The sequence below is a fragment of the Sylvia atricapilla genome, chromosome 10, assembly GCF_009819655.1.
Source record: "Sylvia atricapilla isolate bSylAtr1 chromosome 10, bSylAtr1.pri, whole genome shotgun sequence".
NCBI classification, from domain to species: Eukaryota; Metazoa; Chordata; class Aves; order Passeriformes; family Sylviidae; genus Sylvia; species Sylvia atricapilla.
Genome location: NC_089149.1, coordinates 15,889,535 through 16,350,473, shown reverse-complemented (window position 1 = coordinate 16,350,473; position 460,939 = coordinate 15,889,535). Strand labels below are relative to the sequence as shown.

General features: G+C 42.5%; 8 protein-coding genes across 20 annotated transcripts; 3 read left to right on the top strand and 5 right to left on the bottom strand.

Annotated features, from left to right (window-relative positions):
• Window positions 1-1,693: 1,693 nt before the first annotated feature.
• Window positions 1,694-2,993, top strand: FBXL12 (F-box and leucine rich repeat protein 12). The gene is made up of 3 exons (XM_066326483.1): window positions 1,694-1,788; window positions 1,866-1,938; window positions 2,159-2,993. The coding sequence occupies exons 1-3, from the start codon at window positions 1,703-1,705 to the stop codon at window positions 2,930-2,932; spliced, it is 933 nt and encodes a 310-aa protein (XP_066182580.1). The 5' UTR covers window positions 1,694-1,702; the 3' UTR covers window positions 2,933-2,993.
• Window positions 2,994-9,784: 6,791 nt separating this feature from the next.
• SFT2D3 (SFT2 domain containing 3) lies at window positions 9,785-13,862 on the top strand. Its single transcript, XM_066326067.1, has 2 exons — window positions 9,785-11,217; window positions 13,603-13,862. Exon 1 carries the CDS (start codon window positions 9,896-9,898, stop codon window positions 10,547-10,549), a length of 654 nt encoding a protein of 217 aa, XP_066182164.1. The 5' UTR covers window positions 9,785-9,895; the 3' UTR covers window positions 10,550-11,217; window positions 13,603-13,862.
• WDR33 (WD repeat domain 33) lies at window positions 13,189-79,670 on the bottom strand. 2 transcript variants are annotated; one of them, XM_066326066.1, is made up of 23 exons: window positions 79,506-79,670; window positions 63,292-63,510; window positions 61,494-61,562; window positions 60,946-61,050; window positions 60,219-60,314; window positions 59,592-59,743; window positions 57,713-57,810; window positions 32,093-32,219; window positions 31,363-31,517; window positions 31,127-31,205; window positions 30,495-30,605; window positions 29,631-29,725; window positions 29,414-29,422; window positions 28,617-28,703; window positions 28,252-28,391; window positions 27,719-27,871; window positions 26,306-27,352; window positions 22,548-22,650; window positions 21,787-22,249; window positions 18,098-18,264; window positions 17,874-17,966; window positions 16,967-17,152; window positions 13,189-14,498 (listed from the first exon to the last, which is right to left on the bottom strand). In XM_066326066.1, the coding sequence occupies exons 2-23, from the start codon at window positions 63,493-63,495 to the stop codon at window positions 14,269-14,271; spliced, it is 3,969 nt and encodes a 1,322-aa protein (XP_066182163.1). In that variant the 5' UTR covers window positions 63,496-63,510; window positions 79,506-79,670; the 3' UTR covers window positions 13,189-14,268. The 2 variants fall into 2 exon arrangements, with proteins under 2 accessions (XP_066182163.1, XP_066182162.1); XM_066326065.1 differs by lacking the exons at window positions 13,189-14,498; window positions 16,967-17,152; window positions 17,874-17,966; ... (6 more) ...; window positions 28,617-28,703; window positions 29,414-29,422 and having other exon boundaries at window positions 29,551-29,725; window positions 79,527-79,669.
• A 1,997-nt stretch (window positions 79,671-81,667) lies between these two features.
• POLR2D (RNA polymerase II subunit D) lies at window positions 81,668-86,215 on the bottom strand. The gene is made up of 4 exons (XM_066326064.1): window positions 86,118-86,215; window positions 84,412-84,592; window positions 83,327-83,422; window positions 81,668-82,274 (listed from the first exon to the last, which is right to left on the bottom strand). Exons 1-4 carry the CDS (start codon window positions 86,188-86,190, stop codon window positions 82,196-82,198), a joined length of 429 nt encoding a protein of 142 aa, XP_066182161.1. The 5' UTR covers window positions 86,191-86,215; the 3' UTR covers window positions 81,668-82,195.
• A 4,603-nt stretch (window positions 86,216-90,818) lies between these two features.
• AMMECR1L (AMMECR1 like) lies at window positions 90,819-105,923 on the bottom strand. 4 transcript variants are annotated; one of them, XM_066326059.1, is made up of 7 exons: window positions 105,485-105,923; window positions 103,059-103,503; window positions 97,803-97,913; window positions 97,223-97,337; window positions 96,399-96,489; window positions 95,336-95,432; window positions 90,819-94,195 (listed from the first exon to the last, which is right to left on the bottom strand). In XM_066326059.1, exons 2-7 carry the CDS (start codon window positions 103,463-103,465, stop codon window positions 94,084-94,086), a joined length of 933 nt encoding a protein of 310 aa, XP_066182156.1. In that variant the 5' UTR covers window positions 103,466-103,503; window positions 105,485-105,923; the 3' UTR covers window positions 90,819-94,083. The 4 variants fall into 4 exon arrangements, with proteins under 4 accessions (XP_066182156.1, XP_066182159.1, XP_066182158.1 ...); XM_066326062.1 differs by lacking the exon at window positions 105,485-105,923 and adding an exon at window positions 104,761-104,785; XM_066326061.1 differs by lacking the exon at window positions 105,485-105,923 and adding an exon at window positions 104,577-104,674.
• Window positions 105,924-107,846: 1,923 nt separating this feature from the next.
• On the bottom strand, window positions 107,847-128,754 carry SAP130 (Sin3A associated protein 130). Of its 7 annotated transcripts, XR_010744373.1 has the most exons (22): window positions 128,620-128,754; window positions 128,022-128,138; window positions 127,000-127,235; window positions 126,287-126,445; window positions 125,102-125,213; window positions 123,412-123,602; window positions 122,579-122,703; window positions 121,381-121,531; window positions 121,102-121,192; window positions 120,717-120,821; window positions 119,572-119,713; window positions 118,897-119,018; window positions 116,349-116,651; window positions 115,186-115,363; window positions 113,848-113,952; window positions 112,475-112,836; window positions 110,877-111,125; window positions 110,448-110,573; window positions 109,671-109,774; window positions 109,306-109,438; window positions 108,887-109,000; window positions 108,657-108,679 (listed from the first exon to the last, which is right to left on the bottom strand). XR_010744373.1 is itself a non-coding variant. In XM_066326051.1 (21 exons), the coding sequence occupies exons 2-21, from the start codon at window positions 128,131-128,133 to the stop codon at window positions 108,521-108,523; spliced, it is 3,246 nt and encodes a 1,081-aa protein (XP_066182148.1). In that variant the 5' UTR covers window positions 128,134-128,138; window positions 128,620-128,754; the 3' UTR covers window positions 107,847-108,520. The 7 variants fall into 7 exon arrangements, 6 of the variants coding, with proteins under 6 accessions (XP_066182148.1, XP_066182150.1, XP_066182149.1 ...); XM_066326051.1 differs by lacking the exon at window positions 109,306-109,438 and having other exon boundaries at window positions 107,847-108,679; XM_066326053.1 differs by lacking the exon at window positions 109,306-109,438 and having other exon boundaries at window positions 107,847-108,679; window positions 110,877-111,122.
• A 3,801-nt stretch (window positions 128,755-132,555) lies between these two features.
• UGGT1 (UDP-glucose glycoprotein glucosyltransferase 1) lies at window positions 132,556-171,759 on the top strand. Of its 3 annotated transcripts, XM_066326048.1 has the most exons (40): window positions 132,556-132,688; window positions 134,460-134,542; window positions 135,087-135,217; window positions 136,088-136,200; window positions 137,423-137,597; window positions 138,891-138,987; window positions 139,577-139,655; window positions 139,855-139,955; window positions 140,781-140,880; window positions 141,978-142,038; window positions 143,588-143,679; window positions 144,342-144,492; window positions 144,763-144,882; window positions 145,658-145,743; window positions 146,147-146,282; window positions 147,202-147,333; window positions 148,651-148,815; window positions 149,010-149,130; window positions 149,829-149,927; window positions 151,242-151,265; window positions 151,809-151,903; window positions 152,519-152,725; window positions 153,313-153,444; window positions 154,387-154,517; window positions 155,837-155,932; window positions 156,252-156,354; window positions 156,809-156,888; window positions 157,334-157,523; window positions 159,226-159,384; window positions 161,074-161,159; window positions 161,502-161,586; window positions 162,577-162,665; window positions 163,170-163,274; window positions 163,853-163,937; window positions 164,519-164,701; window positions 165,863-166,023; window positions 166,611-166,725; window positions 166,968-167,084; window positions 167,394-167,553; window positions 167,983-171,759. In XM_066326048.1, the coding sequence occupies exons 1-40, from the start codon at window positions 132,564-132,566 to the stop codon at window positions 168,006-168,008; spliced, it is 4,596 nt and encodes a 1,531-aa protein (XP_066182145.1). In that variant the 5' UTR covers window positions 132,556-132,563; the 3' UTR covers window positions 168,009-171,759. The 3 variants fall into 3 exon arrangements, with proteins under 3 accessions (XP_066182145.1, XP_066182146.1, XP_066182147.1); XM_066326049.1 differs by lacking the exon at window positions 151,242-151,265; XM_066326050.1 differs by lacking the exons at window positions 165,863-166,023; window positions 166,611-166,725; window positions 166,968-167,084; window positions 167,394-167,553; window positions 167,983-171,759 and having other exon boundaries at window positions 164,472-164,546.
• Window positions 171,760-201,103: 29,344 nt separating this feature from the next.
• On the bottom strand, window positions 201,104-389,390 carry HS6ST1 (heparan sulfate 6-O-sulfotransferase 1). The gene is made up of 2 exons (XM_066326058.1): window positions 388,790-389,390; window positions 201,104-202,058 (listed from the first exon to the last, which is right to left on the bottom strand). Exons 1-2 carry the CDS (start codon window positions 389,305-389,307, stop codon window positions 201,350-201,352), a joined length of 1,227 nt encoding a protein of 408 aa, XP_066182155.1. The 5' UTR covers window positions 389,308-389,390; the 3' UTR covers window positions 201,104-201,349.
• Between the last annotated feature and the right edge of the window lie 71,549 nt (window positions 389,391-460,939).

The following is a 460,939-nucleotide window of genomic DNA, read 5'->3' as shown; positions in this document are numbered from 1 at the left end:
TCCCTGGCTCCAGTGCAGGCTGACACCCAGCTCTCATGGGCAGGATGAGCTTATGCTGCCCAGCAATAGAGGCACAGCACGAGCACCTGTTGTGCTTTGCTGTAGGAGGGGGAAATTGCTGAAAGCCCTTTGGCAGAGGGTTGTGCCAGGGCTGTTTCCCCCAGCCTGGAGAGCTCCTTCTGGGATTGCAGGTCTCCACAGAGTAAGGGTGTGGAGGGGAGGGGAGGGGAGGTCCATCCTCAGAGTCATCAGGGACTGGCTCTGCTGGACATGGTGGAAGCTTCCAGCAGCTTCTCACAGAAGCTCCATGGCCCCCCTGGCTACCAAAAACCAGGCTGTGCAAAACCAACAAACACACTGCTGAACTGCAGAAGTAGGTCCACAGCACAGGCAGCTAAGAGCCCCAAGGGGAAGGAATTCAGTTTGCTTTCTGTCACAGCTGAACCTCAGACTCCAAGGCTTCCTGGTGAAAACAGCCTCCAGCTGTACCTTGGTGGCTGCAGCAGCAGTCTTGGCTCACTTGCCAGAGCTTAGCATCCTGTACTTGACTGACATAGATCTTACACATATTCTGCTGTGATACCTGTGAAGATTCACCTCCTCAGGGAGACCAGGGCATTACCAAACCCATGAAAGTAAGGGACAAGTCTGGTGATTGCTGCTACTGCCACTATGACTGCATGGCCAGAGCCTCCTCCCACCAGGGAAGATTCTGTTCCCACCTGTATAGAAGCAAATCATTTGCTGGTCAGAATTTTAGAGAAGTTTCTTCAGACTACTCCCTTCCTGTTCCGCCTACACGCTGGATGTGAAAAAAAATCACAGAAACCTGCCACCAAATGGAGCAAAATTACTTCTGGACATCAGGACAAAGAGATCTCTGCTCAGCGACCATTAGTTATGGGCAAAAAGCACTTGGTGTGGGCCGTGAAAGAGAGACAAGTGTGTGTCTGGGGAGACTGGGGCAATGAAGTTGGCATCAGTGTGAAGGTGCACTTGTGAAGGCTCTGGGGTGTCAGAATAAAGAGAAAATACAACGATGTGTGTCCACGGGGTGAGAGGGAGAGGAAAGAAAACAGACAACTCCAAAGTGCTGTCTGGTGAAATGTCTTGTATTCCAGAGGACAACAAAGCTTTGCAGAGGTAGGGACAGCATATTTTACCTGCTCAAGCAGCCTCCCGAGGTCAGCTTTGAATTTATTACTTTGTATTCTCCCGGGGTTTCAACTATGCACTGCAGATATTCCAGGCTCTTCTCTGACAGTCATGTCAGCTGTTCCCATCCTGTAATGGCCTGCTGGACATTCAGAGAGGAAATTAAGTGAACATTAGAGGGGTGTTAGAAACAACACCTTAGGGAGAGTGACTGGACCAGGAATGGTCAGTGCTAAGCCACTTCTTCTCTTACACAAGAGACACCAAGGGGAGCAGCGCCAGGAAAGAAGAGGCACCGAGAGTGGGGAGGACGGCGAGGCGAGAGGTACGGAGAAACCGGCGACACTTGGTGAGACGCCGGGGCTCAAGGCGGAGGAAGGAAGAAGGACCGGGAGGGAGTTGTCGGTAAAAGAAGGGAGTTAAACAGGGAGGTCCCGAGCCCAGCGGAGCTCCCGGGGCCTGCCGGGGCCGCGCCCGCTCCGGCCGTGCCGCCGAGGCAGAGGTGTCGCCAAGGCCGCGGCCCGGCTTTGTTGTAGCAACGGCCGCGATGGCGGCGCGGCCGCCCCTGCCCGACTCGGTGCTGGTGCGGGTCTTGGCGCTGCTGCCGCTGCGGGACCGGCTGCGAGCGGCCAGGTAGGGTCTCCCCCGGGCGGGACCGGCCGCCTGCCGCTTCCCCGCCCTGGCGCTGACGGCCGATCGCCTCCCCGCAGGGTCTGCCGGCGGTGGCAGCAGCTGGCGCAGGACCGGCTGGTCTGGACACATGTGGATTTGAGCCCTCACCGGGTACGGGCCGCCCGTCGCCACCGCGGGGCGGGGAGAGCTCCGCTGGGGGCAGGAGGGATGGGGGGAGGCGACATCACCCCGCCGTGGACAGGGCCTGAGCCGGGAGGGGTCAGATCACCCCGCCGCAGGCAGCTGAAGGGAACGGGCGGGAACCACCCCACTGCGACAGGGGTGCCCTTCCCCACCCCACCCCCTGGAACTAGGCCCTTTCGCCCCCCAGATCAGCCGGCGCACGCTGTGGCACCTGGTGCGCCACCGCCTCCCGGACAGCCTGTGCACCCTGCGGCTGCGGGGCGCGCCTCGCTCCGGCGGCAAGCAGCGGCTCCTCTCGCCAGCACTGCTCGCTGCCCTCCAGAAGCGCTGTCCCCAGCTCCATCGGCTGTGCCTGACCGAGACCGACCTCCGCCATGTCCCGTACGAGAGCATGCCCGCTTCTGTCACCACACTGGAGCTGAGCCTCTGCGACATCCCCGATGCCTGGTTCTGCGTCCCCCCTTCGGTGCCACCCCCACAGGTACGACACCTCGCTATCCACAGCGTTCCCACCTTTTCTGACCATCATCTTCTTGACATTTCCTCACAGAACCACTTGAAGACACTGAGCCTTTGTGGCACCTACCGCATCACTGATATGGGGATCCAAGCTGCAGCTCCACACCTGGAAGAGCTTGAACGCCTGGTCCTACGGCACTGCATCATTGGTGATGCCGCCATGGTGTTCATCGGGCGCCACATGAAGCAGCTCCGACACCTGGAAATCAGCAACGCCTACTTCCTGACAAACAGGGGGCTGGTGGCTATTGTGACACTGGAGCACCTGGAGACCCTGTGCCTTGACCTCTATGATTTGGTCTCCCTTGGTACAGTTATCGCTTTGTTGCAAGTGCTGCCTCGCCTGAACCACCTCAAATTAGGTGGAACTTGCTTTGAAGATGAACTCCTCGATAAAATTCAGGAGAATTTTCCACACTGCACCATATCTCACACTCCATGACAGTCTGAAGTACAGTTCCTTCCTTAGTACACCTCAAGTGCTCTTTTTTTTTTTTTTTTTTTTTTTTCTCCTTTGGTAAAGCCTGTTTTCATATACATAGCTTTGGAACAGAATTCCTATTGGCCTTAAAATATTACATTTTTCACATAAATATGTTAAAGAGCTTGTTATGTAAACAACAAAGCTTGTTAACAAGCTTTTGGTAGGATTCCCCTCTCCATATTTTCCATGGACCAGAGGAATAGGAAAGCTGGGAAGCACACCCAGCCCTTGGGAACCTCATTGACCAAAAACTGGCTGGGGTGATGACAAGCTTAAGTTCTGTCTTCTCTTTCTCCACTGCCAAGGACTAGGCAGCAGCTTAATGAGTGCAGAATTCAAGGAGTGAAGTGAGGCACCCTTCTGTCACGGAAAAAACAGACCTGGCAGCCAAATTACCAATTCCATCTCCTTTCCTTCAAAAACCACAATTACCAATTCCATCTCCTTTCCTTCAAATTCAGATCTTCATGTCACTTTTCATACTGGTCATGAGGATTCCTGAACACCTGGTCTCAAGAGCCAGACATCCCAGGCATTGCTGGGGCTGTTGCTACCTCTGGGTTTTGCTGGTAGCATCCACATTTTCTCATCACCTCTTATTGTCTGCATTCCCATCCTCTTCCTCCCCATTCCCCAACATTCTAACACCAGATAACCACCTAAATGTTATGTTATTCTTAATTTTCAGTCTATACTTTAAAACAAATATTGTATTTATTAAAAAAAACAAAACAAAACAACTTGCAAGCTTTTAACTGTCATTTGAACCCTTGTTTTTAGAAATTGGAGGTTTTTTTAACCTGCTTCAGCATCTCTCCTGTCCCTTAGGACAGGAGCATCCCATGGGAAACGGAGCAGGACCACTAATGCCTCAGTTAAGCCTTTTCTGCCCTGTTTTCATCCCAAATACCCCCTGCTCTCCATTCAGCTGCAGCACATGCAGTAAACCTTTGGGTTTCAGATGGTCCTGGATGGCAGTGACCCTCCCTGTGGTGAAATCCTCAGTGCTGTCGAGTGGCCTTTGGGCTCTTGCCTTTTTTTTTTTTTGATCCTAAACCCAGTCTCAGGGTGGCTTCAGGGCAAATATCCACTAAAACATTCCAGTCCTGCTTTGGAAAGCACCCCAAGGTTGATGACAGTAACTAGTGCTTCATGTTTATCCCAGACAAGGAGATTAACACTGGTAGAATCAGCCCTATTAAAACCTCCAGCAGTCCCTGTTCCCGCCCTCTCTGGGATGGGGAGGGACAGTACAACAGGAAAAGGGAAAATTGAAAACAGTAAAAATCCATCAGTCAGTCAAGGCACAGTGAGATGCAACAAGAACCTCAATGTTCCGATCTTTGCAGCAGGATCTTTGCAATCCTGATGGCACAACAACAGAATTTAATATCCCAACAGTCACAAAATGCCAGTTTTCATTAACTAATTATATTTGTATAATTTATACTGTCTCTCTGGGTTAAGTTATTAATGTTTCTCTGGCCCCTAGACCTGTTTGAGGTGTTAATACCTTTCTGCCCCCTAGGTTTGTTTTCTATCGACAGATAGCTCCAGTGGTGTCCCTGGCACATAGCTTTTATAGTGGAGGGTCATGGATTTGGGTTGCTATTCTGCTGAGCATGGTGATAATGGTTTATAGGGAGTTAACAATGGTACTGGGGTTTGTTCAAATTATATATGGTTTGTTTTTCTTTGTCCTACCCAGTTTCAGTAGCCTGTTTTGGGGGTTTATTAGCAATTGCACACAGTTTTTTATGGGAGGAGGGGAAGAGGCTTCCCAGCCTTTCCTCTCCTCCTTCTCTTTTAAATCTGATATGTCATCTTTTGAGAATGTTAAGCTTCCCCTGAATGTTAAAGAGACAACTTGGTATTTTATCTGGCAGCTTGTCTAGAGTGTGGGCTGAGATGTCTGGAGGGGCTGAGGAGACCCCTGACCCAGGCAGGGACCTAAGCATGGAAAATCCTGAGTGGTGTGGGGAATAGGAGAAAATGAGCCAGACCTTGAAGGAATTCTCTGACCCCACAGCCTAGGATTTCCATGTGAACAAATTCAGAACCCAGATAAGGTGTGGAAATATTTGCAAGAGAACTGCAATGACGACTCTAAGGAGAAAAAGCTCATTGCAATAAACTGAGCCCTGGCATTTGCTTACTGCATGCTGCTAGATACTGTAGGGCAGCAGATAGAGGCAGGGGAGCAGGGAGATAAATCAGCAGCTTCCCCAGTCACTCAGACAGCAGCAGATACCCCAGACACTCCAGCTGTAGCTAAACCAGACAGTGAGCCTAAGCCAGAAACTAAACAAGACTATGAGCCTAAGCCAATGGCAGTCACTCCTACCATGGAAAAAAGCACAAAACCAATCACCTAGTGAATGATGATGATGATGCAGGGGAAGGACCCTCAAAGCCAACTCCAGTTACTGGCTCAGAATCAGAATAAATGAGTAGGGAAAGTACAGAGAACTAAGGTGTGCCTGAAGTACATAGGCTGCAAGGGGAAAGAGGACTGAGACTTCATTGTGAATAAAAGTTTCCAAAGGTCCAACTAAGCTTTTTGTCTCGGCACATTTATCTATGTGAGATGTAGCTGGAAACTTTCCCATTTAGATTTGGGTGGCAAGAGTGGCAGAACGTGACAGCACATACAGCTGAAAAGGAAAGTGTGTGACACTGGCAGGTTTTGACACAAGCAGATTTCTGGACTGCTTCCTTCTTAACACATTTCTCCATGCAAGAAGTAGATGGACATTTCAGACTGTGAGAGTGAAAGTGCATGATGCTACTGTATAGCTGAGAATGACAGTGCAATGCACCATGACTGTGTGCAGTTTCCAGGCTGCAAGGAAAAACAACTGCCACTCGACTGTGGTGCAAATAAAAGTTTGCAAACAGAAGGGAAAGTCAGTTAAGTCTTTCTATTCTGGCACATTTTCTTCGACAGCAGTGGATTTGGATCTCCATATGGGATGATTTGGAGATAACCATGGTCCCCTCCATCTCTGTCAAGTACCCAGAGCTGCTCAGCAGCTGCACCAGATGCAGCTGTGTGCCCAGAAACCAGCCCAAAGCTTCCACAGTGGGCATGGAATGAGTCAGGACACAAAGGCTTTGCTGCCCTTCTTCTTCCATGTGCAAACCCTTATTTGCACCACTCTCACACTGCAATGCAAACTCCTTCCCAATTACATGTGCTAATATATTTTTTCACTCTTGCAGAGTCCAGCCACAACATTGAAAGCTTCCAACAAAAATGTGACTCATGAAAGTGTCAGGCCCCTTCCCGGGCCCTGGCAGTCACTGGCAGTGGGTAACATACCCAAATAAAAGAGAAGAGGTGCTGAGGGGTCTCCTCTTTGCTGTTTCAAGCCAGTCAAATCACCCTCTGATCCAGTAGGACTGTTCAGGGAAAGATACCCCTAACAGGACACTGACTGACTGATCAGGCACAAGGGCTTGGCTTTCCTGGGAAACCAACAGAGAAATTAAACACTAAGGGTCAAATAAATCTCCCCACACTAAGAGTTGAGGACAACTCACCTTTTCACATGACACTTGAATTTTCTACACCTGAGGTGTCAGAATACAGACCAGAAAGCTGGAGCTACTCCTCATCTCTACTCAGTAGCCCATCATATGCACCTGAAACACTAGGCCTAGCTGGTTTCCTTCCCTTTCCATGGCTCTCTTGCCTTACCTTACGTACCATGCTGCTGCCACGACTTACCTACCCCTCCCTTGCCTTGTGGTGCCTTCCCTCCCTTCTTTGGGTGATCTTGGGGAATTTAATTGCTTTTCCTACTCTCCAGTTCTAGGGGTTAGAGCTGCTGAAGTGTTACAATGGGAATGCAAAAGCCAAGCTGTTGAGCTTTTTGTCTGAGTACCTTTAGTCTGTGAGCAGTAAGTGGAGTCAGGTTTGCTCCTGACTGAGAGACTGATGGATTCCGATGGCACACAGCTGAGAATGAACGCTGACAGCAGGGTGTGGGCGCAGCTCGATGGGTGCGTGGCAGTTCTGGCCAGCAACAGCTTTCTCAGCTGACACTTTTGTGAGCTACACTGTTGCTGATGGTTTTCAAGTTTGTAGCCGAGCTCATGAGAGAGAAAAAAATTACTAGTGCAGAGGAGTTCGTTTTGAGCATGGCGCAAACAGGAGTTTGCTCTTGGAAGGGGGAGGTCAGTGAAATCTTTCTGTCCTGACACAGTTTATTTGAGAGCAGTGACGTTTTGAACTTGGATCTGCATTTTGGGTGGTTTAGAGGTGCGTTTCCTTCTTTTGCCAAGTACACACCGCCATCGTGTGGTGTGTTTGTCAGCACTAAAAGCGCCCAGGTAAACGTGACGCCTTTTGTGTCCCAGCACGATTAGCATGGGAGCAGTTGGTGTAGGGGCTCCGTTGTGGATCCTGAATCTTCGAGACTGAAAGAATGTGATCCTGCTTATAGCTGGGAAGGAAGACGAATCGTCTCACTATTAGCTGGGCAATTTGTAGGTTGTAAAAGAAAACCAAATTCCAGCATGGTCTCCTTCTTCTCTAGAACTTTTTCTGTGAGACCAACTGCTGAATGTTCCTAGTTTTGTAACGGGACTCTGTGAGACTGCAAGGGAAAAGCTAAGGCCAGTGCTTATGTTTTGTTTTAGGACCTACAGTAGGAGAACCATCGCTGGACATGTTAAGGTTTGAAGCTGGGCTTTGGAGCGTGAAAGAATGTGATGGTACCTGCAGCTGAGAAGGAAAATTCATTAATCCAGGCTATGGTTGCTTTTCACAGCATTTAAGTTAAATGTTAAGGCAGCAACAGCTTGCTGAACCAGTGCTGGTCTGCACCTTCCCCTTGCCTCATGTAAGCCACACCAAACACACTGGTGCAATATGTAGCTTTCCTCTCAGTGCTTTCTACCATAATATTTGCTGAATCTCGGAGTCTAAAGCTAACTGGAATTGTTTCAACGTAAATCTCAAATGGGAATGTGCCAGCACAAACAGTGTTTGCTGACCTTCCCCCTCACGACCAGTAATGGGAATTTGGAAGGCAATCGTGTGGCAGTCACTCTCCTCTTGCAGCCTTTAAACTTGGCACCCAACCACGGTGCTCTGCAGGTTAACTCTCAGCCTTATGTAGCATCACAAGCTGGCAGTCTCCTGGAGCCTGAAATGTCAATTCACTGTGGGGTACAACAATGTATTGGCACAGCAGCAGTGCAGCAACATTGCACTTCTGGAGGTGCAAATCAAAGGACCAGCATGAGCTCCTGGATGGGAACTGCCGTTGATTTCCATAGGAAGGAAAGCACATAGGCCCACTACTTTAGGTGCAGAGGTGGCCCAGGGGAGGAAAAGTCCAGGCAGACCCATCAGTCCTAGCAGCTTTTGTCTGGGAAAAATCCCTGGATGTACAGGTGAATTCAGCCTTTCTGCCATGGGCTCCTAGATGAGAATGACAGTTGATTTCCACAGTAAGGAAAGCAGATAGCCCCAGTGTTTCAGGTGCACTTGAAAAGTGGCCAAGGGGAGGCCAATGCCAGCCAGACTTGTTTGTCCTGGCAGCTTTCATCTGGGAGTAATCCTTGGATATACTGAATTTTGGAGGTACAATCCAAATTTTGGCCATGGGCTCCTGGGGAATAAAAAGAAAAAAAAAAAAAAAAAAAAAAAAAAAAAAAAAAAAAAAAGAGGAATATTCTTCTCCATTGGAAGGAAAGCTCACAACCCCAGTGTTTCAGGTAAAGATGAGAGGCAATCCAGGGAAAGTCAAGGGCAGTGGGACCCATATGTCCTGGAAATTTGCCTGGGAGCAATTCTTGGTACTAAAAAGTACCACTAGTAGATTACAGCAAAACACAAAACAGTGCAGGGTATGAAGGTACCTACATTAAAGCTAGCAAAAAAAAAAATAGTAATGATTAGGAGTCAGACATAACTGGCCACTGAAATGATGAAAAAGTACACAGATTCCTTTCACTTAACCTTCAGGGGAGTAACTGTAAAGCAGGCAGCCCTGCTCATGGGACAAACTCTACACAATTCCAGAAGTATTGAAAATTTCTGCTTTGTCAAAGTGTAGCTTTTATAAAGTGAGGTGTCTGTCAGTCAGAAATCCAGTTTTACCTTCCAGATGCCAGGCCAGTCTTAACCCCATGGCACCAAAATAACTCAATAAAGAAGACCTTATCCTGGTTGAGTAATCTGACTAGTTAAGAAGCAACAGATGACAGAGATGGTATCCCAGTTTCAGCCATGGAGGCCTGGCTACAAAGGACAGCTCTTTTCCACACGAAGGAAAGCCTGGAGCTCCAGTGTCTCAGGGCAGCCGAGGCATTCCCATGGCCCTGCCTGTAATCACTCCGGAGGCTGACCCGCCCCTCATCACCCTTGGCCCTGCCTATCAATCTCTTCGAGCGGATAACTCCACATCTCAATTACTCTTAACAAGCTCTGTCGATGCATCTCCTGAGCTGATGCCACCTGTCAATCACTTTTAGTCCTGCCTGTCAATCACTGACAGGCTTATCCCAGGCTTATAGCCCTTCACAGCCCACACAGCCCTCAGGTACCCCGTAGCCATCCCACATCGCCCTCACAGCCACCGCACCACTCACAGCCCTCACACCGCAGAACCCTCGCAGTCTCCACAGCCTTCCCAGCCCTCAAAGGTCTCCTTGCCCCCACAGCCCTCTGAGTTCTCCCGGAGCGGAGATCCCGCACAGCCCTCACAATCCCCGCAGAAGCCGGCCCCGGTCTCACCCCACACGGTGCCGCGCACGCGCTCTGCGGCTCAGATCCCCGGCGCATGCGCGCTCCTCTCCCCGGGCCGCGGCCGCTCGCGGTGCCGTACCCCGGATGTGGCCCTTGCCCGGGAACATGGCGGCGCCGGGGTGGGCGGAGGGAGCGTGGTAGCGCCCGGTGCCATCCTCGCCATGGCGGACCTGGGCCGACAGCTGCACGAGTACCTCGCGCAGTCCAAGGCTGCTGCTGCCACCGGCCCCAGCGCGGCCCCCGCACCGCCGGCCGCCGGCGGCTCGCAGGAGGAGGCGGGGGACGGCGGCGGGCTGCGGGCCTGGCTGGGGGCGCTGAACCCGTTCCCGGCGGGCAGTCCCCCGGGGCACACGGTGTGGCCGTGGACGGGAGAGGAGGACCCGTGGCTGCCGGGGCTGTCGCGCTGGCAGCGGCTGGCGGGCAGCGGGCTGTGCGTGCTTCTGGCCGCGCTGTGCTTCGGGCTGGCCGGGCTGTGCGTGCCGCTGCTGCTGCTGCGCGCCCGCAAGTTCGCGCTGCTCTGGTCGCTCGGCTCGCTGTGTGCGCTGGGCGCCGCCGCGCTGCTGCGCGGGCCCGCCCGGCTGCTGCGGGAGCCCGGCCGCGGGGCGCTGCTCTACCTCGGCGCGCTGTTCGGGACGCTGTACGCCGCGCTGGGGCTGCGCAGCACCGCGCTGACCGCGCTGGGCGCCGCCGCGCAGCTCGGCATCGCCGCCGCCTCGCTCCTGGCCGCGCTGCCCGGCGGTGCCGCCGGCCTGCGCCGCCTCGCCGGGCTGCTCCGCGCCGCGCTGTGCGGCAGAGGCAAGGCGCTGCCGCTGTGAGCCCGGCTCTGCGGGAGGAGCGGCCGCGTCCCCGCGGGAGCGAGTGCCTCGCACACGGACCGAGAGCCTGGCGCTGTAGCCGGCCGACTCCGAGACGGGGGACGCCGCTTCTCTTCGCCTCCTCCGCGTCCTGTCACGGTTTCCTGGCCAGCGCCCGAGGAGCGGCAGCAGGGCTGGCAGCCCGGGGCGGCCCCGGTGGCTCGGAGCTGTAGGTGCTGTGTGCGGTGTCAGCCTGCCCGGCCTCCCCCGAGCTCGTTATTTGCCTTACCGCGCTGCCAGCTCCATAGCCACCGCTTGGCATCGCTCCACCTCTGGGTGGGGAGCTGGCAGCATCCCACTTCTACCTCCAGCTCGGGACCATGTGGCTGCTGCAGCGGCTGCGGCAGAGCGAGGGATCGGAGCCGACGCGGTGTCATTTGGACTTGCCCGTTACTGAGGAGCGGCTGAGGTGCGCAAGGCTGACGGATGCTGAAACACGAAGATGATTTAGCAAAATGCGATCGAGTCTGCGGGAGAACACTAAAAAGTTACTCTATGACCTCTTTTTGTGCGGACCCCTACACTATGAACACATACTGTTTTTGCTGTCACCTCAGACCGGTGAATATGAAGACTGTGGCCACTGAACTGCATTTCTCTCTTAAAGGCAGCTTTAAAATAACCATCCAGTAAGTGAAACAAACTTTCCTGGGGCTGCGGGTCACAAACACTGCCCATAATTGTAAGGGGAGGGAGTGTTCCTGCATGATGATGAAGAGGATGCAAAGTGCTAATGTTAGTTAAGAGAACTGGCGTTTGCAGGTACTGCTGCCTTACAGCTGCTGTAAAATACCAAATTGGGCTTTGAAAGGGTAGCTTCAGCTCCTCGAAGTTTACTTTTGTGTGTATATATTGCTCTCTGAAGTTGGGCAGGAGTTGTTTACTTGTCACAGCCTGAACTTCAAAAATAGATGTGCCAGTAACTGGAGCTCTGCTTCAGTGCAGAAGCTGAGCTGCCTTAGCAGGGTGCTGAATTCTGGCCGACAGAAGTGGCTGCTCCAGTTTGGGCTGTGCAAGCAAATGGGGCTACAGGGCCTCACCTGCACAGAGCCCCAGTGAGAATCTCACTGAGCATTTGTGCCTTGTGGAGAAAGAAAAGCCACTGCAATATTTACCTGCTGTCACTAATTAGTTTTAACATATTTACCAAATACTTTTCTGAATTAAACTGAAATTGTTAAAGGGGGTACTTAAGTGTACATAGATTGCTTTAATAAAATTGTTTGTGTCCAGTTGTCAGTATAGGCATTTCACTAATGGTCACTTTTCCCATTCAGAATGTAGATCAGAGCTATCAGAATAGCATTAAATTAGCTCTCTTGTTTTTACAGTTTCTGAGCTACAGTATATAAAATTGATTTTATTCCTAACAGCAGTGTAAAATTAAATCTGAGACAACCTCTGAACTATCAGGTAGAGCATAAGAATCTGTGTTCAGTACTGGTAAAAGAACATGACCTGATGAATACAGAATTATATTCCCATTAAATAACAGTGCCCATTTCCCAGCAATAGTGGGTCATGGTATTACAGACTGGGAAGCAGCTTCTGTCTTTTCTGCTATGCTGTTACCTTCTAAGATTTTGTAGAAAAATACATCTAATTATCAGATTTTCTTAGGATTTGTTGAGTATATGATTGTGCAATCCTTCAAAACTCCATTTAAAAAGCTGCCCGTGAAGAATATTACTTAATGCTACTATAATAGTTTAGGGAATTAATCAGTCATCACAGAAAATATAAATTTGCTATATAAATCTGGGTTTTCTCTTGTTAGGTACACTTTAACTTGGTTTGGTAGGGGACTGTGGTTTAATTAAAGCCTAAAGCTCATTCTCTAACTTACATATGTAAGTAGTAGACCTTTTTTAGCCCCTTAAACATGTATAGGGCTTGTTAAAAAGAAAAAGAAAAAAAAAAAGCACAAGCTTTCCTTTTTGCCAATGATAAAATCATTAGTATTTATCATGAAAACTTCAGGACAAATCCTAACTCCCAGACATACACCCAAAGTGCCCAAAGTCCTTCAGATAGAGCTAAAAAGCATTTTTTTTCTCAAGGGACAAACTGTGTCCTATCAGATGCATTTTAGCTGTTTCTAGTTAATTCCTTTCAGACCGTTCTGTCTCTCCTGAGCCCCATGATAAAGATTTACAGGCTCACAATCAGTTACAATTTTCAAATGTCATTTTATACACCACAAATTCAAAACCAAGTAAAAAAAGTACTTGTGACTGACTGAACCAACAGAACAACAGTTAAGCATTTGTGCTTTGATGTCTTTAAGTAAGATGGGACATCAGGACTTGAGCCATTCTTTGGTAAACCTGCCTGTGAAAAGATGCAACAGTTGCCATGGATTGCAGGAGCCTCTAGAACTAAGTCTCATCCTGATTATAACCTGAAATTCAAGGCAGGAGAGAGGGAAGCCTGGTAATGCTCTGCTTTTAATATAGGACCTTCCTGAGGGGTATCTGTAGAAAAAGTACTTACATGAAAACCTTTTCACTGAGGCTTCAGGTATTAAAGGAGCCTTTTGATAACATGGTGGCTGGAGATGATTAATATGAATGATTTATGGGGAAAACAAACTCATGGTTGTAAGCAGCTTTATTATGAAATGTGGGAAATGGGAATAACCCCTCCTCCTCATTTCCCTGCTTTAGTAAAACCAGGTAACAATATCCTAAAGAAAAAGACACTTAAAAAACTTATTATGGAAGTGATGAATTGCACTTCAGCAATTAATACACCAGACTCTGCTGAACACCCACAGCTTTAAACCATGTGTCACACAGCTGCTGTAAAACATACCAATCAAGCTGCTCAACTTTCTTTCTCAATTTCCATAAACAGATGCTGTTTTGAACAAAAAAAAGAATCCGTGGCTCTCCTAGGTGAAGTGTAATATGCCAATCTTCCCTGTGATGTCTGTCTTGCAGTCCAGGTTATGTGACTCACACTGTGTCTTTGACAACTTGTTCTAAACACTATTCCACTCTTTTCTGTTTCAGGATGGCAGACTAGCAAGCAGTGGTGATTGCCTGCCTTTTGGAATTTTAACGTCAGCACCATTGTAATCTGTAGACAGCTGTGGCTAAAGGTGAAAATGAAACTTCTCTCTATACATGATAAACCAAAAAACCAGGAATCGACTCTCAGTACTTTAAATGGCTGAGGTTTCAGGAGGTAGTACTGTTGCTCCATCTGAAACACAAGTTTGCCTAAATACAACCCTCTGTAGCAATAGGTGAGTAAAGAATCACACACTGTTGATTTTTTTTGTTAATTTTTGAGCAAATTACATTCTGTATTCATACAAAACCAATGTAACTCTTTGACAAACTGTACATATAGAAACAAGTTTCTGTCTGGAGGTGAACTGAAATCTGTGGAGATGCTCCATGTTCCACAACACTTAAAAGAAATTCCAGCTCTTGACAAAACAAGAAAGTGAGGGGAATGGGAGTGGAAAGAACAAAACAAAGCTAGCTACAATATTGCAGCTAGAGGCAAATGACTGATTTAGGAAAAGAAAGACCCTTGTTAGGAACTAATGCACATTCAGTTATCCCAGTTAAGAATCTGGGTTCGTGGCATTGCAGATGACTGAATCCAGAGTAGCAGTCTATTTAAATATTGTCCTGCAAGGACTGGGCATGACCCAGTCAAAGCCTCTCCTATCGGCCTCGTCCACCCCGGGATCCTCCTCTCCGGGACTGGCCAGAGTTCATGTTATTTCCTCTTCCCCAATTGCTGCTGCTCCTTCCTCCTCGGGAAGGGTTATTGACTCCCCCAGGGCCTCCTCCAAAGGCTTCATCCCTGTGGAATCCATCGTGGTGGTCTCCATCTAGAGAACTGGACCTCCCAGATTTTGGCGCTCTCTGTGAAGGTCCTGAATTTCCTCGTCCTGCAAAGGGAGCAAAACCAGTTAGTGGTGTAAGTTGGAGCCGAGTCCCTTCTCAGATGTGCCATTTATTGAGCTGGTTCTAGTGTGGTGTCATCATCCATAAACCAGCTGTAGCTGAGACCTGCAATTTTGTGCCTCCTCCCTCAGTACAATTTCCTTATAGAGATATAGTGTCTCCATTACAGTTCAGAAAACAGACAACAATCAAGCAATTCCTTGGGAATTAAAGGAGCTTATATTTGATGCTGTCAGCAGTCACTGAAATGAAGTCAGAATAGTGACAGCTTTTCCTCCAAACTGCCAGTTCTTGTACTTCAACACTATCTGTGGTTCTCTCTACGTTTTTATTGCAAAATATTTTTTTTAATCCTAAACAAAGACATGGCACTGTTGACAAAGTGAGGCAGTTGAGGCTGATGTTGAAGATCATGAGTAACATTACTGTTTTGTTCTATTTTTTGCTAAAAATAATGAAAAAATGCTTTATTTTACTACTAGCCAGGAACAAAAACTATTCAAGCTCTTAATGCCAGGAATAGAATTTTCTAATTCTCACATACCTTTTTGGTTTTGATATGTTTGACATGAATATTAAAAAAACCCAACCCAATTCCTTAGCCTAAAATAAGCAGTATTTTGAAAAAACTAAATCAGGTGGTAACCTTGTTTTAAGGACACATACTACAGCTACATTCAGATATTTCTGCTGCACTTTAGCAAGAGTGACTTTTGTTGACTGTGGTTCCATGTAAAACAGTCACCAAATTGTTTCACAGAAACATTCAGGAAGTTTTCAAATTACTTGACCAATACAACTGAAGGTGACACAGCTCACATATAAAAAAGTGTTGCTTATGGTTTGTTTATCAGAATTTTTGCTGTCATTCTAAACTTTCTTTAGCACATTATGAGTTAATTACCACATTTGTGCCTGGACAACAATTGTTTTGACTTTTATAAAGAATCTTATAGAGTTATCACAAACATTACTGAAGCTGGAAAAGGAATGCTTACAGATTTGATAGATGCTGGCTAAATTGAGAACTACAGCCTATGGATATGGAAGGAAAAATACTGGTAGAGAAGTTTATCAGTAAAGTTTTATTCAAAACATCTGTGAAGGAATGATAAAACCTGCTGTTAATGCCACACTGGGAATAGAGTCCATGCAGAGGAGGAGGGACATGCAGCTAACACTGAATGAGCTTTGGGACAATGGTGAGAGATGGTATTCAGTGTTCAGTGGCATCAGAGATAAACCTGTGTGGTCTAACAACAACCAATTCAGCTGCAGGCTGCCAGCTCAGGAAGCAGATGAGAAGGGTGTTTGTCACTGATCACTGCCTGACTGTGGGTAGTCAATGTGAGGACATTATAGACAATATTTACACAAGAGAACAGAAGTCCTGAGATCTGTAAGAAATAGGATCAAGAACTGGTGTGATGCTAATAGGACTGACTCCCAAAAAATGTGTTTTGTGGGTTACAGTAGCATGTGACCATTTAAAGGGAATTACAACATCAGGAACTATTAGAAAAGAATGGAGAAAGTGGAACAAATCCAAGAGATCTGTAGAAATCCATGGTTACACCACATCTTAAATAGTATGTGCAACTCCTAGTTACCCCATGTAATTTAAAAAGGATAATTTAACACTCAAAATGGCACACAGAGTAACAAGGATAGTGAAAGATACAGGACAACTTCTAGAAAGAATAAACAGAGCTCTGACTTAGAGAAGAGCTGGTTCAGGTTAGAAGTGGTGGAGTTCAGTGCAGTCAGAGGTGGCATTAAGTAATAACAGGAACCAACATTTAACTTAATTACAACACAAGTCATCAAATTAAATTAGTGGATGATAAGCATAGATCAAGGGAAAAACATTTCCCCTCCTTTTTTTTTAAGCATAGTCTACTGCAATTAAGTTCTAGACATCTATCCATGGATGTTGTGTATATCAAAATATATGATTCTTAAGCAATTAGAGAAGTACACAAAAGGTAACTAGAAAGCCATTAAATATAAAAATAATATTTTAGTAAGTCAGATCTTCAGAGGTTTAGAGAGCACTTCAGGGATGTATCCCTCCAGACTCAATGTTCTCGTATTTGAGTTCAAGGATAGCATCACTAGCCTTAATATTAATAAACAACTTCTGAAAATGAGGGAATATTGCTCTTTAATGCACTTTCCAGCTGGAGTAACAGGGAACCAAAAACCAACTACTTCTGAACAAGGCAGTAAAGAAGGGGATTCTGCAATGCTGAAGACAAGATTTGGATTTGATGTTTGAAAATCCCTCTCTTCTTTATGTTCTTGTAAGACTGGACTTTAACTTTCCAGCTGGTAAAATCAGATATTAACCAGCTCAGCTTTATCCTCTCTGAAGAGAGAAGTTCTGGATAAACTTATTGCTGAAAACACATGCCAGTGTTACTTCTGGATTCCAATCAAAGAGGCTTTTTACCTTTGCCCCTCTCCTCTGGAGGTCCACCTGGAGCATCCATGTCTCTGTGGTCAGTGGTTCCCGGTCCATCATGCCAGGGGCGTTTCCGTGGTGGCAGTGAGGCCATGTCCATGCCCTGGAGTGAAGAGGAACGTTCTCTGTTGGCTGGAGAGTGCCCATCATGAGGAGGGTGGTCTGGACGAGGACCTGTGCACAAAAACACAGGATAAGTAATCTTCACTGGATCGTTATTCCTCATTTTTGAAGGCAACCACATAAATTTACAACTGTTTGGCAAACAATTTGAACTTAAAATTATGTAAGCTTCTCCTCCGTCCCATTTTTTAGTAAAAAAGCTAAAGGTAAAACAGATTTTAAAGATGATGGGAAAGAAAAGAAAAGTGTGGCAGATGTAAAGCATTCTTTCCAGTATAAAACACTTTCATGTATTTTAGAGACAATCACAGCTTCATTTATTCATGTATCATTTGTGCTTTGTTTTCCATGACATTCTGCAGCTCTGTCTTGCCCCATATGGGGTTGCCCTTAGTAACACAACTGCAAACATAAGCTGGCAGACATTGCAGTTGAAGAGACAGCAACACAGGAAAAGATTTCTGTTGGCAGTAATATACATATTTTAAAAAGCCCATGACATGTGATTCATGGGCAATACAAAACACAACTGAAAATCAAGGCTTTGAGGCCGCAATCACTTTTATTCAGTAAGACAGCTGTATTTAGAGCCAGTTAAATTCTGTATAGTTCTTTTTTCCTAAATCTAAAAGACCAAAGAACTGCATTTGGCTTTTCTCATGGTAAAATACCGGTAACAAACACAATGAGGTACAGGAAAAATAGATGATTTTTAAAATATTTTTTAAGTTATTATATTGTAGAAGTCTACAAACCTCACCAAATTTTTTACCTGGTTCTCTGTTTCCATCCCAGGGTTCTGGTTTCCGCCCTCCTTCAAAGCGTGGGAATTCATCTGGAGTAGGGAGCAAACCCTTCCGAGCTCCTGAGCAGTAAGAGAAGCAAGGGGACAGGAGTGAGAAGAGAAATTGTGTTCATGAAAATAATGTCATCTGGCCAAGAAATGCCTTTCCTTCCTCACTCTTGTATTTCTGTGCAGAGGAACATTCTCCTTACCTCTTAGAGCACCTCGACCTCGGCCCCGAGCACCATGGTCCCTTCCTCTGGAGTTTTCATCTGGAGAGTCAAAAGCATCATCTGGCCCAAAATCTTCAGGGCCAGGAAAGCCATCTCTGCCCCTGGGTCCCCGGCCCTCGTGTCTTGAGGGGCCTCCTCTTCGGAAGCTACAAGAAAGAACATGATACAAATGTGGTTTTTAGGCATAATTGAGTCAGCTTCAGTTTCATTATCAACTAATTTCTGAACTCTTTCACTTAATGCTACAGCACATACAGTCACTAGAACAAGATTTGTAGGTGGGAAAGTGCTCATTTCTGCCTTTGAGCACTTTGATAGTAAGCTTTGTAATTTTCTTCTCATATTTCCTTCCACTGATTATGTTGCCTTTTCATACAAGAGAAATATTATTAAACATACGGCATTCATTTAATGAAAAGGTGGGAAAAACAATCGATGAGTGATGATAGATACAAGGTGAGGTAAGGCAAGGAAAAGTAGGAGAGCTCCTTTACTCTGATGGTCTTACATTCCCCTTCCCTTTTTCCATTTCCATGATAAAACAAACTGAAAACACAGAAGCAATGAGAGTTGTGGCTATAAGAAAACATTACAGGATCTCATTCCTATTAAGTCTACGATCCTTCCGCCAGAAAGTTCTCCTTTTCATTCCACTCTTTGAAGTTTACAATTTTAGCAAGTGCATCTATCTAGACTGCCCTTGGAACTGTAGACACAGTGATGGCTGAACAATGCACAGTGGCATTCTGCAACCTGAAGAGCAGTTTATCCAACTGCAGTAATGAATTTTGTGTTGCACAATGTAATTGTGACCCTGAAGTTGATAACTGCTGTCTAGCAAGTACCAATGGCATCTTCAGGAATTTGGGTTCTGCACTGCATCTTAACTGAGTACAGCTCCTCCAGCACTGCACTGGGGGACTGGGACAGCTCTTCAGAGAGAATGGCTCTTCTGAGCTGTCAGTGCCATGTCAGGTAAGCCTGCAGCTGGCTGTGTGAGTAACTAGCAGCTCTGTTCCTGACATAAGCAGTTCAAACACCTGCAGTGTTTGTTTGCAAAGCACAGCCCTACTCTGTGGGGAGTGCCTGTGTCAGGCACAGCCCGGCTGAGGTGTCTGGTGGTGCAGGCACACTGGTGTCCCCACCGTGCCACCCCACACTGCTCTGCCCACCCTCAGTGACAGCACACGGTGTGGAACACTCCCTACCCAGTCTCAGGTGCCTCCCACCTCCCCACTCTTCCCAGTTCCACGCTGGCTGAACTGGAAGCACCGCAGTGTTCCCATGGTGTTGGCTGTGTGCAGCATCCCCTTCCCCAGCTCATTAACGACACAGTGCATCCTATTACAAGCAAAACTTTAGATACTTTTATTTAGAATTTTAACAACATTAACCTTTTAATTACAAATTTAAATATTTTAACAGTAGTCATAACACAATACAATATTTTTAAACTTTTACATTGTTTTTAATAAAAAACAATAGGTCTGTCTCCACCTCCCAGAAAACAAACACAATACAGAGAGGAGGCTGCTGTGCCTGTACGGTACAACAGTGGGTGGAGGAGTGCTTTGTATGGACCATGAACCATTTACATTAACCTGGACGGTTTGGGAGAACAAACTCAACAGTTTCAGGTACAAATGGTTCAAATAATCACAGAGCAATGTTGCTTAGCCTTGAAACAGCACAGTCCTCTAGAGGTTTCTTAGAGGGCCTCCCACTTTAATACTGATATGGTGTGATTTGACTTAGCTTGGAAATTACCAAGATTTTCAACACAAGGCCCCAGGGCTGCAGGAACAGGGCCTTTCCTATTTCAGGCAACTGATGGACACAGTTGAGTTTTGAAATCTATGATACCTATGCCTGACACAGCCACAGCTCCTAATGTTGTGTTATGGATATCCTTATTTGCCTTTTCATATCAGTCACACATAAAACCCTGCCTTGTATCAGGTTCAGTTCCTGTTTGACTGCTCTTACATCTTCTTCCCCGAAGCCTAGGACCTTACTGTACACAACTACACACTGTGCAGATTAGCAGGCAGGAAGAGGCAGGTCTCTGCAGGAGAAGCATCATGTTGATATGCACAGGTAGAGTAAGAACAGGACAGGGATGAAAAGGATGGGAAATTAGAGAGAAACACACATACACACATTTGCCTCTCATGCTTGATCAAACCAGTTACAATCTCAATTTCAAACCAAGTCAGCTGAACGAGTGGTTGGGATTAAGTCCACCACAGCATCTGCAGTAAATGGCACCTAGTTCACGTTCATTCCAAGAAAATCACCAAATTTACAAGCACAGTGAGCCTTTTAGAGCCCTGTGCCATTTCATTGCAAACTCTCTGGGCAAACACTTGTACTCTGATAAATAGAATACTCCTAGTTCAAAAGTCAGATTTACAGGTCACAAGGTTCCTGTTTCCCTTCCTGAAACCTTTTAAAAATCAGGACCATAATAAAATATTTTCTAGCTCCTAAACATTTTCAATATAAGATCTGAAAAATCTCTACTGAGCTTCTAAAAGTCTTGTCTGCTGTGTCTTTTTTAAAAGAGTTTTGTGATGCAGACCATTGGACCACTGGACCATCCAACTGGATTTTCTCTGGCTTTACTTTTTAAAAATGGCTTTAATTGTTACCTTCTTTTAGTTACTGTTCATTTCTTTTCATACTCTTCACACAAAAGGAAGTTACATCTTACAGAGCTAGGCAGAAAATAGCTAAAAGAAGAGCTGTATAGATGCAAAGTAAAAGGAATGTAAGAAAATGATTAAAAAGGCAACTAAAACACACAAAATTCACATTATGTGGAGACCACAGTGTATTTGTACAAGCACATGTTCTTATACATAGGGAGTTGGTGGTCACTGAGAGGCTGAGACCTTGGAGGCCAAATTTCACTTCATTAAACTAACATAAATCTGGAGCAATTTTGCTGATGGTTAATCTCAGAGACAGCATCAATTCCTCCATATTTACACTGGTAACTAAAAGCAAATTTATCCCTTTGTGATTTACTCAAAGATTGTGAGCAATGACAAGGACATTGCCGTAAATCAGATTATTTTTGAGTTCTTCACTTGGCATTAAGAAATAACTCAGAAGGAGAAATAAAATTTCTACAAGCAAACACATGAAAAAATAGTCTTGACAGTCCAACAAGATGCTGTAACTCTGTCCCTTCTATCTGGCAGTCAGATCATTGTTCATGCTCCTTAAAAGGGCATTCCATCTCATCCTACAGTCTCTACAGTCATGCTGTAGTTTGTGACTGGAGACATAATCTCAAAATCCACTTCTAGTGTTCAAAAGTTTGTCACTTTAACCTGTAAGTCTCCTCTCAATTGTCATCAAAACGGTCTCAGATCTTCATCCTGTGTCACTGCATCTTCTCTACAAACTTTCCCCCTTCTCTTTACTTACTGTTTACAGACACGGAAGCTGCTGTGTACAATGACCGTTTTTCAAGTTTTCTTCTATTACTGAATGATTTTTATGGACTCTATACTCAGGTATATTAGAGTTTTCATTTCCTTATTGGTTTCCAGTTTATAAATCTGAAACAGATAGACTCCTTAATGAAAAGGAAACCAGGAAGAAAAGAGTTCCCTCCATTTACCCCTTAACCCAAGAAGGAGGAATGGATTTATTCTTACCTCTCGTCTCGCCTTCCTCGGAAGCGCGCATCCTCAGGATCCCGGGGGTATCTGTCATCCGAAGGTCTCCGTCCTTCCCAAGCACCAGGAGGCCCACGGTTGGAACCACCTCCCTCAAATTCCCTGTGATCAGGAGGAAAGGGAGGCCCAGGTCCTCCTCGTCTCCATTTCTCCTCTTGCAACGGCGGGCCTCCTCTCCCCTCGAACTCTCGTAACCGATGGCCGAATCTCTTATCTGGGTGGAAATCATCCCGGAAGTCATCGGGCCGGTCGAAGTCATCGTGGAAATCGGGGTGAGGGCCCCGCCTGTCGGGCATGCCCCTGCTGTCCCTGCCATCACTCCAGTCCTGGCCCCCTCGGAACAGGCCCCTCTCCGGCCCGTGCTCGGGGCCGCCGCTGTTCTGCTCGTGCCGTCGGTCCGACAGCGGGCCCAGGTGATGGTTGGGGGGCCCACGGGCATCGCCTTGAGGGACAAAACAAATCACAGCAGCTTTCTGTAACAGTTTCTAAATCACTTCAGGATGCTCTAGTTCATACAGTTCTAGAATGCTTGAGATACATTTCACATTAAACAATGTTTCTGGGAAAATTTTTCCTGTATATCCCTGCCCACATCTATGGAAGTTTTTCTTTCAGCCAAGGCTCTGCATTGTGCTCCAGCCATTTCTTCCTGGGTGCACTGCACTTCGACAGCCCCTCTTTGAGGAGATGGACTCATCTTTGAGAAGATGGACAGGAGAACAGACAATATGTTTAATTACCTTTATTAAGACCAGGTCCTTGGTTGTGAGGGCCCAGACGACCTTGTCCCCCTTGCTGCCCCAGGCCTGGTATCAGTGGAGGAGGACCTGGGTTCTGTCCATCCTGTGAGCATGTAAGGGGAAAAGCCACGTGAATTGCCATGTGTGAGTAATTAAATATTTTTTTAAGAATGCAAAACAATTTTCTTTCCATAAATTCTGCATCTGCACAACAGAAACAGCTCATGTTCCAATGGCTTCAACCTCAGTTTTCAGACATTCACATCAGTAATGCTTCAGTCACTGAGAAACACACCATTTTATCGGAAACAGCATTTCAGATATTCACATTTTAGCTGTTACAGCCAAAGATGATAAAGCTCATATTCTTCATACTCATTCTGAGTATGAATATTATATAAGTGTATGGAATTTATTGAGTATTCAATACAAATACTATTCCTCTAGATGAGGAGAACATGTAAATTTCTTTGAAATATATCAGGTACTGATTTATAGGCAGTTAAAGAGCTTCCCAGACCAAAGACTTCATTTGGAAATAAACAAAAAAGAGAAACTATATATGCAAAAAGGAAGTATCAAGAGAACCTCTTCTCTAAACCTCTGTAAGTTGTTAACATGGAAATACATGAGTTTCATTTTTAACATGATGGCAAAGTTAAATTTTCTTCATTTAGGATTAAAAAAAGCAGAGGCAGTAGAATGGGCAAAGTTTGGTGGGCTTTATGTGATCCCAAAGAAAAAAAATAAAGTATATAAGTTTCTTCTGGTATCTTTTCTCATTTCTGGTGAGTTTTAAATGATAAAGTAATTATCTTTAAATTCAGCTGCTGTCACAGAGTCAGGAAAGCTTTCAACAGGTACCAGACTGACAGGACGTGCTGTGGTGACACTGGTTGGAAGGCTGTGCTTGGACAATGGTCTGATTCTGCCTTTTAACAGCACAGGCCTGACAAAAAAGTCATCATCTGGGATTTGTGCTTGACTGGAACCGAAAAGTGATAGCTACAGAATTTACACCATAGCTATAAAATCCAACAATAAAAATATAAACCAGACAGAGCTGAAACCTGCAGGACTGCAATACAAAACCTTCTTATGCTGACATGACCAAAATTCCAAGCCCCCCCCAAACCCTTACTAGAAACCCCCCAAAATGTAATTTTTTTCCCCCAAACATGTCTACTATGCAAGATTTAGACTTGGCCTTCACACTGACTTGTTAAAACCCTTCCAGACTGCAGTCTAGAAATACTTAAAGACCTGTACTCCAGCACACCACTGGGTTATAATTACACTGCTTAACTTCTCCATGAATCAAAGTTAAATAATTTTAATGCTCTGAATTTATTTTGGAGAAACACTATCTTTTTGCTTCTGGTTGCAGAGAAGCAGAAAGTTTATTTTTGCATTTACCCCATCATATCTCAAAATAGCATTTTAAATTAAAAAGCTATATTCAACTGCAGTGTAGGCGATAAACACCAGAAAGCACACAAATATGTACTACAAACTTCATATTTGAGTAATTTTGTAAGAATGTTGGAAAAATTAGCAAAATAAAAGATCTGGCTTAATCCCATTAAAAAGAAAAAAAACCAAAATCCCCAAAAATACTTTCCTAGTGATGGAATGTTGACTTGAGTGCAGAACAAATCCATCCCCTGACTAGGTAAGTGCCAGCTATCACAGTGACTCTGCTGTTCCTGACCAAAACCTTGCTGGAGTTCCAGGATTTCACATATATTTAACAGATGCTTGCTTAAAATAAATGTTATGGAACTTCTTCCATTTATGGAAGTGTTTAACCAAAGCAGAAGTTCTTAGCACTCACTAAATAACTTTCCTTAGCAGAAACCTTGATTACAAACAAACTGTGCTTTGCCAAGCTGGGAACAGAGAGCCCTATCTCTGCATTTTCATGGGATTTTTGTTTCAAAATTTATTCCAGGCCTCAAACTGGGCTTGAACTGGAAAATGTGCAGAGTTTAGAAGAAGGTACTTTACTAAAAGCTGAAAATGCCCTTGTGCATCCCAGCAAACCTCTGCTTCCAGTGTACAGCCAGTGCAGGTAACAGTGATATCTTATATGGAGATTGACCCTTACAATTATCTGTAATTGTTCTGTATTCATGTCACAAGCCCTGGATAAAACAGATATTCACACACTTCTGCTACTGAAAAGGAAGACAAGGGATTTGTACAAGTTTACAGAAGAAAAAAACCAAATCCAGAATGCAAAACAAACTTAAGTCTATTCTTAAAAAAAAAAAAAAAAATCACAGATGGGGCTTTCTTAAACAGGAACTACTGCTGTATTCATATTACAAAGAAGCAAAATGGAGCTAAACCTGACATTATGAATTTTAAAATATGCTAGCTTTTAAAAGTCATTACCATACTAAGGGTGCACAAGGAAGCAAGAATGGTCTAAAATACCTCACTATGTAATTTCTTTAGTATCTGTAAAAGCCTTTAAGATAGCAGTATTCAAAGAAAATAACCAGCCACCTGTTAAAAGCACCCTACTGAATTCCAAACAGTGCCAGTGGCAAGGGCAGACAAGGACAGCCCTCCACAAACATGGTAATTATTCTCAAATTAAAATGAGTCTCCCTGGGAGAGCTATAAGAAACAACTCTGCTGATTTAAACAACTCTGCTGGGAAACCAACACTTCCTTGTGTAACTTGGATACTTTTGAAATCTCAGCAACAGTGGCACATTAGCAGCTTTCTGGAGGGAATTATTGATTTGTAAGGGAAAAAAGTTCAAATAATGGGCTATATTCTAATAAATAGAAAAATATCCTAATAATGTGGGCTACTCTGCTTCAATCTGAGAAGGAATCCCTGAGCTAAAGCTCATTTGAATATTCAGCTCCCTATTGTGACTGGAACTGGACTACACACTAAATACTCTACATGTCTATGTGTCTAAAGCTTTGACTGCAACTACTGAGTGCAGGTCTAGAAAAGACAATTCTTGTCAAAAACCACCACTTTTCTTTTTTTTTTAAGTAGATTTTTTCCCCAAACTTCCCTTTCAAAATCCACCTAGCACTGAAGACAATTGAGATAAAGTACAGAACTGGTGTTATCCAGCTAGGAACTTACAAGAGGCAATAACCACAGAGCTCTGTCTGATGTGTCCCTCTGTACTTAGAGTCAACTGTTAAGTGCAACCAGACCTAAGCTGATTCCAGGTGTGTCAGTATCTATGGTAAATTCATCCCACAGTTCAGATTAACTACTCTGAACAACTGAGAGTTGGAAATACCTTGCTTTAATTAATACATATTACTTTTCTTAAGGCCAGTTTCTTTAAATTTGACTTTCATTAGTGCTTGTCTGCTCCACAGGAAATAACCCCATTTAAGACAATTCAGTGTCTTAAAAAAAAACAGAAAATAAAAAGAGTTTCTCTTAAGGTTAAGTATTTTCATAGCGGACTAGTTTCTGTACTACTCTTCCCAATAATCCCTTTTCCACAGTTACCTGTCACAGAATCATGAGTAGTTTGGGTTGGAAGTGACCTTAAAGATCACCTATTTCCAATCCCTCTGCCAAGGGCAGGGGCATCTTCTGCTCTTTCCAAGCTATAGAACCTTTTTTATTATCACTTCAATTTTCCTGAGGCCTCAGTCCTGCAAGGAATCCCAACCTCCCTTCTCTCAGCTCCTGCTCTGCAGTCCTACTGCATGACAGTTCTCATTCCCACATCCTGCAAACTGCCCTTGTTCCACAGACTACCACGTACCTGATTGAAGGGGGGACGAGGCCCATCACCCAACAGAGGAGTTTTCTGCTGCTGGAAGGGCAGAGGGCCCTGCGAAGGGTGCGGCCCCCTCGAAGGGTTCGGCTGTCCCTGAGGTCCTTGCATGTTTCCTTGAGGCCCCACCAAAGAGCCTTGTGGAGGTCCCTGCTGGCCCTGGGGACCAGGTGGCCCACGCATTTCTTGTGGTGGTCCCAGCATTGAACCTTGAGGGGGGGGTCCCTGAAGGCCCCGCATCTCCTGGGGACCGTGTCCTAGTAAACCACTTTGCATATGAGGACCTCTCATTTCTTGTGGATGACCCATCATCATCCCTTGTGGATTAGGTCCCTGGTTATCTCTGGGTCCTGGTGGACCCTGCATCCCTCTTGGATTAAGTCCCATCAAAGGCCCTTGAGATATAGGGCCCTGCATCCCTTGAGATCCTGGAGCTCCTTGCATGCCGTGAGGAAGAGGTCCTTGCATTCCTCGTGGACCAGGTGGGCCCTGCATCCCCTGACCTCCAGGGGGACCCTGAGGACCCAAGTGACCTTGGGGGCCAGGTGGGCCCTGAGGTCCTAAATGAGTCTGGGACCCAGGCAGGCCCTGTGGTCCCAAGTGTCCCTGTGGGCCAGCATTACCCTGTGGACCTGGGGGCCCCATTGGCCCGTGAGGGCCCGGATGTCTCTGCATTCCTTGATGTCCATGTAAATCCTGAGGCCGTGGCATTCCTTGTGGAGGCCCTTGGGGGCCTGGAGGTCCTTGTGGTCCCATGAACCCTTGTGGGCCTCCAGCTCCTTGGTGTAATGGACCTTGAGGTCCTATTTGTCCTTGGGGTCCCGGAGGTCTGAACTGTCCTTGTGGACCAGGAGGTCCCATCTGAGGCATATTTATTGGCATCTGTTGAGGTGGAAGGGGCTGCTGAAACCCTTGAGGCATCTGTGACATTGGGCCTTGCCCTGGGAAAGGCTGAGGTCCATGGAGGGATCCTCCTGGGGGCGGTGGCTGCACTTGCTCAGCTTGCTTTTGTGCAAGTCTCTCAATCTTCAGTTGCTGTCCAAAAAAGAGACAGAGAAAATCAAGTAAGCACAGAAGTATGTTACAACTAAAAATCAGAGGCAGTCATCCCATTTCACAGGAATTTAAGAATGCTTTTCTCGTAGTTAACAGAAATAATTAACTAAAGAGAAGTTACTAACTGAAGAGACCCACTGGTAAACTGAGATGTGGGGGTCTCACTGAGGGTTTCACATCATCATACATTAAGTGCAATATCCTGTTCAATTACATGTCTTTTTGTAAAAAGGTGAAAACAGCCAAACAGGTGAAACTGCTGCAGGAAGCTGCTTACTTTAGTCTTGAAGTCCAAATCTGTCACAGGAAGGACTAAAACAAACTTGTTAATGTTTTCACACATACCTCCAGGAGTTGTGGGTTTGTGTACTGAAGTGCTGCCATTTCCTGCTCAATCTCTGCCTGTGATTTCTTTTTCTCCTCCAGCTTAATATCCTCCTTTCTATCATTCAATGGCTCAGGTGGCGGAGGCAAAGGAACTTTATTTTGCATCCATGCCTACAAAGATGAGGAAACATAAGATTAACTCTGGAGATGTGTGCAACACATTGTTGCAATGAGAAGGCATGTGCTGAAACATTTTGTAGTATGGATACTTGAAAGTAAAAACAATGCTGAGTAAAACTTCTGTGTCTTGTAAGTTCTTCCCAGGTACAGGTACAAGATAGAAGGTATTTAGTCAAATATTTTATGTTTAAATAGTAATTAAACTAGCTACTGTGGTAAATTGAACTGGGTGTTGATACAGGAGAGCTGATACCAAAAATCCCAAACATTTCAAAATGTTTGAAACTTTTGGAAGTTTTGTTTGAAGTTTGATACTTTTTGAAGCTGGGGAAAAAACAGGTTGTTCTTTCCACTGTGTATCAGGTACTTACCTGCTGAAACTGTGCTGGTATTGGTTTTGCATAGGGAACTTTTTTCTGTGGCACTTTCTTTTGGTCCTTTTGCATTACTTCCTCCATTCCCCAATCCAGTCCTGGGATTGTCATTTCAATGTCATTGGACTCATCTTTTCCTTTGGCACCAGGAAACAAACAGTCAGAGCAATGCAGATTTACAGAAAGATCCATATTTTTTTAACAGATATTTTCACCTCATCCTTCTTTACATGGCAAATATGCATAACACAGAACTTTAGAAAAGAGCATCTGTACTCCCAAAGAATATGGAAAAAACTAAAAAGAAGTCCCACAGTATCTTGTATTGCTCAGGAGAATGCATCCCCATAGCCATTACTTACCCATCTGCTCCTGCTCCATGGCTATTTTCAACTGTTCAGGTATCCCCATTCCAGGAATAACTGCCAGGCTGTTGGGCTCCAGATCATCTACAGAAAAAAAACATTATACTTGGAAAATTCTTCTTTACATTACCATTTATCCCTTTGGATTCTCACATGTTTTACCATTTTATCCCTTTGGATTCTCACATGCTTTTACCATTAGTATCATATTCCAACTATGGATACTAATATTCCAATATTAGTATCCATATTCCAACAGATATTTTACAACTGGTAGGTCACAATTTAGTTTCATACATGAATTACAGGATATTAAAAGAACTGCAAGTTCAGATTCATAAATATACCCCAAAAGGTCAGAAACTATGTCCTTTCAGGAAGGTTATATTTAGGGTAGAAGCTCAGAACAAGAAATAATAACCCATAACCAGTTCCATTTTTGTTATAAAAAATCTATATAATTTAAATTTTAATTGTATTAAAGTGCTGCATTTTAATTCCCCTTCCCCCCAAAGCAAACATTCAAAAATCTGAAGAAACAGATGCAACTACAGGTGGCTGAGGCACACCATTGTGCTGGGCAATCCTGAGCAGCCTAAAATTATTGAAATAAATCCTTAAGAGCAGAGTAAAGTTTAAAGGTTCTAATAGAATAATTATTGCTTTTCCTGTTGCAGTTCAGGACTGTGGAAAGCCTTTAAGACAGATGAAGTTTTCAGGAAGAAAAGTAAACTGGAAATATTGCTAGAGGGAGAGCCAAACCTCCTTCCTGTGATTGACAGAGCAGGTCTTACCTCCTGGAGCTGTGGAAACAGAAGAAAACCCATTGTTGGAATGATGATCACTGATAACATGGGGAGTAAAATCATCCTTAGAAAAAGCTGGTTTTGCCCAAGTGGTCCCCAATGCTATAATTCTGCTTCCTCACCTTACCCAGAAGTGTCACCTAATGACCTAGGCCTGTTCCTGACCCCAGTCTTTTTCCTTCCACATTGAGGAAAAATGCCTTACCATATTCCACACCATCCTCTGACATCCCAGGCAGCAGGTTCAGGTTGTAACGATCTCTCATTTTATCCCCAGGCCGATTTCTAGTCCAAAACTTGCTATCAAAAGGAAGTTATATGATCTCATTAAAGGGTCAAGAGCATTAACAACTTTTAATCTAATTAGTTCTTTGATTTTTGATCTTGATTATATAAGGATTCAAACTCTTACTAAATCAAGTTCAGCTCTAGATCGGAACACAAGGTATGAGCTTCAAGCCAAAAATAAAAAAACAAAAAAATATTGTAATGAATTTCATAGTTACAAGTTAGAGATACTTCAAAGTGTAAGTGCAAGCCATCAACATCAGGTCCTGAAAAAAAATTTCTAGTCCATTCCAAAACCTTCTTGCTCAAGCATACTCTTCATAAACACTAAATATACATATACCCCCACAAAAACTTACTGTATTTATAAAATGCACTATGTTTATATAGGATGTCCACCTAAAACCACAAACTACAGCCTCTGAATGTGCTTGTGATATTAAAAGACATGACCAGCAGACGATCTGCAGAAAAAATTGCTGTGGAGATAGGAGTATTTCTTCAGCAAGAAACAGCAAGAATTCTTTTTGAAAACATTTCTTCAACGGATTTAAACTCCTACCAACCAAAATCGGAATATTTGTTACAAGAGGTCAGACTCTATCTTGTAATATAAAATGTCACCCAGTGCTTCCTATTAACACAAGTTGTGTTTCTGCTTTGACTACTGGTTGTGTAACAGAACCATCCCAATCTATTTATTCACTGATGCCAAACACTGTTCTAGTTTCTAAAAGTTACTACATTCCCTTAGGCCTTCTCTTTAAATACTTGAAATTACCTGGTGTGATCATTTGAGCCTGAACACAGAATGTGTCCGAGGGGATGCCATGCCAGACTCCAGATCATTCCTTCATGGGCCATTTCCATCCCACCAACCTCCTTCTCAACCCTGATGCATGAAAAAAAAAAAACAAAAAAAAAACCCATCATACACAGCTGAACACCTCCTACATCTGCAATAGAAAACTTCTTTCGTTCAGTTGTTCATTCTCTATCCCATATTTTGTAAAATTTAGGCCTCTGTTATTTTTCTGCTGGGTGAGCTGATTGTTCCCCATGGTTTTAATAGGCAGTTCAGTAATATAGGGATTTTTAATTGTACATTTAAAGCCAAAATAATTACAGCACCTCACAACAAGCTTTAAGAAACTAGGAGTTTCAACCATTCATCACCATCTCACCACATGGCTGGTTTTGTGCAAGCAGTTGTATCCTTTAAAGCACGTTTCTACAGGAAAACTTCATCAATGAAGCACATTAATAAATTCCTCAATTACAGAGAAAAACCATTATCATAAATATGCAGGTTTAAAATGGGCCCAAAGGGAAAGAGAGGTATTTTGTGTTTTGTATAACAGCTGGCACAGCTGACCAACATCTTTCCAATGTGCAGATGGAAATGCCACATACCCGACATGCCAAAACAACAAGGACCCATCAGACCCTCCGCTGGCAAACAGCCCTTCATGAACAGGATGCCAGGCCACAGCTGAAACACACAGTAAACCACAATCAGAAGGTGTAACATAGGATTTCTAATGAATGGAAGTATTTTTAATTTTTAATCCAAGCTTAATAATAACAATCTATATAATAATAATAATACTAACAACAACAACAACAACAATAATAATAATAAATCTGACCTGTGGCCTCTTTCTTATGGCCCCTGAAGACCTGAAGTTCTTCTTTCAGGTTCCGGATGTCGAAGAGCTTACAGAGATGGTCACGAGAAGCTGTCAGCAGCCAGTTGCCATTGAGATTCAGCTTCACCTCCATCACTGTGTTTTTGTGAGCATGTCTGCAAGCAGGGAGAAACAGAAACAGATTGTTGGTCCTGAAACCGATTTCTCAGACACAGATACATATGTGTCATTTGCCAGTCACAAATATTCAGGTCAGTAACAAGGTAGTTCAGGCTATTAAAGCAGAACACTGGGGCTTTCTGTGCAAAGGCTCTGTGCTTTGATCCTGGTCTTTTGTACTGCAAAGCAACTGGTAGCACTCACTGAGACAGTATCCAGTGACTGTGCATATTTCTATTGCAGCATAAGAAAGTTTTCATCAGCCAGATGCAACATTGCTTGTTTTCCCCTATCTCAGTCTGAAGGAGAACTGTGTGACTAGATTGTCTGTGAAGAAGAACAAAGTAAATTTAAATAATGAATATTAAAGTGTCAATTTTCTAGGTACAGACTTATCTTCAGCTAACCTCTGGATTTTCTGGCACAGCTAAAGCACTGGCTTCATGTTTGAAGCAACTGTGCATGGCTGAAAAGTTGTGAGGAAAAGAGCTAGGAAGGGAATTAAGAAAAAAATATTTTATGAAGTTAGCTTATATTTGAGCAAATCAAAAGTGTATGGCTAAGAACTTACAGTGTGGCAAGGCTCTGGCCAGTCTTTGGATCCCAGAACTTGATGGGCTGTTGGCTATCTTTACTTCCTGAAACAACTAATCCTTTTGTTGGATGCCAGTCAACACATTTCACATCTGCTCCGTGGCCTGTTAAGAAGAAAAAAATTGCTCCTTCTGAGATTTCACATGCACTGAAAAATTACAGGGCGCACACCTTATAATTATGTAAAACTGAATGAAAAACATCACAAGCCCAGATTACAAAACATAAACTAAATAAAATCTCTTCCAAGTTATTTAGCTTGCCTTTCCTCCCACTAATTCATGGGAGCATTTTCTCGGATTATACCCTCAAATCAAGCTCACTGGAAAAATTATCTAAGAAGGTTCTGTTTAAATTGGTACTTTTTTTTAGGCTTTGGCCTTATACAACTTCACAGTATTTTAAATGTAGCACTGGTGAAGCATTTATATGGAGGTGGTGAGGTAAAATGATTCTGTGACACTTCACTTTCACTGAAAAACTGTAGAAATATAAAGCAAATACCTATTTGTTCCTATCCTATCTGTACTATTCCTTTGCTGTCCTATCAGAAAACAAGCAAAGAAATTAAACAATGGATCTGAATACTAAATTAGTATATGATGAAAAGAAACCTTATGAGATGTGATCTCTTACCACTTTAAAGGGATTCAGGTTTTTCCAATGCTTAAGAGCTAGCAAAGAAAAACCCTTGTGATATAATTTCCTTTAAAATTGACTGACTTTGGGAGAGAATCAGTGCTGTTCAGATGAGCTAAAATCCATTAAAAGGAAAAAAAAAAAAAAAAAAAAAAGCATCTGTTCCTGCTGCATGACAAAATGAGGTTTCTGAGGTTAACTATAGGAATTCAGAGCAGAAATAACAAACAATAATTTCTTTCTCTAATCTCCACACCAGCCCATTTCAAGGGAGGGCCAACAGTAATAGTCCATCCCAGAAAATGCGGCTGAGTGCAAGAACTGAAGAAAAAAGCAATTTGAGAAAGCAGAGTCTGCCTGCAACATGAAGGCACTGAAGTCTTAAATGGCATGGAAGAATGGGAGCATACTCCAGGAAAGACTAAGGATTCCCATCACGTCACACAGCTCCCACACAGACTGCTTTGCTACACAGTGGAACACGTCAGTTTAAGCAGCACAAGCTGTCTTAACACAGATCTCACTTTGACAAGACATTAAAAATAAGTATCAGTTGAAATTTTCCTGAGGCCACAGAAAAATCCAACTAGAATTGGTGCCTTTCTGGGCCTTGAAATCACAAGGCAAAGATTAAAAGGATAAAAGCAGTTGCTGTTTATTGAAGGATCCTCCAGGTGCACTTATGGCAAAATGCCATGTGATATAGGGCTATGACACTTTTTATAAGTTTAGCAAATTAGCATAATTGACAAGAATCCCCAATTAAAAGTACAGTTAATGGAGCAATTCCCCCCTTGGTCTGGCCTCCGACGGAAGCCTCCCCCCTTCCCCACATTGTTTATGTCTACATACATGAGGAATTAGAAGAATCGTTCACTGAAGAAGTGAGATTAGAATGGGATTGCAGGAATATGTCTAACAAAATACTGGAAAAGTACTGAATGCTAGTTAAGAAACCATATAACTATACAATAAGAATCTGCACAGCTATGAATATATGAAAAATATATAAAAAGCAAAAATCCTTTGGCATCACAATGAGGAATATACTTGTATCTTAAAATAGAAGCAAATTGATAAAACACAGAGCACACTCTCAAGTGTGTGCAACTTTTCTCCTCTCTGGAGGAAAAGACAGAAAGGGAAGAGGTTCTTGACCAAAGAAGAAATGAATCTAGCATTGGCAAGTATATAGGAACAACTCTAAGAACTGACTGACAATACAGACGAAGGAACCCATCTCCTCTCCAGCCACAGCAGGCAGAATTGTCTTTGGAATACATGGGGTTTCAGGGAAGAGCAAGATCCTCTAGTTGCCAAGACCATCACCGTGCTGTGGTGGTCTGGGCTACCAACAGAGAGGCACTGGGAGATGCAGTGTTCCCTTTCTCTCTGGCTGTTCTAATGCAAAAAGAAGTGACAGGCACTGTCTGTCTGCATTTGCGATGAGGAAATCTCTACTAAAACATGAAGCTGAATCTTGCTTTCCAGTGTTTATTGGAAGCAATAATTCAGTCAGGACTAAGGGAGAAAGTGCTCCTCCTCCACAGGGGAGAGGAATGCACGCTTGCAGATTTCCAGCCAAGGAGATTCTGAAGGTAGTTTCTATCATGCGGTCCCCAGGGAAAGAGAGGAGATTTTAATTCAAGGCCCTTATAGAAAAACACTCCATTAAAGTTAATACTTGGCTGAATCGTATGAAAATGTGTTCAGACTAGAATGCTTGAGTACCATCAGAGATTTGAAATGAACAAGGCCCAGCAAAACCATAAAAATCCACTACCCACATGGACTGGAGTGACAGTGGCATTGCTGCTCCTGAAATAAAGACAATTAGCAATGGAAAAGCAGAGGAAGATGTAGGAGCATAGGGAGACATCCCTACCTATGCTTGAGGGAAAAGATTGCATCCAGAAAAGAAGTGATGCTGGTGAAAGGCCATCTCTGGGTGACAGCTCATTCTGTGCAAGGCCCTGGTTTAGGCCCTTCTTGACTTAAGCCAACCCAAACACAAATATGTACCCTGAGAAAACTAAGGCTTAGAATGGGCAGAGTAATGGAAGCACCCACCTGTTCAGAGTCTTCAAAAGGGAGAGGCAGTGAGAGACAGCAGTGAGCTGACAGGTTTCTGACACAGGCCCAGAGCACAGAGCTGAGAGTCAGAAGATGCCAGGACACTCAGAACTTGTAACCAGAGCAGATTAACCACTGGGTACTTATCAAAAAGCTTTTGGCTATCAGCACATTAATGCTGTTCACGGGGATGAGAAGAAACTTGTAACATTTAAAAACATAATTGTTATAATCTTTGTATGATGAAACAGGTAACTGGCATTTCCTGCAGAGAGCATTCTTTGAATCAGTGTATTCTGGATTATGGCAGCAGAGGGGAAACCTGGGAGCCTCCTTTGTAATCCAACCAGTGATGTATCCTGCCCTCAACAGAGCCATCTCAGCCTCAGCTCTGCAGAAATGGGATCATCACACACTTAACTTTAGGTTCCTAATGCAATGAAGCTCTCTCAAGAGAAAATAAATTTTTCCTTACAACAACTATGCTTTAAATAAACTATTCACAAGGGACGAACTAACTCAGAACATTCACATAACCAAAATAACTGAATAGCATCATCTAATCAGACCTTTCCTAATTTCTTTTAAAATGGAAGCAACTGACGTTGTATATTGCTTTTCCTTCTTTCTGCTGAGAGATGTGCACACTATTATCTGTAATGAGACACATGATGCAGAAAATACATTTAAAATAACATTCCAGAGAAAAAACCACCTCACGTATTTTATTTCATAGTTGTTTTCAGTTCTTATTGTTGGGAATCAGCCTCTCCTCTGGTACAAAACCCTCTTGTCCCCAAATGCTAAGCTCAGAAAACCTTAATTCATGCAAATCTCCACAGTTTACATTCCCTGTTTGCTGACAACAGCTTTTGCTCAGTAATTTCGGCAGTCACACACACACATCTGCCTCTCTGCTTGGTGCTCCAGGGTGAGAATTCCTCTCTGAACAACTCCTGCTCCTCTGCACAGACCTTATCATCAACTCCCTGTCCTACAGGGATGCTTTCTGGATAAAGGAATTGAAATGTGTGAATTGTGTAGGAGTTGTGGCAATGGAAGGCCCATAAACCAACCAAAATGAAAGACTGAAGGAAAGATTTTGGAGAAACTCAACTCACTTTAAAATAATGAGTGAATGTCTGAGCATAAAACTATATACTAACACTTGTTGGTTTTACTTACTACAACTTTTTCCAACCATTTAAAAAATTTGCAGAAAAACCAAGATAGGCACATGTAGCACCTTTAAAAGGCTCAGACACAAAAGTAGTTCCCTACTATTATCTTTCACATGTATAATAAATGTTTTGAGTGCCCTTAGTCACAATCCTCTTAATAAAAATACTGATTGTTAGTACTTCTAGCCAATTTCTTTGAAGGGTTGCTCTTTAAGACACTGAACAGAAATCCTGGCTAGTGAAAGACATAACAAGCTATAAGAAGATTATGTGTAATGGTATTTGATCAAATCAAGTATGCCAAAAGTTTGAGAAGTACACATAATTTCCATGTCTATGACTTTCTGAATACAGCTCACAGTGTAAAAAAGTTGGTTTGAATCACTGTCTCTATATAAGTCTATAAAATATTCATGTATTTTATAATGCAACTGTATAGTAATTATAGATTTATCAGGTTTATTGCTGTAGCTTTTCTATTTTATGTTCTTTCCCCATTCCAAATGCACATAAATTCGGAGAGAATTTTATAGATTATATTGGAAAATTTCTAGATCCTCCTCAGCAATTATGTGAATGCATACACACATACTAAGATGCCAGTCTTAAAACATCTTCACATTTTAACACTCATGTTCCAAAGAAAATGGGCATTTATAACTATTTATATTTTGAAGAATCATACTGTTTCTCATTTAGAATTCTATTTGTTTGGATTTTTTTTTGTGCTGTTCTAAAGGGGAATAAATAAAATTGTGTATCCTCCACCTGGCCTGGTCAGACTGAAGCCTTTTTGTCACCACACAGCGATATTCACCTTCCTATACTCTGTCCCAAAAACAACATCACACCTCTCAAAGAGCAGGGTCTTTGCCCTTGGAATAACAGGATTGTTTCCAAGGGATCTGCAAAGAAGCATTAAGGTCTTACAATAACCAAGCTAATATCCTCCACCCCAAAAAGAGAAGGCAAGGAAGAAGGGACAGAAAAGAGACCTGCAAGTCAAAGATAATGGAAACAATGTTAGCAGAAAGGAATTCTAAATTCTCTACATAATTCCATTAGAATTTACTATTTGCTTCCAGCCTATGAGGCAAATTGGATTATTCTGCCTGTTCCATTTTTATGAAAGGCTTTTAAAATGTCACCTGGCAGTTACTCACTCCCCACTCCCTGCTTCCACGCACTGCTCACTTAGGAACTGAATTATCTCACACCTAAAAGAGCCTGGGCACTGGTCTGGCCCCACTGATCAGGTCAGCAGTAAGGGTAGGTTTATACTTAATTCCAGTAATTTAGTGTACTTTGCCCTATCAAGTTATGTGAACTGTTCTCATCCCAGATGTGTCCTAGGAGCTTCTGCACTTCTTCTCCACTCCAAGAATGAATACTACAGAAACCCTCCTCCTACAGCTCCTTTCAGTCTTCACTGGATCAAGAACAATGCCTCCCACTATACTTTCAGACTTCTGTACCACAAACACAAGTTTTACTGTCCTTTGTTTGCTCAGTCTAGCTCTCTTCTAGTTTATTAAACTTGATATCTACAATGACAGCAGAGACTGCTAGTTTTTATCAACCTACAGGGGATGTCTTCTAGATCCTTAGTATTCTACTAATTCAGCAACAGAAAGTGATGCAATTAATCTTTGTTTAAAAATTTACAAATAATGTTTTTTACACTTCTATAATTATAATTTCTTCACAAACAAAAGCTCATGTAACAGGACAGCTTATCTGTGAAATCAGGAGGTTAAGAAACAACAATAATGACTAAACACTAATGAAATAGGTGTGGGTAAACAAATCACTTTCCCCAACATTACCCACAACAGGCAATCAGTGTTTCCATAAATGAGTTTAGAATTTGTATGTGCTCATCTCAAACTTATACCAATCAGTGAACAGTCTGAGTTCTATAAAACCCTAATGAACTGGCAAAAAAAATTAAATTTAATGCTAATTGTGCATTTGCACAACTCCATAATGGTAAATGCACCATACAGAAAAATGAATAAAAGCTGTTATATTACATGTAACTACCAGTAAAGGCAAGTAGCAATCTGAATTCTTTACACCTGTGGAAATTCAACTACAATATCTTCTGTAAGGGCTTGCTTATAGGAAGGGGAATAAAAGCAGGTGTGTTCCAGTGTACCTGGGAACTGGTCACAAAAGGTTAAGTTTATAGGTACAAACATGTTACACTTGGAGGGATTGTTTAAATTCTTCAATTCACTGAAGATGAGCAACTCCCAAAGCTGAAATGAATTGTTTTGAACAGACCCAAAAATGGCACAGCTGAAGACATTTCCTGGTTTAGATCTGTGGGGTCAGGTCATGTTTTTGACTTACTGAGTATGATCTTGCTAGAGTTTACAAACACTCTGAAGATACCTTCCCCATGAGACATATTTTCTTTTTTCTAATTCTTGAGTTTATTTTTGATCTTTATCACTACCTACACCTGATCAGGTAATTTAGGCTGTAAAACATACCAGGACAAAACAAGTCTGACTGAGACCAGCACCTGTAACATGTCAAGAGCTAGTTAACATTCTCTTTGTGAGAACCAAAAATTCACAATTTCTAATCATAAGACACAGTTAAGTCATATCTAGATTGACCACAGATAATTATCAACACTAAGTTATTTTAGTATGCAAAAATATTACTAAAATGTCACTAATTTTGCTTAATTAGCATCCAGATATTTTAACTTACCACTAATTTTATGCACTAATTCCCCTATTTATATCATTAAGAGCAGCTCTGTTGGAGATCACCTATGTGATGACACTTTAGATGCAGCACAAGGCTTTACTGCAATACAGCAGTCACTTTTACTTAAAAAGTCACTACTGATCTTCAAAAAAAAAAAAAAGCCATTAGAAAGCTCAGAGCTAGCTCAGGAGAAATGACAGCGGGAAAAGGGCAGAAAGTGTCAAAAGAGAAGATAAACTTCTACCACACTAAAACTTCCAACATCACCTTATTCCAAACAGAAATGTGAGTGCTTAGCAGTAATGCAGCTGAATTCAAGGACCAAGACAGGTTTTCCTCATGGCTAAGTTATTTATGAAATGCAGACTGGATTCTACTTTGCACTCAGGCACAGTTATCTACTAAAATTCTTAATGCATATTATTTATGATTTCTTTACATGTACATATCAGAGAATTAAAAGGGAGTTTTTTAAAACTGTAAAAAGTGGAACTTTTTTTTTTTTTTTTTTTTTGCTGGTTACATTACCTGTAAAGTAGCTGGGACTGGATGTTCTTTTCTGTTAAAAAATCAGCCAGCCTACTTTGAAAGCAGCAACACACTTGCTTTTCATTGACAGAAAATATTTATTTGCAAGGGCATTTACATTTAATGATAAGAAAAATATCGTACAAGAAACATGAAAAAGGAACAGCAATTGTAAGAAAATCTCTCATGCTTCATAACATCAACATCTGACAGGAGCCAAACCCCCACTCCCTCAGTGAGTGTGTCCCACAGTTTTCTACTGCTTGTTTTCTGGCATCTTCCTTAAAGTACCTGGCACTAGTGACTGGAGCTGACAAAGCTTCACTGCCTCTAAGGAGTGCTGAGTGTCTGGAGCCACCAGATAGGACTGAGCTCATCTAACACAATGTGGCAGAGAACAGGGGAAACCAGAACAGGAATGAGGACAGCTGTGCCCAAAAGAGGAACAACCCGTGGTCCTTCAAGGCCAGAAAAAGCATCAACTTAACAGATGAGAAATTCAATTATTTGGTCAATCATGAGTTTGCAGTTTGCATAGCTTTGTGGCTTTATATCTGGGTACAGAATCAAATTGCTGGGCAGCATATTATTTTGTAAAAATAGACCAAAAAGTTTTTCACATGAAAATATTCCCAGTCAACTCCTCCAAACATGACCCAAATACACCTTTTGGAGTCTACCTGTAGCCTTTACCATCAACTTAAAAAAAGCCAAACCAAAAAAAATTAATTTGATTAGAATATCAAATATTTTGAAGCCTCACAGTCACAGTTTATGTCAAACTAACTCCTGAACAGGCACCTGTATTTTATGAATCAAGAACGAAGTGAGGCATGAGTTAAAAGCTGGTGCCCGAAGCCAAGCTTGCAAGAACTGGTGTGATTTTAAGATGAACTGAACCTAGAATAGCCAGGTTCGTACTAAGAAACTAGTTCTGGTCACTAATTCCTGAAGATGGTGACTTGGTGTGGTTACTTCCTGCCAACAGGGAGTCCAAATCCCCACCCCTTCCACCAGCACACTTTTGCCAAGCCTTTTTGCCTGTTACACCTGTGTGATACCATTAAGTGAAGTCTGATTGTTTTACTGAAACTACAGTAATGCAAAGAAGGAATGTCAAAACCACAGTATCAATTTAGATGTATTTTGAAATTAACTTGAAGCTAATAAAGAAACTTCGGTGCATCCCAAAATTCAGCCTGGCAATTTACTTAACAGAGGGAAAAGAAAAGAAATCAGGGCACACACTGTAGAGTTTAGTACCCCCTTGCCTGTAGCTCTCTGCTTTGACCAGAATTTTGGTCAAGGTTTTAAGTGGTAAAAGCAGAATACTTAGCTTCAGCTCTGGGAAGAGAACAAAGACTTCCACAAAAGCTAAGAGTAACCATTAGTAATAATTTCCAGTAATTATTTCCTTTAACATCCTGCTGGATGCTCATTTGAGTTCTGCTGGTGATTATGGCTGCTACAAGAGAAAAAAAACCCCAAACACTCCAACTTCTACTTTAGAAGTTAATTCAAGTTTCAAACCCCTGTGTGGCGACATGACCAGAGAATTCTCTCAGCAAGCTGCAGAAATCTAAGTACTTGTGGATCTCAGCAAAATAAGCTACAGGAAGTCTTTTATATAATTTGATATACTTTGATTTACCCTCACTGCCAAGTGAACCCAGAAATCTTTTAATAAAAACACCCAACACAGGACTACTAAGATCTTTCAGTCAACCTGATATTCTTTACCTGGAAAAACAGCTTTCAGTGTGTTTTCATGGTTAAGATGACAGGGCAGCTTCCTACCTTTTTAACATCCCTCTGAGAGAAGCACTATTAAATGTCAGTCAAGTAAATTACTTTTAAAGACAGTCATGATCATCTGGCCAGACCCAGATGAACACTTGTCCAGCCAGGTGCTCACTTCAAGGGACAGCACTTTCGCAGGAAAGCTATTATTCTTCTTGTCAGCCAAAAATACATGTAAGCTATTTCTGACAGTCAGTTTACCATTACAAAACATCTCATAATTATGAGCCCACTATAACATCAAGCAAAGAAATACTGAATTTAGGTACACAGAAAGTGGGAAAACTATTTTCTTTGGTTGTAGGGCAAAAACTGCATGACTGACAATACTCCCAGTAGTACATGAACAGCAGCAGGTCCGGGGTGAGGTGAGGGGGTTGACAGAAAGATTATCGAACTTTATACAGACTGCAGGAGAAGATTTGTGTCAGTCAATACTCCAGTTAGCAAGTGCAAGAGCTCCGAGAAGGGATGGAGGCCATGCAATTTGCTCTTTGCATTTTGCAGCCACCAAGGCTGAGCAAACTGGGAAGCAGCAAGTCTACTGAAATAAATACTGAAATAAACGACTGCCAGAAAGCAGCACTGAGTTACAAAGCACTGCTCTTCCTGAGCAGACAGGATCTCACCTCAAGCAGAAAGGGACAATTTTCAAGCAACTGAAATACAAAGGGGCTGAAAAATTACTGGGACAGAATCCCACCCAGTGAACAGAATACCTTGAACTGAAACAGAAAAAAATCTGGCATGTAATTATCGCTTGTAATATCACACTATTACAGAATCACAGAATGACTAGGTCGGAAAAGACTGGGACAATGTGATTCAGAAAGAAGCTTTTCCCCAAAAGAACTAGATTTCTCTCAGTGCTTTCTGAAGTAGGTTTCAAAATTTTTCATCTTAGCCACACCAAAAGAAAGAAACTACAAAATACCTCTCCAGTCTCAGGAAGTACAAACCAGTTCCCATAACCACAATGAACTGGGACCATATATGAAGCTCCAGAGACAGGAGACAGCTAAAAAGCAAGTGCTCTTGGGAAGATGGCATACATTTGGAAATAGGAGGCAGAAGGAAGGAAATAGATTAAGCACAAAAATAATGAGGAGAAGGTCATGGCCAGTGGCTGCTCTCCTGGCCTGCCTGGAGTGGAATTGATCTGTGCTCTTAAAATAAAACACATTTAACGGTGCTGTGTGTGATGTCTGTGGCTAAGCTGAGGAATGTGAAAACGCAGGATTTATCTTCTAGGAAGTTGGACTTCAGAAATCTTCTGTAAAATGAAATTACTGATTAAGTGAATCAGTGCTGTGGGGGAGGCAGAAAAAAGTCACCTCTTCACTTGCACAGATAAATTTCCATACATAGTCTCATAAGCATAGACCAAAGAAAGATGACTATCATGAGAGAAGATGGTATAATTTCTGTTTAAGATAGACAAGGTAAGAGCATGTAATTGCTACTGAAGTGATCCACTGAGGAAACCGAAAAAACCCAAACGTATTTGTTGGCAAAATGATGCAAGCTGACAGCAGTGCCAAATTTACATTTTGATTTTTTAATATTTCTGTTAACACAGCAACTCTGTATTGGGGAGTAAAGTGCATTTTTAACCTTAAAAAGTTAAAAAAAAAAAAAGAAGCTTTAACAGGTATAATCCCATGACAACAGTTTATTTTCAGTGCAAATAAAATACAGTTATTGTTTTAGTACACAGAATACAGCTTCATGAGGCTGGTCTGTTTTTGGAATACACATCCCCATGTGAATTATCTGCTGCTAGCAAGGTGCAGTTTTACAAGAATGTGAATGTGTGCCATGAATGTGACCAGCTGCAACAAGCACTGCCCTGGGGACAGGTACAGCAGGCTGGGAACACCCAGCTCTACAACAGGAGCTTCAGCTGCTGGAGACTGGGCCTGGATCAGTCCAGCAGCAGCAGTGCCCTCATCTCCTCTCCTGTGCCCTTGAATTGCTGCACCTCTCACAGAAACCACTGAGGATTCTGTTCTGCAGTCTGCATGACACACATTCTATGGCAAAGCAGCAGCAAATATTCCTGCTATCATGCATAAATGCGTAAACTTTTACACAAGTTTTTGTTATATGGAAGTTAGTTTTAGGAAGACTTTTCTGCTCCTGTGTGAATTAAACTTTTTTTTTTCTTTTGAGAGGGACAGATTTTCAGAATTACTAGTGCAAATTATAATTTTTCACTAGAAGGTAATTTGTTCAGGTTGACTGAAACTAGAATTACGACAAAACATCTGGTGAGCAGAACATGTCACCTGAACCAACTGGGTGACTACTCCCAGTCCTGCAGATGCCCAGTCCACAGTAACTGGCATCTGAGAGCCATGGACTGTAACAAACTGAAGAATTAATTACCTTCTCACTCCAAAGCTTGAGTCTTTTCTGTGCAAGGACTGCGAGGAGTAGATACATCTGGAAAAACATTCTGATACTCTTCATGTATAATAAATGCAATATTAATTTCTAAGATTTTTAATATGGCACTTTATGTCAAATTCAGTTCTAATTGAAATTCCCCACACTATTCCCTTTCATATACCAATAATGAAATATGCTTGTTAGATACTTGTGATAATTTCTGCTGCTAAGTATTTCCCAGAAAAATTGTCTCATGCCTAGTCCTCACTTGCAAAATAAGTTGAAGTAAACTTACTTACCAAGTAAATTATTCCAGCTTACAAAAAACTTAAAACTTATTCAAATACCAACATTCTGTTGGAACAAGTTATTAATCTGGTAAATAAATATTGTGTGATTGGTTAAAAACAACTCGTGTAATACTTAGTAAGTCACTTTTGTGGAATGAACCCCATGACTTAGAACTTTCTTTGAATTTCAGTGAATTACTATGATCTGCTACACCTGTGGAAGTGATGATACCTGAGATGACAGAGTTGTGCAGGAAATAATTCACCTTTAACCATTGTGCAAAATACAGATTAACTGCCAGTATTTCTACCCAAGCTTACTAGGAACACACATCCTCATGGTGAAATTGCAGACTGCAACACCCACATTAAGTGCTCTTAGGGACAAAGACTGGATAACCCTTGAAGAATTTCCATGATGTGGGAAAAAGAAAATGGCAGTGGGAGAGCAGCAGGCAGTGTGTGCAGAGCCTGTGAGCAGGCAGGATGTGTTTTCAAGCCAGGAAGGGGTGGCTGAATCCCTCCAAACACGGCTGGCAGGAGCGCACCTGCTATTTAAAGCCTCCACTGCTCCACTTTTATGTGACCACAGAAATTCTAAATTAATACAAGCACAAAAATTCCTGATTGCATTTTTAGAAAAGCCCTGTTTAAAACTGCCAGCAAATGTAATATGTACTACAGAAATGACACCTCCAACACGCTTGCGTAGGTGACTGTAATGATCCTTTTGTCCTCCATTCCTTTAGAAGCAAGGGATATTCCTGACAAACTAGGAGTAGTGTGAAACAAAGAACCTACCTTCGCCCAAAGAACTCCAAAGAATAATTACAGAGTAATTAAATGCAATAAAAGAATTGTCTCATTGAATTTAGCTTTTACATTTGTAATTGTTAACACCATGTGTTCACTCGGAAGTCTCTGGAGAACAGAGACTTCCACAAGGAGAATGGCAAATCAAGAGTAATCCATATTCATCAATATTATCAATATCCCTAAGGGTTAAATTTAGCTAAGCAGCCAAGAGAATAATGCTTTTGAGAATGTTTGTATTGCTAAGGAGAAAAACCTTACAACCACTTCAAGGAGGCCAGTTCCTGCTAGGAAAGCAACAGAGTTGTTGTTCGAAGATTTAAGGGCATAAGGCAAGATCTGCAGGAAAAAGGCATCTTATTATCCAACAACATCAGCTGACTTAAAATAAGCAAGTTTCTGTGTCCTTAAGAAAGGCTGGTGTGGCCTTTAAAAAGCCAAAACCGAATAAACTCCTATTCTTTTCTCTTACTGTATCATTTGGTATAATTAAAAACACTATTTTTGCATATGAATTATGCATGGGTAAGAAAGACCAGAAGGCAGCAAAGGCAGAATTCTTCTTGACCAGGCACAAACAGCAAGCAGTAACACCCAGCACTCTATCAAGCTGCAAACTCAGTTTATCCTTAGAAAACAGAGATATCTTGCTAACAATTGGAGTATGTTATATAGAAATATGATTTATAGCTGTCTAGACTGTATCTTCCATGTGCAACTGTACCTTGATTAATTACAATTCAAATGGGATAATTTTGTCTACAGGTTTTGAAATGTGTGGTTACTCCTTTCTACACTTAGTTGTAGTAAAAATATCAAGACAAATCTGGCCTGCACTTTTCATGTTTTAAGACAAAACAACACCTAATTTTTTTTTTAAAGTTTGAGTATAGCCTCAAAATAATACTTAGTAATGCACAGTCTTCTATTAAAATGCTTAAACTCAGAGAATAAATAATTTTAGTTTAGACATTACAGTCAAGACATGAAACAGGTGTGGGAATGAACTGTGAAATATACTCTGTAGACCAGCTCTTAGGTGAAAGATGAAAAAAGATTGCCTAAACCCCATTTCACCTGGATGTAAAGGCTTATTTTTGTAAACACAGCACATCTATGTACAGTCTCTGGAGAAGCTGGGAATGTGATCTAGAGAAATGCAGCTTCAGGAACACTGATGCACGCAGATAAACCTAGGCTGCCCTAGTCCAAGGAGTAAAGCATCTACCTAAATCACTACTTCCTTCTTATTTTTTCTTTCAAAGCAAAGACTTTCCATTTAATTGTGCATGGGCTTTAGAGATTTAGAACAAAAGCTGTATAGTCTTTTTCAAGACTACATCATTTTGAAACAAAAAAGAAAGCAGCAAACAAGTATTAACGTGATAAAATGTGTCACTGGGACCATTATAGATATTTATATAAAAGTTATATATGCAAATATAACAATTACATATATATAGTGTGTATATATATATGTAGGTATTGGTTTACCCCACCTACTACATAATCAGCTTCAAAGATACTGAGAGCACACAATCACACCTTCCATCTTATTTACAACAAAGCTTTAATGCTTGTAGGACACAGGATGTTCTGAAACTTCAGTGATGATAATGTGTAAAATACTATTTGTTACTAGGGAATGATCAGACATTTATCATCTCTTAAAAAAAGACCCACTAAACACAAAACCTTTCCAATCCAAATAGCGTGCATTTCCTCAAGCATATTAAAAGCTGCCAGAAAAACAAACTAAAAAAAAAAAAAAAAAAGAAAAGAATTTTTTGTTGTCTTCTCAAGATCATTTCCTTATATCATATATGCTGGTGGGCAGCTGAATTCTACATCAGTAGGATTTTTAGTGGTTTGGCAAAACAGGGCAATTCAGTATAATTCAGTACCCCAAAACCACTGGGTAAGTCAGGATGGAAGAAATCTCAGAAGTCTCTTGTTCAATCTGCTGCTCAAAGCTATGAAGTCAAACCAGGTTACTCAAGGGTTTATCCAGGTTCAGTCTGAAAACCTCCATGGACAGAGACTGCACAAGCCCTAGAATTAAGCAAACCTCTCACACTCTTCTACTGCCCTAGTAAGAGAACAGGTGAAAAAAAGAGAGCATCTCTGTAGTGAAAATGGCCTTTTAAATGTGTTTTCCACTGGATGAGAAAAGGAAAAAAACTATTTTCTTTTTTAGAACATTTAACTTCACTATAATATTTTTATAATGGCAACATATCTGGAACATTTGAACTTCTGGGGATTCCGATTAAACTTGTACTTAAGAAATTATGTACTAATACCATCTCTACATTAATCACATATCTCTAAACACTAGAAAATGTTGAAAATTTCCTTTCCAAAGGAGAATATTTTACTCTATCAACAACCTCAAGACAAGTGCCTCCCACAGAATGTTGGAGGGTGGGGTGGAATATCAGCTTTTCACTGAATCCAACAATGACACTCAGATTTTTTTTATTTTTTTATTTAATCCTTAAGGGTAGTGATTATTTACAAAGCCAAAAAGAACCCCAACCACTGATGAAAAATCTCAAGGAGCACTAGGCTTTGGGTTTAGCAAGAAAGAATGTTAAGGTCTTCGTATCCAAATTCTGAGAATTGTAAATGTGTATCAGAGCTACTCCTTAAATCTTAACACTGAGAAAAAAAGCAAAGCTGAATAAGGCTATCCTGGAGAGAAGGAAGTCAGCTATAAAAAGAAGTGTAAAAGTACTGTATAATTCTTTAGACTTGATTTCCGCAGCACATAGCAATATGCTGCTCATAATAGACAGGATTCTGAACTCCATTTTTTTTCATCAATTCATTTTACCCTTTGAGAACTAGAATAGTTTATTATTACAGCAGTATTACAGCTACTAATTTATAAGGTTATTATGACTCTCTTTAGAGGATATTTTTAAAGTAATGAAGTTTAAAATATAAGATTTTAATATAATATTTACAATGTTTTCATGCTCTCCTTCATTCTAAATAAATAGGCAGAGAAAAAGACCTACTGCACATACAGTAGAAAATACACATCTGCCAGCACACACAGAAAGCTGGGGTTGTTTTTCACTAAAAGGTATTTTTTCTTCCCAATATTAAGAGCTAAGGTAATATATTCCTTATTTTCTCTGAATGAAAATTTGGAATTTACCCTCCAAGATCTTGGTGACTTGGAAGAAGCATCTGTTCCAGTCCTGTTATAGTCAACTTTGTTTTTCTGGTCAGGCTCATATTCATACATGGTGAGTTCCCTTGAAAAACTAATTTTGGTGAGAAAAAATTTCATACAAAATTTCTTCAAATGGTCCAAACCAGATGAAGATCACCTTCTGTCTTCAATGACAATATAAGTAAAATACTTGCAGTTCTTGTCTACACCAGCAAATTAATCTGCAATGATAAAACTACTTCTCTGTGTGGCTGTAGCTACATCTAGAATAGCTCTCACTACATATCTCCAGCGGGGCAAAATCAATGCATACACAGTATTACAAATATTAAGAAAAATATTGTATATAAAAATATAAATAACTAGCTGATGCATTGATCTGGATGGCTTGTGTAATGTATCATAATAATGCTTTGCAGAACTAGAAATATCAGATGCTTTCACTGAGTTAGTAATTACAAGTAGTAACCTACACTGCCTATGATAGAAGAATTGTCAAACTTCATCTGTGAAACTTTTTATAAGATAAATATATTTTGAGAAGTTTTAGATTTCTCCTGTATAGTTACACTTGTCATACTTACAGGTGTGCTTCTTTGATGCTAAGATATTTAACAGCTCTAATAATTTTGAATTTTAAAAATACCCATCATAAAAACCCTTCCCTTTATAAATTAACATACGAATAAATAAAAAAAATTCACAAGTTACTTTACCTGCAAGACACATTTATAGTTTCAATAGCAAAAATCAAAATGTCTTCCCTCAAGAAGTGTTTTGTTTTCAACAAAAAGCTTTATCTGTGAATAGCAAAACTAGGTGAAAATTTGTATTTTCACTGTGAGATAAGGATCAGTCTCTTGGAAAAGTTCTGGCACTGGACTTTGAAAGTAAGTCTTGAGTACATGCTTGCATGCCTGATCTAGGCAACTACTTTCTGCAGAGGCATACACATGTACCATATTCCCAGCTGAAGTGAACCAGAGCTAACCTTAGATCTGAGGAGCCACTTTCAGATACTTAGAGCTGTAATCTGACAAAACTTAAAAGAAGAAAAAAAGAAGTCCACGCTGCTTTACAGGGACTACTAAACAAGATAATGAATTTTAATAAAGATGGCTTTCCCTAGGTGCAGTCAGAATGATGGCATCCCTCCTTCACTCAAAACAGCATCAAGCTGTGCAATCACCAGCCACAGGAGCTTTAACCAGGGCAAGTTCTGGATGCTGCATAGGGGACAGGGCCACCCTGGCTGTGTGTGTGGCGTGGAGAGAGGCTGGAGAGCAGCTGTGGTAAGGCACTGGGGGTCCTGGTCCATGGCAAGCTGAATAGGAGTCAGTGGTGTCCTGGTAGCCAGGAGCAGCCATGCCCCAGGGAGCCAGGCCAGGCAGGGGACTGTCTTGCTCTGCTCTGACCTCACCTTGAATGCTGGGGGCAGGTTTGGGTACCACAAGGTAAGAAAGACATTAAGTTGTAGACAGAGTTCACAGGAGGCCATGAGGATTGTGAAAGGTCTGGAGGGGAAACCATATGGGGAGCAGCTGAGGTCAGTCTGGAACTGTTCACTCTGGAAGAGACTGCATAGTCTCTCTGCAGTCTGCAACTTCCTTGTGAGAGGAAGAGCAGTGGACACTGATACCTTCACTCTGGTGACCAATGACAGGAGAGGTTTATGCTGGATACCAGTTAAGTTTTTCACCCAGAGGATGAATGAGCACTGGTACAGACTCCCCAGGAAGCACTCACAGCACCAAGCCTGACAGAGTTCAACAAGGGCTTGGACAATACTCTTGGGAAAATGGTGTGAAACCTTGGGGATGATCAGGACTAAAGAGCTGGACTCCATGATTCTTTGGGGAATTCTCCAACTCAGCATATTCTGTGATTCACTCCACCTTCATCTTTGGAACAAATATGGAGCATGTTCCTAACTCTACTCCAACTCAAGTACAAACGTGAGTCTCTACAAGCCAGGACACAGAATGTAAAATTTTAGGGGCACTATTACCACACAGATTAGCACATCTACACCCTTGGCACATTTTACACTGTCCACTTGTGTCCATGTGTGTCACTCAGCCATAAAACCCTGCCTCTCCAGTGCGTGATCCAGTGACTGAGGATGCCCCAAATTATTCACAAAATGCCTGGAGTGCGACTTGCCAAGTTCCAACACACGTCATTCTCCTCTCCACACTCACACTGTCACCAGGTTTTCTCAATTCTTACATGAGCTGTTGTTAGTTTTTTCATATTGACACAGCCTCCACACTCTCCTCACATTTCTTCTATGCTTATTTCCAGCCACCTCTCACAGAGATTTATTCAGAAACTTATTTACCCCTGTTCTCCTGGTCTGCTATACAATCCCATTTCAGCAACATCCCAGTTAAAATACTGACTGTGTCTTCCTAAAAATGCAATCCATCACAAGCAGGATCAGCTTTCCTGTGAAGAAGTTAATGCCAGGCAGTTATGAAAGACATGAAAAAAATGCCACTGTATTTTAGGGAAAATTTCGCAAGCTCTCTCCCCATCTCCCAGGGTCTGGCTGTCCCTAGGAATATGTAATCTCAAATATGGGATTATGATACTATTCATGCGATAAAACTTGATGTCAAGTGTCTCACTACTAAACCTAGAATACCACACAGAGCTAAATGTAAAAATAATGGGAAATAATTTAAGTATGTAGAATAGAAATGATGCAAAGAAAATACCAAATGCTTTGCACAGTTTATGCTTACCTAGATGCACAAAAGCTTTTAGTACAGTAACTGGAGGATATGAAAAGATAAAAGTTAAATAAATAAGAGAGTTTTGTTTAACTCATACAGGTGTCATCAAGAAGCCTGCAAGGGAATTTTCTAAGGACTGACATGGATTTTCAGCAAAGAGCTGTGTTTTTCTATTTTCTGAACACTTCCACCACTTATTCTAAAAGAGCTTTATTTTATCTGTGCTCTCTGAGGAAATGGTATATCAGGAAAATAAAGAGTCCATTAAAAAAAATCTAATTAATGAAGTGTCCAATTCTGAGTATTTATCCACGAAAGACTTTAACAGAGATGAGTTACTAACATAAGTGGCCTAAGGTTAGCTCCAGGTAATTTTTTTTTTTGAGAACTTTTGCTATGACAAATACTGGTGAGCAGAGGCCACCATCCTCAATGGCACCCAGCCTGTCTCCTTTTCAACAACCACACTTGTGCTGAGAAAGGAAGACTGGTTACACCTTAGCATCAGCATTCAAATGCCTAATTTAGGGTTTTGTCATTATTATCAATGCAAGCTGCTTAGATAGTGTTTTTCTTCCTCCACAATCATGAGTAGGGCTGAAGGACAAAGCTCAAAGGTGCACGTGATTCTCACTGCAGGTGGATCTTGACCCCTACACAGAGTATTGTGCACTATTATGTTTCATTCCATGTGAAGTAACAACTGACGGAAATCAAGTTCTCATCCCTCAAGCACTTATAACTAACAACCTGTAAAAAATGGTTCCACCTAGTTCAATATTTATCAACCCCTTGCAATCATCAGACACACAAGAGGAAGTAGAGGCAAGAAATCCTAACATTGCAGAGAAGTTCTTATGGAACCATCCTGTATTTCAGCAGCATTGAGAATTGGCTGTCCTGGGAAACACTACGGTTTCTCATTATTCCTCCAAGTTTAACAGAAGAGATGGGTACAAATACCAGTGTAAAAATTGCCCTTAGGCTTAATGTGAGTGATTGTGTAACTTTCAGCTTCAGGACAATTTCAAGGGATGAAAATATTTCCAAGTTGCATCTGAAATAATCTCTTTCTTGCACAGTGTCTCTTCATTCTTGTCTCATGAAAAGCCTTGACAGAAGCGCGCAGTATAACTTCTTTATTACACAGTGTTGTGATTAATGTCTTGTGATCTCTTTCACCCCTTCCTTAAAAATTCTATGTATTTCCTATTAATTCTGCAGGATTTTCAAAACATTGATTCTAGACAAGAATCAGAACTTTAAGAGACTTAGTATGCTGCAGAATACTCACAAAATGAACTACAGTTTTGAGGTATATCAGGTGCAACCAGCTCCAAGAGCTGTCCTCAAAATCCTCTAATTCTCCTGGAATTGTTTTAGGAAACAGAGCAAAAACCTGAAGTTATCACCTTATCACCATCTTTTAATCACAAAAATCAAGCACATCAATGTAGTGGATCAACCCCAAATTTTTGCTCAATCCAGAATACTTCACAAATAGAAAGCTGATATAAGTCAATACAGCAGGGTACTTTCTCAGCTTTCAGATGGATTTTTACTTCTAACACATACAGAAGTGGTTATTTCAATAAAGTTTCCTGTCCAGAGAAAACCAATGCACTTCAGTCTTGAAAGTCATTACCAGGAATAATGCTGAATTACCACATGACACCTGAACACTTTTTAGCACCCTCAGGCAAGAAATGGGATTCTTCCCAGCTAATGTAGGTTATACCACCATCCTAACAAGCAGCAGTAACTGAAATTAGCTGCAAGCTCAGGAAAGGGTATAAATATTCACACTCCAAATCCCTGATGCCACTTAACTCTGAACAAAGTGTAGAGAAAGATGCTAGGGAAATATGTGTTATGTGATACTTTCCATTTATGAAGCAGGAAATTATATACCAGATTTGTAACTTTCAATCTCATAAAGGCAGATACATTGCCTAATGAGAGGAGAAAAGTGCATGAGACTATGAAGAGCCCACCAAAAAAAAAAAAAAATAAAAAAATTCAAAGGAGCAGCAGCAGGACTACTGGCATAACATGAGCAGCAGAACAGGGCTCCTGCATCACAGATTGTGCAAGTTCTCCTGTTTGTGTAGGGAAAAAAAAACCTCTCCCAGATTCACTAGTAACATCGATTCCTTAACATTTATTGTGCCCAATGCACATGAAAAGCACAGCCATTTGCTGTTCCTCAACTAATTCAGCTGCAACACTTCCCTCCCCCAGCCCCAGCTCAGCTTTGGCAACAAAGACTGACAAAGATCAGAGACCTGCAATACCGGTGGAAAACAAAAAAATCCACCAAGAGGAGACCAAGCTGGTCCAACACCAGCATTCCAAAACAGATCACCTTTTTAAGTTCAAAAATTCAAGGACTTGCCTTCTTTACATTGATATGGTTGGTGCCACTGTCAGTCAGGTCTCATCTCATCCTGAGCTTCTGTTCTGAGTAAAAAACTTCTAATATTCATGCAGGGATGCATCCATAGACTAGAAGCCATTTCAAATATACCTGAAATCCCAACAGTCTAAAGAAGCAATCCCCACAAAAAAAAAAAACCCTAAAGGTTTAAAAAATAGGTCTCCTTACAAGAAACATGGTATTGACATGCATGCATTTCTGCTAAGTTTTCTCTCTTTCTGGGAGAATGGGGAAAAAACCCAACCTCATATAAGGGTAATAAAGTTGGAAACAGAAGTGTTAGGATTTTTTTTTTTCTTTTAAATGATCCAATGTACAGTTCAACTATACTCCAAGAAAAGGAAACAGTTTTAGAAATACCTGCTTTGTGGCTAAGAGCTGGAAAATAATGCAAGTTTAGAAGTGAGGGACCAAGCTGAAGATGTAGTTCTGGTCCTCAGGATCCTTTTACCTACGGAACTCACGTCTAAATTAAGTATAGGATTTGCTATTTGACTGAAGAAAAAAAACTCTGAAGAGATCCTTCCCTTTCAGGCAGAAAGTGCAGAGAATACAAACTATACAATAGATTCAAACAGCTCAAGGGTACATTATTTGTTAATAAAGATTAAGAAATGGAAGAGAAGGAAGGAATAAATCCCTCACTTATTTCAGTATGAACAGAAGTAGAAACACTTTTTCAGAACCTGTAAGCAGATGAAAAGGCTGTTTACTGCGATTACTGTGACTTCTGCAGACACAAACATCATGTTATTTTGTAGGTAATAGTGTTCAAAATTAGATGTTGTTAAAAATTGCACATTTCAAATCCAGGCAGAATACAATGAAATCTTGATGACCTTTACTTGTTTGAATTAGGCTAAGACAAATGTTTTGTCAAGTCTACACTGGCTCAAAGATTGTTCAATGTATCATTTTATTTTAGAGACAGAAACTAGAAAAATGTATCTATAAAGTATTTTAAAAAGAATCGATTATATCATCCTTTAGAGAGCTGGGTGGAGTCATCCTCTCCCCAAAAGACCTATTTAAAGCAGGCAACCTTTGAAATCCTGGGAATACTGAGCTCATCTACACTTCAGAATGAAAATATTAAGTCCTCCCAAGCACTCATTTCTACTGGATTCTGGGTGATTGTGATAGGAAGGAGAAGAAAAATCTAAAGGGAAGGGGAATTGAAAAATCCAAAATCTATCTGTAGCCTCCTAGCCCACAATGTCATGCTGGAAATAATAAGGAATCATATGTTTATTAATGACCTACGCAGAATGTTCTCAGGGATACGTCAGCACAGATACACTAGTAAAAATCAGCAACAGCATTAATTTCTCATATAAATAAAGGGACATGAATGTTGTCCTGCAGAGTTTTTCAGTAGATGTTTTTAGTGTTATTAAAAGCCACCCATGTGTATGTTCTTACAGAAATGTTCCCAGTATTAACTTCATTGGAACAACATTGGAATAACATTGGAATAGTTAAGACAAAAGATCTGAGAGCGTTTTACTGGAAATGCCTTTCAGAGGAAGGATTATTGTCATGAAAATAAAATGTTGCTATACTATAGCCTGTTTTCCATATATTATTTTTAAAACAACATTTTTTTAACATCAGTAAATTTCCTACCTATTTATTTTAGCAAGTGGACTAAACTGCACTCATTACCATCATCCAGATTGTGAAATGACAGAAATTCACACAGGTGAAAAGCAACTGGTGCAAAATCAGAGCCACAGCAGCTCTACCTCAAGAGAAAAGCCAGGCAGTACCTGAGCTGTGGGGAAGCAAGGGCAGTGCTATCTCCCCCACCTACAAGTTCTTCCAAGATAATCCACTAGAATTATTTAAAGATGGTTCCGCAAGAAAATAAGACTTTAATCCTACTTATTTCTTTAGGGTATTAAAAGGAACCTGATAATTCTGCATGTACTGCTAACAAAATGCCCAAACTCCCCCTCCTGTGCCCTGGAAAGCTATGGTGGTAGAAACAACAGCCAAAGCAAAATTAAGCAGTGAAAACCTGGCTCACAAAAAGCAACTTGGAGATTGAAGGAATGAGACTAAGAACCTCTGGTGCAAGGTACAAAGAACCCTGGAGGGTGTCCTGTTTCTCTTCACTTTGAGGAGATAAAGGCAAGTGGATACAGTTAGTAAGTGTATCTCATGCAGCCCATGTATTCACAGGTTAAACTACTGGAAAAACGTGTAGCCTATTCCAGACAGCTGAAGAAACTGCAGGAAAACCTTAAGAATTCATCTTATGTAATTTACCACTTCGATTGTTTTTCCAATACTCTTCAAAAGGAAAGTCTAGAATTGCTGCTTCAGGCAACCATTTCAATAAACAACAGGAATAAATATTAGTTTGCTCCAGTGCAAACAAAATCACCTGCAATAAGTCTAAGGAATTTATTTTTACTTTTTTTATCAGCAAACCTAATCCCAGTAACTTTAATGCTTTCTACAGAATTGCTTTAAAAGCATGCCTTACCATTAGAATCTTCAAATCTGTTTCTTAAAGTATGTTCCTTAATTTGTTGAAAAATCATCAAGAACAACAGTATATTGACATATTATCCCTGTGAGTGCTGATCTTTTTAATTAATACGTCTGACTGTAAACTAGTAATTACATTTGATTTTTATCATTCTGTGTGACAACTTAAAGAACACTAACATGTGATGTGAAACTCTGCACCTAAAGGACACTGCAGAACTCCTTCAACTTCACAGCACCAGTATCATCCAGAACAGCTGTATGATGTGTAAAAGCAGGAAATAAAAGTAATTTCCCTGCATTGTATTTGAACTAAACAAAGTACATAAAATCCTTTTGACACAGTGGCACCAAAATTTTAATTTACAGATCACTAACTGGATGGCAATGGCATGAGTATTTACACAACTGGAAGGATGTACTCAGTGAAGCATTACAGGTCACACTTGTAACTATATAAAAGCAGAATGCACATAGAGAAGCCAAAAGCTGAAGATCAGTAACCTAAAGCCATAAGCACTAAGCTCCAAATAGGAGAGTGAATGCTTGTATTTTCCACCAAGAGAATTATGTTATCCATCAGCTCTACTGACCGTATTTAAAACCAGTCTTAGAGACCAAAGCCAAATCAAACCTGTATATTTGCAGAGATATCCTCCCAAACAATCAGGGGTTTGGGTATTGTTTTGCTGGGGGGGGGGGGGGGGGAGGGGAATTTTTTTTTTTTTTTGCTGGTGTTCTTTGGGTTGAGGTTAGGGTTTGGTGCCCTTTTTTTGCTTATCTGACAGTGGAAACAAGGCATCATCTGTCCTGCTTCATTTTATCCAGAGATGTTAAAGTTTCAAACCACTTCCAACTTACATGAAAGGTGAAGGGTATTGTGGTTAGATAATATAAGGAGAAGCAAATGTACTCTTTATAGAATTATGTGCAAACTAAGAATTGAATATTGAGATGGATAAACTAAGAAACTATAGGATAATTCTATCTGAGGTCTACTCACAATCAAAGATTAACATACACAGGGTCACAGAAGAAACTGTAGTTCAAGTTCTGCTCTCTACAGCCTGAATGAAACGCTCTTCTACTTTACACAGAACACTGAAGGAAGGAATGTAGAAGTGGAGGGATTTTTACAACATTGACAATTCTGCATGGAGGCAATCCCTATTTCCTCCACATGGTTATTAATACATACCTGGAGGAGGGTATGTATATGTTGAGGGCAGATTTTCTTTACAAAGTATCAAGTGAAACAGTCCCAAATCTGTTTGAGGCCTTCCAGAGTACCAGGTGTAAATTATATAACCTAGAAATTTGTTTGCCAGATCCTGCAAAGAACACACCTAACCATAATGTCTATGGGCACATGCTAAATATGTTAAAATATCCTCACTGCAATAATGCCAAAGCTCAATGTCTTTGCAAAGCAGTGGTGTTTAACAGTGAGATGCTTGTAAAACAAGAGGAGACCTTAAGAGTCAAAAGAAACTCTAATTCATAAAATATGGAATGCAGGTCCAAGTTGGAGGCATGATTAAAAGAAAAAAAATCCTTAATTTACGAAAGCACTGAACAAGCTCACACACCTAGAAGTAAAAGCCCACGTTTTTATTCCCAACTTTCTTTACAGATTATTTGCAAATCTACAGCCCTCAGTCTCAGTCTTTTAATATATTCTCTTATTAAATCTCTGCAAAAAAGGAACAGTTGTCAGAAACTACTGTTGCTGCTCATTAGGATTGTAGCAAGAGAAGGAGAAAGGCTCAAGAAGGCCAGTGGAAAGGCACCAGAATTTAGTGTACATACAGGTTGGACAGAAACCTAATTACATAGCTAGGATTATTTGCCTGTGCTGTAAATGATGTGATCAAAATTTACCTGTTTTCTCTATTTAAATACTCTCTTCCTCTTAAGGAACGAGAAATTACTACCTCACCTCTGAAGAAATCAAAATGGAAGTCATGCCTGTGAAAAGAATGGAACCCTCTGCATGATGATGCATGTTCTGGAATAAGAGCTGCCACAAAGGTTAAGCTCTGAAGAAAAAATAAATGTATTCCTGACCCAGAAACACCTGTTTTTACCTAATCAGGAGCAGTAAAATGTTCTTCTATCCACTGAACTGCAGCCTCTCTGAATTTAAGGCACCTATAGCAGCAGCCAAACAGAAACTTGTTTGGAGCATTAAGATAAAAATTGTAGACAAGCTGATACTTCTATATTGTGAACACCTAGTTTAAAAAAAAAAAAATGTTTTCCCCCTCTTGAAATACCCCAATCAGTACTTTTGGTACACATACCTCGAAGAATTCTCTCCTCATGGCAACGTAGAAAGTCCCAGATTCTAACAGTGCCGTCGTCAGAGCATGTAGCAAATTTATTATCCGTGGGTGAGAAACTGTTACATGAAGACACACAGCAGGGGAAAGAAGTCAGCATTTAACAGATTATCTATGCTTCTCAGACAGGGCAAAATTATACTGTAACGTGTTATACACTGAAGGAGGCATTTGAACATAGGCACTTCTAAGTGAATACAGTGCCTGCCAAACGGCACTTCACCACAAGACATGAATTTAGCATAGGATTACGATTGCACTGCAGTCCCCTGTCAAATGAGGAAAAAAATGTCATTTATTCTTAGCACCTTCCTATCTGTGACTGCACATCGTAGTGCCTTCTCTGCAGGATGAGAAGCAACATCAATATGCTTTGGTAATTGTCACCCTAGATTTTCATGTTTGGTAATACCACAAGAAAGTGACACTGCATAGAAGCACATGAGAACAGTTCTTAGGAAAAAACTCTTCAGCCACAGGTGCTTTGCAGCAGAGAAGCAAAAAATAAGGGAAAGCTGGTTACAGGAAAATGCTACTTGTTTTAACTGTGGGGGGAAAAAAAAACCAAAAAAAACCCCACACCCCACCTATATAAAACAAACATACTACTTATAAGAGCAAATTGGAAACACCCCTCTTATTACATCCCACCAACAACATGGAAAGAATACTACGGACACATAAGCAGCTTCCAGATTCAGCAGTTAACATTGATTGATGAAAAGTCACTGGAAAAGCAAGGAGTTATTTAACCATGTGAATAGGGCCAGAACATCTCCAACAACTGACAGGCACTCAACTTTCTTTCTGGTGCAGTGAAAGACCACGAGGGAGCCCTTGTGAAATCCTAGATCTTTATGATCAAGAAAGGGCCTAAAGCATCAGAGAAATTCAGTGCAGGGCCATGATAGTCAGACAGTAACTGAATCCAAAGTAAGCACTTCTCATAACCAAGCTCTGGCAGAAAATGCTGCACCCTACCAAGAAAAATGGTGACTTTTAGTGGAAAGAGAGTTTGTGGCAGTGAACCTTTATCACCAAGGGCCAGCACCTGAACCCAAAGAAACACTGTTTTAGAGCCATTTGGGATCTGCAGCTTCTCTTCAGGCTTACTTTAAAAACATTTACTAAAAATTATAGGCAGGTTTGCTCTAGAAACACCCTTCATTTACATCTTACTGGTAAGTATCACTTTAGATTTGATTTTTATATAGACATTTGCACAACTGAGGCATCAACACTGAACCAAGTGAATATCCTACAATCTTCTTTTCAATGGCTTCCTTACAGTTTCAAGCTTGAAGAACCCATTCAGTATTAACATTAGACTTCTGTATGTGACAGTCTGCGTGGGTATTTAGTATTACTGGAAGTCTTGGCTTCACCGAGCCAAGCAGTTCTTCACTTTATTTAGTGTTTTATTATTTTGTGAGAACTATGCAGGTGTTTTATTTCTGAAGGCTTTATATTTTATTCGGTTAGATTATTAAAGACTGAATTCTTTATTTGGAATGAAATTGTCGTCTTACACAGTGCGTATAAAAAGGAATAACTGATACACATCGTCACCATATAAAAATGAAAAGAATACCAGTGCAAAATGCGGCAGACAAATACATCTCTAACATATTGCAGAGGCGGATACTGGGACAATACTAATTCAGAAAGGTGCCAGCAAAACGGTGAGAATGTGGAAACAAAAGGAAATACTGTGTTTATGTGGTGCAGGAAGTTTCCCAGAATCTGACAGAACCCATGCATTTCTGCACCCAGAATACACTTAGAGAACAGTCTAATCATGGCAATAGGTACTACAGAAAATGGTATATTGTGTATAAACCTGGCCTCTCTAATCGCCTCCTTATGTGCCTGGAACATCTTGACGTTGTTCATGTTGGACTGCCAGTATTTCACATATCCCCCGTGGTCTGCTGTCAGCATCCACATATCATTGTGTGACCAAGTCATAGCCCTTACAGGGCTGTCGTGAGCCTGCAAATTCAGAAACAGAACTTCTAGCAAACACATTCAAATACTGTCTGATCCACACAAACACTGAAGTTACTAAAGTTCTGACTTAACAGCTGCAATGAGGAAATGAGAACAATGATGATCCAATTACATTCAAGATGTTCAGGGGGGAAAAAATCCCTTACTCTGTACACAGTGGTCTTCTAAATAGCAAGAGTATTTGCACTTTGTTTCCAAAGTGTTTCCTTATTATTACAAATACTCATAGTACATTCTTGAGAACAGTTAATATAGCAGATGGAGGTGGAATGAGAAGCATTTATGTGAATGGCCTGTAGCCATGGCCTGACATGGGATCAGAGCAGATTAGAAGACCTCTAAGGCTCCCATCACCACTCAAGACAACAGACCCACGATGAACAGGGTGAAGATGTGTTCCTAAAACATGCTCCAAGACCTCAAGGAAATACAAAAAATACTTGACAGATTACTTTACCTGCAATATTGTTTCAAAATTGAATGTCAGTCCATTCCATAAAGTGAATTCCCCACTAGATGCACCAGTGACCAAGCGTCTCCCCTCAGGAGTCCACTGCAAAAGAAACATTTAACTAAACTGTGCAAATATAACATTCAAATATTTCTTCACAATTCTCCAAATAAATCATGAGGTTCTTCAAGGACTCTGTGGAAATGGAAGCTACTGAATGACTTTCTAGAGGATGCAAGAAGGCAAAAATGCAGAACTGTGCCAGAAGACAGAGTTTTGATTTTCTAACAACTGAAAAGGACAAAGCCCATTGTAAAAGCAATGAAAAACTCTGTTTGTAGACAGGAAAGAGCTTACTGGAACCAATGCGTTTCTAGCACACAATATCCATGCTAAACAATACTTGTGAAAATAGTGGAAAAGTTGTTAAAAGCTGCTATGAGACTCAAACAGCACAGAGACCAAATTTTCTTTGTTTTGAGTCAAGACGTATCAGCTCTCTGAAACGTAATGAGGAAGGCGGGAATTGCATCCCAAACTCAGAGCAAGAACTCTTGTGTACTCAGACCTTACCATTTATTTTCCTAAAGCTCTCCATAGAAAGACTGGGCACAGAAGTATCCATGCACTGCACATGCTATTTTTATTTAAAGATGCTTTAACTACCACCTTGAAGAATCAGTCTAATTTACATTAAGACAACACAACAAAGTAATTCCAACACTGTACTCACCCTCACAACAAACACTGGGCATTTTACTTTATTAGTAGATGTTCGAACAAATTTTGTTGTCACAGCATTCATGGGGTTGTTCAGCATTCCTATAGGAGGGACCAACTGTAAAAGAAGAAAGAAAAGATTTACTGATGACATTTAAATCAGAAACTTCAAGAAAAGAACACATTCTAGAAACCCAATTTTGGAAAACCAAGGTTGTCATTTGCAGGGATATCACCAGAAGAAAGCTGGTAGAAGTGTTTCGAAGTCTGAATGACTTAACAACTCAAATACCCAGGAACAGCATCTCCAAGAGCAGCTTTGCAACCTCAGTGCATCACGCAAGTTCTTACGCACAGAAATTAAAAGCCTGTCCAACTTTAAAGTCCCTTTGTGGACATGGATTCCAACGGAACAAAGTAATGCAGGCTGAAGATACTCTTCACAGCTTTAAGGCTTTTTGCAGATACAAAAATAACCTCAGCTGATATGCAGAATTCTTCCTGTTTTCTGGGCAAATTTTATTCTCACAACTTCTCAGTGAATAAGAAAATTTTACTTACATCATTATAATATCCTGCATCAGGCTGGATCGCTCGCATATCTCGTTGGTCTCTCTGCCATACTCTATTCTGGAAAGAAGAAAACAAATCCTAGTTCATGACATTGTACTTCATTGTTAAATAACAGAGAATAAGAAATACATGGAGATCCTGTGTGGGAAATTCTAAAGTGCTCCAAGGACTTTGGAATGAACTGTGTTAAGACTTTGGACTCAAGAAAAGGAACATGTGGAATTTACACTCTACAAGAAAAGGAGTCAGGAATGTTTGAAGTGCTAATTTCATCAGAATGAAGCAACTCTAGGAAAGTAGCAGCCCTGTGTAATACGGAGCATTATTGTGGTACTCTGCTGCCCAGTGTCAAAGCTTTATACTCAGGACAAGAACTGACACCCTGAGCAGCTGCACTGATGAACTCCCCATGACATCCACAGAGCACCATGAACTACACAAGGACCTTCTGCAGCCCGAGCAGAAAGACAATGCCTTTAAATGGCTGAAACTTAGAAGACTAAGGGATAACAATGCCTTCAATTAGTTAAATTCTGTGAGTTGTCAAACAAAAGCTCTTCAAAAACACTTCTCATGAACTGAGAATTAAATTACTTATTTCAGCTTTGTGCCATAGACCCCAGTAATTCGGATCTGTGCATGTACTGGAAAGAAGTTATAATTCTAGGTAAAATATTCCTAGTATGCATCATTACAGTTCGCTACAACTTTTTAAGCCAAGAGCAAATGATTTATTTGCTTGGTTAGGGTTTTTTTTTTTTTGTTAGAACCACATTAAATCATTGTATTGAAGCCAGCAGACTGAGATCTGATTTTTTTTTTGGTATGTTGTTACTGTTTTAATAAACAGAATTTTGAGGGTGCTTATTCCTGCCACAGTAAAAAGGTTCCAGTGTTTTAGAATAGTCCACTACTAATAGTATCTTTTGGAGCATTCCTGAAACATAAGAAAGTGTTCAAAATGTCTGATGTTTGAATAGATCTCAGAAGATAATGGATTAAACAGTAAGAAAACCTTCTAACTGTTAACACCTACAAACTATAACCATGCACTGGCCATAGCAGATGGAATAATTTCATTATGTTTTTGCAATGCTGCTCTTGCAGCTGCAACAACGCCAGTATTTAGATTTCATTCTATTTCTTACAGAGTAACATCCAGTACTCATAGAGTAAACTTTGGATCAGAAAATTATATTTAAGTAAAGCCATCCCATCAGGTGAACTAAATAAGCATTTTTTCCAAAACATTTATTCCATAAAACTTAAATGTTAAGTTTTTCTCTATTTCTTAACTGTATAGAAATGATTTTCAGAGGCCACACCGCAAGCTGAAGAGCTATTTAGTAAAATTAGGAGAAAACATTTTTAGTGCCCTGCTTTTGGAGGGAAAGGGGTAATGGTTCATCTTCCATTTTGGGAAATTTCTATATCAAAACAAAAATAAGAACAACTACATTATTTATAATCTGTTTTTTATGAAAAGTCGGAACATTACACAAGATACTCAACTGCACACCAACCTGGAATTTCAAGACAAAACAGAAAAGCGGGTATTTACACAAAATACACAACACACACAAAATACACAACACATGCAGTTTTCTCGCCAACGCTCAACCTCCCCTTTTTAGTCACAATACACCAAATTTACAAGCATTTGTAATTTTGGTCAAAAACACAGCAGCAGATCTCCCAGCATTCCAAACTGCTCTGCGGAAACTGAAAAAGCAGAATCCCAAATATCAGGAATTTTAAAATAAACCCAGATCATTCATGCACCGACCTCCAAATATTTGATGACGGAAGGGTTGTAGTCGATGGTTTTCCTGTTGACAGCCTTCCTCATGCGCTTGCCGTCGAAGGTGAGCTGCTGCATGGCCTGCTGCTGGGCGAAGTCGGGCCGCTTGTAGAAGAGCTGCCGCGGCGCCTGGTGCTGGAAGCGCGGCATGTGGAAGAAGCGCGGCGGGGAGCCGATCTCCGTGGCCATGGCTGCGGCCGGAGGCTGCACACAGGGAAACGCTGCCTTAGCACATGTGAGGACAGAAATCCCTACAGCACCTTCAGACAACAATGACTTCTGCACCGCCCCTAACTTAAGGGTAGCAGGATGAGTCACAGCCTTAGAAATTATTGTTTCTAGGCAAAAAAACATGCGGGGATTCCTCTGAATAATTATTTTTATTCACTAATATCAAAACAGGGAAATGTGAGCTCGGTATTATCTGAGCTTTAGAAGAGCTAGCTCTTCTCAAAGGAAACTTTTCAACAGTTTTCTTTTTCCCAAAACAACCTTGTGTAAACAATATTCCTTTCCCATAACAACAGGTGCTGTTTGCTATTTGTGTTACTTAGCCAATGGGAGAGCTGTCAGTCCTATGGACCAGTAACATGTTGTCTTAGCACAGCATGTAATAAAAGGGCTGAATGAATTGTAAATAAAGCCTTCTGATTTCTACTGCCTTCTGACTGGAGTCAAGCATCTTTATTTTGTGTCCTATTGTGACAGGGAAATGCTTTTGTTCTCCACCAGGAGGAATTCTCTTTTGAAATACATCACTATTAAGTTTGCATTCCCATCCCTAAACTAAAAATGTACAGGAAAAGAATGTCCTCAGTAAAACAGTATAAATAAATGCAAGAAATAGCAAGAACCTTCAACAGATGATATTTCAGATCCAGTACAAAAATCAGTAAACATCACATTAATCATAAATTAATTTAGCTATTGAAAGAGAAAAAGTTATCAAATGTTGACTCAATACCTTATTCTATGACCTAAAAATAAAATTATACTACTTTCACACGACTTCTTGTTAATGAACCAAAGATCACATTTTACCTGCAGGTATATTTTTAATTCTGTGATGCAAAATAAATGAATTACACATTTAACAAGGTTTAGTAAATATAACTAAGACTCACTGAGAATGTTAAGAAAACGTGAGGGACGGAGAAAAATTTCAATATTCAGATTTTTTCTGACAGAGGGAAATAATTGTAAAACCTCATTTTTCAGTCTAAGAAATCCTTAAATTGTGAGATCATAGCAACTCCTTCAGAGCTGAAAACTACAATATTTGCAGTCTTTAAAGTATATACTACCTTGAGACTAAGCACTGACACATGCTGAACCAATGAAAGGTCAAACTTAATTTTGAACATATTATTCCCCACATCACAAACTCACTTTGGAAAACATTTTAACCAAAAGAAACTAGCACTGTCATCAAGGGAATTCAAAACTGCCTAGGAACTCTCCTTTGGACAAGGGGTTAAGTGCTTACATAGAAGCAAAGTGCATGTAATAAAAAGAAATAGCTGATTTCTTTTTTAAAAAATACATAATCCACTTTTAAACTCATGAATGTACTTTCTTAAGTAGTCAAAATACTGGTATCCTCAATTTCAAAGAGCTGAGAAGTCGTTTCACTGCCGATTTTGAAATTTTATCTCGCTTTTTTTGATCCCAGTAGTTCAAAAACATTTCCCTTTTTAAGTAGCAAAAGAAAGCTAAGATAGAAATGTTAGATACAAGAGACTGTTTAAAAGCAGTGCAGAGTTTGATTCTTTTTAAGAGGTTCTTTCTAACACTAGGAGCAGGTTGCCCTTTAAGTATAAGGCAGTTTGCTGGCACAGAGCAGGAACAGCTCTGCAAACTCAGGACTTCCATTCTGCTTTTGCTGCTAACCAAGTGTGACAGCCACCAATAAAATAAGCTACCTACAGCAGCCAGCTCCTGCTACACAAACAACTCCACACTGAAGACAGCACAACTATTCTCCATTCAAGACAAGTTCTAACTAAACCAGCACATCTCCTTAAATGGGGTAAGGACATTTAACACCTTGGGCAGGTGCAGTATCTTATTAGACTAACTCGGTAACTGGAATGAAGATGGGGGAAACAGAGAACAGCTTTCAAAAAACAAACCCTTACGTGGTGGCTGGAAGGCTCATTTGCCTCAAAGCTGCCCCATTCCAGGCCTCCAGGTGGTCACATCAGACCCCATGTGTCTGATTTTCTTCACAAACTCCCACCCCACAACCACCCGAACACGCAGCTACCACAACATTCAAGTTGCCTCAAAGTATCCAAACTTTCTCACACAAGAATTACAAGCTCCTCTAACACCATCTTGAATTCTCTTAAAATTTGGCAGGAAAGATCAAACTATTGTAAAGAAGGTTTCAAGTGTTAAGTAACAAAAGAAAAATTTTATTGTTATATAGATAAAAGAGAAAGTGGCTTCTTCAAAGGAGCAGAACAAGCTGGCATTGAACATACAACTCCATTAAGTCTCCTAAATGTAGTTAGTTATTCAACAGTCAGAGGAAAAAACCCCACAAAACCCAACAACGCGCCACAAGAAGCCCCAGAAACCCAGAAGAGATTTCCAGTACTATTCTTTCTCAACTCTGAAGTTTGACACTCCCTTATACCAGTGCTCTAAACCAAAGGGAAGAAGCTGTTTTTACAAAACCTCACATCTACACTATGTAATAGGCAATGTAAAAATTGCCTACTTTTGCAATTTTGGTCTCAGTCAAGAACTGAGATGAAGAATGCAGAAAAAGATCTATGTTGGGGCTTCCAAAAAAAATGTGACCAGCTATATTTGCAAGAAAACATTACATCCCCAAAACCCCTTTTTAGAGAAACACAACAAAGCAGCAAGTTAATACTTTATTGTCCTGTTCCAGGAAAAAAATATCTGCTGAAGAAATTTTCTGCATTTGCCATCGATGGTAAATACAGCATTAAGTGTGATATGGGTTAATTTAGATTGCAACAATTGTGGGTGAGTCCAACCAGTGTCTAGCTTAAATCAGCATAAACAACCTTCACTTAAGGTGCAATTCACATAAGCAAAATGTAGGACCAAAGGGATAAACACGTTCATTACACCTCTTCATGCCTACAGATCCTTCCACATTCATGATTCTGACAAGACAGTAAGGGACACCACCGTTACAACATGACAGGGGAGAATGGCACAGGATCACAAAACCGAAGCATTTATATTCTGTTTCTTCAATTTTTGAGATCATTGCCTCTTGTCACAAAAAGTCTTCTGCCTTCCTTTACAAACTCTGAGAAAAGTATTGTTTATCCAGCTGCTTAGGATCATTTTCTTCTAATAATTGCTTCAAATATTACGCTTTATCCATATAACATATTCATGACGTCATGTGTGTGTTTCACCAGTATATAATCTATGAAGAGCTATATAAAAAAGTGTGTGTACATACATTACTGCATATATACACCAAGTGAAGCTTCCAAACAAAGCAGCTTTAGAAGTGGTTTTGGCACACAATTATCACAGGAAACCAGAGCGTTTTCTCCCAAAGACCTTTACCGGAGTCAGAAAAATATACCCATTTAATGTTTATCAGTATCCTTCTTGGTCCTTTGCTGGGACAAACCAAAGCCTCAGCAAACTCTCCTTAAGATCTTTTTTATGAACACCATGTCAGAATTCAGCACGTCTATTACCTAAGGCTCCTTTTGTACTGCCAATGTGAGCAAGAAACATGCAAACAAATATCAGAGGACACTGTGCAATCCAGTGTAGTAACATCCCATTTCCTATTTTAAGCAAAGTACCAAACTTTTTCTTTATTTTAGAGTCCATCAACAGGAGTTTTAATGGAAGGAACCGTATTTTCCTTAATTCACACAATTAGAAGCAACAGCATAATCTGTTTCCAACATCTGGCATAAGTCACCTTTCACTTTATTGTTTCTGGAAAGTAATGTTACCAACCAATTGCTTTTCCTTCTAGTTCACTGTACCCTTATCATGATGTGAACTAAGTTTACTTGTGTATTCCATTTTTCCATGCATCCTTATCAGTTTTCCACTTCCTGTCCCCATGAACACCTTTCAAAGCCTCACACATTTTGAGACACAAATGTATTTGGGGATAAGGAGCCTACAGAGCAAGCCTTTCATTTCCCCCAGTGGTGCCATAAGGGTGCCAGGTCTATTAATGCCATCAAGCAATCAGAAGGATGCTACTGGAGAACAGAATTAAAAATGAAAAAAACCCTCTCAAAAATCTCCCACCCAAAGCAGCATAGAGTAAAGGAAGATGGATTTGGGCAGTTTTCTTGCTTTTTAAAATGAACAAAAAGTCACATCCAGTATTAGTCAATTAGAGAAAATGGTTACCACTGAATTAATGTACCCAAATAAGGCTGCAAAGGTATTACTGGCATTTAATGTAGTAGCCTTATTACTTTATCATCTTATTTAGATACGGTTGTTCTTTTTATATAAAAATGAACCTTGCTTAAAGTTTTGAAAATTGACAGATTGTGACTTCAATCATGCAACCAAAACATTTCACACAACTCCACTAAATCAAAATAAATTATGCTACTCAAACCAAACTAAAACCACCAAACTGGTAAAACTTGGAGAAAAAAAAGAGAGTAATGGTTTATATTAAATACATCACTACTTATAGGCAGCTCAATGCTACAAGAAAAAAAAACAACTGATCAATATATAATCCTGACATATTTCATACAGTTTATGCAAAAAATAAAGCTCATCTTTCATGAAATGCAATTCACTGGTAACTAAAACATCCTCGCCTATTAAACAGGTATTTTTAATTGAAGGTAAAGAAACCTGAGTGGAACACAGAGTTATAAACTGAATATGCCAAAAGAAAACTGTGTTTCCAAATGGTAGCAGAGAAGATTATGCTGCAGAGACACTTTGCAAACCCTGCACTGCTCACCAAACACAACAAGAAGCTTGAAAGACGTTGTCTGAAATGGCTAAAGCAGCAAAGCTAAAAATTTCCTGAGTGCTTCTATATATTATTTCTTTAAATGTGTATTAGTTCTACTACGAAGCACACATAGACTCTAAAACAAGCACTTTTACAGTGTAAAGAATTGATAGTAGTTATTTGCACTGTAACAGTACCCAGGAGTTCAAAGCATGGTTTGGGACACTCAGTGAAAAACAGGATTGGGGAAGAACTATCTCAGGTTCCTGAGTCCTAAAAATGAGGTAGGAACACCACAATGCAAAGACACCTCACCAAGTTTATTGTTCAATACATCTTTCTTTGATTAGCAAAGCACTTCTACATCTACAATGTATAGATAACTAATTGTAAAAATTAAAAAGTCTTACTGTCAATAGTCATCTCTGAGAAAACTTCTCTCTGTATTTTTTTAATTTGTGTATTAAGAAATCTGTAACTGCATCTGAAAAAACACACTTTCTGAAAAACAATCATATCAAATACAATTTAATGTTATTCCTTTCCCTCTTTTATAGAGTACCAACACTTGACATCCACATTCCAAAATATCTGCCTTTCTTTTGTCCTTTGGGAGAATGTGCATCTCTGCTCTGGAGACCAGCAGTGGATCTTTCCATGGCTTCCCCTTCCTGAGGAAAACTCATTCTTGGTCTCCTCATCCAGCATCTTTCCTTTCCTGGGAATCCTACCTTTTCCCAGTGCAAAAGAATTATGTGAAAAAATATATTCCAGGCATAAATGTTCAAATTTTTGTCAGCTTTACCAACCATGTTTTAGAAAATTAAAAAAAGGAAATAAACATGCATGTACACACACATCATTTCCCTATTACACAGAAACAGAGCCAGCCATCCTGGTTAAAGATTGAGAAGAGTGACAGACAAGTTCTTGAAATCATAAAATTTCTGAGCAGGGGGTTACACAGAAAAGAAATCCCAGAGGTCTTCATTTCTTCAAACCATTTAAGTAAACGGTCTTCCAAATGCTTTAAACTAAATGAGATAGACCCAAAATAATTTCTTTTTTAAACAGGAAATTAACCTGAGCAGAAGATTTGTTTTCAGTCAGGGTTTCTACATCTCCCTTGCTTCACTCACCGATAGGAATGGAGCAAGAGAGCTGCAGGTAGGCTTAAAACCTGCAAAAGTATCAGAAAATCACATTACCAAAGCCACTGTAAAAGCAGCATTAGCAGCAGCAAGCTTCATTTTCCTGAAGATACAATTGAAATATGCCAAAACAAATTTGCAAGTCTGTCAATGAAATAATCTCTCAGAGCAGACGAGATTTGGTTTCTGCTCCATTCAGATGCCATCATTTGTCTAAAGAAAAGATTAACCTTACATTTCCTTCACTGCACATAAGGTAAATCCACTCAGAAAACACCGACAAAAATATGAAAAAAATCCCTCCAAACCACTATGCCAAATTGCAGATGTAGTGAAAACAGATTAATCTGACCAATCCCCCCAAATTGCTTTGTGTTTCAATTTCCTACTGCATTGGAAAACCATTTAATCAGATTCAGAAAACAAGATTACTGAATGTCTGAAAATTCTACATCTTTGTGATACATAAAAATCAAAAATCTCAAGTAATTTTGAGTATTTTTCTTATTACACGTAGGTTGTATTATTTTTATTTCAGAACAGATTTGAGACAGATTAAGCTGTTTCATTAGAATATAATGATATCTTTCCCACCGATTATGAGAGAGAATTGGTGTATTAAGCCGAATTATAAAATTAGTTTAAAAACTAGATTCAATAATGAAGTACAAAGTTCCCAGCTTTTGAGTCAAAAGCAGATCTGTAACAGTAATAAAACTGTGTAAGGCTCTATACCTCTGAATATTTAAAAATCTTATTCCCACTTTTAAATTACATAAAGGCACTGCAGCATGCATTTTTGTGCATTTTTATATGCATATCTCAAAAGATTTTTCTACAAGGCATGCAGATGTGAGCACAGGAAGTTCAAACTTAAAACCAAAACCATTCTTACAATTTGAGAGACTCCTTAATTATCTACAGGTGCTGGAGGTCCATAATACAGCAAAACAAAGGCAAAAATACTGCCCTGTGTTACACAACACTGATATTATGCAACATCCCCATTCTCTGCAGCAAGCACATTTTCCCTGGGCTTCACTGCTCTGCTCCCAACACACATCTGCAACCATTCTCTATTGTATTCTATTTGTGAACCAAACTTTCCTAGAAATGGGGTTTAAATTCTGACCATGCAAATCAAGAGAAAGAATTTAGCAGCTTTCCACAATCCAATCATTGTGTTTCAATAAAAAAATGTAAAAAAATGAAATTCTCATTTTTCACTAAAATTGCAGAGACATACTTCAATTAATAATTGTCTAAGTCACAATAAACTACTCTGCCCAAAGGCTCACAGATCTGTGCTTATTTGGAAATACTCCAAAGCCTTTTGTTTTATGCACAGTCCAAAATCTACTACACTGGCATGATCAAAAACCTAAAATACAGAAGCACTTTTTTCCCTCTTTAACTTCAGTTCTGTACTCTCACAATGCCCAGTTTCACCACGAAGTTCAAGCCTTTGCATTTTCAACAGAACCTGAACACAGACACACACTGTATGGAGCCTAAAAGGCCAGCACACACAACATGGCAAAACGGGATTATGCTGATATGGTTCTGGATTTAAAGGGTTTATTCCCTGCAGGAAATTGAGTGCTGATATTTAATTGACAAAAAGGCACCTTTAAGTTACACATAAAAACACAATGCCCAAGAACTTCTGGAACAGGACAGCAAACTTTGAGACAAATGGAGCTACCTAAAGTCCCAAGGGGGAACACCCTCCAACAGCCAGTCTGGAAGTCTCGGTTACAGCCTGGGGAGGAGCTTCAGCATGACCCTGCTTAGCTGCATATAAATTACACACACTTTAACACCCTCTCTAAACACTTCCTGCAAAGTTTGGATTTCTAGTACTCAACCAATACCTCATCATCAAATCACAAATGTTCCTTATTTTATGCTCCAGCTGAACCCTTAACTCATTCCAAAGCAGATATATTTACTGGAGCTCATGTGCTTACATACATTAAAAACCCCTCCAAATACCTCAGTTCACAGGACGCACACAGCTCCTGCTTTACCTCTCTGGCTACAGCAGAGAAAACTGCTTTCACGAATGGAACAGCCAGGAATCACTGCCTTTCTGCACCTCACAAAAGCAATTCCTGTGAGCTGAAGCTTCCTCAGCTGTAATTCAAAACAAACACTGAAGCAACCACATGCAGCACAAGGACACAAGACAGATTGCACGTCAGCTAAAAGACAGGATTTGGTTTGCTGCCTGATTTTACTGTTAGTGATTGAATAAATACCTTGGGTTTACCTTAAAGTTTATTCATAATACTTTTTAAAATAAAACCTTCTTCCTCCCTCTAAACTTCCCAAATACCCCTTTATTTCAGCTGCTGCTTAGCATTTATCAAGACCTGCATTATAACCTAAACTGTCTTTTATTGTGAGTTCCTGTGATAACAGCAATTAATCTCAACTAGCTGAAGACTCACAGCTCGGTTTTCACACTGAAGCGATTGCTGATGCTGCCTTACCTTGGAGCTGCTACTTTGTCAGGAAACAAAACTTTAGGACTGATGTTTAAAACACATAAACATGTCATTACAAATTCTAAAGAAATGATGTATGAAAAGTAGCTTAAAAGAAAAAAAAACCTGTCATCCTTGCTAATCCTAAATATCAAGACACTCTTCAGCTGGTTAGAATATCAAAAGTTAGTGAACAAAAGAGCTGTGTGAAATGCTCCTCCCAGTTTAATTCAATATGCAGGTGGCCTTCACAGAGAGGAGAAAATTGCTGATTCCTGTTCACTTGGGTCTCTCCTGTGAGCCTGCTGAGCAGGCAGCGATTCTGCAGCTCCTACAAACCCATGGCAAAACTTAAGTAGGGGAACACAGCAAACTGCTTCAGGAACAACCTTCTGAAATTCTGATGATTAAGAAGAAAAAGTTCATATAATCTAGCAATAGTTTCATTTTCCTAATTCACACTATGGAACAGAAACATATATTTTAATATACTAAACACAGCTGAGTATCGGAGACCCTAAGAGTTGCAAATTCAATGCTGACAAGACATCGAAGCCTTTTAGTAAAACTTGGGAATTAGTAAGAGTTGTAACATGTTATAAAGATTTAATTTTCACAACCCTTATATCTTAAATGATTATCAAACATATCTAGAACTCTTGCAACATTTGTTTTTGCACAGAAGAGAAGCTGCAAACATCAACAGAACCAAGAAAACCTTTACTTCATGGCCCCAGAAATGTTCACTCCCTGCCCCTCTCTCACCTCTTTATGTTACTCAGGCCTATCTTCTGACAGCAAAACTATCTGCCATACCAGTTTCTGGCCAAATAAAGGCAGAAGAGTGTCTTAAGTTTCTATAATTACACAACTGAAGTCTAGAAGGGGTAGCAGGGAGCAGGAAGATAGTGCTATCATGTGTAATCATGTGAAAAAGATCTGCCTTTATATGGTGAGAAGTGTAATAAGGTTAAAAAAAAAAAAAACAAAAACCAAATAACAATTAAAGCAATGTTTTTCAGCAGTTATTAACTTTATTTCAAAGATCCTTTTTCTACTTCTCTCTCCAAAAGCAATTTAATACTTCAATAGAAACTCCGAGATAAAAGAACGTTTTATTGCACAGCACATTTTAATCTTAAAACACATTCACCACCAATATCCATCCCCTAACCTGCATCCAGAGGTGGACACTGTGCAATAGAGCCCTCATCTCCGGGACACCTCAAGGTTATTTACCCAGCTCATGTATTCAATGTGAGAAGAGAAGAGACTTAACTCTACATCCACACTGCAGAATAAATGGCCTATAACATACCACCCTACAATATTCTCTTCACAATATCCAGGAAGATTTTTTAAAGGGACTTTTTATTCTGTTTTCATAAACAGATGTAGCAGATACACACATACTTCTCCAAGACAGAAATTTGTTATCTGCCCCAATAGCAGAGCAGCTAAATTAGCAACGATGTTTATAGCACAATATGCAAATTAATATCTACAGTTGTTATGCTTAGACTTAGCTAATGAAGAGAAATCGTTAAGCAGTAGAGGAATGGCAGCAAACAATTCAAACATTATTGAATCACACAATGCTGCTAAACAAGCCTGATGAACCCTGCTAATTATCAGTGCTCCTCATTTTTGTCTTACTGTTGAAGCCAAGGAGTTAAAAACCAACCAAAAAGACACAAACAACAAAAAACCCAAAAACAAATCTGATCAAACACCTGCTAAATTAAGGAAACAGTCAAAGAAAACAGCACTTCTAGAATTATTTCTGATCAAATAAAATTCTGACTGCAGATTATTTATGTGAGGATCTTCAGAACTGTAGCTTCTCACTATCTGCTTCAGTTAAGATTTGAAAGTCTAGCATATATGCAATTATTCTTTTGCCACAGTTTGCTGGTGGTTAGGCTAGAAACCGTTCAATCCCACGAGGAACAAACTTACATTAGGAAAAAAATAATCAGTGCTGTTTATTGTAGTTTCAAGATCCCAGTGTATAATTGTAGATATCACTTGAGCAGTCCTAAGTTTTGTCAGAAATTTTCACCTATTTTTCAAACATAACCAACCTAGATATTTCTTCTATATTAAGAAACTTTCAATACTAGAACACTTTCAAAATTGATGTGTGATACATATACATCTCATACAACTGAGAATTAATTAGAAATGCATTTTCTTTTAACTGGAATCACAGACAGTTTTTTCCAGGAATATGTTTTCTGGTCTGTGCTTGTGGATTATGAGCCACGCAAATGCCTATATACAGTTATGAATATATATGCATAGACATATAGATACACACTGCTAAAAATCCATGTTTAAATTCTTTAGTGAACAGCCTTTACTTTTACCATTTAGTAGAGTTCAATAAAAGCATGTGATCATCATCCTTCTGTATCAATACATTTCTCAGCAAAGCCAAACTCACACAAAGCCTTTCCAGGAGAAAGGGTTCAGTGTCAGATTCTCCCCAAAGAGTCCTCAAGCTCCCCATAAGAACAACAATTCAACAGAACAGCACGACACCAGAGAGCTCCAGTTTTGAAAGCTGGAGTTCTCCAAAAATCCCTTGGCATTTCTTTTCTACTTCATATCTCCTGCCTTGAAAATATCAGCAAGTTTTCCTGCCAAAAGCAGCACTTCCATCTCCAGTTCTAGGTCGGTATTTTCGTCTTACTACACAGAAAGCTTGGCAGCTGTGCCTTATATTAGTCAGGAGTCCACAAAGATATTACTAGAAATAGCTACTTCATTTATTAGGTTTAGATTTGCAAAGGAAACCAAAATATTTGTATCCAGCCACAGAAAAAGATTGCAAAATATGGTTTGGTGACTGATTCTAGAATGACTTTAGCTCCAAACTCTAACTGAGAAACAGTGCAAACATTGCAGAATGAACATACTCATTCATCATTCAGTCTGCTCTCCTCCTCCCTGCAATTCTGCACCATCCCCAGTTTTTCCTGTGCTAGAATCCTAGCATTTCACCAGTCTCTGCAAAGAGGTGCAATGGTTTGCTTACAAATGTGGCCCACTAAGAAGAAATTTTCAAAGCAAAGTGGTGATTTTTACCGGGATGGGGGCAGGAGGACAAGAGTAGTGGCTGCTGCTTGTGGTGACCACACAACTTAAGTGCAGCAACAGCTACTGAGGGAACCTCAGCACTGAATTGAGACGACCCAAACCAAAACTAAAACTGCAGAGACCAAACCCAAAGCAGCCCTGGCCTGGCCCCTCCTTCAAGCCAACATGACCACACTGGACATACACCTGACCAACTGCTCAGTGTTACCAGACCATCTGAACTAGCATTGGTCAAAACTCAGAGCAGCCTGGCAGGCTGCTACTGAGAATTCCAGGCGATGACTCCACTGACCCAGGAGGAAAACCAAAGGATTAGAAGCAGGGGAAATTACCAGTTGGCAGCCAGATTACTGCACAGGTCCACAGCCTTCAGGCTGTAAATCCAGCACTCCATTAGCTGGAGCTGTGGTGCTGCTTAACCAGCTCAAAGTGCAGCTCCTATCAAACTCAAAACTGCATCTAGTCACCGTAAATAAAATACAAGTCACTGTACTGCCAAAACTGCACCATGAACACAAAACTATACCAAACCCATGAATTACTAAAGACTCCTTGCTATCCAGTCCCTGGCTTCTTTCAAAAACAGACACATTAACAAATTCCTATGTTTAATGTTTCTTTTGTATTTGGGATAATGATCTAAAGGAATCCTCAAATGCTTAAACTGCAGAAACATGGATTAATTCATGTACCCCTCTGTTCATACTGAATTATATAAAACATTATGATAAAGAACTGATCAGTGCCAACAAATCTATGGTTCCAGTGGCAAAACTGCTTTTGGCCTATCCCACCAGATTGCTGAACTTCATGGCACTCGCTTCTGTAAAGCCACAGGTGAGTGACTAAAGAGTCACCTGAATTCCAAGCTTTGTGACCATCTGCTTTGGATTAAAGCCTGGTACTGTAGACATGACCATGATTTTAGGGATGTATTTGCAGAGGAGCTGATCTGTCAGACCAGAATGGTGCAGGCTGCCTCTCAACACACTCACCATCACCCAGCAGAGCCCAGGTCAGTGCCATGGCAGGGACGGGGATGTGCCATCAACTCCCCTTTCCCACCTCGCTGGCTCCAGAGCCCATGGTTAACATCCAGGCCAGACTAAAAACAAACACCTGATTTCTGCTCACAGAAAGGGTCCCCCTGTACAGCTGCCTGCACCACTGCATCAACTTCTGAACAGGCAGAATGTTAGAATTTTAATTACTTAAAAGGATGGAAAATTCTAGGTTAACTAGAATTTACAACTACACTGATAATAGTTTCAAAGCTTCGAAAGTTAACAGGATTTATTTTTTTGAACCAATACACTCCATTATACTGAAGACCAATTAGATAGCACCAAAGAGCTCATATGGCATGTTACTGTTCTTCACATCAAAATCAACTAACAAAGTGAACAGAAGATTGGAAGTGTTCTGATTTAACAACAGTGTATGGAAAAAAATTCTATTTAAAGGAAAAATGAAGTTGAAGATTAAGTTTTAAATCTTTTTATTGATAGGAAAAAAAGAGTACCAGGGTTCCTTGATGCAATATATAAAAACGGAAGAAATGTTCTCATTTTTGTCTAAAGAGTGTGAAAGAGTGCTCACATTTTTTAATATTCTATCTGTATGTGTGTATGTGTAAGAACACTGATGTGTAATTGTTTGGAACAACACAAGCTTTATCAGGGTTACACAACAGCGACGTTCAATACTGCAGAGGGTCTTTCCTTCTACTGCTGAGAGAAAATTTCATTTTTCTAAGCCACAATTAGTGCAAGTGCTTATAACAGAAGCCCAGCTTTGGTGCAGAGGTAGAACAGGAGCAGCATCAGCTGAGTTTTTCTGCACAGGACCTGGAATCACTGCAGACACACTGCCTCAACAGCAAACGAGTTAGCAAAAGTACTATTACCCCAGCAGAGGAACCAGCTTGCTGCTTTCCTGCTAAATATACACTCCAATCCCCATTTCAGGTTTCACAACAGCATGACTGGTACACCCAGCCTAGAGTGTGGAGAGCAGGTTGAACCAGAAGTGACATTATGAAATGCCGAGTAGCTTTTTTTAAATAGTAGTGAGGTAATAACAGATTGCTGGGAAGTCTAGCACTATTTGGAAAATAAGGGACCATGGATGCTCCAAACTGAAATAAAAGCACTAGCAAAACACAAATCAAAACTAGTTAGCTATCAAAAACTCTACTTCTCTGCTCTTACCTTCAGATATTTTCTATGATAAGAAGCAAAAATCAAGGCTATCTTAAGGTTTTAATCTTTTAAAAGACCCTTAGAACATCTCCTCCCCACCACCAAGCTCTAACAATATTCAATTTCCATATTAACTACACCAACCAGGCCCACATACTTGTATTTTTACTTTTAATAAAATAGCAATCCAGTATCAGGAATGTGAACATGGTAAATAAAGAACAAACTTTGTAAAATTCACAAACACACTGCAGAAACCTTCTGCCTTGTTTTCACAAGTAGTTTTCTAAATCATAACCTCTATCTGAGCAAGGCCAAAATAATTTTCATTTCCAGTGTCACTGAACCAACTCTTGAAATTCCCTAGATACCTGGCTAGCAGATGCACAAAATGAAGTATTTTGCATGGAATCACTGGTTTCAGGTGAGTCAGAAGACTCCTCTGGCAGGGACTGGAGCAAAACAGGAGACTTCTTATCCCCTTCCCAGGGGAGGTCTCTCTGCTGCAGCAGGAGGCTCTATCTCAAGCACAGTTTAGGATTATTTGGTTTTTGCTTCCTGTGCTGATATCACAAATACAAAACTAATGAGAAATTTTAAATTCCAGCAGTCCAAACAGTCTGATACTTACTGCTCTGAGGATGCAATGGAGAACCAACATTTTGGGCAACAGGGAACACTTCACACTGTTTGTAGTCACTGATATTTGAGTCAAAAGCTTTTAGCAGCTCTAAGAGGAGTTACTCACACCTGAGCTCTGCAGCTCTAAGGTTTTTTCTCCCCCCAGTCATTCAATACTTTTATCTGGTTTTAGCATTCACCTTCTCAGATCTTCTCATTAGAACTATTACTACACAACTGAACAAGATGTTAACAATCAGATTTTTGAAACACATTTAATAACTGTATATTCTTAAGAGTAAAATGATGGCAGAGTATTGCAGCAAATCACTGAGAAGTAAAGGTCAGTTTACTTGAAAAAGAACTTAGGAGAAGGGAACCCTGAACTATTTTGGCACAACACTTTTTGCATACTATGAATTCTCTGACACACAATATTGCCTCTCTTGAGGGAAGAATAGAGCCTAAGTTAAGCATAGAAGTCAGAGCATTGAGTTAAGCATAAAAGAATAAAAAAATATGCTGCAAGAAGGATGAGGGACTACTGCCTACATGGAAACACATTCCCAAATAATACCTACAAACTGCAAGCAAGGATATAATGAGGTTTAAGATCTGTAGAGCACAGAACTACTTCGCTAGGACAATTGTGTCAGACAGATGTGTTCAAGCAACTGCTAATATTAAAAAACACTGTACTGGAGACTATACAACTATTTACTCACAATGAAGACGCTCATAACAGTTTGCACGAGAGAAATAACACACACCTCTAAGAAGGCAGGAAGATTAACGAGTTCACACCAAGGGAAAACCGCTGAGCTATTTTTTTCAAGTTGAACACGTCCCCTAGGTTTGCTCCCCGTGCACAGGCTGATGAGTGGAATGTGACACCACATGATCATCAGCCCCTGCACCACACCAGCACAAGCGTCTGGCTGTGTGTTACTACATTGCAGGGAACATACCCTAACAACAGAGATGTTCTACAGCGTTATACAGTACAAAAGGTGAGCAACAGCCCTCTCAGGATCCGTAAGAAAACCGAAAAGAATGGTTTCTCAGCCTTTTGCCAATGTTTATTAGTCCTAGGGAACTAAGACAGCTCTTTACTAGTAAACGCAATTGTCTCACTGGGCATATAAGAAGTTTAAATATGAACTTAAAATACTACGTCTGTGGCTTTTTTTTTTCTGTCTCCTTAATACACAAAGGATTACCCTTGTAAAGGACTACATGAGTAAAAAAATTCGAGGTATCTAACACGGTCCGTAATGGCCAAAGCTTCCTAGCCCTATAGTCAAAGCAACCCGATCTCCACTCAGAACCAAGGGGGAGAAACTAATAATATCTTAAAAATAATAGGATTAAAATAAGTAGAAAAAGGCAGGACTGAGAGACTAGGGCGAAGCCACCAACAGACACCTGTGCGGCAAAGAGGACAGGGGCCCTGCTGTCGGATCCAGGCCCGGCCCTCGAGCACACCCCAGCACGGGGCCCGACCGCGGCGCCGGGCCTTAGCTCAGCTCTCGCCGCTGCGCAGGGCGCCCGGGCCCGGGGATCCCCGTTCCCGCCGGGGGCCCCCGCCCTGCCCCGCGCCGCTCCAGGGCCGCGGCCTAAAGATGGCGGAGGCGGCCGCGCTCCCCTGGCTGCTAACCCGCTAAGCCCAACACCTCGCCGCACTCACCGCCCAGCCAGCCTCTCGTACCGGGACTCCGCGCCTCACCGACACTTCACCGCTCGCCTTGTCCTCCTGGCCCCGGCAAACTCCGCCGCCGCCGCCTCACGACCCGCGGCCGCCCGCCATCTTCCCTCCGCCTCCCCCGCCAGCAGCGCACGCGCCCCACGCCAGCGCGCACGCGCATTACGCCAGGGCGCGCGGGCGGGGCGCCGCGCCTGAAGGGCCGCGGGCGGCAACGCGCGTGCGCCTTGGCGGCGGGGCGGGGCACGTGCCGCTTCCGCCAGCCCCGCCCCGCCGGCGCACCAATTACAGGGCGGAGGCGCGCAGAGCTCCGCGCATGCGCAGAGGGCCGGGTCGGGCGCCGTCCCGCCTGTGGTGGGGGCGGAGGGGGCGCCGAGGGTCCGTCAGAGGTGTCAGGCCGGGACCTGCCGGCGTACACCACCGGGACCCGCCGGGCCCGGACCTGCCCCCCCGGACACCACCGGGACCCGCGGGCCGGGACCTGTCCCCCCCCGGACACCACCGGGACCCGCGGGCCGGCCGGCTCCAGCTTGCCAAAAGACGCACTGCCGAGCGCCAGAGCGATAACTGCTCGCTAACGTGTTCTGCGCTGCTCCGTGTTCTCCTCAGGCTCACCAGACGCCCAGGCGCTACAACAGTCCGCCTTGTCTGGCTCCCTGAAAACACCTTTGGAAGGGGGCTGCCCAGGAAGGTGGTGGAGTCACCGTCTCTGGAGGCGTTTAAGGAGAGATTGGAGGTGGCACTCACTGCCATGGTATGGTTGATATGGTGGTGTTCGCTCAAAGGTTGGACTCGATCTTGAGGTCTTTTCAAACCTAATTGATTCCGTGATTTCGTTCTCCTCTGTCCCTGTTACAGGGCTTCAAAACACAAGCAAAACCTACCATTTCAAGGCTCCTAAAAGTCTATTTGTGTAGGATAGTCAAACTCCTGAGATCATTTAAAGATTATTCAGCCTGCTACACTCCTTCTTGGTAGTCCTAAGGGTGCTTACAAATGCAGTCATCAGGTAGTAATGCAGGAGTGTAGATAAAGAGGTGCAGATGGCCTTTTTTCCCTGAAGTAGCTGGGATTAAGACCTAAGAGTCTCTTGTGTTTAGATGAAAATGTCCTAAAGCTGCTTGAACAGAAACATTTTACGACCGAACCCGGTTCAACAGGAAGCATACACTGTATCAAAAGGAGACACAAAGCTTTATAAAATAAAGATTTGCCACCTTGGTTTTTCTTCTTTAGCTATAATTATTCTGACCCTGTAAAGTTCGGTTCCCCGTGGTCGGTTCCAGATGCATGTGTGGTTTATAGGCTTGCAGGAGCTCCTGCCACCCCAGCTCATACACAAATCTGTTCGAGGTAATGTGCTCCAGGTGAGGTGAGCCCAAACAGTTGACACACACACAGAAGTACAGCTTCTCAGCACAGCAGCAACATTACATTTCTAGTAAGAAATGTAAGTAAGACCTGAAATAATATTTTCCTTCTCTCCCTGTTGCAAGATCAGTGAGACTATTCCTTATCATCACAAATAGTGTCTGAACACAGCTCTCTGCCTCTTCGTTCAAACATTCTTTCCTGCAAATTTTTCCTTCTTTCTGGCGTGTAGGTAAAATTACAAGACTTGAAAGGGCTGGTTTAAGAAGTTTATTCTAAACAAAAGAACATTCCTTTCAACTAAGAGCAAACAATTTGGGAATCTCCCAGCAGCTGAAGTCTGATAACACCGGGTGTGCGATTCCCACAGGCTGCACCAGGAGCCAGCCCTCCACTGGGTCACGTTATTTATGGTTCGGTTTCATCTCAGAATTAGGGCAGTTAGCAACCTAGTTAAGGAGTCCATCCCTCCAGGGCCAGGGGTGGATACTCGGCTGTGTTAACATCAGAATTATTTGGTTTCTTCACCTTTTTCTTTCTGTGGCAGGATACAGATTGTGTATCTGCAATCACTTGGCACAGAACAAGGGAGTGGAGAGCGAGAGATGCTGTTCCAATGTTTTCTCACTTGTCATCATAGTAACTCCTTTGATCTGTCCTGAACCCTACTTAGGTTATTACACTCTTGGAGTTCCAAGATCTACAGGATCTATTTATTAAAAAGGTCCTCATTAACAAAATCATGATATGTACCTACTGTTCATAAAACACACAACTTTAATTAAAAATATCTTTTAATTTACACTAAACAATAATAGAAAAGTATTGAAGCTGTAAAAGTTCATTGTCCTGATCAAAGAGTAAAACAAACAAACAAAAAACACTACAGAAATTGATGCTGCCCATCACTGAACTTTCCGAGAACCAAGAACAAGTTTCCGCATCCTTTAGAAGTTCCTAAAAAACACAAATCACATCTGTATTTCTGCTAAAAACCAAAAATGTCGAAAATTTACAAACCAGGGAGAGGGATTAGGGAAGAAACAAATACTTGAGCCATTGGGAAAAGGCCTTTCAGGTTCTTTGCTGTCACAATACAGGGGGCCCTTGCCAACATACACATGGAACAAACCAAAAGGACAGTGCTGATCTCCAGTCTGAATGCAGCTGAGGCAACACAGCACTGGAATACTCTGCATCCACAATTACCCTCGCTCAGCCCAGAGCTGGACTGATCCAGACGGCTGAGAAACAGCCCAAGTCCTCAGGATTTTCTGCTCAGATAAAGGGGCTGAGGGTTAACCTTAATACTGGAAGCTGCGTTTAGTCTGAATGTCATCAAGGATCTGTTGTAATTCTTCATCTTCAAACCGGCCCTCCAGGCTGCAAGGTAAGAGCAGTAAGGAGACATTAAAGGTTTCACAAATAGTCTCTCCCCCTTGATTCATTTCAGTCACAGCTCTCTCCTGTCCCCCACCTGTGTAACCACCAGGAACACCTGTGACATTGCTGTACAAAAGTGCTCTAATCCTTCTGCAGTGCTGCTTCTTTGCATGACAAAACTCCATTCTTCCCAAAACCTTCTGCTGAGTAACTTCAAAATGTGTTTTCAAAAAAGGCAATGCAGGTGTAAGCAGACCTCTAAATGAAGTCCACGGAGCTGCACGCTCATAAACCAGTTCATTCTTGCTATGGAATCTTAAAATCATGGAATGGTTTGGTTTGGAAGGGACCTTGAAGATCATCTCATTCCAATCCCCTGCCATGGACAGGGACACCTTGCACTGTCCCAGGCTGCTCAGAGCCCCATCCAGCCTGACCTGGAATGCTCCAGAGATGGGGCAGCCACAGCTTCTCTGGGCAACCTGTGCCACAGCCTCATCACCCTCACAGGGAAGAATTTCTCCCTAGTATCTAATCTAAATCTACTCTCAGTTTGAAGCCATTCCCTCATCCTGTCACTACTGTTGTAAAAAGTCTCTTTCCAGGTACTGGGAGCCCAGAATTAGGTCACCCCAAAGCCTTCTCTTTTATATAATGACAAATAATGAAAAAACTGTAATTCAGATGAATGTTTCATTTCCTCCTCTATCTCAGGCCATGAAGTAACCAATCAAGACACAAAGAAGCTACTGCCCCCCCCCTACATGATCCACAAAACACTTCATTTGCTCCAAAGAAAAAAATACTCCAAGGAACACAAACACAGCCAGCTAAGAACAATTTAGGAGGTTTACACTTGATCCAGTAAAAGCTCTCAGAAGTGCATTAGGGACATGTAAAAAGTCTGTTGCTGTCAGATCAGTGGGTAGGGGAAGAAAGACCAAATGTTATTCCACCAAGGGAGCTGGATTGAACAGAGGGTTCCAGGGCATGGCTGGCCTTAGGTCACAGGGAAGTATACAGGAATCTTTGTACAGTATGTAAGTGCTTACCTAGGAATCAGAGCTTTTGCTTCCTCAGCTGTCTCAGGACACAAGTTAGCCAAACATGCCAATTCAAATTTATGGAGCTTCTTCTGGAGCAGTAAACTGTAAGGGAAGACAACAATTGGATGAAATTCCAAGACAGAAATATAAAGGAGCTCAAACTGAAGCAAATGTTTATCGTTTTGCACACTGCTTTTGGCACCGAAGTATTTTTTCCAGGAGAAAACAGTCATTATATAAATTCACAGAGGAAAAAATAAAATCCTGTTTGCTAACTCCACTTCCCCTGAATTATTCTGCAAAGTCTAGAAAATCCTCCCATTTAATGCAATCAACTGTCACTGAAATACCGAAAACAAAGCAGTTCAGGGAGGCTTGAACTGGACAAAGTATAATCCTCCATCGATAACTTCTTGCCTCGTTAGAAAAGAAAAGACTCAGAATTAAAGAACAAATCACACAATATCACTAAAATGTACTTTCATAAAGCAGGACAAATATTAGGGACCCGTGTAGGATGTGCACAAAGTATTTATTCTATCACCATCTTCATGAGCTGTTGAAACCAAGTGGAACAGTGTTTTTTCCCAGGAATGGAAACAGTGGGACAGTGTTTTTCCCTCCCTCTAGGCTATCTTCTGCTAACAGCCCATCAGTGCCTCTCCCAGGACTCAGGTAACTCCCTCCTGGAGCTCTCTCTGGTTAATGGGCCAGCAAGGACCCCCTGCAGGACTCCTCATCCCACTGTGAGATGCTCCCCCCAGGGGGAGGAGCCAAGCATTCTCACCTGGATATAATCTGGAATTTGGGACAGTACAGGCAGCCCTCACCCACTGGATTCCCAGAGGAGAAGAGCTACCAGACCTTTCTACAGGATCGCTACTTCAACGAGACCACTTCATTCGGACTGCTACCACCACCCTAACTAACAGGGTGTCAGGCTGTATTCTGACTCTGCCTTCCATCCTATTGTTTTTTATTTTATTTTACCTTCCTCCTATTAAATTGTATTTCTGCCTTGGAGTTTCTCACTGGTTTTGCTTTCAAAGCACTACACACGGCGTTTGTCACCGCCTGACTTCCCCGCTCACCTGCGCACGCTGGCGATGGTCTCCCTGTTTTTGAAGCGGCTGAAGCGCGCCGTGTAGTTCAAGGTTTTCATGAAGACTTCTGAGAGCTCCTGCTCATCCTCGGCGCTCTCGTTCTGCTGCTTGCGGTGCTCCAGCAGCATGTGCACCTCGGAATTCAGCAGCGTTTCTGCTGTTTCGAATTCTGTAGGCAAACGAGGGAAGGCCGGCGTGAAAAAAAGGCAGAGAAAAGGTGTTTGGGAAGGGGAATTGCACAAGTCTTGTATGCAATTTAGCTCTGGGTTAATAAAGAAGTGAGAATGTCTTTCATGGCAGTTGTGCGCGCCCTTTCATCAAAGACTGGGCAGCATTTCGTATTGAAAATGCTGATAAAAATGACACTTCGAGTGACAGTCCGAGGTGCTTGTCTTTTTGACCACATATTTTACACTTGCCCTAACATTCAGATTTTTTCAAATTCGTGCAGTACATTTTCTTCACCCAATCTGACAGAAGTAATGCATGACTTGACACAGCAAATAAAATACATAGAAATATTCAGAAGTGATGTCACAGTCTTCAGAAGTCTCTGAGCTCTTAAAGTAAATATGAATGCTGTTGAATGTTTTAAAAAGGCTTCATTTACTTGAAAAGTTATTTGACTGAAATTATCAGAAAAAAATTTAAATCAATCTTTAAAATTTCCTCCTTTCACCCAACTTTGAATTCATTCATCATCACCATAACCATATATGTATTCCAATAACAAGAATATCTCTCAACGTCAGCAGTATGAGCAGTTCAAAGCAACAGGGTCAGAAGCTGCATCCCAGAGTGCCCAACAGCACTGTTTTATTCCAGCAGATACCAGGACTGCTAGAAAGGGGCTGGCAACTCTTATTTTGCATTGAGCAGTAAATCAGCTCAGGCTAAACATGAGATTTTAGCTTTAAAAAAATCAGAAAAATAGTCTTTCAGAACTTCCCTATTGTTCATAACTCGATAATGCAGCAATGCAGCATGATGTCCATTTCTCCCCTCCCTCTCCCCCTTTTTTCACCTCTGAGGTGTAAATGCATTTCTAGAATTCATACTGAATTAATTTTCTGAAAAAAAAAAAAAAAAACCCACACAGACAGTAAATGTCCATAGTTACCAACTCTGGCTATGGACAGCTGGTTTCCTAACTGCAGCAGTATTCACAGATTTCCAGGACAGCTTAGGCTGAAAGGACCTTAAAGTCCCCCCAGTTCCACCCCAGCCATGGGCAGGGACAACTTCCACTGTCCCAGGTTGTTCCAAGCCCCATCCCACCTGGCCTTGGACACTTCAGGCATGGGGCAGCCACAGCTTCTCTGGGCACCCTGTGCCAGGGCCTCCCCACCCTCACAGGGAAGAACTCCTGTGTCAAAAAACATCACTGAAAAAGCTTATATCAAGCTATAACTTGACAGATTCTATATATAACTATATATAATACATAAGTACAACCTGACAGACTTTTTTTTTTAATACCGTACGCACACATAGCGGCCCACCTAAGAACCACCATATCCTAGCAATCATAAGATCCTTAAATATATACCGATCACTTATTAACCTGATTTTTAACACTCGGGGCTTAGCAGCTGCTGGAGGGCCCGGCGCGTTCAGCAGCGCTCGGAGCTCGGCGAGGCTCGTACCCTCCCAGCCTACCCACCACCCGAGCCCCCGGCCGTCCCCGCTGGCACCTTTGGGGAAGACGAGCTGTGAGGCGTCCTCCTCCACATCGGCGGTGCGCGGGTCGCTGCCGCCCGCCGCCATCACCGGAAAGCGCGGCGGAAAGGGCGGCCCCGGCACACCGCGGGCGGGAGCGGCGCCGCGCCCCTGAGGGACGGGAGCTCTGCCCGGCTTAGCGCTCAGGGTCCGCCCGTGTGAGGGTACGAAAAGCGGCTGACTCTCCCTCTCTCTGAAGGGCAGGGGTTTAGTTTTATCCTGGGTGCCACTGAGGGGAAACAGCGGGAGCATGGAGTGCTCTCTGTACAAAACAGCCCTCAGAGGTGTGTTTAAGCTTGCTTAGTAATTAGCTCGTTTTACAGAGGGAAAGCAGTGGGACGCTGAACGCTGTACGTATGGACAGAGGGTAAACAGGAGTGATAGACCGAGAGCCTGCAGGTCCCTGACAGGAGGGTGAAGCCGGGCGGGGGCCGGCCTCTTCTCGCAGGCTACAGGCGGCCCCATCTCTGGAGCATTCCAGGTCAGGACACGGTATTTTGAGATGCGCCAGGAGAGGCTTAGGTTGAATTCTCACCAAGAATTTCTTCCCAGAAAGGGTGATTAGACATTGGAGTGGGCTGCCCAGGGGGATGGTGGAGTCATCGTCCCTGGAGGGTTTAAGGAGAGGTTGGAGGTGACGCTCAGTGCCATGGTCTGGTTCACGTGGTGCTTTTCACTCGAAGGTTGGACTCGATGAGCTCAGAGGTCTTTTCCAAGCTGATTCTGTGATCATGAACCCAAAGTCTTACAAGGCCCGAGAGCAGGAGTGTGGGAACACTGAGGGGAAACAGCACTCATCCTTTGGCATGAGCAAACACTTCTGCTGCTCTGTCCTTTAGGAAATAACCAAAGAGCTCAAAACTGCGCTGGTGCCCCTGCACCAGACTGCCCAGGAGCACCTGAGGGCGCCGAGGCATCTTTAAAAAAGATGCATCTTCATTCACTCCAGTGGATCAGGCAGCTACAACCAGCTCCATTTCACTACCAGAACATCCTCCAGCTGGACAGCAAATCCCAAGCTAAGAAAACTGTGCCAGAATTTCTGTCCATCTCACTGTGATTAATAGACCTCAGACCATAAGGAAGGAGTATAGACATCATAAATAACACATTTAATAACGAAGGTTAATTTTCAGGCTATCCAGAAGCAATCTGCAGACCCCTAAAAGTCATAGGCAGGCTGAAAATGAAGATAATTCTCCACTGCCAGCAAAATAACTTACAGAGCATTTTCCCTGGAGAGCTCACATGTAAGTGCCTAACCAGCCTAAGACTCTTAAAGTAATCATCTTATCAGCCCTTACTAAGTCATCCAGTGCCCTTAAAGAAAGACAAAAATAGACTGTTGAAGGATTTATGATGAAACCACTCCTCATAAACTTGTATCTGTGCCTAGGTGAATGGTTTCCTGTATGCTGGGAAAAAGAATGATTTAAAAATAAATTTGAAGAATATGAGGAGATCAAATAATAGATTTTTAATATTGGTTATCTGGATAATGAACATAGCAGAGAAACTGATTGGAAAGTAATTTGCTAAGTGATATAAGCAGAAAGACATTCAGGAAGATGGAATGGAAATATCTTGAGGAACATCTGGCAAATTAAACAATTTCAATTAGGCTTACAAGAAAACGAGGGAATCCATGCCAGATTGAGGAGAGAAGCATTTAAAATCACTTGGAATCCTGATGGCTTCTCAAAGAACTCATCAACTCAGAACGCTGTGATTCTCAGAGCAGCAGGTAGTTCACAGAGGTTTAAGTCATTAATTTCCCTTTTTGTTTTCCCCCAAGGATCCATTCTTCTTCAGTATACAAAACTAGGATTTTACAGGTACAGTTAAAGAGGTTATCATGAAAATGATGTGTTTGGTTAAGGTCTCAAGAGCAAAATAAAAACGTTCCTGAATGGAAGAAGCTGCTTCCCCCCACTTCTTTTTTTTTTTAAGGAATTAAAAAAAAAAACAAAACCTTTTAAACCCCATAGTAAATATTGTTTAGCTGCTGCAACAAACCAAATGTAGCGGAGTACCTGACTTTTTGTTATTTTTAAAATGCATGGCTTCTTCCTCACTAATGACTATTTTGGCATTTATCAACAAAATATGCATAGAAAAGTAAGGTGAGCTTGATTAAAATAGTCACTGACTAAAGGAACTTTCAAGCAGCTTTACTGGTGACTTCAGGATAAAATAAAGCTTTACTTTATTTTATCCTAAAATAAACCTATTAAAAAAAAAAGAATACTTGGCCAAACATAATTTGTCATGAACAAAGTCGCTAATATTCCATATTCCAGAGCAAAAAGTTTTGATTCTTGCTGGAGACATGGTATGGAGTAGCACATTGTTAGACAAACCTGTGTAACTCTTGCCACAGTTTAAATACAGATCCTGGAACAACTAACTGCACCTACACAGACCTTACAAAATGCTCAGCTAAATATCTGTGTAATCAAATGTAGGAACAACTACAATAAGGATAGCCTATTACCAGCATAAACCTGGTTTGTAATAGGCTTTCCTTCTAATTCATCAGCAGAAGAAATGTGATTTTTCTAGGAGTTCTTTAAGCTTTCTAACAGTAATTATGTCTTTTTTGTGGAGTGCCAGTGTGATAGGAGTAGATCCTTGTGGAGCATCACGTGCCACAGGAACCAGCATTGCACAAGACCTGTGATTTTCATCTGTGTACTTAAAGTATAACTCTTCAGGTTTAGGTCTTCACACCATTTAACCTTTATTTTTGCTCCATTTAATATTATATATCCAAAACAGTAATGAACAAACATGTATGAGCAAATTAAAGTTATATTAATATCCAGTAATAAAGTCATAGTAAGACTCTGAATGCAAAACTACACAATCTGTTAAGTTTTTAAATACACATAGGACATTATCAACTGGTTGTATAATACATAATTTATGCCAGAATTAATCTGATTATAAGAGCAGTCTAGCTGACCATAGAAAAAATATGGTTCAATAATCTGAATATTGTTCAATTTGTAGAATTATATACTTGTTTTAAAGGACATGGTAACAATACCCTTCTGTGCTTGCTGTGTTTTGGGAGTGATTATCAAACATTCACAAGTCATCTTTTCCCCAGACTCTGGCAAAACCACCTCAGGAACTTTCCTATCCTACTGTTCCATGTGCTATCAGTGTATGTATGAATCTATTGAGTTGTATAGATAAGTGTTCTGATTTTCATTTTTATCTTAAAAAAAAAAAAAAAAAAGGTATTTCTCCATCACAGATAAAACAAATTTCTTTTTTGTGTTTAAAAAAATGCTAGCATTCTTCCTTTGAAGTATCCTCTAGAAGTTTCTGCTCATCTGCAATTTGTTTTGGTGCTAAATGACTAATTCATTTTGGTTTTTATTTCAAACAGAAGCAACAACAGAAGAAGCTGTTTCCAGGAGAATTATCCTGGTTTATATTTAGCCTGGATTGACCTATTTCAGTGTGCAGTCATATGCATACCCTTCTACCTGGCCTCATCCTCCCTGTGAGCTGCTGAGTGTTCCTGAGGTCACAGAAAGCAACGTGCATGGAGGAACCTCGGATGAAAGACAGCAGACAAAGATAGCATGTCTGATTCAACAGGAAACCAAAAGTAATCAAGTAGGAAAAGCATATGACACTAAAATACACAAATTAGGCCACTGTATTCCTGCCAACAAAGCTGAGAGGATACACTTGGTAACTCCCCTGGGCACATGAGAGCAGTGGGTGGTGGGGATATGGATAACTTCAGAATTTACAAGGGAATTCAGCTGGAATTCACCTGGAAATCAGATTAGTCACAGCATCAGCCTCACATTGCCTAAGGGATTGACTTTCTAGCCTTCCTAGTACCAGCACATGAAAACAGGTTTTTGCTTTGTAGTTGTACTGGGATAAATGAACTTCTCAGGCATATTTAAGTCAAAACTACCCTCCCCCTTGGTTTGGTTGGTGCTTTTTTAGGGTTTTATGGTTGTTTAATTTACACTCAGGGCTACCCTTACCAAGAGCCACAAGCAGAAAATGTAGCATCTCTAACTATACAGCTCCTATAGATAAAAAGTTATCTTAAAATGTATGGAAAAAACTTATAAGCCAGAGATCCAATCCAAAACTATCCTACAATTCAGTTAATCTGGCTCAAAGCAAATATTAAAACAGTAAGAATCTAGAAAGATGAGTGTTTTATTCCTCTGAAAGAAGGCTTTTAGATCCCCTGAAGACTATAGCCTCAAAGTATGGACAATTTGTTTTTAGTTCATTTTAGAAGACAAAAGAACAATTTTGAGTTTCAGATTTATGTATGTATATACTTTATACATTTCACCACCATGACAACTGATAGAAAGTTATTGTCAAGCAAACATTATTTCAGGATACAAAGACACTGCTATGGCATTATTAACGAAATATATTTAACATTTGGTTTTAATTTTCCTACTATTTTTCCTTGCTTTCTTGTAGGGAGCCTGTTTGATTATTGGTGTGTTTCCAGACAGCTGTCACCCCACTCTGGCAACCTCCCTGGCTTTGAATATGTGGTATCATTTCCAGGTTTGCTATTCATACCTTTAATATACTGTTTGTCTTTCTAGATGAGAACAGTTTCATCTTATTCCCCATAAAGGCTGTGAGAATTCATATAAAGAGGACAGTACAAATAATCTTTATCCATTATGATTTATTCTCTACAATACTTCATTAGAGGATAGAGTTCAATTATTTACACTCAGAAATTATTATATAGGTAGGAGGCAACCAAGTGTAATATAAAGAATTGGTCTGACGTCTCTGCACTGTAGGTCAAAAGAGGTCTCCTGCTTTAACGAAATAAATTAACCAAAAAAAAAAACCCCAACAAAACAACATGTAGTTTCTGAATACAAACAGAAAACAGCACTAATAGTCAGTGAAGACTGCAGAGGTTTGTTAATGTACTATGAAAACAAATTATTCTGTGCAAAGGTTAAAATGAACTCTTAGATTTCCTTACAGATTTTTTTTTGTTGTTGTTCTGAGAAGTTGTAGATATGTGATACTTTGACCATATAACATTCCCAAACTGAAATGGCTTCAGTTGAGACTGACTGTTGAACAACATGAAAAAAGATAATTAGAACCTCACAGTGGAAACATTTCAACACTGACAGACTCCAGTGATCAAAGACATTCTCCTGTAGTTACTGTAAAACAAAGACATTTCATCAATGCAGTGAGATTATTTACCAGTTGTGGTTGTCATGAGAATAAGCCCTTCTAGATCAAAAGGCACTTGCTTCTAAGGATGAGTTAATCCAGATCAAACCAGGTAACAGTTGCTTTGAGGAGCAGCTCTAACCAGCTGTCCCAGCCAAGCAACCACGGAGAAAATCTCAGATCAACTGGCCACTGATTTTGGTTGTCTCCATCTTGAGGCAATTCAAACTACAGCTTGTGCCTAGTTCACCTCTTTCATCCTTATGCATAGCTGCCATGTAATGATCTAGAAATGGGATTATTTCTTGAGACCACCTGTCCTTGTCATGCATTTCTCTGAGCTGACTTAGCTATTGACATAGTTTTCAGCTGATTTTACAGCTGGTCCCTTATGGGACTAAAGCTGAGAGGGCCTGTTCCTTAGGCAGCAGACCAGTGTTTCTGACCTGCCAGCTTTTCTTCTCACTGCAACAAGACAAGAACACAGTACATATTTAGAGGCATTTATGTTTTGTTTGTTTGTTTTTTAAACAGACTGAGTGGGGGAATAGAAGTGGGAGAGGATAAGACTTCCCCAGTCCCAAAACCATCTGTCCCACTTCAGGCTTAAACCAACCAAGTTACTCAATCCTAAAATTCTGTTCTTTAAAAAAATGACAACTAACCCTCCCCACCCCACCCTTTAGTCATCCCCTAGTCAAAGAAACTGAAATCAGGAAAACACTATACACTGTTGAAGACACAGAACAGGGCAAACACCTGAAAAAGAAACAGTATAGTTGAAAAGCCTGGCACTGTATGCCTGCATGACCAGTCTCACCGAGCGTGCTCAGGGGTGAAGTTTTAGCACCATTTTTTTGCCTTTTTTTAAACCTTTTAGAAATTAAATTCTAACATAGAACACTTGAACAGTAATGAGTGTAGCCCTATGTATCTTACTGTTTGACAGCTGAAAGGTGAGTGGTATGCCTGGAGCTGACCCCACCCTCCCCCATCACTACACGGCACCTGGGGGAGCAATTACAAACCGAGTGGTTTCTAACGAGACTCATTTATTCTCAGGAGCAAGAAGTCACAAAACAATCCTTTCATCTCCAACTGCTTTTCAACAACACCACAAGGGAAAAATAGCAATTTGTAGGAATGACCCAATAGAGAAGGAAAGTTGGGTCAATATTGCACCGTTATCCAGAGGAATCTCCCTCACACCTCTCCTCCAGCAGAACCTACACCAACATGAAGCAAAACGGCACAAGTTGTGCCTCGCTTCCTTAGGACCAGGAGCAGCACCCTGCAGTTCTCAGCTTCCTAATAGCCCTATTCCCTGCCATACCATGCCATAATTTCAAACACCAGACAATTACACAAGCAGGCTCTAAAGCTGTGTGCAACCAAACAGCCATGACTCTGTTATGCACTTGTATTTTCTTCCCCAACCATTATTGACCCTCCAGAAGCTTGGAAAATCAACCAACCAACCCCACCCCAAATTGTATTCTGAAGTCCAGTTATCTCACTGAAAGAGTGTCATAATTTAGAGTTTATGACATCCCTCGGTGCTGCAGAACAACAACTGATAACTTCCCTTCAGAAGAGTATTCCTTGTGACCATCAGCCATGGGAGAAGAAACACAGAATGCACACGGGTGTATACAGTCTGGCTAATATAGATTTCCCCACTCACTGAGCCTGGATGTGGCAATGACTAAGCTGAGTAACACAAATCTTACCAGCAAAACTGAACAGCACCATTCCATAGGCCTGGAATAAACTGGAACCCTCAGCTCCTAAGATCAGCAGTCATACCAGCAAAACTGGCTGTTCTGTCAAAAGGAAGGTCCCCAAGACTGTTAGCTTAAATTAAAACAAGTTTCAGTCACTGGTCTCACTTGTATGACTACAGTCAATGCTCTGCAAACCCCTCCCCAGCCCTAATCCTATCTCTTACAAATATTTGGAAACAAAATTTGGTCAGAACAGACTGTCCAGGGACACTCGAGGATCTTTTTCTCTGTATACACAGCACATGCCATGTTGCTCTCTTACAGGCAAAACAGCTTTGTGTTTCAGAGCAGGCTTCATCACCAAGAATCCAACCTACCAAGGATCTGAGCCTTAAAGCCTTCAAGGGTTTATTTAAATAATAGATTCATTTTTCACATGTTTTCTGTCCATGAGGATGGGGTGCTATCCAGGTGTTCAACCCTCCCCAATTCCATGATGTCCGCCTGTGATGCGTGGGGACTGCAATCAGCTCTCAGTACACAACAGATACCAGAGGTTAAAAAAAAATTAAAAAGAACCTAAAAAATGTTTTGTTGGACTCCGTTGCCCAGGCTGCCAGGGGAATGCTCCTACTTGATCTGGGGGGCTTCCATAACAAGCAACTCAAGTTTCCAGAGCGTTAGTAACACCCAGGAGCAGATCAGTCTGAAGCAGCACTTTCACTCCTGAAGGTCTTCTGCACCTCACAACAGTTCGTAGGCATGGAGCCCCAATCCAACTGAACCCCCGCTGGGAGGGAAGGCTGAGATAAGGCTTGGGCCCCTGAAGTCCTGTCACACTCTCATCCTCCCCCCAGGTCAGTGGGAAGGCAGACTTGGCAACGGAAGCTAGCATCATAAAATGGTGCAGTAATAGAAGTAACTGGACCAGGACGAGGAGGCGTCTGCCCCGATGATGTCATAGCCGTTGGCAGCAACTGGGGAGTGGGACTGGTCATGCAGCCGTGTGTCAGGAGTAATGATTGTAGAGGGGAGGGGCATGAAGGGTGCCATTCTGGAAACAATGCTGGCGGGAGGCCATGTACTCTGCATAACTGATTGTCACCTTCTCACTGCGGTACCTGTGGGAACACGCAGAAAAATAACGTCACACCACGCAACGTGGAGGGATTCCATGTGAAACCTTCATCTCTTGCTCCGCTTCAGCTCACAGCCAAGGATGACCGAGAGGAACCCACTGGTATGGATAACCTATGTGAGCTTCAATTAGCTCCAGTGTCCCAAAAGGTGAGTCCTAATCAAGGTGATCATAATGAAAGGGATGCCTGAAGTAGCATGCAGGAAATCAATGATCGATTTGTATTCTTTTTTTATCCACATGCAATGGATGAAAACGGCATGAAAAGTTTGCTGGAGGAAGATTCAATTCCAGTGATTAAATAACCAGATTTCACTATTGTTTACTTTTGTGGTTATCTCCACATGTGAAAAGGTAGTCAAAGAAATGGAGAGGTGGATAGAGAGGTTTATTATAGCACATAAATTACTTAGTCCATGCTGTACAATCAAGATTCACAAAATATGAAGTTCCATTGGAGAGACTGGAGTTTTCCAAGTTCTTCTAAAGCATGCTAAACAACAACCAAAGTGGTGGTGAGTTGCACTAAGACCACACCACGTGAGATTTTAATGAAAACCACCCTGTCACCTCCTGTTAAAGAAAACCCTGCACACTCACCTCATTTCTCTAGAGGTAAAGAATGACCTGATAAATTAGTGTTTCTGTGCAAAACCAGAAAGTCCCAGTTTATACCAACATAAAGGGGGCAGAAACCAATAGGACAGCTGGAGGTATAGACAAGCAAGCAAATTCTGAAAACCAGCCAAATCTGAGTATGGTTTGGTTTTAAGACAGTCGTCACCTACAAATAGCTGCAGCATTCACAGAGGAGCACACTGAGAAAAGGAAGTTAATTGAAAAAAATCAACTTTTTTAACTCTCAAAGGTTCTGCTTCTGATCTTTCACTAAAACCAGTGACACTTCTCTTAGAAAAATGCTAACTTCAATCTTGTATAGACCAAACATATTGTGCTTAATTCTGCGTGCATTACATGCCTAACACACGGCATTTGTGATTTGGTCTTTCACACTATATCTCCTCTGGAAGAGGCATAAAGACTAACATCAAGCACAAATATTTTAAATCATCCAGAAAACACTATAAAGTAAAACTAAAAGACAACAAATACATCTACTTACCTGGTAAGTTTAATTGTTTTCCTAAAATCATTGGTAATGGGAGCCTTAAAGCCACCTTTCCTGAGTAAGGAGTCTATGGTCTGGATCTGATCCCAGTCTATTGAAAAACAGAAGCAAGACAAATTTTTCAATACAAAAAAATGTTTCATAAACACAAGAGATGCATTAAAAGTACTCTAGAAAAACAAACAACTAAACAGGAAACTCTGAGCTTTAGAAATCCTAGTGTTGAACTGGACATGTATGGCCTGATGCATGCACACTATCTGCACATGCCTACCCCTTTAAACTCACACTGGAGCTGGTTTATGAAAGAGCAATTCCATTTCCATTCCATGTCGTCTTATAAAGGTCTGTGCCTTGCTAAGGGATCCCGAATTTTTTCATCATGTGCCACTTAGCTCCCTTGAAAATAAGATAATACTTAGCTCTTTACATAGACAAATTGGGATTGATGCTCTAGTGATAGCACAGTGCACTGCTCTGTGAGAGATCCGAGTTAAAATTCCTACCTTAGTCTTTTACCCCAGAGCCGGGAGGATGCGACCACTCCACTCTGCTAGGTGGAGGAAAGGAGGAGGCAATATTTTGAGCAGTTACTGTGGTGACCACTACTCTATTTGAGTGGGAGTGTGCTCCAGAGGGGCTGTGTTTCTAGCCCTCCTCTGGAGGATGCTACTTTAGCAAGAATGAGGAGGAAAGTGACTCTCCTGTTGGTGCTGTGCAGCGTGCAGTTATGCTAGTTGGTGGGAGAAACATACAAGAGGAAAGATGCAATGCTGAAAGAGGCTGAAGTTGATACTTTGGGATCCTCTGCTTCTTCCGCCCTAAAACATTCTGGCACTAAAATACAGCTGTGCAAAGATATGGAATGAGAGACAGGCCAGATGAAAACCCAGCAGCAACTGTATCAAGTGTCAGTTGTCAAGATTAAGCCTGGTAGTTCCATGGCACCACTGTGAGGACAGACAGCATTGCATTCCAAGCCCCAAGTCGACAGATTGAAGTTACCCAGTTCTGTGGCACGGTGTACTGACATGTTTGGCTGCCATCTCAAACCCACCTTGTTCCTTAGCAACCTCAGGTAAATACGTGGCTGTGCGTTTGACACCTTTCTCATTGATGAACTCTATTCTGATCCCATGGATTCCAACCTATAGATGGAAATGAACAGCCAGATAAGAGGTGTTTGCTAGCACTGAGTCCATGACTGAGTTGTCATTCCCATAAGGCTGTGCATCTCTCTCTCTGGACAGTTTGGCTTTTGCCTGGGTAAGGTTATTCTCTTCCCCGCTCTCTGCTCTTGCCTGGTGGGTCTCACAAGGAGCTCTCTTAGCCACCCTTCCCAGACAAGCCTCACCAGCATCCTGCCACTTCTCCTGTGCTAAGCCTATCTTGTCAGCTTTCAATCTCTTGTGTCACATAAAAGACAAAATCTCTGCACACAAGAATGATGCCCAAAATTACTCAACTATTAAGTCTCTCTCTCTATATATATATTCCTCTTGAACGGAATACATTTCCATGTACAAGGTCCTAAAAACCATTTATACCTTTGGTCTTAACTAGTTTTTATTTCCAGTTTCTGTCCACACCATCAAAATACTTCCCATGTTTTTTATACATGTATTTACACTCACTTCCTATTCAGTCAAGTCCATGAACCACTTTGATGTTTCTTTTATTCCCATTCAGATCCCCCCAACCAAAAGCATACTGCTAAGCCATCCTCTTCCTTCCTTCTAGTTTTCCAGCCCCATCTCTTCTATTCCCAGTCTCTTCTATCCCCATACGCCCCTGTAATGAAGGAGATACATCACCATGTACTAACCCGAACCCGAATGGAACGAGAGAGTGATGCAGAGTTCCAAATGCACCTGTTCTCACCTCCCAGTCCAGGTAGTCACTGGCATCCTCAAAGTTAGTGAGGAGGGAGACAGAGCAGAAGAGTTTGGGCAGCTCCTCGCGGGTCAGGGGGGGAAATCGGCTGTCCTTAAGTGCACTAAAGGGAAGAGAATATATATCACCCAATACAAGCACCAAAGTAAACTGTCAGATGCTCAATTATTCCCCTTGTGATTATGCCTGCATGAAATGTGTTTCTCTGCTACTGCAGAGAAAGTGATTTGCATCTCTCCCTAATCTAATGAACAGTAATACCAGTGGCAAGCTTCCTGATGTTGTCCAATGCCCACTGCAGGCAGAGAGAAACTGCATGCTACAGATGTCAAAACTGTTGGTATGCAAGACAGATTTGGCAGTATCCTTAAAATGTCAACTGCAACTCACACTTTGCAAAGATGTTCCTGATACATCACCTCACTGTAACTATCATACACTCAGGTTTATTTCAGTATGAATGATATTACGTTGAACTATGTTGATCCAACATCCTAACATTGAATCCTCACAGACAGATCTTCAGTGAACAAACTAATTTCATATTTATTTTGTTTTTGACAGTTACCTGGTTAATGTATATTCCCTGAGTCCTGAGTGAAGATTCATGGCTGAGAAGGTCCCAATGCAGCCACGAAGCCGCTTGTCTCGCCCCGTCTTCCACGTCACAAAGAGTGGACTGAAAAAGAAAAAAAAAATAAGAGAAACCCTCCAGCCTCTACAGATACTTGATTGCTAAGAGGAGACAACCAAGGTATGAAAGAGCCCCTTTGCTTTCTCTCCCTCCAGTAAACCCCAGCAGGCAGGTTTGCTCACCTGCTATCTAGCAAGAACAAAACTTCATGCTCACATTTCCTACATGCAAACCCCAACACTTTCCCCCACCTTTACAGCACACTCTATCCTCTCCAGCAGTACTCTGAAAGTCCTCCACGGACACTTTCCTGGCCAGACTCTGTGCTGTCTTCTAATCAGTGAAATAGTTATTTGATCCCACTGATTACCTGTCAGTATTGGTCTCACTTTGTAGCATCCACTAGTTTCCAGCGTAGGTCATATAGAAATTAATATAGATGATGCAAGTTATTTCTTTATACTACCACTTCTATAAATCAAATTTGCAATAGAAGCTTTTATTTTTTTCCTTTTAAGGAATGAAAAGAAATCCAGATTATTTTTTCTCCCTCTTATTTCCATGAGGATCTGACTTCTGGGTCCATCCCTGAGGCTCAAGCAGTTTATGTCCACATCTTTTGCTTACCTGACATTTGATTTGTATTTACACGTGTTTTCTCCTGTTGAACACATATCTAAAACGCCACTGTCCCTACTCAAACATCACCTGGATTTCCACTTTCCTGTCTACCATCATGAATTTACAGGCATAATAGTAGATTCTCAAACTCAGCAGGCTCATTTCACGCTGTTAAACTACAACTCATGATTTGGCCTTAAAGAATAACAAGTCAGAATAATAGAGCTCTATGAAGAGATAAACAGGTAAAGATGACTGTGAACATTAAATACAAAAATTAACTTCTACAGAAGTGAGTGAAATTGCAAAGAGCTGTTGAGAGAAACACTTAAAGGACAGTGGTGGTGGCAGCTCCACAAGAATGTCCAAACATCTTCAAAATTCTGTAAGGCAACTGATAGTGCCTGTGACTTGTTTAGAGTACAGAATGCAAGACACCAGTCTGTGGATTTCTACTGAACTTTAAGTAATATGGTAAGATAGCATTTTATGAGATTTAAAAAAAACATTGACAGGAGTTTTGAACCATCAAGACTGCTTTGACAACATAGCTCAGACACTTGCTTTCCCTAAACTCTTGAAGCTCTTGTAAGCGATGTACCTCTGCAGCAAAACTTACAAAAATAATATGTTCTGTTCAGACAACAAAGCCAGCATGAAGTGTGGATGATTTCTGAAACACAGCAACAGAACTTCTTATGTCTAAGCAGTGAGAACATAATTTAAAGTGTAGTAATAAATCAGTGCCCAGTGACGTTCCTCAGAGCAACAATGGAATTAAATCCATCACAGCATAAATCCATCATTCAGGATCTAGTTACCAGCTGCGACCAACGGCAAGAGTACTGTCTAAAAGAGCAATTAGCCCTTGAATGATAATTGTGAAGGACTTTGCCCACAGAGGAAGTGGAAACATCCTTCCACACCCAACAACAACCTTCTGGTTGGCTTGACCAATACAGGGGATTTACTGTTCTAGTTTTCCAATAACACTTCAAGGCACTTGCAGGATATAATTTCTCTACATTTTCATCCATCTATCATATAAATAGAAAGAGCAAACAGAAAAAAGTGTAAAAAATACATTAGAAAACTTAAAAAAAAAAAGATATTAAACTTACACAGGAGATCTCTGAGGAACACTACTGTCACAAGTTCAGTGGAAATTTACCTCAATCTAATAAGAATTTTCAAAGTACAGCTCAGTCTATGTGACACTCACCCCAAAGAAAAAAGGCAAAGGAGAGAACATAAAAACCATCACTCACAGAATACAAATTTAAGTAAATTCCCCTTCAATTCAGATTGCAGGTTCACATTTTCAATTTACCTCTTTCCCCTTCCAAAGGGAAAAAAAAATCCCATAACCCATCTTTCCACTGAGCTGCAACACAGCTTTATGCATCTATAATAGAAGAGATATTATCAGAGGGGAGAGGATAATTGCATTCAGAAGGCTGTATATTTTAAAATACCTTAAAGCACATTTAAAACCATTTTTCATTGTGGTCAGAACAACTGAGGCATAAAAAGAGATATGATTCTGTACACATAGATAAAATTTCACTATTTTCACTGCAGAGAAGATGATGTTTCTGTCTCTGAAGAATAAATGCACTCAGCAAATTGCAGGTGCAGCTGACAATAAGCCCATTGTTCCAGAGCCCCTCCTTGAAAAGTGTTATTTCCCAGATGTACTGAGAAAAGTCACAACAATCTTTTGTCCATGTTCACCCAAGAGCATTTACTGGTACTTTGCAGCCATATCCTCAGCAGATCATGTCAACTGTTTCTTCCACAGCCACAACATCCCACTTTATATGTGTTTGAAGAGGGTTTTTAGGCTGAAAGGGGAATTTCAGCAACTAAAAATTAGCTTCATCAATTCTAACTACAAAGAGAATTTTAAAGCACAAAAATACAGTTGGTTCAAACTAGGGTTTAGCTTGTACTAGGGAAAAACCTGTTACAGAACAGATCTTATGATGCAAGTATCTTATTATTTGCCTTGAATGGTAACTAGAAACCTCTGTGGTATAGTTTTAGCACCAGTCTGTATCACCTACTATTAAAAAATCAGACTGAAATACAAAAGTGGAAAAAGTAACCAATTAACCACTTGCATAGCTTCCAAATTGTAATTACCTGCAGTAACCTGAATAGTAAAGGGGATATTTCCTTCCTTTGCCAAGTTAATTTAGACATAACTACAAGTCTTGCAATGCCACTGTCTCTCCTTTGATCTGTGACCATCACTGTTAACATTGGAATAAGGGAACTTCACTTCACAGGTATCTCCCAGCTCCATAATTCCCATCAAAAGCATTGTCCATTTACATAACCCCTCGGGCTGGTGACTGAAATTCATGGTGGTTCTCAATCCACAACCCTGTAACTTGCATGTTATTACACTGTTTATGCCAAATCCTGACCTTCGCACCTGCTTTTATCTATACTTTAAAGTTCAGCACCAGTTTAAAAACCAGTTTAAGAACAGGTTGTGCCTCTTTCTATTCAATCAACAGTCTCTTCTCTGTCTGTCCAGAGAGACTCCAGGTATAAACCTTTATTTTGTCCAAAGATCTCTTACAATGACATTAATTATGTCACAATAGGCCACAATGCAAATTATTTCTGTATTTTCACTTTGCTTACTCTTGTATTTGATAACATTTGGCTTGAAGTCCATTACAAGAATGTCTTAAGTGGGGCAGTTCTTCCTTGTGTGCTGCTCTCCAAGAGAGCAAACTCCATGTTTTTCCCTGGGGTACATCCAACTATTTCCTGGGAGCAACTGTATAAATGCTGGAATACAAGAAAACTCAGGTAAGCATTTGCTGACAGGGGAAGAGAAGGGAAGTGCTGGTTATGCTTTGTTGGTGTGCTGATCTAAAAGACTTGTAATTATGAGCACAGAAATAACGAGTGAACAATTGTTAACTTTTCAAATCTGGGCATAAAATTCAACCAGCTGCTATTCCCCAAAGGACATCTTTTTTGAAACTAGTCAACAGAAAAAGCAACAAAATCCAGCCAGAAATCTCCTCTGACACCAGAAGAATGCAGCTCTGTAAAACCATCTCTCTTACCAGCTTAACAGAACAACAGCAAATAACCCTTTGCATTCCAAGTGACAAAACAATAAGTAGACTGACATCAAATGTTCTAAAGGGAGCCCACTTGGCGTAGGTATGAATACCAGAAATGTTTCAGCCTGGGGAGTCCCTGGAACTGTTTGATATCCTAGTGCAGAGCATTTCTCTATTCATTTGTATTTACAGTATTAAACAGCTTACTCTGCGACAGCATTCAGAACATGTATCCATAATCCAGCTGGAATAATAACTGCATGGAAGCACAACCTGCATCCACCCTGACAGCAGAAAGGTGGGCAGACACTGAATACACACAAAGAAAGTCCTTGACCTGTTTAAGCCATTGTTCCTTACATCAATTTAAAATTCGTTAGCTTAAATTAAGGATGTCAGCAACTTTTTATTTTATCTGTTGTTCTGGAGATGGCCCTGGAGGAGTGTCAGAAGGTCCATCTGCCTTTGATCTTTCCCATATAATTCCTTCAACAAACAATTTAACATTATCATTTCCACAACCATGCAGTCAGCCTTCAGATAAACATTACCTAAATCTCACCAAAGCGAAACAGCTTCAGAAACCCTTCTCCTCATTTCTGCTCATACACATCTCCTTTCCTCCTAACCTTGGTATGGCCCTTGAAAGTTAACTCTCTTGGCAGTGCTGGGTTCATGGTTGGACTCAAAGGCTTTCCCAAACTAAATGATTCTATTTCTCCCCATACTGCCCAGCTAGTGCCATCTCCCCAAGACATCTTCTATGATTGGCAATTTTTCGATTCCTCTCCCTGCTAAACCCATTCACTTGGACAGCTGGAAACTTCTTTGAGTGTCCTTGTCCAATCCTCACCAGCCCAGCATTTGTTTCAGGATGAACTGGAAACTTGTCCCAACTTCAGCTTCTTAATTAATTCCCTTTCCATTTGCTTTGCAAATGGGAATGGACAGGAAATCTCTCCCCTTCTCCAAGTCAGTGTCTCACATTAGAAGCCAAAGCTTCTTCAAATTAATGACGTTACTGAACTGGATTTTTAGTACAGTTTTGTAGGTGGCAGTGCTCAGTTGATTTTTTGCAGAGGAATCTACTTACAAAGAAGAGGGCAAACTTTACCAGAACATTACCATGAAGTGGGTTTGCACTCCTCCACAGAGAACACAGTGCCTCGTGGAACACACCAGACTGTGAGCTGAAGAAGCATCACACCTCTTCACACTTGGCCTAGCTCTCTGGAGAGCTAAGCATTTTCCCTCTCGAAGGACACTCTTTAAAGCTCACTCACATCCACCAACAAACAACACTTCCATCTTTTGTACACTTACAGTGCTTCCAGCAGACAAAGTAAGGAGCAGAATGCCCCACTTCCTCCCTGCACACCACTCTTCCCACTCCCCAGAGGAAACCCTTCACCCTTCCCCAACCAAACCCCAGCTCTGGAAGCTGTTTCCCAGCTTTGCTCCCACATAAGGATGTACTCACTAGGGGTCATTGGTAAATCGAGGAAGCCGTGGCTGAGGGAACCCGTAGAGATGACAGTAGAGTACATCAAAGCAGTAGCAGCACATCTCTGCTGTCACCACCAGGTTCTTGGTGCTGTTGGCAGTTCCATTGGGCCGAGAAAGTGGGCTCAGAGCTCCTGAAGTGGGATTCATTCGAGTAATTGGGGAATTTCCTGGGCCCAAAGTCAAGTCAGATACGTTCTCCCTTCCATTATTCCCATCTGTATGCTGGTGGTTCTGAAGAGGACCTGAACTGGAGCTTGGTACAGTTGTGGTCTGATTCCCATGACTGTGCGTTCCACTCCCAGACAATTTGGGCTTCTTCACCCCACAACAGCCAGCTGCCAGCTTGGGCTCGAGTGGAGGAACACAGCGTCTTTTTCCCATCCTGCTTCAAAACTCGCTGCCTGGAGCACTGCAGAACCCTGGCATGGAGGGGTGGGGAAGGGGGAAAAGTATTACACAAAGAGTTACAGGTGAAAAACCAACAGCTGCTTCCTTGCTTCTGCTACAAACAGAGGAAGAAAACCCTCCAAACCACGTGACCAAACACAGCACCAAAGCCAACTCAGCAGAATGGATGTTTTCACACATAAATGGAAAGAGTATGGGCACAACGTGCATGCAATCACACTTCCCAAGGTATTGAACACTTTTATAGATGGCTCATCACAAAAAACTGTAACCGGACTTCCCATAAAAAGAACAAAACTGTGGAAAATAGAGGAAAAAAAAAAAAAAAGACTTGAGACTACAGATACACCCTATCCACTACTTTTCCTGCTTACCCATTCCTCCTCAGGCAATGCCTGCACCAGCGGCAAAAAAGTGCAATTCCCTTCCCTGACAGCAGCCCAAAATGACACCTTTGGGGCTGGACTCCCAGGGGTGTTGCCCTTGATTTAGCACAGGCAAGATCAAAGAGGAGCTAAAAGCACTGAAACCACCATTTTCTAAACCACAGACTATTTTCCAGACCACAAACTGGAATCTGCATTTACTTTCTGGGGACTGGGTGAACAAACACAGCTCCCAGATAAACATGCAGGGGGTACAGGCAAGATGTGCGTGACAGGAAGAGCTGAAGCCAGCACACTCTGAACAGAGGAAAGTGATAATAGCAGGAAACAGACACGGTATAAAAACTCCAACAACCCAGAACAGCGTTTTGCCAGCAAAGACGGGAATATTAGCTTATGCACCACAAAAAGGAGCAGAACAAACACGGGGAGGGAAGGCTGTGCAGACAGAGATGAACAAACATGATAAGCAAGGATTACAGGTCAGTGGCAGGAACTTAAAGACCAATATCACCATGAGATCGGAATATAGCAGGGGAGAGAAAAGCAGCCTGTCAAATGGGGCTCAAAGCACCGGCACGTGAGTCACAGAGAACACCACAGGGGACTGAAGTCACACTCGGCTCTCAGAGCAGCCCCCCGACCCTCCCAAGCTGAGAGGACAAACACAGTACTGGGGGGTGAGGGATGACACGCACTGAAATTCAGGTTGTGACAACTCCCTCCTCCTCTGCACGTGCAAACACAGTAAACTTTATTCCTGAAGTTTCATCGGTCACAGCAGGAGTCACAGGACTCTGAACCGAACCAGAACCAGTGTAAGGGGTGTTGAGAGGAGCACCTCGCATGCCCGCAGTGCTTGCTCTGCTTAGGAATCCTCACCTCCAGGTTTCAGAAGGATCATAAGGAACAATTTACAAGACCTAAGGAAAATTATAATTTCCCCTTTGATCTCCACTTTTGCAGTCACAATAAAATTTAAAAAAATAAAAGAAAAGAAATCAAACCAGGAAAAAGAAAAGCTTAACTTTGACAAAGCAACCATGAAAATTCTTCAGTGCCTATAAAAAGTAACCTGCTCTGGTTCTGAGGGTGCTGAGCCTTATGAGCCTTCCCCAGCTCCCACTGACGGCTCAGCCGCATTGGGGAGGATAAATCATTATTTATGTATTTGGAAGCACAACACTTGATTAAAGATCGGAGACGTGGCAGGGGCAGGGGGGAGCTTCCCTCTCTTCTCCCCTCCTCTGCAGCAGGGGCCTAACAAAGGCGGCCGCTCGGCTCCAGCCCCGCTTCCCGGGGGCGCCCCGCGGGCGTGCGGGGGGCACACCGGGGCACCGCGGCGGCGGCGGGACGAGCCCCGGGCTCCGGCACACAAACTTTGCGGGGTGTTCGGGGGGGTCCCGCAGCCCCGCCGGGCCCGGCCCGGGGAGACCCCGGGGACCCCCCGTGCCCCCGGCCCGACCCCCCCGGGCAGCACCGGGGCCGCCAGGGGGCGCCGCGGAGCGGGACCCCCCCTGCGGCCTCCCCCAGCCCGGGGCGGGCGGGCGGACCCGAGGGCCCCCTCCACCCCTGCCTCCCGCACACTGCCGGCGGGGTCACCCACCTCCTGCACCCGTCCCGGCTTCTCCTCCGCTTCAGCCCCGCCGCCGCCGCTGCTGCCCCGCAGCCTTCTGCCGCCTCATGGGGCCATGGGCCTGGGCGAGGCTCCCCAGAGAAGCGGGCCCGGCGGGCGGGGGAGCGGGCAGGGCCCGCCGCGGCCGGGGCTTCCCGGGGCGGCCGGAGGACCGGAGCGAGGCCGCGGGCAGGTCCGCCGCTATCCCGGCAGCCTCCTCCTCCTCCTCCTCCTCCCGGCCGTGAGGTAATGAGGGACGGACACTCATAGTCCGCCAGCCTCCCGGCGGCGCCAACACAACCACGGCCCTAGGACGGGCGCTCTGCCCCAAAAAGGAACCATAGAGACGCCTGCTTCCGCGATCTCCCCGTGACGTGAGCACCGAACGTGCGGGAACACTTCCGGTATCGTCACTCGGCGGCAGCGCAGCGCTGCCATTGGCCAGCGGGGGCGATGACGACATTGGGGCGGGGCGTCAGGTGGGGAGCGTCCATTGCGCGCCTCGAAGCGGGGGAGTCTTTCGTCCCCCCGTCGCTGCAGGGAGCGTTGGTCCGCCCGGAGCGCTGAGGGCGGGGCGGTGCGAGCGGAGAGCGGAGTTCAGCCCTGAGGGCGAACGGCTGCAGCCTCCGGGACCGCTTTATTTACAGCGTAACAGATTCATAGCGCGGCCAGAGATCTCGCAACCGCACCGAGACAAAAATTACTTTTAGTATTGCCAACCGCCAACGGGGCGCCCAAATCCTTCCCTCCACCCTTCTTCACAGCACCATAAAAACCAAAGCGTCAAGGGATTTAGGACATCCTGTAGAAATAGAGGCTCTGCATTCCACCCCGACACAATTGTCTGGCAGCGGGCGGTTCGGAGTCACTCAGGGCTGTTGTGGCTGTATAAGGTGCACTTGGCATAGAGAAAAGCACAGCGCTCACTCCTAATTCACCTGGGCAAAATGAAGAGCAAACTTTGCACACTGCACATTCGGCCCCAAGAGACAAACTGGCTGAACCCGTTCAAGCCTGCAAAATGGAATTTATGCCCTTTCTCATAGAAGCTTAAGCAATAAATAAGAGGCATACAAAATATCAGCTGGAGAAATCTGGTTGAATGTCAGTGGATCTTACTGTCTGCTGTAGAATAGAATCACAGAATGGTTTGGGTAGGAAAGGACCTTCCAGCTTGTTTTGTTCCACTCCCTGCCATGGGCTGGGACACCTTCTACAGTTTGCCACAGCACAACAGCACTGCAATTACTGCCATTCTAAGGTTATGGAATAGCATCATCATTTTAAGTCTAAATGGCAGCCTTGAATACAAACTTATGAAAACTGAGGTTACAAAGAATCAGGTGAGAATACCCAGAACAGATAAAGAGCGAGTTCTTAACTTTTGCAGTGTTTAAAAGAAACCTTCCCTCCCTTCTTCCCCCCCCCCCCCCCCCCCCCAACCTCACTCTCTGCTGGTAATGCCTTGGATTGCACATAAAACTCCTCTGCCAAGATATGAAACAGTTCCCAAGCCTACAAAAGTCCACTTCATAATCACCAGAGACATTCTTGTAGAGTCCTTAGGAACCTGTGACTGTTGGCACTGTGTTTTATTCCCCTGACAACATCAAACAAATACTTGACCATTTGTGCATGCTGTTCTGTTCCTGAAGCACAAGAAATGTAAGGTGATTGCAGCAGTCTAATTCCTACCTTTTCTGGTCTTGCCTCTGCTTTTAATTTCAACATACACAACTACTGTAACTGTCCTAATATGGAAGTTACACTATCATTATATTAGAATTGCATCTTACAGTGGAAGTGGTTTCATCAAGCAAAACCAAGCTAATGTGAAAGGCTACCATCCAAAGCTGAAATAAACTTGGTTTACATGTGTTATTAAAAACCAAAACAGTGTGACTATGGACATTCTACTTCTCTAATTATAAAAATTAGGAAATAAGAATAAATACTATATTTTCAGTCTAAGTTCTGAAAGAACTCAGTTCTGAATAAAGTCAAGATAACAGCACATGAGCAAAAGAATATATTCTTAATGGAGTTAGTTCGTGACACTGAAGTTACCTGCTGAGGAGACTAAAAATGAACTGACTTAGCAATTTTTCTAAAATATTAAGGTTAAATGCACAAGTGCATGGGGGATAATATTGTATTTCATATATATATATTTCATATTTCATCTTTAGGCAGTGCAATGGGAACTGCATTACTCACCCTCCACATCACAGGGTGCTGGCTGGTTCCCAACATGCTCCTTCTTCTCCCCTCAGGCTTCTTCCAAAGCTTCCAAAGTTGTCTAGTCTACAGCTTGAAGAATTTCACTGCTACAAAGGCACACAAACTGCTCACATACAAAACCCTCCAATTCCTTTATTCATGTTTCCAGGATGTATGTGGTACGTACAATTAACATTACACCAGCTATGGCACCTCTGCTGCAAGAGGCACCTCAACACGAGTATCCCAGAGCACCAACACAGACACAGACACTACAATATCACTTTGAAATTATTTCCCCCCTCCCCCCATTTTTTTTTAATTTTTTTTTTTTTTTAATCTCGACAGCTAGGACTTCTGAGCTGTTGGAGATCCTTTGTGGCAGATCCCCTAGTGCAGTGGCACTGGTGTAAGAAGGCTGCTTTAGACACTGGAAGGTCAGAATGAGAACTGAATGGCGTAACTGAAAGAGGTGCCATTTCCACTGCTGGAAGCTTGGCTGCTGTCTGGGTCCATAGCTGTATGTCAGCCTCCTGGAGTCCCCTGCACAGCCTCCTGCCTGACACAGCAGGAGTTAAACAGTGGGACTGGAAAGACTTTAAAAAGGGATGAGCCTGAGAGAAATCTTTGTTCATTATGACAAGATCAAGGACAATCCCTTCAGGTCACCAGGCTTCACATTGTCCATCTGTTCCCTAAACTCATCCTCTTTTATTCCGATGCTCTGCTTAAAAATAAACCCAAACTACAAAAAGGTTCAGCTCCGTCCTGTACACGTTCTCCATTTCCAAAGTCTTTAGTCTGTGTTCAAACCTTCTCCTTCCGCTTCAATTTGGACACTTTCTTGACAGTTCCATTCTTGTTCAGAAGCTTCAAAACACGATCCTTGTGGTCCAAGACCTTTAGCATGGAGTCTCGAGCCTCATTGATTTGATCCATCACGAGTTTGCACCTCTGCATGTTCCCCTAAAAGGAAACACTTGTCATTAACCACAGAACACCCGCTCTAAGCAATGCCTTCCCACTTCCCTACTTGTGCCCCTTGTAACTTATGACACAGGAAATGAACCCATGTGGGGTTTTCTTTAGGTCAGCTTTAGCTTTTACTGACAGCAAAACTAAGGGGCTTGTAACTAAGGGTATGGTTTTAGGTTGAGAGGCCACAGGACCCACCTGTATCAGCTCATTGATTCGATGCAAGTCGTCGTCGGTCGCTGCCTTTTTCTTAGGAATGAGTCCCTCCTGCAGGGCAGTCAGTCTCTCATACACATCATGCTCCAGGTTTGTCTAAAAGACATTAGCCCTTCATGAGGAGGGTCACTGCCAGGCTGGCAAAGACTCGCCCACGTTAACAAAGCTACACAGAAACAGTGATAATCCATTCCCCTCTCAGCTGCTCTTGTCAGTGATTCAGAAGATGGAGCCTCTGACAAAATGTGGCACTATCATTCCTTTTAACATCTTATTTACAGGACTGCTCCTCTTCTGAAGAAACATGGATCCTACCACAACTGCTTCCCCTACTGCTCACAATACTATTCCAGGAATGCAGAGGTTTTGGGGAGTTTGGTGCTAAAATGCAGAGCACCTACCTCACCCCCAACCTGAAACAGAAGCATCCAGGAATGTGGATCAGTGCTGCCTCCTCAGATCAGCCGCACCATCCCAAACAGACGCTTCTTCAGACCTGTGCATCAGCAGGAGGGAGTTGCCAGTTTTGATCATCTGTACAAAATACATCAGCTCTTATGTCTGGATCAAAACCAACACTCCAAGTTTCCAAGCCACTTATGCCACATTCCTGAGAAAGGGGAAAGCATGTCCCACTCCCTTTGGGCACTACACACCAGCTCCTTTAGGGCATCCCAATGTACTGAGTTTTTGAGAACGCCTTCCTGTCTTACACAGCCTCGTGTTTCCCCCATGTTGCAGGAAGCTCCAAGCCCCATGCACCTACCAGCTGCAGGAGCTGCGCTGCACAGAGATGGACCTTCCACCCTTGTGCACGACAGGACACACCCTTCTGATTGGCAATCTCTTGCAGCATGGCCTTCTTCTCTTCTGTTAGCAGGAAACACAACAATACAGTACTCAAACTTCAGGAGTTGGCCAGGCCTCTCTTTTCAAACAATAACCCAAGTTCTGCTCCCCCTACACCCTAATAATTGAGTAACGTGTTGATACAGACAGGAAATTGACTTTCCATCTGCCATGTACATGACTACTGCTCCTACTGACTGGCAGGTTATCTGTACTTTCAGAGAGATTATATCATAACCCATTTTTTTCTCATTTAAAGAATGTAGTGCTCAATGTTTCAAACATCTGGCACAAACAATTAAATGGTTCATCTCGTACTACTTCTCTCTTAGATATTTGCACACTTGTGAAAACCCAGTTTGCTTAAAAATTCTAAAATACTAGCTAAGAAGTCTGGAAGTCAGTATCTGATCTCTGTTTTCCTTGTATTAGGTAAAAAAGTCTTGTTACTCGACAAGACTAGTTATACTAAATATAGAAATCTGTGATTAAACTGGCAAGTGTTATGTGGTAAATGAGAAAACTCAGCTGCAGCCTATCACCACAGCACGCCGCTTTTACGAGGATACCTTTTGTGAGCAGGTTTCTATCACTGCACACGAGCAGGTCCATCAATAAGCACACCCATTTTCTCATTTACAGACCTAGAGCTGGCCCTGCGTGGCCCCTTCCCTCCCCTCGTGCCGAGGCTGACCTTTGACGCGGACGTCGCTGTATCTCTGGAAGTGGTGGTATGCCGCCTTCCAGGGGTTGCGGTAGTGGCGGAGCAGCGTGATGGGCGGCCGGGGGCGCACCGGGACGTACCTCACACCTTCCTCATCTGCAAAAGGATCCAGAATTGCGTTAGCATCGACCACAGGGAGCACGTCGGCACCCGCAAGAACTCCAGCAGCAGATCACTAAGTGCCACCTCCCACCTCATACAGAATGTGTGTGCTGAGAAAATTCATTTTCCCTGATGTTTTCCCAGCCCTATACAAAAAGCGGTTAGGAACAGATACTTGGATTCTCTACTACTCGTATTTAGGAAGTGGGAATGTGACAGTACACCTTCTCTGATAAACAAACAGAAGAGAAAATACAGACCCCTGAATAAGAACAAAGACATCAGAGATGTCATTACCTATATACTCCTTTGGAGGAGACTTTCGCTTCTCTGCCTTCACCAGCAAACTTTTGGCAGTGGCTTTCTCATCATCAGTGCTGTTTGTTTCCATCATGTCTCCTTCCTCTGTGGAGATGACATGCTGCTGCTTACGGGGTTTCTTCCTTGGTGAGGCACCGGGTGGCAAATCACTCGGAGGCATGGAAAGATTGTTGGCCAGCAGTGCCAAAGATGGAGACACGGTACTCGTAGTCAAAGGAGGGACTGCTGAGAGGAAGGAAAGAGAAGAACCCAAACCATCAGCAGTGGGAAGACAACACATTGTTTGAACACTACCTCCAACAGTAGCTCCTCTTTCAGCAGTGTGAGGAGCGTGATGTGCACCAACAGGCTAGATATTAAGCCAGCAGTAATTATTAGGACAAGCTTATAAGCTAAAGTCTTTTATAAAATCTTATTTATAAGTCTTGTATATGTGTCTCATACACATAAAGAATGAGACCAGAGCCAATTGACCCTCAGTCGTTTCATATTTGAAGCTTGTGTTATTTAATGTTACAAAAAGGAGTCATGCTAACATCTGTCTGTGTTATTGTAAAAAAAAAAAAAAAAAATCCTCTTTCTGAACACCAGCACAGGTCACTGTCATAGTAAGCAAATCCCTACTCTCTCGTGATAGGAGAGCCAGATGGAATCAAAGCAGGACTGCAGCACTCTCTTGCAGGAATCTACTTGTACTGCCAAGTCCTCAGCACTGCTCAGCACTGACTGCACCAACCAACACACCTGTGCAGCTGGCAGCAGCATGGCAGGTAGGCTGAGGGAACACTCCCTGAACGTGGAGGGGCAATCAGCCAGGACCAAGGCTGCAGCACAAAATTTCTGGGATAGGATCTCTTGACAATTTGGCTACAAATACCAGGAAGAGACAAAAGAACCCCAAAGAGCTTAATGCTATCTGCCCATGCTCCAGACACATCTGCAGCAAGGAGTAGCCTTGTCACAGACAGCTTCAAGGAGAGTGATAAAACCAACAGCTAAACCTGAACTCCGAAACCCATGAACTTTGCCACTACATAGTGGCCAATGAGATCCATGAGGATCTCAATTTACTGCCCAAGTCATTTCATAGCAACTATGGCCAAGCTGGGTGAGTAAGGCAATATAATGACCATTTTGAAAAATTCTAGAGAAAAATATGCATGAATCACATGAGGGCCCTAGGAAGTCCTACTCTGGCCATGAATTCCTCACATACAAGAAAGGCCACAGCACCTGAACAGCAGGATTTGTAAACAAATTGAATTTAACTGAGCTGCTCCACAGTATGTCGGTACCACTGCTGAGTATGTGCATTTTAGGCAAGGAATTCACACAGAATCTTTGGAGTTGGATGACTTGAACATGAACAAAGCAGCCACAACAAGAAGTGATTTCATGGCAGATTAGGAAAAAGGCAAAAAAAAATCTTTATAAAGCATATGGGAACTCTGGTGTTCTGTGCTACCCTGGAAGACCTGTCCTTTCATTTTCAAGATGAAACTGTTGAAATCCTCCTAACTCCTCCACTGTCCCCAAACCAAAAAAGCCCAACCTGATGATTTCCAGCCACCTACCAGACACAGGTCGCATGATATCCATGGGCTCCATTTCCTCTTTGATTTTGATCTCTGGCACGACAGGGCCCAGCACCGCTGACAGAGCCCCACTCATGGTGGATGGAGGAGCAGGGGCTGCCACGATGGTGGTGGAAGTTGGAGGAGCAGCTGGAACAGCTCCTGGAATGGTGGAGAGTGCTGCTGCAGGCTGGGAGGTGGGGCTGGCGGCCGCGATGATGGTGGGAATGGCAGAGGGGGGCTGCTGGGAGCTCGGGGGCACGCTGATGGTGGGCTGCTCTCCACCTTGGTTACACACTGCCTCCATAGACACAGGCACTGGAGTGGCCATGGACACGTGGATCTCAGGCTTTGGCTTGCCACTGCAGCACAAATAAAAGCAAAGCAAAGTGAAGTGAGCTGTAACTTGGGGGCTTGATATTTTCTGAGCCTGAGAACTGCTGAGCTCCTCCCAAGGGAAACTTTTCAACAGTTTTCTTTTTCCCAAAACAACCTTGTGTAAACAATATTCCTTTCCCATAACAACAGGTGCTGTTTGCTATTTGTGTTACTTAGCCAATGGGAGAGGTGTCAGTCCTATGGACCAGGAACGTGTTGTCTTAGCACAGCATGTAATAAAAGGGCTGAATGAATTGTAAATAAAGCCTTCTGATTTCTACTGCCTTCTGACTGGAGTCAAGCATCTTTATTTCATGTCCTATTGTGACAGTAACTCACACAAAAGTGCCAAACTGGAATCAGGCTATCCAGTTTTTCCTGCACCCACCTGGCTCAGTTAAGTGTTTAAGAACAGGAGAAGGCTTAATCTCAGTCATATTTCCTCTTCCTCTCCCTTTCTAATCCTCTGTAGTAATTACAGATACTACTTTTTTCCATTCACTGTGACAAACAAATCTCATGACTAACTCCAGGTAACTTTAAAATACTTGTAAAAGGATCGAAATAGTTTTAAAATGCAGCCAAGAGGAACTTTTACCCAAAACTGTACTGGCCCCATCCTCTGCAGGAGCTCCCACTGTGGCTTACAGTTATAAAACAACAAATTGTAAAGCCACGGAACTCAAGTGAAGCAGGGCAGAAGTTGCATTTACCTTTCCTCAGCATTAATTTTCAAGAACTATAGAAAAAAGTTCTGAGGGCTGTCTCCCCTTACAATAGCAGAGGGTTTTTGTTTGTTTCTGTGAAAGCTCATCACCACAGCTTTTACAGGCAACTTCCTCCACCTTCACAACAGAACTTGTCAAGGCTGTTTGAGTTTGTCACAAATTCAAAATAGAATCTTGTTTCCCACAAGAAAGTAAAATGTTCCAATAGCTTAAGAACACAACTCAAACAAATATAATGAAACTATTATGCTGCACTTGGCTGCTTACCCAGCAGGCCTTGGTGATCCCGAGGTGCTTCGCATGCTGCTCTCCACACGTGTGCTGGCCACTTCAGGTGGCTGAGGGGGAATTAAGCTTTTCCGGACTGCCAGCCTGAAAGAGACAGACAGATCTAGGATTCCCACCTTCCTGGTGCAAAGACAAACACCCCTGAGAGCAAAGAAATCAGCTCTCTTACACAAACCAGGACAGCAGTTATGGCTGCCCTCTGTCTTCCACGTAACCAATTTGCTACACAAAGAGTGTCATTTTACTTTTTGAATTAGGCCTTTTATGTTCTTTTAAAGGAAAAGATTAGTTGCTCTGGCCCAGTCTCACCCAATTTAGGGCTTCTCCATGCCTGCTTTACTTTCATCCCATCAGTGAGAACATTTTGCTGCAACTGCCAGGCTCCAGCAGTGGACAAATGGATCTGGCCAAGCTGCTGTCCAGCACTCCTGCTTTAAGACTGAGCAAATCATCTAGAACTGAACAGTGCTCAGGTGAGCATCTGCTCCCTTTAGCTGGACCCAACTGTCAGAGCCTGACTCCAGGATCTCAAGGCCTGAGTGTGGATATTAGGATGATAAGGCTGACTAAGTTATTTTAGAGACTATTTAGTCTCCTGTAGGACCAAAAGTCAAACTGCTGTCCAAAAAAATCAACCTCTCAAATGGAAACAGTCTTTAGTGATCTACCTGACTCTTTAACTTCTCTTTCAGTTTCACAGGCTGCAGCTTCTCTGCCTTAAAAAAGGTTTCCACCCACATAAAAAAAATGCAACTTTAATCCCACGGGACACATTGGTTCCAAACGTTTCCAGTTGCTAGTTGGGAGGAAATGCATTGTTAATTCTAAAGCTGTCTCTTCCCTCTTTATTAGGGCACTTAAAAATAGACAGGCAACATAAAATGTTTTAAGAGTTTAAGTTACTCCCTCCTTTTTTCTAATCAGATTTCACAGCAGGGTACTAATCCTATCCTTTCCACTCATCCACATATTCCTCCAATAAAAGCACTGAAGACAAAGCACCCAATTCTAATTTTAGTAGACTACGAACTCTTTCTTCTTATCACACTAAGCAAGTAAGCTTCAAATCTACTTTTCCCTCAAAAGGTCACTTTCAAGACGTAGGAGACAAACTGTCCTTCTCGTTACTGACACTACAGAAAACTATATCCTGCCCTGGGAGAGGGAAAGAACTGTTTTGCTGATCAGCAGGTTACTTGCAACCATTGCTGACTGAACAATCTGCTAGAGCATTCCTTATCTCCACTGAAATGATTCCATTTGGCTGGGCTGGATTGCACCAAGTGTCACCCACGTGTCAGCTGCAGCTCTACTCACCCATCCGTGGCCGGTTTCTTGCGGAGGATGCTCGGGCGTGGGGAGGAGCCCTGGGCTGGAGCACTGGCACTGGCACTCTGGTTGTGGGTTTGCACCACTGTAGTTGCTGCAGAAGCAGTGTTGAATGTGTTGCTAATAGGATTGGCTACAATGGTGGCTCCATCTGCCAAGACTACTGCTGGGAAGGATGGACACGCACACAGCAGAGATGAAAACAGAGAAAAGAAAGCAGCAGTTACTTGACGGAATGTGATGACAAAGCAGGTGTCTGCAGAGCACATGCTGTCCACTCTCTGAGTCCCTCAGTCTCTAACTACTGTGTTTTCAGACTCCTTTGTAAGCAGTATGTGAGCCATCTGATCACTGAACCTTCTGCAGGGAAGACAGAAACTACTTCCTGCCTAACAACTGCTTCTAGGGAAATAAGCTTTTCCAGAAGACAAGAAAAAGGCAGAAATCACTAGGGAGATCACCAACACAACTGGGTCAACAGAGCAACACCTCTGGGAGAGGCCACGTGGCAACACATGCCAGTTGTATGTAAGCTACATCAGCTGTGTTTGCATTCTGACCTTCTGCCAGAGCCTGTCTGGCCAACTGAGGGATGCAGAGCATGTGGACAGCCAGGAAGTCACTGTGCAGTGCCTGCAGCTATGCAACAGCGTATTCTCTGGAATGCCATATCCCATTCCTCCAGTAAGTTGTGGGAGCTTTATCAGACCAATCATTTATAATGAAAGATGGTTTCTGTCACAGCTCAGGATCAGGTTATCAACAGTGGAAGGTACCTGGCTGTATTCTAATTGCCCCTGGGATCTAATGCACAGCTGGTGAGCTTTGCTCATTTGTAAATTACTTTTCCTACAAGGCCTTACTGAAGGCATTTGTTTAAGCTCAGGCACTACGAGTCTTTTCCAGTGAATTAAATCCAATCCACCCCATCCAAGGCTACCCACACGCTCCACCTAGCAGGCTTTAAAAATAAACCAGTGCAGAAACAGGCAGCAGGTATTTGCTGGGAGAATATGTGCAAGGATGTATTCAGTGTCCACCTCTGGACCACAAACACTGGAACAACATCATCAGTCAGAGCCAAATGTGCAGGAGGGCAGCTCAGCTGCTCTGCCTCTCTCTGAAGTGAGGACTTGGCTGGTGGCTCTTACCTGAGGTCTTGGTGTCGCCTGGTGGCTGCTGGGCTCCGATGGGTGCTGGCTGCAGCCCCTGCGCGCCCATGGGTGCAGCAGGGTGCAGTCCTTGGGTGCCAATGGGGGCAGGCTGGATGCCCTGGGCACTGATGGGGGCAGGCTGGATGCCTTGGGCACTGATGGGGGCAGGCTGGATGCCCTGGATGTGCCGGGCGTGAGATGCATCGACCGTCATCAGCTGCATGGGGTTCAGGTGCACTGTGGACGCCACTCCCACACCGGTCTGCGCTGTGATGGCAGAGTTGGGCGCCTGGGCTGAAACTGGGAGCAACACACACACCTCACCAGCAGGTCACCACAGCTTCTGTGCCACCTCTGCCTCAAATGCTAACTTTTCAAATACTTTTGGTTTTTTTTTTTTCTTTGAAAAATTAATTTGCCAGTCGGCTTGTTGCAGTGGTAAATATGGGAGTAGAGAGGATTCTCTGCCAGAGGAATTAAACATTACTGTTGATTTTCATTCCAGTTTTAATTTCAAATTGCAGCAAGAGAGAAAAGATCAGTTTCACTCTGCTTTAAGGTAGCCTCAAATTGCAGGCTTGGAAAGCTGTGCTCTACTTTTGCTCACTATCTTATTTTACAATGCTTGTAAGTACCAACACTTGGCGTTTTTCCTGCTTTAAAAAACAGATTAAAAGTAATCAGAAAACTGAGTAATTTCTTGTGCTCTGAAGTTGACTCAACTCTGAAGTTGAACACAACCTTATCTGGCCTCAGAAGAGGTCTCACAGTTATCCCACAGCTCAAATGAACAGAATTATCTTTTAGTGGCAGAACTATGTTTCCAACAATACACCTTTTCTAAGTAGCTTGATCATTTAAATAAATTCAAAGCTCTAAAAAAATGATTCCACCTTTCCAGATCCATATAGTGCATTACAGTTCTCCCATGCAGCACTTAAATCATACTGTTGCACCATTTGCAGACCATGGATTTGCAGATTTCCAGAGCTGCACCAGGATTTCTGCAGCCACACACAGAATACAAGTGTGAACTTGCCAACAATGGCCTTGCTAACAATGCAGAACAAGCTGGTTTTATCATTGTCACAGGATTTCCATCAAGTTCTTGTGCTGACAAGACACTCTAAAAACAGGTGTCAAAAACTGAAACCAGGTCCCTGAAAACAGCTCTGTACATAAAGTGTGGCACATTTAATCTCCTTGTCAAAACACTGTTGTTGCAAAACTTTCTATCCAACAAAATCCTTTTAGGACACTAAGTAAAACACAATCAGCATTTGGAAAACGAAAGCCAACGTTCTTCCTCCAAAATTCTGTATTAACTCTCCTTATCTCAGTGATCTTTAAAAAGTCTCCTCTGTACCCTCACCCAGCTGTGCTCGGCATAGGTGTACCTCCCTCCTCATACCCTGAATGCTCTGCTTTAAGTTGCCATAATTAATACCTTTCCATGGATTCTTCAAGTCAATTTAACAAGTAAAATGTCTCTGTCAATAAGCTCCTGATGAAGAACACAGATCTGCATTTATACAAATGACCATTAGCCTACCACCACCCCAGCATGCCAGAAATGGAATCCTTGACTATGCAATTATGTTCTGTCAGGAAAGGTTTATATTGGATATTAGGAGAAAATTCTTCACACAAAGGGTTGTTAAGCCCTGGCACAGGCTGCTCAGGGAAGTGACAGAATTCCCATCCCTGGCAGTATTTAAACAATGTGTGGATGTGTCACTCAGGAAAATGGTTAGATTTGATGATCTTAGAGGTCTTTCTCAACCTAAAGAACTCTGTGATTCTACACTTTCCTGTTCAACAAATGGGCTTTGCAACCTCCCAGTCCTTCTGGATTTCCTCTGTACTGCTCACAGGTAACACGCTGCCAGCAGACACAGATATGCCAGGAAAATCCACATCATGCATGTTCTTGCAGTCTGGATAGTAGAAATGATCACATTATAGAGAACAGCCCTAAATGACCCAGCCAGGTAAAAACGTTCCAAATTTTGTCACAGAATGACAAAAGTTTGGGTTGTGCATCATTTTTTTGACTGCAAATTACTGCAACAGTTCAAATACATTAATTGCTCAATTTTTCTAAACAGAACACTAATGCAGGTGTGCAATGCAAATTACTTTTTCCCTTTTTGGTCCAAGTTTCTCTCTAAAACTGTACATTCATGTGAAAAGGTATTAAAATAGCTTATCAGAACACCAGGGAATGAAGATGCATCAAAGAGTTGGCTTGGTTTGGAGGAGCCAAACTGTTTTGATTTGCAGACTCAAAACTTTTACTTACAGACACACAACCCTTGGGATATCAAATATGAAAAACTGTTATTAGGTGGATTTAGTAGGCTCTGAAGTAGTTCAGCACCCCTTACCCACGAGTTTTTCCCTCTGTCAACAAATCAGCAGATACTTTTTGTGACTAATTATCAGAGCCAAACGCCAATCCCTCTAGTTCCCTCCATCCCTAAAGCACATCCATGAGCTAAAAGCTCAGCAGAGGCCCAAGCTGCTTGCCCCAAACTGGGCTTACCTGGGTACTGGCGGATGGTGGACACGGAGCTGGTGATGGGGGTGTAGGTGTGGGCAGTCAGAGGGTAGGCAGAGGGAGGGTAGGTAGGCAAGAAATACTGGAACTGCACAGGCACCGACTGCCTACAGGCATCAAAAAGAGCAAGTGTTACACCCATGTGAACTCGGCAGCTAACCTTCAACCCCTGCCCTTCAGCACTACCTGTGCTTTCCAATCTCATCTCTCATAAGCTAACAATTACCTCAACCATCATAATTGATTCCAAACTACCAAATCCCATCCCCTCCTCCCCCACCAGTTTTTACAATGTTATTTCCACCACAGCAGAATGCAGAAAAGTAGCAGGGCTTGCCTTGTCTACTTCAGTGTATCCAACAGAGGTTTGACAAAGCTGTCAAAGCAGTTTTCATGGTTCAAACAAGAGGGGGAGATGTTGGAACCCTGGGCACTGAGAATATTAGACTTACTGTGCTGACAGGCACTGACCCCCAAGAAAACACTGCATTTGACCTGAGGCCTTGGAAAAGGCTTCCAAAATTGAATGATAGAACTAGGATTACGAGCGTGCAGTTTGAATAGAAGTGTGTAATATCACATGGTGGAAAACTTACATAAATAGGCACTCAAACTCTATTCACACACACTCTCCTTGATGGAGCTGTTAGCTCTGCCCACCTGTTGTCATTTCTGGTTTCCATGGCTACTGGGTTTGGAGATGCCCGGTGGCTGGACAGAGGGATGAGGTTACTCCTCTCTGCTGTGTAATCAGACTGGATCCGGGGAGAAGTGTGTGTGATTTGCTGGGGAACCACTTTAGCTGCATAAAGACAAATGTGTCATCAATTGACAGTCAAAGGAAAGGCTGATAAACACTGCAAAGGCAAGATCAATAACCTTGTCAAACAAAACAACCAGTACTACTCCCTTCCCTCTCATCCCAAAACAACCCACCTCATCCACAGATGATTTCCTATCCAGAATAGGCCAAAAGAAAAGAGAGAACAAAGCATTTCTCATCAATTTATATCAGAATGGATAGATATTCTAACTACATATATAAATTATGCTTGCTAACGAAGTCACTTCAGTGCTCGGATTAAGTTAATTTATTTGGGATGAGCCCAAACCATTCTGATGTCAAGAACAAGTTATCTGAATTTCCAAAGCAGAGATCAAGGGAAATGAGACCAAGGCAAACAAGTGTTCGTGGACAGAGGCCAGGAAAAGAGCCTTACAAGAAACACTAATTTATGAGATACAATTTCACTCCTTGGAAATTTATGGCTGGAGAAGAGATTACAAGATTTCAAAAAAATAAGGATGTCAGCAGGAAAACAGACGAAAATAAAGACACTGATGCAGTTCTGCAGGAAACATCTCAGGCACATAAAGTTCCCACCTTTAGGCCTTTGTGTTTTACATTCAAGTGAACACACTAATCAAATCCAGCTAAGCTACACCTAATACCTCAGGAAGCACTCAAAGTAACTTAGAAAATCAGCTATGAAAGCCAGAGTCTATCACCAAGCAGTTAAAACTTTTAGAGTATCCAATGCAGGTTTTGAAGTGCCCAAAGGCCCAAGTTTGTCTTAAAATTCAACAGAAAAAGTACATGAGCCCTTTTATTACCTGCTCCTCCTAGAACATCTATTTCTTCATGGTATTAAAAAAAATTAGAACAGCAGACCTATTAATTGGTTTCTCCCAGCTTGAACTGATTTTCTTTCCCTCCTTAATTTGCTAACATGCACAAACACTTCCAGCAGACAGAGAAAAACTGAAGCATCAGTTACACACTTTTGAGAAGTGAAATCACTCACCAACTGGGATGTTTGAGGTGGTGACAGCCGTAGCATGGGAAGAATGTGAGGGCATTGTCATGGTAACAATGGTGCTTGTAGGCGCTTGGGTGTGAGATACAGAACCTGAGGAAAGAAACCAAACTTAACAGATCTTTCTTTGGAGCCCTACCATGCCAATGTATCCACATCCTAAAGAGAGCAAAACTCCCAAGCCACACAACCTCCCTGAAGAAATCAGAAATTTCTCTCCTGAAGCCTGCTCATGCACCTCCAAATGCAGTCTTTACCATGAAAAAAGATTTGGCCAAGACTGATTGGGTTCTAAATTCAAAGAAGAAAGCCAACAAAAAGCAACAAACCCCACCCCTCACAGTGTTCCCACAACAGCACTATGAATACTCACCAGCTGTGGTTGCTGAAGCAATGGTATTCGTTGCCAAAATAGGTGCCACAGTTGCTGCTGCCACTGGAGTACCAGTACTGAAAATGGTTTTCTATGAAAAGAAATTCTTAAAGTTAGAAGACTACTACATTTAAAGTCTATACTTATTACGCAATCATTGTGCACTGCCCGTACAGAACATTACTTTCATACAAACTCTTCTCCAGAATTTAACCTCAGCGTGCACACTCTGCACAGCAGAGCTCTGAGGAAGCAGCAGGAGGCTGTGCTGCAGTTTACCTGAGCCATGGTGTGGAGCTGTGGTTTCTGAGTGCCTATGGCTGGGTGTGAGGGCAGCGTGATGCGCGTGGCCGTGTCCCGCGGCTGCGCCGGCCGCTGGATGCTGATGGCCGCCGACGGTGCGTGCTGCTGGATGGACAGCGTGGGCCGGCTGCAGGGGAACAAAAGGAACCATCAAGATAACCAGTGGGTAGTGAAGAGGGAAGATATAACACAGGGACACACATCAGGCCTCAGTCTCCTCCCCAGTGACAGCAGCGCTGCTGGCAATCACACGGCAAAGCAACATAAGGGATTTGAGCTACACTGTTCTGTCCTCATGTGCCCTATGTACCCAGCCAGGAGGGCAGTCTTATCATAACTCTTATCAGTTCATAAAGGAAACTTCATTTCAACACTCATGTATTATTTAAGCGGTGGACTCCATTCATCAGTTGGAATATCTGGCGCCCGAACAGCCTCTGGACCCTGGCATTCTCTGGACCCCGGCATTCCAGTGGAAAAGCTGCACCCCTTTGAGGGCTGAAAACAGCTGATTTGAGTGCTACCTCCTGGACCAGCTTTCGCTGCATTCTAGTAACGATCCTGCCCATGAAAATTCTCGACCCTCGATCCTCCAGCCACTCTGAGGAGTGAATTTTGGCTGGCAACCACCCAGCAGACCATTAGGATGCTACCCTCATGTAAGTATAAGCGCCTCTCATCTTTCACGTCCCTTTTCTATTTTTTCTTTTTTCTTCTCTTTTTCTGCTGCATGGGGCACAGAAACCTTTTAGCATGGGGAACAAGCTTGTTAGAACACCCCCTCCTGAGAGAGATATATATCCCGTCCTTAAAAATACCCTTCTTGAAAATCTATCTAAGAAAAAACTTCCAAGAAAAAACCTCAATGTATCACTTTTCACTGTGTCTTCCTAAAAAAATATAGGCTGAAAATCCACAAGTTCCTGCAACACAAACTCTGCTGTCCATGGAGCAGCACTTTAAAAGTGACTCATTAAGGTTTTTCCTTCTCATAACACAGAGCAGCAGTTCATGTTTGTACCCATTTTTATTCACAGAACTGCAAGGATTTGCACTGTGCAAACATCACTATTTTTGTTTTTTATCATGCCAGATGTAGAGGATTATCATCTCTGGCTAATTCACATTTCCCCTTTCTGCAATTTCTGTCAAGTCAGAGCACTGTAGGTCATACCTGAGGGTTGACTCTGTGGCATGTGCTGCTGTTGTGGTTATAACAGGGGACTGAGCTCTCGTGGCTGAGACAGTTGCCACCACTGCAGGAGGAATAGTGCTCGAAGTTGTCACAGGAGGACGAGACTGTTAAAAAAAAAAGTCAAACAGAGGACATTCAGAAAGGAAATCCTGCTGTTTAGAGAACAACTATGAATTACTTGTTTAAAACTGGCTTCCCTGCACCTTGTCACTAAGTTTTGGCACTCTGAGACACTTCTAGTCTTTCTGAACTGATCTGCAAGCTCCTAAGCTTAACTGTCCTGGTTTTCAACACACATACAGCACAGGAACTAGTAATCAACAAAGTTAACAAGATCAGATCTCTTGAAGGTTTTTAGGAAAAACCTCAAGGGTCATTTCCCTTCAGAATGAAAAGAAGTTCCAATCCAAGCACACCCATGAAGTCAGAGGTGATTTGGATCCTAACTGAAGGCACAGTGTGAAGACATTTAACCCTCTCTCATAAGGCTGAACACGAGAACTGCTGTAAGGAGACAAGATCTACAATCTTCTCCTTATACAAAAGCCAAGATATAAAGAAGCATATTATAGTGAGATTTCAAAAATTCTACATCAATTCATATATTGAACAATTAATCAACACCAGCACATAGAACCAGACTTTTCAGACTTTAAAACTTGAGCGTGTCTGAATGAAATTGTCTTCCCAGTTTCTAAGCACTTTGGAGACAGATAAAAACCCACCAAGTCTATGAAGGAAATACAGAAAATAGACCTGGGAGAGATCTGACAGTAGCTTCAGTGAACAGGCAATTTGAGATTATACATTACAGATGAGTGCCAGGAAGGTTTGGAGCTGGTGGTCAGTGATGTGCAGAGCTGTCTGCTGCTACCTGCCTGGATTGGCTGGTGAATGATGTGCTGAACTGCTGGCTGGGCTGCAGCTGCATTTGGCAACTGGGAGGCTGGTCTCAGGACTGTGGTTACTTTAGAACTGGACATCACTGCAGCAGCTGCTGCACCTGGGGAAGAAACCAAGAGAGTTAAAATTCTGTGCACCCAAGAGCTCCATCGCAACCACAGACAGACCCTGACATCAGCTGGTACTTCAGTTCTAAAGCATTTCATATTCAGGTCAATTCACGTGATGTTAGTGTAAAAATAAGGCTTTCAACAAATATACATAAGGTTTACAAAAGCAAGTGTGGAGGGGTAGGTATTATCTTAAATTTATTTGCTTTAGAGATATTTCTTATTCCCCTCTAACAGCCTTGTATTGCAAATCCCATGTTTTCTTAATTCCAAGCTATGGAAGTCAGTAGAAATAATTCAGTTTGATTACTGGGCCAGTATGTAAATAAGCCACTTGATACCAGCAATGATCTCACTGCAGCTGATGGAATTCAGAAGAAAAATACACTTGCAAAAGAAAGAAACCAAAATAACAAGGAAACATCACACAAAAGACAAACATCTACACCTCTCCCCCCAAAAAACAAGACCAGACCTCCACACCATTTAAACATGCAACTGATTAATTTGTCTCCTGTCTGATGACTCCTGACCATAATAAATCACAGTAGCAGGCAAATAGCCTTGCAATCAGTTGATGGACTGAATTGCATACATTCTGCACATGTCCTCCATTGGAATTACTATCTCAAAACTTAATTCTCAAACCCAGAGAAAAAGAGCAGGGAATAAGAGAAGATGTGTACTGAGAGTCCAAGTCTGTGGCAGCTGCTCCCTCAGAATCAGGTGAACAACAGTACTGTAGCTACAGTTAAGCCCCCACAGTACTTCCACCTGCTCTAGTTAAATAAGATTATGTTTTTGCTCATATCAACTTCTTTTTCTTGAGTGAGCAAATAACATTGAGTATAAAAGGAAATAAAACTGACAAATGGTACTTGGAATTCAGATCAATTTAAAGCTGAACTGCAAACCTAACTAATGAAACTTTGAAAGCAAAGCTGCAGTCAGAAATCTGACAGGCTGCACTGAGCACAGGGCTGCATTAAGGGGCTGATCTCCTGTTTTACACGCTGTACCATCCAAAATCCTGGGAAACAAGAGCCTGTAGTTGTCACCAATATTTAACTCACAGGTAAATGCAAATGCACACAGTATGAGGTGTTAGCATGCCTAACAATGCATGAGTGATCCTGTGACAGGGGGATACAAGAACGTGAATACTTGATACCCAGAAAGTACATGACATTTTGCAGGACAGATGAGTCTCTACCAATGGGTATTTTTTCTTGAAAGCATTGGTTGTTTTAACAGCAAAGAATTAGAATAACAGATGTGCTGATATCTGCCAGCATTTTAACCACTGTCACATGGTCCTGCCTGAAATGGCTGAAGGCAACACAATTCTTAAAAGGCCAGCAATCACTCATTCATGCTAGTAGCTTTAACACCTGAAGGAATAGCTGTGAGGAGTTTCAGAGGTGTGGGCTAAATGCAGAAGCTGAGAGACTCTGAACAGAAGGCAGGGACAGCACAGCTGGATCTTTACCTCGGGGCAGATGAGAAGCTCCAATGTGCAGTGGAGGCCCAGGAGCACTACTCCTGATGATGGACATCTGCACGTTGGTGGCCATGATATGATGCAAGTTACTGGGATGCCCCTGCAGAGTTCAAGAACAAAACAGATGTGATGACAAAAATTAGTGGCCACAGAATTACCATATCCCAGCCTCAGAGACAGAAAAGAGATTTTGGAGAAATACTTGCTGTACTAAGGCTGCATGCATTACAAGCTGAGTGGAGAAAGAGGCAGGTGGTTGCACAGGATAAAGTTACAGAGCCTGCTGACACTGGAAGATGTCAACACTTCTCTGTTTCACTGGTGTGTTTTGATGGTTGGTACTTGGGTGACAGTCGCCCAGCAGCCACCCACAAACAACCACAGAGTTGGCCCCTCTAGCAGTGGGGACATTAAGGCATAGTTTCACACCCCTTCTCTAATAAAGTTGAGAAAATGGTGGAAACCTGGCAAATGCTGAACCAAATTCTATTTTTTTATAATTCTAGACTTCCCAGGGATAATAATACAATATAAAAGTTCACTGAAATTGCTGCACATCCTTAGCCAGGCTAACTGAAGTCTACCTAAAGGCACTTTACATCAAAACCCTGAGAGGTTTAGTAAATGAGTGCTCTCACAAACTATCTTCAAACTACCAGGACTGGCTCTGCAGTCAAGTTAGAGGAGAAGAAAATTTTCAAAAGCATTATCTACACAGGCTCTCTCAAATTTTGTCACTCCTAGTTCAATAAGAACACAGTGCAAACCCATTAACTGTTCACTAGTACCTTCTGATCTCCTCCCAGGGAAGCTGAGGAACACTGCAATAATGAATCTTAGCAGTTCTCTACAGTAGAAATTCTCCAAGTGACACTGACACAGCAGGAGCTTTTAAGGAAAGACCCAGCTTTTGGGTATGGCTCTGCCTTCACAGCCTGGATGTGCTATCTCAGCTGGATGATTCCAACAAATCAGCAGCTTTCTAAAGAGGTAGTGATAACCAAGCCTGAAGTTTAAATGGTACAAGCAGAGCTGATCCAACAATCAGCAGCACTAAATAGGGAAACCTGTTTTCTTCTCCTTCCCTCCTGCTGCAAAAGCCCACCCCAGCTGTACTTGTATTGATCTGACCGTGCAGTAAGATGGAACAGAAAATCCACCAAGAAACCAGACCTGTTGCCCACTGATGGTTGCCACAGGAATTGTTGGAGCCTGTGGTATGCTGCTCTCCATGGTGACAGTCACTTGCCCAGGGACCTTTGTGGGAGCTGAGAGAGTGGAGGGTGGGGCAGGAGCAATGGGCCGGCTGGGCATGGTGGGCTTCAAGGGCGGCTGCAAAAAATGGAAAGACAGAAATGTTGGCAACTTCAAATGAGAGCCCAGTATTGAAGCAGCAATTATTCTATGGGGTCAAAGCTTGAGGCGAAAGTTTATGCAACCATGGCTAAATATTTGGAGAGGAAAGGTATTGAACATTAGGTTATTCCAAACAAAGAAAGGGCATATTTTGTCCTGGAAATATGCAGGATCTGGGATGAGTCATCAGTAAAATCTGTCAGGGCTGTGGTATTGCCCTACAGACAATAGATATTTAACAGTTAAGATTATATCCTGCAGAGAAAATGAATGACTTCAGAAACTGGTGGAAATCACTGTCCTCCTTGAAGATAAACAAAATACACCCCCCTCAAAAATAATGCTGAAATACTATCAAGTCCTCAGTGTGTCATCTGGAACAGCCAAACCCACAAGGCACTGCACAGTTAGCAGCAGCATGCAAGAAAAGCTTTAGGAACAACAGCAGGGAAGCCTTGGGTGTAATCTATTTTTTCTCAATGCCAACTCATACAGATTGTATTCTTTTCCCTGATGAATGCTCTCATTACCTTCATAAGTCCATCTGAAAAAGAAAGTGGCACAGCTGGAGTCAAATGTGCTGGTGGTGCTGTCACTGTCACTGGGGCACCAGACTGGACAGGGTGGTGCTGTGTCAGCATCTGGACCTGTGGGTATGGCCGGACCACCACGGGCTCCTGCTTCTCCTCCCGAGGCTGGATGGAGCCACTGGGGCCCATGTGCTCCCTGGGAGCAACTTCTGACTCACGACTGGATTCCTCACTCACTGGTGGGAAAGACAAAAAGGTAACAATTGTTAAAAAGTTTACTAGAGTCGCCCACTGGGTCAGAGGTGAGACTTCAGAAATGTCTAAATGAAAGAAGCTCACTCTTACAGTTAAACCTATTCCAGTGAGGAAAAAACTGGGAACTCTGGCACTGCTTCTGTCTGTTCCCCTCAGAACTGATGGGTGTGGGCAATGTTGGGCAACCTGGGGGCAACTCTGAGAAAACCACCTAAACAGCTTCCTTAAACACAGATTGACTAACTTTCCTTTCAAATGAAGTATATCTAATTATCTAAGTAGCTGCCATTAAGTCCTACATCAACCATCACGAAAAACTCCGCATTTAATGCAATTTGCGTCTGATCACTGAGATAAAAAACAAGTATAAACCCTCCTGAAAATGAAGCTGCTCCCCCAGTCACTTCTGAACCCCTGTCACCGTGGCAGGGACAGCAGGAGCTGGAATCACAGTCCCCACCCCATTTCCAGCTCCGTGAGATGCTCCCACGTCCACTTGTCACTTCTGCTAAGAAGACAGAGCGGCCGAGCTGAGCGGGACAGGCAACTGCGCACAGAGCCCGGGCAGCAAAGGCGCATCCCGGCGCTGCCCGGAGCCGGTGACCGTCCCGGTGACCGCCCCGGCGGCCTCCAGCTCGGCTGCCACGGCCCGTGGGGCCGCCTCGCTCCTCCCGCCCGTTGCGTTACAGGGTGATGGACGCGGCGCGGTCACCGGGATCGCTCCCCGCCCCCGCAGCCGGCAGGCGCGGGGCCGGGATCGCGCTTACCTGTGGCGGCGGGGGCGATAATCCCGGCGGAGCCGCTGGTGGAGATGGGCGGCGGCGCTGGTCCCAGGGCGGCGGGAGGCGCGCCCGAACGGGGGAACTGCTGCGAGCTCATGTCACCTGCGGGTCGGCAGCGCGGCCGTTATGTCGCGACACGCTGGGCCCGGCGCCGCCTCCGTCCCTCCCTCCCTCCGTCCCGCTCTCCGGGCGCGGCCCCGCGGCCCCACCCACCCCGGCGCGCCCGCGCGGGCGGGTTCGCGCGGCGCCCGGCCAATGGCGGCGGGGCGGCGCCGGCCAATCAGCGCCCCGCCGTGCGCGCCCCGCCCCTCCGCGCCGCCGCGATCAGCCGCAGGGCCCGGATGTGCCCAGCAGCGCGACGGCCCCGCCGCCTCGGGCCGGGCCGCACCGCGCCGCTCTGCCCAGCTGCCGTCCCTTCGCGATACCCCCTCCGCAGCGCTTCCGCCAGCCGGAGGATCGTTCCCCCCCCGCTGCCGCCGTCGCGTTCTGAAGCGGCGGCCGCCGCCCCCTACCCGCAGCCCTTCCTCGGAGCTATCCCCGGCCCGCAGATCTGGGCGATGCCGAGCGCCGGCCGCGGCAGTACCTGTGCCCCGGGCGGTGCCGTGCGCCGGTCCCTGAGCCCGGTCGCCCCGCGTCGCCGCCGCTGCCGAGCGCCGCTTCCGCCGCTGCAGCTGCCTGTACTCGATTGGCCCCGGCCGGCCCCGCCCACCCTCGGCTCCCTCATCTTATTGGCTGCCGCGCCCGCCCTGCGGGGCCGCCGGGAGATGTAGTCCACGCTGGGGTTGTGGCGGGCACAGATCTCGCGAGGCGCGGGAGGGGCGGCGCTGTTCCCGAGCGCGCCATTGGCCGCGCGCCGCGAGGTCTCCGAGGGGACGCGGGGTGGGCGGGACAGGCCGCGGCCCCATGGGCCGTCACTGCCCTCAGAGACCCGCACACTGTCCCCATGGACTGCACACCTGTCCCCATTGCCCACGCATTCCCCTAGACACACTCTGGCCGCGACCCCGAGCTACCTAACCCGACCAACCCCTCGCTCCCCTTCCCCGCAAAGTCCCCAACACCCATCTTGGGAAGTGACAAGAAGACATGGCGGGAAGTCACTAGGGGTCCTTGGAGAGGGCACGGAGGGAGTCACCGCCCCAAACACCTCTCAAAACCTCCATAATTCGGGCGGTCCCCCAAAGCTCCCTGGAGGGACCCCCAAAGTTCTCCCCCCCAACCCTGAGAAGGGACACAAGGACATGGCGGAGGCACTGGGAATCCGTGGGGCTTGGCATCCCAAATCCCCTAAAATTCGGGGGTCCCCAAAGCACCCCGGGATTCCCCGAAGTCCACAACCTCCATCCTGGGAAGGAACAAGGGGATAAGGGCGGGGCACTCCACCCTCCCCTATCACTGGGATGGGGGGGGGGGGGAATTAATTAAAAAAACCTCCACAAACGTTGGAGACGACGCACATCACAGCCCTGAAACACCAGTGAAGGGCTGCCTCGGGTTTGGTTACGGACATATCAGAACACCACCATTTTTAATGGTATTTTTCTCATGTTTTGCGGCTCTGAGATGAAGTCAGCCAGACACTTGCCACTTCATGAGTTTTAATAATGTTTCAGAACGAAACCAGGAAGAAAACCTTTGAAAATTCAGGATCACACGTAAATAACCCGTAGGTCTGCCTCGCCAACTCAAGTGTTTGTGCTTTGAGGAGCCCTGCGAACAGCTGCTGAGGAAGCTCTGGCCACAAGCAGTACTTCGCTGCGGTGGGATGCCATATGCTACTTTCAGTTCTCCCCGTCCTTACACAGTAAATAAAGGAGCAACCGAAGGAAGCAGTTGTTTGCACAAGCTCTCCTTGCAGCAGCACAGGCTGCTGACTGCTCGTGGGCTAATTAATACCAGGAAAAACACAGGTTCCACCTTCTCTTCGGGCAAGGTTACCTCCCTCAACTGAGACCGCACAGAGCAAATCCGCCGCCGTTGGCACGGCGCTCCCCCGGGGCTCGGGCTGAGGGCAGCCCGCCGTCACTGCCGGGCGCCGGGCGCCGCCGGCTCGCAGCGGAAGCGGAAGCGGCGCGGGCGGCGGGAGCCGGGCGGGCGCTCGCAGGTGCGGTACCGCGGTTAGCGCCGGGCGCGGCGGGGCCCTCAGGGAGCGGCGGCGGGGCGGGCCGGGGGGGCGGCGGGCGGCCGGGCCGAGCCCCGCCGAGGGCAGCCTCGCTGCGGGGCCGACACCGGCGGGGTCCCTGCAGCGGCCTCCGCGCCCCGCGGGGGTCGGTCTGACTGCGGGAGCGGGGAGCGGCGGAGCTGCGCTGGCGTTTAATGCCCCGCACCATTAACGCCCTGACGGCCCGGGTTTCATGTGTTTTGAGCTCTGGGCGGCCCGGAGCTGCCGTGCGGCCGCTCAGCGCTTCAGTGACATGGTTTCTAGTCGTGGGCTAAGCAGTGAATCGCCGTCGTTTAGTTTCAGCAGCCGTAGCCCTTTAAAGGACGGGCTCGCTGTTCTCAGCGGGTTTTGCCGTGCACCATGTCGGAGCAGCTGCCTCACGCTCTGTCTGCAGCAGGACTTGCCCTGGCCCCGGCAGCAGCTCGCTTTCCTTTGCCCTTCACCCCCTTGCCACCAGACCGACCTCGCAGGGCACAGCAGAGGGCACTGACTAAACGTGAACTGATTTATTCCTTTCCCTGAGGCCGGACTTCCAGGAGTATTTTAAAGGGAGTCATTGGAAGAAAGATAAGGAGGAAGAATGTTCACAGCCGAGGCATGAAAAATCCGCTTTGCGGTGTCAGAATTCAGACTGGGTTTTGCTTTGTTACCTGGCACAGAGCCGGATCTCCTTGTGTCACGTTCATTCTCGTGCCTCTTGCCTCTTTTTCCATGGTGTATTTTCCATTGAGATATCGGTCATTCCTTTGTTGCATGGCTGTTCTTATTGAGGGCTTGTAGATATTTCTAATGTGCAGATTTTCGGTAGGCTGAACTGTCAGGTGACAAATGTGTCCTTTGGTTTCTTTCCTATTTTGTATGGGAAAAGGCTTTTATTTCACTCTTTCCCAGAGCAGGAAAGCAGGCACAAGAGAGCAGCGTAGGAGCTTTAGTCCTGAGAGTGCTGTTCTTGATATTCATTTACCTGTTCCAAACTCCAGTGTATGCTTTGCAGAGAGTAAGAAGGACCTGTCTCTGGGAGGAGCTGTGAACTCTGGTTTTTTTGTTGCACTTGGCAGAAGCCAATGTTTCACTCCACAAATATTGGCTGAGCTTCCCCCTCTGCACACAGGGAGTGATGGCTGTGACCATTCTGTGATGCCATCTGTCTGCTTCCCAGGTGTGGCATAAAGCAAATGTGGTGTGCAGCTGACCAAGCTGCTCTTTGGAGATCACAGCAGGAATTTCTGGTTATATCCCCAGAGAAAGAACAATGCCTGAGCTGTTGCTGGGAAACATTTAGCTGGAGGGGTGTAAACTTTTAAAGAGAGTAGGATTTGGTTTGTTTATGTATATACACAGGCAGCTTAGAGCTACAGATATATAACCCTATTCTTTATATTGAGATTGTAATAAGAAAGAGGCAGGATTTAGATCCTGGCAGCTTGTGATATATGTAGAATTGCAGCAGGATTTTTTCAGGTGCAGGGGAGGCATGGAAAATGAGTTATCCAGGATAAAAATTTAAAGAAATGAAAGAGTACTTGAGTGCATATTGGGAGTGTAGTAAATGCAAATATAAATATAAATACTACAGTCAGAGAAGGGCAAAAAAGCTTGAACTTTAGGAGACTGCAATGGAAAGCCAACAGAAGAATTTAAGCCTTCCATAAGCTTGAGAGTTGTGGGCAAGGAAATTCCACTCGACTTTGTTTTGGTGTGTAGGGCAGAGACTACAAAGAAAATACACAAAACGAAGAACTGTAAAGATATGGCATAATTTTAATTTTTTTGGCTCATTTCTCACAGTAGGTTGTATCAATTGAGTCTGTTTGTGTTATTTCATTAACTTTTCAGCTTTTAAATTTGGTGGTGCTTAATGCAGCCAGGAAATACTTGTTTTTTCATTCCCCAAAAGGAGTGACTGGGGAACCTCATCCTTGCCTGGCTCATCTGACTCTGGTTGTCCACAGCTGCTGGATCTGTACTAACACAAGGTGTGATTTTACCTCCCATAAAATGAACAGCAGGTTGTTTTCCCACCCAATCTGACATGTGTGCAGTTTGCAATACCTCTTAAAGCAAGGAGTATGTGATGTTGGTGTCCTGGAACAGGAGCAAGCTCATTTGAAAGCATAAACACAGAGGAAGCTGGAAGTGATTTAGGTTTAATTGCATGTCAGCACTAAGTTTGTAAATTCCTTGCCTCTCTTCAAGTTTCTGATTTTGTAAGCCCAGGTGAGAGGATGATCCTTTCACTAATGTCTTGCGTTAAATGCAATCTTAAAATCTTAACATGCATCTCAATGTGTTTGAGATCCTGTATCTATAAGAAGAGACCATGCAAAGCTTATTATTTTCCTTCATCTTTTTCAGTCTTTTATAAAATGGGAATACTTATTGCAGTTCTTGGAGTCTGGTTCAGCTCTTCACTTGTAAAAGCAGATTCTAAGGCTGTGACAACGTCTCTAACTACAAAGTGGTCTTCAACTCCTTTACTCCTTGAAACAAGGTAAGTACATTGTGACTTTTTTTCATTGTCAAGTCAGAATATGCTTAGAGGATAAAATAAAGTGTTCTCTTTGTTGTGTGGCACTTTGATTTCTGGTCACTACCAACAGTAATAACATGAGAGTGTGATCCCTTCTGTGCATGGGAAGATGGGAGGAGTATTTTAGAGGAGACAGTAGAATATTTTGTGTGATAAATTCTTTCATTTTGCTTTAGAACAAGCATTAATACCCATAAACAATTGCAGAGATGGTATTTTTTGCCTTATGAAGTTTTACTCAAAGCATTAGAGGAGTTTAGCATGGTCTTGCAAGATTTTGTAGCTAAATGTATTTTACTTCAGTGTTGTAGGTTTTGATACTTGTCTGCTGCTTGTGTATATTTAGCTCAGTAAAGCTTGAATTAAACTTTGTTCATGTGAGTTTTGCATTGATTAACATCAACTGCTATGTTAAGGAGCGTTTCTTCTATGGTATTGAACACTTTTTTTTTTTTTTAAGATGCTGTGTAAAAAGAAAGTTAAATGCCCTTTTCAGTGCCTGTCTGCTTAGCAGTTTTGAAATCCTCCATTGTTTAATTTTGTCATATTATAGTTTGGAGATGTCAAACTATAGGATGTAGGACTTCCAGAATTTTAAGTTTGCATGTGCTTAATTTTGTATCACTTAAAGGTATTGCCAAATGTGGAATTTTGTCTGTTTTGCTGCAAATTGTTTCACATGAAAGTAGTTGAGCATTGCTGGCTTTCATTCAGAGGACAGGTGTGTTCTAGGTGAAATTACTTTTCTATAACCTTCTCTGGAGAAGCTAAAGACTGAAAATTCCTTAAGCAGTAAAATGCAAAGCACAGGTGTTAATGCCAGGATTTAGATACCCTGAGACTCTGTGACACACTGACACTGCTGGGGAAAAACTCGACCTAAGAGATTGTGAAACAGTAAGCAAATAATCAAAATAATGTGCTGAAGACTTGATCCATTGTATTCAAAGGCTTTGGGTAGGGAGGACTGTTCACCTGGGATGAACTGCAGCATGATGCATCACTGCAGTGTAAAATCCCTCCTGCTGGTCACTGCACTTAGCCCAGCACTGCCATTTGTTACCCAGGTGTTCAAGCAGCACTTCCCTTGGATTGGAACACACAAGTTACTGTGGCAGTGGGCAGGCTCCAAATCTTTTGTTGTAGCATCCTTCAGCATAGCAACTATGTTATGTGTGAGGACATGATACAGTATTTGTGGTTAGCAATGGTTAGAGGATGAATTTCATTCTCTGACCTTGCATACCTACCCAATTATCTGCTTAATATATGGGAATTATAACATGATTTGAAACTGTAACTTCTCCTGTAGCTTGTTTAAGAACAAGCAAACAGAAAAGCTCTACTGAAGCCCACCAAAGTTCGTCATTACAGTTCATTTCAGCAAAATAAACAAAAAAGTGTGTATCTCATGAAGGAGAGAGAGCAAAGAAATGCGTTAGGGAGGAGAGCTACCAGCATGGACACTTCTGCCTGTTAGTGGCATTTAAAGGATCAGTAGGTGCCTTACAAGCTGCTTTCATGGACTGAATGGACTGAGAGCTTGTCCTGGTCTGCAGCTCTCATTTGTTTGGGTTTGTTTGTTTTTAGCTTTTCTGCAGTGCTTTCCCTAGTAACACAGTTTTCTCACATAGGTGGTAGGTGTTAACTTTCTGTAAAGCGTTACCAGCTATTAGATTTGTTACTTGAGAGAAAATTTGTAGATCTAGCTCACTCTTTTCTTCTCACTTAGTGAATTTTTATCAGAAGAAGGTCAAGAAAAATTCTGGAATTTTGTTGAAGCCAGTGAGAATATTAAGACAGCTGAGCACGATGGTAAGTTTTTATTGTCTTTTTCTCGATGCTGACTGATAGTTGAAAAATATACCACAGTGTTTTGTCTTCCATTGTGTTTGTCCTCTTTTGATTTCTAAAATACTGATTTCAGTAATATTTTTTGCTGTAATGTGCTCAAGGCTTTTGGGTATCCATTTGACAAAAGCTATAATGGATGAGTCTGAAACATTTTGCTTGCCATATTCTTTTTCAACCTGAAGTATGAAATATTTTAAATGCCTTTTCTCTGTATTCCTATTTCTCAGCCAAAATTAAATGGGAGCTCTTTAACTGTTTCACTGCTCCCCTGCCCATGTTTACATCCTCAAGAATGTTTTCAAGTGTACTCTCATGTATCTCCGTTGAAGTTCACTCTCATTCATCTGTAGAATTGGCTGGAATGAAATTGGAGGAGGAATGGTCATGTGCATACTCAGAATTAATGTCATGGACTTCTGTTGGTGTAAATCACACTGAGATGAGAAGCCTCTCTTCAATGAGACTATGGGATAGGAAGATAACTGCTTGTACTTTGATTCTGCAGGTAGTGATTATTCTTCTTACCAGGAACTGCTGAAAGTGGCCTGCCAGACTCTGTCACCTTTGCAGCAGAATTTGTTGAAATTTTCCCTGTCTTTACGCTCTTACTCTGCAGCAGTTCAAGCTTTTCAACAGGTGAGTACAGGAAATGCTCAGGTGATGTGCAGAGCATTTTACCAAGGCTCAGGAAGGAGGGAGCTGTGCAAGGAAACATTTGAGAGTATAAAAAACCAGAACTGATTAAATGCTCTGTACGCCTGAGCTGCAGAGTGGGTGTATATACAAATTTCATGAGGTGCTGAATTTTTGTTTAGAGTAAATTGTAAAGAGTAAATCTTTTGTCTAGCGTAAATCTTGTCTAAAGAATTGGCACTTTGACACGTCTGCAGATCTTTGTGCCTGCTGCACTAAGAACTGGTGCAAAGATTTTTCTGAGGACCATCTCTGGCTCCATTGGTGCTTGTGATGCTGCTGCTGTTCCTGTTGCTCAGCTGAACTTACTTGAAGATAGTAATCCATATATATGTGTGTATATAGGGATTAGAACTCATAAATAAAAGTTCACTGTTTTCTCTCTTCTTTTTTAATCTCAGAGTATCACATAATTCATTGCAAATTGTCTCACATTAGGATGTGTTTATTTAAGCAATACTGTAAAACATTTTTCTTGTTCATCTGGAGTCATTTTGTCATTTGATATTTAACAAATGCAGATGTTTGTGATGACCCAAAAAAACCCCTCAACCCAACTCCCTACAATTGCAAGCTTTGCTTTCTGTACCTGTAACTAACCTTACAGTTAATAGTAATGGACTGAAAAATAAGTTAAGCCTAAACTCTCCATCTTGCAATTTCACCTTGCATCTAGATATCTCATAAACATGGAAGAAGTACTAGTTTGGAATGTAGGAAATTACACTGTTTGCTGCACAGTTACAATGTTATGATTATCACTTGTTCTAAGGGCAAACATTCAACCTACATTACTATAAATATTTCATACAGATCGCAGCAGATGAATCTCCACCAGAGGGCTGTACCCTGTTTTTTGTTGTGCATGGGGAGAAAACATGTGAATTTGACTCTCTTGGAAACCTTTTACAGGCAGCTTCAGACAGGTATTTGCTTAATTTCCTCTTACTGGATTAGCTGTTAACATTTAACCTGTTAGACTTACTGCTCTGAAGAGGTTGTAATAAACCTGTTGTTTCTGTCTTCTTCTGTGTTGATTTCTCCTGACCGCTGTTGGCACAGGAGTGGAAGTCTCTTATTTGCTGTTAATTCAGATTGGGCTGTTAGTTTTTTTATCCCTTGTTCTTGGATAGTTCTGCTAGGAAGAGGAATGTGCACAGGAAAATTTGGAAACACATGCTGGAAATAGCTGGAAACTATTGAAGGAGAGTAGGAATTCTCAGGGGTGTGTAAAACCTTCAGTATGTGGGGAAAATAGAAGGAGCTGGGCTGCATATTCAAATGAGAGTTATTGTAATAAGTTGTTTTATGAATGGCTGAAAGCATGCACAGTATTTTGAATCCATACAGTTTTCTCACTATTGACAAAGAAAACCATTACCACATAATATATTTAAAATTCAGATTTCTCTACAAGAACAGAACTCAGTTGTAACTGCTAATAAGAAAGAGAAGGTGTAAAGTATAATACTTACTAAAAAACCACCAACCAAATAACAAACCAAAACCAAATAACAGCCCAAATCCTTACATTTCAGTTAGTTTTCACAGAATAATATTTTTGTTTTCAGTATGATTTTTGTCATCTTGGTGATTTGGTTCTTTGAAGCATAAAGAGTTTTCTGTCAATGTGCAGGCATATGGCATCTATAGCTGACGTGCTATTCTTCTGACTTACTGGGAATATTTTAAGTATTTCATTGGACTTTAGACAAAATGTAAACAAAGCTGAAAATAGACTTCCCATTCACTTTTTTGTTTGTATACTCAGCCAAGGACCAGGTTCAAATGAATCTATGCCCTTGGCACATCTGTTCTATCAGCCTTTTTTAATTTTTCATACAGAATTTATGAATCATCATGGGGAGAGAAAGTTAATTGAAAATTTAAAGGAAGTTGTTAATTTTTAAAATGAGGATCATATTAGATTCAAAACAGCTCTTAGTCGCTTGTTTCCTTCTCATATGTTCATTTTTCACAAGGCTTTTATCAACGTGCACCAGGTGCTGCCAGCCTTGATACAATTTGTGGGAATAGCTTGACATGTATTCTGTGAAAAATGATTAAACAGGGTAAAAATGTTCATCTTGCATTGAGTGAGGTAATGCTGTGACTCAAACTGTGGCATTCTTCACTGTTTCCTCTTAGGCCAAAGCCATTTTTGTTCAAGGGGGACCACAAGTACCCAGCATCAAACCCTGAAAGTCCTGTGGTCATCCTTTATGCAGAGATTGGCTCAGAGGAGTTCTACAGACACCACAGGAGGCTTGTTTCAAAGGCTGAGGCAGGAGAAATCACCTACGTGCTCAGACACTACATTGCTGTGAGTACATTTGTGCATTGTAACAGGGGATTTGAAATAGAGTAACTGGCCTTGGTTTTCAAAAAGAAAACTGACCCAGATTTGTTCCCTTTCAATTGACAGTTGCCTGCTGTCCTTGTTCATTTACTTGGAATACTCAAAGTTTTATTTTTTTATTGCATGTAGCTGAGTGATACAGAATATTTTAAATCTCCTGATTGTTTAAGTAAGATTGTTTGATTTCACAAATCCAGACTTAAATTCCAGATTAATTAGAGACTTTAGTGTAAAAAAAAGTGTTTCTCTACCCATATTAGAGCATAGGAAATAGTCAGATTTTTCACAGTCAGGCCCATTAGTTACTTGATATAAAAAGCCAGGATTAACATTAAGGTGCCATTTTCAAAAGAAAGACATTGTTTCTGTAGTAATTTTTTTACACAACCACTTACCATTTCTGGTGCAATTTATCCTGGTTTACATCTTCCTCCACTAAATCGTGCACAGCCACTGGTTTAGTATTTAAAACTGTATTTCAAAAGGTATGAAATTTGTTACCTGAATCTTACTAAGCATTGCCAAAACCTGCAGTGTAGCAGTCAGGCTTGAAATTGAGAGGAAAAAAAAAATAGGGGGGGATATCAGCTGGTTCACTTCTAGTATTACTTGTCCTTTTAATAAAATAAAGTCATACATTGCATACACCACTTTCCTTTTATAAAAGGAAGTTGTTTATCAGTGTTGGGAGGAGTATTTACATTCAGAATTCAGTGTATTGCACTTTAGATCCTGGTGCTGTTATGTGACTCCCATGTACTTCAAAATACTTTCAGAAAGTGATCATGTTTCCCTCATTAAAGGCAGAACTAATTATGCACAATGTCTTTTGTCATTTTATTTCTTGTCATTCTCTGTGGTAACTCTTCAGTGAATATTTCATTTTTGAACTTCACAGCTGAAGTTTCTTTCCACCCTGTGTCTGATTTGCTGATAGGAGCCTATCTCCCTCTGCTTTGCTCACACACCGAATCCTGAAAACATTGTTTTGTGTTCCTCTTTAGTTTGTGGATTTTGGTGGGGTTTTTTTGGTTCACAGAGATAATTCTTGCTTGCTGAACTTCAAGAAGTGTGTTGAAAAACAGTAGGAAATATAATGACTAGAGTATGTTACTGCAGAGTCACTCAGTGTTTGTTTCTCAGTACCCATTATGTCTGAAATACCAGACTGAGATTTCTCAGCTTTGGGAAGTGGTGGTTTTTAGTTTTTGGATCAAACAAAGATGGCAATATCACTCTGTTGGCTTTTCCTTACAGAATCCCAGCAAGGAAAAGGTCTACCTCTCTGGCTATGGTGTAGAGCTGGCTATTAAAAGTACAGAATATAAGGCCAAGGATGATACCCAGGTCAAAGGTGAATTATTATTTTAAGTATTTTAATGTAAACTTTTTAATTTCACCAAGGTAAATTTATACTCATTTTGCTGTGAATGTCTGAATGGCAGATATTTTTCTTTCCTTAGCTCTGAAATCCCTCTGGAGAGGGAGCTTGTTCTTATGAAGCAGATCTTTGCCATGGCACTTCCACATTTGTGAAATCCTCCAGTCATGGTCCTGGACTGGATCTTAGTAATGGCACTACTAATATAACTAATTTTTTACCAGCTAGTCTGCAGGTGTATAGCAAATTTCTCTACTTTAATTTGCCTTAACTTATCCATCCTCAGAAACAGAATGTGTTCCCTGTTCCTGTTTTTTGTGTTTTTTTTTTTTTTTAACAGAATTCTGCCCTTTTTTTTTTTTTTTTTTTTGCTCTTCCTGCTTTTATACATCGCTGATCTCTGCTCTACAAACTCCCATGCATCTGCCAAAACTAGTTTGATAGTGTAACCTCTGTGTGTGCTTTTTCTTTGTGTGTGCACACACACAGACAAACCCCAGATTTTCCTGCTTTTCTGTTTGTGAATAGTTTGGTGCTAGTGGTGTTCTCTGTGTGTTTGTAGGCACAGATGTGAATGCTACAGTCATAGATGAAGATGACCCTATTGATGAAGTGCAAGGATTTCTGTTTGGAAAACTAAGGTAAAATACAGTTGGACTTTGGCATTTCTGCAGAAAGTTTTTTGATATGACAAGCTTTTGCTTTGTTACTATTCTTTACATGTCTGAGTTTCCCATGTGTGTTAGCAGCATACTTTTTTATGTGATAGTTCCTTTAAATTATCAGCAGACCTTCTTATAGGAAACCACACAAGTTGTTTGACCCCTTGTATCCTTTTAGGCAGCTGTATCCCGACTTGTCAGAAGAGCTGAAAGAGCTCAGAAAACACCTCGTGGAAAGTACCAATGAAATGGCACCTTTGAAAGTATGGCAGCTGCAAGGTAATCTGGATAGAGGTTTTCAGTTATGGTCTGTAAAACCTCAATGTAAACATGTTTTCTGGTTTATACACTACTGAGGTTGTTAGTGGCTGTGTACAGGAGACAGAGTTTGACAGTTAATTCCTGCCTTCAGTCTCACTTGGAAAATACTTGGTTTTTTAAAATGCCATTTTTTGTAGAATCCTGTTGAAATAGCTTTTAGGGTTGTTTCATGCAACTCCTGACATGAAGATTATTCTCTATATTATGAAGTACAGTAAGCCACTTGCTCTTAAACTGACTGTTTATATGGTCTGCTGAATACAGAAAAGAAAGGAATGTGGAGTTTCTTTCCATGATCACACTTTTGATGTGAAATCTTGAGATTTCTCAAGACCAGAGGAAATCTGTATTTCAGAGTCAATTACATGCTCCTCTGTCCTCATTCCCTGGAAAACATCTATAAAAGCCTGGGAAATGGCTTTTCATCCTTTCAAAAAGAGTAATTCAACTGGCTGAGTGTATGTTATAGCCACAGGGATTCTACCTTTATTCAGGGGAAGGGCAGAACCACCCACCTCAGCCTAAGAAAAAAAGAAGGCTGGTCTGGACTCACTTAAGCAACCTGTAGACAGCAAACACTGCTTCAGTCGGAGAGGGTTACTTACATCAGGGCAACACACAGGAGTTGAATACAAAGATGATGATATAAAAAGAAGTATCTACAGGTGCAGATAGAAAGTGAATTTCCTTAGGTAACATGCAAAAATGTTGAGAGATAAAGTTGCCTCTGCATTGCCTTGTTTTCAGTTTTGAGTTCTTGACCTCTGTTTTTTCACTTCTAAGATTTGAGCTTTCAAACTGCTGCTCGCATTCTGGCTGCTCCCCCTGTGGATGCTCTGATGGTCATGAAAGATCTTAGTCAGAACTTTCCTACAAAGGCCAGGTAACTTCAATTTTGACTCCTAGAAAGTTTTATTACTCTCCTTTTCCTGAGCAGGACCTGAGGCAAGCAACATTGGTTGGGTTAATTCTGATTTTCATTTAGCTGGAAGCGAACACTGGGGAATGCTTATGCTGGGAAGTTCTTCAGCCTACGGTTACAAAGAGGATTTTATGGTGTTTTTCTTGGATGGCAGCTGATGTGGACTGGTAGAAAATATGCCAGAATTGCCTGTGCTATTTTATTGTGTAAGGCATCTAAACCTATTGTATTAGGTTATCAAGAATTTATTGTCTGGGTTTTTTGTTTAATGGTCTTAACATTTATCCGTTCACAGGATCCCACTTTTCTTCTGGGATCCACTTTGCCAGACAACCCAGTCAGTCTCATGTCAGAGGCTGTTGTGCAGTTCCACTGTTTTTTGCACTTTGTCAGTGACTGTCTTTAACATATTCAAATCAGTTTCAAAAAATCTCAGTAATGATCTGGCACTGCCAGCCAGTCTAGAGACATATTTCTCTTGATAAATTCCATTGCCTGGATTGTGAAGATGATATTGTAGAACCTCCTCCTTTTTGACTGGGTGAAAGATATACCTGAGATGAGTGTAAAAAGAAACTGCTTTCTGCTCTGATTTCCCCTTACCTGATGTTAAGGTGTTGTTTAGAGTTTCTGAAGGCAGGCATTACATCTCACTATGTTTTCAGGCTGATCTGTGGGCTGTACTCACCCACTCTGTGATGAAGCAGTCACTAGATCCAAAGTAAGGAAAGGAATGGCAACCCACCATGCGGAATAAAATCCTCTATTTTCTGTTGTCAGCCTCCATCTTTACATTTTTGGCAGCTGCACACTTTTATTATGGTTAATGTGAAATTAGACACTTAGAGTTGGCATGTGGTTAACATTTTTGTGCTGCTGGATTATACAGTGTGGGAAAAATGCTGCATCTTACTATTTAATGGTGTCACCAAGTGCAACTTCTTCTTGATGCATCTCTTTAAGATAATTAACCCTCTAGTATAATATGTAAGGTACAAAATTGGGATAAATAGACCAACAGAAAGAGGATTCATAGCATGATGTTTTTATTTTTGTAGAGCCATAACAAAAACAGTTGTTTCTTCGGAGCTCAGAGCAGAAATTGAAGAGAACCAAAAGGTAAAGTGTCCAAAAAAGTAAAACAGTGCCTTTGCACTTTTATTTACATGTTGCTCAAGATAATGACCCGGTGTTTTCACACACAGCTTTGTATTATACATCTGTGAAGTGACCAAGTGGTGGATTTTCAAACATGGATGAGGAACATAATTAAGATTCTTTGCTCAAATATGAAAATACTGGTCTTGTTAGAAATTTATTGCTTGAAAAGCAGCTATATTAAGCATCTTCATACTGTTTTAATGAGGCAGAAGAAAATTGGTTCTCGTTATCCAATTTGAGATGATGTTTAGATCTCTATATACATCAGCGATTACTAGGAAGTCACAGAATAAATTCAAAACCTGCCATGGCTTTAGAATGATTCATACTATGTGGAGGAAATGGTTCCAGTGTTGGTACTTTGAGAATGAAACTAGAGAAGGGATGAAATTTACCAGCTAAGTCTAGATGTGCTTTGGAACAGAATCATAAACCCACCAAGCCATGAGAGGCCTCTGGAGGTCACTGAATAGGCTCTGTATTTGCAGAAGTGTTTCAGACAGCTCAGCTGTGTGCTTGGAAAAACCCACAGCCACCTGGGAATTTTGTACAGAACTTTGTGCAACTAAAATATGCCAGGTAGTGTGGTCTGGATAGAGTGCAAAACAAAAGTTTAATATAGTAATGAGAAAAAAATTAAACAGCAGCATTTGCTGTATGAGCTACATTGCCCTGTTCACACATTTCAGTCTTATTTGGCATTATTAGAAAAAAGGCAATGTATGTTAAGTACACACATGTTGTTTAGAAATCTAACCAATGATATTTGGTGAGTCTAGTAGTAAATGCAAAGCTATTTACAAGTGCCCTGAGGTTCCTGCTTTGAGAGAGAAATGCCTTGTTGTTCAGTAGTGACAAAATCAGAGGAGAAGGGATGGGATTTGATGCTCTTGTCCCATGTGGTTCTGGAAAGGACAAATATAATGTAAGTCCAAGCTAAAGCTACCTGGTGGCCTTTCTGTTGTGTGCTAGGGAAGACTCTCCTCCACAAATAAACTCATGATTTTGTGGATTCATTTTTATTCAGAGAGTACATGGACTACTACATCCAGACCAGGCTGTCTCTAACCCTGCCCTTCCGAGCTGTTCTTTACACTACTCACTTTGTGTGGCTATTATTTGCTAGTTAAGTTCACTGCTACTGTTATGTTAGAGTTTACTATGAAATTGTCCACAGAAAGATACAACTTAACACTCAGCTTTTCTGTGGGAACTTAATTTTTTTAATAAACAATGTAATTTTTTTTTTCTGATCAGAAACTACTTTCCTGGTCTTGGTATACTTCAAGTGTTACTTTTGTTATTCCTCTCTTCCCTTTGCTCACAGTCTTCATCATGGTACTGTTGTAAAATATCCAAATACAATGTTTCTCATCCAGTGTCCATGGTACTTCTAAATAGAAATTTGTAACTGGTACTGCAGATAAGACCTATTGGAAATAAACATTAAACTCTTTAGTATCTTCTGTGCAGAGCACTCTTCTAATGGCTTCCTACTTCTTTTCAGTATTTCAAGGGAACATTAGGATTGCAACCAGGAGATTCTGCCCTGTTCATCAATGGACTACTTATTGATTTAGACACTCAGGATATATTTAGGTAAGAATGTTTAATTTTTCACAATAATTGCATCCTGTTTAGAAACTTGCATCTTGCTTGTGCATGAATGATAATGTTAAATAGACAGTTTTGAACCTTCATCATAATCTAGATTAGATTTAATTGGTAAGTACTGCAAAGAGCAAATCGTGGCTCCTTGTCTTATTCAAAGTGCATTAACAACAAAAAAAATCTAGTGTGGAAAGTAGAACACCCTTAAAGATTGGAATGGGAAGTCACCTTTGTGCTGTTCTTTTGACCTATGCTGTGGCTAGCAAGATTTTGGTTTTTCAGACTGTCAGCACACAGATTTATTCTAACGACAGCAGACTGATTCTCCAAGGATAAACCACTGTAATTTTTTCATCTGGAAACCACCCTATATCTTTGTCAAGATGTGTTTCAATTTTATATATATGATGGATTAGTTATCCTGATTTAACGTCGTTTTTCCTAGTTATACAATATTAACTGAATGGATTAAAGTCATCTCAAGGTTCTTAGGACAGTAAGAAATAGATGATAAATAAGAACTAATGCCTGGACATGGCAGACTTGTTTATATCTTTCATCTATTAACCCTTAGAATAAGGGCAAGTTATTTACTGTGGGGTTTAAATCCAACTTTATCATATCAAAATTCATTTTGCTTTCCCTTGCAGCCTGATTGATGTGCTCCGCAATGAAGCCCGTGTTATGGAAGGCCTGCACAGCCTGGGGATTGAGGGAATTTCCTTACACAACGTCCTGAAGTTGAACATCCAGCCATCAGATTCTGACTATGCTGTGGACATCAGAAGCCCTGCCATTTCAGTGAGTATGGGTTTTGATAAAAATACTTGATTTGCTGTTGGGCAGTGCATTCTTAAGCTGTCAGGGGAGCTTTTGTCCTTGTCTCACAATCAGCTCTGAAACGGCAGTGGAGTAAAAAGGTTATAATTATAAGGTCATAATTAGCACTTTCTAAAAAGCTTAGTTTGTTACTTACACAGTTTTCAGTAAAGTGTCTGATTTGAAAATATTTCAGTCTCGGACCAGAGCAGGAGGATTGTCAACCATTTAAATGCCTTTACTTTTCCTTAGTGGATCAACAATCTGGAAGTTGACAGTCGGTACAATTCCTGGCCTTCCAGTGTGCAAGAACTGCTGCGGCCCACATTTCCTGGCGTGATCAGGCAAATTAGAAAAAACTTCCATAATTTTGTAAGTAATCATCTGACTGGATGAAATGGAGCATTTTGTTTTGTCAAGAGCAGGAGCATCAGCTTTTGCAGCTTACCTCACATATACACTGGATTCCTTGTCCCTTAAATAGCTTGAGAGAGAGGATGCTTTTCTGAAAGGTTTTGTTCTCATCTTAGTAAGTTATGGCTGAGATTCAGAGATTACTGAGCATGATTCTGTGGCATCTATTGGATGCCAAGAGTTGTTTTGTCAGTGGACAGAATTATCATCTGATAAATAACAATTTGGTGTGTTTCAACTTTGTGATAATACCTGGAGTTGATGAATGAAATCCGTCAAATTTGTTAACTGTTGTCTTCTCAGCAGAGTTAGAACCAACTTCAGTTGTTTCAGTTAGAAAGCATTCATGCACCTAGATTTGAACAAATGATCAACAGCCCTCAGCTTAGTCCTGGCTGTTCTTTTAGTCTGTAGCTAAATTACTTAGATCTGATAAAGAGTTTTCAAATTGTCCACTGTAACTCTTGTCATGTGGCAAAGTGGCCGTTTGCAAAAAAAGAACTCTGATTAGGGGAAAATTGGGACTTGAAGCCGTAGGAGCTTTGATGTGTTACCTTTTTCTCTGGAGTTCAATATTTTTAACATAGAAATTTTTGAATTCTAAGACAACAGTTTCATGAGTGACCCTATGTGTAGTCTGAGTGGCCCAGTTCTGTCTGAGTTGGGACAGCAGAGAACATCTTGGCAGCTTTGGCACCCCAGGGCATGAAAGCTTCTTACTTGCTCTATACAGGTGCTGATAGTGGATCCTACTCATGAGACCACAGCAGAATTACTGAATGTGGCAGAAATGTTCTTCAGTAACCACATCCCGCTGAGGTAATTGCTGTGTTTTCATGTTTGGGTTTTTTTTTACATCAGTTTTATTCATGTGACTCTTGCAATTGTAAAATTCTCAGTGCTAGGACACTGCAGAAATGTTACATACCTTGTATTTGAGATATGGGTATATTTTTTGAATATTGCTTTCTCCACTAGCAAAACAGAGTTCAGTTTTTTAACAGTCCAAAAGAAATTTAAAATTTTGGATGAGAGATAAGTGAAAAGCAAGATTCTGATGGACTCATTGCAGATGATAAGTTTGATTCCTTGCTGCTCTGCTCAGCACCTTCCCAGGCTATTCTAGAAAAAAACTGTGTTTAAGGGGATGATCACAGCCAGCAGTTGTATGAAGAGTTGATTCATTATAAAAATGATGACCTGGGGATTTGTGTGACTGCAGGATAGGACTGGCCTTTGTGGTTAATGATGCAGAGGATGTTGATGGACTTCAGGATGCTGGGGTTGCCCTCCTGAGGACCTACAATTACGTGGCACAAGAAATGGACAACAATTACGCTTTTCAGACCGTCATGTCTGTAAGTCTTCATTTAAAATGGAAATGAATGTTTAAATATTTTTCATGTACAGAAAATCATGTCAATGGCCTAATATGTAGATAGTAGAAGGAATTGTTCTTTGGCTTGGTTAGTATGCAGAGTACAGATACTGATACCACAGAATACAGGTGTCCTTGTAATGTGCTTCTGACCTAACTTTAACAGGTGAGACAAAGTTTCATTGTGACACTTAACACTTTAGCACGTTTTTCTGATCCTGTCACTTTGCTCATTCTGTCTCTGAGTTCTGAATTGCTCCATTCTTTCAGTGTTATAATTTGGTTTGGACAGTTCCAGTTGTGCACCCTTGCCACATCAGAGGACAATATAGGTGCTGGTCAATGAATTTCACCCGCGGTTTGATACTTTTTGTGCAAATTGGCAAGCTGGGGCATACTGTGATATTAAATTGCTGTTACTTAAAGACAGTTACTTTTATTCTTTTTAGTTTGGATGTATATTTGTGGCTTGAAGTAAAACCTTGTGCCTTCAAGAGGGAATGAGTTACATGCTCTACATGTGAGGTTGTAGTGTTCATAACATATCCCAAGTTCTGAAAGGAAGGTAGCTCCTTGAAGATGCTTTATTTAGGTTTTTTCCCCAGAGAACTATTTTCCCTCCTCAAATACCTTTTCTAATTAAAGATGCAAGTTATTATTTAAAGAAATATGTATTTACTTTCTTCCAGTCTCACTGGAGTGACTACAAGGTGTAGCAAGATACTTACAATTGCTACAAATGCTTAGGAGTTGTTGCAGTTGATAAATATTAATATAAGTTTTGCAGTCGGTGTGTTAATGCCTTATTGTAATTACTGTACTACAGGTAACAGGTCAGTTTACCTTGGATAAGACAGAGGCTTTACAGTTGCAGCTGTAAACTTGTATTCCCCTTTCAGATATATAACAAAGTGAAAACAGGAGATCAGCTGAAAGTGGAACATGTTGTTAGTGTTCTTGAGAAACAGTATCCTTATGTGGAAGTCAACAGTGTTCTGGGGATTGATTCTGCCTATGATCAAAACAGAAAGGTAAGAATTCATGAAACAGAGCATTTTTTTCTACTTCCTTTGCTGCAACAGTTTTGAAAATATAATTACAAACAATTTCTTGATCTAGATCTCTTACCAACCTCAATGTGGTAACTATTTTGTTACCACATTGAGGGACTTCTAGTAATACCTTACTGTTTATGTTCAGCACATACAATATACATAACACATATAATGGAATATATATATTAAAAATCTGTATGTGAAGAACCAAGTTAGCTTTCTTGTGACTCATAAGTCATGCTTTCATTACAGAATGCAGCCTTCAGTAGAGTTTAAAAATGTTTGCAAAAAAATCAAGGTGATGGAATGGTTCATGGAAAAACCAAGAGGTTTAACGTTGGGAGGGACCAGTGTGGGGCGTCTGAATCAGTATTTGAATAGTGTGTGAGATGAAGCCATGAATTCAAAATGCCTTTTCTATAGCAATACATCAAACAAATTTTTGCAAATAATTCTTGAAGTGATTTTTCGGTCTGGTACTTTTCTCTATGGAGAAAATTAGGAGGGCAAATCACTATCCAACCATATATGTGTGAGGTGAAGCAGATTTTAATTGAGGTTTTATAGAGAGATGTTTCTTATTTTTTGTTGTTCTGAAACAAATGAAAATACTGTTGCCAATAGCTCTGTAACACACATGATGCTGCCTACTTCTGTAAAGGTCAGTAATGCAGTCAGGATTACAGAAAATAGGTTTGTATACATGTAGGGGGGTCTTCCAGAGTAGGATAGTGAAGAGAAACATTTTAAGGAAATGAAAATCCATAAAAGTAAGACAGCCATTTTTGTATGAGAGGAGGGCCTCAACCAGAACCTCTAACCAGCAGAACCTACTTAACTTTAACTTCTAACAGGGTATCTATCAATGATGATGCATTTTTCAATGGTTACATGAAACAGGGAAATTTGTCTTGACAGAGTAACTCCCTGCCTCACAGGTAACTGTTTTCTTACAGGTTAAAGAAACATATACATAAAAAAAAATCTCTACCCTGTCTTACATTGCAGCTATCACTGCTTGCATTGCATTTGCTTCCACAGGCAAAGTCATGTTTCCTGTTGTGCATCTTTTGCCACTACCAGAAAGTGCTCATTGGAATTAATTTACAAAATGAACTTAATGGAGTATTTTGCACTTGAGTATTGTGAAGTAACTGGTTTTACATTCTCTGTGTCTAACAGAAGTGGTAAGGATCCCATGGTGTGTTTAGACTTGTGGATATTGTACAGCTTGTTAGGAGCCTTTGTGGCAAAGGGCTGATGTGCTAAAGCTGCTTCTGTTCCTGTCTTTAGGCAGCAAGAGCTTACTATGAGCAAACAGGTGTAGGCCCTCTCCCTGTTGTCCTGTTCAATGGAATGCCTTTCCAAAAAGATCAGCTGGATCCTGATGACCTGGAAACAGTGACAATGCACAAAATCCTGGAAACCACAAGCATCTTCCAGCGAGCCGTATACCTGGTAGGTGCTGAGCTCATCTGTGGCTTGAGAGAAATCACATTTGGAAAAGCTGATTCACAAGTCCCTGGCTACATATTATACAAGACAATTTAACTTTCATAATTGCTTTTTACATTTCTTTAAGAAAATTAAAGTTATGTAAGGCAATTATATATGTGAAGTAACAAACAATGCTTCTTTCCTCTTTCCTTCAGGGTGAACTATCTAATGACCAAGATGTGGTTGAGTATATCATGAACCAGCCTAATGTTGTTCCAAGAATTAACTCAAGAATCCTAAGTTCTGACAGAGAGTACCTAGATCTGACAGGAATGAGTAAGGGATGCTTTTAATTGTGTTAAACCTGAAATGTCTGAGTGAAAGACTTGCTGTTCCAGTGGAAAGCTCTAGTGGCAAAGCATTAACAGCACCTGAAGTGATGAGCCAGCCCTTGTGCAGGGCAGATGTTATCTACAACATTAAATGTTCTACTGATCTTTAGAATAGGAATTTGTTTTGTTTTTATACAGACCTTAGGGGGAATACGTCTCATGAAGCTGAGAAATTATATAATGCATGAAGTAGCAGTTTGTTTCTTAGCTCTGACCTTCTTTTGAGCAGGATTGACAATCATATCTGTAATTTCTTCAGATTTAGCAAAATGTTCCCTTGCTAAATGAACACCCAATACAGTGACTGCAGTACAATGACATTACACCTACCTTTTTTGAGTTGCTTGAAAAATAGTGACACAGGGGATATTTCAATGTATATTATTTACGTATACAAGTGAGACTTGGGCAATTCTTTCAACTGACTTCTGCCTATCAAATATGCAATGTAGTTACTAATGTAACTTCTGAGACAGCAAAATTCATTTTTCACCCTATGTATTAGCAGTGAAAATGAGACATAAGCTATATCACAAGGAGCAAAATGGGATGTGCTCTTAGTGTTCTGGTAATAGTAATGTTTTTATTCTCATTTTACCTGGAATAGTTGCTTTGGCATTTAATACTTATTCTCTTCCTCAGATAACCATTTTGTGGATGACTTTGCTCGATTTACCATGTTGGATTCTAAAGATAAGACAGCTGCTGTTGCAAACAGCATGACCTACTTAACAAAGAAAGGTAACATCTGTGGTGGATTCTGGATCCAGATCTGCTTTTATGTGTGTTTCCAAGCGTATGTGCAGTTCTTCACACACACACTGAGCCTTGTCAGGCCTGTGGGTAATGGCATAGTCTGTCAAAGATTTCTTTTTTTCTTTATAAGGCATGACATCTGCATGGAACAAGAATGTTCCCCTCTTTAAACCCAGTCCAACCTCATAATGAATAATACTGCTCTTGCTGTACTGCTAGTGACCCCCAGAAATACAGCAGTGTAAGCAAATGACTGGAAAGATATAAAAAGCTCTCTGTCTCATAATTAAAAATTGCTGAAAGTTCCATGGATTCAGAAGAAAATTCTAACTGCCCATTATATAAGACATCACCTAATGTGGTCAGTGCTGTTTTATTGCTCCAGTGCATGCACTGCTTTTCCAATGGCAGTATTGTCACAGTTTCACATGAAAGGGTTAAAACTTGGCTCTCCAGTGTAGGAAATGCATACGTAGACATAATACAGAGCATAATCAGGTCTAACCAGACATCATCAGGTGTTTCCTTGATCCATTTTGGTTAGATTCCAGAAACAAGCTGCTGTCATTTGACCCAAATCCTCCTATTCCTGTCTTCTGTCTTTACTAGACTGTCCCAAATGTCCATGGTCCTACGTCCAGTTGCTGCCATCCATGTGCACCACCTGAAATGTTCCCATTGCTCTTCCTGTCTCGTGCCTGCTCTCATTCATGTTGAGTCACTCAGATTTGAACAAGTTTCTCGTGAAGAGCATTAATTAAATCCACACCTCAGTATGCTTGTTGGGAAGTGCATTAATTTGCAATTCCATGGCTTGACTTTTTTTTGGTCAGTGCCTCTTCTGCAGCTTAAGATATTTAATAACTGCTATCTGATTACAGTAATGCTGTACCACATTTCTTTTCTAAAGTAATGGAGAAGTTATGTGTGTTGCTGGCTCAGCACCAGCACGGATACAGCACTGCCCTGCTGGTTTTTAAAGAGGGAAGATAACAGCACAATGGCATGGCAGTGGTTGTAAAGAGTCCAGAATGATGTCCTCACCCTGTGGTATGAAACTGATAGTATATAGTATAACTAATGCTATAATATGAAAATCAAGCATCCATCTGTTTGAGGGAAAGAAAAAGTCAAAGCTTATTGCAATAAAATTAGCATAAACTTGTTGTTGATGGATCTGAACTGTAGTGATGCAGTTTTGCCCAGTACAGAGCTGTAGCTTCTTGATACATGTTGAGATTACCATCAAGTTATTAATGTGTCTCTCCTTTTCCCCTTTCCTTTCTGCTCTTTGACCAGGAATGTCTTCCAAGGAGATCTATGGTAACTCATGCTTTGGCATTTCTTATATTTTTCTTGGAATTTTCTGGTTCCTTTATAACACTGGCTTTAGAACCAGCAGGGAGTGAAGGAAGCTGTTGAAATGCATGTTTGCTCCACCACTTTTGTCTATACAAAACTGATTTTGTAAACTAACAGCTTCAATACAAAGAAGTGATATGTCTGCTGGGTTCCAACCCCATTTGGAATCTGCAAGTTATTTATATGTTTCTTTATAATTTGTAATTGCAAAGGTAGCAAGCAAACAAAAATACTGAAAGAATCCAGCTTAGAAAGAGCAATGCATGCTGTCCCACATGGGTTTTCTGAATGACCTAATAAAGACTAATATACCAATGCTATTAATTTTGTCTTGCCAGGCTTCATAGCTTAGGTTCATCCATTGCTTTTCTATGGAATTTTACTTTTTTTTTTTTTTTTTTAAGTCTTTGCATGTGCATCATAGTTTACTTCCAGATGAGGAAAAAAATGAAGCTGTTCTTCCCTTAACCCTCAAATTCCCTATTTTTTTTTTCATAATTGCAGATGATTCCTTTGTTAGACCAGTTACTTTTTGGATTGTTGGTGATTTTGATAAACCTTCAGGGAGGCAATTGTTGTATGATGCCATTAAACATCAGGTAGGTAATATTTTCATTGGAATGAGTTAGCAGTGGTAACAAAGCACTTGGCAGAGGCTTGTAAAACACAAGTTGTGCATCTTCCTGTGGTATGACCTGGAGAGACTGGTTCTCCCTGCAGGGTCTCTAATTTCCAGCTTCATCTTTTTTGTAGGGACTGGAACAAACACTGCTGATCCTAAGCTAGGACAGAATACAATAAATGATCTTTTAAACCCATGGTATTAAAATGAAATATCTGTGTTTTTGTTTGGAGATAAACATAAGCATTGCTCTCTGCTCTGTCCCATTGGTTCTGGGCGAATAACTGAAACATAAAAATGCACAGCTTACAGCTAAATCACTGGTTTGCCAGAATGAATGGTGGTCATGGTCCTGGATTTCTTAGGTAGCACAGAGTTATCTGGAAGATTGCTGTCTCAGTGGTGCCTATACATAAGCTAAATATTTGATGTTAAATTAGTTAATTCATCATTTTAACCTTGTGCTGTTATTTACCCAGTTTGGAATCTGGTATTCTGGTTAAGAAATGCAAAGCTTTTGCTATGGTGTTTATTATATATTTATTATATCTGAAATTTTAAACTTCCCCCTTACCTGTTTTGTTAAACACAGAAATCCAGCAATAACGTTCGAATTAGCATGATCAATAATCCTAGTGAAGAACCCAACAGGCAGAATACCATTGTAGCTAAAGCCATATGGGCAGCTTTGCAGACACAAACCTCAAATAATGCCAAGAACTTCATCACCAAGATGGCAAAAGAAGAAACTGTGAAGGCACTGGAGGCAGGAGCTGACATCTTGGAATTTGCTGTTGGGGTAAGTATGTTGGGGTCTGTTGGCATTTGCATGGGGAGGGTGCTTTGTTCCTCAAATTAATTTTTTTGTGTAGTATATTCCTATGCAGAAGCTGCAGTAACAGAGAAAAGTAACACTTTGGTTTGCTAGTTTGGTTTTTTTTTTGACCTCTGAAGGGCTTACCTAAATGTAACAATCCATCTAAACATCAGGTAAATCCTCAGACACGTCAAAGCTACCTAACTTGGAAAAGGCAAAAGGAACGTGGGTGCAGGGATCTTAAGTGTTTCTTGGGTGGTTAAGAGAATAATTTTTTTTTAAAGCTGGGAAAAAAATACAAGTGCGTTTCTCAAAGTAGATTTTAAAAAGTTAGGCAGGAGTATTGGAACTGGTCTAAATAGCTGTGGCCCTTCACAGGAGAAGTTGGGGATAGTGCTTGATGGTGACAAGCAAGAACTAGGTTTAAGACGACAAAGAAAAGGGGGCCAGGGATCAATTTTAACAAGATATGAAGATGTTCTTGAATTGAAACAAAAAGATTTCTTTTAAAAAGTGTGCAGAGGTCTACTTTTCTCCCTATTCCAATGTCAAGTATTCTTTTCTTTTAGGGTATGGATACCAATATTTTCAAAGAAGCCTTTGAATCTCCCAAGGTGGATTTTGTTCTGTCCCATGCTGTTTATTGCAGAGATGTTCTAAAGCTGAAGAAGGGGCAGAGGGCTGTGATCAGCAATGGACGGGTGAGATGATCATTCCACATCTGAGAAGGAAGCAGATTTGAGCAGCAGAGTCTGGGGATCAGACACAGGAGTGTCAGCCTGTTTTAGGGTTCTGCAGTCTTTAGGACTGCTTCCAGTTTGATTTATTCACACCTGTGTGACCTTTCCTTTTTACTATATGCAGTTAGTTGTTGGTGTTTGGTAGAACTTCAGGTCTCTCAATAACAAAGTTGCTTTCATACTGGCAGTGAATTGAGTCCAGGGGTAGAGGGGGATGATAAATTTTCAAGATAATTCTGCTTCAGTCTACTGAGCAAAATGCTGCTGTTATTTTGCCTTGACCAAGGTGTCTTGGTCTCTTCTACCATCTGTTTTTATTATAGTTTATCTGAGATGAGGTAAATGATGTTACAATAGTATTTCACTGCAAATAATAAAACCCAATTCTGTATAGCATTGGGTTTTCTTTTGTCATCTGTTTCTAGTCAGGAAAAACCCCTTCAGGTCCTTGTGGTTGCTGGGTATTTCAATAGCTTGAAACTCTCAGGTGATGGGTTGTTGTATCCTGTATTTCTCATTGGCAAAACAGCAAGACTTGTCTAGGTAGCTTTTAGGCTTCTGAAGGCTACAGGAGGGAGATTTTTTGGAGTCTTGCTGGGCCATTAGAATTGGCCTGGTTTTCTGCTGCCCCTTCCAGATATGGTACTTTATGTATAATTTAATGTGCCTGACCCAGTGAAAATTTGAAGTATGTATTTTATGCCTTAGTCTGGGACTCTAGGCTCTAAATACCTGGATTTACCTGTTAAACTCTGCTGCCACTGACATTAATACCAGCCCAAACAGTTGGCTTCCACTGAGACTGGGCTTGAGTATTTATTTTGTACCTCTTTAAATTCTGTTTCGGTGTAGCCTTTACCTAATAATGCTGATTCTACTTTTTTTTTTTTATTTTTTTTTCAGATTATTGGCCCATTGGAAGATGGAGAGATGTTCAACCAGGATGATTTTCATCTCCTTGAAAATATCATACTAAAGACATCGGGACAGAAAATCAAATCTCAGATTCAGCAGCTGGGATTTGAAGAAGATCTGTAAGTAAACATAAGGAGGATTACAGAGAAATGCTGGGATTCCTGATAATATGACTGTGAGTCTGTTTTGCAATTCGTTAAAGTTCTGCTTGGCCTATCAACATAAAAATTTCAGTAATACATTTCCCCGTCAGTACTATGGGAATCCTGTAAACTGCTTTTGGCTCCTCAGAGAAACACTAGGAAAAGAGACAGAGATAAGGAAAGGATAGTTGTAGAGAGTTACTGCATAAAGCAGAGGTGAACTACTCAAAAGGAAGTCATGTTGGAGGTCAGAAGAACAGGAGTCCCCTGTAGGTGTGTTTGTGTTAGAGCACAATGTAGCTGCTGAAATAGCTTCTGCCATACTTCCCATCACATTTTTCTGTGATGCTGGTCAGGTAAGTTACACATGAGGTCTGTTCTGCAGAAATGTTGTGTGATTCTGTGTGATTCCCAGCAGAACAGGTTTTAACTGTGTTCCAAGCACAGTTCTGCATCCATTGGGTGTTGGGGGGGAAGGGGCGCGGTGGAAGAGGGCATAGTTTCAACATAGGCTAGTTCTGGACAGAGCAATGTGTTTGGGGTTTCTTTTTGTTTATTTGAATGCTGCCAAGGTTTTTGAAAAACTTTTGAAAGGATCTGCTGCATTGGGAAACACTGTAGAACTTAGTGGAATTCAGCAGGCTTGTGAGTTTAGTATGAACAATTTCAACAGCTGTTGCTATAAATGTCTGAAACAGTTAATTCAGCAAAAGCTCACAGACCTGTAGGTTACAGTTTTGCTTCTTGGCAAAGGTGTGATGTACAGATCAATTCTATACCTTTAAGATGGAATATATTCTTAAAATACTAGACTGAAAATTTATGAAAATACTAAAAAGGAAGCAGTGCTCAAAAGTAATTATCTTTTATGATAGTACCCCTCTCAAAAGTTTCTCTACTTACAGGATTGCTTCCTAGTGCTCAGAGTTGCAGTGTAAAATAGGAAGAGCACTGAAACAAGGTTTGATCTGAATGGCTTTCAGGTCTGAGTGGCTGGTGAGGATCAGGAATGCAATGCCTGTAACATGGTTGACCTCCTAAGATACAGCTGCTCTGTATTTGTTAGAGGTAAAGCCTTTGGTATACTCAGTAATAAGGCTGCAACCAGTTTAAATTACTGGTGCACGACCCCTTACATATGTTTGTTTCTGCAGAGCCTGTGTAGAGAGGTAGTAGAAGTGTTTGAGTATTTGGGTTCTGTTTGCCTTCTCACATTGCTGCTGCCTGGCAGAAATGTGATAAATACAGGCATTTTTTTTTATCTCTGCCAGCCTTTATCTTTTCCTTCTTTTCAGGGCAAGTGACTTGGTTATGAAAGTGGATGCTCTTCTTTCTGCCCAGCCAAAAGGAGAGGCAAGGATTGAGTATCATTTTTTTGAAGAACGATACAGGTATAGAATTGCTGAACAGTGCTTTTCTGTGTCTTTCAACTTTTCCATTGTTCTATGTTGCATTAAAAAAAAAATCTAAGTAGCAGTAGGAAAGTCCTCAGCAGATTTCAGGAAGATTCCAGAAATTAATTTTATCTCGCTACCTATCTCTATAAATATACATGTATATGCCTATTTTTTGTCTTTTTAGTTTCTGAAGGTGCACAGTACTTAGGAAGTAATTTCAGTTCTGGATGAGATGGATAGAAGTTGGTTGTAATGCATTTCAAGTGCTTATCCACATGTTTGATACTTTAAAATTGTATTTTCTTCTGTTTAGTGCAGTTAAACTGAGACCAAAAGAGGGGGAGACATACTTTGATGTTGTGGCTATTGTTGATCCCGTGACCAGAGATGCTCAAAGACTTGCTCCGTTACTTTTGGTACGTAGGCAGGGTTGTGAGCAACTTCAAATTCCATTATTTTGGAATGTTTGCTTCTTCTTTGACTGTGTGGTCACCAGTGGCTTTCTAACAGTGTGTCTGAGTTTCACAATGCATTTATCAGTGGAAATACTAATTAGGCTGCACCACACACTAACAAGATCATGCTCAGTATTGCCCAGAGAGCTTTTAGTTTCACTATTCTAACAGCTTAGTTCCCAGTGACTCTATTCTTGAGGAAGGTCTCAGCATGCCAAAAAGAATGCCTGAAATTATGAGGAGCAGGTAACTGTGCTTAAAACTATCAATGAAAAATAAGAGGGTGGTAAAGCAAATCACAAGGAAGGAGGATTGGGGATGAGCAGATAACATCCACCCTGAGGTCCTGTCTATAAAACAGTGGTCAACTCTCCTCATCAGCATTTTAAGGGATGTCTCTTTCTCATTACTTTAGGTTTTGAACCAATTGATAAACATGAACCTGAGAGTGTTTATGAACTGCCAGTCTAAGCTTTCTGACATGCCACTGAAAAGGTAAGCAGTTCCATGAGACAAGAGAGAGAAATCTGGAATGTGCAAGCACAGAAGCATGGTCAGCCATCCCATAGGAAGTCTCAATAACTGCTTTGAGCTCATTTATATAATAGCATCATTTCCCACAGAAAATCTGCGAATTTGGCATAAAGTAATTCTGCTGTTTTTATAAGTTGGGTTCTTTTAATTTTTTTTTTTTTTTGTATTTATGTAAAACTAAATAATGTATTAGTCCTAATGGTTGAGTTTTGCAGTCTTTTTTGGTCCTTCAAGATAGAAATTCTGACCTGTCCTAAGGTTAACACAACCTGCATTACTTTGGACAAAGGCTTGGAGACATTAGAGGTCAGGGAAAGCTGATGTCATCTGCAAATTTAATGAAAATGAAATATTAGCAAATTTTGGCAATTTTCAGTGTTCTAACATTTTCTTTCTGAAATTTCAGCTTTTACCGCTATGTTTTGGAGCCAGAGATTTCTTTCACAGCAGAGAATAACTTTGCTCCAGGACCAATTGCCAAGTTTTTAGATATGCCCCAGTCTCCACTGTTCACTCTGAATTTAAATACTCCTGAGAGCTGGATGGTGGAGTCTGTTAGAACCCCGTATGACCTTGACAATATTTTCTTGGAGGAGGTAAGAGAAATCATCATCTTCTTACTGCATTTAAATGGTGATGTTTTACCAGGACTTGTTTCCTTATGGGAAAGAAATGCAGAATTTTAAAATGCCAATAAACACAGAGCTGTGGATATTTCTGCACTTGCAGACCTCTCAGTGTTTTCTAGGAGGGGAAGCTACTCCAGTTCCTACATCCAGTTACTCATGGATGCCTGACCCAGAGGTTCAGACTGCCATAAGCTTGAAGCAAGTCTTCTCCCTTGCTCCTAGAAGCCACCAAGCTGCTTTTAGTTACCTGCTTATTTTCTTAGTTCTTGTTAATTGCAAACACTCCTGTGTCCCACAGAAGGACGTGCAGTATCAGTGCAGCAGTGAAACCATGCAGCAGAAATCCACTCAGCTGCTGTAGCTTCAGGAGCTTGCTGCTGCTGGAACAGACCTCAAGTCAGACTGTGGGACTGTGGGTCTGGACAGTGCTGCCCCACTCCATACAGAGGGAGAAATAAGGAAAAGCCCTTATTTATTTACCTTATTGTAAAGGTATTACACATGTATGCGTAATGAGACTGTCAAAGCCCTTACACACAGGCCTCTGGAAGAGTGACAGTCTTCACAGTCTTGTGGGCATCACAAATTTGGTCCCCTTCTCACTGCCCGGTATATTATTAACTCCCTCTTACTTCTGCATCTCTCTGATATTGTTTGGGAATTTGATATGGTTTTGTGGTGTAACTGGTATTGCTAATCCTATACTAGTTATTCAGAAACCTAGGGTATAGGGTGTGCGTTTTATGGTTTGGGTTTTGGTTTAGGAGTTTTTTGCTTTTCATCTCTTACCCTAACTGTAAAGCCATAAATGAAGCATTGATAATACGTTTCAAGCCTCTGCTTTCCATGCCCACCCCTTAGATTAATGGAAAGCCTGAGAGAGAGGGGGATTAAATGCTTCAGGCATTCAAAGTGTGTTCCTGAGCTTTCAAATAAACAGCAGCTTTGCTTTTGCAGGTGCACCATTTCCAGTTCCCAATGTGCAATCTGTTGGTGCTGTAGCAATTAAACTGTCATTTTGGATGTGCAATGAGAGGAGATGCTTTGTGGGATTAGACTAACATTCTGCTTATGTACTGTCCTCAGGCTACATCTGAGTTTGGCCTGGTAGGGACCCAAGTCTTTAGGGGTTGTGGGGTTTTTTAATTGGTTATTTTTTCTCTTCTGTTTCTTTGGTACCTTTGATCAGTGTAGAAATAAGGAATGAGTGTTTCCTGGCAGTACCCTAGTGCACTGTAAGAGTAATGCAGACCAAAACAAAATGTTTATTTCAGATTGCTACTACTAGGTGAGACTAGCTTTAAACAGATTTACAGTCAAAATTCTGACTACCATCATATAATTTCTGTGAGAGACCAACTCCATTCTCCAGTAAATGTTAAAAAAAAAATAAATCGTGGAACAGAGCAACAATTCCTCCCTTTTCTTATCCTAGCATATGTTGAGATTCAAATTCTTTTAGTCTAGGGAAACTCTTAACAGTATTTGTGTGAGGTTTATCATTTGAAGGAGCTGAGCTCTTTAAAGTTTTCTAGGTATTTGTCTAATAATAAAATTACTCTGGTAAAATAATTTTTTAATTACTATGGCTATTCTAGAGAGTAACTGAATGACTAAAAGCTGGCACTTTAGAGCTAGTGCTGCAATCAGCAGTATCTGCTCCTTTCAGGTGGACAGTGTTGTGGCTGCAGAGTATGAACTGGAATACCTGCTGCTGGAGGGCCACTGCTATGACATTACAACTGGGCAGCCTCCCCGGGGACTGCAGTTCACACTGGGGACTTCCACCAGCCCTGTCATCGTGGACACCATCGTTATGGCCAACCTGGTGAGTGTCCTGCTGGAACTGCCAGCAGCCAGCTGGTGTTCATCCAGTCAGCACAGCACTGCCATCAGCCACTGAGGGTTCTCTAGCAGGGGGCTCTGGGTTTGTGGTGGAACTTGCACCCCACAGCTGCTTGCAAATGCATCAAGACCACATCATTCCTCACACTGATTGCTGAAGTATTGCACCATCTCTCATTCAGGATGCTCTCCTTTCCCTTCAACTGGCTGAGATATTAGAGAATTAGATATTAAATGCTGCCAATATTCTTAAGCAACCTCTTTCCAGGCAAGCTCAGACAGTTGTTTTCCTGAGACAGTCTCCTCCTTAGGCCATCCACTCTGATGATGTGAGCCTCAGGCTGTCTTGTTTTTGGGACCCATTTCTTCAGGAGATCTGCGGCATAAAGGGAGGGAGTCAGCAGGAATAGTTGACATTGTAGAAAATAAAGGACGTGTAAAAGACATAAATTTTACACTGTAAATTTTATTTAAAAATAAATAAATAAAAAGGAACGGCATTTGCTTATTTCAGTTGAGGAAAGGTGCTGGAAGTCTAAATGTATGATTATTCCCTGCAGCTGCTTTTGTAATGTCACTGCATAAGGGATGTGTCTGTTCTCAGTGTCCACACTGGGCCAGGAGAGAGGTAGTGGACTGAAATGATGGCAGAGGAAGTTAGCTGCTGGAATGATTTCTTGATATATAATGTTAGTGAAAAACTGAAGTAAATTGCCTCTTGTGTTTTTTTTAATCTTTAATTTAAAAAAAATTATTACATTTATTTAGCTGAATTAATATAAAAACAAGGAAAAATATTCACTGGTGCTAAATATTTATTTTAGAATTCTTACTCATTTGAATTTGTGCCTTTTCTTATCTGGAGCACATCTTAGAATGATGTAGTATTTCTTACTGTAGAAAGAAAGAGGTCCCTTGTTTTACATGTGTTTATGTTGGGAGTAAAACTCAGAAGTATCCTTTTTCTAATTAGCTATACCAAAATTGTAAAGAATGTTTTTTAATTTTTTTTAAAGCAGCCTGGCTCACATAGGAACTGCAAGCATTTGAAACCACAGTACAAAACTGAACAGGATACTAAAACATCTCTACAGTTGCACGTATCTTCTATAGGTGTAATATTCCAAATCACAGAGGAAAATATTCAAATCTGGAATTTGAAGCTTAAAAAGACTTGAACACAATATTTGAAATTCACATTGTAATTTTCTAATTTCTGTAGAAGAGATATCTTGTAATATGTAAATTGTGTTACTGCTTCTGCTGTAGATGAAATATCACACTCCAGAGCTTCAGAATTCCTTCAGATTTTGTTGTATAATTACAAATTAGTGTTTTGAAATTCCAGCACTCCTTCATAAAGGCAACTTTTTGCAGGAAAAGACTCTGGGTTTGTACTGTTCCCATCAGGACAATGAAGACTTTGATCTAACAAATAATGCCAGGCTTTTACAAGCTTCTTTCTCTTAGGGAAAATCCAACAATTTTGAATGGAATAATTTCTGGGGCTTTTCTCCTGTTCTCTGGATTTAAGCCATAAGGTTATGTTAATCAACAGGCTTGCAAATAACATTTTAGATACAAAACAATGAGTTAAAACACATAACCTTAAAGCTAATTTTTCTGCATTTGCATTTTCTGGAAACTGCAAAATATTCTTTTCACTTTACAGGGCTACTTTCAGTTAAAAGCCAATCCTGGTGCATGGACTCTAAGACTGAGAAAAGGCAGATCTGAAGATATTTACAGGATCTACAGGTAGGTCAGGATAAGAAATACTTCAGTCTTTTTCTTGTAAAACTCCTGAAGTAGGTAGGCACAGTAATGTGTGAATCTGTAATGGTTCCCTTGCCAAAGTATGGTAACAAGAACAGCAAATTAAACAGCAAATTACATTTCATACTGAACATAAGTTATGCAAGATGAAATTAATTAATTTAAAACTCCATTGAGTGTGTTAAAATAAATGTATTAGTTTCTTTGTCATGTCTCAGACCTGTTTTGCAGTGCTGCGGCTTAATACATGTATAAAAATGAGCAGAAGAAGTAAAGAACATATTTCTGCTTTGCAGTAAAGCCAGTATCTTGCTCTATTTTCAGCCACGATGGCACAGACTCTCCGCCTGAAGCTAATGAAGTTATTGTTGTTCTCAGTAACTTCAAGAGCAAAATCATTAAAGTGAAGGTGAGTTTAAAAACCAGGGGTGCTGTTAAAGAAGTCTGTTTGACCAACAGTAGGGGAGAAACTTGGATTAAGGCCTGAAGCTCCCTTCCCATGAGCATGCACTTGAGGCAGTGTGCACAAAGCTCACCTCACAGTATCAGGAGTAGAGAGCATCATCTGTAGACTTGATTTGGGTTTTTAATACAGGAGAGAAGGACACGTAAGTCCTGTTCCTTGTGTATGTCCCTGAGATACAATTTCCTGACTGCTTATACCTCAAGAAAAAGCAGTTTTGTATGTCCTGTATATGTCTAGTAATAAACATTCAGTATGTCCATTGAGCCAGCATTTTATCTGTCACAGATAAATTGTATTCATTTGGCAATATATTGTCTGTTACTCTGACACAGGCTAGGTGAGAATACATTTGGGAAAAAAAAAAGAAAAAAAAAGGTAAATTACTAATCTGCTGTCTCTTAAGGTTGCCTATCAGCTCATGCCATAGCTGAGAATTTAAAGGAGAATGGCTGATAGATAAGTGATGGCTATAACAGTCAATTCATACCTAACAGTATTTACTTGTGCTGGTTTAATTTTGAGATGTTCTCCCCATTCACTGTGTATCTGCTTTAGAGTCTCAGTGGTCAGTTATACCAATTAGACACTGGTGCAATTGGTGTGTTGATTTTAGCATTTTTTGAGGGGTGAAGTTTCTTTGAAGGTTTTTCTTTGCCAGTCTCCATCATCAGGGTTGCTCACTAAACATCTCTTAGAAAGAGCATTTTTAACCATCCAGACTAACATGCCTTTGGTGTCTGAAATCTCCTTTGGAATCTGTTTGGGAAAAGTCACTTCTTTACTGAGCTGTTTTCCCAGACAGCTTAGGTTACCTGTCAACTCATGGGGTGTAATTCAAGCAGGTAAAATCAGAACCACTGTCAGGGTAACCCTCCTGACAATATTTGCTCAATATGTGGTTGCAAGTCACTAAGGCAATGTTATGCTTCACAGGTTCAGAAAAAAATTGATATGATGAATGAAGATCTACTAAGTGATGGCGCCAGTGAGAATGAATCTGGATTTTGGGAATCTCTCAAATGGTAAAACTGATTCAATGATAACCTTCAAGTCTCTTGAAACTGGAAAACTATTTGGCAATACCATGATGGCTGTAAAATTCCACAGCTGTCTATTCAGGCTGCTTGAATTCAGGGCTGTCATTCACTGGACCCCTCTGTTGCTGGAGAACTGGGCTCCTGCTTTGCATCTGCTTTTACCTTCCCTTCTCCCTCTCCTGCTTGGGAGCCTGAAAACATTGTTCTTCCCAGGACCTGCACCTCAGCCAGTGCTCTCTCAATCCAAAGGTGTTCATGTCTGAGCTCCTGGACCTTCCCTGTCCCTGTGCACAGCACTCTGCCTTGGGGAAGATGCCCTGGGCAGCAGGGAATGACACCAAAAGCCCACAGACCAACTGCATTAAAGCCAAAATGTAGCCATTTTCTGCAAATTTCTGAAAATCTCTGCAAATTTTCATATTTGCAGCCTTTCCTATAGAGCCAGCCCTTCCTCTCTTGTCCTTCACAGAACCATACTTTTCCTTTCAGGGGATTCACAGGAGGACAAAAGAATGAAGATGTGAAACAGGATAAAGATGATGTATTAAATATATTCTCTGTGGCTTCAGGACACCTATATGAGAGATTCCTACGGTCAGTTGAGAATTTATAATCCCAATGTGTCAAATGGTAGTGTCCTTGCAGAAGGAAAAAGGTTACAATTTGCAAGAGTATAAAAAACCCCACTTTTTCAATGCTTCAGAAGCCCACTGGAATCTGCACCTACTGTGTCATAGGAACTTTTGTCTGCATAGCATTCATGAGTTAAAAATAGACTTGGTTTAATAGCTGGTGTGTTGCCATTCTAAATTTTCTCACTACAGTATAACCAATGTCTTGTTAAGAAGTTACAGAATAAGTCACAGTTGCTTTGGAAAGAATCTGAGCTTCTGTTGTTCTCAAAGGACTGTGACAGCCAGCAGGTTGTATATTGTCTGCCTAGTTAAAATATAGAGATGTTGGGGGTTTAGTAATTTTGTAGATAAAATTAAGCAGTTTACAATAGGCTGAAGCTACCCATTTTTTCTTTATGTATGAAGTTCAGTTACCTGACACATAACTGCAAATAGTTTAATCATGTAGCCCAGCAATTTGTAATCTTTTACACAGCTCATCTTTTGTGGGTGCCAGTTGTTGCTGTAACTGCTTTATTTTTTCTTTTCTTTTGCTAGCATAATGATGTTGTCTGTGCTGAAACATACCAAGACCCCTTTAAAGTTTTGGTTTCTGAAGAACTACTTATCACCTACATTCAAGGTTTGTTACTAAATAGAAATTTATGTGGTGGTGGGGGAAAGATGCCACAAGCTGTTTCTCCCTCCCTTCCCAATTCTGCACCAGCATCACTTGGCTAAAAGTGTATTCACCTAAAGCTGGAGAAGCCTCACAGATGAGAATGTTACATGATGTGACAGTGGGCCAAGTTTTTCTAGTAAAAATTTCTCCCAATGCTCTTTTCTCGTTTTATGTGCTCCCATTTCCACTGCTTCGCACACCCCTAAATCACTGTCCCATCTGTGGATTGTTGAGATTTGAGTAATGCATTCTTTTAAACTCATCTGTGGATCACTATGAAATGGCTCATAAGGAACTGTGTGGACAAAAATGCTGAAATATTTAGTTATCTCAGGATAGTTGGCTTTACATTTTGCATTGATTGTTCAGCTTGGGGCTCAGTGTTTTGTGTGAATTAACAATGATACTGATTTTCTTTGTGGTATTTCATTTTCTGATGTTCTGTACCTTAGACTGAAGTCTGTCTCTTGTAATGTGCTTTTCTTTTTCCTGCAGAGGAACAAAGAACTGAGATAAGCTGCTTTTTTCCCCTCCCTCTGCAGGAGTTCATCCCATACATGGCCAAGAAGTACAATTTCCAGTATGAGCTTGTCCAGTACAAATGGCCACGCTGGCTGCACCAACAAACAGAGAAGCAGCGCATCATCTGGGGTTACAAGATCCTCTTTCTGGATGTGCTCTTCCCCTTAGCTGTTGATAAAATCCTTTTTGTGGATGCTGATCAGGTAACACAGAAGCTGGAGTTATTTGATCTTTTGTTTTTTGTTTTTTTTTTTTTTTAGTAGTAAGTTCTTGAATACCATTTCCATATTATTGAAAGGGTTGCAAGTTTGAGCCATTCATAGGCATGACTGGAGGTTGATTCTGTAATTATTGCATGTTTCACTGAGGGCTGGGTTTTGTGCCTGTTTCTACAAGATTGGTTCTGTTGGCCTGTCTTTTACTGTTATCTGGTTCCTCATTCACTCACTGTGATTCCCGCTAGTTTGCCAAATGGTTTCTCATTTCACCCTTCCATTTTTCCAGTTCAGTCTGTTCTCTCAGCCTGCAGATCACTAACCACAGACAGTAGTTTCCTGACCACCCTGCCCTCCCAGGCCCCTGGTTTTAACTTGGCCATATCTGAGTGGCTCTCAGAGGTGAAGGCAAATCCCTTGTGCACAAGGCCATGTCCTGCTGCAAGACAAACAGGACTGGAAGGCTTTGTGTGTGTGCTCACTCCTCAGTGGGTGGAAAGTGCAGGAAATGTGCACAGTGAGAACTGCCAAAACTACTCTGAAAAATACATCTGAAATGAGAAGTAAAGATTAGCAACAAGTGAGTGTAAACTGCCTTGGGGGTTTTGGCACGTGGACAGTGTGATGTCATGCCAGGTCAAACTTAAGCTGAAGGATCAGTTAGGAGAGATTTCCAACTACCCACTTGCCATTTTAGATAGTTTGTTTCTATGCTGTGAGAGACGTTAAGGCATTTTTTCCTATTAGAATGGTATTTTTAAAGTAGTGCTAGTGCCACATCTTTGTCAAAAAGACATTAAAAAACTTCCATCCCTGAAGAGGAAGGGATACCAAGAATCACAGTACATTTCATGTACAGTGAGAATTCTTGGTGCTTATTAAGAGACAGTTTTGCACTTCAGCTGTCAAACCAAGCCCCACCAGCTTATTTGAAGGTCTATTTTATTTCGTCCATCTCTAAAGGCAGGGGAGACAACGCCTTTTGTGCTGTATTTTTGTACTACATACACATAATGCAAAAGACTGCTACATACATCAGGTAATTTTCCCTTTATCTGTTTGCTCAGTTTGAATTATATCCTGTACAGCATTTGCAAATAACCCATGGCAGGCTCCCAGAAATCACAATAAAATGTCCTTTCCCTTCAGATTGTGCGCACAGATCTAAAAGAATTGAGGGATTTTAATCTGGATGGTGCTCCCTATGGATATACTCCATTCTGTGACAGCCGAAGGGAAATGGATGGCTACAGGTTCTGGAAATCAGGGTACTGGGCAAGTCATTTAGCTGGGAGAAAATACCACATCAGGTACTGAAGAATTCTCTCTTTTTTTAATCTGTTTGGGGTGGTTTTGGTTTGTTGGTGGGTGGTTTGTTGGTTCTTTTTTTTTTTTTTTTTTTTTTTGGTTGGTTTTTTTTGGGGGGGTTGTTGTTTATTTAATTTTTTTTCCAAAATAGAGGGATTAAGTTTTTGTTGCTATTTAGGTTTAGCAAAAAACCAGCTGAGGTATGCAGTCCTGCATGAACCACTTCTTGCTTCCTGTTGCCTCTTTAAGGTTCCATGGCCTATGGCTTCCCTTGGAAGCACTGAAGGGATGCTGAAGTTATTTTTAACAGATGAAAAACTGAAGTGTTAACTAACAGACATCTTCCTTTGTTAATAACAAATTTTGGAGTAGGGACTGCATGACGGCAAAGCTTAGACAGATTTGTTGAAAATTCTTTTTGGTACATGCCATGACCTTGTTAAAACTGCTTTCCTGCCTTGTAATAGATCATCTGATGTGCTGCCCACCCTGAAATTGTTTTAGAGTCTTGTGTCTCAGGGGTCTCGTGGGGCTGCAAGGTTACCCCCCAGTGAAATTACTAATTACTAATTGCATCATCTCTATGTAGTGCTCTGTATGTTGTGGATCTGAAGAAGTTCAGGAAGATAGCAGCTGGAGATAGACTCAGGGGACAGTATCAGGGTCTGAGTCAGGATCCAAACAGTCTGTCCAACCTTGACCAGGTGTGTTTTATTGTGCTTGTTTTGTTTCACTGGGCTGTGGTGTCACATTGGGACTTGGGATTTTTCCAAAGGACTTTGTTTGGAATGGGATGAAGTGTTGATTCATCACTTTCCATTTGCATTGGGAAAAAAAAAACTGTTATAAAAGTTCACCTTCACAATACTGTGGGTTTGGGAGGGGGGTTGCTCCTCCCATTCTGCACCCTGTGGAAACAGCTACTAACTCTTACTCTGCACAACAGGATTTGCCAAACAACATGATCCACCAAGTACCAATTAAGTCCCTTCCCCAGGAGTGGCTGTGGTGTGAAACATGGTGTGATGATTCCTCAAAGAAGAGAGCAAAAACCATTGATCTGGTGAGTGCAGGATGATCCCCTCACTCTTACATCATTTTCAAATACAGCAACCAGTTTTAGAGGCACTTCCCTCCCTCAGCCTGTGTCAGTACTTGCACATTTTCAGCACTTGGATTTTTTTCCATTGGCTGCTGTATTTCTCTTACCCGGAGCAGTGGCATTGTTACGAATTTGGGAAGAGACTTAGTGCTGTTCTCCAGCTGAAGTACAAGCAGGTGTTGTTCACCACCAGCAGGTTGATCCCTGCAGAGGGAAGCACACCTCTGGGGAGTGCAGAAACCTTTTGTAGCCTGTCTGTTCTGTTTGCAGTGCAACAACCCAATGACCAAAGAGCCCAAGCTGCAGGCAGCCATGAGGATAGTTCCAGAATGGCAGGACTATGATCAAGAAATCAAACTTCTCCAGAGTCATTTCCAGAAGGAGAAAGAAATGGGAACACCAGCTGAGATGTCAGGACAACACACACATGGTAATCTTTGTTTCTTACTTCTGTGACTTTCTCTGTGCCTGTTGGTTTTGTGCTGTGTCCTCCCACACTGTGAGCTTGTACCATGCACAGGGCCGAATGAGGGAATGAGGGCTGAATTAAATCATCAGGGAGTGTAATGGGATGGAAGGACCTTGCTGAGCAAGTTTGGTGTAATTTAACCTAATTGTGAAAGCCAGAGAACAGACTTGTTCCAGTTCTGTAAAAGACCCTCACTGTTCCTGCAATTTTATGAGCTTGGCCTTAAATTAACCCTTACAGAAGTGCTGCTGCACACTGTGGGTGAGAATTGCTCTTCAGGCACTGGTACCTTGCAAAGAACAAATCTTGGGAGGCTATACTGATTTTCAAACCAATCTGCCACCTGAGGCAGCTCAAACTGAGTGCTCATTTTTCTCTCTTCTTCTACAGATCCAGAAGCACATGTGGAATTATGATCCATGGAGACAAATTCAAGTTAGACTCTTTCATAGACAATTTTTATATTGGAAGCTAGGTTTTTCCGGTGTGTCTGCAAAACTGCTGAATAATTGAATGGGATGATGTATGCATTTCTATTACTTGCCTTTGGGTTAATTTCTGCATATGAAATAGGATCTGGATTGCTGGAATTAGCATTTACTGGTGTTTTGCACCTGTGGTGGAGATGAAAGATCCCATGATGGAATTGAGTGTTTCAGAAACAAAACTTCACAATCCACCAGAAGAGCCACAGCCTGTTCCTTCAGCTGTTGCTGCCTCCGCCAGTGATGAAGCTCCAGTTTAGCCTCAGATCTTACTTGAGAGTCTGGGAATTGCAGGCATACGTCCTAACCTCATCTGATGGACATAATTTTTCCAGGTAACATAGAGCTCTAAAATATGCCTTGAATTTGGGACACTGTTTCACCTTCAGGTTTTCAAACAATTGAGAATACTTCTTGGATTTCTTCAGTCTGCCCTTGATTTTGTAACAAAACCAGCATTATTTTCATTTTCTATTTCCTGTCTTCATTCATGGCCCAACTTTTGATGATCTGGATTAATGTAAAGCTACCACAATCTATTTAAATGCCCATCCAAATGCAAAGGCCTAAGCTTACCAAGTGAACAGAACACAGAATTTGGCAGCTGAGTTCATCCTAGCCTATATGACTTGAATCAAAGTGCCCTCCCTTCCTCCTGCTCCAAGTGTAAATCAGTCTCAAAACTGGTAGGGCCTTATTTTTGCTGTGGTTCGCTGATTAATGAATGTGGTGGTTTTTTTTTTTTTGTTTTTTTTTTGGTTTTTTTTTTTTTTGTTTATGAAAAATCTGTGGAAGGTTGGAAGTTTATCATCATGTAAATTTCATTAACTTTATTTTTCTTCAAACAGAGATGTTGTCACATCAATAAAAACTTCAGAGTTCATAGGTCTTAAGCTTTAGTTCCCACTCAGTCCTTTGATCATCCTTTTTCCTTGCACACATTACAGTCCTAATTTGATTTTGGGGTTTCTGGATATTTCACTTGCATTTGCTTTCATTCTTTGCAGAGACAAGAAAGTCTCTTCTTGCAAGGATTAATTACCCTGGGCTAGTTTTATCATTCATATTCATGTCTTAATTTTTAAAGCTGCTGCTGCCATAGTTCTGTACTATGAACATACCAATTAAAGAAAACCCTTAAAGCCCTTTTCCCCTCATTCTGTAGGGTTAATAGTCTGCTCCCTGTAACACTGAGGAGTTGAAGAGTTGAAACGTAAAAACTAAAAGGAGATTTCTGGTACAAAATATAGTCACCTCGAGAAATCCAAACTATTTTGGTTTTTGTGCCTCCAGTGTTTTTATGTTTTGTGCTGTAAGAACTTCAACCCAATAATCCTGATGTGAGATATTCTCCTGGACTTGCTGTCTTATAAATCCTGTCATGTTTTGGAGGAATTTGAAAGAAGACATCAGTTGTAGTGTTTAAACTGTTCCATAGCATGACTTAAGAGGAAAAGCAGCTCTTCTCCAACCAGCTGAAGGAAGGGCCCAAATTCTTAAAAAAAGCACATTAAGAGCAACTTACAGAGTTTATCAGCTTAGGTATTTCCCACTTTGTGGGGTTTTCAATCCAGATAGTCTGTCTGGTGGCTCTGGAAATAACAGGTGAGGCGCCTTATGCTTCTCATCAAAACCATTCCACTTAAGGATAAGCAGACTTACAGTAGCAGGACTTTTTTCTAGTGTAAAAAACAATATACACCTGCCAACAAATTAATTACATGTCATGTCAATTAGCCTCTTTTAAACAGCTAAGACAGCACAGTTAAGATTGTCCTTTCTGTGTTCAGCTACAAATCCCTTCAGCCTTGCTGGAGCACATGGAATGGCACAGGAAGAAGTGGGCAGCAGCTGATACACCACTAGGGATGGATGGGACAAGAATGTGCTCAGGCCCTCAGAATAAGAGGAGCTTTCTGTGAAACAGAGCCCTTTCTTATCTAGAACCATATTTGACCTCTTTTCCTCTTCAAATTACATTAGGAGCCACAAGACTGAGAATAAAGCGACCTCTTAAATTCACCACATTTACAATGCTTTGTTGAATAAGAAAATACTTCTAAATTAAATGTCAGTTACAATGTTTTTTAAATATGCTTCTTCATTCTAATGGTTAATGTATGTACTTGAATAGCCACACTGCATCCTTTTTTTTTAATTATAAGATCTAGCTGCCTATGGAGGATATTTTGGTTGCCCCATGTTAACAGACACCATGCTCTTCAGTTTTTGTAAAGAAATAAAAGTCATCTAACTCACAATTGATACAGAAAGAAACCAGAAACATATGGTGAGATTCTGTACCTTTGGAGTACTCAGAAGAATGCTTTAGCTGTTCTCAAGTACAATACAAAATGCACATGGTGCTGATCCTTCTGAATGTGAACTACTCCCATTTTTCCTGAGAGGCCACGATTTACTTCCACTCAAAAGTAACAATCAAAAAGAGAATAAACACTTCTTTTTAATCTGTGCGTATGTTTGCTCTTAGATGCTCCATAGGGCCTTGAAAGACAAATAGTTTGTCACCCCCATCTAGAAGGCATCTGGGAGTGAGATGCTTAATGAAATAGAGCTGCTGCTGATCATGTCACTGATGGCCTGGTCCTGTAAGACTGATGAAATTGGAAAACGGGGATTGCATCCCTCAGACTACAAAAGCCACTGCTGGGGCAAAGTGATGATGTTGTTCCCATCTCTAGCTACAAGCAGCTTGACCTCTTGGTGAGGAGTTCACACTTGGGAAATGCCCTATACTTTTATTTTAAAAGGAATATTCCACTGCCCTACTAAAAAGAAAAGAGCAAAGGAACAAAACTTCAAGATGTCTCTTTCATTTATCTATATGGTGTTATATAGGAAATTAAAAGGACATGTACAAAGCAGTAAATAGCCAGTAACAGTGTTAGGAACCAGAACATTTTTTAAATCATGACCTGTTTTTACCCAAATCTTCTGTACTCTGTCCAAGAATATTCCATAGCTCTGTGTGGCACCAATCCCAAGTGACCCAAGGTATGGGGAGTTCTCTTTACTGAATGTTACTGAGATCACAGGGAGTTCCCCAGAACAGTGGCAATAACAAGAGCCAACAAAATAAAACCTCTGCTGTTCTTTACCCATGACTCTCCTGGCCATTGCTTTGGGGCAGATAACTGAGGTTTTAATTGTGTTCCTTGGAGTACATTTTCCATTTCTTGTATGCAAGTATTGAGATAGTGTTGAAAAGCTAGAAGGAAAAAGGAGGAGTTCCTCCTCCCATCCAGTCCTGTTAATCATGGTATTTGAGTACTGTTAAACAATAGGAAAATTTTATATAAATCTACATTTTAGGTCTTTTTTTTTGGAACTCTACCTGCTACTGCTTAAAAAGAATGTTTCTATGTCAGCTTTTTGTCATTTGTTCATTTGATTTGGTTTTACACTGATGCTTCACAGTCAGCACTCAGAAAGTCATCCTCCGGAAATATTTCCAAGTACGGAGGTGTGTCTCAAATTCTTTCAGAGTTGGGAATGAATTCCAAACTCCTTTGGGACTTTCAAAGCCTCTTTACCAGAGCATCTTTATTAATCAAAGGCTATAAAGTGGACAGTTTGACACAGCCAAATGAAATGCTAGAGGGACATGCACTTGCTTTCTTACAGTGACTCTTGGAGCCTGCTCAGTTCCTAGGAGACAACTGGGGGAAAAGGTAGCAGCCAAAAAGAATAAATACCCTCCATATGCCTATGACCTCCTCAAGAGCATTTTGCACTCCTCCCCTTTTGCTTTTTGAAGTACCTGTTTAAGCATGTAACTGTACATACTTAATGCTGAAAGAACTGATCACCCTCCACCCAAAAAGAGATGCATAAATGAGAAAAATTCTGATGGGGGAGTGGGGGAGAGGGAATGCAAAAAGTTTTGAATCCTTTTCTTTACAACATTTTAAAAAATTGTATTAACCTTAATACAACAGGTTTCTTTGATGAGCAAACTGTCCCATGCCTTGCTGGTTTGCTGTGTACCATTTAGGCTCTTTCTGGGGAAGATAAAAAGCCGTATGAGGGCAGGCAGCATTTTGTCTACAGGTAAACAATTCACCTGTCCATGAGCTCCACTTGCTGCCCATTTCCATGTGTTTTATTTTTAAAGGAAGAATTCACTGCTGTACTGAAAAGCAAATAGCAGAGAAATAAGACTAAGATTTCTCTTTCATTTACCTATATGGGGTCATAAAACAGATGATTACTTGCACTGACTTAACAAGATGAAAGGTCACTAAAACCCATTTCAGAGTCAGACAACAACAGTTATGCTGCCCTTGTCCCCAGGGCTCAGACAGAGGGACAGGGATACCCCACACCAGTCTGCCATGCACACTGTGCCAAGCCTGAGGGGATCCTGCTCCCAAACTGCTGGTGTGGCCCCTCCAAAGGCACACCTGGCAGTTCCTGTGCACACAAAAACGTCCCTTAGCTTTGACATAGCACACACCAGCACTCTCAGCTGTGCTCTGGGCGCAGCAGCCCTTCCTGCCCCATCCCCACGGACTCCTTGCCTGCAGACACCTCTCTGCTGTGCTGACAGCCAGCACTGCCACTGGATTTAATCCCAAATCCAGCAAACACAGGGTCTGCAGCAGCAGGGAAATCCCTTTATCCCAGCATCTCAGGGGCTTCTGGCTGAGGTTCTCTGCAGGCTCTGCCAGCTCAGCCTTGGTGCTGAGTGAAGGAGCCCAGACTGCCACTGCAAGCCCACAAAGGGGAACCAGAACCAACCCTCAGCAGCCCTGGAACTGCTCCTTACAGCTGCACATCTCACAAGCTGAACACATCTTCACATGCTCTGTTCAACAAGTGCAGCCTGATTTGCAGTCACTGTAGAAATACCCCAGGGAAGGAGTTAACCTGCACCCTCTGGACCAAGGCTCTCCAGCCTGCCATCCCCAACTCAGCAATGGCCAGCTGCTTCCTCAAGGACCTAACCTTCCCAAACCCTGCCACTGCCCCAGAGCAGCCCTGCAAGTCACCACAGAAAAATTCCTTCTGCCACTGGATTTGCACTCCATATTTCCACCCTGGCTAACAGTGACAGTGCAAATATTCCACCATTCAAAGCTACCCACAAGGAAATTCCTCTCTATTTCCTCTGCCCACCTCCTCTTTGCCACATAACTGTATTTACCCAATCATGAGTACTGCTGATGGATTATACATTCCATCTGTTCTGAGTCAACACATGGTTCTTTCCTTACTTATGTTTGCTGGCTGCTCCTTGGAACCCAGGTAATTGAGCAGCATTCCCTACCTGGGACACTGGGAAAGTCACTTCTGACTCCCAGGGTTTATTGCTGCCTAGACTTTATTAAGACCACTGCTCAGAAAGATTGTTGAATTTGTTCCTTATTAGCCAGCTTGGAGATGGGTGAGAGGGATGAGAAGAGCATTTCTTCTGTGTGAAGAGCTGGAACAAAGAACTCTGATTTATGGCACAGCAGGGTCCTCTCCTGCTCCTGGACAGCAGGAATCATGATCAGCCATCCTCCTCCCCTCACTGGTGCTGCTACACCTGAGCACAAAGGCACCTGGACACTCAGAACCTGCCTGGCCTCAGGGCTGTGCCTGGGGCACTGGTTTGCAGGGTCTGAGGAGCCTGTATGGGGTGTGTGTGTGTGAAGCACTCCCTGACAGCACCACTCAGGAGGCCAAGCAAGGATTGACCTTTTCCAGCTCACAGAGATGAGAGGGAAGGACCAGGACATGCTGTGACCTCTCACCCAAGGCTGCTCACCATTCACCCAAATTTCTTACCATTTCTCCTGAACTCAGCAGAGTCACCTTGTGTACAGCTTTTGGCTTCCTCCTGCAAGATATAATGGATCAGAGAACTGCTTTGTTTCCTTAAAATTAATTTTCAGCACTAAAGTTGTGCCTCTTTTTTTTTTTTCCTCCCCCTTTTCTGGGGAAAATTTCCACCACACATACATCTCCTTCCTCTGCTGGAAAGAGCTGCTTTCAGCTCTTAAACTCTTATTCTCCAACCTTTTCCCTCCATCTAGGTGTTTATTTACTACTATAAATATGCAGTAGGTACTTCCAGACATCAAAATACTTCCCTTAGTCTTTAGACTGTTTTCTTGATATTCTCTCCTTTGCTTGGTCAAGTGGTTTTTTTTTTTTATTTTTTGCATTTTTTTAATAAATAAAATGAAAACTTGTCATCAGAACTGGATACATTCAATTTCATCAACACTACGTCAAGAAAATGTGTTTATGTGCATGTGTATTTCTGTATATCCACCCTCATCCTCTATGTATTTGCCTTTTATACCATTAAGCTTTACAGGAATCCTTCCACCTAACCCACTGAGAATTTCTTACAAACTGCTTTGTCCCCAACAATCACCAGAACTCCTTGTTGACTCAGGACTAGGAATACAGCCCCCTATTTCCCCCTAAATGGGTAGTCTCAAACTTGCCAAATTACCAAAAGGCTTCTGTGGTTCCTCTGCAGAAAGAGGCCTCAGGATTTTGTGTGCTGTGTGTGATTCACTGCTGCTCAGCAGCTGTCACCACAATTGCTTCCAGACCTCTGGGAAAGCACCAAATAGCACAGACCACAGCAGGGGAAAAGAATCTCAAACAGCTTTTTGATGAGGATTCCCACTAACTGTTACTACTAAAACTTTGCTATCTGGGTTTGAATTCTTTTAACACCTGCCCCAGCAAAACAGGAACATTCTTTTGGAGTGTCAAGGTACAAGCAACAAGGATTTTGTGGACTGGTTATGTCTACACTCAGTGTTGCTCATATCCCAAACCTATAATTCCTCAAAGTTATACTCCTTTGACAAGAATTATGTCCCATAAAAAACCTTCTAGAGTAATTTTAGCTCTCAAGGCACCCCTGCTCTCCCAGGAGCTTCCCTTCTGGTTTCAAATTCTTGTTTGGACAAATAGCTCTTTGCTGAGTTCCTGGGGAACACGTGCCTTTATCTCCCACAGCATATCAGGAACTGACTCCATTGGGTCAGTGGCTCCTCCAGCCATCCCTTCAGACTTTCTAAATACCACCTATTGAGTTGTTCCTTTAGAAAAATCTTGAAAATACCAGCTGTTCAACATCTATTGCACCAGAGTGATGAAAGATATCCCAGTATAACTGATATTTTAAGGATTTTTACACATAGCACCACATACCCATTACATATTCTGCTTTTTATTAAAACAATTTTGCCACTGTCACCTAATAAAGCTTAATGAGTTAGGAACGTTTTCCCAAACGTTTTGCTGCTTGTCCTTAAATTGAACTGTATTTAAGATGTGTTCAAGGTTGTGTTTGTCTCTTTTGGGAAAATGAGGCCTTATCTCTGCTGGCAGCCACCAAGGCCAGTGAGCAGCCCTGCTGACTGAATTATGCTCCTGCCCCAGGAATGTGCCTCCAACGCTGAATGGAGCCACATTGGTGAGGTTTTCTGGGAAAACTCACTGCTGCTGATCTCTTCAGATCTCTGTAAGAACACTTTGCTCTATTTTCACACACCATTCCTCTGGGGTCTTTCAGAAAAGCCTCAAAAATAAACGAGTGGCTGTTTTTGCCCTGCTGGATCTTGTGGTTATTTGTCCCAACATCACTGACTACTGGTCTGGAAGGTGTCACCTGAGTCCCCAGGGCCAGTGCCTTGATACCACAGCCACTTGTGCAGAGTCTCACCCCAAATGTATCCAAATCACATGGAATGAGTTGGGTTTTCACCCTCTGCTCAAACCTCACCACAGGGAGTGTTGCAGATCATTATCCAGTTGCCCATGTCAGCTCACACCTAGCCATGTCCCACTCTTCTACCCTCACATCAACATTGAACTTTTACAGCTTTTTTCTTTTCCCTCTCTGCCACCACCCTTTTCTCACTGAATAAACCAGCCAGGTTCTTAAAAAAAAAAAAAAAAAAAAAAAAAAAAAAAGGTAGTTTTATAGCAGGTGAAACAGTTTTCTGTTGGAAGCTGTTCTGGCTACTCAGAACCGCACTGGCCCGTTCACTATGGGAGCTTTAATTAATATTCTAAAGAAAAGGATTCTGAGTGTACTGCACAACGATCTCAGGAGATGTTCTGAGCTGTAGATGGAGCACTTGCACTGCTTTGAAAATCCACAAGTGCCTGCTGACCCCTTCCTGCAATTTCCAGCTATTTTTAAAGTGGGAAAGACTTTTTTTCTTATGTGGCCTACTGTGGCCTTCCATAAAAAAATAAAAAATAAAACAAACGTGCCTCACTGCTGCACTCACATTAACACAGGCAATGAGTACTGATCACTCACTAGAGTTGCTGCTATTATGTTATAAGGCTTTTCAATTAAATTTAAATATAGTTTCTTTGAAAAGGTCCCAGTGCTTCCAGGAAAAGGAGCAGCCAAATTCTGGATCTATTGTGGCTGTGTTGTGGTTTAAAAAACAAACCAAGTAAGAGGCTCTAAGTCAGAAATAAAATTTAATGAGAAGAAAAGGAAAATAAAATAGAATAAAATAAAATAAATACAAAAAGAAAAACCAGTGACAGAGTCAGAATACAACCTGATCAGGGTGATGGAAACAGTCCAGACGAGGTGGTCTTCTTGAAACAGAAATCTTGTAGAAAGGTCTGGTAGCTCCGGTCCTCTGGGAATCCAGTGGGAGAGGGCTGCTTCTACTGTCCCAAATCCCAGCTTATATCCAGGTGAGAATGCTTGGCTCTTCCCCATGGGCGGAGCATCTCACAATGGGATGATGAGTCATGGAAGAGAGCCTTAATGGCCCATTAAGAGAGAGATAACGCCCGGAGGGAGTTATCTCTGAGTCATGCAAAAGGCATTGATGGGCCATTAACTGAAGATGGTGATAGAATACACCCTAAACTACAACCCAGGACAGGCTGGGTTTTCCTTTGTTTGGCTGCTTCAGTGATTGGTTGAGGGGTTTTTACTGTTTATTAACAAACAGTAAAAATTAATTTTTTTAATATTTAAAGATATATTCTTTATATTTATATATTTATAATAATATAGGATTTTTTTATTCCAAGAAAATAAAGTGAAACTCTTATTTCAGTTACCACAAACTTTCTAGTGCAAACTATGAGCCAACACAGAGACCTTTGCACCGTGTTGAGGTTTATTTAGCCCACTGCCTTGTACCCAATCACATCTATCACGAGCTCTTTGACAAGAGTGGCAAAAAATCTTGTTGAAGGTAATTCAGAAACACCTGCATAGTTCAAGAATCCTCTTCCTGCCTCCTTTTATGGTAGAAAGGACTCAGATGTAAGGGCAGAAGACTGACCTTACAGGAAGATCCTATTTCCAAGAAAAGCTCATGTCTCACATCCCACTCAGAGAAACACTTCTGCCTGCATAACTTTAAACCTAAAAACTAACATAAGATTTAAAATCAAATATGTACTCTCCAGACTCTTATTCTGTTCACTGACGTAACCAATAGATTTGGTTTCTTTAAAGGTAAGCACTGGAGATACAGGGAGTGTTGTGGATGTGTGTCCCCCCCTTCTGTGTTTGCAAAGCAGCTGAGAGCATCAGAGACTGAGTCACAGAAGTACCTGTTATCATCAGAGGGGCACAGAGAGCTAGAAAATGCTCTGTCTACACTTTGAAGCATTGAATTTCCACATTTTTACCTGAGTTTCCAAGCCTTTCTGCTTACTTCTTTTGGACAAACCCACTGAGGAGCAAGATGCAATCCTATTCCTCATTGTCACAGTTCCTGCCTTGCCTGTTTTCCCTCCACCAGAGCTGATGCATGAAAAATCTCTTGCCAGCTCATATCCATGGAATAATAAATGTACCTGATCACTCTGCTGCTGATCAAAGCAAGAACTGAATTCTAAAAGCAGAAATGTGATCTGAAGACAGTCAGCCCCATCAAGCATAAACTGAATATTTTAACATCTGGAAGTTGATTTTAAAAGCTCTTCAGCAAAGGCCAGGAATTTTAGGGGTGAAAGTATCAAGGAATGAGCTATTAAAAAGCTCTTACTACAGGGACCCAACCTTGCAACCGCCTAAATGCTGTCCAGCTCGTTTGCTCATTCATTCATTTAGGAGAGGCTGTGAAGCTTTCATGTCTGTGCAGCAGAGAACAAGAGAGAAGCTGCTCCTGTAAATCAGCAGCTGCTCAGAGCATCACCCAGAGCACTGACCAGTGCACCTGGACCAGAGACAATCTGAGAAATTCATCTGCTGCCAGCAGTGGCACACACTTGGAGGAAAAAACTAATTGCTTTAGACAACAAAACCCCCTAGTCACTACCCTACTGCAACCACAGAAAATCAGGATTTTAAAGAAATACTTGTTTCTTTTCCTTTTCTTACTTTCTTCATATTCGAACCCAATATGGAGATGAATCTGAGAGACAACATTTCATGTCATGATCATCCAATTCAAACTCAGTCCCAAACTTCCTTCTGCTTGGATCTACAGCTCCCCAAGGTGGGGAGGGAGGGGACAAGGAGTCACATGCCTGGAACACTGCAGGAGTCTGCAACTCCAAATGTCTTTCCAAGACACAGAATACTTAGCCAAGGTGTGCCCATCAAGAAGAGGACTGTGGTTTCTCAAGCTGTCTTCTAAACAAGAAGCTGTCTTCTCCAGAGGTTTCAGACTAACTCCAAAAAAACCTCACCAACCAACCAACCAACCAACAAATCCCAAACCCAAAAAACCCTCCAAAAAATCCAAACCCAAAAACCCACAAAAAACGCCAACCAATCAACCCACCAACCAACCAAAAAAAAACCCAGACCAACCCCAAAAGGCTCTGCATGCTCCCAGTTTGTGTCACAGGAGAGCCACAGGTTAGTAATTGAAAAATTACTGAAATCAGTAGCCAGGCTACTCTGCTAATCAAAATCCAAAACACAACCAGAAGGAAGGGAAAGAATTAATTCATCATCTAATTATAAAAGCAGCACACAGCCTTCTCTATACTAATCTAGTAGCAGAAGGCAAGTGATCAAATAAAAACAAGCAGTACTGAACTACAAAGATAGAAAAACGAACCCAGAAAACCCACTATTGCTGAAATGATGGACTCATGACCTGAAAGCAGATACATTATTTATTTCAACTATTTATGTCCTTTTTTATTCCCTTTTGGCTCTGATTTGCTGTCAGTGGTGTGTTACAAGGTCATTAATAATGCATAGCAATAAATAATATATCCACAGTCACACCAACTGAATTTTGTTTGTAACTGTGGCCTTGTGAGCGCCTTGAATTTATTATACTTGGGGCTTTTTCTGAATGGTGGCTAAGAGCTGGTACACACATGTCACAGTGAGGGTGGATACAACAAACCTCTGGGTCTCCTGACTTCAGGGCAGAGGGTGGGGAGAAAATAATTAGGAGCAGGAATGAGAGTTGGCCCTAGAAAAAGAACATTTAATGAGGGATAAAAGAAAATAGGGACAGTGCCCCAAAACCGTGCCCAGAAGAAGAGCTGGAACTGAGGAAAACATGTCAATATTTAGGGCAGGTCTGAGGGGAAGGGTCCAATCAGAAACTCCAGCTGGGAACAGAACTGTGTTTGTACAATGTAACTGACCAATCCTAAAAGCAGAACCTGAGATGGAACAACCTCATTAACATGCAAACTCCCATGAACCTTTGCTACTCACCACAACTGGAAAGGGCTTTCCCACAGCTTTATGTTTAGAGTTGCTTCCATTTGGCCAATTCCCCCCACACAGACTAGTTCAAACCTAGAAAACAAGAACATTTTGAGCTAAATTCTGGAGAAAAAGCTGACATGGGAGTACTCAGGTGTCGGTTTCAGCCCAGATAGCTGGCAGGAGGCATGAACTGAGGCACCAGAACTTTGGCTAGACAGTTCCATACAAACCACCTCCTCTGTCCTTCACGCAGCCTTTTTGATCCACAACTTGCAAGAACATTTTCAGCTGCTGGAGTTTGTCACCAAAAAACCCCACACCCACACAAACCATAAAATCCACCAACTCACATCTCCTCCTGCACTTGAAATGGAGTTTCACGGGGCACAAGAGGTTCTTTGGAATGCAGGAAGGGCCATTCATTCAAAGCCTTACTCCACACAACACCATCCAGCTTCGTTGTGATGCCTGGGGAAAAAGAACCAGCCCAAAACATAGCCCAGAGTTCTGCTGGTAAGTGACCCAGAACACACAGAGTGAACTCCTGAGCAGATGAGCACTCCTCAGCATTTTGGTAGGAGAAGGTAAAGCCACTGTGGAGAACACCATTTCCATTCAGGTAAAAACAACATCATACTTAGGTGTCCAGAACCAAAAGAAGCTCAGCACACAGGAGGCACACAAAATAGAAGAATTCTAGCTTTAGAAAGTTGAAATTTGGATTTTAAACAAACAAACCAACCAACCTACCAACTCTGCCCTGTACTAATGCTTTTTATTGTTACTAGCAAAGTAGCAAACCATGAATCAATCCCTTTGAACATCTCACTGTGAGTAAACTGCAGAATGGGGTAACACAGGTGCAGTCTGAGCTCCAGCTATTTCAAGTGTAGTCCCAGGGAGAGCTCATCCCAGCCCCTTTTCTTTCACCCACTGCATTAACTACACACCAGGAAAGCAAATAGGTTCAGCAAGCTGGTCTGATGAGAATAAATGTTTGGTGATGGTTTTTTTGGTGGGGTTGTTTTTTACCAGTCCAACTTTCCAAACGTGCTGATTCTAAGGCCACATCATCACTGTGTACAAAAAAAGTGGGGCCACATGAATTAAAACAAACCAACCCCCCCAAAAAACCAAAAAAGCCTTTAGTGGAAGGGCATAGATGGGGTGGTGACATGGGATTAAGCTCATTTCTCATAGCTGCTGAAAATTACATGAAATCAGATACAATGTAGAAGCAAACCTTGAAAGTAAAAGCAAGGAATTAAATGAAGCAATCCTGTAGCTGATAGTGAGAATACAAATGAACTTTCTGATGCCTGATCCGAGTCACTGCATTAACAACTCATACTTCCATTGAAACTATAAATAAGCAGCCTAAGGGGAAAAAACTCCCTTTATATCTCATGCTCTCTGCTGTCATGCCATATATTCATATTCTAAGTATTTACTTAGCACCCACCTATTATTTAAACACATTTGAATATAGTACAGCAAAGTAGGATAAGTATAATCAGAATCCAGAGCTGAATCAGCTCTCTGATAGGAAATGCAAAAAGACTCCTAAGCTGTCACTGAACTCTGAGTTAATTAATGAGGAGATCAAATGGTAACATCAAGCACGAGACAGCCAACAAACTTCAAACTTAACAATTATGACACAGCTGCATCAGTGTGCAGAAACAATGTTTATTTGGACAGTTTAAAGGCAAAGCAAAGTGACTTAACAGAAATCCAGGGACCTGACCCTGCTTTAAGGCCAATAGAAAAGCAATTTTGACTGAGATAACCATTACTTATCTGCAAGGAGCTGAGTGCTACACCACCAGGCATCAGCTTTTCAAGCATCTCCTGAGAGCAGATTCACAACAGGTGTCCATTTTCTCTGTTATCATAGAGCCTGCAGCAAAAACCAGAGCCCAGCCTAATCAACAGTTTCGAGGTAATAATTTCACATCACTTGGTTGAAGCAGAACTTCACAGCTCATCAGGTAACAAGTGGAAAATCACTTTTGTCCTAAATTAGTTTCTTTTCCCCTAGTGAAGATACCATCAACCCCCCTGTCACCAGGTACCATTGGAGGCCTGTTTAGTGTAGAGGCCATGCACAGAAAGAGATTTCATCACAGAGATCAACTCTCACACTGACCAGGGACCACAAATTCTCACTTTCACTCCTCAGTGCTCACCAAGACTTGGATATACGACATTATGTGTGAAGCCTGTGCATATCTATGTTCTTAACGCAGGCCATAGACATGGTCTGAGTGCAATAAATGGAGAAAGTGTTCAGCTGTAACACAGCAAACAGAAAGCCCAGGTTACCTCTGAGAGCCTGTAGGGACACCTGCAACCCCTCCCTTGGCAAAGAGCACGAGGAGGTGCAGCCTGATCTGAGCACAGCTGGGTCAGCCACAGCCTCCAACAACCCCTGCAGCTCTGGGATCCCTGCAGCCCTCAGCAACGAGCTGCTTTTTATGGGTTTTGAGCTAAACAGTTCACATTTAAAGCAACAACCTCTGAAGGTGCAAATTATAACAAGTCCAGTGCTACACAGAGCAGCTCAGTCATGGTGAAGCCACCAAGCAGTGCCACCACATCAGCAGCTGTGCTGACATCAAAACACCCTGCCCTGGTTATTCTGACACCCCAGGCTGGTGACAGTTCCACAGACTCCAAGATTCACAGAGTTACTCAACAAGAGCCTGTTCCTTATGCAGTTAGAGCATGCCATATGGTGGCACACAACGATCTTGAAAAATCCAAATTATAAGGCTTCAAAAATAAAAATCGAATTCTGCTGCTTCAGGCTGTTTCCATACCAAAGGCAGTGGCCAAGCAGTGGCTTTGCTTCCATTCATATCTAAAACCAGTAGAGAATATCCAGAAAAAAAGATGCACAGTAAATTCCCTGAAAACTGGCTGCAGTTCTAGCTTGTCTCTGTAACACTGGCACCTCTATTACCTCTTAATGGGGTGGAAGAAGCCCAAAGCCACAAGTCTGGTCAGGCTCCTGTGGGCATCAGCATCTGAGGGAAGTCAGGGAATTGCAGGCACCAGAGAAAACCCCAGACTCCAGCTAAGAGAGAGGATTTGCTGATTCTAGCCTCTTCTCACAATCAAAGATAGGCAAATTGCTTGCAAGTGCTACAATCTCACTACAGGATTTGGCTCCAGTGGCAGGAGAATTGATTGCAAGATCCAAATTTTTAAACCTAGACTGGAATATGGAAGGTCCTGGAGATTTGCATCCCCTGCCTTGGGTGGTGCTCAAACAGCTGCTCTTGCCAGCTTGGGAAGAAATGTCTGTGAACTGTTCTGTTCCATCCACAGCTATGGAGAGGCAGGTTTTGCAAAGAGTGAAACCATTCCTGAAAATTTAAACAGCTTTTGGATCAGGACCCTAAATTCTAGGGAACAGAAACGCTTGTCTCATGCTGCTTAGGAGAGTAGCATGACACAAATAGAGAGTAGAATGACACAAATGGGCAAGAAGAGCTTCATAAAACCCAGTCTGTGAGACGTGGCAATGCTCACTGGGTGTACAGAGACAATAACTTTTCCAGCAGAGCTGCAGAGAACACCACCTAATTCTGCAGTGCTCTGTGCACAGGGTCTGAGGTCCCTTTATGGAGCTGACCCAAAGCTGTGTTTTCCTATGCAGACCATGAAATCCAAACACTTCACTCAGGCTTTATGCCAGCTGCTCTGCATCAGGCCACACTGACCAAGTTTTTCAGACAATATGGAGATGGATTCAGGATCTCATTCTCAGTTCTAACTTGCCCTCTCTTCCCTCCCTGGCAGGCCAGATTCCCATGGCTCTGTGCACCTGAGTGCTTCAGGTGATGCCTTGGGATTTTAGCTTTCATATTTTTCATCTATATATTTTTCATCTGTATAGCATCTATCTAATCCTGCAATTCTTTAGTGTAGAACTCTAAACTCCATACACAGTGTGAGCTGCTGTCCTCACATTTTGGTCAGAAAAAACAATTCCCCTCCAGGCCTGGGAATCAAGGACACCTCACTGCCTCAGGCCCTGAGAAATGTAAACAAAAGTGAGTTAGAGGGGAGCAAACTTGGGCTAAATGATGACTTCATTACCTGAAGTAATTGGAAGATTAACTCAAATGAACTGTATGATTAACTCCCATACTAAAATGAACCAAACCTATAAAAGATGAAAACCTGTGACCTGTTGTCCATTTTTGGGTGTTGCCCCTTATGCAGATGTCCAGAACTTCTTTCCTCTTTGCTCACTCACTGTGTCTGATAGGACAGGGTTAAAAATTAAAAATGATTTCTGCAGCTGCAAAGCTGGGGAATAGAACCTCAGCTTCACTGCAGCCAGGATGTGGCTTCATGCTGTTGTTTTAACCAAATCAAGGATAACTTTGCCTGGGTAATCAGGGGAGAAGGGGGGATGAGAATGATTTGTACTTAGGCCTATGTATCTTAGAAATAAAACTGTTCTCTACTGGGTTGGGTGAAACTGTACCTAATCATCATGTGATAGATGATGTAATTGTAACGATTGTTGGTAGCTGAATGTGATTATCTTAAACCAGAATCCTGAGAATCACAAGGGAAGATATTTACCAAAATTCATGCTTGGGTGTATACAATAAAACAATAGAGGCCTAATGATTAACACAGAGTTGTATAACAAAAGGGTATAAGACTGTACACCTTTTGAGCCCTCGTTGGAGTTGGATTTGAGTCTGTACCCCAACTCCCAGAGCTCTTCAATAAAGCACCACATATAATCATTCCATGATGATGTGTTTCCCATGTTGACAGGTCCACACAAGGGGTGCAGCCTTGTACCTTTTAGGTTTGGTGGGTCTGAACTCAAGCAGAAGCGTGGCCAGTGGTGTGGAAGGAAGGAGGACTCTCACGTGGGTTCAGCTCAGGTTTATTGCCCCCAGGAAGCCCACCTGAAAAGTGGGGTCCTGGGCTTTGGGTTTCAGCTTGAGTACAGGGGGTGTGGAAAGGGGCAGGGGGCAATCTACAGCCAATCCCAGGCAGGATGGGAGTGACCAGAACAAGGAGACAATTAGCAGGACATCTACATAATAGAGGGCAGAGAAGTCATGGGCTCAGCCAATCACCCCAGCCTCCCACCAGAGCCTGGGCAGGGTGCCAGGGAGATGGGCAGGACCCACAACTAAGGAAAAACCAAAGAGGGGTTTTTACAAGGGGTAGGTAGAACAAATCATTTTACAAAAATTTGGTAACCTAAATTTCACACCCCAACAGCCCCTGGGTGGGTTTGTCTGCCCTAACTGTACCTGAAGGCCCTTCAATACATAGAACTGCTTTTTATTCCCTTGATTCTGTCTGGCCTCTGTTTTTAGGTAGCCCAAAAAGGCATCACAGGAGCAGTGTCACAGTTGCTCAGCAGCTCACGGATGGGCAGACAGCCTTCCAGACAGGTCACTTACTCCAGCTACCTTTAAACACTCTTTTCCTTTTTCCTCCTCCCTCTTTTTTTCCAGAGCAGAGTTGTTTTGCTGCCTCTGGGGCTGAAGGGCAGGGAGGCAGCCATGCATGCACACATCCAGCAGCTAACTGTGCGTGATTCCCTCTGGCACTCCTGTCAGGACTCTGGTGTTTGCATCCATGAGATGTCACTCTGGGAAAGGTTCTTACACCTGTTCCAAGCCCCTTCAGAATTCACAACCAAGAAATAGTCATTACAACCCAAAAGTCTTTTCATTTCAATTCTCATTCCTGGCTGATTTTTTTCTTTTTTTTGAGAGGAGCCCGAGATAAAGTTGGCTGTGCTCTTCCACAACAATACATGAAGATTTCTAAAAAAATGAAAAATATTAAAAGTCCTTCAGCAAAGTGCATCAACTCTCCCTGGCCTCAGAAAACACAGTTTATCACACTGCTCTCTCAGAGCAGCAATCTACAAACTCCTCCTGTGGGAAATTCCCTGACCTGGAAAGGAGATTCCTCCTTGGAGTTCCAACCAGAGCAGATCACTTTCCTTCTCACCAGCACACTTCTGAACAGAGAAGCATGAGCAATTCTCATCTCTCTTTTCCTTTTTAAGCATGTTTGAGCAGAATGCTTTTGAGGACTGAACACAAGCCTCTGTGTTTTCAAGTCTGGCAACAAACAGCAGGCACTAATAAATACTTCCTCAGGCCTTCCAGGGGGAAGCCCTGAATTACATTTGTGAGCCTTCAGCAGGAACAGCTTCACGTGAAGCTGGTGGAAATGCTCTCAAATGCATTTCACATTATGTCTCACCTGATCTATAGAGCAAGCAATGAGCCATAATTAAATATTCCACAAAACACATGAGCACTTGCTCATCACTCTGTGTGGAAGGAGGAGTTCCTACTCAGCTGTCACTTTTGAAATCAGGAACTGTCTAATCCTTACTTAAACCCTGACACCTTTTCTCTCCCACAAGAGAGGTTCATTCTGCTTTTCAGAAAATTCACTTATTTCCCTGATTTCTGTATGAACTTTTTCCAGGAGAGTCAATCTGGACTGGAAATTCCTTCAGTCCTGTGTGCTGGGCCAAGTCTCAAAGAGTAGAGCAGGGGGGTAATTAAAAGGAGTGGATAATTTTGACTGAAAGGTGACAAAACATGAGCTTTGAAGGGAGCAGGGAAGGATTAATCTGCAAGAAGCTGTGCTGTGATAGAAACCTTCAAATAAGCAGGTAGCTTGCAGCAGGATAACGTGCTGTTGAGTACCCTGGTCACTGTGCTGGACATGCTGGTAGCTGCACAGTTTGTGTAACAGAGCAGGTTCGTGGCCAATCTCTCCTCTCCCCTCTTGCAATTCAAAAACACCCCAGGTCTGGCTCCCCACACCTTCTCTCAGCAGTCACCAATGAGCATGACCACTGAAACCAGTCCACACCTGCACATGGGCTTGAATTCTCCAACAAAAACACGGAAGCTGTCTATCTTTTTTGCAGTTTTACAATTAAAGCTCTTGCTGCTGGGGCTGTCCCAACTTCTCAGTTTGATTTCTAGAGCCTCTCCTCTCCAGCTCTCCCCCAGCCATGCTGCCCTCTCATACCCATTCCCATATCCCTCAGCTTCCTCAGGCTCCCACCTTCTCCTTCCTTCCCTTCCCTCAACCCTTCCTCCTGTTCTGCATGGTATTCCAACTTGTTTCCCTCAAACTGTCCCCTGTCACATCCCACCCTCTGCCCAGCTAACAACATGCACCTTCTTTGAAGTCACTCAGGTTTCCTCCTGCCTTGCAAAAAAGCAGCTCAAACACACATTTTAAGAGCTGGTCCACGAATTTCTTTCTTCCAACTCACTAAAATCACATGATAATATTTATAAAACAGACAGCTGGATTTGGAGTAATTGTCCAACTATGCTATACCTGTTACCTTCCATTTCAGGATTTCAAAATTATGTAAAAATACAAAATTGAAATTCCCACATTCTTCACCAGCCCAATAAGCTTTCTATCCTCAGGGTACAGGAAATTCTCTGCTACCTAAGGATCAGAAAAAAAACCCAAACCAAACCAAATCATCAACCTCCCTCTCCCAAATGAGAAAACCTGCCAAATTGTGGCTGGAGAAGTGACCCCAGATCATTCTTGGCAAAGCTGCAGTGCACAACACTGCAGGCAGGAGACAGCAGCTCCAGCAAGGTGAGGACATTGGGGCTCTCCTCTAAATATCCCAATTCTCTTCCCTCTGTGATAAGCCCCGTGCTCCTCACCTGCAGGGATGGGTCAGTAAAATGTGTGATCCTAAAACCCCACAGCCCCTGCACTGCAGCACTGCTTTGGCACCTCCACTCCAAGAGCAGCAATTAGTGGTGCTCAAAATTCTCTTCTGTATTATCTTCTAATTATCTCCTAATCCCAGTAACTAGCATTCAGTCAGGTTTTCACATCTTCTATCTAGAGTGCCAATCAGACCTCATAATGTTCTGGGTCTAATTGCCTATGGAACTCTGTAGTAGTTGAAACTCCTGAAGCTGTAGTTTCAAATCTTTACTTGTATGAAATAAAGCAGAACCTTGGAAAGTTTTTACTCAAAGAAAAGAAACTAGTATTTTTTTACACCTATAAAGACTGTACCTCATAGCATGAGAAAGTTCTGAGGGCGGAGGCAGAACAGTCCATCTGGAGATAATATAAATCTGACAAGAGACAGAAATGTAGGATTAAAGATAGAACTTCACTATATTAGGAAAATGACTAATTAACTTGTGATTCATGCACCCTGATAGAGCTTGAGAGCCCCATCAGTGTCATCAAATAATTGTCCCCTCAAAATCATGGCTCATTGCCTCCTCTGTAGATAAGAAAACCTGATAGGGTAACTGGGCACTTCAACAGGGTGACAATAGTGTTAAGGAGGAATTCTGCATTTTTACATGCCCCAATCAGGCCAGTTTCAAAAATACTTTAAGGAAAATTTTTGAAGTTAGTAACATTCACTTTTTGGGGTAGGGGGACTAATATAAATATGCCAAGAGGCAGCTTTTATTTCTTCTCAATTAGACAAGACTGCAGGTCCTTACAGTGTTGACAGTGAGAAGCTTCTACCTTCCCTTCCCATTAAAACCACGGGTGATGCCAGAGCCCAGGGGTGAGGCAGAACCAATTCTCCTTTCTCATGGGCTGTGTTATGGGCCCTGAGGCAGGGCCTCACTGTGTTCTGTGGTTTTATGACACAAAGAGGGCACATTTGATGAAGCAGGATACAAACGCTGCAACGTGATGAATGAAAACCTGCAGCATTTATTATGCATCAAAAGCTCAGAAAAGGAAGGGTTTTGTTTTGCTTTTTTGTTGTTGTTGTTGTCATTGCTTTGGGGTTTTTTTCTGTTTGGGGTTTCTTTTTTTTTTCAAGAGTGAAACATCTCTACCAAGGGGAAACAACAGAGTTCTAAAACAAATGAAAAAAGCACACTGACCTCATTGGTCAGTGTTTTGAGCACATTTCAATGCAATTCTTTTTGCTACATACCACCACTTAATCTGAGGGACCTTAAATATGACAAGAAGAATAATTTGGCTGATGCTCAATGTTTAAATGGAAGCTCCCTGGCATGGCTGACGAGTCAGACATGCCTGTGGTTATCAAGATGGCAGAGAATTCGAGACAGAGTAAGGGAGAGGAGAGAGGGCAGTTAATCAAGGTGATCTTTCCATTTATTTTATCCTGGAGCATCTTCTCTGCCAGCACAAGAGCTTTAGGTTCCATCCTACCCTTGAAAAGTGTGACACAGTTTGGTGACTACCAGCTTGTCTGTCTTTATCCCTTTACACTCATCCTCTCCAACACTCATCTTCCAGTTCTCCAGAAATTTCAGCCACGGAAAATTGTGCCTTAATTACTGAAAATAGTATGTAAGTGAATAAATGGAAGTGCAGAAAGCATCAGACACCTTCCAGGCAAAGTCATTCCCATATGGGTCTGTGCCAGTAAAAAAGAAATTGCACATCAGTAGGAGAGGAAGGCTTGAGGGGAAAACACCACAGACAACTCAAAACCAGATTTTGGAGAGTGAGAAACACAGCTAAGTGCTTTTAATGCACAAAAGGCTGCTCTGGACTACCCGAGAAATGAATGACAGAGGCTATAAGGAACACACCACCTTCCCATCCAAGAAGACAACTGCCTCACTCTCCTGGTTTAGAGAATTTGGGAGAAAAGCCCCCAGTAAAGTCCCTCCGGGGAGCAGATCTAAATGGCCCCTCCCCCAGAGCTGGCTGAGAAAAGAACTTCTTTGGAGAAAAGTGAAAAGAGGTATTTATTGAACAAAGAAAGTGCCCACAAGCACAAAGACTGAGTAAGATGGAACAATAATAAACCTTTCTGTTCTGGAGTGAGATGCAGATAGATCAAGTCCTCACCGTGGTGTAGCCCAGGCCCTGGAGGGTGCCAGCCCTCAGTGCTCCTCTGGGTTTTCCACTCCAGAGCAGGTCTACACAGTCCAAAGAAAAGGAAAAAAAAAAAAAAACAGTCCAGGAAGCTTCTTTGCCTCAGCTAGCTAAACTAACTCAAAGCAAAAAAGATTTCTGTCCCGCTGCTGTCCATGCCTCAGCTGAACAACACCGTCCTAAGAAAGAAGAAGATGCAGAGGAGTGAACGCTGTTTTTAAAACAAACTCCACGCTGCTTCTTTGTCTGCTTCACGTTTAGAACCAGCCTTAAAGGCAGAGAACTCAATGCTGAGCACAAACCCAACAGATGGCTGGGGATAGAAGCATCACAAAGTCACCCCAGGACACTCACACCCTTTCACTGGCAGCTCCTGTGGGCTCTGGCCAGCCCAGACCTGCAGGACCCCTTCACAAAGAGTGAGGAAGGAAACTCTTGGGGAAGAGGAATCAGGGAAACCTTATAAATATGATTGCTTAGCAAAAGATTCTGAAAATATGAAACCTATAATCGAAATAGAAATGAAAGCTGACTTTGAGTTGTAGGATACTGAGTCTTAGTTACTATAGAACCTGAAAACAATGGTCTAGCTGAAGGAGAATCCCTTTGGATTGAACAATCCCTTTCTGCTGGCTGAGGGATCCAAAGGTCAATGTAGCAAAACAGAAGTTTAAAGAGTAGTTTCAGAGTTTAAAATATTACACAGTATGGTAATATAGTAGTTCTTACAGGCTGTATGTAGATTCTGTAGGATTTTGTGTCTTGTGTTGGTTGGTCACTGTTAAATTAGAATATTCATCACAAAAGGAGATATAATGTATTGTAACAAGGATCTCGCTCTCTTAACTCTCTTAACTCTTACCTCTCCCCTTAACTCTTACCCTTCCTCTTCCCCCTACTCTTGCTCTCTTCCCCTGCCCTTTGCTCTCTCGCTCCCTTCTCTCTCAGCTCTCTCCCTGCTGTTCTTTCTCCCTCTCTCTTTGGGACTCCCCTCCAGCCCAGGCTGGTGGCTGAAGGCAAGGCCCTTTTACCCACAACCCTGGCAATAAACTCATGTGTTCTAGAATATACAGGTCGGCAGAATTCCTTGTCCCAGCCGTCCGTGGATTCGCCTACAGGAAACAAATGGTTTTCACAAAGAAGCCACCAGAAAGAGGGGAAGAAATAACCCACTACCAAAAAGGTAAGACAGCTAATGAAATTCCCAAACGGAGAGAAAACAAACAAGGAAAAGGAATATGCTGATGTGGTTTGTAATTTTAGTCCTGCCACGGATGTTACAGGCACTGTGAATTGTAATTGCCTTTCCTTAACAGAGAGTTCTTTGCTCTTGTCGAGATGGGTAAAATACACACCACAGCAAGAAGAGGCCGAGAGCAGAAAGGCCCTAACAAGCAATTGCTAACCAATGGCAGATCAGTGGATGAGGAGACAGTGAAGCCTGTTGGGTTGGCATGCAAGCAGAAATCCTTATTTACTGCTGTCATTGTTCCTCCCCACACGGCCCCTGTGGGTGTGTGGGTTGATTTCCTTGTGAAAGTCCTTAAAAGTACATATCAAAACCCAGACAGCGTGCACACATGTGCAGAGCTTGGCTGGCAGGCCAGCAGCCAGCCCTGCTGCGGGACATCCCAAAAACACCCCCAGCACAAAGCTCAGCTGGGCCAGAGGCTTTGTCCACTGAGCTGGTCCCTGTAGATGTGTGCTTTCTTGGCAGAGCTGATCCTGGCTTTGTCCCTCCCTGGGACAAACTCGTACCTTTCACTGCCTGTGGCATGGCACAGCACACTGCATTCACCAGGACAGAGGCAGACAGGCACACAGCACAAATCTTCACTAAATTACCTCTAAATACCTCTAAAGAAGTAGATAATAAGAACAATAAAAATGTATTATAGATGATGTGTATTTTATATATTTAATATATTTTAATATATTATATAAATTATATACATTTATATAGCATATAATAAATAAGTATCTTAATGCAATAAAATTATTATTAATTAATGCCTATGCCTAGGCATAGGCCTATGCCATCAGGTTAAACACTGTGCCCTAAAAGTTACGGATGTCTTTCTCTAAGGGCAACAGGAACAAACAGAGATGAGGCTGTGGCCAGGAGGGCCAGGACTTTGATTTTGCACTTACCTTTGAGAAGCACTGGCAGTGCAGAGAAAACAACAGTATTCCAATAAACCCATGAAGAGCTGTGTGGCTGTTCTGCCCACTAAAATTCTGAATGGAGCAGGATGTCTCCCAGATTCCAGCTGCCATGGATGCCCTTGGAGTGCCAAACATCTCCTGCAAACTGACATCAGGAACCTGGTGGGGGGGTGAGTTTAGTTTCCCATGGAAAAGGGCCACCTTGGTAACATCAGCCAGGCTGCTCCTGTTGAAAGGTTTCTCCTCCAACAGGACCCATCTCCATTTTCAGCTCTGAAACAACGGAATGTTGGTCATTTTAGCTGCTTCAGAAGGCCTGACTGTTCTCAAACAGAACACTACATACCCTTAATTCTTGTATTTCTCGAGGAAAAACCTAACACCAGCAGATCCCTGAGTCCAGAAGGTTGCATACCTCTCCCAGCAGCACATTTTTCCAAGATCTAGGTTCTCCAGCCAGGGAGCAAAGCCTCCATTAATGAGCTCCAGCAGAAGCATGGCTTTAGCATTTCCAGTAACACAAAAGCAATGATCATTCACTCACCTTGTAAAATTTACAAATCCACATGAAGTTGTGGCTAATTGGGTTCAGTTTATAAATTCTCACTTAGCCTAGAAATATTTGATATTAAGGAAAGAAAAGAACATATGATCAGAGGAAACCAGTCCTGATGAGGGCTGCTGTAGAATGCAAAGCATATTAGCATTCACCAATTTGGCTGTGAGCTCTTGCTCAGAAAACAGTCTGGCACTAATAATCCAATCCCACAGAAAGGGCTCTACAGGAAAGTCATTTCCCATCTCACAAAGGCTGTATGATTTATATGTGTTGTCATTGCCTGTGCCAGAAAACTGATGATCACCACACACTCATTTGAGGCTCAGGTATCCAGCCTGAATTAACTAGATTAGGCCATATGGAATTTCTTTACCATTTACAGCACAACTGAGTATAACATTTGGTTTAAGTCAATAAGGAACTTTTAAATGGAATCCAGTAATAACCAGAATATGTTAAAGCCACTGGAATTAAATGCTCAGTATCTCTCAATATTACTCATTCATAGCACAAACATCTGGATTCCACAACCATAATCTGATAGAATACATTAGGGGGGAAGAAAAAAATAAATACATAAATAAGATTTAGGTCACTAAACATTTGCAAAGCACTGATACCCCTCCTCCATTCCCAGCTCCTAGAGGATAGGTGTTCAACTTTTCCCTTGTGTTGTTGGCTGGGTGTTGGTTAAGAAGCATCTCAATTCTGCAGCTCCCTGTGCAAAGGTCACAAGAGTCCTGAGTGAGACACAGCATGTCCTCCATCTCTGGGGACAAACCTTCTGTGAAGCAGGAACAGGAGTGGGCTAGAGTAAGGAAGGGACATGAAAGCCCTCAGGAGTAAAAAAGCTTATGAGAAGAGCATCACCAGAAAGAGAGAAATGAGTGAAGTCACTTTGGACTAAGAATTTCTAAGCCCTAACAAACACTAGCACAGACAAAATTCCTACTTGTGCTACAGTGGTCTGACCAATAAATAGATACTTACTCCTTTTAGGCTTAGAGAAGTTTGCAAAATGTGAACATGCATGATTTCTTGTAGAAGCCACTTACTTCCCAGATCAATTTAAGCAGACAGAAAAGCTTTCCCCACTTGAACCTCTGATTGCCTTAAGAGATACATAGCAATGATCTATTAAATCCTGCTCAATTAATGAACAGTTCATTGACTACACCCCCTTTATTTGAAGTTTATGAAATAATTGCTACAGTAAAACTCCAACTGCTTTACTGTTAAGCCCACAATATATTCTTCTGAGTTTATGCACAAACGTGCCTTGGTTTGCCCCTGTAGCAAAGAGGGCAGCTGATGTGCCCAAGTCAGCCATGAACATTTCCAGCTGCAGAAAGCCCATAATTTTATTTTATCTGTAAATAAGTTTATTTATATCCCCACTCTGAGCACCACTGAAGTACTGCATCACGAAGTGTTACAAACTGCAAGGTCCAGGACCCTCCTAAAATGTGTCCCCTTTGCAGAATCCACAGAAACATGCAGTCACCACCAGGTACACATTTAACTATCAAGGACCTACATCCCTCTTTCTGCTCTGTGACAAGGAAGAAGTCCAGCTTTACAAGGACCAACACATGAATCCTCAGAAAGGAAAAAAACAGAACCCGTACGACCCAAAGATCAATGTGGAAAAGCTTTGGCATTACAGTGTTAAAGCTGATTTTGCTTTTCCTTGTCCTCTGGACAGTGCCAAGAAAGGGATTATTAAAGAGTTAAAGTAGCTCTGTGTGAGTTTCTGAGCCAGAGAAACAAAACACAACCTCTGACAGGATCTCAACACCACCTCCTCTGAATGCAGCAGAGTCAGGATCAGCTTTTCCACTCAGCAAGAGCAGGCAGAACAGCCAGGGGTATTTATTGTTAGGGTAACAGCAGGATGCAAAGGAGGGCACTTCCCAACTAACCTGAGGCAGCACATCCCCCAGAGGCAGTGCTGGATAGTGTAGAATCCCCAGATAGAATAGAAACGGAACATTTTGCACACAAGAATAAAGAAACTGAGTATACTCATCAGTGTAACTAAGAGAAAACCCCCCAAAACTCTGAAGGTTATTCCCTCAGTATTTCCTCTGCTTCTTTTGACCCTCCTTCAAGCACTTATTCAGCTCCTTTCCCCTTCTGCAGTAGCAGAAGCTTCCCTTCCACCTGCTGCCTAGCTATCCTCCCTCTTCCTTCCTCCTCTCCTTTTCCTGGAGAAAAGGAAAAGCATGGAGAGCGAGAACCGTTTTAAAGGTGCTGTAGGAAGACCACGAGCAAATGAAAACATTTTACCTGCTCAGACTTCTTGCAGCAGAGCATCCTCTTGGCTTTTGGGGTGGTGAAGGAGGAGAAATAACTGCTACAGCAAAGCTCAAACTGCTTTACTGTTAAGCCCACAATATATTCTTCTGAGTTTATGCACAAACGTGCCTTGGTTTGCCCCTGTAGCAAAGAGGGGAGCTGATGTGCCCAAGTCAGCCATGAACATTTCCAGCTGCAGAAAGCCCATAATTTTATTTTACCTGTATATAAGTTTATTTATATCAGGGCTTTGAAACAGGAAGAGCAGAGCTCCCACCCAGCAAGAGTCTGTGCTGCACCTTGGCCATCACTCTGTCCAGAGAATTCTCCTGCAGGGTGTGAGAGCTGCTGGGCAGTGGCAGGAGCACAGGAGAGTGGCTGAACCGAGGTCTGTGCTTGTCCCCTCTCCTCACAGATGTTCTCCTGCCATTCACTCACCTGAGCCCTCCAGCAGCATCCTGCCTCTCTCCAGGTGTGAGCTGTGAGGATGCTTTGGTAAAATCACAGCTTTGCTCCTCACTACACTTGCATCAATGTCTCGCTGTTCTCACTCAGGATGCTTGTATCACCATCCTTGTACCATCACCCTCTTAACCTCAGCTCACTTTCTGTGCAAAACAGGCAAAACTGTGCAAAACTGTGCAAAACAGGCACGTGGCTCAGTTGTCACTGCAGAAGGTTTTCACACAGCAAAGTGCTTCTGAGCTTGAAACAAAAAAGTCCTGTTAATTATTCTGTAATATCTGGTGTAACAAATATTACACTCTACTTCTTGCCTGCAAATGTGTTCATTGCAGTGACTCTGAAAAAGAAAACTAAGAAGACTGTACAGTATAAAAGGCAATTTTTAGAAGATGACAGGTTCCATGAGGTTTTTTGCAATGTTTGCTCAAATGTAACAATGGGAAAGAACAGACTGCAGTCTCTGCTTGAATATTTCTTGTCCAGGAGTCTGTTTTTATAGCAGAAAACAAATACTCTCCATCAACTGCACTGGCAGCTTTATCTCTCTGTAATAAACAGGCAAGACATGTTACACTGAAACAGCATCCAAAGGCCAATGCAAGGACAACACATACAACAGATGCTCAGTTTTAGGGTTTATTTCATCTGCTAACATTCATCCTTGATCTAGACAAAAAAAAAACAATTAGATGATTTTTTAAAATTTTATTTTTCTTGTGGAAGAAAAAAACCTTTTAACACTTTTTGTAAGATGCTATAAATAAATATATAAAGCTTTAAGTGTTACTCGGCTCAAGTTAAACAGTTGCCTTTTATTTTTTTGTTGTTTTTAAGTTCCTGAAGTGGGGGGGAAAGTGCAAACCATACACATTCAGCCCAATGGAATGAGTCCAGCCACAATCACTTGGAGAGAAGCTGAATCTGTCTGATCTACAACATGGAGGATGGAAGGCAGTTGGGGGGACAGTCGTATTTTTTTACCCTCAGTCAAACAACTCCTAGAGGAACTGAGTTCCTTGGTGAGTTAAGCACACAGAAAAGGGGAGAGGAAGAAACAGAAAATCCTGCCTGCATTGCCCTTTCCCTGCTCTGTGCAGACTGTGCAGCAGAGGGAAGAAGAGACAACATAAGCAAACTCCCAGATGAATAGAAATGACAATGAAAACCAAAATCAGATAGCTGTAGGGATGGTGAGAAATCCTCTGCCTGTTGATGTTTGACTGGCAGACTACACATAAACACAGAGGAACTTCGTATTGAGAGACGATGGGGATTTTATCTTCTCCTCATGGAAAAAAAAAAAAAGAGATTAAGAGGGGCAATAAAAATAAGTTAAATCATATTCCAATATGTACAAAACAAATCATGCTCAGTAAACCTTTTGAATATAAAATTATTCATTATAGTACAACTCTCTCAATCCAGTCTCCAGAATTGACACCTGGGGAAATTGAATAGGGAGGGGGAATCGTGGGACTCATCTGCATATCTTGGTTTTCTTCAGCTTGCATGGCTAAGAATGACAGAGCTGGGACAACACAGGCTTTAACACCCATGTGCTTATCAGGGCTGCATTCACCTTGGCAGAATTCTCGTGGATGGGGTAAAACAAACAGCCATGGATAGCTGGGACTGTGTGCCCTGGCTCACCTGAGCTGCTGCACACTGACCTGGGCTATAAAGGCCTGGAATACTCCTGATCAGGCAGTGAATCCCCTGTTCACTTCTGCCTCTGGAACATGATCTGCTCATATTAGTGAATGTGAAAACAACAATCAAGAGAGAAGGCAGCCAGCCCTGTGATTTGAATCCAGCTGCATGCCAAGCTATAGCTCTGGGAATACAGTGTCAAGCACAGTTTGGGCGATGAATTCCTGTACTGCTACCCCTGTCTTGTGATGACTGCAAAGTCTGTGGGATAGGAGGGGGTCTGGGTGACTCTGAACACCAGTACAGAACACTGGAGATGCTTTTAAGCCCAAGATATGAAGCTCAGTCAGGCCCTGTGCTGTTATCATCACCTTCTGTAGCTGTCCACTGCCCTCTGTGAAGTGACTTGATGGGCTCAGAGGGAAAACCTCCCAGTTGTACTGCCACTGGGGAGTCTTGCCTTGGTCACACTCTCAGCACCTGCTCTAACAGGACAGCCCTGGGAGAGAGGATTCAAAACCTTATTGGAATCTTTTTTACGCTGCTTTCATTGTCATCCCAGTTTTGTAAGCAAGTAAGGGACTGTGGGGTACAAAAACATTAACTGAAGAGCTCCGCGTTTATTCCAAAATGTTTGGCATAAAGGGAGAAATTCAGACAAGCCAGAAATAAATTCACACTGATCCTTTGCTGGTTTTTCCTTTTTTTTGTTTATGACTTGTAACCCTGTGACAGGCTGGGCTGGCAACCTTACCAGTCAATCTTGCATTCTGTGACCTGGATAGGGTACAAGGGGGCACCTGACTGTCTGGAAAGCAAACTCCTACAACAGAGCTAACTAGGATGAGACAAACCAGCAAGAAAATGTTCTCTTCAGCAAAAACCCCCACCAAGCAGTGATGTTTACACTGTTCAGGTGACTAAAAGCAAATTCTTAGCCCTAAGATGTCACCAAGTCCATAAGAAGCAAGCCCAATCTTGCACCTGCCTGCACTGCTCCCAGCACTCTCCTCACCAGACCTGGATCATGGTGCACTGACACACCCCCTGAAGAAACACTTCAGTACATGAAGGTCTTGGTGTGTCTGGAAGTCACAGGAAAAAACGTTTGGGAAGAAAGGGGCAGATATTGAACAAAAACCTACTATCTGGCCACTACCTCTGCCAGAGTGCCTTAAAGCCATTGCTCTCCATTCATTTTAAAACTACACACACACACTTTTCATGTTATTGTAGCATCAAAATATCAGTCCTAAAAAGAAAAGAAATGGTACCACTTCAAAGTGTGGTACGTAGAAATCACAAAAAACTACATTCACATTATGTTAAAAAAGTTCCCTTGCACCCACTGAAGGAAGAAGATAGTGCCAGGTATGTCCTGCAACCCATGTTCTGGTACACAGCAGTTCAAATAAATTAACACATGGCTTACAGCCAGAAGCAGACCAGCACAGCAGCCAGGGTGAGGGATGGCTTTTGGGTGATTCTGTTCACTCTCATCACTCAGAATCTGTTTCAAAGTGCCCTGTACTTTCCATACCTCGCAGTACGCTTTCAGAGTCTGTAAATTTGTTACTCCCAGTGTAAAGGTGGAAAAGCTGAGGCGTTTCCTGGGTGCAGGATTTAAATCTAGAAACTTCTGCCCCAGTACTAAGTGAGGTCAGCCCTCCTTTTCTAATTGAAATGAAACTGTTAACCAAAGAAAGTTTTCAATATAATTTCGTTTCTTCTGCTTGCTACTGCAATACATCACAAAGAAAATGCTGGAACAAGGTCTTTTACTGACACATTTCTAAGGTCAGAGGCTGCTTCTGATTTAGACACCCCTGCAGACAGATTCATTAACATCCAGCTGGTTACTCAGAGCCTGTAACACAGGAACAGCTCAGGCAGACACAGCCTGCTCACAATGCTGGGCTGAATCACACACAGTCCCAGCAAACAGGGATGAGCTGCAGGAACCACTTGTGCGTTATGGATCCACGGCACAGGACACACCCTGAAAAGCTTTTGGGGAAAGGTGGGAACTGTGCAGGTACAACAGTTACTTTTTATCTCTGGTGTGCTGGTTTTGTGGGCAAACAGCCCGTGAAGTTGTATTTTTAAAATACAAATGCTTTCTTTAGTTACAGCAGATCGTGGAGGTGCTGGCAACTAGCAGACATAGCTTCTCCCAGTTTTGGAATTCAGAGATGAGCAAATGCACTCGTAACACCTTCTCTGCCCCCAAGCCAACCACCAAATACTGCTTCATTTTGCTTCCCAATTTCATCCCGGAGGAAATGCTTAGGGCCAGGCTACACTTTCCTGGGAAGAGGAGCCATTCTGTGGCAGAAGCACTGACACAGCCTTAAAGACATGGACACCACCAGCACACACTGGTACCAGCCAAGCGTGACAAGGGTGACAGTGTCCTGCTGTGCCTGCAGACAGCTGTGTGCTGTGCACTTTGCAGCAGCAGGATGCAGACCTGACCAAAATCCACCTGAAATCAACAGGAAGGACATCCTCTGACTCTGGTGGACTTTGGCTCAGGGCTGTAACAGGACTGTATTTGAGCCCTAAGTGCTCTTTGTATTTTCTCAAGTTTTTAGTTGTCTTTGCTCTCCAGGAGAAGACTGTCTCCAAAGGCAAGGCGTATGCCCCAGGATGTGCACATGAGAACAAAGAAGCCCATCCTTTGCAAAAACTCAGTCTGAACTTGAAACTGCTGGAAACAGTGCACAGAGGCAGAGAAGGAATTAAAATACAAACCAAGCAGCAGATCAGTGGATTTGTGTGATGGGAAAGGGATGTTGTAAAAACGACATGCTAAAGTTGAGTGCATCAGCTCTCTGCCTCTCTTCCAGTGATTTCAATGCCACACTTGATTTGCAGTTAACATGGCCTTTGAAAAATCAAATCATATTCCATTTGGCTCAGCGTTTACCCCAAACAATAGCTGGTTCAGGTCTTACAGGCTGAGTAATAACGGAGGGAGACATGAACCAGGCAAAAACTACTTCTTTTCCATGCTTCCAGCCAAAGAAGTGCTTACAACAGCAAAAAAAAAAATAAGCCATATTTTAATTTGATGAGTGGGAAGAGGAATTAGAGAAGTCGTTGTTCTGTGACTCACAAGTCAGTAAGCAAAACCTGGTTAGACTGTCCCCACACTAGAGGATTAAACTTACATGAGGCCCTAAAAACCAGCATTGAAAGAGAAAGACTTCTGCTTTGAGAGTGGTCTGAGACTAAAAAAACACTATCCATGATTCCCCTTTCCACTTTTATGAACACAGCTTGTTCATTTAAAGTAAGGGCTGCAGAACAGGCACCCTGCCAAAAGACAATGTGCACTGTCTCATAATTAATTCAGACCCATAGTCAGAAATTTTCACAGCTCTGGAAGAGAGCCCCATCCTGTTCCCACTTAAATAATTTCTAGTGACTTCACTGGAAGCAGGCTGATGCCCATTACCTCTTGATAAAAGCAAGTAAAAATAACTGAAATAATACAGCTAGAGTATGTCTGTATGCTTATTCTGGGTCACTATTTCACATAGCAACAAACAAAACAAAATCACCCCCTTGCCACATTCCCATTAATGACTTCTCATTTGCAGGGTCTGAATTTTATGTGGATTTATGAAGCAGTATTTAAATTTTTCTTCCTTTTTTTTTTTTTTTTTTTTTTTGAGTATGTAAGACAGGGTTTTCGTGTGCTGTTAACCCACAGTACTGATGGTGGCTTGTGTGGTAGTGGTGTAAGCTGACAGGATAACATGCGAGTGCAGGTTTGAGTCTATGCTGGCTTTCAGGTTTTGGGACCTGTCTGGGAAACAAATCTGGGAGTTTTGTGCATGAATTCCTTATTATTTTTGTGATGAAGCTCCGTATGTATATGCGATACCAGTGCAATGAATCAGAACCACTGTGTTAAGTACTTTTCCCAGGCCATAGTCAATTTGCTTTAATGTTTCTCATCCTCTAACTGGTTTTCTTCTTTTTTTTTTTTTTCTTTATGGTGCTCTACTTTCTGGCAGTGGCTGCCAGCTGAACTGCTGTGACTGCCTGTGTGCTCAGATCCCAGCCTGACAGGATGGCCCATCCTCAACTTAGTCACCATGAACAGTTACTGACAAACAGTGCAATGCTCATCCCACCTCCCCCATAACAAAAAACTGCTGTTTCCTTAGTTTTTAATTATGCATCTTTAGATCATTATGCTCAGGGGATAAACAGATGTTTTAAAATCCTACTTCTGCCATCTGTGTTCAAATTGCGAGGATAAGAAACATTCTTCTGTATTTGGCCTTACGAGTGGGTACCTGCATTTGTGTATTTTTTATCTCTGCATTAGAATGTTGACCCTTTTTTTATTTTTATGTATTTATTGATTTTTTTTTAAGAATCTCATCGGTCTTGTAAGAAACAGTAAAAAGACCCTATGCTTAAGGAAGCAATCTATCTTCTGTTTTACAGACTTGTTTTTAAATAAAATATTTTTTGTCTTTTTTTTGTTGTTGTTGTTTTGTTTTTTTTTTTCCTGTAATTTTACTTCCACGACCTCTGAATATGGAAACCCTAGAACGTCATTAATACAAAAGTCTGCCTAGGCTACCACTTCTCTATAATATGGCTCATGTAGTCCTCAGTGGGCAAACGTCCTTGCTCCTCGGTCTCTTCCTTGGGAAGCGCTTCGTTGGAGCGGTGGAGGAGCCTCTCCTCCCGGTTCTTTATCCTCTGCTCCATCCTCTCCAGCTGCCTTTTGTACTGGTAGCGCTGTTGGAAGAGGTCCTTTGCATAGTCATAGAGCTGCATGTCCAAGTCATTGAGCTCCTCGATCCTGCGGATGGTGTCGTTGTCCACCTCCACCCCGCCCGCCCGCGTGCTGTTGTACTGCATGAAGGGCCGGATGAACTTCAGGTTGAAAGTCCTCTCAAACAGGTACTGAGTCTTTCTCTGGAACTCTGTCAGGCCGAAGAAGGCCATGTCTTTGAGGTTTTTTTTGGCGCTCTCCAGCAGGATCTGCGCCCGCTTGTTCTCCGGGATGAAGGACATGTTGTAGCAGCCCACCAAGCTCAAGTCGGCCAACATCCTCACCTGACGGTTGTTGGCCAAATTGTAGGGGCAGTCCATGAACTCCTGCAGCGTGCAGCCCGACCAGTCCGTGCCCTCGTAGCACGAGGGCAGCTCTTCAGGAGTTGGTGTCCTGCCATCACACATGTGCAAGGAGGTCTTCCAAGTAGCTCCTCGCTGGACGTGACGCCACTCGCTGAGGTAACGAGACACGGGGTCTCTCAGCAGTGTGATGTAGTAAAATTTTCTACAAGGAGAAGAGAAAACAGAATAAATATTCTGCTAGTAACAGGACAGATGCTAGACAGGCAGAGATGTAGTGCAGACAGCAAAAGACCAAGACTAAACCAACATCCATGACATCATCCATTCCACTGTACTTGTGGGTTATCTGTTTTCTTGCAGTATCTCATGCAAAGCAGTTTGTGCAACATTAGACCTGTGTTTGCCTTCCTCATTTTAGCCTTGCCAAGTAGTAGCACCTTCACCAGGATGTCCATTCCCAGCAATAGACCACAAGGGCAGAACCAATCACCAGGACTGAACCTGACTACTGACTTTGGAGGGCAGCTGTGGCTCCTGGCAGTGCCTGGCCTTTCCCATCGGGCACTGTGTGCCTGCTGTGCCAGCCAGGACCTGTTCCAAAGGACAGCCCAGCAGCCCCTCTGTCTGTGAGCTGGGCCTGTCACTTCCACTCCACGCAGATGCTGATCAGGACACTCACTGCTTGATTGATCTGGCTGCTGAGCTGAAATTTGGGAGTCTGCAGTGAGTAGCAGGATAAAACCACAGGAACATAAAGGAAAAACAATGGGAAATCAGGAATGCAATATGCTTTGCAGGAAGAGAAGGCTGAGCTGACAACCAGAAATAATTTATTCCCATTTTAGTCAACCTGGTATTAAATCAAACAAACTTCAGACACACTTTTGACACGAGACTAAATAGAAGGAAAAAGCAAGGCTGCCAGGAAGAACACACATAATGACATGAGGCATTCTTGCTGTTCTAAGTATAATGAAGTCCCCAACAATACAAGCTGTCCCTAGAACTGAAAACATGACAGCTGTCTCTAACAGAGACCCTCTGGCTTCAGCCCACGAAGTTCTGGGATTGACAGAGATGGCAGCCTGCAACAGCCCTCTCCACGCAGAGGGAAATGATCCTTTTCTTCCCTAAATGCCAGCAGCGTGGGACTGAGGGCTCTTTGTGTGTCTAGAAGGAGAACACGAATACCTTCTCTGGTTCCTAAAGCTGGCATGTTCTTGCAGGGCACAGGGCTGTGTGACACTGTGCACACATGGAAGCCTTTGGCAGGGAACACACACACACAGCTGGAAGTGTTTCACACAGGGGTGCTGGAGGATTCATGTCCTCATCAGAAATGCATCTTCAGAACACTGCTAGGCTCATTGCCATGGTTCAGGAACACTGAAGGGAATGGCCATTGAGATGGCAGTGAACAGTATTTTGAGGAAAAAACAGTAAAAGTATTCTGTTTTGGATAATTTTAACACACATGTGTTCTCCTAGCACCTTCAGTATTATTCTTCCTGGTAGTAACTTAAATTTCTGCAATAAGAGCAATTTAATTTTAAAATAATACATCAAAGCCATTGTCTAGGAAGTCTCATATTAAGTAGTGTTTAGCTTCCAAATTAATTATAAACTTGCTGAAGGGCTGTTGCAAAGCAGTCAATTTTGATCCTTCCAACAATGGCAACAGGGGTCCACTCCAGCTCCAATTCCTCTCCTCATTTCTGCCTTTGTAACTAGGGCTGGTACAGACACTTGTTATTTTTGGAGACTATTCCATCTCTCTTCAACAGCAAAGGTATCTTGCTGTCTAATAATACTGTCCAGTACTGTCTGTGTACAGGGAGAGGGATGAAAAGGGGGGCAGACACTTTCCTTCAGTCCACCTCTTTCTTCTTCCTTTACCTTGCAGCCTGCAGTGATTCTAGTGCCCTGACTGAGAGGGAGGCAGCTGTAATTTATACTGACTGAGCTAAGAAACCTCCAGTAGATGGGATAAAATACAGCAGCAGGAAAGGAAAGGAAAGGAAAGGAAGGAAAGGAAAGGAAAGGAAAGGAAAGGAAAGGAAAGGAAAGGAAAGGAAAGGAAAGGAAAGGAAAGGAAGGAAAGGAAAGGAAAAGGAAAGGAAAGGAAAGGAAAGGAAAGGAAAGGAAAGGAAAGGAAAGGAAAGGAAAGGAAAGGAAAGGAAAGGAAAGGAAAGGAAAGGAAAGAAAGGAAAGGAAAGGAAAAGGAAAGGAAAGGAAGGAAAGGAAAGGAAAGGAAGGAAGGAAAGGAAAGGAATGGTAAAGGAATGGAAAGGAATGGAATGGAAAGGAATGGAATGGAAAGGAAAGGAAAGGAAAGGAAAGGAAAAGGAAAGGAAAAGGAAAGGGAAAGGAAAGGAAAAGGAAAGGAAAGGAAAGGAAAGGAAAGGAAAGGAGTGATGAATGCCAGATGTTCAATGACAGCCATTGGTGCTAAACGCTATCAGCAGCTTTTGACTTGTGAACTGCAGTGGACTTTTTGTTTTCACCAATGTAATCCAAAGGTTGCATTTTTCACTGAGGAGGTCAAAGCCATTTATTATTCTGTGGCTACAGAAGCAACTAGAAGGTTGCTTCTCCCTGATCCCTAAGATCAGGGATTCATTTGTGCATGAGGTATCCAGAGACAAAGGAGGAGCTGATCCCTGTCCTAACATACCACCTACACAAGTAAGGCTGGGGAAAAAAGGGAAGAATTGGTATCTTCATCTGGCAGACAGAGGAACCACAAATATTAAATTATGTGCATAAAGTAAAATACAAGTGTCAGAGTTGGCATGAATCTGGTTCCTGCAAGCCTGGGTCCAGCTTCTCTTCTCTCCCTCTGTTTAAACTTTAGGAGACTGTTAGTAAACCAGATTAGTCAATATCATATAAAGCTTCTGGAGTCATTGAAGCAGAGACATTGAACAAGACATGGACTGGAAAAAGTTTAAGGAGCAAGTACTTCTTTCTTCACACCTGCACTATAAGAGCTATTACCTTAATTGATGCAACATGCTGGTAAATATTTTATCAGGAGTGACCGTTCTCAAAGATTCATCTCAATGAATAGAAAGCACAGGAAAGTAAGTTGAAGTTTTTGAAATTCTACTGAATCCAATTTCCCCCTTTCCAGGTCTGTCACACAGAAAAGTGCTTGAAGGAAAGAGCACACCTCTTAACACAGAAATCAGATTTACCTCTGGAAACTGGAACCAGGCCCCTGGAAGTACTTAAGGAAGCTGCCCCAGTGGGGCAATAATAATAATAATAGTAATAGTAATAATAATAATACTAGTAGTAATAATAATAATAAATGAACACAAAATCAAACAAAAAAAGCCCCCTAACAAACAAAACTGAACAGAGGCTTTAAAGCAAAAGAATAGTTTTAACTGCCTAAGTTGAGATGCACCATGGACACAGTGAAAGTTATGCTCCCAAATTTGGATTTAGCTTTCTGGAAAGGTATTAGTTTCTGAGGAGCAGATTGCCTCAGCCCTCAGGCAAGTGAGCAGTCCACCTCCCAAGAGACTGAGACCTCAGGAGCCAGAGAGCTAAGCCACTTGGATATCAGAGGGATGACCGTGCAGGTGTTCACCCAAGGCACTTTAGATACTGAAGTTTCTGTTCTTGAAGTGTAACTTGGGCTTGCCCTTAAGTGTAGAGAAAAATCAGGTAACTGTAAAGCACTGTCCATTAGCAGTCAGAAGGCTGGGGGAATTCTGTTCCAGCATGGCTGAGAACACAGGCAATGCCACTTGTCAACAGAGGCTTGGAATTCATGAGGAATCACATGACTAGCATTTTTTTTCTTTCTTTCTTTTTCTTTCTTTCTTTCTTTCTTTCTTTCTTTCTTTCTTTCTTTCTTTCTTTCTTCCTCCTTTCTTTATTTCTTTCTTTCTTTCTTTTCCTTTCTTCCTTTCTTTCTTTTATTCTTTCTTTCTTTCTTTCTTTATTTCTTTATTTCTTTCTTTCTTTCTTTCTTATTTCTTTTTTTTTTTTTATTATCAGAGATAAAATAAACCCATAAACCCCACACAGCTGTGAGTGCCCTTCATTCAGCATGGTGTCCCAGACAGCCACTTAACTTTGGTGTTCCTAAAGGCTCATTTCAGAAGTGTGGTCTTCTCCTAGCCCAGATGGTTCCACTCAATGGTGCCTCATAAAAAACCCAAGCAGCCCCACTTTGGTCATGCAGTGTCATATCTCACTGGCCTTTCTGGATTTAACAAGCTTGAGCAAGACAAATGGATGCTGGAGTTCTTCCCTCATGAAGCTGAGCAGAACAGCATTACTGCTTTTGGAGGCTCCCCTTCTACACACCCACGGGGCTGTGAATACCAAGGGCACAAAGACAAACAGAAGACAGTCACACTTCTGCCTTTTCTTGCATTGCTGCTCCTGGCAGTCCCAACATGAAAATCCACATGAAAGCTCTCTGAGGCAATTGCAGAATGGCAACTCAGACCTGCATGCAAGCTGCAGTGCCCAAGGAAGGGATCCCCAGCATATTTATTGAACAGAACAGAATAAAAGAATGTTTTTGATCAACAACCCTGTACCTGAACTGAAGTTTCAGGAAGAACAAAATCCAATATTAGAAAGGAAGGCCAATCTTGCGATCATAACACACAAACGAATTCAGGAAACTTCACTTTAAGTGCCCATTCTGTCAAAATTAGCCTGCTTGCCCCAGACAAATCTCTCTCTCCCTGCCTCTGTCTCCCATGTGTGAAGGGCTGACAATGTCTCCTTTGTCTGTTTTGGAAATTCAAAACATAACATCTTTTGGAGTGGGAGCCCTCTCCTTGCATGATTATGCAAAGCCCCTGTTTGAGCATGGATTGGGGTCAGAGGACAATAGTTAACTGCAGGCATATTTTCATGACACAGGCGTCAGAGGCACCACTGCCCTGCAGGATTCCCCCCAGACCTCTCCTTCCCATTCTCACATAGCAGCACAAAGCAGCCTTAGTTTTGCCTGCAGAGTTTTGGGGTTGTTTTATTTTTTTTTTTCCAAGCAGGGCCATGCTCCAAATGCAGTCACTGAGCAGGCCAGGGTTAAAAATAACCCTTTCTTGCATGGCTGAGGCTGCCATTTAGCAATGTTCTGTCTTAATTCTTGTCAGCAGGTTCCTCAGCTAATGAAGGGGAAATGAAACCCTTCTTCCTCTAAAAACTCAATTCCTTGTCTTTTGCTAATAACCAGTCAAGATTATTCTGATAAAGTGACAGATTCTAAATATGATGCTATCATTTCTCTTCAGTTCATTTCCACTCTTTTCTACATGCCAATGCATCCTCCTTACTGCTGCTGGTCTAAATTCTGCCAAGAACTGCTTATTTGACTGTGCAATTCCCTATTCTTTCCTGTGCTTAAATGCTTCCTCCCACATAGTATTTTTTTTTTTTAAATTTTAATTTTTACAAGTTCTTTACTGAGCTTTCAAGCATTCCTCGCAGGAAAAGCATAATATTTAACAAGTCCTTTTTGACTACTGTGGTGGCCTTCCATCAGATAAAGAACAAAATACAGCTAGCCACTTGCAATCATAAATGCTTCATCTGCCTGCCAGGAGGGGGAACGGAAAGGAAGCTGCATAGGTCAGCTTCAGCCATATAACCTCAATCTGTCAAAGCAACATTCCCTCAGGCTGCAATTTTTCTACAGCTAAAAGAAAGAAAAAAAACCCCAAATTAAAAAATATCATTCTGCATCTTTGCTGAATGAGCTGAGCAGGGGGTCTGCCATCTTGCAATAATAAGGAACACTGTGTTTTGTTTAAAGATGTTGTAATGTCAAATTTGTGGCTGATTTAAGGCATCCTTGTAAGTCAAGCCTGTGCATTGCACACTCCACAAATCCCTGGTGAGGGTCCTTATTCCATTTATGCTGCCTCTCACTGAAAGCAGTTTATCACTGAAACAGCCACTGATTTTGCCTCCCAGCAGTGAAATGCACTCGTGCATCTGCCCTGCTGTTGGTCTGCAGGGACCAAGGGAAGGAGAACCAGAGCACTCAGCACCCCCTCTCCACCACCTAAACCCTCCCTTGGCTGAACACTGAAGGGGATTGCCAAGTAAGGCTTATCTCCACTGAAAATGAGCAAGGTGTCCTCAAGGAACAGGCCCAGCAAGAACCTACAGGTAAGTAGTAAGTATGGGTGAGTCACGATGGATGAGCTGAGAAAGGGGCAGATGAAAGTCCATAAAGAATTGATATTGTCATTATAAAGTCATCCTAAATGTTACCTACAAATAGCAGGTGTATGAAGAACAGTTTCTCCCTTCTGCACAGAGAATAACCTTCTGCTACCAAGGGAGACTCTGGCTGACTCTCCAGCCACCACTCACTTCAGCAAACGCTGCCTCCGGGCTTATTTACCACTTCTAAAGCCCAGCCTTGCAAAGTCTCCACATATTTCCCTGTTTTCCTGTACAGTCAGATTTCTTGCATAACAAGCACATTCTCAGTTAGAGATTGGAATTTAATACATGTACAATGATTACTTCCTTTGGTAGCAAATAGCCCTAATTTTCCCCAGTCTATTTCCTCTCATCTGTTGTTCATTTAGACTCTTCCTGCATTTCACACACAATAAACTCTTTGGTCCTTTAAAAGTCATAGAAACAGAAAGAAAACCCCAAACAAACAAACAAAACAAACCTCTTTTCTGCCCTCTGTGTTTAAATAAAGATTGCAACACAAAACCCCAAAAGCCAAGAAACCGAATAGCAAACCCAATCCTGCAGCTCTCAGACTGGGTAAACACCTAGAGCAGTGATTTTCTTTGCCAGAAAAGGAGGGGTGTCAGTGCTCACTTTGGGAACCAGGTTTGTTTTGCATAATTGTGTTTGTTTTGCCTGATGCTCTCTGCTCTTGGGACTTGGCTGTATTAAGAGAGGACATTTGGAAATGTAGCAACAGCCTCACACAGGCTCTGCTCACCCTCCACATCCTCACTCAGGGAGTCATCCTGGGGGCTGATTTCACCATGGGCCAATTCAGAGCAACGCTCAGGCTGCTCCAGGAGGTTGAGGCAGATGAGAAGTGCCACACCTCTCCCTTTTCACCCATGTATTTCATAAAATGTGGGCAATTTGAAGTGGTTTGCAGCCCTGGTGATGCAGCCTGTGATCACAGTGTGACAATCCCATTGCAGAACCTGCCTGGAGAGCAGAGCTCCTGTGCTAGCACCTGTGTGCACCAAACACCAGGGGCTGCGTGCAAGCATAACAGAGTCTGACAGTGACAAAGGAGACTAAAGAGCAAGCAGAGCTCAGGCATTTCACGAGAGAAACACCCACCCCTCAATCCACTCAAAAATCTTAAACAGGAGCTCCTTTTTGGTGTTTGCAAGCAATGCATGGGCTGAGCCATGACATAAAAAATACCAGAGACAGTCAAGCACTACTGCAAGGCCTTCTCCAGGCTGGTGGTGAAGAGACCTGAAGACATGAAACCCAGGAAAAGGTCAATCTGTGTGCTTGATGCAGCCACACTGCAGCAGGACAGCCGTGATTTCGGGATCTGTAGGAGCAGTAATGCCCTGTGTCTGTGTGAGGTGTGTCTATTTAAAGCTGACCTACAAAGAAACGTAGGTTTGCAAAGCAATAGTGAGAATAGTATTGTGTCTATGTTCCTGTGACAGCTATTCCTCCTGAAATACATTGGGAAAGGCAGCAGAGCTGGAGTGGATGCACAGAAGATGTAAGTCAGCTCCAAGAGGGGTGAGACCTGGTTTGTCACAAAGTTGGGAGGGCACGTGGAGCCTTGACAACCTTGGTGGGAGAGGCAGAATGATACAGGCTATTCCATCCTGACTGATATGTATGGTAATGCAAGGGAGCATTTTATGTCTGGAATCAAATGGAGCATCAAGGTAGCTCCGGCTGGACATTCATTTCTCTGAAACCATCAGAAATGAACACTTTCAGGTCCACTACCTCCATTTATCTCCACAAATGAAATGACGTGCACTTTTACCTGAGATCCCAGTGTTGTGCAATGCTGGCACTCACTGTGCTCATACTGCACTGTTACACACTCAGCCCCAGTCCAGATTTGTGAGTGATGCACTAATAGGCTTTTACCCAGGAAGCAAGTGTGGTCCTATCATCCTCGTGTCTCATGACTTTTTTATATCCAGTTAGCAGAATAGACACAGATAATGAGTTTTACCAACATCTCTGCTTTTCATAAAAATTGCACTGCTGTGTAAGCACAAGAATTTCCTGTTGAACTGTCTCTTTGCAAACAAGTTAATCTAAAAAAAGATGCATGGCATACTATGAACCTTAGGAGTGAACCGCCAGCTCATTTTTCAAAATGACAGATATGATGAAAGTTGGACAAAGGCTTGGAAAAAAACGTGGGGGTCAGGGTGAGGGGAGCAAAAGGGGGTGGAGAGAAAGGCATTCCAGAGCCTTCTGGAGCCTTGGACTCCTCTAGGACCCATTAAAAGCTTATGTTGCTTGCACCATTTATAAACAAGCGCTTTCTTTTGCCAGTGTAACTTTCCTCACGTGAGGAGCTTAGGAAGTGTTGACTATCTTCTACTGAAGCAACGCACCAAAAATGACAGCAAGTCACAAATCAAACTGCTTTGATTGAGTACCTTTCCTGAGTTTTGGGAGGCTTGTTGTGATTCCTAAGTGACCTCAGCAAAGCCCCTAATCAATAGCACATCGGAATGCTGACAGATGGCAGAGGGAAGTTTCGGTGCCAGAGGGATTACATCAGTGCTGGCAGGGAACAGATGGCAGAAAGGTGGACTGCAACCTGTGCTTATTCTTTGCATTCCTTTGCTTCTATTAGAGCCCCTGCTGTCAGCAAGATAGGAAGTTTCAGGAGGGAAAAACATGGCCATTCCCTGAAAGAAAAATTTTCACTTCCTTCACGTGCTGGCACTGTCACAGAGACTTTCAATTACATTGATTTTGGCATTACAAAACATAGTAACATATTATACCCCTATTTGCTATAAAATATTTGCTAGCAGGGTTCTGTATCCTTTTATTTTTTTTTTAAAGTATCTTCCTGTGTGTGGCTCCATTAGAACCAAGCAAGAAACTAATAAATCCCTAGACATATTTGCAGCGAGCCACTGAACTTTTCATCTCTATGTCAGAGATCAATGTCCACTGGACATGTAGCACAGGACAGCAATTTTCACCCCACCACTAGATAAGTGGAAAGCACTTGGGGCTTCATTCCAGCTCCAGGGAATAAGTGCTTTTCCCTTAACACACTGCCCGTGCAGGCTGCCAAGTCAAGGAGCATTCTGCTGTGTCACTGGGGCTGAGCTGCACTGGTTCTGCACAGAAATCTGTGCAGCTTCATGCTTTTTCCTGGGAAGAGAGAGAATGCCAGGGATTTAGCCTCCCCAGAAGATGGATACAATAAATAAAACAAGTAAATAACTAATAAAGCATTATTTCTGCATCTGATGCCTGCACATTTCAGGATGCAGAATGTTGCCAAACAAGAAAAAGAATACCAGAAGCAAGCTGATATAGAGCAAAGACAAAGCTGAAGTAACTATGCAATATGTAAAGATATTTATTTGAAACAGTTGTAAATAAAGCAGATAGGCTGGAGTTTGCATTTTCTTTTGAACAGCAAGTCAGCTTCTCTTGTGAATCACAGGAGCTCCACTGGCTGTGAGATTGGAAAAAGTTTCAAGGAAAATGTAACAGCATGATAGACGGGAAATATGGCTCCTTGAAAAAGATTAAATTATATATATAAAAAAAAACAAACCTGTAGAGGAAGATTAAGAGAGCAAGAGTAGTCAGAGGAGCAGATATTGATCGTTTATGCAGGACAATTGAATTCCTTGGCAAAGGGAGGCAAAATTTGTGTCAGGCAGCTGCAGCTGCACCACAGCACCCCTGAGCTGCTCATTGATCAATCCTGCTCCAATCAAGAACTGATGGAGGGCCACTTTTATTGGTCTGAGTAGGAAGATTCTGGAAACAGAATCAAGATGCAGAGGATTTTTAAACTGGACTGACATGTCCTGAACATACAAGTAAACACTGTAACTTTCAGCCAACATCCAGAAACAAGACATTCCAGGGAAGAAAACACAAACAGCAGCAGAACCCATCCCTGAAAGCAGGCCCAGTGCAAGGACTGGATTCCAAGGAGCTCTGCAAGCCACACAGGGCTGCCAGGAAAAGGGAACAACTGCTGCCCTGCAAAGCAATCAGCCTGAGCTGCATCTTGCCACACACCTCACAGCATCAGCTAGGGGACTGCTCCTAATTCCATTTACCAGCTTCTTCTTAAAATCAGTGCTGGGGGAGGTTCCCACATGCCTTCTTTTCTTGTGAATAGAGATACTAGAGGCTTACTAAGAGTACCAAAGCTCCCTCTCCTCAATTAACTGACTCTCCCTTGCTCAGGAATAGCAGATGTTTTAAGCAGCTAAAGAAAATCCTCAAGAAAGCAGAGCTACTAATCAGTCATTTTTATATTTAAGATCACTTGGAGTTGCCACTGTCTTACAATGTTTTCCTAATTAATTGCACTGGAATGCACTTAAGTAAGCCCCAGATCAAAGAATAATATGCAGAGATTGAAATAAATCCTGTCTATGTTGCTAATGCCTCGGAAATGGATGACTTGCTAAAGCATTCGAAATCCTGGGTTTCATGGTTCAAAACCACAGATAGTGTGAGATGCTTTCAAAGGAACAGATTTAAGGATGAAAAGGAAAACGCTCCCTTCATTTGCTCATAGAAGACAATTAAACAGAGGCAATTGTTCAACTGATTTAGTGTGAAGTTTGTGTATCATAATTTCCTTACTCTTCACTCTCCTATCACTAGAAATCACAGTTCAGGAGCGTCAATTTTCATTACAGCAAAACTTCATCATTATTACAGATTTTTTAAATGTGCTTTAATGAAGGGTTGAAATCTTTTCAAAGTAATGATAAATAAAAATGACTGGGGCTGAATGTGGTTCCAGTTGGTGCAATAAATCACTGTCTCTTCCTGCATGAGTCTCTTTCTCATGATCTAGAATATCATCAAAATGCTTTGATTGATTTACAGTTTAGTAATCCAGCCATCATCATCCATAATTCTGCAATAAACCACAGCACTTAATGTAGCTGTTACAGATGTTCAGAAGTTCATTCCCTGCCTTTCAGGAGAAGATATTGACACGGCAGCTGCAGACACCAAGATTAGCTGGGGGAGAAAAATTTGTCTCCGGCACAAGAAAACATCCCATTTTCCTCTAACAATACTCTGTCTTTAAAGCTGAAAGACATGCTGCCAACCTTGATGCATCCAGTTTCAATTATTAAACACCAAATATCTATATGCACACACCCACCCCCCTACCAGTTGGCAGGAGTAACAAGCTGCCTGGCTTCTGTCTGAAACACATCATTTCCTGGGAAATCAAGACATTACTAAAAGCTCTATGCAACAAATCCATCAAAGGGTGTGCAGTGAACAGCAGCTGATCTCAGGCCTTGCCAGCATCAAGGAGCCCAAGCTGCAGTGCATTCTGCATGTGGCACTGCCTCTAGTCAGCCCCAAGGAAACAATTGCTGGGGTTTTGCACTTAAAATCACCACCAGAGCCAGGAGGGGCTCAGCCCCATGGAGACAGGGCTGCTCATTATGTTCTCTGTAACCAACATCAGCCCTGCCCCACACAACCACGGGAGACTGCAAGGGCATCATTAGTCATTTTTCACAAATTATTGATCTGAAAACAGTAGGTTGGTTCTCGGTTTGGGCTTCTCTTGCTTGAGCCTGAAAACAAATTCAGCATTAGCTGGCCTGCAATTAACATTTTTCTTAAAACTGCTTCCTAAAGAAAAGGAGAATATGCGACGTGCAGAGTACAAAGTGTGGGTATTTCATCCCAAACAGCATGAGTGCTCCCTGCCAGCCTCAGCAGCCACTGCTCACTTAAAGACATCCCCAACAGGAACTGTCAGAGTGATGGTCTAGCTCACAGAAACAATTTCTCTCCTAAGTGAATCACCATGCTGAGGAAGCTAACAAAGACTGCAAAATTCATTAACTGGAAAGGGCTGCTCCAAATCCATCACTGATCTGTCCTGGGCAGCCAGCATCCTGTCTGTGACAGTGACCTGCCCCTGCCACTGCGGAGAGAGGTGCAAGGAACAGCAAAGCTATTTCTAACCACAGCAATCATCTTGTTTCCCCTCAGCTGCACTCACAGGAAGCACAAAAGTCGTGGTTTGGGACTTCAGATGGACATTTGAAGCTACAAAACTCCGGCAGCCTCAGGATTTCTCTGCTAGGTGATCCCTCAGACCTGTGCATTGCAGGGCTGAGAGAGTTATGAAGTATCAAGTGAGTATTCCACAGACACAGCACACCTGCACTGTGAACAAGGGATATTTTTCCCTGGTAAACCCTAGGTTCTTCTAGGGATGCTTAATGGGATTCCTTACCCCGTGGTTAGCAGGACCACTTGTGAATACCAGAAAAGCAGCAATGTGTTAAATGTGATTTTAAAAATCTGATTTTTGATTACTAGATCTTTGAAATACAGGCCACCATTATTTCCTCACCTTCACGTGAAGGACTCCAGAGGTGTTCCAGCTGGCCAAAAGGCAGCCAAATCCCTCGGCAGCTCTAGTGCAGATAAGTCTGACCACGGACTTAAGAGTGTATGTTGTCATCTCCCAGCGCGCTGCTTTCTACTTGGAAAAACCCTCAGCGGGAAGGATCCCACAGAAAACGCAGAAGGGACACAAAAGCAGCAGCACGGACTGTTCCTGCTGCCGCAGGCCGGGAATGGCCGGACACCGGGCACGGGAGAGGCCGCGGCCCTGCCCCGTCCCCGCTAGATGGCAGCGGCCCGCCGGCAGCGGGAGCGCTCCTGCCGCGGCCTTCCCGGCCCTGGGGTCTGCCGTGGGCATTCCCCTCCCGTGGGGTCTGCCTGTGGGGTCTGCCCCGTGGGCATTCCCCTCCCGTGGGGTCTGCCTGTGGGGTCTGCCCCGTGGGCATTCCCCTCCCGTGGGGTCTGCCGTGGGCATTCCCCTCCCGTGGGGTCTGCCGTGGGCATTCCCCTCCTGTGGGCATTCCCCTCCTGTGGGGCCTGCCGTGGGGTCTGCCCGTGGGCATTCCCCTCCCGTGGGGTCTGCCTGTGGGATCTGCCCCGTGGGCATTCCCCTGCCGTGGGGTCTGCCCGTGGGCATTCCCCTCCCGTGGGGTCTGCCGTGGGGTCTGCCGTGGGCATTCCCTTGCCGTGGGGTCTGCCCGTGGGGTCTGCCCGTGGGGTCTGCCCCTGGGATCTGCCCCGCCGGCATTCCCCTCCCGTGGGATCTGCCACCGAAGGCCACGATCTCGGTTAATTGCCGGCAATTGCCGGCTGTGTCCGTGTCCGTGTCCGTGTCCGTGTCCGTGTCCGTGTCCGTGTCGGCGGAGTGTGCCGCCCCAGGGTCCCGGGAAGTCGCCCGCTGGCACGGCCCCATCCCAGCCGGGACCGGCCGGCACAGCAGCATCCTCCTGGGGCAGCTGGCACAGCTCTCCGCCCAGCGGCTGTGGAGCACCTTCCCGGGAGTTTCCCTTTTCAGTGTGCCAGCTCTGCCCTGCTCACGGCAGTGCTGTCCCCGGCGTGCCCTCTGCCCGCGGGTGATGCGGCACTGCAACAGGCAGCACTGGCCTTGGCCTCGGCAGGCTGCAATTCTGCCCCTACTGAGCCTTTTGCTGAACTCTGCTTCAGGCTTGACTGAGAAACACCACCTTTAAGAATTTACACAGGCGTTTTCTCCCTCAGAAGCTTAGGTTACACTAAGGAAGAGTTTTGCCGGTGTAGCTGTACTGTGAGAGGTAAATAATCAAAGGACATTACCGGCCAAATAGCAATGCCAGCAAAAAGTTGTGGGTAGCAATGTCTGTGTGGTTGTGGGTATGGCTTCTTCTGTCTGGGGAAACGGGTTAAATTATGGAGCAGAAGTTCCTTGCCAGTGTGAGTTCCTTCCCAAAAAAGGTTTAGCAGCACAGCCCCACTGAAATAACCACAGCCTGAATGCAGGCATGTGCTTAGTCTCCCGGTAAGAACAATTATCACGGAGAAAAACTTCCTCGTGTTTGGTAAATTTTGAAGTAAGTGTGTGGCAATCCACACCCCTGGAGCATGCTGTGTTAAGTCTCTGCCCACTGGGGTCTGCTGGGCTGGGGCCATTAGCTCTTTCAGATACTCTGGCAAACTGCTGAGCTTGGAGAGGTTTTCAGGCACCACCAACCCGGGGTGAATGAGAATTGGTGATCTTGTTCTATGAGGCTCCATATCCTACAGCTCTGAGTCATTCAATCCCTGCCTGTCTCTTCACATAATAATTTATCTTTGCTTTGAATATTTTGCCAATGGGAGCTGGAAGGTAGCAGGAACATTGCAATCCATTTCTTTCAATACTCTAGGGGATCTCAGCTTGGTGTATTGTATTTTTTTTTTTATCCTAAAGAGAGGATGTGTGCAAAAGCAAGAGATCTGGAAAGCTTTCAGCATCACAGAACTGCCAGCACTGCTTCCTTTGTCTGCTCCATTTAACCTGGCGATGTTTTTTTTATTATCAGTTAGCTCTAACACTAGAAACACTCTCAGTCACCAGTGGGACACAAATATTGGGCTTCAAACTTCCCTTATTAATCTTTCTGAAAGCTGGGCTGATGCTTGTGCATCCTGTTATTCCAGTCAGCCTAGAGACAAGTGCCAGAGCTGGCACAAAAGGTATGTATCAGAGGTGAATTCCAAAGGTGAATTCCAAAGGTAAATTCCTCCCACTCCATGCTCAGGCTTGGTGTACCTGTTACAACGTGTGTGTGCTCCTTGTGCCAGACACAACAAAGGCAAAAGCAGCTGTGGAGAGGGACAGAAGGGGGACTGCTAATGCAGAAAATCATATAGTGAAACAATTAATACAGAAAAGATTCACAATGTTCACTCTCTAGGAAGACAGGGTGTTCCTTCTGGAGAATTCAGTGAAGGGAGGAACAGCAGTGACGGATTTGAAAATGATTTAAAAAAAAAAAAAAAAGGGAAAAGAAATCCAATCACATCCTCTATATTTAAAAATTACAAAGACTACCAGGTGCAATTACATTCATGATTAAAAGATCTAACAGAAACATATTTAAATTCATTAACTTAGTCCACACTTTCCTACCTCAGGAGACCAGCTGCTCCTGGAATATAGGGCACCAAAATACAAACTACATCTTGCTTGTATTTGATCAAAACCTTTCCGAAGTTCCAATGATCTGGCTGTTAACATCTCTTAGGTGATAATTAGGCTCTTGGGGCAGCAAACATTGTTTGGGAAAGAAAATGCACAGTGGAAACATGAGTAATGAAGCTTTCTGCCTGTTGAGGCATCAGTTATTCCACTGTATAAAAAAAGGCACCAAGGGCAAAACGAGGCCATTTTCAAGCAGATCCTCATTTTGCCTGTGTATAGCAGCAATCAGCAGATGCTTTGCTGCTGTGTAAACAGTTTACTTTAGGTTTTGCTCATTTCTTGCAACATATGTTTTAATCAAGAGATTTCAGCCCTTGCACACTGTGGCTCACATGCACAGCTCTCCTCTGGAAAACAGATGCTGCATGGTTTTTTCATCACTGCTTGACAGACGTTTGGTAGCAGGTATCAGCTGGGGCTGAGCAGGTACTTCTCCCAGTTCCTGTCCTCTTAAGTCCTGGTCTCTCTGCTCAGAGGATGCTCCAGGGCCTCTGGATGAGCTTCAGGGCATTTTCAGAGATATTGTGAAAAGCCAGAACCTCCTCATGGGATGATGCCTGTTATCAAACCATGCACATGTGATATTCTCTCTCCCAGGAGGACACTAAATTAACAGCAGAGGCACTGACTTACTTCCTTTCTGTTACTGCCAAGGGATGCATTTCCCTCTGATGGGACAGGAAGAGGCTTAATTAAAGACAACTGGGAATTTCTGTTTCTGGTTGCATCTGACAGGTATCTGTCCTTTTCAAGTCTCCCTCCAGGTGCTATGCCTGGTTTTGGTCTCCTCCATCCTGCAAGGCTCACCTCCTCTGGATAATGACCCTTCCTTCTCAAGAGATCCTTTAAATATTTCTGATAGCTGGGGTCTCTGCTGTCCTTCCTGCACAGTCCTCTGTAATCAAGCACAGGAACATCAAAGGACAGAATTGCTCTATCAGACAAGACAGCCTGAGTCTGAACTCTGAGTTCAGACATTTCCAGGACCCACTTCAGGATTTTCCTCTTCTGAGTTAGTTGTGATCCACAGCAGAGACCTCTGCACCATGGAAGGGCTGCTCCCCTTTCTCTGAGAAGCAGGAAGCACCCCTGGAAAGTTGCAGCATTGCTGAAGAGCTGTAATTCAGCTTGAAACCAGCAGATTTAGACTCCAATCTTTGATGTCTGGAGTCTTTCTATCTCTCCCAGCTGGCAATTTCTCCCCTATGGTATGGATTTTGGATGACCTAAGGGATTGTAAGCACATGGGTGCAGTGGCCCAGTTCTGGCCTCCCAGTTTAGGAAGGACACTGAGTGCTGTGTCCAGCTCTAGGATCTCAGTTTAGGAAGGACACTGAGTGCTGTGTCCAGCTCTGGCCCCTCAGTTTAGGATGGACACTGAGATGTTTGAGCCCATCCAGAGGAGGCACTGAGGCTGGTGAGGGGCTGGGAACACAAACCCTGTGAGGAATGAGGGAGCTGGGGTTGTTCAGCCTGGAGAAAAGGAGACTCAGAGGTGACCTTACCACTCTACAACTCCCTGAAAGGTGGCTGTGCTCAGGTGGGGTTGGGGTTTTCTCTAGGCAGTAGCTGACAGAAGGAGAGGACACAGTCTCAAGCTGCACCAAGGAAAATTTAGGTTGGATATTAGAAAAAGCTTTTCACTGAAAATAAAGTACTGGAGTGGTCTGCTCAGGGAGTAGGGAAGTCACCATCCCCAGACATGTTTAAAAAAAGACTGGATATGGCACTGGGTGCCATGGTTGAGGTGTTAGGGCGTGGGTTGGACTCGATCATCTTGGAGGTCTCTTCCAACCCAGTGAGTCTGTAATTCTGTGATTCTGTGTCATGTGAATGTTAGTTCCTCACTGTCTGCAAATGTACCTGAAGTGCCCAGCATCTTTCCACACGGCCAAGGCAGCCCTGACCACGTGCACAGGAGCAGGAGCAGTTTCCTGCTCTCTGAGTCTCTTCCTTCCCATGAAGGCAGTGGAGATGTGGCTGCACCAGCAGTGCAATGTCCCATTCAACTTCAGTCCTCCTTTGCCACTGAAGGACTGGAGAGGTCTATTTTATTTTGCTTCAAAAGCCAACAGAAGGCAGCTGACCTGCCTTGAAAAAAAATTGAAAGCCAAGGATGATTCAGGTATCAAAATCAGAGCTTCAGAATGTTCCCTTTTTGAGCACTAGCCTGGGAATATGTCACAGGTGAGAGCATGGAGGGGAGAGCTCCTGAGGGGCTGGAGAAAGATACTCCTCCAAGAATGATCACATCCCTCTGGTGAACAAGCACCAAGGGACAGGATTAATCAAAGGAAGTGTAAGTGTAATGAAAAACAAGAAAACAGTGGGAAAAAATAGGGAAAACATAGGAAATTGCAGACACTCAAACTCAACTTTAAATTCTCAAACTTTCTAGTAATTCAAGTCCAGAAGTGCTTCTGGATGTGTTCCTATCTCCTAAATCTCTCATCTTCATTCTGACTCAGAGGAACTCCATTTTTTTCTTTTTATTTATGGGAACATGCATCATATATATTACGTTGTGTTTCAAATGCAAAGGAAGATTCCCCTTATTGCTGTATTTTTGGGACAAGCCTTCATACTGCTCCAAAAGTCCAAAAAGTACATGCTCAAGTCCATCAGAAAGTGAGATCACTTTCCTGAACTGGAAGCTGGAATTCAACCTGAGCTGAAGTTGCTTACAGCAAAAGTCAACATATATCATGCAATACCTGTGCTGGGCATGTAGCCTTGAAAATAACAATATTTGATTTTGTGAGGAATTGACATGAAATCATGAATGTTTTCTCCTCTTTCTTGAGCATTCAGTCTCAGAGAAAATGGAGATTATTTCCACAGAAGAGCAAAATGCCCATTATCACCATGAACACACAGAACTTTAGAGATGAGGCTTCTGATGGCACTTACAGGAATTGAGTGCCGAAGTCCCATATCCAGCACTGTGTCTTGATCTCATCATCAAGGAGCCTGTAAAAGCTGCTATGAGTCTTGAGATAGGGAACTGAAGATGATGGATGGCAGATTTATGAATCACATTCCATTTTTTTTTAACCCAAAGAATCTTTAATACCTTTTGCTAGCCTTTCCCCTCACAAGAATGTGACTGGTTATCCTTGACAACTGATAGCTCCATATAAGCTTTCATCTATCCCCAGTGAATACACGGATTTTCTTTAACCACAAACTCTCATCTGTCTGAGCCTTTAGGAGCAGCAAAAGACGCTGGGAGAAAAACTCAGGATGATCCAGATGACAGGATAGGGAGGACAAGGAAGGAAGAAAAGAGGAGCTTGGGGTGAATTGTGATTACATTTGTTAAGTTCAAACTTGATTAGATTTGTTAGATTAAATTCATAAAATTACTTAAGACATAGCAGCCTTGAGTACCCCATTGGGTCAATCTGATGGTAAAACAAAGGACTTCCCTTTTGAAGAGGGGACATTAAAAATATTAGACATTTTCTCTTTTAATTCTAGTTTGTGCAGGAGGGGATAAGTGAGGCTGCAAATGACACAATTGGCTCTCTTTGGGGTGAATATTTTGAATAATATCATCATCCAAAAGCTTTATTTTTACAACTGTATTTTCTATAATCTGACCTTTTTTTTTTTCTTTCTGTGGATAAGGTTTTCACAGGTCTTACTTAAAAGCTGCATTGATTCCAAAGCGAGAAACTGTGATGATGAATTTCTCAAATGATTACCATTAATACAGATGAATTACAAACACACCCGGCCTCTTTGCAGGCTGAAAGCTGAACACCTTAGAGGTCGATTGTCACTTTTAATTGACTGAACATGCCCATAACTCTGACAGAGAGCTACTGTCATTACCAGTGTTTTTCTGGGCACCAGTGCTGACCTCTCTGTTCCTTCCTGTGCTTGGCCTCATGCACTCAGCTCAAGCTTTCCCAGCCACCATTGGTTTGCTGAAATCTTTTTCCTTGACTTAAGTCACAGCTGGTCTGTAGCTGCCAAGTTTTCATTCCATTAGGGCACAATCCAAAGCTCCCTGAACTCAGAGGAAAGATCTGCACTCGCTCTTAGGGATTTTGGATCGTACTTCACCTGCCTGTCTGCCAAAAGCTTTCCTTGGAGACAAAGCAAATGCTGTATATGAGTTCTCTCAGGGAAGAGTGACAGCTGCTAGGGGAAGACACATGAGGAAATGTGTGGGGAGAATGAAATGCAGCCTGCTGGTGACCCATGCTGGGGAGCAGCAGTGACAAGAAGAGGAAAAGAGAAAACCAGTAAGAACTGTGGAACAGGGGCGGCCAAAAATGATTTCCCCATTTCACATTATAACAGTTGATCCTACAACTTGATCCTGTTTTTTTATGCCCAAACCCTTATTTAGAAGAATAATCTCTAGGTAAAGTAGGAACTTGGGTCTTTGTGTTGTTTTAGTGCTGGGCCTTTCTCAGAAAGTGACAACTGGGACCCCAGTAGGGTCCACCTTCCTGCAAAAAGGGCAGATATGTTTAAGTGAGGACATGTGGACACTACCCAATCCATTTTCAAAGAAATCTTTTGAAAATCAGCTGGAGCTACTTTGCTTTCTGTATCCCCACCACTTCCCTCAGGCTGTGTCCACACCATCAGATCCAGGGACTTTTATCCAGGTGGTATAACCAGTTTGTTCAGAGGTGCCACAGCCACCCTGTGCTGTGTTCTCAAAGGGCTGGAGGAGAGCTGTGGGCTGCTCCAGGCAGGTACCTTGTTGGCAGAACAAACAGCTCAGGGTATAAGGAATTGCCACAAAACACACATATCTCATCCCCTGGACAGAAGCAGTGTCAAACGACCTTTGGAAGGACAATTTCAGGAAAAAAAATATTGTCAAGCCTTGTTTAGTGAGCCAAATGCTGTTTTGTCCCCAGAATTATGTCTTATTTGCCTTTATCACAATGTCAATCTTCTGTGCCCAGTTTGTCCCCTGGGACTCTGCTGATCTCATTGCCTTTGGCAGAAGCACTGGGGTCTCCCAGCTGTTCAGCAGCACCAAGAAAATCAAACTTCTCCCTTCCTAATTTTCTAAGAAGCTAAAAGGTAGAAAAGAAAAGCCTTTGCAGAAATGTCTCTCAGTTCAGTCTGAGCCCTCCCATGGAAGCACCAGCCTGCCAATCCATTCTTGTGGCATTTACTGGCTGTGATTCCCACATGTCCACACCTACATGCAAAGTGGCTTTTACACTGTTTGTGGCTGATGGTTATAAAGGCCAAAAAATTTATGAATTGCCAGAGTTATGCATTCAGGAAATTTGACTCAGGCTCCTGGAAAACCACTGGACTGGCTGAAAAATTCCACCACATTAAGCTGACCTCATTCTGCTTAACTCCAAGTACTCTGGCAGGGGAGCCCAGGATCCTTCCAGCTCCAAGTCATTCACTCCAGCAACTACAGGAAAGCTGTGGGAGGAATCCTCTGCCAAAGCCCCTTCCCTCCCAACAGTGATACCTCTGTTCATCAGCGATCAGCCTCAATTTCTGTTAGTTGTGGCCCAGTTCTGCTCTATTTTAGGACTTCCAGAAGCTTTTAAAAACTAATATCCTCTCGTTCCCTCTTTCTAGAAACTCATTTATCACTCTGCCTCCTGCACAGTTACAGTTCTCTCTTAGCTGGCAATTTCTCTCCTATGGTATGAATTTTGGATGACCCTAAGGGGTTGTAAGCACATGGGTGCAATGGACCAGACTACACAGTGGCAGGGAAAGACTTCAGCAACTGGGAGTACTAGGCAGAGGGGAATTGTGCTAATTAGAAGGGAAAGGAACAGTAAATAGCTACAAACAAAACTGCAGAGATCCTCAAGCAGAAGGCCCTCCCAGCCTCAGCAGTAGCAGAGTTCCCTGTGACCTCTTACCCCTTGAAACAGAGCTATGAAATTTAATGATAATGATGAAATTTAGTGATATCACCCATTTAGTGATAAATTCACTCTCAGAGTGTATTCACTGTCATGTCTGCAAACTCGTCTGCAGATGCATCTCATGATAAGTGTTTTTAAAGATAAGCAAACACTAACAACAAGTAAGATGTGGAACTAAGAACAGGCACCTGGAAAGAGTTAGTACAGGACAAAAGGAAGCTTTTCAAAACCATGAAACTAATTAGACAAGGTTGTTTCTACATGTCAGCTAAAGTGACTGAGCTATTTCATAAAGAGCTCAACCAAAATACCTATTTACCTGTGTGCATGAGCACGAGGAGGAACTCAGAGAGCCTCTTCAAGGGCAACTGCTTTCTAAGGCTGGATTCCCCTGAAGAAAATTGCTCTCCCTCCAAATCGAACAGGGGCTTTTCCTCACAACCAGCACAAGGCTTCATTCACTGAAAACCAGTGGCTCAAAATGTCATGGAAGCAATTGCTCATGGGACTGTCATTGCATGTAAAACATTTGTGTGCCTGAAACTCCACCCATCACCAGCCTGCTCTGCCTCCAAGCACTACAGCACATCCATGGCTACAGGCAAGAAATGTGTAGTACAGGTCCAGAAAGGACCAGAGGTAGCTGCTGAATGCCTCTGCACCCAAATCTGCCTTATTCCATGTCTTAGGTTACAATGCAAGATGTGTTCTATTCCCATCTGTTGAAACTGGTTGAGGAAGGTGTTTATCTCTTCATGACCCATTCCTCATAGCTCTGGGGGGAGGGGGTGGGTGTCTTCTGTCACTGGGCAGCTGTTAAACCAGCTGGGGCAGTGTTCTTTATCTCCTCCACCACCCATCCTCCCTCCAGGGGATATCTGCTGTTCATGGGCCATCCAGGCTCACTGCAGGGCTGAGACAATGACATCATCCCACTGGGAGATGCTCCACCCAGGGGCAGGAGCCCAGCATTCCTACCTGGATCAAACCTGAGATTCAGAACAGCAGCACAGCCTGTTTGCACTGGATTCCCAGAGGGAGATCAGACCCATCTCACCACCACTGGACATTCAGAGGAAAACTCCACCCTTCTACAGGATCATCTCTGCTCCAGCAGAACCACATCTGTCACTGCAGGAGGACTTGACTGGACTGACACCAACACCCTGACCAACAGGAGTCAGGTTGTGTTCTGACTCCATCAGTGTTTTGTTTTTTTTGGTTTGTTTGCCTTTTTTTTGTACTACTACATTTTTATTTTTAATATTTCCAGTAAAAAACTCTTATTCCTATTCCCATATCTTTGCCTGAAAGCCTCTTAATTTCAAAATGATAATAGTTCAGAGGGAGGGGTTTACATTCTCCATTCCAAGGGAAGCTCCAGCTTTTGCCTGGCAGACACCTGTCTTTCCAAACTAAGCCATGCCAGTAGTAACTGGCAGTAGTTCAAAGATTGGCTTAAGTTTACAAGCTGTCAGAGGTTCCTGTGGGGCAGTAAAGCACCAGGGGATCAGTGGCAGTGTGCGGAGAAACCCACTCCAACTCCTTTAAATTGCCACAACACAGACTCCAGGATGCAAGAGGGCTCCCCTCTGCTAGGATGGTAATTCAGGGATCAATTGCACTGCTGGAAATCCCTGCCCTAGCACCTATGAGAGTCACAGTGAGCGGCACAAGACTGGTGTCTGCACCTGGAAGGGCAGTGGGGGGTACAATCCTCTACAGCCCACCAGGTGCTGGACCACAGCGTGATGGAGAACACACTGATCACACCACAGACACCTCTGAGCCTCCCACTCCATTCACTGCTCACTGTCTTGCTTTCAGACAATCAATATTCCTCCTGCTTTTTGTTCACATTCTCTCACACACAAAAAGCAAACAGACAAAGCCAAATTTTCCCTGCTTCTCATCTCATTAGTGGAATTTTCCTTGCAGCTCACTAATTTTGTTCTCTCTCAGGTATGAGCACTCCCAGAAGCAGGTTTCTAGCAGTAAATTAGACAAGCTAAATTACTGGAAGTTTACCAAAGGAAAAGGAAATAAAGACCTCAAACACCTAGACTTTTCCCTCCCTCAAATCAGTAGCTTGTTTATCCAAATAATAATAAAGCAGGCAGAAGGATGTAATTAATGTCAAGCACAATTCTTTCCTGTTACTTTGAGGTACTAAAATCAAAACCAGAAATCCTGACCTTGAAACAACATCCACACAAAAAACACAAGAAAAGTTTTATATGTATGATTTTCTAATTTAGGAATGTCCATGTGCTATGTGAGCTGCTCTGCAAATTGAGGCAGGAAATACATTAACTGAAAGCTAATTTAGGGCAGACCTATTTTACCTCATGTTTGAAACTGTTCCACAAGGTTATTTCTCTGCAGCAAGGCAGAACATTTTGGAGATGAGGATGAGCATGATGAGGAGAAGAGAGAAGGGAGGAGATTTGCACTGTGGGTTTTTGGCCAAAATGAAAAGGAAGCTATTTCTGGTGAAGTGGACTCTCCCACACACATGGTTAATGGATAAATTGTGTAAGAAAAATGTCTCCATCCCAAGGCAGACCCAATTATGTTCTGCATTAACTGAAACATATGGGAACATTTCAGTATAAACAAAACCTGCACTGTATGAGCTTTTTTCTAAGAGCTTTCCAGTTCATTTAACCCTTGATATGGTGCACATTAAGACCAGCCTTAGATTACTGGTGTAACGCTCTACTAAGTATTTCTTGGCTCAGATAATGCAGTAGTATGTCCCAGCCTTTACACTGATAAACTGAAGGCCTGTTTGGGGGTTTCAATCCCCTCCTTTGTGCCACTTTTGCAGCTGAAGGAGGTGAATGTTTCAGTGGTCTTCCTGAGAGCACCAGCTTGAACAAAAGGCATTTTTTTTAATAGAAAGATGGCAACACCATAAAACCATCTATGAGGAAAATGTTATTCACTTAAGCTTGGTCTCCCAAATTACTTGTCTGCTTCTTGAAATGCTTCCACTATTTAATTCCTAACTTTTCCTGCCCTTTCAGGACTGTTGGGATTCCACCTGCCCTTTCACCTTCCCGTTGGGATTCCAGAAGGACTTTCTGCTGGTTACAAGGGTGAACACCAGGAGTCATAGTGAATCAAGACAACTCAAAGCTAAAGTTCATGCACCTCTGGGTTCCAGAACAGTGACTCATTTTCTTGCCTTTTCATCTCCTTGCTTTCCTTGCCAAGACCTGCCCTGCTGAAATGATCAGCTACCCCATCACTTTTTTTCATCAGATAAATGAGGATCTATCAAGATTTAGACAATTTTCTTATGTTAACTAGTCTACTTATACTTCAATGCCAATGTTGACTCTGTCAACTAGTTGACTTTTCTCTCTGAGAGCTCACTGACATGAAATCAGTAAATGCATGCCCAATCTCTCAGATCCTCCTGACTGCTAAACCAAGCAAACACCAGCAGCTTGGGCACAGCTCTCACGAAAAGCTTTGGTTTTATATTTTCATACAATGCATGTGGCAGGAAAGAAGACTCACCATCAAGGCAAAAAAGGTCCTTCTGCCATGGAAAACAAGGGGAGATATCTCTTCAGGAGCAAGTGGCACACTGATTTTAACTTTCTGACCAAATCACTGTAAAACCAAGAACCTGTCCATCTCACTGTCATTCATGGAAAGTAAAACCATAAAAGATCATTGCAATTTTGAGTTCTGAATTAAAGGGGCCATTAAATTCCTATGGTTTCATTTTTCCTTGAATTCAGCATGTATTCCTGAAATAATCTTATTTCAATTGAACAATTGTCAGCAGTGCTCAACCCTGTACAATCCAGTGAGTTTTCTACAATCTTCAGCCCCCGTTTTTCCAGCTTCATCTGTCTTTAGTCTATTAGTCTACTGCCAGTCTGCTGTTCTCTCTCCAGACTGCAAATCAATGGCCCTTTAGACTTTGGGTTGAACCCAACAAATTGTGCTCTATAAGCTTCTTCTGGAGGCCTGCTTTCCAGTCTTTTTCTTTCACATAATTTCCCAAGGAATCCTCTCCTATTTATTTTCTGCCTTCTCCAACTGTGGGTACCAGAGCTGAAGAGGGTGAGTGAATGCTACACTCAGAGCTGCAGGGGATGGAGTCACAATTCCTGGGTGGACACTTGTGTACATCTCAAGAGGAGAACCATGGCACCAGACCCCACTAATACCCCTGGCCCCCTTCAGATGTTGTTAGGATGGGTGTCATGCTGCTGTCTGGGTATAAAAAGTGTTCATAAACTGATCTCATCTCAGCAAACAGATTGACCTTCTCAAAAAGAGTATAAATGAAGCAACCATAATGATGCAAATATACTGACAGGGATATTCTGGACGAATTTCACATTCTGCTACGCAGAGAAACAAGGACCTGAAATTGCTCAGGACTGAAAATGAGAGGCTGCAGCATTTGGCTTCTGGATCAGGAATTCTAATCAGATGGAGGAGGGTAATGAACAAAACATCATTATCATTTAGCAGCCACTAATGTGTGTCAGGAACGAGATGAATACAGGACTTTGCTGACTAGCAGTGGCAGCTCCTATTTTAGCATGAGCTATGTTTGTAAGGAGGTCTGGAAAAACGAGCCAAAATTCTGAAACCAAGTATTCCTTGGCTACAAAATTCTTGCAAGATGGCAAGTGTGGGGCAGTGACTTTATTTCTAGGTCACTTGCTTATAAACCAGAAAAAAAGAGTACAGGGAAGAAGTTAACGCTTAGCTGTCGGTGTGTAAATCATTTACTGGCCAGTGCAGAGAGCAAACACTTAGAGCAGAGGCCACGAGCAGCAGTTTCCCAGAACCCATGGAGAGGTGGATGTGCCCAGCTGCCCACACTGGGTCAGCAGAGTGTGGAAATGAGGAAACCTGGGGCACAGCTGCTGGTGCTGCTCCAGGTCAGGAAGTCCAGTAGCCCACAGGCCTTTGCAATGATCAGCTTTGATGATTTTAATTTGGCTGGCTGGGAGGAGGGAAGGTCAGTATGCAGTTGTCCCCCTGACTACAGTCTCATAAAGATAATTGCACTCTCACTTTTAGGGAGGACTTTCACTCCATAAACAAATGCTTTTTTTGAAGGTCTGTGACACAAATGAGTGTGCCCGTTCTCCCTCCAAGTGTGGACTGCTCTGGCAGTGCTGTGACACAGGCCAAGTCTCTCCCCCACTGTGCTTTTCACTCACTGTTTTACTGCCTGAGAGGTTTTCACCCTTTTTTTTCCGAATGTGTTTTTCTCTTTGGCTATTTTTTCTTTCCTACATGAAGTGTGAGCCCAGTAATATTGAAGAAGATGACAACTGTCAGACCTACAGTGCTCAAGTCAACGAAAATGCGGATGAAATTATTTCTCTTGTCTCTGATCTCCACTGCTGTCAGTTGTGGTCCTTTTCACACAGTTTGAGTTCACTTTCAAATGTGTCATCTTGGCTAAGGCAGGCTCTTTGGGCTCAGAATCCCACCCAGACACCTGAAATCCTTGCATGCTATGTGGCCTGTGTAACTCTGCTGGAGCACTGGGACAGGCTTGGGAAGAAGAGCAGAACTTTTTCTAGGTATCAAAAATGTTGTAAGAATCTCCTCATAACCTTTTCTTTATACCCGTTAGTTAAATTTTCCCTGATGACCTTCTCCACTCTGTCTGAAGCGTGGTGTAAATCACAGACATAAAATCACACAGAGTTCTGCATGAGCAAGCACTTCCACAAGGAGTGCAACTCACTCCCTAGGTAACTGGGGATATTAAGAAGTTAAATCCTTCAAACTACTGTTGCGAACAGCAGCACTTGACACGGTAACCCCAGCCCAGAATAATCTTGGACTCTGATCTAGTCAAGCATCCTTGGCTAATAACTGCCTCAGGCTGTCAGGCTGCAAATCTTGGAAAATAAAATAGCATCACAATAGAAAGGAATCTTACTGATGTTGTTCCTGGCTGATAACCCACTCACATTGAGCTGCCAGGTCAAACAGGCAGGTAGGAAGAGCTGGGGGCACAGATAGGCAAGCCAGCACTAGAGAAATCAGGGTGCAGTTGGTCTCTGAATGAAAACAATTACTGCTCTCAGCACTTTTGTTTCAGTGTCACTCCTGCCCTGTGAGCTGGGCTTTGCTGAAAGTGACAGTCCTGCTCTGTCTCAGGCTGCCAGGCAGCACATCTACACTTATGGCCTGGTGCTGAGAAAAATGGAGAGGATTTTTCTTCTGGAGTAAGCACAGGAAATCCCTAGATGGTGACATTTGGAAATGAGGTCAGGAAAGGCTGTTCTCTGCTGTTCTCTTGGAGCACACAGCCCTTTCTGGAAGCCAGAACCTTTGTGGAGAGAAGTGCAGGATAAGCAAGAGCATCCAAAGCAGAGTGATGCCACACACCACACTGATGGGCACACTCTAGAGAGCACAGGAAAACTTCAGAGCAGGAACTCAGAAATGAACAATGAAAAATGAGGAATTTGGAGTACATGAATAAACTGAGGTCATGCTCAAAGACAGAAAAGAATTCATGACCACTGGCCCTCCTTCCTGTTGGTGGTGAGCATGTTTCCCTGATCACATTCCTCCTCATTAAAGCACACCAGCAGCAGACTAAAACACCCCTTTGAGAGCAGCCCCAGCCCTGCCAGCCTTGGTCAGGATGTGCCTCACTGTCAGCCAGGGACTTGCTGAGTGGGAAAGCTGGGCACAGACCCCAGGGACCCTCAGAGAGGGAGACTCCAGGCCAGCCCTTTGTGCTCCCATCCTTCATCCTCCTCCATGCTGAGTCCAGGATAGCACAGAAAAATGAGAGCCCTTGAGGATCATTTACCACGTGACAGATGTAACCTCCAGAGCTGTTCAGAGACCTTCCTTTTGCTTTTCAACAGTGGCAGCAGTTCAAGGAGACCCTTAGAAATTCTTCTTTGTGCATTGTGCTAAGAGCTGCAGCTATGCAGCCCCGCTCCTGGAGGGCATCTGGAAGTGTCAGCAACAGTGCCAGGGTTAAGTCCCGTCCCTTCTTACTGACAACAACAGTCTAAAGCTCCCCAGGAAATCCTTTGTTCCATATCCTCTACAATGAAGCCAAATGAGACCCCAGGACATCCCACAGTGATAATCCAGCCACATGTAACTTGTCTGAGGGCCTGTGAATTAACATTTGCAGGGAGTGGGTAAGTAAAAACTTTCCTCTCAGCTGTGTTTTTGGCACCACAATACTCATCAGAGCATTGAGCATACCTACAGTAGCCATGACTTAGTAATGTTTATTATGGCTTTTGATTCTGTGCACACACTTTTATTAAAGATCCAGCATTTGATTCCTCCACTCCTACCATGTTTTTCTGGTCTTCTATCAATTAGCTTTCTTATAAACACATATTTCACCTCAAAGCCCATTTTAATGGAGAAACCCCAAAATTCCCAACAAGTTTTCAGTCTCTACTGGGCATGAACAACCATCTCCTCAACAAACCCCAGGAACCTTCATATAGCTGATTTAATTTCTTGTGACACACTTGCAGTTTCTGTTATTTTGCCTCTGGCACTGGCATCCAGCCACAGCGGTGAGTCACTGAGAATTCCATTTCAAGGGTTAAATTTACATGTTTTACATAATGAGTACACACATTTTCCAGTTCCTACTAATTAAATTCATTGAGTCTTCTGTGACTCCACTGTCACTATGTAAATGAAGGCAACCTAACATTGTGGAGAGAGGCACAAGGCTACTGAGTCCAACCCTCTGTCAGTCAGGCTCTGGAACACAGCCAAGCCTTTGCAGGGTTGTGGAGATGACCCAGACACAACAACGTGTACTTCTGGACCTCTGGGAAGTGGGGGAAATAGAAAGTTTGATAAAATAATAGTCCTTTCCAGACCTGATCATAGACCAGGACTGTCTCTGCACAAGCTGGGAAGCATCAGGAGTTCTTATTTGCCACTTGCTGGTTACATATAAAAGTGCTCATTAAAACAAAATTTCTCACTGCAGTTTCTGCTGCTTGTCTTCAGTAGAATTCTGTGCTTGGATATTGTCAGCAAAGACACAGTCCTGCCTCCCAACATCTGCATATTTCTAAATTTCTCCTGTAAAACATTCTTTTTCCTAAGTGTCCTGGCTCCGGAGGAACAGAAGGCACTGAAAAGGCATCAAAAGGCAGCTCTGGGAAGGACAGGCTTGGAGACATTTCACCTCAGACTTTGGCAGACTCCCAAGTGGCAGAAAATGCAGCGTGAACCTAAGACATACTTGTAACAGAGCAATAGAAAGCAAACACAGCTTTCAGGGGCAGACAATGTCCCTGCCTGTCTCTGGACACCTCTCTCTGCATACTCTGTTCTTGACTGGCATCCCCTCTCTCTCTATTGTCATTTAAACAGGCTGATATATATGTGATCTTTAAATTGCTGAGCCACCTCTGACAGTCCCAGTTCTCTGGAACTCCTGCAAAAAGGAAAACATCAAGTGACTGAGTGTCTCCTGCAGTCCTGGGCAGATTTGCTGTTTCCAGGCTGCTCTGATGCCCCCTGTGAGCTGGCAGAGCTGGGTGGCAGCAGGAGACAAAGCTCAGCTGGCACAGTGGCACCGTGTCCTCTGTGCTCTGGGGTAGCCCAGGAGACCCAGCCTCTTCTGCTGGGAGCATCCCTACTTGCAGACAATGGTTAGAGAGGACAAAATATAAAATGTTCTTCTTAACTGGAGTTCTTGCACTCCAAACAGCCTCCTTAGCAATCTCCTCCCCAAAGAGCTTTCAAGTTTTATTTCTGTACCTCTGAAACATGTATAATACTGACTGGGGAAATAATAATCTTACCTTTAAAGTGATGAAGCAGACAGTGTCACACAGAGATATCAAAGCCACCAAAAGACAAATCCAGGTCAAATGGGAAAAAGGAAAGAAAAAGAGAGAGAAAAGACACAGTTAGATTTGTATTTCACTACGAGTACACCAGCTAAGCAGGAAAAAAAAAAAAAAAGACATTTTAATTCAATTTAGTTTGCTTTCTCTGATAAAGTAAAAACAATGGGGCAGATGAAATAAGGTGACACAAAGTGCTTTTGTCAGTGGATAAAGATTTCAAAGATTTATGCAAATGATCTTTTACCAGCATTCCTTCATGACACTGACATGTCATCAAAGGAGTAACAGGAAGGTATTTTCTATACTATGAAATTTAACACAGAATTTAACACCCTTCCACCAGAAGCCCTGGGTGCAGAGAGAGGGAAAAGGAAGGGTAGGTATCAATACATCTGTCTGCTCACACAGCAGCATTAAGCCCTTGGCAAAGCTCCAGTTCCCAGTGGTACCAGCCCAGCCCACTGCATTTGCCAGGTTATCCCAGAGCCCCAGGCAGAGTTCTAACCCCCAGCCCCTTTTCCCTCTATCAGTAGGCTACTTCCAGCATAAGCAATGGGAAAGGCTTTGGAGACCTGTTAACACTAAAGCAAAAATCCATAAAACAACACAAGTTTGGTGCAATGAAGGCACAGAAGAGGGAAGAGAAGGGTTACTTGCAAGAAAAGAAACAAAAGACTGTTCTAAAGCCAGAAAATCTGTGAATTTTCTGGGGAATTCATCAGACTGAAAGGTTTCCAGCACTACTGTAGGAAGCAAGCTCAAATCCTTTAACTGCCTCATCATCAGTGCTCCAACACTGTGGTAAATGTTTGAGATGAGTGCCTGTGAATAAAGGAAAAAACCCAAGCAAATGGGAAATTCTTTCTCACAACACCTGTGTCCCTTCCACAATGCCTGCACATAAATGTAATGAATTTGGCATGGCATGTTTGACTTTTTTTATAATTTTTTTTTCCTTTTTTAATCCTAAAAGGAACATTTTCCTGGAAAGCAAAATCAAGCTGGCTTGAATATGAAAAAACTTCAGGTGTTTCTAATTTTTCTACTTGAGATACAATGCTTGACCCTAAATGGCACAACGCTAAAGAGCTGCTCCTCCAGAGAAATTAGGGTCATAATGCTAGAAAAAAATATTACAGAAAAATACAGAAAACAACTGTAAATGTGCTGGGGTAGTACAGCAAATGTGTCTGCCATGGTGGCTGGAGGAAGACATGCACTCCCTGGTGTCTTGGGTTGCAATGCAAGATTTAACAAAAAGTGTGTATTCAGCTGTTGAAACCGGTTGGGAAGGTGTTTTTTCTCTTCCATGACCCATCCCTCATAACTCCAGGGGGATCTTCTGTCACTGGGCAGCTGTTAAACCAGCTGGGGCAGTGTTCTTATCTCCTCCACCACCCAGCCTCTCTCCAGGGGTATCTGCTGTTCATGGGCCATCCAGGCTCACTGCAGGGCTGAGACAATGACATCATCCCACTGGGAGATGCTCCACCCAGGGGGAGGAGCCCAGCATTCCCACCTGGATCAAACCTGAGATTCAGAACAGCAGCACAGCCTGTGTGCACTGGATTCCCAGAGGGAGACCAGACCCATCGCACCACCACTGGACCTTCAGAGGAAACCTACACCCTTCTACAGGATCATCTCTGCTTCAACAGAACCACATCTGTCACTGCAGGAGGACTTGATTGGGCTGACACCAACACCCTGACCAACAGGGGTCAGGCTGTATTCTGACTCTGTCAATGTTTTCTTTTTATTGTTCATTTTTTTGTAGTACTACATTTTTATTTTTAATATTCCTAGTAAAGAAGTGTTACTCCTATTCCCATATCTTCGCCTAAAAGCTCCTAAATTTCAAAATTATAATAATTCAGAGGGAAGGGGTTTACATTCTCCATTTAAAGGGAGGCTCCAGCTTTCCCTGGCAGACACCTGTCTTTCCAAACAGAGACACCTTGAAGGGATGTAAGGAGACCCTTGGCCCAGCTGGGTCAGGTTGCTGACTGCTGCCTCCCAGCCAATCAGCCCTCCATGCCGTGCTTGCTGCCTTTCCCAGGGCAGGAACAGCCTGTGTCAGCAAGGAGTCTCCTCTCCTCCCCTGGGCAGTGCTGGGAACTGGCCCTGCAGCCACGCAGACGTGTGGGGAGGCAGCAGATGAGCTTCAGAGATGATGCTGGCTCTCACTCAGTGTGAGGCTGTGAGGAAAACCAGGGCCTTCTGCCAAAGCATTTCTGCCAGAGTGTTCTTCCATCCACCTTTTTTCTGTTTATGAAAAAAGACAGGAGGAAATGAAATCTTGGATAAAGTCACTGTGCTGAAGGACCCAACAGGGCGGAGAGCAGAGCTCTAAATGAATTCCAGTTATGATCTCACCCCTCAGTAACTACTGAGCAAAGATGAATGAGAAACAAGCAAGGGCACGAGTAATGAGACATACATTTCATACAGTCACAGAAGTAAGCGGGAACATGAACTGTGTTTGACTTCCACGCCAAAACCTTCACAGGCTGCCTGTTATTGCCCTGACACTCATCCATGTCCTCAATTCACTCAGAGAATTCAATCTTTGACAAGGGTGCAGTCATGGAGGATGGAGGAAAGTGGTTAAAAAACCCCACAGCAATTGTTAGAGCAAGCCCTGTAAGGCAGGAGAACTCAGAGGGTCTGGAGTCTGGGCAGAGAGTTGGTCTGAGAGCTCCTCCCTCCCACTGAGATCTGTCCCCAGCTGGTTTCTTTCTGGGCTGGGGGAAAACCAGCTGGTGTCTGAAAGGGATGGGAAGTTTTGTAAGAACTTCCTTCACAAGATTATTTATCTTTCCTTCTGTCTCAGCAGAGCTCTGTAGCTCAACTTCCCCATGAGGAGCTGGAATGAACTATGGAGCACACATCCTCTGCTGTGGGGCCTGGAACAGAGCACAGGAATCAAGGAAATTTACTCTCTCGAAGATACTCTGATGCTTGGAGGTACAATATTGAGGCTGCACTACAGAATCAGCAGAGTAAGAGTCCTACACAGCTAACTCCACAAAAAGATCCCATTTTCTAGGTGGATATGTAATGTTTTGTGTCTCTCCAGTTTTGCTTCCAGTTGGGGAAAATGCTGGACTATTAAAAGATTACACATAAAGGCAAAATGGAATTACTAGTCGTTATTCCCAGGCCAAGCACTAAATGAGCTCTGTGACTGTGGATGCTTAGAAAGGCAGCAACAATATGTGACAATACTTTGACACTTCAGAGCATCTCCTATTGCAGGGTCAGAGGAACCTTGACACAACATCCGTAAAAACACCCTGCAGGATCCTGGAGAGCCTGGAAAAGGCCTCTGAAAGGCAGGCAAGAAAGCTGCAGCCTGAGAGAGCTGTAATTAAAGATGCCCAGGAGGTGGATGCAGCTCCAGCTACACTGTCAGCAGCACAGCTCTTGCCAGGGTCCTGGAGCAGCTGGTGCTGATGCCACGTGCCAGGGAAGGGCTGTGGCAAGGGGCTCAGGAAGGGTGAGACAGGGTGGCAGCTGGAACCTGGCACTGTGAGCACCCTGCTGCCTGTGTCCCTGTGTCCCCTCTCCAGCTTCCTCTTGGCTGCTCCCACTGTTGTGACCATGGCCAGCAGAGGCTGGAAGGGGCTGGGGAGCCAGGAGCCCTTGGGACAGGCACACTGCTCTCAATCACACTTGCTGCTGTCTGGATCACCCCCTAGCAGCTGTAAAGGAGTAGGAAACAATAATCCTTGCCATGATGGAGTTCAGCTTCAAGCATCATCACTGCTCCTCTGGTGCTGCCACACGAGCCAGCACAGCTATTTATACCCCAGCCTTGATCCCAAGAGCACTGCAGCATGGCCATAAAGACTGCTGAGGTATCAAAGGGATTTGTAACTTTATTTTATCTCAAATGGCACGGTATTGATGGAAATATGTTCTGTTGCTGGAGATGAGCTGAAGATAATGTGGTTTGTATGGAATTGGACATGCCCTCTGTCTCTAGTGCTTGCACTTAAACAAGAAAGCATTGCTCTCTGTCTGCTGCACTTCACTCCCTGCTGAGCCTAGGGCAGATTCCAGTCATTCCAAAGCTCCAGACAGTTTTAAGGGTCTAAGATGCAAGCACATCAAAACTCAGATTTCCTTTTAATTTATTTCCTTTTATCTCGTGCTGATGGGCACAGTGTCTCCTATCAGCAAAAATAAGAGCATCACCCACTAAATCTCTTTCCAGAGGTCAACATGAGAGCACAGAACAATTGTCTAGGGAGAGCAAGATTATTTGCTTAATTCAAACCCACTTTTTTCTCATTAGCTGGCAGAGAAAGGGAAGGGAGTAGGAAAATCAATAAATATAATAACTTTAATAATAATCACATAGGAAACAGTTGAAGTTAAATAAATGAAGTTTAATAATGATTTTTAATTACAGGGGCTTTCATTTCACTTTTCAAATGGATCTTAAAAACCTTGCCCTTGGAAGCCTCACTGTATTTATGAAATAATGAATAATTCAACACAGCTGCAGTTGACACTTTACACAACACTGATGGTAATAGCATTGCTGTGATCAATCTGCAGAATGCCTTTCTTCAAAGTTCCTACATCTGGCTGTTCATACAGCTCTGAGTCACAATGCTTTTTGCAGTCCCTAATTTTGTGAAGACATGCACGGAAGCAGAACTGAACTACTTCCTAAGCTTCTGCATGCCAGCTTACAAAGGCTGGATTGCTCCATGAGACATCTCATTCAGGGCTGGAGTCAGAAGCATGAAAGAATGGTCTTGGAAATTAGAGCAGGATGGATCCTGGGTCTTGGCTTAAGGCAGGGAGAGGAAAATGCTCAAGAATGTGCCTGCGGGACAAAACCGCTCCGATGTGCCCTGGCACGCCAGCTGAACAAGCCAGAGTTTTGTCTCTCTCCCAGGGCAATGATTTTTGGAATCTTACAAATGGCAAACTGTCTTTAAGGTGTCTGAACAGGAGAGTAAAGCAAGAAAAGCCCCCAGCTCAATTATCGTACCAGAAGCCTGTCCCAGCCCCTTCTCCTGGAGCACCCCTCCATGAGCAGTGCACTGAAGCAGTGTTTGTTGGTATTCAGAAAGGAGCAAGCTGCACGTGTCTAAAGTGAGCTCTTCACACACTGATGGCACTGTCAGCAAGGTACCAGGGATGTACAAATTCTTAAACATAAAGGAAATGGAAGGACTACCATTAAAAAACAGCAACAACAAAGCACCCTTCAAAAAACAAACAACAAAGGCATCCAGATTCCTGGAGGAATTATTGCCATGAGTGACAGAATTCTCAGTATGTTCCATGACAGTAAGACAGGATACAGCTTTAAAGTTCTGCCTTCACCAGAGCAAAGCAATGACTTAAGAGTGTATTGTCTGTACTTTATGCATTTGGTTTTAAGCAACCACAAAATTATCAAGAAATTGTGTCATGTTGCATATTAATCCAGTTTTTCAGATGGTGGACTCTTCACTCAGTTGTAAGGAAAGAATTGAGCCACTTGAATGATTTATGCTCTTCCTTTTGTGGACATTTGGAGCTTACAGATGCAGACAGTGCTCTGTGAACAGCCACATGGCTGAATAACTTCATTCACATGATGTGATTCATTGGCAAGCTCATGTGGCAAAATGTGCTCCTGTTCACTTGGACTGGCTGGATTGGGGTGCCTTGCCATAGACACAGGGGGAAACAGGGTGTGACTGTGTTTCCTGGGGTTCAGAAAACTACAGACAGCTTGTTACAAAACTCTTGTGCTGTTCTTCTCACTCCCCTTTGGAATGATGCCTGACTCTAGGTGTTGTTTGCCATGCAGCAGTAGCAGAAGCAGGGCAGTCTGTACATCACTTTGTGAGTCTCTCCCATAACCACATCCCATAAGTAACAGGTGAGGAGGAGTTCAGATTTCTTTCAGAACTCACTTGTGGGAAATCCCACAAGCCTTCGGTTTTGTTCAAATTCAGTCACTCATTCCTTTCAACTCACTTTCTTGACAACTGATCAGAAAGGCCCTTCAAAACAACTTGTACACAACTTTCCCAAAAAAATAAAATTAGAAGACATCTAGAACATACTTAGGAAATACTCAAACAGTGATGGCCTTTTCATTTGGGGCTAATCCTAGGGAAATGCCCAAGGTCTCTCAGGAGATTTCAGGTTTAGTGATCTTTTGAAAATTTAGACATTGTAACGTAATTCTTAAAAACCATTTGTATGCTTGTGCTCTCATTTACCTGCCAAACCCAACAAAGAAGTAGTACTAAAGCTTACCAGGCAGCTGAAAAAAAACTATCCTGAACACCTACAGGAGAAAAATCTGGTGAGAGCCTTTTAGGCATGCTACAGGGAGATGAGAAGAATGGGCTTTGTAGTGGCATCAAGAGTCCCTGTAGCAGGCTCAGAGATTTCAGTAACACTCCCCTGGAATGAGCCCAGAGGTATCCACTGATACACAGAGAGGAGAGATTGTGGCTTTGGATCCTTCCAGCACTGGGCCACCAACTCCAGCAGGGCAGCAGCAAGAAGAACAAGGTGTTCTCCTCACAAAGATTTGAGATTTAACTGTTTCTGTCGCTTTTTGTCTCACACTAGCAAAACAGGATTTCCTCTGTTACAAGGTGTGAATACAGTATGGGTCCTAAGGTTTGGTACATAACTGTAAAAAAAGGTTGGAAATGCTCCATTTTCCTTTTAAAATTAAAAAAGAAACAACAACAACAAAAACTAAAAAAAACCCCCCCAAACAACAAAAAAACCAAACAAAAATGAAGAAAGGGGGATTTAAAAATTAATCCTGCTTTAGGTGTTGGCCTTCCCTGTCTTCTGTGTGAAGTCACCTTAAACTCCAGGGAATGCTTGCAAAGTGTGGGAGACCACATGGGTGATGAATTCTGTCATCAGCTGGGGATCTTATCATTGCAGCTTGGCCAGAAAGTCTCACTGAAATCTCTCTGAAATGCTGATAAAAGAAACAACTCCCTAGGAAGCCTTCCATGCTGCAGATGCCACGTGAGTTTTGGTGCAGCTCCCCTCAAGAGCCAGTCCACAGCCTCTTTCAGCCAGGGTTTTAGCCCTACAAACTGTGGTATTTCACTGCTCAGTGATCTACCCTGCACACAGAGCTGACATCCCACTGTTTTTAGACAGACCCATGTATTAAGCCACCCTTAGTAATCACATCCATGAAGTCACTGAGGCAGTGTCTGAGGTGCTGGGAAAGCTGAAGTGCTGTATCACTTATGAAGTGAACACTCACTTTGCAGGAGTGCAAATTTCTGTAAAATTGCCTTTAGGTAAAGACAGAGCTCGGAAAAACTACTGCTCGGGAGGCAAGTTTTGGTTCTGCAGCCCAAGCTTCTCTGCAACCTGATTTTTCTTAGCCAAACAAAACAAAAAGCAGAAAAATCTTGTCTGCACAGGTTTTTTGTTTTTTTTTTTTTTTTCCTCTTTCCTTCAAAAGAATCGCTGATGTCAAAAGATGTCAAAACACAATTAGGGAGTCCTTTCCTCCCCTTCTGTATGCTTTCTGACAGTATTAAATCATTACCTTCCAAATTAGCTTCAGAATGAGGATAAATAAATGGGGAAAAAAAGTACCACCAGATACAGAGCAGACAGGGCTAATCCTCAGTTTGAGCTAAGTGAATTCTGAAGCAATCTACACATCGTAGTAAAACACGTCCCACCCCCAAGTAAGCATCTCTGTAGAAAGAAAGAGTTTCAGTTTACCTTTAGAATTTTAGGAGGTTTACCTAGAACTTTCCATACCCTTCTGACAGTGAATAGCTCAGAGCCAAGAGAGCAGAGCCTGTTGGACCTTGTCACTGTTTTTCAAATCCTGTACCTCTCCCTGTTAGCAGCAAGCCAAATTGTCCTTCCTAAAACATTCAGTATTTAGGAAGGAGCTCAAAGGAAGTAAGAGTATTTTTGGATTGTTTCTAGCAGGGTGTCAGAGGTTTTCTCGGACACCTGTGTGCAGCTTTTCTTTTGTTTTCTGTAACGTTTGTTATTTTGATATTTTTCACTTATTAAACCTTTTGCTTTACAAAACACCTTAAAAGAGCAGTCTTGCTAAAATTATTTTAAGCCAATCTGCAAGGGCTGGACCCTCAGAGACTGATACATTTAGTGGTTTATAAGACTCTGGCCACATGTTAACTCATATCAACACTTAGCAAAGCTGATACTACAAACCCCTTTTATTTAGGGAAAGACAGACATTGTCTTTAAGAGAATCCTGCAGCTCTCAGTCCAAGGTAGCACCAGTGAAGCAAAGATCAAACACAAACCTCACTCCCTGCAGTGTCTGACCTTTGCCTTTTGTCAGGACTCTGACAGCAGCCACCACCACAGGGAGTTCTGCCATAGAACAGAGTTTCAAGAAAAGCTACAATAAATAAGTAGGTTTCTGACAAGAATTTGGGGCTGGAGCTTGGTAGGATTGATGTTGCTTTGCCAACATGGCCTAGAATAAGAAACTGCACTTTGAAAAAAATTGATGGGGAATTTGAGAGCTGTGTAATGTCCTTGTGGGTTCAGCATCATCACAGAGTCAGGCCAAACCATTGTGCATCACACCTGTGTGAGAGGAAAAGCAGCTGCCTCCCACCTACTTCTGTTCCTCTCACCTGCAAGCTTAAGATCCTGCAGACAGCTGCAGTGAGCACCCACTCCAGGGATTAATTTGTGGCAGGCAGGTATTCAGCACTGAGCTACTTTCCAGCTATCCTCCCTTCCCTACCTGGACTATCCCTGCAGCACATCCTCTGGGCCAGCAGAGCCTGTCACATCTCATGCATCTCCCCAGGCTGGCAGCAGCTGAACCTGGTACTCCACATATCTTGTAAGGCAAGCACCTAGTCCATCCAGGGTGCCACATAAATCAAAACAATCACTTCACTTGATGCAGCTCTTGCTAAGTGGGAATGTTAGGGAGAAAATGGGGGAGTAAAAAAGGCTGGTTTTTTAAACACTGTCAAAATTATCTGAGTCTGCAGGGTGGCATGTCCCTTTCTCTTTGGGAGTCTTTCTTCAACACTTGCAGCTCCGTGATTCCCAAAGGCATTATCTCCCTTCTATGTCCCTGTCTCTGAAATCCCAGTCAGAGGACAGGAACCTACCAAAGACAAAGCAGAGTGTGCAGCTGGAGAGGAGAGGGGCAGAAGAGCATCCCCCAAACTGCCTGCCCTGCTGCTGCCTCTGCTGCCCAGCAGCCTCAGAGGGCAGAGCTGAGCTCACAATACAGGTGATGACAGCACAAAATCTGGTAACAGATTTGGAATTAAGGAGCTTTGTCACTTAGCTCTCAAAACCTCTTAATTTAACAGATCAGGGAGTAATAAAATCTGATCAGCTGGATGGGTCTACCCATACCACTGGTGACAGTGGTGCTTGAGCAGGGACTGCAGTTTTTTCCTCTTAGATTACTCAGCTGCATCAATCTCACTGAGGATTTAGGCAGATCAGATTCTCCCCCTGTCTCCTCTTTGCACATTCATGTACAACACTGCCAGGCCAACACAGAATGAGTTACGAACCTCCCCCTACAGACACACCTGCACACAGCCATAGCTTTTATTGTACAGAAAATCCCCGTTTTTAAAGAAGTTCCTTCTGCTCCATAAGGGAAGCCCAAGGTGAAAGTGCAATCTCAGCAGCAGAGATATAAGGAAAAACCCTCCAGTGGTGCTATTCTAAAAGCCTCCAATTAGAAATGCTGCTATAAACACAAATACTAGTTGCTGATTCTTGTGTGTGTTTCAACTAATCAAACTCAGTTCGCTGTAACTCCCCTCTGTGTACAACATATAATAATATAAGCACCACCTCTTACAGGTAAATTCAGTGTAGTCAATAATTAACCAAACATACACATTTCTATATTTAAACTTTTTATATTTATATACATTTCTGTATTTATATATTCATCTCTCATTCCTCATTTGTAAAATACTTGTGAATGTAGCTTTGGTTTATGGATCACTCACAGCTCTTTTATTCACAGAAAAAGAAAGAGACAGAAAAAATATCCCCTGGCAGGACAAGGTGACAGAGCTGTGACCTGCAGTACAGAGTTCTTCAAGTTCTTTCTCCAGTCAGTTCAGCTGCCAGCACTGAAACACTTGTCCATCTCCAGAGCTCCAGCCTCAGCCTACACTCCTAGGGGTTCTCCTCTTTTCCATAAAGAAGGCAGGAGCTTCCTTAGAATGAAAAATCCCTGTGCCGAAGATTCCAGAAAAATCCAGAAGGCAGGGAATAGATGGGGCTGTTGAGGTAACAGAGCAAAGTTTGGGGTATGTCCTGACAATGTGCTTAGGAATGGCACCTGGTGAAGTGACAATTTCAAAAAATCCCTCATGGGTCAATTCTTTGGCAGTTTAATCACTACCTGGTTCATGCAGAAAGATAAAACTGAACAATTTTTAGAGGCAGAGGACACAGGACTAGTTTGGCTGCTTGATGGGATGTGCTAAAATGTGCTTAACCACTCAGAGAATTCAGGATCTGGGACCTATTGTCATCCATTGTTCTGGGATCTGCAATTGCATTCCTCTGTGACAAACTGTGGTCATGTTATGCTTTATTCCAAGGGCTCTCTCAGGCAGAAGAGGCACAGAGACATCCCACTCTTCCACGTGTTGTGGGGCTGGCAGCCAGCCCTCCAACCTGCAGGTTTGCAGGGCTGCTGTGGAATGCAGAAGTGACCAACACACACCCCAGGAGGAGAGAGAGGAAGGCCTGAGGATTTTCAAAAGACATCTGGAGGTAATTTAGGGTGATATATATAAAATATAGGGCGATATATTAAAATATCACCTACAAATTAAATATAGATATTACAGTGATACATATATAATATAGAAATATATTCTAGATATATAATATAGAAAATTAGGGTGATCATATAAAAATGAGACATGTCTGAGTGAGGCTCTGCTCAGAGCTGGAGCAGAAAGAAATAACAGAAAGAAAAGGTCAAAGCAACGCTGTACTTTATGACCTCATTCAGAATCACGTTTTCTTATGCACCAGAAAATACTGATCCTGCAAGGGACTCCCAAACCCACATTCCTGAAGATCTTCCTTTTTTTTTTGCTATAGAGCTTCCTTCCATTTGTCACTTTCTATCCCTCTGCAATGGGCAGTGAGAGGAGATGAGTGTGCAGCATCACATATTTTTCTTTTCCTTAGAGACACTTTTGGGGTTAGTGATGATGACAGTAAAAATATATGGAAAGGAAGAGTGATCTGTTGGCACCAAAACATCACTTTTCTGGCAAGTTTTGATGAAAAGTAATGAGAAATACATGCAGTCATGGTCATATCAGCCAGTATTGACTCTCTTGGACTAGTTACCAGAGGAAATCGTGCCCTGGAATGCAGGCTGCTGTGCCAGAAGCATTATTTCTTTCTGGAATTTGGTTTCTCAACCCAACAAACAACCACTTTCTGTCTAAACTGAAAATACCAGACAAGAATGTCACATTTTAAGCATGTACTGAAAGTCTGGGTAAAAAGGGAAACAAATAAAAAAAAAAAAACAACCCTTCTGCCTCTTTACCTAGCTCTGTCACTTAATTCAAATACTCCTTTCAGGCCATAAAGAAAAAGACTAACACTTGCAGAGATCTGGCTGGCTTCCAGCATGACAGGAGTCAGACATGGCCTAGTCTGCTCCAGCTTTCCTTTAAATTGAGGGATCTTCTGGAATGAGGACACAACAACAACAAAAAAAAGAATGTCAGTGGGTAAGAACTAGTGCATCATTTTGGTGATGGCAGAACACAGAAAAAGGAGTGAATGCTGCTGCTGATGGACTTTTTAAAGGAAAAGCTTTCAAGAAAAAGCTTTTTAAAGAAACTGCCTGGGAATCATGCTGCAAACAACTGCAAGCTGTTTCTGGTCACCTAGTCAGGAAAATCAAGGCCTAAGGTTTGCCAGGTTATTCTGCATCTCTTTGCCTGAATGGAAGTAAATTCTCAGCTCAGAGCATGAGTGAGCTCAGAAGCCAAGCAGAGAACAACCAGGGCCAATCCCTGTGCAGAGGGGAAAGTGCTTTAATTCCTGCCTTAGTTTTACATTTTTGTTGTCCCACACCTGAGAGAAAGCTCCCAGAACATGAATAGAGTGGAGACATCACTGATATCACCTCTACATTTGCATTCAAACCGATTATTTGTTTCCTTTGAATGAAGTTGCTGCATGCAAGTAAAACCAATCCCTTTCCAGAGAGGATGCAATATTTGGAGACTGCCAGGGAAAGACTGAGAGCTGCCTTACACTTGTTTAGACTAATTACAGGGATGTAAGGGCAGCAGTGGGCTGTGCAGGGGAATTCTGCAGGAATAACCCTGCTGGAGCAGTTTGTTGGAAGAACATGCTGTGGGAAGCTGGGGCCAGAGAGGTTTTTGGGTTTCCACAAAGGTGGCTGGCACTGACAGAGAGAACACAAGGAAATTTTCAGCTTTTCTTGGGGAAAAGTGGAAGCAAGTGAAAAATGAGGGTGGTGATAGGACAGCCTGATGGGGAACAGCTACTGCTGAACTCAGAGTTCCATCAGTTAAATCAAGGGAGAGTGAAGCCATAACTAAATGGAACTACATTTGTGGCTGTGCCTTTGGAGGGACAAGCCATCCTTTACATTTACCTCCCTGTATTGCAAGAAAGCACCAGAAAAAAGCACTTCATCTTCACTTGGGCCAGCAGGAGCCCTTTTTGCACTAACTGCTATGTCAGAAATGTCCTGTCTTTGATACTGGAAGGACAGTGATTGATTCCCTTGCAGCAAATATGCAAATATTTCATGGAGCTCAGAACAGGGAGATAGGGAAGGAGGGAAGGGAGACAGCAGCAATCTTGTTTATCTGGCTGTGCTCTCAGTCCAGGAGAACTGATATCTGTATCATGAGATAATGGCCTTGCTCCTCTTGGGACTGCAGGAACCATCTTCACATGGAAACAACATGCTACATCTAAAAGAGCTGATCACCAACTGCTTCACTTGCAGACTATTAATCTAATTTCTTTATGATTATCTTCCCAAAAATTGGATCCAGCTGTTCAGCAATCTTCACTGTGAGGTTAATGAATATGCTGAGCTTGCAGAACAAAATGTTGAGCTTCAAAAAAACTTCTGGGTTCATTTTTAATGAAATGCTTTAAATTCTTTTCCTTTTAACTATCTTGCAAGCTTCAGAAGTAGCCCTGGCATCCTTTTATCTTGCTTATTTGATTTTTTTTTGGTAAAAGAAACTCAAAAGGCATGTATTAAAATGCATCATATCTGTTGCCCTCTTAGCCCAACCAGTATGCAAAATTCAAAGCCTTCTTGTCTTGTTCCCCTGAAAATTGGTATGGCTGTTTTTCGTAAATAAGGGAGGACTGCACAAGAAACTACAAAAAGTGATTTTTTTCCCCCTATGAACACACAAGGGGTAAAAAGAAGGACAAGAGCTACTCTTGGAGGCTGGGAGGGTGTTAGGGGCAGGTATCCTACACACTTGCCATACTCCTGGCCATCCCTGAGCACCACCTCTAACTACTGCTAGGAAAAGATGGTTTTGGTGGCCTGCTGCAGTGTGGCTGCCTTCCACCTTCCCCACACCTCGCTTCTGTCCAGTGTTCTGTCTCAGGAAGCCCTGCCTTGGTGTTCCTCAGCACCAAACTTCACCCCTTTCCTCCCTCCCTTTCCTTCATGGCTGCTTTCACAGCAGGAGCTCAGGAGAACCTGAGAACTCTCCAACACAGTGACCTTGCCCAGCCAAGGAACATCCACAGAAAACATTTGGGACTCAGCTTTGGCTCTGGCCTTCCTTGCCAGACTGCAATGTTGGCAGCATCCTCTGGTATTAAATCATTACCAAGAAAAGAGCATTTAAATGACTTCACTATTTAGCCTCAACATTGAATGCTTACCATACATACAGATGCTTGCCAGCTCTGTGACTGAGGGCTAGTTCTATCTTCCACCACTGCAAAATATTTTTTTTTCCCCAGAAAAATGGGAATGCAGCAGTGTAACCTGTGGAACATTCTACTCCTTGACAAGTACTGCATGGCTTCCTCCATGCCCAGGTGTTCCTGCTTGGAGAACATCTCACCTTAACTCACAGCACAGCAAGAGCATTTTGGAATGTGTCAGAAAGAAGCTTCTGTCCCCAGGCCAGCTGATGCTGGCTGCTCCTCCAGGAAGCCTTTCATCAGTGTGCTTTATTTTTCTTCTGACTTCATGGGCAGCTTTCACCTCACAGCTCCTGTCAATACTCAAGGTGCACAATTCTAGTGGCCAAAACTTTTCCAGAAGGGCCTAATGATTCACCTGTCTATTCACTATTGATATTTTATCCTCTTTCCTTCATAGAAAGATTATTTGGGTGACCTGTGATTATACATCCTGGGAACAACCTTGCTTTAATTCCATTTTCTCCTTCTCTTTTGCATCCCTACCTGCAGGAAACTCCTATGGGTGGAGGTAAACTTTTTGATGAGGAGCATCACTCCCTCACTCAGCTTCAGGAGTAGAAGGCACAGCACCACAGGTGGCTGTGCTGCCTGTCCTCCCAGGCCAGTTCTTTTCTGTGGCTGTCTTGCTGGGCTTTATAAAACCATTTGGCCAAAGAAATCAGGAACAGTTCTCATCTGTGTCACTTTTACATTTTCCAGCATCAGGCATTTGCATATGGGCTCTGTGACAAGTTTATTACCTGCCATGTTTATGTCTCAGGCAAATGCCAGCAGGAGAGGCGTGCTTCTCCTTCAGTCCCTACTGGCCAACTTCTTGCCAAAACAGTTTTGCAGGATCTGAGTGCCTTTGGGTCAGCTCCACAGGCCTCTGGGGCAAGTCAGTTCTCTTGTCTGTTTATCCCTTAACTAAACACTGGCAAACACAAAAAGAACACACCACGTTCTGTAGGAAGAAGTAAACTGACCAAAGTCAGCCTGGCTTTGCCCTTTGCTCTGTAAAATAATAAAAAAAGAGTAAGGAAAAAATATGTACTTGGTGCACAGCTCCAGTGACTTCAGGCAAATGTAGAGCTGGTCTGCAGTGCAGGGGTGGACACAGTTTATTACAACTCTGGCCTTTTTACATCAGTTTACTATCAACAGGAAGCAAACTGTTTGAGAAATGCCAGACAAATGGCTCTGTGAAATCCTGCAGCCTCCTAAGAGATGCTTTTAAGCAGCTAAACTGGGGAAATCTCTCAGAGGAAACTCAGCAATAGCTTGCAGTCAAGATGTGCTGACAGAAGGACAGAACGCTGTTTCAGCCAGAAGAAAATCCACTCTGCTCTCAAGTTAAAGCTGTGCTGGGCTAATTATGAACCCAGCTAATAACTGTAGGAGAAAGTGGGAGAAACTGTTCCCTGTGAGCTGTAAAATGCATTTATCCTGCACAAGACCCCTCCTGCAGTTCTGTAGGCACCTGTGTACAAACAGCCTCAATCCCAGCTCAGGCTCTGGGGCTGGCGCTCCTCTGCTGGCTTGCTCATCCCTAACTTGTGCTCTCTCAAATCACTGTTCAGGGGCACAACCTTTCATCTCCAAAAGCAAGATGATGAGAGTGGAAATTCAGCCTGTCCCAATAAAAGGCCCAGCTCAAAAGCCACCTTTTACATCATTGCCTATGAAAGGTAAGCACTCCTTGTGCTCAGACCACAAGTGTCATGGTTTGCTGGGAATACACAACACATGGTGGATGCACAACACTCTGATGGATCTCATACACACAGACACAGAATTCTTTACCAAGACTGCCAAAATCACATTTTTGCAGCTTCTTTTGTCTTTGTCTTGGACTGGTGGGGAGCAGCCATGGAGAAGGGTGAGCTTTTAAATACTTCAAAGATTTGCAAAGGAAAGCTAAGTTAATGGTTAACTTAGTTATAGTTGGCTATAGTTACTATGCTAAGGTAACTACATTTCTTTCTTTCAAGTTGAGAAGTCCAGTTTAAAATGCCCCTGGATATAATATTCTGCTTCCTATGAATATTCAGCAACTGGTGTAACAGCACTCAGCATTGCAAATTAATAATGGGCAGACTCCAGTATAACTGCAGGATACTGTGGTATTATAAACATTGGCAAGGACATCACAGGTGGGAAAAGCCTTCTCATATATAAGACTTACCAAGATCTCACTTTAAATTGACATTTAGCTCCTTCATAATGGCAATAAAGAGCTTCATGAGCAGTATGTATTCTAAGAGCAGCTCTGATACTCCAGAGTAGGTGCATGGATTTAGAAAGATGTAATTTACACTCTGATTCCGAGTACATGCAACACTCTGTATAAAAGAGTTGGCTTGTCCTCCATGAATATTTTTGAGGTGACATCAAAGGCCAGCTGGAATCTCTTCTGTGGAAAATATGCAAACTCTAGGATTACACACGTGGGCAGAGAGACTCCGCTCAGGGGCAAGATAATGAACAGCCACACTCTCCTCCCAAGGTCACAGCCCCACATCCAGCCTTGATGGATGCTTCTACCTAGAGATTGATCAGGGCCTGACACAAACTGGGGTACTCCTAATCCAGTGCCTAGGCAACAGCTACCCATGTTAAAAAACAAACCCTGACAAGTTGGTGGACAGTGACTGCCAAAGGCAGGGCAGAGGCAGAGGAATGAGGACATGTGAATTAATGACCACTTTGACCTACATGCATCCTCATCACTGTAATAGGTCAGCTAATGTTCTTCAAAGGATTTCTTCATGCTGAAGAGGAAACTCTGCTTGGGGACTGCAGGGAAAATTGTTCTTCCTCTCTCCATCGTGAGTCTAAATGGTGAAGAGGGAGCTCATGCACCGGCGGTCTCAAGGCAGCACTTCTCTGCTGTGCTGCATTCCAGTGGAAGAATGATCTACATTTATTTTGGCAGCAAGGTCAACTGAAGCAGCTCCTGCCATCCATCCTTGCCCTGCACAGTTCTTTCCCACCCCCAAAGCATTCACTTCAGCAGTGTCACAACAACTGCTTCATGGGGACCCAACGCTGGGCTTGATCGAGCAACTGAGACGAGTTAAAAATAATCCAGCAAGGAAGGGAGGGAGCCCTGACTGCTCTCCCAGTCCAGTGCAGCATGCAGCCCTGGGGCCAGCAGCTGGGGGAGGCAGGGAGAAAGGAGAAGGCAGCAAAGGAACTGTTAGGCCTCCAAGCCACCAATAATTAGATTTTCAAACTGTGCCCTAATTTGATCCTCACATCCTCCAACCTTGTGGAATGACAATTTTTTTTTTTGCCTCACTTTTGCTATATTAAGAAAAGAATGAGTTAGTTACTAACCAGAAAACTCAAAAAAACATCATATGAAGCTCCATCCTCCTTACCACTAGGTTTTAGGGTTTTCAGAGTCAGACAAACTGGGTCTCTCTCCTCCTTGCAGTTCAGCTGTGCTTTCTCTACACATGGTTTTTCCATGCGTCCCTCCAAATATATGGGACAATCACATTCTAAGCATTCACCAAGAAAATGCAGAATTTCCAGCAATACCACTCTCAACCTCCTACAGTACTACAGTCCCTTTGCTAGATTAAGAAACAGGCTCAGAATTCTTAAACAGATACCCAAGATGCTGTGTAAAACAGAGAAGTCTCAGAAATACCACAACATGGAGTACCACAGTGCATCTCAATGCACAAAGAGTCTGTTAAACTTCCAGGGTTACACACCAAAGGCAGTCATCTACCCAACCCATGCTCCCAGCTGGCCCTGTGTTTTTGCTGTGCAATCCTCTGCAGGGCAAGGCAAGTCCCAGCGACAGGACAGTCTGCTGAGGGCAAACACCCAGCCAGCAGCTAAAGTGACCACTGGCAGGACCCTGGGAACCTCCACTGTCAGAGGCTTTGAGAAGAAGTTAGCTGAAGATCTGTCATGAGCAGTTTATTTTGAATGGATCCTGCCTGGGGACATCAGAATGGAGCAGATCTCCTGTCCTTCCTAGGTTGATCTTCTGGAATTCTGATGAGAGCAGAGAGAGTGATGAAGCCTGATTGCAACCCTGTCTCTGACACTGGCTTTTCATTCATCCTTGCAACTACAGCATTAGCCCCTCAGAATGCTGTTCTTGTGATAAAACTGGGATTAAAGCATTTCCTAATTCACATGAACACGTAAAGTGCATAGGCACAGAGACAGAAATGCAAATGTGATGTGTATCTCTAGCTCCATCTGTATCTGTAACCATTTATCTACAAAACACAAATGCACTGCTTCTATAATGTCATTCCACAGAAACATGAAAACAGTAGATGAGAAAGAAAATGGAAAAGCATTAAGGCTAAGGATACAAGAACAATAATTCCATAGCTGGTACTCAGAACTGCTATTTTTGCAGCAGAGAGACTCCACCTCAGACTCGCAAAACTTTTCTGATGGTAACAAGTGAGTTATTAGAACTCCTGACACCAGAACCAATAACCCACTGCTGTGGTACACTGGAAGCCATGTATTCCAAAACATCACAGGTAGCAGGAATACCCCCTCTTGTGCCAGTATGTGCCAAAGGGAGGACAAGACAAGCTGAAAGGGAAAGGAATATTCTGAGAGGCTGTATGAGAGGGACAGACTTATGTGACAAAACTTGTGTGTGAAGGCCCCAGAAGTCAAAGAAGCTGCATTTTAAGAGACACTTTTCAATTAATGCCTGAGCAGAGCAGGCATTTAAACTTCATTAGAGCACTCCAAGGAACAGAGCACAGAAGAATCTTTCTTGGCTTATCTGTTCAGCTGTCACTGCAGCGTGCCAGCAACTGGACTAGACTACACAGTCGTGCATCTTACACATAAAATGTGCTTCACTAAATACATTCTACAGGAACACAAGACAGGATTCATCCATAACAACCAGACTCCACCCCTGCAAACACAGGGCAGCCAAACTAAACTGCTGCTGGTTGAATCACACTGATTGCAGCTCAAAATCTGCCTCTGCAAAGAGCAGAGGATGCACACACAGACATTGCAGGCACATTCAGGGGGGCCAGCTGAGCTTCCTGCTGTCCTGCATGCATCTACATACATTAGCTGTGGCCAGGCAATAGCTGAATATGTACAGACAAGTTTTGAACACCACACACACTCTTATTTCTGCAGAGATTAGACGTCTGTTCTTGAGAAATGACAGGAAATGACTGGGGAAAATTTATGAAAACTGAAATAATCGCCATGCAAATCACCAAAGTGGGTTTGAGATGCAAAGGGATTTAATTCATCAATTTGCACAGATTAGGCAAAACTGAAATTCACTGCATTAAGAGCTCCTATTTATTTCTTAAAACCTTTCTTGGCAGGGAGCCATTAGGTACTTGTAAAAGATTAGAATTATTGGTGTTTGATGGGCTCTCCTAAAAGGAACAGAGGGAGAAAAGCGCAGACTGGAGTCATTAGGATCATCTTCTGCTAACTCCTGTATTTTACAAAAATATACTTAAAAAAGCATAAATAGATGACAAATTGCCTATCACCTAGCATGATTCCTGGCCATCTGCACTCCCTGTGAGCACATTTTTCCAGGCAAACCACCTGCACTCCACAAGTGTTCCTCCTTACTCCTTTTGATGCATCCCATAGGCTGAAAGATCCATTTTACAGACAACTTTGTTTTGTCCTGCCACGTGAACACTCAGCAACTCCTCTGGAGCTGCAAATCAGCTATTTTATTATTTGGAACCACCGAGCTGGCTCCCTTCTTTTCTGACTTCAGCCAGGATGCAGGAGAGTTCTCCTGGCTGTCTGCAACCTTCCCCACGAGCATCTGTCAGCACAGCTCCGAAACAATCAGCAAATCTTCCCTGCTCTTCTCACCTCAGAACCTGCTCCCCTCCTCCCAGACATCCCTTCTTTGGATGGTGCTGCTTCTAGGAAAGCACCACAAACATTGCAGCCAACATGATTTACAAGCTAGGACCTGATCTCAGGTTTTCATTGGGCAAGAGATTAGCACCCTAGCCCATTTCATTAACTGTGCATCACCAGGCCCAATTTGTTGATTGACTGAAGTGATGTGATTTGAGAGGTTTGTGGAAAGAAATGCTTATGTTGACCTTGTAGTCCAAAAATGAAGAAAACCAGCAATTTCTGAGGCAGTTCTACAACAAAAACACATACCCAGAGTAGGCAAAGCAGTAGTTGGTGGTTTTCGAGGTAATTAGTTTTCAAAATTATTTTTATGCAGATCTCCTATGTTTTGTACTTTAAAAACATCCTTTAACTTGCCTCCAGTGCTGCTTCTGCACCAGGATACTGACAAATCCAACTTGAGAAATAACCAGGGTCGAAGTGTCTCATCCTGCAAAACATGATTTTGAGCCACCTGCTTGAGTTCAGCACATATGGGACTGTCTGAGGTCACTGATTATTCCAGGAAAGTGGGCTCAAGTCTAGCTTCTCACAGTGTTTTTCCTCTCCCTTAATCTGTTGGTGACCCTGAAAAATGGTTTGTTGTTGTGCCCACTCAAAGGATTTATCTTTTTTCCCCAGATTTTGTTAAAGAATCTGAATGTTTATTATTATTATATTATTATATGTCCAAATGAAGGTGAAAGCCATCACAGATTTTAAAGTTCTCCTGCAAACAGAAAGATGTTAATGCCTCTGGTGTTAGCCCAGCCTATCTCTGCTGCATTTTTACTGCACTGTTTATTGCAGCTCATACAGGCACTACAAGAGAACTGCCTAAAACCCTGTGTCATAGGGATTGTATTTGTCATGAGCAGCACTAGCCACAGCCACGTGGCCGTTTGTCCTGGGTTGTAGTTTAGGATGTATTCCATCACCACCTTCAGTTCATGGCCCATCAATGCCTTGTGCATGACTCAGAGATAACTCCCTCCAGGAGTTATCTCTCTTTAATGGGCCATCAAGGACCTCCTCTATGACTCATCATCCCACTGTGAGATGCTCCGCCCATGGGGAGGAGCCAAGCATTCTCACCTGGATATAAGGTGGGATTTGGGACAGTAGAAGCAGCTTTCACCCACTGGATTCCCAGAGGACTGGAGCTACCAGACCTTTCTATGAGATCACTGCCTCAGGAAGATCACCTCACCTGGACTGCTTCCATCACCCTGCTCAGGTTGTATTCTGACTCTGTCAGTGGTTTTTCTTTTTGTATTGTTGCATTTATTTTATTTTATTTTTTTTCATTTCTTCTCATTAAATTTTATTTCTGACTTAGAGCCTCTCACTTGGTTTGTTTTCAAACCACAACACTGTTTAATTCCAGTCTTTTGTAAAAATGGACTACACTGACATTTCCTCCTTATTTTGTAATTTCCACCTGGTGCTAACAGTGATTAAGCCACAACTGCACTAAGGGATGTGGCCCAGGAAGAGGAGGTTTGGCAGCGAGGCAGATGCACTCAGCAGTAATTGGCTGAGGAGCACATCTGTGCAAATCTGTTGCTCTGCTGGAGGCTCAAACCTGCAGCTCTCCCAGAGACTGAAAAGGTTTTCAGCCTTGCCATCCACCTTTTAAGATCAGTCAGTGACACAAAGGAACTTTGCATGATTTACCATGGTGTTCTCTTTTTTACCTCGAGATGTTCCACAGGGACCGCGTGGGGCTCGGGCTTTGTAGGATGAATAAACAAAGTTTTAATGCCACAGAGTTCTGAGGTTTTCTTGTTTTGCTAAGTTTTTTTCCCCCTGCTTCTTATGTGTAATACAGATTTATGCCTTGCTTACTTTGAAAGGTCGTGCTAATGCCAAAAATTACTACAGCACGTGAATCAAGAGAATGAAAGCTGTGTAGCAAAGAAGACCTTTCAATTTAGGCTCCTTAAAAGCTCTAGTATTTAGTTTAAAATTCCAACAGTTAATGAGCAATTTTTTGAGAAGGGATGTCCTTGTTAGGAATTCAATAGCTCTACTCTTTCAATTATCAAGTAAAATCACACTCATGCTTGAATACCTAGGAGCAAAAATGGGTACAAGCCACGAGCACAAGAACATCCTTTGAAAAGGTCACTTTTAAAAGACATTCCAGAGTGCAATACAAGGCAGCTGTGTTACCTCCCCCAAGAGCCTGACATGTTTTCAGCCCTTTTAAATATAATTCCAGGGAAATGAACAGGCTTCATTTTTCTCCTTGGCTTTGCAGAGACCTTAGCCCTTGGAACACAGATACTCCTGTTTTATGGCATCCAAATTTTGACATTTATTCTAATTACCTGTGCTGGGAGTACAGGTACAACCTTCCTGGCCACTCAAAGGAGAGAAAGACTCCCCTGGAAGGTGATAAAAGCGTATCAGTACAGAAGCCTCTCTCTCTCTGCTAACAATATAGAAAGCCTGAAGTTCAATATTGAGCTGCTGTTACAGCTGTGATGCTCTGAAGTTACACATTAGCTCTGATATAGAGTGAAATAGTATAAATATATATCCCTGTGCTTAACACCTTCAAACCCAAGGTAATTCTGGAAAATGCTAGATAAAATTCAATTATGATTTACAAATTGTACGTTCCTATACATTATGCTCCTATATGCACAAGTACAGCCTGTGTGTGTGTGTGTGTGTTTGGAAGTTTTCACCCTTTCATTTACTCCTGAGTGTAACCAAAGTCAGGATAGGACTTTTCAAAGCACCACGGGGCAGGGATCAGCTTGCTGCTGCACTTTCTACTCCTCTGGATCTACACTTATGGCAAGGAAAGAAAAACACATCTTTTGTCAGAAGCAGATGACAGTGAGTTTGGAAGGAGCTGGTGTTCTTTTTTTTCTTTTTCTCTTTTTTTTTTTTAACTTCAGTTATTATCTGTATTTTGGAGTTTATTTCTACAAACTGTCACAATAGATAATATTTGAGACACAGAGAAAAAAAATCACAGTATTTTGAAACTGAACAGCTTTGGGAAAAGCTACAGTCACAAGGATAACTGGTACTAACAAGACGACAGCTTGGAAAGAAAAAAGAACAGGACTTGGAAACTGTGATTCATATCAATCCAAGACTTCAGACAGCAGGACCATCAACCACTTGTTTCCAAAGGATACTCCCAAGAAACTGCTCTTACTGCTCTGAGTGACAACAGGAAAGAAAAGACAGATGATGGGTAGAGGTTAGTCTATCCTGTGACAATGTATAGATCCAGCATATAAGCTGGGTCAGGTTGTTTTTAGTCATCTTGGAAAAGCTGACAAGAATGCAAACTTAGCAAAGGTTTTATGGGATAGAGAGCCCTGTCATGTCTCTGCAAGCTCACTTGAGGCTTTCCACTCTCAACTATGGGACAACCTGACCTAATTAAAAAAAATCAACCAGTGGAGAACAATGCCCAAAGGAACAAAGACAAAGAATGTTCATTAGCAAAGTGTGTCCAGCTAATTTACATCATGCCAATCCTGGGGAAAGCAGCTGCTGGCTGTGCCTGCTGCCCTGGCCAGCAAAATTCCAGCTGCTCTCAGGTGGACACGAGGAGCTGGCAGACCTCCCCTTCACTCCTCAGGAAGGAGGAACCAGAGCCCCACAAGTATTTGTTGCTCCTTTCCCAACCCGTGACACGCAAATAGGCACATTGGCCTTGCCAGGAACCAGCTGCTGCTGCTCTGTGCTGTAAAAGAAAGCATGTGTGTTCCTGCATGTGTGTGTGCATGGGCTTGGACCGAGAGAGAGGATGAAGTAATGATTCCCAGCCTCAACCCAGGCCAATTAACATTCCCGTGGAGGTTTTTAATTAAAGCGAATGTCTGCCCGACAAAGAAGGCGAGTCTGGGAGGTTGACATCTCATCTCCTCAAAAAACACACACAGACACACCTCCTAGATAAAGGCTATTTATTATCTGCTCAAGAGACTTTCTGGGATCCATTCCCCTCTTCTGGCCTCACTGTGGCCAAAGCGTCCCTTTCTTATCTGTTTGACAAGTCTACACAAAGCTTAATTGACTTGCCTGGGGTCTTGGGTTTTCTTCTTTAGGAAAAGCAGAGCTTTGGGGTGGTAATGGAGAGAGAGCCCATCCTTTTGGCTTTTAATGAAAAGAATCCCATAATAATGCCAGCCATTTGCAACCATGACCCCCTAGAAGATACTGTGTGGACAACTGTTTTCCTCCCAGTGGGAGCTGGGAAAAACACAGGGCTGAATTCTCAACTACTTTGGCTTTTGTTTCCCTAACACTGCAAAAAGACAGCATTCAGAGGATGGAACTTCACTTCCACTGAAGCTGGATTTTGCAAACACTAAAATCTTCAAAAAAGTCAGTCTTGCTCAGATATGGGCACGGCTGACCACAAACACAGTTTTAAAGTTTGAGACAAACTTCACATAAGGAAGTTTGAGAAGGGTCAAGCTGTTGCTGAAAGCCCACACAAATCCTAAATAACAGCCGAAGGTGCCTGAGCTGAGCATCCTAAATGTTCACAGGCCCACAGCTCTGAACACAAGAGCACTCAGGCTCAAGCCATGCCCTTACTAATGCCTTGGGAGATGGAACTGCTGTCCAAGGAGCTTCATCCCATTTTCCTGGAGCAGCTGGATGCCAGCACAGACCCTGTGAGCAGGTTCTGATGGGAGAGCTGAGGTACCTGAGGAGCCCATGGCTGTCATCAGACCCAGGCTTCTCACGGAGGGTTTCCTCACCCCAGATTGAGGTGGTTTAAAGTCCTTGGCCCTCTAAAAGCCCCGAGTCGTGTTGGTATAAAAAAAGCAGAGTCCTCAAGGTTTGTTTTCAGGTTTCTGGTGATGTTTATTATTTGATATCTCAGAATTTTCTCTGCTCCCAGCCGAGGTCTGGACAGCAGCTGGGACATGAGGGGACTGCCCACGATGGGATGTCCCCTTACATTTATACAGATAACTACAGGTCAGGTATTAACTATTTTGTACCAATGCCCAGTGCCCACACTAAAAGTGTAATTTCTACTTTGACCCAATTCACTCTAACTACTGTGTGCCATCACCACCCCAAAAGATGGAGGATGAGGAATAAGGAGAAGTACATGAGGTACCACCCAAATTCCACCATCTTGTCCTCATTTACCTCTATTCTATGAGCCCTAAAACTACTGAATTTTACATCTTCTACTGTGCTAAACTACTGTTTTCACATCCCTGTGGTTTGCAATTCCTCTCTTTGTGTCAGAAGCCTCTCCCATGGACTAAAATCAAACCTGTTGTTTTCCTGGGCTCTGTGCCAAGGTCCCTGAGCCCCCTGGACCAGCTCCACACCCCCCTGTCCAGGGCTCAGATTCCCTTCCTCGGGTCCCAGGTCATCCAGGGGGATGTCCTGGACTCCAACACACACTGCCTCCTCTCCTTGGCACACCAGCTCTTGCCCTCTGCTCCTGCCCCAGCACACCCCTGAAGTCCCCCTGAGCCGTGCCAGCACATCAAGATTGATGTGCAAATCCACGTCAAGTCAGGGCTCAGTTTGCACCCCGGCTGTTTTTTCAATATTGGGGTTTTTGCTCCCAAGTTTAGTGAGGCAAAGCCACTCTCTGAGATGCCAATCACAGCCCTGAATCCGTGCGAAGGAACAGGCATGCACAGAGTGGGGAACGGGTGACAGAAAGCCACGTCTGCCCCTTGGACAGCAAGCCATTGGTTGTCACTTCAGCTCAGACCTCCTGAAGTGACCAAATCCCTCAGTAGGGGGCCCAAGCAGCTCCCCCACAGCAGACTCATCCAAAACTTTGCCATAAATGCAGTCTCAGTAACTGCAGATGAGAATATGCAGTTACTTTATAAAATGAATAATGCAGTTTCCTTTCCAAGATGACCAAGGCTGGCCTTATGGTCTCCAGCCCCCTGTTCCCCATCCTGCCAGCAGAGAGGGCAGCAGCCAGGACAAACTTCTCCTGCCCTGTGCTTGCAGCCCTGACCAGGGCCAGAGCAGGGAAGAAAGGAGGAGATGAGGGAGTTTGCATCCCTTAACTTTTATTTTTGGCTTCTGCTCTAGCCAGACATTGGTGAACTCACTGCACCTGATGAATTTTGGTTGCTAAAACTTTGTTTCTCTTTCCCAGAAGAAGAGGGAGGTTGCTAGCCCTGCTGGAAGGGGGGCAGCCCACCTCACCCACACACTGCCCCAAGACTTTATTTTGTCTTGGAATTTGTGGTTGTAAACTTCAATTTTTCCTGAGGATCTATGTGGAAATGGTGCAGCAGAGGAACAGTGCTGGAGGAGGGAGGGCTGGAGGGAGCCTTCCCCTTCTTCCCCCTCATGGATTTAGGGCAGCACTTTGGAGGGGCTGCTGACAGCACAGGGAATGAGCCATGTGTTGCCACAGGGTGGGCGACAGCAGAGCACTTACCATATGTGAACATCTGTGAGATTCATGGGCCTTTAATACACCCTTGGGCTGGGTGAGGTCTGTGCACGCTGCTAGTTGGATGGAATAAAATTCCGGAATTTCTCAGTTGAAAACAAGGAAAACTAGGATTCTTGTAACTACTTATAGTTCAGAGAACTGGTCACTGGTGGTTTGTATTGGGAGTTAGAAACTGTTCCCATGACTTGCATTCACTAAACACACTTAGTGTCTAGTTGTTGCATTAAAATCAATATTCATAATTAGATAAGAAAAAGGAGAAAACAGAGAGAGACAGGAACTCTCTGAGTGCATGCTACGGAAGCACCCAGATAACGTAATAAATCCAAGAGGAAATCTGCAATTAACAATGAAGATGTTCAGTAAACTGTTTCTCTAATGACAGCTTAGCATCTCTTCTATCTTGCATTCTGAAATTAAAAGATGCTGCTTCTGCATACCACCAGAGCTTCCCTGGCTCTTCTCATGCAGCAATGTGATTCCATTCCCCAGAGCTGTGTCCCAAGCTCACAGCTGTACCCTGTGTGCATACACCAACCAGTCTGTTCCCAAAGTTTTAAATATATAGCTGAGGCTTTCTAAAGGTCCCTGTCCTCACACAACATCTTGAACATACCTAAAGGCACACAAAAGTATACTGAGATTCTCAGGTGGAAGTATAAGAATGCAAAGAACAAAAATTATAAACAAAGTTGAAGTCCGTTTCAACAGATAAATCCATCGTATATTCTATGTTTGTATATTAATATATGATAATTAAATCCCTGTAACACTAATGCCAGCTTGGCCTGGGACCAAAGCAGCTGTCTTGGGGGATTCTCTGCATGGTACTCCCTCTTAAATACACTAGAAGCAGACACTTATCCACTTTTAGGCCTTTTATAATGTTTGCACGGACAAAACTAGAGAAAAGAGGCAAAGACGGGAGGCATGGGGAGCAAAGAATAAAAACAAAAAAAAGAAATGCAGCCTGGAAGTCAGGAGGAGCGAGTTTCCCGCAGCACAGCTCCGGGGGTGCTTTCTGAGGCTCTCAATGGTGATTCACAGCGCCGGTGCTTACCGGGGGAAAGCAGCCTAAAGAGATTATCCAAGTTTGCAATTGTATATAGGTTTGGTTATTTTACATGCGGCCTCTGATGTCCATTTCTATCCCAGAGACAGAGCTAAAAAGCGCGGCTTTGTTCACTCCCGCGCAGGGATGGGGACGCGGGCAGGCGGCTTTCATCAACGTTGCCATGCAGAAAAGTTCGTAATCTCTCCAAAGCCCAGCCTCACTCTTCTTTGTCACTTGGCCTTTGTGTGCTGGCATTTCAAACCTACAAATTGCCAAATGGTTCCCAATGTACACTTTAATGGGGACGCTTCAATCTGACACTGCGCTGTTAGCCAGTCTCTCAAACTGCACCTTGACTTGGGCCAAGGAAAGCGCAAGGAGCCAGGCACAGTGAAAAGAAATATTTTGAAGAACGATGCCTTAAGTTTGAGATTTCATGTTTTCCAGACTCTGTGCTGCCTAGGTGTGTAATTCTGAGCCTCATATTAAGTGCCAGTAAACTCTCTTCACAGAGTAGGAAGAACAAAACAAATCCTTTTCCTGCTGAAGACCAAGGACAACTTTTAGGCCCAAAAGCACAAACAACGGTGACTGAAAAGAAAAAACAAGAAGGATGGGACTTCATCATCTGAAGCTGTAATTGGACAATTAAACTAAAATATGCAAATGGACCAAAACTTATAAAAATCTTATAAAAAACCTCCTGACTGGCTTGGCTATTTTGGGTCCACCTTGGCTCTTGTCCTGCCCAAGGTGTATCCTTTAAGTCCTTTTAATAAATATTTACTTTACTCTCTAGCTCTGTCCAGTCTCTGTTTCAGGTCAGCCTTCCCAAGGTGTCAGAAGAACAAAATAATCTCTGCACAAAATACAGCAATTGAATAATTCATAATGTATTTGAAACTCTGCATCAAGCAATATAAGCAGCACTGTATTCATAAACTTTGTGGAAAGAAAGGAAACTTAAGACCAAATATGTTGAAGTTCTCAAAATTTAAGCAACATTAATCATTGGTTTGCCTATTACGAATAACTAAAACCTAAGTTTAAGAAAACAAGTCACTCAGGCAGGAAGAGTCTCGTTATTATGGGTGCTGCTCTGAGAACCAAAGATTTCTGTGTCAGAGAAACATCCTCTCTCTGAAAGACAATCTGAAAGACCAAAGTACTGCTGCATGAGGTACAACAAAGGGACATTCCTAACGTTATTACCTTGCCTTCAGAAGGATCAGACCTCCCTTTACCTGGTGTTGTGGTTCTGTGGGGAAGATCACCCCTGCCTGATTGTGTACCATGTGCTTAAACCAGTTTATCTAGAGGTGAAGAGTTCACCATTTCTAAAACTTCTCCCCTGTGACCACTTCCAGCTCTCTCTGACCTACTTCTCCTAAAGGTTTCAATTTATAATGTATAAACGTGACTTCCTTATAAAGCAGCCAAAACCCTGCTAAAGGGTCTACAACCTTTATTGGCATTACAAAAAGCTTTCTGGATTTTGTACCAGCCTTCCTGGCTCTGCAGGTTGGCTCTGGCTCCATCCCTCTGTGCAAAAGAGAAAATAACAATTTGTTGCTAAATGTCAACATCATTTTTCATACCATTCAGGGCAGTCAAAGTATTTTCAAGGATGTGAAGTAGCAGTATTGGGGCAAGGGATTTCATGAACTCTCCCATCACATTGTTTTATATAAATGGCTTAAATTATGGCAAGCTGACTCTGTCAGTGAGATATTGGTCTCCAGGCTGCATTCATATGTGTAAAAGAGCACAGGAAGACACAGAGAGATTGAGGTCACTTTGAATAAACAAGAATAAGCACAAAGCCCAAACATCTCTGTGTCTGTGGATGGCTGTTTACAACCCTGCAAACTGAAGCAGCTGTGAAGGAACCACCTGATACTTGGGAGGTTGGACACAGCCCCAAGTGCAACACAGAGAGCGCCCAGAGGAGGTGAGGTGATGATTTCATCTCAGCTCTTGGGCAAGATCAAATCTTGCCACACTGAGAAATCAATCCACAGGCCACAACTCTTCAAGAAACTGGTGTTCATTGGTTCTGTTGGTCACAAAGTGGCAATAGTCTGGGACAAAGCTTCTTTTCTCACACAGCATCCCCCAAACGCTGCCACCGGCAGCTTCTTCTGGAGATGGCAGTGTTTTATTGCATCTCCTTCACCACACAGGAAAAAAAAAACATTAACCTCCACTGAAGTCACTGTTCTCGGAATCTGAATTTCCTTTGCCTAGCACACACTGTAGATCAGGCAGAGTGACAGTATGGTGTGTCAAACTGAACTAAACTAGCACAGCTCAATTCTTTTTGTATCTTTTACAATAGTTTCAGCTAAAAATAAATGTCAGCTACTCACATACCAAGCACGAATCAGAGTCTGCCCTTTTTTACTTCACGAGAACTTACAGTATTTTGTTTGCTTTTTGTCAGAAAATTCCCAATCTTAAATCTTACATCTGCTAAGGTTAATAAACCTCACTGTGTCATCCTGTTCTGCTCCTCATTCCTCCTTTTCTCTCTGTGCTCATGCATGTTTGGAGAGCTGTGCCACCATTATTTATGACACTACCAGCCCTCCTGTCTGCTCAGACATTTTTATGGCTCATGGCCACATTCCAAAGCACAGCGTTAAGGGGCTTAATGGCTGTGGCAGAAAACTTTTCAGATATTACACATGTGTCAGCCTAATATTTTAATCATGCTGTGCTTCAGGTACAACACTCTGCCCTCGGGGGATTGTCAGGTTACAGCATACTGATATATGTTTCAACAGCTCTTCGCCTCAGGAGTGCTTAATCAAAATTTATAGTGGGGCAGTGCATTCTGTTCAAGGGCATGAGCAGGCATGAGTCTTGCACCTTGAGCTGCGTCATCGTCCCTGGCTTGTGGTCAGCTTTTTCTGCGTGGAGACAGTTCACACATCCGAGTGAGCAGTGGTTTAAGAGCTGGCTCCCACTCCCAGCACTCCCTGTTGAGGTGTGTTTTCTGAGCTGCCTGCAGCTGGTGTGACAGGGATGAGGCTGTCCTGGAGCAGGGTGAGAGGCACAGAGGGGGGACAGGGCACAGACACCCTCAGCCCCAGCTCTGGCCAAGGGATGTGCTCCTGAGAGTTACTCACCTCCACTCTGCACGTGTCTTCAGTCTTTAAACAGAAGTTTAAAACATTAAAACAGAAGTAGCTTGGACTAAAACCCTGTCAGCTCTCAGAGAAACACAAGCCACAGCCTGAGCAGGATGCCCTAGAGCTGCAGGCAAAGCCCTGACTTGACCCTTTCAGCTCCATCCGGCCATTTCCAAGATCTGGTGCCAGAGAGTTTCCAAAATGTGTCTTTTAAAAGGCAGCCGAGACTGTGGAAAGCCTTGAGGCACGGACACACCCCCAGCTAGTGTCCCCTCTAAGCTCTGAAGGCATGGCTCAAATTTTAACAATCATCTTTTAACTGATGGGGGTTGTTCCCCAGAAGTACCAGAATGCATTTTCCCCTGCCATCTGCCCAGCCTACCACACTGCACAATTGTGCTCTGCTCAAAGGTTGGCCCCGATTGTGCAGAGGTGAGGCATGAAAAGGAGGATTAAGCCTCCTGACTCGAAAGCTTTGTAGGAAGGACTGATCCAAGGTCAGGCACACACATCTCTTTCCCACAATGCCCAATGGAAAAAAATGAACTGCAGATTAAGAGAATGGCCAAAACCATGGCTGTCCTTATCTGTTTTCAATCTTTTCAAAACAAAACTTGCACGAAAATTAAAATAAAGTATGCAGGCAGGAAGGAAATGTCTCTGGACATTTGGAATCAATTGACCATGTGCTTCAATATCTAAACTTGGACTGGCCCAAAGGAGAGGCCTGAGTACAAAACAACCTAAGAGAGAAGACAAGCACGCTCAGACAGGCCCCATTTGGAGAAGACCTTTCCAGAAACTAGTTCCTGGGGCTACATTTAACACAAATATAATGACAAAAATTTGCATTCACAAAGCTATTTTCTGCCTCAAGCTGCAAGCACACCTGCCTACACGCTCCTGTGACTGTCAAAGCTGGAACTTGCCACTTTTTCTACTGTAGAGTCCAGCGCAAATTCACATTTCTTGAGAATATTTCAGATATAGGCTCATTTCTGAACGAGGACACAAACTGGGCTTACTTCAAAACTAAATTAATATACACTACAACACAAAACAAACAAAATCAAAAGGGCATTGTTTAAATGTTACAGAACAAAAGAGGTACTAGTTTTACTCTCTTCCATTTTTACCAGCTTCAGATTGAAAAATCACTACAAGAATATAGCACTGACTGCTATGGGCTCCTTGTGTCCCTGCATGCCAGCCTCCAGCTGCTGATCTTACACTTGGAGCAGAAACTTTGACAAATACTGGTTTGTCTTTCTGCTGTGGTTGTCCAACTCCCAGCACAGTGACAGTGTCCTGCTCCCTGGGCTCCTGTGCAGAACTGCAGTGGAGAACTGCAGCCAATGTTGAGGACACACAGCTCATGCACACTCACATCTCAGCTCCTCATCCAGAACCTCCCACAGTGCAAAATGAATCTGGGAAAAAAGAAGTCGTCATGTGCTCTTTGCATTTGTGACATTAGGAATGTACAATGAATGCTCCAGACCAAATCATTATTCCACAATGAGAATGAGGAGCTGGAGGCAATGACTGGGAAAGAAGGCAGCTTCCAAAGCAGCATTCCTTGCTGGGAAACTGCATGGCACCAAGGCAGCATTCAGCACAGCTTGAGTGCAACCACCACTCCCACTCTGAATTGGACAGAAAAAGACCTTCTGGTCTTTGAAGGGAAAACAAAGCAGCACCTCCAGCCTTGGTGGGACAGAGAAAGGACTGTTCAGCCCCCAAAACAGCAGCAGAAACAGGCCACTGAGGAATGCTGCCCTTGCAATGCTCATAGCTCTTACAAAAAACTCTGCAGGAAAAAGAAAGTAATTCTTAGAGCACAAAGACTTACAGAAATGCAGTGTGGCAAAGCCAGCCTCCCTGCCCTGCAGAAAGCTGCCTGCTGTTCCCAGGCTCAGCTCAGATATGCCCTTCCCTGTGCTGCCTCCGAGATGAGACACTCCTGCCACCATCACCCTGATGCAGAAAGACTATCTCTGCCAACAAATTGACAGAGAATTTCAGTCTTAATAATCATCCTGCCCTGCACTTCAGCCTGATCCACATCCCAGAAGCAAGATTAATCCACTAAGCCTCTCAGCTCCTAGGAACGATACTTACAGGCAAACAACTATCCCCACTCATTCTCTCACTCAGATGATAATCAGAAAAATGTCTGTATTTGGCTCACTATGACAAGCTGATTTGAAACCTCCTAAGGAGCACAAGCTTGTTTGGCTCTGGGATAACCCTGCTCGTCCCTGTGCTTTAGCCTGGCAGCCAGGGGAAGTGCAAGGTCTCCTCAGAGGCTTTTTCCAACCTTAACAACTCTGTTTCTCTGCTCTGTGGAAGGGTTAATCCATGCCTGCTGGTTACACAAACCCTGACCACTGCACATCCCAGCAGGGCAGATGCTTCCCAGGAAGGGCTGGTGATTCCTCAGCCCTTTCCTTCTCCCAGACAGAAGAATCACAGGTGCTGCTCCACTTGACTTCAGGCTTTTCATTCTATTGATGTGTTCTTCTGATTTGAAAAATGACAGGTAGATATGGAGAGTTTGTGAACATCTTGGCACCTTGGTGGACCAGAATCCATATTTACAATCAAGTGTGAAGCTGGATGGCTTGTTAGGAACCTGCTCAAGCTTCCCCTATAAAGAAATCAATACCTTTCAAGCTTTATCTTGCCACATCTTGGTTTAGAGAATATTTTGTTTAGTCCTTGCCAGGATAAGAAAAGGAGTGAATAAAGACATGAAACATCATAATCATAGCATTTAAGAAAGAACTGGTTGCCAGTTCTTCTTTTTTCTTTTGATTTTCCATTTTGATGCAATGATGCTTTTCCTACAAACTTCAACTTTTTTGTTCTTATTTAGAGTTCAAACCATTTGAATGATGGACCTTATTTTTTAAAATGTATTTAAAATAAAATATTGAAGCTGTTACAGGGAGCTGGTAAGCCATACATTTTTTTTTCTGTGGATAATATACGCAATCTCTAGTTGGAAGAAAATTGTCTTTCAGTGTTTTATTTTTCCTTGGAATCAAAAGAGGCTGGAGAAGGACAAGACAGGCAAGAAAACATATGCAGTGTACAGTATGCCATAGTCTGTGGTTGCTTCACATTAAGAAGAGGTTAATTAGAGCAGCAATAGAAAGGAAATAGCAGTGGAAACTACAAATAGTCATGCAGAAAGGAGAAGTAACTTGTCCAGCCCTGCCATGCACCCACCAGGCCCCACGGCTGTACAGCTAGAACAGATGGCCAAGGAGTTATGTCCTCTTTAGTCTTAGTAAATCTTCCTCCAGCTTTGGCTTCAAATGCATGGTGAAACAGCTCAAAGCAAACCCTGCATTTCTGGGAGGGCAGGTGAAATGAAAAGGCACAGGCAACTTAGGTCTGCTGTGACAAGTCACAGTTTTGCTCAGCATCACCTCTGTCTAACACCTGATTTGGAGTCTGGGCATCATTCCCTTCTAGAGTCAAGAATTTTCTAGGATTTTGCCCACTGAGGAAGGTTCAGCACGACACTCTTCCTAGGAAATGTCATGACACATGATGGCACACATGACATCTCCATGGAGCCACAGCTTTGGAGGAAGCTGTGTCCTCCACTTGACAGGTGTAAAGAGAAGCCCCAGGAAGAAACTGTAGGCACTTCATTGCAGCAAAATGAAAATGAAAGTGGATGTACTGATGGGAGCAGGAGAAGGATTTATTGCTCATGTTTAATTAAATGACAGCTAAGCATGTTGGGAAAGCCACACATAAAGACCCAACAGGTCTTCATCTAAACGTCTGCAAAAATAAGCACTTTTCTTTCAGCAGCTTCATGTTTTGTTCTTGCTCTTTTGGCAAAGTGCTTAAAATGTTTAGGGCTTGTGTATGGTCTGAAGGGCCCAGAGCACACAAGGCAGGCAGGTCACTCAAGAAAGCTGTGAACTCACAATTTTGTGTGATTTATTTCTTTGTATATCACTCCGAGGAGCCTTGTTTGCTTCAGCACCTTCCTAAACCATGCTCCTGCATCTTTTGCAAACTCACACCTACATTTTGTAGTCTCAACAACAATCCATTCCACAGTGAACTGGGGACTTTCTAACACATTCTCCCACTCCAGTTGGGCTCTTTTAAGGATAAGGAATAATTCAAAGGGCTTTGCTGTGACTAATCCTTCTACCCTTCAAACAATAAAAAATCAGCAAGCTTGATAAAACTAATGGTAAAAAAACATAAGCCTGGAACAACTGAGTTAAACAGAAGGTTTTATAACAAATCCTCAGCCCTCAGTGCTGAAATCCAGCTACACAGGAGGGCTCCTTTTTCCTCCTTGCTTTTCTGAAGGGCTTTCTTGATAAAGTTCTGTGACAGGACTAATTCTGTGTAACCAGAGTGTGCTAATTGAAATGCAACCCATCATTTCCTTCTAGGTGATCTGCTCTCAATATCTGCTCTGCATCAGGGTTTTGATACTTAGATGCACCCACTGTGCCATTGGGAGGGAGGAAAAAACCCTATTAGCTGCAGCAGAGATGATGAAAAGCAGAGAAATCAAAGGGGAAGGGAGACAGAAGGCTCTCTCTCTTCAGCCAGGGCTGTTCCATATTCCCCATGACTCTCCAACACTGGGCCAGCACAGACAAGTTGGCACTCAGTGCCCTGAAGAAACAGGCTGGCAGTTTGGCATGAGGCTTTGAAAGACAGCCTGGCTTTGGATCCCATCCTTGCTCCCCAGCTGACACCTGACTTTGGACAGAGCTCAACAGGAAGCAAGGCATATGGAAAAAAAGCCTTGTCTAGGGAACAATGAGAAGCTAATAGAGAAACCTAAATGAGACATGACTCAATTAATGAGAGCTGATGGGGCTAATGACTAAACAGATGGTATTCCTAAAAAAAGATGAGGGAGAGGAAATATAGCTGTGATAATGGACCTGCTGTAGTGTAGATGGCAACTCTAATGCTGTCTCTTGCAGAGCATTGAAAACTCTGAGAAAAAGGAGGGCTCTTTGCCTCAGCTGCAATACAGAGCAACCTGAAAAAGGAAGCTTACCTGGATTAACACACCTCATCATGGAAGATGATTTTATGTAAAAAGTCTCCTATTACAGCCCCAAACAGGCAGGCAAAAACGGTGTTAACAACCATAGTTTATATCTGTACATACACCCACTCTTTGTTTTTGACAGACTACAGGAGAAAAGTCAAAGTCTTTCAAAGTCAGAAGTGCCTAGAGCTGAGATACGGCTCTAACTAAAGGAGCTTCTAATTGCAAAGCATCACACAGTACTGCTGTCAGCATCTTCCTGCAATGGTAACTCAAGGACAGACAGACTGTCCTCTCTTGAGACATCCTGTACATTCCTGGAGCAGCCTTGAGAAGGTTTGACTGGATTTGATCCAACTTAATGCTGTAACTCTGCAGATATTACAGGTCAAATGTTATGGGCCACTGGACTGTCAAGGCAAGTCAACATTAGGGCAAGGAGCAGCCTCTGTCCCTTTTGATGATGTGTCAAATACAATTATATTTGTGACATCTTATCTTAGGCCTGAGAAACTGTAATGAGCTCAGACCTATAAGTCTGATCCAAAGACACTTCCAGTTCCAAGCAGCAGCCTCCTTTTACGTGTTACCTGGGTGTCCATCCATCAGCCGCTCCTGGATGAAGCTGCTGTGATCAATACCTGCAGCTCCTGTGGATTAAACATGCCACTGCAGCACGCCTGCTCTGATCCCAGCTTCTGCAACAATGGGATCCTCTGTGGTGTTTGCCAGCAGGAGGGAGGAGGGAAGGTTCCTCCTGCTCAGCGATGCGTTATGACTGACAGGAGTGTCTGCTCTGGGATGAACTTGGGATTTCCTCCCCTAAACCCTGAGATAGCACAGAGCTGCCTCCTCCCATGACCATCAGCCTAATGCAGCCAGCCTTACAGCCACTCACAGCTCTTCAGGCATTTAGAGACAAGCTAGATAGAAAAAAAAATACATTAAGGAAATGAAATTGTTATATAAAAATATAACAATATAAAAATACTTTCCTTATATACTTTATAAATATAACATATAAAAATACTTTCCTTGAAAGGGTGGTGCCCTGTGCATCCATTTTCCTATTTATGGGCTTCTCTGAATTTGACACTCTAGTGTCACTTCTCACAGGTTTTGGTGCTGCCATTGGAAGGACCCTTGCTCTGACCCTCAGCAACCCACAGGAGCCTGGCCATGTAATAATCACCAGCACCAGTGAACCTGCCCATTCTATCAGGTTTTTCTTCCACCAGGGGAAAGGCAGCAATAGCTACCCATAAGTTCTAGCCATCAAGTGCAGGATATCTCTATGTCCTCAACAGGGGTGTATCAGGATGTTTGGGAGATTTATAGCTGAGCCATAAAATAACATCTTTTCAAGGAATATTTGCACAGCTGCCATCCACCCCGATTTTTAATGCAATTGTCTTGATATGCCTGGTGAGCAGAGACAGCTCGGGACAGGAAACTCCTCTGAACACAAATGGCCTCAGCAATTGCCACTAACATAGTGGATGCAGTAATGAGCCATTTTATGATTACAATGGGGAAAGGAGTTGCTCCTCAGGGATGAATCCAGGTGACAGCAGTGAGATTCTACTCTCCTAGCTGTGCTCAGCTCTGACTGCTGGGCCGAGGCTGATGGGGAGGTCAGCACCCAGATTGTGCCCAGCCTCCCATTGACCAGAGTGGACTTTCTGTTTCCTCAGGGAAAAAAGAAAGAAACAGCAGCACAAGTATGTCTAGGCTTGAGTTCTTTCTGACCAAAGAACAATAAAACATGACCATTAAATTCAGAAAGATTCAGGGACCTATGTAGACACAATTTAGGAAAGAATAAATAAAATAAAATTAAATTCTCGACTTCTGTTTGATACCTGCTTTTGAGTGAGTGCCAAAAGCCAATGAGGCTGACTTGCATGAACATTTCCACTGACTCTGGCAGCAAGGAGCATTGTCCAGCTGCCTCCCAGAGAAAGAACATATCCAGAGAAATTAGAAATGAGTGTTTGTGGGGAAGGAGAGGAAAAGAAACCTCTCAGAAATAAGTCTGAAATTACACACAATAATGGAGGATTCATTATTGTTTCAGTTAATTACACTGACTGAAATAATTATATCATTAAATAATTATACATTAAATAATTATATCCAAACTCTCTAAAAAATGAGAGTATTTTGTTTCTTTGTTCAGACTACGGAGCAAAATTAAGAAAATCTTAGGCAAAAAGCATAGAGGGGGAATTCTTAGACAGAAGCACAGAATTAAACTGCACATTCTGGCACAACATCAACAAATCTTTCAGAGAAAGCCTGACAGTCCTGCACAATAAATCTGCTCCCTCTTCATTACAAGCCTGTCTGCAAGAACACTCTGCACTAAAAGCATTGCTATAGCAAAGTTCTATTTATAGAAATCCTCGTGGCAATTCCCTACTTCTCCTCCTTCCTACCCCTTGTCAACAGCCACAATAATTATCTCTCTTGGATGGCATTATAACAAAGGTGAAGCTTGTGTTTCCCTATTTTAAGAAATGGTACGAGTTACACAGAAAGACCAACAAAACCATACTAAACTAGTGATATTCATGCTTAACTTGTCTCAAGTCGGATCACATGCACGATTATTCTGGGTTTTTTTGTTTTCTCCCCTCTCCTCTTGTGATTATATGCCTCCTGGAGCAGCAGCAGCCCCATGGCTGCTCTGGGGAGAACACATCCAGGTGTCTGTCATGCCATGAGTGTGTGTTAGGTGTGATTTTAGGCAGAGGCTTTCTGAGGGACTCATTCCACACCCCTCACTGACAGTCACAATGTGTGCTCCTCTTTTCCTGCAGGAACAGCAGCGCAGGATCATCCCCACAACTTCACTTGAGCTGACAAAAGCCTGCCCATTCTTTGCAGCTATATTAGTCCAACAAAATATACTAACCATCCCTACAACCCTTTTCTCTCTTAAATCTTTTGATCATGATGGCCGTAATATTCTCACTGTTACAGCTGATCCTGCAACATTAGAGCTCCTGTCTTATCAGGAGAAAGGGGGTTTGTGCTCTTTATTTGCTCACTCCTTGATCTCCCAACAAGAGCAGCATGGCAGTGGCAGGGGAGCTGCGTGTGATTCCCCCATTTGTTACAAAATGGAGCACTTCTTCTTCACTGCCTTTTTAATGAGCAACGAATCAGCCAGGAGTGAGGCTGTGTGTGTGCAGTGAGATGCTCTGCCTTGCCTCTCTTGATTCTCCTGTTTTCAAAATCAAAGGCTCTTCTTTACAGTCATATTCTCCACGTGTGGTTTGAGTTTCTGGGCCAGGGCTGCCTGCATTTGAGGGTTACAGAGGAAACCAGGGCAGGGACACTGTTGTTGTAGTTCTGACCCTTAGGCACGGGTTATTCAATTGCTGGGGGAGAAAAAGTGGAAGCAGAACACTCATTATTTTGCTCTGGGGAATTGACACTCCTGCACAAAGATTCTGCTGGCACACACAGGTTGCTGAGCTTTCCCTTTACTGGGTGCTGCTCCAGGTTTAGCACTCCAACAAAAGCAGCTGCCTCCAAACAACTTGAGAAGCTGTTTCCTCTGCTCATTCCATCCTGGATGAGCACTGTCCCCCGTCCCCTGCTTCCCAGTCCATCCAGGGACCTCAGCAGTCACCACAAACAGCAGCACAAGCCCAGCCTGAGCATGAGGGAGCAGCATCTTGGTCAGCCAAAGGGCAACCCAAGAACCAGAAGCCTCTGTGAGAACGGTGAATGAATGAGGGATTTTAAAGGTATGTAAAGCATCAGGACATTGGGATAAACAAGGGAATAGCTTCACTACCTGTGCATCCCTCCTGATTCAATTTTCTCAGTACTATTTCAATTCAATTGGGATTTTCATTGTTTTCTGCATTAATTAAAATGCAAACAATACCCCTTACAAATATTTAAAACAAGTGATGTTTCAGCTTTCTCTGATACAGGCAGGTATCTGCTTTTCTCTTGAAGCTACACTTCCAGTCTGGTACTTTTGTTAAGTAACTCAAATCCAGGAACACCAAGTTTCACTGTAAACAGCAGAAAGGAGAGGTGGCAACACATGGGCTCCAGCTGCAGCCTCAGTTTGTTCTCAGGACAGGGATTACAAAGACCTGCCAGGTGAGTTATGCATTAATAAAAGGAAACTAGCCAAATGCCAAGTAGACCAGCTCTCAGTGTCTTTTTCCATCCATCTTCCAGTGTTGCTTTACCTCAGACTTGTAAATTACCAAAAGCTTTTTTGTTTTTAAGAGTTTTCAATTATTAAAGCATAACTAAAGAAACCACAGAAACAGGCAGACAGGATTCACAATAAAACTCCAGCACCTTCTGGTGTGTGAACGCTTTGCCTTGGGGAGCACTGCTGTTACTGTAATGTGGATTTATTCTCCATTTATAAACAAGACTGAACAATCGCTAGTGCAAAATTTCTTCTTGTCATGACAGTTAAGAGAAAGCAAACTATCATGAAGGAATGAGATGTCCCTGGATACTGATTATGCACACAATGGCATCCATTTGAGTTTTGTTTTGGAGTTTGAATGCAAAATTGTTAAACAATACTGATGTTTTTCAGTAACCCCCTGGCAATCGCTCTGGAATTCCTTATCTTTCTTACAGTAAATGAGGCTACTCAAAATTACCTTGTTTGGTTGGGTTTTTTTTAACCAAATGACAGTATTTGGTACTACTTCTTACAGCTGACAGAATCTGAAAAGTAATTTCCTCCACTTTCTCGACTCCTTATGGGAAAATTGGCCTTTTGTGCTTGTACTCAGTAAAGCACTCAGCATCAGTCCAGCTGTAACTGACACAGGAGCCTCCAGCTGGGAAATCTTATAACACAAATTTTCACTTACAGCTTCAAACATCGCTTTAAGAAGCACAGATTTAAAACAGGAACTCAGAGAATGAAGAAATGTCCTCAAAACAACAACATACAGGATTAACGAACATGAAAATGCTTCCTTGTTGAATTTCTTTTGATCCTCAGCAGTAGCTTATTTGCAATCAGAAAGAAAGGTGCTATGGATGATGTTACACCTTCCTCTACGTATCATACTCTATTTTCCATACACATACAAAGTAATACTGACCTTCTCTTTTTATTTTTTTTTAATTTCTAGATACTATTCTTTTCATTGAGTCCTTTAATTCCTGAAAAGGTTTTGTATTATTTTAAATGGGGAGTGTATTATTTTAAATGGGTAGAGGAAAACAAAACAAAACAAAGCAGAATTCACATTTATACTGCCAGCACTCACTGTAACAGGTTATTCAGTCCAAGCTGGGGGGATACAAGTCAGGAGAGCTGCCAAACCTGGCAGGTTCCTGACCCCCAGCAGGCACTCTCCCACTCCCAGGGAAGGTGAGATAAGCTCAAACAAACAGAACCCGGGAAGATTTGAATGAAACCTTCGGGAATGTCGATTAAAAACAAAACCAAAAAACCAAACGGGGCTGCGTTTTCATCTCTGAGTGCTTCAAAGCTTGGGGAAGAAAATAAAGATGAATGAGAATCCCAGGCAGTAACACCTGTTAAGGTAAGGAAGAATAAAGAATAAATTCTGCCCACTAATACAGGCAGAATGCCCCCAGCCCCACTCCGCTGTGTCAGTGCCCATCTCCAAGGGGCAGCAGATGGCAAAGTGGAATGATAAGACCAGCTAATGCTGCCTCCCTCGGAAAAATGGCACTATTTTAACATGGAAGGCTGACTTTTTGTGCTTAATCTCCAACTGATTTTATTTCCTGAAGAGTTCCTTTGAGAGAGGTGGTTAATGAGAAAGGCGCTATAGAAATGAAGAATGCAGCTGATTGCATACGCAAATCAGCATGTGCATTTTCTTTGGGGAGGGGGATTTGCAGATGAATGGGTTAATGATAAAAGCCATTGCGGGCTTTTTTTTTTTTTCTTTTTTTTTTTTTTTTCTTTTTTTTCCCTCCCAAGCTCGGCAGCTGAGCAGGATGGGATGTGAGAGGGGGGAAGGACGGGTTAGGGACAGAGAGATTAAAAAAGTACAAAAGCCATTCTGACTGCTTAAAAAATATTTCTGGCAAGCCTGACAGCAGCGATTGCTGGAGGAGCTGCACTCGGGCAGGAGCACCTGCTTCAGATGTGACTCCCAAACAAGCCTTTTCCTCCAAGCCTCCACTTGTGGTTATTTGGGAATGAAACAAAGAGCAGGAGAGGAGCGTGCCAGCGGAGGGCACCGAGCACTTATTCTCCCAGGCTAAGGGGAAGGATGCCTGTGTGGTGAAAGACTGGAGATGAATCAAGAAACAGAGAAACCAACAGAGAAATGAAAAAGCAGGAGCCTGAGCCCTCCAGAAGCAGCAAACTTAACTTTCCCCTTTCCTTTCCTTTCCTTTCCTTTCCTTTCCTTTCCTTTCCTTTCCTTTCCTTTCCTTTCCTTTCCTTTCCTTTCCTTTCCTTTCCTTTCCTTTCCTTTCCTTTCCTTTCCTTTCCTTTCCTTTCCTTTCCTTTCCTTTTCCTTTCCTTTCCTTTCCTTTCCTTTCCTTTCCTTTCCTTTCCTTTCCTTTCCTTTCCTTTCCTTTTTCCTTCCCTTCCCTTCCCTTCCCTTCCCTTCCCTTCCCTTCCCTTCCCTTCCCTTCCCTTCCCTTCCCTTCCCTTCCCTTCCCTTCCCTTCCCTTCCCTTCCCTTCCCTTCCCTTCCCTTCCCTTCCCTTCCCTTCCCTTCCCTTCCCTTCCCTTCGGAAGCTGCTCCTAAGGCACACTAAAAAGGGTTTTGTCAGGAGCTCTCCCTGCAGATGTCTCCTGATCCCTTCGGAGGTATTTCAGCCCCGAATACAGCCGTCACTTTCTCCCCACCGCTTTAACAACAACAACACCAAAAAAAGGGGGCAAATATAATAGTAATAAACTTGTGCCTAAGAGCCAGGAGTGCCAGTGACAGTCACCCACTGGGTACACTGGCCAGCCCTGGCCACCCGCGGGCTTTGAGAACCGCTGTCACGGCACATTTCCAGCCTGGGCAGCAGCATGGGGACTCCAGGGCTGTCTGATCCTCTGGTACCCCGAGCTGCTGCTCTGTGCCAGCCTCTGCCCGGCTCTCTGCCAGGGGAAATGGACAGCGCTTTGCTCCCGATGCGGATGCCAGCGAGAGGCAGTGGAGAAAGCACCTTATCCTCTGCCTCTCCTGCCCTTTGTGGGTTCCAGCAGATAACAGCGAAAGCCAAGGCCCATCTGTGGCTTCTGAGCAGACTTTGTCCCAGTTACTCAGGCTCATCTCTAAGCCTGCTTTCGGCTCCCTGCAGTTTAATGCATCTTTAAGAATTGTCATTCTGTCACTCCCCTGCCCCCGGCCCCCCCGCTCTCAGCCTTCCCCTCTCAATGACTGGATTTTCATCATCACAGGCCCTCCTCCCTCTCCTTCACATCCACCCTCCTGCTGAATAAAAAAGTGGGCTGGAGGAGCTCTTTCCACGCATTATTTCTTTAAAAGCTCTCTCTGACATTTCATATTGAGCCCTCAGTGTGTCAGGCTGCCTTGGGACAGTGTGGCAATGCTCACAAAACCACCACCTTAACATTAGCAGTGCATTTGAACATCTTCAAAATTCAATTCTTCTACTTTTATCCTCTCATCTCATGCTTCACGGAATGGTAAGAAATTTTCTTGATGATTATTAACTTACGTGTTGTTTTTTTTTTTTTTTCCCAGTGCTGGTTAGGGAATATTGAAGGTCCAATTAATTTTAAAAGCACCAAACACATGAAAATAGTGAGAGCTGCTGTCTGGGCTCAGCACCTCTGAAGAGCAAGTACAAGTCCATCATGAAGAAAAGTCCTGTATTCCCTTTCTCTGCAACCATTCACATTTATTTATAGCAGGCTAGTACAAAGACAGACAAAACCTTGCCACAAACGGAATTTATAATGCCCATCCCACTGGTCCCTGATGGGGGCAGGGACAAAGCTGCTCCATGGCTGAGATGAGGCTTGCTCCTTTGTTCTGCCCTGTCTAGAGCAGGGTATGGTGTCCTTTTGCAGTGACCTCAGGTTTTCCTGGACAAACCTGTGCTTGTTGAAGGACCTAAACCATCAGTGATGCCCACAGCTTCAGGCTGGGCTCCTCAGGGAACTGGAAGGCCCTGGGCAGCCTGTGGATACCTTGTTGTGGTTTGAAAACAAACCAAGTGAGAGGCTTTAAGTCAGAAATAAAATTTAATGAGAAGAAAAGGAAAAATAAAATAGAATAGAATAAAATAGAATAGAATAAAATAAAATAAAATAAAAACAAAAAGAAAAACCACTGACAGATTCAGAATACAACTTGATCAGGGTGATGGAAGCAGTCCAGACGAGGTGGTGTTCCTGAAGCAGTGATCTCTTAGAAAGGTCTGGTAGCTCCTGTCCTCTGGGAATCCAGTGGGTGAGGGCTGCTTCTACTGTCCCAAATCCCAGCTTATATCCAGGTGAGAATTCTTGGCTCCTCCCCGTGGGTGGAGCATCTCCCAACGGGATGATGAGTCATAGAGGAGGTCCTTGATGGCCCATTAAAGAGAGATAACTCCCGGAGGCAGTTATCTAGGAGTCATGCACAAGGCACTGATAGGCCATTAGCTGAAGATGGTGATAGAATACATCCTAAACTACAACCCAGGACACACCTGTAGATCTGAGGCAGGTGTGTCACAGCCTCTTCCCCACTCCGCAGGGAATGGCTGCCTGGACCTACAGCTGAAGAGAGAACTGTCAGTTCTAGGTTCCTAAACAGACAAGGCAGGAAGAAAAGCAGCACGTTAAGGATGCAGAGCCTTCCTGAAAGTCATGGCAGAGCAGGGGTAGGGTGGGAAATGAAAGTCCCAGTCCTGTTTTTTGAAAATTCTCTTTCTGATCAGGATCACCTCAGTTTCAATGGAGGGAGACTGGGAGCGCTCCAGCACAGAGCCCTCAAGGGCAAAAGCTCCAAGGAAAAGCTTTATTTCCTCACATTACAAATCTGTGAAGGAAAAGATCTTTCTCCAAGGCATGAAATTCAATTGATTTGTTACACGAATGGCAGATCCATTCTGAAAATAATAGATAATTTCAGATAATTCTGAAAGCTGGAGAGCACCAACATCTGACCACTGCCCATGATCTCCCCTCTCTCACATGGGGTCAGACCTCTGATTTCAGGACCTCTGAAGTGACAGTGGCCTTGTGATTAATGATGGCAGTAGATTTCCTAACTAGACATCACAGGGCCCATTCCAAAGCTGGAGAGTACAGCAGAGCAGAAAAGACGCTCACAACCAAACCTTAGGATTTACTTTAGCTAACAAGTCACTCCTTAACAAGCAGGAAAAGAAACCAAGTGATTTGTCTCCTTCCCTCCTGCTGCCCAGCTGCCTGCCTGACACTGAGACAAAGCACCAGGAACTCTGACAAGTCCTAAGCAAATCCCAGATTGGATTTCCCCCCTTCCTCAGCACTGTGCTTTTGACAAAGTTCCCATGACACCGGCAAGACACATTTGCAAAAACCCCAGCACAGCATATTCCTTGACACAAATGAAAAATGTAATATGCAGATCAGAGACAACGACTCTGCATTGGCACAGAACAGCACAGCTTTCTCTGGATTGACTGACAATGAATGCTGTTTGAGGCTGGAAGTGCACTGGGTCTGCACTATTGACCTGATGCTAAGTCCTCAGACCTCTTTGTATTCAGGACAGATAGGTGCAAAAGGATATTATTCTGAAAATACAGCCATTTGTAACATTTCCAGCACGCAGAAAAAGAGTGACAAAAATTGGGAAGATCCATAACTACTTTGAGAGAACTGGGAAAATTTATTTTGTGTTGTTATGGAGGTGGAGGAGGGAACCTGTGTGAGAGTCTGTATAGTCCCTGTCAGCACATGCAATAACAGCAATCTATTTTCTGTCTCACACTTAGCAGCTGACTGAAAAGCAAGTCACTCTCAATAACAAATTACAAACAATGTTACAGCTGCTTCGAAAACACATGAAATCAGGCTGCTCTTCACATATAATCCACTCATATTTGGTATTGAAAATATATGACATAGACTTAAGCCATAAAGGGGGAAGCTGTGTGATGCTGTGGTTTCTGGTATGGGACAGTGTGACAGATTCTCTGAACAGCATTTAGGGGCTCAGATACCCCACAGAAATATTTTCTGCGATGAGTACAGTCATAAAGCACCAAAACCTCACTGTGGTGTAAATGAGCTTGTTCCATCAAAATTGAAGGGGTGATGTTGATTCACATCAGTGATGACCTGTCTTTCTTTATTCTGTCTGCAATGTAATGAGCGCTGCCTACCTGTACACGTGATCAGACAATACAAATACAAGACTGCAGACCTTAAATGAGGCTAAGAGCTACACAGAGTAAGGCTCTCAAGAGCCCAAGGCCCAAAGTTCACTCCAGACACTTCAGAAAATTTCATCTGCTGATATCTATGTGCTCACAGTGTCCACAAGAACATGTACTGTGGGGTGAAGCAGGTGGGAAGTGCACAAGAGGCAGGAATTAATAGGTTTAGCAAGGATTAATAGACAGAGTGACATTGAGAGGCTGGGGTTTGTGAACAGGGCTGTGCCACCCTACACTCAGTGTCACAAGCACCTCCAGAAACATGGATGAATGAGCAATTCAGCCTAAAATCAGGCCATGCACATGTCACAGGCACGTGTGAAGGTGGGAGAAGGTGGGGGCTCTACAGGACAGTGATGTGCCAGCTGAAGCCCCTCTGTGCAGACCTGTTTGTACTAGCAGCACATGCTTTTGGCTGGGAACCTCATTCCATTTGTGTGCTCCACTCCAGGGAGAAATGTGACTACAACAGCACAATGAACAGCTCTGCCAGTGCAGCTGATTTCACAGCAAGAGCTCTTCATCTGTATGGTGGCTTTTTCCCTGAAAAAAAGCACTCCCAGTGTAGCTCTCCTAGCAATTCTTAGGTTAACCTCAGCATTGACTCCAGCTTTCACTCAGCACTTTGAACTTGACTTTGTAAAGGTAGAAAAAGCTCCTTTAAAACAAACCACCTCAACCAGCTCTGCCTTCAAGCTGAGCTCTGCATCTTGGACGTGCTGGCTGATGTTCAGCAGCTGTGTGGTGTAATTAGTACTCAGTGTTCAGAGACACAGAGTGACAAACTAAAACCTAAACCCATGAGTATCTGTGTCACGTATGTACCAAAGGCAAATAAATGAGGCAAAGGATGGACTGCTGTCAAGGCATCAAAGCTCCTTTCCAGATGAGAGTATCTGGGCCACACCACAGCTCTGCCTTGGCCAGTGCTAATTATAATCATACTTCCAGTTCCCCACCCTAACAGAAGGCAGTTTAGGTGTCAGAATGTATTACAGTTGACACTGAAATGCAATATAATAAACCCCCAATTTTCCTCGTAAATAAAATTACAGGAACTCGAAATAATGTCTACCAGCTGCTAACCCTTTGAAATGGGGAGGAGGCAATGTCCAGTCCAGCCTCAGGATGGAGACAGAAGGAACAACTTCAGAAGACACCCTCTGTGTGGACTGCTCTGAACACCATCCCTGTCTCATTACCTCTCCCAGACTGAAGGGAAAAATCCAATTGGCCATCAATTAGGAAGAGTTCCCACTGAACCTGCAGAAACTCAGACTCACTGTTAGCTCATTAAATATGCTAGCATTTGTAAAGGTTCAAATGGGCTTTTCAGGCTTCAGCCCAGCAAGAGAGCTATTCCTGTTGCTTGTTATATAATTGTCAGTTAATGAATTTAAATGCCATGTGGCAGTTTAAATGAGAAACTAACAGCTCTTCACAATCCAATAAAATCAGATGAAATTAAGTTAAATCAAAACGTTTTACAGAGCATCCCAAAAAAGTGACACTTGGGAAAGCACATGTGCATAAAAAACGTACGATTTCAGAGTGTTTGAGTGGTCCCACTTCATGGCTGTATCCAGCAAGAAAAGGAATGAGCTGACATGCTACACTTCTCCAAGTGGCAATGCATCAAGCAGGACTTTATAAACCTCTGGTACCTCCTTTATCTTGCTCTCACAGACTGTTTTGAGGACTTAAGAGCCAGCCAAATCACTGACATCCCAAATTACATTCAAGTTTCCCTGTATGCTTTTTCTTCCCGTTCTCACAAGACATTAGTGACCAGAGGCATTTATTCAGGGTAGGGCTGTACCCAGCACACATCACTCCTCACCTTCCCTACCTGCAGACACCTAAATGGCAAAGCAGGAGCAAGATGCACAGCACAAGGGAAAGCAGACTGGAGTGTTTCTTTAGAAAGCAGCATCTTGGTGAAGAGAAGACAGGTAAATTTTGCCTGGGGCACTGGCACAGCACAGCACACACCTTCCCTCTGTAAATCAAGGGCTCAGAGCTCTGCAGGAGAAGGTGCTGCAGTTCCAGTGTGTATAATTTTCATTCCTTCTGCCCTCACAGCTACCTGGAGGATGCTGCAAGGGGGTCAAAAGCAGGCCCACAGCAACAGATCATGCCAAGAGGGGGGAATTCTGTGCATCCCAGACTCTCTTCATGCTGAATTTACCACCTGACAATCCAAAAGGAAAGGGCTAAACAGTGGGCAAAGCATAGTAAAAGACAAGGAGATGAGGCAGAAGAGGGAGGAGGGAGAATGTACATGGGCTTCCACTGCTTCAAAAAAGTTAGATCTGTTAGATTTTAGATTTTTGACTGCTTTTAGGAGATTGGAAGGATCAGTAGAGCAGCACATTTGGCTTAGAGAAACAGAAAAACAAAAGGGCAGCTAAAGCACTCTGTGGTAACTTAAAAGAATCCACAAGAGAAAGATTAGATAGTTTAGCTTGTAAAGATACAAGAAATTGTGTAAAAATGAATCTAGTTTATGAAAAACTAGATCAGTTCCTATCTCTGAATCAGACTTTATTTTAAAGGTGAAATGAGTAATCAAATCAGACTGCAAGGTTATCAGAAGTTCAGTGGTTTCCTTCACATATGGCACTGCCTGTGCTTCTGCAGAATATTACCTATTACCACTGTAATTTTGAAGAGCAAATATCCTGTAAAGACAAAAGCTATCTCAGAAACCAGCTCCAAATGTGTCACTGGCCAAGGAGAACAAGAACCACTGAACTCCTGCCTAAGCAGATGTGGATAAAAATTCAGCAATCCTGTCCTCAATATTTGTAACTGCTGGAGAGGAGACCAAAGGACATCTGCCTCCATGATTTATGTAATCAAGTTTCAAGACCACCAGTCAGTGTTTCTGTTTGGAACAGCCACATCAGCAGCACCGTGGAGAGATGGGCTGGCAGAGAGGACAGGCACTAGTCCAAACTCTCACACAGCTTTTCCTGGTTTCATCGCCCCAGGGAGATGCCTTTACATAACAAGAACAGGTCTGTGGTTGCCAGTGTTCAACTACTCCTGTCCTTCAGGACCCAGACATGTCTGTCACCTTAAGCAAATAACTGCATGTTCCTGCAGTCTCCTCTGTTTCAGAACCTGTAAAAAAACCAGTGCTCTGCCTGCTGGACTCAAAATGAAGATGTATGATTCCAGTCCCAACAGTCAGTCAAGAGCTCTAGCAGCAGGCTCTAATGGTTTAGTGCCTCTTTGGAAGCTGGAATGAGAAGATGTGATTTTCCCAAACACTTTACTGACCTGCCATGTGCGAAGCACACACTCCCTCACTCTCCAGCTCTGTATTTCTCCTGCTGCCTCTGGTCTTTTTTTTTTTTTTTTTTTTATTTTGTTTGGTTTGCACTGGAGGTTGGTTGTGCAGAGAAATCTGGTTCACTCAACCATCAGGACCACCTCTTATCTGGACTGTGGTTGTTCCTGCCAGTCTCAGTGTAACAGCAGGAACACCATGCAGAAGGTGCATTATGGAGCAAATTCCATCAGCTATCTTAGTAATGTAGGCACCAGCTGACAAATAGAAAGCTATTAAAAAAACTCACAAGGTAGCAGGACAAAGCACTCTGAAATATCTCCTTTTGCACAACTTGCAGCTTAGCAGTGGGGAAAGGAGTGAATCAATTACTGGAGTTAATTTGATTTCTAGTGTTTAACATGCAGCAGCTCTTCAGTCTGGACTTCTTGCTTCTTGCCTACAATACCAGAGATTGCCAAGCAGTCTCTCACCTCTGTGTTGGACTAGCCTAAGACAGCTTGGTTCCCAAGATCAGCTGGTGCACTGAGTCCACAATAACCAGAACAGATTTGGGGTGATCCCCCCCAAACCACCTAAAGCTCCATAATGGAGCCCTTCACACTGTACCTTTTGCTTCCTCACACACAGCTGCTCCCATATGCCATCACCAATATTATTAGCACTGAAACTTTGCTGTGCAGTTTACAAGCAGATCAATACATCACTTTCCCTCCCACCAGAGCTCCATGGTGCTTATCCACTGCCTTTAATGCACTGTTGGACTCCAGCTGCATGTCACAGAGGCAGGGAAAACTGGGAAGAAAGCTGAAGAATCCACTTGATGGAAACAACTCGTTAATTGGAGCTCCTAATTTGCTCTCAGGGAAGCCCTGAGCTGTGTCCCTGGCAGGCTGGAGTGGGCTGGCAGCAGCTGTAGCTGTGCTGCAGCGATGGCAGAGAGCACAGAGCCTGCTCAGGTGACTCAGCACACTCACTGCCATCACCTCCACTGGAGTAATCCTGCCATCTGTCTTAGGAGAAGGTGAATGTGCTCATTGTGAAAGGCTCCTGATTTTAATGCTGGCTGAGTTGCTGTGACCTGGGATGAGCTGTGTGACTGATGCAGCTGACAAGGCTGGCACAAAGCCCCTCGCAGAAACGACTGCTGAGATACGGCCGTCAGGACAATATGATTAAAAAACAAATAAATCAAGGACCCAGAAGCGTTGCAGTGCACCCCCACACTCTAACAGGTGTTCCCATATCAGGAAAGAGTTTAAGCTCTATCCTCGAACTTTGAAGGAAGAAGAACCAGAAACTTGGATGCTCCACTCACCATAATTGTCCCAGTGCCAGGACAAAGGCATCAGCTGGACCCTTGAGCTGTTCCTCAAGAAATGGAGCTGTTTTCTATTGGGCACCATGCCAAAAACCCCTCCTAGATCATTGAAGACCTAAGAGAGGGCACGGAGATTCTCGGGGCATTTTGGGGGTGTCTCAGCAGGTGTAAGGAACCTCCCTGCACCTTGAACAGCTTTTACTCTTTTTTTGGTACAGTTTGGTCTTTTTGCTTTAATTAAAACCTTTTTTTTTTTTTTTTTGCTTTTTCAAACACCTCCAATCATGCTGTCATGCTGATTATTCTTAAGCCATTTCTGAGAGGCTGCTGGCAGCCCTCAGAGCTTGACACACCTTCCTGGGGCTGATAACATCCTGGCCTCATGCAGAATTGTATCACAGATGCAATTCCATATACTCTTCCCCAATCAAGAATACATTATTAAAAACAAGGCTGCCAACTCTCTTAGGAGGGCCACAGTGGCAATGCTGTGGGTATTTTCAAAGCCCAGCTTGTTAATCCTTTTAGTCCCAGCAACAAATACGGGATCCACAGGGCAAAGCCCCAAAAGGCCATTCGTGCACAGATACATCCCACCGCCACAATGACTCGTTAACAGAGGCTCACAATCCAACACAGCTCAAAGCCCAGCCTAAGGGGATGGCTAAGAAACCCCAAAGTGAAGTGCTTGCTCTCCAGTTCACTTTTTCCCTTACCTAAGTGGATTTTTCATCCCATTAATTGAAACCTGTGACTAGAAACCTGTATTTCCATACTATACATGAAGCTGACTATTAGGTTGTGTCCTCTCCTCATGGCAATAAAGGCTGTGGAATGCTAGTGCCTTATGACTAGTATTATAAATGCCAAATCAGACAATGTAGGCTGAAATTAAACTGTGATTTCATACTCAGCTTTCACTGTCACAGATAATTCCCAGGCAGGATGTCTTACACTATTTGCCACTAGTTTAATTTTGTATTACACTTTCTCCATGACATTGTTGGACATACAGATATAGAGCCTTCAATGGAACTTCCTCCTGCTACCAGCAGTCAAAATTTTCCTGGAAGTTACTTGAGTTAACTGTTACTGTTGCAAACACTTCATCAAAGTAATTTTATTTAGCCTTTGCAACAAAACCCCAACTGATGCAAACAAACAAACAAACAAAAAGTAGACCAGAGGCAGCAGGAGAAATACAGAGCTGGAGAGTGAGGGAGTGTGTGCTTTGCACATGGCAGGTCAGCAAAGTGTTTGGGAAAATCAGATCTTCTCATTCCAGCTTCCAGAGAGGCAATATTCCATGAGCTGCCTTTGTTATTGCCTTCCAGCAGGTAAATGCTGAGAGGAACAGATGTGGCTTATGCTTGGTTAGAACATTTCTGTAAGAAGCTTAAGTCAGGAGTCCCTTAAAGAACTGAACCCTACACAAGAAAGAATCTGACCTTATCAATAAGGTGAAGGATTCACTGAAAGATTACAAGAAAATGAGAGGTCTAATAGGTTCAGGCAAAGGCCTCTGTGCCCATGATCAAACCAGACACACTCCTATGCAAAAATCTTCCTGTCAAGTAGGACCACCAAATCTCACCTTTCCTAAAAACTTTGAAAAAAATTAACTCACACCCCTGTGCTTTTTACCACTTAAGATACTTCTCAGCAAACAAGTGAAACTGAAGATCAGAAAGTCCAGCAATTAATTTTCATGTTGGTCAATGGCACCTGTAAATCATGATGTGAGCTGAAGATATCTCTGTAGAACCCTGTCCTGCTGTATCTTGTTTCATCTTGAAAAATGTGTAATTACTAGTCTTTACAGAACAACCATACAAAAAAATTCAACAAGGTAAGTTATTGGGTGGCTTTACAATTTTTTTTTAAAATAATTTTCATTCTTTATCTATGGATTCAAACATTGTAAAAGCCAATTAAATACTAGAGATTCAGCTGCACTGACAGTCACATTTCCTTCTAAGAATCACAGTGAGATCAGTTTCAGCATCTTTAAAGACATAAAATGTTTGCTAGTTTATATTTGCTAATCAAGTTCCTTTCTTCATCAAATTACTTACTTGTATTAGGTTAGAAAGACAAAATTACTCCCCAAGGCAGGAAAAGACTCGTAAGATGCTACACAGGAGAAGCAGGAAAATAAGACAAAAATGTATCTGGGGCTGGAGCAAACCAGTCACATTCCTGCCAACCTCTGGCTATAAGAGCCTGGGAAAATTGCAGCACTGGAGCTGGGACAATTTTCCTGATGATGCTGGCTGGAACAAGAAAAGAAAGAGAGGTTTTACAAGGAACTGGGAAATAAAACAAGGTGTAGATTGGTAAGATCAGCTCTGTGCACAAATTTTGAGAGTGGGTCAGTACTTGGCATGGCCATTCTTAAACCTTTTGATGGCCTTGCACCCCTCAACACCCCAGGGGCACAGGGGTCTTTCATCTCCTGACTTGTCTGGCATCTCCCCAGAGACACTCTCTCCAGGGGAGGAATCCAAGGGCTGGAGATGCACTATCAGAATTATTGAAGCCTTTGAGAAATTTAAGTAATGGGTGTTATTTTCTGTAAGTTAGTCTAGTTTATCTCAGCTGATGTCAGGGGAGTTATTCTGGTGAAAAAGGGCGAGATGCTGAGTTCTCTGGTTTATTCTGGAGGACTTACATTGCTCAGTTGTTCTCTCTGGACATTTGAATTCCCAACACAAACTCTAGATTTTGAGTTGCTATTTTCTTCTTTTTCTTTGATCTCTGGAAAGATGGATGACTTTTTTGCTTGTGTGACTGGACCATCTGCTGATATTGCAGGAGGACACGTGTTGGTATTATTAAACTCTATATATTCATGTTATAATTTTGCTTGGGAACCCAGCTGAATTTGTTTAGCCTGTTCTCAGTATGATGCTGTCAGCCACTGGTATTCAGAGGGGAAAGCCATAAATACTTTTCTGATTCTGCCTAATGATTTTTTTTTTGTTTTGTTTTAAATTTCAATCAGAATAATTGCCGTGGTTTTGCCTGGGAAATAACGACTTGTAAAAATGCACTCCAGAGGGATGGAGGAGATTTAAACAATGCCAAATGTGAATGCCTTGTTTTAGCCAATGAACTGCCAGGCACTTCCTAATCTCAGTAACTATCTTCAGGACAACAAAGCCCACAGGATGAAGGAAAAACGACATTGTGCATTTCTGAGAGACACAAATATGCAAACCAGTGTCTGTGTCCCATTCATTGATGCAAATCTGAAGAGTTCTTGCTTTCTTCTCTTAAAATCTTCTGTTCCCTCTAGATCCAAGGCCAGCTCAAGTCTCTCCAAAAAATAATTAAAACCATAAATCATTTTGGAGTCAAAACAAAAATGGCAGGGAAAAAAGAGGTGAAACTGTATCTGCACCTATTTTTAATTCAGAAGAACCAAGAAACAGTGGGATAAGATACAGCAAAACTTTTCATCATCCAGCTCAGCTTCACTGAGACTCATTTTGGCTTTTGGGCTGTCCACCAAAGACGTCTGGGAAGTTTGGCTTTTGGGTTGTGCCATCAAAGAAGCTTTTTCCATTCATGGAAGAGGGGGAGATGTGGGAAATGGGTTTGTAGAGGGTTCTCAAAGCCTGGCAGAAAGCTCACATCGTCTTGTACATCTCTATGTAAACTCTGAGATAAGGTGTGCTGACTTAGAGAGGCCATGGGATAGGACAGACATTGCTGAGAGAGAAATAGAACTGGAAACAAGTTTCAAATACTGGCCTTGGAAATAGACCAAATATTTTGGAGGAACAGAACTATGAAAGATGCATTGTAGCAAGACCCACAAGGGGTATTTTAATAGATGACTGACTTAGAAGCATTAGCAGCACTGTGTGGCAAAAGCTGATAGGCCAAAAATGCTTATAATATATTGTAATTAGGAAATAGTTTGGCTTCTGATTTTGATGGCATGAACTGTAACATCTGTACTGTCTCACCCTTCTCATGAGACTGAAAATGGAATAAAAATCTTTAAAACACCTCTCAGGAGCCCCATCTCTGGGTCAGAAAAAGGGGTTTTCTGACAAATACTTATAAATAAAGCAACCGTGACACCTCTACCCTTCTCCATGGGATGATGTCAGCTTGATTCCTGGGGTACCAAAACGTGCTGTGACTGAGATTTGCAAGCTGTACCTGAGCAATGCACAGACAGTGGTCACTTTCCCAGGAAAGATGTGTTTGCAGCTCGTTCTCCTCCCAGCATCAGCATCAGGATAAAAGGACCAAAGCAAACTGGGAGCAAGGCATGTTGCTCTACAGGTTGCCCAGAAAAGGCCACTCACAGGCACACCTGGCCTCACACCTGGCCTCCAGGGAAGCAAAAAAAACCTGCTCTGATTTTCAGGCATCTTCTTAACATCCCATTTCTTTGTCCCTTTACCCTGTATCATCACAAGCTTTAAAAGCCCCCACGCTTCTCCCTCCTAAGAGTTCTTTTATTTCTGCCGTGTGCAGTCAAGTTAAATGCCAAAATAAAAGCAGGGAACAGTAACTACAGGGGTGATACAACAGCATGGAGCCAGCTTAGTCATTCTTATCTCCTTGTGATCAAAATCACAGCTCTGCATCTGTTTGCAAGAATGCCATAAGACATGGGAAAAAACACCAGGAGTAACTCTGCCAATAAATTTTCAGACAGTTTCATGTTAAGGATAAGGCAATCCAATTTACAGAAGTAAATCTTTTTGGTTATGTTGGTATTTTGAGTGCAAAGCTAGAAACCAAAACATATTAAGAAAGAGTTACTGTTGTATAATTAATGTTCCAAAGAAGAAAAATATTTATGCTGAGGGATGACGTTAACTGCATTCCCACTTGAGTATGTTATGGTACAATATTTAATTACATGCTTGCATTTCTCAAACATCTATTACAACCTATCCTCTGCTAGATGTCATGCATGTGCATTATTGGGCTGAACAACATGATAATATATCAAAAGAAATGGCAAGAATTGTTTTGCAGTTATCACAACAGCATGCCAATTCCCTTCCACCTCAGACCTGCACTCAGACTGATGAACCACGGCACTCCTCCCTCCCACACAGGCCACCTTTGAGCAGCAATGCCTTAACCTGAGGGATATTCTCAGAATGCTACAAGCCACAGGAAAAAAAGGAAAATAATGCAACTACAAAAGAGCTTTCACCAGGGGGACTGCTACTGATACAGCTGTATCACAGCTGCAGTGAAGGCAGGGGTTCTTCTGCCCCTTTTGAAGTAGACACAAGAAAATCCAGGATTCTCTGTAGTGGATAAATGCTTTCTCTTCACTCCTCACATCATTCCAGAAACTTAAGCTGACTACATTTAATTCACTTGAGAATACATGCAGCCTTCAGCTGAGCTTTCAGACACATCCAGGTTCAGTAAACTACAAATTCTGGCTCAATTTTCCTATGAAAGGCTGGGAAGTAGCTCTGCAGGACTATTGATGTGAACCCTCACACACAATTACACGAGTCATTGTTTAAAGTAAAAGTTTAGTGTCTAAACCAGCTAATATTTCACTCCAAAGAGGTGTTGGTACCTTTGACAGGGCTTTAACCCCAGCTGGTGACACTGCAGTGCTCTGTCACTGTGGGCACTTCAGGAACAGCAAGGTGACAACACCAGGAAAAAACCAAACCAAACCAAACCAAACCAAACCAAACCAAACCAAACCAAACCAAACCAAAATTGAAACTTAAATTTATTAGGTTAGAGAACACCTTTGACACATTTTCATTCTTGTATGCTAAATTTCACTCCGATCTGCAGAATTCCTGTATGCTGCATTCATCCTGCTAAAATCTGACTTGATTTTGTCCACCACGAGATTTCTGATTGTTTCAGGGCCTCCAGCTCCTTACTGCTCAGTTGGGAACGGTTTGCTTTGGTTTGCCATGTCTCAAAACAAAGCATCTTACAACACCAGAGACTGAGGAGTGCTCAGGAACTGAAGAAAAGGAGGACAGGGAAAATTTCAAGGCTATTAAACTATTTAAGATTCGGTGGATTCCTAGTGAGGCAAAAAGAGAACCTTTTTGGAATTTTTTGAAATGGAGAAGTTTGTTGTCAACAGGGACTGTTCCTTCCAAACAGGACTTACATGTATTCAAACCTTCCCATCACAGCTGACAACACCCCAAAGGCACAGTTTGCCAAAAATTGTAGACAAAATGTCTGGAAACCTTCCACATGTACAGCTGGCAAATTGACAGTTCATGTCTCATTCAACCTCCAGCAATGAATTCTTACTCTGACATCAACCAAAAGTCAAAGTGTTGTTCCTCTCAAATATGCTACCTTCTCAAATTCCTGTGCACACAAATACACACACATACATACAGGTTTTGTAAAAAGAATACTGGTATGGTTAATAATTCTGCTGCTTTCCCTTTCCTGCACTTCAGTAAGTCTTCTCTTTACCCTTTCTCTGAAGAAGCCTTTACTGAGCACAGTCTTTTCAAGGATACACCTCTCCACTGCAGCATTCAGAGCCTGGTCTTTTTTAAGAAGAACTTGGAAAAAAACCCAAACCCACAACAAAAATCCTACCATACTGCCATTGTGACTTGGTACACAGCAGGCAAAGCTGCACGTGAGAGGAGCCTCCTTTTGAGTGCAAATCCAGTGCTTTCATTACCCAAATATTCTATAATACCACAAACAAATCCAAAGCCACTCCTCCAACATGTGCACCTTACATACACCCAGCTACATTTCAAAACACCACTTTTTTGCAACCAAACTGAACATTCTCAGTAAAAGAACAGACATTATTTCTGAAATAAATCGTTTCAAAATGATGACCAGTAATTGTTTTTCAGCAAAGAATGTAAAGGCCAGCTATTTGTGCTCGAGAACATCTCTGGCACTGGAGGATTAAACTCAAGGACTCACAATATCCCTTATGTACTGCAAAGGACAGCAGGTAGATGCTCCTAGGAGATTTAATTCTAATGCTGCATAAGCCACTCACAGTCACAAAGACTTTGGCATAGATACAGATTCCAACTGTTCTATGTAACTAAACAAACCCAGGAAGAGCTTTCATTGCTGGCAAGGCTGGAAAAGAGCATGTGAAAACCACAGAGAAGGAAAGGAAGGATCTCTCACACAGCCCTGAGCAGTGCCTTTGGGAGGGGAAGGAGACAAATCTCCCACTCTCCCTGAAGAGGAACCTTCCTTCTGCTTGAATTTTCCAGCACCAGCTCCAGTTTCACTGGATAACTGTCACTTACACTGAAAGAGTTTAAAGAGAGCTACATCAAAGGAACCTGGACACCAGTGCACAATATTCATTTGCCCTCTGGGAGAAAGCCAGCATTGGTGGGTGAGCACAGGGAGTGCAGGGCTGGGAACTTTAAGGAATGTGGGTCCTGGGGAAGAAAGTAATACATTGCAGTAAGCAGTGGTTAAATACTTAGGTCAGAAACTTATTCTGTCCCACATTTGTCTGCTAAGTTTAATTTTCAGCCTCCATGTCCTATTTCTGCCATGCTCAGGAAATCACTAAACTGAAAATAATTGGAAGCTGGAGAACTATTAAGGGGAAGTATCACATTTGCTTGCCCTGTTTTAGTCTTCTTGGAGCTATCAGGCTAGATGGATTTTTCTCCTGTTCCAGTACAGCGGTTCTTATTCTTTTTTTTTTTTTTTCTTTTTTTTTTTTTTTTTTTTTTCTTTCAGAAAAGGTAACATCCCATATGAACACAATTTAGGGTCAGTAAGTTCTTGTGGAAGTGTACCAAGATTACATATGCATATGTGCACACAAGCTTCCAGAGCTGGATGGCTTCAACCTCTGCTTACACAGACACAGCTCAGACCTACAGCTCCAGATTGTGGCACATGCAATATTGATGGTATTTTGTTACTTTTTCAAATTTTAAAGCTGTAACACCAAGCTTTTAAAGCACGCAGTTTACATGGGTGCTTTTAAAATTGCAATTACCCTTCGCTTTGAAGTTCACTTATGCAGCAAAACAGCTTCCAGAAAAAAAAAAAAAAAAAAAAAAAAAGGCAATTTCAGGTGTTTTGGCTATTGCAGCATCATTTTGCAGTACTGCATTAACCAAACACATTTAAAACAAGATTTAATCCAATTTTGAAAAAAAAATATATATATAACTAGTGAATGAGTGGCAGCACAAAGACAGCTACTCTGCCTCAGCAGCATCAGCAGAGTCACAGATATTTAGGGGAGGAAAGAGGTAGAAAACACAAGGCTGACTGAATTTTCAGCAGTTGCCTACAAGTTGCCATGAAAATAAACTATAGCACTGGTGGGGGAGACCTGCAACACTCTCCAAATAATGCAGCCATCAGCAGGGAGCTCCAGAGCAAGTTCCAAAGCTCCAGGAGGGAGCTCAGGGCTCACAGAGAGAGGGTGGGAGAAGTTTGGGCTTGTCCTGTGCTACTGAAATCAGGGGAAACAGTCCAGGCTTCAGGCACCTCTCTAAAAACTCCTTTTTCAGATCTCACAAACCCTTTTGACTCCCCATGTCATCAAAGGTGGGAGGAAGTTTCCCAAGACTACAGAAATTAAATATTTCTCGTTCCCTGTTATGCAGTTGATAATTAGAGGGGGCCAGGGGGAAAGGACTGGGACAGGTTTTGTGTTTCAACAGACTTTACATATTACAGCAGACTGCCAGTGAACACTTTGTGGGAGTGGGCAGAGAGGTCTTGAGCTCAAAGCTACACTGATTAAGTGTATTGGGAGGTTTTCTTACACTGAAAATCCCACTCCCATTTTGAGCTACACTTTGACTGAGGGAAAGCAAAGAGTTTCCTCATACAGGGTTCTGAATTCAAGTGGTTTTCATTGCAACACTGGCACAAAGTGAGAGGTTAGCAATTTCACTGGCAACAGACTTGTGTTGCCTCACTTCAGGCTGTTTCTGGGTTAAATGGGAAACTTGGATAGTCTTTTCTTTTTTTGTGAAATGGCTCATTTTTGGGACATGTATTTATAGAGCCATTGGGTGACTATTTTCCCCCTGTGCAACACACCACTCAAAAGTCACTTGTAATAGAGCATTCAATGGGGCAGAAAGGCAAAGAAGAAAGAAATATTCATCTTTTTTATGAAAAAAGTCTTACACTTACCTGTATTTTTCAGTTCAAAAACGAGGAAAAGAAGAACAGAAGATCCAACAGCAGCGAAAATATGGAAGAGAAAAAAAAAAAAAAGAAGATACACTGTTAATTCATAAAATGAGGTTTATATAACACAGACAGCTTGGCGCTGTAAGAGCAGAGTCCTCAAGATCTTGCCCACTGTCTCTTCACAAACCAAATCACATACACTGGATCTCAGAAAGTGTCAATTCATGGCAGAACCTCCCTTCTGGGTTGGGACAGAGAGTTTGTTTTAATGCTGAGGACACAATTTGTTGAAACGAGCTTAAATTGTGGAGTGTGGCAGTTTCTTTCTTACAGCACAATGAAAGCCTGGTCAAAGTATTTACTTTCCTGAATACACTTCAGATCAGCAGCATCCTGAAGATGATGAGATTTTTGGCGTGTCTTTTTGTGTGTTCTAGTCATTTTAAGAAAAAAAAAAAGGGGGGCAGAACAAAACACTTTGGCAAGAAAAAGCAGTTTTTCATCCTTGGAGAGGGCCCTTACTCCTCTGTTTAAAGGTCTCTGTGCTCAGAGAGAATTAACACTTATTTACCATCAGAGTGCTTTCAAGGATTCTCAAGTTCAGTGGATTTCCTCTCTTTGCACAGGATGAACTTGAAAAGCACTGAACAAAAGCAGGCAGACAGGGCTGTCTTTTCCAGAAGATCCTCCTTGCCCTCCCTCCATCCCACCCTCTCCCCATAACCGAGGAGAAGGCTGAGATGAAAGGCTGCACCTCAACTGAGGCTCTGTCTGCAGCAGTGAGGCTGAGCCTCAATCCCTGCACTGCACAAAGAGAAGCCATCAGGAGCCCCAGGGTTACAGGGAAAGGCACTGACAGGTTCCTTTTAATTAGGCTGAAGACTGACTTGGTGAGAATGGCTTGTCTGTATCAATAGCTCTAATTGACTGCTCTGAAGACAGACAGAGCAAATAAAGCAGGGGGTAATTATTGTCTGTGACAATTTGATTGACAAGCTTGTCCCCTGGAGGAGAATCCAGAGAGCCCATTGTCTAGCAGAGCCCCCAAAATAAAGCGTTTGCTTTCAGAGGGCTCCATTAAAAAAAGCCCAGAGGAGGTCTGGGAGATTTGGCATTCTGTTAATGGGTAAGAGCCACTCCAGCCGGCTCAGGTGTGCTCCCTGGGGAGGAGAAGGAGCAGCAGAGGTGGGCTTCACCCTGGGCAGGAGGAGAGCACAGGAGGAAGGTGCTCACTGGGGAGGTGTGAAAAACGAGGTTCACTTTCCTGGGAAAATTTGAAAGTTTTAGTAAAAAGACAATAGGAGACAGAAAAAGCAAAGGGTTGTTGGCTGGGTGCTTGGCATTTAGCCAAGAGCACACCTATCATCTTTGGAGATATTCCTTAAATACCTTTTCCCTTACATCAGCCTGTTGCATGTTCATAGACCATTATGCAGTTTCATACTTTCCCACAAACTAGTTTACATATTCTAGGAACCATTTTGCATGGCCCCTCCTCGAGTTTGCCTTTTTAGAGCACGCTTGGTGTTTTTTAGAGCACGCTTGGTGTTTTCTTGGCTGTGGTTTTGGTCCTCCTTTATCATCACCTCCAGTTTGGGCTTTGGTACTTGTTTTCCACAGATAGGTGCTGAGAGTTAACATGTCAGCAGCAGGGTCCTCATCATGTGTTCACTAGATGTTACCTCAACCAAGCAGACAGTTCAATTATAAGGATATACTATAGATCAGCAATCCCACTATCGTTTCTAAGTTTTGTTAATAGCAGAAATAAAAGCTATATTGATGCAGCAAATACAGCTGCATTGATACTACCATTTCTAAGTTTTGTTAGTAGCAGAAATGAAAGCCATATTGATACAGCAAAGTTATTCCAACATTAGACATATTGCATTCATTTTAATATTTGCAAAAAGCCAATAATATAATAGGTATTTATAACAGCAGGGGAAAGAGAAGCAGAAGTGTGCTTCAGCCCTGGGCAAGAGGAGGAAGAGGAGAACAGATGAGGAAAGGGCTGCCTCACTCTCCCTGCAAGACACTCAGCAATTCAGGGCAGCAGGTTTTCAATTCAGCATCAGCATCCTAAAGAGAGAGCACTGCTTAAGTCAGCCAGGAATATATAGGAAACAACTGAAAGGGATGATGATGTCCAATCTAACACACCATAGCTGGAAAAGCTGCTGCCCATGCTTGTGTCCCAGACCACCAATCACAACCCAAAAGAATTCAGGCCATGTTTTTAAACAGCACCTTTGGAAACTATTTCAGCAGAAGCTAAAAGCTGCCCAAAACACTGTGCTACCTGCCAGGCACCCCAGAGCAAAGGTGAGGGCTGCAAAAAGACAAAGAGAGGTTGGAAGGACAGAAACAGGAGGGAGAAAGCACCAGATAGGAAAAAAAGGCTTGACAGGCAACTTAGAAAGAACTAATACAGACACCTCAGTGCTGTTCACCACCTTCCAAATCTCCTTCACTTCTAAAGAAACATCACTAAGGAAAAGTTTCTCTACCCACTGCTGGCCACACATTTTCTCCCTGTCAATACTGCCTGAACACGTGTGTTTAGGGAACAACAGTAAAAATGAAGAGTCAGTTTTACTGGAGGCATGAATTTAATTTTGAATTGTTTAACTGTTTAACCAATTACTTGGATTCTTATGGAAACTTGCGATTTCCCCCTTATTTTATTTTTTAATGTCAAGACCATTTGATTGGAAATTACAAACCGCTTTGCTAAGATTATTCCTGTTCTCCACATCAGTGAAAAAAAAAAATAATTATTTGGGCATTTTAACTGAAGAATGACCCTTCAAACCACCAGATTGTTCTTCTACCCAGAATCACAGAGCACAGGAAAGTCCCACATGGTCTGCTGCCAGGAACAGAGCTGGGGAGCCTCAGGCACATGGGATGGGGCCAGACCTCACTGCAGAGGGACAAAAGCTATCCATCAGTTCCAGGCTGTCACTGTGTGTGACACAGTGTGTGTGACACAGTGTGTGTGACACTGGTGCAGGCAGGTAGGACACAGCACAGAGGGAGAGGCAGGGTCTTGGAGAGCTGACAAATTTAAATGTCCGAGACAAAGGATGAATGGAAAACTGAGCGACAAGGGCTGCCCAAAGGCTCAAAAGCAGGCCAGGGGCAGGACTTGTGAACCCCACAGATGTCCTGACCTCAGGCTCAGGGTCTAACCACTGAGGGGTGAGCAGCCCATCAAGTGTCACATGCCAGGTAACTTCCATGCTGTGAAGGGAAAAATCAAACAGGAGGCTGATTTGTTAAAGAAATATGGATATTGGTCTAATACCGATATCCAACTCTGACGGACAAAGACTCTCTAACAGTTTGAAGTTACAAAGTGGATGTTTATTATGACGCTGGGCAGTGTGCAGGATAGCTCCCAAATACACACCACAATTTATGAATATGCACACAAATGCATATTCATAACTCTGGTCCATCCCATCTCCGCTTCGTATGATAATTAGCCAAAAAGCAATTAAGCATGCGTAGTTTGTTCTTTGAAATGGGTCTGTGGTCCTTCTGATGGGGTGGGGTCTCAAAATGATGAAGTAAGATGCATCTTCCTCACTTTGACTTTTTAACTTTTTAGTGTTGGTGACACCTGGATCCTGTTTTCTCAAGACTATCTGATTCATGATCACATTGTGTTCTTGGAGTCTATTGATTAAGTTCACAGGTCTCCTGATTTATCAGTTCCTTAAATCTGGCTTATGTTAAAAAAAAAGGGAAGTTTACCTCAACAAAGTCTAGTTAGCAAAGGGAAGTCTACGTCAGCAATATCTAGTTTAACTAAAGTCCTTAATTCTTCAAAATTAATATCTCAAGGCAGGCCCAGTGCCCAGCTCAGGCTCTGCAAGGGCTCAGCTGTGGAAGCTGCATTCCCTTGGCACCTACAAACCAGGCTTTTTTAATGCCAGTCTGCCTCCTGATTGTCTTTACAAAGAGTGCCACAGGTCAGCAGGGCCCAGCCTGTGTTCCAGCCTGCCAGGTGGCAGTCCCTGAAGAGTTAAGAATTACTGAGTCAGGAGCATAGGTCAGTTCATAAAGTTCAATCTACTGTTCTGCCTGGAAGGTCAAAGACATTGCTTCAAAAACTGAAACTGTGCTTAGAGGTCATTGCCCAAGCACAAATTGCAACAGCACAACCACATAAACCACAAAATCTCAAGAGACGTTGCTGGGGAAGTCAAAGGGTCAGAGAACATTGCAGCCTGGACCTTGAGAAATACAGAAACCCTGAGGCATCCCAGGTCTTGGCTGTGGGGAGTATCCCTAATCTGCAGGGCATAGGCTGAACTCAAAGAACACTTAAAACTTCGAGCTACACAAAATATTTTAAGTCAAAGAATCATCAAATGGGTTGGGTTAGAAGAGAGCTTAAAGATGATCTTGTTCCACCCCCTGCCATAGGCAAGGACACCTTGTACTGTTGCAGGCTGCCCAAGGATCCAGTGATCCTTGGACACTTCCAGGGATCCAGGGGCAGCCCCAGCTCCTCTGGACAACCTGTGCCAGGGTCTCAGCACCCTCACAGAGAAGAATTTCTTCCTAATACCCAATCTAACCCTGCCCTCTGTGAGTTTAAAGCTATTCCTCCGTGTTCTGTCACTCCAGACCTGTGACAATGTGTCTTTTCAGAGTGCAGCTACAGCCTTTAATGGCATGAGGGTCTTCACACAGACCCCTGTCCAAAGTCCCTCTCCAGCTCTTTTAGAGCTTCTTTAGGAACTGGAAAAGGCTCTAAGGTCTCCCTGGAGCCTTCTCTTCTGCAGGCTGAAAACCCCCAGCTCATCAGAGGGGTCAGTAAACTTTGATGTAGAAGTTTCATTTCTGCTTACACCAAACCAATTTCATTTTCTGGGTCTTAGATCTTTCTCCCATATACATAGGAAAAAAACAAAACAAAACAAAAACAAAACCAAAAAACCCCACCCCTTTTATTTCTTTTAAAAAATTAAATTAATTTTTTTTACTAAAACTCTTTGCGACATGCAACCCATTTGTACGTAATATTGATTCCCCCCACCCTTAATCATATTTCTTGGCCAGTTTATTGTTCACTGAATTTCTATGCACAAAATAGTCAAAAAAAGACTATTTTGCTGCCATCTGCATATGAACAACTTGAATGCAGACGCTCACTCTATAGCAGATACCAAAGTGAAAATACACACCTCAAAACAAGTCACAGGGAATTCTACAGGGGAAAAAAGTGTAAAAAGCAATACAACTGAGCAGTTCAATAAAGAGAAAAATCCAGCAGACAGAAGACTTAGAACATGCACATAGGGCTTAGTGACCACTGCCATGAAAACATAAGCCATGGTTAAATCCACAGTTTGGCTCACAGCAGCAGCTCAAAACATAACCTGAATCAGATGAGCCAGGATACTACATGATCTGGACTAATGGCAAAGCAAAATGAGTCTAAGCTTAACAGAAAGACAGAAGTCCCAGACTGATAGGAAAGTCTCTTCTGACTTCTTCCTACCTTCCAGATCAAGTAGATACCATTCAGTATCTACCTTCCAGACTGCACTTTTGAAACTACAGTGATGCAAGTCCTATCTAAACCCCTTCTGCTGAAAAATACTGTCTTAGGTCGCAATGCAAGATGTAACCTTTCAGAGGAAAAATCCACCCTTCTACAGGATCATCTCTGCTCCAACAGATCCACATCTGTCACTGCAGGAGGACTTGACTGGACTGACACCAACACTCTGAACAACAGGGGGTCAGGCTGTGTTCTGACTCTGTCAGTGTTTTCTTTATGTTTGTTTGCCTTTTTTTTTTTTTTTTTATTTGTACTACTACATTTTTCTTTTTAATATTCCTAGTAAAGAACTGTTATTCCTATTCCCATATCTTTGCCTCAAAGCCCCTTAATTTCAAAATTATAATAATTCAGAGAGAGGGGGTTTACATCTTCAAGGGAGGCTCCTGCCTTCCTTAGCAGACACCTGTCTTTCCAAACCAACACAGTTCTTTGGTGCTGGCTGGGAATTGTTTCCTAAGATGCTGCTTTCAGGCACTCAGGTATAAGCAGCTGGCACCTTGAGCCAACATTTCTGCCAGGCAGGTCTGGGGGGTCAGTGGTTTTCCCTCCACAGAGTGCCCCCCATCCCTCAAGGTAAACTTCATCGGATGTACAGATTCTCATCGGATCTGCAGCTCCAGAAACATCTCACATTTCAGTGTGTGACTCAATCTGTTAAACTAGCCCAGCACCCACGAGGCAACAGATGGACCTGAGATATTTCTGTGCCCCCAACCTTGCTTCTGTTAAATGTCTGCAGTCTGATGTGATGGAGGAACATTTCAGCTGACAAAATGGACAGAAGTAGCTCCTGGAGCCATGAGCCTTGGGTTTTTGGAGATAAAGAGCCAGGTTCTGAAAAAATGGGCCACGACATACATCTGATACATTCACTGCAAGGGACACAGGCATCTGGGCTTGAAGGCAGTGAATATAGATCAAAAAGCTGCTCAGAAATGGTGGATAAGCCTGTTGCAGTTTTTCCATGGTGTGAAGGGAAGAAATGGCTGGGGAAAGGATGAGCCTCCTGCTCCAGAGAAAGGAAGAGATATTTTCCAGAGCTGATCAGGCCAAATTTATTTATCAAAGAAAGCAAGTGAGCAGTGGAACTTACAAAGGCTGATATCCCTGGGCTTGGGGTTTGATTATCCCATGTCTAACAAAAGTGGGAGCTCTACTCAGAGCTTCTCTAGAAGCAGAGGCATGTGTCCCCTGTGAGATCATTAATGTCTAATAATGCAGCCGAGCTTAGCCCTAAACCTCCCCTCAAGCAGGGAATTAATTTGTGTGTGTCTCTCTGCTTTGCCTGGCCACCTATTTTCACTGAACTTCCCAGCTGAAATTGCCTAGTGAGTTCAAAAGCTTTTACAACAGGAGTGACAAGCATGAAATTCGATGATACAATCATATACACCTCATTCCCTTCAGAAAGCAGGTTAAAAGTCATTTCAGATGCTTTTCAGCACAGAACTCCTAATGGCTGACCATTTCAGAAGGAAGATTTTTGTTATGTTTTGCTGTACTGTGATGCTAAAGAGGAATGACCAAGGGGCAGGGATTGAAATGGGGTGCAGGCAGAGGAAGCCTGGGCCTGTGGGTGACCCAGGCACAAAACATTTTGAGTATGAAGACCACACTAATTGGACCCACACTGCCACGAGCAAAGCGAGGCATGGCGGCTCTTCCCCCTGCCACCAAAGCCACCAGGAAATTCCTGCTTCTTTGGCTGTTTCTAAAAGGACACTGCTAATGACTGCTGCTAATTTGTACTGTAAACAGCCTCTGTCAGACCCAGGAAAGTCTACATGACTCTGCTCCTAACTGGGACCCAATTATTCCTCCAGGTCGTGTGCTGTGCTGCAGGTTTCCAAGTGTGGCACAAGGACTGACCTTACAAATGAAGAGTCACCACTGTCTTGCATGTGCTTCATGCTTTGAATCCATTTGCGTTCTTTAGCTGCTGGCACCATTAGGGGAGATGCTGTTCTCAATTAAAACCAGCCCATTGCTTCCCTAGGCTTAATTAGAAGCAGGGCTGTACATTCTGGCACCAGCAGTATTTTCTTTTCAATTAATGGACTTAACAGGCAGCAGATGCCAGTGTCTTCCTTTCTCCCCTCTCCAGCAAGCATCCCACCCCTATTTTAAAATCATCAGCAATGATTTTAAAGAGACAGCTAATTCAGATACTGCTTCTAAAAGGGAGAATAATTGTAAAAAAACCCCAAAGATATCCATGAGGAAGTTCATAGCAATCTTCCATCTTCTCTGTATTATAAAGCAGGTGAGAAATGCTGAGCAAAAAAGGGAATGGTGAACTAAGTAACAGTACAAGCCGTGATAGTCTAGGATTAACCTTCTTGTGTGACTTCCATTAAGCCCAATGATAAGGCTGCAAAAAGACTGCAGTTAATTTTTCTTGATAAAACAATTCACACACTTCCACTTTCTTGCATTATGTCATTGATCAGAAGTTTCATTGACTCCTCCTATTGGAAACTGCAAATTTCTAATTAAATGTGGTGTTGATTTTTTATTGTATAGTAGCATGTCATTGCCTTTACCCCAATAAGATTATTGCCTCTGTTTTAACACTGTTGCCTGCTTTAATTTTTAGGCTTTCATTTTATTTAATATTCATTTGTAGACCTTCCTCTCTTTAAATGACTACTCCTCTTTGGCTGGAATTTGCCAGACTTCTCTGCTCCAGATACTTTGGTTAGGGATTCAAGAGAAACACAGCACACGGACAGAAATCTTGCTTGCTTGGGAACTTAGTTAAAAACAGCACTGAGAGAATCACTTACAGCTCAGGATGACAACACTCTGTCCAGCCATGGGGGACTCCAAGGAGGCTTCAGACACCTCTGATAATAATGCCTGCCTCCCTGGCAGGCCTAGGCAGGAGGGTGTTCCAGAGGCATGGATGAATCACATGTAAAATCCTGCCTAAAGTCTAGCAGATAAAACTTCCTTTTCAGCCTCAAGGGCTAATTGCCATGAGACTAAGGGATGATTGCATAAAACAGTCTGAGAGCTCTCCTACTCCTATTTTGCTCCTTGCCCTGTAAGTAAGGTAAGGGAAAAAACCTTTTCCCCACCCCTTGCAAGTAGGAGGAATAGAATGCCATAGCACAGGAGCACCAAAATCCACACACTGAACTGCAGTGCCCTAAATCAGGGCTTCCACTTTACAACAGTGAGCCAACCTCTACTTCACAAAAAAATCATGAAACCCAACCACATTGTATGCTTGAGCATACCTGTCTGCCCCAAGTGCCATGATAAATTTTGTGATGTGAAGGTCCTTCTTTTACTGAGACTGCTGAGCACCCACCTCTGCACTGGGGCCACCCACCAGGGACTGTCCCCTACAGCCTGCTGTCCCTGGCAATAAATGGCAACATATGGCAATATCTGACAGGTTAGCCTACCTTGTTCAGTGTCCTGAATGTTTAAAATCGACAAAATATCACCAATTTTATTTCTGACCACTGTAGTACAAAAGGTCCAATGTCTCCCTTTTCGTGTCTTACAACCCAGGCCAGAAGTGGTGTTCATTGCATGGCACAGAGCCAGGAAAGAACAGTTTGCTTTCCTTTAGTTTAACAAAACTAACTTGCCTTTCCATTAAGCAGCTGGATCAGATCATGTTTAAGAGAAACTGTCCTTAATTAATTTGATAAGATTAAATTTAATTTTGAAAAAGCATAGGAGCTGCCCAAGGGAAAATTTCCCTCCCCACTCTGTAACACAAACTCGTTCCAATTCCATATTCTTTTCCATGGAAACTGTGAATGTGATAGATAGGGTCATTCATAGCATTAGAAAAGGCAAATAATATAATTGTTGCTGACATCAAAATTATTACTCTTATTCCAGGAAAGTAGGGAACAGTTGGGAAAAGAATAACCAAACAGAAGGGCAAGGGGAAGGCAAGTAGGGGAGCTTTTCATATGGTAGGTCCACTTTTTGGAAACTGAAATGAATCTGGGACAGTTTCCTAATCTAAAAGTGTTGTTTACATCAGAACTGTACCCTTTTAATGCTTTCTTATTTCTACATTTATTTTTCTTCCTGAAAAGAAAACAAAGTATGTAATTACATTCCCTGCATGAGCAAACCAAAACAAATATATAAAAGAGCATTTCTCACAGAGACAAGGAGAGAGAGAAAAGAGTCCAGAACTATCCCACCAAAGTTTTAGACCTTTACCTGACATGACTGACTTGGAAATTTGCTGGATACCTGAAATCTGATGCATCATTCTGGTTTTGTGGGTCACACTCACAACCTGTCCAGGGAGCACCTCTTACCAAGGACAGCCAGGACCAAGTTCTCCAGCTAACCTGGATGGAGCCCAGCTCAGTGCACCAGCCATGCACAGACACAACAACGCTCCACCTGCCCACAAAGGTGACTACAAAGACTTGATTTCCAGCACTCAACTCCTCCAACTAATTTCCTACCACTTGTATGATAGGAATCCAATTATATCAGTTCTGCTTGCTGTGACAATATTAGAAAAGTCTTTAAGCATGATTAATGCTGATAGGAAATAGAGAGAATGTTTGATTTGCCTGATTTTAATGATCCCTTTACATGCCTCATTCTTTCAAGCCTTATGAAACTCCTTTTCCACATTGGAAGAAACAAATGGTATTTGCAGAGAGCTTCCTGACCAGCACACCAGGAATCAAATAAGGCAATTTAACTGAAGGAGCCCACTTTGAAGGAAACAGTAAAAGCTGCCATGTACAAGATTTAAGAGAACTGAGGAAGAAGAGGAACTACTTTGACACCAGGCTGGAGAAGACAGATTCTGTCCAGGAAATCTCACTACATCAGCTTACGGTAAGTCTGGCTCAGGCATCCTAACTCAAGGATTTTAATCTGATTCAATCCATTTTTAGTTTGATTAAGGAAAGACAACTCTGTCTAGGTGAGAGTTACTGATATTTCTCCTGATGTTTTTCTTGACATCCCCCAAGAGCCCCTGTTGCAGAGCTGTCTGCACAGGTGCTACAACAGCTCCTGTTCCTTACAGCCCAGTCTCAAAGCCAAAGGCTTTAAATAAAGTCCCCTCCAATGCCTCATCTGCCAGATTTGTGAGAGAAAGGTCTTGAGGAAAACCCTCTGGCAAAAAGCCACTTCACCAGGCCAAAGAGACTTTTGTGAAAGTGAGATGAAAAGTGTTTACTGCAGCATTTTAGGTTTTGTTTGACATGGACCTCACCTCGAGCATCACTGCTACCACAGACTGGGAAGAGCTCAGCAGTTCTCTCCAGCCTCTCTTTTTCACAGTGGTTGGTTTCATGGCAAGCAGCCTTTCTCCTGCCTTTCTGTCTCTACAAGCAGGGATGGACCCAGAGCCTACATTTTTTTGGAGGAGAAGGATGTAAAATAACATTGAGGAGAAAGGACAAAATTGGGAGGGCACAACAATGCAACCATCTGGTGAAACAGCATGTAGATGAAAACACAGGTTAATTTGGATAGAATTATGGTCTTTTCATTTATTAAAAAAGTCACTCCAGCTCCCTTGGATTATTGTGAATGAAAGATCAAGGCAAAACCCATCTATTCTTCCCCTACTCACTAAATAAAGTAAAAAAAGCAGAGATGTAGGTGAGAACCAGCAAAGCTCCACTGCAGCACCAGTCAGACTGTAGGAGGAGTTTCCACAGAACCTGGCTCATTACACACCTGTTAATTCTGGGTATTGTGCATTGAGCAGTTTCTGGGTTTTATAGTCTGTCCACTTTGCTGTTTGTACAGGTGTTTATGCACCAGGGAAACAGGTTTTAAGAGGGGAAAACAGGTACAAACCCATAAACACTAACAAACAGAAGGTGTACAAGAAATTTGAGACAAACCTGTTCCAAGTGGCTGTTGTTCCTTTAAGATATTGTTGGCAAGGACAAGGAGCCTTGGGATTTGAGCAAAGCTAGATTGAACTAACTGCTCTGAGCTAATAACAAACTTCCTATTGTAGTTCTCATCTCAGTGACAATAAGTCAACTCAATTTCTAAGCTTAAACAGCACTTTATGGGATCCAGTGTTTATATGCCCTTCAAACATAGGAACAAAAGAAAAATGAATGTATGCAGTGAAATGCACTGCTCAAATATTAGGTTTTATATATATATACACACACATATATGCTTCAGAGATCTTAAACATCAGTGCTTGTTCCTAGGAGCAACTAAATTTGAAAATAAGAAAAGGCACATTACCAATTACTGCTAATTGTGCCACTATTTTATCAAATGCTAAACATTCCTGCCTGAGACACTGCCTCTTCTTTGCCATAGATGTAGCAGCAGGGAGCTCTTGTAATAATACAAAACTACAGCCTGACTGATGTTCTGAGATGGGAATACACTGCACATCCTCTTGCCACACCAGGGAAATGCATTTGGCAGCTGACTCCTACCGTTTGCCACGAGAAGAAAGGCCAAACATCCGAAGCAGGCAGGAGAGCTCTTCCTGGAGTGAGCAATTTCTTTCCCCTGTTCATGATCCCACAATTATGTTGCTCTCATTGAGTTCATTCACCAGCTTAAAATCAGCACCTCACTGCAGTGCCCAGCATACGAAGAGTAGCTGAATTTCAACTAGTTTCTCTGGAAATGCTCAGAAAACACACACCAAAGAAACCTTGGTGAGCCTGTTCTTAACACTCCCCTTTCTGTAGCAGGAAAGGTAATTCTTCATTCTCGCTGGCTGATTTAAACATGAGTATTTAAAGAACTACTGAATCATCTTGAAAATCTTAGAAAACATGATCTCCACAATGTACGGATAAGAGAATGAGCTTTGATATTTCAGCTGATTAAATAACTGCCATCAAAAGCTTCTCCTGCTTTCCCATGCAGATCAGTCAGGGCAACAAAAGGTATCATCTGTCTGTGAAACTATTATACCCCTAGACTTTCATCACTGCTGCTATTTCAATATATTGTCTTCCAGTTGCCTAAAAAAAGGCATTTGAGTGAATGCAGACTGATCTAATACATCATCTGTCTGCTTCTCAGTTGTAAAAAATATTCTCTGCAACATTAGCTCAGAAGTTGAGTGACCAAGTCTGCAGTGTGGCTATCTACTGTGCCCTGACCAGAGAGCAGGAATGGAGTATATGCTCCAACCTCCTCACAAACACCAGTGCATCTGATTCTCAGAAAAAAGGTAACATTTAACTACTTAGAATATAAGAAATGGGTGATTTAAAAAACCAAACCAAAACAGAACCCCTCTGGACTAGATCTTCAAAACAAGACAGTAGCCAAAAGCTCTTGTAGAGTTCTGAAAGATGAATTTTTTTAGTTTTAGAAGTTTTTTTTTAAACTAAATCCAAGTGTGGCTTTAATATACTCTGCTTCTGATAATTTCATTTGTCCTCTACCTCACATATAAAATGGACCTTTACCCACAGACAAGTACATCAATTTATGTGAAGTTCATTACCTCATGTTTTATACAGTCATGGTTTTCATACAGAACTCAAACTTGCATTTGATTATTAACTTACTGTTATAGCTGACATTAGTTATTCCGAGAAAAATAAGTGACAAAAGCTAACATAACAAGGCTTATGATTTTGAAAAGGTTCCATTTTTGGAAAACATGACGGAAAACAACCCAACAAAGCAGCAGAGCAGTGAAGTGTTTTAGCACTGCTATCTACTTAAAATGTAAAGAGCTGCATTTTCAAAAGAAAAGGGCATATTAGCAAGCTTCTCCCAGACTTTTAAAATACAACATTATCCAACACTGCAAGTGCTCCTCTCAAAGATAGGGCTGCACTTCTCAGCACAGCCCTTGCAGCCCCATTTTCATGCTGTAACAGGGAGCACCCCCAGGCAGGTGAGCAGTGCACCTGGCTGAAGTCTCTTGGGAAGGTAAGGTTTGGACTTTTAAGTTCAAAGCTAGGCCAGGTAGCTGCTGGGTTTGTTCCTTCTGTAAGCTTTGTAGCAATTCCTTCTAAGATTCAATCAGGAGTGATACATGCTCTGGGCATGACCTGAGCATCATCCTGGATTAAAAATGTGCTTACTGCTCTGGGTAACCATCCTGAGCTGGTCATGTTCTCCTGCAGTTGGACAGACAGAGTGAAGCAAAATGTGTGAAAATTGTCACCCCATTAAGTTAAGTGGGTGCTTGTTTTGGCAGGACAGATTGAACAAGCTATGATAAGGGAAAAAAAAAAAAAAAAAAAAAAAAAAGGAAAACAGCTCTCAGTTTTTGATCAGTAACTGGGCTTTTGCAGTTGAACAGTTAGCCAGCAAAAAGGTTTTGGGAAAAATAAAAAATACTCCCCAACCTGTGCAAAACAAAGTTACATGTTAAAGAGGCTACATGAGTTTATATTGTGCCTCTCCCTACAGTACAGTAAGTATTATTTGTATCATTTGGGCTTTATGCAATCCAGTGGGAGAAACTATTAAAAATGAACTAATTTCATTGTCATCCTGTTTCACTTCTTCCTCCTCCTATCCTCTCAAGCTTACATCTTCCTCTACTTCCTGTTCTAGCTATATAAATCACTCTCCTTCTTGTATATCTGTGTTTGCCTTGAAACTGCATTCCTCTCAGCCACTAATTTTTAAATTAGCAAGTAAAACCATAGGATTTCTCTGGCAAGAGTTACTCTACATAAACTCTGGCTGTTGACTGTTTGTGGTTCTTCTGCTCTTTTAGGACTAAACTGCTGGAAGCACATGCACCAAATTCAGCTCCAGGTGTTCTTTCCCTCAAAACCAGAGCAGTGTCATCTTCTAGGTGCCTCAAGCAAAGTCAAATCAAAAAATCAAAGTTGTGTGGCTAACTAGGGGCCAAATCTGTGGAGATCCAGCAACCTGCACAAAGAAATTCTTCTGCAACATGCCTCACCATACAGATGAAATAGTGTTTTGATTGATGAATAAAACAGCTGAATTTCAGTCCACTATGGGATAGATGCTCCTCACATGAAGAACCATTTGAGCTCTCTGGTAACCTGTGAAGTGTGACTAGGTCATCAGAGAGGATTCTCTGCAGAAGGTACAGCTGATTAAATTAATAAAAGGTATTCCAGGATGGAGACCTGCAGAAGGCAAGCAGCCAGCAGATCTGGTTCCAGGTACATTCCAACCTCACTCCACCACCCCCTGTGCTCACAACTCACGATGTGTTCCCTGACTGGGGCAGGAGAAAACTCTCCTGCAAAAGATTTGACATTGCCCCTGAAACAGGGGGTGGTCTGACAGTGGAGATCACTGCAGGAGCTCATTTCTCACCATTCCCCTTTCTGTCCCTTGAGCAAGCAGGGAAACACAAATGGTTCTTGATAGGCATAACTGCTGCCAAAACTGTTCTGAAATGCACACATATGCTTTATTAGCCACTCACACAAGGACAAAGCAGACAAACTGAATTTCATTTGGTTTTCATCTGAAGCCTTAGATTCCAAGCACTTTTCTTCACGTCGGTCCAACTGACCTCGACACTTTTGTATTTGTGATGGAATTTAGGTGGAGTCCAGAGGTAAAATTCTCTCTTTGGTTTCCTGATTCCTGTTCCTATGATACTTAAAACTGGTGAGTACAGAGTATTTTTGTGATATTCTTAACAAATAAACTGTATGGCAGATTTTAGATAGTAAGCAAATATAAATGTGTATATTATCATCTGCTTCTGTTTTACAGCTGCAAGTCATACATATTCTTTGGGTTTAAACCCATAGTATTTTACTTTAAACAGTATTAGTTGCATGGCAGATACATAAACACAAGAAGAGACAATTTATCTACATTTTCAATGCAAGGTTCATGAAGTCCCTGCTATGAGGCCATTAAAATAACACAGAACTACAAATGAGAAGATACTGTCCTGAAGTAAGCAACGGAAGCATAAACAGAAGAGAAAAAAACCCTGGAATGATCTTTCTACAGCACAGGAATGACACTGGGCTCAACCCCTGTATTCTCCCAGGTAAGTGACACAACTCCCATGGGGTTCAGTAGCACTCTGCCCGGCATTTGAGGATCTGGAAGTGAGGGGGAATACGGCAGCATACTTTTACTTTCAACCAACCAACACAGAAAGTCTCCCAACTGAAAAATTAAACAGGGAGCTTCAGGAAAAGCGCTGGCTAAACAAAACTGCCCAAGACCTGATGTTTCAAAAAGACATGAGTGGCAGACAAGCCCTGAAATGCCCACAAGGACCTGTGACTCCTGAGTTATGCTGGGATGGAGCAGCCTTCCAGAAACAAGATCTGGGCAACATGATGGGCAGCACTGTGCTCAGTGAGCACAGACACAGTGAACACAACTACAACTGACAGCAATGAAAACTGAAAGTGCCACACTGCCTTTGTGAGTCCCCTAGATGATTACTGAGGACATCATCTACAAACCCAAAACATGTAGAAAAGACCAATGAGAAAGACAAAATTGATTCTAGTGAAGACCTGCAACCTATATAACCAAATGCTGTCGACAGTGTAGTACAAAATCTCCTCCCCAAAAGGGCAGAAATCCCTGTCCCAGCAGTGGCTCAGCCCCTCAGGGCAGTGGTGGAGTCCCATCCCTGTGGGATTTAAAAAAACTGTGTGGATGAGGCACTTGGGATATGGTTTAGGGCTGGGTTAATGGCTGGGCTTGATGATCTTACCAATCTTTTTGTAGATTCTGTGGTTCTACAGCAACAAAGCAGAGCAGGCTCTGCCTTTTCATGTACAGTCAGTCATACAGTTCAGGGAAAAGTATGTGAAATGTCACAGTAACAGCAGAGATTAAGAAGAGTCTACCACACTCAACCCCTCTCTGTTATCTACTGCACAGACAGGGTAAAAGGGATCAGTTTTGTATGTAGAGTTATCACAAAAATTACGTGCTAAAAAGGTTTTTTCGAAGGAAGCATTTATTTCAATTAATAAAAGCCACAAAGAGAAGTAATTAATTTACTGTCTCAGAATACTAGGACAGAGGAGGGATTTGACTATTCAAGCAGTACTACTTCTACAAAGAAGAAAAATCCAGTTCAGAGAAGTGACAGGCATCTTCTTTGAACTCATGAACTACCCCACAGAATCACAGCTCAGTAAATGTATGATTCACAGACATGACCATAATTGGTCAAAACAATATTTTTACCAAATCTTGTACCTGGTACAGGGAAGTTTCTCAGTGTGCAAGGGTAGAACCTGGCCCACCTAATTTGACTGAGCTGCGACTGACTTTTGCTCAAGTGCAGAAGTTCCAGGATACCTTGACTAAAGCCCACAGCAGACCTGCCCCACAGGGAGCTGGTGAAATCCAAGAAAGAGCAAATAATGACAGTCCCTTCATATAACCTTTGAAAAAGGACAATCCAACTACCTGCAAGCAATCCTTTGTGGCTCCCAAAGAAGACAAGTGTGTGTTTTCACTCAAACAATCTTCCCATCTCCTCTGTGTGCCCAGCAGGGTTATAACACTCAGCTCTACTTCTCTTTAAATGAGGAAAGCAATCCAGGATCAGAGAATCTGTGTGTTGGAACTGCCTAAAGGTTATCACGGATATTTGGAAGAACTGGCCAGATTCTAACCATATGTCACACAGACAAGCACTTTTCCTTTTTCAAAGAAATACAGTCTTGAGATTATAGCTTCTACTGGTCCCTGACAGGCAAGCTGATAATGAAAGCTCTACCACTGAGTTGCCACACAAAACCATCACATGGAGGAAGATGGAAGAGTTCACTTGATATTTATTAGTATCAGATTAGTATATAAATTAAGAAACTACCTGCAGCCAAAATGTGATTCTCCACACATAAGAAATCTCCATAAATGCACTGTGATGTCAACAGAAATAGTGTCTGCATAAATGGAGCCAAATTATTACTAAACCTGCTTCCTGACAGCATGGGCAAAAGGAAGAAATTCCAGGCCACAGCTCATCTCCTTGGTTTAAAAGGAATCAGTAGCTGCCAAGGACTCTGCCTGCCTTGCCCTGTCAAGGAGTTTTCATCACTCCTGAGAGCCATGGGTAGGATCTTGCTGCCAAGTTCAGTGCCCAGAGAGCAGTAAAAGCTTGGAGGAAGAGGCTGCTGTTCTTTGGGACACATTTACACAGTGACTTACAGAAGAGATTCTTGGTCCACAGCCTCTTTGGGAAGCATCTATTGAAGTAAAGGCCGTAGGTTCACCACTAGTGTGCCTCAGGGGGTGATACAGGGCACACATGACATGTAAATCCTCAAGACAATGTCCTTTAACTACAGTGTTCACATGGAATTATTTTTCCTTTCTGTTGTTACTGCAGGAAAAAAGAAATATTGCATGAACAGTAGCATATTTCAGGCCTGAGCTTAAAAAGACCTTTTTCTCTGGCTCTAGAGGTATCCCTTCAAACAAAGATGAGCAGACTGGTCCAGCTCTGCAACTTCCTCTCATCAGCCACTGTGATTTCCTATTTTCATGAGTAATGTATTTCCCACGGGGATGAGACTGCTTTTCAGAGCCATGCTATTAACAGACATCCTTTTGCTTGCTTTTTGTTTGTGTGTGTGCTTTTATTTTTTGCTGTCCTTAACGGTAACAAAGCTGATTTCAAAGCATTAGGGTATGTTGTCTTCATAGCACAAAACTGACATGTTTCACATGTTAGAAATGAGCCTCAATGATATTCCTGTGCTGCCTGCAATGAGTTTTGGCTTTTATTTTTCATAGCAGGGGAAAATACAAGGTTGAGGTGCAGCTTTGGAGGATTCAGGGTAGTTGTTTATCTTCTGCAGTCTCTACAACGTTTATCTGACTGCTCCTGAGTTGGGACTGCTGTGAATGAAGTGGTGAAAAAGGAGCTGGACAGACACGTGTCACATGAAGTGACATCCAAAGTGACTTGACTTGCTTGCTCTGCTTGCTCTGAAAACTGAGCAAAACCCAAGGCAAATAAAAACTCTGCTTCTCTGTGCCTGAAGATGTGATGGGTGATGAGTGGGAGGTGTTTTTGTTAGCCTGCAAATCCTTTGTTCACCAGGAGTAGTTCAAAAACTGCTCTTCCAAAACCTCGCTGAAACACTCACCTTTGAAATCTATGGAATTTTGTTCCATCTGCTGGAAATGATACAACTTCTAAAATGTTTTTAACTAACTTTGTTAGTTAGTTTGTTCATCTTTGCCCAGGGGGAAAGGAATCAAAGCTTCTTTCCAAAAGACTCTGTTTCACCAGTCAAGGCCTGAGATGACCTTAACATCAACAGGTTGGGAGTAGCCAGAAAAAACACAGCAGGTAAGCAGAAAACAGACATTAATGAACACCAACCCCAAACATCATCCCCTGGTTTGCCTGGTCTGAGAAAAGACTGATGAGAGAACTGAAGAATTAGGATTAAATGAGCATCTATGGTGAATGGGTCAATAGCCAACAGGAGATCAAATACTAAGAATTATGTGTCATTTAAGACCAATGAACTTGAGAATTCCTTTGGGGTCTGTCTGCATAAATATGTGAAAAATCCAGTAAGGAGCCATGTGTGAGAGAATGATTTTCACTGCACAACCCAGGCAATGTGTGGATTAAATGATTTCTATTGCACATCCTGGCCAGAATAAAGCAATGCCTTAATTCTCTAACACTGAGATGATGTTGGAGAGTTTTTGTTTTCCCTGCAGTTTCCCTGTGACACATCAAACTAAAGACATGTGATTTTAAAAGTTACAAAAACCAGTGGATTGTCCCAGAGAAGCCAAATCCAGCTTGCCTGTTATTAAGCCACAATGGGAAAAAATAGTAAAATTATGAAAATTTATGGTGAATTTTCATTTACCTTGGAGCTAGCTCCATTTTGAAATGCAAGTCCTGATGAGATTATTCCTTGCCAACATGAAGCTTGACACCAACTGCTCATGCCAGTCTTTGCCCCTAATCTCCACTTGCATAAATATCCAGATAATACTATTTCTGCTATTAATAATGATAATAAAAAATACCTCCCCCACATCAGGTCCGGTGAGAAATCACAATCTGAAAGCATTTCAAAGGCTGTCAAGCATGAAAATCAATCAGTGCTGACAGCCTCAGCCAAATCAGGGCTCATGGAGGCAGTTTCCAGCATTACTGGAGAGCTGCCAGCCTAATCCTCCCGCTGTAAATACAGTGCTGTGAGCGCCTCTGACAAGGGAAAATGAGCAGATTACATGGGGAGGTAACAAGCTTGAACTGCACCATGTCATGAATGGTGGGGTGGAGGGGAGAAATCAGCCTCCCTTTGTGCTCCCAAATTATTTGTTTTGTACCAATCCTTTGAGTAAATGTTCTGGCAAGAGAAGTTAGACACAGTTACTGCAGTCTTGCTCTGAAAATAAGGTGGTGGCTCTAAGAGGTAAACTCTTTTGTCTTGTCCAACAGAAAAAATCAGCCATTTGCAAGTCCTCAGCTTCCCTCAACTTCACAAAACCAGCCTGATCTATGCACTGGACAGGCACCAAAGAGTAGGTTTGCTTTGTGCTCCAGGAATGGAGCCCAGATGGAATCAAAAGCTGGGCACCTGCATGTTCTCTGCCTTCTCTGACAGAGAGGCTGTTGAGCATCCTCTGAGCTGTCACCTGGACCATCCAAAAAAAGATTTAAAGGGAGAAGATGGATGACATGCACATGCCACCAAACTGATTATTCACCAAATCTTTCCATATACGAGGTGCTCTTAAATGAAACTGGCACTGAGCCCCATTTGTCTGCCCTTGTGCTACTCACTCCTTTGAAAGGGTGCTCCTGAGAAACCAACCCAAAATCCAGCAATGAAAAGACCACAGATGATTCACAGATTTGTATCATTCCTTACAGCCCATGGAGAAGTGTTTGAGCATTTCTTGACCCTGTGGCTTTACCAGATCTCCAACCAGAGCCGATTTGATCAGCTGTTCTCTGAGAATGAGCCCACCAGCCAGGAACTGGAAGCATTTTACAAAACCTCCTCCTTGCTTTTAGAGCCTCAGTGACAGGAATCCATGCAGAGGTCTGTGTGCTACTGTCACCAGACAGGGCAGACATGAAGGGAATATCAAAACCCCCCAATGCTCCCCCAGTTTTGGTCTTCACTGCTGGACACCACAGCTTTATGATTTCAATGGGTTTATTTTCTCAAAAACTTCATGCTCTTGAACAAAGAAGTGAACTCTTCAAAACACTGCTTTACATGTCAGTGCTCACCCAACAGCTGTTACAGACAATATTCGTGCCTTATTATTATTCATGAATGTTCAACCCAACCATCTTTTTTGTTTCCACAAATGTTAGGGAAATGGCTCCTTTCTCCAGAGCTGAAAGGGTGTTTGTGTAAGAACAAGAATCCCCATTATTACCTTGATGGTCATTATTCTCAGTTGTTCATTTCCTCCCTTTAGAAATTTAAATCATGCAATCAGAGCAGAGCACCACCACCACCTGACTTAAAAGAAATTCACTCCCAATTCCAAAGAGAAAATAATTCAAATAGGCTATTTTAAAATAACTGCTTATCCAAACTGCTCTGTGAATCAACAATGTCATGTTTGCTGAAATCAGAAGTAAAATGGCTTGGAAAACAGCTCTGTCCACAGTGAAAACTGGCATTATTTTTTAGCCATGAGCTACTGATCAGCTTTATTTCTGAGCAGCTCTGCACCACCAGCCAGCTTGTGTGTGGGTACTGGGGCTCAAATCAAGAGGATCACAGACTCCTTGAGAAGCTTGAGAAAATCTTGACACTTTTAGCTCTAAGTATTTGGGTTTTTTATTGCACCTTTAGTGAACATTATCCATCTCTGGGAGTTTAAATTAAATTTCTTGGAGTATTTTGATCCAAGTTGGTATTCTACAATCTACTTATGTGGCAAATGGATTTATGTGATGTAAAAACAGCAGATAAAGCACAGGGAACCTGTAAACATCAGTAGGAGAAACAGATACTTTTCACCTCTTCTTTAGACTTGCTTTCATGCTTGATAAAACTAAAAACTTCCCTATTTGAAAATAGCATTTGAGCACCAAAGTTAATCCTTTCTCTGCCTCATGCCTGGAAAATAATCTTATAACTCATTCTGGAGCTGAAGAGAGGTAGACAGGGAAGAAATTCTCCACTGTGAGGCCCTGGCACAGGTTGCCCAGAGAAGCTGTGGCTGTCCCTGGATTCCTGGAAGTGTTGGACAGGGCTTGGAGCAACCTGGGATAGTGGAAGGTGTCCCTGCCCATGGCAGAGGGTGGAACTGGATGGGCTTTTATGTCCCTTCCAATCCAACCCTTTCAGTGAATTCTGAGAGTCTCACCTGTGTTGCTGAGCAACTCTGTTTCATAAGCAAAAAGTGCATATCCAGAAGAAAATCTGTCTCAAAAAAGAGGTTTCAGTGGGTGGAGAAGAGGAAGGACGACTGCTTTACACACAGATAATAAATGGTTGCTTTCCTTAGGAGCACAAAGGCACAAGAAAACTGCACACAGAGCTGTGCTGGGGTCTCTCCCAGGCAACACATTCCCAGCCAATATGAAAATACACCATTAGTAAACACCAAGCTCAAAGGTACCAGTGTATGAGGACAGGAAAGACAGAGTATTTCTAAGAGTTGAAGAAAGACCTTGCTGCACCTGTGAGGAATAAAAAGGCAGATGAGACCTAGGCAGAAAAACATTAAATCAAGCACCCAGAGTGTAATCCTCACTGAACACATGCAGTGATGGGCTATAAATTGGTAATTTCAGAATCCAGCTTTGAGAGTTAATGAGACTGCTGAATAAAAATGCCAGCTGAGTGCTCCCTAACTGTCTGAAAGCAAGGAGAGGGACAAGAATTAGGAACAGAAAAGCAAATATGAGATTGACAAGTATGATGGACGTACAGCCAGAACAAGGTTGTGTTTTCCTACCATATGGAAAATGATGCACCTGAACTAGAAAAAAAATCCTTCAGCCTGAAATAGAACTGATTAAGCAGACACATGGACAAGGGCTATGGAATGCTGTGACACAGAGCAGATTCCTGGAGCTCTGGTGTCCACTCCACCTTCTGGGACAGCAAGGGGCCAGCACAAGAAATTGCAGGTGGACAGTTCACAAGTAGCCAAAGAAGTGTTTCTTCACACAGTGTTTAATTAAGACTGTGAAACTCATCTTCACTGAACACTGGAAGTACTAAGAAGAGCGCAAGTTCAGAAAGAAACTGGAAAAATGAATGGAAGTAATTGCTGAAGATGTCACCTCTGACTCAGGGAAGTCCTTGAGGATGGAACATCACTATGATAACTATACTATTGCTATTTTGCAGAATTTTAGTCTAGCTGTTGTTGGATACAGGGGCTAGGTGGACTTTTGTGGTCTGACATGATACATCATTCTTTAAAACAATAAATAACCACCGAAAAAGCCAAACAGAACTCAGTCAAAACAGATTTAAATTAGGTTTTAGTGCAGTATCTGTATACCATTGAAGAACCCATTCAGTGGAGCTGATGTAGGAAAAGGCCTCTAGAAGAAAAAAGTATGACAGGTCCTTCCAACATGCTTATAGATCTGTTCTGTTGTGTTTGTGTACAGAAAGGACCATACTTTGGAGAATGCTCTTACATTATGAAAACTAAGAAAAATCACAACATAAGCCTAGAGAAAAAAAAAAATCTATATTGCCCCACACTCTAAATTAAGTGCACTACAACAATATTGCCAGAGTAAGCTGTCTGAAGCATTTAGCAGCTTTGATTGGCTGGCAGAAAATCAGGAATCTTAATACATGTAGGAGGCATCAAGCCACAGTTTTACTGTTCTTAACTCTGTGACCTGGTAATTTTCCATAAGCTGTAATCCACCTGTACCTTGCACTATCCCTTCATCAGTCCTACCATCAGGAGCCAGGCTTATTCAGGCTGGAAAATTTTATCCACACAACGTCCTTCAGTTCTTATGATGATAACCTGAACAATGCTCCCAACCACAATCCAACATGAAGCTTGTAATGAAAGGGCTTTCCCTGGTCTGCAAGTGCAAATGACAGTGGTAAAAAGGGAATTCACAATGAAAAGGCTAAGCCCTGGGAGACTAGTGGTAGAAATGACAAAGGAAATCAAGTACTAGAAATCAGGAAAAATACCTCTGTATTCAGAGAGAACAGATAATTTAAAAAATAAAACAATTGGGAGAACCCCATACAACCGAGGGCAAGAAAACAATCGTGTGTGCACTGGGTAGCTCTGAACTCCCCAGGACTGAGCTGTCATCCAGTCACACCCTGGAGAGATTTCCAAGAAGCAGCTAAACCCCACTGGAGGGAGCAGGATACAGAGAGGGTGGGAAGGGGAGGGGAGGCCAAAACCCTTCCAGTTTCCAGGTGTCACCCACCTGCACAGGTGGGAGCACACAGCCATGGGGCAGGGCAAAGGGGAACAGGGAAAGGGGCCATGGGGACAGGGCAGGGCAGTGGGGACAGGGCAGGGCTCAGGCTGCCAGCTGCAGAGCAGGAGCTGTCAGCTGGAGCTCGCTGCTCCCCATTAATCATCTGGTGCAAACCTGGCCTTGAGCACAGGGCTGCCAGGAGAGCCAGGATCTCATCCAAACCCTGACAGGCTGCAAGTGAGGCAGCCTCCTGCCTGTCTCGCTCCCTGGCTTTGAAATGTGGGGTAAAGGTTGGGGGAGAACAAAGAGACACTGATGATTGATAACAGCTTAATATCTTTGTGCGCCTTTATCAGGCTTTTTAACTAATGACTTAAGCAACTTCACCTCTACAAAATCAATCATCGTGTCATAAAAGTCTGAAACACTGCAAAATGAAGTGCCTGCCCCAGGGACATAGAGCGTGTGTCACGTTTAAAGTGAACCTAATTCTTCTGGGAGTCCCTGGATGTTACTTTTTACTCCCTTGGAGATATTCAGAGATGGAGAGAGACACAGCAGGAGAACCCAAAATTAGTGTCTTCCCTTAAAGAAATTATTCAAGTAATATTTAGTCTTCATCACTCAAAGATGTAGTGAAAAATACTGAAGCTGGCTGTCCATTTTTAAGAGAGAAATAGCTAGGAAATTTAAAGAAAATGACTGATGCCAGGAAAAAGAAAGCTCCAGTTAAAAATAAGTAAGTTCCTAATTTGGGACTTGGCAGATTTCTTCCCTCAGCAGAAAGTGAAGAAAAAAAAAATACTACCCCCCTCTCTTTGGTACATAAAAAGGAAAACAAAACCTTCTACATTTAGCCTTGCATTCTCTGAAGTGTCTTCTTGCTGGCAGAAGAGCTGAACAGTGGCTCTGAGGAGCACAAGGCCCTTTGCATCTCCCTTGTGAAGGTGCAGCTTTGTCACTCTCGCTGTCCCTGAACCCACTCACACCTTTCCTCCCCCTTTTGCCATTTAGAAAAAAAAAAAAAAATCCTTCTAATTTAGGAAGAGGAAAATTTTTCTCAGATTGGGTCAGACACCTAAAAGTGATCAAGGCTTAACTTCCTAAGCAACTTAAAAAAATAACATCATACTCCGGTTCAAGCTTCTGTAACACTTGACTGGATGTTTTATGTGACAATGACTTCAACTGCCAATTTCAGTGCTGCACACAGCCAGGTGAGATCATGAGAGCTTTTCTCTACAGACAGGAGATGTTTGTACAGTGCTTTGAGTTTTAAATTGTTTCTATTTCGATCCTGTTGGTACCCATACTAACCTTTTAACAGCAGGGCTCCTGCCAAGGATGAATTACTTGCCAGATTTTTTTTTTTTTTCAAAGCTCAAATCTGATACCCTGGATTCTTTTTCTCCCTACTTTCATACAGTATATAATTCCAACCTCTTCCTGCTCATAAACTTTACAAGAAATGTATTTAGACAAAATCTAAACTGGCATATTTTCCATACCTTCATGGAAATATTCCTGACCACTTTTGCAAGCAGCTGAAGACGTGATTTTATTTTGCCATTAAGTCACAAAGTTTAATTTGCAACATCACAGTTGCTTCTATGGCAACAGATGGTGACATCAAACACAGGATCATGACTTCACTATAGGATCAAGAAGGATTAGCTCTGCACTGAGGAAGTTAAGATCTAATACAAACAAATAGCTACAACAATTGCGAAGAGAATTTATAGTGTGATAGTTTACTCCCTGTGTAAATGTCCTTCTTGTTTACTCCAGAACGAAAATCCCTTTAAATCAACCAGCTGTTTGTAAATTAAGCACAAATGGATTAGTTTAAAACAAGCTCAAGGGTTTAAGATGGGGTTTGCACACGTACCCAGTTATGACTGCACTCAGACCTATTACTTCCACCCACACTTAGGAAGAAAAGAGGCAGAATTACAATTTCATTCCCTCACCATAACCTGAAGGGCTTTCACCTGCCCTAAGCAGGTTGAGTGCAGTGTACCTGCATGTAATTTTTACTGGAACATCAGCTTTGAGCACTGCTTCTTACCCGTGAAACCCTTGTGGGGGCAGTTATTTAATTACCTGATATATTATCTTTCCTAAGATAATCCTTAAATGGATGAATTCCCTGGCCTTTCACCTTTCCATCACCAAAACAGGACCAAACAGTGGGGGCCCAGCTTGAAGGGCCCCTCTAGAGACATTATTTATTATTAATGTCCCTAGCTAGAGCCAGCCCTGGGTGGAACAGGGACGTGCAATCAAAGAATCAGCTTCTCCCGAGGGAAAACACAGAGATGGATCTTTCCAGGACACAGCTGAGTCTGATGGGCAGATATGGAAATCCACATTCTGCAGCTGTTGCAGAGGCTCTCACAGGTGGGAGAAGACACAAAAGCCTTAAAGCAGCAGTACAGGGGGAAGCTCCACTTTGGGAGTTACGTTTTAAAGCAACGGAACCAATTCTGCTCCACTTTGCCGGGTTCCTGGGCACAGCCCCTCAGCACAGCAATTCTGCTGGATCTGCAGCCCGTGTGCTGCACACACACACTGCAGTGAGGGAGTGCCCAGGCACTGACACACATTCTTTCCACTGCAGTAGATTCCAAGTCTTTCAACAAGTGACATTTAGCTTTCAGAGGAGTATTCACAGGAGTTCTGCTGGACCACTGTTGCAGCAGCCCTCTTGTTAGAGCGTAGAAATGAGCACACAGACTTCTTGTCTATCCCAGCATGAAAAGGGTCCTGGTTTATTCCCCTTTACAGCTCTGCCATCCTGACTCCAACCATTCACTGCCTCTGGCTGCAGCAGCTCCTGCTGTGGGTTTCCCTTGCAGCCTCTGACTGCTGCTTATTTCCTGCTGAACTCTGACTGCAGGGATCAGTGTGCACACTGTGACTGCAGCTTTTACCTGGCCAGACTGTGACTGCAGGGATCAGTGTGCACACTGCGACTGCAGCTTTTACCTGGCCAGACTGTGACTGCAGGTTCCAACAACAGGCTCTCACTGCAGCCCCAGACTGACCTCACAGCAGTGATTCTCTCTCTCCAGGATCCTTCTTCTTCATTATCCTCTTGTTCCCTCCTCCTCAAGGCTCCATAATCCTTCACAGCTAACCCACTCCCTTTAATCATACTTATCTCTATTTCATATAGTTGTGATTCATGAGGGGAGGGGTCACCTCTAGTCCCTCCTCCTACAGACCACAGCATCATCTGTGTCTCCACAGGCTGTTGTTACTGGAAGTGGTGACAGCTTGGACAGCTGTGCTGGGCACTGTGAGTGTCCCCACCACCACAGGGCCCTGCCTGGACAGAACCACCATCACAGGATATAAACCTTTGATTCCACACCAAGTCACTCTCACGCCTCTTTCCTGATGTGCCAGCTAGGGTAGGAAATTCTCTTCCACTATCAGAGTTTTCTTTTATACAGACACATCTATTAGACTACCAGTCCTGTTTCATAAAGCAGATTATGTTGATTAGCAGAGCCCTTAAGGAAGGGATGCTTTTGAGCAGTTCTCTCCAGAATTCAAGTCAGACAATAGCTGAAGCACACAGCAGGGCAGCAGAGTTATTTTAAACATCCCCATCCATTTCATAGGTTTGCAAGTGCTCTCTTTATTGTTTGAGGACTCAGCAGGCTTTGTTGGACAATCCTTATCAATGTTAGTAAGGATTAGCTTCCAGAAAGGAATTCGCCTAGGCAAATACATTCATTTTGCACATGCACAATTAACACAAAACTAAAGTAGATCAGGAAAGCAATAGCATGAGGGGAACTATGGAGACTGATGTAGTAGGACACAGCTGCTAGATTCACTTCCAGACACATTTAGGTTGAGGTAACAGATTTTTTGACCTTCTTCCACACGTCTTTATGTGATAATGAGAAATACTTTAGACTATGTTTGTCACCTCCACTCTTCCTGTTGCATTCAATTGCAACCAGCTTCCCTTGCATTGCTATTGAGCTCAGCTCCTACCTCAGTAACACTATCAGATTGTCTCCTCCCCAAATACTTCTAAGAAGAAAGTCAAAAGCTTCTCATTCCTAAAAACCTGGTGGCCAGAATTAAAAGCATCTTTATCTCAAAACAATTATAATTCAGTGAAAGAAAAGACTGACTACAGAGAAAGGCAGAAAACCTACTACCTCAATGCTGCAGACATTTGACAGGCCATTTGAATTCTGCACCTCAGCAGCTAGAAACAAAGCATGGTGATAATACACCCTCTCCCTTGCTCCTTGCCTGCTCAGCTTTAAACAGGGTACCCACAGCAGACTGCTCTGCCCGAAGAACTGGCAGCTCCTCTGCCAGTGATGGGCAGACCCACAGAGCAGAGCAATGCTTCCATCTAACACTGCCTTGGAGACCAGAAGTATGACAGAGACTCCAGGAGCAGAGGTGCTTCATTGGTGTGAAGAGAGAAAATATGAGATCTAAGTGTTTGGATCTTTTAGCATTTAGCCCAGGCAACAAGAGGAACATCCACTGAGCACATCATTAACAGAAGCTGAAGGCACCTACAGAAAGAGCCAGCTTGCAGAAAAATATTTTGCAATGTCTGTGAGACCTAGAAGCATTAAAACTAACATATAAGTGTTCCCCAGACGATGAGGAGGGTCTGGGATGAGCTGTGTGCAGGAATCCCCAGTCCAATCCATCTCTTGGTCTGAAGAGGAGGAGGAATGCTCCTTCTCCATCAAACAGAAAGCAGGAAAAATGAGTTCCTGCACAGAAAATTACAAGGGTGGAAAGACAAACTCATATAGGGGAGGTTTCAGAAATACCTACTAAAGCCCCTTCCTGACAGAAACCAGGCCTGAGCTGTTAGAGGACAGTCAGGCATTTCATCCCTGAGGATGCTACTGATGAGGAATGGTCAGTTGCAATGTTGCTGTAGCTGTGTTGTAACACACACTCATAGAAATTATTAGGAGGGTTTTTGGCCTTTGATCTTGCCTAAAAGACATGCCTAAGATCCACGTTTTTTCTAAAATGGCTCTTAAAATGAATCAGGTGCCTGCATTTGACCCAGTTCTATTCCCTGCTCCCAAAAGAGCAGTGCTGTCTCTGAGTCCTGACCAGCAGATGAACCCAGTGCTGAGGCTCCATGGATCCACCTCCTGCAGCACTGTCTATTCAAGCATGACCTCCAGAGGCTCACATCCCCATTCATATTTCATACTCCACAGATGTTTCCCCCACACTTTTGCTGCCTGGTTTTAATGTACCACTGGTCTCCGTACAACCCCCACTTGAATATATCTTACTTTTTGTTATAAGCAAACAACAAGGTGAAAAGCAAAACTGAAAAGCCTGACAGTCCCAGCTTCCCACTAACACACTCCCTTGTTTATGTCAAAAACCAGGGGCTGTAAGTGACAGAAAGCAGCAGACAGTGGAAAGTGCACAGAATCATTTAAAAGGCAGCAGTGACATGAGAGCCTTTAGAAGGCCACAGTTGACGTTTGTCAGGCTGGGAGGGTGGGATTGCATTAGGCTACATTTCATTACGAAAATACTCAGAAACTATTAAGGGCTCCCATGTGGCTGCTTCAGCACATTTAATTTAATGTCTTTCCTCTCCAGTGACCAATCCACCCCCCACCTTCTTACAAACGATGACTTGTGGGTCTTAACCTAACAAGTGAAGATATGTTTGACCCATTAGTTACCCTATTTAAAGGCTTTTGTTAACCTTTAGTACAGAGCTCAAGCCCTGGTTTTACACTGAGGCTCCAGATCACAGAGGCAGATGGTGTCATAAAACCCCACCTCCCCCTCCCCTATTTATCCAACTTCTGTTCTGTAACTGACATTCATTCTTTAGGCACCATTTTCTAGGCACCATGTTATCCCCCCAGACCTGGAGCAGTGGGTATCTGAAATCCTGGGCAAGGGCCAATGTGTGTGTTTGAAGCTGCTGCTGCCTATTTCTTGGATGAATGTCTGTTTCTTCCCAATTCTATGTCTAGAATTTCTGTTTCTTGGGAAGAATGTCCCAAACGTCAAAAACTCAACTCCAAAATGTAAAAGCCTCTTTGAGTATGTAGAAAACTCCACTAATATCTGGGGAATTATAAATGAAGTAAAAGACAGAAAGTATTTTATCTTGATACTACAGTGCCTATGTCTGTTTTAATTTTTTACGCTTCCTATTCTCATTGTCCAGATCCAGTTTCCCCACCCAATGTATGTATTTTTCCCTTCCAGAAAGAGCTGCAGGAAAGATAATGAACCATGGCTCTGTTGGCTATAGAAGAGGATTTCCTAGTAAGCTGAAAAGTTCACAACCTTCAAAAGTCATCTCTTACACTCAAAAATGACCCCAAAATAAAGCCTGCAGACTTAAGGAATGGAGAAAAACAATCCAAACACAAGGAAGTCTCTCTTTTACATTATTTCTCTAAAGGAAACTGGAAAGCTAGAGAGAGGAAAAAAGCCCACAAACCCCAAGCACTTGGTACTGAGGAACTGTGAAGAGGCAACATACACTTGCATTAATAATAATAATTAATGAATAATCTTGTTAGGTATCCTCTCTCATAGTCAGTGAGCAAAATCCTTACAGAAAAGGTTTCCAAAGTCTGGTTTGTTTAATTTTCAGAAGGAAAAGAGGAAGATTAGTATTGTGACTTGCTGATAAAACAGCTAAATTGCAGAGCAGTGTTAATTTCATTGCTGCTTAGGATCAGCAGAACATCAGTTCTCCCTTTGTGCTGTGGCTGCAAAGCCCAGAGCATGGCGAGTGTCTGATAAGGGGCTGGAGGCAAGCTCCTGGCCCAGCAGAGTCTCACTTGCTGAGCTCTAATACCATGGCATGTACAGCAATGAGCTTTTATTGATTTTGCATTTGAACCTGCCTCAAACACTCAGGCCATCACTCTACAGAAAAAAAAAATAATGTGGGAATGCAGGAAGGACATCTCTGGCTCCAGATGTAACAGTAACTGAAGAAACAGTATTTCAGATCTTCAAAACAAATAGAGTTCTTCATCTAAAAACAGGGGGAAAACTATAAAAAAGGCAAATTATTCAGAACTAAAAGAAAGTATTGATACCGAAATAGGGAAGGAGCTACCAAAAAGAGACACTGGTTCACATTCTCAGTTGAATCTGTTCCAAGAAAGAATCTTCCTTTGAGCACTCTGTACCCTCAGTCAGTTCTGTGGGTGTGCACTCACCCTGGTTGTTTCTCATGGGAATGAATCCCTAGCTCAGCCAACATGGAAATCCGTGCTGTGAGCATCCATCCTTCCACCCCTCCCAGCACAGGCACACCTTGTGGGACAGGCAGCACGGCCACCAAGCCTCTCCAAGTGTCCTGGGGGAACTGGGGACTACGCAAACTTCCCTCTGTGACTGTCTCCAAACAGAGCCTGGAGGGAAAGCCTTGACTCCTTCCCTGGTTGGGTCATACATCCTGCAGAAACCTGGGAGTGCCACTGCCCAAAATCTCTGCCCAACCAAGAGCCCACAGACTGCACGCAATGCCAGCAGCTAATGGGGTCTGTGCCAGGCCTGAAATGTGCCCCTGGCTGTGCCCCAGATTGTGGGATAAGCCTCTCCATGGAGTCTGTTAGCAGCACAATCCAGGGACCACGGGCTGCTAGGACCAAGCTGCTGCCCACAGCAGCTCAGGCAGAGCTGATGTAACCACACAGCCTCAAGCAAAGCAGAATTTCCTGTGTATCTAAACCAGGGTCCAGCCTGAGCACTCAAGTCCCAGACTGTCAGTCTAAGAGTTTTCTCCACAGCACAAAAATCAGTGCTGATTGCTCCTGCTGAAAAACACAACAGCTCATCACGGTCAGCAACTCTGTGGAAACCCCTCACTTTGGACAATTACCAGGCAGCTGAAGGTCCACAGCTGGGCAGACACACTCCTGGATCCTGTCCATGCCATGACTGCCAGCAGCCCTGCATTGCCCCTGGCTGCCCTACAACTGCAGGGTTTGCAGGGATCCCGTGGAGGCAGATGCAGGGACAGCTGGGGCAGGTGCAGAGCAAAGGCAGAGCGCTCCTTTGGAAGGCTCAGAGCCAGGCAGAGAGTAATTCCCCACAATGACAATGCAATCAGCAGTAACATCATCACTGCCTCCTTCTGCACACCATTTATAAAATCCAGGGCAAGGTATTTAACAGTTCCTGGACTCAAAGGGCCATAAGATTTGCAGTGAAACTGGAATGACAAGCAATGCTGCCTGGGGCTGAGATTTACCTGACTGCTGCTGGCACTGGGCAAGTGACCCAAACTGGAGTATGTGCTTCACTGCACAGGGAGGTGGGAAGTACAAAGGTCTGAAACAGGTCATATTCAGCATCTGTATTTTTCAAGAGTCATTATTTGTGACCTAATCTTGAGGTCAGATTTTACCTTTTCTATGAAAGCAATCTTTCTTACCCTTTTTGCTATATATATTTAGTTCATATGAACTTGTGAGGGGAAATTCAGTAATTTGTATAGAGAACATGCTCCAGGCTACTAATAGGTTATTAACAGAGCAAAAATTGCTGCAGATTAGAGTACATAAGCATGCTGCCTAATTGCAAAGCAAAATGTCTATCACATTGTGTGGCAGTTGAAGTGAAATACGTGTCCTGAAATCTTGGTTTTCTTTGCATCACTTATCAGCTTGGTGAAGTGTCATGATAATCCACGGAAGGAGTCATGCAACAGTGGGGAAATTCAGAGAGAAGGGTTTAAAGAAAAGGCAACCCTAATACCATAATCCTACTTCTATTCTGTCAGGTAAGCTGGATTCTTGGAGTCCCTTGGAAAGGTGTTCTGTGCTAAGCAAGTATTTGACATTTCCCCTGGCCTGCAAAAATTAAGAACAAAATAAAAGAAAGAGATGGATTCAAATCACAACTGACTAAATTCACCAGAACTGTGTTTAAAGAGACCCTGAAGAGACCCTGCTAACAAGACAGGCACCAAAAACTTTATTGAATTACACATTTTCCCAGACCATCCATAAACTCTGAGCAAATTTCCCTCCCCACCTCGTCTAGTAACCTATTTCAGTGCCTAAGTTCACCACTTTTTCTAATATAAGCACAAGCTCCTTGTGCTGAAATTTAGGACCATTATTTCTCAGGTCATGTTTCCCAAGTGCTAGAACATGCAGCACCAGCCCCTCAGAGTAGCAGCAAAAGCTGCAGTGATTGAGCTGACAGCTGCTGTTGTCAGGGGATGGTCTGCATCTACCTCTCCTCCTTAATCCCAGGCGCTGCCTGTTTGTCTCCTCTTTGGGTGGGATGACAAGTTTGAACAGAGGCAGTCATTAATTACATGGTTTGAAGCTAGCTCAGCACAGGAGCTAAAATAATCAAGACTTTTCAGCACTGCTGCAGCACAAATGATGCACAGCCCCCTTCAGAACTGTCTCCTGCCCAAATGTTCCTTCTCTTTGTCTCTGCAACCCTGAGCAGGGTTAGGAGGGCTCAGGATGGTGTAGGCACAAGAGCTCTGACACTGGGCAGTGTGGATGATGACCTCTTTATCCTGGTCCCTCACCAGACTGGTGCCCATCTCCTCAGAATTACTCCACACACAGGACAGGCAGCAACAGGCTGGTTCAGTTCCTCTGAAAGGGAATATCTTCAATCACCTGGAGTAGCTTCAGCTCATCCTAACTACCCTGTTCCCAGGAGTTACAGATCCTCCTCCCTGGCAATGACTCCTAGAGCACGCACATTCAACAGGGCTGCCCCAAAGCAGAGTGTGTCAGATGACAGAAGGTGGCTCTGCTGGATCCCCCTTCTCTCCAAATGCTCCCAAGAGCCAACCCACAATCACCCCTCATCCCTCCCTGCAAAGCAGCTTCTGAGACAAGGCCTCCAAAGAGGCTTCCCAAAGAGCACACAACAACAGGTCATGCCTTGGGAAGGCTGGCCTGAAACTGAGACTGGACAGAGCTGGAGAATAAAGTAGTTATTAAAAGGCCTTAGAGGATACACCTTGGGCAGGACAAGAGCCTGGCCAGGGCTACACCCAGGGTGGACCCAAAATGGTCACAAAATGGACAAATGGTCATGAGGTCTCACACTTTTATAAGTTTTGGTTCATTTGCATATTAGGGTTTAATTGTCCAATTACAGCTTCAGGTTGTGAGGTCCCATCCTTCTTGTTTTCTCTCTTCAGTCCACCATTGTTTGTGCTTTTGGGCTGAAAGTTGTCCTTGGTCTTCATCAGGAAAAGGATTTGTTTTATCTATCTACTCTTTGAAGAGAGCTGAGTGACACTGACTGTGAGCTCAGAGCTGCACCCCTGGGCAGCACAGAATGTGAAATACATGAAAACTCAAACTTAAGGCATCACAGGTATGTTGACTGCTGTCGAGACAGTCCAGGTAACTAAATATTGCTCATTTAATGCTGCAAGAACCTGTGGGGACACAAATTCAACGCACTGTGCTGCCCTGGCTGTAGCTGGGGAATGTGGCACTGTGGGAATTGGACAGCTGAAAAGAATGAGCCCAACCTGCTGCCTCTGCTTGGGTGGGAAATGCCAGGATGGCATGTGACAGCATGTGACACAGCACTTGGCCCTGCTGAAGCACAAATGCAGGTCAGTGATGCATTTCCCCACGTGCCAGTGTAGGTGTTGAGGCCCAGCTGGCAAATTTCATGTGCTGAAGAAAAAATTCTTCTCCTTTTGCTGTTTCTCTGAGCACAGCAAGGCAGAGGTGGTTAGTGCCACCCCAAAACTCTCTAGCTGGGACAGCTACCTCTAAAAGGAACTGTAGCAATGGTCACAGAGCTGCTGAAAGTCACTTGTTCCTCTGCAGGCAGCTGGCTCATGTTTGGTTTCCCAGTTCAACCAGCACAGAGAGGCAGAATGTCCCATTTGTCCCTTGGGAGACACCACGGGCAGGTGCACATCTGTCTCCAGAGCAGAGCTTCCCTCCTCTGCCCTCCTGCCCCAGCCCTGTGGCCACACCAGCACAGGCACATGAGGACACATCAGCCAGGGCAGGAAGGACCTTGTCACCCCTTGTCACCTCTTGTCATCCCTTGTCACCCCTTGGGCAGCCTGACCATCTGTTCCTGGGAGCAGCCACTCTGCTGATGGCCTGGGATTTCTGGAATGGGAATTCTAAGCTGCTCTGTCCTGGTTTGCCCATGGGGACAAGGCTTACACTCACGCCCCTGGGGATTATTTTCTGTTTCAGTCCTGGTTCCCCCACCTTGCAGCCTCACAGAACTTTGCAGGATAACTAATCAGCTCTGCTGTGCACAAAAGTTCTGAATGTTAAATCTACCAAGTATCTGTTTCCTACACAAGAAATCTAACAAGTAGGCTGCCCTCTATACTTTCCCTTTTGTCAAGCATATGGGCTCCCACATTATGCATGCAAGGCTTTGTAAAGCTGCATGTTTCTCACACATAAATACTCACGAAGGAGAGACAGTCCATGCATCTTTATTCTGCAATTCAAATTATGCCTCATTTTTATCAGTGGAAATCCACCATGGTTTAATGAAGGCAGCAGCTACTCTATTACATAATGCAAGAGTAAAATGCTGCCCTGGAATATCGCATCTCTATGCTCTGTATTTTTCTAACAAAAAGAATCCATTAAAAAGTCACACAGTGATGGCAATTAAAGCTTCTCTCACCAGTAGATTACAAGGACACAAGTCAGCTCCCCGACCATGGGAAGTGCTTCACTCGTCTCAGTCACACAGCTATATTAACTCTCAATTGATGCCAGCATAGTCTCTATGTCTAGATGCATCGAAAATATAAAAAAATCCACTTCAGTTTGAATTTGAAAAATAATGGCTATGTCTAATAATGCTTTAGAGTCAATATCACATGGGTAGCAGCTCTACTGCTCAATAGGGAAATGATTTCTGCCTGCATTTACAGTGATACGGATTTATCACTTCAAAAGTATATGAATACATTTCCTAAAAGGGTGAGATTTTTCAAGCAGCCCTTCAAAGAAGGCTTTGTGAACCCCTGTTTGTTTTTAACCCTGAAATTTCTGGAGAAGTTAAAAAGATCTCCAGCTCCTATTGAGCTTGGAAGTGCTGTGGACTCTGAATACACATGAGGGTACCCTAAGAGACAACTGCATCTTTGATTTGGAGGCACAAGAAAGGGGAAAATGACAAAAATGGAATTCTAGGTAAGAGAAGGTGGCTTTCACTCAGCAGTCACTTAGTAACACCATAAAACTTGTCTCATCTGCTGTAGGTGTGCCAGCCCTGTGTGGCAGCACTCATTTCACCAGTGTAAACCAGCAAAACAATAATGGGGTGACACAATGTATTTAAAATAATCCCAGTTGCACCTGGGGACCATCCAAAGAGCACATCCCACCAGTGATGACTTGCATCTTGTTTTATTCTTTGCAAAACTCCGCTTAATTCCTTTGTGTCATGATGAACAGTAAATAAAGTTTTCTCTCAATTTTCCTGAATTTCTTTCAAAATTCCAATCAGGTCTTGCTGTTTAATAAATTGCTTTACTAATGTAAGGTTCATCCCAATAGGTGTAGGTGATAATCTAGGGGATATATTGTGTTGTTGGACTTTATCAACTGGTGGGACACAACTGGTACCAAATATAAAAAGTCACACCCAACAATCTTATCAAAATTACAAATACAAGAATTAGAATGATTCTTAAAAGGCCAAGTTACATTGTCATCTATTTTTACAAACCACAAGCAGTTCTTAAACATACTCAGCCTTGACCAATATATAAAGCAGTGTCTTGACCAGTATCTGGATGAACCTCAAAGTGGCAAACTCCTTGCTCAGTGTCAAGACATGTGTCTCACTTTTTCAAAGCAGTGTTTTACCTGGAGACTGTCCTGGCCCCAGCAGGGAGCTGGGGCATCACTGAGGGCATCCCAAAGAGCCTGTGAGGTCTCATCCTCCTTCCCAAATCTGGAGCTGAAGGAGGGTGCAGCCTCACAGCTCAGCCCACGGAGCAGTGATGTGACAGATGGCAAAAAACTGCAGGACAGTCACAAATGCCATGTGGTGTACAGAAGGGGAGAGGGAGAGGATAAAAAAATCCCACAATAAAACAACACTCCTTTAGAGCACATACACTTACCTAAACCATGTCAAATGAAGAAACACATGCAGGTCAGATGACATCAAGGAAACATGAAAAAAAAAAAAAAAAAGAGGGAGGAGATTAGTTGCAATTCCCATTGGCTTGATGAAAGGAGCTAAGAGCACCCCACAAAATCAGAGTCAACCTCTCTTAAAGTGAGCAAAGTTTGACAAAATAATTCTACTCCAGTGCTGACTTTTTGCTGTGTGTTAGTTCAGCAGAGGTGTGACCCATGCAGATGGAAAAGCAGAGAATTAAAACCAAATCCCCAGTGCACTATGGAGGGACAACTCCCTCCCCACCTACAGTCTGTGACCCAACACAGGTGCCCTGGGCACACAAAGGCCCCATTTTCCCTTTACATCTCACTGACTTTGGTGAAGCAGTTTTAGGAACTTGATTCCTATTGAGTCCATTAATTCCTAGCTGTGCTAAGTCTGGAGCAAATTGCAAGAGCAGACAATCATCAGGGAAAAAAACTGCTTTAGGAGAAAAGGAAGATAAAAGACAGGAATATGAATAATTAAAAAAAAAAATCTTTCTTTTGCACTGTTGGGCTTTTTTTTCCTTATTGAGATTCCTGTTACAATGATATTTATTTGATACAATACAACTTTATCCTTTCACTCCATTGCATGACAGAAGTCTTAATTCTAAACAAAGATTTTGTATGTAAGCAGTCAGCTCTTGCTTCCACTAGTTGCAGTAACTCACAACCTACATTTCTGCTGCAAATGACATCAGCAGATAATAGGATATGCTTTATTAACCTTGACTACAAACATTTAACAACAAATTTCAATCTCTGCTTTCTTCCCTTAAATCATGGATAGACACTTTCAACTAAAAATGACTCTACCATTGCTCTCCAATGTCTTCTTTCCCAGTGTCTTTCATTTTGTCTTCTGATTACTACGATTTTATCTTGAGGCTTGCCATTGCTTTTATACAAAACTTCTTCATAACCTCTCTGTTAGATCAAGCTAATTTATCTTCATTTAAAAACTGGCCACCACCTCTCAGGGCATTCCTCCAGCCCTTCTGTGAGCAGAGGAGGATCATCAGTTTTGTGTTTTGTCCATTCTCAGAGCTGAGGCAGCAGCTGATGGAATTCTGAGCAAAATTCCAAACCAAACAACAGTACCTAAATACTTTGCAGTACAGAAACAGTCACCTACAGAAAGCTCTGCCTGGACAGGCACACTGGTGGCAGACTGGGCAAACTCAAAGAAAAATACACTGAAAATTACTAAATACAGTAGGAACTGCATCTAGGTCAGGCAATTTCTTGTCTTTACTCAGGGGAAGGAGCACAGACCCTTGCCTTGTTTCAGTTACCTGTGGCTCTCTTTCTGAGCAGCACTAAAGACACTGTGTTAAGGTGGGCATTTAATCTGACCCAGGACAGTGATATCCTGGCATTCAAAGGTTGAAGCCTGGCTGTTCTCCAGGCTCTCTGTGGCTAGAAATCAGGGCAGGGGCTCATGAGGACAAAAAGTGCTACAGAAGGGAAGATGGGGAAAAAAAAAAGTTAGGGAGGAGAGTTGAACAGCTCCCCTTAATCAGAAAAACAAAGCACACAACCAGCCAATCAATCCAAAAGCAACTAAATAAACTCTCTGCAGTTTGGCTTCATCAGTAATATTTGAGTTTTGAAGGAGAGCTAATGCAGCACCCAAAGGAGGAAGCTTCCTTTATGTAACCACAGCAATGAGGATTGGAGCCAATGGGTCAAGTTGAGCTCAGCCTGCCCGAATGGCAGGGCAGGAGTGAACCTCAGTGCTCCATCACAGCCCCAGGCCTGGCCAGGGAAAGGCACTGCCTTCCCAAACAGCCTTTTTGTATAACACAGACTCTGTCCTCTGGAGCCAGAGGCTTAAAACCAACCAAGCAAGTCATGACCCTCTACTACCCAGTCTGGAGAGTTTCCTTCCCTCATGACCAGCAAACACTATCCTGTGCCACACTATTTAGTTGGCTAAACCAGTGCTTTCTTCGCATTTTTCCTAATTTTAACATAATTTACAAATGAACAACTGTTGATGGCAGGCTGGGCTAGGCAAAGTGCAGCTGCTCCTTCAGCACTGCCTGGTCTTTATTAGCAATAACATTTTAGTCACTGTACGATTCTGCTGACATAACTCAGCCCTGATTCAGGGCTCCAGACCCACTGCCTCTTTAATGAGGATAAATGTACCTTTATCTTTGCAAGCAAGGGCTTCTGCAGGATTTGAGCTGCAGAGATATAAAGAAGAAGAACTGTTGCTGGCTGCCTTCTGCAGGGTATTACAGACACCTACATACAGTCCCACAGCCAGACAGTAATAGGAATTAAGATTGGACTCGTATGGTTTGCCAGGGGAATGATGCCAGCTCTCCAAGGCTGACGGATGCAGCCAGGGAGCAAAATGCAGGCTGCAGGAGCAGCCAGGGAGCAAAAAAGGACACAAAGCTATTGATAAGATGAAAAGGTAACAAAATTAAGCATCTACAATGTGAACTTCTCCCTAGCTTAGAATCAGGCTAATATTTACAGCATAGCACAAAACTAACACAACATGATTCAAACTCCATTTAAATCCCTCTCTTTTTGCATTTTAAAAGTCCTAATTCCCACTTCCATGAGGACAAATGAGTCCTCACACACAGATCAGGCATCAGCCAAATACAGTACAAGGGAACAAAGCCCAGTTAGCATCCTCCACTACAAGGAATTTCCTATAGAAAATAAATAAGAAGGCAATGTTTTCTGCCACAGCCAGCCTGGGCCTTGGCTGCCTGTGGCAAGACCAAAGAATTCCTTGTTTCAATATTTGAGCAGGGTCTAGTTCAAAGCCTTGGGCACAGAAGTGACAGAGAAGAACAGCTCAAATAATTTTGTAGCTCAGACTCAAACGATGTCATCACTTGGCATTTCTACCAGTGACACAAAAAAAGTGTCCCCTCTTTTTTTGAGACATCCAAAAAGCTCCATGGGCAGGGATGAACAGAGCAGAAAGGGAAAGGCTCTGGGTCAGATCTCACATGGCCTGGGGTGCAGATGCACAGCTCAGTGCAAGGCCAGCTGGCACAGGACCTGCTGGGACTTTATCCCAGCAACCCTCATGCAAGCTGAAAAGAAGATGAAAACCAATTCTGCTCAAAACACATCTTTCAAAAGCCTTGATGACTTACCGCTCTCTAGAATAAGCTAGCATTTCACTGAAATAAAACCACATGGTAAATGCTATGGGCTATTTTTTTTTTTTTTTTTTTTCAGATTAGTCATGAAGAGGTTTGTGTGGAATGAAATTAGACTGACTCCTCTTAACTGTCACTAAAGATTTTTCTATTTCTGTCTGAACTGGGCTGATTTTATATTGGACATTGGTGAAACTACAGTTTTCTCCCCTACACATTTTCAAAAAGCATTCAGCATTCCACTTTAGGAGCTCCTCTATTTAGTGAGCTGAAAAACAGTGATGTCTCCAAAAAAGTTGGCTTTTCAGGCAGTAAAAGTGATACCTTTGTACTGGAATATTTGTTTTACTAAACACTGAATAGTGTTTTTCAGAACTAAGAAGAAAATCTAAGGATCCATCACAACCAAATGACACATCAGCCATTCCATACAGTCTTTGAAACCAACAGACAGTTTTGGGGCACTGGAATTTAATTTCTTTTCCTCAAACAAAGCAAGCATGGATCTAAACCTGCTCTTACTGAAATCAGTAGCTCTGACTTCAGTGACCGCAGAATTAGATCAACATCCTGCAGTTTTTGGGATCTCACCTGCCTTCAGTGCAATGCTGGTTTTGAGAAGCAGGACAGAGCAGGGTTCTGAAAGGGTTACTTCATTACAGAGATGTTTACTTTACAAACCAAAACATATTAAGTACTATTTTAACCAACTTTTCTTGTAAAGTGTTTTTCTTCCTTTCAGGTATACATTTGTATTACGGAAATAGGGAGGCTTTTTTATGAGGAAAGGGAGACCCAGAGGTTTGCTTTGACTGGAAAGTGGCACAGAGAGGCAAATGCATCCCTGTGAAGTTGAGAATGTGCTGGATCATGAAGCACAAGGGTTCCCAGACCCTGTCCTGTTGTACAGCTATAGCACCATTTCACCTCCTGGGCTTCTTCTGATCCTTGATTGCAGGAATCTGAAAGCAGGAACTGGCTGTTGCCATTTAATGCTCAGCAGAAAAAAACCCCACTCATATTTGTGCCACTCTGTTCCACCAAATTACAGTGATTTTGCAGATTTCCTTCAGTATTTCTCCTCAGAATCTCTCTGACTACAGCAGCAGACTTGACTTGGCACAGCCAGAGTGAAGAAGCACTTCAGGAACCAAAACGCTGCCTTGTTCCAGAGAATTTGTCACTGCCCATGAAATCACAATCTTAGCTCAGGGGCAAGTAAAGTGTGTGTTCTACATGCTCTTTTCTAATTTCCAAACTGGAATGGGTGAAGCTGAGCTCCCAGCAGAGGTTCTGGGCTGTCTGCTCACACCACCTCACCTGCCTGTCACCAGCAGGTTAAAAGCTCAGCACAGCCACTCCTCATGCCAGCCAAATGCCCTTCCCTCTGAGCAGCCTGTGCCATACCTGCTAATGAAAAACAGAAACAAAACCCCACTTTTTGTCCCCACTTTTGCTGGGGATAAAAAACCTAATTAACCTGCTCAAGAAAAGATGATCTATTTCCTCTTCCCTGCTCCATGGTACTAATAGCTTAAAAATCACTTGCACACCAAGTACACGTGTGTGGCATCTTGGCACAATTGTCAGAACAAAGAAATCAGTCCTGAGTGTCTTCCCCTCTTATAGCTTGTCGAGTTACTCACAGCTCTCACTCCTTGTGCCTTGAACCCAAGCTTGGCTTCTTCCCCAACCCTATGAACTGCATTAAAATAAAGCTTTTCTTTTTTTCTGTTTGACAACTTCAAAAGAAAGAAAAGTCTTAATTAACAAAAGAGTGTCAGCTCCTGAAAAGTGTTTTCTCTGTGATTACAAAAACATTTCCAAAGTCTTACATTTCCAGAGTCTTTCAAAAAGTCTGCGTGAGTTTTCCTCCCTGGTCTCAGTCTTCACAGGACAAACTGCTTTGGTTGTGAAACCTCCATTCAGACACAGACAATCAGAGCTAAAGAAGCACAGAGGGTTTAGAGATCAGTAGGTATGGAAATCTAAACTTCCATATCCTGATACTTGCACTCAGGTCTAAAACTTAGAGAGGGGGAAAAGACTTAAAGTTGTCAGTGGTTCCTCAGGTTCTCCTAGGCTGCACTCTCATTTGTGTTAAGAATTAGAGAAATACCAGATAGTCACAAGTCCTCTGGTATCTTATCAGAGTGAGAACCAGGAATTTTATCACTCATATTAAGAAAGCAAACATTCTGCCCCCTTCGCTTGCCACTGCTTCCCTCAATAAACATCCTCAGCCCTGACACATGCTTTACCCAGCACACACTTCCCTGGTAAAAACAAAAACCCACAGGACTGTTGTGACATGATTACCCTGGTCACTTGATCCTGCAGCAGAGAATGGTGTAGGGGCCAAATTACACCAGCCCAAGATGAGTGTGCCAAAGCAGCCCACGGCTCTTGTGTCTCAAAGCCCACCAGAAATCTGCACTGTTATCAGCATGGCTGCTTCACTCAAGACACTCATGATGTCAGGAAAGGAGTAGAGGGAGTTAAAAACCAAAATCCTTCTGGAAGTCACTCAGCTCACAGGGGCACAGGAGACATCACTGCTGGTAGAGCCAGGAGAAGCTGGAAGCCTGAGGGACAGTGATAACAACCTGCTGAAGGAACAGGCAGGACAGTTCAGCTGAAGTCAGCATCTAATGGTCTGTAGGGTCTGTCTGTAAAAATGACTGAACTGCAGTCTCAAGGAAGTTTTCTGTTCAGACTGAGCATAGCCCTCAACCAATTCAGGGTGTATATCAGCTCTGCCAAGGCAAAAGGACAGCAAAGGGACAGGAACATTCAAGCAAAGGTGAGAGCACCACGGATCTGTGCTGGTTTTCAGTGAATTTTTCCATAGTGGTTTGTGTGACACTGTGTTCTGCACTTGTGCTGGAAACACTGCTGATAATCCAGAGATATTTTTGTAATTGCTGGGCAGTGCTTACACACAGTCAAGGCCTTTTCTGTTCTTCACCCCAGCAGAGAGGAGACTGGGGGTGCACAGGGGGTCAGGAGAGGACACAGTCAGGACAGCTGACCCAAGGGTTATTCCATACCATATGGCATCGTATGGAGAAGTGCAGTGGGATGGCATTTGTCTTCCCAAGTCACTGTCACAGTGATGAAGCCCTGCTCTCCTGGAGATGGCTGAACTCCTGCCTGCTGATAAGGGCTGAGTGTATTCCTTGTTTTGCTCTGCTCGTGCGTGTGGCTTTTGCCTCACCTATTGAACTGTCTTCACCTCAACCCCTGAGTTTGTCACTTCAGATTCTCTCCCCCATCAGTGGGGAGTGAGTGAGCACCCGTGTGGGGCTCAGCTGCTTCTGGGGTCAAACCACAACAGAGCCCTCATGGGGTGAGGCACAGCTGTGAGGAAATGGGAAACACACAGCCCTTCAGGAATATTCCACAAAGACACCAAAACCTGCAGCACAGTGAAGGCAGGAAAACAGACACATAAGCAAACCAGCACATGGATACCTGGGAACAAGAAAAAAAAACCCACTGTTTTTTTCATGTGTATATAAAGAAGTCTAAGCAGCCCTCAGACTTTCTGTGAATACACTCCTGCCTGGGTGGCAAGAGCAGCACAGTTATGTAAGGTACACGTGGTTTTCACATTCCAAACAATACTTTTATGCCAAAGTGATATATAGGCCAGCTCCTGTCAGAACTGAAAATGCTGCTCATGAAGGTATTGTCCTGTGCATCAGCAACAAAAGAAATAAAACAATCTTGCAGTAATTTCCCTAGGGCTGGGGAGAAACCCCCAAAACTGCAGCTAACTGTTCTCTGCACCATGGTAAACTCATTTTGATTCACATTGATAGAGTGAAACATAACATGCCTCCAATTAAACTCAATACAAGCTTAAGGGGCACCTCTCTTATCCTTCAGCCAACAGTGACAAATAGAATACTCAGAGGTCCACATCTGTATCTCAGCCCTCTTATTTCAGTAAGCTTTTATCAGAAGACAGAAATGGTTATGGAAGCCCATCTTTGCCTGTTGGAGTATAATTTTAACACCTCCTAAAATTTACAAAGGCACTTCCACCAGCCTGTCTAAACCATCCCAAGCCCAGCTGTTCAGTACAGAAGCTTGCCAACTGTCTGTAAAGAGCAGCACATCTTTATGTTACTGCATAAACAAAGAGACATCAATTTTCCTGAACATCGGTACAAGTCACTAGATTTTATTTCAGCAGGGCTCAAAGCAGCAGCAAAATGACAGCTGCCATCTCTGTTGTGAAAAAGCACTCCAAGAGAAAAATTATGCCTTGGTTTCAGGCACTGTAGGTGTACACAGCACCCATTTCCTTCTCAGCAATCCAACCCTTTTAGGTTCTGTTAGGATAAGTCTGAGCACACTCGCCTGTACAAGCAAAAAAGGATTTGGATTTGGAGGTGCAGTTCGCTGCAAGATCAGGCTGTAGGCAGAGACGTCTTTGTGCAAAGAATAAATTTTCATTAACCCACTCCTGGGGTTTTGTTTGTTTGTTTAAGCCTGACATTTATGAGCTATGAAAAAGTACCTATTTGTGCTGTAGGTGTACCAGCGGTGCAAGCAACTTCAAAACACATACAATTCTTTGACAACCAAGATGAGCAGAGAGGCACTTCACCCCCTGGGATCTCCCTTGCTGAATTTAGCTGCAGGAAGCTCCCGTGTTTGACCTTGCTCCCCAGCCCTTCAGGTTGCTGTCAGCGGGAAGCAATGCTTTTTTTTCCCCCAGCCCAGGCTGCTGCAGCCATTCCTACCCACCCTCTCCATATGCCACTGGGGACATGATCCATCCCCACACAGCTTTGGATCCCAGCACACAGGACAATACCTGCAGCTGGAGGCTACACAATATACCTTCTCCCAGGTGTGGGCATTTTTTCCTAGGGAATCCTGACTGAATTTTTCTGTCTTTCTAGGAAGGGCCTGGGATGGACACAGGGGAGCTGTAAAAATGGGAGAAGTTTCCAGGTGCTGGCCACGGCGATGCTGGGTCTGCTCTCTGTGCTCTGCTCGGCAGCAGGGCAGAGGGGACAGAGCTGGACTGTGTTATAAATGACTTTATAAACTTGGCTTTTCGCAAGATGTGTGCTATATGATTAATAACTTTGTGGTAAGGGCGTAAGTTTTTATTTCTGCTGTTAGTAAAGAAAATTAGGCATAGTGGTAGTAGTGATATAGTAAATGCTTAAACTGTCTGTTTGGCTGGGATAACATCCAGTGAACACGTAAAGAAGACTCTGCTATTGATACACCAGCTATCAGCATCTCCCATCTGAAGAAAGCACGGACCAAGGCCCAAGCTGGAGGTGATGATGAAGACACAGCCCAGAAACACGCAGCTCTAAAAAGGCAGACCCAAGGAGGGGCCATGCAAAACAGTCCCTGGAATATGGAAACTAGTTTATGGAAAAATATGAATATTCAACAGACTGATACAACAGAAAGGGTATTTAAAGAAAGCCTGTGAAATAGCAGTTTGTGGACTTGGCTAAATGCCAAGTCACCCGACCGGCCGTACTTTGCTTTTTTTCCTTATCTCCTATTTATCTTATCTTTTTATTAAAACCTATTTCCTAAAATCTACCAAAAAGTGAATCTCGTTTTTCACAGCTGGAACAGAAAGGAGGATTTCACCAGCCCCAGGACACAGCACAGCTCCCCTCCCGTTCTCCCTCCGGACGGCCCCAAAGGCAGACATTTACCGTGCAGGCTCATTACCGTCCTAATGAAATGTCAGCGGCAAACACACAGGTGTTTAAGGCTGGAACGCCTAAGGACGCCGGGAATCATCCCAGTCAACACCTGGAAAAGGTCACCGAGGCAGTGCCGGGTCCTAGGAGCCCTCTGCCCTTCCTTTGGCTGGCTGAAGGAGCTGTAGCTGTCCCTCCCGTGGCTTTCCCGAGGCCCCGGTGCTCTCCCCCAGCCCTCTGTGCCTGTGCAGCCTCTCTTCTGCCTCTTTCAAAACAAGTGCAAATGTGTGACCTGGGGGAGACCCGACGTGGCTCGACAAAGGCGAGCTCCAAACAGCTCCGAACAATGGAGCCGCAGCTCCGTGCCCGGCTCTCCGCAGAGAGGCCGACACACTCATCTGCATTACAACCCCCAGCTGCCTAAAAGCATCCTCCTTCCCAGCGCAGGGCAAGGTGTGATTTATGGCTGGGAGGCACAGAGCTGGCTGCGGGCACCGAAACCCGGCAGCAACTCGTTGACGGGGATCCAGTGGGAAAGGACGCGCTGAATCCAGGAATAGAGATAGGCAAACAAAGAGGGTTAGTTTAGGCAGGTTCCTTCCACTTTGCAGCTTAAAAATTACAGATATAAACACTGCTAAATATTTTGCCTACTTCTGCTTTTTTTTTTCCCCCCGACAAATCTTGGGTTTTCTCACCACTACCCTAAGAAGCACTGAAATGAGATCATTTAACCTAAATTGATGTGTTCAGTGTTACTGCAATACAAATAAAGACAATTTCAACACACCATTAAAAATATGTCACCTTCACTGCAGCATTGTACAAGAACTGACATGACGACTTCTTGTGCTTGTCCATGGATGGGAACTGTTATTTTCTTTGTTAAAGTGGTTTTTTTTTTTTTTCATTGGGCGGAAATAATTACAAATGGAATAATTACAAGCCTTTCCTGAAAAAGGTAATGAGGGTAGGGAAAGGACAGAATTTCTGCACAGTTGTTCCATTTTTCTCTAAGTTACACACCTAAGAAAGCCCACAGGTATTTGGACAGCTGGAGGCTGCCATTGCATCTGTGCAACGTTGTTAGAAAGCAGGACAAAAAGCAAGGGAAAACAAAAAGCAACATTTTCAACAAAGCAGCCAAAGCCACAGAAGGTTTTTAGTTCTGGCATCAGCTGCAAGCACACAAGTATTTGGCAAGTCCCATCCTGCTCCTTGGTTGCTGCAAAATCCCTGCACCTTTTGGCACAACTGGCAGCATCTGAGCAGAGCTCGACCAGAAGGAATACAGCAGGGCACAGAAAGAGCTTGTTAACCTGCCCTTACCTAACTGGGCTCAAATAAATTCTCTGTAAAAACCACATTGAAATGTAACCACTACCTGACAGATTTGTTGTTTACTTCAACAACACCTGCAGCTCTACCTTGGACTTTTAGAGAAAACACCAGAGATGAAGCTATGAATTTCAGTTTCTGCTCATTTATGTCTGAATGAAAAATTCTCTAGTTGTCCTCAAAGTGTTTGAGCTCACCTAAAAAGTGAGATGAGGAATGCAGTGGCTTATGAAACCAACTGACCTTTTTCCAAAAAGAGAAGGGAAGTCAATACCTATAAACTCACAAATCTTGTGCTCACTAGGCACAAAAATCAAGTGCTCATTTTGGACTAAGCGCACAATAAAACCTGAAGAAAAAGAGTTAATGAAAAGACTGTGATACAAGGCCTTTAAAACCAAATATGTCAATAAACCTCTTTTTGCTTCACATGGGCTTTTTTGCTTGGAAATTTTTTACCTCATTCATGGTGCACAGTAAAGTAACGCACTTCTTTCTATACAAAAACCTTCTCTGGGTCCACTTCAAGTTGTATTGCCTTTGGACTTCCCTTTTTCTTCACCCTCTTCTACCAAAGAGCCTCGTGTCAAAGACACTGTGAAATCCTCATTGACACTTCCTACTTCTCCTTTCCCACAGCCAGAATAACACTGCTGCTGGTGGAGGCAGGATCTAAAGCAAAAACATGCCTGCCAAACTTGGAACCACGGGATGAATGCTGAGGGACTGCTCCACACTCACACCCATCTCAGAGTGCCCTGGTGCTCTGGAGGACAAAACACCGCACTGAGCTCCTGCCCACCTCTCCCCAGTGCAGACCATGGTGATGGCATGACCCTGTCCTGGGATGGGCAGAGATCAGCACCTTAGAACACACCTTTGTTTTGTCCTCACTGTGGTGCAGACACCAGGAAATTCAAATAACTCTCCTGCAGCTCACACACCTGAGCTGCCAGGTGTGAGCACTCTCTGTGCTCCAGCTGCCCAGCACACACACAGGGTCTGCAGGCTGTGACACGGGTGTTTATACAAATAAATACATGAATTCTCACAGGCAGGCAGGCTCACATTTTGAGCAAGTTGAAATCTCTTTAGGGAACTGCTCAAAGAATAACTGAGGATTATAGTAAAACCACTCCTGTAATGCCAGGGCTTCCACTCACATGACCCCTATGACAACTTAATTAACAGTTTAGTTACTGGGGTCAGGTTGTTCTATCCTCTTCACAAGACCTACATCAGGACTGAGCCATGTACATGGCTGCTGGGCACAGGATTTCCTGAGTAAATGGGGGTGTCAGAACTGTTTTAAAATTCTCCCCTCCTCTCCTGTTAATTCTCTCTACAACTCCTTTTTCCCCTTTTAATTTCACCACTGTAGTCATTCACTGGCAGGCAGAAGTTGGCTCAGTAAATCATTCTCAGCTCAAAATACTAAGCTTTCAAATAAAAATGTGAGCAAATTCCACATCAGCCCTGAAATTCCCTCGAGTTCATGAGAGGTCAGGGCAGCACCAGGCAAAGTAGTGAAGAGAAAAGGATTACACATTTCTGGCTAAGAATACTCTTTCTCTTCCTCCTTCCAGCCCCCAGCACTGAAAAAATCTCTGTATTTCAGGAGCAGAGGTAGTAGAATAATTAGAAGTTGGACAGTGATGAGAACTGTGCTTTGAAAATCCAGTCTGGCCCTTCCTGCTTCTTTTGGAAACAGGAGCACAAGGTGACAAAGGACAGTGAGCAGAAACACTGAGCAGTTAAGTTCCCAGACTATTCTGCATAGTTAAGCCATCTCATATGCAAGCAAAGCACCAGAAATATGTTATGTATATAAAGGGGAAGTTTCTGCTTCTCTAGTGAGCTGCTTTTCTTTTTAAATATCACTATGAAGAGCATAACAAATTATCTCTTCACTTGGTTTGCTTTTGTTTCAGATATTCAATTAGTTCAACGTATCATTCACCAATCTCTGATGTGAAATGGTAAATGCATTTCTGCAGCAGAGGGTGGCAGGTGGCTGTGTTGGGATGTGCAGACTGCAGAGATACACAAAGTTCATTCTTCACGTCTGAGGTTTCCCATGAATGAAGAAAACAGGAAGTGGTTACCTACAGCTGAAGCCAGCAGCAGTCCATTACAAGGTGAAAAGTTTGAGTTTCTAAATGTAAAGAGTATCTCTCAGACCATTTTTGTACTTTCTGTAATTCCACAAAAGACACCAAAACGAAAACCATGAGCAGCACTTAGAGCTGTGAGCACTCAGCTCCTGTGGGCCTAATGATCATTTATTTGTTCCCATTGCTGTTTAGAGCAGTACCTTGTCTTCTCATGATTTAAACAGACAGCATGGGCAAGTGGAGAAAATGGAGATCCGAACCATGGCTTTGATCACACCAGCTTCTTCCATAGCACTGTGCAAGCCACATAATTTGGGAAGTCTGCAGGGCTTGTGCCACAGCTCACTATTTATACACCTACTGCCATGTGCAACTTGCTATGAAGCTAAGGAACAACCTCCTCAAAAATGCAGCTTGTGCCTCCCTGCTTTATAATAACTACCTTAGTGCCACCACTCCTGGGGTAGGGATGTGCTGCAGGACTCTTGGGGAGCTCATGTTCTTCCCTTGATAAGATTTTGTTTCTGACCTGAGGCTGCCTGAGAGGGTTCCCAATCTCTGACAGAGGTCCTTCTTCTCCTTCTCCTTCTCCTTCTCCTTCTCCTTCTCCTTCTCCTTCTCCTTCTCCTTCTCCTTCTCCTTCTCCTTCTCCTTCTCCTTCTCCTTCTCCTTCTCCTTCTCCTTCTCCTTCTCCTTCTCCCTTGCCCCTTCTCCCTTCCTCCTTCTCCTTTTCTGTGGGTACCACGAAATCACACTTGCTAAAACCTCATAACCTCATAAAAAATGTTTCCAGGAATATCTTTTAACAGCATTTCACAAGTCCTCAGGCAAGCCCAATTCAGCTCTGTCACAAAATGTCCACTCAGTGCCTCACATAAATCCCAGCTGGACATTGGGTGGCACCACACCTTTCATTCTGTGTAATTATTTATAACTTTGAAAGTTAAAACTGATGTTCTCAGAGACTCAGGAACATGACTGAAAAAGCAGATCATGTGCAGTGGAAGAACTGCAGGGGAAGCATATCCCTCATGGTTTTGTTCCCTCCCTTAGCATGTATTAAGGGATTCATTAATTTCCCTGGTAACACAATACTGACCTTGTTTCAGCAAGGTCAAAAATTCCCTACACAGACTTAGCCACTGCTTTCCATTCCAGTATCTGCACCACTGTTCTCCCAGCTAATGGATCTCCTGAACAGATTCAAACAGCAGCTCATGGGGTCATTTTGAAAGTTGGCACACCCATTTTAAGAGACAGTCAGAGCTCAAAGATACTCTGTTGTGGCATGAGAACTGTGATAGGAACTGAAATAGTATGACCAGGAGCAAAAATGTATGCATTAGGGAAAAGAGAGTACAAAAGTGCTGTTAACCCCATCTCTGCGCCCTGATTCTTAATTCCTGCGAGAAAATTAAAACTTTTTAAAGATACTGATTATGATTTCTCTGCATTGACAATTGCCACAACTCTTCAAACTTAAGGAAAGAAATAGTTATGGCCTGAATAAATAGGAAAGAAAGAAGATTAGCAAAGAATTTCAGATGACATTTCTATCAATTCTAGCCAGCAGGTGCTGCTCTGGCAATAGGAAGTTAAGAGTTACAAAAGCTTCATAAAAACAACTGCAGCACATGAAGACAAAGAGACATCATATGGATGCAGAAAAATCAACAATTAAAACTACAACTGTTACACGAAGAAGAAAACAATCAATATTTCAGCCCTATTATTATTGATGCTACATGCCACAGCTACATTCTGTTCTATATCATTACATCCTCACTGCTTAATTTCACAAATAACATCCTATTAACAACATGTTGACTTCAAACCATTGTTATCTCTTCTCCTCCCATTCTCTTATATTTGACACTGAAATTGTTCCAAGGACATTTGAAACATCAGGAACTAAATAATAAAATAGTTTCTTGCCCCACTCCAGTGTAAAAAGCAGCCTAAACATGCTGTAAGTAGAGGTAAGAAGGAGAAGGTCGTGAAGATTTAATTTTTTTTTTTAAAAGAATTAACTGAATCATTGCTCAACATTTGCCCCACCCCCTTACTTCTGTAACCTCTCCTCTTTCTAAACCACTTGCAGTCCAGAGGGGAAACATAAGGGCCTTTCTAATCATGGAATATTTATGGACCTGGAGACCTGGGAGCCCTGAAAAGAAGGAAGATTCATGCATAATAAAGGGAGAGGGCTTGCTGTATGAAAGGACAAATTTTCCACACTGGCAAAATGAACTAAGAGGCATAAAACCCATTAAAAAAACCCCCATGGCTCACAAGTTATGAATACTGGACAAGAACCAAATACCAGAACTAGTAACCAGCATACACCGGACAGAGTAATAACATGTCCTATTACAATTTATTAGCTGATAAATGATCAAACTAATTAAATTAACCTTTTCCCACCAGCAGTTAAATGAAAAGTTCCCTCCCCTCTTAATTACAAGGAGATTAGGAAAAACTAAAAAGTAATTCCAAGTAATTTATACACTGGAGGAACCCTCAGTTCTTCAGTATTACATATAAAACAGATGAAGCACCAGGCCCTGCTCTCTAGCTCTGAATAATGAATAACACTGAACCTGATTCAGTCACTGCCAAAAAGCCAAAACAAAGGTTTTTCACACCATTCTTTCCTCTCCCTGAGTGGCTGTTTGCTCATTTTTGCTCATTCTTTATCAGCACAATTCCAGTCTTATAACGAGAAGGTATAAAGAAAAGCTTTTTTTTTTTTTTTTTTTTTTTTTTTTTTTTTAAACTCCAGCAAATAAGAAAATGATACATTTCAAACAGAACAGGGGCTGTTGCAGATGGCAGAAGTGTGTCCTACAGACAGACTCTAAAGCTGTGTCACAGGCCAATCACATGAAAAAAGAACAGATATGAAGGTATCATGCCTTCCTTTAGCAAGCTGAGAAACAGCTTGGAAGGAAAACCTACTCCTTCTCTGCAGAAAAGGACAACCTTCACATCCCAAACTCCTTCTATCTGCTGATTGTGGAGGTCCAAAATGAAGAGGCTAAACAGTTACAATGACATAAATCCCCACAAGACCATAAGATATGCAGAAAAACCTCTTCACTGGGTGAATACAACCTGATGTCCTTCAACACTGCCTTAAAACAACCATTACAATACCTCACATCTTTTCCTAAATAGTTTTCAACTTTTCCAGGGTTTTATGGGGAAGGTTTCTAAAAAACCTAGGTAAAGAAGCAGGTGTGACATTTCACCTTTTCCAGTCTGCACAATTTCCTTAAGCAGCTTAAGGACTTTTTTTTTTTCCTTAAGGACTTTTACTTTTATTAAGCTATAGGCAAACTTGTTCAAACTCACTTGGCCTGGGTCTTTCAGAGCTCCCTTAGAAAAACAGGTCATGAGACACAGAGGAGCTGAGAAAGCAAAGGCTTTGCAGAGATTCATCACTGCAGATGCAAGGGGAAATTGCAGAGTCCCCAGAGTGGTTCCTTCCTTCAGAGGTCCTGGATTTCCAGGTTCTGTGGCAGCTCCAAAGGAGCAGGATGGGCTACTCCCCATGGTTCCTGCCTGGTGCTGAGCCCCATGTGGCTTTACCAAAAGGCAAGAAAGCACAATGTTCAGAAAACACTCTGTCACCAGCCCTGGGCAGAGGGAGCACACAGAGTGGGTTCTTTTCTGCTTTGTTCTTGCTTTTTTTCCAGCTCTGAAGCAGCACTGAGAATAGGAAGAGAACGTTGTCATTTCAACTTTCTCTGAGAAATAAAATTAGAATGTGCCCTTCCACTCTCCTTGAAAAGCATCTGAGTTCAAGAAACTCTTTTATCAGGATTAGAGGTGAGGCTGAAAGCAAATGGTCTCTCTTAGCTGGTAAAAATTGCATTCCATTTTTCAACCTCCCCACCCCCTGGGCCAAGAGTTTCATGCATATTTGACATGTTTTCCAGCAAGAAAGCAATACAGCATTTCTACCCACTTTCTTCTTTTAACTGACTCAAGTGCACGGAGTTTCTTTCTGAAATTTATTTTTAATTGTACCTGAATACTCTGGGATTTTATCTTGACTTCATGTTTTAATTTGCTAGGAAAAAAAAAAAAAAAAAAAAAAAAAAAAAAGTAAAGTATATATTCTGAGCAAAAGCTGTTTGCAGTAAACTAGGAAGTGCTTATGGGGTTGTTATTTACTATTTAGGATTGTCATTGCTGTTACAGTAGAACCTAGAGGTTTTTAAGCAATTCTACCATGCTAGGACATGCACATGTGCATCACTCTGAACTTGTGCTGTGATTTCAAAGAACCTTAATTGGAGTCCAAGTTACCACCTTAGGGATACAGTAGAAAAAGCTGCCCCTAACAAATTTATAATACAATAAATAAAACTTTTCAATACTTGTAATCACCCACAGATCAACTGTAGCAGATTTTTGCAGCATTTAATCATTTCAATAATACTTCTGAATTTTTGGGTAAAAAAGTATTTGGAAAAATTCAAGCATTTTAGACTCAAAAGAAATCCTTGACCTATGAGATGCGAATGCTGACTTTCAGATGCTTTTCCACTATTCAGGAAATGCATGCATTGATTATAAAAACCATCATATTTTTATTTTCCTTTTAAAAGTCAGAATGTTGGGTTGTGCTTGCAATGATTGCTGTTGGTCAGTGAAGTGTAAGGTTAAGTTACAGCATATGTGTGGTAAGGACAGCAAACACTGATCTAAGTGCAATGAAAGCAACTGCAATAAATGCTTAGAAAAGGGTAAAGTAGGCAGAAAAATGCTTGTTTGATTATTTCCATGGTGATGTTTGTTTTGAAATTATCTTCCCTTTTGCCTACAGTTAAAAAAAAAAACTCTTGCAGTTTCAACGTAAGAATGTTTTCAGTATCTGGTTTTATTTCACCCCTAAATAAATCTGTTACTTTTGTGTAACATTCTTGTAGAAATTGATAGAAACATAGGAGAAGTGAGGAAATGTTATTGGAGACCTGAACCAAGGTAATCTGAACCAATACTGGTGGTCCAGAGCTTACCAAGTGTCTGTGAATGCACAGAGGTCACCACCTCCTCCTCCTCAGCTACTCCTTTTACCCTCCATTGCCACAGCTGAGTGTAACTGCTTAAAAATCACTCGGGAAAAAGCAGCATTTTAACACAGATTCAAAGAAGGCACCTAGAATTAATATTTACCCTGCCCCTTCACCAAATTTTAGGATAAAAACCGACTGAAAGTGTAACTCCACCTAACAATGTAGTTTCCTATAGACATTCAAATGAAATAGTAATCCAGGACTGAAGAAACAAAGTACAGAAGTCAATAAACAAATGATATCCCTTCCCAACTGTAGGAGAGGGGAATAGAGGTGGCCTTGCCCCTGATGAGTCACAGCTATATCCAATGGAGATAAGTGTGATTAAAGGGAGTGGTGAGGAGGAATCATGAAGGAGGAGGAACATTAAGGACCACAGATGGGAGAATCATGACAAAGAAGGATCCTGGGGAGAGAGAATCACTGCTGTGAGGTCAGTCTGGGGCTGCAGTCAGAGCCTGTTGTTGGAACCTGCAGTCACAGTGTGGCCAGGTAAAAGCCTGCAGTCACAGTGTGCACACTAATCCCTGCAGTCAGAGTCTGGCCAGGTAAAAGCCTGCAGTCACAGTGTGCACACTGATCCCTGCAGTCACAGTCTGGCCAGGTAAAAGCTGCAGTCACAGTGTGCACACTGATCCCTGCAGTCAGAGTTCAGCAGGAAATAACCAGCAGTCAGAGGCTGCAAGGGAAACCCACAGCAGGAGCTGCTGCAGCCAGAGGCAGTGAGTGGCTGGAGTCAGGATGGCTGAGCTGTAAAGGGGAATAAACCAGAACCCTTTTCATGCTAAAACATGAAAACCAGGAATAAACCAGGACTTTTCATAAACTTTGCATGTGATAAACAAGAAGTCTGTGCCTTGGCTCACTTCTACTCTCTGACAAGAGACCTGCTGCAACACCCAACAGTGTAAGAATCCCTTATTTTCACACTGTTACAGCTGTGGAGCTCACAGGGACACAGGGACATCAGGATGGTACAACATAAATAATGCCACCCCCAGCAGGTGCCAGTTCATCCTGTTTCTTTCCCCCCACCCAGGTGAACATGCAGAAAGCCTAAGCCTTAGAAGGCTCTGCCAAATCTCCAGAGAGCTTCTGGCAATATTTCTTCTGCACAGGGAGGCTTGGGAAGGAAACAGTTTGTACCCTGCAAACAGGCAAATGGAATGGGACAGGTTTAGAAAGATGACAACTCATGCACAGATACAAATGGAGTTGTTCACACCAGTTCCACCTTTCTTGCTTTTCTCATGTCTTTTATCCCTCTGTCCCATCTTTCTCCAAGAAGGATTTTGGATCCTGCTCTCTGTAACTTTTCAAGGGAACTGTAACAGATGCAGACTGCAAGCAAACAGTGTATTTTCTTGATCAGCATCAATCAGATGTATAAATTGGGTGCTTTGGCTTTACATTTTCAAAGCATGTGTAGGAGTCACTGCAATGGTCCCACTACTGTTTGAATTAGTGACCTTGTGTCTAAGAAAGGTGGTCTCCCTTTTCCACACTTCATTTGTCTCTGAGAACTGAAGTGCTGTGTTCTGGTCTCAAATTTCTTTTTGCCTATCCATTTAGCACTGCTGTCCTTTCTTATTACAGTACTCAGGGAACCTGCTGTCACAAGCAACCTCTATTCTCATAAACACCCTGACACCCTGTCTCCCCTGGAAGGTGCCACAAAACCTTTCAAATTATTTGGGTTTTCCCACCTTGCTTACTTTACATGCTCACAAATAGATCTGCATTAACAGATTTCAGAAATAATTACATTAAAAGATAATAGGCAGCAGAAACAGGAGGAAGAATGTCATAGGGATGAAGGGACTCCCTAGGAATTGTGGAGTCTTTCATCTAATGAATGAAGTTGAAGAAATTCCAGCTAGCATATTTCATGACAAACTTACCCCCCACGTTTTTGCAAAGCCTGTGCATTTATATCCAAGTGGGATCTACTCATATTCTACACCTATTGCACAATTATGTTAATATACATAATGTACACACACTAGCACAGCAGGAGCACTTAAGATGTGCTTCTATTTGCAGAGGAATTTGTTATGAGAAACAGAAGGCTTTTCTCTGCAAGGAAATTTGTCCCAATGGATGTAGGAGTGGGTTTCTCTTTCTCCTCCCCTTCTTTTGCTATTACTCATTAAATGGATCATTTCCTTTTATAAACAAAGGAGTCCATATAATAAGTAGGCATGTTTGGATAGATCATTAATGAAATAATAGTCTCCTCGTCTGCCAGCCTGAAAGATGAAACCTAAACCCAGGGCTCCTTCCCATTTCACTGTTGTATATGGAGATCTCCAAAGGGATCCAAGAATATTCCCTCTACATTTTACCTTGACTGTTTCTTATGGAAGTTTACCACAGATAGATTTTGACAACAGCAATTCCTTAAAATTCCACTGTGGTTTCTGAAGCATCAAGCTCCCAAAGAGTAAGCCAGAAACTCAGCCAGCTTGCAATATTTGGCTTGTTGTTTAAACAATCAGGTAAGTGTTAAGACACTGGCCAGCGAAAATTAAACAAAAACATGTAACCTGGCACTTTGAGAAGTGGTCATAAAACATGGCTCATCATTAGGGTGGCTCCTGTATTGAAAACTTACTCTATTTGCAATCACTTGCTAAGTTTCAACATTCTTTTATTATCCTTTATTCAGCATTGTCAGAATCCATGCTGTTCCACAACACATGCTTTGATTTACTTTTCAAAATGCACTAAGAATTAAACCATTCCAGTGTTCTGGGGTGCTCAGAAATCACCAAATCAGGTGAGAAAAGTGCCTGAAAAAATACAGTTAAAATACATGGGTAGAGAATATGCTCTCTTCTGGGAAAGCTATCACAAAATACAGGACTCCTTCCAGCTTTTGTTTGTTTTTAACCTGTGTAGTGGTTAGGTGCTGGCCAGATGCCAGGCACCCACAAGGGCTGCTCACTTACCTTCCCCTGCCACAGCTCGACAGAGGAGAGAAAATTTAACAAAGAGTGAATGAGTTGAGATAAGGATTGGGAGAAAACACTCCAAGGGCAAAACAGGCTCATCTCAGAGATATAAAGTAAATTTATTACTAACAAGAAAGATCAGAACAGGAAAACTGAGAAGTAGAATAAGCCTTTAAAACCCTTTTTTCACCCCCAACCCCTCTCTCCTTTCTACTAACAGTGCAGGGGACAGGCTGTGGGGGTTTCTGTCAGTTCATCACTGCAGGTTTCTCTCACTGCTCAGAGAGTGGAGTCCTTCCCCTGTGAGACTGGGGGGTCCCTCCCACAGGAGACAGCTCTCTGTGAACTTCTCAGCATGGTTCCAATCTCACAAGCAGCAGTCCTCCCAAAACTGCTGCACTGTGGGTCACTCTGCCATGAGGTGCAGTTCTCCAAGGACAGGCTGCTCCAGCCTGGGAGCAGGGTCCTGTCTCTCCTCCACATCTCCCACAGGACCACAGCCTCCCCAGGCATCACCAACTCCAGCCTGGCCACCTTCCCCACGGGCTGTGGGTGGATTTCTGTATCCCTGTGGATCCCCAGGGGCTGTGCATGGATCTCTGTATCCCTGTGGACCCCCGTGGGCTGCAGGGGCACAGCAGCTCCCCCTTGGTCCCACCAGAGCCTGCAGAGGAATCTCAGTTCTGTCCCCTGGAGCAGCTCCTCCTTCCCCACTGACCTTGGTTCTCCATATTGTTTCCCTCACATGTTCTCAGCTCTTCTCTGGATGGAATTAACAGTGCATCCCCCTTTGTTTGGATTTTCTTCCTAAATCTGTTCTCACAGAGGCATTACCAAGTGGCCCAGCCTTGGCCAGCAGCAGGTCCATCCTCAGAGCCATCAGGGACTGGCTCTGCTGGACATGGTGGAAGCCTCCAGCAGCTTCCAGCAGAAGCCACCTCCATGGCCCCCCTGGCTACCACAAACCAGACTGTGCAAAACCCACACAACCTGGAATTCCCCTCTCAGAAATGACCATTATGAACGGCCAGCTGTTCCCAGCTCAGAGCAGGAAGGGCAGACTGCACCGGGCTCCATCAGAGGGGTGGTGGAGCTTTGCAGTGAGTCACACGCTGCTCCTTGGGTAGTTTTCACTCCATGACCTCTTTCTCTAGAGTGTTACCACTAATCCTTTTTTATTCCACACATACATCCACTTCCCTATTAAGACAGAGTGCAGATAATTGCAATCCAATCAGGGCTTTGACTTTTTTTCTTTAAATGACTACCAAGTGCAACTGCTGGAGTTCAGCTCCTCAGAGAGGCATTGCGAAGGGCTCAGCCCGTGGTGGCCAGCTGCTCTCTCTGCCCAAAATCCTTGAGACACACACTCTTCTTTTTCCTCTTTTACTGTGAATGGAATCTTAGACATTTTTGAAAACCCCAATTCTTAGTTGCAGTTAAGAATAATGAAATCTTCTGCCCTTAGCTGCAAACACCACAGAGTGAAGACTCCACTGTCATTCTGGCCTGAGTTCTTAAAATATATCTTTACTACTGTCTGGGCTCTACTACAGCCTGAAATGGCATGTAAAACTGGGTCCAGTAAGTTTAAGTTCCTTCTCCAGAAGGCTGCTGACAAAACAGTGAATCCTATTTTCCCAAAAGGTCTATAAGAGCTTTAAGCACAACAAGGGAACACTTCTGGCTAGAGAAGTGGAGGACCACACCTCACATCCACGGAGTGTACCTGGGCAGGAGCTCAAGGGGTTAAGCCTCCCAGCAAAGCACCAAAATAACAATCAAAAGTCAAGGAAAGTTTAGGCCCATGAGTTCTTCTAGAAGTGCACATCATGAAAACTTTAACTTTAAAAAGGGATAATGAGTTATAAAAGAAATCGTGAAGTCAAGGTTGTTCCTTCAGGGCACTCTCTGGTTTCTCTTGCCCAGTTCTTCATCTTTCAGAACTATTTAAAGGTTTTGGCTGCTGTGTAACACTCCAATGAACATTATCAGCTAAATATCTTTGTCTCATTAACACTTAGAGCTTAAGCCACTAAAAACAGAGCTTGTGGAAAGAAAAAGTATTTGTGAGCTTACCTAAGTTATCTCTTACCCAGGAAACTCTTATTTTCCCCAAATATCCCTAGAAGCTTTTGTTACTTATTTTCCATTTATCTATCATCTTTCTCCTGGCAAACCTACTGGGATCAGGTCATTTTCTCTCCCTTTTGATCCAAGCCACTGGCTAATGGAGTGGCTCTCTCCTCATGCTTGACCTTACCATGTGCTTGAAGCTCAGAACTTGGAACTGAGTGCTGATTTGATCAGCACACTGAAAATGTGCGGATTTTAAATATAGTTTTAGCAAATCAGCCCCATCCTCATTTCAGTTTAATTTTAAAAGCTCACCACTCCAGGGTAGGGGAAAAAAAACTTGTGCAATGAAGGCTACACAGCAGACTATCTACTTTCAGTAGATTGAAGACTATAAAACCAGATCAAATCCTAACAGGTCTAAAAGATCCTGACTTTCACGGCCCAAAGTCACAAAAACATGGCAACAATCAGAAACGACATTTGGAATCTACTGAGTTCCTAAAAGCCAGCCTCATGGCACAACCATCCTTCAGTAACTAATTGCTGCATTCAAAGCTGCATGTGTTGCTACATCAAAACTTCCATGTCTATCATGTGCAACACATCCTTAAAATTACTTCTACAGTTCCAGCAGAGAAGTGAAATTTGACTACAAAGGTGGCATTTTCCTCTTCTGAATACATTTCTTGGGAGTTATCTGTAAAAATATTTGCTATTTCTAGGAACAAGTAATTTGTCCATGCATCAACCAATTACTGTGAAAAACTGGATTCCCTGCAGGTGGGTGGTGGGGGGAAGGAAGGGCTGCACGTGTCCATCCACATCCCCATCCTCACAACTTACTGTTCACTAAGCTACAATTTCTGAAAATTACCATGGTCAGGACAGGAGGGTGGGTGGGGATGTGCAGACACCAAAGAATGCATAGTGCACACAGTCACAAATAGAATTTTTTTTTTCCTAATTAATCTTCTTCCCCTGCCCTGAGGATGAATAACTCAGTCTAGTGGCCCATTAAGCCTACATATAAATAAAGGAGGAGCTGTTAACTTCTGATCCTGGTTAAAAACAGCTCTCAAAGTTCTGTCCAGAAACAAAGCTGGGTGCTCATTACAGAGCTGCTCATAGAGCTCCACACATCTTCACTTGCTCATATTAGACCTACAGACCCCAGATATGTTTCTTACAGTCCAACTACTTTTCCATGCAGTATTTTGGCTCTTTCATGTTGACGTAATTTTAAGAGCAATTCTAGCAGAAGAAAGGAGGCCTTGCTTCCTACCTGGACCCACAGTGCCCAGCAGCATGCAAGATTAACTCGAGATCTTATTTTTAGAGTCTAATTCTTAGGGAGAAACAATATCATTGGCTACGTTTTGGCTTTTCCTTTCACGCTTCGCCGGCATGAACTCATTTGTTAATAATGCCCATCTGCCACGGCCCGTTTTTATATTCATAAATTTCACGGCAGATTACAGGCTTTCAGAGAGCTCCCCAAACATCAGCTCCCTCACACAGGAAGGTTTCACCCACGCCCTGCCATTCCTTGAGCCCTGAGAGCGGGGAAAGCTGCAGCAGGTGGAATTGTTTCACATCCATGTGTCCCAGGCAGAAAGGAAGAGCCGTGACCCCCCAGCCCTGGGAGGGCAGCCACAGAGAAGCTGGCACTCCACACCTAAACCTCTGAAGGTCATGAATTCCATCCTCACACGGGGCACTATTAAAATGCAGGTTCCTTATTTTCTTTTCTTCGTGTTAGAGCTGGGATTAATGCACGGGAGATGCAGTTTCGTGTTCGGACTCAGTGTTTATTAATCCTTGTCTATAGTCCAGTCTCATGAGTTCTAACCAACAAGGTAGAAAATGGATCCTTCTAACGCTTTCCAAGGTCTTCTTAAGCATAAACTATCCACTAACGAGGTGACACCTGTATTATTTATACTTTTAACCAAATTACTGACCACCCAAGGTCCGCAATGGGGACCTTTTTTCATCCAATTAGAAAAAAACACCCAAAACCAAGAAGAAGAAGGTGAAGAAGAAGGACTTAGCCAATGCCCTAAATCCTCCATATTGCTTCACATGTATTACTATATACTAAACCCTTCAATTCTAAGTTTTTCACCCTGTGAGGTCACACACTTCTATTCAAACTGCACACCCACAACTCCAGTGCTATCACTCAGTTTTGGAAGCCTGTTCCACGGCCTCAGGTCAAATGTGGTGCTTGTTTGAGGGTCTGTGCCTGTCAGCACAGAAAGCCTCAAATTCTCAGCCTCCAGGGTTTCAACATAAACCAAAGTTAAAAAAGCCAGCTCCTGATTTCTGTGGAACAGCAGCTCCATGGGCATTAAGAGAAAAAAAGTCGCAGAACCATCAGTCTCCTACCTTCAAGGATCTCTACATCTAACAAGCAGCAGTTTTTAACAGAATCAGAAGAAGAATGGGGAAAAAAAAAAACCAAAAAAACCAGATGGAATCTGGCAAATTAGGAGGTCAGAATGAATGGAAACTGTGTACAAGGGAATTTTAGGGTCTTCATGCTCTGCAAAGTGCCATTTGTGCATGCCATAGCTCAACTACTGCAACAGATTATCTGATCAACAAGGAAGGGACAACAATGGAAAATCTATTAGCTGGTGGCTGTGGAGCATCACAGGTCTATTAGAGATTGACTGATTAGCCTGTCGGTGAGAGTCAGACTTTCTCAAATTTGGTTCTCAATAAACTGTTAAAAGTCAATATGACAGAGAGTGAAAAGTCAATTCAGGGTAACAAAGAAAAAAATAGCTAATTATTCTTTTACAGCACCATAGGTCCTTCCAGGTCTCCTTTAACAACTGATTAAGCATTATAATAGACTATTTATATACACATTAACAGTAAAGATAATCTGGGAAATAATAAAAATAAAAGCACCAAAAGAAAAATTCCACATGCCAAAATTCACAGAATTTTAAAGCCCAAACAAATGGCTCTCACTACAGAATCTCTGTGGAAGACCAAATAGATGACAGAGTCAGCAGAAAAATTACCTTATCTCAAAAAAGTCTTTCTAGACAATTTATCAACTTAAAATGGCAGCATTTAAACTGGAACACAGCAATCAATATAGTATCAGTGCTTTGGCTATAAAATAAAACCAAGTGTGACAAAGGCCAGAGATGTACAGACATTGCTGAGTTTGCCAGCTCAGTTTTGCTGTAGAAAGTAACTGGCTGCAGGTGAAGGCAAAGTCAACTTTAAATGCTGTAGATGTTCTGGGATAGTTGGTAACAATAGCAAAGGGCACATCCAAGGAGTTTTTCTGTCTTGTGTGCACTCTGCTCTTGCAGAGCCAAAGGCTTGTGTGGCCTTGCACTAACTCCTTTATACTGTTTTTGAATCATCAAAACTATATGATTTTTATTATTATTTTATGCTGTATTAGTGGTCTTGTGACACACCAACTCTACACCACCTGAAAACACGGGCATGGGATGAGAAAAATCCCCTAAATCTGTATTTCATCCATACTTCAACATTCTACTTCAGTTTTTCTCAGCTGGGTTGAGACAGACATTTGTGGCACCTTGTGCAGAAACCGAAAGTTATTTGGATTAGAGAAAACCTATTGGAATCAACTGCTTTCAGGGATATTGTTTGAAAGTCTGAACCTCAAACACTTGCCTAAGTACAACCAGGACACTGATGATGTGGCATGGGATAAAAACGAAGTACAAGAACTAAATAAATCAATTAATGAATATATGTAATGCTGCTTGGTCTGCAGTTAAAGCAACCTGTAAACTGTAAAGCAGAAGTTCTTGGTAACAGCATAATTCTAACTGCAGAGACCTCAGTGTGAGCTGTAAAATCTACTCATGCTACGAGGTAAGATACAGGTGCTTTGTGCCAGACAACAGGAGGTACCACAGATACCAAACCCAAGGTGTTACCTAAAGGCAGCTCAGCTTTGGACCAAGCAGATGGGATGGTGCTGGCTGTGCAGATGGACCTGCAGCATTTCACTCCAGCCTCTCATCTGCAGGGCTGTCAGTGCAAAGAGCACGAGAGAGGAGGAGGAATACTGAATGCCAGCCCAGAACTTGCATATTTTGCAACTTTTACTAATTTAGAAGAAATTGCTTATCATTTGCATGCTAAAGATCAACACACTGCGGTGCTAACTCATCCTACCTGAAAGTGATGGGAGAACATAATTAGATAGAAAAAGCAAGCAAATGAAGAAAAGAATCTAACACTAGTTACAGGCAGTGCCATGATTTCAGTGGACTAAGATGGACAACATATTTTAAAACCACATCAGTATTACCTCGAGGGATATGGGTTCTGGAATCTCTCCAGGTCTCAGGCCTGCATGGCTTCTTTCTGATGTCTCAGAAACTTTGAGACCTTTAGAGATCCAGGGGTTTTTGTTTGGTTATTTGCTTTTAGAAAAACCCAGTGAAAAGCAAACTAAGGTACACAAATACTTGTTTTCTAAGCTGAAAGACCACAGGGCTCCTCCTCTTCTCCCAACGCTTTAAATCAGTTGGGAAACAACAGTGCTGCAAGACAAAAACCTTCCAAAAGGGTTTATTCCAGATTCCTCAAATCAGATCTGCTTCAGAACAGAAAGTGATTTCTAGCACCATGCTACAAATTCATGGGTTGATTAAAAAAACCCCAACAAACCAGTTTCAGCCCAGGTTTGGTCTATCTTATTGTGGTATATTTTATTCTGAGCCATTCTCAGTGTAAGAACCCTGCAGTCTGTGCAGCCACAGTCACCCCTGCTCTAGGGAAAGGCACAAAGGACTCTGGCAGTGTGGGGAAAGCACACCATGATACATTCCAGCAGTCAGAATTTCACTGCCTCATCTTCTGGCACCACTTCTTGAGACTGAGATCACATAGGATGATGCACATTCCTGTCTTACACCTTTCCCCTAGATGGGGGAAAAGTGATCAGGGATAGAATCAAATCTGGCAACTTCATAGAGAGATAGGCATGGCCAAACCAGAATTAAATAAAAAGGAGAGTGGATAAAACACAGGGCCTGGGATAACCCTTGCAACACTGAAGGGGAAGTTCAGTCACCAGAAGCTCAATAATTAATTTAAGAACATGAAACACAGTTTCAGAAGCAAATCTTTGTCTTTAAGACCCCAAATGCCCAATCCTGTGGGCTGTGTGCAGCTGTACAAATCTACTTAAACTGCCAAACCCAAGAAGCTGAGCAGGAATCTGAAATTGCAGCACTCGGATTCCCACAGCAACTAGAGATAAGGAAGACCAGGAAAAGCATCATTTTAGTGTTTGCTAACCAATTCTCCCTTTCCCCTTTCCCCCAAAAACCAGTTTAAATTACATGATGTTTATCCTAGCTGGATACTTTATTTATTTAAGACAGGGATTTGCCATCTGGTTAGCAATCAAATAAGCTACCCAGACTGAAATCAGCAATAATGACATTTTCCCTCAGTGAAATGCTATTTCTTCAGAAAATGCACAGTGTTGGGTGTGTGTGGGGGGGTGGTGTAGGGGAAAGGACAGACAACCAAAATAAACCTCACTAAAGCAAAAAAAACCACCCCAAAACAACCTACCCAAAATGAACCAGTTCTGCCCATTCTGGCCACCATCATCTTCATGCTATTTTCCAACACCTCCAAACAGGCAGTAACTGCATTCCTACCTGCACAGAGCATGGAGAAGGCAGACTGAATAGCTACCAAGCTGCTTACAATCAGGAGTGACAAAATGCATTAACCCCTAACCCAACCTCACGTAACTACTGAAGGTTTGGGTTAGTAAATATAAATACAAGACAAGAAGTTGAATCCATTGAGGAATTATCATTTTTCTGCTCAAATTTATTCCCAAGAGAAAGCAAGTGCATCAAAAGCTGTCGAGTGAAGGACACATTTAATTCCTTTTTCATCACTTTAAAACTGCTATTTAAACTTAAAAGCTTTCTATGAGCAAGGCATTAACAATCACACAAAAATTTAAAAAACCCCCCGTGTTCCTTTCTCAACACATATTCTATTTCAAGGGTTTCCACAATGACTTTTTGTTGCTTTTTAAGAAGAAAGACACAGGCTGATTACATTTGTTTTGGTGATTATTCACCAAACGGAAGAGACACGGGCTACATAAACTTTGGCTCAGATACCAAAAAACTCACACAAAATTAGCTCTACTTCACGCCTGCCAGCAAAAGAAGAAGCAAAGACAAATTTAAATTCACTATTTACTCTCAGTTTCCTGCTCCACACAGGCAGCCCTTCAGCTGTCTAACCCCATGTAAAGCAGGAATTTTGGGCACAGAGCAGCAGCACAGGTGGATTGCTCAGACTGGGGCACCTCCACACCTGCAAAGAACAGCAGGAGCATCCTTTCATCCTGTGCCCCCACCCTGCTGCAAGCCTGGGAACACCTACAGACAACTGGACTGGCCAAAGCTTATCCAGAGACAAATGAAACTGGGCTAAACCAAATCCACACACACCTCCCATTTTAAGCTTCAGAAATCTTGACTTGAACACGTCTGCTCTATTTGTTTTGAAGTTACTATTTTCAAAAGAGAGATTTCTTCCCTCAGGGAAATTTTTTCCAACAATCTGGTCTTTTTCACTTGATCACTGCATGTTTTCAGAGTCCATTGCCATTGTTTACTTCCCTTAAAATTATTACCAGGTCCACAGATACGATAGCTGGATGTTTTTCTAATATACTTTTCCTCTTTTTTGTGGGCTGTTTTTCAACTCCTTGGCTCTGAACACTCCCAGAGCTGTCACAAATTAAGCTGATCATAGCATCTCCTGTTTTCTAGCAACAGGACAACCCAGTTCTCATTGAAATTAATAGAAGCTTTGCCATTCATGGCATTGCAAGTAAGATCATGCACTCAACCTCTGTAACAAAAGTAAATAAACATTTTCATTTTCATGTCTGAATTGGTAAATGCTGGAATAATAGCTTTCTTCTCCTTCTAATAACAGTGGGAAAAAAATCTAAGTATAATTGCAATTCAGCTGCTGTGTGAAGGAAGGAAAACAAAAACCAATGAAGCTTTTTATTACATTTGCTGTTTGCAGAAAGAATGAATGAACGATCCCTTTGCATCTTCCTACTCCAGTTTGAAGAGGTGCCCAGCTCTGGTTGGACATCCATGAAACTCCTTTATTTACTGTGGACTATACTGCCCTTGATACAACACAGAAATCAAGGGCAAAAGCAATAGTTTTAATGGCCTCTACAATTAGCACAAACAGTAAAACACAATAAAGTTATACAGTTTTTTTTCTGGATGACAATGAAAGCTTCTTTCTTTAGGAAAAAGGGAAGAGGAGAGAGCTCAGGCACTGCAGTGTTCCAGTTCCTATGAACTTAGAGGGTCCAAGCCCTGGGGAGTTCACTGCTCACCCTGTCAGAGCAGCTCTTGGCTGCCACAGCACTTCACTGCCCAATCTTCAGCTGGAACTCCTCAGCTCAGCACTAAGAGAAACTCTGGTTAATGGTGGCAGATCGACATCTATTTACAGCAGCTCAGAAAAGAGCTGTTCTTCTCTTTTCTTCCTCACCCATTTTCTTTTTGGAAGCATCAGCTGTTCAGCTACAGATACAAACATCCAGTGAGCAGAGTGTTGAAGAGAAAGCAGAAAACCAGCCCAGCTATAAAATAGCCCTGTGTAAATCCAGCTTGCACTCAGCTGTTCCATGAAAGCAGACTTTTCTCTTTACATTATCAACAGAAGACAATCTGTGGTCAAGTAATGACTCAGACTGGAATGAAGGGTTTAAATCCTTATGTGCCTTCAGTTCTATTGAGTATCTGAGGAAGCTGACTCTGCATTATCCTGGTGACACCCCATTGTAACATCTAGGACGTCCCCTATACCCAAGATAAGGGAAAGATTTGGTTTAGACTGCAAGGAACTGAACTTTGCTTAAATAGGGACCTGTAGGGAGAACCAATGGCACTAATACAAACAATGGGCTTCCATGGCTCATGACCTCAACATCACCATCACTGATTTTCTCATCTTGAGACTCCCTTCTCAACAAATGCAACTGCACAAAGTGCCAAAGGATATGCTTGAAATAAACCAGCCACGTGGGGTGATAATGCCAGGCAGCCTCTGAGCTCAAGGCACAAGCCCCACTGCTCCTTCTTGTGTGTCTGAGCCCTCAATGTTCTCAGAGCAGACAGTCCCTGATCATAGTGGCTGTCTCATAACTTGTGGAGCCAGTTCTAACGAAATAAACTGGCAAGGAGCCAGTTGGGATTTTTAAAAGTCAATGCAGGTCACTTATAAACTTGAGTCTTTTTGCAAAGCACTGCTAAAAACCAGAAAGTGATGTCTAAAACTGCCTGCAGCCTATTATTTTTCCCGTCCAAGGAAATCCGTTTCCAGTCCAGCCAGGAAGACTCATCACAGAATTACAGCAGGCAGTGAACTACCAAAATATGTTAATGCATGCTCACAGCCAGGTACCCAACTGAGGGGAAAAACTGCCCACAAGAAAAACCAAGACAACAAAATACAGAAAATCTCAAGTCGTAGATCCAGCATCATTCTTTACTATGAACCACAAAAAAAGAAAAAAAAAACCCAAGAAACATCAGTGGAATAATCAGCTGCTGAAGAGAAAACTTCCTGCCTAAGCAAAATCACACTGCTCCATTGTTTGACATACTGCAAGTGAACAAAGAAATCAAAGATGGACCCTGTAATTTACCCCCACTTGCACAGCTTCTGCAATGTGCGTTCGCTCTTCCTGATAAGCAAGTGATACAGAGTTAAAGCATTTTATTTTTAGATGCTATAATGTCCTAGGCAAAAAGAACCCTTAAGTTATAACTCTGCATTTCTCAGCTTTTATGAGCTGACATCAAGATTTTAACTCACTTCTGGTGCAAACATCTAATGCTTGTTCCTGAAACAGACATTGCAAAATATATTGTTTCTTCCCCCAAAAAGCATTACTATTTTCAGCCATGCCACTATGTACCTACTAACACACACCAGGTAAATCCCTGGCACACACTGTTTCTGCTGCCAGGCACCAAGCACGTGTGACATTTATGTCTCTTCCTTAAAGCTGAGCACAGACCACACAAATGATGAAGTCACGTTTTTCCAAGCACCCTTCACATCTACTAATCAGCAAAGAACTCTTTTCCTCCATCACACAGGTACACAGCACAGCCCTGCTCTCCTTCAGAGGCTGCCTTACCAACAGGAATCAGAGAGGGAAGAAGCTGCACAGGGCTTTCCAAGAGCACAAAGGGGCACAGTTGTGAGGAGCCATAATTTTTCATCAAGTTTTCACCAGCCAGTTGGCACGTGAGAGCTTGATTTTCTTCCAAAGCCTGCATTTCTTCCCGTCCCAGTGGATATTCAACAATCCTCTGTGATGCTGTGTTGAGAAATCATGCATGGTATGTTGGTTTAATCATGTCTTTGGCATAGGAGATGGCCTGTCATACTCAATCTACCACAGAAGCCAGTCCAGTCAGGTGGAAACAGGGAGGGGGGAGTGCTGATTTGTACAAGTATTTTTCTGTATGTCATTTGACTGCTGGACTGAAGTCCAGCCTTCCCCCAAGGAGTACAGATGATAGCTGAAGTTCAGGCTAAGGAAGAACAGCTACCCATCAACAAAATCAAAAAAGGCAAAGATAAAGCAGGAATCATACAGTGAGCTTCACTCCCTGTCACAGACAGGTAGAAGAATTATAAAAGAAAGGCCTCATAAAATCAGGCCTGCTCTATTAAATTAATTGCTTGCCTGTCATCTCTTCTAAGTGTAGCTATGCGATTTGCAAGTTCCCATCCAAAAACAATCCTGGCATGAAAAGTTTGTTAACACAACAACCTATTCTTGGGCTGAAAAACAAGTGTTTAAACTTCTGTATAAACAATAAGATCTGTTCCATGAGAACCCATAAAGAAAAGATGTGACCAACCTGAACCTTAGCACATACACACAAATCACCTTCTGACCCATAAATGGAGTGGTAAGAGAACTACCCACCAATGGGTGTTGCACACGAGGTCTGTGAAAACTGTGTAAAATTAGTGATGTGAATAAAGAACTGGCTTTTCCTGCAAGAAGATGAAGGAGTCTCAGCTTTTGCAACAACTCTCTGTTAGTATTTACTGTGCATACAGAACTTAGGGGTTTGTTTCCAGTTTCCTGGATGTGGCTGGATGGAAGCAGCACGTTTGGGGAGGATGTTCATTGCACACTGCTGTGTTCAGAAGATGAGCAGCAGTCAGGGGTAGCACAGAAAGGTTGCCTCATTCCCCTGCAAAACAGGGCACTGATTCCCCACCTCAGCTTTGGAGTCAATCACTTCCGCAGCTTCAAGAGCTTTATGCACATTTTCCACATCCTGCACTCAAGAGAGTAAAGAAATGGTTTATCATCCACCTTTATCATTCTCTCACCATGATCACCAGGCTTGACAAAGGAGTAAAGAAGAACCTTGTACTTCCTAAGCTCAGTCACAAAGAGGAAGCAGGGCAGTGTCACCTCCTTTAAGGCCCCAGCCTTTCTGCTGTGCTCCCAATTCCAAATTTCTTCCCATTTACTCTGGTGCTTCCCTCTGTGTAACAAATGTTAAGGCACAACTACAGCAGAACAAGCTGTGCAACGTTATTCTAATGCTGCTGATAGGATCAAAATTAAAACCAGACTTGAAATGTATCATATGCCACATGAACCATAAGAACTAAATCTATCCAGGATCTGTTCTTCCTCAAAAGAGTGAGCTTCAATTGGTCATTCCAGTTTTCCTGCAGACAAACATAGCTAAACCAATCCCTTCTTGCTGGGAATGGGAAATTAAAGGACTAATAATGAAAATTTTATAACAGGTTGGCAGTTTGTTGAGAAATACATCTATTGTATGTGCAGGGTAGTTTTATGAAATTGGTCTTACTTCACTGGTTTCTCTTCCCCTACTCATATAATTACAAACATCACACAGTGGGCACTAAAACTTTCTACAGTAAATTCAAAGCAAAACCAACACAACTGCTGAAAATTCTACATGTCATATATAAACCTCAACCAGTCCCAAACAATTTTTACAAACCCTATTTTTACTATCTGGATGGCCTTACCACCCCCACTCTAGTCTGGCATGACTCTTCTCTTACAGAGCAAAACCCACCTCATGTGCTCCTTTACAATGACATTTGCTGATTTCAAGTAAAATTTCCATTAAACTCTGTTTCAACAGACTGACTTATCCAGTGTCAGGGTCAACACAAACCTAGAGAATCCAGGTGCAAATTCCTTACAAGAGAGGACTGAAATCAAGCAGCAGAAAAATGAAATGAGAACATAAACCAGTAAGAGCCTACATGAGTTTTTGAGAGGTCTCCCTGCCCCAGAGCTCCAAACTACTTTGTCAGAAACAAGGAGTTTAGCTTAAGGGTTGCACCTATTCTCTCTCTTCTGTTTCTCTTTTATTCTCATTGCCTGTGTGTGCAGGAACAACTGGAAAATATCTCACATGGAATTGATAATGGACCTACTGGAATTCAAATATTTACCAAAGGGGAATCAGTCATGCAGTGCTTTTTCCTGCCAGCAATCATATATTCCCAGCATGGATAACATTTTCACATATAAATAAAGCCACATATCATTCCTGCTTCTGCTTGGAAAGTATTGAACTTTAACAGCTATGGAAAAAAAAAAATACAGTGCATCAAAATCCACCCAAACCTTCAGACTTTGGTGCTGAACTTTTAAATTAAAAATACCATTCACATACTTAAAGACATGCATGTGCAGTAGAATCTGCAGATTAAAAATCTCCTTCAGTACTCGTGTAAATCATGTCAGATATTACCAGCTATAAGCACTAAGGCTGCAAAGCCAATTTCCATTAGTTCTGGTTCTGACCAAGCCACTCCATGGAAATATTCCAATTGTTTGTACCACTTAAATTATCTCAGTCAGACACCTAAATGTGTTTGTTGTACACCCCATTTCAGCATGAGGTGTCATGCTACACCAACACGTCAGTTGGGAAAATGGTTTATCAGTAACTATTTCTCTCAGCATGGAACAAGCAATAGTGGAAAGTGCAAACCAATTTAATTTAACAGGAGGGATTCCTACCATGGCACGCAGTTGTCCATTAACAGAACAAACCCCTGCCTCCCTCCCTTTCTCCAGTTGGCAATTGCAGCAAATCTTCCATGAAAATACATTTCCTGTAATGTTCTGGTCATGGCTGGCAAGAGCTGCAACCCATTTCCATAAAGCCACCATGTGGAAAATTGCCTTGGCTGTTAAAATGGACTAATGCAAAGGAATTTTTTTCTTAATGTTGAAGGCATCAATCCTTTTTTAAAAAAACCCATCACTTTGCAGGACATTAGCTGATCACCCACCAGCTGTAAGGCAGAACCCTCAAACTGAACAGTAAGAAAATAAAAAAAAGCCCTTCATCCAAGTACCACTTGCAGACCACTAACTCAGCAAATACAACGAGAAGAGAAGCCTGAAGGAACTCTGCAACAGCAACTCTGTTTTCACCCAAGTGTAACCCCATGCTGCAACTGCTAATCAACAAGCTTGCACACTATTAGTTAGGTCCCAGAGGTTAAATCCTGAGCCTGCAGGATACAAGAGGCTGCATCACAAGGCAAGTCAGGCTGCTAAAGAAGATGCTGTAAGGCTTTCAGGGCTGGAATCCCATTCTCCAGTACTGCTGCAATTTGTCCTTAGTTGCCAGGGACTCATGGAGATGCTCTTTACTCACTCTTGGTCTACAGGGCTGATCCAGCCCCTAATTCTGACCCATGCCTGTCTCTGCTCTCTTGGATGGATGAGGAGAACACAGCTCTCTTCGCATGGATGAGCAGAACACATCTGTCTCTGCTCCCTGAGCTCCTCAGCTGTGCTGGACCAAGCAGGAGACACAAATCTGGTACCCAGGGTACCTGCAGTTCCCTCACTCTGCAATCTCCTACTGCTGAAAGGAAGCTCATCATGCAGAGTTGAAGGAGCTTTGCATTCTCTCCCTGACTCTGGAACACCCCTGGAGCTTCAGGGTGTTTACAGGACCAGAAGATGTTAAATGAAATTGCCTGATCTGGGGAAATCTACCAGTAGATTTAACAGAAATGCCAGTGAGATAAGGTACCGGCAGAGGAGGCATCTCTTTTTGGAAAGGAGAAACACTCAACATGCAAGACTCCAGTGGCACTGACTGATCTCAAACCAGTTCTTAAATTGATAAATGGAAACTTGAAGGCAGACCCTGCACAGACTCCTGGTTATGTTTTACAAATGACACAATCAAACTACCTGCAAAAAAATTAAACTTGGTTACAGTATTTTTTTTTGCACATTAAAAAGATAACAAAGTGTTACCAAGGGTATCATTTGTATAAAAAAAGCTCACAAAAAAGCTTATGCCAGGGACCATGAAGTGCAGGACAGCAGTGGCATCATCAAAACATTTTGCGAGACTGGAAAGTGAGAGAAAAACCAAGAAAAACATTCAGGAAATTCACTATAACAAAATTAGGGAACTGAAATCTCTGGACATGTGTAGCTTGCAATGTATCTGCTGGACACTTGGGAACTTCTCAAAATCAGGCCAAAGGTGCCTACACTCGGGGACTATTATAGATATACTAAAAATAAGGACATTTTAAAAGATATAAGGTTTATTTCAGAAGTCCAAGGCTTTGCAAAACTAAAATAAAGCAGAAAAGATGTCCTAGAAATCTTTAATTGCCAGGTGCTATTATAGTAGGCAGCCAATTTTGGACTGCTGAAAGAAAGAAAGGTCAAGATCACTGTAAGCATTAAGGAAGAGTCATTAAAGCAAAGGAGAAAAGATTTTTAAGATTAAATATCTATGATTAAAATAACTGATAATGCATGGAGAAATATGTTTGTGAGCACGTGAGTTCTCTGAAATTGAATTATTGTTGTGATGCATTCCTTGACTACAAAATTCTGATGGCTGTGTTTCCAGGCTCAAAGCTGTGCCTAAGCAATAGATGCAGAAATACAACAATGGGTTTCCCAGTTTTGTCCTTGCAGGCCCCAGTATGAAAATAAGAGCTACATGAACAGAAAAGCTACTTTACAATGTTCTTCTGTCTCTTCAAACTTCACTGGTTTTCTTTTCTGGATGAAGAACCCCATCATATTATAAAGGGTTTATTTTATTTTATTTTTTTTTTCAATCCTCAGAGGCAGCAAGTCCCATGCATTTATTAGCATAACAGGTGGAATGACCAAGCCCAGCATCTTGAGTCCACTGTGGCATGGTTCTTGAGCATAATTCACACTTCTGGGAGGCTGGAAGAACACTGCAGTGGCTCCTGGCTGGTTGCTATTTTGTCATCATCTTCATTGTAGCTCTGTGAGGCTGTAGCTGCTCCTGCCCAGCTGGAAAATGCCCCTGTGTCCACAGAGGAAGCTGATGGTTATGCAGATGGATGATGATGCACACCTCAAAGCACACAGAGGCGCTCTCCAGGCAGTCACCTGTGGGTCCTGAATGAGTAACCTCATGTGTGTTAAGTGCCAACATTTGTTTTAAGTATTTGTAAGGCCATGAAGACACTTTTGTGTCTTCAAAAGGCACCAGTTTCAGTCAGTCAAAAAGAAAATTCCGCAAATGAAGAATTAATATAAATCTGACTGAGTCTTGGCAAAGTGTTACAATGCTGAGTAACACAGTAAGAATGCATATTTTCTTGCTCAGACATGTCGACCAGCTCATGCCTACAGACTGGCCTAATATCATCTGCTGGAGGTAACAAGAAAAAATAACACACCAACAGTGTTTTGTTAGCAGTTTGGCTAAACCAACAAAGGTATTTTTCATCACCTCTGCAATCACAGAATCTTTTTTTTTTTTTATTGGAGTAGCTGTCAGCATTAATAACTTCACAGAGAGGTGTTTTAGTAAGAAGTCTCAACCATTTTTACTGTGATTCATCACCCTCTCATCCCACCAAGTTTTGCTTTCCATTTTTCACCCCCAAGATCACAGAGAGACTAGAAAGAATTTTCCCTTCCTTTCACCAAAATTGGCAACAATCCTTTTTTATCAGCATGACATGCCAAAACAACACTACGTCTCCCTGCATGACCATTGTTTTTCTCTCTCACAACTGGATTATTCCCGTGTGGCACATCACATGTTAAAAAACACCATGGTTAGTATAAGCCAGGTTCCATGATGCTATTCCCTTGCATTAAAAGAACATTATTAACTTTAGTTTGTACTGCCTCAGTAAATTTGTTTTGCAGGCACAGAATTCCCATATATTTATAACTCATGGCATTTCATGAACTTGTGAAATCTGCTGTGTTTCCTTCTGCAGTGGAAAACAGTAATTTCAGCAAAAATATGAATTTCATTATGTCTGACTGACAAGCTCAGGCCACATAACTGACTTAACATACACAAGGCATGCTCCCTTCTCCCTTTGATTTATGAGTCTCCACTATGGTTTGTTTTTTTTCTGCAGGAACAGAAGCAGAGTATATTTATATAACTATTCTATTCCCCCCCCTCTTTAATCTGAAACCTTTATATAGAACATCTGTTGCTGCAAGAGCAACTGGAAATTACTGTGCTGTAGTAATAGAGCTTGTGCAGTCTAATACAACCACCAAAAATCCAGCCCTTCACATGCAGGAGTTTTGAAAAACACCAACACCTTCGAAAAGGTACTGACAATTGCACTAACACTATCTTCTGTGCTGACTTGCCACTAAATCATACCAACTCTTTTATTTTGTGTCAAAATAACTGCCAGAAAGAAAAGATCTTGTTGCACTTTTCAGCTGTCTGCACGTAATTTCAACATGGTATTTCTTGTTAGGTGATTCAATTGTAGACTTCTCTCATTAAAGAATCCACCTCTAATACAGAGCTCTATCCCCAAATATATATAATTTACCTTACATGCAGTGATCCAGCAGTCCACTCAAAAAATCACTTCCAAAATGTAACAAATTTAACCATACAAACCACACAACAGTGGAGCAAGAACCTGCAGGAGAATGCCTTTCAAACACCCACCCAAACAGCAGCAATTCTAGCACACAGCTTTTCATGCCACCGCAGCCTTTGAGAGGAAGCTGACTCAACAGTCAGGGACTCAGGAGTGAGGAAAACCAAACATAAAATTTCCACTTCCTCTACACGTGCTTCCAGCACAGAAAAAGGACACAGCCAACAAAACAACACGTTCTGTCTACCTTTGGCTTGTGAAATGGGCTCTGATGGGATAAAACAGAAAATAAACCAGCCTTTTCCAAAGCCCTTGAACCACCCTGCTCCTCTGCCTTCTCCCTGCTCACCTGAAATGACATCTGTCACCTCTGGACACACAATTGCTAATGCAACTCACGCTGCAGACATCACCTTTTCAACATATTAGCCCAAAAATACATTGAGTAAGAACTGTTAAACGCTTCTGATTTTTCACATACCAACCTGAAAAATCCACGAAACAGCGATTTCCAGTGTTTCACAGATGCAAAAGAATAGGTTTTATATCTCCAGGGTGAGGAAACTTAATGGTAGTTGTAAAGGGTTTTACTGTACAACATTGAACAGGCTTATTAAGATATTAAGTTGTTTTTCCAATCACTCTTCAATTAAAACAAACAAAATTAATCACCGAGCCTTTCCTTCCCAATGCAGCTGTACGGCACATTCACATTTTGCAGTTTTTTTAGGTGGTGAATCAGTGGGAAATAAGAAACCTCTCACTTGTAAACTTCCCCTTTCCTCCCTGAGAAATAACCATGAATATAAATGTTCTCACCAGATCAGTAAACACATTCTTCATCTATTTCTTTAAAAAGCTTTGCTTTAGAGTTGCTGGGTGACTTCTCTTCAGTGTCCCCCAGTGCCACAGGTACAGAGGGGTAAAAAAGGGTGAAGCAGCTGCCAAGGCAGATGAAGAAATACCAACTTTTGGTTGTGAGCTGTAAAGCACCTGCTTTCAGTGGCTCTATTTGCTCTGCCAGCCTTTTTCTCTGGACATCCTCCCACTTCTGACCCCAACTCATTTCGTATTTAATTCTCAAAACTCTTATTCCAAAGGGAGGACAGTCATAGTTCACAGTCTGTACTCAGTGCCTTACATTCACCATTGCTGAACTGTAAGAATCCACTCAAAACACAGATCTTAAAAAAAAAAAAAGAAATAAATTCCAACACTTCCAAGGATAAAGACTTTGACAGGGACAAACAGGGCCAAGATCACTGAAATGCACAGCAGCTTCATTTCAAAGTGCTTTTCTCTCTTTAGCAGCTAATGTCTCTGTCAGGACAACAAAATCAGGCAAAATAAAATAAAATTGCCTTTGCAGATCTGCCACTGACTCAGCTACATCTCAAACACTTTAGGTACAAACTGAAATCACTGACCTAATTATAAAACAGAAATAATGCCAACCTCTCCTCATCTTCCCCAGCAGACTGGGAACTCCAACAAAAACAGCCAGAAAGCACTTTTCTCCTTGATGCTTTTGCTACAGAAAATCCAATGTCTTAAGAGCAAAGGCTTGTAGGGAAGATGCAGCAGGCAAAGGAAGAATCACCTGCGAGTTTCTTACCCTGGCACTTCAGAGATGAGCCCCCAGTCTTTCCTATTAGCATCACTCACTGCTTAGAGGGCACCTGCCCAAAAACCTGGAGGGTTAAGCAGGGATTGAAATAGGAAAGACACTGGTCCTGTTCCCTTTTTGGTTATTCTACAGAAAAATACGTAATTCACGCTTCCATATGTAAACTTAAATGACAAAAGACACCAGACAATAAGAAATGGCAACTTCAGATTGCAAAAATGAAGACAAAATTAAGGCGAGGAAAAAAAGGAAAAAAAAAACCCAACCCAATGTATCTGGAATATTCAATTATTAAGGGCTCTGAGATACTCAGCAGGTTTTTCAAGGCAAGAAAAAAAATGAGCTTACTGTGATTTTAGTGGCCTAAGTCTAAGCCTATTCTCAGTACTGATATTGCTGAAAAACACTACCACCAGGTTAAAAAGCATGTTTAATCATAAATACTATGAACAGCCAGGAAAATGTAGGAAAAATACAAATATAATTGCTCCTTGCAACACACTACTAATGTGTCTGTTTTCAAACTGCAGGTAGTTCAGAATGCTCAGAAAAGTAAGCACACGACAAATTCAAGAGGATTTTAAACCACTGTTCTCAATTATTATATTGAAAACAGGGCCAGTAAGCAATAGTCCTCTTAGGCTTCTTGTCAAGAAATTTTGCTTTATTGCCATTATAAAATGGTACTCCTTAGCTCTACCAGTTTCTTTTTCGAAATTAGATTTGTGTACTTGTTAAGAAACCAAGATGAAACACATTAAATTTTAATATTCCATGCAAAGTTTCAGAAAGAGATAGGACCAAACTTAATCCCTCTAAGATTAAAGATCTGTCTGAGTCTCTGTCAGTGAACATCTATAACACACTACAAAAGATGAAGAAGCTGCTCATTTCCCACTGAAAAACAATATATACATTATATGTATGCATAATATATAACGTGCCCATTTTTATTACTAAGAAATAAAAATACACGTCGTAGATTTTTATTGTCTACTTGTACTGATCGCTGGATGTCACTAAATACTTTGTCAGGCACAGCTTTCGAAAAATTAGTGGCTTAGCAGGTGCCAGCCAAATGGTTTTGCAATCCTCCCAAATTACACCTCAGTAAAACACTTGTGAGACAAGCAGCTCTTCAGCCACCAGTGCTGGTTGGCCAGGTTTGCATAAAATGAGAAGTTACTTCCAAAACGAGCATCAAAATACAGGTATTGAAATAATAGTGAGATGTTGCATTTTATCTGCTTTTTTTGCCAGGGTTGGGATTAAATGCTCGAGATGGTATTTCTTGTTTGCACTCAGGTGTTTATTAATTCTTATCTATATTACAGTCCCACAAGCTGTGAGCTCTACAGCACTTCTAGCTAACAAACTAAGAATGGTCCCCATCTCTCCCTCTACAAGGCCTTTTAAGGACAAATTGTCCAATTAAGAAATGACACCTAAATTACTTTTACTTTTAACCCGATAACCAAGCACCCATGGCCAGCAATGAGGATTTTTCTATCCAATTACAAAATACCACCCAGACCCATCAAGAAGAAGGTAAGAAAGAAGGACTTAGTCTCTATCCTAAAACCTCCATCTTACTTTATATATAGGATTATATATATATATTACTATATTCTAAAACCTTAAACTCTAAGTTTTCCACCATGTGATATTACACACTTCCATTCAAACTCCACACCCATAATCCCAGTGTGGTCACTCAATTTTGGAAGCCTTTTCCATGGCCTCAGGTCAAATGCAGTGTTTCCTTGGGGGTCAGTGCCTGTCAGCACAGAAAGTCTGATATTCTCAGTGCCCAGGGTTCCAGCAGTGAGAGAAACCAGGAGTGACATTACCCTTCCTGGTGCTGGAACAGCGGCCCTCAAAAGTCTTGCAGAATGACATTTTGGAGGGTGAAGTTACCAGCAGCAGCAATGTAGGTGTTTGTAAGTGGGAGAGCAGCACTGAAAAATGAAGTTGTGTAAGGCAGGTAAGGAGAGAAACACCCTTCTAGGGAAGACAGGACACAAGGACTCTGCTCTCAGCTGTGAGAACTGTGGCACTAAGGGATCTGGGCACCAGGAGAGGAACTCCATCCCTGATCTCTGCTGGGGTTGGTGGGTGGATCTGGCGTGTTTGCACGGAGGGTTCTAATAGCCCTTACTCAAACTCAATTCCAGGTCTGCTAACTTCTTGTTAGCAGTGTAGCAATCTTGAAAGAAATGCTTATAACTGAGAGTAGTCAGGACCACACTTTAAAGTTATGAGGTTACTGTAAACTTAAATGCAGGTAGCCCTGAAGCAGTTTGTGCCCTTGGGCTCTAAAGGACAGCTGACATGGGAAAGGAGCTCAGCAGAAGCTCAAGAGTGTTCTCATAGCACTGGTCACACCTTCTGCACACAGTTTGAGCTGGGCTTAGAGGAGAGCACATAGAAAACCTCCAGAACAATATCATTACACACATATCCACACAGGGGACAGGACTCAGTACACTCCCAGTGTCCAGTACACTCTACAGAACACACAAATCCCTCTGGAAAAGGCAGCGTGCTGCATGCCAGAGGAGACTCTGCTGGAGTTGAAAATGTTACTCTATTTCATTTCCACCTCCGTGCTCCCATTCAGCAAACACTGTTCTCTTAAAACATCAGTGTGCAGGGCAAGAGACAACAGGCAAAACCCAGAGATAGGCTGTGACACATGATGGAAGCTCAAGCACCTTGCCAGAGCTCCCTGCCAACATAATTAAATTGTGCCATTACAGATCCTTTGGACAAGGTTTCTAATAAAGCATTTCCCACCTCATTTCTTGCCAAAATTCAGAAATGCAAGTCCACATTCCTACGTGCTTTGTGGCATGACATAGAGCTTTTCATTATATTTCTTTTCAGTGATGCTGCTGCTAAAGGCAAGTGGTTACTCCTGGAACGACCCAGCGTAACTCCAACATCTGTTCTCTGAAGGAGGGGAAAACAAAACAAAAGAATAAACTGTGCTCTTGTACTCTATCCCTTTATGTTTCTTAAAAGAAGTATAAAAGCAGCAGGAATCCTTCTTGCTATTGAGGGCATCACTATCTCTTCCTTTAGTCAAAAACCCAATCTACAGAAAACCAAATTCCTAAAGCCTGATGGACATCTTTGTTTTTTCTTGCCAAAGACTTTTGCACAGGTACAGATTTGTAAGAGCTGCTGAACCTGATCACATTACACCTTTTGCCTGTATACCATAAATACCTTAAATAAAAACTTAGAAATTGGGCTGCCCTCTGCTCACACACAGCAGCTCTCAAAGATCAAGCAGTGGCAATGCTTCTCCTCAAAGCCGTTGATCCAAACCTGCTTTTTCAGAACCTCTGGTATGTGTGTGGTGCCTGACAAAAACTTCCCAGAACCTAAACCTTTCATGTCATAGACAGGTAGAAAAAGGCCTTATGAAATCAGACCTCCTCTATTAAATTAATTGCTAGCCTGTCATCTCTTCTAAGTGTAGTTAAGCAATTTGCAAATTCCCATCCAAAAACAATCTTGGTATAAAAACTCATTAGCATAACAACCTATTCTTAAGTTAAAAAACAAGTAGACCTGCAGTGACAAGGGATTTGTCTCATAAGAATCAGTAAAGAAAATACCCAAGCAAAACAAGAATAGAGAGATTTGATAAACGAGTAAAATACCTCTTACTAACCAATAAAGTAATTAACAAAAAAGCTATCAACCAATTAAAGTTACACCCAAGGTCTGTAAAAACTATATAAAATGAGTTGTAAAAATAAAAAATGAGTTTTTCCCTACATAAAAATAATAAAGTCTCAGCTAACCCATTACAACACTCCCACATCTCTCTGTTCACGGAAACCAAAAGTTGGATGTGGACTAGTCCAAGCCAGAAAACAACCTGTCTGAGGCTGCCCCCTACAAATTAATTGAATAAATGTGCACTCTTAATGGAGGCATGCCAGAAAGCCTGAAGCCAGAAAAGGCTTGAAGGCAAATGGGGATTCTTGGCCAGCAAGCTCAGGTACCTTCCAGTGTCCTCTTTATGCAGGATGCAGTTGGATACAGCCCATAAACGCAAGCAGTGCTGCCATGCAAGGCCAGAAAAGGATTAATAGCACCAAAATCTCTCTCTTGTTGCCACTGAAACCAACTGTGCTGAGCTATAAGTCTGCATGGACAGCCCAGTCCTTCCTTTTGTCAGATAGGAGTCCTTTTTTGTCCACTCTGGGTTAGATCGATAACACAAAACATCTTCAGTGTGACACCTTATCCCCATTTCAGCTCTGAGCTCTCAGGAGAGAGCTGCAAACCAAGACCTTTAGTTAGTGTGCCTCTCCTGAGGCTGTTACTCATGATTGGATTTCATTACTAAAGTGTTGAAACTAAATCCAGCCTTTTTTCAGAAGTGGCTCAGAAACCTGTGACAGGTTCACTTAATTCTGTGGCTTTCAGAATGAATTCCATCTTTCTCAGATTGAGAGTCAGTGAGTGCTGGCATCTACAATTTTTTTTTCCTCATGTAGAGGAACAGACATAAAGAGGTAAGGAATGGTGGCACCAAATGGTTAAAAGAAAAAAAATACTTGAAAATTTTTGGTTGCTCCTGTGTGTGAAAAATAGAGTTAATGCAGAGGATGGAGCATACCCCAAACAGCTTGTTCTTGAGACACCTCCCTTCTCACAAGCAAAGAGAACTCTGATAAGCCATAGGAGGAATCAAAACTACAAACCCACACAAATGTTGAGAAAGCTGAACTCTGTATTTAAAGCTCAGAACCATGTTGATCCCTGGTACTAAACACTGTGTCTCTTTCTGCCTTCAAACAGACCTTGGGAAAACTGCTCCTGTCTTCTGGGTTAGCTTACAATTCACTGTAATTCACAATTCAATTTCTAAAAACTTCTTCAGAGCTGTCCAGTGACATAAAAAGGAAGAACAAGAACATCCAGTACCTGCCCAAGGTACTGAAGTGATGGCCACTGTGACTATGTCCAAAAATCTCATTTTAAAGGCCAGGTTCCTCCTGCATTCCATACTGTGTGCCTTTGAAACAACTTTTCCAACCTGAGTAAGCAGAACATTTTTGATCCTTGTGTCCAAGGAGCACTTGGAAGTAAGGCTGGATGGTCCTTGAACCACAGAATTAATTGAGATGATTCATGGATGTCAGGATGGCAGCTTTAACACTGATCTAAATATGCTTCAAGAGCATTGACAAGCTCTGTACCTGTGTCCCACTCTGCCACCACTCTTCTGTTCCCAAATTGCAGAGGAGCACTCTGGCATGCCAGAGGCTACCTGGAGAAATCAGAACCCTTCAGTGGAAGTGTCAGAACGTCACAAATGACTTGGCCATTTGCATAGCTCAGTTCCTTCATTTCATTCCATCTTACTTTCGCTCAAGTAAGGCTTCAAAAGAAATAGGGCTCTGCTTGGTGCCATATGGATGGGTAGTCACATTTCAGAGAGAACATCTGTCACCCAAGAGCAGCACTGAAGATACTGCCCAGGAGGATGTGAGCTTTTAGCACATTAAGCATGGATCCTGTGACCTTGGGGGTGAAAGCTCCAGATATCTCCTTACCTGACCTCCAAGCACTGGTCCCACCTCCATCTCTAACCAGGCAGAGCACTTAAAAGAACCATCTGCATGCTAACACTCCTCCTGCCCCTCCTGAGATGCCATCAGCTGTGTGCTGAACAGGATGAAGAATGGATGGCTCAAAACTTGCCTGTAGCTTTTCCTGTAGCTTTTTGGAGGTGTGATTTAAAAGCATGGCTTGGAAGCACGTGAACTTTTTTATAGAGCTTAAACAGCCAGGCCTTTGTTTCAACTCGCATCATCAAGCAGAGTGGAAAATAAGAAAGGATTATGTGACATGCAGAGCAGCCCCAGCTTTAGCCCTTAGTCACAGTTAAATTACTTATAACTGGGAAGGGGGAAGAAAAGCCAATAACCAGAATGAATCAATATAACCAGCTCCTCCTCTGAGCTCCCTCACCACTATAAACAGCTGCTGAACTATTTGCTGGAGCCAGAGGCCTCTATTCTTAACTGCAGAAATCCACTAAGGCTCCGAGTTCCTGCTCACACCCAGTGATTGGATCTGCCTGAAGGAAGGACAATTTGTGCTTTATCCTGTGGGAAGCTGTGAACGCCCAGTTGTTTCCCCCCTGCATTCTCTCCTCACTGACCCCAGAGAGACCCCTGCACATGAAAAAGAGTTTTCCCTGAGACAGGAATACTACAGCAGTGTATATGACACTGTAAATCCTGAAACATCCAAGAAGTTTATAGCTGACACCTTTGGAATTTGCCAGCACTGGTTCCTGTCTATACCATTACATGATGATTCTCAGAATAATTCAACATGGTTCATACAGGTAGAGCATCCAGCCTGAGTTTAATGCATCTATTTTATCTTGGTTAGTTTAAACTTTGACAAACATGCCAACACGAGTGCAGATTCCCATGAAAAGGAGTAAAGTGCCACATAAATTCCTTGGTGTGCAAGTAATTCTACTTATTTCCATAGGAGAAAACTGTTCTCAGATCCTCTCTGCACTAGGCAAGAGTCTCCAAGTCTGGCTTACCCACAATGGTAGAGTTGACAAATATAACTGTTCTTGTTGTTCTCATGAGCAGTTATTTCCAGATTTGGGATTGGCTGGGCTTCAATCCAGAAAACAGACTTTTCACGACAATCCCCAAATAACTTCAGCAGTTCAGAAGGATCAGGAAATATCCAAATTAGGAAAGGGGTCAATTCATCCTGCCTCAAGTTTTTGGCAGACCAAGCATCCCACATCTCCAGAATGTTCAAAGAATCCATCCTTCAGTTTGGGCGAGGTTTCCAGCTGAGTGATACCCCGACAAGCAGTGCTTCATCACAGCCCACCACGACCCATCCAACACATTTTATAAATTGCAGCTGCACCCCTGCTGCTGTGATTTATATTGTCATTACACCTCAAGTGTAATAAGTCATTGCCCCTCCAAAACCAGCTAGAGCACAAGGAAGAAAATGCTCTCCCCAAGAAGGCCTTCTGACAGAAAGCCTTAGGGGAAAGTTATTTCCAACTGGAAGCAGTCATACCATGGACAATCTGCAGAAAGATTTACTTCTGCATTTTTTTCAAGGTATTTAGAAGATCTTTAGTCCTAGTGTCTGACCAAATGACAGGAAATCTTGTGGTTAGCTGGTTAAACCTCAGTTACCTGGTTTCCCAGTGCAGATCCTGAGACAGGGAAGTCCATCATGCTGTACAAGAGCACATGGATGAGCACTCAACAAACACACATCCTTGTAGATTTGGTGTCCTGACACATCTCATGGTGAGCAATCGTGCCTTTGCCTCAGTTTTTGCATTTTTAAAAAGTACAAATGATATCAATAATACCCCCCCTCAGAATGGCACATGGATAACCAGTTACACTGCAGAGGAATTTGAAGAAACAGAGTATGTCCACATTCACATCCCATGAATATGGTGCTCAAGAACAACAGCCCTTGCACACCTTTGCTGGGTTTTCATTTGTGGTTTCAAGACTGGGATACAAACATTTCTCCATTTCTTGTGTGCAGGAAACTATTTCAAAAGAGCTCCAAGGTGACACCACTTACAGGCAATACAAAATAACCATTGGTTGAAATACTTCAGGTCAGATGGCAAGGAGCATTTTCCTTGAGTATGAAAACTAGTCAAAGTTCTCTGCTGCCTTTCAGAGATGATACCTGGGCTATTCCCAAATCCAGGTTCACAAGTAGAGCAAGAATCTCCACTCCTTGTGTAACAAATGAGTTTGGTGGTGCTGCTGCTTCCCTCACACACTGCTGTGCTGGCTCAGTCACTGGGAGATGCCCTGAAGAGCTCTGGGGACAGAAGGTGGGAGCAGTGCCTGGCTCCCCCAGACACCAGGAGAGGAGCAACCCCTGCACCTGTGAGCTCATGTGTCTGGGAGGAGCACAAAACCTGTGCTGAACACGGCCCAGCAGCTCCTCACCTGAGGGATCACCTTCCAGCCCAGCACTGATGCCTTAAGTTTGATCTTTCCTGTATTTCATGTTCTGTGGTGCCCAGGGGCAGCTCTGAGCTCACAGTCAGTGTCACTCAGCTCTGCACACAGCAGGGACACAAAACAAATCCTGTTCCTGCTGCACACCAAAGCCAACTTTCAGCCCAAAAGCACAAACAAGGGTGGGCTGGAGGGAGGGACAAGGAGGATGGGACTTCACAACTTACAACAGAAGCTGTAATTGGACAATTAAACCCCAATATGCAAATGGACCAAACCTTATAAAAGTGTGAGACCTCATGACCATTTGTCTATTTTGTGACCATTTTGGGTCCACCTTGGGTGCAGCCCTCACCAGGCTGTCCTGTCCAAGGTGTATCCTAAAGGCCTTTCAGTAAATCTCTCCTTCATTCACAGCTCTGTCCAGTCTCTGTTCCAGCTCAGCCTTCCCAAGGCACCAGCCCCATCAGAGCTGGCTGTGCCAACCCTGTGCATGACCCAGTTTTGGCATTGTCAAATAAGGTGAAACTTGCCCAGGCAAGCTCAGACACACACTGGGCTCAGGGCAGTCTCTGCTCATTTCCCTGAAGAGCATTCCAAGGTGGGCAGCCATCCAGCTGTTGTCATGCCCAGTTTCCACCCCCCTGGCCGGGCCTTCTGCTGGGATGGAAATGGGATGGAGGATTTCCTGTTTGCTCTCCAGCCAGTGCAATCCTGGTAAGCACAACTATTTCCATCAGCCCCTTCCAAACAATTGTATTGCTCCTGCTGCCAGTTACTGCTACACACACTGTGGAAACATTGCAGCCAGCTCTGGGAATACTTCTTCCCTGGAACTGCTGTCTTAGGCAGGTTAACATCTAGATAACAACTGCTGGCATAAGCACAGTCCAGAAAAATGTTTAGTAATGTTTCTGAGAAAGGGATGTCCCAGGAAGACCAGTGCCCCCCCCTCAGGAACCTGTTTCCCAAACTGAAGGTGCTCAAAGGAACGTGCAAAACTTCTCTGTCACAGCCGCCACAAATTCATCCATTTCCAGGCACTAATCCTGTTTTTTGAGAGCTCTCTTGAGCTTTGATTGCGTTTTCAGGGAAAGGCATCTCTCTTTTTCATGCACTGTTGTTCAGAGAAGCTGCCACAAGCAGCATGTCACAGCATGGAAAACCTTCAGACTAGCTGAAGGCAAATCCATGACCTCTTCAGTCATCTCAAGGCAGCTAACACAAAGAAAAAACGGTGGAAAGTTACACAGAACTTGCCAAATTATTCTTCCAAGGGGTTGCCTAAATCATATTTTAAAAATACATTCTTTGCAGATAGCAGCTAAAAAATCTAAATATGTTTTAAAGCGAGGGACAAATGTCTTGAAAATTCTCTAAGCTAGTTGTCTCACAAACTTTTCGTTTGGCAGCAAATTTGTTTTGGCAGCAAACCCCAAGACAAAGAAATTAGGTGGAAAGCAAGGCAAGAAATTGAAACTATGTCTTCTCTAAGATCAAAAACTTTATGGTTACTTAAAAAAAGCTTTATTGGTAACTAACAAATCATCTAATACCTGAAAACCCTAGTCAACACAAGTTATGTATAATTCCTTCTTATTCCCTTATTTCATTTTTTTTTCTTGTATCCTAAACCTCAGACTCTCCTTTTACACCCAAAAGTTAACTACAGCTCCTCTGGTCATTGAGTAACTCCCTGAAACTCCCTTTTTGGTGGGAGTCACATTAGTCCTCATGACTACAATCCAACCAGAGCTCATTCTCATACAATTGTAGCAGCTGTTTTTCAGTCCCTTCTTGACACACCCAAGTCACACACAGGAGATCACCTGCAGCCAGCCCTGTGTTAATAGGAACAGTCAATTCCAGGGTTATTTTCTACATTTAAACTCATGCATCATTCAGTGATTTTTGTTGCACCATTTCAATATTTGGAGTGTCATTTTTTCTTAAAAACAGAAAATGAAGCTCATATAAGCTGTTGGCACACTGTCTGCCTGGAGCCTGCCTGAATTGTAAACAGGCAGGGTTGAGAACTGGGAACTGTGAAGTGGAACTGCTGAAAATAGCAATTGGCTACTTTAGGGGTTCTATAAGGTATGTGTTTGCTGTGGATGACTGACTCCATAAACAGGTGTCAGCTTCGTCCAGTTTAGTCAAAGTCATGAAAACAACCCTTTCTGAGTAGTGTTAAAAGTATCCCACCAAAAATATTTAAGTGTATTGACTGCATTAAATTTGACTGTTCAGGTTAACAGCTGTTTCTGACGTCGGCATAGTTATATTTTCTATGGCAAAAGCTTTTTGACCTATCACAAAAGGAGCTCTGCAAAAAACAGAACAAAAATAACCCCCCCCAGTAAAAATCTGGTAACTTATGAGGGTGAGAAGGGTAAGCAGTAAGAGATCCCTAAAGAAAAAGAAGGCTTAATTTATCAAGCTCAGAAGCACAGATTGAAGCAATCAAGGTACAAGGAGATGACAACCTGGAAGAAAGTATTAGTTCAGGGAACGGAAAATAAAATTGCTCAGGTATTATAAAGATATAACACATTGCTCAGAAAAAGCCTATTTGAAAAATACAAGAAAAAAGAGCACAATTAAATGCTGGGCCCAAATAATGGCTTTAATAATGAAGGGCAATATTGAGTCCTTAGCATTCAGTGTAATATTACACTTCAAAATCAAAGCCACCGGTAGCAGCAGTCAGAGACATGATCTGTGTAACACAATACGGTTGTTAAAAATACAGGACCTCACTGCACTGCCTTTGGCCAGCTCTGAGGCTCCACTGCAGTCAGGTTATGTACACACAGAAAGATGGGGTCATTTTTAAACACATTTGTGAATACAGCCAAAAAAAAAAATCAAAACCTTCAGTGGGGAAAAAATACTTCAGATGATTTATTTTGGATATGACACAAATAATAACACCAGCCAGAGGAGTATAACCCACGAGGGACATTTCACTCAGGTGCTCAGAACAAGAAGTTCCAGTTTTGCCCCCCTAGGAGAGATGCCAAGGCATTTCCTTACCTGAAAGGGCTCCTGTGCATTTGAATCTCTCTTTTCTGTGCAGTGCAGCATGGATGAAGAATTCCCCTTAATGGGGGGTTTAATCTAAACGACCCCTGCTGTCCTCGCCTCAGCAGCCAGAATAAATCTGTGCAATCTTCTTCCCCGCACAACTACCCACATCACATCTGTCTTTTCTCCTTCAAAGGCCGAAAAAAAGGCACAGGTGGCAAGAGAAGAGGAAAAGGCAGAGTACAGAAGGAGGTAATCCTGTCTGTCTTTTGTGATTTAAGCCCTGTTAACAGAAGGGATGGTTTACTGATTATGGTTATACTTGGCGAGTCCTGTTCTGCTTGTACTTTTGTCTCTCTCCACGAGGACAGCAAAAGCTGTCAGGAAACTGGTGAGTCAGCATGCTGCTGCTGCTTGCCTTAGCTGTGAGGCATTGATTTTTGTCCTGATGCTTTGATAGAGGGTCACAGGTACCTGAACAAAAATCTTTGATGAGAGCAAGGGGGTCATGGCAGCAAGAGCTGGTAGTTTAAACAAAAAAGTCGATTCTATCTTTACAGTCTTTGATTGGACATTTAAATTTTCCCAGAGAGTTGAGAGGAAAAAAAAAAAAACACCAAAACCCAAACTCCACTTTTCTATTCAAGATCAAAAAAAGAGGAATGACCAGTGCAATGCTTCTCACAAAATCTTTTAAAAGTCGCTTAGTATTTCACTGTAATCAGGCAAAATTCATACATCTTTATATGTGTGTATAATTAACAAAAGAACTAAAGCTAAAATGTAGAGTAACTCCAATATATGGAAGAAGCAGCACTTTGAAATCTTTAGCACCTGTCCAGAAACAAGGTCCCTTTCAATATATCCAAAATTAGTGCAAAGTCACCGTGCATCTTCAAATTCTAAGCAATTCTGTTTGGCAGAAAAATCTCAAATCTTGTTAGTACTTGAAGATTAACATTAAGCAAAAGGAAACTTGGTCTATTTTAAAAACAAAAATGCAAAGGCTGCTCAGGAAGCTCAGAGGTTTCCTCCCCCCATGTAGAACAGCTCCATAAAAGTGATCATAGGATTTCAATCTGCAGTGAGGTCTAATCAAAGAATCTCTGCTTAATAGGATGGAGATTAGTCATGAAACAAAACACAGAGTCAGACCATAGAAAGTTAATTGCAAATAACTGTTTTCTGGTTTAAATTGGCAGGAAATTCTGAAATAATTTCTCTAGAAAAACACAGGTGAGCTACAATGTAGAATTTACTAAAAGGCTGGAAGGGAGGGAAAAACAGAGCCAAGGAGTAACAGCAAGTGAAGAAATCAGTTGCTTCTAAAACAGACAAAGTGATTGGGCAGGGAAGTCTGTACACTAACATGAAAGTCTGAGATTTATGGTCAAAGCCAGCTTTAAGACAGTCCCCTGAAGAGTCTTTAGGTTGAAATGAAGGCACAGACCTGAAGCCTGAAATTAATACAACACCAGCTGCTATTTACCACAGATTTTGAAGAGGCTTTGAGATGCACAGGCGAAAGAACGATGTAATTAGTTCTGCTAAAAGGTCAGGTTACAGCTAAAGGTGGACAATGGGACCTTCTTAACCCTTTCTGGACACACCACTGAAGAAGAGATGCCCCAGAATATCTCATATCCTTGGCCTTATTCAGCACTTTGAAGGGATGAAACACATCCAGAATAGTACAACACACTATGAGGCTAAGCAGGGAAATGACCCAGATTTACACCATTTCATGAATGTAGGAACAACTAAACCCTATTAAACACATTTCACCTGCCAACCTGCCCTTGCATGGACCTGAAGTCCCTTTTCCCCCTGCCAGGAGATCTCAGCTCCCCCAGACATGCAGAGAAACAGCTCCTCCTTTGGCAGTAACACACAGAACTCTCTGAAGCATCCTCTTCAGATGTCAGCCTTGACATGCCACAGTAGAGCAGTGTTTAAGGCTCTCTGTGCCTTTGTGACAGCCACCTCCAAAGGGCCCTTCAGAGAGCTTCTCCAGCCTGGATTTCCTGCACAGTACTCTGTTAGGGAAACAAAACTACATCAAACAGTGATTACAGAAACTGTGCTGCCTCAGGTGTGTGCTGGCGGGGATATTTCCCTCAGCATTCCACTTCTATTCCTTTAGAAAAAGCGGAGGGTGTTTTGTTTTGCTGGTTTGTTTGCTTTTAAGGTCAACCATCATTGGGGAAACAAGTAAATTTCTAATGGGCTACTTCAGCTCCATGTTCTTCTTTGTTTATTCTCCAACCACAGCAACATCTCAGATTATGAAGGTCTTTGTATGTATAGGTATCATTCTCTTCTGTCCACATTAGGCAAAATTGCATCAAAAAATCTTGACTTGGCAGCCAGCACTATTGTGATTATTAGGAATTAAAGACCATGCTTTCTCTCTTTGCTTGATAAAGTGTAATTTCAGTCAATAACAGAAAATTCCTCTCTGTTCTAGTTCTTTGTGGAAATGCAAGCATAAACAAAGCCTTGTGAAGTTAGCCTATGTCACTTTGGCTTTCTAAAGCAAACATAATCCCAAGTGTTCACTGACAAAATACTACCTATTTAAATCATTCCTACCACAAAATTGGTAATAGTGCTTCCAAATAACTGGAAGCTGAAAATAAAGAGACACAAATCGGAGATTTTGGTTTATCTCTGACTGGCTGAAGGCAAGTGTCTATGCTGCTTACCCACTTGCCAAGATTTACAAAAGCCATAATCTGTAAAACACAGCAGGATGTGTAGTAAGGAAACTCTAAATGGCAGTCATACATTTGATAAGACAGGTATTTCTAAGCAAATGTAATATCAGGTGTGTTCTCTCATTACAGTCACTCTCTGCTTCCGGGTCAAAGTAAACTAGAAGAGCACTGCCACAACCCTTCTTGATTAGCTTTATCTTGATAAGCTTTATCTTGATTAGCTTTATCTTTATTCTTCTGGGGCTCTGCTCTTCACTGCTGTGAGCAACATCTGGGGTAGGAACCCGCTGGCAAGGAGTCATCCAGGGCTCTGGAGCCAGCCAGAAGGGCGGGCACCGTGCACAAACATGACTCAGGTAAGGCACATCCATCTCACCTATAAGATGAACTCATGAGGAGGTTTCAGTTTTCTTCAATAACTGCATGTCCCCAGTTCCTTTCTGGTAAATGGGTCCCAGGTTACACTCCTCCAGTGCCTACAACAGGCAGCCAAAAGCTTCTGCTGGACAAGCCCATGGATCCTAACCCTGCAGGTCAGAAGGGCTGATCTCCTCCTCCTTCCTAGATGGGACAGGGCAGCACCGCAATGATCTCCAGTTGTAACTTCATCTTCTCAAGGGGTACCACGACCTGCTCCACTTCACCTTCTAACACCCAACCAAAGACCTGCCCCAGCCTCCTGCAGGGAGGAGTCCTCACCACACTCCCCCAGCCACACCAGGTAATTCTGCAGCTGTTTGTCCAGGCAACACCAAACCCACACGTCTGCAGATCACAACCAATTTTTCACCTAAAGCTCCTACAGCCCCAGTGAAATCCAAAGTCCTTCCAACACAGATTCCTTCTGAGGTGCACGATGAAGCTGCCACAGTGGCAATGCTGGAGATCACATATTTTTTTATTTTTCTTGGTGAGTGTTCTCCATCCCACCCTGACAAACCAGGATACTTCAGGAGAGCCCTGAAAACTGGGCTTGGCATTGCTTTGGCCAAGAAGTGTCATATAAAGTGTTACAAATTCTAACAGCCAAGTAATTAACCTCAAAAATGTCTGCCTGCACTGGCATGGTGGAACCTATCAGCCGTGCATCTACAGAGGACCAGTCCTCAATGATTCTCCTTATAATGGGAGTATCTAATAAACCATCCAGTTCAGTTTATTAATAAAATTCAAGCCAGCTCTTCTAAAGTAATTATTTCAGAATTGTTAGGGAAAAAAAAAAGAAGAAAAAGAAGAAAAACAGAATAAACAAACAAGAAATAAAAAGAAAAACAACAAAAAAAAGGGAAGAGGGTTATCCAAGGGTTTACTCCAAATACTGTACACTTTTATTTGTAGAGCAGGAAATGATAAGCAGGAAAAGGCAAAATTTGAGGTCTAGGCAGAGAGTGTTTGCAAACTTCTAAGCACGAAAACCAGAATTACTATGTTATGATGCAACTTTTGTTTAAAGATTAATGAAAACCAGCCAAATGTCTCAATTTGAAAAATCAGGTCAGTACAAACGCACACACATCCTTTTGCTGTGTCAACAACAGCAACAAAACCCAGTAAGAGTGATTAAACCTGGCACACCAGCCAAAAGTCTAAAGCTTAGATAAATACAAAACCTCAAACCTAAGGCAGCAATTCGAAGAGTTCCAATTTTCGGCTACCTTTGGTAACTGTATCAAATGTAAAGATTTTCCCTACAGAACTACCTGGCCCTTGAGGATTGTTTGGCTGTGAAGGACCAGCCTGGCTTTGTGGGTGAGCACAATTAGGTGCAAAAAGTTTCCTCCCAGACTAATAGGGTTTCAAATACTGCACATGCTAGAGGTTTGAGAAATGAACCAGGCTACTGAAAATAGCTTTATATTATATTTCTCCACTGGTCTTTACGATAAACAAGTCTGAGTTGAACTGGTAAGTGGAAAAAAACGCCTCTTGCTCCCAGCAGACAAGTATTATTCAACCCCCAACACACACAGATCCAAAAAGAATGACAAGCCCAAGCTTTTTAAAAAGTGCTAATATTATAAAAATGATTTGGTAAAGCTTTTCGTCCTCAAACAGTTGGTTTTTTGACAATGTGTCTCTGCAGCTCCCAAGCACACATATAATAAAACCCTCAGCAAGAACAGATCCCTGCAATGGGACAGATATGTAGTTGGAAGCTGTGAAAGTTCACACTTCTGAAAAATCAAACTAACAAACTGCTGAGCCCTGTTAATTGTTTCTTTAAAAAAAAAAAAAACCCCAACCCAAAACATAAGCTGTAAATAGCTAATCAGAGAGATTCTTGACTGATCTGCATAACAGCAGGTTTTACAAACCTGCCATGGATTTCTTACATAAAAGCATGTGTATTGTAATTTTTTTTTCCTTCTACACATATGAAACCTTGAGAAAAAATACTGAAATCAGAAGCATGCCCAAACTTTTGTCATTTTTTTGTCTACAGAGGAACTCAGAAACCAAACTTCTATGACAGACTAGCACAGAAACCCATACAGAAAGCCAAGGCTAAGCTCATGTCTCGCGGTAGCTCACAAAAAAGAAAATAAAATAATGAAATAAAATAAAATAAATCTACACAGTGCTTGCCACAGCCTAACAGCAGGCAGAGCTTGTGTGTGAGCTGGGGGAGCACAGAGCCAGCAATGCCCAACCAACACTCTGCCACTTCCATGGGTTCTCCCCAGCAACAGGGAGCTTCCAGAAATGCAGTTTGAAAGGAGCTGTGTGCCTTGAATCCTTTCCACGTGAATAATGCAGCTCCAGGAAAATGCCAGCTCCGATGCTCTTGTTTTCACCAGGCAGCAGCAACCAGCAGGACAGCAACAAAGCCTGGGTTGTCTGGGGTTTATTCAGGGGTGGGTTTTTTTTGGGAACAGGCAGGAGGGGGAACACACAGAGAATTCCTGGGGTGTAATCTATTCGTTTTATTGCTTCTGCAGCACATTAGAGTCGAGTTCACGCATGAAGTGTCCTCCAAGTACAAGTTCAGAGCAGCCAGGGCTGTGCTGCTGTGTTGGGAGCAGGGCAGCACAAGGGCACTGGAACACATTTCCTCCAGAGCCTCCAACCCTCCAAGGCATTGCACTCACTCCTCCTTTGACACAGGGTCAGCTCACAGATTTTTTTTTTCTAGTTCTGGAAGTCAAATTGAAGAAGTTGAGTTTGGCTTTTTTTTTTTTCCCTCAGAATCAACTGAAGAGATTTGATCTCTGAAGTTTTAAGTGAAACAAATGGGAGGGAGCAGTTCACAGTTTCTGCATAGTTTCTGCTTGCTGAAATATCAGCGTGGTGATTCGAGGCATGCATTCCAATATTCCTTCTTTTTTAAAAAAAGTCTTTTGCAACCATTATTCATGCCCAACAGCACAAGGAATAATTAGGCCTCCATTCCCCAAATCTTGGCATTTGCCCTCTCCTAAAGCCACGAAGAGAACTGCAGCTAAGTGACTGAACTGATAAGCACAGCCAGCTTCAGACTTCCTTGGAGTGCCAAGTTTTACAACCCCCAAACAAATCAATCTTTCTTTTACTGGCCGTGTATAAAACATAACATTTGCTTCAAGGAGTCCAGAAGCCTTTTGAATACAAAACAGGAAAGTCACCAGGAGGGGGTGAGAACCAGTACTTTTTTAGAGTGCTGACCCATAAGAGCTAACACACCCACCCCTAAACACACTGCATCAATGTGGAAAAAAAGGAAGAAAGAGAGAGAAAAAAATGCAGCCTTTGGCAATCTAGGGCTCCTAATCATTAAGTCTAACACAGAACAACTGAACAATGAAGAAAGTTAAATTGCATTGCAAATTTCTGTTCCATGCCCAGGTTATGGAATGTAGTGCAATAGGGCACTGGGCAGCTACAAAACTGCATTCCTTACAAAGGGAACAGCTTGAACCCCATGATTTGTGCATTGGGCAATACTGAATGACCTTCATGCTTTCCAGCATTCACTGGAAGGCAGATTTATTTGTAATCACAAGCCAGCCGTTTTGTTTTTGGCAACAAACATATATTTGGAAGAGCAAGGTTTAAACTTTGTATTATGCAGCAAATGCAGAAGCCAATACATTAGCTTTAAAGGCTGAATTTGAAAAAATTTTAAAAAATCCAGATTGGGTAATATCAGAATCTGAGAGAACCTAGACAGAATGGCTGTTTGCTGCTCCTTTTTCTGTTTCCTTTGGGAGAGATACATGCATAGGTCAATTCCATTATAAAACAGGAGCCTCTCTAGCATACACATTGTCCAAAAGATGTCCCGTTTCAACAAAAGAGATCCAACTCTCACAATCGACAAACAAAGTGATATTGCTCTTACTGTAATGGACGTAATACAAGACTATCTGTACTTCAACAAAGAAAACCTATCAAAATTTTATTTTAAACAAGCATTGTCTGTCTCTTACTTGCAATTTCCTTAGGCATGAAATAAAACACATTTTGGATAAGGTGCTGATTGAACTGGACTGCAGTACAACAGAGCTGGACCCTAGGACAGTGTTATTAAAATAGGCAGCAGCTGATTGCACTAAAACCATCCCCAGGATACAATGATCAGGGAATTCTGGTGTTTGTTTAACAGACCAAGGTGATAAACCATAGATTATCTAAAGCTTCCACATCATAGCCCTTGAACTCTTGGAAAATAAGTTCCAACTTAGATTTAAAGGAAGTCAAGAGACAACGCTGGACACAACTCTTTCTTAATGTGCAGAGACACGAGGGAATGGGACAGGATTAATAATTTTTTCCTGCACATCCAAAAATCAAAACAATTATGAAGCACGTAGAAGCATACAGTTCCTGACGTTCTAAAACAAATGGCAAGGAAAATCTTATTTGCAAGCACGTGAGATGAAGCAATAGACTTCTGATTCTCAACTTCCCATGAGCTGCTGTAAGGAATTTAATTGCCACCTCACAACTTGAGGTGCCCCTTTCTCGGGTACCTGTACAAAAAACCAACTGCTGAATAGAGGAAAGCTGAATACTGAACACAGATTTAAATACAAAACTGCCAACGGAAGCACACAAGGCTCTGAGACAATTCATAAACCCACACAGGTCTTTATATAAGGTTAATGGTTTGCTAGCCAAGTGCCAAGGTTCAAAACCGGGTAATTTTTGTTGCTTTTTTTAAAATCAGGTTTGAACTCTGCGCATTTTTTTTTCCTAACAACACTTCACTTAAATCTCAGCAGCAGCCCAGATGGGCAGAGGATATTTCACTGGGAGGTGTTCTCAAACACCTCATCAATAAGAGGGCACAGGAAAGCCTCAAAGCCTCAGTTATACATTTCAGCTTGCCAATGCTGGGTCAGGCAGCACCATAGCAGACTTGGATGACTAACCCCGAAACGAGCTGAAAACAGCAGCAATCACGACAGAGACAATAAAGAACCCCAGCAATGGCACACAGCTCCAAGGAAAGAAAAATCATTAAGAATATCTTTAAAAAAAACCGCAGTCATGAAACATACTTTCTTAAAGGCCACTTTTCATTAGAGGGATTATGCGTGATATTAACAACGCACGCACAAATGAAATATAGGGCATAAGCAAATATTAGCATAAGATCTTGGGCATCTTAAAGAATGAAACTTTAGGCAAACAGATTACAAAGTGTCATAATAGAACGACGACTATGTCAGAGGCATGCACACAGTCTTAAAAAATAGCGATAATTTAAAAAACTGCCTTGTGAAATGAAAGTATATTGAGCTAAAAAAATACAATCTTTCGGAGGTCTTAATATATACCACTGTCTTTACTACAGTGCTTCCACCAGAATATTGCTCTGAAGCTTATAATTCATGAAGGGATCGAGGCAGAGAAATGATGGGCTAACAGGGCAGAAATACATCGGGTGTTCCACTCGGATGCACCGAGGGGTGCTTTAGGAGGGCTCTGCTTCTCTCCTGGTGCACACAGGCAGGACACTCAAGGAACACGTACAAGGCAGCTGCTTGCTTACCTCCCAGCCAGACTAACAGCAAGGAACATCAATAGGATGTTTAAGGAGTGTTTCCTGCAATGTGCAGAAAACTGTGCAGACTAGGGGAGGTAAACCAAGGAGGGAAGCATGAGCACTGGCGGGCTCGTGTGCCTCTCCTCGGCTGCGCTGGAGAACGATTTCAGCAGGAGGAAGAGGAGCGCACAGGTTAGGGCAAAGCTGGTCACAAAGACAAGCTCGAGACTAGGGCTAGGGTACAAAAGGTTCTTAAAAGGTGGAAAGTGATGTCTGAGGCAAAGGCCAAATGTTTAAAAGAGACGGTAAACAGCACAAAGATGCTCTCGATGAAGGGTCCGCGGAGGCTACTAGAGCAGAGGACCGCGGGCTTGAGGGTGCAGTGTGCGAGGTGCGTGGGAGGCAAAGAGCAGGAAATTCGCAGGAGGAAGGTGCAGGGCACAGCCTGGAGGACGGGAGGGGAGGACAGGTGAAGCAGCCGAGGGAAGGCTCGGGGCAGGCTGAGGCACAGCACACGGGCAGCGCTGGGCAGGGGCCGGGGCACATACCTGGGCGTCTTGGCCGCGGCGCTCTCCCGGCGGTCCAGCACGCCGGGCACGCAGTTGGTGAGCTCGGTCCAGTCGGCGTGCAGCCCGCAGCTCCAGCCCGTGGAGAAGCGCGAGAAGAGCCAGGTCTCCCTGCGGTTGGGCCGGTAGCAGGTGCATTTCTTCTGCCCGGGCCGGCAGTCGCAGGGCACCTCCAGCCGCACGTTCTGCACCAGGTGGCGGCCGAAGGTGGTGCCGCCGGTCTTCTGGATGTGCAGAAAGACGATCACGTCCTCGCCCTTCATGTCGAAGGCGAGCTCTCGCTCCAGCTCCCGCACGGGGAAGTAATACTTCTTCACGTAGTGCGGGTCCGGCGTGGGAAAGAGGTCCAGCTCCTCCGAGTAGGAGCGGCCGCTGGGGGAACCCAGGCTCAGCCCCGGCCCCACGTACTGGTACAGGATAAGCATGAAGCACACCGAGACGGCCACGATCAGCAAGAACTTGCTGGTCCTCTCAACCATGGTCCTTCCCGCACGCTTCATGTGTCACCATCTCCCGGGGCTGCCGGCGCTGGGCAGACTGCGGCGGTGCCGGCGGCTGGGCGGCGGAGCTTCGGCGTCCGCGCCAGCTCCCGCTTCGCCTCCCCGCGCCGCTGCCCGGAGCACAGCCTTCCCGGGGCCGCCGGGCCGCTCCCCGGGGCGCCTCGGCTCGCCGCCGTCCCCGCCCGCCCGGCCGGCCGCGGGCAGCGCCGGGAGCGGGGCAGGGGCAGCCCGCAGCCAGCCGCTCCGGAGGCGCCGCGGCACAGCGGCAAACTTGCCAGAGAGAGAGAGAGAGAGAGAGAGAGGGGCAGGAGGGGGGCGGAGAGGGACCGAAAGGCAAGAACCAGCCTCCTCTCGCCCTCCCTCCCTTTCCCCGCGCTTCAGGAAGCCACCCCCATTCCGGCGCTGCCTCCGCCGTGCCCCAGCCCCCGCGGCACCGGCGCGGCTGCGCCCGCCCCCGCCGCCGGCTGCGCCCGGGCTCGGCTGGGCTCGGCTGGGCTCGGCCGGCAGCGAGCGCTTCCTGGCCGCGCCGCCCCGCCCGGCATGCACAGCGCCGCCCGCGCCGCCCCGCGCCCACACCCACACCGCCGGCGGCCCCGCCCGGGCCCCGCCCGGGCCCGCTGCGCTCGGGGCTCCGGTCCCCGGTGTGCTCGGGGCTCCGGTCCCCGGTGTGCTCAGGGCTCCGGTCCCCGGTCTGCTCAGGGCCCCGGCTCTGCTCAGGGCTCTGCTCCGGGCTCCGCTCCCCGGTGTGCTCCGGGCTCAGCTCAGGGCTCCGCTCCCCTCCGGGCACCGCTCCCCGGCTCCGGTCCCCCGCTCCGCGCTCTGGGCACCTTCCCCGGCCACCCTTCCCCGGGCTCCTCTCCCCGGCCCCGCTCCCCAGCTCTGCTCCGGGCTCCGTTCCCCGGGCTCCTCTCCCCAGCTCTGCTCCGGGCTCCGTTCCCCGGGCTCCTCTCCCCGGACTCCGTTCCCCGGCCCCGCTCCCCCGCCGAAATCACCGCCGCGGACCTCGGTGGGCTGCGAGGCGACTGCGCCTCCCGAAGCACTCGGCTCTCAGCGCTTCCTTTATGTGCCGCCTTAAAATTAGCCCCGAAATGCGGAGCTCGGCACTCCTCGGGAGATTTCTGCTTTGCGGCAAGGTTATTAGTTAGTTATTAGTAACGAGAAGGTTTGTACGGGAATAGGACTGGGTCTTCCCCGTGTGTCTGCTCCCGCTGCGGCCTCCTCGTGGGGCGCCGCAAGCCTCTGGTTGCGATGCCGCAACTGGATGGAAGAGGAAAATGCTCCGGCCACACAGAGGGCGATGGTGGCTGTGAGCTGGAAGAAGCCTGGGCACACCATCAGCCACAGAATGCCTAAATAATAACAATAACAATAATAATGGTAATACTAGGTGAAGCTAAAGCAAAAATCGGCAGGAGCGTTCTTTATAGCAAACTTTCCCAGCGAAATGCTTTGTGCCGCTCAGCCAGGCGGGCTCCATCCGGCAGCGGGGCTGCTGCGGGGTTTTTCGGAATCTTCATCTCCCAAAACGAAGCAAAGCGCTGAGGACGCCAGAAGTGCCCGGCACGGAGCCGGCTTACAGCGATCTCTGCAGGGCTTCGAAGGTGTTTCTGCGAGGATCGCCCCGATCCTGTCCCGCAGAGCCGGGCATCCTCTGCCCGGAGCGGTGAGGGGCAGGCGGGACCCGCGGCTCCTCCGTCTGCCCGGCACCCAAAGGTGTCACCACCGCCGAGCATCCAGGGGACCCCTGGAAAGCATCATTTGGTGCCTCTCTGACTGGAAACGGGGCATGAAAAGTGGCCCCCATGTCCAAGAGTAAGGGCAAAATGCTGCCACCGAGACCTGAGTTATTGTCTGTGCAGAATAAACTATACAGGAAATTGCTAGTTTCTAGGGGAAAAAAAAATCAAAAATAGTCTAACTGAAGTACCCTGTTCTCCTGTCGTTACTGCTGTTGGAGAAAGTTTCCTTAAATTTCTGGTGCTTTTTTTAAAAACAGAAGTTACAACTAGATTTTAGCGCTCCAGCACTAAAACATTCCATCAGGTTACATTTTTTAAAATCCAAGGTTTAGGTTACATTTTAATCCAAATCAGGTTACTTTTTAATCCAAATGCCTTATGTAAATGTAAAGGAATTCGTGCTGATGGGTCATTGTTAAAATGGATCAAATTTATAGCGGCCAAGGAGGAAATGAGATCCTGGATTTTCATTTGAACACCCTGACAGATAAATCTGCTATATTTTGAGATGGCTGCATTACTCACAAGTTATAGAGCCCCAGTGAGTTATGCAGTTCTTCCCAAACAAGTAACAATAAAATGTTTATAGCACCCAAAAGCATCATATGTTGTGTTCAAACCGTTCATTCTGTTTGATATTTTCCTCTTAAAAGTCTGCTTCTGATTCCCCTCTTCTCGTGTAAGTTAGTTACTCCAGAAACAATGATGTCATTCTTATGCACAGAGTTCAGCTACACTGAGAGGCATAGTGCAAACCTAATTCACAGGTTTGGAATTTATGTTATGATTTGGGAAGTACAGGCATATACATGATGTTTAGATACATGGTTGCACCATATATTGCAGCATTAAAAACATGGAGCAGATTTTTTTGATTGCATGTTTTTGCCTCGTGTGTTTATAAACGTGTAAGTATTTAGAAATGCCAGAACTGTGGAGAAATCAGCCATTCAATTATTTCCAGTTACATGAGCAACTGTTAATGAATTGTTTTAAACTCTTTAACGTATAAAATATTTGCCCTTTTTGTTAGTTATACAGATGGAGATACTTCGTTAAGATTTATGTTTGTGGAAAATACAGTGCCTGTTAGTTTATGAAAGAGCACACTAAAATTCAATTCACGTAAGATAAACAGACCACAAAGGAAAATACAGAGTTATGGCTGAAAATGTGCTGTTTTCTTTATGCAGCACCTTCATCTAAAAGTGGGGGTTGTGCTTCCCTGGAAGCACAGGGAAGGCCTATTCTCTTCTGATTTACACAGTTACCTGCCATCCTGCCTTGGAGAAGCTGCAAAACCAAAGCTCTGGGGTCAATGCTTTTATTTTTATGAAGGGCTTTGGAATCCTTCCCTGATAATTCTATACGCTGCTCTGAAATGCTGGTATTTTCAAGGTCCTTACAGGGGTGACACCTAAAATGATCACTTAAGCAAACACTTAAATCAATCTCTACTTAAACTTAAAATTCCACTGAAGACAATGATAGAATAGTTTGTCACTGCATGGGGAGTTAAATATCAGGTACCACATCAGTGCTAGTTCAGATGAGTGCTAATTTAGATTAGCACATTTCTTGCACACGAGAAGATCCAAGTAGAGTTAGAATAACAAAATCAACACTTTCCCTGGCTCCTGCATTGAAAACCAGGATGCAAAGAGATGAGAAATCTGACAAATGCAAGTTGTCACTGCTACCTCCTGTTAGTTACTGCAACTGCCTGTTTATTCTCTGAGTTTACCTCCACCAGGAGTTTAGCCATTATCTATCTTTCCAAGCTGAATCTTCCACTCTCAGGCCAGGCCTCCCTGGGCTTTCCTACACCTTATCTGGAATTCACCACTGTGGGTATGACTAGCTCCAAAGCAAAGCTCTGTTTCCTGAGAAGCAGTGAGACTGACAATCCGCAATCACAGGATGCCTAAAATCTAAATATTTACGAAAAAAAGCATTTTGGGGGCGGGAGGGGAAGCTGTATTTTTATCCTTAACCTGTGGACTAGAGGAGCTGCATTTCAGATTTTCTCTCCACATTCTCCTGGACAAATGCAAACAGAAGACCCTCCCCACAGCCCACTGAAAAAGTTCTCTGACATTTTAGTGTCCATCCAATCCTTTGTATCCTTCCACTCCAGAACTGTGTCAGACTGAGCAGAACCCTCTTGTACTAGCAAACTGAAATATTATGTTTGACACTTTTGTAGGAATCCAGTCGATCTTGGAGGACAAGCTACATTGATTTTCAGTGATTTTCGCATGACTAAGTTCCTTCAGGTACATTTGAAAGGTGTTTTTGTACATGCTCCAACACTAACCTGTGTTTGTGAAGGAATTAACTTTGAATTCTGTCTACAAAATAATTCAGAATGAGGTCAGGCTTTTACTAGCTAAGTTACCTAGGCTTGGTCTACCTAAGCCCCTTTCCTGGCTGTCCTAGGAAAGCCAGCACTCGTGATTTATTCATGGTAAAGCCTTGCTAGAATTCAGGTACAAGGATTAGAGATCTTAGAGGTAACAGTGAACAGACGCAAATTTTAAACAAGCAGTTGAAAAGTATTTTATCAGAGCTTGCTGCTGGCTACAGGATGCCTAAATATTTATGTTAAATCTACTCAAATATTCTAACCTAACCCAATAAAATATTAACATGTGAGTTGACACTGAGGGGAGGACAAACTTGGGTATGTCAGAGTACAGCTTACTACAGGAAACCTCCCATGAGAAAACAACAGTAAGAAACGTGTAAACCACACACCACCTCTGCCAGCAAAACCTCAACGAAATACTCATCTCAAAGCTTCATAAATAAAAAGTGGCTTTACTAGACAATGGAAGTCTAAAGGCTTCTTGACTCATAAGATGCAATAGTTTGCTGTGAGCTAATATAACTTAGTTCACCAAAACATGACAAAAAATCTGCTCGAAACACTTGCAAGCCCCAAGAAATACCTCAAGAAATAAATTTCTATTACTCACCTTTAAGTAAAAAACCCCATGTATTTACTTTGTCTCTGGAGGATAAACTCCCACTTAACCCAAATAGGTTGAAACAAACCACTTGTTACCCCAATTTAGCTGTGTGGGTTTATAACACAGCTCCTTTATGAAGAGTGGGCATGTGACACCCATTTGCTTTGCTGATGTCTGTACACAATACACTGAGTGAATCATGAGGGGCCATGAATTGTAGCCCTTCACCTGTAATATCAACATTCAGAGCTACAGCAAAGTGTAGAACTCTTGTTTTCCTGATACAAACTGGTTTTGCTTGGCCACTGCTGCTGCAGCATCAGTGGCAGTTACCAGCCCTGCACATTTGCACAGAGTGGCAGCACTCACATACCATTTTCCTGTGATACTTGTACTCCAAGTTGGAAACCTGTAGCAGTTTGTAAACCCTGGTGTAAATACTCCGTGGCTCCACTACTAATGCTGTAGGTTGGTCACAACCCTGCAGAGCTCTCACAGCCAGCAAGGTGATCACTTGTGCCTGAGCACAGCATGGTTCCACTTAATTAAGGGAAGCAGGTATTGAACAATGCCAAAATCTGTTAAACTCAGCAAACCTGGTTCTGATTTCAGGCCCTTGCACTGCTTTTGGGGACCACTGGAAAGTTCTGCTGTTTGAATGGTACCAGAGACACTCTCAGAAACCTTGGCAGAAAGCAAGACAGTGAAGGCATTAACAGCTGCCCTAAATGAAGGAAAGTGTAGCTTCAACAGCAACAGAGATCAAATCTGTGTTTTCAGACTTCCTTCACAGACTGTGTATTTATGATCTGATCCTGCTCCCTTCTCTCACATGGATGCTGTGAATCCATACACATGTGACTTAGCAGGATGTCAACTCATGACTCCTGAGACAGAGCCAGTTACCTGAAAATTGTATTTTCTCTCTTGCAAAGGGAAGATGATTGAAACAGACCCGCTGCAAAAGCCTTCATGTGCAGATCAGTGCCCTGAGACCTCACATGATAAGCAACAGTGGAACTTCTCAAAGCCACAAGTACGTGTTGCTGCAGTGACTGCAGATGCCAGATTTGACTGTGTGACGTTGAAAAGACCTTAACTGATCTCTCAAATGCCTACAAGTTTAGGCAGAAAGCTGCAGCTGAAGCATATATAGTTTCTAAGGTATTAATCCTCGTAAGGAAGGAGTTTGTGGGTCCACAGAGAAGGCACAAGGTGCCAGCTGTTCCCCATTCAGACTCTATTTTTTTTCCTGCTTGTACTACAACAGCTGCAAGATGATGCTGTCTGGGCTTGATGGAAAGGACAGGCCTATTTGGCAGTGGCATATTATTAGCATTATTCCCCATCCATTCATGGGTATTAAATAAACCTAAAGGGAGCTTGGCTTCTACAAGATTTCACTTCCCCCTGGTCTCTCATGCAGCAGCTGTCTGCTGGGACATGCCTGTTAGCAGGGAACAAGTGCAGCCCTTTCAGCCTTGCTCTGTAAAACCCCTCAAAACACAAATCCTTGGCTCCTGGCAGGGACAGCAGTGTGATGTGTTTAGAAACATGCAGATACCCTCGGCGTGGAAGGCTGGCAGCAAAGCTTTTTGGCTCTCTCCACACGTGTAACATGCATCTCTACAGTCAGAAAATGGTGCTGGAAAGTTTCTGTACAACAGCTTAGTAACTTTCTGCAGTGGCTTGGAGCTTAAGTCTGTTTTTTGCCCAAGCTGGCAGTCATGGGTTTTTTGTATCATCTGTATTAATCTAAATATTATTGGAAATACAATTGTTTTTTCTTTATGCTCTTCAGTAAATGCTGCAATGCATGAGGAAGATCCTTGTCTCTTTGGCATTGGGACTTACATAAACATGTGGATGTCCTGGTAGCACATGCACTGTGTTTTAATGTTTTATGCCATCATTTCCTTGATCTTTGTAAAAAAACCTCCCTTTTGTAAAAAAAAAAACCAGTTTGGAAATTGCATTCTAAAGCATATGTGCTTACAGAATTTTGACTTTCCGTATCTGTGTGATTCTCTGGGAAAAAAAATAAAAATTAGAACCTGCATTCATCCTTCCTTGCTGATAATCAGTGAACAGACAAAGGAGAGATGCTAAGGTTCATGAGACAGAGTTACATGCAAAAAAGTGACTAATCACTTTCTCATTTAGTCCTCAAATTAAGAAGTTATGTAAGAAAGTGAATAAGCTGAAAGCTATAAAATAAACTGACTATATGGCAATTATGCTTAGAGATATGCAATTAAACCAGTAATGTGCCCCATTCAGTTCTTAGGAGGCTTTTAGACAGAAATCAACCACTTGAAAAGTGAAAGGAATTTGAAGTGTGCTGTTTAATGTATTTTTTTTTTTAAGAATTGATTGGCAAAGCCAAACTGTGAATAATCACAGCCTCTGCCTTTTGTTCACAGCACCAGCTCTTTCAATTATGTTGCTTCTTCAAACAATGTAGCAGAGGAGCTGTAGAGTTGACCAGTGAAAGCTTGAATACTTTCTCACCAAATAAAAGCCACTGGTTTAAAAATCGACTGGAGTGGAAAAAAAAAAAAAAAAAAAAGTGGAAATACTGCCCCTTTCTCACTTCCCCCCTTCATTTTTGCAATATTTGAAGCGCTGTAAAATTATTTCAGAGGCAAAGCAAGAGGAAGAAGTTCACATTCCAGCTGCCTCTGTGTAGTAGGAGCTGCCAGACCCAGGAGATGGGGAATTTTCCTGCACTGCTGCCCACCCACCAGGCCAGGAGCTGGGCACTCCAGACCTGCTGATGTGAACAGAAGGGATTTTCCACAGCTGGTTTTATCACAGGGATTGTGGTTATCAGCATCTTATCAAAACAGCCATTACAAGTGATCCCAAATCAACACTTGAGAGCACAAGGAAAAGGAATCTCGTGGAGACGGCAAGACTAAAATGAAATCTACAACATTTAGAACTAAGGGAAAACTGCTGCAAAAAGGAGCTCTTGGGGGTTGAAACTTTTTAGGCCACAGCAACAAGAACATTGGGAGAAAAGGCTGAAATGCCACGAGGCAAACACATTCAATGAAAACAGAGGGGCCAGTGTAGGACATTCAGGCTGCAGGGCCAGGCTACTTGCCCAGACTGAATTTCACTTTTTTTCCTGGGCTGTTCTGTCAGAGGTGGCACTTCAGTCCCTTTTTGACCCTTGCCACAGGGTGACTTGGCAGAGAGACAAGACCCAAACAATACCTAATGGTGACTTAAAATTGCACCAGATGAAGGAGCGACCAGCTCCAGAGGGGATCAACAGCTAAGCCTGATATGGGAGCACAGGGAAAATAAATGTAGACCCAGCAGTTTCTGCTCTGAGAGCTTATGTATTTTAAGCTTGATCTACTTAAGGCATTATCCATAGTATGTGAATCTCTTAATTCTTTTTCTTGATTTTTACCCTGACCATCAGTGATAGCTGGTGGCACAGGCTTGCCTGCCTCTTCAATTTTGATATGAAGTCCTAGAAATTGGCTTAATATGCACAGATGAAGTACACTGGTATTACAGTCAGTTGGGATTAAGGACTCATAAGAACAATAAGAGGAAAAAACAAATAAATTTGAGCCTACTAGGCCATACATAGCAGAAATAGAGGATTAAGCTTTTTTAAAAATTTAAAATGTATTATTTGATTTTTAATTTTGGTGTAAACATAGAAGCCCCAAATAGCAAGTCTCACAAGCCAGGTAAGCATAAAGCTCTCTATGGTTAAAAAACAACAGAGCTTCCACTGAACTTGAGCTGGCTTTTTCCTAGATTTCATTCCTAGGCACTGACAGTTTCAGTTAACTGATGCCTTCCCTCTGTCCCTACACTTCATCCAGCTCATACTTCCACTTCTGTCTGCTGCAATAAAAAAAAAAAAAACCAAAACAAAACCTGCCCTGTTCTCCTCTGTCAGGAGGAAGAAAGGTTATGGTTAACAACTGTTCACAGCCAGAATTTCAGGAGAGAATTCCACATCATTCCCTGGGAGGATGCAGTGTTACTTTCTTTATTGTACCACAGTCTAACCACTGGATTATGCTGAGTGGAAAAAGGAGGAATTCCAAGAATTCTTTATCACTGATAATAAAATAGGACCTAAGCAAGACCAGCCAGCCCTGGCAGATTCTGCATGTTCTAAAGGAAAACACAGGACACAGACATGCTGCTGCAGGAAGCACAGCAACCTATTTCCCTCAAAATATGTATCACAAGGTAGGAAGGAAATTGAATGTGTAGACAGCAATTTCCCCTTGATTTTAGAAGTTTTAATCTCTCCCTCTGAAATATTTATTACACAGTTAAAACACTTAAGTTTTAATATCACCTGGGCCTTTTCTTTTGATTAGCCATTTTATCTGTCTCTTTTTTTTTTTTTTTTCCCTCCAAGTTGGCAAAGTTTTGTTTATCAGCAATTAGTTACCTTCCTTCCACTGCAGAGAGGACTGAAATGTAACAGAGGGCACCTTGCTGAGGCTTTGTCACAGACAGGAATGGGTCTGTAGCAATGACACAGAATTCCACGTGCTGCTGGAATACAGAATCCTTGTCTCTGCCCTCCCCTCAGGTTGGGCTGATTTGCCCATACTGTGATGAAAGCTGGCTCTGATGTTGCTATCCCTAGTTGAAAAGTATTACTTTGTAATTTCTTCTTGCTTGGAAAACTGTTAGAGGAATAGTCTTAGTTAAAAATGGAAAATGCTGGATTTGTGGGCTCATGGGACATTATTTATAAAATGAATGATTATCTCAGGCTTAGTTTCCTAGATTTGATGAGAAGTTTCATGACAAGGCTGCTTACTGAAGCCAGAGGTGAGAGATCATTTACCCTGGCTCAGACACAAGTGTTTGTTTCACAGAACAAACTCAAGGGAAAGCTGTACTGTCTAAGAAATGGAGGAAGAAAAATTTCTCTCTCCAGCCAGAATATTAAACAAACCCACATATTTGTCATGCTGGTAACCTTTTGAAAAACAGCTTTTGAGAACAGTAAGATAAGAATCTCTGAACAGAAACAGACTGTTTAATACTATTTTTGCAATGGAAATAGCCTGAAAAAATGAATTCATACAGGTTGGATATTGTTTAAAATAAAGCTATTATTCTTTCTAGTTTGTGCTTTGCAATATAGCGAAATGTATTATAATAGTTCCCAGGGTGGACACTGTTCTATAATGAAAATTATTTATTTTGGAATAATAAGTTTGATTCAAATGTAATGTAGGTTCTTTTAGTATAACACACACACAGAGGTGATTTTCTAGAGCAGTGTCTGTACAGAGAACTATTCTGGAATTCTTATTGAGGTCATTTACTACCTAATGGAGACATGCTGTAAGCTTGTGGAAGGGATTATGGAAGTCTTTATTTTAAGGGAGAGCCTCACTGTATGAGTGACACATGGCTTCTGTTGTAAGAAATACGGCCCAGAATTTGGGGCTTTGTATCAATGTTAAACTGTTGCATCATTTCAGGACAGATGTGTCAGCTGGTAGATACTTGCATTGATAATAACAGGAAAATTACTGTTGAAAAGCAAAAGCCAAATTGAATGATTTTTAATTCAGAGTTTCCTCTGCTCCTGCTGCTAGGTTAAGAGGGGGCATTTTCTTCAGAGAAGGTGATGTAGGGAGGAAGGCGTTTAGACTTTGTCCGTGACAGAGAAATGGAAATTGGAAAAACGTATGCTGTATTGAAACAAAAGCTGTGACAAGGCAGTACAAGTCTGTGGCATCCCTTGCAGGAGTACACAAATCTTGCTGGTAACTACACGTCTGTGGCTGCAATGCAAGATGTCACCAGCAGTATGGATTCTGTTACCAGCTGTTAAACCAGCTGAGGCAGTGTTTTTTATCTCCTCCACCACCCATCCTCCCTCCAGGGGTATCTGCTGTTCATGGGCCATCCAGGCTCACTGCAGGGCTGAGACAATTACATCATCCCACTGGGAGATGCTCCACCCAAGGGGAGGAGCCCAGCATTCCTACCTGGATCAAACCTGACATTCAGAACAGCAGCACAGCCTGTTTGCACTGGATTCCCAGAGGGAGACCAGACCCATCTCACCACCACTGGACCTTCAGAGGAAAACTTCAGCCTTCTACAGCATCATCTCTGCTCCAACAGAACCACATCTGTCACTGCAGGAAGACTTGACTGGACTGCTGCCAACATCCTGACCAACAGGAGGTGAAGTTGTGTTCTGACTCTGTCAAGGTTTTCTTTTTATCGTTTGTTTGCTTTTCTGTACTAGTATATTTTTATTTTTAATATTCCTAGTAAAGAACTGTTATTCCTATTCCCATATCTTTTCCTGAGAGCTCTTTAATGTCAAATTTATAATAATTCAGAGGGAGGGGGTTTACATTCTCCATTCCAAGGGAAGCTCCAACTTTCCCTGGCACAAACCAGGACACCACAGGCTCTCTTGCTTCCACCTATGAAAAGGATCTGAATGTCCCAAGTAAATCAGAAACCAAAGAAGTTATGAGCATTTCATTATTGTTCTTCAGACAATCCAGCCAAATACATAAGAAAAAAAATCCACACCATTCCTGTAGATAAATCCTGGAGAAGGTTTTGTGCTGATTTTGCACAACCTCAAGGAAAATGGAGTTAACACTTTGCTCTTCATGGCTTCAAGGAGCAAACAACTGCCTGCTAATAAGGTCAAGCCTCTGTCTAACATTTGTTGCCACTGGACTAGCAAGAATTCCTTTAAATAACTTCAAGAGAGTCAACAATTCCACATGCAGAATTGTAGAAACAAAACGGATAATGAATATGTATCAGCAGACTGTGTTTGTTTGGATATTCTGATCTGCAGAGAAGGAAAATTTTTGTTCCCACAGCTTTTTCTGGTGGTTGTTAACACAGCAGCTGTAAGCCCTGGACTGCCAGTGCCTGATTGCTTTGCCAATAGAACCTCTGATAAAGATGCTTAACTCTAGAAAAAGTAGCTAAATGTGCACCTATTCCAGCAGCAGAGCATCCCCACTAAGTGGAAATCAGCAACATGGGCGTGGTTTCTTTGCTAAGAATATTGGTTTTAGCACAAAAATGCCACCTTTACTGGCACTGATGCAGGCACAGTGGGAGCCTGACCATTGGGGTGTCTCTGCCTTGAGCTCAGAGCAGGTTTTATGGCAACTGCACTGCAAACAGCAGTGGGATGACAGCTCTGAGCAGCAGCCAGAGGGCAGCTTGTGTGCTGCCTGACCAGCAGTGCTCCCTGGCAGCAGCCACAGCAGGAGGATGGGCTATTTTGTGGTGCCCTTGCACTGGCTGAACTGCACAACGCTGTGGAGGGAAAGGTCAGAATGGGAAAAGCAAAATACTCTTTCATTATCTCTCTGCTTCGGTTCCTCAAGATTGCTTTCTAGAAATGACTGTCATTTTGGGAAAGGGTCTGGTGCAGGAAACACACAGACCTGAGTGGAAGGAAGCGCAGTTATGGTTTCCATGCACAGCTGACTTGCTGCTCCCTGAGATTTTAAAGGGTATGAGCTGAACCGTAAGAACTTACAGAATGGTAAACTGGCATTGGTTTTAGTTTTCCCCATTATGTCAGCTATAATTTACAATGATTTGGGAGATCTTCAGAGAAGTGAACCTTCCTGCACTGGAGTAGGAGCAGCACCTCTGTAAAAAAGAAAATGTGCGCTAGCTGAGAGTAGAAATTATCAGACCTCCCTATGTAGACCACCCCTAAGAATTATAGCCCCAAAACAAGCCTAAAACCTGCAGTGCTTTGTGTCTGGGAAAAAAGAGTTCAGAGACAACTTTTGTGGCAGGCAGGAGAAAAGAAGTAGAAAGAAAAATGAGCACCATCCTCCCACTTCAGGTAATCTGGAGAGAAGAAGAAACAGGGTCTTGGTTCTGGGCATTAACCTCTGTGAGAAGAGCAACTTGTGCATGTTCTGTGCCACTTTATCTTTCCCCAGACCAAAGATGAGGGTTTGGATCTCTGCAACACATTTCTCTTTGTCCAGTACTGCTGAGGGAAATAGTTATACATTAAACTATAAAAAAATGATCTTGCTTGTGAATCTTGCAGATTCACGTTGCAGACAATTCTCAGCAGTAAACAATGTTGCGTGCTTTAAAAAAATCTATCAGTCAGCTTGAGTCATGTGGATACAGGGACATTTTGAAGCTGTTGATAGAAGAGTGTGCAACCACCCTCTCTAAGATCTTTTGATCTCCCAGATCAAAAATCTGGGTTTCTGAGCACAGAGATCTATTTATCAGTGCCTTATGACTTTAGATAAAGAATGATAATCACAGTGACAGGGAAGTTTGAGAAAGTTGTTGAGAAAAACATTTGAACTAAAGCCATATCACAGTGCACTGCCACCTCCTGTATGACTTACTTGCACTGTGGTAGGTTTGATAATCACTGGACCTTCTGCTCCTCAGTTTACTAACTTGGTAAATTCTATGAACTTCAGGCCATGAGCCATGAACTTTACCTACAATATTTAGTCCAAACAACTGCCTAGTCCCAGAATTTGTGCCATCTTGCCCTAGTTCTGCACAAAGCACACTCCTGTGCTCCCTGCACTGTGTGGATGGAAAATGCAGACACACCTACACGGATGTGGCTTAGCTTTGGGCACTTGAACACCCAATCTTGACCATATTCTACTCAAATTTACTTTTGTCTTCTTATGGAGACTATAATGGGAGAGGCAAAGGGAAAGGTTAATTTGTGTTTGTTGTTTCCCTGCAAACAGCTACCTCTAAATTTGTTACTGTAGTAAAAATATGTAAAACAATCCAGTGCATTCAAATTCGAGTTCATCCCCTCTTTTGAGTTGACAAGAATGTAATCCACTGGAGATGGAGACAGTGGAGGAGTCTCAGGCATCTTTTGAAGAGGATTAACTCTGGTCAAAATGGAGTTATATCTGTGCCAGAGCCTAAACTGAACATGAAATTTAGGCTATAACAAGACAGAGCAGTGTTCTATAAATTGCCCTGATCTTTACAGTAAGCCAAGCTAAACCATTAGAGGCAAATGCTCTTTGAGCTGGTGTTCTTGAAGACAAACTTATTTTTCCTGTGTCTAATTCAAGATGCAGAAAGCTTGTGTCTGCTTTCAGTTCTTAAGACTATCATACCAACCATTTCCTTTCTTAAAAAGGAAAATGAAGCTTACCCAAATTAACAGATCAGTGTGACTACAGCCACAAAAACCCCAACCAACCAAAAAACGCCCCAAAGAACCCAACAAAAACAAAACAAACAAAAAACCAAACCAAACCAAACAAAAAATTAAGGTGTTTGGCAATCATATAATTTCAGCAAATTATTTACTTAGTTTTTAATATTCTTTCTTTATAAGTAATTATGTTTCACTCCTTAAAACCTCATCCTTGTTCTAAATTCTTTTCAAGTCTATCTCTTAAAACTGCAGAGGTTTTTTTTGTTATCTTCAATTTTATATCACAACTAATTTTTCACAATGCATCCTGTAGATAATTAAGCTGATCTCATGAATCAGTTAATATCTGAATATTGTCACCATTTTCTCAGAGGCTCATGTGATTTTGGACACTGGTCTGAGTCACTGAGGCAAGTTTTTATATGCTGCTTACTTTTAATGTTCTGCCTTGTGTTTCATTAAAACTATAAATCCTCCTATCACAGAGCTCAGGTAAAGATGTAATGATGGTAACTAGAAGTGTCAATTATTTCAAAATATTATGTACTGTTGAGAAAGTTGAGCTCTTAACAAGCTGTTTTTGGGACTCATCACAGTAGATTTTTGGGCCCTTCAACTTTCTTCAGCTGTGCCACAAACCCTGAGGCTCTGCCACAAACCCTGCTGAGCATCCTGGTGACCACTCTCTTTCTAACCCTCACTGAAGTAGGACCTTGCTGCCAAGGGGCTGAAATAGCTTCAAAACTCCATTTCCTGAGGCTGCAGCCCAGTGAGCACTTTTTTTTTTTTTTTTTTTTTTTTTTTTTTTTTTTTTTTTTTTTTTTTTTTTTGTCAATCTCTTCAGGAACATTTGGCCACCAAAGCAAGAGGGCACTCAGGATTTGAGAGGGCTCCAAAACACCACCACATTCACTTATTTAAATCTGTGCACCTACTGGGCACTTGTTGCCTGCATTCATTTACACACAGCTACTTCCTTCCTGCTCTTCAGTATTCCTACCTTTGAACAGTCAGAGTCCTGCTGGAAACGTGCATTGCATCTTTGTTTTCAACACTGGAAGCTCCTCCTTTTTCCTATGCCACCATACTTTGGGACTTTTTGCTAATCAAATCATATTTCTTTACCCCAAACGTGTGACTCTTACATCCCTTCCCTCCACATGGATTTGCTGTGTCTGTACCCGATTCTTTCACTGCCAGTTCTCTGTAGTTACAGAGAACATTTCAGCCTTGCTTTAGCATTGCTGATTTACCAGACTCCCTCCATTCCCACATCTGAGTGCTGCAGCTCAGCCTCAGCCATCCCTTGCTCACTTGGAAGGGCAATCAGTTCCAGGCTGGCCTTTTAGCACTGCTTTGATGGATGGAATATGACTTGTATTTCACACTTAATGCAATTTGGGAGGCAGCAGTTTGAGGAAGTAGAAAACTTGGCAATAAAATGCCAATTAGGTGTGACTTAACAGAGACTATTAACACAGTGTTTGAAATACCCAATGTCCTCCTACAATTCCTTATTATTGAATTGTATCCATTTAGTCCCATTATGCCCTCCTGATAAAGAGATTATTCAGTCCTTTGCTTCCTTGTTCACTCCATGGTTCTCAGGTGGTTTTTACAGGCTCTTTTTAGCTCCACGCTGCTGTGACCAGCTGCTCTGGTGCCAAACCCAGCTCATTTAAAGCAGATTCTGATGGATCTCTACTGTAACACAACAGCTGGGAATAAAACTGAGACGTAGCTTTTGAAGAAAGTTTCCAACTGGATATTGTGTAAAAATTGAAACAAGCATGGTGGAACAGGAGCAGGCTGGTGATTGTGGACTCTCCATCATTGGAGGTGCAGAAAACTTGACTGGGCTGACATTGAACAAACAGCTTTACCTGTGAGGTTGGCCCTGCTTTGGGCACAAGGCTGAACTGGAAGGATGGCCAGAATAAATTATATTATTCTATTGTTAAAATAATACAAAACTATCAGGTTTTTTTGTTTTTGTTTTTGTTTTTTTTTTTTTTGTTTGTTTTGTTTTTTTTTGCGTATATATATAAATAATTGATATTATTGATTGATTGATTGTTTGACCTATCTTTTAAAAATGTTTTCAAATGAAATAGTCTAGAGTAGGAGAGATTTATTTTCTCTGCCTAGACATCCAGTAGGCATGCTGCTCTGGAATTTCTGTTTTGACTGTATCATAAACTTAGGTCTGAACAAAGATGCTGCCAACTGCTGCTGAGATACATCAACAACATAAAACAGATAAAGAAATTACTCTACCTTTCCCACACATTAACCAGTTGTATTTCAGACTGCATCCAAACTCCAGCAGTTTAAACCTGATGCTTTTGCTGCCTGAAGTACACCTGTAAGGAAGACATGACACATGGAAAAGGCCTTCAGAAGACAGGAGAAGCTGAAAGGCATGTCCATGATGTTTCTAAGTAGCAAGAAAAATGAACCCCTTGCTCTGCATTTTGAACTGCAGTGCAGTGTGCACAGGGAGTACCTGGGGCAGGAGCTGGCGCTGTGGCCTTATGGACTTTACAGAAAAAAATTAGTTGTACACTCTGACTGAGGAATCGAGGCACAGAGGTGTGGTCCCTGCTGCTATCAGCCAGTTTTGGATTCCCTCCTATTTTCTTCAATGCTTTTTTCCCATTTCCTTTATCCCAAAGATACTCCTGCTGAAAAATTAAAAAGACAACACAGTACCCATTTTTTTTTTTTATTGAGGAACAAACCTCTCCTTCACACCTGGCACAGCCCCTAATCTTAACTCTTGCTGCCATAAAGGAGGTTATAACAGTCTTTATTCATGGGAGTTTTGTTGATTTAATGGCAGTTTAAAAAGCATAGAATTTCCTTATCGATAATCCATGGTTTCTTCCTCACCCCCAGCCCTGCCTCACGAGTTTATTTTTGGGTTCAGTCAAAGGTGTTTTGGTCCATATTAGCCAGAGTTCTGGAAGTGTTTTACATGGACAGAGGTTCTTTATTGGGCTCCTGTCCCAAGCTAAATGTGAGCAGCCAGCTCACAGCACTGTGGTTTGTTATGCTGCATTTTAGTGCTTGGGGTTGGGAGTTACCCTAATGCCTAATGGCAGGCAATTCAAAAAATATTTTTATGCTGAAGGTTTGGTGGAAGACAAGAAAGAAGTACAGCATTCTTCGTAGTTTGCTATGATGCAGGGAAAAATGCAGTTTTCATCATGATAATTTCTTGAATAGCAGTTTTGGGGAGTATCTTTCTAATGCATGGAAAAGCCTTCATTTAAAAAAGTAATACTCTTGACTTGGAACTGTGTTTTTGCAGCAAGCAGGCAGCTAGGTTATCTTTATATTTAGCAGAGTTCAATTAAGAGAATTAAAAAACAACCAGGTTGTGGTTTTGTAATTCTCTTTAGAAAAGAGTCTCTGCTCCTGTGCTAACTGCAGCTATTCAAAGGCATGGCAATTTACCCAAGCTCATTTCTTAGTTGTGATGATTATATCCTTGTGCTTACTGGCTTATGAAGAATAAGCCACTTGCTTGCCCCAAGAATTACTACATTTGTGCTGGGGAAGGAAGGAAAATACAGAAATGTGTGAAGGTGACAACACCTGAGTGTCAGTGGAGAGCCAGTGAGGGTCTTGATGATTTTTTCCTCCTTGATCATGCACAAACCTCTGTAATGATCTTCCTCAAGGGCCACCCTCACAGAAAAAGGCTGGGATTGAGGAGGAGCAATGCAGCAAAGCAGCACAAGCTGGAGCCTGGAGACAAAAGTGTCTGAGAGATTGGAACCTGGACAACAACAGGTCTGAGGAGATGAAGAAGTTGCTGCAGCTCATGAGGCTCTGCTCACTAAAGCAGAGCAGCACTTCCACAGCCTGTAACAACATGTGGTATTCTCTGAAATAATAATTTCTCTCAGGGAAGCAAAAATGTCTAAAGGTAAGACAAAACCCCTTCCCTTCCCTTCCCTTCCCTTCCCTTCCCTTCCCTTCCCTTCCCTTCCCTTCCCTTCCCTTCCCTTCCCTTCCCTTCCCTTCCCTTCCCTTCCCTTCCCTTCCCTTCCCTTCCCTTCCCTTCCCTTCCCTTCCCTTCCCTTCCCTTCCCTTCCCTTCCCTTCCCTTCCCTTCCCTTCCCTTCCCTTCCCTTCCCTTCCCTTCCCTTCCCTTCCCTTCCCTTCCCTTCCCTTCCCTTCCCTTCCCTTCCCTTCCCTTCCCTTCCCTTCCCTTCCCTTCCCTTCCCTTCCCTTCCCTTCCCTTCCCTTCCCTTCCCTTCCCTTCCCTTCCCTTCCCTTCCCTTCCCTTCCCTTCCCTTCTCTTTGCTCCCATAAGGCTCAGGCTGGAGCGATAAATGCTTTAAAGGTGCTCAGTTTGTGTCAGCACACAGATGATGAAATTTGAGGAAGGGAGAAAACTGGGGCTTACTTGTCAAAAAAAAGAAATTGAAACTTAAAAATACCAGAAATAAAGGTGCCTGTCTCATCTCAACCTGCCCAATTTTTTTCTTTTTTTTTTTTTTGCTGTGAAAGACACAATATTGAATTACATCATTTCGCATGTATTTTTTACTTGGAAAAAGAAAATTTCTAGCCTCAAGGTGCTGAGCAGAAAAATGAAATTAAATCAAGCAGTGGGTGAGTAGGTTCATGCAGTTGTTTAAAACTGTGTCAGCCTCCTGTCCCAAATATCTTCTTTTGTTTCTGGACTTCATGGCCATGGAATTAGTTGTAAATGTGGATCAGGTAAGCTTTACTTGCCCTTGGTGTAGGTTTGTAAGTTTAGCAACTACAAATATTACACTACTGATCAAAAATGCCTGAAATAATACAGATTCTGGGCCCAAAGATATAACACATAAATTATTTAAATCAAAAATGCAATTGAAGAGTATGCATTTTTGCACCTGGAGCTCATCAATTCTGGGACTTTAGACAGACTTATACTAGGAAAACTTTGGAGAATTTGGATATTTTGATTTATCACAAATCTTAAAGAATTACAAATTGTATATCACATATGTATACACATATATCAGTACTGTGATTGTTAGCATTTTGGCTTAAGACATATTAATAAAGATAATGATAAATATGATTAAAAACAAAATCTTAACAAAGATTCCTGAGACTTTTACTCCAGATGAGCCCATTCATGGAAAAGTAAACTGTCTGAGAAATATTCACATTGTCCCTGAAACAATCAATCAATAAATATAATAAAAAAAAGAGAAGGGCATACTGTAATTCTGAGTACAGCAAGGGCATTGGAATTCTGCAACTTGGTTACATTTTTTCCATTAACAACTAATTTAACCTCTCTCTCTCTTACTTCTTGATTTTCCTATTAGTAAAATAGGAATTGTTTACTTCCAAAAAATGTTGCAAGCTTTATGAAGAAGAAGTGTTATCAAAATTCCTGAGGTAGGTAAGGTCCTGTCAGTTTATAGTAAACCATCCTCACAGCGAGGGGTGCTGTAATAACCTGGAAATTGTGGAATTGAAGATTCAGCGTTGTTAATACAGTGAGATTAGAAAGGTTGTAACCCTGCAAGCTGGCATTATTTCCATGTTTGGCACCAGGGAAGGTTGCCCCCATAGCACACCTGCCTAGCTGAGCATTGATTTGCCTTCTCTGACTACAGATGGAATGTAAACTGATTAGAAAGCAATTAGGAGTAAATCCATATGAACAGGGCTTCTTCCTCTTCTTTCTTCTTGGCCAGTTACCTTGATGTGATGTGCATGAATTTGACTTTGCCACTGACTGGCTGAAGGCAGGAAACAAGACAAGAAATTACCATTGCTGATTCAACTGCAAACTCCGAAAATAAAAGGCTTTGTTCATTCTGTTCCTCAAGGATAAGAACCTCTGCCATGTTTAGTGGCTTTACAAAGGAAAAAGAAAAACCAGGTATGACTTCTTAAGGAAATACTCCTTTATTACCTCTGACCTTTGTACAGTTTCTGTTGAAGCTGCACTGATAATAAAGTCTCTTGTTGGTGCCTTTAGTCGCTCACTTAAGTACTAATGTAACAGTCTAAAGGAAAAGTTGTCATGGATTCACAGTAACTGCCTGACCTGAAAAAAATGGTGAAGGCTAAAAGAAGTTTTGCTTTTAAATTTGTCACCAGGAGCTAATGGTTGGTGTTATTCCACTCACAGTTTGCATGTACTCCTATGCCATACGAAAATTTCCCTGGAGAAATAACAACTTTTTTGTACTGTGAGTAGCAAAACTCCCAAAGTCTGGGTCTGCACAGATTTGTACACTGTGCTCCTGAATTCACCCCCTGCCCTGCAGAACTCCCATGTTTTTATCACGCTCCCAATGCTCCTGCCTCCCCCACATCCTGGATCTGCAGTTATACAACACTCAAACTATTCCAAGGGTGACTCATCATCTTTAGCTACTAAATATATCAGAATAGATAAGAATATGTGTGCATATATCTATATATAACTGCATATATCAGAATATTTAATACCCTATTTAAAAATCTTCATATATTGGGACAGTAAGATTCAGCCCACCCAGCTTTCTCACGGAATTTGGTAGCTTGTTTCTTTCCTTTATACACATGAGGATTTTTTAAAGAAAGCATGGGAACTTCATGCCTTTGGAAATATTCCTCATTTCTAAAAGTTATCAGGACAGCAACAGAGGCAAAAAGAAACATCCCAGTGTTAACCCCCTGCTTGAGGTACTTGTGTAACATAGGTGGTTTATTCTGAGGCATCTCAAAACAGACAAAACTGCACAAACTCATCTGGTACAAGAGGTTTTTGCACCTGCTACTTAGGGCCATAAATGCTCTGTGCCATTGCCTGGATATTGGCACTGGTATTTCCTTTACTTGAAGAACTCCTGAGTTACAGAGCTGTAATTTGGATGAGGGGAAGCAGCTGAAATCCTTGGTTTGCTACGTGAAGGAGCTAAAGCAACCAGCTCACCATCCTTTCCCTTCCTTTGCTATAATTTCTGTGTTATTTCATTAGAGGTATCTTGCAAGGAGAGCTGGATGGTTCTCATCATGTCAAAGACCAAAGGACAACTTCAGAGGGCCAATAAGAGGGATAATTCTATCCTTCTTGTTCAGAAGAATTGAAAAAAAAAAAAATTTGGCACACTAGGGGAGGTCTTCTTCACCAGACACAGGAATCTAAAAGTTTTAAAGAGTCCACTGCTTTGTCCCTTGATTATGGAAAAAACCCCACCATCCTATATCTTGTGGATTTAGAGCATAAATACCTGCTACATCAACTCTCTACTTGTTGTGAATCAGCTTTTTAACCTGTGTTTTCTCCATAAGTTAAGAGCAGCTTTCAGGTGTTATGAAAATCTGAATTTTTCAGAAATTTCATATTTTCTGCACAGCTAACACTCCACACTGGTACCCTCAGAAAGCTGGACAATGAGCCAGGCTGTGGCCTCCACATGTCACACATCCTCCTGATGTGCTCTGAAGGGAGAGGGCTCTCAAGCTTCACATTTGACAATGGAAGCAGCTGAAGACTTAAAGTACTTAAAAAAATTACTATTTTTGTTATGTACCATTAATATTTATGCTGCCATGAACGACATTCCTTCCTACTTGACTGGAGAAGCATTTGTTGCATGTGAAGCTTAGATTTGTGGTATCCTTGGTTGTTTCTTTACTTTCATGTTCCTAAGCTTTGGGAGGGATATAAATACAAAACTGCCACTTAGTAAACTTGAGCAGTTCTTAAGGCAGAGAATTTTCCTGTGATACAGACAAGGGTCCTTATTCCCTTTACCACTTATGACTAACATTTATTCATTCTGCCTCCATGTAATGTATTCCCAAAGCTACCAGCTCAGGCTTTCTACATCATCTCTCTGTGTATGCCACTGCCTTATTTTATTTTAATTTTTATTTTTTAAAACAAACACCTCCAAACCACAGCCTTGATCATTACTGAGAGTCACTTGCAGAATAAATTGTGCTCACACTACAATTTCCCAAATTTCCCAAACCACTGCTTTTCTCGTGCTGCAGAAACGTGAGAGAGCATTGAACTCAAATTATACTAAACAGTATGTGTATAAGAAAGGCCAAGATTTGTTGGAGTTACAGTACTCCAAGCCACTATTGGCAGACATTTTTTGGATTAATGCTCCTGTAATTCTCCCAGGGCACACAGCCCTGAAGAAAGGGAAAGAACATGGCCAAGAAAAAGCAACATTCCTGGCTGTAACAAATAACTTAGGATGGAAGCTCACAGAAAATGAGGGGAAAAAAGGCACAGTGGGAAAAGGAAGAGACAGGAAACATTCCCATTTTTGCAGTTTAGTTGGATTAAACCATTACTTTGAAGATTTAAATTATTCACCGATCACAGAGAAAAATGGAAGTTATTTTGACTGAAAGAAAACACAGTCACATAATGAATTTCTGCTTAAGTATAGTTGTAGTACTGCAATGCATTCCATAAATATTCTCCAATTAAACAGAGACATTTCATTCCTTCTTCTACCAAACACTGAATAGAAAGAAAAGATCATTCATGCTCTTCTAACCTAGACTTAGATTTAAAGTGGATATATAACCTAAAACCCTAAATCAATATAAGGCAATCAGAAAGTGCTGACACAGAACACTGGCATGAAGAAGTTCTCTTGGCCTTTTGGATTGTCCAGATTTAAAGGCAAGAGAGGACACATTCATTCCTTTATAACAAATACCTGTTTGTTTGACTGATTTTAACCTGTATGGAAGTATTCTTCCTGGGTCATGCAGTTCATTCCTCAACTGCAAGTGCATTGGTGTGGTGGCTGTGAATATTTAGACATAAAAGCATAGGAGGAAAATAAAAAAATCTCACTATCTTAACTGTTAGTTCTACAAGGGAGCTCAGACAGGCAGAGACCTTTTCACAAATTCATTTGATTGTGGTGCAGGTCCTGCTCAGTTGCAGTGTGGTTCTAGTGTTCTTCCAGAATTTACTTTTTGCCAGAAAGGTCATTAAAGTGGCAAAAGACAAAGCAGAATAAACACTAGAATATCACTTATGGGATACTTTTTCATTGCTTGTTAGATGAAAAAATCCAGCTTTCATTAATTCTGGTCATACTGCAATCTGCTCATCCTGGTTTCCAGAACTGAAAACATGGAGTTTGTTGAGAGTATTTTAACCAAAGCTGAACACACAGTCTGAAGTGAGTACAGTGAATATTTCAGCATGCTGGATTTGCTGCTCTACACCTTCAGCCACTTCTGGAGGAGCTTGTGAGTAACTTCCACCTCTGCAGTAAGGACTTCATGGAGCATACAGAGGCTGTGATGCTCTGACGGATTGGTATAAAAGCACATTATCCCCCTTAAGCATTTGCTGGTAGATTTCCATGTTCATACTTTGGATCTTTATTGAAGATGTAGGAGCAGCAGCAGAACATAGAAGTGCTAATACTTTTATAAGTGTGTGAAGGAACAAGGGGAGCCAGAAGTTTCAAAAACTGATGTCTCTCCTTTCAAATGACTGGGCATGTGAAATGCATCCTGCAATTTTGCTTAGTTTAGCTTGTTTCTTAAGTTTTATTTATTAGCAATCCTCAAATGTGAACCATTTACAAGGAACTTCTCAATATATGAGAAACTCAGACTTGCTTTGGTGTATCTACATGTCCTTTCACTTTGTGAAGATTGTTTTTCCCAAATCACTGATTGATAATCTTTCCTGTATGGTCAAGTTCCATGGATGTAGCAGTGAAATACAGAACTCCTTTATGGAAAGCAAAACAAACAATGAAAACCAAATAGAAAACATATCAATTAGTGCAAACACAACCAAAAGTCACAATCCCAGATGCTCCCAGGGACAGCAAACTGCAGGACAATAGGTGTCAAGGAATTCCTGGATGATGTTTACAACTCTGCCTGCATTATTCTTGAGAAAATGCCTTCGGTGTGTTAAAGGGTTCAGCTCTGTGAGATATGGTATGAACCCTACTACAAAGGGCTGCTATGAGATATCAGACTGGAAAAATTAGATTGACATATGAAAAAAAAATATCTTGGCATAGTTCGGCAGCCTTGAACCTCCAGTGGCAGCCACTGTGGAACAGTACTTGCTTTCCTATGGAGGTGGTTTGGGTTTTCAAGCTCTTTGGGCTGCTCTCATCCATGAGATTGCCTCACTGCTGAATTTTGAAGCTTTCTTGGGCAGAGACAGCACTGAACTGCAGACTCCATTTGCAGATCTACTTCTGCCCTAATGCTAGGATTACTTCCACAGCTGAACACAGAATAGTAACATTAAATATTTGGTCCCATTCTCTCTCCTTCCAAAGCACTCAGCTTCTTTGATGGCAGTTCTGTATATCTGCTTGATCCCTGCAGACACATGGAAGAACTGTTTGTGAATCCCAGGATGGGATTTAGCATTAAGAGACAAATAGCTTTTTGTGTGCAGAGCAGCGAAAGTTGGCAGCAGGCAATGTGTGAGGAGCCAAGAAAATAAATGCTTCATGGCTACCTATTTTTCCTCTCCTCCTTATCTTAAAGACTTTCAAGGACTTTGGATGTTCTGCAGTTTAAATGATTAGCTAAAAGTCCCAAATTCATCATCTGAGACGGAAAATATTCAAATTGCTTCCACACTCTTGCTTCACTCAAATAGCTCTTGTATTTGCTTGAGAGGTGCTCACCAAATCCTATCCCTCTAGTAGCCAACCATACATGACACAGTATGTGTGAAATGCCCTGCTAAATGTCAGGATATGTGGCTTACACTGTGGTCTCTTTAAATAAACTCCTGCAATCTCTCAGTGTCTAAGTAGGGGTAGAAGTTCATGAGCTGTTCTAGCCCTTCAAAATTGTAGCCTAAATTCATGCTCTTCCTGGGGAGCAGCTACTCTGGGCAGCCTGAAAATCTTCAGGGCAAACAGGCAGGCAAAAAGACACTATAATATCAGAATATCAGAATATCATATCAAATTCTAGCTGAGGAAAATGCACTTGGCACTCTCCCATTTTTCTTCCCACAGCTGAAGGTATCCGTGTTCCTTGGCCTGTTCCAGGAGGTGTTGAAGTGAGGTGCAGGTCACTGCCTCATCCCCAGATAGCTTTGGAGAGGCTGCACAATGTTTGTCATCTGTGCCCCAAGCCAAAGATCAAAGTCACCACATGTTTCATTCGTGCTGCACAGAAATAATTCAGGAAACTTAAGAAGATGTAAGGTAGGAAGAATTGCTGGACTGATTTAACAGAGCCACAGACATGCCCATTGTTACTGCCAGTTCCTGTCTGGAGAGGGAAGAATCCACATCTACCACACTCTTCAAACCTTTTTTTGCTTTTTAAGCTTCTAGTTTCAGAAACCCTTCACTGCCTCAGCTGAGAAGACAATTGAGCCATGACATTTTGGGAAAGGTCTCCACATTCTGGCTCCCTGCTCTGCAGTGCTCTTGCCCACTCCACCGGGAGCAGTGGTGCCTCCAGGCGGGCAGGAGCATTGCCTGAGGCATCTTGATGCTTGAAGTTTGAGCTTTCTTGTTTTCCAGACTCTGTGCTGCCTAGGTGTGTAATTCTGAGCCTCATATTCAGTGTTAGTCAGCTCTCTTCACAGAGCAGGGACACAAAACAAATCCTTTTCCTGCTAAGGACCAAGGACAACTTTCAGCCCAAAAGCACAAACATGGGTGGACTGAAGGGAGGAACAAGAAGGATGGGACCTCACAACCTGAAGCTGTAATTAAAACAATTTGGACAATTAAACCCCAATAAGCAAATGCACCAAAACTTATAAAAATATAAGACTTTGTGACCAAAATATCACCATTTTGGGTCCACCTTGGGTGTAGCCCTGGTCAGGCTCTTGTCCTGCCCAAGGTGTATCCTGGAGGCCTTTCAATAAATACCTACTTCATTCTCCAGCTCTGTCCAGTCTCTGTTCCAGGTCAGCCTGCCCAAGACATCAGTCTGATCTGGCTGGAGGCCTGGTCCTGCATTTGCCTCTTGACTGGAAACAAAATTTTGCTTTTGGATGGCTTTGCCATGTCTCTCATATTTCTGTACCTGGTGGAGTAGGTTGGCTCCTGGCTGTTCCATGGCACTGAATCCAATGCAATATTCAAACAGAGCCTTGAGCTGAAAGGAGTATCTTCTTCCCCTGATGTACCAAGGGAACTTCTCCTTATCCTACACACACAGACCCTCCCCTACCCTGGCACGTTTCTCAGGATCCACATTCCCCTGCCTCTGGAAGCAGACCCAGGGAGGCACCGGGGCATTTGGGGAGCCCATTCTCCCAGCCCCTCCTGATGGTGAGAGGGAAGAAGAGCACAGAGCAACTTCCAATGTCTGCACTGTCTCTGAGAACACAATCAAATCTACTCTTCCTTTTCAGAGAGGGTTTTTTTATTTGAGATTTAGGTGGTTTAAAGTTCTTGGTTTTCTAAAAGTTTCAAGTTGCGTCGGTATAAAAAAGCAGAGTTTTTAAGGTTTGTTGTGTTGTTTATTATTTGGTATTTTAAATTTTTTTTTGCTCTCAGCTGAGGTTTGGACAGCAGCTGGGACATGAGGTGACTGCCTCTCAATGGGATGTTCTCTAACATTTATATAGATAACTACGTGTTGGTTATTTATTATTTTGTACTAATACTCAGTGCCCACACTAAAAGTGTCATTTTTACTTTGATTTAGTCTACTCTAACTACTTTGTGCTATCACTACTCTAAAAGATGGAGGACGAGGAAGAAGGAGAAGTACATGAGGTACTACCCAAATTTTACTATTTTGTCCTCATTTATTTTTATTCTATAAACTTGAAAACCACTGAATTTTGTTTATTGTACTAAACTACTGTTTTTATATCCTGGTGGTTTGTAATTCCTTTTTCAGTGTCAGAAGCCTCTCCCATAGATTAAAATTAAACTCGGTGTTTTCTTAAACTCTGTGTCAAAGTCTCCGAGCCCCTTAGACTGGCTCCACACCCCCCTGTCCAAAACTCAAATTCCTTTTCTTGAGTCCCAGGCCATCCAAAAAAATGTCTTGAACTCCAACACTTCCTGAACTTTTCCGGACAGTATCTCAAATGTCTGAAGCTGCCCCTTTCCCAGACCCTTGAGACTGGAGCCTCAGAGTAGCAAAAAGAGATGCTCAAGATCGAGGCTTGCAAAATTTCCAATACCTGTTCATTCCACCACAGCCTGTCCAATCTCATTTGGCACTGACCACTGTGATCTCAGGCTGCACACTGGAAATGCCCACCCAGCCTCCTCTGTCACCCACTGCATGCTCTTTGCAATCTCCTGAAGAAGGAAAATGAAAATACTTCAGCAGTGTTGGATGGTGTGCTGCCCAAGAAACATCAAATTGGAAGCAGCTGGGCTGGGAGGTACCATCTGCACTTGCAATATAGCTCTTTCATTTTCAAATGACTAGATGTGCAGGCAAGATCCCTCCACCAAAGCAATGAATATTTATTTGAGAGGTCTGCTGACAGAAAAATCCTTCCACCGTGAGCAGAATTTTGCAGCAATGAAGCGACCACACTGTGCCCCACACATTTTTCCTATGTAAAATCATCCTTTCCATCTCTACAAAGCAGAGTTTCTGCCAACCATTCAGCCTCATGCTGCTGCAATACAAAAGTGAAACCACGACCATATGGAAGAGGTAGGTGATTTCTGAGAGGTTTTTTGATGAATAAACAATAATCCAATTAAAAAGACCAGTGATGGATGTGTGGTTAAAGATATTCCCAAACTTAGTGTCCTTTGACTTCTCTTGGCTACCACATTTGGCAGGTACACAACAAAAACAAACTCTTCATCCAGGCTAATGGTTTTAGCAGCCAAAAGCTGAAAAGCATCTACCACCTTCTCTCTGGGACTCCCAGCAAAGACCACAAAAATTCTCAGCCCAGCCCCACTCAGAGGCTTGCAATACCAGTCTCAGAGGCTGAAGGGGACCTTGCACAGGGGAATGTTGCAATTAGCAATTAAAAACCCTCTTAGAGATGATGGCTCTTGGCATATTTCTCTATTTCTGATTCAAACTCACTGGCAGCCTCACTTGCAGTACAAATGATACCAGAGTATCACCTATTTTTGCCTTGACCTCTCTGTAACCCAGCATCTCAATTTGTTAGGAATTGATGCCATCAAGTTCTCGCACAGGACACTGTAAAGGGGGGTTATAAAGTTTAGGAGAGGAAAAAAGGTTTTCTTTACAGGAATTGGGAAAGATTCCTGTTAACCCATCATGCCCTATTCAGAATATCAGGGATGCTGAATGGCGGATGTAGAGAGGTGAGAACATCACAGTGGCACAAACAAGGTGGGGAAAGGACTGGGGTTTTTCCTTCAGATCTGTCCTTACATCTTCCCTACTGTTCTCCTGAGTAGGTTTATAATCCTGCTTGGCCTTTCTGTACATAGCCCTAGCCTCAGTAAAGGAATAGTTTCCTGCATCTTATTTTTTGAGAGAAAGGAATCTGCAACTCACCATCAGCTTTGCTGAAGTCACAGAAGTTTTGCCCTTGGAAAAATTTCTATATTCTCCCAGTAAAAAGTACCTGAACATATGCTGGAGTAGGCTTTTTTTTTTTTATTCAAGAAAATGTAAATATCCTTCTAACTGTGCCCATTTTATACTTTAATTCAGAGTATTTCCTGAGGCTCTTGGCAGCTTTTCTTTTATTTCACTACTTCTTCAGTCAATAAATCATCACGAATCTCATTTCCATTTGTAAGTCCATTACTGCAGCCATAAAGGGTACCTACTACTGCATTTCTAATAACACTGTGTCTTTCTTGTGGAAGTAAGTTTCCACTTAATTTTGAAAACATCTGCCCAGACCTTGAAAAGTTGTCTGACTTAGAGGATGCCAGTAACTAGTGTCCTGGCAGAGGGGTTTGGTTGCCCTGACACTCCTTCATTAATCGCTGGAGGCATTTCATGTTCCAACAGGAAAGGAAAGACGATTAAACAAAGCAGGCAGGATAGAGAAAGTAAAAAAAAAAAAAAAAAAAAACCACAACCAGAGAAAATCACACTAGACAAGGGTAAAATTGTTGCCTTTTCCATATACAGACTGTGTTTTGCTAAAAACACAAGTTTAAATGCCAAGTCAATATCCCAGGGACTAAAGAAGGTGAGAAAAGCGAAAATGCAAGTAGAAGAACTTGATCATCAAACATGATCACCATCAAGCACGATCACCATCAAACCTAATTGTACTAATCACATCCTCATTTCTCAGAGAAACCTCATTTCAGGTTGTCTGAGATGGTGCAGCACACTTGGAATGCATCTCCTGTGGATGAGATCTTCTCATAGGGTTGATTCATAACAATCCAGTGACCACCAAACCCTCAAGTTCAGTGCTTGAATAAATTAGAATGTCCAATCTATCTTCAGGATTAAAACCTCCCAGCAACAATGATTTAAAAAGCACAAACAAAATGCAATTTCTTAAATATTACAGGATTATCTTTCAGTTTGCACAGTAAGCTTTACCAAGTAAGAAAGTGCCATATCATATTTGGAAGGTTTTTCTGGTACAATGTTTTCTAATGGCAAGTCCAAATTTTATGCTTACAGAGCTTAGCTTTGAACTTAATTATTAGCTAGGCAAGATTTACTTGAGCTTCAAATGCAAAGTTGGGTTCCCATGTGCCATCAAAAAGCCCAGCTGTACCCTCAGCAATCAGGGCAGCAAGAGAAAAACAGGGAAAATATTAATCCTATCCAATTCTCACGCTACTGACTTTTCTTTCTTCATGTCTTGACAAAATATGGTGGTTTGGGGGAAGCTGAAACTAATCTCAAAATACCACCAGGTAATCATTTGTATTCGCTCCACCATTAAACTGAACTTCTCCCAGATACAACATTTTCTGTCCTATTTCATTCTGCAAATTCAGAGTGATTTTCCTTGCTCAAAACTGTCCAGTTGCTGTTGCACAGAATCATAGAATGGTTTAGGTTGATAAAGACCTCTAAGATTATCAAGTCCAACAGCTACCCCAGCACTGCCATGACTGTCACTGTCACAAGCCCCAAGTGTCCCCCAAGTGGCACATCTCACATCTTCTAAGTCCCCCTGGGGTGGAGACTCCACCACTGCCCTGGGCAGCCTGTTCCAGTGCCTGACCATCCTTTCAGTGGAGAAATTGTTCCTAATATCCAATCTAATCTTCCCCAGGTGCAACTTGAGGTAGTTTCTTCTTGTCCTATCACTTATTTGGGAAAAGAGACTGACTGTCCCCTCACTACAACCTCCTTTCAGGCGAATGTAAGAGAATGAGAAGGTTTTCCCAAACCTCCTTCTCTTGAGGCTAAACAGCTTTAAGCTCTTTCCTCAGCTCTCTCAGCTGCTCCTCATCAGATTTGTTCTTTAGACCTTTCACCAGAACAGATCTGATGCTTTTCTGTGACTACACCAAAAGAAAAACACCCTTGGGACATTGAAAACTGAGCTTACAAAAGCTCAGGCCTTTGCAGCAGGAGCACAAGGCATTAATTGTGGTACACATTTATAAAGCAGCAACAGCTACTCCAGGTCACAGCATCTTTCAGTGCCTCAGTTATTAGTTACCTCTATTTTGTTCTTTAGACTGAGGTACCATTTTGTTTACTGATGAGTTTGGGGTGCAAGTATCTTCAGCGAAGTCCAGACATGACATCTAATGGCAGTTTCCATGCTGGAGATCTGCCCAGGACAGGGTCAGTGCTGTCTCCTGCACCTGACAAGGACATTCTGCTGAGCCTATCTCTACCTAATGACTAAGCCACTTCCAGTTTACAAATGTGCCCTGAGAACCAACAAACTAAGGAGAAATTCTGCTATTTCCACTTCTCTTCTCTCCTTTCTTATGAGAGGAACATGCAAGAAATATGTTTGAAGTCTCAAGGCTCCACTGCTGCTTCCCTGACTGGTTTTGTATTCCTGTTTAACAGGAATTTGAGATCCTACGATTTCCATGTCCCAAGTTTGGCAGTGAGAGCATAAATCCTAACAGAAGGGTTTTAGTACAATTGTCCACTACAACTGAGAGTTAAAACTATGATGACATAAAACACTTTCCAAAGAACTTGCAGTTAGGTTTAACACATCATGCTCATGGTCCAGAACCCCCTCAGTGACCAATGTCACAAAGTGATGGCACAAAGGAAGCCAAGTGCATGTTCAAATGCAGTAAAACTCATAAATTTGCTCTTCCTTGATACAATGAACTCTCTCCGTGTAGAGAGATACTATTTTTTATTAATCTAGTGAGCTATACTATTTTTGTGTAGTGAGATACTATTTTTTTCACTGTAGAGAAAGATACTGTTCACATTTTTCCCTCCCAAAGGGTGACCAGGGTTTAGGTGCAGCAATGCATAGACACACAGCAGACTGGGTGGAAATAGCCAACTCGCCATATTTAAAATTTTAATTTGTGTTTAGAAACTGATATGTTAATTCCCTGTTGGAGGGAGGTTCTCAATGGGAGCCTTAGTGATGTCTATGTGAGTTAATGAAGGGTGTTGAACAGATAGGAAACAAAACATTCTAAAGAGTGGTTGGTTTTTTCTTGTCATTGAGGCTGTGCTTTGACAGGACTCACCAACACCTAACCAAAGATAGTTGGCTACAAGTCACTTATACTGATAAACTCTCCTAGGTGATTTATCCTAAAAGGATAAATATTGTTGTAGAGGTCTTTTGTACCAGCCCTGCTCACTCTTTTTTAGCCAATTAATCCCTATTTTTAAAATGTGTCTCAGTCAGGAAACAAGAACTGTAGCATTTTTATAACCAAGGGGAAGTCATCCTAATCTTTCACCCAAACTCAGCAGAGAGAGAAGGAATTCAGGGCAGGGTATCTTTCCAGGAACACTCTGATCTTTTCTCCCATCTGCTCTCTCTGCTTCTTGCTCCACTGCTGCAGGACCCCCACACTCATTTCACTTCATGGTTCTCATGCTGCTGGACATTCTCATTCCTTGCTGTAAACCTCTTTCTCACAGCACTCCTTCGGTGTTGCTTTTCAGTTTTTCACTAACCTTCAGCTGCTTAACTCTGCTGAGCAGTTTATTGGTAAAAGAGTTTTCCTCCTAAAGCTGGAACACAAAATTTTTTCCTGAACACATCCAATTTGGTCAATGTAAACAATAGAGAGGACTCAAGTCTCTTGAAACTCTACACTGTGGGGGGAGAAGGCAGGGGAAAGATTTTGTCTTTTTTCCCAATAACATAGGAAACATAATATCCTCCTTCAGTAACCACAGCAAGCCTCTGCTGCTGGTTCAGCATGCAAGTGTCAATAAACACAATTTACAGAGTTACAGTACGGGTATTATTGGGTAATCTGGGTAAATACGATAACAAAATATTTATATTGTGTATTTATGTAACCCTGCAATGTCCCTGGAAAAATCCTCGCGCTGGTTTTTCACATGCTCCAGGGGTGGCACAGGCCTGGCAGTGCCACATTTTCCATGGTGCTCCAGCCGGGCCCTGCTGCCAGCACTGCCCTGCATCCCTCAGGCCAGGGAGCCAGCCACCAGCTCCCACTCCAGGCTATATAGATAGATATATAATATATATATATATAATCTCAGCTTCTCCCCTGTCTGCCAGTGCATCACCTCCCTGCGCTTACACACAGCTGCCACTGCAGCTGGAAATTACTCTTCCAGCTGGATAGCTTAAAAGAGTACTGGAAAAATGATTTAAATTCCCCTTTCTGGCTCAGAGACATGAATGCGTCTTTGTTGGTTCCTGTTCCAGGTGAAGCTCTGCAGAGGACATTCTGGGTGTCGGTGCGAGGGCAGCAGAGGCAGGAGATGGCAGCAGAGGGAGATGATGGCAGCAGAGGCAGGAGATGATGGCAGAGGCAGGAGATGATGGCAGCAGAGGCAGGAGATGATGGCAGAGGCAGGAGATGGCAGCAGAGGCAGGAGATAGTGGCAGCAGAGGCAGGAGATGATGGCAGCAGAGGCAGGAGATGGCAGCAGAGTCCCCGAGCTGTCTCTGCCCCGGGGGCTCTCTGCCGGCTGGGGACTCAAACCCCACACAGAGACAACCCCGGATCTGGCAGCACTGGAGAAAGGATCAGAGAGAGCACATGGAAGAAAAGATCAGAGTGTTCCTGGAAGGATACCCTGCCCTGAATTCCTTCTCTCTTTGCTGAGCTTGGGTGAAGGATTAGGATGACTTCCCCTTGGTTATAAAAATGGCATGGTTCTTGTTTCCTGACTGAGGCACATTTTTAAAATAGGAATTAATTGGCTAAAAAAGAGTGAGCAGGGCTGGTACAAAGGACCTCTACAGCAATATTTATCCTTTTTCCCATCTAGGAAAATTTATCAGTATAAGCAACTTGTAGTCAACTCCCTTTGGTTAGGTGTTGGTGAGTCCTGTCAAAGCACAGCCTAGCTGTGAGAGAGTTTGTTGTACCCAGGAAGAACAAACTCATGAGTTTTTACTGCACTTTGCTTCTTTTGTACCATTACTTTGGGACACTGGGGCTCTGGATATGAGCATGATGGGGTAAAATTAACTGAAAGTTCTTTGGAAAGTGTCTTATGCCATCATGGTAATCCAGCATCAAAGTGCTCTGACAACAGCCCCACCTCAGTAACTGGCTTACAAAGACACAGGCAGTCACCCCTGGAAGGATCCCAAGGCTCTTCTTTCTCCTGAGTTTTTCTTTTTTTTTCATCAGCAAAGAGAGGAGCTGTAGGAATGACAGGAGTGGCTCCTTCAGCAAGTGAAAAGTTCTGGCACATGCCAGAGCTGTGCAGGGAATTGGACAAAAAGAAGCTCCTAGAACACATCAAGAGGCACCCTGCAGGTTTGTGACCCCACTGTCAGCTCGGCAGGGGTGTGAGAAATGGATTTGTAGAGGATTCTCAAAGCCTGGCTGAAGGCTCACATAGAGTCTTGTGCATCTGTATGCAAACTCTGAGATAAATTATGCTGACTTAGAAAGGCCATGGGATAGGACAGACATTGTTAAGAGAGAAAGTGAACTGGAAACAAGTTTCAAACACTGGCTTTGCAAACAGACCGGGTATTTTGGAGAATTAGAACTGTGAAAGATGCATTGTAGCAAGACCACGTGGGGTAAAATAATAGGTGATTTGTGATAGAAGTATTAGCAGCATTGTGTGGCAACAGCTGATAGGTTGAAAAGAACTTATAAGGTATTACAGACAAGAAATAGCTTGGATTCTGATAGAATGGTGTTGAGTTTTACATCTCTTGTGTCTCACCCTTCTACGAGATTGATGATGGAATAAAATGTTTTAAACAAACACTCTCAGTTGCCCTGTCTCTGCAGAACTGGGTTTTTCCTGGGGCAGCTCCAGGGCATGCCCTGAACACTGAGGCAGCTTCCACATTTCCCTGGTTTGGCTCCTTATTCCAGAATTTTTGCTTATGAAAACACTACCTTGTCCTGCTCTGCTGACGAAGCCAGAGGAACTCCATCCTCATTGTAACTGCCCAGCAGCTGGTAAGACCAAATCCTGCTCCTCTCTCTGGGATGCATCCACTGCCCCAGGAAGCACATGGGAGACTGTGCGTGCAGTTTTCACTCACATCTCAACTCACAAAGGGCTTCTGTCCAGGTGTTTGTAGCTGGAAGCCCAGGAAAGGTCACTTGTCCAGTCTTCCACCTGCTTTGGTTTCAATACTTGCTCAGAGAACCTGGACAAAATGAATCCTTTCATTCCCACAGCACAAAAATGAAGACCTAACTGTGGAAGAATTATAAGGCTTCCCTAGTTGTCCCCAAATTCCTGAATAATCATATGATGGGAAATCTGCTTTTCTTACATCAGCTCTGGGAGCAGCTGATATAAAGGAAAGACATCCCAAAGAGTGTGGTTGACATTAGGGACTGGAAGGTTGCTGCAGTTAAATGAGTGCTTGTACTTGCTCACACAGTGTTGTGGGCCTGTGCTGTGCATTAACAGCATGAGATTTCTGTCCTCACTGTGAGCTCCTGCAGCTCTGAGAGCTGGACTTGCAGCTGTGCTAATGGATGCTTTCATATGGGATTTAATGTAACAGGTAAAGGAAAAAGCTTTTCAGTCCTGGTCTGGAGTGGCAGCTCTGCTCTGTGTTTCTGTACAAAAACATTGTACCAGCTCCCACAAAGGTTCCCAAGGTTGTTTACTGCTATGGTTGGCTTCTAATGAGGGAGATTTTTCAGCAGTAATTTGAAGAATTGCCATGCAAGGGTTTACTGCATTTATCAGGCAGTTAAATTGGCCATTCTCCATGGATACAATACAGGGCAAAGAATTGGGACCAACTTAGGAAGAGACCAAGTTTATTTCAGAGTGGCTGGAAAGCTCTGAGTGCTAAAGAACAGTAGCTGGGACCTTGAAACCCTTAGCTTTACCAAAGCTCAGAGAAGATGAACATTAATCTGAAAAATTCTGTAGAACTGTAAGTCCAACCCTCTGAATCTCTATTTCCTCCAGACTTGTCAGAACTTCAAAATTGAGGGCTGTTCTCTGGAAGAAACAAAACATTTCCAGCTGTGTTAGTCTTCAGTCCTGGCTTGGGTAGGGTAAGGTGAACATCACTATTTATCCCTTCAGGATGTAGGTATATATTTTCTCTACAGAGCTGAACTTCTCCAGGACAATGGAAAACAAAAAAGAAAATTGGGATTTTGTTTCCAACCCACTTAACTGATTTTTCATTTTGATTCCATTTTATGAGCCTGCACACCCTCACACACATGCACAGACACCATCTCTCTCTTTTTATCCAGCTGTCACTGTCCAGTGTTGCAAGACACTGACCTTTGATTGCAGCTGAGGTCTGCTCTTCCAGGTTTACTGTATTTATTGATACGGTGTCACAGCCAACATAAATTGTCTCTTCTTTTGAGAAGATGCAGCATTTTCTGGATTAATTTAATCCAGGGGGTTAATTCTGTCAAGCATCATTCCTGTGAATCGGTAAGAGTGCAGCTTGTGCATGACAGGCTCCAGAGGTTTCTGTAAGATGCAGGTGAGGTGATTATTCCAGTTAAGATTGTGCCTCCTAAATTCTTTTTTAACAGGTCTTCCCTTGGGAACTGCAACCCTGTTGAGGCTTGTACAGTCTTGTCATCAAGTATGAGGTTCTGAAATCTAGTAAAAAATTAGCCTAAAACTAATACCTCAAAGTCATATGTGCAAACGAATATAAAATGACGAGATGCAAACCTTGTAGAAATAAACCTATCATAATGCCGGGATAATTATCAATCCTTTCTGTGAGTCTTCCAGCAAGCACAGCTGGTTTTGTCTTTTTTTTCTTCTTTTTTAAATTATTATATTCAGTCATACTTTAATATCCTTGACTTGTCATTAAGTATCACATAAGTCGCTGTTTGATTTATGAGGTTTTAAAAAGTCTTTATTAATAGTATTGTAGGGGTTTCCCAACAAAAGTAACAGCAGGATGCCTGGGATAAAAAACCCAGATCTCATTCACACTCCCAGGTGAGAGTTACCAATACCTTTAACCATCAGATTGGACAAAAGTGATGAATTCCTTTATTGAACAGGTGAATTTTGGGTCAAACCAATTAGCAGATAAGCTTTTATTTAGAGGGAGGTTTAAAGGTCCTTGTGAAAGAGGAGATAAAGCTTTTCCTGTCTGTTACTGCAGTGTGGTGGAGGGCAGTCCCACCATTAGGAGCGTGCTGCACTGAGGCTGGGCAGTGTGTGCTTCCAGTTCTGCTCCTGTTAACACAAAAAAAAGGTTTGTCCCTTCATGTGGCTCTGCCAGGCCAGTCACCACAGCCCTAAAAGGGGCTGAGTGTCACAGCAGTGTCTGGATCCTGGTAACTGCACACAGGAGGACTGAAAAAACAAGACACAGCAATGGCTGGAAAGTTAGAGATAACCAGAGTAATGGACAGAAACACAAAATTCTTTTAATAAAAAACACCACAAACTTCATCTTGTAGGGAAACATCCACTGAGGGGTGTTTGTACATGTACAATCCAATGAATGCCTCCTACCCAGGAAAGCATTACTGAGAAAGGTACAGGAGCAGAGCAGCAAAATCTCCTGGAGAAGCAGCTCAGAGTTTCCCACAGCATGTTGTAATGTGCTTTAGTTTATCTGATCTAGCTTGCTGCTTCTCAATGGATGGGCTTTGTTTGCTTTAATTACTTCCACAAACTGTCGAGATGTTAAATACAGTCTTTTACCTTGGTTTCAACAAGTTACCTTGTCCAAAGGATTATCCAAGAGAACTTTGCTTGCTGTCTTTCCTCCTGAAAACCTCTTCTTGATTTATTCTGAAAAGCATTGGTAGGAAAGCTAAAAATACCTGCAAGATCGTTAGCAAGAGAGTTTTAATTGTAATAAAGGCAACGACATATTTAGAATTGAAAATTATGCCACACATTCAGGAGCCATGAAATCAAAACCTGGACAATCCACCTAAACCCCACAGTTACCAGCCTAGAACACAAGTTGTAGTTTGCATGTTTTAATCCTCTTGAAAAGATGGATTTAATAGCCTAATAAGCTGTATTCCAGCTCAGTGATTTCAGAATGACTTTCAAAGGGATTACATAGAAGAGCTGAACTATATTTAAGTGCTCTTAGGACCAGGTCACAAACTTCATTTTACTTCCTGTGTTTCTTCAAAGAGCTTGATCAGTACTCAAGCTTTGGTTTCTCTAAGCTCTTTCCAAGCTTGCTTAGGATTATTATTATTTTCTCTGGATAAAATAACTTGAGGTTCACGGGATAATGAGCAACCATTAAGATGAGAACCCCTCCTGTATGTGGTTTAATTTCAATGTTTTACTCTACTGGTGTGTCCCATCTATTTTGTATGGGCATTCACAGCTCCTGCAGACTGTACAAGCTCTTCTTCCCACTGAGTGACCCAGAACAGATTTGTGCTTGGCTAGAAGCTGAACAAGGAATTACACTGATTTTACTATTCAGTAAATAACTATTTCCAAATTATTTCAGTTGCATCTGGATTTTTTTAGTCTTTTACCATCGCAGAGGAAAACCATGTGATTCAAAATCACAGCTGAGCTGTCCATGCAGCATCACTCATCTGTGCCTGACAAATCAGGAGCGTGGCCCAAAAAAAGCAGGAATCCTTACACAGCTTTTCCTGTGTCTACACTGCACACTTCCAAGACTTTCCTCTTCATCTAGACCTTCTATTTCTATTATTATAGAGATGGAAAATTAATCAGGTTAACAGTAACTTCCCAGTTCTGGAATGATTCTTGAATTATTTGGGAGATATTCCTTGATGCCAAGAGCTAGGGCATAATCACATCACATTTTATTTTATGTACATTTCCAGCATTTGTAGGTTTGGAAAAGAGGTTGAAGTTTACATGCAGTATAACTGAAAAGTCAGGGAAATAAATCACTTATTTGAAATCTTGGACTTCTAAAGCCGTCTCAAGGTTTTCCCAAGAACTTTCCAAGAAATACAACAAGGCCTTAGGTGAAAGATGGCCTTTGGAAAAATTAAAGGGCTTTGGCAAAATGATTCCAAAGTGAACATGTGATACAGAAAATTTACAGTTGTTTCATCTCTTTCTGCTGCAAAAAGTCCTCTTTCAAATTTTTTCAGTGGCTGTGCTGAACCCCTTGAAGCTCAGCTCTCACCACAAGCATTGCATTGTACACCAATCACTCACTTGACCATCTATTCTAATTTTTGTTATATCAGCAGTTTGTGATGCTAATTAAAAGTAAATTTGCATATCTCGCAGTACTTACATTTATTTTTTGATATGACAGTCATTCACCCTTCTGCATGAATTAAGTCTTGTCTGCCTGTGTTTTGTTTCTAAAGTTTCTTTCTTCAGCTATTCGGTGAAATGGCCTTAAACCAAGAGCTTGAAATACCATCATGAGATTTCATACTACAGGCTGTAAAGATTATTTTCATAATTTGAGCAATCAACACCCTTATCTATTTGTCAATTGAAGGACTATAAGCAATTCACTCAAGCTGTTCTAACTAGAATAATGTTTTTAAAAAAGTGATGGAATGAGGAAAAGCTGTTTAATTTCATCTAGGTTCATCACAAAATATTCTGCCAGAAAGCACACCATCCTAAAAGCTGGTCCTGTTAAAGACAGAGGAATGAGTGGAGCTTGGTTCTTTAAAGACAGAGGAATGAGTGGAGCAGTTTTACAATAATGCTGTGTGCAGTTTTACAAAGGCCTCAGGGTCTGAGGAGAGCATGATGCTCCCTTTGCACCAGAGACCCTGAGGTCTCTTCCCTGGCATGGTGAGTCAATTTGACAAGTTTAAGCAGCCAGATACTTCTCTCAAGCTCATGTGAGAGGAAATGACACAGAAAGTAAAAACAAAACAAAACAAAACAAAACCCCAGGAAATGCTTTCCCAGAATGTGTCAGTGTTGGAAGGTGAATTTTATCTCCACCTGGTATCTTGTGTAAAGCAAGCATTCTCTCCTTTGACAAGGTGATGATACTTGCGCTCTTTCACCCAGTTATTTCATCCAAACACTACAGTATCAAAGCTGGAGCCATGACTCCAAAGCATGATGAACAGGAGAGCAACACAGAGAACACTCCTGTTGGTGTGGTGTAAGTGTGCTCTACAGATGCTCAAAGGGTAACATGGATGCACTTTCAGGTTGTCCTCTTAGATGCTTCATCCCAAATTTTGCAGTCCAGACCAGGTGCTCCTTTGGAAAGATAATGGAATATCAGAGTAAAGCTGTTTGTAAACCAGTGCTGTTACAGATAATTTAAGTTATCAGAAGTTTTCTTCTATATGCAATTCATTACAAGCAGCAGTTCTTACAAAGAAAACAGAATATTTAATTATGAGCTAGTACCTGAGACCAGCTTAAGACTACACATTTCAATGCTCCAGTGAACAAATAGCTTGTGCATTGAACAGGATTGTTGATTTTCACCATTTTACACTTGAATGTTGTAGGAATTAGGATTAATACTAGACCATTTCAACATGTGAAGGGCCAGGAAAAGTACCAGAAACAGTACAGATATAGAGGCAGAAACAGTGTGTGTGAATCAGTACCACCAATTGCCAGCAAGAGAGATGACCAGAACATCTGAAGTGACTCATGAGATTTCACAGCAGATATTATTCACACTGAAACTATGGGGAGAATCCAAGACATACCTACTTTGGTCTCCTTCAAAAGGTTTTCTTATAAGGTATTGAAAGGTTGATGATGATTTACAGGAGAAACTGAGTTCTCTGTGCAATGAGACTTCTCATTGACATGCTCTTTGACAGCTTAAGTTGCAGTAAAGCAAAGTGTGAAACAATACATTACATCTATGCAGAAATTTCTTTCCTGTGTTTCTATCTCAGTTAAGGTTACTGAATATTGCTATAGATTCGTGGGGGAAAAAAAAAAGGCAAATTGCAAGCAAGTACCACTCAACTTTTCTAATGAAATACTTAATCTACTAATTCTAAAAGGCTATATAAAAGGAATTATTCTCACAACAATTACTCCTCAATCTGTTTTGGAAAAGGAGAAGGAAGTGTCCCGAGGTGTGGATTACTTTTCAGCCCATTTGCTGTTATGTGCTGTTACTCCCATTGACCACAGAGAGGCTGACAAATTATGTGCTACCTCTGCTGGCTGCCTTCAAACTCACATTTAAAAATCAGTTTCACAAGACTTTTATAAAATTTATTGCAAGTTTGCAATACTTGTAGTAACATCCCAGCTCTGTAGCATCCTTTTTGTTCCTAATACTTAGAATCTACAGAATACTTTTGCTATCAAGAAATAAAAAGGAAATGGCAGAAAGGACTACTTTCATAATTTTCTTTGGCTGATTCTGTATTCCTGTTACGACTTGCTATGCTGATTTTTTTAACACTCTCATCCCATATTGTAAGTGATAAAATACTGGAATCTAAATATTTCCTGACTTTCTTTTGTCATTTAGTTCCATTTTAGTTACGCTTAAATACTTCTAACTCCCAATCAGAAACTAATTTTTTAGCAGAAGGACATGCTAATGTCAATGAGCTTTATATCAGACATATCATGTTAAGAAAGCAATTAGAGAACTAATGGTTTTGCTCTGTTTTTTAAGTTAAATGTCAAGTAATTTTTAGTTGATAGAAAAATTCTAGAGTTGCACCAGTGCCATGAGTTCTGTTTGCTTCAGGCAGCTCTAAAGCCATGCTTTTAAAGAAAAACACCCCACTGAGTTCCCAATTCCAAATCCACAGACTTCACGTTGGAATAGACTTTGGACAAAGGCCTTGTCATTTGAGAAGTTCTGTTATAAACTATTTTATCTGCTGACATAATTCAGATGTTACAGATATTGCAGCCTGACCTTGTTTGTTGGCAAAGCCTGAGAAGAATTGCCTTAAAGAACAAAATTAGGAGTGTTTCATGCCTCTGCTTCACTTCTTGGAGAAGACTGGAAAGTGGATGTTGGTAATAGGAAATAGGCTGGCCAACATCCAACTCATTCCTTCTATTTTTCATGTGTTTGATGTACAATTTAAACACAACTTCCTCCCCTTTTTGAAAGGCCCAGTTTAACCATGTGTATATGCACATATTGCAAAACACTCCTCAGAACTATTTCCTAACGAAGCCTGACACAGACGTGTGTCAACCAGCAAGAAAATATCAGTGAACAAGCTTCCAACACTAACAAGAAAGGTCAGGGTTCAACTCACACCTACCCAGGACAGCCACAAACCTCAGACACAGCTGGTGTGCACACCTGGTGCAGTGTGACTGCCATCCCTGCCTCACTCTGCAGGGTCCCAAAAGCGTCCCTGGAAAGAAATCCTACTTCAAGCTAGTACAAAGGACTGGCTAGTGAGAGCAGAAACAGCTCAATCATCTTGCAGATGAGCTGGAAATAATTTCCAGTTCATTTAGGTCTCTCTCTTTTTTTTTTTTTTTTTTTTTTTTTTTTTTTTTTCTCCAGCGTCTTAAGAAACCAGTTTTTTTTCCTTTTAAAAGCAAACTGGTGCTTTCTTTTTTATCTCCCCCCATTGCCCTCAATCTGGTCAGTGCCTCAGACTGATTTTGACAGAAAATTTGTTTCAGACATCAGCTGATGGCCATGGATGTTGTGCTGTATATCACAATACAGATGGTTTGGGTGCTTCAGTGACTGGTAGAAGCTCTAATGACTAAACCACAGGTTTTCTTTCCTCTTGGGATTTTAATGCTTAAATGCTTGTTTCCAAAGTTACTTGCAGCTAGAATTCCTGGTGACAGTTACAGCCCTGGGGGCAATTCCATGCACCAGGAAACCTCTAGTTGAAGAGATGGATATGTGACAAGCAAATCACTTCCTTGCTCTGCAAATACAGTTTCATGCCAGTCACTTTAATACAATACTATGTAGGTGGCATTTGGCTTGCAAGGACCTCCTCACTAAGGAAATAATTTTCTGTGTAGGTGCACAGCCTCCTATAAATTCTGGAAACAACACAGAGTATTTGTGTTATCACTGCCTTCTGTTGGGTACATTATTGGGTGTGCAAAAACAATTCTTTCCAGTTCAAATACATTATTCAGCCTGCTTTTTTCACTTTTTCACATCCAAGAAAGACCCTTTCAGCCTTTTGCAGAAATGAAGCAATAAACTACTTCAATAGTTTAAGGTGGCCACAAAGTCTTTGGCTCTTTCCAAGGGGTTTTGTTGCATAAGAGCCAAAGTGAACCATTGGGAGCCCAAAGAATCCTTTTATTCTGTCTGCAAAGTGCCTGACACAATGGGCTTGTCCACAGAGATGATTCTAGATATTATAACATAAATTAAATAAATAAAAATAATGAATTAAATATATGTTAGAGTCAATGCAATTTCAGGAACAGTAGAGTTCCATTAGTGTAAAAGCAGCTGCAAAATCAGATTCTAATTCTGCCAAAAGTGCAGTGAATACATCACATACTGGAATTAACAGTCTTCTGAAAATTGAGCTATTACTCTGGGTTTTGGAGCAATTCTCTGACTGATTAGAGCCTCAGGACAAGTTATCTGCCTTACAAAAGACACTAGTAGCCTCCACAAAACATTGTGAAGAAAAAACTCACTCAAGAGGCTAAATTCATCACCCGGAGGTTGACTTCATTGCTTAGCAACATAAACTAAATTCCTCTTGCCAGATTTCTCATGGTTATATATCTCAACAACAGCATCAAAGCAATCTGAGAGAAGAGTATTCATCTTGGGATTGGAGCAATCCTGAGATCAGAGCTTTTACAGTTTGCCAGCACACACGTTGCCTTGTGGAGCCTTGCTATGCAATTAGAAGATGCCATTTCAAACACTGAAGAAACGAGCCTGATGGCAACAGTGGTGTAATTATGGCTGAGAACTCAAACTGTGAGAACATGATAGACCAGGCTTCACAATTATTAAAGTAATTAAAAAAGGCCTTTGGTCAGCTGACAGCAGCAGAGCTACCAAGCTGGGTGAAGAAGATGGTTAAGACAAGAGATGGTGCTGCATGTTTCAGACCCCAGCCTGGTTTTGAGGCCAAAGACTCATTCACAGCAGGAGCTGTGCATGGCTGGATTCCAAGCAGTTGCAGGTATCTCCCTGCAAGAGTTTCTCCCTCTTTCTCTGTACAACAAAAGCCTCATGTGAGGCTTTTGGACCTGGTGTGTATCTTCTCATCCTAATGAGGACATTGGGCATAAAGAGAAAGGAATGCCATCATCCCTGTATCTTCCACCTTTCTCTGAATTCACTGGAGAACATCTGGCCTTATTCCTGAACCCCTCTTTTCATTTTTCTTTGTATCAGAACAAAGTCAGAACCTTTAGAAAGAATGCTAAGCACAAACCACAAGTAATTTCTCCAATTTGATCCCGTGTACGCTGTCCTTACATGTATGACATATTTACTTGTCCAGCTATATTAAACTTGGTTTGTGTCTATGGAAAATACTTTTCAAAGCATGGTCCATCTCTTAGGATGAAAGCAGCTGTCAAAAAACTGTCCTGCAGCTGCAGTGAAGCCCTTTGGGCACACTTTAGTGGAGGTTGTGATGATGCTGGGGTGGTAAAATTCTGGTGAGACCATCAGAATCCCCGTGAGGTAGCCTGGTGTGATGGAACAAAGTGTGCTTTATTGTGTTTTAGTGCTCAGATGAACCACACAATTACCAAATTAACACCTCATTCACTTTGTTTTATGGAACCTAAGTCATATCATATTTTACAGTTCCACAGCTACCGTGGTTTAAGAGTAAATTATGGAACAGTAGTTTAATGAAATTCTATGTTGGCGAAGAAAGTACAACCTGGTTTTGCCAGTTATAAGATTTGCAGGTTAAACAGAGTTTCATTAGTTCAGTGTACAAAGTCAGCATGGTTGTTGAGATAATTTAAGGATTCAGTGTGTAGAGAACTAAAAAAAAATTGTCTCTAGGGCACTGAGGTGGGACTCTTATGCTTTCATTTCCCTTTCTACATGAAACCATTGGATCCTTTACAGCAAACCTTAAAATGAATTAAACCTAAAAATTGATTAAAAACTAAAAATACAGTGGATAGCAGAATCAAAAGCAAAATTCTAAAAAAGTCCATTAAAATTAGAAATTATAATAATAATTAGGAAACCTAAGATGGCATTAACAAAACTGTATTTGGTACTCTGTTTTTTACTAAGATATGTAGCTGTAAAGGCTGAATCAACATGTTAAAACCAGAAAGAGTTGTAAAATTCTCTGTAGCTATAACAACTGCTTTTAGTAGCATATCTCAGTTCTGCTATGAAATTCATGGCCTTGTGGTGAAGACAGGCTTAAGGGAGGCATCCTTTTTGTCCCTCTCACACCAAATCACTTTTAGGTGCTGCTGGGGGCCTTGCTTAGCTGGAAATATAATATATATATATATTTATATGGATATGGTGCAAAATGTAATATTTAAATATATATGTAGAGAGAGTGTGTATATTGATAGTGTAATATTCTGCGAGGTTTACCCTAAGATTTTAATTTATATTTAGACACCTCACCTTATTGAGTCACAAGCTTTGTTGTCAAGGCATGAAGGCATAACTTTACAGACACTCCAATATTTGGGTTTGTAATCTTTGGGTAGTGAGAAAGCAGAAAATCCATTTTCTAAAATATTTTGTTGATGCACAGGTATTTTTGTTTTTGTGCCTGGGTAATCTTATTAAGCAGAATGGAAAGTGTTTCTAGAAAACATGGCCCACTAAATGTGGCAAAGCACTGTGCACACATTACACACACTTTACAAAACTGGGATTACTAGCTACTTCTCTAATATTGCTGGAGAAGTGATTGTCACTGTCCAAAGGCCAGGAGCTGTGTTCTCCCCATTTATGCTGTACAGACCCATTTTCCAAGTATGATTTCTCCAAAGATTAGTTTTCTCCTTGCAATTATATAGGAGAAATTACTTATTCCCAATAAATGCTAATTATCATGATTCTAGCAAACACTGGAACTAAAGAGAGTAAATTCTCAGCTGATATGAACCTTTGGAGCTATGTTGTCATCAGCTGAGGTTCTGGTCTGGAATCAAGAGAGGAACAGATATGGAAAAACAAGAAGTGGCTTTATACAGATGTGTTCAACTTTCCCAATATTTACAAATGACAAAATATTTTCTTGGTGTGTATAAACCCCATGAATATGAATTATTTAAATATTTTAAATCTGCAAACTCCAGCAATTGGAACAGGAGGCTGCAGTGCCAGTCCTTGTGCCTATAAATCCCTCTGACTCTTCAATTTCCTTCCCTTCATGGCTGAGTCAGTGGCACACTCCATGAGAGAAGCTTTACCCTTTTCTTCCCAGTGTGCAGCCCAGGAAGATTTTTAGTTACAAATGTTTTAAAGTTTTCAAAAATGTTGATTTAGCAGAGATTTTATCAGCTTTGCCCTAATTGCTAGAAGGGAATAACCAGTGATAAAAATCATGTGCCTTATTAATATATAAATAAATTATTATAGCAGTCTTTCTGTCTCCAGGAGGTTGGCTGAAAAATGGCTTGTCATGGTTGGGTGGCATTTACTTTTCTATCTGTCAATATTTGGAGGATTTTATTACTTTGCAGTGCCAAGTTTAAAATGGCTAATGGAAATACTAAAATGGAATTAATCTAACTAAATAAAACTGGTTCTCCATGTGTTATTCCCTTGACAGTAACTTAATGTGCCTTCTGAAACAAAGCTATGGTGGGAAAATGGGTTATATTTAAATTTATGTGTTGTTCATTTACTTACTCTCAGAAACTTCTTTTCTAGCAGTGGCAAGCCACGGTGCTTTATGATCACTCTACCTCAAATATTTATACAGGACAGAAGGCTGGAAGTGGCCAGAGGGTTTCCAGATCCACTGACTCACCGAATATTCTACTTTTGGAAATCACCAATAACACAGTGGCAGCTAATTCCCCTCATCAGGAACTGTCACAGGTCGCTGCTGCAGAGTTTGGCCAGGCTAACAGGGGTGCCCTAACATGAAAATGACACACACCACTGGCTGGAACTGCAGCCTTTAACAAAACCGCAGGCATCAACAGAGGATCTGTGCCAAAAAAGAACCCTCTTGCCAAGTCAGCTTTGCTGCCTGCAGTGACAGCACCATTTTGTCACCTGGGCTGGGTGCAGCCTGCCTTTTCTGAGGGGCACTCCATTGTGCCTAGAAGAGTTGCTGTTCAGAGACATCAATAGCAAGAATATTTCTAGTCTATTCATGCAAGAATCGTAGAATAAGTTAATTAATCTCCCTTTATACTTCTCATTGCACCATTTTTAAAATTTATACACTGACTCCTATATTTTTCAGAAGAGTTTAATGAGTTACTTTCAAAAAAGAGATGCAAACTTCTTTGGAAAGCAGGGAACAGATGCTGCAGGAAACAAAACACAACTCTGAAAACAGCACAAGCAATAGCTGCTGAAAGAGGGTTGAACTGAAGAACCAGCATGGCACCAGAAGCCAAGAAACACAAAAAATGATCTCATTGTCAAAGCAGCAACCACTCTAGCCAAGATCTGGGAGCTGTGGGAGGTAGGCAGAGATGCCTCAGGGGATGACAGGAGAGCTCCTCTTCTGTGCACACTCAGGGGAGCAGCTCCAGTGGATCACAGAGTTGTTACCAAGGCTCTCTTGCAGTTGTGAGCACGGATTTTAAAGTAACGTCCAGGGCAGAAACAAGACACACTAATAATGCACACAAATCTTGGAGATGACAAAACCCTTTCCATTTAAAGCACTGCAGGTGTTTTATAACTACACTGAGAGAAAAAGGAATGGCAAGAAACTATGGCACAAATGTTGAGTTCACCCACCTTGCCCTTGGATTGTGTTGGCCACACACTTAATTACAATTCCTTGACATTTATTTCCTACCCACAGATTCCACGTTGGGTAAGTGGCAGCTTTGTCATTAAGCTGAGCTGAGCTCAGACTCAGTCCCACAAATGGAGGAATTTTCTGCACCTTGGAAATATTCATGGCAATTCCTCCTTCCCTTCCTACAGCCTGTGTGAAGTCTCATTCACTTCTTAATATTCATCTTTTAAGATGTCACTGTTAGCATGTCTGGGTCTTGCCTATCACTGCAGGGAGCCTCTGGCAACTATGCAGGTACATCATTAGTCCACAAGAGATAAATGTAATCCACTTAGTTCTAATTTTCTGCAGAGTATCACCCATGACATGCAACTCACCAGGAAGGAATGCAGTAGGGACTGAAAGGCAGAGTTTCTGTGAGCCATGCTCCACCTTCTTGGCTTCTTATCAGTTTTATTTTTCAAATGCCTCAACTTGTCCAAGGTCCTCTATCACTCACTGGTAAAACTGCCATTAAGACAAATTGCCACTTTTGCCTCTTGTTTTATGCCTACAGAGCCATGCTCTCTTCTGCCATCATCATCTTCAATGGAACATTTCCACTCTTCCCTTGAAGTTTTCCCTGAGCACCAGAGCCCAGCTGACAGACACACTGGAGGGATTCAAGCACCATGCCTCATTCCAAAAGAGATGGAACAGGAAGGCTGGAGCTGACTCACTGTGAGATAGCACAGCATTTTGTCTCTTGGGACAGTGGTTACATTACCTCATGTCAGCATAAGGCAAAGTCAGTCAGTTCAGTCATTGCTCCAGAGCATGAAACAATCCTCAGCCAGGTGGATTTAAAATTGTAGCAAATGCCAGTGGTCACTTTGAGGACTACAGCCCAAGACATCAATTTAACTGCAGTAAAAAGATCATGGATGGAAGAAATCAAGACTCTTCCCCATAAACAGAAGCCTTGAAACTTTTAATGCCAATTCACTTGGTAAGGGTGATAAAATGGCACAGTACTTAACCTTATTCTAGTTATTATTTCTTGCAAAAATATGCAATTCATGGACCAAGCTATCTTTTTAGCAATAAATGTTCTTCTGACCAAATCTCACTGGCAGCATCATAGCATTAGCTGGGTGATCTGCCCGGAGGGGACTCAGTAATGCTACTTCAGTCTTGATCTTCATCCCAGCTTCTTTTAGACCTGGAATTGATATGAAGAAGATCCCACCTGCACTGCCCCATGTAAAATTCAACATTCAAGAGCACAAAACACAACTGCTCAGGAGTTATAGAGATTCACTTGACCTCTGAATTAAATGCAAGAATTAGTGTTGGGTTTTGTCCCTCTTCCATGAGCATTTCCCAGCAGCATCAGCTCCTCCTATAACTCAACTTTCAGGAATATTTTGTTGTTAGTCTACATGCAGAAACACTTTCTCATAAGACACATCTATAACTGAAGGTTATCTCTAGAATTATAGATGTAGTTTTAAAGACAAAGTCATGAATCCTGGCACTTACATCTGGGACCCTGGACAGACACATTGCCAAAAATGTCACAGCATATAATGTTATACAATTCGAAATCCAAAATTCAATGGTAAAAAGATACCATCATGGCAAGAAATATAAAGATCTCTAAGAAGTTAACATTCAGTCATGCCTCTTCCAGTCTGCAGTTACAAAATAAAGAAGTCACAGGAGTCTTGAGCCTACAGAAAAATTTATACACAGGATGCGGCCTTGCATTCCAAAATGATTTTTCCACAAACTGATGAAAAACATGTTGACAGCAACTATTTGTAATCCATCAGTAAATCAATTTCTCCCTATAGACTCCTGGTTTGTAATGAACTTGTTCATTCTGAGAGCTCTGATCTTACAGATTGAAACATGAATCTTGTTGTTGTGATATGGTTTACGTGGAGGGAAGTATAGTTTTGTGGGAACTAGCTTTATCCATATTAAAAAAAAAGAAAAAAAAAAAGAAAAAAAAAAGAAAAAAAAAAAAATTTGAGTCCCCGCTCAGGACTGGAGTTTGCTGTCTATTAGGTTGTGGTTGAAGCAGCTCTTAAATCTGGGGGTTTTATATAGGCCCTTCAAATCATAAACATGTTACCACGATTTCTTTTAAAAATATTCTGTGGAGGAGGTTTTCATTTTGATGGGACAGCATCACCACTGCTGAATTTGTTTTGCTGAATGTATTGCACTGAACTGTAGACCTTTAAATTGATTTCTCTTCACTTTAATAAAATTCTCTGATGTTAAAATGAGTTTATTACGTTTATGTATTTGTTGGCCAGCTAAGATCAATATTAAAGGTAGGACCTGTAAAAGTTGGTGAGTTTGCTCCTGGAATTTAAAAGATTAGCTGCACATGAAAGTCCATGTTGCTGCATATGGGGTGGCCTGTGGTTCATGCAGAAACTTCTCCAAATATTTTTTGGATACTCAAGAACCATGAAGGTGATTTAATGGTGCTCGTATTTCCAGGGGATTTGACTCTCTGCAGCTCATAGCCTGGAACATTTCCTATCCTGTCATTATAAAACTCCAAGTCTTACTCCCTCCCATCACCACGGAGGAGAGGTGCTGACAGCAGCTCATTCTCATTCCCATGTGCTTTTCCCATAAGCACAAGTGCTGCTGCTATGGTTCCATTATCAACTCATCCTTATTCTTCTCGTTGCTTTGCTGTCAAATTCAGAATCTCATCACTGACACTGATGAGTGATCTCCTGGTTTGCCCAGCCTTTCCTTGGCAGGTCTGATGCTGCTGCTCCTGCTCCTGACAGACAGAGGCAGGGAAAGTGGCCCAAGCCCTGGGGAATTCCTCAGGTTTTTCTTCTGCTTATGGATTTCCAAGCAATTCCATTGTGTGCTCTTCTCTTTTGTTCTCTGCTGTGCCACAGATTTTTTTTTTTTTTTTTAACTACTGGAGAGTTATCTTCCCAGCCAAGGAAATGGCAGGTGAAAATCGCCTCCCAGCTATCGAAACATTTTGTTGGGTTGGAAGGGAGACGAGGGAGCAGAGGGCCAAGAGAAGGACAAGAGGCCAATAAGTGGGATCCTGTGGCAATCTCTCAGGCTGATGCAGTGCCTGAATCAGAGAGTGTCTGAACCAGAGACTTCTATTCCAGGCACCTGAAACAGGATCTACTGTGGTAAAAACCTCCACAAACTCTTAAGAACTGAGCAACGATTGAAGATAAGCAGTGGTCAGGGGATGTTTGCCTTACAAAACAATTTCAGGATGTAGCTGGAAATGTTCTTGATGCTATTTTATACTGGTATTCCATTTTTATATTCCAGAGCACATAAAGAGTGGTAAAAACCAGCTCCTGGATTCGGGTACCTCAAGAAAGGCTTAGTCTGACAAAGTGGTGAGACCCTAAAATGCAGTTCTGCAGTAACTGAGGCTAGGACATGACTACAGCAATATTTTTTCTTTTTAAAGTTGCTCTTTTGCAGAATTCCTTAAGCTTTCACTTCTACCTCAGACAAGTGATTTCCTACAAGGAAAAATTTTGCAGTTTCACACATGGACTTGGTTAAAACCAAAAAGGCTGCCAGCACCTCTGAGAGAAGCACCAGCAGTGAAGAAGGGCACAGAGGAACACATTTTCTGTGGTTCTTCCAGGCCTGCACAGTTGCAAAGCTGCAACACCTAATTTGCATCAACAAACATTGCAATGCTTCAACTAGTAGGAGCTATTAGATTTTCCTGATTTCAATATACAGGAGTTCATAAAGGCCTAGGAAGTTAGTCTGCCTCATCATAACATTTATCTGATCTTTCCAATAATCTCATTCACACTCAGTTCAGAAAAGTGGCATTGCAGACATTATATCACTACATCTGCATGTCTAACAAATATTACTTTGATGTGTATTATCAAAATCTGCCACTTTTGATAAAGATATGGTAACTCTTCTATGTGCTTACTCAGTTCTTCAGTTCATCACTAACTGGAGTGCTAAGAGATCTGGAATGTTCCACAGTTAAATTCTGAGACATAAACCATGTAAAATTGAACATAGAAAGTGAAAAGAGCAATGAGAATGAGGTGCCCTACATGCCCAAAGTTTATTGCCAGGAGCTTTTTCTGAAAGGCAGCCCAAATACCTGGAGAATCCTATATGATGTTGAATTACACTTGGCCATCTTGCTTTGTTTACACACTTCAGATGTTGCTGTTGAACTCTCCCCTAGGCATGAAAGATGTTGAAATTTTACCAAAGGCAAAAGCAATATGTGTGCAGTTTGCAAAATGATTTAATTACTGTGCATTTGCTTGGCAAGAGGGATGCTGAAAGCCACACCACTAAGTTGCAATCAGTGGTGTGCATGTGCAAGATTACATTTCAAGGAAAGGAAAATAAAAAAAATTATTGTTGCAAATTCAAGATATGAGAAATGACCAAAGCACTGAAAGCTTAGGCCAGGATTTCTGAAGATATTTAGGCAACAAATTGGTCATATATGGCCAGGATCAACTTTCTATCAAGTCCTAAATTACTATATTTTCTTTCATTACTTTTTTAATGTTCTGAGTCTTGTAGTAAAGTAACTTATGAGTTTTGCTTGCTTTTCCCTCTTCCATTAGATTGAGAAACAAATTTCAGATTTTCTGATTTACAGTAAATAGTGGGGAGCAGGATGACTGTGAGGATTTTGTTGCTGCAAAACTGGCACATCAGTTATTTGGGAAGTTATTTGCTCATCTCGTCAGCTACCTTGTGTACTAATTAAACTGATGGATTATTAGCCAGGGAGAAATCTTCAAAGCTGTTTTTGGAATGCTGGAGGCACTTTGCAGAATAAAAAATGCAAACAGCTTGATGGTTTACAGGAAATAATTAAATGCAGAAGTGATGTTACAGCACTGCCTGTGGGTGATTACAAAGCCTCTCCCTCCCACCCCAAACTAGGTCTGTTAATGGCACTACACTGAGTAACCCTTGAACACTTACCTTTAATGTGCTCCTGGCTTGCTCTTTGGAGAAGCTTATCCTTTATTGACACCTTTATTTGCTTTGCATATTTTATTTTTATTTACCTTGCATGCAGTGAGGACAGGACAGCCCAGCTGAGCATTGCTTACTTGTGCAATGTGCACATAAACAACAATCATACTCTCCAATATTGCATTTAAAAAACCCAAACCTTAGAAAAGCCTGATTAAACCTGAAAAAAGAAATCCTACCTAGCATGTTATTTCTACCCAAGCAAATGTACAAACAGTCTGACTTCATGTTGGTAAAAGCTGTGAAAATATTTAGTAACATCAGAATTTCATTGAAGTGTCTGAGACAGTAAGTACCTGCACATCCTGGCAAGATGTAAATAATTAAGCAATCTAATCTTTATCAGTTGATCAAATTTGTACTGAAGGGTGACCCATTCACTACAGGTGCAATAAAATCTCCTTCCCATTTTCAACTTTCCACTGGAAAAACAGGAAAACTTGAGAAACAGAGAAAGCAGGAAAATTTGCTAAACTGTGGTGCCACTCCTCCTCAGAGCAAAACGAAATGACACAGGTTTATCTGTTAGTAGCTGTGTATAGACTAGAAACTGTAATAGTGTGAGAAATTATGTGCAAGGAACTACTAGTTCAGATGGATCCACTTCATGTTTTCAGCCAAGAACAAAGCAGGAGTTTAGTTAGTGCTGGCAGTTGAGTTGGAGCTGTTCATTCTCCAAAATGAATTTGAGCCAAGTATTTGATGGTATTCAGCAGTTTACTCTGATTTTTCCAGCCTTGTTTATGAATAATGGCAGGACTCCAGTTTTTATGAATTAAAAAAAAAAAAAACAAAAAAACCCAAAAAAAACCCCCAACATAAAAGTGGCTAAATTGGATTCTATCTGCCATTTGGTAGAAATACAAAGATGATGTGAATGCTATTAATGGATTTTAAGTTTGACGTGTTGGGCCTTGTTAGCAAATCCCACCCATTTAAAATATTCTTCTTAATCACATCACTAGCATGCAGAACCTCCATGTAAATGATCACTCTTTCAGGAACTTAGCATATTTCAGAGGAAATTTTGGCAGAAGAATAAGTAGTCCAGGGAGATTTTTTTCACTACTGTGATCCTTGTAAAGAATAAAGCTCACTGAAATCTGCTCCTTCTGTTAAGATGTTAGGTCACAGTTAGCTCTTTCTAATGTCAAAACAAGAGTAAAACTTAAGAAGTCCTCCACCCCAAACCTAAACCCATAATTTAGCATAATTTCTGAAGTTTCCTCTATAAGTGTGTTGTGTGACTTGAGATTTCTTGACCTACTCGGTTTGACTGATATCCCACAGGAGTCTCAGCATCCCCAGGATCAGGATCCTTCTTCTTCCCAACAGAGGGACTGTGGAAATGGGGAATTGTGTTACTTGCATTGTCCAGCATCACTTCTCCAAGCTGGGACTTCCCATCTGTGGACTGATTTTTTCTTATTGCTCACCTCTGATTCACTCAGCTACATATATGTCCCAAAATATATTTTATATTTTTAAAGTGGCTTCCAGAATGAGAACCACTTAGCTCCAAGAACATTCAAAGCAGAATTCCTCACAGAAATAACTGTGACTGAGACATTTGCCATTGCTCTGCCCGTAAACAACCAGCTCTTTCACCTCTGTCCCATCCATTAACCACGATGGAGTGGTCAAATCCAGAGGAGCCTGCATTCTCCTCCCTAATCCCACAGTGGTCCATGAGAATTCCAGCTCTCTAAGCAGATGTATGAAGTTCTTGGATTCCTTCCTTCACTAATACTGATTTTACTCACGAGGAAATGCCAGCATCTGGCCAAACAAGGCTACAGTACTGCACGAAATTCACTTTCCATTGTGCAGGGGCAGAAAGCACTGAGGAGGGAGGGAAACTCCCAAAACCTGCTGCTTACTGATGTCTTAGCAGCTTTACCTGCTATGCAGGCCTTGCTGCCAAAAAGTTAGAGGTCTGCCTGGGTGCTCTACCTGAGAAAAAGCAAATTGCTTATCTCAGAGCAAAAACCAGTTATGATTACACTGGCAATGGCCCCAGAGGACACAGCATCTGTCTGGCAGAACTGATGCCTTGAGAAGGCTGACCTGGAACACCGAGTAGAAAGAGCTAAGAGAATAAAGTAGGTATTTATTAAAAAGCCTTAAAGGATACACCTTGGGCAGGACAAGAGCCTGGCCAGGGCTACACCCAAGGTAGACCCAAAATGGTCACAAAATGGACAACTGGCCATGAGGTCTCACACTTTTATAAGTTTTGGTTCATTTGCATATTGGGGTTTAATTGTCCAATTACATCTTCTGATTATGAAGTCCCATCCTTCTTGTTTTCTCTCTTCAGTCCACCCTGGTTAATGCTTTTGGGCCTGAAAGTTGTACTCATTGTCCTTGGTGTGCAGCAGGAAAAGGATTTGTTTTGTCTCCCTGCTCTGTGCAGAGCTGAGTGACACTTAATATGAGGCTCAGAACTGCACTCCTGGGCAGCACAGAACCTGAAATACAGGAAAGCTCAAACTTAAGGCATCAGAATCAGTACTTTCACTGTGGAGTTAAATTATGATTTAAGGACCACTCTTACTGTGAAAATTACCACTGGAAGGGGAAAGGTAGACCACTGCTTTAATGCTATGGTTCTGTGTGCTGTTAAATTCACCTAATTTGAGTGACAGTGCACTGTCTGATGAGACTCTGCTAGACAAAATCTTATTTCCAGCACAGAAGTCTTTGGCTGGCTGCAGAATGGTGCTGACATGTTTGCTCCAAAGCAAGTAGTGTCTATAACATGCTGAAGAATGGTGCTGAACAAGGGGTTCAGAAAAAAACTGCATTGCTATCATTGCCTGTCTGATTAGGAAATGAAAGTTTCGCATAAAATGAAAAGAATCATCTTGGGACAGCACTAACATTGGTACTGATTATGGAAACAGGCTCCAGCAGATATCTGCCTTCATCCTCAAGCTTCAAAAGCCATTTCACAAATCCCTGCTGATCAGACACAGAATAAAAGACAGGCCAAAGAAGAGCAGGAAAAAAAGATCAATACTGTTTATGGTCAGAAACGTGTTTAATGTTAACCAACAATGTTGTTTTTCCCTTCCCCCATTTGTAAGAAACAAAACTCTTTACGGAATGCCTTGTTTATTTAGGCCACCAACATTAGAAAAAAATGGATTTTTAATTAAAAGCCTTCCTCATATTCTCTGACAGTTACCAAGAAAACAAGTTCAGGCCATTTTCTCAAGTATCTAGATTATAGAAGCTGCTGGGAAAGAGGCTTTCAGCAAAAAGCAATATGCAGTATCCTTCACTTTAGCTAAATAAAATGCAGCTAAATAAATGCTTTTTCTAACCCTGTTATTTGAGAAGTTCCTACATTAGATACACATTAAGGCAGTGATGCCTGAGACAAAACACAAAGGTGCCCATTCTGCTTGAATCATAAATTAAATTAAAACAAAAGCAAGTATTTCTATGCAGCATTAACACAAAAGATTGAGACACAAAAGCAGAGAACAATTATTTCATACAGAGCAGAGAGGACTAAATAAAAGACTGTCCATTATGGGGTACTATTATGAAAAGTGCTGTTTTTCTGAGATGTTTTTCTACCTTGCTGAAAGAGTGGTGTGTTTAACAAGTGCTTTGTCCTACAAGGGAAAGTACAAACAATGTGCATCTAGGAAACCTCATTAATACTCAAGAAACCGCCTTAATTTTTAAATATTTGGGTCCTAGATCATGAAAAAGAAAACGCATAAACCCACAGCAGTGCTTCATTACCCTTATGTACCCACTGCCTTAGCATTTTTGTAGGGGATTACTTTGCACTGAGTGCAAAGTCAAAGATGAGAAAGTGCAGTCAAGCAGGTACTGCCAAACGGTGGCACAAAACACCCAAACTTTGATTACTTATACTAATTTCTAATTACCTGAGGTTTTGGGAAGAAGAATTCAAGTGCCAACTTCTATGTAATTCCTTCTCTCCTGTTCTTTTTCACCAAAGCTTCCTGAAGAACCTTTTCTCTTTTTCTATTTTTTTTTAAACAAGGCCTAATACCAAGAAAGTTGGTATTCTACTAGAAATTCAAATTAATGTTTAATTTATTTCTTCCTGATAAGTTTTACTTATCAGTATTCTTGTTCCAGTATTCAGTATCAGTATTCTTGTAGCAGCTTCTACAGTTTATGGCAGCATATACATTTCTGTATTGTAATAAGGCACTGTTCATGGTTTATAAGAGAATTTGGAGTTAAGGATTAGCTGGTAGATATTTCTGCTGGTCCCAGACATCTTGGGGAATCTTTCAGTGCCCCATGACAGTTTGCTATAATCTTTGCTCTCCCATTTGCCTCAGTTTCATGGGGATTTTTGATTTTATTCACATGGGGGTCACTTTTTATTATATTCTGGCATTTATAAATAAAAAATCAGGCCTTTTCATAGTTTTTTGTTGTTGTTGTTTGTGTAGCATTCAGCATGCTTTAACCCATTTTGGACACTTGCTGGCCTGAATTCCTCATGTGCTGGGCTAAACTGATGTGTTATTATTCACACAGAAACAAACAGTGATCAGCATCACAGTTCTGCTTTTTCATCAAGCTTCAATCCTAAAAAAGTGTGTGTATTCCCTGACATGAGGAGGGTATAAGGAAATGTCTGTAGAATCATAGAATATCCCAGGATGGAAGGAACCCACAAGGATCATCTAACCCAGTTCCTATCCTGGCATAGGACAACCCCCAGGACCACACCATGTGCCTGAGAACATTGTCCAAATGCTCCTTGGACTCTGAAAATTGTTATAACACTGTCTTGGTTTGGAAAGACAGGTGTCTGCCAGGGAAAGCCAGAGTGTCCCTTGAAATAGAGAATATAAACCCTATCCCTCTGAATTATTATAAATTTGAAATTAAAGAGCTCTCAGGCAAAGATATGGGAATAGGAATAGCAGTTCTTTACTAGGAAAACTAATATAAAAATACAGTAGTACAAAAAACCTCAACAAACAAAAAGAAAACACTGACAGAGTCAGAATACATCCTGACCCCCCGTTGGTCAGGGTGTTGGTGTCAGTCCAGTCAAGTCCTCCTGCAGTGACAGATGTAGTTCTGTTGGAGCAGAGATGATCCTGTAGAAGGGTGGAGTTTTCCTCTGAAGGTCCAGTGGTGCTGAGCTGGGTCTGGTCTCCCTCTGGGAATCCAGTGCAGACAGGCTGTGCTGCTGTTCTGAATCCCAGGTTTGATCCAGGTAGGAATGCTGGGCTCCTGCCCCTCGGTGGAGCATCTCCCAGTGGGATGATGTCATTGTATCAGCCCTGCAGTGAGCCTGGATGGCCCATGAACAGCAGATATCCCCTGGAGGGAGGATGGGTCCTGGAAGAGATAAAGAAAACACCTCCCCAACTGGTTTGAACAGCTGGCAATAGAATCCATACTGCTGGTGACATCTTGCATTGCAACCCAAGACAAACATCTACCTCAGTGAGTGATTTGCTTTTCACTGTTTTTGATTACACAACAAGGAACCTGGAAAATTTTAGAGGTTTCTTCTACTCAACTGGATTTTAATGTGTTCTTTAGAGCATAGGAAGCCTCACGTGAGTTGAACAGAAAGGAAGGAAAAACTGAATTGAAATGCCTTTCAAAAGCTCCTTGTCAATCCAAGTGTTGTGAATGATGATTCACAATATTTATTGTGTAGGTCAGTAAAAGTTTTATTCCAATTTTATACAAAATGAGATACTCTTTCTGAAAGTAGGAGGAAAAGTTGAAGACAACACTAAAGTACTTTCTCTACAAGATTCTCTGGTCATCCTAAACCTCTGGTTACTCAAACTCATGCTCCTCTTGCTGAGCTCAGGGCTCCAATTGTCTATGGCCTCTACCCTTCCAAGCGGAATCCCATCGGTGATGTTCTGATATTTGCCTTTCTGTTCCTTCATACAGAAATTACAGAACACACATTTATCTGCCTGAACTTCCAGGCTCCTCATTTGAACTCCCCTGAATTGTCCCAAGTTAGTTACTCATAAATAGTTCAGCCTCTAAAGCTGTACAAGAGACTGTGGACCAAAAAATGCAGCCACGTTCACCTGACAGTTATGCCTAATTTCCTGGGCATTGTTTAAAAATCCTCTGCTTTAAAGATACAGACTTTGAAATATCTTTGTGGTGGTGTTTTTTTTTTTTAAATAATAATATTTTGGGTTCACTTTTTGCAGTACAAAGCTGTGGGGTTCTGAAGAAACAGAAGGATGTGGTAGGTGTGGATTATCTGTGATTCTGTTCCACTGCGTTTCTGGACTTTCTTTCTCAAAACATATTTGGAAAGGGACAAAAATGAAGTTCTTATTAAGCCATCAGGCATTTTTTTCTACTTGCTGCTCCTCATAAGAAATACAGAAATGCTAATAGTTCAAAGTTGAAATGTTAACTATTTTGCCATAGAACAATATCTGTAATTCAGGTGCTGGAAGCATCCCAGAGGGGTACAGAGGAATAACTTATTGGTTTCTAACTCAGAAAACTCCTGGATCAAAATACAGTTCACCATATGTAAGATGCACTGGATTACTGCTAAATATAGGCACAGCTGCAGAATAAATATAAGAAGAAAATGGTATTTATAAACATTAATTATTTTTTCTTGTAGTTGCTATTTTAGTCTATATTTGACCTGTATTTTTATATGTTTGTCAAAAATACTTGATTTACTAAAATTTGGTATTGTTAGTTAGCTATAGGGGAACAAAGCAGGCTACTCAAAGTATTTCAGCTTTGATTTTTTTTTAAAAAAAATATTGAATAAGGGCAACTTGTGATATTTTCTGTGTTTTTACAGTATATGTTAGAGAGGCCTTTGTGGACTACCATAATCCTTTTTTCTATTAACTATGTGCCTTCAAAGTTCACTCTGGCATTTCTCATACACTTGACAATATAGGGTCAGGAAAGGAGGCACCAACTTCATTGGAGGGGTATGAAAACTGCCTGAATTCTCATTCAAAGCAGGGGCTGCAGATATTAAATCTCTAGAGCATTCACCCAGTGTGACATAGGAATATAAAGGAATATTTTTTTATTCTTTATTACAGGAATTAAAGGAATTTAGTTTTTCAGCAACAGCCTGGCCTACACCAAACCATTTTCCTGTGTTTCTACAACTAACATGCACCCTAAAATGGTCTGATTCACCCTGCTTGTGTGTTCAGTGTGCATTAACCTTCTGCCCAACTTGATCCAAACATTTCTTTGCCTCCTGCTTTAGTGAATTAACCCTCAAAAGCAGCAGCGGCCTGCAGCTCAAACATTAATTATGTAACTGCAATTAGAGTAGTGCCAGGTCTAGTGCACAGCTGTAAAACAGAGAAGATACAAACCACAGCATTTTAAGTTCCCAGGTGACACCATGGGGATTTCTGTGTTCTGTAAAAGACACTTTAAATGATTTTTGCTCCATCATTTGCACTGGAGAGCTATCACCTTCCTTACAAAATTTAACTGGACTTCAAACAACACAAAAACAGAAAACTGAAGTTTTCTTGCTATTTTTTCCCCTACTGTCCTCAATTATTATGAGTGAATTATTTTAAAAATGGAGTTGTGCTATTTTCAAGACCAGTGAATATGGTCCTATGTGACCAAGATCATATGACCAAGGTACTATGTTTATCTAGTATTAAATACTTCACTATCCTTCCCCAAGAAGGCAATAGAGCTCCTTTGTCTTGGAGCAGGGGCTCTGAACCAAAGGGGACCTTCCCACTCTTTTTTCACAGACCCTGCAGTCTGAAGGGCCTCCTTTATAGTCCTGACATTGCTAAACTCTTATCCAAAGGCCACTCGACAATGTCAAAAATCTGAGAATTACACACATTCTCCTCTTCTAAGGTCAGCAGTGGAAGTGGGGGCAAAAGGAGGGTGACATTCACTCTTGGTGAGTGTAAGGATTAAACCCCACAGCAGCAGAAAACCCAGCACACTGTTCTCTTCATGGCTGGGAATTTGCTGTGAGTGGGAGAGGTGGGATTCTGTAAACCAGCTGGAAAGGAAGGCTGAGCTGCTGCTCCTGTGCAGCAGCCTCTGGTGTGCCTGGCCTCCATCCCCACTGCAAAAAGGGTGGGAGGGAGAAACAGCAGGGAAGCTGGATCTGAATAATGAAACTTTGGCAAAGGACATGGAAATAAGAGGTACAAAGATCACAAGAGCTTTCTCAGATTTAGAGCTAGAGCTCCCACAAAGCGTTCCTGTCTTCCAGAAAGTTTTTATTCTGTGTAAAAGAATATCACTGTGCTGTAGAAATAGCTCAGTACATTCTCCAAAAGCCAGGAGTTTCAGTTCTCCATTTGGCACCGCTCTGACATTTCAGGGCCAACTTCACTTGCAGGAATCCAGCCTGACACAGTGAATAGCCCTCTCATCCACTTACTGAGACTATTACTATTTCAGGTTGAAATATTTAATCAAGCTGAAAATATGCATGTGGGACAGATATTTTAAAATCCATTTTAATCGTCAGTAGTTTGCAACATGTGGAGTTACACACTTCATTATCAAAAAGTGGGAAAATTCACAGTTCCCCATCAAAAGGCACACTGCACTCGACCTGCAAAGAATAAGAAACTGAGCTTTTAAAAAGTAATCTAAAACAGTTCCCCTTACCAGGGCAAGTGCAATCATTAATATTTAATATACTCTTCTTCCTGTAAGCCTAGGACAGGTGGATGTAAATGCTCATTTTGTATGATCTCAGACCATCCTACTGAAGCAGTTTCACCATCTCAGGCTCCAACCAACATCAGCTATAGCATTAAAGTGCCCTAAAACGTCTGTATACCCATTTCACGTGGGGAACCTAACACAAATATAATTCAGGATGTTTTTCAGCTTGCTCTCAACTCCTCTACATGTTAGCAATCTCCTTACACTGAACATAAACACACTGGAAGCTTGCATAAAGGTGCTGCTTTTAAAGTATGGGGCCTTGAAGTATTAAGTTTTCTTTGTGGAGTTACATCCTTTAAATTTAATAGTGCGGTTAAAATATTCTCAGCAAAGACCAGCTGTAACTTCCATAAAATGCTCCCTAGACCGACTTGGCTCAGTACTTCACCCTTTGAAATTGCATTGGGTTCTCCTGGCTGGGGCAGGAATTGGAAGAAAGAATAGAACCTTAATTTCAGCACAGACTTTCCCAGCACAAGAGAGCCTCTTGAATGATGTGATCACTAATATGTTGGGAATGTACTAAATCAGCTGCTGGCCAGCTAAGATTGAGCTGGGAAATTATAGCTGTGATTAAAAGCAGTAAATACCTTTTCTTAGCATTTCTCTTGAATTCTAGTTCAGTTAGAAAGTATTTTGGAAAAAGGTAGAGACTGGAAAAGTCATTTGTAGCACAACAGTACATTGAAATAGAAAACAAGTGTTCACCTTATCCCAGGTATGGGTAGAAGGTAAATGTAGTTACCTAGGATAGTTCCCTGTGAAAGATTCTCTACTTGATAGAATAAAAAACATCTTTCACAGTTAGCTGCCCAGGAGAGACAGATACAAACATTTGTTTATTACGTTTACACAATGCATAATTTTGAATACCTTCAGGCGAATGGAATCCCGTTTTGAGAAATGAATATTCATGGGCTCTGTTTTGTCAATAACATCACCTCCTTTTTTCCTGCTTGGTAACTCATTTCTCTGCAACTCGATGAGCTTGGGTAATCTTTCAGTCTTTTGGGAATGGTGCTGCGTAGGGGAAGTGGCAAGCAGCCATTCCATATGGTTTTGATCCCCTTCATTCTAAAGGACCTTCTCTGTCCTGTTATGTGACCATCTAAAAGAGCAGAAAAAGAACTTTTTATAGCACAGATATGGAGCTACAACATGACGAATATGTGTAAAGGAGGGAGAAGAATTTAAGAGCAGTACAGACAATTTGTTTTTATTTTAGGAGTCAGTATTTTTTCTTTTAGATTTCACATAAAGCAGTTATGATTATCCAGAGTCTTGGTTTTGGTCTGATCAGAAGTTCAGCCTGCCTGGTTCTCATTCTTCTGGGTGGTCTCCTCAGTGAGTTCCCCAAAACCACAAGTTCATAATAAATATTTAGGCATTTCCTAGATGCTTTACAAACAACTTCTTCAGTTAGTATAATCCCATAATAATTCCTATAGACTGCCCAGGGAGTTCATGGAGTCTCCCTCTTTGGAGACATTCAACACCCACCTGGACACGTTCCTGTGCAATGTGCTCTAGGTGACCCTGCCTGGGCAGGTGGTTGGACTAAAAGATATGCAGAGTTCCCTTCCAATACCCCTAAATATTCTGTGATTCTGTGAAAAAGCATTTAATGGCAGCATTTAGCATATGGTACATCAACACAGCTTTTCCAAATTTTCCTGATTATTCATGGGTGTGTCCTGTGTGTAACAGTTATGGAGGTCACTTTGCGGTCAGGAATATCCCAATTTTCCAGGCTGTCAGAAGTCCTCATATCTGTCACCCAGCAGCTAAACTGCTGATACGCTGTCAGCAAGAGGAACTGCATTTTTAAAAACTAACTTCTGAAAATTCATGGTCCATCTGCCTTCCAAAGTACAATCAGAAAAGTCAACTGAAGACTGACTTCACAACAGAACCCTTAAGACACCCTTACATACCCTCTATTGTCATTAATAAAATCCAGGGTTCAAGGTTTTCAACTTCAATAGACTGCAGCCTTTCAATTCCAGTCAAGTCAGTGGGAAATAGAAGTCCACCTCAATAAATTGGTCATAGTCAATCCCATGTATTTTGCTGGTAACATTTTGCTTTGAAAGCATAAGGTGAGGCAAGTTTTTATTTACCAAAAGCCAGTTCATTAACTAAATAAGGATTTTTCCTAGCTATATCTTAGAGATTCTATAGTTGAGTATATTTAACTGAAGGTTAAAACACTGAAACCCCCCCATAATCTTTTGTGAAAAATGAAGAGCCATAATTTCTAAGCTCTCAAGGTAACATTCTAAAAATATATATTTATTTCTGAGTGCTAATAGGAAGATTTCCATGCCCTTATTCTTGTTAGGATGCTATTTCGAACTGAAATCCTGATTTGCAGAGTGTCAGATAAACACAGCTGTGCACATGTGCTCCCTTTATTGCAGGCTGCATGCACAACTTCATTTACACGGGCCAGACCAGCTCACAACTGCACTTGCAGTTGAGGTCTCCAATCAGCAGAGGCTTCACAAGGTTTAAAAACTGCCCCCATGCAGACACTGAGCATGTTTGAGAAGACAAAGCTGTTTATTGCACCTCAGAGATTTGATCCCAATGGTGGTGGGAGCTGAATGCATCACTGGGTTTCTGCTCCAGGTCACCTGGAGTGCACAACACCAGGTTCTTCTTCCCCTCTCTTTAGGGTATTCATCTCAGCAGGCAAAAAGCTCAGCAATGACTTATCTTACTGCATTTACATACAGCTTCACATCCCACCTGAACATCAATCTTTTTTAGCAGGGTAATATCTGTACACTTGATGTGGAGAAGAAACCAATGCAACCTTGGTTCTTAGTCTGCAGCTGTCTTTTGAGAAATGTGACATATGTTTTTGAGCCAAACAGGAGTCACATAGAACAGAAATGTTAATTCTCCCTGCCTCATAAAAGCTACATTTTTTATTTTTAAAAACATAATCAGCATCTTTAGGACAGCTCAGGGTTTTTTTGTACAGAGGAAGATTTTTCAGCACAGCTGAATATCATGGAAGAAAACATTAAGATAGTTGTGGGACCCGATGCTACTTTATCAGGTTATTTGCTAGACTACCCTTATCCCTGTGAAACCCTCAGGGAGCTCCCCAAAACAGCAAACCAGTTGGCTAGACTTGGTCCTTGTGGTTCTGATTGTTTTTCTGTACCTGCCAAAATCCCAGGTGTCACCAGGGAACGAGAGAGACCTTTCTTGGCAAAGTGTGCATAATCAAGTTGAAAGAATTCACAATGTACAGCATCCCCACATTCACTACATTTGTAGGCTCTCTAAATCACAGAAAAGTTAGTACTGTTTTATTGTTTCTTGCCAATCTCTTCAAAATGAACACAAATCAACAGGGATGTGATGAATTTGAGAAGTCCTACTCTGACATAACTGTTAGTCAAAAATACCTACTGCTCTAAGTGTTAATTTCAAATTTTTCTTTTTGCAAAGCTAGGAATGAGCAGGTCCTAAATGAAGGTGATCAATGATACTTTGAAAGGTACTTGTGCTCTTTCAGAAAGGATGGGAGCTGCAGGTAGAGCCTAATGCTGACAAAAAATGAATATGCCTTCATTCAGCAGCAGTTTGACTCCAGCAGTCATATGTGAACACAGCTGAGAAGACAAGAGTCAAATAAAATATTTTCATGCAAAATTTTTTTAATCGAAGAGACACGTGATAGTTTCATAGATTTTGAGGTTGAAATGAGCCAATAAATCTGACAACCTTCTGAAGCACAGGTCCTCTCACACATTCTTTCACTCAGTGTAGGATTTCAATACGTTCAGCCAGCCCTCAGCAGACTGCAGGAGGAGTGAGCAGGAGAGGAAAAGGCTGGACGCTGCACAGAGCAGGATGTACTAACAGTGTCCATATCTTTCCAACCAGTATCCGTACACTCTTATAACAGAGACTCTCCTACCTTAAACTGGGAAAAAAACCAAAAACTGCTTCCTGATGGCCAGTGGAATTAGAGGCATGATCTTAAAGAATCACCAAGATGTACCGAGCAGGCATGTAAGGAAGACTAATGAGCATGATCCAGGTCTTTTACTGTACACACTCCTTCAGGATTATCTCCAAGACAATCTACTCCAGCCCTTGGATTAGAGGAAAACTTGGTTCCCTCATGCAGACAATTAAGCAGCCTTACTGTATTTTTTTTTTTTGCACCAAGAGCTATATTCTAGTTCTGTTTTACTCTGAGACCATAACAACTGTTCACAATGGTCTTCAGGGAAATGAAAGAAAATGAAAGGAAACCATGTTTTACAGGAAAGTACAGATAGTACAGAGACAACTGAATTTATCAGTTGTGGAGGAAAAACATGCTAGTTGAGCCATGCTGCTGAAAGGTTTCATTTGAAGGTGTCTAAAGGTTGGGTGCCCAGTTTCTGATTGCTTGATGATTCAGCCAAAGTTCCCAGGCACTGTTTAAGAAAACATGCAAAAAAATACTTTGCTCTGCCAACAGTGGTTCCCACCTATCTGTGAGCAAGTCTGCATTCAACAAATGCACACAAAACTGAATCTTCTCTCAGTGAATCTCCTGTATCTTAATTTTGTGTCATGTCTGCATTTAATAGTTTCCAAAAGACTATGTACCTCACTGAACCATTTTCATGAAATAAGGGCAAAAATCTTTTATGGACCCCATGAAAAGTGAAATGGGTTTTTCAGTGTGTTCCAAACAATCCTTCAATGTTTCTAATGGAGAGATATTAAATTTAAGTTCTTCTCTTGTTTATATCTCTCCCAAAGTTTCTACTTAGGAAAGCTGTTGAACCATAACAACAATAATTGCAGGCCAGACAGAGAGACCTCTTGATGTTGAGTAGAAATGGAGAAAGGTCTTTGCACACAGAAACTGCCAGCTTTGGCACACTATCTCAGATCAAGAAACATATTGTGTTTCTCTTCAATTCCAGAAAAAAATGAGGAATTTGAAAAGAAATTGAAGCTTGTTTGCCATTTTTATGGTTTGTGTCCTAAAGAAAAAGTTATACAAAGGATGTCTCCCAGTGGTGGCCCTCACTGGAGACAGCCGAGGAGCAGCTTCTTGCTTTGGTTGTGGAGGAGAAGTGCCAGGACCAAAGGAGGCTCACTTCAACAGCTGGTTATCTTCCAGCTGCTCTGATACATCCCTTTCTTCATGCTTCTTCTCCATGCATGCAACTAAAAGGCCCCTAAAGATCTCAGAAACAGCCACTTGGACAAATAGGTCTCAGGGCTGGGGTGTGAGTGCTCTGGGGGGAGCAGAGTTTAATTAGCACAGAGTGAAGGTTGGCTGCTGTCCCTGTCACAGCTGCACGGCCTCTGCTGCTCAGCACAGAGCCTGGGAAGGGAGAGGAATCTTATATTTGAGCACAAAACCATGAGAATGTTGTTCAGGTCCCACGGGGCAACAGCATTTCAGATTATGCTGTATGTACAGCTCGAGAAGACACTAATGCTGGCCAGTCAGTTTGGCAGAATGCATTTTCTCTGTCAGAGATTTTAGGCTAGCAATTAGGAAAATACAGATTTTGGAGTTACATGGCAGATCTCTATCAATTTCAAACAGCAATTACTCGATGGGGGTTCAAATGAAGAATATTTATTTCTATCCAGGCTATGTATAATAGTGCAGAAAAAAAGTGAAAGCTGACGTTATTAATAAAATAGCAAGTTTCAGGGATCTGTATTCAGCAGAACAAATAAAAAAACTTAAGCATTTTAGGTTTTAGTTATTATTAAAGGAATCTAAGACCGTCTATCCATTGAATGCCAAACAGGTTCACAATTCAACCTTGGTTTGCAGTACATGGAGGAAGCTCTGTTGGGGGGCAGCTGTAAAAGTGGTTATTTTTAAGGGACTTAGAGCTACAGAAGAAACTGATCAGGAGATTCCTGGTACGTGATGGCATATACACAGTTGAATTACTCCCAGGTGACCCAGTTTATAGTCATTTTACAGCAGGAGTATTTGTAACCTGATAGTATGTTTGTCTTCCAAGCAGACACAGTTTCAAATAAACTAGGTAGCTCTGTTCTCTTCCTTCCACGTCTTGATAAAAACATTTCAATCCCCTTCAATGTTCTTCAGGTTATACTCTGGATGTAGAGGAAAGAGGGTGTAAATGTTGCTCACAGCATGATCCAGAACAGTCTAGCAGACCAAAGTCATTCATAAGATAAAAGAATCAGTTCTACAGTCTTGTAAACTGAGACACACAGAAAAAATTCCCAAAACCACACACACAAATAACAACAAAAAAAATATACAAAACCAGAAAACCCCCAAACAATTAAACTCTAAGAATGACAAGGCTAATTTGCTTTTGCACTAAGGGCAAATCTGGCTCTTGGACAAGAATTGGACTAAATGTATTCAGAAAGCTCTGTTTTTACAAGAAAGAAAATACCACTGTTAATCACTCTTACTGACTTACTGTAAATACTGACAGCTGGATTTAGAAACTTGAACTAACATGTACTTCAAAGTTTGTTCACTGGATGAGGATTCACAAAAATATTTCAAAACAAGAACCCTGGTGCCAAATCTGTGGAATTTGTACCATATAGTCAGTGACTGAGAATTCCCCAAGTCCACTTAGATCCTATTTAGTGTGGCAGCCAGGTTTTCAACAAAGTTTAAGCATTTTTAGGTAAGAATCCTCCCAGGCTACCAAAGACTCTAATTCTATAGAAATAATAATAAGGAATATATGGGGAGAAGGGCTGTGTCCATTTCATCAATCTGTAACAATAACCAGACACCCTAAACAAAACACACTGTGTTGAATTGATGTCCACCAGCCCTGTCAGTTACAGAAATGAAGGGTTTTGGATATTAAACTATTACAGAAAACTTTATCACTTAAAAATGTACTCAAGAGTTCACACCACGAGGAAAGGCTGTGCTAGGCAGCTGTGCTTTTGCTGCTCAAAAACTCCCTGCTGCATCAAGGAAGCTACTGTTGCCCATTCCTGCAAAACAATAATTGTTTAAAACACTGTGCTATGAAGACAGTAAAATGAGAAAATCCGTAATTCTTCTCAATTGGCAGTTTACTACAGAAACGTGTTTTGCAAATCCCAAGGCAATATTCCACAGAAATCTGTCCAAAAGCCCTTAATACAGGTAGAAAGCACTGCTGAGCTGTAGTCTGTTCCTTAAGCTGTGGATACCAGTACACTTCAAGCTGATTTGGAGGGGCAGGATGGGGAAAGGAACATCTGCTCTACTTGCTTCTCATAATCAAAGAACCACCTAATTCCTGGAAAAATAGTTGATGATTTCAAAGCTAGTGGCTGGTTAAGCTATATAGCTCCTATTAAATTTGGGAAAATATTAAATCTTCCTCCAAGACTTTGGCAGATGATGGAGTTGCATTGTTTAAAGATGAATTTACAAGGGGGTTGGCTGGGGGCTTGGGCTCCTGTAGCCCTTTTCTCTAACTGGTTCCAACCTTTGCCACTGTAGATACAGATATGGGCATGACCAAAGGTATGCAGCACAAAAATTGGCCAAATTGTTGCAGGTCTTCAGAGCCAAGCAGCCTGAGGTCAGTGACATAAGGGACAGCGCAGAGCAACTCTCTTCCACCACTGTCAGAACAGAAAGGGCCTGAAAATCATCTTTGTGCCCTCCAGCTATTTACTTAGGGACTAAAGACGACACAACTTCGTTTTCAAAATATCCAGAAGGGTCTCAGGCTGGAAAATGTGGTGGAAATGTTTTACTGAGACACTGACAGAACTCAAGTAGGAGGCATTCATTGTGGGACAGATTCACTGCTACACAAAACTTCCCTGAAGCAGCATAAGAAAGTAATGTCTTAATGAGCTACAGAAACCTGGTAATGGCTATTTTTTCAGTAATTCTGAGTGTGTTCAATACCTACTGGTCTTTTTATTTTTTTCAATAGAGTCAAAAAGCCTACATTCAAAAACTTGAAGAAACCTTTTTTTTTTTTTTTTTTTTTTTTTGGTTGTTGTTGTTGTCTTGAGGGGGGAATGCAACTCAAACATGCTGCAGTATGTCAAAATCAAGAACTGATAACACAAGTGAAATTTAAACCACATGAAATTGCTAAGCCATATTTATTTTGTTGCAATATTTTTTGAAAACCAATCAGCTAAACTGATATATTAAGCAGTGCAATAAATTTGGTGTATTTCTGTTTGAAGGCCCTGGACAATTGGAGAACTAATACATCTAATACATCTCTTTATTAACTCTCAAATTCATTGATCTCCATTTAGACATCCCATTGCAAGAATGAAATCTCAATTGTCTTAAAATCCATTTCCACTATTTCCTTTAAGGGAGTGCTACTGAGTCATAACTGTAACACTAGATTTAATTAATTGGGACTTTGTGCCAGCACAAATACCAAAGCAGCTGATACTTTGATTTTTGGTTGTCTGTCCCCTAAGACTATTCAGTAGGTAGGAAGCTTAATCACTTCCTTAAAATTTCCTTATTCTCTCAAAGAAACGCATAAAATTAATCTTTAGACTGTGACTTCACTTAGTTTCTCCTCTGGCTTTGTTATTGCTTATAAGGATGAAGTATCATTGCAATATTTGCACACAGTGTTCACCTAGCATTTAAAAATATATCTGAGCTTGTTAAGAAAAAGCCCAAATACATTGTGACAATTATGTCTTTGTTTTGTTTAGCTGTGTAAGTAATATTTTTCAAATGTGTCTGTAGAACATACACTTTGCTTTTTGTTTCAGTGCCACAATGGAAGTTTGGGCAGCAGAACCAGCTAAGTCAGCCACACGGTACTGAAATTATTCACTTTAACTTCCCTCAAAGGTAAACAGGTATCCAGCTGCCTTTACCACTGTTCCCTAAATTTACCTTCTGCATCCTGAGCAGGGCTGTTTAATGTCCTAATTCAGGGTGGTGTTTCAGACATGATTTCAAATGTCCCTCTTCACTCTGATAGCTGGCTGGGCGCGTCTCAGCACTTTTCTGGACAGAGCTCTGCTTATGCCACCACAGAAAAAGCAGCAAAGGGCAAATCCTGCAAGGGATGTGTCATGTCTTACTCAAGTATCTTGTAGTGATACCAGCATGAGGGTAAGTGCTGCTGCTAAAGGGCAAGTGGAAATTAGCTGTGAACACGGTGCTGCTAACAACTAAATTCTGATGGATCTGACAGCACAAGGCCATAGTTAAAATGGGGCTGACTGTTTGGTACTGCCTACTGTTGCAGTAAGACAGTCCCTACTAGGTGATTTACATTTCTTTCCTGTCCCCAGGTACTGCATATTGTCCCTTTTATATTATCCTCTCTGTCTAAGGTAGACAAAACAGCACTGAAATAACTTTTCCATGCAAAAGGAGGTATGGCTTTTTCAGAGTCTGGGTATGGCACAGCTATTGAATGGTGTCGGGGAGGAGTCATTTTAGGGAACTTCCACTGATCTGTCCATTTTGGGTTTTTTTGTCAAGAAGCCTGTCTGAGTTTAGACACTCCCCCAGGCCTCATCAGAGGTCAACTTCTGATTTGTGTGCACCACTCAGGACCACTTTTAACATTAAACTAGCTAAGATTGGTAAATGTTTCACTTCAAATTGGAACATTTCTGCCAAATTTCTTACCAAGGTAAAGCAAACTGCCAGTAATACTTCCTGCTCCGCTTTCCTTTGGAGACTCTGCTTCGTTTCCCTGTTTCTTACCCCTTCCAAATTAGCACAGTATTAGGTAAAAGAGGGTTCCTGGAGAGGTAGATCCTGGAAGTGTCCAGTTAGGGTATTTTATCATCTCTTTTGGATACCTAAATATTGCCATGAAGCTGTATCAGAACTTGACATCAGGTCATGCACCTATTTATGGAAGTACATTAGAATTCATGTTTCCTAGGTATTAATCATTAGAATTCATCACAGACTCTAACCCAAAAAATCACATCCTCTCATCTGAACTTATGCAAAAAAGAGCCAATCTGTTTGTGCAGGTAATTTCTAATAGCTTTTTTTTTTTTTTTTTTTTTTTTAAATTAAAGCCTATTTTAATTAAAGGCTATTTTAAATAAAGCCTATTTTAATGCTCTGTTGGAGTCCAGGGCATTCCTTTGGATGCCTTGGAAGGTCACAGACCTCGGCAGAGAGGTTTGGGACTCGAGCAAGAGGGTCTTGAATCTGTAAGGGGGGTCTTGCATCTCTACAGGGGGGTTGCAGACCCTGGCACAGAGCCCAGAGGGCACTGCCTTTGACTTCAGCCCATGGGAATGGCTTTCAACATTGAGAGAAGAATTACAAACCACAAAAGTGTGAAAACAGTAGTTTAGCTTAGCACAGGATGAAAAATGATGTAGTTTTGAGAATACAGATACATGGGGGCAAGATGGAGGATTTAGAGCAGTGCCCTGAGTTCTTCCTTCTTCTGCCCTGGCCTCCATCTTCTGGTGATGGTGGCACAAAGTGGTTTAAGGAAATTGGGTCAGAGTAGAGTTGAGCCCTTTAGTACAGGTGATAGGCATTGGAACAGAACTGTAAACAGGTAATTTATATGTAATTTTCTGTATAAAGGGGCCGTGATGTCCCACTGCGGGAGGAGTTGCCTCGTGTCCTCACTGCTGCTCAGATCTTGGTTGGGCACAGAGAACATTGTGAGATATGAAATAATAAACATGAGAAATCAAGAAAACAAGACCTTGAAGACTCTGCTTCTTTCTTGTGACCTGGCTCAGGGCTTTCAGAAGCAAA

Coding starts and splice junctions, on each gene's coding strand:
- FBXL12 (XM_066326483.1), top strand. CDS start 1,703: ATGGCGGCGCGGCCGCCCCTGCCCGACTCGGTGCTGGTGCGGGTCTTG. Junction 1,789..1,865: donor GACCGGCTGCGAGCGGCCAG/GTAGGGTCTCCC, acceptor GCCTCCCCGCAG/GGTCTGCCGGCGGTGGCAGC. Junction 1,939..2,158: donor TGGATTTGAGCCCTCACCGG/GTACGGGCCGCC, acceptor TTCGCCCCCCAG/ATCAGCCGGCGCACGCTGTG.
- SFT2D3 (XM_066326067.1), top strand. CDS start 9,896: ATGGCGGACCTGGGCCGACAGCTGCACGAGTACCTCGCGCAGTCCAAG.
- WDR33 (XM_066326066.1), bottom strand. CDS start 63,495: ATGGCCACGGAGATCGGCTCCCCGCCGCGCTTCTTCCACATGCCGCGC. Junction 27,353..27,718: donor CAAACCCACAACTCCTGGAG/GTATGTGTGAAA, acceptor TTTTTTGGACAG/CAACTGAAGATTGAGAGACT. Junction 17,153..17,873: donor GGATGGAAACAGAGAACCAG/GTAAAAAATTTG, acceptor TTTTGTGCACAG/GTCCTCGTCCAGACCACCCT.
- POLR2D (XM_066326064.1), bottom strand. CDS start 86,190: ATGGCGGCGGGCGGCAGCGACCCGCGCACCGCCGATGTGGAGGAGGAC. Junction 83,423..84,411: donor ACCATCGCCAGCGTGCGCAG/GTGAGCGGGGAA, acceptor CTTCCCTTACAG/TTTACTGCTCCAGAAGAAGC. Junction 82,275..83,326: donor GCAAAAGCTCTGATTCCTAG/GTAAGCACTTAC, acceptor CTTACCTTGCAG/CCTGGAGGGCCGGTTTGAAG.
- AMMECR1L (XM_066326059.1), bottom strand. CDS start 103,465: ATGGGAAAAAGACGCTGTGTTCCTCCACTCGAGCCCAAGCTGGCAGCT. Junction 97,914..103,058: donor CGATTTACCAATGACCCCTA/GTGAGTACATCC, acceptor TTTCTTTTTCAG/TCCACTCTTTGTGACGTGGA. Junction 97,338..97,802: donor AGGGAATATACATTAACCAG/GTAACTGTCAAA, acceptor TCTTCCCTTTAG/TGCACTTAAGGACAGCCGAT.
- SAP130 (XM_066326051.1), bottom strand. CDS start 128,133: ATGAGCTCGCAGCAGTTCCCCCGTTCGGGCGCGCCTCCCGCCGCCCTG. Junction 119,714..120,716: donor CACCTCAAACATCCCAGTTG/GTGAGTGATTTC, acceptor GTCTTTATGCAG/CTAAAGTGGTTCCCCAGCAA. Junction 110,574..110,876: donor TCCTCCAAAGGAGTATATAG/GTAATGACATCT, acceptor ATCCTTTTGCAG/ATGAGGAAGGTGTGAGGTAC.
- UGGT1 (XM_066326048.1), top strand. CDS start 132,564: ATGGGAATACTTATTGCAGTTCTTGGAGTCTGGTTCAGCTCTTCACTT. Junction 151,904..152,518: donor ATGATGCCATTAAACATCAG/GTAGGTAATATT, acceptor TGTTAAACACAG/AAATCCAGCAATAACGTTCG. Junction 152,726..153,312: donor TCTTGGAATTTGCTGTTGGG/GTAAGTATGTTG, acceptor CTTTTCTTTTAG/GGTATGGATACCAATATTTT.
- HS6ST1 (XM_066326058.1), bottom strand. CDS start 389,307: ATGAAGCGTGCGGGAAGGACCATGGTTGAGAGGACCAGCAAGTTCTTG. Junction 202,059..388,789: donor GCCGCGGCCAAGACGCCCAG/GTATGTGCCCCG, acceptor TTCTCCTTGTAG/AAAATTTTACTACATCACAC.